The sequence below is a fragment of the Artibeus jamaicensis genome, unplaced genomic scaffold (genome assembly GCF_021234435.1).
Source record: "Artibeus jamaicensis isolate MK-2021 breed Jamaican fruit bat unplaced genomic scaffold, CSHL_Jam_final scaffold_1964, whole genome shotgun sequence".
NCBI lineage: Eukaryota > Metazoa > Chordata > Mammalia > Chiroptera > Phyllostomidae > Artibeus > Artibeus jamaicensis.
Genome location: NW_026522030.1, coordinates 56,008,813 through 56,585,528, shown reverse-complemented (window position 1 = coordinate 56,585,528; position 576,716 = coordinate 56,008,813). Strand labels below are relative to the sequence as shown.

The window sequence follows — 576,716 nt, the reverse complement described above, 5'->3', positions numbered from 1 at the left end:
CATGAGATGAAAAAGTCGAAAATCACTGCTGTAGAAAAAGGTTTGTGGTTTCTATCTTATTTGAAAAAGGAGGAAAAAAAAGAGAGAAACACGTTTTTTAAAAAAATTGTGGTTGTCCATTAGGGTTATCCAAATACACAGAAATGTATGTATCACATACTGCATAATCTATTGCTAGAATAAAGTAGTATGGCCACATCTATCTATCTCTAAGTCTTGATGCTACCCAATCAAGCTTCAAAAACCCAGTAAGATCTAATTGCCTGAAATCACTTCATGTACTCTTGCTTTGATTGCCTGCAGATTTAATAGTGGAAGGTAAAAATCTAATTTCCACTTAGATGTATTCCATTGGAAATGCTCACAAATTAGAAAAGTTTTAGATACCAATAAGAAAAAAAAGAAGGAAAAGAATAAAGAAAAACCCCAAACAAAAAAACAATGCTCACTATGCATTACATATTGATAATTAATTTGTTAAGAAAAGGTATGTAACCTTTTCTTAAGGTATGTAACAGACACTGCTAGACCTTCAAGTCACTAATCCAAGCATCTGTTGATTTGCTTAGATAATTGGGAATAGAACATTCTGTGGCAGCAAGTATTTTGCATACATCTCCCATCCCATATCCTTGTCAAACAATATGGCCTTGACACTCACCTCCTTGATACCCCAGTCTTTTTTTCCTCTCTTTGAATCTGGAAGAAATGCACATTTGTTTATTTGCTTATTTAATTATCCAGCCAGCCAGCTAGTCATCCATCTATCAATACATATATGGTACTCAGTTTGCCTTTCGTTTCTTGGGAAAATAGATACTATATCAAATATCAGGCTCTTTGTTAAATTTGAATCTCACAGTTTCCTTTGTGATGGGTATTATTCCCATTTTACACATGAGCTTTGCAAAGTAGGAATCTTCTAGAGTGTGTGTGGTTCTTTTTAGAATTTGGCCACTAAATCTAAATTTCCAAGTGTTTAAATACTCCACATGTTTGCTATCTCTAATATAGCAGAGAAGTGTTGTAGAGTGCTAAGAACACAAATTCTGAAGCTGGTATGTTTTAGGTAAAAATCCTTGAAAGGTGTGACCATGTGTAAATCTCTTAAAGTTGCTGTGTCTTGTTTTCTCATCTGTAAATCATACAAAATGGCAGTACCCCTACTGTAGGGTTCTTATGAAAATTACACATATTAACATGTGTAAGATGCTTAGAAAATTGCCTAGCAAATAGTTGAGCTCCATATTAATGACTAATAGGAAAAATGTTAAAAATAAAATAGAATGTACTTATTTTTCCCCTTAGTTTTACCTAAATTTTAATTTGTTAATCACATAAGGGGAATTTTGCAGAAGCAGCATTTTCTCTTTTACCCTCCTGTAGAACACTCTATCTTTGGATGCTTAACGTATTCATTATGGGATGATTAAAGGCTGATGCAAGCAGCAAATGTGTAGATGGATGGAAAGGACTTTAATGAGCACGTGAACTTACCTAAATGTTCTTATCTGTAACAGTTCTAGTCCCATATCTAGCTTGACATATTTGTAACTGATAAAATTATATTGCTTTTGAGCAGGATGCTTTAAATGTGCTAAAAGCAAACAAAAAGAACCCCAATTCACTGAGGTAGTTAGAGGAAAATTACTTAGAGGACTAAGTTAGTGCAATTGTAGGCAGAGAAGGAGGCAATGTTAAACAGACTTTCTGATTGTCCTGTGGACTGCATCTATTGTGGGAATCTATGTAATTCAACACTTCATTCAATTTGCTGATCGTGATAGAATTTCATCAGTCTTGTTTACTCATGACCACATATTCTGTGCTGTGCAATTGGAGATCTCAATGTGGTCACTCAGCTTACACCCTACCAGGAGCTGGCTGTGTTCTCTGGAGACCTACACTAAAGGGAAGCAGCCTAAGAACAGCAAAGGGCTCCAACTATGAGGATTCCACTCAGGACAATGGATAAGTGTCCAAGAGAGAAAAGCACCAAGCCCTCACACTTATACAGGACTGATGGAGATAAAAGAACTTTTACAATGCGGTATTAGAAAGAGCCAACATGGCTGGCTGTAGAGAATTCAGGTAGGAGAAATAAGACTGGGAATGGAGATTAGAGAGAGGAAATAAAGTAAAATGGGAGCACTTTTGTGAAGCAAGTGAAAAGTAATGCAAACAAAAGGTAAGAAAATACGGAATACCACCCAAAAGTTGTTCTCTCCTCAAAGTTTTTAATGTTCATCTGTTGTGGCACTTTCACAATGTGTTCGAATTCCTTGGGTATAAATACCTCTGTTATCTTCCTAGGATATACCTGTGAGCACAGGAAGGGCAAAGCAATGGCCAACAGGAAGCTATTTCTAGGACAGAAGGATTTAGGAGGGAGAATTAACAGGGACTTGCAGTAAGGAGGGAAAACCTAAAGGCAAGAGGACAGTAAAACTGAGAAGAAATTAACAAGCACGTCATCACTAACTGGAATAATATGAGAGACAGGATGGCTATCAGGTAGAGAAAAGCTTTTCTCTAATTTAAATATTTCATTCACTTTCAAACATTTTATATTCGGTGAAATTCAAATGTCAAGTTCCTACTTTTAAAAAAATAGAGGTAGTTAGGGAGGATGAAATCCATATGTTTCTGATTCATTTACACAAATCTCATTGAAATTCAGCTCTGTGTAGGGCGATTGAATGTCCTATATGCCAAAGCATAGCATAGTAATTGTTTTAAGGCATTTTTGACGCTCTGGGAAGTCTCAAGAATAAACAATATGAAACCCCAAAGGCCTAAAGAGTGCAGTCTGAAAGGGAAAGCCAAAAATATCTGAAAGGGAGTCTATATTTCCAAATGCAACAGTCTGCCACGAAGACTCCAGGATGTTTTATGATGCCCAGGAGCCCAGGAAATGGCAGTCATGGCATGACAAATGGGAACTAAGTAGAGTTCTCACCAGCGAACTTTACAAGGGAGAGTTAATAACAGAAGATGAAGTGAAATCCAAATGGAGAAGAGAGTGAGGCTCTATCTGAAAATAATTTGAGGTATATTAAAGCAAGGGGAAAAAGCAGGAAAAAAAGGAGGGGGAAAGGAAGATCAAGAAGTTAGACACAAATCCAACCCTTAATGAATAAAGAGCTTCACAATTACAGTATTGAAAAGTGCAATTGTTTATTTCAGTGTCTCTTTCTAATTATACACTGGTCCAGATATAACCAGTGCAGATGCACTTTCCATACTTCAAATAATCTAATAGCTTCTATTTTGGTTGGGGAGAAAGGCAATAAACAAAGGAGAAGATTTAAGGATGAGTTGGGATTCTGATTTGAGCAATTGCAAAGGTTGTTGATTACACCCTTCATGTTTATGTTCCCCCAAAATTTATGTATTGAGCCCCTAATCCCCAGTATGGTAGTATTTGCAGTTGGAACATTTGGGAGTTAAACATTAGGTTTAGATAACTTCATAAGGATAAGGTCCCCATCTGGGGTGAGTGTCCTTGTAAGTAGAAGAGACTGGACTTCATTCTCTCTTCACCATATGAAAACGCAGTGAGAAGGTGACCATCTACAAGCCAGGAAAAGGATCCTCACATGAACCCAAACTGCTGGTGCCCTGGTCTTAGACTTCAGTCCCCAGAACTATGGAAAATAAGTTTTTGTTATTCAAGCCACCAAGTCTATGATATTTTGTAATGGCAGCCTGATCAGACAGTGATAATTAACTCAGTGATTATTTACTGAGGTAGGGAAGAGTGGGACATGTTACCACTGAGTCGACTTAGATACATCCATGTGGAGATGTGAAAGAAGTGATTGGTTATATACATTCAGGTACCATGAACATATCAAATCAATGATATTAAAACCATGAGAGTAGTTGAAAACTTCAAATAATAATAGCTAATAATATATTGAATGCTGCAATGCACCAGAAACTATTTTAGGCACTTGATATGGATTATCTCATTAATCCTTGCAATAGTCCTGTGAAATAGAAACAGTTGTTATCCTGAGTTTACATATGAGAAAACAGGGAATTAAAGGATTCTTCTCAGTGAAACCAAATCATCCCAGAGAAAAGCGCATAGACAGTGACTTGAGGGGTCACCTCATGAATGATGAGTTCCCTGCCTCCCATACTTAGAGCTTAAAACCAGCTCTCCAGTGTTGTGCTTGGGGGACCACATATTTTAACAGAATGCCAAAGATCACCATACATTTCAGAAATTCTCAATGAAATACAAATACCAAGACAAGAAAACTTGGTGGGGGAAGAAGTGTATGTAAAATTTAAAAAATGAAAGAAATAAGAAATTAGCCCATAGTAACAGAGATAGAGAGTGCCTTTGTTTTAATTTATTGAAACTTTTAGGAAGTTTCAATGTGTGTTTCACTAAGATTGGTGTATGGTGGTCATGGGCAGTCCTGCTCTTTATATGTCCATTATGTCAGCTTTGCTAACCACGTTGTTCAGTTTGTGAATCCCATTGTTCACATCTTCCTATCCATACTGATTTGTCGTCTGTTCTATCCAATACTCAGATAGGTAAATACCCTAGGAATTCTATTATTGTCTGTTTCTTCTTGTACTCCTGTCAATTTTTCTTTATGTTTTGTTTTATTTTACTTTAATTGTTGACACTGTTACATATGACTCCTTCCCCACCTATGCCTTCTCTACCATTTGTTGTCTGTGTCCCTGGGCTATGCACAGATGCATCTATGTTCTTTGGCTAATTTCTTCCAGTCCCTCCTCCCCTCTGAGTTCTGTCAGTCTGTTCCATATATTTGTGACTTTGGTTTTGTTTTGTTTGTCAGTTTGTTTTGTTCATTAGATTCTAAATATAGTATGCAGAAAATCAAATGATCTCTAATACTGATTAAAACTTTATCATAACGAAGTGTCCCTTTTTATTTTCAATAATGCCTTTACCTGATATTGATATTATTGTTATTTTAGTATTTACATGGTATTCCATTTTCTATCCTTCTATATTTAAACTATTTCTATCTTGTTTTCTGTGTGTTATTGGTCAGCAGCATGTTGTTGCATTTTGTGCTTTTAGCTAGCTTGATTATCTTTTAGCTGGTATGTAATTCCATTTACACATAATGTAGTTAGTGATATATTTGTGCCTAAGCCCATAATCTCACTATGTTCTTTTTAATATTTATTTTTTCTTTTCTTTCCTTATTTGATTATTCAAACATTTTCTATTTCCTTCTGTTATCTTGAAAGTCATATATATTTTTAATACTTTTTTAGTTTTAGTTCTTTTCTTTTCAATCACTATAACATTATAATAGCAGAATACAAAGCAAGTGACACAGCTTTGTATCAGCTGCATCTCAGGAAATATTGTCAGTGAAAATTTTAAGTCAGACTCACCTGTATAATGGATTCTAATATTTGCTTGTTGTGTTTTCCTGGACAATATATTCACTTCCTTGGGTTTCTTTGTGCAATAAGGTTGATATACCATAAACTCTGCAATAAAATAATAACTCTGCAATAAACCTTAAACTCTGCAATAAACTAATGAGATTGATGTGAAGATAAAGTGAGATGATGTTTGAAAAGCGTCAAACACTGATCCTAACACATGGTAAACACTGGGTTTCTATTCTCCCCCTTTTTTTCTAAGCTGATCCCTAACCACACTGAAAACCAACATCCTGGATTCTTCATCAAGTAGACTTGAAAAAGTTATTTTGTAATTGGCTGGACTTATTTTTTACATTGATTCAATTAGCTTCAAGTGTACAAAGGGATAATTCTGATGTGGGAACCGAATTGTGTGTGCATGCACATGTGCATTTGCAGGTATGTCTCATATGCTTATGTCAGGTCTTGGCCTGTTGAGAAGAGTATGTTCGATGCCCCTGTCCTGCTCTGCTCAGTGCTGCACGGTAACTGGTACAGGAAAGCTGTCTTCCCGGTGTCACCTGTCGGCTGGTTTCTTGCTGGGTTTGACCCATGGGACATACCAGAGAGATTGTGGGCAGAAGGAAGGGAGAAGTTGGGGTGTTTTCTTCTCTCTCTTTTCATTTGAAGCCATCTCCCTGGTGGCTGTGTCTATTCCATTGCTACTAATGAAATTCTTTCACATTAGAAATACTGAGCACCGTGTTTGAAGACAACTGCACTAAGAGGAATCACATTAGACAATTCCATTTTTTTGTTTGTTTCAGGGATAGTTCTATTAATTGCATTTCCTTACCCAGCTGAAGCTGTATTGTTGTTTTATTTGTCTGAGTGCCCATTTCAGATTTTCACTTCCCTGTTTTGAATGTTGACTCCATTAATTACTTTGTTATTCATGTGCCAAGGAGAATATTTTTTAGTCTAGCCCTGCGTCACCATGAAACTTGAAGCAATCTCTCTAAATAATATCCTTTTTGACACAATTGGCTTGTGCTGCTTATTCTAATCAAGGCCAATGTCAAAAAACCTTCTCATCGATGAATAAAGATCTTGGTTTCTTATACCTGTTCTCCTGTGCTTCAGGTGAATAAAAGGTAAACGCCTATTATATTGCCTCCATGTTTGAGTTGCCAAGTATATTATGTGAATTCAAAAAGGTAATCTAAGAACGCTGTCAAATGTTTAAAAATCAACAAATATTTACTGGCATTTATTACATGCCAAGCACTATGCTAATCATTTTAAGGATACAACTAAAGTCATAGTACTATGGGGATTATATTTAAACGAGTTATTGAAAGCACTTAACATTGTTCCTAGTATGTAGTTGTGCTCAATAAATAGTAGTTATTGTTAATAATTTGGGGTCTTATATCCAGATCGTGGGTTTTCGCTGCTCTAAGTAATCGAGCTGGGATAGGCAGACATACCACATGAATCTGCTCCTCCCTATGTTCTCTTCCCATAGCCTCCACTTTACCCTAACTCCTAACCAACCCATTTATTTACTTTATTGATATGCTAGTAGAAACTATTATCTATCTACTAACTAACTAACTAACTAACTAACTAACTAATCTGTCCTCTTTAACTTTGGTTCCAGTCACTGCTTTTAATCCCCTTACTTTAATAATCATAATAGCTTTAACCCAACTTTACCTCTTGCCAGCTATAATACTAAGTGCTATATAAGTATTATTTCAAGGAATCCCATGTAATAGGTCTTCTTGCCCTCCCTTTTTTACCCATTAGAAACTGTAGTTTAGTGGGATTAAGTGAATTGCCTATATAGCTGCAAAATTGCAGAACCAAGGGATGAACTCAGGCAAGTTGACTCCAGAACTTTTCTGCAATGCTAGACCAAGTTGCAGGGGCCCTTGGGCCTTAATGTCCACCTCATCTGTCATCATCCCAGGTGGGTGGATTCTATTCTGGATTTTGACCCTCATAGGCTCCTGCTAAATGTAGCCCTTCCCAAATTCAAATGCTAAGATCCAGAGTTATATAACTAAGGAGAGGAACAGCAGTCCCATAAGAAACAAAGGCTTCCTAAGTGGTTTTCCTGGTTGTTCCCTGTGGACATTGAAATGCAGAATTAAAGAAACAAAAAAAGCCCTGAATTTTATCAGAATGTAGATAGGATGACACCCTGAAGATGTACTGTGAAGAAACACTGTTTTAAGGAGAGAGAAAACTTTGCTTTAAAAAATTGAAAGGCAGTAAGCGAGGTCAAATAGCACATGAGATTCTCTGGGGATGGAAGATGAGTAGCTTTCCTTTCCATCACTGTGGGTGATAGGCTGCTTCTCAGTTTGCAAATTCTTTCCCTCTTTCTAAAGATTGTCTAGGTTCAGTTGTAACTCTTTGGATGATCTCTTCTTCCTTTTACTGTCCCCTTGGTTACCATCCAGTACTTGCTCAGCTGTAGCCAACTAAATCCTGAACAGTATTCCCAGCAGGAAAAATGTTGCTTCTATCCCGGAGGACATATGGCTTCAAGACAAAAATGGGCCCAATTTGCATATCTGTTGACAACCCATTTTAAGTGCCCATGAAAAAACCCTTGGTGTTGCCATTCTGGCTGAAAGTTTGGCTTTGTTCATCTAAGTACTTCCTTGCTCTGTGACTTGCAGTCACCAGATGCAACAGAGAAACCTTCTGGGTCAATCCTTTCCTTTCCTTTTCTTTCCTCTTTTTTTTTCCAGAAGTGGTTAAACATGTGGAGAGAAATGCCAACAAGCCTCCTTTTTTTCAGATACTTCCTGGCCACTCCACACAGTGAGCACTTGTCTTTACTCCATTTTCAGCTATTCATCCTCAGTGCCTTTGGCTCTAAAAACATTTGTGAGTTAGCGCCATGAAAGGTGCCTTTCAGATAGAACGAGATGGAGGACATTGCCCATGCCAGAATTATTCTTAGGGAAGGAGAGTTGTCAGTATTGGGAAAGACTTGATATGATAGCAACTGGGAGCCTGTCTAGCCTGGAGGTGAGTAGACCTGTTCTTTGTTGCTCACTAAAGCACAGTCCCTGTGTACAAGCTGTTTTGTCCCTGTGTGACTCCAGAGACAGCCTACCAGGTTTAAGCTCAATTACTCGCTGTCTCTATGACCTCAAGCAAGTTTTTAACCTTTTGCACCTTGCTTTTTCTCGCCTGTGAATTAGGCATAATGATAGTAGTTTCATCCCAGGGTTCTTGTGAGAATGAAATGAGTATGTATGTAAAGGAGACAGAACAATGTGTGGCACATAGGAAACAGCATGTCATTGTTCCTTGTTCTGTCTTACTGAACAGTGTTAATCCTCACCCTTTCCAGTGTCACTTCCTCAGAGAAACCTCCACACCCTACGTTGACACATGTTCTCAGAGAAACCTGTTCTACGTTTGCCATCATATGTTTCTGAATGTACTCATTGGTGTATGTCTGCCCTCTCCACTGGGCTGTAAACCCCTTCTGATCATTGTGTACCCAGTGCCTGGCATAGTACCTAGCACATTCTAGGTTCTTAACAAACCTTTATCAAATGCAACAGTGAATGATCCACCACAAAAATGGTTAAAGCAATTAAATCAATACATTTTACCTAATTCAACAAAAATGTACTGAGCACTTGCTCTGTGCCAGGGGTTGTGCCAGGAGCTGAACAGGCAGAGATGGAAACAATGGCTCTTGCCCTCAAGAAACGCAGTTGGAGCTCATCAGCTGCGTGTCAGATAGATCACAGCACACTGGGGAGAAGGCTGTGTAAGTCGTGTTTGTCTGCCATATCCCAGTCATTCTAACAATGGCCATGTAGGAGTTGTTGAAATAATTTTTGCTTCACTTGATATTATGGAATCCTACTGTATTAATAATAGATGTGTATATGATAGCAATAGGGCTTGTGTGCAAATGAATATGAATACATAAGGCAGGCTAATAGGAAAAATTCTAATTGTGTAGCAGAAAATAATAATTTGCATTTCTTTGGTGTTTCATAGCTTTGTAGTTCCACATCAGTTTTCTCTTATGATCTTCTGGGTCATTGCACAATTTTTATCCCTAATTTACTAGATGTGAGAAACTTTTCCCAAGAGCCCAGTGAGGATCTAAGCCCAAACTTTCCTCCTAGGTCAACTGACCTCTTGTGACCCAGCAAAAGGAATCCAGGTTGAGAAAGGGATGATTTCATACCCCCGGGCACACTCTACTTCAAAGTCTTAAGTGAATCCAAAGCTCCTTGCCCTGCCCACAGGTTTGTAGCGGCTCAGGGTCCTGCTCTCTTGAATGCTGCTCCTGCCAGAACCAGAGATGTGACATTAGCCCACTATGCCCTAGTGGCCTTTCTACTAAAGCTTAGCATATCGTCTTATTCATGTTGGGCTGCAAATAGCAAATAACACCATGGACTTGGTGGCTTAAATAACAAATATTTCTTTCTTACAGTTCTGGAGGCTGGAAATCCAAATTCAGGGTGCCAGCATGGTCCAGTTCTGATGAGGGCTCTCCTTTAGATTGCAGACTGCTGACGTGTATCCTCACAGGTGCAAAGAGAGCTAGCTATCTAGCTCCGACTCCTCCTTATGAGGATACTAACACCATTCTTGAGGGTCCCACCCCTCATTCCTCCCCAATGACCTAATTACCTCCCAAAGGCCCTACCCCTAATACCACCCACCCCCTTAGGATTAGGATTTCAACATACAAATGGGGAGGATGAGAAGACACAAACATTCAGTCTTTGACATGAATTTCCCATTACTGACATAGAGGATGTTGGAAGACCTCACCAGTGAGTCCTCAGACCCAGAAGGAAGTCTGTACCATCTCACTCCTACCTGGAAGCAGGCAGACCTTCTCCCAGAACTCAGGCTCCACGGGTTAGGCAATTCTGGTTTTCCTTCTCTATTCAGAGGTCTTAGTTCTAGGGATTGTAGAATTTAACTGTAGGCTCCAAAAGTGCTCTCTCATGATGCATTCAGAAGGCTCAAATATCCTTATACAAAGGACATCACCGATGCCTTCTCAATATCTCAGAGCTCCTCAGGGGATGAACTTAGTTCAGATTTCTCTTAGAACACTATCCTTAAATAAGCTCGTGCTTTTCCTTTCACTGACAGCACAAATTTCCGCCATCTCTTCCTTGTTTACTATATAAATATGCTTCGAGGCTGCCCTCAAGATAGTGCTGGAATAGTGGCAGGTTGGCGATGCAATTCCTGTCACAGTCTGCCCACCAGGGACAGTGCACCCCTCTGTGCCACACTTGCCAGGCCAGGAAGTGCAAACAAATGCCCCACCACAAGACAACAGGCTCCTCACTGTAAGTGCCAGACTCCCCTCCTTTGTCTCATCACAGTGCTCAGAGCTGCTGTGGCCAAAGTACAGAGTCTGGCACCTGAGGGGGAATGGGGGTGCTCTCGGCAACCAGCCTACCTGTCAAGTGCTTCTGGGATTAGGAGTGTCCATTGCCAGCACTCCCTCTGGAAGGACTTGATGGGTGGGCATCTTGCCAAGAGGCAGAGCTCAAAGCCCTTCTGTGCATGTGCTTCTCAGACCCCCAACAGGCTACTTAGCCATTTGGCCAGATCCCAATGTTTCCAGCAGTGCTTTTGAACCCCACCCATCTTTGGCCTGGCTGGATTGAGCAGACCCACTATCAAATACTATCCATTTTCCTTCATATGCATGAGGCTGACCCTGAAGCCATTTGTTGGGTTGGATCCATTTCTTTCCTCTACCCTCACTGCCCTGTCTCTCCCCACCAACAATTTTGATGACACAAGGCTGGTTTTGTTCTTTTGAAACAAAGCCTCTGTTCTGGGTGGATGTTCCAAGTCAGAAAGCCTGGTTGTGTTTATCCCAGGCCACTGGCTGGGCATTCACATGCTTTTTGTATTTGGTAAGTGACAGTATTTGCAAAAGCTGATTGCCACAGCAGGCGGAACAGAGACAAGACTAGCAAAAACATGTGTCGGTAACATATGCTGTGGTCTTTTCTTCTTTGCTTGGAGGACTGACACTTCCTACAGGAAGAAGTAATTATATTGCATATGCATAGATTACACCGGAATAAAAGAGTGAGGAGGGGCTGCTTCATACATGAAAGGAATACCTCTCCCTCAAACAAACACACATTCTCACACTTATATGCATATGCTTTTAAATATTGCTTTTTTGAAAAAAGTCAATGTCTTAGAAATGCAGAGATGCCTTTTGCAGGGAAGAATAAAAGCACCTTGGAAGTTAAACAAACCTGTGTTCAAGTCCTATCTCCCAAGTTGACTGTGTGACCCAGAGATAATGATTAAACCTCTAAACTTCATCTGCCACCAGTGGATGAAAGACTCTCAGATTTTTCATGAGAATTAAATAACAAAATGCATGTGCAAAGCACCTCGAAGGGACTCTGATCAGACTCCTCCTTTCTCTTCCCTGGCTCCGCTTGCCAGCAGGGACCATGACTGTAATTAGTCCTGATGTTTGACATTACCTGCATCTTCACTGTTGAGTAGGAGACATGGGGAACTCTGGGCAATCCCAGATAGTTCTGGAACCAATTAGAACCTCAGAACTTCATGTATTTTCATGCATCCCCAAAGAAAGAACAAGTCTGAAAGTGGAACTCAGAGCAGCAGATCCAAATAGAATTCAGATTCCCACACTCAGCAAGTTTTGCCTCAGTCATTTGGTGGGAGTTCAAAACAACAGGATGACGCACATTGGGACGGACCCGGCAAGGCCGTCTTGTGTCTTGCTGTAAGCTCAGAGCTCTTGGCAACAGCACGGCCAACATTTGATTTATTATTCCATCTTAACCAACCCTCTTTCCCACCCTAGCCCTGGAAACATTCTAAACTGTATACATAAGCATGAGCTCCTCTGGCTTCTTTATACATTCCTCAGGAGCAAATTACCTCTCAAACTTCTCACATACACCTGTTTTTATTGTATGTAGCATCAAGATTTCTCTAACATAACAAAAAAATTTTCCATATCTATTGAGATGGTAAGTACTGAATAATTATTGATTGAATAAATTATGATTGCTTACATTTATTAAGCACATATTTTATGCTGGGGATTGGGCCAAGCACATATTTAGATACTTCAAAACAAGCTTACTAGGTACTCTTAACCTTATTTTACAATTGAATGTTAGAAATGTTAAGTCACTCACCTAAGTTCACAAAGCTGGAAAAATGGAGTACATGAGACTGAACTGAAAGTCAACACAAAATTTAATTTTTGCCCTATAGTGAGTGAATGAATGGATGGATATTACAGCTTGAGAGAGCATTCTCAACATCCCCATATATATCACCCTGTTCCTTGCTGGTTCTTTCCTACAGTTCCAGCCCTACCCATCCCCTGATGTAGGACAGACTTTTATCCTCATTTCTGTGACTTAGTGTCTACCACATTCTTCAGTTCTTACAGCTGGGTCACCATTTTCTCCCCTTATACCCAATTACTTTTGTATCACCAGCTCGGAGCTCCAAACTGCCCAGCAGTAAGCCACCCTAAGGTAGTGGAACTGTGCCTTCAACCAAAACCCAAGAACTGGGGTCTTACTGCTATTTACCACAATGCCAGCTTCTTACCTCTCTGTTTCACCTGCTATATAGTTGAATTACCTGTAGGAACATCTTTGTTACAGCACCTTCTGCCCCCTAGTGCCCATCATTATTCTTGCACCTCCCCACCCACCCACCCAGATACCTGGTTCAGCACCAGCCTGGACTTCCTCTCCACCCTTTCATCCAACCCTTTTCCCTAGCTGCCCCACTGCAGTGGGCATGCCCTGTTTCAGATTACAGCTCCTCCTGATCTGACCAGCACTCCTGAAACTAACCAGGACAAGCCCAAAGGATCTCTAGACATTGCAGAACCCACTTCATTTGGATCGAAGGCCAAGAAAGTTCAGAGATTTTGTGAAGATCACAGAGGAAGATACACCAGATCTAAGACTAAAAGGTCCAGACTCTGGTTCAGCATCTTTCCACCACACCATGCTGCCTCCTTTTCTCGCTCTGCCTATAGTTTCCTCTTGGTTCTTTTTCTCCTCACCCACACCTTTTAAATTTAAGTTTTAACATCTGTTCTCTCTTAGTCCATTATTCCTGTGACATTTTGTATCTCATTCATTTTTCTTACTTAAAAAATACATTTTGAGTCAGCTTTTCAAAAATTTTATATAACTTCTAAAAAATTCAGTTTGATTCTTCATTCTAGCAACTTTCTTGACTTACCATTCCTGCCTCCTTAGCAGCAGGAAGTACTCTCTGCCTCTATGTGGGTCTTGCTCCTTTTAGCTATGCCGTATAACATCAGGCCTGCAACCTAACAATGCATTTTGCTTATTATATGTTATATATATATAATTCATATTTGTTAAATGCAGATGAAGAGACTAGTGGTTTTAGTTTAATCCCTGATTTTATATTGGGAAAAAGCCTTTATTTTTGGTACCTTTACTGATTCTGCTAAAGAAAGATCATAGAAAGGGAGAGGTAAGACAAAGTACCACATGTGAAAGTGCCCCACACTCAGCATCTCTGAACCATGTATTGCATTTTCATTCATGGGGTCACTTGCTGTGAGCACTGCATTGTGAGCCAGGCTTCTAGCCTTAGGCCTTCCAGCTCCAGCGCTACACAGTTCAATGCTTAGAGGCAAGCAAGAACAGTCAAGGTCCTTACTGGAGTACTGGACACAAAGACACTCTTACAATGAAAAGGGTAGTAGCTCATATTTAAGGAGCACTTACACTGTATTAGGTATTGGGTCAAGCACTTTCCCTTGATTAACTTGTTCATCTCTCACAATTTCCTAAGGACTATCTTCTCATGATCTCCATTTAACAGATGATAAAAGTGAATCTTAGCAATTAAGTACTTGTCTCAGGTTAAAGGTTATTTTTTTAAATATTTTATTTATTTTCTTTTAGAGAAGGAAAGGAAAAAGAGAGAGAGAGAGCAATATCAATGTGTGGTTGCCCCTTATGCGCCCCCTGCTGGGGGTCTGGCCTGCAACCAAGGCATGTGCCCTGACTAGGAACTGAACTGGTGACCCTTTGGCATTCAATCCACTGAACCACATCAGCCAGGGCCCTAGTTTAGATAGCTAGTAAAAGGCAGAGCTGAAATTCAAGTGCTGGAAAGCCTAGCTGCAGAGCTAGTGTCCTTAAAGATACAAGCACATTTTGGGGAGATTCAATTTTAAACAGTTTCCCATACTTTGAAATTAAGATGAGGCCAAGAGGCTGTAACCCTGGAGGATCCAACCTTTATATTATCAGACAATGCAGAATACCACATTCTTTTTTAACTCTGCCAATTCTGATATTGTCAGACCTGGCGCTTTAGTTTGACAATGGTATAAATACTTATAATTCAAAATTAACTATTTTGAGGTTGCATTTGGTCAGATTTCTAACTTTGGCCTTACTGACATTTTTGCTGGACAATTCTTTGCTGCGAAGGGCTGGGTTTATTGCAGGATATTTAGTGGAAAACTTGGCTGCTAGCCACTGGAGCCCAGGAGCACATCCATCTCTTGCCCTTCTTTTCCCTCTTCCCAGTGTCATGAAGTCATCACAATAAAAATGTCTCCAGATATAGCCAAATATTTCCTAGGACAAGGGCAAAATCATCTCATTTGAGAACAACTGTGTTAGACATTGTTCAAATCAAAAGCACTTGACTTGCCAATGGTCTGTGTGGGACCTGTGTCTTAGTCACCTTTGCTCCAGAGCTCCACCAAAATGTCCTCTTCACTTGGGAGATGGTGTGCACAGCTGTTTGAATCCATTTCTCTTGATTTTCACAATTTCTTCCCCCCAGAGAAAAATCACTCAATTCTTACCAAGTCCATGCTATCCCCCCCATTCTTTACCATTTTCTTTTCTCTTTTCCAATTACCTTATAAGAGTAATTTTGTTTCTCCCATTCCTTTCCTTTCCTTCTCCCTCTCCACTTCTATCTGAGCTAAACTATAACTTAGCCATTTTGGCTGAGAAATAACTGTTCTGCTATTGATAATTCCCTTTAGAGAAAAAGGAAAGGCAGATATTTGGTTGTGAAATTGGTTGAGATAAAAGCGCCTAGCACCCATGGTGTTCTAGAACATACAGAAATCTGCCAACCTGGGAATCAGCACCAGAACAGCCCAATTTGTTTGTGGGTGGCAGGGGAAGTAACTCAAAGTGGGGAAGAAAGCCAAGTAAGCATTGTTACCTCTCTGACTATTCTCCCACATACAGCATCACAACACAGCAAAGTGTGTTGCCCCACCATGGTGAATACCTAAGGCTCTGCCCCTTACTATGTAACAGGTGAGTTGAGACAAAGAAATAGGGACCAAGTGAAAGAACAGATCAAAATTCCAAAAACAGAACTAATTAAGAGGCAACCTAACAGATGTGGAGTTCAAAACACTGGTAATCAGGGTGCTCACAGAAATGATTGAGTACAGATGCAAAATAGAGGAAGAAATGAAGGCTATGCAAAGTGAAATTAGGAAAAACATATAGGGGACCAGCAGTGACAGGAAGGAAACTGTGACACAAATCAATGACTTGGACCAGAAAGATGAAATAAACATTCAATCAGGACAGAATGAAAAAACTAGAATTGAAAAAAAATGCTGAGAGGCTTAGGAACCTCCAGGACAACTTTAAATATTCCAACATCTAAATTATAGGGGTGCCAGAAGAGGAAGAGCAAGAAATTGAAAACTTATTTGAAAAAATAATGAAGAAAAATGTCCCTGATCTAGCAAAGGAAATAGATTTCCAGGAAGCTCAGAGATCTTCCAAAGAAGTTGGACCCAAGGAGGAACACACCAAGGCACATTATAATTACATTACCCAAGATTAAAGATAAAGAGAGGATCTTAAAAGCAGGAGGAGAAAAGGAGACAGTTACCTGCAAAAGAGTTCCCATTAGACTATCAGCTGATTTCTTGAAAGAAACCTTACCTTACAGGCAAGAAGAGGCTAGAAAGAAGTATTCCAAATCAGGAAAGGCAAAGACCTACATCCAAGATTACTTTGTCATTTAGAATAGAAAGGCAGATAAAGAGCCTCCCAGATAAAGTCATGTTAAAGGAGTTCGTCATCACCAAGCCCTTATTATATGAAATGTTAAAGGGACTTATCTAAGAAAGAGAAGATGATCAAAACTATCAATAGTCAAATGACAGCTAACCTACAACTATCAACAACTGAACCTAAAAAACAAAAACAAAAACATAAACCAACAAAGCAAACAACTAGAATAGGAATAGAACCAGAGAAATGGACATCACATGGAGAGTTATCAGTGGGGAGAAGAAGAGCATAGAATCAGGGAAAAGGTACAGGGAATAAGAAGTATACCTGGGGACTTCTGCCAAGATGGAGGTGTAGGTGGAAGCACTGCACCTTCTCACACAACCAAATTTAAAAACAATAAAGTTTTAGCAACAAAAACACAGCCAAACCACAGAAAATTGAACTACATGGAAGTCTGACAACAACAAACCCTTCACCCAAACTGGTAAGAGGGGCAGAGCCAGCAGCAGAGTGGGGTCGGGCTGGAAAGATCCACCAGACCGACCCGGGTGTGCAACTCAGGTGCGCCAGCAGCCGTGGGTGGATCCCAGGTGTGGAGAAGTGGGCGGACCCACTGAGGGCACAAGGTGGTAGACCCACTGAGGGCTGATCCTGGTCACACATTCACGCACAGATAAACTGGTGAAGGAGCAAGCGGTGAGACGAACCGCGCAGGCCCAAGTGGCAGGAAGCAGCAGAGGGAACTGCCAATGTCCCTCTCTGACCCCGCCCCCACATGCAGCATCACAAACCAGCAACCTGGGTGGCCCCGCCTTGGTGAACACCTAAGGCTCCGCTCCTCATATGTAACAGGCATGAACAGATCAAAACATGGCTCAAGAACAACTCAGAGCCCCAGAGCCAATAAATCTAAGTGAGGAAGAAGTAGCCAAACTTTCAGATGCACAGTTCAAAACACTGGTGATCAGGATGCTCACAGAACTGGTTGATTTTAGTCACAAATTAGAGGAACATATGAAGGCTACACTAATTGAAATAAAGGGAAATGCACAGGAAACCAATAGTAATGGAAAGGAAACTGGGACTCAAATCAAGGGAGTGAACCAGAAGAAGGAAAAAATGACCAAACAGAAAAGGATGAAGAAACAAGAATTCCAAAAAATGAGGAGAGGCATAGGAACCTCCAGGACATCTTTAAACATTCCAACATCCAAATTATAGGGGTGCCAGAAGGGGAAGAGGAACAGCCATGAGTGGAAAACTTATTTGAACAAATAATAAAGAAGAACTTCCCCAATCTGGCACAGAAAATAGACTTCCAGGAAATCCAGGAAGCTCAGAGAGTCCCAAAAAAGTTGGACCCAAGAAGAAACACACCAAGGCACATCATCATTACATTAGCCAAGATTAAAATGAAGGAGAGAATCTTAGAAGCAGCAAGAGAGAAGGGGACAGTCACCTACAAAGGAGTTTCCATCAGACTGTCAGTGGATTTCTCAAAAGAGACCTCACAGGCAAGAAGGGGCTGAAAAGAAGTATTCCAAGTCATCAAATCCAAAGACCTACATCCAAGATTGATCTATCCAGCAAAGCTTTCATTTAGAATGGAAAGGCAGATAAAGTGCTTCTCAGATAACATCAAATTCAAGGAGTTCATTATCACCAAACCCTTATTATATTTAATGCTAAAGGGACTTACCTAAGAAAAAGAAGATAAAAAAGATGAACGGTGAAAGGACAGCAAACTCACAGTTATTAACAACCACACCTAAAACAAAAGCAAACTAAGAGGACAGCTAGATCTGGAGCAGAACCATAGAAATGAAGATTACATGGAGGGTTAGCAACAGGGGAGTGGGAGGAGGAGAAGGGGGGAGAAGGTACAGAAAATAAGTAGCATAGATGGTAGGTATAAAATAGATGGGGGAAGGACAAGAATAGTATGGGAAATATAGAATCTAAGGAACTTGAGACACGTGGTCCTAAACTAAAGGGGGGAATGGTGGGGGAGGGGGTGTGCAGGGTGGAGGGGAATGAAGGGGGGGAATAGAACAACTGAATGGCATAATTAATAAAAATATTTTTTAAAAAGTATAACTGGTAGGTACAAAATAGACTGGGGGAGGTTAAGAACAATAGAGGTAATAGAGTAGCCAAAGAACTTATATGTACGACCCATGGACATGAACAAAGAGGGAAAGGGAATGCTGGAGGGAGGGTGCAAGGCAGAGGGGCACAAAGGGGAGAAAAATGGAACAACTGTAATAGCATAATCAACAAATATACTTGAAAATGAAAAAAAATAAAATAAAAAAGCCACCCTAGCACCATCAAGCTTTAAACCTTTTGAAAATGGACAGATGTCCCTCTCAATAGCTTCACAGAAGTTTTTTCAGGTTTCATTTTTCACTGCAAGTCTGCTTTTCCAGGAACTAGCATATTCTTAGCAAATCTATATATCATAATTAAATTTTCAACAGTCCAGAGCGAATAACATTGGCATGATGGGCACTCTAAGTGCTTTACAAGTACTGTGTTATTTAATCATCAAAATTTAATTTAACAAAGCTATTCAGAATTTACATCATTCCAGGCATTGACTTAAGTGTTTGCATACCTAAGTATTGTGGATGTTCTGAGAGCTTAAATGATTTTCCCAAAGTCAGGAAAAGTTGGAATGAGAACTCAAGCCCTGGTCATCAGAATTCCACTAAATTCATTGTTGCTATTGTTCTTTTCTACTATCTTTTCTATTTAGTTATATAGTATATTTTAACTACATGCTAGAAAAGTGAATTATTTGGGGAAACCTGGAAAATATCACAACTTAGGACTCTTGTAGAGTAAATACCATATGAATTTCAAATACCCATCTCTACTGATATAATTTTGTACCGTAAGCCCCTAACATGGAGTTATTTTTCCTATTGAGCAATTACAGATAATTTCAGGGTCGATACTAGCTCTGCTTTAAATAATATCTACTGCTTCTTCAATCTTAGAGGGTCAAAGTGCTTAGAAATAAGCATACCTTCCCCAGTAGCTGAGTCAATTTGTAAATATTTTGAAAAAACAGGATAAAGACAAATGTAATACAGTGCCTGAAGTAAAGAGTTGCCCCAAAATCTTTTTATTTCATTGGATATATAGTTCTCAAATAAAATTTGTGTAGAGCAAATCTTATGCTTTTACATCAACTTCTATTGCAAAACCTGACCACTACTCTTACAGTAAAAAAAAACATTATAAGGAAGGAGCATGTCAGTAACCAAACGTGGAGGACTGCCATTGTAGAGCCGAAAGTGCTCCTGAAACAGCTTCAGTTCTTTTCAAATCTTTGACAAAAGCACTCCCATGTCCTTAACTTTCTCTCTTTGATCAACTTTATTCTTACTATTCCAGTTCAGTTTAGCAAAATATCTATAGCACTAAGATGTTTCCTAATTTGTCTAATCTAACGCCCCTTCTCCTTGGCCTGGGTATTTATAATTTACTGTGTCAAGGCGAGAATGATTCACTCGGACAGCAGATGCACCAATATATACTAGAAGTCATGCTGTCTTTAGCAACTATTCAGAAGTTCTGAAATGTGAACTTTTCACAAGCTCTGAAATGAGAATTCTTTCCGCTGTTACAAACTCTTTCATTAAAGTGTCTACCTTGTGCGCTAAAGACTATAAGGGAGATAACAAAATGCCAGCATTTTCCAATTCATTTACCTGCTGCTAAGTTAGGTATTATAACCATTGCACAGATGAAAAATACTGAGCCTAAGAATAATTAAATGACGTACTCAGCCTTTAAGGGGAGAAACTTGGCTTTGGAGCCAGGTTTGAGTCAGATGCGCTTTTCTTTATTGTTGCTGTTGTTTTTCTTTTTGTTGTTAACTATTCTCATGCTTCTCAAGGTCTTTTTGAAGAAGTAAGAGTTTTAAAATTTTTTACATTGTTTTTATTGTATTTTCTATGTTACTATTTATCCCCACATACCCCCTTCTACCCACCCCTCTGAGGTTTTTTTAAAAAAATAATTTTAGAAAAAGAGATAAAAGGAAAGAAAGACAGTGATATTAATTTGTTTTCTACTTATTTATGCACTCATTGGTTGTTTCTTGTATTTGCTCTGACTGGAGATCAAACCTACAATCTTGACGTATTGGAACAAACTCTAGGCAACCAGGCTATCCAGCCAGAACCAACTGAGGTATCAGGCCAGGCCACTAAGAGAGGTTTTTAACCTGCAGAACCAGGGGTCATATTTCTCAGGTATATCAAAATTCTCTTAAATGCTTGTTTAAAATGCAAATTTCAAAACCCAGGAAATCTAAATCAGTGCATGTGGTGCTTGGGAATTTGCATTTTAATATCGATCCCCAAATAGTCCCCAAACTCAAGTTTCAGCATCATTAGACTGAAGTTCATGAATGGACTTCAAGGGTCTATGAACTCAAATTGCATTCAACCTTTTGTGCAAATGTTCTGTGTACATTTACTGAGAGAATATGTTTCATCAAATTTTCAAAAGGGTCCTTGACCCTGAAAAGGCAAAGAACACGGGCTATAAAAGAAATATATAATTGGAGTTGTCTTGTCATTTTGTAGTTTTTGATCCACTGCTGGGAATGAAGAATGGCTAAGTCAGCTTGAAACAGCAGCCATCTTCACACTCTCACACGATCTGTGTTTCCCCACCCTGACACCTATCCTCACCCCACCTCACCCTTTTCCTCCCTGGCTTGAGTCCTTCCTAGTTCCCAAAGGAACAAGTTCCCAGCACCACTTCATCCACTGCAGAAAATTCTCCTGATTGACAAAATTTCTTCTATAGCAAATAACACAGAATTGTCATTCCTCTTATCTACAATAAATGCACTGAGTTGGTTGACTCAGTGACCCAAGTTGCTTAACACTATGCGTAAACAGGATGCCATTGATGTGAAAGAACACAGTTATGGTATTTCTCTGTCATCTGCAGCCTGCAGAGAACAAAACACAATAGTAACCTGACCCTTGGGCAAAATGCTAATGGCTACGTAATTGACTTAGCAGATAATTATAAAACACAGTTCTGTATTAGAACACAAAAGATGTAATTATTGCACTTTATAAACTAATTAATGAATACTAAGTCAATTTGATAATTAATAATTCATTATTTAACCTCTAATTAAATGATCATCCTTCCATTCCCTGTAAACTTTGCTGATGGCTTAATTTGGCTCTGGGCCAAATATATAAGAGCACTCTCCTTTTCTGTTAATTAAACAGTGAAGAGATCTGAAATCATTGTAACAAGGAAAATTAGGAAATTTAAATTGAGTTTTTTCCCATTTATAGGAGACAAGAACAGCTCTACCTCAACAGCCACCCAAAGAATTAATCAATTCTCATGGTCCAGGGTAGCACACACTAGAGAAACTGATAAGATGGTTGGTTGATAGGGGTTCAAAGTATAGGTTAGGTCTTAGGAGGAAGGCAGGAGCCCATCAGACTAGACACAGTCAGAGCCCCAGGGGCCAAGTCATATGGCTCAGGAGAGTTAATTGTATGCATCTCTTCCCAACGCAATTCTCTGACATCACCCCAACAACCAAAACCAGTCATTGTGGAGGACTTTGTGGCATGGAAATTGGGTACACTACAAATCAGAGCTTTTTCTTAAAAATTTTTTTTTGTTGTTGAGTGCTGATTGTTAAACTAGAGCAGTGGAGGCGACTTGTGGCTGAGCCCTAGGCTGTTTATCTCCAAGGGTTAATATTCTACTCAGCTTTGGGGCTGCCTTGCAAACTGGTGCTCTGTCTCTGGACACAAAACTGATAGTAGTTGAGTCTCTGCTCCACGATCAGTCTTGTGGCAGCTCTTTGCATGTCATCTCAGTAGATCTTCAAATAATTCCACGATAAACCTTGTTATTGTTGCTAGCAATCTTTTGATTTAAGAAAAGTACATGCCTCCCTCTCAATTACTCTCCATTAATTTAAAACATTTGTAATCCATTTGTCAGGGGCTCACTCTTTAATTTTTCAAAATTTAATACAGTTGTAGCGTTTCAGTAAACAATAAGATTTTTCCTGCTTGCAAACTGTGTGTGCACATTTATACATATATTCTGAATAAAATCTATGTTTCTGGTTCTTTTATGTTTTAGTGAAGGCAGAGTGGCATTCAAACAGCATACAGAAGGTTTCTGTAGGGTTTGAGAAATAACGGAGCCAAGTAGCAAACATTTTTCCCACAGAAAGGGTTTTATATGGAAAGAAGTTCTAGTGGGAGGTGAGGTGGGGGTTTTGACTGGGTAAATCTGTCCTTTAGCTACACTGCATCACATTCTAAGAGGTCATGCATCTGTGGCTTCCCTTTTCCTCCATTCCCCTGGTTGTTCCTCTAAAAGCACTCAGTTTACTAAGTAGCTACTAATGGTTTCTTCATCTATGAAATCATGATTATGGTAATATCTACCTCACACCTACCTTCTAAGAATTAAATGAGCTAATGTTGGCAAAGCTCTGGCAACAGTGCCGGGCACACATTGACAGCTGTGTGAGTAATGCTGCCAGTGGCAGACAAGGAATTCAGCATGAGCACAGATACGAAGCTGGAAAGAGTAAGGCTTGTTCAGGACGCTGCGCAGAGTCTCCAGATCTCACAGGAGCACAGGAAATGTGATGAGAGATCAGAAGACTGGCTCTCCCTGTGGGTATGGCCAGTTCGTTCTCTTTCTACTCTCTATATGGCCTTTGGAGTTCTTCTAATGGAAGCAGTTGCACTCTCCCAAGGCATTTTTGTGTGTCTGTATGAGGGGAGTTCGGGTCCTCTTCCCATTGTTAGGCTCAGTCCCTGCAGCAGCCTGTTCCTTGGCCCCCTGTCCCCAGACCCCAGATATGGCTTCCTCTTTGGCCCACTCCTTAGGTTGTGATTTATCAAAAACACACATGTGACCACCCAACTCCTCTCCCAAAAATCTGTTGAAGCTCCTCATAATTTTCAGAATGAAAGGCCTTTCATATGTGCCCTCTGCTCCACTCTAAAGCCACTTCATGTCATGTTCCTTCTCTCCAGCCACACTGCCATGGCAGTGTCTTAATCCTGCCCTTGGTGCTCTGTGCCCTTGCACCTGTTCTTCCCAATGTCTGAAATGAGCTCTCCAGAGAGGCTCCATTACACATTCTAAACGTGGTGAGTTTTCTACTCCTTCAAAGTCCACCTTCAACATTACCTACTCTGTGATGCCAAACCAAAAATCCTCAAGGTTAGCGTAGGTTCTATAGGTTGAATGTTTGCCTCCCCAAAATTCATATGTTGAAACCTAAGTTCCAAGGTGATGGTATTTGGGAGTGAAGCTTTTGGGAAAGGATCAGATAATATGGGTGGAGCTCTCATGACTGGGATTAGAGTTCTTATCCCTTCCACCATGTGAGGAGCCAACAAGAAGGCAGCTATCTATGAACCAGGAAGTGGGTTCTCAGCAGATATAGAATCTTTCAACACCTTGATGTTGGGCTTCCAGCCTCCAAAACTGTGAGAAATAAATTTCTGTTTTTTTTAGCCACCCAGCATATAGTATGTTGTTATAGAAGCCCAAACATACTAAACAATACACCCATTTCCCTGTGCATTTAAAACACCCTTTGTATAACTTTAATGCCCTTTTGATAACATGGCATTTGTCACACTGTTTGCTTGTTTCACCCTACTCCCCTACTCTGCCCCCCCACATATGTCCTAGCAACTTTAGCTAACATCAGAGTTAAAGGTCATATTGTCTGGGTTCACATTCTGTTCAAATGGAATCACATTTCCACATTTGTAGAATGAAGCTCATAAGAGTAATCACTGCTAGGATTGTTGTGAGGGTTAAATGCAATAATCTATGTAGGTTCTCAAAAACTGCCTAACATTTCATAAGTGCTTGGTAAATTTGATGATTATTTTTCCTTGTGATCAGGAAACATTGGACACTGTAGGAACAGCACTATAAGCACAGCACAGCTCAACGACAACTGGGGTTAAGAGTGTGGACTCTGCGAGCAGATGGGCGTGGTTTGCAGGGATGAGCTGTGGTGTCACTAAGAATTGTATAAGATTTCTAATCTCACAGAATTGGTGTGAATAGCAAATGAAATAGAGCAATTTGCCTTGTCCGTATAATTAATTATTAGCAAAAGTATCACTATAAAATTGAAAATGAAGAATGAGCCTTGCTAATGCGCATGTACAGGTCCCATTGCTAACAACTGCCTGAGACATAGGGGCTGCTACCCCCAACCAGGCAGGGACCATGGGCTCAAAACAGCCTGATGACACAGATCTCAGCAGGGACCACAAGGCTCAGTTGTGCTGCTCATGCTGGGTTGGCCCCTTTGCCTCCTGAAGAGCTTTGGTGACAAAGATCTGGCTTCTGCTACATTTGCACCTAGAGCCCCACACTAAAGCACAGCAAGTGATAAACTTTGGGTGGGGGGAAGAGTGACGGAGGGTGTGTGTAGTTTGGCTGAGAGGCTCACCCAAACTTTCAAGTAGCCTCCACAATAAATCCAGGACTGTCGCGTGGTGATTAGTTAGAGGAAACAGAAACTGCTGGACAAAGCCAGGAAATGACCTTAGAGACTAAACACGGTGTATTTTATTTTAGGGCTTTTTCTCACTTAGAAGTGCTGCCAGGTTGTTTAAAGAGAATGAGTGTTATCAGGGAAGGATTTGGAGATCTGCCAGCTTTTGATAACATGTAGTAAAAGATTTACAAAGCCCGGAATTAAAGGAGGAGGAGGGACAGGAGGATGTGTACTTGAGAGATGCTGCAGGTGGGCCTGGGATTGACATAAACTTTTTATTGCCCTTCAGGGAGATTTCTAGTAAGCCCAATGGACCCTGTGGGGCAGAGACCAAAGCCTGGGCACAGTTCTGTGAATGACAGAGGAGGGAAGGGTGAGAGCCACTGGGGACACAGGGGAGTTAATGAGGGAAGGGAGTGGAGGGGTGAGGATTGCAGGACAAATGAGACTTTGGCCACTGTTCTGCCCTCATGTTTAGGCAGATGGAAATCCAGGAGATGTTTGAGCACAAAATAACTTTAACAATGTAAAACCATTCACAGGAAATGGAGAGGAAGGAAGGTTAAAAGTATTGAGCTTCTTTTCTGCTGCTGAGTGCTGGCCTGACAGTTAATGCTAACCCATTATAATCCTTAGCATAATGGAGGAGATGCCTGAAGTGCAGGCTGTTTAAACTCACCTTGCATGTTGCAAGACAGGAAAATGAGGATTGGACCACCTGACTCCAAGGCCTTCTAATACTTAGTCATAGAAGGAATAGGAAAAAATTTAATACCAGCTGGCAGGAATCCTCTCTCTCTCTCCTTCTTCAAATGACTTCCTTGCTGTTCCTTGTTGCAATGGTAGAGGACTGCTCCAAGTGTGGGCCCAAGGGTCTCCTCATCATTTCCTTGCACCCCAGGGATTGTTCTGGAATACTAAACATGAGTTTATTCACATTCTCTCATCTGCAGACAATTGACTGCCAACTCTTCTATTCCTGCATTGGCCTAAAGCCCACTTCTTTTTAATGATGCCATTAATTGAGGCATGCACAGAAGTAATTCTGAGACCATTTATTTTCTCTTATAAAGAGAATCTGCAAATGGTTCCAGAAACTTTTAAAATGTGATAAAATAATAGCTAATAATAGCTCCAATTTATGGAGTGCTTACTATGTGCTAGGCACTGTGAGAAGTGTTTTATGATCCTTGTCTTATTAATTGCAAACTGGTGGTATGCAGACAAATCTGGCCTGTAGGTTGAAACTCTGTTTTCTAACTGTAAATTTGAATGTCTTTAAACAGGGCCTGTGATCTTCAGTTTCCTCTCATTCACACTACTCCCTAATTTAAGCCCCTTAATTCATTTTCATTATCATCAGGCCCCTGTTGGTAGTTGCATTCGGGACCTCTGCTTTTAAAAAGCCTGATGACATACGTAGATCACATATGGTCCCCATTTTATTGCTGAGGCAAAGAAAGGATCTGCAGCTTGACCGATGCCACACAGTGGGTAAGTGGGCTAAGGTTCGAAAACAAATTCTTCCTACCAGAGAAAAAGCTCTTAAGCAATGTACTGTATTTCCCTTACTTTCATGGTGAGGTTTCCACTGGATGGTATAGTGTCTTTCTTTACAAACGAGTTGTCCTGAGTAACACTTTAATAGCCATCATGCACCGTCTACTTCTTTCCTAGCTCCCCGCTTCCCTGTCCACTGCTCAGCTGTCTATAAAAACTGTTAGCACATGGATATCGTCCCTCCTACCTTTACCTCATTTATAGATAACCCCTTCATTTCCCCATACCAGCCAAAGGCTGAAATTTTACCTATGATTAGAGTTCTAGGACATTTGGTTTCTGGATTGGGAGGTGCACGAGAAGAGTGCTACAGAGGAAGCTTTTCCACAATAGAAATGAGTGACATCCACCTTCATACCTCTATCTCCTAGCACAGTAACTGATACACGGTAGCTGATCAATAAGTGTGGGTTATCATTGTTGCTATTGTCATAGTTATTATTACCATTAATCTTACCACCAAGGAGCTGGCTAACAGATAATAACACTCACCCAACTATCTAAAATCACCACCGACAGGTGACATTTGCATTTCATTTTATGAGTTTATTTTTTCTAATTAATTTGTAAATTAAATAATTTTCCAGTTTGGCCAATATTCCTGCTTTATATATTGAAGATAAAATATTAGCTTCAATGTAACCATTTATTTTTTCATCACTCATTTAGTCAACAAATATTTATTAAAGTGACCAAGTATTAGGAACTGGGATAAAGAGATATTAGAATTTCAGCATTTAAGGTTAATACATTCTAGTGCCATATTTTTAAACAGCAGGACACAATTCATTAGTGAGACATAAAATTAACTTAGTGAGTCATGAAAATCATTAAAGAAAATAAGAGAGAATAGAATAAAAATACTAAACTGAACTTCAGATATTATTTTATGCATTTATTTCCACAGTATCTATGAGTGTTTCATGAATACCCTGAGTGGCATTATAAAGAGCATTTCTCACAATAGCCAGAAAGATCAAACAGCATTAAAGCCACTGGTCTGGTGGTCTAGGGAAGAGGGTGCAGGAGAACAGATGCTTGAATAAGAAGATGACCAGATGGCTGCATTACAAGGATTTCCTCTGCCCCTCAGGTGTTTCTCAGTAAGTCAACAGATGTCCACAAATTGAAAAATACTTGCAAACATTAGTCCAAAATTCTCAGATGCTTTCTTTATGCTCTGGGACTAGAGCTATTTTCTGGCCTTAAAACCTTCTTCCTCTTTTTTTGGTAGTGCCTGGAATTAGCTACACACACATGCGAGTGCATGCATGTATTTTTATAATTTTTGAAAATGTGTGAGTTCCCAGGCCTTCTTTTTAGAGAATCCACTAATTTTAATCACATAATCACATTCCCAATGCCACAGATAGCTTAAATATTTACAGGGTTGAGTGAGAACCAATAAATGCAAAAAGGCTGTCAGGCTTGGCAGCATAGTCAATAATTCAATAGTAACCTACTTGCTGAAGCCCAAAGCCAGGAAAACCAATTCCTGTGCCAAATGTGGGTTCCAGTGAAGTTTATATTTCTATTCCAGGCCCATTGCTTGTGAGCATGTAAGTGTTTGTTGATGGGCGTTTATTGATAATTTTTTCTAAGCCCTTTGTGCAGTCTCTTGCAAATTATTTTCCAGGACTCTGCTTGGAATTTTTTGCCACACATTCTCAAGGTTTTTAACCAAATGCAGACAGCAAAGCCCTGTTTTGTTTAGATTTGTGTTCCTTTTAGTAGTCCTCCAACTAGGCTTTGAAGTGAGCATCCTAGAATGATAAATGGGAGAAACTCACACCTCTAGGAAGGGCTGTGATTCTACTCTGTCTTCCTGGAGTCCAAGCAAAGCAGCTCTAAATTGATTTACAGAGACAACTGGGAAAATGGGAAAGTGTTTCTGTGGAGATGCAGCTAATTAAAGGCTAGAGTAAGCATCTCAGTCTTCTTTGGCTCTTTCTTACTCCTGAGCACCATATTCCTTTACAGTACAGAAGTTCCTCACTAGAGGATGTCCACAGGGCTTTTAACTCATTGGAAAATATCTTCTCAAGTACAGTGGTAGGCACCCCCAAAAGACATCATTTTTTGAACACGTTGGCCAGCCATTTGCCTTTCCCAGATAAGGGGCAGGAGGGGCGATTGTTTTCCTTCAGTTTGCTTTTGAGGAACAGCTGCCTCTCTGGGCATTTGGCTAACTCTTCTCTAAACTGAGCAAAATCGCCAGGAGCCAAGAGCTGGATAAATGAAGAAGTAGGTACCTTAAGGCTAAACAGATTGTGACTTTCCTTTTTTTTTTTGAAAGATTTTATTTATTCATTTTCAGAGAGAGGGTAAGGGAAGGAGGGAGAGAACAGAAACATGGATGTGAGAGAAACATCAATCGGTTGTCTCTCGCATGTGTCCCGAACAGGGACCAAACACACAACCCAGGCATGTTTCCTGACCATGAATCAAACCAGCCTAGCAACCTTTCAGTTTGCAGGATGACACCCAACCAACTGAGCCACTCTGGTCAGGGCATGAGTGTTCTTTCCAAGCAAGATCAGAGAAAAGGTACTTTAACAGATCTTGGTTTGGTAGTGGTAGGTGGGGGACTTTCTGAATGTAAATTAAGTAAACCAAACCCTTGGTTTCCAGTCCAAGTAAAATCTGAGGTCACAAATGAATGACAGCTACAAAGATTGTACAATTTCCAAAAGCAGTCATTGCTACCCAGGCAATTATTAACAGTAACCAAGGCTGCTAATTCTGTCCCCTTTCTTTATTACCTCCTGCTCATCTCACTGTGGAGTTCCCTTTGTGTTTCCATGGTAATACTGAATGGTTTACATGAAATATTCTTTAAAAGCAAGCTTGGGAAATCCGTCCTTTGTGTATTCATCTTATTAACTATATTGTGTTGTACCAGCTTGATATCAGGTCAAATGGATCAATTCAGAACTTTGAACCACACATTTTATTTTCATGTCCTTACTCAAATCTGTTGTGAAAATATATACTGAGTGTTTTCAGAATCAGTTTGTTGTAGCTTTTATAACTGAGTGGAATGATTTTTTAGACTCAGTGTCTAAATGGCAATAGATTTACCATGTTATTTCATTTTCTCTTACTTTAGTAACCAAAGCATTCATCCCCTTTTAAATTTTATTTAATATTCTTTTTCTGTATTATTCCTGCAGACTCCAGATCTCTACTCTCTCCATAGTCATACTTGCCCCTGATCTTCTTGAATCAAACAAGATCCTTCAGGTGAACATGCCTAGAATAATGAGTTACGGTACATAGTAGTTATTTCAGAACCTGTTCTGAAATAACTGTTCACGCCTTTCAGACGTGATCCTCCTCATTAGCAAATAGATGCTTGTTCAAGGGAATGTCAAGGCTAGAAAATAGCAATGGACCCAGTTGGTTGACTGGTTTGTTTGACGGACTTTTTGTTTTTAGTAATAGTCAACTCTTATTCCTTACTACCAACCTCTTGGACTAAGGTCCCAAGAAGGAATTGGTGAGAGAGAAGCAGCAGAAACCTGTTCTTTAGGAATATGACTTAGCTATCATGATTCCTTTGTGTGTGAAAGTGAGCACATGGATTAGTGACCCCACTTTCATGATCTTCAACAATCAGGACTGTGAGAGGGAAGGCGGTGCAGCCATTGAGCACATGGCCTTTGATCCTAGAGTGACTTAGCTCAGATCCCACCTTTGCCACTTGTAAGCTGTGAAAACTTGGGAAAGTTGTCTAATGGCTCTCTGCTTTAGCACCTCATCTAGAAACTGGATGAGAAGATACTTACCCTAAGGCAGTGGTGTCAAACTCATTTTCACTGGAGGCCATATTAGCCTCAAGGTGCCTTTAAGGACTGTATAAATGTAACTACTTCTTAACTAGGGGCAAGGAGCTGGGTGCTGCCACCAGGTACAAACAAGGTAGTAGGCTTGATAAAAGAAGGTGGAGAGCTGGATTTGGCTTACAGGCCTTGTGTTTGCCACCTGTGCCATAAGGGTATTAAAATGCAAAATAAATAAGTTAACATATATATAAATTTCTTTAAAATATATGTTGTAGGGTAAGGATTGCATACATTTATATACTATTATCACTCAAAATTATGCTCATCTTTGTGGTAAATAGTGAAAAGAAATCTGATAGGTGATTCGAGAAGAAAAGAGTATTAGGAAATACAGAGGCGTGCTTCCTTTTGAAGGCAGAGAGGAAAGAGATAAGCAATAATTGGAAAGAGTGTTGGGTGTTACTGACCAGAAGAGATACTTTATATGTAATAACACTGAAAAAAGGGAAGATATATGAGGGTTAGGTTGTGTACATACTCATGTTATATACATATATATACTCATAGATAGAAGTAGACTGAAAATAAACATTTTTACATTAAAATAAGTAATCATTCTTATATAATTAATTGAATAATTTTTATTTTTTAAAGAGTTACACAAACTAGAAGGGAAATGGGGATGTGTGTGTGTATGTACTATGTTTGTTCCCAAAAGTATTTACTGGGTTGTGAAGATTTTTTTCCCTTCTGTATCTAGTAAGGCTTTTATGAAGAATTGTAAGAAAGCCATATATACATATGAGGTTTGTCCAGAAAAAAAGTCCAGCTATCGTTAATATAACAAGAATGGTTTGCATGGCATCAATGTAATCTGGTAGCCAAGGAGAGTGGACTGGAATGCACGTGCATTAACAATGACGACTTCACTGTACTAGTCAGTGGGGGTGGTAGATGCCGTTGAATGAGCACATGTACTGTGGGGCCCCTGCATTCAAAATGACTGAGCAAGTAGAGGAACGAATCTGCATCACATTTTACATTAAGTTCAAACACTCCTCTGTGGAAACTATTAGGATGATTCAAAAGGCCACAGCTATGGGCAACTAGTGATTGGCAGCTTCATCACGACAATGCACTCACTCATGCATCACACCTCATGCAAAGTTTTTGGCAAAACATCAAATCACCCAGGAGATTCAGCCCCTCTACAGCCAAGATTTGGTACCCTGCAACTTCTGTCTTTTCCCCAAATTAAAGCCACCTTTGAAAGGGAAGAGATTTCAGATTGTCAGTGAAATTCAGGAAAATACAACATGGCAGCTGATGGCGATTAGAACTGTGTGAGGTCCTAAGGCGTCTGTTTGAAGGGGATCGAGGAATCATTTTTCTATGTGCAATATTTCTTGTGTCTTGTATCTTCCTCAGTAAATGTCTCTATTTTTTACAGTACATGGTTGGATACATTCTGGACAGATATATATTATTCACCAAAACTGCAGCACCAGGAGAATGAGCTCCAGGTTTCTTTGTCCTGGAGTGTTTTCCATGGTGCAAAGGCCATCAGGTAAAATAGTTGAAGCAATAAAGCAACATGGGTTTACACAGGATCAGACTGCAGTATCACAGAAGTTTTCACCACATAGGTGGGTTCAGTATGATCTCCTGTATGGACAACTCTGTCTATTCCCCTTACACTGTCATCTATTTTCCAGCCCTCTCCTTAACTCCAGCCCAGGATGAATCCTCATGTGTTGGGCTACTCCTAATAGCCACTTACTTATTTTACATCTGGTGTATCTCATTCTACTATCATTAGTGCAAGGAGCCACCGATCCTCACTACATTAGCATCAGCTCCCACCCTGCCTGGCAGGAGCTGGGACAGAACTGTCTGTGCCAACTCCCCAGTCTCGGTAGACTTTGCCTCAAGAACTTCAACCATCTCACCTTACTTGAGTGCTCTGCAGATGAAAGTCTACATTCACGTCCTGCCTGTTCATACCAATGTCTCCCTTAAAAGATCTGATTTAATTTATTCTATATGAGTATATTATGTCTATGTATATAGTATGTGGTGTCAAAAGTATATTAGTGTACATATGATGGCTAAACTCCAAATGTCCAACAGGACAATTAAAAAAGAAAGACTAGTGGGAAAAAGCCATGTGGAAAATATTTTTCCATATATTCTTATTTAAATGATGTCAAATTTAGTGGAGTCTTTGATTTCAATGCCTTTATTGACTTTCCTAAATTTTAAAGGTGAAAGCAGCATAAAGTGAAGAGAGAGAACATCTGCAGTCCCCACCTAGAGATGATCACTTTAATGTTTTAGTGTACACATTATCCTTGTGTCAGTTCCTCCACACAAACATGCAAAACACAACATACACACACTTTCTAGATAGATAGATACATAGATGAAAGACTTACAAAACTGCAATCACCCAAACTATGCTTTTAATATTTTTCACTTATTAATGTATGATAAAGATCTTCTTATGCTCCCCAATAGAAAAGTTTGTTATAATTATAATTACTAATATGCATACAGTATTATAGATGTCCAGATTAATTTTATTTGTATCCAGATTTATGGCTTTTTAATGAAAAGCTGTTATATTTTAATTAGTGTTTGCTTCCTTAAATGTACCAGTATTGCATAACACACATTTATACAAAAATTGCAAGTAAACCCCTTTTCAATCTCCCCTAATACTCACCTCCTCCACTGCAGTCTCACCTTCTGCAGAAAGCACTTTTACTCACATTTGGCGGTGTGTTCCACATACATTTTTTCTAAACATGCATGAGTGTGTGCGTGCATGCATGCCCATGCAGTTGGAGGTTCTTATTACATTTACTTTCAGCAAATCAGTCACTGAATTTAAATGTATCCTTTATGATTTAGAAATATTTAGTATTTAGAGAAAATATTTATACAGCTTTAGCTGAAGAGTAAAATAAATCAGACATAGTTCACAGTTTATTTATCTTGAATTATACATAGGATTAGGTTAAATCTAGAAAATCAGCCACCTCAGATCCTTTTGGTAGTGGATGGGTATGGATTAATGTAGCATAAATTATAAGCAAAACACATTCAGGAAATCACTTAGGAGTCAAATGAGAATACAGTTCATTTAATTGTATAAACTATTTCATAAGCTTTTCTATTATACATCTACATTTATGTCCTGAGTAGATGTCTTTCTAATCCAAGCCCTAGAATTAGATATTCTATGTATCAATCAATAAAGTATATATTACACTTTCATGTTTTTTCTAATAACAATATTCTAGTGAAAAGACTCTGAGTTCTTTAATAATACAATAAAAGCAAGCTAAGAATAACATGTGGTCCCTTAGCAATACCATGGAAATATGGTATTGCTAAGAAAGGTGATGAATTGTATAGTTAAAATAAACACAGATATACTTGGTGTCATTTTGTACACTCCTCTCATAGTTTGAAAAGCATTGGCTTAGTGTTTCCAGCCAATTAGATCTGTGGTACAGATCTAAATTAGTAAAACTGTCATATACACTTTAATATTCCTCATTACTGTTATGAACACTTTCAAGTGATGATAGAAAGAAATGGCTAAACAGCTAAAGCTACACTAGCATGGCCCAGTACTGATACCTTCCCTCTCAGATGATCCATTTAAAACATAATCTTATGTGAGGGGACAGTAAAATGGAATCTTATATAATGTAATAAAATACAATCTTATGTAAATATAACCTTATGTTGTGGGACTTCTACTGCCTCGGAAATGGAGACTAGAGCACAAAGCTAAGAACAGGAGGAATGAGGGACCCCCACATTCAAACAACTGGGGCTCAGTTTCCATCCAGGACTACTAGGAGATTAGCTCTTCTGTCACTGTCCACCACCCAATTTTTATCTCCATCTGAGTTTATATGAGAAGACTGGAGGTGGGTGGGGAATCAAAGAATCACTGGGGTTAGAAGTCACAGGCCCTGGGATATTCTGTACAGTGTCTACCTAGCTAAGTTGGAATAGTGTTTCCCAGAATTTCCTTCTCTGTATGGTTTGGGCTCAGGCTGGCCACAAGCAAAATTCTCATGAGAACATGAAGCAGCAGCCACCTTTACTCTTAAAAGGTCAGATGCTGTTGCAGCTCAAGCATATTGTTGGGAACCTGCTAGCTGATCTTACAGGCCTAAGGCAACAGCTCAACCCAGAGCCCTTCTATTTCTCATCTGATTTCTTCCTTCAGCTCATCTCTTAGATCAGATGCATGTTTAGCTCCATGACAAAGGTGCCAGCTTCTACAGGGCTCCCCATCTTTGATACTGGAGACTTGGGGGCAGTGAGAGACTGACACAGGTCCAGTCCATCCTTATGGGTTATAGCTAATCCTTGCTCTCTTCTACTTTACATCCATTTTTCCTTTCTGACTTCCTGACATGCTGATATTAGGCCTAGCACCAGATGCAGGAAGCACAGCTGTATACAAACTATATAAACAGAAAAAAGGGAACTCAAGAGAACCACTTAGAGATTGAAGATTCCCTGATGAAGGGAAGACCAGCGTCTCCCCACCCTGATTGCATGCTTTTTTGAGCTGGCAACCTGCAGACCATCCTTGCTCCTGCCACTGTGATAGAGCACAGGGTGGGGAGGGAGTAAATAAGAGAACTCAATGCATATTCTGGAATTTGGGGCATGAGTAAACACAGAGTCTGGAGTCTGCCTTTTTCCAACACATCGCTGATAATAATAGGCTGGGCCACGACGGTTTAGTATGCTTAAGAAGAAGATGGCAGCAAACTCCCAGCCACCTTACATTTGAGAGTATAGAAGAGGACTTCTCCAGGGCTCCGGTTCAGGAGGCAAAAGCCATGAGGCTACCCAAGTGGCCCCAGGTGAAGGTTGCCCCATCTGGAGATGGGGTTGGAGATAAGAAACTGTATCTACAAAGGTAGACACAACTACCCTTGAGCAATGGAGGGCAGAGTAAAGGTGAACATTACCTCCTCCATGTGTACAGGCCACCCGTGGCAGAGAGAGCCAGGCCAAGCCATAGTGAGACCAAAGATGCCTCCCAAAATGGACAGGCAGCCAGGGACCCCTGTCTTCTCCTCTGTCCCTTTTCCGGGAGGATCCAGAGACCCAAAAGTAGATGGGACTGGGGAAGAAAAGGCATCCCAGAGTCTGACCTAGGAGAGAAAGGAGAAAAATGAATTAAGGAGACTTGCTTTGACTTCTGCAAGTCTCTTGAAATAGAAATCAAGCCTGTACTGAAGAGAAAAGGACAGATTTGTAATAGTTTGGGGATTAAACTTTCAAACTGGGCAGAACTAATTCTTTTTTAAGTAACTAAGTTTTAAGAAAGACTAATGGAACACGCCCAAAGAGACCTCTGACATAACAGTTGAAAACAATAATTATTGAAAATAAAACCATTGCATGTTGGAATTCCCATTGCATTCAGACTTTTCAATAAAGTGGATACTTTATAAACACATATGTATACGAATTTATACACACATATTTGGACATGTATAGATAATTCGTTTACATGAAGATAACTGAATTGGAAAGCTTGAGAACCTAGATTAGGTTTAGCAAATGTGGCACATATGCCACCACCTGACCCCACCCCCATTCCTTGCCCTAGGCAGACGTCACTCTTTGGCCATCGCCCTCTCTCACACTGAAGCAGGAATCAGGTGCAGAGTCCTTCCAATCCAACATTCCAGGCAGCCACTTCCAAGAGATCAGAGTTGGCGCCCAAGATGAATCCTGTTTATCTTCCCTGTTCCAGATTCTAAAACACCGACCGGAAGCAGGGAGTCTGGTTTTAAGCAGTCATGAAAACCATGCCTTTTATTTGCTCACAGCCTATTTATTCCTACTGTGCACTTAATTCTAGTAAGCTTTATCAGCTGTCATCTGATTTATCACTCCACAGCATGAAAGAGTAAGCTAATTAAGAGCTGGGATTTTACTGGAGTAAACAGCACTAACAGTAGGAAGCCAGGATACTGACAAAAAAAAGGAAGGTGACATAATAAAATTAATTTCCATTTACTAAGCATTTTTAACTTTGTTCCAGGCCCTTTATCTATATTTTTTTACTCGCACAATAATGCTCTAAGGAAAGTATTACAATTTATTCCCATTTTATGGATGAGAAAATCTTAGTTCTTAAGTCACTTAAGAATTTAAGAGACTTAAACAAGAACACACACTTGGAAATCAATACCAGGTCTTTAAAGCTTCAATGCTGCCCACCCCACCACAACCCCACAAAATTACAGGCTTAAGGTTTCCAACAGCATAGTCTCCTGCTGTTGTGTAATATAGGAGCAGAGAGCCCCCTAGATCAATGGGACCTAAAGGCATGAATTTTAGAATAGGGTTACACATAACGTTTCTGACTATTACCCTCTGTCTTTAAGAAAATATTAAATTAATACCTTCTGTAAATAAGGAAAGTAGGTAAATGTAAAATCTATTTTTAATTTTTTTATTAAAATGCTTGAAAATATTATTCAAAAGGTCTATTGTATGTATATATTGTATTACATTATATATGGTATATAATGCAGTCCACTATTAAGCCAGATAAATTGAATGACTGAGTTTTGCGTAAATTTTTTAAGAGAGGTTATTGAAATGCTAGTTACCAGCTGATCCTGTGTTTCCCACCTCCAACTTTCAGGTCATTTTTATATAAAAAATAACCTTAAGGGTTCTTTTCTTTTTATCCTTTTCTTTTCTCAAGAACTAGGGAGTAAGATCCTGGAGTTCCTAATTTTTTACTGTTTTTATGTTTTTCCCATCTCCATCTTTAGCACCTGATTAAATCACTGACCCTGGGTTTTATAGAATAATTTTACATTCTGCAAACAACATAAAACTATTTCCTTCAACCCCTAACCAATAGAACATTTTTTCTGAGAGATTTCTTCATTGAAATACTAAAGAAATGTGCCCCCCACAACCACTTACGACCTTTCCCTTTGTCAAGTTAACATACTAGAATAGTTAATAAAAGAGATTTTAGAATCACAGAGCCCCGATTTCAAGTCTTTGCTCAACAACTTAGTAACTTCGTGACTTTAAGAAAGAATCTAGACTTATTATTTATTTCCTCATCTGTAAGTGGGTACAATATCAGTGTCTACTCCGTCGGCTACTACTGTGAGGACTAAAAGAGCTCACATATGTAAAAGCCTTAACACACTATTTTGCACAGAACAAGCCCTCAAACTGTGCTTCTTTAATTATTATTTCCTAAACTATTTTACTTTCAGTATCATCAGGTGATTGAAGGTCTTTGTCCTATTGCTTTAATAGAGTAGTTTCCTGGCTCCAACAATTTATACAAAGGAGAAGAGGTCCTTCTGATCTGTCCAGTTTTGAGATGAGTTGTAGGTAAACAGAATGGTAACCATTTATCTTTGCAGTGATTATCAGATGCATACAGATTAAAATTAAAGAGACTTCTCCAGATACCCTTCTTTGTATGAATTCTATTGTGACATTATAATGCTCAGTTTTGGGAAGAGCACAACTATCTCCATGATAACTAATACCAAGAGGTATAGTTTGGGAAATTATTTCATTGTGACAACAGACTGGAGCACTAGAAAGAAAATTTCAAGGAAAAATTTAAAAATTGTTTTCAAAAAAATGATAATGTTTTCAAGTTTGCCTCATTCAGAAATCTTCTTTTTACATCAACTTAGTTTCACTTATATAATCCCAAAGGAAGAAAAGAAAACTCAATGTCTTCACAGCACATTGTTGGGCCTACTTTGTTTTGTTATAATCCCTCATTCTTTGGGATTTAATCAGACAAGATACTGTATTTTGAAATGAACACACATACAAAGCTAAGTCGATTTCCTTTTGTAATAAATCCCTATATAAAACTCTAGCTCAACAAATTTAAATATAATAATGACTTTGACTAAGTCTGTATACAGTGAAATCCACTAATGGAGACCACCCCATAGTTCAATAAAACAAAACAAGAGAGTCTTGTAGGCAGGTGGTCTCGTAACACAAATTCATGAAAGCTTATGTTCAGTTATTAACTGGAATGATTTGTGCTGAGATAGAGTCAGCATTGTTCTTTTCCTTTCTTAAAGAATGCCACTTCTCTCTCCTGTACTCCCCACTGCGGATTCCCAGGTACTCAGTGGTGTGCCCAGCTTCCCTGGAAAAGGCCTATCACCAGGGTGGCCACAGGCCCAGCTGATCATTAGTCAGCAAAGTGTCCTCCTTTCTCATTTTAGGCTAACCGAAGAGAAACCTTCGAAAGTAGGGCACTAAAGTTTCTGGGAACAAAAGCTGTCATGCAAATGGAGATTGCACAAACACAGTCCATCTATTCTCACTAGAATGTATGTCTATTTTATATGTATTCAACATTAGACACATAAAAAAGCATCAAGGCTGAGAAAAATCTCTCTTAGAACAGAGAAAAGAAAATCACCCCACAATCCTACCTCTCCAGCCCAATAACTATTTGCATATATGTTTCTTTTATTTCCATATTTTTAATCTACATAGGCTTGTACATGTACATATATGCAGAGTTGGAAAACTATAAAGATATATGGTTTTCTACCCTGCTCTTTTTTATTAGCTATCCTATGTTAATATAGTCTTTATAATAGTCATTTCAATGGTGGTGCTGTGGGTTAGCAAACTCCTTCTCACTAGCCAAATCTGGCCTATTGCCTGTCTTTGAAAATAAAGCTGTATTGGAAACAGCCACATCTCTTCATCTTTTGTATTGTCTATGGTTATTATAATGACATAATTGGGTAGTTGTGACAGAAACCTTGTAGCCCACAAGTCCTAAAATATTTACTCTAACCCTCTACATAAAAAGTTTACCAATCCCTGGCATACTTACCATCAAGTTGAGCTCCATAATTTATTTAAGCATCTCTGTGTTTCTCAACATTTACATGGCTTTCTCTTTTCTTCTTACTACCACTTCACTGAATATGAGGGTTTGTACTTTTTTTCTTAAAAAAATTTTTTATGTAGAACCTTTTTATTTGAATGAAATCTCATTTGCTTACTTTTTCTTTTATGTCCTTTCATCTAGGGGATATATCCATGAAAATATTTCTGTGTGGAATATCAGAGATTTACCTGCATATATTTTCCTCTAGGACTTTTATGGTGTTGTAACTTATATTTAAGCCTTTTATGCAACTTGAGTTTATTTTTGTGAATGGTGTAAGTTGGTGGTAGAGTTTCATTATTCTGCATGTAGCTGTCCAGATCTCCCAACACCATTTATGAAGAGAGTATTTTTACGCCATATTATGCTTCTTCCCCCTTTGTCAAATATTAATCGACCATAGACACTCGAGGTTATTTCTGGGCTCTCTGTTCTGTTCTATTGATTCACAAGTCTGTTATTCTGCCAGTACCAGACTGTTTCAATTATTGTAGCCTTGTAATATAGTTTGATATCAAATATTGTGATCCCTCCTACTTTGTTCTTTTTCTTCAAAATTAACATCAGCAAAATGAAAAGAGAACCAACCATATGGAAAACTATATTTGCAAATGATACCTCAGACAACAGTTTGATCTCCAAAATATATAAAGAGCTCAATGAGTACACTCCAGGAAGACAAACAACACAATTGAAAAATGAGCAAAGGACCTGAACAAACATTTTTCCAAGGAGGACATACAGATGGCCCAGGGGTATATGAAAGGATGCTCAGCATCACTAGCCATCAGAGAGATGCAAATTAAAACCACAATGAGATAACATTTTGTACTGGTCAGAATGGCTATCATAAGCAAATCAACAAACAACTGCTGGTGAAGTTACGGAGAAAAGGGAACCCTAGCACACTGTTGGTAAGAATGCAAACTGGCACAGCCACTGTGGAAAACAATATGGAATTTCATCACAAAACTAAAAATGAACATGCCTTTTGACCCAGCAATTCCATTGCTGGGATTATATCCTAAGAACCCTGAAACACCAGTCCAAAAGAACCTATGCATCCCAATGTTCATAGCAGCACAATTTACAATAGTCAAGTGCTAGAAGCAACCTAAGTGACCATCAGTGAATGAATGGATAAAAAAACTATGGTACTTTTACACAATGAAATTCTGTGCAGCAGAGAGAAAGAAAGAGATCCTACCCTTTGCAACAGCATGGATGGAACTGGAAAGCATTATGCTGAGTGAAATAAGCCAGGTGCTGAAAGACAAATACCATATGATCTCACCTTTAACAGGAAGCTAAACAACAAAACAAACAAATAAGCAAAATATAACAAAGACACTGAAACAGAGAACAGGCTGACAGTGACCAGAGGGGAGAGGGGAGGAAATTTCAGGGGAAAAGGGGAATGGTTTACAGGAACAAGTATAAAGGACACATGGACAAAAACTAGGGGGGAGGTGGAAATGAGAGGGAGGTGGGGAGCACTGGGAGCATGGGATGGGATGGGAGTGAAAGACAGAAAACTGTACATGAACAACAATCAAAAATTTAAAAAAAGAATATTTCTGTACAGGAATTTGAGGAATAAATTGCATTTGTAGTGTGATAAATAAATCATCACTTCAAGTGTTTTCTTCTATAAAAAATAACTATGGTACATTTACACAATGAAATCTGCTTCTATGCAGCAGAGAGAAAGAAGGAGCTCCTTTGCAACAGCATGGATGGATCTGAAGAGTATTATGCTAAGTGAAATAAGCCAGGTGGTGAAAGAAAAATACCATACAATCTCACCTATAGATGGAACCTAATCAACAAAACAAACAACCAACTAAAATATAATCCGAGAAATGGAAATAAAAAGCAAACTGACAGTAACCAGAGGGAGGAGGGTGGGGATAATAGAAGGAAAGGGGGAAGGGTCATCAAGGAAAACATGTGGGGGACACATGGACAAGGGCAAGGGGTGGTGTGATAAAGGGTGGGAGGTGGAGATGGGTGGAATGTTGGGGAGCAGGTGGGGGGAAGTGGAGGCAACTCTACCTAAACAACAATTAAAAAAAAATTTTTTTAAAAGGGATTTCGGGGAAGATGGCGACAGAGTAGGATGGAGCTAATTCTAGCTCCTGTACTCATGGGTGAAAATCCTGGCAGATCTATAGAGAAACAGCACAATAAACCATTGGTTACCCAGCATTTATGAAATTAAAAGACCAGAGACTCTGACCAATGCTGAAACACCAGACAGCGACAGAGTCAGCTACTGGAGCTGGGACACACGCGGCCCCTGTGCTGCCACCATAGCAACAGGCCTGGGAGCCTGGGAGTCAGGTAGGGAGCAGGACACTCCAAGCCCCTATGACGGTCCTGGGCACCAGAGGAGTCAGGTACCAGAGCTGGGGCATTCTCGGCCCCTGTGCCACTGCCATAGCTATGGGCCTGGGCAACAGAAGAGTTGCAGGAGCTGGGACACTGGAGGCCCCTGTGCCGCCGCCATAGACACAGACCTGGCGCAGGGGAGTCAGCTACGGGAGCCGGGACATTCTCAGCCCATGAGCCGCTGCCATAGCGATGAGACAGGACACCAGGGAGTCAGGTATGGGAGCCAGAACACTGAAAACTCCTGTGATGGCCCTGGGCAGCTGATGAGTCACTTACGGGAGCCAGGACATTCTCAGCCCCTGTGCTGCTGCCATAGCAACAGGTCTGGGTGCCGGGGGGTCAGCTACTGGAGCCAGACACTCCAAACCCCTGTGATGGGCCTGGGTGCCAGAGGAGATAGCTACGGGAGGTGGGACATTCTTGGCCCCTGTGCAGCTACCGTAGTAACGGGCCTGGGCACTGGTGGAGTCGGCTACTAGAGCCGGGACATTCAGCAGTGGTAGGCGACCAGCGCAGGGACCAGCGTGAGAGTAGGTGAAAATAGAGAACATCACTTGAAGCAGTCTGCACCACTGAACTTCACAGGTATCATACCACAGAAGTTCACACCATAAACCCAGGGAGTCAGAGCAAATCAATTTTAGAAGCTGAGACTAACAAGAAGAGTCTCAAACAATGGGAAGACAAAGAAGTAATCCCCAAATGAAAGAAAAAACAGAAACTTCAGAAAGAATGTTAGATGAAATAGAGGCTAATCAACTATCAGATAGTGAAGTCAAAGCACTGGTTATTACAAAGTTCAAAGAGCTCACAATGAACTACCAGAAACTACAGAGGAACTACAATGATCTCTCTGCAAACTACATCAACATGAAAAAGGAAATAGAAGATATTAGCAAGGGACAAGAGGAAATGAAGAATACAATTTCCAAATTGAAGAAGACAGTAGAAAGTTTCAAAAGTAGAATAGATGAGGCGGAGGATCAGTTTAGTGAGTTGGAGGACAAAGTAGAAAGCATCTCACAGAAAGAGCAGGAAAATGAAAAGAAACTCAGAAAGAATGAAGAGGGATTAAGAGAAATGCAAGATAATATGAAACATAATAATATCCGAATAATAGAAATACCAGAAGGAGAAGAAAAACAAGGGATATAAAATGTATTTGAAAGAATAATGAGAGAAAATTTCCCTAATTTGATGAGAGAAAAAGTCACGCAAATCCAGGAATCACAGAGAGTCCCAATCAAGAGGGACCCAAGGAGGCCCACTTCAAGACACATCATCATCAAAATGGCAAAATTCCAAGACAAAGAGAGAATCTTAAAGGCAGCAAGGGAGAAAAAAGAAATAACATACAAGGGAGCCCCAATAAGGCTAGCTACTGACTTCTCAATGGAAACACTCCAAGCAAGAAGAGAATGGCAAGAAATATTCCAAGTAATGAGAACCAGAGGCCTACAACCAAGGCTACTTTACCCAGCAAGGCTCTCAATCAAGATAGAAAGCCAAATAAAGAGCTTCCAAGACAAAAGAAGCCTAAAAAAATACGCCTCTACCAAACCAGCTCTACAAAAAATACTAAAAGGACTGCTTTAAGGGAAGGAAGGATAAGAGGGAGACAGAGAGGAACACAGGTACAAAAATGGCAATGAATAAGTACCTATCAATAATAACCTTAAACGTAAATGGATTAAATGCTCCAATCAAAAGACACAGAATAGCTCAATGGATAAGAAAGCATGACCCACACATATGCTGCCTACAAGAGACCCACCTCAGGACAAAAGACCATCACAGACTGAAAGTGAAAGGCTGGAAACAAGTTTTCCAAGCAAACGAACAAGAAAAAAAAGCTGGGGTAGCAATTCTCATATCAGACAAAGTAGACTTCAAAAAAAAAAGGCCATAAAGAGAGACCCAGAAGGTCACTTTATTATACTCAAGGGAAGAATCCACCAAGAAGACATTAACATTATAAACGTATATGCACCAAACATAGGGGCACCCAAATATATCAAGAAAATCTTAGAAGACTTCAAGAAAGATATTAACAGCAACACAATTATAGTAGGGGATTTTAACACCCCACTATCAAAAATGGACAGATCTTCCAAACAAATTATCAACAAAGATATTGTGGCATTAAACAACACCCTAGATGAAATGGACTTAACTGATATATATAGAGCTCTTCATCCCAAAGAAGCTAAATACACATTCTTTTCAAATGCACATGGAACATTTTCAAAGATAGACCACATGATAGGACACAAAATGAGCCTCAACAAATTCAAGAAAATTGAAATCATACCAAGCATCTTCTCTGACCACAAGGGACTGAAATTGGAAACCAACCTCAAAGAAAAAAACCCAAAGCACCCAAAATCATGGAGACTGAATGGTATGCTATTAAAGATCAAATGGGTCAAGAATGAAATTAGGGAAGAAATCAAAACGTTTCTGGAAACAAATGAAAATGATCTCACAACAACCCAAAACTTATGGGACACAGCGAAGGCAGTCCTGAGAGGGAAGTTTATAGCAATACAGGCCTACCTAAAGAAGATAAAAACATTTCAAAGAAACAACCTAACCCTACGCCTGCAAGAACTCAAGGAACAACAACAAAGACAGCCCAGAGCAAGCAGAAGGAAGGAAATAACCAAGATTAGAGCAGAATTAAATGACATAGAAACTAAAAGCACAATTCTAAGGATCAGAGAATCCAGGAGTTGGTTCTTTGAGAAGATAAAAAAAATAGACAAGCCTTTAAGTAGGCTTATCAAGAAAAGAAGAGAGAGGACACAAATAAACACAATCATAAATGAAAGAGGAGAGATTACAACTGATACCACAGAAATAGAAAGGATTGTAAGAAATTACTATGAAGAACTGTATGCCAAGAAATTTGAGAACCTAGGGGAAATGGACACATTTCTAGAAAAATACAATCTTCCAAAACTCAGTGAAAAAGAAGTAGAACACTTGAATAGACCAATAACAGCAAAAGAAATTGAAGCAGTAATCAAAAAACTCCCATCACACAAAAGTCCTGGACCAGATGGTTTCAGAGGAGAATTCTACAAAGCATTTAAGGAAGAGCTAACCCCTATTCTCCACAGACTATTCCAAAAAATCCAGAAGGATGGAAAACTCCCAAATTCTTTTTATGAAGCCAGCATCATCTTAATTCCAAAACCAGATAGAGACACAACAAAGAAAGAAAACTTCAGGCCAATATCACTGATGAACATAGACACTAAAATCCTCAACAAAATATTGGCAAATCACATGCAACAATATATCAAAAAGATCATACACCATGACCAAGTGGGATTCATCCCAGGGATGCAAGGATGGTTCAATATTCACAAATCAGTAAATGTAATACATCACATAAACAAAAGCAAAGACAAAAATCACATGATCGTATCAATAGATGCGGAAAAAGCTTTTGATAAGGTACAACACCCATTTATGATGAAAACACTCAGCAAAGTGGGAATACAGGGAGCATTTCTCAAAATAATAAAGGCCATATATGAGAGACCTACAGCCAATATCATACTCAATGGGAAAAAACTAAAAGCTTTTCCACTAAGATCAGGAACAAGACAAGGATGTCCACTTTCACCACTTCTATTCAATATAGTATTAGAAGTTTTGGCCACAGTGATCAGGCAGGAAAAGGAAATAAAAGGCATACAAATAGGAAAGGAAGAAGCAAAACTGTCACTGTTTGCAGATGACATGATAGTGTACATGGAAAATCCTATAGACTCTACCCCAAAACTGCTCAAACTAATTAATGAATTTGGCAAAACAGCAGGATACAAAGTCAATATCCAGAAATCAAAGGCATTTTTGTATACCAACAGTGAATCAGCAGGAGCAGGAATCAAGGAAAAAAATCCCATTTGATATAGCAAAAAGAAAAATAAAATATCTGGGAATAAACCTAACTAAGGAGGTAAAAAACCTGTATGCAGAAAACTACACAGCCCTGAAGAAAAAAATCAAGGAAGACACAAACAAATGGAAACATATACCGTGTTCATGGATTGGAAGAATTAACATCATCAAAATGTCCATACTACCCAAAGCAATATACACATTCAATGCAATACCTATTAAAGTACCAATGGCATATTTCACAGACATAGAACAGACACTTAGAAAATTTATATGGAACCATAAACGAGCCCGAATAGCAGCTGCACTTTTGAGAAAGAAGAACAAAGTAGGAGGGATCACAATACCTGATATCAAACTGTATTATAAGGCCACTGTAATCAAAACAGCCTGGTACTGGCATAAAAACAGGCACATAGACCAGTGGAACAGAACAGAGAGCCCAGAAATCATCCCAACTCTCTACAGTCAATTAATATTTGACAAAGGGGGTAGTAACATAAAATGGAGTAAAGATAGCCTCTTCAACAAATGGTGTTGGGAGAACTGGACAGCTACGTGCAAAAAAATGAAACTTGAGCACCAACTCACACCATATACCAAAATAAATTCAAGATGGATAAGAGACTTAAATATAAGCCGTGACACCATTAAAGTCCTAGAGGAGAACATGGGCAAGAAAATCTCAGATATTTCATGCAGCAACGTTTTTACTGATATGTCCCCTAGAGTAAGGAATGTAAAGGAAAGAATAAACAAATGGGATCTCATCAAAATAAAAAGCTTCTGCGTGGCTAAAGAAAACAGTATTAAATTAGCAAGACAACCAACTGTATGGGAAAACATATTTGCCAATGATACCTCAGACAAAGGTTTAATCTCCAAAATATACAAAGAACTTACAAGACTCCACTCTAAGAAGACACCCAACCCAATTAAAAAATGGGAAAAGGACTTGAACAGACACTTCTCCAAGGAGGACATACAGAACATTCAGAGACACATGAAGAGATGCTCAATATCGTTAGCTATCAGAGAGATGCAAATTAAAACCACAGTGAGATACCACTTTACACCCGTCAGGATGGCTATCATAAACAAAGCAACAAACAACAAATGTTGGAGAGGGTGTGGGGAAAAGGGGTCCTTAGTTCACTGTTGGTGGGATTGCAGACTGGTACAACCATTATGGAAAACAGTATGGAATTTTCTCAGAAAAATAAAAATCAACCTGCCTTTTGACCCAGCAATTCCACTGCTGGAATTATATCCTAAGAATCCTAAAACATCAATATCAAAGAACCTATGCACCACAATGTTCATAGCAGCACAATTTACAATAGCCAAGAGTTGGAAGCAACCTAGGTGCCCATCAGTAAATGAATGGATCAAAAAATTGTGGTATATATACACAATGGAATTCTATGCAGCGGAGAGAAAGAAGGAGCTACTACCCTTTGCAACAACATGGATGGAACTGGAAAGCATTATGCTGAGTGAAATAGGCCAGGTGCTGAAAGACAAATACCATATGATCTCACCTTTAACAGTAAGCTAAACAACAAAACAAACAAGCAAGCAGAAAAAAAAAACCAAAGACACTGAAATAGAGAACAAGGGGTACAGTGACCAGAGGGGAGAGGGAAGGGAAGTTAAGGGGAAAAAGGAGGAGGGATTTGGAGGAACAAATAGGAAGGACACAGGGACTAGAACTAAGGGGGGTAGAATGGGAGGGAGGTGGGGAGCAAGGGGCGGGGGAGGCTGGGATGGGAGAAATAGATAAAAAAAGATTTCCTTAGCCTAAATTCCCTCATGTAAAATTACTGCATCAAAAGCTATGAATATTTTAATAGCCTTTAATTTCTAGATAAAATCTCATGAAACAGAGCAGTTTATCTAATAATGGTGCATTTCTCTGACAATAGGGTACTCATAATTGGGACACAGATATGAGGTGTGAAGTTTGGCAGACCTGAGGATATATGGCTAATTGCTGGAGTACAGCCTTAGAAGTATCATTTTGCTTATTTTCACAGGCATAGTGTTCTAAGGTGAGTATATGTTAGTGTTCTATTTGGCTAGTTGCCGTGTATCATCTGTAGTGACCATTCTCCATACATTTTGGGGAGAATCCTCTCATAAACGGGGTGTATGGAAGCCACAGCTAATAAGGCCCCTGCTAACTAGAAGACAGCCCCAGCTGTTGGAACTGTCAGATATGGGCAGTGGGCAGAGATAGCATAAAAATCTGAAAAAGGTATTTTGCTGCTCCACCTCTGGAAGAAAGAGCACCAAGCACTTCTGTGGCCTCCTTGCTGGTAGTCACTCTGAGCGAACCAACCTGGAGTCTCCATCATTTACCAATCCCCTCTGTAGTTAAGAACATGAGATTTGAGTCTGACTGCCTGAGTTCAAGTTCTAACTGTGACTTCCAGTGAGATCCTGAGAAGTTGTCTTCAGTTTCCTCATCTGTAAAATGAGTCGAATAAGAGAGCCTGCTTAGTAGAATTGCTTTAATAATAAGTGCCATGAAGGTCCTTTTGCTTTCCTGCATGATCATGACCTTGGGTCATTTACAAGTTTTCCTGATGTCATATATTATGTTTTCAGTGGAATACCAAACTGATTAGTTTTACTAACAAAAAAAATGTTGAAAAATTGGAGTAAGGCTTTTTGCAGAAGGAAATACTAATTGTTTTTCTAACATGAAAGCAATGTGTATTGCTCAGAGACACCTTCCAACAGTTGGTGAGGCAGTGCTGGCTTGTCAGCCCATGTAGACACAATGCAGATGTGAAGGTAAAATGACAATATTATTGGGATTATTACTATTCCTCCACTGTGGAAATCTTGTGGTAAAAAGCAGAATGTTTGCCTCTGCACTAGAGATCATGGTACAGAAGCAATTTCTCCAGACTGTGTCAGCATTTACCAAAGTATGTTCCACTAAACCAGGGATTGGGGCTGCCTCTACATACTGAAAAAGCAAAAGAACTCAATGAACAAATACATTTGGGAAATGCTGTGTTCAGGTCATACAGTTAGTGTTCCTACCTTCGATATGCCACTGTGTGAAGGGACTGTGTTCTATCCTTTCCATGGAGAACATTTTTCAAAGATTATATCATAGGACAAATGTTTGAAGAAACACATTTTAGGGGATAGTGCTTTACTAAATATTTCAGTGCTGAATCAAAGTAGGTGTTACATTGTGAAACCTCATTTCTTGGGAACAGGTGACTCTTAGCTGGCAACCTCATGAACAGGAGATGTAACTATATATTGCCAAAATCCATGTAACAAACAGTCTTAAAGACTCAGTAGGAAAATACTTCCCAATGTTTGGTTTTGATGAGGCAAGGAGATCTCAAAGTATCCACCAAAACTAGCCATTCCCATTCGCGCAGGTTCAAGTGCCTTTAGTTAAAGTGGCACAGTGTATCTATTTTTGATTCTCATGTGACTTACTGAAAAGAAGGCAGGGCTTTGACATTCTGAGGACAGTTGTGCTTATTCTCAGTAGAGCAGGTTGGGAAGGATGACTTACTCAGCCCAGGAAAATTAAATGGCTGCCTTGGCTCCTTTCCCTTCTGACCAATCCCTATCCAAAGTTCCTTGACCAGGGCAGTTCCTCTCTCCCCAAACAGGGCTGAGTTCAGGCTTCAGCTTCCCTGTAGCTGAGGCCTCACTCACACAGGGCCACCAAGTGCAGTCAGCAGATAGGGAACAGAATACAGTAGGGTCAGTGGGCACTCTCTTCTCCTATGAATATGCAGCTTCTCAGGAAGGTGGTGGCCCCTCCATCAGTTCTCAGCCCATTCAATGCCAGGACCTAAGAGGACAGGACATTTTGCTTACCAGGGACAAGGTTTATGCCACTGTTGGAAGCAAGGGGCTGAAACCCTGGTCTTTAACTTGCTCCTTTGTGATCTATGAAAAGCAATCACCACCCTCCATTTGGTTACTTATTTTTAAAGTGAGGGTAGGGTCATTAGAGTGATGGATGGTCCTCTCTGCTCTTGAATAACAAGATAACATTCATTTTATAATCTGTTGAGGTCAAGTGATCCTTCTGAACTTAAAAAAAATTGCAACTTATACTCCTTACCTTCTTCCCACACCCTCTTACATAATAACTTGTTGTCAACAGTGGTTCTGATTTTCCCATGAAACATTTTTTAATCTTTTTATTATATATTTCTTTAAAAAATATTTATTTTTTAGCTTACTTGACATTTTCTTATTTTTACTTGCTTTTTTATTTTTAATATATTTTATTGATTATGCCATTACAGTTGTCTCATTTTCTCCCTTTCACTCCCCTCCACGCTGCACACCCCCTCCCACCCACATTCCCCCTCTTTAGTTCATGTCCATGGGTTGTACATATAAGTTCTTTGGCTTCTATATTTCTTATACTATTCTTACCCTCCCCTATCTATTTCCTACCTACCATCTATGTTACTTATTCTCTGTACCTTTTCCCCCTCTCTCCTCCTCCCACTTTTCTATTGCTAACCCTCCATGTGATCTCCATTTCTGTGGTTCTGTTCCTGTTCTAGTTGTTTGCTTTTCTTTTGTTTTATGTGTGGTTCTTAATAATTGTGAGTTTGCTGTTATTTTACTGTTCATACTTTTTATCTTATTTTTATTAGATAAATCCCTTTAACATTTCATATAATAAGGGATTGGTGATGATGAACTCCTTGAACTTGACCTTATCTGAGAATCACTTTATCTGCCCTTTCATTCTAAATGAAAACTTTGCTGGATAGAGCAATCTTGGATGGAGGTCCTTGCCTTTCATGATTTGGAATACTTCTTGCCATCCCGTCCTTGCCTGTAAGGTCTCTTTTGAGAAATCAGCTGACAGTCTGATGGGAACTCCTTTGTAAGTAACTGTTTCCTTATCTCATGCTGTTTCTAGGATTCTCTCCTTCATTTTAATCTTGGCTGATGTAATGATAATGTGCCTTGGTGTGTTCCTTCTTGGGTCCAACTTTTTGGGGACACTCTGAGCTTCATGGACTTCCTGGAAGTCTACTTCCTTTGTCAGAATGGGGAAGTTCTCCTTTATTATTTGTTCAAATAGCTTTCCCACTTGTTGCTCTTCCTCTTCTCCTGCTGGTACCCCTATAATTTGGATGTTGGAATGTTTAAAGATGTCCTGGAGGTTCCTAAGCCTCTCCTCATTTTTTTGAATTCTTGTTTCTTCATTCTTTTCTGGTTGGATGTTTCTTTCTTCCTTCTCGTCCACACTGCTGATTTAAGTCCCAGTTTTCTTCCTATCACTATTGGTTTTCTGTATATATTCCTTTACTTCACTTAGCATAGCCTTCATTTTTTCATCTAATTTGTAACCAAATCAGCCAATTCTGTGAGCATCCTGACTACCTGTGTTTTGAACTGTGCATCTGATAGGTTGGCTACCTCTTTATCACTTAGTTGTATTTTTTTTCTGGAGCTTCGATCTGTTCTTTCATTTGGGCCATTTTTTTTTTGTCTTGACACACCTGTTACATAGTGAGGGGCAGAGCCTTAGGTGTTCACCAGGGCAGAGCAACCCACGTGCTGCATTGTGATGCTGTATGTGGGGCAGGGGTCTGAAGGAAAATTGGCACTTGCTCTGCTCTCTGCTGGATTTTAGTCACTTCCCCTGCTTCCCACCAGCAAATCGGGCCCTTTTGGTGCTGATTCCCATGTGGGTGGATTTGTGTATGTTCTAGGACCCTGTGGGTCTCTCCAATAAACTCTCCTGTGAGGCTCCCACTGACTCTTTAACCCCCAAAGGTGTTTTCAATAGGTGTTTTAAGGTTTTATTTCCCTGCAGTGGGGCCCTGGGCTGCATAGACCATCCTGCCCCCCCAGTTGTTTCTCCAGGTTTTTCTGCACATGAATGTGGGGCCACCTGCTGCACCAGCTGCCACCTTGTTGGGTCCACAAGCTGCTGCCTTGCCAGCCAGCTGCAGCTTCTTTGTGCACCCCATTCCACAATCTACTGCCTTGCTGGGTCCACCAGCCACCACCTGGCCATAAGTCCTCTCCGCCTGGCTGCCTCTCTCCACCCCTCCTACCGGTCTGGATGAGTGTGTCTTCTTTAACTCCTTGGTTGTCAGACTTCCTTACAGTTCAATTTTCTGTTGGTTCTGGCTGTTTTTTGTTTTTAAATTGTTGTTGTCCTTCTTTCAGTTATGTGAGGAGGCACAGTGTGTCTACCTATGCCTCCATCTTGACTGGAAGTCTCAAAAGATTTCTTTATATGTGGAGGAAAAAGTCCCACATTTTATTAACTCTGTCTCTCTGGCATATTTCCTTACTTTTTGCTTAAACACAAATCAGGCTTTATTCTTTAGCTCAAGATTGAAGCCTTAGAATTATAAAACCCTGACATTTAGGAAACCCTAAAGTGAAAACACGGCAAAAGTGGAAGATGAGGGAGAAGCAACCCATGTCTCTGAGAGCAAGTTCATGTTCTTCCACTGAGCTCCGGTGCCTCTGGTGGGTTTCTACATGCATGCTGTTTGACTTCTGATACTTCTATCTTGCTTGTGATGAGACTGGATAAACTCTTTGAGAATGGAGACCTGCATGTTGTATATTGACACAGAAAGTGCTCTATAGTCTTTAGTGGAGAATGTTTCCATATTACAACTATAAGATGGTCTGGATCCAACCTGCCAAGGCCAAAGCCTGTTTCTGCTATGTACTCACTCCATCCTAGCTAAATATGGGAAAGCCAGTTAAGCCTTCTGTTCCTCAATTTCCTCATCTATAAAATGGAAACTTGTTATGAGCAAAATCTATGTAATGTGCTTAGCACAGCTCTTGGCATATAGTAACACTTCATAAATATTAGCTATCATTTTATAAGGTGGAAAAGCAACATTCACCAAGTGCCAGACACTTTCATGCACCCTAGTATACAAAAATCTTTTGAACTAGGAATATTACCCCCATTTTGTAGCTAGTAAAACAGCAAATCAGAGAGATATATTCTTTTCCAAGTCAGTGATTAGCAAAGCTGGGATTCCAGGCCCCAAGACTGCAGTCTCTGCATCCCTCCATAGTGTCCCTAGCCCTCATGCCATGAGGATTCTAAACTAGGGGACACTCCATATGGTTTTTCTGCCACCTGCCAAAATTGTCACTAGTGACCAGAACAAAGACGGAGAAAAAGCCGCCCCTTCTAGATGTCATCTTCCCAGCTGTGGGTGCTGACTGTTCTCTGTGCCTCCTGGGTCTCATGATGAACATCCTCTATGACTCTGGCTCGGGAAGCTTCAGGGCAGTGCACAAGAGGTCAGCTCTGTAATTCCATAACTGCTCACTCACTGACTGCTTAAGGGGAAGCCATGATGACAGCTGAGATCCTTTCGGTGATGAGTAATTGCCCCGTCATACAAATCTATTCAGACCACATCCTTCTGGTATACAGCCACTGGTTGATTTAAGATGCAAACCTTTTGTAGCTCATTGCCAGAAGGATGAAATATAGAGTTTACCCAGACTTTTCTTTGCTGAACTATTTATTGTAAATCATTAGTTACCGTGAGTTACTACACATATATCAAGCAATTCTGACCCAGCTCTGGGTGCTGAAAGAATTCTCTGTGCTTTTTTAAAAAATGTGCCATTTGTCCAAGAATATAATTACTGTGTACTTTAAAAAATCCCAGGCTCATATATTTGAATGGAGAAACTTAGGCCCAAGGACACCCAGTTAGCCTAGCATAGTCAATGTGGTTTGTAATGCAGGAACCACAAGCCTTTGGGGATGTTTAGGAACATGGATAATAAATGCCTCACCTACTATCCAAGCTTGTGGCCAGAGATGGGAGGGGAAGGCACTAACATTCAGACAGCACCTTCCTGCTCCCAGCCTTGTGCTAAAACTTTATACAACTCCTTTAATTCTCCCAGCAGCCCCAATAGGTGGTATTATCATCTTCATTTTACAGACCAGTGATCTAAAGATCAGTGTCTCATGCCATAAAGCCATGGAATCACAGTCCATAGATAAAATAATTAATTTTTCCAAGTCTCTCTGCTGAATCACCACACACAGAGAGCCTCCCAGCCCCAAACTAGCTGATTCCTGGCTTTTGCTGATCTGTCTGTCTGTCTGTCTGTCTAATATGGGTGGCTCTGTAACAAAGAGGATGGCTGAGGTTCCCCATCAGTGGGACAACAGTTGAACATGAAGGAGGAAAGCTGCTGCATATAGCAAGCTTTTTCATTTTGCCACCAACAAAGATCAAGCGCATGAAATACGAATCCCTCAGGGGTGGGAGAAGGAGTGAGGTTCTATTTCCCCTGCACCATTCTATCTGGAGCATGCAGCAATAGGGGCAGACAATTAGTAGGCACTGGTCTGAGCAAAACACCAAATCTGATTGATGCCAAAAGCCCAACAGTGCAGGAGCACACAAAGGGGTGGTGAAGAAGAGGGGTGGTCCTACATAGCAGGACCTGCTTAAAAATTCTAATCCTCATAAGCTTCTGAGGAAGCTGCTCTTTTCACTGGGCAGGTTTTTAATATTTATTGCTAAAAGCTATTTTAATCCTAATGAAAATAGCATGTCCTCAGGAAAAGAAGTGCTACAGCTAGAATGAACAAATGTGATCCTGACATTCGAACATCTCTCAAAGCTTATGGAGGTTAGAGGTGACCCGGAAGTGAATCACAGCAGGAGGAAGTTGGATCCAAAAATGGGTTTATGGGGCCAATTCTAGCCAAGTTATCTCTGAATGGAAGACAGGAAGCTTCTTGGCAGAAGAACAGTCAATATGACTCACAGGTGAAGAGACCTTGACTCAGAATACATCTGCCAGGCTTTGAATCCCAGCTCTGCCATCTGAAAGGTCAATCTCCTCATCTGGAAAATGGAGGTAACAATGATTACACATCTTTTTGATTTGTTGTGAAGACCATTTGAGACGATGTCAGTCACTTAGCATAGAATTCGTGCTAAATAAATGAGAGATACATTATTTTTACTGTAATTTTTATTATTGTCTTGTGTTACCCCCAATGTTATTGTTTGTTTTGCAAAAAGAAAAAAATGAGAATGCCAGATATGAATTAAGAGCTATCAATTAGGAGAACCTGTTAGAAAAAGAGAAAGTTAATAATGTGTCCTCTATTGATAAAATTAGGATTTAAATCTGGCTTAAATTGGGAAGGAAAAATAAGAGCTCCCTTACAAAGAGGGACAGCAGCAAATTGACTGTTTATTCAAATAGTATTTCCATTCTCAGATAAAACGTATTGCTTGAATCCAACTATGTCATCATATGCACTCTAAAGAGAGCTGACACTGACCCTGTGTGGAATTGCAAAGCCTGAAAGTTTGTCTGCCAGGCCCGCAGCTGCTGCTGTCTGCCAGTTCTTTTATCAATGCAGCCATTTATGGCCACTCAGTAAATTCTCTTTCTGTGCACTTCTCCATCAGTAATACTGCATCAGTGATTGGGGAAATTCTTGTGTCTTTGGGGAGTCCTAGCCTTGGACTGAGTGTGCACATTGACCCTGACACCCTTCTCTGGTCTTCTCGGGCTCCACAAAGGGTGGAACTCAGCCACCTCCCCCTAAGGATTAGATTAAGAGTTTAGGGGGGGGCATCATGCCCTGAAAGATTATAGTAGCCCCACTCCCATATAAAAATAAAAATGAAGCTAGTAACAATCTGTTAAATAAACTCATCTTTTAAAGTGGCATAGAGCTAAAACGTATGATGGTATTATAGTATTTTGTTTCTAATTTCTCTCCCCCAACCATGTCCCTACTATGCTGCTGCCCTAAACTCATGGTTAGTCTGACTATTGAGAATCCAGCAGGTTACAAAGATGATTAAGAAGAAACAAAGCTCTTTTCTAAACTAAATTCTAGATATTTCTTCCAGCCTTTTGGAAAATGTCTCTCCCTGGTTCTTGTTCTCAAGAATCACAACCAGCTGAGGGGCTCTGAATATTGTTTAATTGCTGGCTTTTAACTATCTTTTGCCTGTAAAATTGGCATAGTCTCCTAACTAATTGTCTCCCTCTTTCTTGCTTTGCTCCCCTCCACTCTATTTCCTGTGCTGTTATCACAGAGTACTTTCTAAATTTCAAACCTAATGGTGGCACTACCTAGTTTAATACCTTTTGATGGTTCCTTGCATTGAAGACTATGATTCTCAAGTCAGAAAATGAATACTTCTTGGGGTAAAGAGCATCATGAAGTATGCAAGGGCAGAGACTAAACATGGCAGAGCTTCCAAAAACCATTGATGAGGAATGTAAAACATTATTTTTTATTTTTTAAAGATTTTAAATTATTATTTATTTATTTTTAGAGAGAGGGGAAGGGAGGGAGAAAGAGAGAGGGAAACATCAATGTGTGGTTGCCTGTTATGTGGACCCCACTGGGGACCTGGCCCACAACCCAGGCATGTGTCCTGAGTGAGAATCAAACTGGTGACCCTTTGGTTCATAGCCCACGCTCAATCCACTGAGCTACACCAGCCAGGGCTAAAACATTATTTTTATATTAACAAACATGAATGTATTGTGGAGTAGAACACATAATTTTCCTGGATGTTAAAGATGAAACATGGGATTGTAGCAGAATTTCACATATGGAGTTGCTGGCTCCTGACCAGGACTTGTGGAAATATGCAATCAATTTCTTAAGTCTTTAGAATGGAAAAGTTGGTGATGCACTGACCTGAAGGATAACGTCAAAAGCCTTGGAGCAAAGCTTTCCAAGATGTGGAGACTGTCTTTTCTTCCCACCCCCATCTTTAGTCTGCATCCCCACTCTTTGCATCACGCCATATTTCTTGTAATTCATGCTTCATGTCAGTTACAACTGTCGTGACTACTACCACTCTCTCAGCTCTGTGTCTCTGAAATTCCTGTCTTTAGGTAACCATCTTATTTAAAAGCTGGAGGGTGATATTCTCTTTCATCCTCCTCTTCTCCTCATGCAAAAAAGGCAGTCCAACTGCTTCCTGACAGTGGGATCTGTGAGGTTAGCTCAGCAGGGGGCATGTGCCTATTGATTTCTAAAGAGGGAGAGGCATTAGTCAGGCTGCCTTGGCTAAGCATATAATACCCCATCTCTTGAACATTAGGAAACAGGGCATTATTAAGTGCTGGATGCTGGGTTACTCTACCTAGGTTTACATAAGGGCTCTCTCATTATCAACTGGATGATTTTAGACTAGTTAAAAACACTTTGCACTTCAGATTATTCATCTGTGAAATGGAGATCATAGCAGAATAATAATTTGGTGAAGAAGGACAAAGAGTTCAAGTGTGTTAGGTGATGCAAAAACTGTCTGGCACCTGATTGAACATTAGCTGTTATCATAAGCACTTCTTCTTCTTTCTGCCCTGGTAGAAAAGATCTTGCCCCCCTGGCATTCTCACATGGCCTTCTCAGAGCCTGGGTCCCATGTGTGTGTGTGTTTACAGTACAAGTGTATTCTGGGGGATAAATCCAGCTCTTCATATATTTTTTCCTTCCAGAGAACTAGGGCATCCTGATGTCACACATAACCTTCACTGTCCCAGTTCACCAGGTAGAGCATGTGTGGTAGAAAGGAAGGAAGGAAGACAGGAAGGGAGGAAGGAAGGAAGGAAGGGAAAAAAGAAAGAAACTAAAGAAGGAACATATTTCTAAGGTAGAAGTCATGATGGAGAAGTTTTATGTTGGACTGATTAGGATTAAGATTTTTTACCAAGATATAATTTACATACCAAGATTATTATTTTTAAATCTAAAAGATATTCATACAAGAAGAAAGAAAAAGAAGAGAGATGATATTTTTGTGTGTTCACCTGGCAGTCTTCAATCCTCAGTCCCATAATAATCCTGCATAAAGGAATAGGGGGGAGCCCCTGAGATATGAGCTCACACATGGGTCAAAGCCCCTCTCCATTCCCCAAATTAAAAAATAAGGCATTTTCTGCTACTGAAATTCAATATTCTTGATTTTTTAAGGCAAGAGGTGTTTTTATACTTATTTTAATTAATGAAATAAATCTACATTCTCTGGGAAAGATCCCTCAAGTTTAACTTCTCTGTATATTTTAGGAGACCTTTATAGTTAGGCACGTTTCTCTTTGCAGAGTGAACCAGGGCAGACTAAAGGAAAAAGTCCTGGGTGCACGAGACACGCTGTCTGTAGGTCAGCCAATGGCAGCCAGGGCACTGTCCTCACACATGCTGAGGTCCTCAGGGGCCCCTGAGAAGCTGCTCCGCTCCCCACTTGCACACTCCTTTATAGTTTGCTGGTTCCCACTTGACGTTCAATCCAAGAGTGTTAAGTGAGGCTTTGAACAGTCAAGGGACTGGTCATCTCTCCTTCCCAGGCATGACTTGTTAATCCACTGTGAATGAGCCAAGATGAAAAGCCTTGCAGCTGCTGGACCCACAGGTGCCCAATCCATTCGGACATAAACCAATTGGCCATGCTCTAACCGGGAATGTGTATGACTCAGAATGGAGACTGAGAGCCTGGTCAAGACTCTTGCCCACAGAATTTATTGTGTTGGTTCATTTTCCTGGTCATCTTATGCTTAGGCTTTCTTTCCACAGTCTTTTGCCAGTGGTCACAGTTTGCTATTGTCTGTGAATTTAGCACTTAGTAGCAGATGACTCATGTTCTGAAATAATGGAAACTGCAGCATCTTTCCTGATGGAGATGGTGGTCTTCACTCCTTCTCCTCAAGTGTCTTTTTCTAGTAGAAGCACAGTGCAGAATCTGCTGCAGTAGAAGGAACAACTCACCTGAAATTGGCAGGATATTGATTTTGCTTTCAGCTTTGCCACCTGCCAGCCACATAAACCTCTGCGATCTCCTTGGCCTCCCTTCACCTCAGTTTCCTACCACACGGAGCTGCTGTGAAGATTATTTACAAATGAATAAGATAATGACAGAAGGGTTTTTGGCATATAGTGTGGGCTCAATTACTGTGTCTTTTTTTCTTCTTTTTTGTTCCTTCATGGATTTATTGGTACTCTATCAATCACTGAGCACAGAGTTCAAGGCTCTTTATTAGTGGTTACAGAGGATAGAATGGTAATATTCTGGAGGGGTTTAACATCTTGGGGAGAGAAGACAATTAGAAATTAGGGTATTCTGATGTAAAATGCTCAATTACCTAGTGCTCACTCCTGTCCCAGGGTGGGAAAAACACCTGTGTGGGGTCTGGTTCTCCGGCTTGGTGTCACGGACAGGTGATAAGGAATGAGGAATCACCATGGCACACTGCCCCAGACAGAGTTGCAGGTACTCTATAGCTGTTGACTGTGTTGAATAGCTATACATATGTAATGTTTGGAACTTTCTAGTTTACAATGTAACCTGTTCAGAGGAAAAGTGAATGCTCATAGATGGCTAGAGAACAACTTTTAGGAAAGACAAGGACAATGTTTTTAAAGAGTTAAGAGTTCCTTTTCACATGAATTAGAAAAAATTAACACATCAGTTGTGTGAGTTTACATGTTCTACATTCTACATTAAATAAATAATATAAAGGCAGCATGTGGTCAACAATCAGTTGTATGTGGTATGTGAATGACTAAAGTTTGGGCAGATCCACTGGGAATTATATGACTTGTCTGTTGACAGCCCATGGATGCAAATATATGAACTAAAATCCTTACCTCTCTGCTGTGTAAGGCTGTGTGATGTTAGGCAACTGCTTTTACCTCTTTGTGCCTCCTTTTCCTCATTTATTAAATAAGGATAATTATGGTACTATCTTATGTGGTTGGAACTTAGTATCTATAAAGCATTTATAACTGCCTGGCACATGTTAAGAGTTTAATTAGAATAGTAAAAAAATAAGAGTGTCATCTTGATTAAGGAGTTGTCACTGTCTAAGTGAACCATGGTGACACTAGATGTTTTAGTAAGTCTTTGAGAAAAAGAGTTAAGCTGCTCCACTCTGATGCAAAATGATAGTCAACAGATTGCACTGTGGTTGCCAGGAAGGGATTCCCAGCTCTGTCATTTAAACCCTTGTGGGTTGTTTAAGGTCACAATCCTTTTACTGTATGACCAGAGAAACCACAGACTTGGGCAGCTGGGAGCATATTTCTGCCAATGTACGAAAAGCTAGTGGGATTCTACAAGCAGTGGCACAGATGGTTTTTCCTGTGGGGCAAATAAGTCCCCAGTCAACTGAATTTACTCTGAACCCTCAAGCCTGCTGCAGCAGAGTCCCAGGCTCCCCTGATTCTTCCAGTGGCATATGAAACAATTAACCAAGTCTTGTCTCTGTTTCTTTATGCAGTTGATAAACATTGTATTCCAGTAATCCCCACAGTTTGCCGTTTTGAATTGAATGGTACATAGTTTGTATACAAAGCTAACTGCTTCCACCCAGGGGCAGATGTATTATAGTATTCACCTATATTGCATTTCCAACTTGTGATGTACGGGGGGACCCCAAACTCACCCCCAGAATGCCTTTTATTTATTAAAAACTGTGTATTTATTCTTACATGTTTAAATTTCAGTCACCCTCAAAGTACTCTCCATTTAATGCAATACACCTATCAAACAAGACTTTTATTCCACTGCTCAAAACAGTTTTTGAACTTGTCTATTTTGATGACTTTTAGTGCTTCTGCCATTTTTTGTTTCACCTCTTCCACATTGATAAAACATTTCCTTTTGAGGACTTTTTTTCATCCATGCAAACAAAAAGAAAAAGTTGCTCAGGGCAAAGATGGGTGAACAGGAAGGGTGGGGTACAGGGGTCATGATGTTTTTGGTCAAAAACTGCTGAACACTCAGCACAGTGTGGGCAGGTGCACTTGTCAATTACCCACCATGAAATGGGCAATCACACTGAAAGAGTCTTAAAAAAATTCACTGGAGCCGAATGTAACTCACAACAATGTCAGCTGGTACACTGATACAGGTGGGTTCCTAACAAGGGAAGCCTGTACTACAAGGGTCCCACCCTCCAGAAGAAAATTCTAGTTTTTTTGGGTGGGTGGCCCTCTCATATACATGCTCGTTTGAGGATTTAAAGAGTATCTTTATTTAACAACTTCTATCAAGTGAGGAGGCACTTTGACAAACACAGAAATGCTATTATCAAAGATCAGCTGAAGAAAATAATCCTCAAAACTCTACCTTCTGGCCAGCTCTCTTGAGCACCAGACCCATATTTCCAAGGCTCCTGGGCATCCCCTAATGCATAAGGCATTGTTCTCTTGATGATTCCCAGTGTGAGGCAGTGTTTGACCATGTTGAGAAGTCCTGCATCAAACAATCACATTTAATTCAACCATGTTTAATAATGGGTTCCTTTTGAGTGATAACCTTAATACTTCTGTTCCCTAAAGACAGAATAAGAAATGTTGCCCCAACATAGATGGTAGCCATACCATCCACTCGTTCATTGATCTAAAAGCCTGGGTGACGTACTGTACTTCCCCTCTTCTCTCCTCCAGCCAGTCCCGAATCCTATTCCTTATACTTGGAGATGTTTCTAGAGTTCCTCCCCTCCTCTTCATCCCTGCACCAAATACTTAGGATAGGTCCTGTTCAGGACTTAAATATCCATAATGTTCTTCCCTTTAACATCTCTCCTCTATTATCCATTGTTCAGAGTTATTTTCCTAAAAAATAAATCTTATATTACTTTTCTCTTGCAAACCTCCTCTGGCTCTTCATTCCCACAAAAGCAATCCAAAATTATTGGATTGGAGAGACACTAGTTCTATGACAGAGTATAGCATGGTAGTTACAAGCATAGAATTTGAAATAAAATCATCTTGCATAGGCTTTGAGAAATATTTATTTGGTCTTCTCAACTCTTAGTTTTATCATCTAAAGAATGAGTATAATTATAGGACAAATTTAATGGGATTGTTGTAAGGATTAAATGAGATAATATATCTACAATGCTTAACATAGCACCTAAAATATTGAAAATGCTTATAATTTTAGCTATTTTTATTAGCATTATACAATACTCTGAGAGCTAGCTCTCCAGTCTCACCATTTGAAAGCCTTTCTTTTTTTCCTCACGGTCACTTGTAAAGGTTAAGCCTTCTCCAACATGCCCTTGACTATCTGCAGGTTTTGCACTGTTTCATCCCTCTCTGCACAGCACTGTCTTCTCCTCCTCCAGTGGAAATATCCTTACTCCAGGAGACCTCTCTGCAGGTCGAAGGAAACAACTGTCATAAATCCCTTGTACTTGTCTCTATAGAAGGGTCTTGAAGCTTTCTTCTGCTTGTTTAGAATTGGGGAAAAATTTAAACCTACTGATGTAACATGTAAGATTACCTAGTTTCCTTAGTGAGTGGAAACAAGAGTGTTCTTAGCTTAGAGGGAGATCAGATTAAGAGCAGTAAAGGGAAGAACTCTGAAATATAGTAAGCTAAGAACCAAAAGCTAAGAAACAAGGAGGATCAGAATCAGTGACAGATCACTTCACATAAAGCACAGTGTATATGGACATTAGTATTAACATCCACTTTAACCAACACAATGAGACTTCTAGTCAAGGTAGTGGAATAGGTAAACACGGCTCACCTCCTTACACATCTACATCAAAATTACAACTAAAATATGGAAAAACCATCACTCAGAAGCATCATAAATCTAATTGAATTAAAGTGTGACAACTATGGAATTAAAGAAACCACATCCATTCAGACCAGTAGGAGGGACAGAGAAGCAGAACAAGCTGGTCCCACATCCACGTGTGGAGAATAAAAATTTGGGAGGTATATCTTGGGAGCAAGGGTTCCCAGCCAGGGTTGGGAACACACACCAGGCTCCCCAGTCCAGGTTCCAATGCCAAGAAAATAAGTCCTTATAACTTCTGGCTGCAAAAACCAGCAGATATTTAGTCAGTGGAAGACACTTCCGAAGTCCCCTAAAGAACCCACATATGAACTTAGACTCTTTCCCTCCCTCAGAGCTCTAGAACCAGGATAGAAGCTTGAGAGGCACCAGTGGCATACAGGGAGGAATTGAAGTGCCTGGCATCAAGGCAGCAGCTGTGAGACAGCGTTCACTCAGACAGAAAGGCAGGCAGAGGCCATTGTCCCTTTTCTGAGTCCTCTCCCTACAGAGCCACAGAGCCAGCAGGCGGTTGCCACATATGACACTCCATCAGCCTGGATAACACTATTTGCCCCACCCTGAATATCTCATGGCACTCCCCCCACCCAACTTATGGGCCCACCCAAACTGTTAACAGAGACTTTTCTGTATGAATGGCTGGCCTTGGCTAACACTTCACAACTTCCTAAATCCTATCAAACAACCAACAACCAGCCTCAGTAAGCCCACAGCACCTGTAACTCTTGCTAAGTGGCCCCTGGTTAACAGCAGCCAGCCTAGATCATAGCTTGGTTGTGCCTGGGTATCACTAAGCCTAGCACAAGAAGCAGCCACCCCAGATTGCATATAGCTTACGCAGTGTGGATCCAGGCAGAACACAGGTGGGAGCATCCAGGAAACCCCAGAGGCTGTATACCCAGTGAACAGCTATAGACCAGACTGAAGCACCACCACACTGCCCCTCCACAGTAACCCTCCACAGAGGGTGAAGGTTAGTTGTTAGTGGTCACAGCCAGTCCTTGTTGCTGATTGGCCTGGGTAAATTCCTCCTATTTACTTGTCAACAGCAATCAAGGCTCAACTATAAGAGGAAGCTGTACTCAGACCACACAAAGGGAATAGGTCAAGTACTCAGCTTACGTGATAAGGAAGGCTGTGCCTTTGGACCTTGTAGCACATCTACTACATTAGCATCACTAACTAACACATAGAAACAAACACAGGGAGGCTACCACAATGAAGAGACAAAGAAACATGGCTCAAATGGAGGAACAGATCAAAACTCCAGAAAAAAAAACTAAATGAAATGGAGATAAGCAAACTATCAGATGTAGAGTTCAAAACACTGGTTATAAGGATGCTCAAGGAACTTAGTGAGGACCTCAACAGCATAAAAAACACACAGTCAGAAATGAAAGATATACTAATTGAAATAAAGAACAATTTACAGGGAAACAACAGTAGAGTGGATGCAGCTGAGAATTAAATCAATGATTTGGAACATAAGGAAGCAAAAAACAATCAAGCATAACAGTAAGAAGAAAAATAATCCAAACAAACGAAGATAGTGTAAGCAGTCTCTGGAACAACATCAAACATTCCCACATTCACATCATTGGGGTGCCAAAAGGATAAGAGAAAGAGCAAGAAATTGGAAATCTATTTTAAAAATAATGAAAGAAAAGTTCCCTGATTTGGTGAAGGAACTAGACATGCAAGTCCAGGAAGCACAGAGAGTGCTAAAAAAAAAATTGGATGCAAAGAAGCCCACTTTAAGGCACATCAAAACTAAAATGTCAAAGGTTAAAGATAAACTGAGAATCTTAAAAGCAGCAAGAGAAAAGCAGTTAGTTACATAGAGGGGAGTTCCCATAAGACTGTCAGTTGATTCACAAAAGGAACTCTGCAGGTTAGAAAGGACTGGCAAGAAATATTCAGAGTCCTTACAGGGACCTACAGCCAAGATTGCTCTATGCAGCAAAGATATCATTTAGAATCAAAGGGCAGACAAAAAAACTAAAGGAGTTCATCCTCACTAAACCATTACTATATGAAATGTTAAAGAGACTTATTTAAGAAAAAGAAGGTCAAAACTATGAACAATAAAATGGCAATAAATACATATCTATCAACAATTGTATCTAAAAACTGCCTTTATAAAAACAAACTAAGGAAACAGGAAGAACAGCAACAGTATTGTGGATATGGAGAGCGTTTTGATGGTTGACAGAAGGGAGGGGATGTATAGGAATGGATGAAGAAGTGAGGGGATTAAGACATATAAATAGGCAGTTACAGAATAGCCATGGGGATATAGAGCACAATATGGGAAATGAAATAGCCAAAGAACATGTACGTATGACCCATGAACATGAACAATGGTGTGGGGATTGTCTGAGGGAGTGGGGGGTGCTGGGTGGAATGGGGAAAGGGGGGGGAATTGGGACAACTTTAATAGCATAATCAATAAAATGTAATTTAAAAAACACATAATAGGACTGGCTAGGCTAGGTGCAATAATTGACATCATTATGACAACTCCAAACTCATCACAAATTGGTAGTAACAATAATAATGCATTTATATCTTTTATTAAGTTTTTACAATGTGTCATAATTATCCTATTTTTTATGTTAAGAGTTTTTGACTCACTCTCATTGTAGATAGTGTTAATACCCTTAATTTTACAAATAAAAGAAAAATAAGGCTTAGTGGAATGAAGAAACTCTTCCTAGGTATTCAGTTGGTAAGTGAGAGTTCTACTAAAATGTAGAACTAGTGATCCAAACTGTTCATAATATTCTTTTCTTATGGTGCTTGATAAACTGCTTAAGTAGGCATGGAATAATATCAATGCATCATATTTATTATCCTTAATGTGTATTACTAAAATGTGTTTTATTAAAAATTCTTATATAGTATTATTTACATTTTTAAATGCTGGTTCATTAACTAGTTGCAAAATTAATACCTAGGATAACTCATATTTCTCTGCTAGTGGATAAATGACACTTCAAACAGATGGCTAAAAAAGTTAGCTTCCCAAAGGGAAATCTAGTGTCTGTGAACATCTTTGTGTTTCCTGTGCCTATTATAAAATTTAAAATATTAACCAAAATTTTATGTTTTATTCTCTCATAGGAGGTTTTTCTTAGATTGGAGACAAAGGGGTGTGCATGAATTGAAGTGAGTGGATTCCATGTACTTCTGTCTTGGTTTTGCTTCAGAGACACATAAGTGTGTGTAAACTTGTTTCTCTTCTGCCTTCTTGGTTCTTCTGTAAAAGTAGAACCACCCCTGTGGGGGACATTGCCTATTTCCTGTCCATTCAAGCTTGTCCTTAGGGTGTCACTCTTTTAAGCCAGCTCTTGTCTCTCTTCCTATTCAAGCCAGACCCTCCCTCCCTTGTCTAATTTTTAGCCAAGCATAGCAAGGCCAGCTGGTGAGCCTTGCATAAAACAATGGCACCAGACCCTGCTTAATGGAACACTGCTTGTGCCAGTTGAAGCTTCCTGGGTCAGAACAGTTGATTTTGAGTTGTGGCCCATTCTCTGACCCATATTGAAGCTCTATGTTCAGTGGGGATTAAAAACCTTGTGAACTGGAGTAAGAAGAGGTAGAAGAAAGAGGTCATTGTGGGTCTAGAGGGAATCAATATTGTATCTTTGAAAGAGCTTGTGTCTGTTCTCAGACTGACCATCTGGGGCTGTGTGGCTCAAAATCAGCTACAAAGGAGGAAAACAGAATTGAGTTGGGGCAGGGAAACTTTGCAAGGGCAGGCTTCCAAGGTGGCTTGTCTGGGAAAACGAAGGAGGAGCCAAAGACATTGTAAAGAGAAGAGGTTCAAGAAAAGGAGAAACTTAAATTCCTTTACTTACCTGTAGTTCATCTGTCCCTCCTATGCCCCTACCAAATGTTTTATATTATAGATCTGAATAAAGAACTATTTCTACAGTACTCACAATTTCTTCTTGAATTCTTGAGTGCCTCTTTAGCATAACTTTACAAAAGAGTTTTTGTTTTCAGTGAAATAGACATTTCCCGTGGATTCCACATCTGAAGTTGATGGGGGCCCGAACATGGGGTGGGGAGTGGTAAGCATTTAGAGAGATGGTGTTTCTGCTTCAGTGCCCTTACAGCAAAGAAAATGTTTCTTCTCCTTGGGGATTTATAGCTTTACTTTTCTTTGGGGGAGGGTGGTAACTGGGTGAAAACAGAGAAGAAAACGCCAGAAGAAATTGAGAATACAGATGCGTGATGCAGAAGGATGCTATCACTGAGTTTGTTCAGAGCAATAAAAACTGCTCCAGCTAATTTTCTGAAATTAGAGAGAATTTCAGGAAAATAGATACACTTTCCCAGGAAGCCAACCAGCCTGGGGAGTGATGCAATTCTTGGTCCCCGAATCTGGGATTAAGTTCGATACTGCTGTCAAGAGTGAACTGGTTCCTGGAAAGTGTGATAATGAAGCAAGAGTGGTGAGAGCTTTGTGCTGGACAAATGCTGGCTCTGGGATGGATTTGCTATGTGTCCCTGGATGAATCCTTAATATTATATAACCCTCCACCTTCACTAATCAAGTAAATTGCAAAACTGAATTTACTGAAAGTATTAGGAAGGTAGGAAGTTGGTAATTTCTTGTACATGATCTATATTTTGATTCAGAAAGGAGTTTCACACCTAAGGTCAGTCTACCAGCGTATTCTATAAGTCTCCTTCTCCATTATTTTCCAGGAGCTGGTGGTCCAACTGACTGTGAGAGTGCTCCACCAGCACTTCCACAAGCTCCTCCTGTCCTGACCTAACCAAATGCTTTGCATCCACACTTCAAACTTCATTTCCCTCCCATCAACAGCAATACAGATAGCATCAGCTTATCCAGGTGAGAAGTTTCAGCATCTCCCTTTACTCCTTCCTCTTTCCCATTCTCCACTGTCCAGTACCACCTCCATGGTCTGCTTCATGTCCTCCTCTGTTAGTTACTGCCTCTGCTTAAATTCAAATTTTTCATCTTTCATTTTTTAGTCAAGTTGAAGTTCACATAATACAATATCAGCCATTCTGTTTATTTATTTTGTCTCATTGTCTTTCCCTTGTCTGTTTTGTCATTCCCTTCAGCTTTGTTGTGGTAAAACTGACTAATAAAATTATATAAATTTAAGGTGTACAATATTAGAATATGATTAACCATTTTAAAGTGCCACCACCACTCTTACCTAGTTCCAAAATTCTTCCATCACCTCAAATGGAAATCTCTGCTGATTAAGCAGTTCCTTCTCACTGCTAGCCCTGGGAACAGTCTGCTTTCTGTCTCTATGGATTTCCCTATTCTGGATATTTTTTTATAAATAAAATCAAATAATTTCTAATCTTCTGTGTCTGGCTTTTTTCACTTAGAATAATGTTTTCTACATTCCTCCACATTGTAGCATGAATCACTTTTTGTTGCTGAATAATATTACATTATATGTTTACACTGCAATTTGCTTATCCATTGTCAGTTGGTGGACATTTGGGTTGTTTCCATCTTTTGGCTATTATGAATAGTGCTGCTGTGAACATGAATGCACATGTATTTGTGTAGCTCTTATAATTTAGTAATTGACCAATTTTGAGTTCATTTTTCAATGGTTTAAAAATCATCATTATTAAAGTATAATCTACATGTGAAACCATGCATTAATTTTTAGTCCACAACTTGGTGAGTTTTATATATAATTATGTCACCACTACCAAAGCCATGATTTGAACATTTCCATTACCTCTTGCTTCCTTTTATAGTCAATGCCCTCTCTGACTCTGGCCCTGGCAAGAGTTGATTTACTTTATGTCAATACAGTTTTGCCTTTTCTAGAATTTCATATAAATGCAGTTATACATGATGTAGTGTTTGTGTCTGGCTATTCCACATATATTACTACTTTTTGAGATTCATCCAAATTGTTATATATATCATTAATTCATTTCTTTTTATTTCTGAGTAGTATTCTCACTGAATGTTTACAGTACAACTTGTATATCCAATCACCATTAGATGAACTTTTGTTTCTAGCATTTGGCTGTAATTAATAAAGCTGCTATGCATATTGCATAATAAGTCTTTTTATAGACATATGTTTTTTATTTTTCTTGGATAATTTCCAGAAGTGGGAGTGCTGAGTCATATGGTAAGTGCAGGTTTAACTTTATTTAAAAAAATTGCCAAACAGTTTTTTTAAAGTACGGAGTATTTGATTTTCAGTTCCTATCAGCAATGTATGAGAATTTGAGGTGCCCTACATCTTCAACAACGCTTGTTATTGTCAGTCTTTTTTCATTTTAGCTATTCTTGTAATGTATATCGCTGTGTCATATGGAGGTTTTTTTATTAGACTTATTATTTACAGCAGTTTTAGTTTTACAAAAAATTGCACAGGAAGTAGAGTGTTCCCATATGTTCCTTTCCCTAACCCTTAAATTTTGCATATGGTATGAGATAGGGCACCAGTCTCATTATTTTGCATATGGATATCCATTTGTCCCAGGACCATTTATTGAAAAAAAACCTCTTTTACCATTCAATGGTTTTGGAATCCTTGTTAAGAATCAATTGACTATAGAGGTATGAATTAACTGTGGACTTTTTATTCCATTCCACTGGTCTACATGCCTATCCTTATGACAGGACAATGCTATTTTCATCACTGTAGCTTTATAGAAAGTTTTGAAATCAGGAAGTGTGAGTCTTCCAATTTTTTTTCAATATTGTTGTGGCTATGCATGGCCCTTTGCAATTTTACATGATTTAATGATCAGCTTTCCATTTCTACAAAAAAGGCTTATTAGAATTTTATAGGGATTACATTGAATTTATACGTTGCTTTGGCAAATATTACCATCTTAACATTATTAAGTCTTCCTATTTGTGAAGATGGTATGTCTTTCCATTTATGTAGTTCCTCTTTAATTACTTTCAGGAATGTTTTGTTATTTTTAGTGTATAATCTTTCACCTGTTTTGTTAGATTTATTTCTAGGTATTATAGTTTTTAATGCAATTGTAAATGGAATTGCTTTCTTAATTTTCTTTTCCAAAAGTTCATTGCTAGTATAGAAAAATACAACTTATTTTGTGTATTAATACTTCACCTTTGCTGAAGTGCCCACACAGTGCCAGGAAGCACCGCATATGTTTTTCCAATTAATTCTTCCTTATCTAACTCTGCTCACTTTCTAGCATCATCTCCCTTGACTCTCTTTACTGAAATTAGTGGTTCAATAATTCCCAGTTGACTATTCCCCAAACCCACCATACTGCTTCTTAATGTCACCTCTGTGCTGATATTTTCTTACTCTGAAATGCCTTTCTCCCTTACTTCTTCAAGTGTGTGAATAACAACATCAGTGTTACTTAGAGATTGTTAGAAGATGCAGAATCACATGTTCTGCCCCAGGTACTAAATCAGGTACTTTAATTTTCATGATTTGGATGCAGATTAAATTTGAAAAGTATGTCTCTATTCTCTTCTTTTCTACTAGATAACTCCTCCTAGCCTTCAAAGTCCAGCTGACCCTATCAGCTCCTCTGGGAAGATTTTACCTACATCACTCCCTTTGTTATTTCCTTTACATATTTCTACTATGTCTGTTTTCTCTACTAGAGTGTGAGTTCCTTGTATCAATAAATTGAATCAACTTCATTTCTATAATCTTCAGACAATCGACCTACAATTTTGTTGAATTGGTTAAATAACCATCCACACAAGGGAGGGTTTTTTTACATTGTTGTTCAAGTATAGTTGTGTCCATTTTCACCCCACCAGGCCCCCAAACCCCTCCCACCCAACCACCCATCCTCAAACCTACCCCCTTTGGCTTTGTCCATGTGTCCTTTATACATGTTCCTTGATGGCCCTTCCTCTATTTCCCCCCATTACCTCTCTCCCTGCTTCCCTCTGGTTACTGTAAGTTTGTTCATTATTTCAATGTCTCTGGTTATATTTTGCTTGCTTGTGTGTTCTTTTGATTAGGTTCCACTTATAGGTGAGATTGTACAATATTTGTATTTCACCGACAGGCTTATTTGATTTAGCATAATGCTCTGCAGTTATGAGGGAGACTTTTTGTCACTATATTGCAAATGCAGAAACTAAAGCTCAAACTAAAATTGTGTTGTACATGAGAGTTGAGACTTGGGCCAGCCCTCCTCATTTTAATAACCATGTTCTCACCTTTTTATGCCCCACAGCCATTTTAAGACTTTCAGATAGTGAGGAGACATAGCTTAAAATACTGGGATCATCTTCTGCATGTAGGCAGCTGCCTGTTCTGAAGTCTAGTAGCAGCTGAGTATGGAAAACAAGGCCATTCAGAGAGATTGGTGTTGGAGAATGATGACATGGCTTGGGAAAGCAAAAGATGTTTTGTGATTTTTAAGGTTCGTTTGCAAAGATCACTCCTAAAACATGTTCTCCATGTGCGTGTCTATATGTGTACAGTGCCTACCCTAAAAAAGTGCACTCAAAAATCTGTCTATATGAATGAATATCTGTCTTCACACCTGTATCTGTGTCCAAGTACATATCAGTATATGCATATTGTGCATCTTTGAGTATCTCTGTGTATGTGTGACTGTGTGTTGCAGGCCCTTTCTCTCCAAAGTGTGGTCTGAGGATCAGCAGCATTGGCATCACCAGGGACCAACCTCAGACACATGTAACCAGAATCTACATTTTTAATCAGACGCCAGGTGATTCATATGCACACGAATGTTTGAGAAGCACTATTGTAAATCATCCAAGGTGTGCCAGGACAAGCTGTCACGTCAGGTCTAAGCTCAAATGTTGAAAAGCTGCCAAAAAGAGAGACGTTTCAGTTACTCGCAGTACACTGGGATCATTATCTCATGCCTCTGCTCTTCATGCACCTGGAAACAAAGACACAATTTACCATTTAGAAAAGAGAGCACACACGTGCCACCACAAGCACACGGAATATATTGAAACCTTTGTTGATACTTTATCATCCGTTTTGGCCTTGAAGTCTTCCTCTGCCAGGATGTGGTCACTTGTCCTCAACAGGTAGAGAAACTTCCCTCTTTCACTTAATAGAGATGCTTGTACTCAGCTGCACCTTTCTCCCCACTGCCTTTTCTAGCTTCCTTTACCCTCCCTCCCCTTCCATTTATTTACCAAGAAGATAACTTTTTACTCACCTCCCAATTCTGGTAATTCATAGAATTATTCATTTTCTCCACTGCCTCCCCCTCAAGAATGAGATGTGGCTTTCTGTCTGTTTTGTTTAGAGGGAGTTGGGGACAATTGCTATTTCTAAAATTGTTAAATACTTTGAAGAAAAAAATATACCTTTTTCTTTCCTTGAATTTGTCTTGGGAATCATAACATTAGTTGGTTGTGTTGACACTGTCCCTTTCCTCATCTATTGGCACCCACCTCTCAGCTACCCTAAACCTTTTTCAAAGACTAAAGAAATTATACTGGGGTCACATTTTCTCTCTCTACTGAAGTGACACGTTCTTCAATTTTTTTAAAATGGCATTTGGAGCAAGCTAAAGATAACAACTAGGGGTTAGTGATGAACAACAGTACATTAAAACTTATCATTTATTTCTAAAGCTCTCTTCTTAATAAACTGATAAAAGTGGTTTCTAAACCACTTTTGCTAAAGATGCCATCAAATACTCATATGATGCAGGTGATCATATAATATTACACAGGGTATTACACAGAGTTATAAAGTTGTAAAACCAGCTTAGTAAATGGCTATTCTACAAATAGAAACATGTATCTTAGGTAACATAGAATTTTATTAGACAAATACAAAAGTATGTAAATGTCCAGTCTCTTATTCTCTGCATTTAAGTTAAATCTACTTCTAAGCACCCATTTCTTTATCCTGGCAGGAAATTTGTCATTAATAAGACTCTCCCTAGCATTTTTCAAAGACACTAAGGTCTTACACAATAGAACATAGTCAGGAAGATCCTTCTGGCCATTGCTATCTGTCCACCCTGGCTCTCTTGACATACCCATTATCTCAGGCAGATGATCTTTTCTGGTCCAATGAGAAATATGACCTTGGGCGGTGTTGACAGCACTGAGTCTACAGCTTGTTTGTTCTAGATGGCTTCTTCTCTGACCTCCAACTTCTTTTTATTTTAGGTGAAATCTCCCTTTCTCTCTTAATAACCTCGAATGCACTCCTCTTTAGCTAAATCTTCTCATTGGGTTTAGGCTTTTACAAAAAATAGATGGTACAACTGTCTTCAGATAGCTGCTGCTTTTTGTCCTGAAAAAATCCCCAGGCAAAAATAAATAAATAAATAAATAAATAAATAAATAAATAAATCTATGTATATATGTGTGTGTATATATATGTATGTATGTATGTATATAAAATCTGGCTAATTGCCAGAAACACAGAGGAAAGGGAAAGATTCAGTAAATCAAGTCCAAATTATTTTCTCAGAATAGTATCTACACTACTGTATGTATAAGTTCTAAGTTCTGTGACCCACTGTAGCAAATTAATTGAACTCAAGGAGGCTATTGTGGGAACCTCTGATTTATGGCCATTTGATCAGAAGCACAGGTGATATGATTGTCATCTGAAATGGGGGATGGGAGAGGTCTTGTAGATGCCTTCTTAACCTAAGGTGTCTAACTATTGGAATTGAGTTAAACTGTAGGACATCCAGCTAGTGTCATAGTATTGCTTGTTGGAGGTGTATGGAGCACCACCACTCTCCGATGAATCAAAATTGAGGTAGAACCAAAATATTCATTCTCCTGTCAGTTGTGCATGAGGATTCCTTTCCCTCAATCCTCGCCAGTACTTGGTATTATGCGGTTCTCTAATATCTTTCCATCTGATGAGAAAAATGAGTTTCTAAGATTACCGATGGGCTGGAAAATCTCATCATATATGAGTCATTTAGGTTCTCCATTTCAAAATTGCTTTTCCATTTTCCCATGGTGTACCTTGTATTTTTATTGCTGTTTGAAGACACTCCTTGTACAGTCTAGATGCCTTGTTTGTTTTGCATTGAAAATAACTTCTCTTAGTCATCTCCATTTGTTTAACTCAGAAGTGTTATGTCCTCTACTAAACAAAGAGGGGACCGTGTGCTTATAGCATAAAGATTAAGTTTAAAATCAGAGTGATGTGGAACACTTTTGGAGACATGAAAAATTGTAATCATGTTTGTTAGTTAATAGGCATTTAATGCCGATGATTACTTATCTCATTCTATTTTATTTTCCATATATTAAAAAGCTCCTTTAAACTCATGTATCTGAGACCTGCCTGGTCTGGTAACAAAGGCCTAGCCTAAGGGTTTGTGGCTAAAGAATTTCTCTTGCTGAAATCATCCTCTATTTATATATTATAGATAAGTCACTTAATATTTTTCTTCCTCAGTTTGCTCACTTAATTAAATAAGCCATTTGACCTGTTATTTTGAAAATGATTATTAGGAGGACAAAATGGAAATAAATCATGTAAATATGTCTTATAAACCATAAAGCACTATATATATATATATAGAGAGAGAGAGAGATCCACAACCGCTATTAACCATCATAATTATAAAAAGAAGCACTGCTGAGGAAGGCTGTCACTGAAACATTATCATAGGCTTCCCTTTCTATACATTCCCTCCAGCTTTCTCTTCAGTTTGAAGACAACCAAAGCCCCTTATATCTGTAATCATTTAGGTCACATAAGTGACTTTACACTTCAAGCTATATGCATGACTCTGTGCTTTCTCAGACCACTATCACTCATCTCTATGCATCTTTCTTTTGAGTAAAAGATAAATTACTTATTTTCACAAAAAAATTTAAAATCTGTATCAAATTTTTAAAGACAAACTTCTGCCAAAATCAGTAATTATTATATCCTCCATGATTTGTTTAATTATTTATATAAAGTGCTATATCAAAGATATAGAAGCATATGGTGTAATGCGTAAGAGCTCAGACTCTGCAGAATGTACAACTTTGAATCATGTCTGACAATTATTTGCTATGTGATTTTGGAGAGTTACTTAACCTCTCTGTTTCCCAGTTTCTTCATTCATAAAGAGGTGGCAATAATGATAGCTCAGAAGGTTGAAGTGAGTAGTGTAGTAGTTAACACAGCTCAGTACTCAATGAAATTTTGCTATTATTATTATTTAGATTTGATTAAATGAAATCTTTCTCCACTGGGATTCCATGGAAATGAAATTGCTGCCAGACTGATGGTTATACTATTTTTAAAAAGTCATAGAGAGATGAAAATCCTAATGACAGAAAAAAAAGGAAGTATTTTCTAAGCAAATACTTGGTGCATAGCTTTGTCTTTGCCATCTCATTTTTGGGCCCTGTCTCTAAGGACTGTGGAGCCCAAGAAAGTGGGAAAGTGCTGGTGAAATACCTGTTCTCTTCCACTATGTTTTATCACTGTTGCAAAAAGAAGTCTGTACCAAAACATAGCTCAGAATGTGGGGCGTCAGTGGAACTGAGAAGCAGGTCAAATTCAGAGTATGAAACTGGGAATGAGACCCAAAGGTAGACTGCGACTCAGGGCAGGAATCCACAAAAGATGGGTTCAGTTGGGAAGAGGGCAAAAACCGGCGAAGGGGGCAGGGCTGACAAGTCTGGTGACTAGTGAAAGAAATCAGAAGTGTTTCCAGTTAAAACCACAAGATGCAGATCTTCCCAGAAATGGTAAGGTGAGAAATAGAAGACCTTGGTTGGCATCAAAACAAAAGTTACTCTTCAAAAACATAAGGTCATGGAAAAGCACAAGGTTAAGAAACCAGTAATCTAGATTAGCCAAGGTCAAGAAACAAATAATATAGATTAGCCAAGGCAAGGTATGCAGTAAAGTCTCAATGACTCATGTGGGGCAGAATGACTAGTGTGAAGAATCTGGGTAAACAGTCTAGAACAGGAATAGAAAGGATTTGATGATAATGGCCAATCTGTCTTATGTTTCTGCCTCTGGGTTAAACACTGAATGCAAGATTTCAACAACAGGTAAGGAAAGGTAAATATTTGTGACACATTTTACCTTTCCCTAGTTCTGAGTGGATTAAGAGTGCTGGTGAACCCAACAAGTGATAATTAATAAGAACCAGATTAAACTATATTAGATGTTATTTGGCTTCTTTTGAGGATCTACATATCCAAAAATGAAATAAAAATAAGTACTTGTTATAGCAACACTTACATCATAGAAAAGATTATAACATAAATTGTGGCTAAATTAAACAAATACAGCGAATTGTGTTTCATTATGTTCTAAAGGAAATCTACAGAAATGTGAATATCTTCTGGGCTTCCAGGTCTTTTCTCAATAGTTCATTAATCAGAATGACTCGGGTCATGCCCAGGTCCCTCTCTCTTTTGATCCATTGTCTTCTCCTGATCTTTGTTTCTGTTGCTCTCTTTTACCATAATAGCTAGATAATTTTATTGTCCTTTGAAGTTTTAGTGTCCTTGTTGCTATTCATGTTGCCAGAGCCTTTGTTGTGACTTCAGTTGGGCTTTGCTGATCCTTATTGCACTTTTTTATATGTTCATTAAATTGTATTTTATTTGTTTTCATAAGCATTTATTATTATTGTTTCTTTCAAACTGGAGCACAGAGATACAAGCACTTTTTATCCAGAGTTGTGTCAAAATCAACAAAGAGCAGAGTATTGGCAGCAATAAGCCTGTCTTAAAGGCATATAACATTAAACTAGGATGTCTTCAAAAAGTAGGGCCCTTACCCAACTAAGTGAAGCAAAGAGTTGGAACCAGACATATAAATAGGGCAACACAGGTACTGATGTGTGGCTTGATAACAAAAATAACAAAAAATTATTTGCTTCTTTTGGATATTAGGATTAAGTACTTTCTTTTTATTATTATTGTTGTTGTTCAATTACAGTTGTCTGTGTTTCCTGCCCACCGCTTCCCCACACCCTAGCCAAACCCTGCTTCCTCCCTTGTTTCCACCCTCTCCCTTGCTTTTGTCTATGTGTCCTTTATAGTAGTTCCTGAAAACCCTCCCCCCCCCATGCTCCCCTCCCACTTTCCCTCTAGTAACTATCGAATTGTTCTTACTTTCAGTGTCTCTGGTTATATTTTGCTTACTTTTTTCTTTTGTCGATTTTGTTCCAGTTAAAGGTGAGATCACATGGCATTTGTCCTTCACTGCCTGGCTTATTTCACTTAGCATAATGCTCTCCAGTTCCATCCATGCTGTTGCAAAGGGTAGGAGCTCCTTCTTTTTCTCTGCTGCATAGATTTCTGTTGTGTAAATGTACCATAGTTTTTTGATCCACCCATTTACTGATGGGCACTTAGGTTGCTTCCAGCTCTTGGCTATTGTAAATTGTGCTGCTATGAACATTGGGGTGCATAGGTTCTTTTGGATTGGTGTTTCAGGGTTCTTAGGATATACTGTATTTTTCAGACTATAAGATGCACTACCCCCCAAAATTTGGGAGGAAAATGCAGCAGCGATCTTGCTCCTGCCTCCTGTGACTCTGCTCCATCACCACCCCCTACCCCACAGTGAGCCAGGTAAGCTACATTTGAACTATAAGATTCACCCCCCTTTTTCTTTAAAATTGGGGGAAGAAAGGTGCATCTTATTATCCAAAAAATACAGTAGTCCCAGCAGTGGAATTGCTGGGTCAAAAGGCAGTTCAATTTTTAGTTTTCTGAGGAAATTCCATATTGTTTTCCACAGTGGCTGTACCAGTCTGCATTCCCACCAACAGTGCACTAGGGTTCCCTTTTCTCTACATCCTCTCCAACACTTGTTTGTTGATTTGCTTATGATGGCCATTCTCACCGGTGTGAAGTGATATCTCCTTATGGTTTTAATTTGCCTCTCTCTGATGGTTAGTGATGCTAAACATCTTTTCATATGACTCTGGGCCCTCTGTATGTCCTCCTTGAAGAAGTGTCTGTTGAAGTTCTTTTGACCATTTTTTAATTGGGTTTTTTGTCTTCCTGGAGTGGAGTCATGTGAGTTCTTGATGTATTTTAGAGATCAAACCTTTGTCCAAGGTATCATTGGCAGGTATGTTTTCCCATATAGTTGGTTCTCTTTCCATTTTAATGCTATTTTCGTTAGCCATGCAGAAGCTTTTTAATTTGATGAGGTTCAATTTGTTTATTCTTTCCTTTATGTCCCTTGCTTTAGGGGACGTATCAGTAAAGATATTGCTGCCTGGAATGTCTGAGATTTTCCTGCTAATGTTTTCCTCCAGGACTTATATGGTATCACAACTTATATTTGAGTCTTTTATTCACCTTGAATTTATTTTTGTATATGATGTAAGTTGGGGATTGAGTTTTGTTTTTTGGGCATGTAGCTGTGCAGATCTCCCAACACCATTTGCTGAAGAGGCTATTTTTACTCCATTTTATGCTACTTCCTCCTTTGTCAAATATTAATTGACCATAGACACTTGGGTTTATTTCTGGGCTCTCCGTTCTGTTCCATTGGTCTATGTGTCTGTTCTTATGCCAGTGCCAGGCTATTTTGATTACAGTGGCTTTGTAATACAGTTTGATATCAGGTATTGTGATTCCCTCCTACTTTGTTCTTCTTTCTCTAGATTGCTGAGGATATTAGGGGTCTTTCATGGTTCCATATAAATTTCTGAAATTTTTGTTTTATATCTGTGAAATGTGTCATTGGTACTTTAATAGGGATTGCACTGTATCTATATTCTTGTACTAAATCCTATGAAACAGATATTTTAATTTTTCTTTAACAGAAGAGTTATTGGAGGTCCAGAGAGGTTCAATACTTAACTAAAATGTTATGGGGCCAATGATTCAGACACTGGATCATTTGATTCCAAAGCTTATTGTTTTCCTCCAATTCCATATTGTCCTGGATGGACAAGAGGTAGAGACAGGAGTTATACATGGAAGAGTTCATGTAGCAGGGTTCAGGCACACTTGGAGGAGTTTTTGAGATTGTCAGGCTTCCTTCATGGAAATGATAAGTATATTTTAAAAGAAAAAACCAGAGTGTATAATCAAGATGTCCATGAATTGTTAAGATGAGAGAAGTACCATATGGAAGCAGGCTAGAAACTAAGAAATTAGGGAGCCCGGAAGAGCTAAACTGAGACTAGAGGTTGTATATCAAAGACTTTCCAATCTGACCATTTGTGTCCCTTTGGCCTAAACCAACCATGGTAATCCTGCTTCCTCTTGCCTGAGATGGTAATTTCATGATCTTCCCTTAGAGATAAATATGTGACCTAATGAATATGTTTTAGCTAATAAAATCTTAAAGGCAATCTATCTGCTGAAGTGGGGGCTTCAGGGAAAGATGTTCCAGTCTGATAAAAAGAAAGAAAATTTTAAGAAAGCCTCTCAACCCCTGCCTTCCTGTTTGGGACATTGTTTAGTAAGTATGTGGCAGCCAATTTGTGACCACGAAAGGGAAAGGAGGAGCATACTATGAAATAACAATGTATGACATTTGTATATGCTTCATATATTGTTGATAGTTTGGGAAGTACTTTTACATACTTAATTTAATTTAATGCTTAAACAATTCTGTGATCTGGTTATTATATGTGCTCTGGAAGGACTAAAATCTTTAGATTCAACCAAAGTGACACCAGATGATGAAAATAAAGTTACCCAATGTTTCCAGATGGTTTTCTAACTAATCTTTTATGGTGTTCTGAAATAGCTTCCAATGTTGCTTAAAATGAGCTCCTGAAAGAAGCTTTGGACTTTAGACCCCCAGGATGTTTAAAAGAAAATCAATTAATGGTCTAAAGCACAGGTTTGTGTTTTGTTCAGAACAGAATATTGGAATGGTTAAAGGCCAAAAAGTAGTCAGGCAAAACTATAAAGACTACACAAGCACTTGTTGACACAATTTAGGGGCCAATTACTGAGGAAATGCCAAAGGCTCAACACAGCTTCAGAAACTAGTTGGAGCGCAGACCTTGAGAATCATTTATCATAGAGATTTTATTATTATTCATTTGGAGAAATTTCAACATAGAGTTTCAAAGAAAATTCATAGCAACTTTAAATCATGGGGCTCATATTTCTACCTTCTGAATACAAAAATATTGTTAGGTGTTAAAGTAAAAGAGTCAACGAAAGTACTAATCATAGTACATAAATTCTGTAAAGTGACATTAACCTTAAAATCATAGCACTTATGAATAAAGTGAAATATAGCAGTGTTATATTTAATCAGTGCTTATCATGTACCAGAAATTGTGTATTACATGACCTAATTTGACTCAACATCCTTATGAGATAAGATTATCAGTAATCTATAAAAGTGAGTACATCATAAATTTAATAAAATGAAACCAGTTTTCAGTGTACAATAGACCAGAATATCATCATTCTGAATCATTAGATTTCCTCTATATGGAAACACAACATGCAAAACATTCAGTTAATTCAATTTTTAAAATTGAGTCAAATAATCTTGTTTTATTCCTTGCTGAAAAAACCTACTTGCTGAGTAACTAAATTAAAAAAAAACCTACCTTTAATTATTTTGAGATTGTATATTTGAAAGGATCTCAAATGAGCTGGTTAAATATATTTGGTTTGGGGGCATCTGATATAATTATCCTCCTACATTATACTTGATGAGAGCAGTTTATGAGTTGCCTGATTAAATTATCCCAAAATCCTATGAGGTATGAATTATTCACATTTTACATATGAGAAAAAATAAGTTCAGAAATATTCACATAATGTCAAGGTTTCAGAGCAAGAAAATTGCAAAGGCAGGCCCCAAGTCCAAGTGGGTCTTTCTCCAAAGTCCATGTCTATCTACTACTTCTCGCTCTTATCACTGCATGATTTTATTTTAACAGATGATATGAAGACATTCCTTTGAATTTAAAACCACAAAATGAGCTGCTTCACCATCATAGGACCTGTAAGACAATTTTGCTTATATGAGAATTTTATGTATTTCCTATTTTTTCCTTTAGGGAACTGCAGAAGAAGTGAAGAAAAAAGCTGTGCTGTTATTTCCAAGTGATAATGACTGACTCATGCCATGGCTACATCTACTACATGTATCTACTGCACACTCACTGGTAGCATCATTTTGATTTTTTTAATTCTATTTTTCCCATTACCATTTATTCCCCTTCTAACCCTCTTCTACCCTCCCCCACAAAATCACCACTGTTGTCCATGTCTATGAGTCCTTTTTCCTTTTTGCTCAGTCCCTCCCCCCTTAGCTGTCATCCTGCTCTATCAATGAGTCTGTTTCTATTTTATTGTTAGTCCAGTTTGCTCATTAGACACCACATATGAGTGAAATCATATGGTATTTGTCTTTCTTTGACTTTCACTTATTTCACTTAGCATAATGGGCAAAAGACCTGAATAGACACTTCGCCAAAGAGGACATACAGATGGCAATAAACATATGAAAAAATGCTCAACATCACTAATTGTCAGAGAAATGCCAAGCACAACCACAATAAGATATCATCTCACACCTGTCGGAATGGCTATCACCAATAAATTGACAAACAAGTGCTGGCAAGGATGTAGAGAAAGGGGAACCCTTTTGCACTGTTGGTGGGAATGCAGACTGGTACAGCCACTGTGGAAAGCAGTATGGGGGTGCCTGAAAAAGTTAAACATGGACCTGTCTTTTGACCTAGCCATCCCACTTCGGGGAATATATCTGAAGGAATCCAGAACACTAATTCCAAAGAACCATAAGCACCCCTATGTTCATTGCAACATTATGAACAATTTCCAACATATGGAAGCAGTTCAAGTGTCCATCAGTAAATGAGTGGACAAAACAACTATGGGACATTTACACAATGGAGTACTACTTGAAAGAAGAAAATTTTACCCTTTGCGACAGTATGGATAGACCTGGAGATCATGTTGATTTTTAAGGTCCAGCTCTAAAGTCCTCTTTCTATGCTCTGTAATGACACAATTGGTAATCAATAGAAAGGCCTAATGCCTACCACTCTCCTCCCAGCCCCGCAAAATCAAACTTAGCATTATTGTTTGAATAGGCAAATGTAAGCAGGCATAGTATTAGTCAAGTTGGACATTCATTTTAATAAAAATAAAGTAATTTAATGGGCATGGGCTTAGACAAGTTTGAATTCTGCCCTACCTCTTAATGATTCACTGGAAGGTTACTCAAAAATCTCTGAGCCTCAATTCTTTTATCTAAAACTGTTTCCCAAATTGTATTTCTTAAATTTCTAAACCATTTAAGGAAAAACACATTTGTAAGATGCATTAAAATGAATTACCAGAAAAATAAAATAGAAAACATAAGTTTATAAAATATATTCATTTTTGAGAATATTTAACAGATATAAAAATCACTCTAATTAATAGAAGTTTCTAAACAGCTACTCTCCATTTCTCATGTTGCTGTGGGCTGGAAAGAAAGAATTCACAGCTTGTGACCAGTCTGAAAACTGCATTTTGAATAACACTGATCTTTAAACGTAAGGATAAAAATATCTTTAATCATTGACATGTTGTTGTTAGAATTCAAAACATAATGTATGTGAAATGCGTATGAAAGTGCCTGGTACATACAAAACATATGAAAATTCTACTCTCTTCAATAAAACTAAACCCAGAACCTCCAAGGAAATAGCACCTGGAGGTAGAGAATCTCCAGGAGAAAGCGAGTGAGGTAAAGCTCCTAACTCAGGGCACTTGACCTTGTCCCCCAACTTTACCTTCTCATCAGGATTTTCTTTTTCTCTCATCCCCACCCTAGTTCTCTCTGTCTATTCTGTTCCTGATACCAACATGACATTGGCTTTATGGTGGGTGGAAATTCCTTCCCATGCAAAGCCAGAAAGAGAGTATAAGCTGTATCAACAACCCAGTTTACAAAATGTAAAGTTCTGGTCCCAACCCAACCTGTCTGCTCTTTGGTTGCAAAGCCCTTTGACACAGAGGTTCTTGAGTCAGACTGGTGATCACCCAGCTCTACTATTTAACTGTTATTTGTCTTTAGCAAGTCACTTAACAGCTTTTGGCTTCAGTTTTCTCACATATAAAATGGAGAAAAAGCTGGTAGAGTTGTTATGAAGATTAAATGAGTTAATATGTATATGAAGAGCATAGTATAGTACCTGGAACATAATAAGTAAACTTCTCAGTAAGTGTCAGCTGTTATCATCACCATCACCGTCATCATCACATGAAAATTCCTGAGCCTTCAGTTCTCAGATCCTAGTCAGTTTCCACATAGAAGAAGTCATTTTGAATGGAACCAAGAGAAACACCCTCCTAGACAAAAGCTCCTGCCTAGGAGAGAACCTACCATATCACCTTCCTGACTGATCTCACTCTTAGATTTACTTTCTACCTGGAGATATACTCCTTTTCTAGAGTGATTGGTGCAGGAATGATCTCATCTTTTAAGTGAGAATCCTTCTTCTACTTTTTTGGATGGAGCTTACCCATGTAAGGCTACAATCTATCTTAACAAAAATTCCTACTGTCACTTTCATCTAACATGCAGCACAACTTACACTATGTTTCGATATCCAGAAACCACTTCCTCACTGTAGGTTTTGTGTCAATTATCCAGTGCCACAATAATACTGCATAACTAGCCATCACAAACCACACAACAATAAACATTTATTACTCCTGCATTTGGGAGGTGTACTCAGAAACTTTGCTGGTCTTGACTTAGCTAAACATTCTTCTGGTCTTTATCAGACTTGGTTATTATGTATAGGGATTGGCTGGCTGTAGATTGATCTAGGATGGTCTCAGCTGGGATGACTGGGGTGACTTAGTTTTGTTCCATGTGTCTCTTATCTGCCAGCAGGCTAACAGACTTCTTATTCTCACAGCTGTGGCAGAGTTCAAGAACAAGTGGAAACTCAAGCACTTTTCAGGTCTCTGCTGGTATCACATATGTTTACATCCCATTGGCCAAAGTAGGAGTGGGATAGCACTACCAAGTAACAAGAGATCAGTATGGGTAGTGTGCTCATTAAATCTTAGTTCTGCCTTTCATTTCCTCATATTCCTGTTGAACCAGATCAGGGAAACCACTTGCTGACTCATATTGCCAAATCAGGGCCTACATCAAGCCAAGATTTTACTGACTCTAGGATTTGATTATTTGGTTTGTTTTAATAGAATCTATAGGGTACTTTTTCTTTTCTTCCTTTTCCCCATCAGGCAGAAAAGTAGCAAAAGAAAACAGATTCATTCTTAATAATGGATACCCGAACATTTCATGCCATAATCTCTAGGATGACTTATCACTCCTATTGGGACCAGTCTTTTTCCCAAAGAATTGATACAGAGGCATCTGATTAAGATAACTCAGATCACTGCTGAGAAGTAGGGAGGGGCTACAGGTTGAGTTTGTGGGGGTAATTGTGGGAGTCTAGGATGGGATTGGCTGAGAAGCTGGAAAAGCTGAAAGCCTCTGGAGCCAATGGAAATAAAAGAGGTCTGGCTCTCTGGCTCAAAAAGACCTCTCTGGCCCCTTAGCCAGTTCTGTGTTAGGCTTGTTCTCAGTCTCTCTTCCTTGAGGATGCCTGGATGATTGTACTATAGCTGCCTACATTTCCCAAGAAATGGTATTTTGTATGGAATCTCCGAGCACAGCCTAGGATCAGGCTGGCCTGGCAGAGGTTTATTCTTTGGGAGTTCTAGAGGGAACAGGCTTTGAGGCAGAAGACTGCCATGCTTCCAAAATTGTGTGGTTTCCAATATTATGTTGTTTTTGGTTTGTAAACTCACTCTATAGAAACAAGATAACTAAAAACTAACAAGCAAAAAGATAGGGGAACTCAGGTGTTAGAGTTTAGCCTTAATTGATAGGTTTGAGTGATTAAAGCCATAACTTAATAAGCTTAAGTAACTGCTTTTAAATAAAGACAGCTTTCCTTTAATCAACAAACTTCACCTCTGGAATTTTTGCCAGGAGGGCAGCAGCAAAACCCCAGGTGCTGTTTGGTTACAGAATTATGCTGGCCTCACAAGTGACCTTAACACTCTAGGAATAATGTTCAAATGGCCATTTATTATAGTTGAATACTTTTCTCATTAACTTGTAAAATATGAAATGAGTTTTTCTACTATAGTTAGACTCTATGGAGATCTTCTATATTAAAAATTTGATATTTTTCTCACAAATAAAAATTAATAATACTGTATTTTTCCTTTCTTATGATGTTTTTTAACCAGATAGAGAATTAATGTTTCTGTGTCTTGAGGGACAAAGTTATTTCCACTTTCATGACACTGCCTAGGTGAGTCTTGGCCAAATAGAAGTATGAAGTCCTTCTGTATCGGTGAACTCTCCAGTTAGGGATTTTCAAGGAGGGTTCCCAGAAAGCATCAGGGATTTTAGAAAGGGTCCCTTCCCACTTTAAGGACAAAATCAGAACCTCTTCAGTCCCCTTGCAACAAAGGATTTACTTGGGCATGTGTATGATTGTGCATGGAGAGAAGGTGGGGGAATGAGAGAGGACAGGTCTTTGCTGGGACTCTAGCTTACAATTGCTTTGGGCTCATTATTAGTGTGAAAAATCAACAGAAGTGTGTAATGGTGGAATCGTGGTGTTGCATAGGGTCTCTCCCATTCTTCCCCATATTTATATCACTGACCTCATATCCTTGCATAAAACTTGGACTCTGGGGTCAGACAGTCTTTGGTTAGTATTTTAACCAAGCCATTCACAAGCTCTGTAACCTTGAACTTTGAAATAATTTTTATAAACTTGAGGCCACTCATATGTAAAATGAGAATATGTTTCTTGCACCTATAGTGATATGTGACATAGAGTAAGTCACTAAATAATAAATTTCCTGCCATCCCCACTTCATCTCCTCTCCCTCTCTCTGTCTTCCAACTTTCTCCCATACCTCCTTGTCCCCCCTTTTTTTGTCATCTTAGCCTCAAGCCTCATAGGCATTGCTCATCCAAAAGGGGAGAGAGGGCAAACGCAAGAGCGAGAGCAAGAGAGAATGAGAGAGAGAGAGAAAGAGCAGATATGACTAAAACTAGCTAAATCTTGACTTTGAAGCTGAATGCTTTTACAGCCATAGCTGAAGAAAATCAGTAATGTGCTTGAAGTGAAGAGACACCAAAGAAAGAAAGAGGGAGTGTGGGTCTCATCCTGAGGGGAGTGGGAAGGGTGAAATTTTTAGTGTTGCCCTGGCATAAGGTCCAGGCTTTCAGTGAGAAAAGGAGACTAAAATTACTTTGATTTTCATGGAAATTATCATTTGACTTTGATCTTGAAAGAATGTCACTGAGACAAATTCTGAAGTATAGGTTTTGGGGGAGGTTTTTAGGGAAGGGAATTCAGGCTGTGAGGAATAATAGATTGAAAAAGAAGAGTAGATTTCATCCTGGGAGGAGTGTGTGTGGCAGGGGGGTCTATACAGAACCAGGGAATTCCCTTTTCTTTCCTGCCTTAAGGAATTCAGGTTTAAAACAGAAGTCTTAAGGAAGCTAAAAGAAGACTGTTCTTAATTCCCTCAGTTTTGTGCTAGTCATAAACACTGGCAAGAAAATGGGATTGAAGAATGTCTGGTAAAACATGCACTAGAAACCTTTTATTATCATATTTGTGGCTTCTTCGTTATGTCTTTAATGCCATTTTTAAAATGTTGCTCACTTAAAGCAATTATGTTTAATTTCAAATTAAATAAAACTTATACCAAATATTTTTCTCCCTTCAATTAATTTTCCATTTAAGTATATGACTTCCTTGCTCAGGAAACCAATACCCTGAGTGGGATGCATAGTTTAAATATTTTCACACTTGAAGATATATATTAATTATGTAAAATCATATTAAGATAAAAAGCAGTGCATTGTAGGAGCAGGAATACCTGCAAATGTTCTGGTCCCAGCTGGTCACAATTGGCTGTGTGACCTTGGGTGAAGTCCTTAATGTGTCTGAGACCTAATTTTTTCATATAAATTAAATGGTGTGTAAAGGTCCTTTCAGTTCTAAAAACCTTTATTATAATCAGTCTTGAAGTGAATAAAACACCTAAAACAAAGTACAGGCTCTTTCAGCTCTAAACTGATCAAAATAAGTCTTAAGGTGAATATAACACACCTAAAACAAAGTTAGCATGAAATATACTAAGTTCATCCACTTCTTAGAGTCTATGGACCTTAATTCTCTAAACAAATCCATTTCTCCACACTCCAATTTCATCACCTACAAAACAGAAATTGTAACAGTGTATATCCTATTAGGCCTGTTAGGTTTACATGAGAAAATGTTTGCCAAGAGCTTAGCACAATGACTGGCACTTAGATGGTCCATCCAAGCATGTAAGTTAGAGAAAAGGACCAAAGAAACTGCTGTAATTTGGAGACAGTGGTCTGGGACTTTATTTGAGGCACTGTGGGCTCCCCAGTGTGTTTAGATGAACAATGTAAAGCCCAATTAGCCAGCCCAGGATGATGGTGATGGTAGCAGCTAAACTGGCTCTGTTCAAAGTGCTCTATCTGTATTAACTCATTAAATCCTCATACCAACCCTATGAGGTAGGTAAAGTTATCATCCCTGTTTTATAAATGTGGAATCTAAGACACAGAAAGGTTAAGAAACTTGCCCAACGCCACACAGCTAGTAAAAATCACCCTCTGCTTTAGTCAGTGAAATTGGAAACTGACAATGTTTCTGAAGGATCTGGGAGAAAGAAAACAGAAAATTACTTCCATTCTAGCCTTTTTGGTTCTCCAAGGATGTTCAGAATATTGGTTAATTCAATGATGCATAAGTTTGAGGCATCCCAAAAAGTTTCATGCCTGTATCTAGAAGTTTCTTCTCACCTGGCACAAATGAACTTACAAAAGATCTCAACATTTGTCCAGTGACATTGAGTGATGCTGTCCCCCCACACACACAGTGATTATGAGTGGGGCGGTGCTGTGGTGTCAGCAAGCAGATGGTGAAGATTCTTAATGAAGATGGCATACAGATTATAGCAATTTGGTGAATTTTATGATGGGATTCTCCAAAGGCGTAAAACCTTTTCCAGGCATAAAACCAAGCCCTCCTATTAGCTCTTATCCACAGAGAACTAGAAGAACTAGAAGCATGGGAAGTACTAAATATAAACTGCAGTAGAGCCGCCCCCATGTTGGAGGATCAACTCAGAATGCTAATGAATAAGGCTTCTGTGATGCTGTCCTGAAAGGAAATTTACAGGAGACAAAATAGAGACTCGGAAGACCAATTATGATTAAAGAGAAAAATTGAGAAAATAATTTTCCTATTGGAGTGTGGAAAGTTGGCCAAGAATTAAAAGCCACGTACCCCCAGATGTATGTGTAAGTGAAAAAGTGAACTTGTTGAAGGATTGGATGTGGTTAAAAAAGATAAAGAAAATGGTGAATTGCTTTCTATACCAAAAGGAGAAATTTATTCATGCAAATACATGGGAGTTGAACTATTGAAGAATGGTTTAATAACAGTGGAACAACTTTATGATTTATTCCAGGGAAATAGAATGGAGAGGAAAATTTTTTCTTATTCTGTTCCGCTTTGTATACTTCACAAGGTCATGCCAAATGTATATGTTAATTTTTTTGCCCATGTTTACAAGAAGCGTATTCGAGTTCAATGAAATACATATATTTGCTAAATAATAAAACAAGGCAAGCAGAAAGAATAAAAAATCTACCTTATCATCTTTTGCAAAATTTTTCAGGCTTAAGAAGGAAACATTGCCACATAGTAATTTCAAAAGCATTAAGATTTTTATTTGTTTATAGTCATCTCTGTTCAGCTTTTTCTTGATAATTTCTTCTACTAGTTCTAGTGCTTGAGAGGAAAAAATTTATACTCAAAATTTCAAATTCTTAGCAATCGCATTCAGAAACCACTATTGTGTTAGGTACACACACATCTACTTTTCATTTGGATTTAGAAGTTTGTTTTAAACAATAGTCCAATATTTTCTTGTGTATTTGTTCTTATTTGTCCAGCCTGTATTTCTCATTTTCCAAAAGACAGTGATTTCATAGGCTCATATTTATGAGTGAGGATGGTCATCAAATGTGGCAAATTGAGCCCAACTTCCCTAACCCTTCAGTAAGAAGAATATTTAAAGTACAGAGTGTGACAAAAGTCAGTTTATAGTTATTTCTATGGAAAAAATACAATCATCAATAAATAACAATACAAGAATAAACTCTGTGTTTTGCATACTTACAACTATAAATCTGCTTTTGTCCCACTCTGTATATCTAGGTGTACCGTATTATATTTTTTGTTGCTTGTGACTTGAATTTTTAAAATTTTTTGTCCTTACCTGAGGACACTTTTTCATTGCTTTTTAGAGAGAGAAGAAGGGACAGAGGAAGGAAGAGAAAAAAACATCCATGTGGAAGAGAAGCATCAATTGGCTGCCTCCCACAGGTGCCCATGCTGGGAATCACGCACACCTGGGCCGTGGATTATACGTGTCTAGACTAGACACCACACCTATAACCTACAGATGTGCCCCAACAGGAAATCAAACCCACAACCCTTCAGTTACAGAATAACACTCCAACCAACTGAGCCACACTATCCAGGGCTGAACTTCTTTTTAATGACAAATACTTATTTCTGGTAGTTTGAGCTTATCTAAAAGATATTAGTGGTTCTAAGGATGCCAAAATGCTCTTTTTTGTCATCCTTACTCATTATTGAATAAGATTGCCTTTTCATTGGAAGCAAAGTGAGGTAATTTATACACTATTATTATATGTGCACTAATACTATTATGGACGTGCACACACAGGGATCCAACCCTATTCTTAATTATTCATCCTCGAGGGAGGGAGGCTGAGAAAAATACAGATTTATACAGTGTCCAAAACCCTTAAATATTTTAATTTAGAGTGTCTTGCTTGACTTACAGTTGGACCTGGAAAATTTATTAAAATGATGTATAAATATTTAAGTATTTATTAGGCACCTGCTGTACACAGAGTTCTAAGCACCAGGGGACATTACAGGATATAAAAGGAATACCCATTAAATCATTTGCTAAGATATCAAGGAAATCAAAAGAAGAGATAAACTTCTCATTTTTTATGCCATCTAGAGAAAGTATGGCAATAATGGATCAACTCAAATCAAAACATTACCAGACTAAAAGGAGGCAAGGAGGTACAGAGCAAGCTTCTTGGGTAAAGTGTATCTTGAATCCAGAGTTGAATGCACAATGGCTATAATTCTAAGGAATGAAAAAGCTTTCCACACATCCAGAAAATCACAGACTAGAAAGCTCAGGTGAAGTCACTGTTTTCCAGCTCAAGGACAGTTGCTTGCTCAGGTCACAGTGTGCAATAATAGAACAGAGGCTAAAAATACTGTTTTTCTGATCTCATGCACTGAAGGCATTGGGTCCTGGTCTGCTAATTGGATTACATTGCATTTCTCTGTAGAACAGTTTTAATAGCTATTTTGACTATGGTCATATAAGATACAACAGGTCAAATCAATTTCATCAATTTTATTGACTTCAGTAACTGGAGTTTAAAACTACATCCAAACATCAAGCCAGCCAATGTCCCAGTCACATTAAACAAATTGCTATTCATCACATACTCCCCACATATTTTTATCTCAGACCTGGCATTCAGTTGAAATGCATCAGTATAATAGTACAAGCTGTTAAAATATGAAAACATTTCTGTTCTAGTTGGTTCATAGTCACATCTCTAATAAACATCCTCCTCAAATGTCCTGAGCCACAGGAGCCACCCAGACTTCCCCTCAGGAAATCTACACAATCCAATAATTTAAGGGGACAAGTCAAGAGTCTTGAGGAACCTGCTTCAGCACTATGGCCACTATTCATTCTGATTGGTCAGTGCTGGTGCCACCATCCCTTCAATTGGACAATGTTAGTATCGCCATTCATTCTGGTCAGTCCATGCTGGGGCCAGCTTCATTCTGAATAGTGAGTACCAATGGCATACCAGCAGTTAAGTATTATATTACTCCTACCTTTTGCCCATCTGTGTTTTTGTTCACAGACTTCCCTCTTCCTTGAGTGCTCTTTTTCATTTCACCTGTTCACTTTTTATCTCATGTCTGTCACAGGACACTGGCATACATAATTATAAGAGCTGATGAATCAGTCTCTGTCAGTCTGTTGTCTCCACATCTGAGGTTCGAGCTTGAAGCCTTTGGGGCAGGCAGTCCAGAAGGCCGGCCCCCCAAATACAAGGAAAAATCGAACCCTTGTTTCTCTTGCTTCTCACCTTAATTAAAAGTGTATCCTTCAGAAGTAAAAGTCCTTTATTACAGAGCTAAACATACACACCTGCCCATAAATCAGAAAAGCTAACTGGGTGCATGGGAAAGTAGAGCGATTGCATGCCCAGTTGCTGCTGTACATCACCAACAAGATGATTAAGCAACATGCGTGCAAAATGGCTGCTGCCTCCCTCTGCCTTCAGCAAGAATCTCCCCGTGACCCACCATAAATATAAACATAGATGAAAGGGAATTCTGGGGAATGCAGTGTTGTCTAGCCAAGTTGGCATATTACAAATCCATCACAATTTGGTATCATGGCTTAAGTCAAGTTCCATCTCCTCCCCGTATCCCTCTTTCATCTCGCCAGGCTGGAAGTTCTCACTCCTTCCTCTGAGTCCCCAAAGCCCTCTATCAAAATTACATGGCTGCATTTCATATACTATATTAACACAGTTAATACAATAGCAGCCTAAGATTTAAGCCCCACAACTGTCTGAATGAAAGGTCCATGCTTCTACCACCTGTATTGCCTTCTAGTTCAGTGGTTTTTGAATTGTAAATCATAACCTATTAGTGCATAGTGAAGTCAGTTAAGTGTGTCCAAATCAGCATTTAAAATACTAGAGTAGAGCTGGATGAAAGGAAAGAAGAGGTTTTAAAAGGGAAGAAAAGGTACTAAAAATATTATTATGCATCATACATAGTGACAATAAGCATTACTTAGTGAAAGTTTTCAGTTATGTACATATGCATGTGTGATGTGTGTGTGTTAAGATGGAAAATGCATTTCTTACTTCGGTTGCCATCAAAAGCATTTGAAAACTTCTGCACTTGCTGCTCCATCTGTTCTCAAGGTCACTGCCAACAGGTAGTGGTTTTAACAATAGTTTACCCTCATTGTACACATTTTCTTCTGGCCTTAACTACTTGGAAAGGGTTTTTATAATTCTTTTTTTTTTAGAAATACAATTTGTACTCCTATGCACATTTAAGTTTTATTTATTTATTTATCTTTAGAAGGAAAGGGAAGGAGAGAGGGAGAGAAATATCAATGTATGGTTGCTTCTCGTGGGTCCCCTGCTGGGAACTGGCCTGCAACCCAGGCATGTGCCCTGACAGGGAATCGAACCGTGATCTTTTGGTTCACATGCCTGTGCTCAATAGGGTGGTTATAATTCTTGATACACTTTCTAGTGTCCTGTCAGCTAAAATAAAATTATTAAATAAAACGATATGCAATTGGTTAACCTAATCTCCATTTACTAGCCGTGTGATCTTCGGCAAGTTACTTAACCTTTCTAAGGTTAGCCTGAATTTTACTCTCTCCATCTTTTTGGTGGCGTACTTATGTGCTCATTTATGTTGCAAGGATTGAATGAGATTATCTGAACTTTAGAACAGTGCCTGGCATAGCAATCATGAAGTAAGTGCCAGCTATTACTAAGTTATCTACATGGACTGGAGGAATCTTAACTGAGAGTCTCATATTTAAGGGAATAAATGGGTAAGGAGGGAAATTCTTTTTTAGCCTTGAGCTCTTCAACCCCATGAAAACATAAATTAACAAAGTAGGTCTGCATCCTTTCAGTGCATTATTCATCAAACACTTACTGAATGCCTACTATGTGCCAGGAACTGGATCAATCTACAATAATAAAAGTGAAACCCAAATTTATAGATGCTTCTTAAAGCTGGGGTATATTAGAAAAGCTGAGTGATAAATCACCCTGGCATCTTATTTTATGATTGTGGACAAGAGTGATCATTCCTTTACTCTTACACATAAGCCCTGTCAAATGAACTGCAGCTATAATAGCCTCATTTTTTAAAAGCCATGTCCACCTGGCATTCACTTGACTGACACTAAGGTCCCCACTTCCCACTTTTAGGGTTTGGTGCCTTCTCTCTGCATGCCGTAATCATGAGGACTGATTTTCTCTTTACCTCATCTTCTTTCCATTGCTCAAGGTCCCTCTTTTTCTTGTTCACCCCTCCCTCCATCATTGATTCACCTCCTGTGTTCTGCCAGCTCTATTGCACCCTAAGCTACGGAACCAACACTTTTCTCCCTATGAGAGGTGAATTAGAAAAAATCAAAATATGGGTCTTAGGGGAAAAGCCACAGTACCTGTAGGGCACTGGTTTCTAATTCTCTGCTACAAACCTTTGCTTTGGGGAGAAGGGAGCTTACCACACACACACACAAAAAATGCCTTTCCATACTTAAGGTGCATGTGCATAACAGCACTTCTTTCCAAAGGGCCATTGAGAAAAGCAGGGTCTTAAAAATGTGGTTGACTTTAATTTAACATAAAAATGATATTTCAGCCTGCATTTACTGTCAAAAAGTCACAAGTGGTAAGTTTTACATTTCTGTGCCCCTTTGTATTTTACAAAATATTTTCACATGCATTTTCCTTTACTTCACATCCTTATCTTATACCTCCACTTCCTCACAAAACCAATAGCAACGATTGTTTGATGATATAAGAACCCTGTGAAATAGGCAGAGCAGGTATTCTATCTTTATTTTTCAGACAAGGAAACTGAGACTCAGGGACATTGTTTCTTGTCCAATGTCACTTAGATCTTAAAGAGCAAAGCGAATGTTGGAGTCTGAGGCTTGCGGCAGACAGCAGCCAGGCAGCTCAGTGCCTGAAGCCTGGACATGTTCATACTGTCGTTTAGGTCCAACCATGCTACATCCAATACATTGAGCCTTTTAATGCTGGAGCTCAGGCCACAAGCAGCCCCAGGATGACAGAGAAACAGAACTTCTGGGTAGACTCTCCCAGGGAAGCTTTGGTAATTTGTAACAGCTGGACATTTTTTCTGGTAATGTTTGTCAGCATGACCATCACATAATTTCACTGTGGTGGCAGGGACTCAGCTCCAGAATTCTACATAATTAAAGCACCTGGATTCCAGTTTTTCAATGGCTTTGAGAGAGGCCAGCGAGCCTGTTCTTAAGCCTAGTGGGTCTCTAGATAAGATGTTCTTCCCCATCGGGAGGTACTGCCAGGCACTCAGCCATGACAACACCCTCCAGGACCCTGCCCCATGACCCCTCTTCCAACAGTCATGGGCAGCATCCCAGTGACATGGGCAGCATCCCAATAACACGTATCATGACCTTCCCTAGGTGGACTAAGGAGAGGCCAGCATGCCCTCCCCTGCCACCACCGACCCTATAGCACTGACAGTGTGAACAAGGTGAACAACATCCCAGTGGTGAAGGCTAGAGCTACCCACGTCATCATGAATTTTCTGATCACAAAGCAGACCCAGAAGAGCATTCGGTGCTCTCAGCACAAAGCAAGGCTGAGAGACAGATGCTGGTGGCATACCCCCCAACAGTTCTCCCACTGAGGAAATCAAGGGCATAGCTTTGAGTGGCAGAAGTACACCACACACAGATGAGCTACCAGATGGAGAGATGACAAAAGAAGAGAGGCAGCCAGTGCACCCCAAGCAGCCTCCACAAAGATTGGTACACTTATAGTTCTTCCACAGCCTTACCTGGCCCATTCCTAGTACCATGAATTCTAAAAGTAGGTGGAAGTACTCCAGCTCATTGGATAAATGGAGCTTCTTTGAACAAAGACCTCTCCAAAAGTCTGATTCGGTCCTACAGTGGGGCCCAGAAGCCCTCTCCAATGGAACTGACCCAGACCTATGGGTCACGTGGGTGGCTGAGTATCCAGCAACGTTCAGGCCACACAAGGTGGACACCCCAGTGATAGAAGTAAAGACACAATTCCACAGGCCCATAATCTCAAACTTGAATGTGCTCATGCCCACTAACCTCTGCAGCTCTTTCTGTTCTAGGGACACTGGATAGAGGGTGTTTTGTTCCCTTTTACCTTGGTATGGATATAATAAAGTTATATTAATTTTTTTTAATTTTTAAACTTGTTAAACTAAAGCTAAAGCTGGAGACATCACTGACTTTTCAGAAATATTAATGCAACACTTGTCCTTATTGTATAGAAGAAGCCACTTTGGACTGCTTTAATTCAAAGTCAGACTAAATAATCTTAGCAATGATGTGGGAGGAAATTTCATTATCTATTTTTATATAATTTGCCTTAAACAAGAACTCTGATCATTGTTTATCAGTTAAATAGTGTTTGCCTTATTCCCAAACCCAGGCTTCTTGGTTTCTTTGCCACTGTCAGTGCCTCTAAGAAGCATTGGCAAATCACAGAGCAGAGATGCCCACTGACTAGTTTAGACTACCTAGGACCTTTTGCTCTTGTGCTGGTGCTGCATGCTCTGACCTTGTCAGGTAGGGGCACCTAAGATCTGCTTGAGATATGAGTACAATTAAAAATCGCATGTGGCAGGGATTTCTTTGCTGAAACTGGACTGTCCCTGCCCTGTTGTAGACATAATAAATCACTTTTCTAGAAGCCAGTTTTTTTCATTGTTCTTCAAGTACAGTTGTCTGCATTTTTCCACAACTTCTCCCCCCACCCCAAACATCCCTACCTCCCTCCCCTGATCCCATCCCCCCTTGGTTTTGTCCATGTGTCCTTTATAGTTGTTCCTGAAAACCCTTCCTCTCCCCCCCCCCACACTATCCCCTGTCACCTTCCCTCTGAGTACTTGTCAGTTTGTTCTTCATTTCAAAGTCTCTAGTTATACGTTACTTGCTTCTTTGTTTTATTGCTTAGGTTACACTTAAAGGTGAGATCATATGATATTTGTCTTTCACTACCTGGCTTATTTCACTCAGCATAATGCTCTCAAGTTCCATCCATGCTGTTGCAAAGGGTAGGAGCTCCTTCTTTCTTTCTGCTGCATAGAATTTCATTATGTAAATGTACCATAGTTTTTTGATCCATTCATTTACTGATGGGCACCTACGTTTCTTCCAACTCTTGGCTATTGTCCATTGTGCTGCCATGAACATTGGGGTGCATAGGTTCTTTTGGATTGGTGTTTCAGGGTTCTTAGGGTATAATCCCAGCAGTTCCACTGCTAGGTCAAAAGCCAGAAGCCAGTTCTTACTGTGGCAGCTCTTGAGCCAGTGGTTTCAGAGGGATGCTTCTCTTTGATGTTTCACAACAGAGCAAATGCCAGTCTCACATATCCTTTCTTTAAAGTGAAATTCATTTCATTCCAATTTGGTTGAAAATTCATTATAGATAAAAGAATGCTAAACTTTTTTAAAGCAAACAAAATGGTAACTACAGTTCGATTATGCTCTTGGGGTTCATGTGAATCTAGTGTCACCCTGTCTTGGTTTCCTTGTTTAGTAAAGGGGAAGAAACTTTTATAACCTGGAGGAAATTAAAATTTTTCAACATAATAGCACATTCCCCCAAATTAGCCTCATACCTTTATGCACATGCATGAATTATTGAGAAAAAACGGGGAAACTTCCTGTTTTATTTCTCCTTACTGTGTGTATGTTTAGTCATTTTTTAAAACATTGTCTCAAAGTTTTTCAGATACCCTGTGTATATAAGTAACTGATTTTTCCATAGGGAGATTCTGGAGTCTAAAATAATCAGAGCAGTTATTTATTTGTATCTTATGTTAACATGTTTATCTCTTACTTGTTCTGATAGTAAAATCCTTACTACTTTACTTTCTCAAAAAAAATAAAACAACCTGAGAATGTCTACTCCTATCCCAGCTTTTTATTTACTCACCACGTTTTCTACCAGAAAACAAAATTCACTGTTAAACTCTCACATCACTCCAACAGAAATGTTATCATCTTCATATTACAGATGAACAACTTTATCTCTTCAAATGCAAGATACGATTAACTATTATTTTATGTGCCAGTACACAGAAAACAATGCAGCCAATTAAACTGTAATATGTCATTAATCGTGCAGAATTAATGAAAAAGAGTAACTGAAAATGCAGAGAAATGAAATAACTTTCTGAGAATTAGAAATGTATATATTTTTAAGACGGTTAACAGAACTGCAGAAAGAGATGGCAGCATCCTCTTTTTCCTGGAAAGGTGAAAACTGGCCGGCCTCAGGAAGCACAGCTGCAAGGTGATAAGGGGGGACTGGAGACTTTTCTTTTGATCTCTGAGGTAACAGTCCACAGAAAAACAGTTGCTCTTGTTCTGTATAATTAATGGGCTCAACTGGGACCATTTGTTTATTAAGTCATTCAACAAAGAAGTACCCCTTCTATGCTGGGCACTCTTCTAAGCATCTGAGATAGGGCACTGAATAACAGGTACAGTCGCTATCCACCTGGAGCCTACAGCCCAGGAGAACTGTCCCTGAAATCACCATCCAGGTACATGATTTTGAGTCAGTTACCTATAGTTCTGCTTGCTGATTTAACAAAATGTAATAGTTAACTTATGGGGTTGATGTATGTTACTAGTTCCAGACCTTGTTTCACACACATGTTGGATTAAAAAAAGAACTTCCTCAACAAAGAGGCAACAGCTCTACATCTCACAGAAAGAAGTAAGGAAGGTTTCCTGTTTTAATGGACCTTCCAGGCAAAATAGGACCCAGTTGCAATTGCTTCCTCCAGAGAAAGGGTTGGAAAGTCCAGGAAAACATTCAAGTATTCTTTTTTCTTGTATTGTTGTTCAAATACAATTGTCTCTATTTTCTCGCCACCACTTCCCCTCCTACCCCCCCATCCCCTCTTTGTCTTTGTATAATAATACAAAGGACCATGGGTCCTTTATACATGTCCCTTGATGACCCTTCCCCTTTTTCCCTCATTATCCCCCTCCCTTCTTCCCTCTGGTTACTGTCAGTTTGTTCTTTATGTCAATAGTCTTAAAACCAGAGGTAAACATCACACAGACTTTCTAGAATCCCAAAAGAAGAAAGAGTGAGGAAGTCTGGTGGAAAATGCTGTTTTATTGGCTAATGCACGTGCAGTCCTGTTGAAGTTGCAAAACTGATGATTTCCAATCCTTCTTGGGAGAACATATACGCCTGTTTGCCTGGGCCTGCTCATGTGTATGCCTGCTTTCCCAACACTACCAAAATTTTTATCACATGGAAGAGAACTTAGAATAGCCAAAACAATGTTGTAAAAGAACAAGGTTGGAGGGTTAATACATTTCCAGATTTGTTGTAAAGCTACAGTAATCAAGATAATATGATATTGGTAGAAGGATAAGTATATAAATCAATAATCTGGAAATAAGCCCTTCATTTACAGTCAATTGAAAAGGATAGTTTATTCTACAAATTGTGTTGGACACTGGATATCTAGACAGGAGAAAAATTACCCTTGGCCCTTACCTCACACATTACACAAAAAATTAACTCAACTGTTTCATGAACCTAATATAAAAATTCTAGGGGAAAAGTCCTTTATGATATTGGTTTATACTTTAATAGAGAGGACACAAAACACCCAAACCATGAGAAAAAAATTTGGTGAGTTGGACATGATAAAAAATACTTCCACCAAAAGACACTGTTAAGAAAATAAAAAGATAAGTCATAAATTTGAAAAAAATCCAAGGTATATAATAAACACTGACAACTTAAAAATACACAATTTTAAAGAAAAGAGCAGATGATTTGGATACATCTCAAAAGGTTATATAAATGAGTTCTCATTGTGGTCAAGCCTCTCCATGAGGAAGTGCTACTTCCTGGTGATGCTCACCAAAGACCTCATGCAGAAGCCCTTGCCCACTCTTCAGCAACCGGTGAGTCTATTCAGGGACCTTAACTGGAGACTGACCAACTCCGCACTGCATAGTTTTCTCACTCTGCTTTGGCATATAGATTTCCTGTGGTCACAAAATCTCTCCATTATGCAAAACACCTTGGTGGCTTTAGACAGATTTTGTAATAACCACAACTTCATAAGTCCCAGGAGGTTTTGATCTCTTTTTCACTTCCTCTTTTTATGCTGTTTAAATTTTCCAAACTAGTAATCAGAGAACCACAACCTGCTAATGAGACCCAAATTTATTAGATAATCCCTATGCCACTCCCCTCTCTTCCACTAGAATATAAACTTAATGAGGGAAAATTTTTTGTCAAGTTCTTCACCGATACATCCCCAGTACCTAGAAAAAATGTTTGATACATAGTAGATGCTTAAGAAATTTTTTTGAATATAAATACATTTTATTGTAATGTCATTTTGAAAGAGCCAAGATATATAATTATTCCAATTTTTTAAATTGGTGTAATTCCTGCCCTGCTCCAAATCTTCCCACATATCCATTATTTTAACATCTTAACAAATTTATCAGGGACAAATGGCTTAAACAAGATAAAAGTTAACTTTTGTAATAATTATAATAGCAAGTCTTTATATGGCTCTATACCAACTGGTTTACCTTTATTAACTGATATCATCCTTATAATAACCCATGGGGGGAATATTATTATACCCCATTATACAGGTGAGAAAAATGAGTCATGGAGAGTTTTAATAATTTGCCCAAAGTGACACAACTAACTAAGCCACATGTTTGGGTTTGAACTCGGGATCTGGCTCCAGAATCTAGGCTTTTAATCACTAGGCCCATGCTTCTCAACCTTTAATGTGTACACGAATTGTTGGGAGATAGATATTTTTTAAAATGCAATTATAATTCAGCAGCTCTGAGGTGGAGCCTGAGATTTTACATTTCTAATAAGTTCCCCCGTGCTGCTGATGATCTGAGGACCATGCTTTGATTAGCAAGGCATTACACAAAACCACCTCTCTCATAAATAGTTCATCTAGCAGGCAGTCCACTGGTGCATGGCAGTCCTGTTCCATAAAATGGTCTAAAGATCCCCGTGCCTTCTTTTTTGTGCCATTCATTAGGTATCGCCCTTATCTCCATGGTCAAACATGAACAACTACACCACGTCCACATCCACATTCCAGTCTTTTGGGAAAAGGAGAGAGAAAGCAGAGAGCAAGCAGCTTCTTTTGAAGGGCATGGACAGACGTTACATATCGCTCTGCACACTGCTCATTAGCCAGACCTAGTCAGAGGGTCACACCTGAGCTGCAAGGAAGGTGGGGAAATGTCATCCCCAATAGCAAGGATGGTTAGGATGACACTATCACTAAAAAAAAATTAAGATATAGATAAATGTAGATTGGTGAGACAACCAACAGTTTCTACCAGAGTGGATTTAAAACCTTTGTTTATTTCATCGCACTTGTTATCTCTTTGTTCTCAGTTTGATCTAATAAGGATCTCCCATTTCACTCCATCTTCCACTCACCTACACACAAATTCCTTCGTGTCTAGAAAAACTCATTTTACTGTGAAGTCATCTCCCTTAATTTGATTCCTTCAAAGCTCTGATAAATGGAAAGGTGGAGTCCATTCTTGCATAACCTAAAGATAGAAGCTTAGGATGAATAAATAATAAACATTTTAAGCATCTGAGTTCCCCCCATCTGTCTATAGCCTTATTTCTTTAGTGTCCCATCTCTACTCTCAATCTCTACCTGAACCTTAAAGAAACTCAATGAAGTTGGAAATAGTGTCCTTAAATTGCTCTATTTTGGTTAAATTTTTCACTTTTCTTTTAACTGGAAATATTTGTCAGGAGCTTCTTGGTTGCTTATCTCTATTATAACTGGAGGAGGCCCTGAAGAAAATGTCGTAAAGGTAATTTATTCTAAGTACATGTTATTTGAATCAAGTTTAGGCGAAGACTGGGAAGCTGCCTTCTTTTTTATTGGAACATCTTAGCCTAAACCTAGCAACTCAGAGACATTTGGATTAGGCAACTCCCACAATGTATGCATCCTGCCAGCAGTCACGGATGCATTGGCTGGAAGGAAAGAATGCAGTGAGGATGCGCAGTAGTTAATATATCCAGTCACTTGTGCAGGTTGTAAGAAAGGACTTAAGAGTCCAGCATATCACTATGGAACCTGGGTCTGTTTTTAAAGGATTTTACCTTCACAGTTGGGAAATATATTTGAGACTATTGCTCTGTTTATAAGCTTTTGAATTAAGCACAAACACAAAAGATAACCAAATAATAAAAAGAGAAGCAAGTTGGGGTGAGGCAGAATGCATTACTATTGTGGCCTGGCACTAAAGTTCATAAACTTTGAGGTTCTGAAACAAGTCTGCAAAATCTACCCAAGTAAATATATTGAAATAAATTGAACTAATCCTTTTTTTAGCAGCCAAAATGTAGCATTACTTTTAGATGGATCTGGGAGTTATTTCTAATACCTGGTTTTCAAAAGATGAGACCTGTCTGTAGATTGACAAGAGAGTGTAGCTATTGAACTGGGCCTTGGCAGACAGCATGGCCCATCCATTTGTCTCAACCATCAGTAAGTTCACTGCAGGCTCAGTTGGTCTGCCGGACTGATCATAAAGACAGCCAAAATGAACAGCTTGACCATCTCACAATCTGATTTCCCCTCCATGTATTGACCCAGTCCAAGTTACATATGTTACAGTATTTGCAAAGCGGTCACTATCATAAGACAGTTACTAGGCACTTGCTACGGACAGGTCCTTTACAAGAACCTATTAAACTTATAAAGCAACTCATCCTGGCCTGTTTGAGCTTTGGAAATTTTTTTAAATGGGGAGACAAAAGTGGTTTATTACATACCTACCCATTTGCACAAATATGGTAGTAACAGCTCTGCCTGAGACTTTCCTTTGATATGATTAGCTGAGCGGTGGGAATAAAAGCAGATAAGGAACAGCCTCTAAGCATGTATGTGTGTGTGTATTTTGCTTTTAATCTCCCCTTATTTTTAAAACGTCAGAATGTGTGGAGTGGAAACCAAACTCTAGTGCCCTTTGTTGCCCGGAAAGAAGAAGTGCTGGCATCTGCTGGTAGAGGTGGGGACTGTGCCTTAGCACCAATTGTCTCGTTAACTCAGATGACCTGGTCTATCTACAAACCGTGTGCATTTCAGATCCTTGACTGACTTATGACTAAAGCAAGATGGGTTGTTTGAAATTGTGAAGCCAGCAGTTTGTTTTTATTCATCTTTAAAGCCTTCAGTTCAATTCAGAATAAATCAGTTTCCCTGCACTAAGTACACTTCTAAGGATACTGATTGAGCTCCTCAGACGGGACACTATGGGAATGCGGAAAACTCCAGGCCCATTAAATCGCTGAGCACACTTAATTGAAATTATGATACTCTAGTCATTTGTGGCTAAATGAAGAGCAGAGGTTTAATGAGTTTACCAGGTTAAAAATGAGCCTGTGTCAGGCAGGAATCAGACTCATTAATTAGGACCCCACTTAAACTATTGAGTAGATTTACTTACCAGCAATATTCAAGCAGGGGGAAGAGGGAGAGACTTGGTGATGGGGATGGCCACCTTTGCTCGTGGCCAATTATGAACCTCTAAATAAGGGTTAAGAGGAGACAGCGGTTAATGAGCAGGCCATTTAACCAATTTTCCCCACTAACCACAATAAACCTAAAAATACTAAGTCCCTGCAGTTTTACTTTTGAAACTGATTGAGACCTAGTGTGACGATCTTCTCCACTCTATTCGAAGGACGTTTGCAGACCGCGGACATTCCGTAAAATGCCTGGCTCCTTTCAAAGCTACAGCTGGTGTGGAATGGGAACTTGGCAGTCTCCTTCGGGAAAGACAGACTTGCCTGAGTGCCCAAGTCCCTCAGGGACACACAGAAAAAAAAAAACAAAACACTGTTCAGAGTGCCCACACTCTGTTCATACAGTAATGGAAAGGAAATTCTGTTTCAATTATCAGCAATTAGTTGAGCACTAGGAACTCAGGGTATGGGCTTTGAAGACATATTGGCTCTGCCTCATTCTGTGAGATTTTTGAGCCTCCATCTTAACCTTTTTGAGCCTCCATTTCTTCATCTCCAAAAAAAGCAAGAACAACCTAACTCAAAGGGGCATTGTGGAGATTCCATGCAGAGATCGGGGTAAGGTGCTCAGTGCCTGGCCTTTACTAGCACCCCTTAATTGAAGGTGACTGCTGTGGTCAGCCCTGTACAAGTCAAAATTTGCTCCTTTTCATGCCTTGTTTCAACCTCATAAAACAATGAACATGTAAAAGAAAAAGAATAGATGTAAAATGCTCTGGGAAGTTTAGTCTGAGGAACAGCTGCAGGGACTGAGGAATAGTTCTTACATGAAAAGGAATCTGATTCCACAAACTTGCTTTGCTTTCTCTCCCACTCTTCTCCTTACCCCCACCCTCCCTTCCTCCTATTACCCCCTCCATTTCCCTCTTCTCCCATATCCGTCCCCCTGCTTTTGTAGCAGAAGAGCCTGGTGCTTCTAGCATGTTCTTATAAAGCACAGGCATCTTGTCCCTAATGCAGAGAAATTGCAAATAAAATTGTTATACTCGAGCCTGCAATTTAATGTCTTATACTGTTTATGACAGCTCAATGCTGTGTGGAACATTCTAGTCTTTTGACTTGGGTGCCCTGGCTCTTAAATTCAAAGAAAAGCAGCTGAGTTAGATGTGTATGATTTGACCGATCGGGACCCCTCCGTGTACATGAAAGAGATGTGTGTGGAGAAAGACCAGTACGTCCATGGAGAGGCTGCTGAGGGGATACAGTGGGGCTAATCAAACAGAAGTTGGACAATGTTTTTCTCCAAATGGAAACCCAAATTGTTAAATGACCCTTTAAGAACAGCAATTCAGAATGGTCTTCCTTCACCCCCCATAACTATCAAATACACACACACACACACTTGAGCAGATTAATGAGGACAAATAGAAGTGAAATAAGGCTTCTGCCTTCCAGCTCAACTTCAGCCTCTTAACACCTACACATGTATTATACTGGAGTCAACATTATGCCTCATGGGCCAATAAAAACAGAGGAACATTGAAACTTCAGAACACTGTGTCCCATGCGAGATGTTTCAAAAGAGTAAGACTGCTAGAAAATCACATTTTTATCTTGAAACATACTCCTGTTAATGAGAAGTCATATTACAAACTAGCCTCTATTTTAGGTAGGTATTAAGCATTATTTCTGAATTATATCCATTCTGATAGCTTGAATTCATTCCTTGTCTTCGATTTCTTTACCCTTCTTTAAATGATCTATTGTTTAAATTCATAGGAAAATGTGGTATTAGAATTAAACCCCTTGAGCAGGAATTTTTAAAATCATTTTTGTACTTCCAATTTCTAACCCAGTATCTCACACCAAGTAGAACCTCAACATATTCATAAGTGAACAAATAGTTAACTTGTGTTAGCTTTCATATATCAGTGAATAATATAGGCTAAATAACTTTTAAAAAATTTTAAATAAAAGGGAGCAGTACCTTTCTTTCTTGAGGTACTCATAAAACTGTGAAATGTTGATAATACCATTTAATGTCTTGGGTTAGTCTCCCCCCAAAAGGAAATATATATATCAGCAGAGAATCATCTGCAAAATGGTCTTATCCTGAACAATCTCAGAGAAGAGGCACAAATGCACTCTCAAGGTTTCTTTCAGTAATTTTCTTGCCAGCAACTAGTAGTATGTTTGGGGCAGTTGCAGGGCTTGGAAGCACTGCATAAACTCTAAAACAATAAAGAAATGGCTTGAATTGTAGTAAAAAAAAAAGAGAACTAATGAAAAGGGACATAAGAAATATAATGAAAATAAATAGTTCCTCTTCCAACATCCCTCCAGGGAGCAGGCTATAAAAGATCGCCGGGATAGTAGACTCTGGAATAAAATTCTTCCAGGGTAGAAAGTAATTACTGGTGAGTATATGAAAGCCCAGGTTTAATTGTTCTTTTTAATACAGTGAAAGAAGGCATTCATCAGACAACTTCAAATGAGTGTCCCATTAGTGGAGCATACCTACCCCCAATAGAATACTATAAATTAATATTTTTATATATCCTGTAATTATTTTGTGAGTAGTGCATTTGTAGTGCATTGTACTTAGGGCTATGAGTTAAAAGCATTAATCAGGTAAATGTCATCGTTTCAAATCCGCCACAAGTGTTGATACCCCATTAAGCATTTTTTAGTATTTCAATATTCCAAGACTCTCAAGAAGATGACCACCATTTCCTTAAGCTTCTTGAAAAAACAATTTCTAGTTCTAAGTCACTATCTGATATTGATTTCTAGATTTCTCTAGAAAGCTCATTTGGGGCCATTTGTTGGGTCTGACCAGTGGGCAAGACAGTGAATTATATTTACAACTTCACATTTCTTAGTTCATCACTGCCTGGAGGCTATGCCATAAACACTCAGGACCTCATGCCCCAGTTACAGCAGCACAATAGGCTTCACCTTTCCCTTATGTCTAAATTCTTCTCTGGCGTAAATAGGGACTTTGTGATACAGAGGACATCTTCCTGGGCACAGTGCCATATGGACATAAAGGGTGGCCTTAGGACACTCTAGGCAATCTGGTTATAAATATCTTCTTACTTCTAAATACACAGCTGACTAGGTGATTATGTTAGCTAGGTTAAATTAAGAATGCAATATGCTATTTACCCATGTTTAGCTTTTCTTTCCTCTCCACTGAGATTCTCGTATTCTTTTGCAGTCAGTATAAATGTGCCTATAGCCTGGGTTGTGACTTGAAATACAGTTTCCTTTCAAATTCATCCTAGAAGACATATGGCCTAGCTATCACCTGGCTATAAAGCTTGTATCAGCCACTGACTCTCCATGTGACCTTGGGAAAGTTACTTAACCTCTAAGCACCTCAGTTTGCTTGTCTGCAAAATGGCGATGCTAAAATTATCTATATCTGTAGCTCTATCTGTCAGGAGGATCATGAGTTAGTATTTCTAATGTTCTCAGCATAAACGCGGCCACATATAAAGGCAATAACAGGGTTTGTTGTTATTTTTCCCCAGCTATGCTGCTAAAAAATATCAAACAAGATACTTATTCTTACTGAATTTTAAGGTTCTCAGAGGGTTGACAGAATGAGATAAAATATGGGTAAGGCTTGGAAAACTATGTGAAGGCTTGTGAAATGCCAACCAAAGTAAAGGATTAGAGTAGCAAATAAAATATAAAGTAAGATTTTTTAAGCTGCTAAAGCAAGTATTCTCTGTTTTAAGTTTCTGCATTTTCATATTTCATCTTTTGAGAGAAACACTTACTGTGTACATAAATGTGTATGCATATAAATACACACAGCCAAAGATATTCTGTGTGGGTTTAAGCTTCTAGTAATGATTCCTTGTAAGCACTTTCTTGTGTTTATCACGTTGTATGGACCAGAAACAGACCTTTGTGGCAGGTGTATTCATGCAATTGCACATGCAATATCTTGTTATACACAATATTCTTATTATTTTTATTAAAGAAAAATTGTTTATCATGTGCTTATAGTAAGTATGGCATTGTAAATGCCATATGATAGGCATTTTCGCCCACATGTGTTTAGAAGAGGTGAAGCCATCCCTCCTTTCCACAATACAGGTCTCTTTTACACACACACACACACACACACACACACACACACGTCTCTATCAAACCTGGTAAATAAACCTGGTTGCTTTCTAAAGCACTTGTTGAGGGAGGATGTTTCTCAGTAGCTTGACTGTTTGACGTGTCTACACTAAGGCGATTCCTAACACTGTCCTTGAGAAAGACAGTGAGACAGGTTAAGATCAGACAAAATGGAGGCTCTCTGGGCCTGTGCCATCCAGCCTGGAGTGAGTTCTCAACACTGAAGGTGCTGATGAATCGGAAAATCAGAGAGGGCTTCACATTTCAGTCTTCCGGGACAGGTTGGCCTCAGAGATTTATTTTCAGATCTTTTTTTTGTCTCTACTGCATAGTAAAACTTGGGTGGGCAAAATTCTCCCCATTCCAGGGACCCTGTATAGACTGCTGTCGGGTTTTATGGGACTGATACTCTGTTCTTTTTTAGAGGGCCATTTATGCCCAGTGTCTGTCCTCCTCTTAGCTAGTATACATCAGTCTCTAAGTCTTCCTCCCCCACCTTTGAAAATTTATGGCAGCTTTCAGCCAGGCTTGGCTTAAAGCCATTGACCTCTGTGGCCTGCGTTATTGACCAGAACACAGCATCTTCTGCCCACATAATATATGTCTCTTTATCTCCCTGAAAGGAAAGGAAATGACTCTTGGAATAGCCAGGAACACAATAAAAATGAGAGAGGCTTTCCCATTTTTTTCTTTTTTCTTTATTTTTTTTTGGTCTGTGGCATTTGGCTTTAAAAAATCACACTGGGATTGGCATGTGTGCTAGGTAGCATTTTGAACAGGGCATTGAGAGGGTACCTTGGGCACGAGCATTGCAGGACAGGAGGCCTGTCCCAAATACAGTCACAATTGTGTAAGTTCCCCCCTTGAGTGTGAATGGAGTGAATAGCCCTACGTCAGCAATGCCTCAGCACTGAATCTATGGACTCATGACATAGTAAGCTCCCAGGGACACTGGTGAAAAACAGCAGGACTTGCAGGTCCCACATACCCTTTGGGGTGGGGAGCACGGTGCCATAGGAGCCCAGAGCTGGGAGAACCAGGAGTTCTCATCCGGTTCAACGTCCTAAATTTACAAATGAAGAAATGGAGGCCCAGCGAGAAGACACAACTAATCCAAGGCAAAGATCTGCTAGCAATGGAGCCCACCACTAATGTGTGACCTTGTCCTTAAAAGTACTCTCTGGCTATTAACTGTCCACAAAATAAAAACACACAATACGGTATAGTAGCAAGACTTAGACAAAGCAGTCAGCAAAAGCCTCTCCCATTCCCTTTTTCAGGTATTCTTTCCAAAACCCTGTACTCGAGAATCCTCAGCTGTCCTGAAAACACAGAACCAGATGCCTCTCACTGTCACCTTCAGACAGAAGCTAAGAGCAGCCCAGAGAAAAACTCTAAAGGAAACAATGCAAAAATGTGGCACTTACAGATAGTTTTGCAGCCTCGGACGATTCTCTTACCCTCTAACCCTTCACCTCCCGTGAGTACCATGGGTATGGGAGTGCCGCCCTCCCCTGGGTACGGTGAGGAGTGATACTGCTGGCAATAGAAGTGCCCAATCATTTCGTGCACTGTTGTTACAGCCTGGAGTTAAGGAAAACAGTCGGAGCCCTGTGCGACTGCAAAACTTGCATCATGAGCTGGAGCATTTCATCTGAGTGTGTCAGGACTTTCTGGAGAAGGACTTTCACAGAAGTCATAATTTTTAGCCTAGCTGTCATTCACTAAGGGCCAGCGGCTTATGTTTTACCTAACTAGAACATTAGTTCTCAGGTTTAAAGGACAGAACACCTAGGGGGCGCCATTCTCATTGCAGATCGTCAGGATAGGTTGATACATTCAGTTCTGTCATAGAAACTAGAATCCAGAAACAAGATTACTAGCAGAAAAGACATATATTATCTACCTATTTATATTTATGATCTACCATAAGTAGTCATATATTTCCACAACGAAAAAGTTACTGGGACTAGCCACAGCAAGGTCCTTATGAGTTTTTCCATTTTCCATCACCATTTAATTGGCTTGTTTGTAAGTTTTATAAGCTGACTCAAGGAGACAGGCTGCAGCAGATGCCAAAGTTTTAAGTAAAATCTGTGGAGGGAAAACTTTGAAATTATAAAATTCTATCTGGCAACTTTTTTATCCAGAAATTTGGAGAAAACATGCATTATTGAATTTCAGTGATAAAACATTTCAGCTCAGCTTATGTAACACCAAGGATCTATGGGAAAATTGAAGAACCACCCACTGGAGAGGTAACAAAGCAGGGTAAGTCATATTTCCAGATCCTCTAAGCCTCAAAATAAGGGGAAGAGAACAGGAGACTGGTAGGTCCAGATGAGTTTTTAGCATCTTGCCTAACCAATAAGGGTAGAAAACATAAAGCAAAAAGTACCTGTGCCTGGGTCTGTAGTGAATTCTTTAAGCTAAGACATTTTAACAAGCCATATTTCTATTTATAGCCATGAAATTTCTCTCTAAAGGTGGTAAAAAAGTGTCAAAGTCCTAGGACATTACAGTTAGCTATAAAACTATGTCCAATAAGTCATATTGGACCTCAAAATATTTTTATCCTTTTTAAAATCTCATTTAGTTTCTTGAATTTTTTTTGAAGAATAGCATATTGAAGGGCTTATCAATTCAAACATAAAAACTCAGTTTCCATGTCATATTTTTAAAATTGGATGTCCAATAGTAGGGGACTGGTTGAAAATGAAAATATATACCAAAATGATGGGTTATGTAAAATTCTAAAAAGAACTGTGCATCCAAAAGTTTGGCTATTTCTTCATCGCTTAGATTTATCAGATCTGGGGTTCTGAGTTGTTCTTGATGCACAGTTCAAAGCACTGGTGATCAGGATGCTCACAGAACTGGTTGATTTTAGTCACAAATTAGAGGAACATATGAAGGCTAAACTAATTGAAACGAAGGGAAATGCACAGGAAACCAATAGTGATGAAAAGGAAACTGGGACTCAAATCAAAGGAGTGGATCAGAAGGAGGAAAAAATGACCAAACAGAAAAGGATGAAGAAACAAGAATTCAAAAAAATGAGGAGAGGCTTAGGAACCTCCAGGACACCTTTAAATGTTCCAACATCCAAATTATAGGGGTACCAGAAGGGGAAGAGGAACAGCCATGAGTAGAAAACTTATTTGAACAATTAATAAAGCCGAACTTCCCCAATCTGGCAAAGGAAATAGACTTCCAGGAAATCCAGGAAGCTGAGAGGGTCCCAAAGAAGTTGGACCCAAGAAGGAACACACCAAGGCACATCATCATTCTATTAGCCAAGATTAAAATGAAGGAGAGAATCCTAGAAGCAGCAAGAGATAAGGGGACAGTCACCTACAAAGGAGTTCCCATCAGACTGTCAGCTGATTTCTCAAAAGAGACCTTACAGGCAAGAAGGGGCTGGAAAGAAGAATTCCAAGTCATGAAATTCAAAGATCTACATCCAAGATTGATCTATCCAGCAAAGCTTTCATTTAGAATGGAAGGGCAGATAAAGTGCTTCTCAGATAAGATCAAATTCAAGGAGTTCATCATCACCAAGCCCTTATTATATTTAATGCTAAAAGGACTTCCCTAAGAAAAAGAAGATAAAAAAGATTAACAGTGAAAGGACAGCAAACTCACAGTTATTAAGAACCACACCTAAAACAAAAGCAAACTAAGAGAACAGCTAGATCAGGAGCAGAACCATAGCAACAGGGGAGTGGGAGGAGGAGAAGGGGGAGAAGGTACAGAAAATAAGTAGCATAGATGGTAGGTAGAAAATAGATAGGGGTGAGGGCAAGAATAGTATGGGAAATATAGAATCTAAAGAACTTGAGACACGTGGTCATAAACTAAAGGGGGAAATGGTGGGGGAGGGTTGTGCAGGGTGGAGAATAATGAAGGGGGGAAATAGAACAATTGTAATGGCATAATCAATAAAATATATTTTAAAAAACTTTTTTTAAAGATTTTTTGCAAGAATGTCTAATAACATGGAAAGATGGATACTGTGTTAAGGGAAATAGTCCATAAAAGTGTACCCATAATATTATTTCATTTTTAATCTATGCACATAGAAAATCTCACCAAGTATTAATACTATAATAGCTGTTTCATGCTCTTCTTTTCATATATTTACATATTTAATAAGTGTATTGCTTTTGTAATAACCAAACCATAATTGTTAGTATAAAAATTAAATTTGAATTTCTATGCAATGTTTTTTTTATTGCTGAAGTACTAGAAATATAATCACTTCACCTGTAAGGCTGTCCCAACACATGTCTCCTGAAGATACTTTTAGGACACAGCTTCCAAGTCCAGAGAGAGGCACAGAAAATATGTACATATGTATGTGGTTGTGTTTATAATAGTACTTTGTGTTTGCATAGACACAAATGTCATATACAAAATATCTGTATGTTCACTCATGTGGAATCTAATGAACAAACTGAACAAGCGAAATGAAGACAGACTCATAGATGGAGACCAGGATGAGAGCTAAGGGAAGGGGAGGGGAAGCAGTAGACTGATTGAGCCAAAAGGAAAGAGGTCTCCGGGGCATGGACAAGAGTATGGTGATTACAGGGCTGAGGGGTGGGGCAAGGGGTATAAAGGAGCTAAGTAGTAAAGGAAAAATACAATAATTTTTTAAAAATTTTAAATCTATGCTTCGGCTTGATTGACTGTTAGAGTACATGGATAAATTCCAACAGACAACATAGATTAGTTGGAATGCAGGTGCTCATTATAAAGCAGTTTCAAAGCTCATTGTCACCTAATAATTTTCAGTAGCTCAGCTGAAAGAAATCTCATTTTATTTTTTCAAATTAAAAATAATGGTTCTCTAGGCCCTGGCTGGTGTAGCTCAGTGGATTGAGCACGAGCCTGCGAACCAGACAATCAGACAATCGTGGTTCGATTCCCAGTCAGGGCACATTCCTGGGTTGCAGGCCAGTTCCCAGCAGAGGATGCACAAAAGGCAACCATACATTGATGTTTCTCTCCCTCTCTCCTTCCCTTCCCCTCTAAAGATAAATAAATAAAATATTAAAAAAAAATAATGGTTCTGTTGTTGCAAAACCAAACCTACTTTTCCATATATTCTAAGTCTATCCAAGATCAACCAGAGAGCCGAGTTCCCATGCAGTTATTTATCTGACTCGCACTTGGGTGCAGCAGCACCTACCTGGGTTGAGCATCGCCCTAAAGGAGAATAAAACAATACATTTTGGACATTGTTAGGGATGTTCGACGTGTCTCCACATCTTCTTTAGGAAGGCCTCAGGGAGAGATTTTATTCTGATGTTTTCATAGCAAAGAGCAGACAACATTGCCCCCAAAGAACTGGTTTGTTTCCATCTTGTACAATTTATGACTCAACTAACCAGGGGTCCCTTTTACAATTGCTCACACACAGCTCGGAGACAAATGTGTGGCCCAGCTGTGACAAATGTGCTGATCGACACGGTGTGTGTGTTTTTAAACCTAATTCTTCACTTAATTTTATGTTCCCACCATGTTTTCCTTTTTCTCTCCTAACTTTTTTGTTTTTTGCTTTTAAAAAAAATTTACTAAAACAATACATGTGAAAGGGAGCCAATCAAAAAGAACAGAAGAGCTTAAGGTGAAGAGCGGCAGCTTCCTGCCCCTCTGCACTCTACCTCCGCCCTCTGCCCACGCCCCACGGTCCACCTCTTTCAGCTGTTTGTTTTCGGTTCCTTTAGCAGTCACCCCCATAAATCCAGATAAGAGGCTTAACCTCTTTTTCTCCATTCATCAACTTGAGATAATATCAATAGACACCTTAAAACCAAAGAGGAAGATTTAGCTCATTTATTCTAAACCTCCCCTTCTTCCAAGAGTTTTATATTTTTATTACCATTTTTGGTTGTACAACTGGTATCTTTGCAACTTTCAATGATATACAAATCTTTACATCAGAGACCCCCCACTCCCAGCCTTTTCATCATTTGCACTTTGTCAGCTGCCTAATTTTAAAAAGAAAACAACTAATAGCACACACCAGACAATGTGGCCCAGAAATCTTCCTGGTGAATCCAAAGGGAGAGAGTTAAGGATCCCTGGAAAATCTGAAGAATGGTAACACAGGCCAGTGTGACCCCAGCACTGCAGTCGCTCTAACTTTTCTCATGGTGTCAGCTTCATTTACTGTTAAACGTAACTTCAGAGCTTGAAGTGCAGTTTGAACAATGAGTTGTAAACATTGACCCTGATGAACTTTTAAAACAGTTTATGGTTACTTGCAGCCTTGGGTTTCAAAATTTGTCTTTCTGAAAAATTTGAAGGCACTTATCAAATACTCCTTTCTGGGAGAAATGCCTTTTCTCCTCCTAATCTCCTGTTGCCTCCCATCCAGATGTTGCCTCAAGGGCTCAGGGTGATGGCTTGTGTTGGCTTCACCCAGCGGGGTGGGAAGTACACGTCTATCTCCATGACCTCCTCGCCGGGGTTTAACTTGGTGACAACCCTCCCATGGGCTCCTCACCCTGGGACACACATCAGACACAAGGGGGACCTTGCAGAAGAGCAGTTAGGATAGTTCTGGCCAAGCCAACAATGGCCACAGGCTGGATTTATTAGCCTTCCATGCCATTCGGCACAGCCATGCCCCGGACCAACAATATGCCAGGCCTGACTTCAAGTACAAGGGCTTCTAATCAGACAAAATTAACACTGCCCCCTGTCTCATGATGAGTAGGTGCGGTAGGCAAAGCTGAGAGGAAGCAGGAGAGCAGCAAGGGGGGGGGGAGAGTCGGGGGAGTAGTGAGGCTGTTAGAATGGCCCAGGTGTTACAGTAGGGGGTGGGAGGGTGAAAAACAGTGTGACCGGAAGCCAAGAATTCTTAGGTGGGGTATGCATGGATTTGAAAAATTATGTTTAGTGTAATAACATTATTTTATGTATGAGAAACTTTTAAAAAAGAAATGAATACTTTGCTCAGAAACTTCTTGAGAGAAAAATTGGAAGTTACAAAAGGCGGAGAAGCACTGCTTTAGAGAATCCATGTACTTAATTGGAAATGCCGAAATAAATCCTTTGATTCAAATATGCCATAATTGATTACATTTGCCTGCTTTTAAAGATTATAATACATCATTTTAAATACCACAACATAGCTAAAAGAGAGAGACAGAGAGAGAGGGGAGAAAGAAAGGTATTAACCTTGCACCCAGTCTGAACTTGGGCTCAGAGCAAGTAAATGAGTGTCGTGGTGGACAGATCAGGAGTGTGGGGTGGGTAGGGAGGGTATGTCTGGTGGCAGTTTTGCTTTGCTTTCTAACTTCTTCTAATAGAATAGGTCATTAGTTTGTATTTAGTACCCAGTCCCTCTCAACTCTGCCGCTCTTAAGTGCTGCTTTTTTCTCTTTTCAATTTTAGTTCCTCAGACCCTCTCAAGTGACCCTCAGCCTATCCAGAACTAAAATCTTCAGTAGAGAGGACTTGGTGCCCACTAGAGGCTCATAAATTTGTTTGCTTGATAACCATAGAGCAAAATTGGAAATTTTGTGCATTCTTGTGCTAGAGCCCCCACCTTGCCCTCCTTGATTTCCAGTACAGCCGAGGTCAGTGTGGAGGCTGGGAACCTATTTTCACAAGCAACGTGAGTGATGCAGGATGCAAATAGTCCTTGGCCCCACATTGAGAAACGTTTTTCACTTGGCACTGTCCCTACCCTACAGCCATGGCAAAAAGGGGAACCAACAACCTTTATCACCAGGAAAACCAAATTCCAGAGCCACTGGGACGACTAAAGCTCACATCTCTGAGATCCCTGCCAGTGTGGTTTCTTCAACCCCAAGCCTCCACATTTAAAATCTTCTCTTTCACTATCCTCTCTTCCTTTTCTCCCTTTTCTCTGTCCTACCGTCAACAAAGTGCTGCTGTCCCCAGTCCAGTAACAATTGGAGTCCCCAGTCTGGGGTATGGAAACCAGAGAAAGCTTCATCAGATAAACAGTTAAACTGAGAGCACACTCCCCTGAAATAAAGGGAGGCCTCTCTTCTTTAGAGAAAGGTGCCTGTCCTGGTCTCGGATTGGTCCATCTTTATGCAAATAAGAAATCCAAATTTGTACAGTTTGATGAATCCAAATAGCACTGTACTGACTGGTCAAAATCGTGCATTCTGACTGGCAGTTTCGGAGCACCTCTGATTGGTCAGGAAAGATGCAAATAATGATGCATCTGAGCAGCTCCAATCGCAGGGAGAAGCTCTCAGCCTATTGGTCGAAATATGATTCCAGGAACTCCTTTGTAAGGGTCAGTTCAGAGAGGGGGTCAGCTGGAAACTGGTAGATCAGTTTGTGATTTTCCCTGAAATGCAGAGTGTAAGAGAGAGATGTCTGCCAGCAGTAGCTACTAGACTGCGGTTATGAATTTGAGCATATTCAATACAGAGAGTCCTTGGCAGGTATCAACACTCCACACACCGCACCCCCAGGAAAACCTCCCCCTCCTGGCCTTGCTTAATTAACCACTCTTAAGAGGCTTGATGAGAATCAAGCAAAAGAGAAAGTTCCCTGTCTTTAAAACTCCGGGAAGTCCAGGGTAACATTTCCTCTCGGTAAACTCTTTGCCACGATTTTCCCAGGACTGCACTTGAGTGAAATCCCCAAAGGAAATTACCACTTAGATTAGGCAGGATGAGCCGGCTGCTTGTTTGGCCTCTGCTGCTTATGCAGCCCAGCAGGCAGCACAGGCAACTGAAGAGGCCAGACGGGGGCCCCCAGGCTGCTGGCCCTGGAAGGGGGAAGTGGCTCCTGGGACTCAGGGCCCTGGTGGGGTGGGCAAACGCGGGTGGGGGTGAATGCGGAGAGACAGGCCTGAGAAGGCCGTGGGGAAAACCGACACAGGGAAATGAAGCCAGCTACCGCTGTTTTACCAAGTTCTTCACTGGCCTGCTGGCAGGGCCGGGGGGAGGGGGTGGGGGGGGTGGGGGGGTACATAGAGAAAATGATGGGCTTGCTTTGGGTCCCAGCCTCCCCGTCTTGAAAGTTGCCCTGATAGAGGCAAAGACCTCCATAATGCTGTACTGCAGGCTCCTGAAGAGCATGATAAGATTTGTTTTGTTTTCTTTTTTGCCCCTTTTTTAAAGATATAATTCAAACACCATAAAATTCACCCTTTTAGAGTGTATCATTTCATGGTTTTTAGTGTATTCAGGAAATTGAGTTAATATCACCACCCTAATTCCAGAACATTTTCATCCCTCCCCACAAAAACCCTTCTAAGATTAGGAAGTACAAACTGGTGGTTACAAAATAGTCGTGGGGTATAAAGTACAGCACAGAGTATAGTCCATAATATTGTAGTAACTATGGTATGGTGTCAGGTGGGTACTAGACACCAATAATGGGGGATCACTTTGTAAGTTATGTAAATGTCTAACCACTATGCTGTGTACCAGAACCTAATATAAAATTATTGACTGTCAACTGTAATTGAAAGATTAAAAAATTAAAATTAAAAAAAAAACTCTACCTGTATCAGTTACTTCCCAATGCCTCCTCCCCCAAACCATTAAGTTACTTTCTCTCCATATACATGTGCCTACTCTGGGCATTTCATATGACACGAGTGATAGTGTGCGTGGATTTTTGCACCTGGCTTCTTTCACTCAACATAGTATTTTTAAGATTCATTCATGTAGCGTGTGCCTATACTGCTTTCCTTGTTATTGTGGAATCATATTCCACTGTACGGCTACACCACATTTTGTTTAGCCTTCGTCAGTTGATAAACATTTGGGTTGTCTCTACTTCTTGGCTATTATAAATAATGTACATGAAAGTTCATGTACAAGCTTTTAAAGAAACACATGCTTTCATTTCCTCTGAGTATACCTAGAGAGGACTTCCTGGATCATATGGTTATTCCGTGATGAGCCTGTTAAAAGGATCCGTTCTGACCCACTGTTGCAGTCCCCAGGTGACCCCAGCCCCTGCCACATTCTTTGACAAGCAAATGAAGGACTTAAATGAGTGAGTGAATAAAAGAAATTAGGGATCAAATAAGTCAGGTTATAAGCTTATGTGTGTAGGCAGTTTATACTGTATTAAGAGCAATACAAATGGGATTTACTGTTACTGCTTAGTAATAGCAGAAGTTCCTTACCTGGGATCTATGGGAGAGCGCCAGCAGGATGGTGAACCCTCCAAAATTGTATACAGAACTGTTGAGTGCACGCATGTGCAGTGCTGCCTTTCCAACAGGCAAGAGGAGTGCCTTAGCTTGCCCTGCTCTGGCTGTGCCCCTCTCAACAGGGCAGGTTGTCCAAGAGGTCTAGGGAACCCTCCCACCATGAGCCTGCCCTTGCTTTTGTGGAGCACTGTCCTCCTAAAACCATGGAATTGCCTGCCTGAAGAGCCCAGCCTGCGCTTCCCTGGTCAAAGGATGGCTGTAGACAGAAGCATAGACGGAGGTGGAACCCACAAGACAGAACTTTATAACCCAGATGCTGAGGAGGCCCCACACACGGAAGCATGGAGCCAGGTGGGAAGAGAAGCAGGGAGGGCACGCGGTGGGCTGAAGATTAGAAGCTGAGAGGTGAGGCCCAGCTCCAAACCCAGCCACCACTTTCCATTGAGAAACTTAAAGAAGTCCAATAATTCTAAATTTAAACCTAACTTTAAAGTCTTAGGTTCCTCTGAAGAGCTTAAAAGGATGACAGCGTCCATGGCATTGCCGGCAGGGTCAGGCTGGATGGGAAAAGCCCCGTTGACTATGGCATGCGGCTTGCACTTCTGTGTGTGCCCTGTGCGTGTTCAGGAGGAACTGTGCACATGGCCATTTTTTCAGGGAATGGGGTATATAGCTGTCATCACATCCTCAAAGGCCTCAAAATGTCTAAACCATAATATAAAGAGTTGAACACTGAAGAGAACACTGGAACAGAAGTCAGAAGTTCTAAGTTTCCACCCTTCTTCCTCCACATACAAGCTGGATGACTTGGGTAACTTCTCCAGATACAGCACTTTCAATATGACTAATTAATAACAGTAAATCCCATTCGCATTGCTCTTAATAGAGTATTGAATGGTTACACACATAAACCCATAATCTCACTTATTTGATTCTCACACAATGAAATGGAACTAATTATAACATACACTCGCTTTCACCATAGATCATGAAGGAATGCAGGGTGTCACTTTAATATATATTTCCTCACCTTCTTTGTCTACAACCCATTCATTAACAGACCCATAAAAGTATTAATGTGGTCTCATAACTTTGCTACAAGCTAAGTTTCACAACGATATTGCAAAAGACCCATGTAATACAAAGTTGGATTGCGTAATTTGTCCAAAGTTATTCAGTTGTAAAAAATGGCAGTTAAAACATATATAGTGAAGAATTCCAACATTCCTTCCCAAGCTTTCATCTCTGCACAGTGCCCTGTACTCTAAGACAGAGCAGCATTCATCATTTCAACGCAGAAGTATTTTTTCTGATAGCTTTGACTATATAAATGGTTTCTATTTTCTCATATTGTTCAGTAATATTTTTAGAGTTTCTCCAAATGCGTTTATTCCTAGTATTTATTTGTTCCTTTACTCTTATGTTTAATGGGGCCGTGGATGAGAAATTTCAGCCGTTGGCCATTATGGCTGATACATAATGATTTTTCCCACAATTTAACAAAAGTGATTCTCTTTCTGTATAAGAAAAAAAAAAGCTTAATCTCAAAACTGAAAACTAGTTGGTTTGATCAGTAATGTGAAATAGCCAACTTTGTATTTCTTTATTCAATAAACTCATTGTTGTCATATAGCAGTGGTGTAGATAGACCATAGAAGGCATTTATCCCTGCTTTGGGAGGCTTAGGGTTACTCTCAGGGCCTACCTGAGCCACATGTGGAAGGATAATGAGGATTTGCCAGACTGAGAAGGAGGGAAAGGAGGAGGAAACAGCATGCGCACAGCCTCCTGGGGCATGAGAACTGGGCAGAGGGTGGGCTGCAAGTCAGGGTATTAGAAGGATGACACTGGTTAAGTGCCTTCCAATGAAGGGCTGCAATGTGAAGCTTGTATGTGCTCTGTTAACAAACTGTATATAATCCTGCAGCTACATCTTTGGTAGGATTTTAAACCAAGGACTAACATAACTTTACTTGTAATTATTTAAAACGGTCATTCTAAGTCTTTGGCAACCTCCCTAAATCTCTACTTCCTCACTGGTCAACTGTCAATCATCCTACCTAATAAAAGTGTTCTGAGGATTAAATGAAATTACTATAAATGTTGAGCACTCTGCTCAATTAATTTTGTTGGTGATAATTGTTACAACTCACTGTAGTCCTCACTGTAGATGAAGAACAGAACATGTTGGGCCAGGTGGGGTAAGATGAAGAGCTGACAGAGAAATGGAACAAGTAGAGCCTCAGAGAGATTCAGCGACTTTCTCAAGGTCACTCTGCTATGAAGACTGTAAGCCAGGATTCATGTTCAGGTCGGTCCGTTTCCAAAGCTCAAACTCTTAACCCCCTACCCTGAGCAGAAGTTTCTTCCTCCAACTTCTCAGACTCTAGTTCTGTATGAAAAACATCATTTCAGAATCTCCTAGAGACCATACTGGCTTTTCAGACACTAACATTTTCCTTTAAAAGAAAAGCTTCCAGCGTCTTCACACCCTGGCCCAGACTGTCAATTTGCAACAGCATTTCAGTTTAGGAGGTACCAGTAGCTCGCAAAAAGAAAGAAGCTGCTTCCCAGCTGTGGAGGGCCAGGCTATGCTTCTGTAAGCCTTCCAGCAAAGCTTCTCTTTCCTCTGTAACCAGCTTCTTAGAATCCCCAGGATAAAAACCTGCCTGGCTTCTGCGGGTGCTGGCCCAGGGCCAGCTCCTGGGGTGAGCAGGGATTCTCTGGCCCATTGCTCCCAGCCAGGTGCTACGGACCCTCCTTGTGGGGCTCAGAAGTGGCATGCTCTTTGTGAGCTCCAGGAGATGAGGGAGGGAGGTTTGGTTTGATCCCTTACCGAGCTCAGCGCACTGGGCTTTCAGAAGATATTCCTGAGTTTCAGTTCACACCCCATTGGATTTCCCTTCAACCTGAAAACTCAGAGGCAAGGTCAGCTGAAACAACTGAGTTTGGCGGGCTCTCCCCTCAGAGCCATGAATCAATTGCCACCACTGAGGAAAGAAAGAGGCCAGATGAGAAACTTGGCCCACCCTGGCCTAATTTACCCCATGTCTGTGTGTGACTTGGGATGGGGCGGGGGAGCAGGAAGGGCAGGGATTTTCCTTTCACACCTGCTTGGGTTTTCATTATGAAATGTTTCAGTCGTGGCACTGAGGTGTGTTTCCTAAAAACTAGATTCTGCATGATACAAAAAATAGCTGCCAATACAGGCCCAAATGACTAATAATCACTTGCATGCACTTTATATGGGCCAAATAATGCAATAAGCACTTGACTTTCATTATTCCATCTGATCTTCAGAACAACCCCATGAAGTAGGCACCTTTATTATCCCCATCGTACAGAGGAGGAAACTAAACTTAGCTAGAAACTTAGCAGAGTTGGGATGTAAAGCCAGCCAAGAGAGCTTCGCCACTCTCTGCATAGGGAATTTGCTGGCCAGAGGCCCAGGAGTCCATCCCCACCAGATTCGAAGCAGGGGCTGGGTGGCCATGGGGCTGGGATTTCTCACCTGGGTGGAGGCTGGAGGCTGGAGGCTGGAGGCTGGAGGCTGGAGGCTGGAAGTGCTGATGAAAGCCATCTGCCAAGATCCATTCTGATTTGGAGCCTCCCTGATGCTCTGGCAGATCCAACAGAAAGAGGGATGAGGTCTCCCCCAGTTTTGTTCTTCATGAGCATAAATGCCATTAACATTCATGGGCATTGCTCCTCTGCCTCAAGGGGAATGTAGACTTCTAATTGTTGTGGAAGCCCGTCTGGTAGACCCCACGCCCACTGCCAGACCAGATCTAGGCATCATTCCCTGGTGCTCTCCACTGGGGTGACTAAGGCCTGGCAGCCGCTCTCCCCAGCCTCTGCAGGCTGGGGTTCAGCATTTGGTTTCATTTCTCAAATTATTAAGTCATTTACAAACTAAAACTCATATGCTCTTTAGAATGTCTTCAAAACAAAACTATCACAGCAGTCTGCTTTCACTGAGAGTTGCATTCTCCGTCAAAGGCCAATTCCAGCACAATGGAGACGAGGCAGGTCTGGGACTTGTTTGGTCTTCGTTCCCTCAACAGAGCCACCCTGGCTCTGCCTCCCCCCGCCACACACACACATTACAAGATTATTATATTCTCATTCACATAGTCTAAAGCTGCCTTTTGTTTGTTTGTTTGTTTGTCAATACCTGCTAATTGCACCACCCCTAAATTATGCAGAGCAGCGCAATGAGCCCATTAGGAGGTATGGGCACCTTGACCAGGGTTGAGTGACATTTGAAAAGAACTGTGCGAAGATGTGGGAGCGAATGCTTGCCGTGGGCAGTGGAGCTGCTAGCAACGGAGGGCCAGGGCCATCAATAGAGCCCTGTGTACTCCCAAGCCGCGCTGGCCGAGACAAGACAAGGCTGGCTTTCCTTGAACGGAGGTGCTGAAAAGAAAGCCACGTAAACTCAGCGAGGAAAAAGCGAGACAGAAAATGGTGAAGTCAAACAAAGGGGCAGGAAGAAAAAGCAGAGAAACAAAAGTGTTCCTCCCCCTGCCGGGAGAAATGAGCTGCTGCCGGGCCCCAACTCAGTCCCCTCGCGCCATCTAGTGGTTGTGATTTGTGACTGCAGCATATACTGCTGTGGACCATCTTGACACACGGGAGGTGCCAGGAGACGGCCACCTTCTGGTATGAAGAGAAGACGTACCCAGCAACGCATAAGGTAAACTTGAGCCAAAATCTTGACCAGGAGAGCACATCCTTTTCCTTGGAAGGACTTGTTTGTTTTGATTCGAAATACCGTGCAATTAAAGCACAGATGTGTGTCTTGCCCAACCTGCAGGTTAACAGAGGTTGGAATTGGAAATTCCCCAACCCCTAGCAATTTCTTTAAAAGGACCACATGTGTAGCACATGATTAAAACCTCCCTCGGGAAAAGCCGGTTCTTTATTAATAAAGACTATTTGTTACTTCCGTTTTCCGACACTATCCAGATGCCAAACATCAAGTTTTGCAAAGGAGAGACCAGGAGCGATATTACATGGATTCACTGGCCAGAATCCACCCCCAAGCTGGGGGAGCCCCAAGGTTTATCCTTATCTAATAATTATCTTTCCTTGGAAAAATGCAGATTCTGGACATTTATTTCTTTTCCCTGCAAGATCGTCCCCATTCTTAAGTATGAAATCTTTGTGATTCCTGATGGTCAAATCTTGGTACTAGTGTTCGCATATGAAGTAATGTTATAAAATGTACAGTTTTTTTTTAGCAGAAAAAGCTAAGAAATTAGGAATAAAAGATCTATGTACATAAAGAGTTACACTTCTAAAAATATATATGTGTACCCTGAATGATTATGCTTGCCACAGACTTTGATATCTGTCCATGTGAAAAATTGTCATGTGTATTAGATTCTAAGAGATTATGACCAGGAAATACAGCCTCTTAAAATTTCATTTTTCTGTGCAAGGTGAACAAAAATTGTAGATCTAGGCACCAGTCTGCTTTCTCTGCTCCCCTTTGTTCTCTCCTGATCACCATGAATGTACGTTTTTGGCTGCCTGGCAGATAAAGGTGCAGCCTAGACCTGTTGATACAAAGGAGGTCAGATGTTTGTTCCACAGCACATCTGTGCAAGTTTCTGAGGTCACACTGGCCATTCTGGGCTGATGATGTATGCTCCCTTATGTGAGGCAAGCTGTGCTTTACTTTGGTACTGGAGACCTAGGGTCTAAAGGTGCTATAGAAATTTCCAGTTTGATGCACTGGCTTGCTCTGGAGCCAAAGACCCCGTGGTAATTGACTCCACTTGAAGCCTGACCTCCAAGAGCACTGAGAGTGGCACCGGCAGAGGAGCTGGCTTGGTTCTGTCTGTACTGCATTCAAAGGCCTGATTTTTTGCTTTGAGAGCTGAATGAGCTCAAGGACAGCAATTATTGAGCCGACAATAGACTCTCATGGAGATGAGAGAAGAAGAAGATGCTAAGGAGTTTGGCAGTTGCTTTGGTTAAGAAGTTATTTTGCTTTGTGTTGTACCTTTAGAGATTTAATCTTCTCAATAAAAGGTATTTATCTCAAGCCAAGTGGCTTGAGGTCCCTGTTGGGAGGAGTCAGTTGGGAAAAGAACTTCTCCCAAGTGAAGCCATGCCTGTGCTAGATGATTTGGTTCACAGTGGCACTTAATTTAGCCTCTTGCAAATTCATCTTCTAAAGTGTCAGACCCAAACTGAGTACTAACAGAAACTGCTATGGCAAGACCCTTGAAATAAGCATAGCTAGGGAGTCAGTCCCTGTCTCATCGTCCTCTCAGGTGTCCCAGCATCACTGATAAACTCAAAGTTACTTGGAGGAAGGCACCCTCAGCAGCTTCTGCCAGGAAGCCCTTTGGAAGCACTGAGGTACCCACCACCAATGAACACAGCGTACTAGAGCAGTGATAGAGACTTGACCAAGACAATATTCTAGAAGCCATAGGAAGTCTAAGCCATAGAGAGGAGAGAAGCGTGGAGCAAGACCACTGACAATGGCAAGAGAAGCAGTGCGAGAGAATGCCCCCACAGCAGCCATATGGCAGAGCTCTTGAAGGGAACAACTGATGTCTGAGGCTTTGAACAGCACAACACAACCACCCTAAGTGACATTTCACATCTCCTTTCAGCTTGTCTGAGAAGGACACACTGATGTCTGTCAATTCTGTTTTCCTGGCTCCTCAGCAAACCCCTTGACAATAATCTCCAGCACCTGAACATACTGGGCGTGTTTCCCTGTTCCTTAAAGGGCCCAACCAAATTAGCAAAAGGCTCTTTCTTCTTGTTCATTCACTTTGCCACCCACTTCCCTTTAGAAGTGATCCCAACCCTTTATTAATCCTTGGGGGCTGGGCGGGGTGGCAGATTGCATTCTCCAAAGGTGTCCACACTGGTATCTCCTTTCCCACATGCTCTGCTTCAATGTGACCCTGCCATGATGTGGGTAGCCTTGTGACTGGCTTCCAAGGAAGGGTCTGAGGACTCGCCTCTTGATGTGTGGCTGACTGGAGAGGGAGGGTAGACAGCCAGGCCAGGGATGGTGCTGAGAGGAATGAAAATTTTTTTCTCATCAGGCCTCAAGTGCCATATCCCTTTCCAATTCAAGTTGTTGCATGTGTAAGAAGTATCATCAACTCAATGAAGGCCTTTGGGGAACAAAAGGATCACTATTACCATGGTACTTGTGTCACCCAGTATGTGACACATTATAAGAAACATTAACGTATGAAACAGCACAAAATGCAAAGAAATATAGTGAGTCCTTTAGCATGTTTGAATACCTTTCGGCACATTCTGAAAGTATAAGAGAGGCAGGGTCTCTGGAATTAATAAACTGCAACTTCTCTTTGTTGTTGCCAGCGGGACAGACCTACCCCCAAGGTAGGGTGCTGAGGGCCCACAACACCTCTAGCATCCCACCAAAATGTTTTGTCTTTTAAAATCTAAAGAAAGATTAACTTTTAGGCTGAATAAAATATTTTAATATAAAATAAGAATATATTTTGTAACACACTGATAAATGATCATTTTTAATACTCAAGGTGTTTAAATAATTATAAATATTTAAAATTTAATATGTAATGTCCTTAGGGGAGAAAGTCATGGTGCAACGGAGTCCTCTTACTCACCTGCCAAAGAGGCTCCAACATATCTTTTCCCACTCACAACACCCGGATCTCAAGAATCCCCTAGAAATGAATCCCGGGAGGGATTTTTTTTTTTTTTTTTTTTTTTTTTTGCTTCAGCACTTCCCTAGTTGGAGTCTAGATGGCCCTATTGCTCTAAAGTTAGCCAAACAGAATACTGTGATTTACAATGACGGATGAGGCCTCCCGCAGAGCAGGCAGAGGTTACTTTTTTGGAAGAGATAGTATTGCAGCTGGAGGCAGTCCTGGGATTTTTCATGGCTGTCATTCTTTTAAACCCTCAGTCACTGAGGAAAATCCATGGAAAGTAAAATGTGGCCATTTTAAGCTATACTTGAATCATTGAGCATGCCAACCCTGCATGAAAAATTTAAACGTCTAAGAAAATAAATAGCATGCATAAAAGATTTTATCGAACTTCTCCAAATCAGGGAAGAGCAGTAAATGGATGGTCTTTTTTCTCTTTTTTTTTTTCTTTTTCTTTTTTTTTAGCATCAGAGGAAGTCCCTGCGATTTGTTAAGAGATCTCTTGGCTCCCTTGAAAATAATACTCATACTTAGGGACAAACTAGCAGGAAAAATACAGCTCCCTGAGGCAATTTCATACTTAGGGGGATGGCTTATAAAGTTTTTGAGTGAAACACTAAACTTTTCACTTTCAGGACCCTTTGCCCTAGATGGTTGCTCATGGAACAACGAAAGTGACCTAAATCATTCAGCTCTATTTTCTCTAACTGCTTGGGAAGGAAGTACATGCAAATGTATGTGAGTAGGAGCTGAGGAAGCGAGGTGCATTTAAAGATCTTAAAAACCCACTCACAGCACTCTCGGAACAGGAGGGTCACGTCTTATATATTTGCTTTTAATTTGTGTCTTACATCCATAGAGGCTTCTTAACCCTTTTCTTCCCTCTTGGCCACTTTGAGACATGATTTGCTCCTATCGGATTCGATTAAAATTCCATATAAATAATAGATGTGCTTTCTGTGATGTGAACTGCCAGTGAGACTTGGGGCCTCTTGCCTGTGACGTAGCAACGATGGAGACTGAAGGGACAGGGCAGGGGTGGGAAGCAGGCTTGTTCCGTAGGGTTCCCTGTGGAAGTGCACACCTGACCATTGTATTAGCTCAGGGGGGGAAATAAGAATCAACTAGACTTTATCAAAATACTCTCAGGTGAGGGGTTTAAATGCTTCCCGAAAATATGAATACGTGTTTATGCGCGTGAGTGAAGAATGAACTTTATTCTCCCTCCAGAAGTGAGTTGTTCAATATTGCACATGGTGTGGTAAGTTCTAAGTTCTTAGTGAAAATAATAAAACTCTCAAAAGGTGCCTCGTGTCATTAAGTGAAAGGGAAGGAAACACAGGTACACGGTAATTATTTACCACAGACACACTCTTGGTAGCAGGTTGGCATTTTCCTTTGAAGCCCCAAATAATTAGTAAGAATAAATAGCACGTGCAATATGTCAACACTATTTTAACCTCGTTACCTCTGTTGAACCACTTAATCCTCAAGACACCTCTGTGAGGTTAGGTACTATTATTATTTCCTTTTTACAGATTCAGAAACCGAGAGGTCAAATGATTTATCCAAGGTCACAAAGGAGTGGGCATAGCTGGTTTGACTCCAATTTGGTTTCAGACTCTAGTTTTACCACTGCGACCTTTGGCCTCTCAAATCCAGCTCCAGAATGTAATTCTGCTGTTCACATCCCCTCAGAACTCACAGTTCTTGCCAAGGCAAGCAGTTCTTTACTGCTCGATGTACTCCCTGCTCATAGATACATGTCACCCACAGGCCTATGAGAACGCTGGGTGTTAACTCCCACCCACGCCCCAGCAGCTCCCCACCAGTGACCAGCAGAAGGTGGGGGATGGACCCCAGCTACAGGCACACTGTCATCAGTCTCTCAGAGGCTCCTCGCAGCACCGAACCCACAGTGGTAATTTGGTTTTTAATGCATCCTGTTCTGGCTTCCTTTCCTGCCCTCAATTTCCCTGAGATATGCCCCAACCCCAGATAAACATCTTGCACTGAACTCCTTGTCTCAGAGTCTAGAGAACATGGACTTTGTAGTTTGGAAGACCATAAATGCTAAATTAATCATTGGCAAATGTGAGAAACTGTCCTAAAAATAACTCTATTTCTTCTATCATCATGAATGTATCACCCAATCCCAAAAAGGATCAACCTGAAAGAAATTTCAAAATTCTACTGGTTGACCTTACACATTCTTTGTAGGTAATCTATTTCCAAGTCGAATTTGGTAATTTTTTCTTAACATCAACTATATCGAATGTTGCCTGACGATACCCAAGGACCTCAAATTATTTTAGGCTCTGGCCTAAAGGGCCACACAAACAGAGTACTGAAAATACCTACATCAGAGTAAGAAACGCCACATTCCATTATAATTCTTCCAATATATTTTTAAATACTTTTTTCTCACAAACTATAGGTTGTGATATTTAATTGTATTTTTACTTTTCCCCAAATATGTCAGTCCTTGATTTATTTTGCCAAAATCCCACGTGAGCCATTTTCACTTCTCTTTTTAAGCTCTTCCCTGTCCTATTTTATTTTCAATGAGTGACTATACCAATACAAAGCACATTGCCATGTCTAAGACTTATATTAAGTGGTGTCTTGCCATCACCTTCCGCAGCACAGTGAGGTAGAACATTCTGAAAGCAATTGTGGAAGAGAAGGCCGGGAGTCCTCCTCAGTCTCTGCTCTCTAAATGCCTCTCTTCGGGCCTGTTTGCCAGCTGAGCTGGACTCAGGGGAAGCGAGCAGAAGCTAGCACTAGCCCTTCACATAACTGACCCCCACCCCCATTTTGCTCTGTGAAATCATTCCCCTGGGTACAAGTTTGGGTAGGTTGCATAGCTGTCTAGGTACTTTCTGGTAATAAAAGTTCTCCTGTAACTGTTAAATTAAAATTTTACCCAGTGTAATATCAAAACTCCAACCTTCATTTAATTTTAGTCTCCTCCCTACCCCCAGTAATGCCCTATCTCAGGCAAAGAGAAGCACAGGTAGCTTTTCATTCTACTCAAGATTCAGGTTCTGGGTAAGAAGAAGGGAACCTTAGGGCCCGAATGGTCTTCCTTGCCCGGGACTCTGTACCCCAGCAGCAGGATAGTGTGGCGCTTGCACACCGGCTGGCTCTTCATCGCGCAGGGCTTTGGCGGTTTCCTTGAAGTTCTTCCTGTTGGACACTGTAAGGGTAGTTTTCCTGCAGCGGACAATGCCGCATCAGACGGGCGTGTCGACTGCCCCCAGTCTTTGGGCTTCTCTTGGCCCCCTTGTGGCTGGGTCTCTGCCCTTTGATTCACATGGTGCTCTTGGTGAATGCCTTTAATATGGATCATATCGGGGACTGGTGAAGGCACCCACAGCTCGACCCTTTCTTTGGAAACATGTGCACACTGCCCATTCGCAGCAGGCAGCGTCGGCCCGGATCTTGGATTTCTCATGATCTAATATGGCAACATGGGTGAACTGACACAGCACCACCACCAACACAAAGCACCCCTGGTCAACCCTGCTTATAAATATAGATACAAAAACTTCTAAACACTAGCAAATATAATTCAACAGTAAATTAAATAAGTGATATACTACAATAAAAAATATTTCCCAGGAACCTTCAGCTGGCTGAGGGTTAGGAGAGCAGATGTACATGCCATGCCAGTTATTGGAATAAATGAGTGTTTTAAAAGCTAATAACAAGAGAGTAATAAAACTCATCCTGATTTCTTTTTTTAAATATCTTTTAGCAACCTGGGAATAGAAGGACGCTTGCTCCCTTAACATGAGGAGGAATATTTAACTTAAAACGACGGCCAACCATTTTCTTAACAGCAAAGCAAGCACCAGAAGCATGCCTAACAGCAATAGGAATAAGACAAAGATTCCTTTGGTTCCCACTATTTGTAACACTGTCTTCAAACAGTGTGTTAATATTTGAAAAAGAAAGGAGATGGTTATTGGGAATGAAGAGATGACAGAATGCTATGCAAAAGCATCACATGGTGATATTATTAAAACTTAAAACTCTAAAGCATTTACTAAAAAACTATCAGGGTAGATATTTGAGACAATAATATAAATGGAAATATTTATTAAATAGCAGAGAATATATTTAAAATGAAAAACAACAAAAGGCTTCCGTTCACTATTTTAGTAAGACACAAAACCCTAGGGGTAAGCTCACGTGCATGACCCATATGAAAAAAAAATCACCAGGCTCTGGGACATAAAAGTAGAGAAAGCACTGATATTCCTGGATGGAAAAAGATTATTAAAATGTCAAATTAATTTATGGGTCTAAATGTAATCCAAATCTAAATCTCAACAGGATTTAAAAGTATTTGACAGTGTGATGATAAAATTCATCTGGAAACAAAAATGCACATGAAATGCCAAAAAGACAGAATTATCAATGAGCATCAGCACTGCCAGGTATAAATTTGAAGGCCATAATAATATATTTTTATTATATCATCATACAGTTGCAGTGACCAATGGCAGAGGATTCCCAGGCAGTAGAATCTGATTGGCCTGGCTTAGATCAGGAGCCTCTCTGGTCAAATCAGCTATGGCCTGAAGGATGAGGTCACAGAGGGCCCTACATGGCTACAATTTATGGGCTGTGGGAAGGCACATTGTCTACAAAGTGACAGCATCTCCGATATAAAGCTGCAGCCGAACATCAAGTGTAGCCAAGAATATGGGACCTACATTTTACACAGGGTGGCTGTAGGCTTTGGGGCCATTAGCAAATAATGCAACTTGGCAACTCACTAAACTGATGATTTCCAACCTACACCTGAGTAAGGTCACTGCTGATGGGATGGGGAGAGGGAATTAATATTTGTAACTATTGTCCCAAGACATTCAAATGCTTTCCACAACTGTCCATGAGCTAATATCTGGGAACACTGACTTAAAGGCTCTGAAAGGCTCAGTTTCTGAATCTATAAAATCAGTTTACTGAGATGTCCCCTAAGTTCCTTTCAAGCTTGAACATTTGTATCTGTGCTTGTGTAAGGAGAAAGTGTGTCTCTGAAAAGGGTGGCCTAACATCTAACTGCTTGCCTCAGTCTTCACACTAGGGATTTCAATACCTTCCAGACACCACATAGTCAAGAATCTGCATTCTGTAATCATAGTGAAGCTATGTGGTGGCTTTTAGAAGATACTTAAAATGTAAATACATACTTACATAAAATTAGTGGAGCGGTTGGACACTCAGTTAAAAATCTTAGGTTTCAGACACTTAAAAGGCTCACTGACATGTTACACACATGGTTTCTTTCTCAAATTTATCCATGTATATTTGTTTAACCCCAAGTTCATCCTTAAATATCTGATTTTATTCTCAGTGGAGAGAGAAGCCAGTGTGCCAGTATAGGATATAGGCAGGAAATAAAAACGAGTGATAATGACTGCATCATGGGTGTTTTTCTCACAGCCACAGGTCAAGTTGATTTCCCTCCTCAAAACAAGCTTAATGGAGTAGTGAGTGAAAGGCTAAGGTATAGCCATTAACATCTTATCTCTTGGAGTAGACACTGGCCATTCAATGAAACTATAGGATAAAACCCCAGTCAGGACTGTGTTCCACTGGGCTCTTACCTAGTTGTGGGAAAGCTCAGATCATGGCTCACCTGGGCTTCATTCCACAGACCCTTATGGAATTTCTCCCATGAGCCAAACACTTTTCTAAAGATGCTTACAGCTGGGTGGGAAAGACAGACAGGTGGCTATAAAAAAATATATGAGCATAGTGATTGATAGGCACACACAGCCACTATGGAAGCATAGAAGACACCCATTCCTTCCTCTAGAAAGGGAGACTATCTAGTGAGGCTTTTTAGAGTATGTAATCAAGAGCTGAGATGTGAGAAAGGGCAACCCTTTTGCACTGTAGGCAGGAACGCAGATTGGTGCAAGCACTGTGGGGAGCAGTATGGAGACAGCTCAAAAAAGTTCAAAATGGAACTGCCTTTTGACCTGGTGACCCTGTTACCGAACAAGAGGTCCGAGGGAGGGGCAATACAATATTCGGCCCACCTAGGGATGCCAAAAACTGCTACACAACAGGGGCCCCTCCCAAGGACAGAATACTAATATCTACTGGGCTCTTCTGTCCGCCACCAATTGGAAAGACATCTCTCAATGCCAGAGATTTGCGAAAAGGAAACAAAATGTTTATTTAATGCTATTCAGGCCTAACGCCACCACTAAAATAGCCAAGTCCTTTAGGGTATACACCTACACTGACACAGCGCTCCCCTCTCCCACTGTCCCAACTCCGGGTACCATAAATCAGGAAAAGAGCACACGTCTGTGTTGCAGGCCGCTGGCACCGTCAGCTGTGTCACCGTGCAGGCAGGATCTCTCTCTAGTTAATCCAAAGTACAGTGGTACCCTCTCATGGTCCACTGGCAAGAGTTCTTTGTACCCAGTTCCAGTCAAAGTCTCTCCTGCTTTCCAGGCCACGCGGCCAAAGGAAACATCCCAGAGCTGCGTGGGCCTCTTCTACCAAAGTTGTAGGGGTTCGCACTCCACCAAAAGCATGTGGCTTTCTTCTTCACCTGGCTGCAGGGATCTCCATTCTGGCAAAGCTGCCTGGTTTTCCCTTTCACCTGGGCAGTTATTCCCTCATGTCCCAGAGCCAGTCTTTTCCAAGCTCTCCCGCAGGCCTCCTCAACTCTCCGGAGCGCAGCCCCTAGTTCCATCTTGAGTCCCCAGCTACTCCCTTTTCCCTGGCTCCAAACTTGGCCACAGCTATTTAACATATCTATGAAACCAGTTAAAGGTTATAGATATGTTAAATAATCATTCCAGAGGTTAGCTGCAAAACTGTTGCTATGCAAAACAGCTCTCAATGGCCTGGCTCCATTCATTCCTTCCCCCTGGGGGGGGTGTGAGGACATCTTATATGTCTCACCAATATTCCTATACACTTTGAATTCTGGACACCATTCCAAATCTTCTTTTTTTGGGCCTCCCCACTGGCTGCACCCTGTATCAATCCCACTTCTGATAGTTTACCCAAAGGAACCCAAAACACTAATTTAAAAGACCATAAGCACCCCTATGTTCATTTCAGTATTATTTACAATCCCCAAGATACAGAAGCAGCCCAATGTCCTTCAGTACGTAAGTGGATAAAATGACTATGGACATTTACATGATGGAATACTACTCAGCCATAAAAAGAAGTAAAATTTTACCCTTTACAACAGTATGAATGGACCTAGAGAAAATTATGCTAAATAAAATAAGTGAGTCAGAGAAAGACAAGTACCATATGATTTCACCTATATTGATACAGGGTGCAACCAAGGGGGGGGGTAGGCCCCCCAAAAAAGATTTGGAATGGTGTCCAGAATTCAAAGTGTATAGGAATATTGGAGAGACATATAAGATTTCCTCACCCGCCCCAGGGGGAAGAAACGAATGGAGCAGGGCCATTGAGAGCTGTTTTTCATAGCAATAGTTTTGCAGCTAACCTCTGGAATGATTACTTAACATATCTATAACCTTTAACTGGTTTCATAGATATGTTAAATAGCTGTGGCCAAATTTGGAGCCGGAGAGAGAAGGGAGTGGACTTGGACTCAGGGTGAAACTAGAGGCTGTGCTCCTGAGTGAGGGTGCCTGTGTGAGAGCTTGGAAAAGATGGACATGAGGCGAGAACTGCCCAGGTGAAAGGGAAAACCACACAGCTTTGCCAGAATGGAGATCCCTGCAGCCAGGTGAAGAAGAAAGCCACATGCTTTTGGCGGAGTGCGAACCCCTACAGCTTTGGTAGAAGAGGCCCACGCGGCTTTGGGATGCTTCCTTTGGCCGTGGGGCCTGGAAAGCAAGAGAGACTTTGCCTGGAACTTGGTACAAAGAACTCTTGCCAGTGGACCGTGAGAGGGTACCACAGTACTTTGGATTAACTAGAGAGAGATCCTGCCTGCATGGTGACACAGCTGATGGTGCCAGTGGCCTGCAACACAGACGTGTGCTCTTTTCCTGATTTATGGTACCCGGAGTTGGGACAGTGGGAGAAGGGAGCACTGTGTGGGTGTAGGTATATACCCTAAAGGACTTTGCTATTTTAGTGGTGGCGTTAGGCCTGAATAGCATTAAATAAACATTTTGTTTCCTTTTCACAAATCTCTGGCATTGAGAGATGTCTTTCCAATTGGCGGCGGACAGAAGAGCCCAGTAGATATTAGTATTCTGTCCTTGGGCGGGGCCCCTATTGTGTAGCAGTTTTTGGCATCCCTAGGTGGGCCAAATATTGTATTGCCCGCTCCCTTGGACCTCTTGCTCAGTAACAATATGTGGAATCTAATAAACAAACTGAACTAAGAAGCAAAATAGAAACGGACTCATAGACAGAGAGCAGGAGGGAAGCTAAGGTGGAGAGGGTGGAGGTTAGGGAATGAGGGAGTTGAACAAAAAAAAGGGACTGGTAGACATGGACAACAGTGTGGTGACTGATGAGGGAAGGGGGTATAAGGGGACTAAATGGTAATAGAAAAAATACAATAAAAAGATTTAAAAAATAAAGCTAGAAATCTCTGCAGGTAAATATAGCTGGTGTCAATGGGCAAGAAGAGACCAGGAAAGAGTTCCGGTCTTTATTTGCTTAAGCACATATACAAACTCTTCATGCTGTGTGTGAAGACCTTCAGGACAGAAGGCAAATCAGAGAGCTGCAAGATGAAGTCAGAGATGAAAGCAGAAATCAATAGATGAGGTGCCACTGAGGAGCTTGGACTGTATCCTGTAAGAAATGGAGCCTTTGAGGTGTTGAAGGCATGGACTGACCTCTACACATGCCCTGTGAGGGAGGGATTTCTTGGAAATGAAACCATGGGCAGGAAGACCAGTTATAATGACCACTGAAGAGCAAATGATTATCCAGGACACTCTAGTAACATGATAATAGGGATGGAGTGAAGGGAAAAAATTGGTTTATTATTTAGGTAATAGCACCTGGATTTGGTGATGTGTGAGGTAAAGAGCAGGAGGAAACTGAGATGAGTTCCCAGGTTTTTGGTTTGAATGATAAGATCACACTAATTTAAGAATAAACTATATGAGAATGAGTAAGTAAAGCAGATTACTCCAAGGTTTGGATGAAAAGTAAATGGTATTGGATGATAGCTAGAGGTGGTGAAAATGCAGATTGTATTCCAAGAGGACAGGGACAATGTCTATGTTATTCACTCACAACATCCTCAGCATCTACATCAATGCCTGCTCTTGGTAGCCCTCAGTAAATATTGTTTTGAATGAATATGGAAGGGCCACTGGAAGAACCATTGAAATGCAAAAGACTTGAGCATATTTGCAAGAAAAGAGGAAGAAGCAAAGGGGCAGGGGGTGGGGTGGAATAAAGCTATAACAAGGGGAGGGTATGCTTGATATGGTGAAGGGGATTAGAATATGCTACCTCCAGATATGCCACTTTGTTATAAAGATGATGGTGAGCTGAAGGCAACTGAGAATCAACTGATGCAGGAAGAGTTCTCTGCCCTCTTCTTGTCTGCTTAAAAGCAGGACATAAATTTCCTTCATGAGGGTGCTCCCCACCACCAAGAAGAAAAGACAGATTCTTAAAGCAGATGGAAAATCAACATCAAGTTGAGTTTGCATAAACAGCCCTTGCTAAAATAACCCTTATTTTCCATGAGCTCTCATACATTTTCTAGTCACTTTTTATCACACCTTAAAGACCAACCCCCCTTCCCTTTGCTAAAGTGGTTTATAACCCCCTGAGTCTAGTAGCTTTCTTGAGTTTCACTTCTTTTCTGTTCTTGTGCATGTAAATATTTATAAAACTTTTGTGCCTTTTCTCCTGTTAATCATCTTCTGTTAGTTTATTTTTTAGGCCCTCAGATACTGTACCTAAGAGGGTAGGGGGAAAGCCTTTCTTCACCAATAGCAAGGTCCCTAAAGAGGTGAAAAAGGGTAAGGTCAAGAGTGCAGGTATTTCATAAAAGTTCAAACATCACATCTTCTGAAACAAGAGCAGTAAAGTTACCAAGGATGGATATAAATGTAGGTGGTATACAGAAAATACTGGGAAGTTGAAGAAGGTTATGTCTGATGGGCTCTCATTTTTTTTGGTAGAGTGAGAGGCAGTCTGAATGAGACTCTTCCCTCAGACTCTGCATTACTGCCCTTTGACCAGCAGAGCCAGTGGACTGGGCTCTTCATTTCCTATCTGACAGAGCCTGAGTTGTGCCTCCCTAAACATAATCAACCCCATGAGGGCTGGCACTTTATCTGTTGATTGGGAGTTAAAGAAGTTTAGAAATTATTTTACAAAAAAAAAGCCTAATTCGAGTTTTGCTATATGTTTTGAGACTCAACTATCCTTTTACATGTTCCCCTACTCTCTTAACATGAATTCTTTCTTCATCAAGAGGATCTTCAATCCATCGAGTTAACAGAGTGCTGCCAGCCTTCTCTACAAGCTATGCAGACATGTCTGGACATGACTAAATCCCAGAGCAAAGAAAAAAGAGCCAGGCTGGGTCCCCTGGCTCTATGCAAATTTACACTAATATTTCATGTCATAGACCCATGGATTCACCCATTAAGAGGTGAGTCAGAAAAGTTCAATGTACAAAAGACTGTAAAAAGAGGCAAGTAATATAAAATAAGTGAGAAACCACAATGTTTGCAATATTATCTTGTCTGAGAAAGAATCATGACTAATAAAAACAGATGAACAAAAATAATCTTTATTCATCCCTCAAAATGCATTGATCAAAGAAAATGTAGTTTCATCGTTTTCTACCACTGATTTAATCCTAGGGGGCCAGCTGTGGTCCAATCTAGTACATTGGCCCAATTCAAGAATTCATAATCTTTATTTCTTTATTAAATGTATTGGGGTAACATTGCTTAATAAATTTATATAGGCTTCAAGTGTAAAATTCTATATCATCTGTATATTGCATTGTGTGTTTACCACCCAAATCTTCTTTCATCACCATATATTTGACCATCTTTATCCTTTGTCCCTCCTCCCACTCCCCTTTCCCTCTAGTAACCACCATACTGTTGTCTGTGTCTATGAACTTTTGTTTGTCAGACAATCTCTTTAGCTAACTGAGTCTCTTTTGGGTACTATCCAGTCTTTCACCTTTTTCTCCCCCTGCTTTTGCTGCTAAGAGAGCCCATGCCTATAGAGCGTGGTTGTGTACTCTCATTGTAACTCTGTGGGTTATAAGGGAAATATAGAGCCTTTGCATTCACACAATGTCTTTTTGATCAGTGCTTCTGAAACTTAAAATGTGACATGAATTATCTATGTATCTTGTTAGAGTACAGATTTTGGCTCACTGGGTTTGGGGTGATAGTCCAAGACTGTCTACATCTCGCAAGATCCCAGGTGATACTGATGCTGCTGGTCTTTGGATGCACTTTACACAGTGAGGTCCTAGATCTCTGCAAGTCTCCGTTAAAACATGTCTGGTCTGCCCAGCTCAGCTTCTAAACTGGTGACTACTGAGGTATGACTTACTCATTAGACGTTTTGAGGTGACTTGCTGGCTCTCACAACTGACATCCTTAGTTTCAGCCATCTTCCATCCATTACAAAGTCTTTGCACATAGGGAGGGGTTTTTTTTGATGCTCAGAGCATGTACATTCACTCACCGGGACATGGGGGAACGTCCGGGTTCCCTGAATGCCACATAAGGTATGGTAGCATAGGGCACAACCTCACATTCACCGGTCAAGTTCCTTTCTACCTCTTTTTTCGTATAAAATGTATTAAATTTTATTTATTTTTTATCATTGTTCCAGTATAGTTGTTTCCATTCCCCCCCAACTCCCCCTCACCCCAGCCACTACCACCTCCCACCCATGATCCCATCTCCCCTTGGTTTTGTCTATGTGTCCTTTATAGTTGTTCTTGAAAACCCTTCCCCATTTCCCTTCATTATCCCCTCCGACCTCCCCTCTGGTTACTGTCAGTTTGTTCTTAATTACAGTGTCTCTGGTTATATTTTGCTTGCTTGTTTGTTTCGTTGATTAGGTTACACTTAAAGGTGAGATCATGTGGTATTTGTCTTTCACCACCTGGCTTATTTCACTTAGCATAATGCTTTCAGGCTCTCCAATTCCACCCATGCTGTTACAAAGGGTAGGAGCTCCTTCTTTCTTTCTGCTGTGTAGCATTCCAATGTGTAAATGTAGTTTTTGATCCATTCATTTACTGATGAGCACTTAGGTTGCTTCCAGCACTTGACTACTGTAAATTGTGCTGCTGTGAACATGGGGGTACACAGAGCAGAATTAAACAGCATAGAGATGAAAAGAAAAATTCTAAGGATCAATAAGTCCAGGAGCTGGTTCTTTAAAAAGATAAACAAAATTGACAAACTTTTTTTATTTAGTTATTTTTCAAGTACAGTTTTCCATTTATTTCTCCCATCCCAGCCCACCCCTCCCCCATGCACCCCACCTTCCTCCCATTTCCACCCCCCTTAGTTATTGTCCCTGTATCCTTTATACTTGTTCCTCTAAATCCCTCCCATTTTTCCCCTTAAATTCCCTCCCCTCTCCCCTCTGGTCGCTGTCCCCCTGTTCTCTATTTCAATGTATTTGTTTTTATTTTGCTTGCTTGAAAATTGACAAACTTTTAAACAGATTCATCAAGAAAAAAAAAGAGAGAGGACCCAAATAAACACAATCCGAAATGAAAGAGGATAGATTACAACTGATACCACAGAAATACAAAAGATTGCAAGAAATTACTATGAAGAACTATATGCCAAGAAATTTGAAAACCTAAGTGAAATGGACAAATTTCTAGAAAAATATAATCTTCCAAAACTGAATGAAGAAGAAGAAGAAAACCTGAACAGACCAATAACAGCTGTCAAAATCGCAGTAATCAAAAAACTCCAGTCCCACAAAAGCTCTGGACTAGACAGTTTCACAGGAGAATGTTTCACAACATTTAATGAAGAGCTAACACCTTTCACCTGTTTTGTGCCAGCTCCTGTGCCATATTGGAAGAGATCACATATGAGACTTCTTCAGGCTTATGGATTGCCTCTAGCTCCAGGCAAGCCTCCATTGTAGAAGAGGAAAATTTTATTTTCCTACCACTCTCCCAGGTTCTTCAGCTGGGGCCTCACAAATTGTACTGACAAAAGATAGTTTAACAAAAGAAAAGTATACAAATTTATTTAAGTTTTATGTGACACGTGAGCCTTCATTGGAAATGAAGACCCCAATGCTTAAACCTCGTCTTTTTTTTATACTACAGTTTTGGTGAAGAATGAAAAGTCTTTGGGAAAACAGGAGAGGTCAAAAGGGTATGAGCTAAGGGTAATCAACTGGGGGAAACTCATCAAGGTCTATTCATCCCGATTTCCTTCACTGTCTCTCCATCTTCGAGGATGGGATGCTCCTTTCCTCCTGTTACAGGGAGGACACCTTTCCCCTGGGGAGTCTTATGACCCACCTCAGCAGAGAAGCAGGGAGGCCAGACAGTCTTTCTGCTCCTGTCGTTTCTCAAATTCCTTCAGCTTAAAACCTTCACTGAGCTGTATTCTGAATCTCATTACCATCCACCTCTAACTCCCATAGTTTTCTCATACCTACCTGGATGTTTCTGGAGTCTCATATCAGAGTGCACTTTCAAGAAGGGTAAAACAAAACCATAATGCCTCCTCCTGGCCCTACCTCTGCCTCTCTTCTTGCTGCAGCCCACCTGAGCAAGAAGGGCTGGATGTTTTGTTTTCTCTCTATCATCTACTGAGTTATGCCTCTCTGCTATGTTGAAGCCCTACATTCCTATGTTGAATCCCTAATCTCCAATGTGATGGAATGATATTTGCTGGGGCCTGTGATAGGTAATTAGCTTTAGTTGAGGCCAGATGCAATTAGTGCCCTTATAAGGGGATGAAAAAAGCAGAGCTCTCTTTCTTCACCATGAGGATACAGCAAGAAGGAAGCTGGCTGTGACCCAGGAGGAGGGTCATCACCAAGAACCCAACCATGCTGGCGTCTTGATCTCAGACTTCCAGATTCCAGAGCTGTAAGAAATATATATCTGTTTGTTGCTTTAGCCATGTGTTCTATGGTATTCTGTTATAACAGCCCGAACTAAGACACTTCCTAAGCTTAGTCCAGTCACAGGAGGTCTGACACTTGATATTTTGAATAGGAGGCAAAGAAATTTAGAAACTTTTTTATTTTTTAAAAAAAGCCTGATTTTCAAGTCTTGCTGTAGAGTTTGAGACTCAAAGGCTCTCTTTCCTAGACAGGATCTGTTATCCTTCCTGGAGCAATGAGCCTCAGAGGTGGGAAGCTGCAAGAAATCATGACTTAAGGAGGAAATAAAATGCTATTGGCTTACTAGGTCAAATTTATTATCTCTATAACCATACTCATACATCTCATAAATGTTAGTTCATGCAGCCCATTTCTGTTCCTCTTTTCCTTACAACTTAATTATAATATGTTTACCTTGCCTCACACTCTTGTCCTCCTATTTTAGAAATCTAGACCTTTCTCAAGACCCAGCTTTCCAGTATAATGTTCACTGATACAGTAGGAGTGTGACAAGTCTAGAGATTTAAACAAGTGACCCAATCAATAACCTCTTTTGGAGCAAAGCTTCATTAAGTAGAGAGAACACCTATACTGCCTGGCCCAGTGAACCTACACTTAATAGTTCTACTGATACTTCGGTAATTGCTACTGCTGGAGATGATAACAAGCTTTTTTGGAAAAGGCCTTATCTATTTAAAAAATCTGATTATTGATTGTCTTGTCTGAAAGGTCCTTTCCCCACTGTCTGCCTTGAAAATTCTTGTTCATCTTTTAACCCCAGCTGCAATGTTACCTCCTCTGGAAAGCCTTTTCTGAGTCCTCCCCTCCACCTAGGAAGATTTACATTCTCTTTGTTCTGTGCCACTGCTGTCTCTCGTAAGCACCCTGGTTATCACACTGTTCAGGGTGAGTCAGGCATACCTGCCACGATGTCTGTCTCATTTACAGAATTCTCTGCATCATTCATGCCAGTCCACTGTCTGGCACGCAGCAGATGATTCAAAAATGCTTGTCAACTGAGTGACTAAATGAATAAATGAGTGGATCTCAAGTGCCAGTGCCAGAGATCCCACAAGTAGTAAAAGGAATGCTGAGATTCAACATCAGGCTGTGATGTCAAGGCCACTTTGTGCCCTAAACTACACTGCTTTGCACTTTTGGAATTTCATCTTCAGGAAGCATGTCATCTCCCTGCGATAGATAGAAATGAACTGCCATGTTCATGAGCCTTAAAGGTTTTTTCCATCCCTTCTCTACTTCTCTTTCTTTTGTTAAAGAGAAGATTTCCCAGAATTGTTACTGGGACTGGTTTTTTAGGGTGAGTGTTAGCAAAATAACAGAATAGAATGTCACCAGACTGAGCCCTGAAGAATTAACAACAAAACCTGAGATGTCCTAAATAAAATTATAGCAGGCTATAGGGTGAAAGGAAAAGATAAGAAAGCTTAACAACTACAAGGCAAAACCACTAAAAGACTGCTACATTCCTGAATGAATGTATGCTAGAACTTTGAATTAACTTTCAGGTGACTATTTGCAAAATTATCTAAACAGAATAGCCAGTAGCTGACCATCGGGTACCACAGGCCTCCGGGCATCTCCACTTCTTGTTACGCCTGATTTTTCTATGCTGTCATCCACAACCAATCCTAACAGGCAAACACTTCTTTCTTATGAAACATTGGACTTATATCCTAGAACTAGCCCTGCTCCCATTCCCTTTATTTATAACCAATGTAAATTCTTTCAAAACAACTCACACCTGTCTTCCCCAAACCTGATGTTTAGAGAAACCCAACTCCAGGAAGGCATTTGTATCTGTCTTTTTCATGCAGCCCCACAGCTGGTTGTTCAGGCTGATATCTCAAGACCTGGTCGTCTTCTGGCTAGCATATGACTCAGTGAACCCTTTGTTTTAGAAGAGCTTTTGACCATGCAAATTTCTTTGTTTTTTATTTAACAAGATCAAGATAAAAAAACTTTTCTCCTTGAAATTTTTCTATAAAAATTGCTTGCATTTCTTAGATGTTTATTGTGTGTTTGACATGTTGCTTAAGTTTTACATACTTTATTTTATTGAATAATAATTACTCTTTGAGATTAGTTTTGCTAGTATATTATTTCACAAATGGGGAACTGAGACTTAGATAATGCTGATGGAACAAGGCCACATGGTTTTAGTAGTAGGTCCCAGTTCTACTCCAGTTCTCCCAGTAGTAGAACTGGGACCTAAGCCTGACAAAATCTACTTTCTTAAGGTAATGGAGTCTACCAGGAATAAACCAGTAAGAAAGAGGGGAAAGAAATTAATTGTGAATTTATATTTATTGGGGGTAATAGATTTATTGGGGGTCAAGCATTGTGGCCATCTAGCATTTTTGAATACCTTTCCTCCATTTGGATAATTTCCATATTAAGAGTCTTGCCTCCCAAACATGAAAACCAGATCTTTGCACTTGTGCAAAAATGGAAAATGCCAGTCAACACACATACCAGGACTAACTGAATAAATAAATGAACGGAGCTCACAAAGATGGAAGCAGTAGCAAGTATGCAGGACCCTATTATCCATTGTACTCTAAGGTGGTGCACCAAGTTCTAACAAGGCAAGACAGCAGAATCAGAGAGAAGTTTCTATCTTGGGCCATGGGGCTTATGAGCTACATGATAAGGGAAACACTGGTCCTTCCTTTTAAGTAATCAGAAGTGAGAGTACCATACCATATGGCGTGGTAGAACATTGGCTCCAGCCCTACTCTTGTCTCTCAAGGCTTTGGGGGACATCAAGCGATCCTCTGGTATAAGCAGCAGCTGAAGATCAAGGTTTGCCATTGTAGTTGTATGATACAATTAGCTATCAGTTTGCACCCCAGCAACCAATAGCATTCAAGACTGAAGAAGTAACAGCCCTTCCTCTGGTATGATGAGAATGCTCACTAGGCTCTAAGCCACATGGTTGACCAGAATTGACTGCCTTAAGCACCAGGCTACCACAAGTTTACATTAAGTTTGCAGGGGACCAACTCATTTTCTAGAAGGCAGTCTGCAGAACAAATTTCCCCTTTCTCTCCCAGCCTCCCTTGCAGCGAGGTCACAGATGTGTGCTTTAGGCTCTGCTAGTCAGACACATACCTGTGAGATTTTGATTTAGATGAGAGTAGGGTGAGAATACAGGAAAATGAAATCCATTTCCTGGAGAGACTGATAACAGAGGCCCCTGGTGTCTGAGAACAACAGTGGTGACTCTGGAATCCTATGCTCAGCATCAGCAGTTCCTGTTTCGGTGTCTGTGCCCAGAGGGAGCTACAACCTAGAGGGTTGTTTCTGGAACAGAGCCATGCTGTAGTTTCAGATTGTTTCTTTTCTGTCCCTGTGCACTCTAAGTAGATCTGGCCCTCCTGGACATTTTCCGAGCTACCTAGTAACCTAGCCTGAACTTATCCTCTGCTTCAGCCCCCTGAAGTAGCTCCTGTTGTCTGCCACTTAGTAGGAGAGTGGTCATTGATTATCTGTTTTGTCATAGGCACTGACCCATTTATCTCACTGGATTCTCACACAAAACTAACATGACGAATACAGTTGGCATCACTAAAGAAAAATGTAGGAAGGCAGTGGCATGGGATGAGACTGACAAGATCGATGGAAAGAGATGATGAAATCTCTCATTTGTCCATTGTTGAGTTTGGGCTTTCTCCCATAAGTATGCTATACATACCCCACACTGTGTGTGAGATGTACACTACCACCTGGCTAGAACAGTTCCCAGGAGGCACCAGCTTCTGCAGACCTTTCCACAAGCTTCTCCATTGTAATCCCACATTGGCAGCTGGACATGCAAATCATCTTAAATTCTCTCATAATCTCTGACTTACCTCATGTCTCAGTGACTGGAGATTGTTCTGTGACTCTGTGATTCTTCCCTCTGGACCTTCACACAGCTCCCTACAGTGATGCAAGCTCTAATTTTTACACTGAATTCATAATTTTCAAAATATATAGATTTTCTCTTACTGAACTGTGATCAATACAATCAATAAAATAAAAACATGTGGTGAAATAAGTCTGAAGTAACTGAAACACTAATTGGAAAGAATATGTGCACCCCTATGTCCATTGCAGCATTGTTTACAACAGCCAAGATTTGGAAGCAGCCCAAGTGTCCATCAGTAGATGAGTAGATAAAACAACTATGGCGCATTTACATAATGGACTAGTATTCAGCCATAAAAAAGAAGAACATTTTACCCTCTGTGACAACGTGGATAGGCCTAGAGAAAATTATGTTAAATGAAATAAGCCAGCCAGAAAGAGACAAGTACCATATGATTTCACTCATGTGTAGAATCTAATGAACAAACTGAACTAACAAGCAAAATAGAGACAGACTCAGAGAGAGAGTAAGATGACATCTATGGTGGGGGGAGGCTGGAGGGCCAGTGAAGGGATAGAGAAAAAAAAGAACTCATAGACAGAGACAACAGTGTAGTGATTTGGGGGGCAGGGGAGGCAGGTAGAGGTGGAAGAAGCTATAAGGGGAATAAATGGTAATGGGAAAATACAATTAAAAATAACCTACTAAAATAAATAATAAATAAACATGAAGTGCACAATTCTATTCAAAGCAGCCTAGAATAAAGGAAAAAACCGAGGCTTCAAGAATCATAAAGGTTTGGGTTCTGATTTCGGTGTTCTCCCTTATACTCGTGTGATGTTCAGTATGTCAATGTAAGAAACGTCCAAACTTATAGAGAATTTTTATGGGTTTATTTGAGCCAAACTGACAATTGCTGGGAAGTAAAGTCTAATTAGACTGAGAAAATGCTCTAGAGAGTGGCAGTTCGATAGCTTCTTTATACTTTAGGATCAAAAGAGGAGATGTAAGGGAGATGTAATAATATAAATCTACACATGAAATTCACTGGTGGTCGATCAGGAATGTGGCAGAAAGCAAAGTAGGGGGCAATTTCTGGGATTAGATGGAGTAAAATGAAGAGACAAATCCTTCTTTCACATGGGTGGGCACAGGATAATTAATAACGAACGTTTCCACACATAGACGGTGTGAGGGGAACAAGATAACAATGAGGGCTTGTATAGTCCCCTGACCTGGTGTGATGGGTGTGCCCTGAGGGGGCCTGGAAAGTGTCAGATTACACTGACATCCCAAAGGTAAGTTATCCTAAATACCAAAAAAGGCAATAGACAGGCTCACTTGAGGTAAAGACTGACCTTTGTCAAGGACTACCCTCCCTGACTTGCTTTTAGTTCGGAATTCTTGTGTTGAGACAATCCTATGTGCTTATTTTCAGTCTCTTTAGTCTGTAGGGCCCACCATGCAGGCCTCCTGAGTTTGTCAGGCCCCTTTTTTTGTCATGCAAATTAATCACTCAACATCCTGAACCTCAGTTGTTTCATTTTTAAATGTACCACCTCTGTATCTCTGGTTATCAGAGAAATGCAAATTAAAGCCACAATGATATACTGCTTCACACCAGTCAGAATGGCTATCATAAACAAAGCAACAAAGAACAAGTGTTGGAGAGGTTGTGGGGAAAAGGGGACCTTAGTTCATCATTCATGGGATTGCAGACTGGTACAACCACCTAGAAAACTAAAAATGAATCTGCCTTTTGACCCAGCAATTCCACTGCTAGGATTATATCCTAAGAACCCTGAAACACCAATCCAAAAAACCTATGCACCCCAATGTTCATAGCAGCACAATTTACAATATCCAAGTGCTGGAAGCAACCTAGGTGCCCGTCAGTAAATGAATGGATCCAAAAACTGTGGTACATATACACAATGGAATTCTATGCAGCAGAGAGAAAGAAGGAGCTCCCACCCTTTGCAACAGCATGGAAAGCATTATGCTGAGTGAAATAAGCCAGGGGAAAGACAAATACCATATGATCTCACCTGTAACAGGAACCTAAACAACAGAACAAACAAGCAAGCAAAATATAACCAAAGATACTGAAATAGAGAATAGGCTGACAGTGACCAGAGGGGAGAGGGGAGGGAATTTCAGGGGAAAAGGGGAAGGATTTACAGGAACTGGTATTAAGGACACATGGACAAAAACTAGGGGGGAGGGGTGGAAATGGGAGGGAGGTGGGGAGCACTGGGGGGGTGGGCTGGGATGAGAGTAAAAGACAAAACTGTACTTGAACAACAATTAAATAAATTTAAAAAAATTTTTTAAATGTACTACCTCTGGACTTGGTGACAACATGGCAGACTCACGTCTCAGGTTCCTTTCCACTCTATGACCAACATTTAGAAATCAATATAATGAGGACATGTGTTTCTGGTCCATATGAACTATAAATTCTCATTTTTAATACGGATTCATAAGGATTTTCAAGGTAAAAATGAATATCCTTGAAGTACATTGTTTTAAGTAATATAAATCTACACAAAGTTGTGATTTCTCTGGATTTGCTCTCTCAAATTGGGTTTTAAAAGTATTCTGTGCTATGCTCTTTAAATATATCTCTAAAAGAAGTGAGTTTTCATAGGCTATGGATTTTTGAGTTTTTAGAAAATAAAAATTTCATTTTTCACTTTCATAAATTTAAAAACAATATGTTGAACTAGCATGTCTTTGATAGCTAACTATTTACATAATTGCACATCTAAGCAATAAAATAAAAGCCGAAGAGTAGAGAAGAGTTCATTGTACTCGCATGGAGAGGCTCATCAGTAGCCTTGAAAACAGTTCGAACAGGTGAATGGCTCTCTCAGTGTTAGACCCCTGAGGATGATTTGGCTCTTAGAGACTCAGTTTCTTCATCAGTTACCACAAAGAAAGCTTAATGTGGAGTTCTCCAAGTTTTATCAGCTTAGGACCATGAATGTGCTGGCAATAAACATATCAAATGAAAACAGTGGGTAATAAGTATTCTTCCCAACCCTTGATGTGATCATTTAATAAAATAATAATAGAACTGTATGTGTAATAAGGCATTTCACCGAATGTCTTATATCCAGTATACTGGGTGGATATCCTTGCAATTTTAGTGATGCAAAATTACTTTTATTCTCTCTTTTCAGACAAGGAAATCGAGACAGAGAAAAGCCAAATAATTTTCACAATGGCAGTGACTTGAGAAGGGCAAAGGATGAGGGAGAACCAAAGTGTGATGAAGGATATTGGCTCTGGGAGTCAGACTGACCTGGCTCCAAATCCGGACTCTACCATTTAGTACCTTTGTGGTTTTAGGCTAAATTACTCAGTCCCTCCAACCCTCTATTTTTATTATCTCTTAAGTGATGGTGATAACAGTTGTACTTCAAAGATTGCTGTGAAGATTAAATGAAATAATTTGTTAAGTGTTGAACAAGTGATAACTGTGTTGGAGATGTTAATGATTTATATTAACCTCCTAAATAATTTTCTTTTAACAATGCCCAGCATTCAAAGCATACTGGCACTTAAAAACCCAACCACCATGCATCAATGTTGGTAGACAAATGTCCACATTTTCACCAATTAGAAAGACTCACGGCACATGACTGACTAAGCTGTTTCACATTTTATATGTACTCAAAGCCCAAAAAGTCGCCTCTTTCTGACAGATTGCTGTACATCATATTTACAAATATATTTCCCATCACTCATGGAAGGCACTGACAATCCAAAAGGAACTTATTTACATGCTAATTAATGCAGTTAATAAATTGCTCCTGCATTCAAAAGGGTCAAAGGAATGTATCCAGTCCCTCTTTCATCAATTTGAAAATACTGGCATTCTCTTCTGACCTTTCCCCTACTTTACCCAGCAGAGCTGAGAATGCCCATCAGAAGTCACAGATAATCCTTCACCCCACTGCCTAATAGCACAAACATCTTGAAGCCTTTGAGCTCAGCTGTTCTCACTAAGTACAGACATGCCCTAAGAAGATAGTGAATGTATTTAAATTTTTGTTTGTCTGCAGTTTGATGTAATAGTGTTTTATTTTTAGCCCCCAATTGCTCAGCAAAAAAAACAAACAAACAAAAAAACTTTGGTTAAGTGCTGATTTCCTCTAAATCACTGAGTGCAGGGACTGTAGCTTGATCATGTCATTTAGTTGCTGGATGGTTACAGTTAAAGCATGCCAACAGCTCTCGCTGGAGTTTTTCACGTGGGATGTGATGATGTTTGCTTCTTTATGTAGTTGAAATAACTGTGAATTTACCAATACTACCTTTCAAGGGATTCTTAAAAATTTATTTCATCTGCCCTGGCTGGTGTAGCTCAGTGGATTGAGTGCAGGCCTGTGAACCAAAAGATTGTGGTTCCATTCCCAGTCAGGGCACATGCCTGGGTTGCAGGCCACTTCCCAGCAGGGGACACATGAGGGGCAACCATACATTGGTATTTCTTTCCTTCTCTCCTTCCCTTCCCCTCTAAAGATAAATAAATAATTTTTTAATTTATTTCATCTTTAGGTCTTGGAATTATAAAATTCTATTTAGATTTTTAGTAAAGAAAATGTCACAAAGAAAAAAATTATGTAAACTTTGACTGAATAAAATGAGTTGCAACTTCCTCAAATAGTCCTACGTTCTGAAACATTAATGCATTGTTCATCAGTCTTGAATGCCGTGTACTCAAGACATTTCCCAGGTAAGTATTATGGAAGTCCATTTGGATAAAATATTTCATAATTGTGGCATCAATACTAAAGAGAATGAATGAAATAACTCTTATAAATATACCTGCTGTTCTTTTCCTTTTATTTCTTTTCTATGTTTTTTGTTTCTTTTCTCCTTTCTTTCTCTTCTCTGAACCCCGAAGGTAAAGATATTAGCTGGGAATGTAGTCTGCAACTCTTCCAAAGGCAGAAAAAAGTTGAAACAGAAGTGACCAGAGGGGAGAGGGAAGGGAATTTAAGGGGAAAAAGGGGGAGGGATTTAAAGGAACAAATAGGAAGAACGCAGGGACGAGAACTAAGGGGGGTGGAAATGGGAGGGAGGTGGGGAGCACGGGGTGGGGTGGGGCTGGGATGGGAGAAATAGACAAGAAACTGTACTTGAAAAATAACTAAATACAAAAAAAAAGAAAGAAAGAAAATCTGTTGACTTTCAAGCCAGCCAGCCAGCCATCTACTCAGTAAACATGTATTTGTTGAACATCTTAAAAATGCCCAACAACGTGCTAGGGGTACACAAACAATCCTGAGTTGTTCATGAATTCAGTCATTTACAGAATAAACATTACCAATTAGCCAGTGTTTGATTACAAAATTAAAAAATAATTATAATATAAGGTATGAGTACATAAAAATATTAAAAATTCTGAGGGAGCAAAAAAACCTGAGGAAATAGCTAAGAATTAGCCTGTAACATGTGTGTTAGAAGCTGAGTTTCAGAGGCACATGGGCTACCCCAGGACACAATGCAAAGCTGTCTTTGGAACCCTCAGCTGCTGCAGTGCTCAGGTGGCAGGGTGTGGGACAGAAAGGTTATGATGTCCCACATCATAACCTGTGTCCAGAACCACACAGCCCTGGATTACATCCTTATTGTAGAAGACTGTTGATTGTCCTCTAATAATATCCATTTCCTCTTCCTCCTCAAAAATATAAACTCTCAATTTAGCTGGGCACATCACATGGTCACTCAGAATAAGTCTGTTTTCCAGTCTCCCTTGCAGCTGGATAAGATTTTGAAATTAAATTCTGGTCAGTGATTTCAAGCAGAAGCAGTGCTGTAGATTAAACATTTATGCCCCTCCCCAACAAATCCATATGTCAAAATCCTAACCTTAATGTTTATTAGGAGGTGGAGCCTCTGGGAGGTGATTAAGTCATAAAGAATGGAGCCCTTATGAATGGGACTGGAGCCCTTATAAAAGAGGCCCCAGAGAGCTCCCTCACCTGTTCTGCCATGTGAGAGCACAGTAGCGGGAAGATGCCTGTTTAGGAACTAGGAAGGCGGCTTTGCACAGACACCAAATCTGCTTACACCTTGATCTTGGACTTTCTAGTCTCCAGAACTGTGAGAAATTAACTTCTGTTGTTTATAAGTCATGGTTTATGGTAATTTGCTATAGCAACCTGAAAGGACTAAGACAAATAGTGTTTGTAACTTCCAAAAAGTGTCTGTAAGAGAAATGATATATTTATTCTCCCTCTTTTTTTCCCCTTCCTACTGGCAAGTAGCAGCCATGAGAACTAATGTTACAGCAAACCTCATGGACCACCAAAGGGAAGCCTTGTCTGGAGGATGGAGGCCAACATGAACTGCAGTCTAATGGTTATAAATCCACATACCAGCCCCATGTGGCTTCTGAGAGGAAACTAAATCTTGTTTCTTGTTTTAACCATTATTGGTCTCCAGACTCTTGGTTTCCTGTCATTTGCATTCTAACCTAATCCTAACTGATACCAACAATGAGACCTTAAGCAAAAACATCCTAAACACTCTGAGAGTCAGTTTCCTCATTCTTAAAATGAGTATGATATCTCCTTATAATTGTTAGAAGGACTGAATTAAAAGAATAAATAAATTTAATTCACCTAAAATAATACCACATATCCAGTGGCTACTTGTAAACCTGTAGTGATAACTATAGTAATAGTAAACTGTAACTATTATATAGTCATGTTCATTGTAATATTATTATAGCAAAACTCATGCTCTACAAGTCTCTAAAACTTAAATGTTTCTCTATTTCCTAAGAGTTGCACCAACTGTCATTAAGGCCAAAGGACAAACTGAAATCAAGGATGTTTCATTTGAGCGGTGGGGATATTGGGGTAGGAGATGATAAAGGAATAGGGTAGAGTGGAGGGAAATCAATAGTTCTTTGAGATACATGAACTTTGAGATTCTTATCAGATGTCCAAATAGAAATAAATGTTGAGTAAGCAGCTGGATGTATGGTCCTGCAGCTTTGAGAAAGATACTGGAAGAGCCACAGATTTGTGACTTGTCAGCACATAGATGCTATTAAGAGCTATGGAATAGAATGAGATCACCTAAGAATGTAGACACGGGGATAAGAAGGCCAAGGACAGAGCTTTCAGGCATTCCAATGTTTAGAGGTCAGTAGAGGAGAAGGAGTCATTAATGAAAAAGAAAAACAAACCAATATGCTCTCAGGAACCTAGAGACTCGGTGTTTTAAGGAAGTGGTAATCAATTGTATTGAATGCCACTGGAGGGCAGAAAATTGCCTATTGGCTGGTGAGATATGAATCACTGGCAACTGGAATGTAGTAAGTAGACTCTAAAATGTTCAATAACCTTTGCCTCTTGTATTCATGCTCTTGTGCAATCTCCTCTCCTTAACCGTGAACTGGACACACTCACTTACTTCTGATAGAATACAGTAGAGAAGTGATGCAATGTCACTTTCAAGATTAGATTGCAAAAAGACTATTGCTTCCATTTTGCTATTTCCCTCTCCAGTGCTTGGCTTGCATGCTGATTTAGATTAAATAGTTAGGTTTAAATTGGGCTGGGATTTTTCAAGGCAATTATGATATAGGAAGGGGGGATGCAAGACTTAAAAGGGTTTGTAATGGAGTAGTTATATTGGTGGTCTCTGGACTCTAAGTTGCATAAAAAGAGAAGTGAGAACATGAAGCATGTGAGGGAAAGAGAACAAATAGTAGGACAAAGGATTAGAAACTCAGTGGGATGAGAACTTGGTGGAATACCAGAATAACTGAGGAGGAAGACTAGAGGTAATAGATAGAGAGAAGAATGTTTCAAATAGAGATTTCAAAACTTGTATTGGAGAATGTAACATCTACAGTACAACCTTAAAAGTGTAGAGCTCAGGTAGAGTGAAGGAAAATATGAAAAGAAAATAAAGGTGTAGAAGGAATAAGTGAGGAGTAGAAGTTGGAGTGAGGGAATCATCCAAGATTTAGACAGACATAGGGTAAGGGAGACACTAAGACAGTTGCCAGTATGACTAACAGGTAATTAGATGTAACTGGCAAATTGATGGAGACAGCAGCAAGAAGGGGTTGTAAGTCAATGACATACAAGGAGCTCCTCAGTCACTTAAGGTTTTGTCAGTGAGCAAGAAAGATCAGGAAATTAGGGTTCAATAAAAAAAACACAAAATTTTGGTAAAGACTATGAAAGGAAGATTGTGAGTAAATCTTTCAAGTTATTTGCACCTCCCCCAGAGTGAGCTTTAAAAAACACTGTTGCATTATGTAAATATTTTTAAGAAATATTAAAATGTAATGGACCTGCATTTGTTTATAGCTGTCAATGTGAAACGCTCATGTAAATTTTGAAAGGATACTTTTTAATTATCCTAAATCTTAATTATTTAAATACCTCTACAGAATGTGCTAGCAGAATTCTGAGGGGTTTTTTTTCCTACAAAATAGGTAAAATTTTGTAGAGTTTCTGTGAAGACCAACAGACATGGCTATGTGAAATTGTTTTATAAGTTAGAATGTCCTATATACATAAAAGCATCTTCAGCAGCAGCAGCATGAAATAACCACAATTATCTTGTGAACACTCAATGCTTTTGTCTGCCTAGACCTCTGCTCACTTTCCTGTGGTAATAGTATAGTTCCCCTTATCTTGAAGAACTATTCCTCCCTACCCACCCTCCTGGCTAAGCATTGCAGTGGCCACAGTGAAGGGTCAGGAACAAGCATGTCATTTAAGCCAGTCCAATCAGTTATTCTCGGGGGGAGTTCTCTTTTTCTGACAAAAGTTATAAGGATATGCCCTCATGAACACTGGTGGCCATGTCCCCTGCCATATGGTAGCACTCATAAGGATAAAGTGGACATGGAGAAAAATGAGAATTGAAGAATAGAATTGTGAATGAATTTCCATCGTACTATGTGGCCAGACCCAACCACGTCCATTTTATAATTTTATGTGAACCTTATATGTACACACATATATAATATGTGTAAACACCACACATACATATATGTAAGCATTTGAATTGCATTTTAGTTACTTCCAACCAAAAATATGACTAATACAGATTCTGCAATGAAAAGGTTTTAAATTTTAAAATGTGGACAGAAGATAACTTACGGTCTTGTTTCCAAACTCTAGAATCATGTTTAGAAAACTGAAAATGAGGAACCCAGACACAGCACAGGAGGGTGTGCACAGAATAAAAAGCCATCCATCCCCAATCATTATCAAGTAGAAGTAACATTAATTCACAGGCACATTGTAGAATGTGCTAGAGGAAACAACCCTCCTTAGGAATATTGTTCATTAATATTAAATTCTTTAGAAAGAAAATTCATGTTTTGGTCCATCCAGCTGTTCTAAACTAATATACACATATTGTTATTGCCATAAAGTCCTAAGTAAAAAAAACATTACAGATAACAATTTAAGAGTAAGTAAAACACTAGAGTAAAATTTATTAAATCTAAAAAAAGAGAATGATAGATACATTTCTAGACTGGGTACATAAACCCTTCCTTTTTCTAAAATAAGTAGTACCTTTAAGAGCTTTACCAAGGGCAATCTCTGCCTACTTGTACCACACCTTATGAAGCTCTAAACATGATATCTAAAATGAAGTAAAGATACATGATTTTACAGATGAGGCAACTGAGCCCCCCAGAGCAGAAGCAACCTGAACAAGTTCACACAGTTTGTGTACAAATTAGGTAAAGATTCTTTGCTTATAAAACTACTCTTTGCTTTACGAAATCATATATTTCTCATTTTAATTGATGCTTACAATATAAATTTTCTAACCTGTGACCATGTTTAAAAAACTATTAAATTTGTAAAACTTTGTGCATTTATTGCAGCTGTATATAAAATCAGTTTGGACATGCTGTTTATGATACCAGAAGTTTGGAATTCTTTCAGTGAAATCTGTGTTGAGATAGATAAAATAGTTACCAGAAGTTTGGAATTCTTTCAATGAAATCTGTGTTGAGATAGATAAAATAGTTTAGACAGCCAAATCCCAATATCTTTAAGAAGTAGAGACATTTGCCCGGTGGAAAAATTATATTCCTGTTAAATGTTCTAGGAGTTCTTTTTTTTTTAATAAAGAAAGCATTTTTTAAATTTTATTTATTTATCTTTAGAGGGGAAGGGAAGGAGAGAAACATCAATGTATGGTTGCCTTTCATGCATCCCCTGCTGGGAACTGGCCTGCAGGGAACCAGCCAGCAACCCCGGTATGTGCCCTGACTGGGAATCGAACCTCGATTGTCTAGTTCGCAGGCCCGCGCTCAACCCACTGAGCTACACCAGCCAGGGCTCTAGGAGTTCTTAAAGCAATAGATGAAGTCCTGATTGCTATAATTCTTGAATTAGGTCATTTTTAATAATTTCATATTCTAAGTCACTAATGTTTAACCAGTTTCTCTTAGAGTGCAGTGTTTTTTCATCTATCTTTCTGCATATCTAATGGAAATGATACAGTACCAACACGAATCATATGTCAGCCACCTCAGTGAACTAGTCTTTTCAGTCAGGGGAGCAGAGTTCAGACTGGGAGACTTTAAAGTGTAACATTCTTCAAATTTTCATTTTGGTGTTTGCTTTTATTTGAATTACTGGGCTGAATTCTGAAATTTGTGGGTCAGCTTTTATATATCTTTATAATGTATTTCTGGGTGGAAACTAATTCTCAATTTTTTGCCACCTCCTATTTCCCCATCCCAGTAAATTCCCCTAAAAACTATTGCAAAGGGACTGAATTGTAACTGATGGTGAATTATAACTGATGGTGGGTAATATTGAATATATATATTCAGAACTGTGATTTTTGTAGGCTTTCTTGCGCCAGCTTCTTCTCCGTTGCTTTTCAGAGGACTCACGTAAGTGTGGGGGCAGGGATGGTAAGAGTCTTAAAAGCTATCATTCACTGCCCCGGACAGGGGGCTCAGTGGTTTGGAGAATCACCCAATACACCAAAAGGTTGAGGGTTCAATCCCCTGTTGGAGAGCATAGGTGAGGCAACTGATCAATGTTTATCAAACAATTTCTCTCTCTCTTCCTTTCTCTCTCTATCTCTTCCTCTCTCTCAATCAATAAGCATATCCTCAGATGAGGATTAATAATAACATATAGCCATGGATATTCAAAACCAAAAAGGTACAAAAGAACAGGAATGTAAAAGTCTCAGAAAAAATACAATGTAGAATAAGCAAATAAAGATGTTAACCTTTAGACTCAAAATTAGAACAATAGTGAGATACTGTTTTCATTAATAAAAACAGCAACAACTTAGACATGTATGTTAAACACTTACCAGAGTATGGTGAGACAAGCAATCTATCTCTGTTGGCATATCTTATTATCAGTCACAGGGTGCATAGTTAAATAGTTATTAAAAATGTTGTTTCTGCCCTGGCTGGTGTAGCTCAATGGATTGAGTGCAGGCCTGTGAACCAAACAACCACAGTTTGATTCCCAGTCAGGGCACATGCCTGGGTTGCAGGCCAGTTCCTAGCAGGGGACCCATGAGAGGCAACCATACATTGATATTTCTCTCCCTCTCTCTTTCCCTTTCCCTCTAAAAATAAATAAGTAAAATCTTTTTAAAAAGTGATGTTTCTGAAAAATTTAATAACACGGCAAAGTGATCATAATTTAACACCTTGGAGAAATTAGGGCACAAGACAAATGTACCATGAGACTGAAAGTACTGGGTTGGCCAAAAGTCCGTTACATTTTTTTCTGTACAATGGTTCTCACAGTGCTTAGTTGTCTCTAGCTTCATTTGAAACAATTTCATTAGATTGCATTGTGATATCTGTCATATCAGCATGCATTTAAAAAAACATCAGAATTGGTGAATTTTATTGTGTATCCATTTTCACATTGAAGCTGGAAGAAGAAACACAACATTTTCAGCATATAGTGATTTATTATTTCAAGAAAGGTAAAAATGCAACTGAAATGCAAAAAGAGGATTTGTGAAGTGTATGGAGGAGCTGAGACTGCTCAAAATTGGTTTACGAAATTTCTTAGTACTATTGACATTTTGGCCAATAATTCTTTGCTTAGGGCTGTCTTATGCATTAGAAAATGTTTAGCAGCACCCCTGGCCTCTACCCACTAGAAGCCAATAGTGGGAGATAGGTGACATACTAAAAATATCCAAATCAATAAAGTTATTGGTGAAAATGAAAAATGTGTCATTTATTTATGGAAACAACATAATCAACTTTTTGGTCAACCCAATATCTGCTGGTCCTCAAGCTGCCTCTTGAGGAAATCAGTCTGAGCAGTTGTTTGTACCTGACGTTACCTTAGTTGACTGAGATAAGGTGATGTGTCACATCACTTGTGTGAATTTAACTCTGTGACCTCATCAGAAATAAAATGAGAAAAATAACTTCTAAAATAGTGCTGGCAATGTTACCTGCCTATCCACTCAATAAATATTGCCCCTAAGTGAGGGTAAGATGATAATTGTGAATTTTGTTCCTTTGGGTATTTTTAATATTGAAGGAGCTGCTATAGTGGGGTTATCTTACCAACATGAATGAAATTCCAGTATATCTAGAAAGATGCAATTCTATAACATTATCCTTTGCATGTGGCTTTTTGTTGTGCTATACTTCCCGTTGGGATAGCTCTTGTAAATGTTCCCTAGGATATGTATGTTGCTAAACTCAGTGGATGATTCTCAGGCTTCGTATAAAGTTATCAATAGCATGCAATACATTTATCCCTGCTTTCCCTGTACTTCAGGGAATACTATTCTGCCTTTCTCCTCATATTATTCAATTTTCAGTCTCTTCTATTGGTTCCCTTTCCTCTGCCTTCAATCTAAAGATTGGGGTATCTCAGATCTCAATCTTTGAGAGTCTTCTCTAGCTAGACCCAGGTATTGTCATTGAGTACCATGGCTTTAAACATCAGCTATACTCACATGATAATGAGAGAACTAATGGCTTACACCCCTCCTTTGTATTCCATTCTGAGTATATTGTATATACTAATCAACTTTCACAGTAGCACTGTAAGAGAGTTTATATTATTGTCCCCATCTTGGAGAAAAACCTGAAGCATAGAGAAATTAAATAATTTGCACAGAGTCGCATCTAATAGAGAGTAGTGCCAGACTTGAACCCAGGCATTCTGGCTTAAGTTTGTCTGCTTTTAAGAACTATCCTCCCCTACACTGCACCACCTTCTCAGTGATTCCCAAGTTATACCTCTACCTGCCACCTTTCCACCAAAATCCAAAATTTGTACATTTGACATCTTTGATTTGATATTTAAGATGAATTTTGAACTTAATATATCCAAAATGAAATTCTTATTCCTCCTAGATCTTTTCCCCCATAGCCGACCCCTTCAGGAAATGCCATGCCTATTACTCCAGCTGCCCAAGTTTTCCTTGACTTCTCTCTCCCTTTTATTTCCCACATTTATTCCATGAACAAATACTGTTGACTTTGCATTCTAAATAAATCAAGAATCTGACTGTTTTTTTTTACCTTTTCCATAGCCACCACCCAACTTCTGTCACCTGGACTCTCACACAGACTTTTTTCATCTAAATTCTACATGGGTTGAGACTATGATACGTGCTCAGGAAAATCAGCCCCACTGCCCTGGCCATGACGTGTTGGTCCAAGGATCAGTGTCTAAGTCAATAGGAACTCTGTATAAATAGATGTTAAGAAAGGTTAAACCATGTTGGCCAATAAGAATGTGCCATATGTGGTGGTGGATTACCTACTTAATCAGATGATAACTTAGGGGATACATAATGTAAGCTTGTATGCCAACCAGTGCTGAGTTACTTCCCTGATTCTCGGAGGCCTGTTATGTAATACTTATCTAATGCTTCTAGTGTTAGAAGCATTAGATGCCTGTTTGTAGGCTAAGAAAAAACATTTCTCATTCTTCCTCTCATTCCACTGCACACTTGCCATAAATACTCCTTTTAAAAAAGTAGTCCTATTATAGTGCTCCCATAGCATTTTAATCAGGAAAATGTGCATGGTGAAATACATAGGAAGATAGTAAAAATGATAAAACAATTAATATTTGACTTAAGGCACTTCTTACATGGGTTTTTGTTTGGTTTGGTTTGGTTTGGTTTGGTTTGGTTTGGTTTGGTTTGGTTTGGTTTTGGTTTTTTCACTCTACTTTGCAGTTGATATCTTATTTTAAAAATCCAGGGGAAAGATAAGAGCCAGGTATAAGAGGGACTGTGGAGAGGGCATTTTCATATCTAAAAAGGAGTGGATCAAGATGACTACAAAGTCTACTATTATTTAGTCACTACTATTATTTTTTAAATTCACTCATCCTTTTATACAAATACTTGAATCCTCCTCCAAGCAGACATCTCAGAACTAGCCCCATCCAGACCTCTGCTATTTCACCATATTCCTTCATTCCATACACTGGGTTATTCTACACCTGAGGTCAACTTTGAGAATGGATAAGACTTTACTATAAGTAAGGGAAATATCACAAGAGAATTTCTGTACAGAAAAGAAAATTTTTCATTGGATATTAAAATGAGCACTGCATCTAGAGTGCATAGGACAAACCCAGTAGAGGTCCTCCCTTACCAGCTACTTCTCCTTTGACCCAGAGTCAGTCTAGTGACGGGCTCCCCATTACTTCCCAGACAGGAACTTTTTATGCTAATTTCCTTTGGAAGTCGAGGACCCTAACCTTCACGAGGACCTAATAAGAGAAGAAAATTACTTCTTTCTCATCTCCAGCTTAGGCCCTTCTTCTAGAAAATAGCATGATAATCTGGCCAGATGTGAATGACCCTAAAGAAAGGCAGTTTCACATTAGCATTCAGAGAAATTTATCTCCCAAATTGCCTAAAGTTTTCCACTCTGAAATAAAATTTTTGGCTTTACCTTTGTGAAAGATAAATGAAAATATTTTTCCTAGCATAGAAAATAGCCCTTCTCGATAGTGAATCAGGAAACAGCTGGCAGCTTTAAAATAGCAGCTTGGTCTGACTTAGAGCCATCAAGATTTCAAAAATATTGACTCAATATTTTTGGTCGGCCACAAACATGGTTCTGAATCTTCTAGAAATTTCTGTAGAGGGAAACATGATTTATTTTGTGTTTCAAAGTGTCTGCAAGATAAAAATAAACTTTCCCTGTGGCTATAAGAGAGAGAGAGAGAGAGAGAGAGAGAGAGAGAAGAAACTGTAATGTGAGGGGAACATCTTTCATACTATCCACATAGTTAACATAGCAACAAGCTTTATGAGGCTGGTTGTTACAGTGACCCTCACTCTCAATTGGAGGTGTCTCCATTCAGTAGAAGCAATTCTATGGAGAGCTTGCCAAGTTAAAGTGAGTAAGAACATACCTTGAGTAGATCTGACTTACTGATAATAAAGAAGTAGATTTTTAAACATTCAACCAGACACTATTGACCCAAAGTTCATAGCCCTTAAGGGTGGCTTTGAAGAGCTTTGTGAATGGGTATACGCATACTCAATCAGATTGTTTTTACTTCAATTTATTACTATTTTACAATGGTCCTTGTTAAAAACATACATCTTAATGTTGACTTATATCTTGAGGTATAAATTTGGTCTGTCATGGGATGTTATTGTGTATATTTCATGATTTCTTATTGTACATGCTCTGACATTTATGGTTATGGACACTCTTTTTATGTTTATGTGAGCTCTGGCTTATACTGGAAAATGTTCAAGAAAAGAAAGTATAATAATATTATGTTATGTGTCCTTTGATTTGGAATTTATAACCAAATTTGCTGGAGCTCAAAAGAAGAAAAAGCTTCATTAGCCAGATAGTGAGTTTGTTTTTATTGTTTGTCTTTTTGTTGTAGTTGTTGTTTTAAGAAAAAGGATTGGAGCCCTGGCTGGTGTAGCTCAGTGGATTGAGCTCAGGCCTGCGAACCAAAAGATCGAGGGTCGATTCCCTGTCAGCGCACATGCCTGGGTTGCAGGCCAATTCCCAGCAGGGGCCAGTTCCCAGCAGGGGATGCACCAGAAGCAACCATATGTTGGTATTTCTCTCCTTCTCTCCTTCCCTTTCCTTCTAAAGATAAATAAATGAATATTTTTTAAAAAGAAAAGAAAAAGGTTTGGGATTCTAATAAATTTTGAAATTTTCCCAAACACAAAACCTGGTTTTGAAGCATTGAATAAGGTTACCTATATACAGTTACCAAGCACAACTAAAGAAGCCTTGGTTAATCCCCGTGCCTTGGAAATAGTCTTCTTAGTGTGTGACCTGACACAGAGGAAGAAATCTGAAGCAGTGTCTTACATTCAAGTGACATCATCGACCTCAAAATTCTTCTCATATTTTTGAACAAGTCATAGAAGAATTGCCAAGTACTCATTCTTTTCTTTCAAAATGCAACCGGATGCAACCACTGCATTTCTCACTGCCTTCCACAGCTCCTTTGTAGCCTCTAGGTCCAGGTCTACACTTCAAAGAGGGGTTCTTCTTTTCTGAGCCCTGTTTTGAAACTTCAAAGCCCTCACTGTCTTCAAAATGGTAACGAGTTTCTTTGCCAAGAAAATTTCTCCATGAGGATGATCTTGATATTCTGGATATTCTGGGCACAGATGGAGCCCTTGCAGGACTTGGCAACACATCTGGTTTTCTGCTTTGATGAACAAAAAGACACTCGGTCTGTCATCATGACTCATCGCTGTCCTCATCAGCATACATTTCGCAAAGAGACTCTGCAAATGGACTTGAAAGAAGTTTTGTCATCACTTACTTAAAATAAGTCTTCAATTTCATCAAACCCAGGGCCTTTCTTTGCTCACATCATTTTCAAAATGATTTACCTAAGAAAAGAGAGCAAAAGAGAAATGCTTTCTACTCAATGGAAGTTTATTGGTTTTAAAAGTGTTGATTAAAGCACAGGGAGAAATTTCAGATTCTTCAGAAAGAAAAGGAGAGGCTGCTCAGTATATCTGGCAAGAAGGTATTCATTCATAATTCATTTATGATTTTATTTTCTCAGCAATACTTTTGGCCACAGGCAAGAGTGAAATCTTTCCATTCAATACTTTGCAGTCAGTGTTATGGATCCTGGTAAAAAACAAAAGAACAAAACAAAACTCTTTTGGCCAATCTATTTGTTTTGTTCCTTTCGGGAGATAAAATTTGACACAGAAAACTAAGCTAACTTTTTAAGACTAGAGGAAGTACTTCTGTATGCAGAGAAGAGAGGATAGATAAAGCCTGTGAGAGTTTGCCATAGGCAGAAATCTGAAGACACAAACAACTCAGAAAAACACTTCTGCTCAGATTATTATCTTAAAATTTTGAAACAAAGAGTCAAAAGAAATCCTCTCATTGATGAGAATACACCAATAATGCAGACAAAGCTGCCCTCAGTGACTCAAGACAAAGAAAATGATGCAATGTAAATTCAACTGGAAGAAACCTGTGAGAATTCAAGTGCCCAGAAATAAGTCTGTCTTTGTCTAGCAAAGGAACTAAGGATGCATATACATTTCTAACATTTCTCTTTTTTCTAAAATGAAAAGTTGAAAAGCTTTTACATCAAGGTCATACATATTCAAGATTATCCCACCTTTTCCAACTTCGAGTACAGACCAATGACAACCTCCGTGATCCTGATATAAAACTTCAGAATTAAATTCTACTTTTAATTTTGTTTGCATTTTTGGACTTTTTATAGCAAGTATTCAATTATATTTATATAAAACACAAGAATAAGAGATATAATTTTTATGGGCAACATTTTTCTCTTTTATCTACATGAAGGAAATCAGTTTCTACTGCAATAAATTATATTGATTAAAAAAACATTGTATGCACAAGTTTACAGAATATATAGCATTTGGCAAAAGTTCAAAGCAGTCTGTGAGGCAGAAAGTTTTACAATTGCTGACTTAGAGAACTACTTCCACTAGTTATCCCTAAAGCAGGCAATAAATACTGTCAGTGAGCTGGGACTTCAAAAGATATTGGGAGGTGGTGATTTGGGGTACTGGGAAAGAACAAGAAGTCCAGTCAGACCATTTTACAGTTTGAGTGCTATACTCCTCAGCATTTAGAGTTAAAATCCTCATAATAGAACTGAGTTGCCTCTAAGAATTTGTACCTCATAGAAGCCCATCCATCCTCCTATCAGGTGAGGGCTTTCTTCTGAATAATTTGTGTTAGCTTTACTGCCAAGACAAATGGATAGTTGAAGCAAGAAAGCTCCACATCACAGAATACAATAGCTTCATCTGGGAAATTTAAGACTTCCTATTTTTAAGAGAGTGAATCTTCTCATTCATATCATGAACATTGAAACATAAAGCCTAGGAACTTCTGTGGAATTAGGAAAAAAGTCAGCTTCATGCCATGTTGAGTTTGTCTACATTGAAAGTTAACACTTGGAAACATTTAACACTGGGATGTAAAACTGTGGTCAAGCTCAAAGGGAGAAAAGTGAAATTCAGGGGGGAGTTGAGTTTTCCATTGTAAATGCATGTCTGCTTTGTGTAGCAACCAAGTGCTAAATGAGCCTGCTGGTAAAAGTGGGGAAAATAATAAAAGATAAGATTTAGATGGTTTACTTGGTGCTGAGAGTTGTATGTGTATTATTTCAACAGTGCACACTTCATAAATAAACCCACAGCTACCTGGTCCCACCATCCAAGCCTTTCCCACTCAGACCATACTGTTTCTTGAGGCTTCCTGATTTCGAACAATTTGTTTTCTTTTTTCATCCTCACCCAAGGATATGTTTATCGATTTTAGAGAAAGAGGAAGTGACAGAGAGAGAAACACCGATGTGAAAGAGAAACATTGATTGGTTGCCTCCTGTACACACCCTGACCAGGAATCAAACGTAGGGTGCAACCTAGGTATGTGCCCTGACTGGGGATTGAACTCACAATCATTTGGTGTGTGGAACAAAGCTCCAACCAACGAAGCCCTCGGCCAGGGCTCAAACAACTTGGTTTTTAGTGATTGTGCATATTGCTTAAAGCTCTGAGTCCTTTCAAGCATCTCAGGTACTCATTAGAGGGGTCTCCCTGTACAGCAGTCGGTGGAGAGGGATCCCAAGTCCCTCCAAAGCTGAGTACTTGCCTGGCTCTCCAAACAGTTTCCTTTCCTATATTCTCCAGGGTTATGATTTTCCCTCCTGTTACAAGTAATAGACTCTCTAGTGTCCTCGTGACCATACCTTCCCAGAACACCAGGTTCTATAACTGGGCCTGACTCTCCTTTACATTAGCCTAGTAAGACTGGATTCTCAACCTCAAAACTATAAGATATTAAGTTTCTGTTGTTTCAGCCACTAAGTTTATGGTGGTTTGTTTACAAGAGCAATGGGAAAATAGCACAACTGTTAAGATGACAATTTTTCCCTGATTGATATCTAGATTCAACAAAATCCCAACACGATTTCCCTTTTTCTTTTCCTTTCTTTTTTTTTTTTTTTTTAAGAAAATTGGCAACCTGATCCTAAGATTTCATGGAAATTCAAAGATCCTAAAATACACTGAAAGTTACTGAAGGAATCTGGGGGGATGATGAATATGTTCTAAAACTGAATTTTGGAGATAGCTGCACAACTTTATAAGTGACTAAAATTATTGATTTTTAGCCATTTACAAAATCTCAAGGGGACATGTTTATGAAGGATTGAGAACCAGGCCATTACTCAGAAACATAGCCTTATTTTTTAACATTCATCTTATTTTTCAAAGGAGGTTTTATTCTATGATTTAGACTTTGGGCCTCCTCTCTAGGAAAATAACCTGCTGGGAATATGTTCACTTTTTTAATTTGTTAAAATTAACATATATCAGCTCTTTTTATTTTTCATAACAGACCTTTAAGAATTTTCCATAAAAATCCACCATGGAAGCATTCACTTTAAATATCCTCTATTGTTAATGAAATATCATCTTTGTTCTGGCATTCATGGTTTAGATTGGTTCACAGTTTAGAATGTTATATCTTGGTAGAGTTATAACATTCTAGACATAGAATGATAAAAATGTTTCTTGGTTACTTGACAGAAAACCCATCACATAAAAATAGATACATTTCTATGCTGTAGCCTGTGCATTGGCGAGTAAATTTTATTTTCACTCATATTCACAACTATTTTATGACAATGCACTCCATTTTTAAAAGCAAATATATTTTTTCACTATTGCTTTATTTATTGAAACATTCTCAAACTAGGGTCATCAATGTCATGATAGTACAATGGCTCATTAGCTGAGATCGGCAGTCTCACCACATGTACATTTAAGCTAACTGAAGAAATGATATATATAGCCTCAGCAAAAGTAATAATTTTAGAAATTAAACTACTCTGAAATATCACTTGTGACTTATTATATACTTTACACTACTAGAGATATTTCACATGTGTATAGATATACAGGGTCTAACACAAATACTTCCCCTTTTTAATTACAAAATCATAGGTACATAATTCTGTAATGTAATCATATTATACTCAAGCACACTGTATATTTTAGGTGGAATATTCAAATTGAAACTATAAATTATTATACCCATATTGTTACCCTACCAACCACACTAAAACAGGTGTTACTTCTGCTGGGTGCTGTATATTGATATGGGATTTATTCTATATATACTTACTTACAGGCAATTAGAGATTTTTCCGGGATAATTAGGCCCTATACTTCCTTGGCTTTTTCTTGCTTTCCTTGCTGACTTTTGTATCTAAAGCCCAAACCCAGAGCATGGGGAAGGTAAAGATGCAGCTCACACTGCCGGGAAAACCTCCTCTGGCACACCTTCCCCAGGGACCTCAGCGCCCTCTCCATGCCCCGCAGACGCTGCGCATCACTCACACATGCTGCCTCCCTGGGGATGCAGCTGTCTCTGCATGTCTGCCTCCCCGACTAGTGTGTGCTGCTTTTTCATGCAGAATCCATGTTTTATTTATCTTTGCATTCTCAGTGCCTGGGGCATTCATGGATCTCAGTAAATATAGCCTTTGAATACCAGCTAGTCAGAACTCAGATTATTCCAGGTCATAATTTATTGAACATGTATTCAATAAATACTCTGGTCAAATGCGGAACACAAGAATGAATGGATCCACTTCTATTAACTGCAAGGAACCTAAAGTGTGTCACAAGTTAAATAATAATGAATAAACTTTTGTGTTTATTAGACTCACATTTTTATATTTTTATTGTTGTTCAATTATAGTTGTCCCCATCTCCTTCACCGCCCACCATTGCTCTTCCCTGCCAGTTCCAATTCCCACTCCCAAAGACAATCCCTTCCCCAGTGTCCTTGACCATGGGTCCTTTGTATGTGCTCTCCTTCTTTCCCCAGTTATCCCCTCCCCCCTCCACTCTGGTCCCTGTCAATTCATTTTTTATTTCCATGTCTTTGATTCTTTTTTGCTCATTTGTTTGTTTTGTTGATTAGGTTCCACTTATAGGTGATATCATATGGAATTTATTTTCATTGCCTGGCTTATTTCATTTAGCATAACGCTCTCCAGTTCCATCCATGCTGCTGCAAAGGGTAGGAGCTTCTTTCTTTCTGCTGTGTATTATTCTATTGTGTAAATGTACCACAGTTTTTTGACCCATTCATTTACTGATGGGCACTTAGGTTGCTTCCAGCACTTGGCTATGGTGCTGCTATAAACACTGGGGTGCATAGGTTCTCTTGAATTGGTGTTTTAGGATGCCTAGGGTATATTCCCAGCAGTGGAACTGCAGGGTCAAAAGGCAGTTCCATTTCTAGATTTTTGAAGAAATTCCATATTGTTTTCCACAGTGGCTGCACCAGTCTGCATTCCCACCAGCAGTGCACTAGGGTTCCCTTTTCTCCACAACCTTGCTAGCACTTTTTGTTGATTTGTTTATGATGGTCATTCTGACTGGTGTGAAGTGGTATCTCATTGTGGTTTTAATTTGCATCTCTCTGATAGCTAGTGATGCTGAACCTCCTTTCATATGCCTCTGGCCCTCTGTATGTCCTCCTTGGAGAAGTGTCTGTTCAGGTCTGTGGCCCATTTTTTATTTTATTGTTTGTCTTCCTGGTGTGAAGTGGTGTGAGTTCTTTATATACTTTGGAGACCAAACCCTTGTCTGAGGTATCACTGGCAAATAAATATGTTTTTTCATATGGTTGTTTCCCTTTTTATTCTGCTGATGTTTTCTTTAGCTGTGCAGAAACTTTTCATTTTGATGAAGTCCCATTTGTTTATTCTATTATGTCCCTTGCCCTAAGGGACATATCAGTGAAAATATTGCTGCGTGGAATATCTGAGATTTTCCTACCTATGTTCTCCTCTAAAAATGTTATGGTGTCGCAATTTATACTTAAGGATTTTCACATTTTTAAATCATATATACTGCTCTTTAAGTAAAATTGTTTGTGACATCTTTAGAAAGTAATTTTTTAAATATTTGTAACATCTGCCTAGTGGATGCCTGAAGCTACAGATGGTAGCAAACCCAAGATAGATAGATAGATAGATAGATAGATAGATAGATAGATAGATAGATAGATAGATAGATAGATAGAGGATAGATAGATACAGAGATACGGAGATACAGAGATATAGAGATATGTATGTATAAAATGTTTTCCTCAAAATATGCACCTATAATAAAGTTTAACTTATGAATTAGCATAGTAAGAAGTTAAAAACAATAGCTAATAATAAAATAGAACAATTATAATGACATACTATAATAAAATCATGTGAATGCACTCTCTCTCTTTCTGATAACTGATCTGATCATCAATGCAGCTACTAAGTGAATAAGGTGCAGGTGTCATGTACAGCATAGATACCCTAAACAAAGAGATGACTCACATGCCAGGAAGGATGGAGCAGAATAGCAGATTTAATCACCCTACTCGGAGCAGCAGGCAATTTAACACTTACAAGCTGTTTATTTCTGCATTTACCATGTATTATTTTCAGAATGCTGTAGACTGCCAGTAACAAACTATGGAAAACGAAACTGTACGTGGGGGTGGGAAGCTACTGTACATGTATAAAATGTATATCATATGCACAAATCTTACCTACACTGTTATATATAATTTATTTTCCACACAAATACTTTATTTTGTCCACTTAAGGATGAGGAAACAGAAGCACAGGGAAGTTAAATAACTTGCACATGTTTTTTAACTTAGAGGATGATAATGCCTACGTTTTAACCCACTTGTTTTCTGCCCTGAGTTTTAGCATAAAATTTTCAGCAGATTTACAGTTTAAATTCCTCTGTGCACATGGAAAGTTTAATGTTATCAAGTTAACTTCCACCTAAATTCAGAAATGTCCATTTTTTTTCTGAGTAATTTAAATAACAAGGCAAGGGATTATAACACAATCTGATCCACACAAGAATTACAGTCACAAGAGTTGCTGATAGTTGTCAAATTTGAACTGCAGCTTCCCATTGAAAAAGTAAAGTCCTTTGACACTCAGATTCAAAACCGGGATCAAGCTGTACAGCCCATCCAGAATGTGAGTTTCTTCCATCCAAACATAAAATGACTAAACAGTTAGTGAGTTCACCTTGTGAACTCACCATTTATTTATTCTGAGCAAATTAGGCCATTTGTTCACTGGAAGATATAAAAGAATTATTCAAAATAAATTCATAGGGATTAGGACAGTGTACAAATGCTGACATCGGCTGGCAAAATAGGCATAGTGCTTGCATTCTGTGTAAGCACTGAGTTTCCCGACCAATGTGCAGTTCTGTTTATTGGCAATGTATTTATTATTTTACCTTTCCTACTCTCTACAAGTGATTGAGACAAGCTACCTTAAGAACACATATATGTAAGGTCAGTTTTTAAATATCCGAAAGAGAGACTAAGAACCAGAGAGAGAAGGGAGAGATTTCCATCAGCAACCACTAAGATAGGTTGATGCAATTGAGAGTTACATGTAGTACAGAACTTGGCAGCCAAAGCTAAAAAAGAAACATTACAAATTATGTAGTTCACATTATCTGATAGAAGGATGGAGTTTGTTCTTTGGACCACACACAATTTTTTCTAACATTAAATTCTAAGAGAAACTTCTCCCAAGGACATATAAGTAGTGGACAATGCTAAATTAGCAGGTAGATAGAAGTTTTGTAAAAGATGTGGAAATTTATGCTATTTCTCACCTTCTGAATCATTTCCTATTTTCTCACATATTTATTTGCAACTATGTAACATTAGTCTTTTCCCAAATAACCAAATATAACAATTACAAACACATCTTAAACCAGAATTCTCAAAAAAACATTGCATTAATGGCTGCAAGTGTGCACTATTTTTTAGACTTTGGAATTTATGGAGGATTATAATCACTCACATTTGGGGAGATGGACATAGAGCTTCCGTTTTTTAATTTTATCAAAAAATTTTCAGTAAACCCTACCATCTATTATTACTGCAATTAAAAAAAAAAGAAAACAAAGAAACATATCAACACAAGGAAGGTAAAAAGGGCATAACTTCAAAATAAAGAACGGTTCCCTAACTTGTATATATGAGCTTTTAAAAAACCTGGCTGCATAATTCTTGTTATTTCTTCTTTGTAGCATACTGCTGACAGCAACCACATATCTCTTCCCCAGAATCCTTGTCAGTGCTCCAATTGGCAAAGCTTCAGTGTGAACTATCAAGGAAAAAGAAAATATTTGAAAGACCCAGATCCAGCTTCACAAAGCAGACCAAAAAGGGTAAACTCAGAGCTAAGAGGGAATAAATTGGCAACTGACATATCATCCTTCATATAAGCCCTCTTCCAAATTCATCATCTCTTACTGTTCCCTGCAAGGCTCATTTCACTTGTGCACGTGGAGCACACCAGGTACACTCCTGCTTCAAGTTTGCCTTGCTCTCTCTTACCCAGGATGCTTGCCCTTCACCTCTTTTCATTTCTGTTCAAATGCCATCCTCTCAGTGATATAGTCCTTGGCTACCCTAACACCCCTATCTCCCTCCTTAGTCTTGTTTTACTCCATAACACTTAATGACATATACTAAAACACATATATGGCTTATTAACTTATTTATTTTGCATTTTTAGTTACCTTTCTATCCTTTGTAAAGGTCTAGAAAATTACATTTACAAGAATAGAAATTCTGTCTGCTTTGCTCCTGCTGCATGCTCAGCACTCAGAACAGTACCTGTCTCAGAGAAGGTACATGGCAAACATATGTTTAATAAATGGTATTTTAAAAACATAATTGTTTATATACACTTAAGTCAAGAATAATGAAAAATGTATGGTTCAAAAATTAAATCATGTGTCCATGCAAAAACTAGTAGAAGAATGTTTACTGTTTTATTTACAATAAGATAAAACCGTATAAATCATCTACTTGTCTATCAACAAGAGAATTGATGTATATTGTTAAGATGGAATATTATTCATCGATAAAAATTAATTAACTACTGATACATGAGGCAACATGAATAATCCTCAAAAATGTATTGAGCAAAAAAAGCCAAATGCCAAATGTACATACCACATGATTCCATTTATATGAAGATCCATGAGTGGTAAGACTAATCTTTGATAACAGAAATAAGATAGTATTTGGTTAGGGAGAAGAGAAAGAAGTACAAGGGTACTTTCTGAGGTGCAGAAATGCTCTATATATGCATTGGGGTGGAAGTTTCACGGAATTATACATTCATGAAAGTCATCAAACAACACATTTAAAATGAGTACATTCCATCCTATGTAAAGTTTACCTCAGCAAAAAAATTCAGTAATAATTTAAATTCAAAACAAGATTGTAAAACAATTTGTTATCCCGATTTGATGATACTCTTAAATAAACCAAACACTCATGACTTTCTCATTCATTAAAAAAGACTAAAGCAAAACATAAGTGTGAATTTATGAGGGGCAAGATTTGATTTCATTCTCCAGAAGTCAAGTCACAAATAAAGTGGTTGACAGACCAGGTTAAATTCATCTGTAGCTGACCAGGGACATGAGAAATTTAATTGTTTCCTCAAATTTAAAAAAAATTAAAAGACCTATAGTTCCCCTTTCCTCTTCCAGTACAGCTCTTTCAATTCTGTTATTTCTCATGATGGCTACTGCTATTCAAGGCTGAGTACAAATACCACATGATCTCATTTACATGTGGAATCTGGTGAAAAGAAAGAAACAGAGGCATGGATACATGGAACAGACTGACAACTGTTAGAGGAGAGTGGTGTTGGGGGACTCAATGAAAGAAGGTGAAGGCATTATCAAAAAAACATATGTATATAACACATAGACACAGCAGTGAAGCAGTGATAGCCAGAGGGAAAGGGAGAAGCGGGTAATTGGAGTTGGCGAAAGTGGGGGAAATGAGGATGGAAAGAGACTTTGCTTGAGGTAATGGGCATGTGACGCAGTGTGCAGATGATGTTTTATTGAGTTGTACACTAGTAACCTGCATGGTGTGACAAGCCAATGTCACTCCAATATATTCAATAAAGAAATAATTAAAAGACCTATAATTCCTTTTTCCTTTTCCAGCATGGTTCTTCCAGTCTTGTTATTTCTCATGATGTCTATGCTATATAAGGCTAGGTACTGGTTTAATTTTTGAAATAGCCATAGTTTTAAAGATCATGAATTATCGAAAGAGGTTACCTAGGAAGAATGATGGGGTTTCCCTCCATTACTTTGAAAGAAAAGGCTGCATGGATAAGGACTGTTACAAGAGTCTGGGTGACTACAGTTAGTCTCTATGTGTACACTCAGTTCTGCTTTAAGTTCCTATCATTTTACCATATGTTTGTTTTTAATTCTATGTTGCCATTTTGAAAGTGATATACTCTAATTTCTTAGAATTATTGTACTGTAGAGCCTTTTGCAAAAACTTTCACCAGTTGTGGTTAACTTCCTAAATTGCCTAATCTCTCTCCATCAGTATCCACCAGTCCAGACTTCAACCCATTCTTTAAACAATTGGGACTCATTGTTCCTCTGACTTAAAGTGCATGACTAACCACTCACTACACAGTAGAATTTGTCAGGCAGTTCCATGAAGAAAAACAAAGAGAAAAAGAGAATCCAAACTACACTGGCCTATTGGGATCACCCTGGCAAGAGTAAAAATAGAGAAAATATAGCCATAGCTGGTGTGACTCAATGGACTGAACACCAAAGTGTGAACCAAAAGGTCACTGGTTCAGTCCCCAGTCAGGGCACATGCCTGGGTTCTGGAGCCACATCCCCAGTATGTGGCATGAGAGAAGCAACTACACATTGATGTTTCTCTCACTGTCTCCTTCCCTTCCCCTCTGTCTAAAAATAAATAAATAAAATCTTTTTAAAAAACAAAAGACAGTACTGTGCCATTATACCTAATAGAAATCATCCTGTTTCTGAGCATGTTGGTAAAAAACAGGAACAAAAAAAAATGGAAAATTAAGGTGGCCCTCAAGTAACTGATGATAAAGCAAAAAGACCAGGCTCTTTGACATCAGTAGGAAATCAGTACCTGCTTGCACTACCTTTTGGGCATAAATTAATGATGGTGTCTGAATATATGCTCTCCTCAACCCTTCTTTTAAACATGAAGGATTGATTAGATACAGGCTTGGTCATCGCTTACTCTACATCTGTGCAAGTGTAGATAACCTACACTAAAAATTCAATTTACCTGCATTTCACACTATATTGCTCAAGCTTAGAGGGCCATGGAATTTTTTTTAAGTATCACCTTTATAGCCTAATGAATTGGTGTTGTGCTGAACTCCCTTCAAAAATGTATCTACACAACATGACTTGGTCAATCATTTTGATAGAATCCATTACTAAGCACTCCTTTAACTCAGCTCACCTATAACAAGGTTTAAATAAGTTCGTGTATTAGAATGATAACCTTCTTCTGATATAAATTGGAAAAGTTGGTAGTTTAACATCAGCCAAGTGATTCTAAAGACATAGGTTACAGGCTCCCTGTTGAACTTCAAGTGGTATAGATGTTTGAGGTTACAGCTGGAATATTCTGCTCATGAGACCAAATCTGGAATTTTCACTTTTTCTGCACCAACTGGGTTCTGCCTGTTCTCAAACCAGTACCCCTGACCTGGCTTCTGCATTTAATCAATGAATTTTGGGAATGATTGGGTAAGACAGTGCAGACAGGCATAAGTATAATGTAACTATATTTGACCACTTAAAAAAAAAAAAGGTCATCACAGACAAACAAAATAAATATGCAGCTGATGCTGAATTGGCAATGCTGTCTTTTCCATTATGCTAGAATATTTTTAATTTGATGTGTATCGTGGGCAAAACGTTTTCTTCTAGAATTGCTAATGCTTTTAATGCATACAATCTTTTATTCTAAGTTTAGCAAGAAAGAGCAATTATAATTTGAATGGCATAACTTGGCCTTAAATGGTTTCCTTATTTAAAAATCAATAACTTTGTTTCAGAGCAGAAAATAAATATTTGGCATGTTGATGGTTTGAGATTGTTTTCTCACTGCCAGAAGTCTCGCCCACCCCCGCTTTTTTGTTTTGTGAACCACTGAACAAATATTAAGACAATATTATATCTTCTTAATTAAAAATCATCTTCAGAATTCAGTTGTGGAAATAAAAGCCTATGAATCAAATATAATTGAGAATCCAATGTCATTTGCAGTGCTACAATTGTTCAAATTGATTTGATTTCAAATTTATTTAGGAACATGCTTTAAAATGCATGCTTATTTTTTTCTTCAAGTTCCAACGTAGCTTATAAGTGGCTCTATTTTATGGGCTAGCAGAGAGGAAGATATTAACAATAGATGGGACAGTGAGAGTGGTGGAGGAATTGTAAAGGAGGCATTAAAAGATGGACTTGGTTTTCCATTGAGACCTATAGGTGAGAGATATGACAAGGCGATCTTGAACTGTCCTCTTCCTAGACAGCCAGACTAAAATACATAAATGTAATTGATATCACTGATGACCATATTTCATACACTTAAGTATATGCCAGCCATCCAATGTCCTCTGCTTGGCTCTTTGGCTCATGGGTCAATATCAAATGCTCCAGATTCCCTTTAACATCCAGTTAGGAGTCTGGAGTCCGCTAGGTCTGAAACTTTGCAGAGCTGCTCAGATGTAACTTTCAAGGCCTCAGTGGCCTGCAGAACTGTAGACTCCTAGGAGGGTCACTCATTTCAAACCATCCTGAGAGACCCAAAAGTATCTGGAGATTGAAGTTTCACATAGATAATTCAGGACCCAACTTTTAGCTGTGTAATTTGGGGCAAGTTATTTATCCTTTATTAAAAGTCAGATTCTTGATTTGTAAAATGCAGTTATTAATACTTATCTCACAGTGTCATGGTGAAAATCTAATGAACTAATGCTTGTCAAAATCCAGCACAATGACTCATGACAATGGATAGAAAGTGTTATTGTAAAAATACATTAATTAATTTAGGACTCAGATTACTCAAGGCCTACATAGCAGTCCTGGTGATGTGGGCACTCTGCTGGAAAACTACTAGATAGACTCATCCAATTCCATTGTAAACTTGCTTCCTCATCAATCACCCATTTGAACCTTCCTGTAGGTGGCTAAAGGAGCCAATTAGGATAATATTATTCCAGGTTGTGTTTCTTTAGTCTCCTTCTTACATAAAATTTTATATATATATAAATATATATATATATATATATATATAGAATTATATAGGACAATATCTCGTTTGTTGTATTTTCCTGAATCTCATCAATGGTCTGAAATCTCTTCCCGTTCAAAGGTGCTTTGAGTTTTGGGGGAAAGCCAGAAGTCACAGGGCACTTAATCTGGGCTGTAGAGGGGCTAAGTCACCTGGGTGATTTGATGCTTTGTCAAAAAACTCTACATGAGATGTGATGCATGAGCAGGCACATTGTCATGACGAAGCCACCAATCACCAATTGCCCATAGCTACAGCCTTCTGAATCATCCAAACAGTTTCCACAGAGAAATGTTCAAGCTTCACACAAAATTTGATGCAGATTCATTACTCTACTCACTCAATCATGTTGAATGCAACAGCCACAGAGTACACATGCTGACTCAGTGGTGTGAGTGAGCATGTACCACCCCTACTGACTAGTACAGTGAAGTCATTGCTGTTCATGTATGTGCATTCCAGTCTACTCCCCTCTCCTTGACTTCCAGGTTACATCCATGTTGCGCAAACCATTTTCATTATATTAACAATGGCTGGAATTTTTCTGGACAGACATTATATATATTATATATGTATATATTATATATAATATATATAAAGACACAGCCAAACTGTGGAAAATCCAGGTACACTAAAACTCTAAGCTTTAAGTACTAAATAGGCAATGAAAAACAATAACTATATTAACAAAAATAAAGTAAGAAAACTGTTATAATTTCACAAAAGAGAGAAGAAAGAAAAAGAGTGAAAGAGAAGAGAAGATGGAGGAAGAGAAGGAAGAAAATAGGAAGGAAGGAAGGAAGGAAGGAAGGAAGGAAGGAAGGAAGGAAGGAAGGAAGGAAGGAAGGAAGGAAAGAAAGAAGAAAGGGAACAAAGGGAAAAAAGGTAGAGGAAAGGAAGAAAGGAAGACATACCTTGAGCTTTCGTTTTCTTTTTATTTAATAGTTGTTTTATTTTTGTAGCTGTAATCTAATAATTACACGATAAAAATACCCCAGAAGAACCAAACTATGTAGCAATGAATGACAATGTGTGAGAGAATTTCTGCATTCAATATATCTGACAGAAAAACTAAAGTTAAAAATGCTAGATAGAACAAAATTGTTTTTAAAATATCAATTTCTTTCCTTAAAAAAAATAACTGAGTCTACCAAGAAAATACAAAAACATAAGGCTGTAAGTAAATAATAGTTGTGTTTAGACTATTACAGTGCAGGTTATCCTCAAGGCCACACACACCCTGCTTCACTGATGCTTGCACTCTGCTGGGTTTTGATTCTTCTTTGAGTCATAGTCTGGATCATTTTTCTCATCTTGTTCTGCCCCTTCCTCATCCACTTCTTTACCTTCTTAATCATAATCATTATCATCATCTCTTCAATAACTTCTCCAGTAAAGTACAACACTGATCTTGAGATTATATGCTCATGTAAAAAGTGACCAATTTCAAAGTCTGCAGCAAGGATAGCTTCAGCAGCATCATCCAGATCCCCACTCTCAGGAACTTCAGGAGGAGCAAAAAAATTAAAGAAAGAATCATTGGAAACTGTTTTGGTCACAGCATGAACTGTCCCACATCCCTTGTGTTTCTGCTTCTTTATACCGGTTTTCAGAGTGACATTCTTCCCTTTTTTCCAATCTATCTGGCATCCTGTACAACCCATAATTTCTGGTCCATCAAAAGAATAGGCGAGGCATTGAAAGACAAATACCATATGATCTCACCTTTAATATGAAGCTAAACAACAAAACAAACAAGCAAGCAGAATAAAAACAAAGACACTGAAATCGAGAACAAGGGGACAGTGACCAGAGGGGAGAAGGGAGGGAATTTAAGGGGAAAAAAAGGGGAGGGATTTGGAGGAACAAGTATGAAGGACACAGGGACAAGAACTAAAAGGGTGGAAATGGGAGGGAAGTGGGGAGCACAGGGCGGGGTGGGGGGGCTGGGATGGGAGAAATAGAAAACTGTACTTGAAAAATAACTAAATAAAATTAAAAAGAAAAAAGAAAAGAGCTCCAAGGCAGATCACCAAGTGAAGGCAAAAGCCTGTGAAGTGGGTGGCTTTAATACACTATCCTGGCTGCAAACATGAAGAACTATGAACGTCTAAGTTGTATTTGTTTGTCTTGCATTAAGAAGCTTTAGCAGGTAAATTTAAGACACCAATGAAAGGGGCAGCCTGTGGGCACTGGGTATGAGGGCCCAGGCAGCTGGTGCACGGTGTTGGGAGTGAGGCTATATATTGAACATCCTTTTATATTATTTGATTTTTTAAAATAATGCACTACCACCCCAAAATTTAAATAAAAATGTATACTCCCACAAAAAAAAAAAAGAAAAAAAGGGATCAGAATCATTTGGTCCTGACCTCATCCTATGTGTCTTTGTCAACACTTCATTTGTAAAATACTCATTGGGCTCAAAGTGAAATTCTAAAACAAAGCTTGTAGCCTGGCCAGTATCTGAGAACTTCACTTTAATATCTTCAAGTGATTCAGAATAGGCTCATCATGTTCCTGAAACATATCATTGAGCAAGTCATATTCTTAAAAACAGTCAACCAAAATTCAGGGATTCCCTTGGGGTCTTGTTTTTCTTAATCCTTTTCCTCATCTTCAATCTTGGCCTTTTCTTTCAGCTCCTCTGAAATTTCATCTTCCTCATCTGGTTTCCATTCACATTTTTTTCCATAGGTTCATAAATTGCATTAATGATCTCAAACCACGTATCAAATAAAGACTGATAGAGAACAGCGTACTTTCTTTCAAGATCATGAACTTCATAGAACTCGTCTTCTATCTGTGCACATTTAACTTGAAGGTTTTTGAGCGTGTTCACTCGTCTTTTAACGACCTCAGTCAAGCTTTCAATGTGCCCTGCTGGTGTTTCTACCAAACCATTAAGTCTTTCTTGGAGGGCTGCAAGAATCTAGGGATTTTGCATCGTCTGAACACTCAGCTGACGTACTTTGATTTTTGTTTCTTCACCAGTTTCTTCTTCTTCTACTTCTTCAACATCACCCAAATCTTGATCAAGTTCAGACTGTTCTTTGCTGTCAATGTCTGCCATGCTGTAAGAACTCCAAATATCCATGGCTAGCACGGGTATCCAGGCAGCCAGAGCTGCACAGTCAGTGACCCAGGGTGGCAGCGGGAGGTGCAGGAGGTGGCACCCTGAGCAGATGGCACTAAAAAAAGCCAGACCTTGAGCTTTCTAACAGCCAAAGCAAAGTGGGAAAAACTAAAGATTTAAGTTCCATTCTCTGCTTTAAAAATATTGATGAAGTCATCAGAGGAAACAAACATTTTTCTGGCCTCATGCTCTAAGATTTGTTTATCGGGTAAATGTCAAAATAAGAAATATTGAGCAACATAATGTATGGGCACTCAATATCAACTTTGGAGCTATTTTTCATTGCAGTGGTATTCTCTATTGCACATATAGCTCTTCTTTGTCCCTACTCAGTCTTCATTAAAAGCAAAAGACAGTGTAATAAATATAACTGTATAAATCTAGTGTCATGGAGAGGTGGTTGAAGTCCACATAGACATCATCAAAGAAAGAGTCAGAGTTCAAGGTCTTGCAGGCATTGAAGGTGCTCAAAATGAAGCTAATTAAAATAAAGGATAATAAAGAAGTATGGAGCCAGGTAATTGGGAGGGCCATCAGTTTGGATGTTGAAATACCTTACCAATTTATGAACTAGATTAAAATCATCTGCTTCTCAGATATTAAAAGATTGTCTAGGAATTGTGTAGATGGCAGAATCAAGAATAGAGGAGGGAGGTTAAGAAAGAAAGTGTGCTGAAGTGCTTGTAACATGCCAGGCCCTCTGCTAGATGCTTTTCAACAGCAAATCATTTAATATTCACAACCACCAGCAATAGTCTTATAGTGGTGGAGGCCAGTATCAAACACATTTATGCTCCAAACTGTGTTCTCTGCACCCCTTCAAGTGGATCATGAAAATGACCCCTTATAGGCTGCCCAGAAGGAGAGTCTGAAAAGAGAGAGTAGAACCAGAAAAGAAGTGCAACAGAGGAACAAGAGCTATGCAAACCTTCATATGCTATGGTTTCAGGTACACAAAGAAAATGTGGACTCTACAATGAGAGTTTTATGGAGAATGTCAGATTTCAGTTTTTGGGTTAAGACCAAAAAAAGTGAAAAAAAGAATTGAAGATGAAAAGGTAAGTAAAAGCAAGGAGAAGAGAACATGCCCCTTAGGGATTAGTTGGCCATGCAGGAAAGGGCTGCTGGAGGTCCATTAGTGGTCTGGAAGGATAATTGTTGAATTAGTTACATAAGTCCACCCAGATTGCAAATAGAATGTTGGTGTAGAGCCAGAACTTCTCTGGTCCTGAGCAACAGACCCTCACCTCTTTTTCATTCTACCTTGCTTCCCACAGTTTAGCAAAGCAGCTGGTGCTGGGTTACCTACCAACACCCTGTCCCCTCCACATACCCAGCCTCTCAGGACATGTGTCCTTTTTTGACACATATTCACTTTTTGAAAAATTCCTTGCACCTGTCCAATCTGTACAATTCAAGCAGATTTTATCCATTTAAAAATTTTTTGAAGATTTTATTTTATTTTTAGAGAGGATAGGGGAAGGAGAAAGAGAGGAAGAGAAATTCAATGTGTGGTTGCCTCTCACGCATCCCCTACTGGGGACCTGGCCTGCAACACAAGCATGTGTCCTAGACTGGGAATTGAATCAGTGACACTTTGGTTCCCATGCCGGTGCTCAATCCACTGAGCAGCAGCAGTCAGGGCCATGTTTTTAAAACTCAGGAAAAATTGGAAACAAGGATAAGATGTTATTTGTCCAGCTCCAATGTGAATCTAGTTATGAGCCCCTCTCATTTATGAATTCATAGTCAGAATTCTAAAAAAATGAACTCATTTTTTATTTTTTAAATATTTAATTCATATTCTTCATTGTGGTAGATAAATAAAGCCATCTACCAAAGTGTCTATTTATAAATGAATAATCATAGGGCAATTTGCACATAAAAATAATAACCATCCTTAAAAAGTAGTTGTACATATTTTTATATTTCATTTAATCTTTATTGTATTTTTCCATTGCCATTTAGCCCCCTTATACCCTCTCCACTCAGCAACCACCACACTGTTGTCCATGTTCACGAGTCCTTTTTCCTTTTTGTTCACTCCCTCCACCCCCTAAATTCCCCCTGCACTAGCTGTCATATGCTCTCCACCTAAGAGTCTGTCTCTGTTTTGCTTGTTAGTTCAGTTTTTTCATTAAATTCTACATATGAGTGAAATCATATAGCATCTGTCTTTTTCTGACTGGCTTATTTGAGTTAGCATAATGTTCTCCAGGCCCATCCATACTGTTGCAAAGGGTAAACTTTTCTTCTTTTTTATGTCTGAGTAGTATTTTATTGTGTAAATGTCCCATAGTTGTTTTATCCGGTCATCTACTGATGGACATTTGGGCTGCTTCCATATCTTAGTGATTGTAAATAACGCTGAAGTGAACACAGGGGTGCTTATGTTGCTTGGAATTAGTGTTTTGGGTTGCTTCAGATATATTCCCAAAATTGGGATCACTGAGTCAAAAAGCAGACCCATTTTTAATTTATTTGACCTATCTCCATATTGCTTTCCACAGTGGCTACAGCAGTCTATATTCCCACCAACAGTGCAAAAGGATTCCCCTTTCTCTACATCCTCACCAGCACTTGTTTATTGATTTATTGATGATAGCCATTATTACAGGTTTGACATGCTATCTCATTGTGGTTTTACTTTGCATTTTTCTGATCATTAGTGACATTGAGCAATGTGAGATCTTTTCATATGTCTATTGGCTATCTGTATGTCCTCTTTGAAGAAGTGTCTATTCAGGTACTTTGCCCACTTTTTAATTGGGCTGTTTGTTTGTTTTGGTGTTGAGTTATAAGTTATTTATAAATTTTGGATATTAACCACTTATCAGATGTATCGGTGAATATGTTCTCTCATTCTGTGGGTTGTTTATTTTGTTGATGATTTTCTTTGTTGTGCAAAAATGTTTTAGTTAAATGGAGTACAAGTTGTTTATTTTTTCAGTTGTTTCCCTTGCCTGAGGAGATATATCCAACAAAAAATTTCTACGAACAATGTCCAAGATATTGCTGCCTATGTTTTCTTCTAGGATTTTTATGGTTTGGGGGCTAACATTTAAATCTTTGATCCATTTTTAATTTATTCTTATGTGTGGAACAGAAGGTGATCTAGTTTCATTTTTCTGCACATATCTGTCCAATTTCCCCAACACCATTTATTGAATAAACTATCTTTAGCCCATTGTATGTGCTTGCCTCCTCTGTTGAATATCAATTGACTATAAAGCTGTGGATTTATTTCTAGCCTCTCTATTCTGTTCCATTGATCTATGTGTCTGTTTTTATGCCAGCACCAGATTGCTTTGATAACCATGGCTTTGTAGTATAGTTTGATATTAGGTAGTGTGATTTCTCCAACTTTGTTCTTCTTTCTCAGGATCACTGTTGCCAGGCAGGACCTGTTGTGTTTCCATATAAATTTTTGAAATATTTATTCCAGTTTTGTGAAATACATCATTGGAATATTGATAGGAATTGCATTGAGTCTGTAGATTGCTTTGGGTAGTACGAACATTTTAATGATGTTAATTCTTCCTATCCATGAACAAAGTATGTGCCTCCACTTACTTGTATTTTATTCAATTCTTTCTTTAGTGTCTTATAATTTTCTGAGTACAGGTCTTTTATATCCTTGATTAGGTTTATTCCTAGGTATTTTATTCTTTTTAAAGCAACTGTGATTGAAATTGTTTTTATTAAATTCCCTTTCTGTTTACTGATTGTTGTCATATAAAAATGCAACTGAGTACTGGATATTAATTTTGTATCTTGCTACATTGCTAAATTCACCTATCAGTTCTAGTAATTTCTTGGTGGAATCTTTGGGGTTCTCTAGGTATGATATCATGTCATCTACAAATGAAGACAGTTTCATTTCTTCCTTTCCAATTTAGGTGCCTTTTATTTCTTCTTCTTGTCTGATTGCTGTGGCTAGAACTTCCACTAAAATGTTGAATAAGAGAGGTAAAAGTAGAATCCCTTTCTTGTTCTCCATCTTAATGGGAACACTTATAGGTTTTGACAATTGAGTATGATGCTGGCAGTGGGTTTGTCATATATGGCCTTTACTATGTTTAAGTATATTTCTTCTATTCCCACTTTGCTGAAGGTTTTGAACATACATGGATGCTGGATTTTATCAAATGCTTTTTCTGTATCTATTGCTAAGATCATGTGGTTTTTATTCTTCATTCTGTTTATGTAGTAAATCACATTTATTGATTTGTGAATGTTGCACCAACCTTGCATTTCCAGAATAAATCTTCCTTGATCATGGTATGTGATCTTCTTAATGCATTACTGTATTCAGTTTGCTAAAATTTTGCTTAAGATTTTAGCATTTATGTTCTTCAGGGATATTGGCCTATAATTTTCTTCCTTTGTAGTGTCTTTATCTGGTTTTGGAGTTAGTATATACTGGCCTCATAAAATGAGTTTGGGAGCCTTCCCTCCTCTTGAATTTTCTGAAGTAGTTTGAGAAGGAAAAGTATTAGTTCTTCTCAGAATGTTTAGTAAAATTTACCTGTGAAGCCACCTAGGCCAGGGCTTTTGTTTGTTAGAAGTTTTTTTTTTTATCACTGCTTCGATTTTATTAGATGAAATCTGCCTATTCAGATTCTCTGATTCATCCTGATATATTTTTGGAAAATTGTATGATTGTAGGAATTTATCCATTTTGTCCAGGGTGTCCAGTTTGTTGGCCTATAATTGTTCATAATATTTTTCTTACAATTTTTTGTATTTACTTGGTGTCAGTTGTTATTTCTCCTCTTTAATTTATTATTTTATTTATTTGGGTCCTTTCTTTTTTTCTTGATGAGTCTGGTTAAAGGTTTGTCAATCTTGTTTATCTTTTCAAAGAACCAGCTCTTGGATTTGTTGATGTTTTGTATCTTTTTTCAGTCTCTATTTCATTTATTTCTACTCTGACCTTTATTATTTTCTCCCTTCTACTTACTTTGGTTTTCGTTTTTCTTTGTCAGTTCTCCTATATTACTTACTTTAGCTTTTTCTTGTTTTTTTTTGAGATAAGCCTATAATGCTATGAATTTCCTTCTTAGTATTGCTTTAGCACTGTCCCACAGATTTTTGGATTGCTATGTCTTCATTTTCATTTGTTTCAAGGTATCTTTATATTTCTTCCTTGATCTTGTTGCTGACCCATTCATTGTTTAATAACATGTTGTTTAGCTGCCATGTCTTTGAATGTTTTTCCGTGTTCTTCTTGAATTGATTCCTAGTTTCATAGCACTGTGGTAAGAGAAGATGCTTGATATGATTTCAATATTTTTTAATTTACTGAGATTTGTTTTGTGTCCTAACATATGCTGTATCCTAGAAAGCATTCCATGTGCTCTTGAAAAGTATGTGTATTCTCTTGCTTTGGAATGAAGTGCTCTGGAGATATCAATGAAATCCACTTGATCTAGTGTGTTGTTTAAGGATGCTGTCTCATTGACTTTCTTCCAGCAAGAGCTATCCCTTGAAGTCAATGTGGTGTTAAAATCTCCAAATATGATTGTATTTCTGTTGTTCTCTCTCTTTTTATCCGTCAAGATTTGCTTTATATATTTAGGTGCTTCTATGTTGGGTGTATAAAGGTTTAGTAGGGTTATATCCTCTTGTTGAATTGTTCTCTTTATCATTATGAAGTGTCTTTTTTTGTCTCTTACTATAGCCTTGATTTTAAAGTCTGTTTTGTTGAATATAAGAACTGCTACCACAGCTTTTATTTCTTTCCATATGCATGAAATATCTTTTTCCAAACCTTTACTTTTAGTCTGTGTGCATCTTTCAATCTGAGATGAGTCTCTTGGAGGTAGTATATATATGTGGGTCTAGTTTTCTTATCCATTCAGCTACCCTGTATCTTTTGATCGGAGCTTTTAAGCCATTTACATTTAAGCTGATTATTGATAGATATGTATGTAGTACTATTTTATTGTTAGACTGTTTTCTTTTCTTTCTCTCTTTCTTCCTTTTTTTCTTAAACCAAGCCCTTTAACATTTGTTGAAGTATTGGTTTGGTGTTAACAAACTCCTTTAGCTTTTTCTTGTCTGGGAAGCTCTTTATTTCTTGATTATAAATGATAGCTCTTTACTGAGTAAAGTAGCCTTGGTTGTAGGTCCTTGCTTTTCATCACCTTGAATACTTCATGCCACTCCTTTCTAACCTGAAATGTTTACGTTGAATTCAGATGCCAGTATATTTGTTGTCCTCTCGTAAGTAACTAATTACTTTTCTCTTGAAGCTTTCAGGATTCTAACTTTGTCTGTAAGCCTTGTCATTTTAATTATGCTGTGTCTGTGTATAGGCATCTTTGGGTGCAACTTGTTTGGGGCTCTCTGAGCTTCCTGGAGTTGTGTGTCTTTTTACTTCACCTGATTAGGGAAGTTTTGAGTCATTATTTCTTCAAATCAGTTCTTGATCCCTTCCTCTCTCACTTCTCCTTCCAGTATTCCCATGATGTGGATTCTGTTATGCTTCATATTGTCCAATATGTTTCTTAAGCTCTCCTCATTTTTTATTCTTTTTTTCTTTTTGGTGCTCTGCCTGGGCGTTCTTCACTACCTTGTCTTCCAAAACACTGATTCAATCCTCTGCTCCATCTAACCTACTGTTATTCCCTCCAGTGTATTATCTATTTCAGATATTGCATTCTTATATCTGACTGGTCCTTTTATGGTTTCTATGTCTTTTTCATGCTATTGAGTATCCTTATAATCATTATTCTAAACTCTCTAGCTGATAAATTGCTTGCCTCCATTTTATTTAGTACTTATGGAGAATTCTTTTGTTCTTTCATTTGAAGTTAATTTCTTTGTATTCCTATTTGAGTGCTGCTTTATATTTTCCACCTTAGCTGTTAAACTAATCAGCCATTAAACTGCTCAGTTGTTGATTTAATCAAGCTGTGACCAGCAGTCCTTAAGCGCTACAAGGTGTGGCAGAGCAATTCCTGTGGGCAGGGCTATTACTTCTCCTCAGACTGATGCAACTTGGAGAGGGGTGCTATGCCTGAGAAAGACGGCCTCTGCAGTATGGGGAAAGACTCAGCACATGGATCCTGGTAGCTGTTTTTTCAGTTCTCTCCCAAGAGTTACCTGCCCCAGACTCTCCTCAAGCATCTCTAGTCACTCTGCTTTCCCTCTGCTGGAGTCCAGGGTAAGTGGCTGCAAATCAAGTTTTGTGATTGGCCCTTTAAGAAGCTCACTGCATTTCCACTTGTCTCTCCTTGGCCAACAGAAACCTTGTTGCTTTTCACAGCTGGATGTTGTCTGGGTTCCTTTCTGGCTCTGATGTTATAGGCTGGGGAGCACAGCTTGGGTTAGACACCACACTTCTCCTGGGTAGCCCCTGGCCACTGAAATATGTTTCTAGAACTTCAGCAGCTGCCTGTTGGGAGCCTAGCCAGCCCTCTTACATCTCTGCACTCCCTACCAGTCACGTTGTGGTGGAGTTGTTTCTTCTCTCTGTCAGTGGTTATAAGACTTCTCTCCAGCTAGTGTTCAGTTGGTTATTCTGGCTGATTTTTCTACAATTTAGTTGTAATTCCAGATTGGTCCTGGATAAAGGATAGTGTAGCTTCCTCTTACTCCTCTGCCATCTTGGATTCCATTAAAAAGTGGTGTTTTTTAAAATTAATCTCTTGTGCCCTAGCCAGTGTGGCTCAATTGTTTGAAGCACTGGCCCATAATCAAAAAGTTGCACATTCAATTCCCCATCTGGGCATGAACAGGAGGTAACCCAGTTGATGTTTCTCTCTCACATCAATTTTTCTCTCTCTTCCTTTCTCTCTCCCCCGCCTCTAAAAAGCAATGAAAATTTTTCCTGAGGTGATGATAAAAATAAATTAATAAAAATTAATCTCTCGCTACTTTCTGTCATGAAGGACACAGACAATTAGATGGCAAGAGGACGTGCAAATGTGGGAAATGTTCAGATGAGACTCTGTTTGCAGAAGAAAGGGCATCAGCTGATAGTCTAGATATGTCTTATACACTGATGATTCTAAAGTTCACAGAATCCTCTGGGTAAGGATGCTTAACCTTCGGCAGAAAATTTTAGGTAGATGACTTTTTCTCACCCAGTTAATCAGGGCCAGGAGTGAGGAATTAGATAATATCATCCTATTCTCTTGATTGTGAGACAGTGATTTACTAAGAGCTTTTAGCTTGTTTGTTTAATTTGGGGGAAGGAGCAAGGGAAAATAGAGGGGAAAGAAAACAAAGGGACACCAAATTAAATGTGCATGTTGAATGTAAGCCTTACTATCATTTCAGAAATGTCAAAATGCATGAAGATGTGCATCTTGCAATCAGTGTAATGAGGTAATAAAGCTAATAATATCTTTTTAAAAATAGTACTGGTAGGTATTTGCTCTTCCTTCATGGTCATTTAATTGCCCCTAACAAGAAAAAAATACATATTAGCATAACTTTTGAGAGTAGCTTTAGTTTGACATTCTCAGAAAGAAACTACTCCTATGAACTCAGAGATTCTAAAATGTTCATTCAAGTTTTCTTGGACCTAGAACAATGACACATTGGGAAGTGGAGGCAAACAGCTAATTTGACTGAAGTATTGAACCTGAATAGAACCTCATACACCAACCTTGCCAAGGTGCATTGTTGGGAGCAGGCAGAGGATCAATCCTCAGATGACCCATAGCATTTATTTACAGCAGTGGTATATGAGCATCCCTCATCTTGGTGCTTTGGTGACAACTTAGAAATATGAAAAAGTCTGCCCCTGTATTTTAACAAAGTGGATTAAGGCTAGCAAAGTTTCTGAAAAGCAAGAGTGGAGGGAAGCTTTGTCCAACCCGGCAAAAAAAAAAAAAAAACCCTCTATTTATACAGTATGTCTCTTGATGCCAAAAGAAAATAGCTAAAAATGGGACCATATGGGGAAGAGAGAAACTTAAGGCAAAGAGAAAAAAGGACACAAATTGTTGCCAGGATTCACCCATGAAACTAGGTTTAGTAAAGACCACACTCCAAGTTGCTCCACAAACTGCCCCAAATTCTCTCTTCACCCTGCTACTCACTATTCTCCCACAAGTACATTGAGTTCCAGAAGATATTGTCAAGTGAGGCTTGCCACTCTTGGGTATACTTGAGTACTCCTTTACTCTAGTGCTTTCCAGTCTCTGTGCCTTAACCATGCCAATAGATTTCCCCATAGAATGTAAGATCCAAACTATGCCCAGAAAACTTCTTCACTTCTCTCTTTTAATGACCATCTTAAATTATATAGTTTCCATGAAATCTTTTCTAAGCTTACCTCCTTACAATCTGTTTTCTTAAATTGCTTCCTTCATATATAGTGTTATGATCACTTGTGTCCTTGTCTTATTTTTCCTGATAAAAGTTTGCTCAGGGCAGGGATTTGGTCTTTATAATCTTCTATTCTCTGAGCATATGGAACAGTCATTCAAAGTTACATTATATGAGTATTTAACAGAAATTAGTTCAATAAAAAAAAACATGAGAACTTCTGGCCAAGATGGAGGTGTAGGTAGATATGCTTCAGTTCCTCAAAAAATCAAAAGAAGGACAGCAACCAATTTAAGGACAAAAACAATCAGAACTGCCAGAAAATCAAACTGTATAAAAGTCCAATAACCAAGGAGTTAAAGAAGAAACATTCATCTAGACTGGTAGGAGGAACAGAGACCAGCAGCTGGGGTGGAGAGGACACATGGCAAGGTGGCAGCTGGCAGATCAGGCAGGTGAGGAGGCAGCTGGATGACTGGGCAATCCCACATTTATATACAGATAAACCAGGAGGAACAACTGGGGAGCAAGACAGACTACATAACCCAGGATTACAATGTGGGGAAATAAAGCCTCAAAAACCTCTGGCTATAAAAACCTGTGGGGCTTGCAGTGGCTGGAGAAACAGTCTCACAGGAGAGTCTGTTGGAGGGACCCATGGGGTCCTAGAACATACAAAAACCTGTCCATTTGGTAATCAGCACTAGAAGGGCCCAATTTGCTTGTGGGTAGTGGGAGAAGTGACTAAAAGTGGGGTGACAGCTGTCCACCATAGCCTTAGTGGGTAAAAGAGATTTTCAATAGTTTTTGTCCAAGTACGAAGGGCACAAAAACCCAACAGCAAGGAAAATCCTACTGCAGACGGGTATAACAAACTTGGATTATGATCAACCTGGGATTCTGAGAGGTTTCTTTCCCAACCATATTTGGGAATCTAGGGTTCCTCTAAGCAAAGGTAACCTTCACTAAGCAGAGAATTCCAGAAGCATAAAAGATGGTAATAATAATGATGACAAATACTATTCATTGACAACATGCCTTGTGCCAAGCACTGTGCTTAGAATGTTTTATCCATTTTCAAAATTCTTTCTCATAGAACACATAGGACTTAAATACTATTATTTTACCTATGTTACTGCTGAGAAATCCCAAATTTTTAAGGATGAATCCCAGCTACTACGTGGCGTGTCAGCCCAGGTCCTCCAAGAAGCAAATGCCAAGAGGAGATTAAACATGGAAGAGACTTTATTAGGAAAAAAAACCCACAAAAGATAAAGGGAAAATAAACAGAAGTGGGCAAGGTGGGCCTTCAAACAGTGACACTGACAGGTCTGACTCCTTGGAAGGAGACGGGAGTCTTACCACGTGTAAGGCTCTGTAGGTCCACTTCTTCCCCTCATCCTTAGATTAGGGGCCTGAGGTTTTTACATGAATCAGAAGAAGCTTATCATTTTAATGTGTTAAGAAACTAGGACGTGATGGCACCTTTCCTCTGTCTGGAGAGCACTCCCTTCCCTCCTGCAATGTAGTTCTTGTAAATTGCGGTCTTATTGTTAAGTTCAGAGTTTGTGCTCTTGTTCTCCATAAGCATATACAATTACATTATTTCAGAAATATTGCAAAGTAAGCTGGAGTTCAGCAGATTATCTAATTAATGAATCAGGCTGGATACCTTTCCTGGATAATTCCTTGGTGGTACACATCAACCTTTAATCACAACTTCATGGAGAAGAGTATGATTCCAGCAATAATAAAGCCTTGGATCCACATAGGATTACCAAAGGTCGCACTTAACTTCAAGAAAAGATCAGGCACTGATGCAGACAGAGGCCCATAGTTATTATGGATGAAATGAGACATTCACATGGACTACCAAGTCTGATGGAGGAAAAGGGCAAGCATGGCTTTTCTCTCAAGGGGAGCAAAAGCTGTGGCCCTTGCCGTGACCAGCCTTTATTGGGTTTCTCTGCATATTACAAGAGGGTCCTCATTTACTATAAACAGGTTGCTTTACATGGTTACCTTTTACAGCGAACAAAGGAGTCAATGCCACATAATCACATCACAGAAGAGGGATATTTGCAAATGAAAAGGGCAAAAGTGGTTGGACCAGTTACACTCATTCTTGGAAGTCTTAGCATGGATTTTAGGAAGTTATTTTGCAGTAAGTGCTTGCCACAAATCTGGGTGAGGAATTTTTTAGCCAAAAGCAAGACTCAAAGCAGCCTAGGCACACTGCAAACCCGATGCCGCATGGGAGGGACTATCTGTAGGCCTGGGTCCTGTGCATCTCTGTCTGAGTGGGAGCTGGACCCACACCACGCAGAATGGTCTCCTACAAGGCATCATGGGAGTAAATAAGACCAGCAGGAGGCATGGCCTTAAAAGAAATCTTTTTACTTAACATTTTCAAGCCTTTGTCAAGAATAAATTTTCATAAAAATTCAAGAACGTATCCATAATCACTGTATATTTTTATTCTAAAACCAATACTTTCTGGTCTGGTTTCGTAGCCCTTGAAAGGTCTACAAGTTTATATGACAGCATAAATAACATGCCCCTCAAGCACTGGCCTTATCTTTTACAAAAACCCACTAATGTTATGGTGATTAAAAACATGAGAATATATCTTGAAGCATGACTAAATTGCAGAATTGGTAATATCACTAGGTTATATCTCAATCCATAGATACTCAAAGTATAGCTTCCAGCATGCAACAGCTTGTGATGTTTCTCTGAGTTTCAAAAGGAGATTTATATGTAAAAAGATTAGGAAACATGTGCTATAGAAATAATTCCCTGTACTATTAAATAACTGAACACTATAAAGTCCCCCAATGTCCTCGGTTTGGGCCTTCCTTAAAAGTGATATTACATTCTCAATATATTATTTTAGGTACTTCCAAATCCACCTTTAAAATGCAGAAAATAAATCAATTTACAGCCTGTAAGATAAATAGCAATATGGAATACCATCACTAGCCTGTTAATTAATGAAACAAAATAAACGAACTGTGTATTTATTTGTGTACTAAAGAAGAATCTAGATTTAAAATTCTGTGTAAGCAGATTTCATTTCAGGAATCAGATCTGATTTTGCACCAGTCTACTCTACCTTTTTATGAATCCTCATACTTCGGTATAAACTGGCAACACTCAAAGGGATACAGAAGTGTGGACAGTTAAATTGGTCTTTTTCACACATATATGCAATCATTCAGATACCATGCAATACCGAAAAATAAATAAAATAAGCAAAAGCTGTTCAGAGAGCATTTAAGGTTTTGAAATAACTAAAAGTACTTTTCTAAAAATATAACATCTAAGAAAAATTTCTTGGTTATTCAAGTAGAGACTTTGTGCAAACACAAGACTAGGGTCTAAATTGTGCTCACATCTACATCATAATGAAGCTGCTGCTTCTCCAAACTCTGTGTACCAGATATGAAATTGTTATATTACTGCTCACCACAAACTACTTCAAACAATTGAGTTTATTCTACAAATAGTTATTGAGTGCGTACTATGGATTTGCCATTGTGCTAGATGCCAGTGGCATCCCACAGTGTGGCAGGGATGGGTGGATGCCCCCAAAATTCAGGCTGCTTCTTCCAGTACTGAGGTGTACCTAGAAAGTGGCTGCCCAGCCAGGAGTTATACTTCCCAAACCCCCTTACATCTGAGGTGTCACCATGTGAGTAGCTTTGATCAGAATATGTTTGAAATAATGTACATCACATCTGAGTCAGGGTGATTGATTATAAGAGGGTCTCTTCTCTTCTCTACCCTCTCTTTCCCCTACTAGAAGCAGAGGACTCTGAGAATCCTAGTGAACAGTGGAGCCTCAAGATGGAAAAAGCCTGGGTCTGAATAACCATATTCAGAAAACTCATTCACCAACCAGCTGAGAATAAGGAGGATTTAACTATGCAAACAGGGAAAAAAAGGCAGAGAACAACGCATATATAGGACGCTCCTGTTAGGAAAGTACGAGTGCGAGGGTCTAAAACAGACTACATGCCTCTGTCGGTTTCATTAGTTGGTTGCCACAAACCATGCAAGACTAAGGTAAATCATCAGAGCCATCAAAAAATAACAAATTATGATTAAGGTAAAAAGTAGGGCAAATAATAAATGTATACTAATATCTGTCACAACATGGAAGCTTTTGGTATTACTCATACCTCGTTGCTCATTACATTGCCTACCATCGTTTTACATATTTCTTTATGTTTTTATTCAACATGGTCTTATAAACTTGAGATGCCAAAAAGTAAAATGTTCAAAAGTGGGGATACAAAGGAGCCTAAATGTTTACAAAATGTTCAAAGTCTAATAAATATACATTAGAAAAAAATTTTTCATGTTTTATCTCCGTAATATAGACGATACAAAATTAGTCTTTGTAGGGACTCCAGGAATCTATGAACCACCCGAAACTACAGGGAAAAATCTATGGCTTTGTTCACAAACACATTTTTCTAGATACCACAGCAAAAATCTGATTCTATGAGATTAATAATTAAATAGATTAGTATCTAGAAATATTTAAAAAGGGAGGAAGAAAGGAAAAGGAACCAAACATTCTAAATGATGCAAAAAAAAACATTAATAATATGATGAATTTTAAGTGAGCTAGTAATCAAGCAAGAACAGGTTTTAGAGACATCAGCCCAGAGCCCATCCAGTGAAATCAGGATTCTTCCAGTTAGTGTTAATTAGTATAAGCAATATATCCTCAGAGGTCAGATTCTATTTTTCATAACAGATTAGAAAAGGGAGAAAATTACAGTTAGAAAAATTAAGTGCCTTTTTTAGAATTTGTGGGAAAATCCCAAGGACCTCTCTAGTTACTACTTGTTTCCTCTTAATTGATTATTCCTATAACATTGAAATATAATACTGAAATGGGTGCTCTTCTAATACACAGAAGAGCTTAGAATTTAGAGCTCATCTGTGTGTTAGAGCCTGATGTTTGCAGTGAGTAACTTAATGAGGAAGTTCTTGCACATTAGCCAATATCCACATTCTGCTCTACCTTGAAAAAAGAGAAAACATTTTTTATAACCCCCAAATTACAGACCAATTGGTCTGAGGGATAGTCTTTTAGAATTCTCTGCAATATTCTTTTCACCAAATTTCAGGGTCACATTTTCCAACTGTGTATCTGACATAGCAGAAAATAGTTTTCAGACATGACCTTCCCACTGTTAGGTTTCATCTCTTTACTGAAAACTTAGATATCATTTGCAAGGTCTTTCTAACCAGAAGATTCATTTTTCATTCCACACACAGGTACCTGCTGCTAAATTTAGAAAGAGATGCTTAATGTCTAAATGTTGACAGTACTTAATCAAATTCTAGTAGGTCAAGAAACTACATTTTGTCATTTTATCCATGGCAAAGAGGCTCAAGAAGACTAGTTTATCATGCAGGTCATGACATTGTTTTTTATTATTTACCATGAGAAATGTAACTGCCAAACTAATTGGCAGGTTCATACTTGCTGATTAGCACAGTCTCTGAGCCTCTAAGAAAGTGCCAAATCATTACCTTGAGGTTGTTTGCTGACATGGATCCAAATACAGGGAGCTGAATGATTTTGATAACTGGTGTTAACTTATGGCTGTTTTATGGGCTCAGCTGAAGTCACAGGTATGCTCTGGCAACCCAGAGCCCAGTACACATGGGAGGACTACTTCTAATCTCCACCTGGAACTTTAACTGGCTTCCACCACCCGCCTTGGAACAGAGTGCTAGTTGCTTATCCCAACCTCATTTTGTCCATCTTCCCTAGGAATGGAATCCTGGTTTTAGTTGGGAATATTGTCACTCACAATTTTTTAAATTACCTTTCACGGTGTGGGATGTGATCATGTGACTAAGGATAAACAATGGTGGATATGACGGAATGGCTTATAGCAGACCAACATTCCCACTAAGAACAATTGGCAAGGCCAAATAAAATGACAAGATAAGCAAACATGAATCTATGTTTAAAGCTATTAAAGGACTGCTCAAACAACCAGAATTAGAGCAGCCAAGATTTGGGGGAGGGGGAAATAATGGAGAGGTGAGTTGATCATTTGCAATTGCTTTTTCTCTGAGGATATTCACTCATTCTGAGCTAAAAGCAAGAGGCTGAGAATCTAAGCCTTGTACACACCAATGGCAGCTGAAGGCTGACAGACAAGCCAGTAGAGATTTGGGTGGTTTCATGGGGCCACAGAGTTAAAATCAGAAAAATCATGAACCAAGACAGAACTTGGTAAGAGAATATACCATTTACCAAAGTCTGAAACTACACAGACTGCAGACTGAAATCCTGTGATGACCTTTGAAAAAACTTTTAAAAAATATTTTAAAAAAATTAATAGAGGGGAAAATAGAATGTCAAAAATTGATTAATCCAAAAGAACTCAATAAAAGAAAAAAGATAAGTAGATATGTCAAATAAAAGTCTGATATATATATAATATTAAAGCCAAGTATAATAGTAATTATAAATTTTCAATGAATGCATTACAAATTTAAGTTCAATAATATAAATTAAGTGAATACTCCAACTATTTGGAAAGCTACACAGCAAACTGCTAACCTGCAACCTCTGAGGAGTGAAAATTGTTTGGCAGAGAGTACAAGAAAAATTTTTTTCCCAAAATTGGTTATTAGAAACATTCCCAGTAAGTATACAAGGTTTGTCTGGGAAATGTCCAACCATTGTTAATATAATGAGTACAGTTTGTGCGACAAACTGGCAGCCAGGGATAGTGAACTAGAATGCACATGTGTAACAATGGTGTCTTCACTGTACTAGTCAGTGGGGGCACTAGATGCCACACTGAGTGGGCATGTGTACTGTGTGGCTGTTGCATTCAAAATGACTGAGCAAGGAGAACAACAAATCTGCATCAAATTTTACATTAAACTTAAACATTCTTCCACGGAAACTATTTGGATAACTCAGAATAGTTCAGGCTGCAGGTATGGGCAACTGCTGATTGGCAGCTTCATCACAACAATGTACTTACTCATATACCACATCTCATGCAGAGTTTTTAAGTAAAACATCAAATCACCCAGGTGACTCAGCCCCCATACAGCCCAGATTTGGTGCCCTATGACTTCTGGCTTTTCCCAAAACTAAAAATGATACAGGGTGCAGCCAGGGGCGCCCCCCCAAAAAAAAAGATTTAGAAAGGTGTCCAGAATTCAAAGTGTATAGAAATATTGGAGAGACATATAAGATGTCCTCACTGCCCCCCCCCCAGGGGGAAGGGATGAATGGAGCCAGGCCATTGAGAGCTATTTTGCATAGCAACAGTTTTGGAGCTAACCTCTGGAATGGTTATTTAACATATGTATAACCTTTAACTGGTTTCATAGATATGTTAAATAGCTGTGGCCAAGTTTGGAGCCAGGGAGGAGGATGGAACGAGGGACTCAAGATGGGAACTAGGGGCTGCTCTCTTGAGTGAGAAGGGCTTGGACTCAGAATGTAACTAGGGGCTGCACTCCTGAGGGAGAAGGGCTTGAGGACTCAGGATGTAACGAGGGGCTGCGCTCCTGAGTGAGAAGGCCTGGGAGAGAGAGCCACGCGGTTTCAGCAGAGTGAGGACCCCCTCTTGGTGAGGTGAAAGAGGGAGCCCCGTGGTTTTGGCAGGGTGCGGACCCCCTCTTTCCCAGGTGAAAGGGAAAAACCATGAAGCTTTGCCAGAATGGAGATCCCTGCAGCCAGGTGAAGAAGAAAGCCACATGCTTTTGGTGGAGTGTGGACTCCTGCAGCTTTGGCAGAAGAGGCCCACGCGGCTTTGGGGTGCCCCTTTGGCCGCGTGGCCTGAAAAAGCAAGAGAGACTTCGACTGGAACTGGGTACAAAGGACTCTTGCCAGTGGACCATGAGAGGGTATGACAGTACTTTGGATTAACTCGAGATCCTGCACAGTGACACAGCTGATGGCACCAGCGGCCTGAAAAAGGGACGTGTGCTCTTTTCCTGATTTACGGTACCCGGAGTTGGGACGGTGGGAGAAGGGAGCGCTGTGTGGGTGTAGGTGTATACCCTAAAGGACTTTGATATTTTAGTGGTGGCATTAGGCCTGAATAGCATTAAATAAACATTTTGTTTCCTTTTCACAAATCTCTGGCTTTAAGAGATGTCTTTCCAATTGGCGGCGGACAGAAGGGCCCAGTAGATTTTAGTATTTTGGTTTTGGGAGGGGCCCCTGTTATATAGCAGTTTTGGGCATCCCTAGGTGGGCCAAATATTGTATTGCCCCTCCCTCAGACCTCCTCTTGTTGTTCGGTAATAAAATCACCTTTGAAAGAGAAGAAATTTCAGGCCATCCATGAGATTCAGGAAAATATGATGGAGCAGCTGATGGCAACTAGGAGAACTGTGTGAGGTCTCAGGGTGCCTACTCTGAAGGTAACTGAGGCGTCATTGTCCTGTGTACAATGTTTCTTGTATCTTCTTCAATAAATATCTCTACTTTTCATAGTACATGGCTGGATACCTTCTGGACAGACCTCATACTTCACTTTGAATTTAAAAGAAGAGAAAGGTGATATAATATTTTATATACCTATTCATCTAGCCAAGTATTCTATAAGTTTTATTGGTTTCTTCCTATGAACCTCACACATTTCATGTTAAAGTTACTATATGGTTTTTAAAAAGTATTATTATGATAAGATTCCACTGTTCATTTTGTTTTCTAACAAGTTACTGCTTATATATAAAGAGGTATAAATTTTGTCATAGTTTTTCTTATAACCAGCTACTTTACTGGACTCATTCATTGAATTAGCACTCTTTCAGACACTAGGATACTTCGTCATCTTGGGCACAGTGGTACAACCCTCTTTCTACTTGGTTATTAATGTGTGTGATGCTGATGAACTGTTGGAACCCATTTCCACCTGTGACCATTACAGCTGATTCCTTCTTCATCTTCTTGACATGGTTCTATTTTTTTCTGGGACTGCTTGTTTTAACCACAGTCCCCTGTATTCTTTTCTATGTACACAGATTTTAAAAATCTAGTCTTTATAAATAGACACTTTACTAACAGATTAAATGAAATGTCCACATATGTGAACTTCTCCACTAGGTGCTCACTGTCCCACTCGAGGTCCCTCTACTCTGGACATCCAGGCGCCCTGTGGTTAGTACTTGCTCTCCTGACATGGTGCCTTGCCAGGCCACAAGGGTTTCTAGACCATGTGGAACTATGCTGGGCTGGAGTGTTCAAGCCAACTTCACCCAGTAGCTGGAACAATCTCTCCCCATTCAGGCCTTAATTAGGATGTATTGCTCATTCAGGGCTAAATTTCTCTTTGCTGCCTCCTATGGTTCAGGACAATAATCTTGTTACCGAACAACAGGAGGTGGTCCGAGGGAGGGGCAATACAATATTTGGCCCACCTAGGGATGCCCAAAACTGCTGTACAACAGGGGCCCCTCCCAAAAACTAAAATACTAAAATCTACTGGGCCCTTCTGTCCGCCGCCAATTGGAAACACATCTCTTAATGCCAGAGATTTGTGAAAAGGAAACAAAATGTTTATTTAATGCTATTCAGGCCTAATGCCACCACTAAAATATCAAAGTCCTTTAGGTTATACACCTACACCCACACAGCGCTCCCTTCCCTCTTGTCCCAACTCCGGTACCGTAAATCAGGAAAAGAGCACACGTCCCTTTTTCAGGCCGCTGGCACCGTCAGCTGTGTCACTGTGCAGGATCTCGAGTTAATCCAAAGTACTGTGGTACCCTCTCATAGTCCACTGGCAAGAGTCCTTTGTACCCAGTTCCAGTCAAAGTCTCTGTTGCTTTTCAGGCCCCGCGGCCAAAGGGGGCACCCCAAAGCCGCGTGGGCCTCTTCTACCAAAGCTGCAGGAGTCCGCACTCCACCAAAAGCATGTGGCTGTCTTCTTCACCTGGCTGCAGGGATCTCCATTCTGGCAAAGCTGCGTGGTTTTTCCCTTTCACCTGGGAAAGAGGGGTTCCACACTCTGCCAAAACCACGTGGCTCCCTCTTTCACCTCACCAACAGGGGGTCCTCACTCTGCTGAAACCGCGTGGCTCTCTCTCAATGGCTGCCGTGCCTGGCTCTTAAATCCCAGCACCCATCTTCCTCTGTACCCCTATTTCCGACTCCTCCCAAAATCAGTTACACCTGCCAGTATTCTGTATTAATACAAGTTTACTGGGCTGCCATCGTTAGTCTGGGCAGTAATCATCCCATGTCCTCGAGCCAATCCTCTCCAAGCCCCTACGCAGGCGCTGTAACTTGGGGGGACCTGCCCCCAGTTACATCTTGGGGGGAAGTGACTTCATCCCCCTAGCTCCAAGCCTGGCCACAGCCATTTAACATATCCAAGTGACCGCCAGAGGCTATAGATATGTTAAAAGACAATGCCATGGATTAGCTGCAAGGCTGTGGCTGTGCAAAACTGTCCCTTCCCCCCAACTCACACCTGTGGGGGTGGGGTGAGGACATCTTATATGTCTCTCCATCATTCCCATACACTTTGAATTCTGGACACCATTCCAAATCTTTTTCTGGGGGGGCCCCCTTTGGCTGCACCCTGTATCAATATGATCAGCAATAATCTGGTTTCCATGCTCCATGGGCTCCATCAGATCTGGTTCCCTTGCTCCAGGGGCTTTCTCAGTGTTTCCCAAGCTGCAAAATATTCTGGAGGCGGTTGATTGGTATGCTGACAAAAAATCTTCTGCCAGGTATGTAAGTTTTCAAAATCCTTAAAATTCTGAAGCTTTTATTTCATATTATTCTGTTATATCTCAGAGCATTTAATCTGTTTCTGTGTAGAAAATTTAATATGGTTCAGTGTTTTTTTAAGTATACTATTGATAGATTTTTAAAAAAATTTTTTATTGTTGTTCAATTACAGTTCTCCCCATTTTTCCCCCTTATGATTGGGAAGGAAACCAAAAACTAGCTTGCCATTCTAAGTTCCAGATAACTCATATGAACAGCTTAAAAAATTAAAGTAATACATGTGATAATTTGAAAGTAAACAACAGAAGAACGAAACAAAAGGTGAAGGGTACATTCATTAAGTCACTTATTTGCAATTATGTAACTGTAGTTGTGACCAGACCAAAAGTAAATCTCAGATGCTGCAGTCTTTGACAGTCAGCACCCTCTGTGGTGAGTCCTTGTGGTCTTAATGGGAAAGCCTTATTAAATAATCTTGAAATGTTTATTTCCCACATTGTATCAAAAAAAAAAAACCAACCCTTGTTCTTAGACCTGTTAATCATTCTGAAGACAGATAAAACTTTGGTTCCCTTAAGGTCAAATACTTTTTATATAAATGTTGTCCATTTCTTTCATGGGATATAAAGTGAGTTCCAATTTTATTACTCACATGCCTTTTAAAAACAGGATACATTTGTGTCCTTTAAACTTAGCAAAGACGAGAAAGAACACCGCGCCAGATTCAAGAACATCTGTGTACATCTGGTAATGCTGACACTGTCACGGTGGTTTTATTTCAGGCACCTTCCAGTATAATCTATATTTAACTATAAAAAATGGTGGCTTTTTTTAGGAGCCTGAAATGAGATCTGGGAAGAACCCCAAGAGATTATTCAGTATAACCCTCCATATATAGGGAGTCCTTGGGGAGCAGAATTCAAATCTACCTGAATTTCCCCCATAGTACCTAGCATTTAGAATTTACTCTATAGATATCCTCTGAATTTACTGAAAAGTCATGACCATGTATAAGGGTTGATTTATACCTTTAAAAAATTTCAGGTGGATCATCAAGCTCTTTATGACCAAAAAATGGGGGTCCCCAAGCCCTGGTCATGTAGATCTGTTGGTTAGAGCATTGTCCCAATATGCCAAGATTGTGGGTTCAATCTCCAGTTAAGGCACGTATAAGAAGCAAACAGTATATGCATAAGTGGAACAACAAATCAATGTTTCTTTCTCTCCCTCCATTCCTCTCTCTCTCTAAAAATCAATCAATAAAAAATGTTTAAAAGAGCCCTGGCTGGTGTAGCTCAGTGGACTGAGCACTGGCCTGCAAACCAAGGGTTCAATTTCCAGTCAGGGCCAGGTCCCCGGTAAGGGGTGCCCAAGAGACAACCACACATTGATGTTTCCCTCCCTCTTTCTCCCTCCCTTCCCCTCTCTCTAAAAATAAATAAATAAAATCTTAAAAACATGTTTAAAAGATATTTTTAAAAAACAATCCCCAGACTCTGATTCAACAAATGAAGAATCAGTCACGATGTTGGAACTGGTGTGAAGTAGCACTTCGCTTACAGGAGAGAACTCAAAGCACTTGGCAATGTCACAGGACAATAGTTCTGTTGAAAGGATATGCCATCCAGAAGCCACAAAGTACAAGAGAAGGTGGGGGACAGTCTGCAGTTTGAAATGAGAGACCTCCTCCAATGGCAATTACTGTTTAAAAGACTTTCACATCCATTTTTATTCAAATATACTACCTTTGTAGTCATAGTAACCCTGCTAGATTTAAATTTGCTTGCAGCTACAAGTCTACTTGGGCCATTCATTTTATTCTTCCTTCCAAATGTACCAGATTCCTTTCCCCTTTATTCTTTCTAATGGAATCCACTGTTGTACTTTTTTTCTTCTAACATATTGGTGCTCCCTAAAGGATGTTAGGAAATCTAAATAAAATATCATATAAATAATAAAATTAGAAAAGAGTTTCCTGGACTAACAGGAAAGGCTAGCAGATGTTGCTTCATTCAGATCTATGGCAGGCATCAAGTTCTTACATATATTTCAAACCTATTGCCTTCCTTTTTTCCTTGTTACTTGAAAGATATGCTTCTTTACTGACTTAAATTCCTGAAATTATAAATGGTCCTATTTGGGGTATAAAATTTGAGAATCAGGCCATCAAGACCATTCCCAAAAGAGGACAGAATACAAATGCTAAAGGAGACTTTAAAAACTTTTTTTGTTTCTTTTCTGGTATAAAAGAAAATCTCAAATGAGACACAAGGCATTATAAAAAATAGCATTATCACCTGTATTTTCTCTTTTAGGATCTGTTTTTACATCTGATTTTGTGATTATAGAAATGGATTTTCAAATTTGTTCTATTTAGAAACAGGAAACAAAATTCAGAGCAGAAATAAACCTCAGAGTTTGCCTAGTTCAGGGTCTTCATTTTGCAGGTAAGAAATGAGGCTACAAAGAAATGAGGAACCTACTCAAGGCTGCACATCTCATTAATGAGTGACTCCAGTCAAGACCCTGGTTCTTGATCGTATGTTATTTTCATGGTAGGTCCAGTCTTCACACCATGTTGATGCCACTAAATTCCTTAAAACCTTAAATTTCAGGACTTTGGTATTGCCATGATTTTTTTCAAATAATTACATTTTAAAAATAAAATTAAATAATATTCTTTATACTGAATTATCCGAATCCTTAATAAGTAGCATGCACTTTCTAATTTCATATGGTTCAGTATCTAAAGCCTGAGTGAAATGAAGAAATAAAAAAGTCTGGTTTAATATTTAGGAAGAAAAAAATCTTCATTTGTTCATTCATTATACTAGCATTAATCCATAGCAACATTTTAGAAAAGGCTCTTTATTGGGAAGCTAATAGAGGAAGCTAATAAAGCTGAAGCCTCGATGACCCACACTTACCCAGGCCATTTCCAAGGCCCTATAAGTAAGTTTGCTTCTTCTGAGGGGGGCGGAGCATGAAAGTGTTTGAACTTGAAACCACACAAAACCTCGACCTACCAAGAGGAAAACTGTCAGGCTCATAATCTGGATGCACTTGAAAACATGGGTTCACCAAAAACGAATAATGGTAACCTAATTTTTTATCCTTTCTTTTTTTTGGTTGCTTACTAGGTTAGAACTCCAAGGTATTGAATTCATTTGGTCATGTAACTAATATTCATTAAGAGCCTTCTATGAGTCAGGCACAGTTCTGGACTTGGGAATAACACAGTAATGCCCTATCTATCCTTGGAGCATAGTTCCATGGAATTCATTATATACATCTTCATTTAGAGTATATATCTTAAGATGTAGGTTTGAATAAGATAAGTAACATACTTTACCTGACAGTATTGTTGGGTGGATTTCTTGTTAAAGGAATAGCCAAGTATTCGAGTATTCGTTAATGGGTTAATGTAAACTCGGAAAGCAGTCTCTAGAAACATGGCACAGGGAATGCCGGTCTGTGGCAATGTCTTGTTCATTTATTTAACTAACAACCTGAATGTAAAACACAAGCACTCTTATTAAATGTAGAGATGAACATGTCAAGTCATTAGGATGAATGACAAAGTATTGTCAATATTTTCCATAAAATGTAGATGGGTTTTCATGAAAAGCTCTTCCATTATGAACAACAATATACCCCTTTGCTATGTTGTGTTGACAGGTCTCAGGAATAATATGATAGTATGTGTTCAATCACCATGATAGTTTGTCAAATTAATATGTCAGCTTTAGTAATTGAAGTATTTCTTTTTTGTAAAAGTACAGACTGACATCTGTTAGAATATCATTTATTAAAACCAAATCTCCGAACATATATATATCATTCACAAAGCATTTATGTAATATATTAATAGAATAAAGTAAAAAATAATATGATTATCTCAATATATGCACAAAAAACATTTGACAAAATCCAACACCCCTTCATGACAAAAAGCACTCAATAAACTAGGAATTTTAGGGAACTTCTTTAACCTAATAAAGGCCATCTATGAAAAACCCAAAACCAGCATAATACTTAATGATGAAAGATGGAATGTTTTCCCCTTGAGATCAGAACAAGACAGTTCTTTCCACTTCTATTCAACATAGTACATTACTGGAGGTTCAATCCAGGGCAATTAGGGAAGAAAATAATAAAAAGGCATTAAGATTAAAAAAGAAGGAAGTGAAACTCTCTAGTTAGAAGTGACATGCTCTTGTATATAGGATAACCCAAGGAATCCACTAAAAACTACTGGAATAGTAAACAACTGCAGTAAGGTTGCAAAATATATGATAATGTATAAAAATTTATTGTATTTCTACACACTAGCGATGGACAATATCAAAATGAAAGTTAAAAAAATAATTCCATTCATAATAGCTTTGAAAAGAATAAAATACTTAAGATGAAATTTAGCAAAAGAGGTATAAAACATGTATGCTGAAAAGTTACAAAAATATTGAAAAAAATAAAAGAAAACCTAAATAAATGGAAAGAATTCCCTGTTCGCAGATTGAAACACAATATTGGTTAAGATAGCAATACTCTACACATTCAAACACAATCCCTTTTGAAATCTTTCTTTGTAGAAATGTACAATCTGGTCCTCAAATACTTATGGAAATGCAAGGGTCCTTGAATAACCAAAAGACATTGAAAAAGAGCAACTTCCAGGACTTACACTTCTCTATTATTTTACAACATTAGAAGATGTTTCAAATCATGGTCCACTGTCAATAGTATTTCTTCTTCACTAAATATCATCTTTTCATCAGTAAAAATAATTGAATTATACATTTTAAAAATATGAATTTAGTGGTGTAGGAATTATATATCAATAAAGATTTTTTAAAATCTGAATTCTTTACTTCATGGAGAATTGTTTTCATTTCTCAAATGTCTAACTACCCTCTTTCATAGTTTCTAATAATAGCATAATTTCCAAACCACTTTTCAGCTATAGCACTATGAGCTTCCAAATAAGATGCAAATATTTCTCTAATTTTAATATTCCATTTCCCATCTCTTCAAAAATATTAGGTAATTGATTTTAAGAAACTCTTCAATGTTTGTTTGATGAATAATAGTAAGTATAGTTATCAAGAAAACACTTATTTTATATCTCTAAATTCATTATCGAGAAATGATTAAATATGGTGGCCAAGCACCAAATTAAAATATCTAGATTTATTTATTATGGTTAAAACTCCAGACTTTCTTCCTAACACTACCCTGGCACATATGTATGAAATTCAGTAAAATTTTATGTCAATATATTTCACTAAAATCATTTTTTGTCTGGTGCCACCAACATAAACCTTTACAGCATTGCAGATATTTATGTCAGCTCTCCAAAATAAAAAAAAAACTCACTCTTAAAAGTATTAAATTTTTTATTTGAAGGAAATTATTCTACTATATTTTCATAGAGTAAATGTTTTATCAATAATGATTGAAATTTTACTGTTTTAATTTATGTCTTCCTGGAGTAGAGTCCTGTGAGTTCTTTACATATTTTTGAGATCAAACCCTTGTCCGAGGTATCATTTGCAAATATGTTTTCCCATATAGTTGGTTTCCTTTTCATTTTGTTGATGTTTTCTTTAGCCATGCAGAAAATTTTTATTCCGATGACGTCCCATTTGTTTATTCTTTCATTTACCTCCTTTGCTCTAGGGGATGTATTGGTGAAAATATTGCTGTGTGGAACATCTGAGATTTTCCTGCCTATGTTCTGCTGTAGGATTTTAATGGTGTAACAACTTATATTTAAGTTTTTATCCATCTTGAGCTTATTTCTGTATATGGTGTAAATTGGTGGTCAAGTTTCATTTTTTTGCATGTAGCTGTCCAGAAATGACCCATGGACAATGTCAAAGTGGGATAGGATAGAGGGTGAGAAGTGAGGATGGCTAGGGTACAGGAGGTGTAGTGGAGGGGAGAAATGGATACAACTATCAACAACTGAACCTAAAAAATCAAAAACAACGAATTAGGCAAACAACTAGAACAGGAACAGATTCACCGAAATGGAGATCACATGAATGGTTATCAGCAAGAAGGGGGAAGGAGAAGAAAGGGGGAAAAGGTACAGAAAATATGAAGCATAACTGATAGATAGGAAATAGACAGGAGGAGGTTGAGAATAGTATGGGAAACGGAGAAGCCAAAGAACTTATATGTATGACCCAAGGACATGAACTGCGGTGGGAGAATGCTGCTGGGAAGTGGGGTATAGGGCAGAGGGGAATAAAGGGGAGAAAATGGGACAACTGTAATATCATAATCAATAAAATATATTTTAAAAACTACCAACTATAAAGAATTTCTATAAGATATAGTGATATTTGAACAAATTAAGGGAGAATTCCAAAAAGTAATACATAATATTCTAGATCTCAGTGATATTCCCTCAAAATAAGTGACAAGGCATGAGAAATCCTACCCCTTGTTTGGGATAACAAATACTAAAGATAGAGTTTACTAGAAGAGGAGGTGATACATCTTGGTGCTGCAGTTTCTCATCATACACTGGCAAGGCTGGAGTGGTCAAAATGTGAGTAAATATTATTTTCTCACACCTGGACTCTAATTTCACGTGTAGTAGGTTGACTAATGCACCCCCCCCACAAACTCATGTCTACCTGAAACTTCAAAATAGGATCTTTTGGGGAAACAGGGTAATTGCAAATGATATTAGCTAAGGATCTCAAGATGAAATCATCCCGTATTTAGAATGGGTCCTAAATCCAATGACTGGTGCCCTTGTAAGAAAAAGAAGGGACACAGAGAGACACACAGAGAAGAAGGCCATGCGAAGAGAAGAGGCAGAGATTAGAGTGATGAGACTCTAATACAAAGAATGTCAAGGTTTGTGGGGACTGTGTTGTGACTGTTCAAGGCCAGGCTGGTTCATGGTATTTGTGCAGACAGAAAAATATTCACAGATCTGTTGGGTTGTCTGCCATGCCTTTATTCATGGGTGGGTGAGCTATGCATGCTGCAATCTCTGTGTCTCCCTGCATGTCACACATCATGACCCTTGCTCTCCAGCATGACACCAATCGTGGTATCCAGGAGAGAGTCTCTACCTGCTTAAATACTAGAGGTGAACAAAGCCAGAAAAATGCCAGAAAATTATATAGCATAACATGATTCTGTGCATGTGAGCCCACTTCATGTTATGGGAACAGTTTATCAGACCGAGTCTGAAGGCTATGAGAACACTACTTATCAGGCCCCTCCAAGGCCATGGGAACACTGCTTTCCTTAGTTACCCAGACACCTGGGTGAGGAAGCCAGACTGCCTCCACTTACCCTACAGGGACCCAACGGAAGTTAGGAAGAGGTAAGCAAAGATCCTCCACTGGAGCCTTCAAAGGGACCATGGCCTTGCCAACACCATGATTACAGACTTCTAAGCTCCAGAACTGTGAGAAAATAAATTTCTGTTGTTTTAAGCCACCAAATTTGTACTAATTTGTTTTGGGAAACAGAGGGAACTAATATACCACATCACATAGATTGTGATGAAGAAGAGAGGGGGGAGTGATAAGCAGATTTGCCTTACTGATAAAGTAGACTGAATAGAAATAAATACCAAATGATTAAACACAGAACACCTGGGATCTATTACCCTTCACTATGAGCCCCAGAGAGAGATTGAACCTGCCCCCAGCCGACAGCCAGAAAGGAAACAGAGATTTCAATCATGTAACTTCATAGAACTGAATTTTGCCAACACCTGAATGAATAGGAAACAGATTTTCTCCTGGGGCCTTCAGAAAAAGCATTTTGCTGACACCTTGATTTTAGCCAAAAAAAACTAGACCAGACTTCTAACATCCAGAAATGTAATATAATAAATGTATATTGTTTTAAGGCACTAAGTTTGTGAGTATGTGTTATACAAGTAATAAAAAACTAATAGAGCAGGATACAAGATGGGGCAGAAAATAGGAAACTTAGTTGAAATTCTTAAAGTAGCAGTTAGGTCTCCAAATACCCTTTCCCATCTTGAGTAGTCAAGAGTTGGCCCCTTCTACCCTGGCAGAAAATTGGAGGATGACCCTTTGAAGAAGCTCAACAAGAGCTGTTCTGGAACATTGGTTAAAGCTATGTCCAAATGTGAACAACCTTAAAGTCTATAATTGAAAAATGAAACTCTCCCAACCTCTTTTCTTGTTCAATTACCATATTACTGACAGGAACTTGAATAATTCCCCCACAGAAAAATAGATCAGCCCAAAAAAGTTTTGTAGAAATATTGATAGCTGTGTTTCCTGCAATGGAATGGTAAGGGCTCCACTTGATTACCCTAGAGTAAAGCCCTCTACTTAACAGATCCCATCCAAGCAGGAGCTTTTGTTACTGTAGGCAGTTAACTAGTTATTAATAAAAGAGTGAAGGGAATTAGACATGGAGTTTAATAAACTGGGGAATATAAGCCTGCTGGCTTAGGCAGGAAGTGATAGCATTTACAGACTCATTCACACACTCCAGGAAACTGCCTCCAAGAAAACTTAATCCTAGGAGCACAAGAAATCTCCCCAGGGACACTGTATGTCCTCTGGTACCATATTGTTTGGGGTGGAGGGAACAGACCATAAAGTCTACCAGTCTAACCTAGGGAACAATGAATTGGCTAGGAGGTGGATGCATTAGAAGCCTGAAAAATCCTGGAAAGTTGATTGGTTATTTTGAAAAAGTTCCTGGTTAGAACCCAGGGGAATCAAAGAGCTTGAGCACTCTCAAGCTCTCTCACTCTCTCTCACTTGCACACGCTCGGGCACAACATGTACTTACCCCATATTCTCTCACATCCTCTCTCCATAGCTAGTTAGCTTTAGCAGCCATGTGGCCAATAGCCTCAGAGACTTTACATGCAGGCTTCAGGTGGGAGCCCGGATACCTTATCACAGCAACCAATTGCAGCCAGAAACACAAGCTAAACTATCTAGATGCTGGACTTGATTGAGCTTTAATATGGCACAAGATATCTGGACATTGACTCTATTTCTGACCTTGATTTTTCATTGTAGGACTTCAAATTACCATTTTAGCACCTCATTCTTAAATTAATAAATACCAAAATATACCAGGCATTTTAGAAAGGCTGCGATATGACAACTAGGCCAAAACAAATAGCAAAAGGAACTTGTAGGAAACCAAAACTTCAGGGAGAAAAATAAAATGTGTAATAATTTATAGTAAATATTCCCATTCATTCAAAGATACTTGTTAAACACCTATTACACTCGGCACTCATGGTTTTAGATGTTGAACATAAAGTAATGAAGAAGAAAAAGTCCCTGGTTTCATGACACTTAATTTATATTATAGATAGAAGAAAAGCTACTAGATTTAAGATATAAAAACAGAAAACTATATTTAAAAGCAATAGACAAAGAAAAAGACCGATCTTTTAAAAATTAAAAGATACAATAAGCTGAATTTTTAACGCAAATTGCTTTAATTACAGAATCAGTGTGACAGATCAAAATTTAAAAAATGAGACTCAAGAAAAGATACAGCTAATGGACAAAAGAAAAATATTTTTAGCCCTGGTTGGTGTAGCTCAGTGGATTAAGCCTGGGCCTGCAAACCAAAGGGTGATGGGTATGATTCCCAGTCAGAGCATATGCCTGGGTTGCAGACCAAGTCCCCAGTTGGGGGTACATGAGAAAAAATGGATCCATATTTCTCTCCCTCTCTTTCTTGCTCCCTTCCCTTCTCTCTAAAAGTATATAAATAAAATCTCTTAAAGAAAGTAATCTTCCCAAATATGTATGAGTTTCTAGAGCACAAAATAATGAGTGAGAAAAGACCCACCCTAAGTCTCATTGTGAAATTTCAAAGCACTGTGAATAAAGGGGAGGTTCTAAAATTTTCTCAAAAGATAAACCACATCCCATCAGAAGGACTAGGAATCTGAATGGCTTCAGGCTTCTCTGTAACAAAAAGGGAACATCAAAGACAGGAGAGAAATAGATGCCTTAAAAATTCAGAGGAAAGACAATCTCTAACCTAGAAATGTATGTAAGCCATACTTTGAAAAGAATGTGGGGGTAGGATAAAGGTATACATACACAAGCATTCAGAAAGTCTCCCGTGCTCTCTTCTGAGGAAGGTACTGGAGACTGTGCCCTGATAAATAAGGGAAGAAAGAGGATTTAGGAAACAGAGTTTTAACAAAAAACCAGAGGCAAAGGGAATTCCTAGGATGCCAACTGGACAGCAGTCCTAAAGAGCTGTCAGTACATAAGGCGACAGCTAGGAGCGATGTCTCCTGAGGGGAGACCATGAAACTGGTCAGCCACCTGATATGATTGAAAATCCTGAGAGAAAATTCACAGTTCTGTCAGAGAGTTTTGGGTGAATTACTATACCATGCAGCTCGCTTGATGATTACATTTGCATAATTGAAAGAATATATTATTAAGTATAGGGTGTTAATATTAATTTATTTTAAATGGTGACACAACTCTATTGAAAGGATGAAGAGAGGGTTATATTGACGTGAGGACTTCAGGGAAGGAGGGAGTCAGGGGATATTGTAAGTGGAAGAAATCCTTTTTTTCTGTAATAGAAATTTAATAGCTAACAACCAAATCAGAAAAATCAAGAGATAATAAAACAGGCCTACTACTTTAAAAGATAGTGATAAGTACCAGAAAGAAAAAAAATAACCAAAGACCTAAAACCTTTGCAAATGATTACTTCCAGGGACCAGGAAGCAGGAGTTACAGAGAGGGGAAAAAATGCAGTTTTTCAACATAAGCCTTGCAGTAATATTTGGAATATTTGAGGACTCAGTATGTACCACCTGTCTTCCATCTTGTTCCCAAACAAATTAAGAAATAAGCAAAAAGGAGTGACAAGTAGGAGAGAAACTATTGTTACCATAGGTAGTTAAATAGTTAATTTTTTTAAAAGAGAAGAGATGAAAGAATTTACACATTGAACTTAATAAACTAGGAAACATAAGCCTGTTTGCTTCACCAGGAAGCTACAGCTTCACACCCCAGGGGAGCATGGCATTGCTCTGCAAAGGGGATTGTTGGGGGACATGGGGAGAGGTGCTTGACCGTAGAGGTGTGTCATTCTAACTAGGGGTGGACCCATCCAAAAACACGTAAATGCTTGGGAAATTGATTGTTATTTTAAAAAAGCATGCAGTCCCTCCCAAATCCAAGCTAATACAACCCCAGGGGAACAAAGAAGCACACTCTCTCACTGTCTCTCTCTCCCACCTGGAGATGCACTTGCCCATTCATTCACACTCCCTCTCTCTCCCCCTTGGGAACACACAACCACGGCCACGTGGCTCTAGCAGTTACCCGGCCCTGTAGCAGATGGCCTGGGCTCCAAAGGACTAAACTTCAACATGAAGCAGAAACTCTGGATACTAACTTCTGGTCTGGCCTTACTGAGGCCACGGTTAGACTTTTTCCATGGATGGAAGGAGGGAAATGGGAAATTGAAGGCCCAGGGGGCAGCTTCTATTTCTGCTCAAATAAATTTTGCCATACCACAATCTTCTATGCCTGGGTCCTTGAAACACTTTCCATGTGATTCCATGGAAAGTCTGATTTCTACCAACACCACTATCAATAATATTACGAATAAAGGCTAATTTGGGGAAACGGTGAGCATAAGCACCAAAGACACTTATTAACTGAACCCGAGTGTTGGGCCAGGGGAGGCCTAAGGTATCAGGACCCACCATCACACATACACACTATTTGGAGGGAGAAGGATAATTGCTGAACTAAACAGCTCGAGGTCCCTGAGCTTGGAGAATGACTCATGATGCACTGATTTCACTTTTATGAATCGAATAAAAGTAAGTAATTTATTTCAGCATTCAAAACCAAAGATACAGTACCACATTCCTAATCCCACAGTTGAGGCTCAAGACAAACATCTCCTCTTTCCTATTATTTTAAACTATATTTCATATTGAAATTCTGAGCCAGAGATAGATAAAGAGAGAATATAATTAAGAGGGAAGCAGGAGCACATTTTTTTTGAGCTCTCAGGAAAAAAGTGCTCTTGCTTGTCCTTTGAATGGGCTCTGTGCCTCTTTCCTGGCTTGTCACTTTTGCCCGCATTATTTATCCTTATTTCTTTGCTGAAGTGGCTCTGAGACACAGAGGGGACACTCCAGAGGTCACTCAGGAAATCCTTGCTGGAATCAGGAAGACAGACAGCATTTTAGACTCCAGGTTCCTTGCTGAAATCAATAGACTGTGCTTGCTCCCTCTCTCCTCAGAGCCCTGCCTCAGTACTGGTTCTACCTTGGTGCTCAGGATCCCTGAGCTGAGCTCATATTGCAAAGAGAAATTCAATGTTTGTGCTTCCCGAGCATTTAAACCCAGAAAAATGTCTGTCTTTAAGGTAAAAATCACAGGCATTCATCACTTCTCATCTCCTAAATAGATAAAAAGGATGAACAGCACTAATTTGTGTATGTTTCTTTAAATACTATTGCTGAAACCACTATCCAAAGCAAAATAGCTTTTACTTGTGTCCCTCAACCCCTAGGAAATTTCTTTCTGCTTTTATGGTCCTTATTAAACTGGAATGGGAATTCATTTTTAAGAAATGAGCCAAATTTGAAGGAAAATGGAGTCAACCCAAGGTTGGGGGCCTGAGGAGGGCAACTTTTAGAAAACACCAGGATTTTATTTTGATATTTACACCTGTGATTTTTAAATAAGCTAAATGGATCCTCTTAGGAAGTAGATAATTATCCTAGATTGTAGACCAGCTGGTGGTGGAAAAAATCCACAGGAATCACCTAACCAAGTAATCCCAACAGGAAAAATGCAACTAACTCTTGGTTGGGCAGGGACTAAAAACTTCAGTCATACACAGTGAGGATTAGTAGAAAGAGCTTGGCCTTTGGAGCTGATATTGGATACAAATGACAGCTGCTTAGTATTGGACAAGCTCCTTAACCTAACTGAGCCTCATTTTTTTCATCTGTAAAGTAAGAATAATAATAGTCCTAAAAGCTATGAGATTGAAGAGGTAAGTAAAAACTTCTAGTTCATCGTAGGCATATAACATGCTAGTTCCCTTTTTTGTTGCTTCTATGGTCTATTGTAGTGGTCATTAGTGCTGTCCACCAAATCTTTTCAGCTCTCCCAAGCACACAGAAACTGTACTTTCTTCCTCCTTGAAGATAAATACGGCTACACAATTTGCTTTAGCAAATGCAATTTGAGCAACCACAATGCATTACTTCCAAAGGGAAGCTTTAAAAGCAAGTATAAGATTTTCCATGTGCATTTTCTCTCCAAACAGCAACTGGCAATGCTGCAGATAGTGAACAGCTTAGGATCAGGAGTAAGGATGACACAGCAAAATTCACAAAGGACGGGTATTGTGAATGACACACAAAAACCTTTGTTGTTTTAAGCCACTGTGTTTTTTGAGCTCTTTGTTACAGCAGCATAACTTACGCCTTCCTGTTGACTCACTAACCTTTAAATAACTGCATTTATCAGCAACTTATTAATTCATTCCACAGATATGTGTTGAACAAATCCAAAGCACTGTGCTACATACTGAGAAATGCATAATACTGATTCATGCCCTCAAGGAGCTCAGTAAGGAGAAAAGAAGAGGGTCATTCTTGGAATCTTTAAAAAATATCCTCTGTTGATTCTAAAGTTTAACTAAAGTGGAGGTTGGGAACTACTGCTTCATGTATGTCCTGACTGCCTGCAGAAATTGATAACAGAGAAGCTGAAGATTGTAATAAAAGGGTAGTAGTGTGTGAAGGGAAAATGAAAAAAGAAGTGCTTAAACTGACAAGGTAAAAACTGAATCGTTCATCTTGTCCCTTGGTTGCCTTCAACTGGATCAGCTTTCTTCCACCTTCCCCTCATAAAAATTTACTAGAATTGTTGTTTCCTTTAGGCTGAAAGTCAAGTCAAAACAATATGAAATTGCTTATTATTATTATTCCTCCACAGTCATTTACCTTTTAAAAAAATTCCAAGATGTTAAAGAGAAGGCAAAAACAATAAATTTTTAATGAGAGAGTTGTAGGCACAGTGCCAGTTGGGGGTACCATTTTCGATGGGGCCAAGGGGACTTTCTGAAACCTGTCTTAAACTATGTCATCCTATGTTTCTATGTAAAAATGATAGGAGTGTTTAGTAAATTATTAATGAGTATCCCTTTGGCAGTTTTCACTAAAGTTCCCCGCCCCCCATCAACCCTGAGGTTTTAGTTCTTTTTCTTTATTGGTTTGGGACACATTCTTTTGCTTCCTCATTTTGCTTGACTTTCTGTGTTGGTTTCTGTGCGTGAGATAAAACAGCCTCGTCCCTGGTCTTGAGGAGTGGCCTCCTGCGGGAAATGGATTTTGTCGTTCACCCTGCCCCTAGCTTTCAGTTGCCTCTCAAACCTTTGCGATTCTCCGAATAGCCCATTTTCTTTTTAATGGCTCCTAATAGGTGAAGATGTGCCAACACCTGTCATGTCCCAAAGGGGAGGGTCTCAGTCAGCACTTAGATTCAGGCTAATTGAAAGCCAGGTCCTCAAGCAGCAGTTTTTAAAATCTGCAAATACGTACTATCCTCTGGGACAGCAAGCCTAAGTCCCACTGGCCACAGTGTCAGCCAATCTAGAGCCATCTGCTGGTGACAGGCAGTCCCGAAAATCACATCCCGTCCTGTCCCCCTCCCCAGTGTGTAAAGTCCTGTCTGGGAGACACTGAGGAGCTGTAGCGAGGCTGTGGGAGACTGCAGAGATTTTGTACACTGGCCCACATTCCCTGAGAGCACATCTGTCTGTAGGTCCGAAGAAGGTCCAAACCAGAAGCCTGCCCCTCAGGCTGAAGTGCCAGGACAAGCCAATAGACCCCTTCCACAGTGCGTTTTAGTCTGCTGTCAATGCAGTGGCCTGGGGGGCGGGGGGTGGACTACCAGGAAGGCTCTTTGCGATTGTTTCAGTAACGTGGAACTTAATAACGCAAGTCCCCCTGGCCACCAGAGCCTGAAGCAAGGGGCATCCCCTGGGCAGGGCACCAGAGGCACTGCAAAAGCCCGGGTCCTGGAGATTCTGGCTCTCTGGAGCAGCCCAGGGAAGGCCCAAAGCTGGCACCTGCCAGTTTCTGTCTGTAACAGCATTCTGGCCGGCCCCAAACATAGGCCCATGAGATGCCTGCTCCCCAGGGCGAAGCTCCAAGTCCCCCAAAGGGTCCTCTCCAACATAAACTCCAAGAGTACCTCCATGGGTACTTTTGTTCTGAGCTCTGCAGCCGCGAAATCCCATGCAAGCCAGAGCACTTTGAGAACTGTCTCTCGGATTGTTATAGCTGTGGGTCTCAAAGCTAATTGTTTTCTAGGCTCATCTGTCAGATGCAGGTCTTAAACTTGGGGGTGCACAAAGTGGGTCTCAAAACCTTCATTCCTAAGGGAGAAGCCCCATGTTTGGACTTCCCTGCTGACCGCTAGTCACCACAAGGAATGTAGGGTTTGTGGTGAGATTGTGTCCCAGTCTCTCCTACCTCATGCCTAGGAGTCTCTCAGTCAGTGTTTTGGGTGTTTTCACAGGAAGCTGTTTCTTCCGTAGTGTAGATTCATTGTTTTCTTGGAACAAGGTGTATTCCGGGATCTTGTGTCAACATCTTAAATGAAAACCTGGTTCTTTTTTACAATTCAGTTTTCTACTCAAATTCCTTTATTAGCTTAAATTTGACACCCATGCTTTTTAAAATTCTTCATTACTTCTTTTAAAAAGCTCCTCTCCAGAATTACAAAAGGAATCAACCATTCTTAACTGGTAATTACCAATGACTCCCATGAACTCTGTGTTCAAACGAATCATACAATTAATAGAAGGGTAAACATGCTGCTACCTAATGTTTATACTTATGCAGGTATCTTAAAAATAAGTAAGAAGCTGGCTCTTTAATAATAATATATACAGAGAAACCCGTTGATTACTCTAATCTCTTAGCAAAGGACTTGGTCAAGGTTACTGTTTGACAACTCATCATTTGGTGTTAGTAAATTTTCTCATGAAGACCCTTTTTCCTTCATGACCAGGCAATAAGGTCTGTGAGTAAAGGGACCTACAGGTGTTGGTCAGTTCTACTGTTTTCATATTGTATGACTTGGACAAATGATAAGCTGTGTTTTTCCTCATTGCTATGATGATGGCAGTTTTAGTCTTCTCAACTATCATGGAAGTAGACTGTGAAGTTCAGCTGCCTACTCTTTACTTCAGTGTGGATCTCACTGAGATACTGTGGAACTGTGTATCAAATACTGCTAGTTGTCCACCCAACATTTGTTTTACCCTTCTATATCACAAAGAGAACCCTGACTTTCTAAATGGTGACTAATAGTCCAGTGAAAATATTCTTTACATTCCCTTACAGCTAAGTATGACCATGTGACCATGTCATGGCTAATGAAATGTAAGGGAATTTTTGACAGTGTCCCTTCCTTAATAAACAAGCAAACCCTAGCAAGGAAGCCTTCTGCCTTCCACCCTTCATTCTCCCCCTTCTCCCTGCCTGAAACATAAATGCAATGCCTGAAAGAGGAAACTATTTTGTGCCTATGAGGATAAAAACCGTACATTAAGGAAGACAGATGAAAGGATTTTTGGCTTTCTTGATGGCATTGTTGACTTATTATAGAAGCACTGGGAGTCTGCATTCAGACTCCTTGTTACATGAGGCAAATAAACACTTATTTGGTTAAATCACTACAGATGAGTTTCTATTATATGCAGCCAAGTACAAACCCCAACCAATACAACCTGCAAAACTGATAAGATCTTCATCTGGGCCTCATTCCCCTTCCCATCAGTGGGGACTCCAGATCATCTCTGGGCTATTGGAGGAGATAGCTTTATAACATTTATAAAGATGCTAGGAGGAGGAATGTTACATGGTTATAGGAATATATTTTTAAAAACCATATTGCAACTTTTTCTTATATTATTATTTATTTAATCCTCACCCCAGGATGTGTTTATTGATTTTGGAAATAGGGAGAGAGAGAGAGAGAGAAAAGCATTGATGTGAGAAAGAAACATCAGCTGGTGGCCTGCTATATGTTCCCTAGCCAGGGATAGAACCCTGCATCCCAGGTATGCGCCCTGACTGGGGATCAAACTCACAACTTTTTGGTGTGTGGGACAATGCTCCAGCCAACTGAGCCACCCAACCAGGGCACAATCTTTTTCTTTTAAGCAAAACCCTCTATACAACAACTCTCCTGTCCCACCCCACCCCTACATAAGCCAGAAGCATCCATTGCATCAGGGAAGGTCAGAATTGTTAGACCCAGAAAGCAAACACAAAGGCAAGTTAAAAGCAAATCCTACCAGTTACCATGAAGTCCAGTTTGTATAGAAAGGGCAAAATAAATATATGAGTGTTTCCTTTTTAAAAAAAACAATTTCAAAATAATGAGTTTATTGCCTAATCCATCAGCAGTGACCAATCAATTGAGTTGCTTTAGAATCATGGTGAACTTGTAAATATAATCACATTTGACATGTTTGCAACATCGTAATTACCAATTTTTGGTGCTCAAATTGACCCATCCTTGCCTAGTGGGAGCCTATTTGAATTAGTTCTTAGTCTTTTTGACAACCCTAGTGGTTGTTACTTTCCTTGATCTCTAATAAAATGATTTGATGTCTGGGATTTGCTTTAAAATGATGGTGTGAGAAAAAGAGGGTATAGATGAAACAATTGGCCATGGGTTGATGACTGTTCAAGCTGAGTGGTGGCCCATGAAGGTTCATTGTATTCTTCTCTTACATTTGTACACATTTGAAATTTTTCAAAATAAAAAATAAAGATAAAGTTCCAACTATGACTTCCAAAAGACGACCTGGAAATCCTTAACAAGATAATGGTTTCATGTGCCTGACTTTGATGGGAGAAAAAGATTTCTAAGGCTTCTCTTGTATCAAAGGTAAGTGTAGACAGAGGCCTGAGTAGAGAATTGTACTCAAATTCATAGGACGTGAGCTTTCTGTATATGACCCACATTTCCCCCAGTCCCAGGGAGACATTAAAAAAAAAAAAAAAAGATCCTCTAAGTAGAAAACAAGTAGGAGGGTGCAGGGTAAGAAGGGTAGAGAATCTTCAGTGAAAGCCCCAAAGGTTTCTCAGGGGGACCTGTTTTGGTGGTGGTCACATGGCTGGGTGTCCCTCAGGAACCGGTTTGTCTCATCTGCTCTTTGGCCCCAATTCTTGCCTCTAATCTCCAGCAACCCCGGCTCATTTTCTTGTGGTCAAGGGGCTCTTGCTTTCCAGACAGAGCAGGAGAGCACTGAGCTGAGAGGCCAGAGGCCAGCCTATGAACCCTGTAACTCAAGACGGTGCTGTGTTTTAGGGTCTGTTCCATTGCCCATGTAATAATCCATCCAAGTCTGAGACTCCAGGAACAGACAGCCCTGTAGGCCTTCATTCCTTTTCATCCAACATCTTTTCCACCTTTACGCATTACATCACCTTCTAAAGAAATGTGTGACTGTTGTCACTTTTTGCAGATAATTGGGGAGGTAACCCGGCATAGATGACAGGAAAGTTGGCAGCACTCTCAGGCTTTGGGAATCAGGTGCGACACTGACCTGTATGCTTTCTCCTCTCTGTCCTTGCTCGCCTGCAAATCCTGACCCCAGTTCCCACTGCGGAAAAATCTCCTAAGAGACGGCTGCCGGCGTTGCCTCTGCTCCTAGGAGGCGTGGAGCACAGGACACGGAGCCAAGCGAGCCGTGGCCACGCTGACGAGAGGGAGGGGCCCGAGGGGGCCGGGCAGCACCAGAGGCGGCGCGCTGGGCTGGTAGAGCCTCAGTCTCTTTCCGAACCTTGTCTGGACCGCCGGGAGAGGCGGTGAGGCAGGGGAAGCGAGCAGCAGCCGGAGCCCGGGCCTCGGAGTAGTAGAGACGCTTGGACCCTTCCCGTGTGCGTGTCCTCCTGGCGATTCCGGTAAGTGCGGGAGGCTGAGCCTCTGCCAGCCGCCAGGCTTGGTGGCCGCATTAGTCGTTGTCCCTGGATCCTGGCTGCGCATCCCGTTGCTGCTCCGTGGGCTCACAGGTGGCTTCGGGTGTACGTGGTTGCCCCAGGCCCCACAAGGAGTTAGTCAACTCTCTCCATTCTGGGGCGCGGTTTCTGAGCCCCTGCTTCTCCCAACCAACCGCCCCTATTTCCAGTTTGGAGTGGGGGGCGCACAGAGGGGTGCTCCATTTCTCCACCTACCCTCAAACGATTTGGGAAGATGCGGGCCAAGCGCCTCCCCAAGCTGCATCTCAGCTCCTGTCTCGCTAATGGGACGTCTGTCCTTTAGTTTTATTTTCCTATTAACCCACCAGGGAAAGTTTGGGACCACACAGGGAGAAGTTGGGGCGCAGCCGGGGGCACGCTTCGCCGGCAGAGGCCACTCCCATGGAGCAGAGCGGTGGGTTTGGCTGGAGCCGATAGGGCACCCTGGGAGTTGACTCAGTCTCTGCCCGTTGCCCCGCTGGCTGGCTCAGCACCGTCTCTGACAATCCCCAGAGAGCGGTGAGTCGTTTAATGGTTCGTGCTGTAAGTATAGACATCTGCCAGCCAGCCGGGAATCTCTGTGACGGGTTCGGTTTATCTCAGGAACAAGAGCATCTCTGCCTGGTTTGACTGGTGCTCTTGCTCTGAGCTCCAGCTAATCTCAGTGTTTAACTGGCAAGTGTTGAATTAGCTTATTTTACACCTGAGATGATCTCCGCGAATGTGTCTAAAGTGAAATCGTTGATAGAGAAAAACAAAAAACAGTTTTTAAAGAAAGTTAGGGAGAAAAACATTCCGAATATCGGCCGGGGTGTCTGGTCATTTTACCCATCTCCTCTGTGGGGCCGAGAATGAAAACTGCTTGGATGTCTAACCTACTAGAGGAGTTCCGTGTTGGGCAGATTTGGGGCAGATTTAGTGGACACGAGCATTGCTGCAATTTGCATATTGTTTATGAAAGGCATATTTAGTCTCTTGAAATAGCCTACTTGTTAAGATTGTTTGATTTACTAAGTTGTCTGTTTTAAATGTGACTAAAGATTTTGTTTTTAAAAGTGACCTTTAGCTGAAAACATTGTCTAGATGTTCAGGAAAAACAATTCGTTCATGTTGTTAGAAAATTCTGTTGTGAACTTAAATTTTTCAAGGGCTAGTTTTATGGATCTGGTATAGGAGAAGCTTTTCATGAAAAAATAAGATCCCAAGATCTTTGTGTGTTCAGGAAAAGATTTCTTTCTCCTTCAACACGCAACCCTTCCCAAATGACAGGTTAAATCAGAAAGGTGTGCCTCTGTCTGGAATTACATAAATGGACTAAAAGAAAGCAGTGAATAATTGTTGTTGTCAGTAGGTAGGTAGTTCTAAAAAAAGTGATATCTTTTTAGCACTGGGTGAGGGCGGGTTGTTTATTATATGACTTAAGGTGAAATCAAGTGATAGATTTTCATCTATAAATTTTTTATACTTAACACACATGTCTACATTGTCTATACCAAATATTGGATTTTACCAAAATGTTTGAGTTTATATATACATTATTGTAAGTACCTACTATGTGCCACATCTTATTCCTAGTGTTTCATGTGCTTTAACTTGTCCTTAAAGAAATCCTTGGTGTTAGGTGCTATAAGTGACCTAATTTTTGAAATGGGAAAACTGAGGCAGGGAGAAGTTAAATAACTCGCACGGCCATAGGATAGGACTTCATCATATCTACAAAAATTTTTGTAAAAAGAAAGACATATTTTATGATTTTTATTTTATGATATTTATTTTATGATATTTTATGATTTTTATATCCTTGTTTTTATTTTTTTAGCATAAATGTCAAAAGTATTCCCTGTGAAGCATAAGGATCCCTGATTGTGGAAGAGCCTCACAGCACCATTAAGTATAAAGTGAGGCAGAGTATGAAAGAACCATCTGGTTGAGTTTACAACTGGAAGACCACCACATCCATCAGAAGACCCAGGATGGATCTGCACCAAAGTACCATCATCACTTTCCTTGAGAAATGGTATTCAGATAAGTCACCATCTGGCTGCAGGAAACATTATAATGTCAGGAAAAAACTGAAGTTAATTAGAATCTTAGGCCTTTTCATGGGCCTGGTAGCCATCAGCACTGTCCCATTTTCAATCAGTGCCTTTTCCGAGACAGAGACACAGAGTACAGGAGAGGCCGGTGGTGCAAGTGGCCCTAGGATAGCGCACGGTTACCTTCAGAGAACTCTCTTAGATTTAAATGACAAGATTCGGGATTATACTCCACAGCCACCTCCTTCTCAGGAAGGCAAATCTGAGAATAGCACAGATCATGACCAAGGAAACTACCCAAGAGACATCTTCTCCCTTGAGGAGCGAAGAAAAGGTGCCATTGTTCTCCATATCATTGGCATGATCTACATGTTCATAGCCTTAGCCATTGTCTGCGATGAATTCTTTGTTCCTTCTCTGACTGTCATCACTGAAAAACTGGGCATCTCTGATGATGTTGCTGGAGCCACCTTTATGGCTGCGGGGGGCTCAGCCCCAGAACTTTTTACTTCTCTCATAGGGGTGTTTATTGCCCATAGCAATGTGGGCATAGGCACCATTGTGGGCTCAGCAGTGTTCAATATCCTCTTTGTTATTGGCATGTGTGCTCTGTTTTCTAGAGAAATCTTGAACCTGACATGGTGGCCACTCTTTCGGGATGTGTCCTTCTACATCATTGACTTGATCATGCTGATCATATTTTTTCTGGATAATGTCATCATGTGGTGGGAAAGCTTGCTTCTCTTAACAGCTTACTTTGCCTATGTGGTTTTCATGAAATTCAACGTCCAAGTAGAAAGATGGGTGAAGCAAATGATAAATCGCAATAAAGTCGTCAAGGTGACAGCACCAGCGGCCCAAGCAAAGGTTGGTGGTAGCAGTTGTTTATTTAATGCTCTGAATCATCATGTTTTTGAGATCTGCCATTTTAAAAATGTGGTTGTGTTTTGGGCTGCATTGAATATTAGGCTGCTTTCTACAGTTCTCTGATAGCCAGGCTAACATGGCAGTGAGAAAAATAAGGTGGAAAGGGAATATTCTTGTGGATGTTTCCTAAGTTCTTGAGCTATTTATTTCAGAGTAAAACACTTGTAAATATAGGTTACATAGGTATCCCAGAGCCTACTCAGCAAACAAAATAATTTGTCTCTTATTTTCAGAAAGTAGTGTAATGATTTCGTCAGCAATTTAATTCTCTTGGGAAAGTGTGTGTGTGTGTGTGTGTGTGTGTGTGTATGTCTAGTGAGTTGCAGGGCTTTTTCATTTTAAATGCTCACATGACAATTATTATGAACCATTTATTTAAAGATGCTAGAGGAAGAGGCTTTGTTTGTGTCACCAGAGCTGTACTTTTGGGGGGAGGTGGGGAGTGCGGGATGGGGGGTGGGCATGAATGGGAGAAATAGACAAAAAACTGTACTTGAGTAACTAAATAAAAAAAAGAGAAAAAAAAAAGAAAGAACAAGAGAAAAAAAAAGTTGTACTTTTAATTGAACAGCCTAGGGCCCTTCTGCTAGGGCCTAGCAGAAATCTTCATTAGAGTGGGTCATGTCTGTGCCTGATCCACACAATAATGCTTTGGCTCCCTCAGCCAGGAACTGATCAGGATCCGTTAAAGAGAGTCATTGGCAAGCCCTGCTGCCTGCCTCTGCAGCTTCATGGCCCATTTTCCATGCCTTGATAAACATGACCTGAAATATTTTTATGGTAAACTTTGAGGAATTTTTCATGACGATAGTGGCCAAGCTACCACTTAGATGGTGAGCAAATTAATAGAGAGCTTAGAAGAAATTGGTCTGCAAAAATGTAAATTCTAACATTGGAATCTTGTCTCTGACTGTGATGCTAAACAGAAAACCAAAATACGTATGCGTACTTCATACTAACATCTGGGAAAATTTCCATGTATGCAAAAAACAAATGTTGAGTGGAGGGTAAGATATTTTGTTCCGCATGGAAAGAAAAAAATTATATTAATTTGTATAGTTTCTTTATGACCAAATTTGATGACCTATCCTCCATTTCTGTAGCAGCCATGAAGCAAAGTACAGCAAGAACCCACCAATAATATTTGTATTTATCACATGCAAAAAAGAACTGTATGTTTTCTAACATTTCATTCATGATATGGTTGTTTCTTAGAAACTATAACAAAAAAATAACACTGCAATATACATGCAAATTAGTATTCAGATGTGATAACTGAGTATATATCTTTAAGGGCTTACGACAGGTTATCACTGAAGCCCTGCTGTAATTTTTAGCCAAAATAATGACCCGTTAAGTCCTCTCCTCTAGTGTGATTACTAGTTTGAGTTATTTGCATTAATAGTCTGTGTTTATTCCAATGACAGTACTGAATGAGTGTCAAGGGAAAAGCATATTTTTAGAGGCAAGGAAATGATTTGATGTCTTACAAATATTCTGGGGACATCAAGGGTAAATGTCTTTTTGAGAACTCACACTTTTTTGTTCTGTTACCTCACAGTGTAACTTCATTAACTCAGACCCAGACTCTGATAAAGATTACATTGGCAACAATTATGAAAAAGGAATTTGCAGAGCAATGCAATGGTGTATTTAAGATTGCAGGGGGATTTTGTATTCTGATTGGGGCCGAGGTGCTGGTTTCATGCACTTGGGAATAATTTTTTAAATACAGTTTAAAGACAGTATTTAATCAATCGCAAGCCATTCATTAAAGTAGCTCTAGTAGGATTTTTACCTGCTATATTAGGTGACTGTCTTGTCATTTTTATGATTACTTAAAAATCAGAAACATAGATTCACATTCCTTAATAATTATGCAAATCCACAATTTTGTGCTATGCTTAATAGTATTCATATGTTAACTTGGAGAGTCTGGATTTACCTAATTAAAAAAGGAAGGAGGTTATATTCATGACTGCTACTCCTGTTTCTGATTTCCCCCTAAATGTGTTCATGCATTATTTTCTTTTTAGCACCTAATAGCTTTAATTTATCCCTTTTAAGTAGTATTATTTCTTTTGGTATTCTTTAACTAGATTGAACTATAAATATCATGAAAACAGAATTTTCTAACATAGCAATGACTTGAAAAAAATTTTTAATCCAGAGAGAAAGAGGAAAAAAGGTGGGAAGAGAGAGACATTGATCAGTTGGTTGCCTTCTAGATGTGCCCTGACCTGACCAGGAATGAAACCTACAGCCTAGGCACATGCCCTGACCAGGAATTGAACCCACAACCTTTCAGTTTACTGGATAATGCTCCAACCTACTGAGCCACCTTGACCAGGGCAACATGACTGTGTCTTATTCGGTATTCAAAGTGCTTGTTTGGTAAATCAAAAATGCTAGAACAGTTATACATTTTCAGGTGGAACAGTGCATAATGGTGTGTGATTTCCTTCAGGAAATTTCACCCTGCCAATTTAACTTTTTTGAGTTATTGCTGAAATTTTTGTTTTTAGCATTCAGTCTTTATCATACTTTTGATTTCAGAATCTTACGAAGACTTTGCTCCCCTAGCACTATAAACATAAGATGTCCTAAAGATGGATGAGTCCTTGAGTGTGGCCGTATAATTCTCTGATGTGCAAAGTTGATTCTGGCTATATACCTGACTTTTCCTACAGAAGGCAGTGCTTCTAACATCATCAGAACACTCCAAAAGAAGATCCTATCCGAACACTCCAAAATGCAGCCCTCAGTGCTATCTTCATACAAAGGAACGTACTCTATATGAATCTAGGAAGCAAAATAAAATACTAAGCATGTTTTTATGCAAAGCCACCACATTGTCATATTTACACAATTATGTGGCATAGGAGTTTGGGAAAGTAAAGAAAACATACTTTAGATATTTTTGTACAAATCATCAAAGATTCTTGCTAAAAAAGTCATCAGCTTTGATGGACTGTAGTCAGTGAAATATCTTTGAAACTACTTCCTTTATAGACAAGTTAAAAATCATAATTTCATTCCTTTATTGGTGATATATGTCATGAAGCAACTGTGAAAAGTGGAAAAATGCAAACTGGCATTGTTTTCCATAGTTAAAAGCAATAGTTTCCATCTCATTTAATTTTCTTCACCCTGTGTGTTTTTTTATTTACAATTATTTATTTGAGTGATAATATTATTCTTTTGAAAAAAAATGTATAGTGTCAAGACATGGTAGAGGTACCCTGAGCTTTGACTCAGTGAAAAAAGGGGTTTAACCCCATATACGTGATAAACCCTGTGAACTCAGAGAAGTCACATTAACACTCTGAGCCTACTAATGAAAACAATAGTACCTATTTATAAAGTTTGGAGAATTATTAAATGAAGAATGTTAAGCAGCTAACATAGTCCTTGGCAAATAAGTGTTTTCAATAAACATTAGTTCTCTTCCTTATATTTTCCATTCTTAAATGAAAAGAGAATCAAGCAAACAAAATAAAAACAAAGACACTGAAATAGAGAACAGGGGGACAGCAACCAGAGGGGAGAGGGGAGGGAATTTCAGGGGAAAAATGAGAGGGATTTAGAGGAACTAGTATAAAGGACACATGGACAACAGCTAAGGGGGGTGGGAATGGGAGGGAGGTGGGGAGCATGGTGGGGCGGGAAGGGAGTAAAAGGCAGAAAACTGTACTTGAAAAATAATTAAGTAAATAAATTACTGAAAATCTGATCATTTCAAAATATTCCTTGAAGGTTGGAATTCACCTCAGTGAATCACTAAGTTAAGGAGGCCATTCTCTCATTTACAGGCAGATACTACTTGTCATATTATAATATTTATAAGCCCTAGTTCATATACAGTGAATCTATTTAGGTCACATATTATCATAACTCTAAGGAAACCTCCAAATGCCTTTGTTGTCCTAAAATTTTATTGTGTAGAATTTTGCATGGAATAAGTAGGCTATTAACGGGTTTAGAAAGATCTATGCTAAGCAGAGATTTTTGTTTTAAGGGTATTTTTATTTCTCACTGATTGAGATTCTCATGTAAAAACTTCTCCATAGCTAGTCAGGAATAAGTTTGGATCCTGAAGGAGGCGAAGCAGATGAGTTCAGAGCTTCAGAGCATTTTGCTGTGCGCCTGGCTGGCTGCTGAGGTCTGTTGATCTATTATGGCGCTAGGCTGACATTGGCCTAGAAAGCAGCTGTCCGTGGTATTTACCTTCTTCTTAGACTTGGCAATGTAATCTGACAGCAAGTCAGCCTAGTTGTAATGAAGTGAATTGTCTAAATAAAGATGCTTAAAGCTGATGGTTGAGGAGCAGGCTGCTTAGTAATTTAGGTGTGCCTTACCTTACTCAGTTTTTGTGTTCCTGGAAAGTTGTTTGTAGGCAGAATTTTTGCAATTTAAATTGTTGTGAATGTTCATGAGAAAATCAGAATTGAAATAATGTTATAAATATTCCTCATAAAGTATTTCTTATAAACCATACATAATTTTATAAGTACAAATGTATAGTCTCAAGTTTGCTTATGGCACAGTATGTTATAAAACTGAACCTTTGCTTCCCCTCCAAACCTAGTAAAATAATTGTACAAATTTAGAGGAAAGTACAGTAAGATTGTCCTTATAGTAAGTAAACGAATAATATTACTTAATAGACTTGAAAACTCTGTTCTTCTGAAAAGAAAATTTAGGCCTTAACTTTAATGGACTGCATGCCTGTGAAGACACTGTGTTTGTGTGGGGATGCATAGTGGGACTATTTTCCTTGTTTCATTCTCCTCTGCTTACTTATACTAAAAGCAAATCTTTCAGTTACTGCGTATGATTCAGAGAGTGAACAGGAATTTTGAGAGACCCAGACAGGCCAGTAGATTTAGAAACACCTTGACTCTTCTGGCCCAGAAAGGCCAGTAGATTTAAGTACAGAAAGGCCAATATATTTTGATACACCTTGACTCTTCCCCTTGCTAGTCCAGTTTCTCCACAAAAGATGATCCAGAGGTGTCCAAGATGCAGCCGTGGGCCTCACGCAGCCCAGGATGGTTGATAATTGGGCCAACATAAAATTGTAAATTTACTTAAAACAGTATCAGATTTTTTTGTGAATACGTGTTGCAATGTATTTAACGTGTGGTCTAAGACAACTCTTCTTCCAGTGTGGGCCAGAGATGCCAAAAGGTTGGACACCCCTGAAACTTTGTGAATCTTTCTGGCAATGTTCTCAGAAAGTATTACCCCACATACCTCCCTTGCTCTTCTTCTTCCTCTCTCCTCTGTCCCTGTATCTCCCTCCTCCATCCCAAACCCCCTTTCATTTCTTTTTCTAAAAACCAGGTAATTTGTTGCCCTGGCTGGTATGGTTCAGTGGATTAAGTGCCAGCCTGTGAACCAAAGGATCACCAGTTCGATTCCCAGTCAGGGCACATGCCTGGGTTGCAGACCAGGTCCCCAGTAGGGGACACTCAAGAGGCAACCACACATTGATATTTCTAGCCCTCTCTTTCTCCCTCGCTTCCCCCCTCTCTAAAAATAAATGAATAAAATATTTTTAAAAACCCAGATAATTTGTATTTTAACTTTAATAAGGATTGGCTGTTACCTTAAACTCTCCTCTGGCTGCTGAGTGGATTTGACTGCTTTAGTTTTTTTCATTCTTTTACTTTCAACGTTCTTTTGTTTTTGGTAAGTCTCTAATACACAGAATGTAGTGACATTTTGTTTAATTTAGTTTCTTAATTATTACCTTTTGACTGGAAAGTTTAGCTTATTTATGTTATTGTGACTACTGGTACATTTGGATTCTTTTCTATCATGCTGTTGTGTACTTCCTATTTGTTCTTATCTTTCTCTTTCATTTTATATTTTTTCTTGACTTTTTTTTAGATTGATTTTTTTTCTAAATCTGTTTTTCCAATGAATAGTTTGGAATTTATATACCCAATTTTTGTTCTTTTAGTGTTTACCATAAATTTTTAACATGTATATTAACTCAACATAGTATAAAGTTAATATCGTTACACTCCTGCTAAACAACCTAAGACCTCAGAACATTTTAATTTATTCACCTCTCTTGCATTGTATAAGATTCAAAGTACATGATTTAAGTTCTGCCTTGATATTTTGTAACAGCTTTATTGAAGTATAATCTTCACTTTTAACCCTACATATTACTCATCATCATTATACTATCAATATTTTTAGATCCACATTTTTCTCAGTTTCTACCTTCTAGTCCTTTTCTCATATCAGACTTTTTCCTGACTTTTTCCCCTCTACCAACTTACATTCTTTATCAGTTTTTTTTAGCAAGACTCTGTTCAGGTAAGTCCTCCTGATTTTTATGGCTTAGCAATATATTTCACTTTTGTTCTTGAAAGAGAGTTTTGGTTGGTAAAAATTATTTTTGAATCCCGTTTTGAAAATAAAATTCCACAGACTTCTATTTTTGTTGTTCAAAAGATTATTGTTCCTGGAAATACTGCTCCTTTGTAAGAAATCTGTCTTTTCTCTGACTACTTTTAAGGTTTCTTCTTTGTTTTAGGTGTTCACCACTTTCCTTATGTGGTTCTTCTCACTTATTTATCCCCTATTTGTGGCTCATTACACTTTCTGACCTTGAGGATTAGTACCTTTCATCAATTTTGCCTCTATCTCACTCTTCCCACAGTCTTCTAGAATGCTGGTCAGATATGGTGTCTCAACCTATCCTCCATGTCTTTTAACTACTCGTCTTACACTGAAATAGAGAATAGGCTGACAGTGACCAGTGGGGAGAGGGGAGGGAATTTCAAGGGAAAGGGGGAAGGGTTCTTTACAGAAATAAGTATAAAGGTCACATGGACAATAACAAGGTGGGGTGGAAATGGGAGGGAGGGGGAGGGCTGGGTGGGTGGGCTGGGGTGGGAGTAAAAGACAGAAAACTGCACTTGAACAACAATTAAAATATATTTTTTAAAAACCCTATTCATCTTGTTTTTTAATCTATGTTCCTCATTGTGCTCATTTCTTCATAATAGCCTTCTAGTTTCTAATTTTCTCTTCAGTTTTGTCTCATCTGTTCTAAAGCTCATTATTCAGTTTCTATATTAACTATTATGTTTTTCATTTATAGAAGTTTTTGTGGCTCTTTTCATATCTGTCTGGTTGATATTCATTGTTTCTTTTCCCTTCATGCCTTCTTTTATTTGTCTAATCATGTTAAATATATTCATATTTTATAATTGGTATTTCCAGTATCAATATTTTTGCACGTCTAGTTTTGTTGTTTTATTGATTCTCAGTTGTATAAACTTTCTTCCTTATTTAGTGATTCTTTTATAAAATTTTGAACTCATATTCCTTGGCACCTGTAGGATGTCATTGAGACCTGAGTTTTAAGTGTATTCCTCCAGAGGATTCTATTTGTTTTTCATCAAGTGCCTGGGAGCACCACAAGCCTGGAAACTAACTGAAATGTATTACTTTTTTCTACCAGGTGGTATGAATTCAGACACCAAACCCCCCACATGAATGCTTAATGGAGCATTCTTAATGGAGACTTAGAAATTCTTAATGGAGACTTTTTCCCTTTACTTTTCTGTACCATTCAAAACCAATGCCAAACTAGATATATCTTGCTGTCTTCCTTTGCTAGGCAGATTATTACTTTTTGTTTATTCACCCTCTAAAAGTGTCAGCCCTTCAGCATTTCCAGCTCATTGAGAAGGATGTCACTGAACTACCTACTCTGTTTTAGGCCATATGTTTACAGCTTTCAAAACCTAGGTTCCAGGCAACTGGGGATGGCAAACACCTCGAAGGCAAAGCAATACTTGTATTTACTTGGTGTTCTGGGTCCTAAAAAATTCCTCTTTCCTCACTAACATAGTCGAGAAATTGAAAAATATATTTAAAATATAATGTCTAATATGTTTAGCAATAAATAATGAGGTTTCCCCAAATGTTTAATCCATCATATTGTCAGAAATGTATGTTTCAGACTGTAGATTTATAAAAAGATGATGCAATAACAAGGCAAAGTAATAGAGAATTTTAATTGTATTCTCTCAGAATGTTTAATACAATCTTACCATCATAACCTGACCAACAAAAATTCTTCCAACAAGAAATTTTGAGACTTCTGCCAAAATGGATGCGTAGGTAGAAGCACTGTACCTTCTCACACAACCAAGTTTAAAAACCACAATGTTTTAGCAACAAAAACACAGCCAAACCACAGAAAATTGAACTACACGGAAGTCTGACAACAACAAGCCCTTCAGCCAAACCAGTAAGAGGGGAAGGGCCAGCAGCCGAGTGGGGTCCACCAGACCTACCTGGGCACTCGACCCAGGTGTGCCAGCAGCCTTGGGCAGATCCCAGGTGTGGAGAAGTGGGCAGACCCACTGAGGGCACAAGGTGGTGGACTCACTGAGGGCTGACCACGGTCACACATTCTCACGCAGATGAACCAAAGAAGGAGCGAGCAGTGAGACAGACCATGCAGGCCCCAGTGGCGGTAAGCAGCAGAGAGGACAGCCATTGTCCCTCTCTGACCCTGCCCCCACATACAGCGTCACATACCAGCAACCTGGGTGGCCCCACCCTGGTGAACATCTAAGGCTCTGCTCCTCATACTTAATGGGCATGAACTGATCAAAACATGGCTCAAGAACAACTCAGCACCCCAGAGCTGATAAATCTCAGTGATGAAGAAATAGCCAAACTTTCAGATGCACAGTTCAAAACACTGGTGATCAGGATGCTCACAGAACTGGTTGATTTTAGTCACAAATTAGAGAAACATATGGAAGCTAAACTAATTGAAATGAAGGGAAATACACAGGAAACCAATAGTAATGGAAAGGAAACTGGGACTCAAATCAAAGGAGTGGATGAGAAAAAGGAAAAAAATGACCAAACAGAAAAGGATGAAGAAACAAGAATTCAAAAAAATGAGGAGAGGCTTAGGAATCTCCAGGACATCTTTAAACATTCCAACATCCGAATTATAGGGGTACCAGAAGGTCAAGAGCCACCAGTGGAAAACTTATTTGAACAAATAATAAAGGAGAATTTCCCCAACCTGGCAAAGGAAATAGACTTCCAGGAAATCCAGGAAGCTCAGAGAGTCCCAAAGAAGTTGGACCCAAGAAGGAACACACCAAGGCACATCATAATTACATTAGCCAAGATTAAAATGAAGGAGAGAATTCTAGAAGCAGCAAGAGATAAGGGGACAGTCACCTACAAAGGAGTTCCCATCAGACTGTCAGCAGATTTCTCAAAAGAGACCTTACGGGCAAGAAGAGGCTGGGAAAAAGTATTCCAAGTCATGAAATCCAAAGACGTACATTGAAGATTGAGCTATCCAGCAAAGCTTTCATTTAGAATTGAAGGACAGATAAAGTGCTTCTCAGATAAGATCAAATTCAAGGAGTTCATTATCACCAAGCCCTTATTATAAGAAATGTTAAAGGGACTTCCCTAAGAAAAAGAAGATAAAAAAGATGAACAGTGAAAGGACAGCAAACTCACAGTTATTAACAACCACACCTAAAACAAAAACAAACTAAGGGGACAGCTAGATCAGGAGCAGAACCATAGAAATGAAGATCACATGGAGGGTTAGCAATGGGGAAGTGGGAGAATGAGAAGCAGGGAGAAGGTACAGAAAATAAGTAGCATAGATGGTAGGTAGAAAATAGATAGGGGGGAGGGCAAGATTAGTATGGGGAATATAGAATCTAAAGAACTTGAGACACGTGGTCATAAACTAAAGGGGGGAATAGTGGGGGAGGGGGTGTGCCGGGTGGAGGGGAGTGAAGGGGGGAAATAGAGCAACTGTAATGGCATAATCAATAAAATATATTTAAAAAAAGAAATTTTGAGTCAAATGAAATCTAAAAGGTAATCCTAATAGTCAGTTATATGAGGCCAATTTAAATTTGCCTTTTAAATAATATTTTTACCAAATACTAATGTATTTATTATACATGATCATAAAAACACATTAATATAAAATATAAAAGAGAACATTTAAAATAACCTAAGTCTCTCCATTGTACCATCCAAAGATAGCAGTGCACATTTTTTGCATGTAGTTTTCCAGGTTTTGCTCTTTTTCTCACACACACACATATTCACATATATACCTATATATTTAAATAAATTGGAATGACACTGGATATGTACAACTTTCAACCTATAAGTAATAACACTTAAATAGTGTTTCTAACTTGGCTTATTATGAGCATTTCTTTATGTCACTAAATGTTCTAAAATGTTACTTACTGTTTAGCATTATAATAAACTAGAAAGTCATTTTCATAGTATAACTTACTACAACATATAAATACTATGAAAATGCTACAATTAGCCTTACACATGAATTTATTATTTTAGAGAAGCAGAAATTCTGAATCAGAGTTTATGAGTTTTTTAAAGTTCCTTCTATACTGCAACATATTTGGCAGTGTTGACTTATAATTTTTAATATTTTCCAATTTTATAGGTAAAACATAGCATTTTGTTGTTTTAATTTGCATTTCTTTGGTTAACTGGGAAACTGAGTATTGAAAAATATGTTTTTTGAGAATGAAAATTTTCTTTTACAGATTGCCAGGTGCCCATGTTTCCTTTGTGTCTTCTTAAAAGTTTGCGGTGACTCAAAGGTCTTTTACAGATGTTAGCTCTCACCCCTCCTCACATTTCCACACCTAAGTACAGCCAGGAGGGTTTTTTTTAAGGATGAATTATTCTGAAGGAGGATGCCTTGTGACCTAGGAGTTGGGAAACAAGGGTCCAGGGACTGGGATGTGCCCCCTAGCCTGTGACCTCGCAGGATCCTGTACTCTCTGTGACCTCTGTTTCCTCATCTGAAAAATGGGAGATTTGACCTAGATGACCTGAAAGATTGCTTTCGGCTTGTCATTTTTGTCCTGAGAAGCTCTAATACTTACTGGTACTCTAACCATGTCAAAGTGATACCCTAATACATTCACCTTAAACAAACAAACAAACAAAAAACAGATTCTAACCATACTCCTATCACCAAACCCTTTTTCTTAAGTGGCTTACAGGTTATATTTTCATGCAAATAATTTATTGGCTTGGCCAAGCAATAATTCTAGCATTCTGTGGGAGGTAGCTCTTCCAGACAGGAGAAGATCTTGCATGGGAGAAAGTCTTTTAAAGTTTACTGCAGGACACTAGGCCTCCTCAGCATTTGTGGCTTTGGCAGTGAAAACCCCACTTGGCAGCTGCATGTGCTTCCCTGGACTGCTGATCTCTCCGGAGAAGAGAGGGACTTCAAAATGATGCATGTGCTTACTACCTGGTCCTCACTTCACTAACACTCTGAAATACACATCACATCAGGAATCTGAGCATCAGAAAACATAAATGATTGCCTCAGGTCCAAATTCAGTCATATTAAACTCCATTTGAACTTGGCTTCTAAATGCATGCTGGTTCAGGCTTCTCACTGGATAACTGGGAATGAAGACAACGGAGACCTCCAAATTAGATTCACATTTCATACTGGTCTCTGTTAAGTCAGTGGCCTTCAAATATTTTTGCCGTGACCCCCACTAAGAAATATATTTTGTATCCCAGCCCAGTATATACATGCACACATACATGTTTACATATGCATCTAAAAATAAAATCTAAATGTGTGTCATATATTTTCTATTTTATTAAGAATACTAGTTTCAGCCCTTTAAAATAAATTCATGATTTAGCAATGGCTTGGACCCTAAATTGTTTTTTTTTATATCATGTTAAGAGATTTCTTTTTTTCTTTTCCCATTTAGCAGGGCTGCCCTGCAAAGCTGTGCTAGTTCACTGCACCAGGTCATCTGTCTGCTCAAAGTGATGAATAGGGTCAGAAATTCAGACATCACTCTGATGGACAAGCTGTGTACTTTGGTATGGGACTGTGGCTGCCCAGAGAAAGGGGTGCCCTCTTTTCACTCAACAAAGGTGCCCTTTGGGTTGATGGTGACCTTGCTTCTTTCCCTCACCTTATTCCTTTTGTAATTGACTATTTAGACCTCCAGAGCCATGGATCCACAGGGACCATTAAGTACATGTAAACCCATGCTCATTTTCATGACTGGGACTATTTCAGCCACTTAGAGCTTGATCCACATGTTGTTGCAGCTTCCTCCCCAAACACACACTACACCTATGTCCAGTTTGGTAAATGACTGATGCAGATTTCTTCAGAGACCTCAGAAGCAAACACCTACCAAGCTGTGTCTTGCTCTCTGGCTCTGACAAATACTGTTTGCAGGGTAAGGAAGGTGCAGATCAAAGCATGATATGGTCCCTGAGTCTCAACTTATTCTTGGTTCCTGATAAGCTTGTCATCAGGTGGAAAAGAAATGTGTATGAAACAGGGAGGTATGAAATCAGAGAGAAGCAGAACCTTCACAAGAAGACTGAAGCTGCATTTCAATTAGATTGGTTTTCTTTTTATAATGGACTGAATTTGTACATCAAATGATGCACACACGGTTCTTAGACTTGAAAAGCAGGTGGGTTTGGAAAGGGTATGGGCATCAGGCCATATTAATGCCATGTTTATAGCTCTACAAGATGCACTCGAAACCTGGCATTGGCAGGAACCAAGCCTGAAGAGATGGAGTCCCTTTCACCACTGGCTGTCTAAACCTGGTCAAGATGCCTTGCACCAAACATCCTCTCTTTAAAAAGGAAGGGACTAGTTTATCTTTAAGGTCCTTCCCAGCTCTGAAAACTCTGTGCTTCTCTGTTAACAGGAAAGAAACAAGTATGTGTCTGTAATTATGGACTGGGCAATAGAAGAGGTGATCATGTAATGAAGCCCTGAACTTGCCTTCTTCAGAGTTATTTTCCAATTAAGAAACCCAATTAAAGGGGATTAGTTTCTTTGGAGGGGTTGCAAGGGCTTCCTTACCCATCTGTAAGTCCTTTGAGGAAAGGGCCAAGTGAGTTACTAGTGCTCTGTAAGTAACTTTCTCTTTTACTGTTTTTGAACACTGAGCTGGGCAAGCAGGTAGAAATACAGGTTTTTACCCTGAGCAGCCCTATTCCTCCCACTTAACCTGTCATCTGTTGCCCTAACCACTCACATAGGTTGAGTCCATTTCGTTTTCCCCTATAACCTGATAGCAATTATGTAGATGTTGAACCACTTCTGTTATTTTATGCCTGTGGTAGACACTGAGCATTGGTACATTCCAAGTACCTGTGGTGTAATTTTCCAAGAAGGAATTTGATGGTTAAATTTAACAGAATTGAATTATTATTTAAGCCTGGGATAGAGTGGGACCCTCCTAGCTGTGTGATTTTGAGCAAATTACTTGATCTTTCTAGGCTTCTGTTGGCTTGTTTAGAAATTAAGAAAGACAATAGAATTTCCCTCATAAAAAGGCCATGAATTTTGATGAGACTCACAAGAAATGTGCTTAGTAGAGGATAATCTGAACCACTCACCCAAAGATACTCTACTTTTTTTAAAAGATTTTATTTATTTATCTCTAGAGGGGAAGGGAAGGAGAGAGGGAGAGAAACATCAATGTATGCCTTTCATGCATCCCCTGCTGGGAAGTGGCCTGCAGGGAACTGGCCTGCAACCTCGGCATGTGCCCTGACTGGGAATCGAACTGCGATTGTCTGGTTTGCAGGCCCGTGCTCAATCCACTGAGCTACACCAGCCAGGGCTTCAAGATACTCTACTTTTGATCTCCTGTCCTCTGAGAGACTTGCCTGTGCTAGTAGCTTGGTCTCTCTCAGTCCTATGTCTCCCCCAGTTTGTTTTCCTCCTACCTCATTTCCTGGGTTGTCCTCTCTATACCCCCCAAGTAGCCATATGAAGGTGCAGTTTCCCCACTAATCCCTAACAGTCAAATCCTCAGTGTTCTGACTTGAACCTGCTTTGCCGCTATTCTTGCACAGGATTAAGAGAGAGGCAGTTTCCCTGTCTATCAAACTGAACCTCACTCAACCATGAAATTCTCTTGAGCCCTCCTGTCATTGCCCTGTAAATGTACTTACTCTTTTCTTACAAATATCATCAATATTTAATCTTAGCTTGTCATGCCTCCATACAGTCACAGCATGCCTTATGTTAGTTTGCCAGAATTTGTGTTTCCTGCCTTGGGTTGAATCCTTCCTCTTGACTTGGGGACTCACCAGTCCCATTTGTAGTGTTTGATGCCCAGCTTATGGGTGAAAGAACAAAGGGCCTTCAAGATGTTGACAATAGTTGTGATGAGTGTTCATGATAGAAAGTCTGGGCCTGAATCAGACTTTTGAGTGGGCTTATATATTAAAATCAAATGTCAGGCAACAAATTTCCGATTTGAGAAACAGGACTCATTAGAAATTCTCTAATCCCCTCAAGTTGCAAGTGTGGGTGTCAGGGCAGCCACTTCACTCCAGCTGTGTCATCTGCATTGTTCTTGTTTTCTAGCATTAAAGTGTTCCTCTATTGACTTTTTAACAACAGTTTTTCTGAGATTCAATTAACTTGCCATGGAATTCCTCCTAAGTGTACAATTCAGTGCAATTTAGTATATTCACAGAGTTGTAGCACCATCATAATTCTCTAATTTTAGAAAAGTTTCATCACCCCCTGAAAGAAACACTGAACCTATTAGTTATCACTCCCATTTCCTCCCCTTTTCACCCCCCAGTCCCTGATAGCCACCTGTCTACATTTCTATAGATTTGCCTTTTCTGGACATTTTATATAAATGGAATCACATATATGTAGCCTTTTATGCCTGACTTCTTTCACTTAGCATAATGTTTTCAAGATTCATCCACGTTATAGCCCTTTTATGGCCAAATATTCCAACGTATGGATATACCACATTTTGTTTATCCATTCATCAGTTTACAGACATTTGGGTCATTTCCACTTTTTGGTCATTCTGAATAATGCTGCTATGAACATCTGCTTACATGTTTTTAAGACATGCATTGTTAATTATTTTTAGTATAACTTAAGAATAGAATTTCTGGGTTGTACGCTCACTCTGTGTTTACCATTTTCAGGAACTGCCAAACTGTTTCCCAAAGTGGCTGAACAATTTTATATTCCTACCAGCACTGTATGAGTGTTCCATTTCTCTACATCACTGGCATTTGTTATTACTTGTCTTTTTTACTATGCCCATACCAGTGGCTATGGAGTAATATCTCACTGTGATATTGATTTGCATTTCACTGAATATGCTGATGTGGAACATCTTTTCATGAGCTTATTGGCCATTTGTGTATCTTTGGATAAAGCTCTATTCAAATTCTTTGCCCATTTTTAAATTGGGTTATGTGCCTTACTTCTGAGTTTAAGCACTCTTTATATATTCAGGATACAAGCATCTTTTTACATATATGATTTGCACATGTTTTCTCTTATTGGATGGGTTGTTAAGAAATGTGCTCCACAGAAGGGGCTACTCCTGCACTGGGAACCCCTGGGTCTTCAAGCTCTTCCATATTGTTCTCTAGACAGTCTTGTATCTACAGTGATATTAGACCCTTGAATGAACCCTAAAGCTGCCTCTTCTCCTTGAGTTGGTTTTGAGAAAAGATTGATCCTTTTGAAGCTAAGGTCTAGGGGAAGATTAATGGTATGCTTGAGTTCCAGGAATTCCTGATTATGGTGAACCAGGGAACATGAACTTACTTAAACATTGCACCCAGGATGTTTGCCATCTTGTTGCTGCATCACCCTACTTTACCTACTCCTGACTCTTCTCTGCACTATCTGAGTGTTTCTTGTCATCAAATATCCTTTCCTATGTCTTGCCCAGGAGCCCTGTCAGGAAAGCAATTAGGTGACTGTCCTTCACTTCCAGATGGGAACTTTGCCCATTTTGCTGTCTGAACTTTGGCACTTTGCTTTCTACATCTTGGCTGAGCACCAGTCCTGCTCATCCTTCTCTCTCCCTCAATGTAACCACTCCCATTTCAGACCCTAAGAACATTTGCATCCACCTAAAACAAAGCTTTGTTAGTGTTTGGAGCTACATACAGTAAGTAATAATACCAGTAATGATCTACTTCATCATTGTCTAGACTGAACAGTAATTGCACAAACCTGATTAATGAGTATACTCTGAGGGTAAAGAGAACTTACCCAAGCAGTCATGCTTTGTACAAAAATGCACACTTGATTCAAGCTTTAGTGTTTCTAAGGCACTCAAGAAGCATCGTCTCTCACGCTTCTGGCTTGCTTCAGCTGCACAGTAACTGGTGGCATGGTGGATGCAGTTTTGTGGCCCTGAACAAGAGGCTGATTTATTTAAATAGGTTCAGATGTGCCAAGCTGCTTTTTTGATGTTTCCTTTAAAGGGCCATGACAAATCAGCTGTTTTCTGCTGCCTTTTATTTTAAGACCAATTAAGTGGATAGCCACAAATAGCTCTGACCTTGAAAGTCTAAGTGAAGGTGAGATGTGAGAACAGGCTTAGGAAACATATGTTTTGGCACGTTAATGCTCTGCAAGTCACACACACTTAAGGAAAATAAATAGAACAGGACAAGATAGTGTTGTGCTTGGGGAAAAAGAATTAGAATGCCATACAAAATAGCTCCACATGCTTCACTGGTGGCTAATCATAAACTGTGCTAAAAATTAATCCAACTCTTTCTCATTTCACCATGGCTCTGGGAGACCAGCTCCAAGTGAGTGGTATTGCCAGTGACATTCAGTGCACAATCACTTTGGATCAGCATTTTTGCTGCATGCCACCCAGAGGAAGGAGCAATGCTTCCTTTTTCTGGGTAGCCTCAATACATGCTTTTAGTTATTTATTTTTAGAAAAACAGTGCTTAAAGTACCATACCACCATTTCAGCTTGTTTTTTTTCTTTTTTTTTGCAAATGTGGATCACAGGATGAACCTTCTGTAGTTGAATAGCTTGTTTTAAAAATATTATCAGCAAGGAGACTTGTATTAAAATCTTTTAAGTCCTAGAGTTGGGTTATAGAGTTTTAAAGAGTTTTTTAACTATCACAAAAAATAATAAGTATTTTGTGACGGGCTCTGTGCTGCTTTTTTCTCTTTTTAACCTCAACTGAACCAGTCCAGAGGGGGTGGAATTGCTTGTCCAAGAATTTTATTGACTCACTGAATGGTCATTGTTAAGTTTTAGTTTCTATATACCTTTAAAAAAACATTTTTATATTCCTACCAACTCATTAAATGCTCCAATATCTTATGAGTTATATATGTGTTTATCTGTCCCCAATTTTCTTCATCAAGAAATGGGAACAGATGGCTTTTCCCTCATCCCGTGGGATACTGAGATAATTAATAAGGCGATAAGACTGGATCACTATCTGAGCCCACTTTCAAATGAAACTGCAGATGCAAAAAGACAGTGGCAAATGCTGAATGAGAATATTAGAAAATAGGATTAGAATATTTTTACATTTTTATTGTAGGATTCAAATAAATACTCTTTACAGAAAGGATTGCTATAATGTGGATATCCTGAAAATCATTCATGAAGTCATCTTGAGAAATTAATAAAGCGCTTTCTGAAAATCTATATTTGTATATGATTGTAATCTCACAAACTTACATTTATCTGGAAGTCGTTTGTCTAGATGTCCAGAATAAAACCAAGATCCAAAGCCACGAGGATATTTGAGTACATACCAGAAGAATAATGCTCTAAATTTCTGGCACTTAATTATAAAACGACTTCTTGAGCTTCTCTATAAATTTTCTTTTACCATATACAAAATTCAAATAACTTAGATAGCCTGATATCTAATTAGGCTAACAGGGTCTTATGGAGCTGGAGATGCTAGACTCCTGAGTCGGGGAAGACTCCTACATGCACACTGATAGCCAGATCTGCTACTGGCCTATTCACTATCTTTAAGCAAATTTTAAAGGTTTCCTGCTCTGAGCAGGCCAACTAGAAGAGGTACACACCTTCCAAGTGTAGACAACCCTATGCATGCAGAACATGATGAGCAGAAGACATCTGTGTGCAAAGAGAAAGGTACCATCTCCTCTGGGTAGGCAGAGTGCCCACCAGGACCTACAGCTTCATATCTGGACAGTGCAGATATGAAAGGTATATATAATCTTTCCTGCAGATTACATCAGTAAGACAGGCACAGGCAATAAGAATCAGAAGAACTATAAAACCACTCACAAATATTTCTAGGGTAATTGTAGGTTCAAAACAGAGTATGTTGCCTTCTCATAGCACCTGTGGTCATGAAAGTAAGTGGTGATTAATGTTGGTAATGTCTATAGAAATGATGAGAGAGCCTGAATCATGTCAATTGTGCCTCATGCTAGAGCCAGTGGAACTGCTGAGACAGACTGCAGGATGGGAGAGTAGTGACCTACATGTTCACGTAACTGATGCCAAGATTCAGGTGGGTGATAATGGTGACCTGGTCAAGGTGGTGAGATGTGGTCAAACTGTGGACATACTTTGAAAGTACAGTTAACATCATTTGCTGATGCATTAGATTCAGGGTGGGATAGAAAGAGACAAATCAAGAAAAATCAAGATTTTTTACCTAATAGAAGAGTAGAATTGCCATTAATAAAGATGGGGAGAACTTCAGGAAAAGCAGGTTTCCAATGGGAGTTCAATTTTGGGGTTAAGCTTGAGATCTAAGAGGTTAAGTAAAACATCTAAATGGAGATATTGAGTTGGAAATGAGTCTGGAATTCAGAGTAGAAATCACGAGATTTGGAAATCATGAGATTCTAGAGAGTACGCAAAACCATGAGACTAAGTGAAATCACCCAGGAGTGAGTGCAGATAGAAAAGAGGTTGAAGGCCTGAGTCCCAAGGTCTACAGCACTGAAACAGGAATGCAAATGGGGAAGAGCTGCAAAAGATCCTGAGAAGTGATGCTGAGGAAAGAAAGAAAACAGGAGAATGAGGAAGCCAAGTGAAGAAAATATCTAAAGAAATGGGCCCTGCTGCCTGGTTTTCTTTTTCCCCTCTAAAGATAAATAAATAAAAAATAAAAAAAAAAAGAAATGGGAGTGATTGTGTCAAGTAGTGACCTAGTAAAATGAGGACAGAGAATTGGACAATAGATAAAGCAATGAGTCCAGGCAGAAGATCTACCAAGAGTGGCCTTAAGTGACACACTAGATCAGATGGATTTAATTAATATCTTCTGATAATTTCATCCCAGAGCAGCAGAATATATATTCTTTTTCAAAAGCATGTGGAACATTTTCTAGAATAGACCACATGTCAGGACACCAGACAAGCCTCAATAAACTTAAGAAGATTGAAATCATATCAAGCACCTTCTCTCACCATAATGGAATGGAACTAGAAATCAATCACAAGAAAAAAATTGAAAATACGCAAAGAAATGGTGGCCAAATAACATGTTACTAAACAATGAATGGGTTAACATTCATCAAAGGAAGAAGTCCAAAAATATCTTGAAACAAATTTAAGTGAGAATACAACAACCCAAAACCTATGGAGAACAGTGAAAGCAGTCCTAAGAAACAAGAAATCTCAAATAAACAATCGAACTTTACACTTAAATGAACTATAAAAAGAACAACAAGCAAAGCCCAAAATGAGTGGAAGAAAGGAAATAATAAAGATCAGAGCAGAAATAAATAAATAGAGTCTAAAAACAATACAAAAGATTAATGAACCAAGAGCTAGTTCTTTGAAAAATTAAACAAGATTGACAAGCCTTTAACCAGACTCATCAAGAAAAAAAAGAGGATCCAAATAAAATTAGAATTGAAAGAGAAGAAACAACTGACAGCAAATAAGCTACAAAGGATTATAAGAAAACATTATGAACAACTATATGCCAACAAATTCAACAATCTGAACAAAAAGGAAAAATTCCTAGAAACATACAATCTTCCCAACCTGACACACAAAGAACCAGAGAATCTGATCTCAACAAGCAAAAGTGCTAGACTGGATGGCTTCACAGGTGAATTTTACCAAACATTCAAAAAAAAAAAAAAAAAAGAACCCTAGCACTTATCCTTCTCAAACTACTCCAAAAAATTCAAAACTCCTGAGTCCATTTAATGAGGACAGCATAATCCTAATTTGAAAACCAAATAAAGAGATTACAAAGAAAGAAAATTATAGACCAATATCCCTAATGAACAAAGATGCTAAAATCCTCAACAAAATATTAGCTAACTGCATCCAGCAATATATTAAAAAGATCATACACTATAATCAAGTGGGATTTATTCTGGTACAAGTTTGGTACAATATCCATAAAGCAACAAATATGGTACACCACTAAAAAATGAAGAATAAAAATCATGTGATCATATCAGTGGATGCATAAAAAGCATTTGTAAAATCCAGCACACATTAATAGGTTCCTACTACCTAAAGCAATCCACAGATTCAATGCTATTCCTATCAAGATACCAATGGCATATTTCACAGACATAGAACATATATTTCAGAAATTTATATGGAACAACAAAAGGCCCTGAATAGTGTCAGAAATCTTAAGGAGTAGAAAAAAAGTTGGAGGACTCACACTACCTGATATCAAACTATACTGCAATGCTATTGTATCAAAACAGCAAGGTACTGGAATAAAAATGGAGGTCAATGAAACACAATAGAGTGCCTCAAAATAAATCCATAAATGCCTCTATGATAGTTAATATTTGACGAAGGAGGAAAGAACATACAATGGTGTCAAAATAGTCTATTCAATAAATGGTTTTGGAAAAATTGAACAGATACTTGCAAAAAATGAAACTAGACTACCTTCTTATACCATATGCAAAAATAATCCAAAAATGGATTAAAGAATTGAATGTTAGTCTTGAAACCATAAAAATCCTAGAAGAAAATATAGACAGTAAAACTCAGACATTTCTTGTAGCAATTTTTTTTTCTGATTTACCTCCTTGGACAAGGGAGACAAAGAAAAAAATAAACAAATAGGACTACATCAAACTAAAAAGTTTTTGCATAGCAAAGGAACCATGAACAAAATGAAAGATAACCCACTGAATGGGAGAAAATATTTGTCAATGACACATCAGATAAGGAATTAACATCCAAATTTATAAAGAATTTATATACAAAAAAAGAATTTATATAATTCAATACCAAAAAAACCAAACAATCCAATTAAAAAAATAGGCAAAGGACACGAATAGGCACTTCTCCAAAGAGGGTATACAGATGGGCAATAGACATATGAAAAGATGTCAATGTCACTAATCATCAGAGAAATGCAAAGTAAAACCATAACAAGATGCCATATCACACCTGAAATAATGGCTATCATCAATAAATCAATAAACAAGTGTTAGTGATATTGTGGAGAAAAAGGAGCCCTCATTCACTGTTGGTGGGAATGTACGTTGGTGAAGCCATTGTGAAAAGCAGAATGAAGATACCTAAAAAATTTAAAATGGGACTGCTGTATGACTCAGCAATTCCATTTCTGCAAAAATATCTGAAGAAACCCAACACAATGATTCAAAAGAATATATGTACTCCTACGTTCATTGTATCATTATTTATCCAAGGTTGTGAAGCAGCCCAACTGTCTATCAGTAGATGAGTGGATAAAACATGTGGTATACTTAGACAATGGAATATTACTCAGCAGTAAAAAAAAACAAAAACAAAAACAAACAAACAAAAACACATGAAAATCTTACCTATTGCAACAGCATGGATAGACCTGGAAAGTATTATGCTAAATGAAATAAGTCATTCAGAGAAAAACAATTACCATATGATTTCACTTAGATGTGGAATGTAATGAACAAATGAACTAGCAAAATAAACAGACTCATACATGCAGAAAACAGACAGCCCTTTGTGGGAGAAGTTTTGGGTGAAAAAGGTACGGGAGTTAAGCAAAAAAAAAAGAACTCATAGACACAGACAATAGTTTGGTGATTATCAGAAGGAAAGGAGATGGGGGAGGTAGAAGAGGGTAAAGGGAAGAAAATTAGTGATGGAAGAAGACTTGACTTGGGGTGGTGAACACACATACAATATAAAGATGATGTATTAGACTTCTGGCCAAGATGGAAGCATAGGTAGATATGCGTGAAAACAAAAAACAACCAAAAATACCAGAAAATCAAATAGTATGGAAGTCCAACAACCAAGGAGTTAAAGAAGAAACATTTATCCAGACCTGTAGGAGGGGTGGAGACAGGTAGCCGGAGCAAAATAGACTGGTGGCAAGGTGGCATTTGGAGGACAGGGCAAGTGGCCACTGTTAGACCAGGTGACATGGTGTCTGGAAGATTGAGCAGTCCCGCATTTGTGTACAGATAAACTGGGAGGAACAACCAAGGAGTGAGACAGACCATGCAACTCAGGGTTCCAGTGTAAAGGAATAAAGCCTCAAAACCTCTGACTGAAAAAACCTGTGTGGATTGAGGCAGCAGGAGAAGCTCCCAGCCTCACAGGAGAGATTATTGGAGAGACCCACAGGATCCTAGGATGCACACAAGCCCACCCACCTGGGAATCAGCACCAGAAGGGCCCAATTTTCTTGTGGGCAGTGGAGGAAGTGACTTAAAGCCAGCCAAAAGCTAAGCAAGCAGCATTGTTCCCTTTTGAACCCTCCCCCACAATCAGCACCATGATGCAGCAACATGGATTGCCTTGCTCTGGCAAATATCTAAGGCTCTGCCCCTTCATATATAACAGGTGCTCCAAGACAAAAAAAAAAAAAAAAGACCCAAATGACAGAACAGATCATAGCTCTAGAAAAAATGGAACTAAGAGACAAAGAGATAACCAAACTACCAGATGCACAGTTCAAAAGACTGGTAATTAGGATGCTCACGGAATTGGTTGAGTATGCTCACAAAATAGAGAAAAAAATGAGGGCTATAAAAAGTGAAATAAAGGAAAACATACAGAGAACCAACAGTGAAGGAAAGGAAACCAGGGCTCAAATAAATGGTTTGGACCAAAAGGAAAAAAAGAAACATTCAACCAGATCAGAATGAAGAAACAAGAATTCAAAAAAATGAGGATAGACTCAGGAAGCTCCATGACAACCTTAAACATTCCAACATCTAAATCATAGGGGTCCCAGAAGGAGAAGAGGAAGATCAAGAAATTGAAAATTTATTTGAAAACATAATGAAGGAGAACATCCCTAATCTGGCAAAGGAAATAGACTTCCAAGAAGAGCAGGAATCTCAGAGTGTCCCACAGAAGTTGAACCCAAGGAAGCATGCACCAAGGCACATCATAATTAAATTACCCAAGATGAAAGATAAGGAGAGGATCTTAAAAGCAGCAAGGGAAAAGGAAAGAGTTACCTACAAAGGCGTTCCCATAAGACTCTCAACTGATTTCTCAAAAGAAACCTACAGGGAAGAAGGGGCTGGAAAGAAGTATTTGAAGTCATGAAAGACAAGGACCTACAACCAAGAATACTCTATCCAGCAAAGCTCTCAGAATGAAAGGGCAGATACAGTGCTTCCCAGATAAGGTCAAGTTAAAGGTGCTCATCATCATCAAGCTCTTATTATATGAAATGTTAAAGGGGCTTATCTAAGAAAAAGAAGAAGATCAAAACTATGAACAGTAAAATGACAATAAACTCACAACTTTCAACAACCAAACCTAAAACAAACTAAGCCAACAACTAGAACAGCAATATAATCACAGAAATGTAGATCATATGATGGTTATCAGCAGGAAAGGAGAGGGGAAGAATGAGGGGAAAGGTACAGGGAATAAAGAGCATATATGGTAGGTAGAAAATAGATAGGGGGAGGTTAAGGTTAAGTACAGGAAACATAGAAGCCAAAGAACTTATATGTATGACCTATGAACATGAACTAAAGGGGGGAGGAGAATGCAGGTGGGAGGGGCTGTGCTGGGCAGAGGAGATTAAAGGGGGGAAGGGGACAAATGTAATAGCATAACCAATAAAACATACTTTAAAAGATAAATAATTCAAATTTAAAAATAAAGATGATGTATTAAAATTATACACCTGAAATCTGTGTAATTTTATTAACAATATCATTCCAATAAATTCAATAGAAAGAAAGAAAGAGAGAGAGAAAGAAAGAAAGAAAGAAAGAAGAAAGAAAGAGAGAGAGAGAAAGAAAGAAAGAAAGGAAGGAAGGAAGGAAGGAAGGAAGGAAGGAAGGAAGGAAGGAAGGAAAGAAGGAAAGAAAGAAAGAAAGAAAGAAGGAAGGAAGAAAGAAAGAAAGAAAGAAAGAAAGAAAGAAGAAAGAGAAACCATTGGGGACTTGATAAGAGCTGCAGTGGTAGAGTGGATGGGGTGAAAACCTGGGTGAAGTGGAATCAGGAAATGGAAAGATGGAAATTAAAAACATATATAAAGGGGAATAAACAAATTGGTGCAAGCCAGTGAAAATCTTGGGTCAACAGATCTTTTTTTTTTGAGATTTTATTTATTTCTTTTTAGAAATAGGAAGAAAGAGAGAGAAACATTCACTGTGTGGTTGCCTCTTACACTCCCCCTACTGGGGACCTGGCCTGCAATCCAGGCATGTGCCCTGACTGGGAATTGAACTGGCATCCCTTTGGTTCACAGGCTGGCAATCAATCCACTGAGCCACACAGGCCAGGGAAACAGATCTTTATTTAAAGTAGGAAAAAGAGTCATAGCACATTTGTGTGGTATTGGAAGTGACACAGCCAAGTGGGAAGATTTGATGATGTCATTAGGGGAGAATTGCTGGAGCACGTCCTTGAGTAAGTGGTGAAGGGGAGTGAGATTCTGCATAGATAGTAGTCTTGGCTTGGAAAAGTGCCACTTGGTAAGGTGTGAAGCCAGGTAAATGCCGAGCTGCAGGTAATGGGTGGATTGTTGGACTTGGGACTTGAAGGAGTTCTTTTTTTTGTTTCTGTTTTCTCAGTAAAGTGGAGGCAGCAGGATTCCAAAACTTGATTGAAAAATGCTTTGATAAGTAGTAAGATCATCTGTTGATCACACCGACATTCAACAAAATAAAGTTTTGTGGCTCAGATTGAATTCCAAAAATCTGTACTGCTTGGGAAGCCAGAGTGATAAACATTAACCCATCTTATTTTAAAGATCTCATTATTTTTTTAACAACAAGATGTTACGGAGTATTTATCTGCAGTCCAATGGGCCTAATGGGTGGCTTTCTCACTCCCTTAGGAGTCCCAGTTATGCCAGTACATGATTTATGGTAGAAACATAGAAGTCAATGAAATACAAGCTCCATTAGGGCAGGAATTTATTTTGTTGACACATGAATTCCTAATACCTAGAAAAGTGCTTGGCAAATAATAGGTACTCAGTAAACAATTATTGAATGAATGATTGATGCCAAACCAAGGGCAATCAGAATAGTTTTTACTTAAAAGGATGGTTATCAATAGGTTTACGTGGTCTGTTTCTACATTTTCCATTTTTCATCATTCAACTGCAAGTGTCCATATGGCTACATTTCTTCCTTTTTTCTCCAAACACTTTATTCTTCAAAACTGGCTAAAGAATATTGCTTATAGTTCTATTTTATGGGATAATTACAGAGGCTTTTAATCCATAAATTCACTTTGCAGTTGAAAAGCCAGCAGAATGAGAATCTGCTTCCTGGTCTTATCTGGTCCAATCTCATTATTAAATGGTTATGGAGATCAGAGCTTAATGGGTAAAATTCGGGGCACCATCTGTTGGCGAGTTGGACACCTACAATGAGAAACCAGATATGGTGGAATTTCAAAATGACGTCCTCTGGTATTTAAATCACACCAACTTGCTACCATATGGCAGGCATAGTAAGAATCAGAAGGTAAAGGGAAGTGTTAGGCTTTGTTTTCCTAGTCTAGGTGCCTGGTTAGTCGTGTTTTATTTGATCTTTGTAAACAGTAGGATCTCAAAGTAAGCTAATTGTTCTTTGTTTCCCTTTGTTTGGCAAGATGAGTATCTTCACATAAATCAATAGACCGTGCAATAGACACACCAATTACTGTGCAATCTTGACACAAAAGGGCTGTGCAAGCAGTCTGTCCCAGAAGACTCAGAGGAGGGTTCACTGCACTATGGAGTAAGCTACCGAGTCAAGGAGAACAGAAGAGGATGTATTTTAGTTCCAACTTGTCTCATTAGGTATTATTGACAGACACTAATGATTAGTAGTGAGTAAAATAGCTTTCTTGAGGTATTGGATTGTAGCACCTCTAAAGGAAATCATCTTTCTTCTTAAGAACAAACCAAGCCTGATAAGGGTCTCCCTTCCCCCATGGCCCCCTCACATGCACAGCCCTACTCTACTGAACGATCTTTAAGATAAGCACTACTTCCACGGGACTTTCTAGTCCCACGGACTGACAGAAGAAACCATGCTCTCCTGGTTCTTTTTAGCAAGAATTTGTTTTCCAAATAATGTTATATTCTCTAACTCTCAGGCTTGTTTATTTTTAATCAAAGACCTAATGGAAACAAAAAGGGAAAGTCATAGTTTCATATTAAATGATCCCAATTTCAAAGTACAGTACAACTTTATGAACCTGCCAACAGGTTATTTATCATTGTCCCTTCCCTCCGTCTTCCAGAGGAGAGCTCGGGTTGTACTCACGTGGACAAGCAAATGGTGATGGGAACTAGGGTTGACGGGTCTTTCTTGTGTCTATATTCTTCACCAATTTAGTTCAGGCAAAAAGCTGGACTGTGTGTCTACAACCTATTGTTATAGACACGAAGGTCATAGGTTATTTTCCTTTGTGCTCTGTAAATAGTTCTTTCTGTTTGACGTGAAATTATTCTAACATAGACTCTGTGGTGAAATATCTTATTTCTCTGTTGGTATATCTAGATCCTTGTTAAGATCACTTCCAGATTGTGATTTTAAAAGTTGAGAAAATCCCATTGGCTAATTGAGGTATTTGGGATGTTCCTTAATTTAAATCCTTAGCTTTGCCTTTTCCTGAAGCTATTTTGAACTATCAAAAGGATATTTCTCTTTTGCATCTATTTACTAACAAAAAAAATAGCCTTCCAGAATTTGGGGTGAGCATTATTTTAAAGCAAGAAAACATAAAGAAAGAGGAGGAAGAAAAGAAGTTGCATTAGAATTTTTTCATTCTTCTTTGCTAAATTTTGAAGCAGTGAAATTTTCTTTTCTTTCTTTATTCTCACCCAAGGACATGCTTATTGATTTTAGAGAAGAGGGGAGGAAGGGAGAGAGAGAGAGAGAAACATCCATGTGAGGGAGAAACATCAGTCGCTTGCCTCTTGACTTTGCAACCTTGACCAGCGTCCTAATACGCAACCTAGGCACACGCCTTGACCAGGAATCGAACACACAACCTTCTGGTTTATGGGATGACACTCCAACCAACTGACCCACACTAGCTAGGGCAAAATTTTTAAGTATTGATAATTTTTTAATGCAGCAATGCACTTTACTACCATCTTTAGTTTCATAAAAAAACTCTCAAATTTATCAAATATACAGTGTGTTAAATGCAGGACAGACCTCATGCTCAGCTCTTGGGGTACAGAGATAAGTGAGATGGAGTCATGCTTTCAATTAATTTATAATTTATCATCATTTGACCACTCAGATATTTCCATTGTGAGTTAGCAAATTGAATAGTTTGACTCCAGAATTTTGAGGTAATCATTCCTGTTTTTAAGGAGCTTTAGTAGAAGCCTGGGGCATGGACTCTAAGCTCTAGTGTTATACATTTCTGGTGAGCATAATTTTAAAGCAAGAAGAAAAGGAAGAAGAGAGGAAATCACCGACTGTTCCCAAAGTCTCCACAAAATGAGCATTTTCTGGAAGTACTACAGAAACATGGTCTTTTTCTGAGTGAAGTAAACAGCCTTAAGACCCTTTTGAAGAGCCTCATCTGAAATGGAGCTGTATAAAATCTGGCTTTCCAGTTGCAGAATAATCTTCAGTGTCTCCCCAAGGTGAACTAGTTGTCAAATGATAACATGTTAACATTGACATAGACTCATGCTATGTCCGGACTTTTGACTTACAGAAACTTTCAGGTAATAGATAGTGGTTGTTTAAGTCTCAAAATTTGTGGTAACTTGTTAGATACCAACAGAAAACTCATATGTGCAGCCATGATATGAACATTATATAAAATATCTAAAAATGTTGGAATATCAATAGTTAAGCTTTGAGTATTTTCAGTGAATCACCATAGAATATTTAATTCCATGATTTTCCTCTTCTTGGATTTTCTGTGGAACTGTTTTCTTTTTTCTTTTGTTTATATAGTTTTTAAAAATTCTCCTGCAAAAGGACATGTCTATTTGTTATAACTGTATAATCAAATATTTATTACTTATCAACTATGTATGTGCCTGGCACTCAGTTGGGCATTTGGAAGTAAAATCTGACTAAGGCCTGGTCATTACACATCAGGAGCCCACAGATGTGAAGGCAGTTTATTTCATACAGTTTGGATGCTCAACTTTGAAAGTTATAGCTGGTTACATAGGGCACTAGAAGCAGGTAGCATTTACCTTGGTGAATTTGCCATGAACACAAACCTAACTCTCAGCCCAGTGGATTCATAAACTCGATTTTGATGCCCCATTGCAAAGGATTGTCTCCCAGAGGTGGACTTGAATTACCGAAGCTCACTATGATTGCTGTCTATTAATATAAACCCATTTAGAGCCCACAAAAATATGTTGAGAGTTATGTCTCTAAAATTGAATGAAAAATTCAAATCAGCAAAGCAGTGCCTTATTATCCCCCAGTAGGCAAGTACATGAGAGATAAAACTAGAGTATCAGGGTGACAATCTATTAATTTACGGTGAGGAATTAAACTGTCAAGTTGACTGGTCTGGCCAGCACATCAGCTCTGTATAGATGACAAAATAAGAAACCAGATTATGGCATCCTGATGGACTTAAGAAGTGTTGCTTTGCCTAAATGCCTGACAGACTCTTACCACAGCAAGAATGACCTTACACTTGCTCGGCCAAGAGTTCCTCTTCTCTTGAGAGCCCTTGGACAGGCCTGGTGAACTCTGGCTCAGTGTGATACTTTCTGCTCTTTGCTAAACTTCCACGCCTTACCACTGTTCAAGCCGCATCTCCATAACAGAGTACAATATAGACAATTCTGTTTCCACTTATTTACAGTCACTTTTAAGTTCTCCTTCTTTAAGGTCGCTCCTAAATAACCTTGATTAGAATTTGGGGTAGTCCTACACTATTTATTCATAGAGGGTAATGAATACAATACGATAAATACTGGAATAAAAGTGTACAGAGGGTCCTATGGGAACTTGGGGCAAAAAAGAAACTAACATTTATTGAATTTCTAGTAGGGATTAGGTAGTATGGCAAGCTTTCTACATGAATTACTCATAGAATTCACAAAAATCTCATCATGTAGGAACTGGAGATTAAGGAATTTGTCATTATTACAAAGTGAGTAAGAGGCAGGACTAGGGTTTAAGCCCAGGCTCTCTGAGCCTAAGGTTTATGTTCTTAACTGTTGTGCTCAGCTGCCTTCCCTTGGTCTTTTAGCCCTCATACCCACTCTGAAGGATGGAGAGGTATATCAGTCAGGGCTCAGCTGCAGAAAATAGAAACCATTCCATTATTTTAAATAGAGAAAGGATTTCAATATAGGAACTGGGTGCTTACAAACTCATTGGCAGGGCTGGAGAAACAGGCTGTGTCTCCAAGAAAGACTCCCAGAACTGGATAGTGAGACCGGCCTGCCGGAAATGCTGCTGTTTCTACCTCAGTCAAAAAGGTGAGGAATCAAGAAGGTGACACTGGACTGTTGCATTTGGGAGTAAGCACCCAGTGTCCTGCCTCTGAGCACTATGATCCTAGTCACTAAATACTACAGTTCAATTTTTTTTAAATCCTCCTGTGACTGCCAGGAGAAAAAGCAGAAATATCAGAAGCATAGCCTCCACTTCGCTTTCACCTTCTAAATCTAGTTTGAGAGCTGCTGATTGGCTAACCCTAAACGATGCCCAATGCCATAACCACAAGAGAGGCTGGAAAATGTCATTGTTAGGTTTTCAACCTCTGCACTTCAGGGAGGCTTGCTAGAGCCTCCCCTTCAGGGAGGGAGCCACTGTGTCACTGGGCAGGAGTCCCAGGCTGAGGTCACACAACATACCTGAGGGTCACACTATAAGAGTTAGGCTTGCTTGGCTCTAATGAATTTGTCACACTCTAAGCTCTGTGTTCATGGCCCTCACCATCTCCTGTCACTGCCTAGCTCAGCCTAGTTGGTGAAGGAATGTTTACAGGAACAGCTTTATGGAGAGACTGGATTTTGAAGGAGGAGTGCACTGAGGTCCTAGAAAGGCAGTGAGTGTGGCAGGGCCTGTGATGGCAGGTCGGTCCTTTCTCTTACTCTGCCACTGAAAGCGTGACGCCTTTTGCAGGATCTCGGAGGAATCAATGCAGTGGCTTATCTTGATGAAATCTACATTGAGAGATTTCTCACTTCCAGAATGTAGTTTAAATTGTTAATGTTGTGGAAAAGGTCAGGTTTGTTTTTCCCTTATTTAGTTTTTAAAGTGTCTTTTTCTTGCATGCATGTTCAAGTACATGATTTAATTAATCATTTACATACCTTTGCTGCTAGAGACTATTGGTTCTCTCAGAGAAGCGTGGTGGTGGATGTGGATGGGAGAGACTGGTAGACGCTGATTGTTGGAGTCACAACAGGATCGTGGGGAACATCTTCTGCCCCTTCAGTGACAGAGGGACATGTGGGGAGACTGACTCATTCTTCCCACCTAATCCACAGTCAGATGCTACAGGATACCCGTCCTCAGCTTCGTTTTCTCACTGTCACGTACCTTCTTTGGTGAGATAGTAGTTTTGAAGGAGTGTCTTATTCTAAAGAGGTGACTGATAGGTAAATACTGGGCTTAGTGATCAAAGAAAAATGAGAAACTTCTAAAGCAAGGAAGTGTAAAGGATACTTGAAACGTGGAGGTTCAGATATCATTATTCATAGTAATGTAACTGAATTCATTCCTAAAAATAGAAGTAAACACAACATTATAAGAAGATGATTGTTTAACAACAAAGATTGGTTTTGTACCAGTGTGACTAAAGCAGCTAACTGAATAGGATATGGACAAACTGGGCATGGTAATAGTTTAGGGACATACATTTTTTCCTCACATTTTTAGCTCTGCTCACGAGCACTTAGCACTCTCCAGAATAAAAGTAACTCTATTCTTAAAAGCTTTATTGATTGACAAACCAGATTAAATTCAGGATTTCGAAAATGCTGGGACTTGGGAATCTGAGAAATCAGGGGAGTTGCCCTTGGGGAGCACCAGGTGAGGGAGAGGCCTGGTGAGATGAAAAGGACACAGTGATGTGCCCTGTTCTCCCTGCCTGCTGAGTCAGGGGAGCACTCGTGGTCTAGGGACATCCAAATGGGTTTCTTGCATCTTCATACAAGGCTCTTCTCCATCTAACTGGAGTGTGCAAGGAAAAGGAAAGGATGTGATAAAAAGTGAGTCTAAGTCAAACCCCACTCCTGGCACCTGACGGATCAGGAGTTTCCTCCTTTGAAAGCTGTAACTTAGGGATTCTGGCATTTCCGTTTGTCTTGCATCTGATGGTTGTCATCATTATATGATAATCAATACAGAGAATTTTGAACATAGTAAAGCAGTTGGGAAATTAGACTCTGGTGCCAGATTGTTCAAAATCTGACTTGGTTCAAAATCTGACTTGACAGCTTATTATATTTATGACCTTGAAGAAGTCGCTTAGTTTCTCTGCTCCTTAGTTTCCTCACCTATAAAATGGACATGATAATAATACCTACTCATGAGGGCATTTGTGGGGATTAAATGAATAGATTACTTATATACACAGCCTCTAGAAGTGTTAGCTACTATTGTTAATGTGGGTTCTTTATTTCTCCCCCACCACAGCCATATGAGGTAGGTCTTTATTAAGACTATTTTACATATGAGAAATGGCAGCTCAGTGAGTTTGAGTTTGCCCAAATTAACAGGGAACATCAGGGGCTGAGCCAGGGTCCAACAGGCCAGGATTGCATGACCACACAGCTTGTGCTAATGGCATTTTCGTTCACCATGATGACCACCTGGACAGACTTAACCCTCAAAGAGACAACCATGTTTTTTTACTCAGCTATAGGGAATCCTTGTCTTTTCTCTTCGGGATCCAGGGGTAACTCCTCATTTTCTGGGTCAGACTTGATCTCTCCTTCACTTTATTAACTCCCATTATTGCCCTGCATTTGATTCCTGCTAATACACAATGACTTACCTTTCCAGGCTTACATACCTGCCAAGAAAACCCCACTGCCTTCCTATACCTGTGTTGAATCAAGTCCTTATTCTTTCTCCACCTAATGTTTCTGGTTTCTGTTATTCCTTATTTCTTCCCTGGTGAGCAGCTACCACTGATGTCACATAACCAAATACCTGTCAGGCATTTGTCAAATGTGCACTTTTAAGGTCAAATTCTGCCTTTCGACAACTTTTTAACTACAAACAAAGTGGTTGCTGCTCTGCACACTCTAACTGTGGCAAGGGAATGATTTCTTTGCAGAGAAGCAGTTGGTGCACAGAAAGGAACAGGACCAGTTCTGTCTTTGGAGGAGATTAGGTAGAATCATAATGCATGTGCCCAGAAATGCCCAATTCAGCCAGGGCCTCCCTCTTACTGCCTTGCAAAGTGCATTCCCAGGTTGGCAAGGAGCTGTCTCCATCACTCTTCTCCTGCTCTGAAGCCATATATGTGCTAAGGAAACACATCTGCAATGCCTGTCTGCAATGCCTGGGAGTGTGGGCTTGGCCCTCCCCTCATGTGCCTAAGTCTAGTGCTTGAGGGGAAACTGGGGGGTGTAGCTGTACAGTTATGGAACATCAGCTGATGGTTTCTGGGTCCCTTTTTTTCTCCCCAAATGCTCTGGCTCCTCTCCCCTCTCTCTAATATTTGGTTGAAATTACTTAGGATGAAGCATGTAATCAGCAATTCTCAAAACTGGTGGCACGTTAGAACCATCTGGGAAGTTTTAATAAGAACCTCCAGCCCACCAGAATTCTGATTCAGTGGTTCTTGAGTGGGTCTGAGCACCAGTATTCTTAGACTGCAGACAGCTCTAGGTTGGCAGCCTCCCAGCATCCCCACACCACTTTTCCTTCCATCAGTCAGATGCCACCTCCTTGTGAGGCCCACCCTCAAGTCCCATCCCCTGCCTCTTCCTTAGTTCAACATGTCATCATGAGCCATTCCCTCCACACAACCAACCATTTTCTTTTTACCTCTTCTTATTTTCTATATGAGACAGCTTTTGAAATTGCAATTTTGAGGCCACGTCTCCATTTCTTAAAAACGTAAGCAGTTTTTCCTAGAGCATAGGAAAGTGCCTAGAGGATAAAGTCTAAATCGCCTCCAGGGAGACACACAGGTCCTTTAAGGTTTGGCCTTGGTCATTGTTGCCAGTCTCTCGACTGACCACTACTTCCCCAACAACAGATGGTGCCAGACTGCAGGCTGGCTGGCTGCCATCTGCTGCTCTTTTCCATGAAGATGGCTTCCCACAGACTGTTCCTTTACTTGGAATGTCCAAGTAATCCTGCTGTCAATCCTGCTTCTTTTTGGCAAGTTTGTCCTTCTAGACCCTGCTCAAGTGGTGGGCCTGCTTCTGGTAAATGGCTTCCTTCTCCATCGCAGATTTAGCTGTTCCCTAGTCCAGAGGAGTCAAACTCACTTTCACCGGGGGCCACATCAGCCTTGAGGTTGCCTTCAAAGGGCCAAATATAATTTCAACTCCTTAACAGTTAAGGAGCAGTTACATTTATACTGTCCTAACATTATTTCAGCCCTTTGAAGGCAACCATCTTTCCAGTCAATCTTCCTATGTTCTGGACCCCTGTGAAAACCTTTTCCTCCAACCAGCTTCACAAACTAGAAATCAGAGACATCTCCAAAGTCTCCCTTTCCTTGATCCACCTTCCCAACACCAGCCCACACCAGCAGCATCCAACAACGGATTCTCCTTGGCACAGGTAACTGATTCTTCTTGGCTTGACTTCCTACAGAGTCTAGCAGCCTCATGCATTATTTCACAACTTGTAATGTTACATTGGGCTCGATCACAAAGCTGTTCCCAGATGGAAGAATTTGGTTCCTGGTCCCTATAGCAGGATGCAATGCAGTGCAACATGGACTTCACACTGTTGAAGAAAAATGTGCCTAAGTCCAAGCACAGTGGGCATGTGAACTCACTGCTGCTGCGTGGCCCTGAGCACCCCAGAGCCCCAACTGATGAAGATTACTAGATAAAAATATAGGACGGCTGGTTAGGTTTGAACTTTTGGTAAATAGAGAATAATTTTCTAGTATAAATATGTCCCAAATATTGCATGGGACAAAATTATACTAAAAATGATTTCTTGTTTATCTGCAATACAACTTTAACTGGGCACCTTGAGTTTTTATTTGTTATATCTGGATACCCTAAACCCAGCCTACCTCGGACATTTCTTGTAATGCATAGAATCTCTTCTAATAACAAACAAATGGCCCCTTTTACCTTTAGCACAGGGCAAGAGCAGCTGAACTAGATTCTTGAGTGACCTGGCTCTGGTTCTCTCTCATTCCACATGCAATAAACAGCTTTATTTCTTTTTTGTATTGTTTTGTTTTTGAATCTCTAGTGATCTTTGTTTTATCCTATGAACACACACACACCTTAAAAAGATAGACACTTAACCAAATGTGAAAATAGAGTCAAAAAAGATTATGGTTGGTTTTATAGAATTCAAACCAACCAGTTTATTGTCTTAAACTGGAAGACAAGCCAAAAGAAATATATTATGTACTGTTTCTCTGTCTCCTCTAAGAGAGTTAATGAATACCTGTATTTTTCTGAGGATTCGGGGGTCTGGATTGTGTACCTTTTTATTATTTATGTCAGCCTTTTTCTCCTAAGAGGTGACTTTGGTCAGTATCCGAAATGCACACATTGGTCTTGCTGATTCATGACACTCTTAGGGGCTCATTGATGGCATCTGGAAATAACTCTGGGAGCTTGTTATGCCAATCAGATGTGTCTCATCCTGCACCAAAAGGTCTCTAGAGAGACGGAGATTGCACAATCTGGTGCAGCAACCTGTTCAAGAGAGGAGGAGGTTCATCTTGTTCCTAATTTGACATAAACACACTTCCTCTTGCACTCTCTCCATTTGAAACGACCAAACGTATTTATTCATTTCCCCTGTGATCGAACTTAATCTTGTGATTCTTCCTTCTGCATCTAGGAGTGCTTTGTTCCTTTCTGGTTAGGCCAGTGCTATCAAGAAGCTGGGAAGATGTTTTCTAACTGTGTTATGAAAAAAAAAACAACAACAAAATAAAATTGTGCCTAGCCTACCTAGATAAAAAGCTGATGAATATTGCTGAAAACTTCAGGTTAAATTACAAAGACCATACTCTATATGAGTATTAATCCTTTGAGTACATATTAAACTAGTAAATGTCTCACACGACATTGTGAGAGAAATGTATTTACAATAAAAGATTACAAAGATCCTAATTTTGACACTAACCAGCCACATCTGGTATCCATCCTGACAATTCCTTTCTGCTCAGCTGTGACTACACAGAAGTTTAATTAGACATTCTCACAAAGAAGTCTCAATGATTTTTTTTTCTACCACTTACACCACTACACCAATGGAAAGCTACTGTTAAAAATTCTTGTCATTTCTTGACATAATTTCCAGGGGAAGAAAATAATGTTTTGTTATTTTGTTGGGCATAAAGAAACCAGTGTCTGATGGTAAACAGGAAAATCTGTCTGCTTGTTTGTGAGCCCCGGTGGGAACCAGGGAACCAAAACCTCGGATCTGCTCTCCTGCACACCATATTTAGACCTGCTTCTGCTGAGCTGAGTGTGAGCTGCTGCTGTCGAATGCTAATGACTTTGAGTTTTTTTTAGTAAATAATTCAGTAAATACCCTGGGATGCATACATGACATCCACCATTGTGAATGTGTAGCTTTTGCAAAACCAGAGAACAGAGAAATCTATATAGGCTAAAAGGTCAAGTATCAGCCTGAGGCGCAGGCTCAGGAGCAAGACTGCTTGCATTTAGCATCCTGTTGTGGCTCCACTCACTAGCCTTGGGTTCTCTGGCAATTTATTAACCTCTTTGTGCCTCAGTTTCCTCACAGAGCCATGTGGGTGAACTGGGTTAATACAGAGCAGCTGCGTCAGTCCCTAGCACATAGCCTTCCTACATATGGTATGTGCAAACGTGTGTGTGTGCCACCGTGAGTGTGCTCTAGCAGTCTGTGATGCTCTGCTCATTTGGTCTGCACTTGGGGTATGTGAAGCAGGTAGAAATATATGAGTTTATAGAAGACATTCATAGGAAAAGTTAATTTTCAGATAAGGCAGGGAGAATTTGCTTTGGCTAATCTCACGAAAGGCAGCATGGCATATCAGATAACAATATTTTTATAATTAACTTCTATCAAATTCCTATTACATGTCAGACACTGTGCTAAATACAGTGGAACCTGGATTCTTGAACTTAATTTGTTCTGGGAAACTGTTTGAAAAGCAATTTGTTCAAAAACCAAATCTCCTTTGTATGTCGCCTGAGAGACATATGACTGATCATACAGGTATCGGCATGAAAGAGTTGTCCGGTAGAGAATTGAAACCTGAAGTTTTGTTGAACGGAGACATTTTTTCCATGAACCAAATTGTTCAAGAACTGAGGTTTGACTGTACTTTACCAGAATCACTTAGTCCTCTTGTAGGTGAGGTTATTATCCCTGTTTGGCAGATGAGGGAATTGAAACTTAAAGAGGTTAAGTATTTGTGTATCACATCCATAACATAAGGTACAAAAAAGCAAGTTGCATATGTGTATTATGAAATATTTTATGGAAATGTACTAGAGATCTTATACATGCGTATACTGAGAGAGGTAGAATGTAAAGGTACAAAAAGTGCACGGGAATAATAAATAGCAAATTTGGGAGTGAGGAAAGGGAGAGAGGAGAATGGGAGAGGGAAGGAGTACAGAGGGGCTTCAGCTTTACCTGTAATATTTTCTTTCAAGTAAATGTCAATATGGCAAAATGTTAAAATCCGAAGGTCAGGCAGTGGATTCACAGGTGATTAGTATATTCTATACCTTGCTGAATGTTTAAAATGTGTCATAGTTTTATGGAGATAAAACCAGGGAGACCGGGGGAATGCCCTCGCAGTATGGGCATATAGCAGACAATCAACAAATGGGATTATTCCTGCTAATAGGCTTTTTTACCATATAAACACGGATACAAAATAAAACAGTTGATTTAATTGTTGGAATTGCATTCTGAAGCGAAGATCCAGCAGATTAGGAGTTCTTCCAAGAAACCCCAAAAGGAACTCCCAGCATCTTTGCAAATGTTCTTGCTAATGTTCAAGTGTGACTAAGAATAAATACCCGCAGGTATATTAAAAAATGTCCTTTGTCAGAAATAGCACTTAGCCTGGCCTCCCCATGAATCTTCTGTAGGTTTTGGCCTTCACTTTTTAAATATACAAGTTAAAGAAGTAAGGCAGGAAACACTGAATTTTAGAGTAATACTAGAATCAAGAAAAAATAATTTTCTGGGTCAATAAAAAATTTAAAAATTCCCATTGCATACTCTTGGGTACATTTTATAATTTTTGGCTTATTGCAGATGTAGCATCAATTTTATTGACACACTAGACTGTTATAATGGAGTTTTTTTTACTATTGAATTCCAATACAGTTAGCGTGAGCCTACACACATTATCGGCAGTTGGAGTTGCCTGAGGCACCCCTAATAGCACAAAGATATTGAATATTTTCATATCAGGATTAGCAATTTCCCATCTGTTATGGCTACTGGGAAAATTAGCAATGCTAATTTTTTCATTTAAGATTTACATCTACTTTCAGAGTTACTTATAACTTTGATGAACAAAAAATAAATAAAACATTTAATTTATTCAGTAATGATCCTACCGACGAGTTGCCATGGGTTCTGAAAACAAGGGAGCTGCTCATCCCCTGACAATACTGTGCTATTGAGAGGCGTGTCCCAGCACAGGCAGGCACACAGACATTTGAAAAAACAAAAACAGTGCACAACAATGGGCAGTGGACCTCTGGTGAATTTTTTCTGCAACTAAAATTGTTGACTCTTACAAGTAGGAAAAATGCTATTTCTAAAACACAGAAAGAAAGAAAAAGCTGAAACTTGTGTTAGTCAACCAGATAAATATTCTTACCTATGACAGTTTATTAACTATGATTTAAGAAATTCACTTAATTTTTTATTGCTTGTTTTCACTTTTATAAGATGGCTGAAGCGGGGTAATAAGCTTGTTTGACTTGCTTTGCCTAATATGTAGGGAAAACCATTTAATAAAAAGTGCTACGTTGATGCAAAGGCTTTCCCTGGCAGGTAGAAGAGAGACTGAAGTTGGAAGGTGAGATACAGGGAGGTAAATGAATGCAGGTATGTGTCAAGGCAGTGGTTCTCAAACCTGCAGGCCTCGCAGTCAGAGGAAGGCAAGAGTCTAGTTCCTCTTTGGCCACTTGTCATGCACTTGAACTAAAGAAAAGTGCCAACTTCCCTGTACTTAAAAAAAATTAGAAAGTGGGCCTGGGAGGAAGGAGCACAGAACAGAGTAACAATAAGGGCTGCTCTTCGATAAGACTAATGTGAGAATTCAATGAGGTCATTCTAGTGAAAATGCTTTTTGGGGAGCAATCATGCTATTTACAAATATTCCATGTTAAACAGAATACCAAAGGTGGCTGTGTTTAGGGTATGTCTCAGAGACATTCAGAGATTTCTTTACACAAGAATATTGATTTCACACAGCTACTTGTGTTCTAACAAAAATAGAAAATTTAAAAATCTTCTAACTTAGGGAAATATTAATGCATTGATTTAAGAAGGCTATGAGATAATTTCTGTACTATTGAGGGATTTATTTCCTGTTTTTACATCATCTGAAAAGATAAGTGAATAAAGAACAGACAATAATATGAAATAGATGAGCTGCCAGTTTCTTGCCTTTCATTCTTAGTCTAGTCCAGGTGAATTCATTAGCATTTCCTGGATTTGTTTCCTTAGGATAATGCTTCTTCATCTTTTCACTGCACATTTTGACTAAATTTCCAGTAAGTTGCCCTTTGTTTTTGGCAATACCCATTTATATAATATGCAACTTCCTTTTCATCTGCGTTTAAATTAAGCACTTACCTTGTAGCTTTTATATGCTTATGACATCAACACTTTGATGACAGTTGCTTTTGAGATGGAATTTGGCTTTTTTGCCACTGACTTGCAATATTGCCATATTAATTTCATTCACAACGTGAGGCTCTAAAAGAAATAATATAAATATGTGAAAGATGTGTAGCTTATAACTTTGATACACTTTGTTCAAATTTATCCCATTACACATTGTGTTAATCACAGTATTGTTAAGGCAAAACTCAATTTTTTTAAATTTTCAGGAGTCATTTTTTAAAAAAATAAGAATTTATGTAGCTGAATATTCAAGTGGAGAGAAACTCATGCATACAGAGAACAGATTGACAGCTGTCAGAGAAGTTGAGGGCTGGGTAAAAAGGAAAGCAAAAAAACAAAAAAAAGAAAGAAAAACTTTAGTAATTGCCTTAGGGAAACTGGGTCAAGGGAGGGTAGAAGAAGGTAAAGGGGAGAGAAATGGTGATGGAAGGAGGCTTAACTTGGGGTGGTGGATACACAATACAACACACAGATAATGTATTACAGAACTGTACACCTGAAACCTATATAATTTTATTAACCACTGTCACCCCAATATAGTCAATTAAAAAAAAGTTGAAACTTTGGGTGCTCTGCTTACCTGGGATGAGAGTGGGAAGGAGAAGAGGTTGTGGATTATTTTTACACAGATGTATGCTAGATAAGAGAAAGTAACCAATATATTTACGTCAAACACACAATCAGCAAGGGCAGAGTATAACTCTTAAAGCTTGTGTCAGTCAGGATCCAATCAGAGACAGACATCTTACCTGTTGTTTAAACAGAGCAAGTTTAACATAAAGAATGGTTAACTAACTAGGCAGAAATTTGTTAATCACCTGAAGTGTAGGAGAACTTTAAGGTACCAGGCAGGAAGAACTGGAAGAAGCAGCTGCCACCACTAGGACTGGGGAAACAAGGAAGAGGCTAGAATTATTAAAATTTAGAAACTCGAAACAGAGGAATTCTCAGCTGATGCACATTCTTTCGGCAAAGAGCCATGAGCCTGGTTCTGCAAGAAATGGCATGATGGATTCAGCTGCTGCAAAGGAAAGGAACTGCCACCATTGGGGTGAAACTCAAAGGATCAGGAAAAAGACAGGAAGTGCACAGGAAGTAAAAATGAAGGACCAATTCCCTTCTTTCTCTTTCCTCCCACAAGCTTCTGGTCTCCCTCTAGCTCCCCTTTTTGGAAAAACCACAAGGTCAGCTGGCAATTTAGAAACCTAGTTTATTGAACAAACAAAACAGAAATAAATTCATAGATACAGAGAACAGATTGATAGTCTCTAGATGGGGGAATGGGTAAAGAAGTTGAAAGGGATGAAGTACAAATAGCCAGTTATAAAAGTAATCATGGGGATGTAAAGTACAGCACAGGGAATATAGCCAATAATATTGTAATAACTATGAAGAATGTCAGATAGCTACTAGACTTCACTGGGTGATCACTTAATAAGGTATATACTGGTAAATGTCTAATCACTATGTTGTACACCTGAAACTAATATAACATTGTATGTCAACTGTAATTAAAAACAAATTTGAAAAAAAGAAACTTAGTTTTCAGAGCCCCACTCTCAGCTTCAGAAAGCCATAATATAGAAGTGTGGGATTGTAGCTGAGAGGTGGTAGCTTCAGTGACACAAAAGTTTTCAGACAAGAAGGTTGGCTGATGTCAGCAGCAGAAACTGGACCTGTAGCTCTCTTTTTTAAATTATTTTTATTGTTATTCTATTACAATTGCCCCAATTTTCCCCCCTTTACCCTCTCCCACCCATCCCACCCCCCAGACCCACAGTCGATTCCCACAGTGTTGCCATGTCTGTGGGTGATTCATACATGTTCTTTGATTAGTCCCTCCCTCTTCTTTCCACCACTATTCTCCTCTCTCTGGTCACTGTCAGTCTGTTCCATGTTTCCATTCCTGTGGTTCTATCTTGTTCACTAGTTTATTTTGTTCATTAGATTCTTCTTATAGGTGAATCTCATGTGGTATTTGTCTTTCACTGACTGGCTTATTTCACTTAGCATAATGCTTTCCAGTTCCATCCATGCTGTTGCAAAAGGTAGGAGTTCTTTCTTTCTGCTGCATACTATTCTATTGTGTAAATACTGAGAATATACCCTAAGAATCCCAAATTACCAATTCAAAAGAATGTATGCACCTCTATGTTCACAGCAGTGCCGAATATAATAGCCAAGTGCTGGAAACAGCCTACGTGCCCACCAGTAGGTCAGAGTTGCTCAGTTGGGGCCGTAGCCACTAATTTTCAGGAGTGAAGAAAGCAGGAGCCCATATAATGCAGGAAATCTGCTACAAACCATAAATCAGAATTTTTATGTCAAGAAGACTTGGGAAGGATACTAGGATCACTCCAGAAACAGCTAAGTGGATGGATTTTCTCTAGTCATGTTTCTCGTTTATTCAACATTTCCTGAACACCTGTTCTGATGTGGTCACCAAGGTAGGAGCTGAGTACTGTGCTAAACTCCATGCTGTGTGTGGTAGGCAGCATTCTCCATACAGGTCCTTCCCAGGTCATCGCTGGTAACAAAATCTGCCTAAAAGATGAAAGGGAGTAATGGACTGCATAGCCAAAGAGACTGTTATAACAAAAAGGAATAGTGATTCTACTGCTGCTGAGGCGTTCTTGGGCTGAAGGAAATCAGGAGCTTTGGTCCTGATACCCTTAGATCAGAAGTGTTAAGACGTGGGAGTTCTGGCCAAGATGGAGGCGTAGGCCTTCACTTCCATGCACAATCAAAAAGAGAAAAACAACCAATCTAAAATTAATAAACAACCAGAAGTGCCAAAAATCAAACTGCATAGAACTCTGACAACCATGGAATTAAAGAAACAGTCAACCAGATTAATAAGGCAGCGAAAAGAAACCACAGTGAGGAAGCAGACTGTGGGGGTGGGGCTGGCAGCAGCAAGGACCCAGGATGTGTGGGAGGGGCTGCCTTAAGGGGAAACTGGGACTCAGAGGTGGCTGTGGACTACAGCGGTTACCTTGGTGGGAGAAACTCCAGTCTCACACAAGAGTTCATTGAAAAGTGCGCTGGAGATGAGCAGTTGAGCTGCATTGTTCCCTCTCTGGCCCCTCCCCAACAGGCAGCACTGCAGTGTAGCAAGGAGGTTTGCCTCGTCCTGGGTGAATACCTAAGGCCTCACCCCCTTACAATTTATCAGGTATGCTAAGACAAAGAAATATGGCCCAAATGAAAGAACAGAGCAAAACATAGAAAGAAAGCTAAGTGAGGAGAATCTAGCCAACCTGTCTGATGGAGAATTTAAAGCCCTGGTAATCAAAATGCTCACAGAACTGATTGAGCTTGATCAAAACATGAACGAACAAATGAAATATATCCAAAATGAAATAAAGCAAAATATTCAGGGAACCAACAGTGACAAGAAGGAAACCAGTATTCAAAGCAACAATTTGGGACAAAAGGAAGAAATAAACATCCAACTGAAACAAAATAAGGAAACAAGAATCCAAAAAAAATGAAGAGAGGCTGAGGAATACTTGGGACAACCTGAAATATTCTAATATCTGAATTATAGGGGTGCTGGAAGGAGAAGAACAACAGCAAAAACTTGAAAACTTATCTGAACAAATAGTGAAGAAAAACTTCCCCAATCTGGTGAAGAAAATAGATTTTTAAGAAGTCCAGGAAGCCCAGAAAGTCCCAAAGATGTTGGACCCAAAGAAGAAAACACCAAGGCACCATCATTAAGTTACCCAAGATTAAAGACAAAGAGAGAATCTTAAAAGCAGCAAGAGGGAAGGAAAGAGTTACCTACAAAGGAGTTTCCATTAGACTGTCAGCTGATTTCTCAAAAGAAACCTTATAGGCAAGAAGGGTCTGGAAAGAAGTATTTGAAGTCATGAAAAGCAAGGACCTATATCCAAGATTACTCTATCCAGCAAATCTATCATTTAGAATGGAAGGGCAGTTAAAGTGATTCTCAGATAAGGTCAAGTTAACAGAGTTCATCACAAAAAAAATATTATTTTTATTGTTGTTCAAGTACAGTTTTCTGCCTTTTCTCTTCACCTTAGCCCTCCCACCTCCCTCCCGTTTCCACCACCACCACCACCCCTGTTATTGTCCATGTGTCCTTTATAGTTGTTCCTGCAAACCCTTCACCCTTTTTCCCTGAAATTCTCTCCCCTCTCCCCTCTGGTCACTGTCAGCCTGCTCTCAATTTCAGTGTCTTATCAGCCAGCCATTATCATATGAAATGTTGAAGGGACTTATCTTAGAAAAGGAAGATCAAAATATGAACAATAAAATGACAAAAAACTCACAACTATCAACAAATGTACTTAAAGAAAGAAAACAATGAAAACAAAAATTAAACAAACAATTAGAACAGGAACAGAATCAGAGAAATGGACATCACATAGAGGGTTTTCAGTAGGGAGAGGAAGAGGAGTAATATGGGGGAAAGGTACAGGGAAGAAGCATAATTAGTAGGCATAAATAGATAAGGAGAGGCCAAAATGGTATAGGAAACAGAGAACTCAAAGAACTTATATGTACAACCCCTGGACATGCACTAAGGGGGATGCTGGAGGGGTGGGGGGAGGGAGGAATGGAGACAAAGGGGGGAAAGTTGGAAAAACTGTAATAGTATAATCAATAAACTATAATTTAAAAAAAGAAATGTTAAGACATGATGCAAAAGGGCATTCACATATAAATGTACTGGGAACTGGTCAGAGAACATTCTAAATCCAGAGCCCCTGGATTTACACAGTCCTGATTTCCTCACTGCTGAGACTCAAGAACCGAAGGCCACCACTCCTGGAGACTTGGACTGGAGCAGCATCCAGAGAGTAGATCAGACAGACACCCTGTTTGCTTGGATCCATGTTAGCCTTTTTTTATTTTTACTTTTGAAGCACCAGGCATATCTTAAGGCTTCTAAAATGTTCCATTGTTATGTGACTTCACAGTCACTATTTTCTTCCTTTGAAGCAGTTGGGCCTGAGATGGTGAATGGGATACTTCCCTCTGGCTCTTGCCCATTTCTGGAATTAAAAAAAAATGTCCCAGGTTAATTCCTAGGTTTTACTCACAGTATAGCAACTGAATTTACAAAAAAAAAATACAGGATTTTCCTTTATAGTCAGGGCTGTATTATTTTCACATGTTCAATTCTTGGCCTTTTCTCCAACCTGACAGGCTGATGGGAGGGCAGCTGCACCTGCAATAAAAAGTGATCCAGCAGCCAGTCCCTCTGTGAATGGTCGGCCCTGAGATACAGTAGACCTGGGTTCTACAAAGGAAAAGCAATTGGCATTTGCAGGCAGAGTAACCACATGGGAAAAGGCCTCCTGGCTGTGGCGGAAGAGGTAGATCTTGGGCTGTGATGTTAGCTGACATCCTAATGCATGCCCAGCAGTACTGAATCCTCCTTACAAGACTGCCAGCCCTGAAGGAGTCACACAGATGCATGCGCTCATGCCTTTTAACAGCCAATACTTCTAGTATTTCTGCAAGTGCTAGTCTCAAGGTGCCCTCTCAAACTACTAATAAGAGTATGTTCTGAGAGCTAATTGAGCTGTGTGGAGACTAATCCCACACGTCTTGCCCCTTCGATGCCAGCCAGTGGAGCTAAGCCACTTGGAATGTTTGTTGGGGCAGCAGACATAACTGGGTGCTTACTAGGGGTGAGGTACTGGGCTGAATATAACTAGACAGGTATCTGCACCTGCCCTTTTCTGAATATTTTCAAATATTCATTAGGAAGAGAACTTTTTCAACCTAGCAAGCAACCCTTTAAAGTTTTATGTTGGACATCCATAAAAAACATAGCAATAGGTATCTTTTTGAGCACCTGCAATGTGCCAACATTATCTCAATGGTTTCTTCTATGTCCTCAAACTCTCACAACCCTGCCAAGTAAATATGGTTGTACCCACTTCACAGATCAGGAAGATATGCTTAAGTATTTAAAGAAACTAATTCACAATGAGCAGGTTACAAAGCTATGATTCATATGTAGCTCAATTTGATGACACTATGTGCCTTTAGAAACTGTGTTGGTGACAATTCATACCACAATTTAGTCCCTTTAACTATCAATTTATGGGTGTTTTAAACTGCTCTTTTTCTCTATAAGCAATTGTACAGTCAGGGCTTCCATCTCTAGTCCAGCTTAGCTTGCTACCCGTATAAAGGGATCACACCTCAATGAGAAGTGATCCCTTCTCAGTTTTTGTGAGTTATCACTCGGGAAACGTTGAGGTGCAGTTCATTTTTTTCTCTGTAGTATTACCCTTCTCTTCAAGGCAAGAAATATAAAACTCTAAAGTAATTCAGCTAAGGTGTGAATTTTCAGTTCTTTAATTCCTCACTTTGAATATGCATAGTGGCCAGGGATTGTGATACCCCCTTACATCAAGACAAAATTAATTTCATTTGAAAGAACTGATGACAACAATCTGTATCTTTTTTTATGATTTATCATCATTATCATTGTTTGATAACAATTTTATTGTTACTAACAATACAATTGTATATACTTTTATAAATATATTTAAATACATATGTATAACAATATGTATTTAAATACGCATTGATTTGTTACAATAATCGATTGATTATTATAATAAATATATTAATTGATTGTTTTAATAAATACATTAATTATAAGTAGACAGGCAATCCTTATTCTTCACATTTCTGGTGTGGCTGCCATTAAAGTGAGAACACATTTGCAATATGCATGAGGGTCCACTAACAGGTTGTGTGCAAAGTGAGAACTACCTGTCATCACTGTTTATTCAGTGTCAGCTATGCACCTGGTACTGTATTGGATGTGTTTGCCCATGCTATGTATATTGGTCAGCTGTAGCTGCCATCACAAAATACCACAAACTGGGTGGCTTAAACAACAAAAACTTATTTTCTTACAATTCTAGAAACTAGAAGTCCAAGATCGAGATTTCAGCACATTCAGTCCCCAGTGAGAGTTCTTTTTTGGCTTGCAGACTGCAGCATTTTGACTGTGTCCTCACATGGCCAAAAGAGAAAAAGCAAGCTTTGGTGGCTCCTCTATAAGGTCATCAGTCCTCCAGGATCACAGCTCTGCCTTTATCGCTTCACTTAACCTTAATAACTTCCTGTAGGCCCTGTCTCCAAATACATCAGGTCCTTAAATAACATTGTTTCATTCTAACATCGATGAGATGCTGTAAGAACTCAGCTCTTATTAATATCAATCAGCCTATGGTAAAGTTGGTTTCTTTATACTTTGTTTCACTTACAAGTTGCAGAACCAATGAATGATATTAAGTGAGAATTTACTGCATGGTCACATTGGGAGTTAGGGCTTCAAGATATGCGTGGCGGGGGATGTGCAAGTATTTAGTCCATAACACCGTGTATAAAAATACAAGAAACACTTTTACAGATGTAGAAACTGAGGCACAAAGAAAGTCATAGTGGCAGCTAATGGGAGAGACAGTATTCAGATTGAGGCCTGATTATAAACTCTTCATACCTTTTCCAACAGCTAGATCATTTCCTAAATGTTGTTCAGTTGCTCAATATTAAGGCAATATATAAATAAGAGTAGCTACACTTGATTTATCAGGTAACTTGTGTACTATGCTAGTTCATTTTGGGTTGCCTTGTTTTAAAAGATATATTTCAAGAGAAATCAACATTATTTAGCGTTTAAACAAAAAGATTATAAACAAAATGAACAGAAAAGTATGGTACTTTTTAATTACAGTCAACTGCTTGAAAGCTGAGTTTCTTTTTTCACGTCAGAAACTTTTATGGGTAAAAAATAACCAAGAGCTATAGGATTTAAATGTAGAAAGAAGGAGTGAGTAATGGTTTATAACACTATTAAATGTGAATTTAAATGCACTCATATATGCTTAGCAAATATATATGGCAAATAATAGTTTAAATGTGTATAAAACTTTATGCAAAAGTAATATACTCATATTTTAAGCAATTCAAGCTACAGAAAAATGTATAAAACCCATATAAGTATACATGTACTTTAAACAAAACTGACTCACACATTAGACATCCCATTATATAACTTGCTTTTTCATCTAATGTTTAAATTAGATATGTTTTCATGTTGCTACATATTGATTTACCTTGTTCTATATAACAGTAACCTAGCATTCCATAGTAAGTATATAACATCATTTGTTAAACTATTCCCCTATCAGTGGACTTTTAGGTTGTTTTCTACAACCACAAATATGTGGCATTGAACATTTTAGCACTTCTATCTTTATACATGGAGGCAGATAAGTTATGTAATTTATCTGTAGGATTAATGCAATTACTATGTCCAAAGCCTTTACATTAAAGATGTTGATAAATGCTGTCAAATTAACTTCAAGATGAACTTTCACATTTAACATTTTCCAAAGACTCATTTTCCATCAAGTGTAATGAAGCATCATCAATGTTCTCAGTGTACTGCATAATTTTTCTTTTGGTGACATTTGATCAGAGATCTGAAGAAAGTGAGGGAGAGAACCATGACACTATGGAATATGCTAGAAAAAACAACCTGAGCATCCACTAAGTTCACTGCGTGGACTTGTGTGAGGTGTGCTGACATTCATTGATTGAAATGGTAGCTTCTTTCTCCTCATTTTTCCAGCTCATTCAGCAAACACTTACTGAATGTCACCATGTGGAAGGCAAGATGATTGTTGCAGAGATGAGTAAGATAAATATGGGTGACTCTAAACTCGTGTGCTTTAATTTTCTCTTTTCCATTATTTTATTTTTTTTAATTTAGATACAGCAAAATGTATTCCTTTTGGAGTATTGCTTTGTTTTTAATCCAAACCTCAATTAAAACAAATAAAAGCAACAAATATCTTGCTATTGAATATGCCCTTTGCTATGGCTTAAATGTTTGTGTTCTCTAAAATCCATACGTCAAAAACTGTGTTTAAGTCATGAGGGTGGAGTCCTCAGGAATATTGGTGCATTTACTGAAGAGATGCCAGAGAACTCTCTAGTCCTTTCCACCATGGAAGGATTCAAAGAGAAACCTGTGGCCTGAGAGAGGGCCCCCACCTGACCACACTGGCACCCTGAGCATGGACTTCCAACCTCCAGAACTGTGAGAAATAAATGTATGTTGTATATTAGCCACCCAGTCCATGGTATTTTGTTATAGCAGCTCACAGAGACTAAGACACCTTTTACCCTGTTAGTGAATAAAATCAACTAACTTAGAGTTCTTTGAGCTCTTTACAAAAATTAAGGAGCCTTCCAATATCTAGAGTTTCCTAAATCCACAGTCTGTACTGATAAACTCACTTTTTGGTGTGAAATGTTGGTTACAGTTGTTTTTGGTTTGGTTTGGTTTGGTTTGGTTTGGTTTGGTTTGGTTTGGTTTGGTTTGGTTTGGTTTGGTTTGGAGGTAAGCAGTATGTGGCCCTTGAAATCATGCCTGCCTTTTCTGAGTCTTTCTCCCCCAGGAGTTGAGAACCTTGCATAACCATTACATGTGACAGTGTAGAGCTCTTTTCATTATAACATAGCAGAATGAATAAGCGTTTTAATGAAAGGCATAGTCTCCTGAGCTAAAACTGCATTACCAACCTAGAGCCTTGGAAAATGCTAATACTCAGTATATTAAAAGGGCAGCCAGCTTAGCCCCCTTAATGCCCATTTGCCTGAATTTATGAGATATCATTCTTTTCCGTTGGCATTTTTTAAATTATCCAGCTGGGAGTGAGTCAAAAAGAGTTTTCTGTCACTAGTTCATTAAAAATTGCCAGTCATACAGAACAACTCAAGTGAGACCATCTGCCTTTCAACAGCCCCTAAATACCCAAAGAGCAACAGGAACTGTCCTCTGGTCCTGAGCTGGGACTCATGCACCTAGAGTGGGCACAGCCCCCAGGCCCAAGGCCCCTGCCCCTGCCACAACTCCCCATGGTATTGTCTGAGAAGCAGTTGAACCTATCTGAGCATCCACCATTTCACTTGAAAGTGGCTAATGACATCAATCTCCTATGGCTGTTTAGGCCTTTCGGGTTAACCTACTTTTTTTCTCTTTGGTGAACTTCTGGAGGTGTGACATGAAGACTAGAAGAAGTCCCTCTACCCACTGACAAAGACTTGGGAGTGATCTCAATTTAAAATTTCTGATTTTTTAATAGTAAATAACCATGTTTTCAAATAAAGGTAAAACTGACCGGGTCTTTGCTTGGAAGGATGTAATATAAATTATAATAGGGTTGTTTTTCATATAGAGCCTTTTTTCAATACTTAAGATAAATAGATTTTTTAAATGATTTCTTCTAGAAAAAGCAAAACTATGTGAAAACTAAAAAATTTGTTGGAGAAAGAGAGAAATACATAATGTTTATCCTTCTGACAAATAATACAAGCTGTAAATGCTTAGGTTTCTGCAGGAGATAAAACTGGCCCAAACCCCTGCTGTCTTGGAGCTTATCTTCTTGTAGGGTACAAAATAAGTGAATGATGCAGTGCTGGGATGATGCAAAGTGCTATAGACAAAAAAAGAATTAGGGAAGAAGGTTAGGAAATTATAAAGTCAAACTCTAATGCAAAAAAGAAATGCTGATTATGAGCTAAGCATGTAAAGCAAGTTATTTAAGGCCACCTTTCAAAATCTGGATTGTATCTAAAGCATTTTTTCTTGCTTCCTGAGGGAATGACAAAAATATCGCTGTATAAAGATCCCCCTCTTCTTTGCTCCTATCCACATAAAAATGTCTGGTATTTATGTCAACCTAAGCTAGGACTATATAGCATTAAATCAAAGCACATTCACTTGATAAGAAGTTAGGTGCCGTAGCTGCTGCAAATACAGAATTGCTGTTTTTATTTTCCATATAAATAAAGCAACACAATCTTTGCTTCCTTTCATCAGTGCCTAAATGAAATGGGAACAAAGTAATACATATGGGATTGACTTCAGAGGCATCTGGCAGGATAATGATCTGCCGTGTACTACCAAGCAATAAATACAATATGATCTTTCTGACACAAAGGAAAAAATCCAGAGCCTTCAGTATAATGTTAAAGCTGCTCAGAAAAAACTTTCCTTGGTTTAAAAGAAAGGCCAGGGGTGCAGTGGGGGGCACATGGGGATGGAAGGAGCCTTCGCTTTGGGCCATTGGTGTACAATGCAGTGTGGAGATGAGGTTTTATTGAATTGCACACTGAAACCTGTATGGTTTTGCAAACCAATGTCACCCTAATAAATTCAATAAAAAAGATGAGAATATGAAAAAATAAAAAAACAAAAAAAAGGTTCTATAGATTAGGTTGACTTTGCCTGGAGTAAATAGATCAGTTCTGTAGGGTACAAAAATATTCTATAGAACAGTCAGTTGGCAAACCGCAGATGAATTGAACTAAGTTAACCATATATGGATCACCGTACCCTGTAATGATGTAAGTGAGTCTTCTGCATGACAACTAGAGGAGATTTAGTGCCAAATGCTTGTATTTGCCAACAGGAATTTGGTAATCATGAAGAGAGCACAATCGCAGTTCCCACTGTTCTGTCGGGAGAAGCTTACTGATAACTCCAGGCTCCAATCACAACCTCCTTTTCTGTCTCTCTTCCTGCCTTAAGGGGAGTGCTGTGGCACCTTCTGATTCCTGCTTGGAAGCAACAATGGCACTGCAAGTCCATTTGCTTTCATACTGAAACAAAACAAAAGGAACAAACAGAATAGAATAATTTGGACTCAGACTAACATACAAATGATGGTCTTTTTGTTTGTGGAACAAGATTTTGCCTTCCTATTTTACCTTTTGTGGTTAAATATAAGATGTTCTTGAAGTTGCATTCTCTTCCAGGCAATTAGAATGTTGTTATTGCAGCAAGGAGACTTCCTGTTGAGAGGAAGTATAATCCTTTGCCATGTGTAGTGTGAGATGCCTGTCTGCATAATGTCTTGCCAAGAAGTGACTCCAGAGATAATGGGCTTTGAGATGTTATAAAGGTGAGGAAGAATCTTGATCAGCACACATAGGCCTTAACTCTACTACGTTTCCTCAGTGAAGATGTGGATTCCCAAGAGTTGGATTTGCTTCAAGAATCAAGAGATCACAGTGTTTGTAAATATTCCTTGTTATGCAAAAGTCCATATACTAAGGAAATAATGGGGTTTTCACCCAAATACAATGTAAGTTTGGGTATAAAAGGGCCAGGACATAGCATGGATTGACTTTCTTTCAAACCTGACATACCCCTATCTCTCAGAGAAGACTTGTGGTAGAGGCTGTGCCCCCTGGGATTAAGGAAAAAAGTACCTGCTCTAAGTATGCGACATCTAATTTTAATCTTTGGACCCACATCCTTCAGCGTCTTCAGGAACATGGAGAAGGAGTATATGTAAGCTATTCCTCCCAAAGTCTCACCTCTGAAATATCACACTAACAGGTATCTTCATATATATTTTTTAATTTTTTATTGTTATTAAATTACAGTTGTACCAATTTTTCCTTCTTTGTCCTCCTCCACCAAGCCCATCTCCAACTCCCACAATCAATCCCCATGCCATTTATTGTCCATGTCCATGCGTCATTCATACATGTTGCTTGACTCATCCCTCCCCTTCTTCCCACCATTTTCTCCCTCCTCCCTCCCCTCTGCTCACTGTCAGTCTGTTCCGTGTTTCCACATCTCTGTTTCTATTTTTCTCATTAGTTTATTTTGTTTTGTTCATTAGATTCCTCTTATAGATGAGATCATATGGTGTTTGTTTTTCACCAATTCAACATCACTAGCCAACAGAGAGATTTAAAATAAAACCACAGTGAGATACCACCTCACATTGATTAGAATGACCATCATTAATAAATCAACAAACAAGTGCTGGTGAGGGTATGGAGAAAAAGGGAACCCTAGTGCACTGTTGATGGGAATGTAGATTGCTATAGGCACTGTGGAAATCACTATGAAGTTTCCTCAAAAAATGAAAAGTGGAACTGTGTTTTGACCCAGTGATTCCACTGCTTGGAAGATACCATAAGAATCTCAAATCACCAACTCAAAAGAATTTAAGCACCCCTGTGTTTATAGCAGCACTGTTTACATATATATTTTTAATGCTGCAATCTTAATTCATACACCATCTTACCATATTCTTGTGTATATTTCCTTTAAAATGGCAAAAGTAAATGAACACACAAAATAAAGTTCTATGGTATATACAAATGAAGCCCTGAGAAAGGCAGCTTATATTGTAGTTTACCTTCAAATCTGAGAGCTATTATCAAAACATTCAATGAAATTTCTACACATTCCATCCTAAGCTAAAATAAAGAATAAAATGTTGAGCCAAATTCTCTTACCTAAACTACTTGCTATTCTGAAGTAGGCATGTTTACATTGGCATTAACTCCTTAACTACTAAAAAACAACTGATTGAGTTGTATATAATTATAGCGTGCAATATGAAACTAATCATTTATCAGATGTACATTGTGCAAGGTATACTCCAGGCAGTTGACACTTTGGGCTAGATACTTCTTTGTTATGGGGTACTGTCCTGGAATGGTAGGACGTTCAGCAGCATCCCTGGTCTCTGCCCTCTAGATACCAATGGACCCCACCCCTCCAGTTGAGACAATCAAATATGTCTCCAAACATTGCATTCTCATTTTTACACTAAGTCCAAATTCTTTCTGCACTTAATAATGTGGCTCTTTTGGAATTAGAGCAAATGGAGGTAACTGGATTGGCTGTAAATTCTCTGTTCTCCATTTATAAATGCCAAAAAACTCACTTGGCATTGTTATTATTGAAATGGAAGAAATATATCAGACCTTGTATTAATAATATTTTATTTTGGCAGGACCTACTCCCAGATTCCCTCTCCAAAAAAAGCAAAGTCATTTAGAAATTTTATCATATTCCCAACTCATCTTGTTCAGATCAAAATTGTGCATAGTTTAAAAATGTATTTGTTGAATCTTTAATGTAGTTTTACCTTTGAAAACATCACCTTTCTCAAAGGAAATGAGTTGTTCAAATTATGTGATGATTGAAAAACAGATGTTATCATATGCTGCTGTCAGAGTGTCGTTCTTTTTCTCCTTGCATTCCTCAGTAAGTCTGATTGAGCAGCAATCAGCCATGCACTTAACCAAGGCTAGGAAATTCACCAAGCTTTGTGGCTCTGGGTTATTCAAAAGAGAAGTCTTCTATGACGACTTGCCCTTAAATTTTTGTTCAAATGAATTACCACTCTCTCCCAGTTATAATAATTGTATCATTAGCAATATCACTGCATAGCAAATTAAATTATAAGATTATGGCAGAAGTAGAACTTGTATTTGGATGTTAATCTTATATAGATGTGCTACAAATCATATTATGCCATGGGTTAGATTACTTTATAAATTAAAGACATCTAAATAGTTAATTCATTCAACCAGCACAACCTTATGAATGCGAATGTTCAATATGGCAGAATACTCATATCATCAGAGATGTACCTTGTACAGGACCCAGTACCTAATAAGTTCCCAATAAGCATTGTTGAATTAAACTCTTTATGATAATCTCTGTACAAAAGTATGATATAGAGAGGACCTTTTAAACTGTAAATTTGCTTTAATTGTTTGTTCTCACTTTGAGTCTGACCCTGGACTTCTTTTATTAATCATGAACAGAAATTCTCTTAAAATTAGCTTTCAAGTAGAATTCCATGAATAGGTCAGTAAATGATCTGTCTCTACCTGATTCAGCTATACTGGAAGGTAAGTTAATAGCCCTAATATGTCTTAGGGTCCCTTCTCCCTCTGTAATCAATCCTACTGTCTAATGGCAAAATTTCTTATTTCCAAGAGTATATATTAAAATTACTATAAGAAAATGAAAATTCAGTGTATGGCTTTGGATAGAGTTTAAAGGGAGAATACTTTGACTAAAAAATAAATGGAAGGTGATAGAATGGAATGTAAACACTTGTATTAAATATCATTTTTAAAGTGGGAGAGGAGTGCCAAATGTTCTGTGGGGTCATTCTTTTCTGTGTGTCTTATTTTTCTTTGTTGTTACCAAAAATATGCAATAAAATCCAATTCCTTTTTATGTATGCAACCAAAATAGAAAAGGAGAGTAATTGACATTACTGCTAGATAAAACAGGACCTAAAATAATTTCCATACATTATTTGGAGATTTATAATGAATTAGATTGTAGGAATGTGCATGATAAAAGTGGCATCTGTCATTTAAAAACAATATAATTTATTTAAAAATGGATATGTGTGCACTGCTTAGATTGACAGGTCTTTAAATTTTGAGGATAATTTTATCATTACCACCCCCAAGCTTCAGTATTTTATGTGCCATTTGCTTTGGGATTTTCCCTGAATTAAAAATTGAATGATCTTATTGCAGTGCAGAGGATTTTATTACTTTCAGAGGTGACCTTCCAGATTCTATTAGAACAAGAAAATGGCCTTTAAAAACATCACTTAAAACCTATCTTGCCAAACTGACTTCACTCCATTCTAGCACCTTCAAATAATGTAGAAACTCTCTTTGACATTTCTCCTTCACTCTGCCCTTCGAAACTAGAGTCAGTAATAAATGTATGTGTATTATGGTTGTTTGGTGGTCTTCTGTTTTGTTTGTTTGATTCTGCCACTTCTGTTTTTGGTGTCCCTGCTCCTGTTGAGAGTATCTTGAAGATAGGGATTGAATACCCTATTCCTTTGTAACTTTGCAGAGCCTGAGTCAGATCTTGTACCTAATGGGCATCTGGTAATGTTATTAACTGATTCTTTCTGATAAAGTACCCCTTGAGTCTTTTAGAAATTGTCTTGATTTATAATGCACTTTTAGCTATTTAATAAGTACAAGTTGAATACTAATCAATTATTTTTCAGCTTTCCTGTTGAAGATGTAATAGTGTCAAAGGAGACAGGGACTTTTACTAATGTTACTGTGTAACAAGTCATAATATTTTTTTATTTTAAAGTGATACCAAAATATATGTCCAACCTAACATTCTCGGCTCAGCCCAAGTAACTCCTATAAGGGCTCGTTTTTTTTTATTTCAATAGAAATCCTAATCTCATAAACTTTCCCAGGTAACATTCTTGAAGGGGGTGTATGATTTCACCTGCTCCAGGATGCCTTAATTGGTATTTTTTTCACCTAAATAAAGCTATTTACACTCACCTCCTACTATACATGAAACTACTTAAATACTGTCCTAATTTTTATTTAAATGTAAATAAGGTCATGTAAATAGCACGTACAAAAAATATACCAGCAAAAAATATATATACCAGCAGTTGATAGGTAGTTTCTGGAGTGCTTTCTCCTCTGGCAGGGATTGTATATACAATGGGATGTGAGGAATTTGGTAAAGTATCATAGAAAATAACCTTATATCAAGAAATTAAGGGAAAAGGTATATGAAGTAGGGTTAAAGAAATGAGGTCTATTTATCAGAAAAATAGCCAAAAACCTTACTAATTCAGTGACTATTTTCAGTTGTGTGAAGAGTAATGGCCAATGTTTTCTCCATGAATATATAGAAAGGAAGACTTTAAAAAAAGAAAATAAGTGTTAAATAGCAACGATTACACTTAAATAGGATGAAACTATACCCCAAATAAGGGTGTTCTATGTTAGAATGACTTATTTAGAAGGACTGTAGAATTATTTCATTAGGAAGTCATAAGAATGAGAAAGACACATAAGTGTCTGAAATGATGGGAACAAAATGACATTTTTAAAGACCCTCCTATTTAATAGTTTTTAAGATTTCTTTCCATTTATTATTTAATTTCTTTATTAAATTCCATGATTTCATCAGATTTATCATCATGTCATGATTAAAGCTTTTTAAACCTTTATTGTTAAATAAGACTTTAATGTTTGCTTACTTCATAAAAACACTTATTTTTGCCCCCTTTTCTCTGTGTTTTTATTCTTTTAATGTTGTCACTCCAATCCACAAAAATCACTAGCTCCAAAATGAAAAGTAATGCCACATTTGCACAAAAATCCCTCTAGCCAGTGTCAACAGAGGGTCAGCATTTTAGAATATTGATAATAGAAAAGGGTGACTAACACTGAAATTTAGCCAAGATAATTTTGCTCTGGGTCTTCTTGAAAATGAAGAATTGATGTTTTCTAAAGAATCAGAGACATGGAAATAAAAAACAAAATGACAGTAACCATAGGGAAGGGAGGAGGTGATAACAGGGAAAGAAGAGGAAGGGTCAAGTAAAGGAACATGTATAAAGCTCCCATGGTCAAGGACAATGGAGTGAGGATTGTCTTTGGGAACAGGGGTTGGATGGGGCAGGGAAGAGGAATGAAAGGGTGGATGGGGATAATTGTAAATGAACAACAATTAAAGAAGAAAAAAGAAGAACTAAAAAATGAAAGGGCAAACATAATTGATATTTTTATTTCAAAATAAACCAGGTGAATTGTATTTTAAAAGTGGAATTGTCAGAGTGCAAAGAATTTCTGAATTAGATGATTGGATGCTGTTTTCCAACCATGTATGTATGTGTGTGTGCGTGTTGTATGATGGAAAGAATTTTTAATTCCCATAACATTGATACAACAGTGACTTTTCTTAAATTTGTAAAAGAATAGTTACCATAAACTGAAACTCATAAGAAATTGGCATTCTTATAACTCAAAATTACACACTCCAGAGCAGAATTCTTGGGACATAAATGGTCTTTTCTATCAAGCACTATACTTTGGAAACTTAGAGAATCAAGTCAGGATAATATTAACTTCAGGGAAATATGTGGTGCTGGTAGAATCTTTAAAAAGTATAAAACATGCACACACACACACACAAATTGTTTTAGAACTACAGAAAGGAAATTAAGGACATGAGCTTCTATTTGTGTTTGCTATTCAGTTGAGTCAAGAATACATAGGATTCTCCCTATGCACCACAATGTTCATAGCAGCACAATTTACAATAGCCAAGAGTTGAAAGCAACCTACATGCCCATCAGTAAATGAATGGATCAAAAAATTGTGGTACATATACACAATGGAATTCTATGCAGCAGAGAAAAAGGAGCTGTTACCCTTTGCAACAACATGGATGGAACTGGAAAGCATTATGCTGAGTGAAATAGGCCAGATAGTGAAAGACAAATACCATATGATCTCACCTTTAACAGGAAGCTAAACAACAAAACAAACAAGCAAGCAGAAAAAAACCAAGACACTGAAATAGAGAACAAGGGGACAGTGACCAGAGGGGAGAGGGAAGGGAATTTAAGGAGAAAAAAGGGGAGGAATTTGGAGGAACAAATAGGAAGGACACAGGGATGAGAACTAAGGGGGGTGGAAATGAGAGGGAGGTGGGGAGCACGGGGCAGGGTGGGATGGGAGAAATAGACAAAAAACTGTACTTGAAAAAAAACTAAATAAAATTTTAAAATAAATAAATAAATAAAATAAAAAATTTAAAAAGAATACATTGGATTCTCATGGCCTACACCAAGATTATTTGGTTTTGTTTTATTTTTATTTATTATTGAATTTATTGGGAGACATTGGTTAATAAAAGTATATGGGTTTCAGGTATACAATTCTACAATACATCATCTGTATGTTGTACTGTGTGTTCACCACCCTAAGTCAAGTATCCTTTCATCACCATTTATCCCTCCTATATTATCTTCTATGTCTTAAACAATGAAAGTATTTTTGGGTTTTTAATACTTTCAATGTAAAATATCCCTATTCTTCAGACTCAAAAGTTTCAGCTTAATGGAGAATTCTTAAGCACCATGGACAGCTTCCAGTTTCTTTCTGCAGTTCTATAGTTTAGCACCATTCAGTTAAGAACCAGTTAAGAACAAATTAAGGACTCATGGTTTACTAGTTCACTGTGAAATTCCACCCTCACATATTCTCACAAGGCTGCCTTGGGTGAGCACTTTCATCTTCAAAGTGGCCCTTTCCACTTTATTGTTGAATAGTTTGTGTACTATCTTGTACAGGTCCTTTTGCAGAATATGGTTAATTATTGTAGATTCTCAGAAAGAGTCAAATTAATGCTACAAAATCCCCAAATCAGCCCCACTCAGTTTTCGTTGGCACACACAGAGGTTTTTAAGATATAATATAGCAAGGGAAGATGCTTGTATTGGTTCGTCATGATACTAGTAGCACAGCATCTATAGATTTATCTCAAGCCAGCTTTACCCACTTGTGTTACCTCCCTGGCCACTGTAAGAAAGTATGTCAACCATATCACAAAGCTCCAAAAAGAATTTGGAGGGACTTTAGAGTTGTGTCAAAGAAAGACTGAGACCCTGAAAGACAATGTGGTTTGCTTGAAGCTACATGATATTGTATGCATGTTTTTGCTAAGCAAAACTTCTAGGTATAATCAACTCTATTATAGGCGCTAACATAACCCAAAGAAGGCATAATCCAGAAAGGAGGATAACAACATGACACAAAACATTCTGAGTCTTTGAAGTGGTTATGAAGTTTGTTTAGGTTTGAAATGCATTTTGCTTCATCGGTGAACTTGATGATATTCTTATAAGAACTCAAGTTTGATCTTAATCAGAAATGAAACTTTCCATAAACACCCAAACTTCAATCCAGACTGCTTTCTGTCTTTCTTTACTCTGCTTCTCACCTAATGGACTTTTTCTCTTCTGCCACTAGTGGGGGATTAAGTGCAAATCCTTAAGCAGTCCACTTCCTTTCATTTGTCAGCCTCAGCTCTTACCCTGTACACCAAAAGTCTGGGAAACAGGATGATAAAGACATCTTGAGAGCATTGTGCATCATCTGAGATTATTGTAATAACTCAGATGAAACAAAAATGATGTGAAATAGTGTAGGTTAGATGTGAAACAGAATAAGAGTACTAAAGAAATTAGTACTGAGTAATGAATCTTCTACAAGCTTTTCAGGTGTTAGCTGCACTTTCTCTCACACTGATTTGGTGAGAGGAATGCTACGATAGGTCTCTTCAGGTATAGTCAGACTCTCTGACCTGAAGCTCAGTGCTGGTCACCAAGGAAAAGAATGTCTTGTGACTATGAGCACCAAGATAACAAGCTATGCCTCAGAAAACTCCTTCGAGCAATAAAATCTTAGTAGTACATGCCCAGAAGGAAAATTCATCAGGAACTTTGGCATTTTGAATAATATATAAAGTGAGGTGGAAAGGAGTTGGTGACATTCACTTTACAGAAGACTTGGTTGCTTTCAGCCAATATTCCACTTGACAGTTTGTTGCAGACGGGTTTCTCATTCTTGTTCAGCTTGAAATGTGTCAAGGAAAATGTGTCCCACTTTCCTCCAATGAGTTCAAAAATTTCAAAAGTCAAGACACTGGTATAAATTCAGAGAGTCATGAGGGAAATAAGTTGATACCACACTTTAAAGTTGCAGAAGTAAAAGAGGAATGAAAACGGGTTATATTTTAATGACCTATCAGAAGAGCATTTCCTCAGTTGGAACTGGTGATCCAAGTATTTGAATATGCATGGAGTTCATCTCAGTTCTTGGCACTCAGTGCCTTTGATACAGTGACCCTAAGCCTGGCTGGTCATAAAGGGCACAGGTGCCAGTCTAAGTAACAGAGTGATGCTGTCATAGCATTTTCATCCAGTTGTCGTCATTGTCTTCATATATCCCAACCCAATTAGCTCTTAACACGTGTACACATTGTCTTTTTATAATTATAATTTTGAGTAACATTTTCATATAGTTGAGTCATTGAAAAACTAATTATTTGACCCTTTCAGAGAAAACCTTATTCAGTATAATCACTACAGGAGGCTTCAAATTATATTAGTCATAGAAAAAGAAGAAAATCTATAGAGAATAACTAACAAAATAATTTAAAAGCCAGATAAAAAAATCAGAATCTCAAGCATTATATTGGGCCCAGATCAAGTAAACAGGTACTGTATGGCTTTATTGCTCATTAGTTTAACTTATAAATTTAGATGATTTTGTATACATCAACCTTTCTAGAATTCTGAAAAAATGTAGTGTTGTTTTTGTTGTTGCCTCAATGGTCATTAGGAACATTGAGGCAAATATTTTTTGCAGCATCTTTTTACTGACAAATGCATTTCATCCTTATTCTTTGAAAATTAAGAATCCATATATATTGCATATGCCAATTCTTAGTTAATCAAATTATTAAGCCTGCCCAACCACTTCATCCTACTATCATTTCCAAATAAACTGGAATGTACTGTGCTGTTTATGAAGCACCTTTCTCCCATGGGATCTAGTGTGGTCTCTTTCTGATCTAACATTCCTATTTTCTTTTCTGAAAATGTGAGAACTAGTGAGTCAGCACAGTATGTTCAATGCTCCAAGGAAATATACTGCACAGCTTGGAGCCTTTTGGCCCATTTTCCAGGGTGCTATTCATTACCTCTCACCCTCTGATTCTGCCACTATATTTTGTCAAGTGACGTAACTGTACTTAGCATCTCAGGAGAGGCTCTCCCAGTCTTTGGCAAAGTGAGTGACAGTTATTCATTGATTATCCATAACTCAGATGTCAGATTACAAACAACTCTGAGCTGGAAACATCTGGAATGGCAGAAAACCAGGTTGATGTGAGAGAGGGGAAGCATTTGGGACATATAAATATGTGTATTAAAGATTTTTTTTGGTCTGGACTTTGAGAAAACAAAAGTAATAATAGTAGCTAGGGGTCCTAACACTGACACCCTGAGACTTTTTTTGCTTGTGTTTATTCTCTGCTTCACAAAACAACTTTGTTCATAGGTCATTAAAATACACACACACATTCAATGTTACAGATATTCTATTGTAAATGAGAGGGAAGAATTATGTGTTTTGAAAGATTTTAATCAGTGAAAACATGGACAATGTGAAAGTAAAATTACATAAATTTTAAAAGTTCTACTTAATGTATTCACAAGTTGTTCCCTAAAGATTCTTGGGAGCTGAGGTTTTGTGGCCCATCATTTAATAGGAGGCTAGATTCAGGTTTTATGAGACTATTCTGACCATTAACAAAGACCTATCAGCAGTCAGGAGATACCTTTACCTCCTCTCCAGAATATCCCATTTTCTGGGCACTCGTAATTACTCTAAAATACTTGCAGTTCTTTAAAAAAAAAAAGTCAACATCTTAGAAGTTATATACTATGTCTTAAGGAATTAGGGAAGGATACAACAAATTTTCAGGGTGAAAAAACATTTAATCTTATAGCTAAGTAAAGACTTCAACACGTGAATAAATGTAGTGGTGCCGGAGTCAGGGTAAGAGTGAATTGATAGCCCTGTACAGTAATGCTAATAAAAGCCTCTTAGAAACACATTTGGTTTGTGGAGGAAAAATGCAGGTCTTTTTCAAGCACTTTTCCACTTACAAGAATATTGTTTGTTCAACAGCAATATCAATGTTTATAATGGTTGAGATCATTGTTTCTTGATGATATAAAATGACTACAGTTTTAAGTCTCAAAAGTGCATACTATTCATAAATGTGGCTGACAAATACATTTCAAATGTTTTACTTCTGAATTCAAAGCATTCTTTTAGTGATGGTGAGTAAAAATGTGTCTATTAATAGAAAAATTTCTTAAATTTTGTCATTGTTGTATATAACAACCAACACAAGTTTTAATTGCTAAATATGGTTGAAGACTTTCTGTTGGTGACATGTCTCCTTTGCCCTCAAATGAGATTATTCTCTCTCCAGTTTTCCAGTGGGTACCTTCTTCCTTCTTTCATTTATTTAGCAAATATTTATAAACCATCTACCAATTGTCTAGGTACTAGGTGCCAGGATTATAGCAATAAACAAAATAGGTAAAGACAGAAAAGAAACAAAGAACTAGCTGATATAATATTAACCAGTTGTAAATATTATGAGGAAAAATAAAACTGGGAAAGGGAATGGAGAAAGAGGGGTGTCTGTTTTAGCCTGAGTTTTGAAAAATTCCCTAGAGATGGTTTTTCAGTACAGACCTAAATTAAGTGAGGAACTGATTGAATCATGCTAATATCTAGGGCAGTGATTCTTAAGTTAGGGGCAATTTTTCCTCTCAAGGGACTTTTGGCACCTGGAGACCTTTCTGTTTGTCACAATCTGGTCAGTATGGGGGGGGGTTGTGCAGGTGGTGGTTGCTGCTTGCATCTAGTGAGTAGAGGCCACAGGTGCTGCTAAACATCCTACAATGCACAGGGCAGCCCCTGTAAGAAAGAATTATGCAGGCCAAAATGTTAATAGCACTGAGGTTAAGGAAACCTGATCTAGGAAAACAGAATTTTAGGACAAGATGGAACTAGAAACACAACAGGCTCTGAGATGGGAACTTGCTTGGCACATTTGAGGAAGACCTTGTGACTGAAGCACAGTGGCAGGGATACTTAATCAGGAAAAGAACTTAAAGAATAGCTTAGGGCCAGGTCTCATGGGATAACAGTCAGGACCTCTACTTCTCCATCCTTCACTGTTGCCTCCCATTCCACAACTCTCCTGTTCCACAGCTCTCTTAGGACAGCTAGCTGGCTTTGCCAGCAGATGTCCCGGAAAGCTGACTTTGGGTTTTATGGGGCAAAAATATTCCACATACTTGTTTACCTAAAGAGTAAGTTCTCTACACCCATCGTGCCCACTGGTGTAAATGGAGGATCTTAGAATTGGCTCTCCAAAGATCAGGAAGATGACTTCACTAAAGTTCTAGAATGGAGCTCTTCTAAATGCATGTCACTAACCTTGTATAGCTATTTGGATTTAAATGAATGGAAATGAAATAAATTTGAAAATTTCCTTCTTCAGATGTGCTAGCCACATTTCAAGCTCTCAATAGCCACCTGCCTGCCATTTGGAACAGTTCTGATATGGGCATTTAAATCATTGTTTTATTTGGAAATACGGTTGTCAAATAATTAATTATCTAAGGAAACCTGGAATTGAGCAGTTATTTCCTTTTGTGAGAGATAAAGACAGTAGAAACAAGAAAGATCACCTGACATGTCCCACATAACTGGATCAGTTTTTGCCCCATTAAAAAAAAAACACTCCAAAACTTAGTAGCTCAAAACGGAAATAAATCACTTAGCTTGCATGTCTTTGGGGGTCATCAGCTGCGCTGGACTCAGCACGGCAGTGCTTCTGGTTTCAGCCGGGTTAACACTTGTGACTGCTGGGTCAACTGCTGAGTTAGTTGGAAGTAGTTGGCCTAAGATAGCCTCACCCTTGATGACTCGTTTTGTATTCTTAAGTCTGTCATTTCTAGAAGACTACTCAGGGGTAGTTCACATGGTGGTGTTGTCAGGGATCACAAGAACAGGAGCCAAAGCCCAGGTTTGGGACACCCACATCATTTCTAATTCATTGCATTGGTGAAAGAAAGTCATACCACAAGTCTAGATTCAAAGGGTAGAAAAATTGACTCTTGCTGAGAGGAGCTGCAAACAATTGTGACCATTTCTAAATGTACTACCATCCCATAGCTAATAAAGTTGAAAGTTGGACCTCAATCTCAAGACTGCTATGTCTAGTAGTGTTACTCTAAATTTTTCAAGAGTTTTTTCTATCCTCTTTCTCTGATGCCTCTGAGGCCCCTTCCATTAAAACTCATGTGTTTGATTTCCAGGTCATTTAGAATTTTTAAAAAACAAAACAAAAACCTTAGATTCTAATAAATGGTGTATACTCAGTACTCAACTCATTCTCTCATATTATCCTTCCCAGGAAAATGACAGATACTTTTATGTAAACAATTAAAGAACAAACTTTATTTTATAAAATATATAGGAAGAATTTTGAGAAAATATTTCAAAACTTTGATGCAGATGATAACCTCTAAAAATGATCATGTAAAGCACAAGCTTAATTTTGGAAATGGAGACACTATGAGAGAAATCAGGCTAAGAAGCTGGAGCACAGGGGAGTCTCAGAGTAGGGACAGAATATGAACTTAGAGTCAGTGATTCTATATCAGGTAGAAGAAGATTGTAAAAGGTTATGGTCCCAGGTAAACAACACAGGTGTTAAGTAGAGTCATTTAACATGGCTTCAATTGATGTTTTCTTGTGTTATTAATCTCTTTAAAATTATACCCAAAATTTTGCTATGAAAATTTGAACAGCTTTTCTTGAAAATAGTTTGTCAGAATGCATTAAAGGACTTAAATGTTATTACAATTTTCTCAGAATTTTAATTTTAAGAAGTTTATCTAAACAAATACTCAGATATATAGTCTACAAGAAATTACCATGAATATTAATTGCAATGATGGTTATTACTATAAAAAAGAATCTAATTGAGCAATCAGCAAATCTAATAATGCAATCAGTAAATCAATTGTGCTAACCATTAAATTTAAAGTTCTTATCTCCCAGCAATTTATTTTTTATTATATTTTATTGATTATGCTATTATAGTTGTCCTAATTTTCCTCCTTTGCCCTCATCAACCCAGCAACCCCCCCTCTCTCAGGCAATCTCTATACTATTGATCATGTCAGTGGGTCATGTATCTAAATTCTTTGGCTACTCCATTTCCTATACTGTACTTTACTTCCTTGTGGCTATTTTGTAATCACCTGTTTGTACTTCTTACTCCCCTCACTTCTTCACCCATTCCCCTAAATCATCCTCCCATCTGGCAACCATCAAAATGCTCTCCATATTCATGATTCTGTCTCTGTTCTTCTTGTTTGCTTAATTTTTTAGATTCAGTTGTTACAGATATGTATTTTTTGCCATTTTATTGTTCATAGTTTTGATCTTCTTTTTCTTAAATAAGTCCCTTTAACATTTCATTTCATAATGGTTTGGTGATGATGAACTCCTTTAGTTGTTTTCTTGTCCAGGAAGCCCTTTATCTGCCCTTCAATTCTAAATAATAGCTTTCTTGAGTAGAGTAATCTTGGTTGTAAGCCCTTGCTTTTCATCCCTTTATTCTTGGCCAACCCCTCCTAGCCTGCAAAGTTTCTTCTGAGAAATCAGCTGACAGTCTTATGGGAACTCCTCTGTAATTAACAAATTGCTTTTCTCTTGCTGCTTTTAAATTCTCTCTTTAACTTAAACTTCAGCATTTTAATTATGATGTGTTTTGGAGTGGGCCTCTTTACATTCATCTTGTTTAGACTCTCTGTGCTTCCTGGACTTGCATGTCTATTTCTTTAACCATATTAGAGACCTTTTCTTTCACTATTGTTTCAAATAGATATCCAATTTCTTGCTGTTTCTCTTTTCCTTCTGATACCCCTATGGTGTGAATGTTGTAATGCTTTAAGTTGTCTCACAGGCTGCTTATACTATTCTGTTTTTTGGCTTATTTTCTCTTTTTATTGTTCTAGTTGGTTGTTTTTTCCTTCCTTATGTTTCAAATCAATGATCTGATTCTTAGCTTTATCTACTCTACTGTTGTTTTCCATAAATTGTTCTTTATTTCAATTAGTGTATCCTTCATTTCTGACTAGCTCTTTTTATGCCGCTGAGGTCCTCACTAAGTTCCTTGAGCATCCTTATAACCAGTGTTTTGAATTCTGCTTCTGATAGACTGCTTATCTCCATTTTGTTTAGCTCTTTTTCTAGATTTTTGATCTGTTCTTTCATTTAGGTGATGTTTCTTTGTCTCCTCGTTTTGGCAGCCTCCCTGTGTTTGTTTCTATCTATTAGGTAGAGCTGCCATGACTCCCTGTCTTGGTGGCGTGGCCTGATATGGTAGGTGTCCTGTAGAGTCCAGTGGCACAGCTTCCCCTATCACCTAAGCTGAGTATTCTAGGTCTGTCATGTGGGCTGAGTACACCCTCCTCTTATAGTTGGGTCTCGGTTGCTATTGGCAGGTCAATGGGAGGGATTTACCCAAGTCCATCAGTTGTAAGGATTTGCTGTGACCACCGTCCACCAATCTCTGCCCTCTGTGGAGGATTAGCTGTCCACTAAGTGTGGACAGCTAAAGACCTGGAGTTTAGCTGGAGTTTCCTGGCTGGTACTAGCCAAGGTCAGCCCCCACCTGTATTTTGCCTGGTGCCACCCTGCCTGAAGTAAAAAGCTATCTGAGATGGCTGCTACTTGTGCTAGGCTTGGAGATGCCCAGATGAAACCAAGCTGTGAATCTACGCTGGCTGCTGCTAGTGCCATGCCTAGGGCCACTTAGCAAGAGGTTTGGAGGCTGGGGGCTAGCTGAGGCTGGCTGTCGCTACTTTGAGAGGATTTAGTTTATGAAGTATGAGCCAGGGCCAGCCATTCATAAGGAAAAGCCACTGTTAACAGCTGTAAGTGAGCTGGAACAGAGCCTCACCAAGTATTCATGGTGGGGTAAACAATGTTAACCACATTGATGAAGTCTCAGATATGACACCACCTTGCCAACCTTGTGGTTTTGTTGGGGGAGGGTTCAGAAAAGGCACAATGGCCTCTTCCCGCCTTTGTGTCTGGGAGAAAGCTGTCTCCCAACTCTTTCCTTGATGCCAGGAACTTCAGTTCCTCCCTGTATGCCACTTGTGCCTTTCCAGCTTCTCCCCTGGTGCTGGAGACCAGAGGGAATGAGTCTGTATACGTCCATGTGTGGGTTCTTTAAGAGGAACTGCTTGGGAATTCAGAAGTTTCTTCTACTTACTCAATACCTACTAAGTTTTGTAGCCAGAAGTTATGAGGACTTCTCTACCTGGCACTGGATCCCTGGGATGGGGGGCCTGGTGTGGGGCTGGGACTCCTCACTCCTGAGATATCCCCCCTGAATTTTTATTCACCACACAGATGTGAGACGAGCCATTCCACATCTCCACCCCTCCTACCAGTCTGGATAGATGGGGTTTCTTTAATTCCATACTTATCAGGCTTCCATTCAGCTTGATTTATGATGGTTCTGAATGATAGTTCTATAATTCAGTTGTAATTTTGATATGGATGTGCAAGGAGGGGAGCTGTGTTTACCTGCCACCATCTTCTCACATCTCAAACAAATAAAGTGTTTTTATAAACAGCATAATCTTTAGGCTATAAGCTTAGTGGTATAAAATGATCAAATCTGTATATATATATTTTAATTTTATTTTTAAATAACAATTTTTATATTCTCTACAATAAAGCATGAGTTATTTTTAAAATCAGAAAAATGGTTTTAAAATTTATTTTACATATCATCGAATATTTGAAAACCATTTATTTCTGAGGAGGGTTAGATTCAAATGCTATTGCTTTTAGAAAAAAGGCAAAAAATTTGCAGAGGTATAAATGGATTCAAAGTAATTCATGAATCTATCTAATTCCTTTCCAATGCAGCCTTTAAGGATGGTAAGTTGATGGGATGTTTATTTACTAAATATAGTTCTATTTAACTTTTTAAAAAGGCAAACAAAATCTTGAATCAACCTTTTTCAGAAAATTCGGGGAGAGATCTCAGTTTTTAATGGGGGTTTCATGTATTTCAGTTGTGAGTGTTCTTAGTCTTCTTAGATTTACACACTATGAATCCTACTTTTTTTACATTCAGATTTTTCATTTTCATTGTAACTCTTTCTTACTTAAAAAACTCTATGTGGTGAAAAATTCAAACAGTACAAAAATGGTCACAGTGAAAACTAAGTCTCCCCACCCAGGATCCTCAGTCCCCCAATGTCCCTTTCCATGAGGACACTGTCAGATGTAATCTTCCATCAATAGTCTATAGCATGACTGTACAAGTATTTTTAAATGTATAGACTCCCACTCCTTTTTTTCACCAATAAGACCATATTATACACTCTGTTCTCCACCTTTTTTTCCCTGTACTTTATTTATCTGAGAGATGATTTCATATTAACACTTAGAGATTGCTCAGTCTTCCCAAGAACCATATGGAATCCTGGTCTTCAGTCTCGAGCTTTAACTGTCCTCAGTCTCCTGGATGGTTTTCTAAGTTGCTCTTATCCTGACCTTATCCAGGCTGTTCATGCTTAGACATATCATGACTGTGCAGAAGGATATATTCCTTGGTGTTGTTTAGGAGCACAATGAAGTCTCCTTTACTATCACCTGGGCTCTTCAGGTGGTGAATAGGTGACAGCTGGCTGTCACCTATGCTTAATTAGCTAGCCTGTTTCTGAATTATTTAAAGGATTAGTCCATGGGGGATCCTAAACTTCTTTCAGGGGTGGAAACTTGATTTTGGAGCTTCTGGTTCTGAGTACAGTTGGCACTTTTTCTCCTCACTGTGTAATTTTCCACTTGCCCACACTGCAGCTTCTGTTTTGCTTTCCTGCCCACACACCAGAGATCTTGTTCTAAGCTCTCAGTATTACTCAGTGACTTTGTTTTCTAACTTAAAAAACAAACTTGAAGGACAAAATATCTTCAGAATCACGGATACAGTTTTCATATTTCTAACTAGCACACTATATGTTATGTGCTTTGGTTTCTTTAGTTAGATGCCATCCTTAAATCCCAGGCATTACCCTTATATTGTACAGGCAACAGCTCTGATTTACAATGATGAAAACTGAGATACAAATTGGGCTCTGCAGTCAGCAGAGTTTACCCTTGCTCATAAATTTGCTGAGATCTGGAGAGTGGATGACTTTAAAATCTTCTTTACGTGCTTAAGGCAGTAGCTCTCAAATTTTGTGGTCTCAGGTTGCCTTTACACTCTTAGAAATTATTGAATCTTTGTTTATGTGGGCTATATTTTTCTATATAATTAAAAGTGAGAAAAATTAAAGCCCAAGAAAAATGCCTGCACATAGAACATTAGCCATCAGAGCAGTTGCATCATCACAAACGTTGTTTCTGGAAAGAGCCACTATATGCCCCGAGGGAATGAGAGCAGAAAGGGCAAACACTGTCTTAGCATTATTGTAAGAATAACTTTAGCCTCACAGACCCCCTCCATGGAAATGCAGTGACCCTCAAGGCATCCTAGACTTCACTTTGAGAACTGCCAGCCTATTGTATAAATTTGAAACAACTGATTTTTAAGGAGAGCCAAGTATTTTATGTCCAGAAAATATTTTTTCCACTGCCACTGAGTGAATCATCCCTTGGCCTGAAGTGACCTTAGATCTCCATGGGGAGGACAGGAAGGAAATAAGCATTTATTAAGTATATTCTCACTACTTCTTCCATCATCCCCCACTCTCCATTAATCACCAATCAGTCATCTCCTTCCGCTGACATTGGCCTCGTTCAGACCAGGATCAATGCAGGTGCCCCCCGAGTTAATTTCCAGTCTTTTGGTCTTACCTCCATTCCTTCCTCCATACTGTGGCCAGAACATTCTTCCTAAAACCCCAAACAGACCATATCTGAGTCTGACAATTCACAATGCCCTTTGGATAAGGTAGACTTCCTCTTCATGGCTTTCAGGGCCGATTTGTGACTGGGCTCTGCTGACCCCTCCAGTGTCACTTCTGTTCTTTCCACTGTGCCCACCCTCTAGCCCAAATTCATACCCCACTATTTTAGTTTGCCAATCACCTGAATATTCATGCTCTTTAAATGAGCTATTCCCACTATATGAAACCTTATTGCACTGGTTAAATCCCTGTGGGTTGTTTTCTTCCAATTCAGCCTGTTGGTTCATGTTTCCTTTTTTCCAGGAAGAACTCAGTGAAAACATAAAAGGAATTAAAAACATGTTTTTTATTGCTTTTATTTTTTAAAGAGTCATGTTCATAGCAGAAAATACAGATAAGCAAACACAAGACAAAGTTTAAATCTTTTAATTCCACACTGGGGGGATTTGGGTGTATGTTATCTGTCTTGCTGTTTTGTTCTCTCTCTCTCTCTCTCATTCTTTCATATGTATACACTTATACATATTTTTTAAATTTACTAATGTAATATCATACAGAACTATTTTTTGTGAAATCAGCCTGTTTAATTGCCATTTAATTGCAAATACCTTTCCAGGCCACTAATCATCTACATTTGTGCTTCTGCAACTTTAATGCACTGTGAATCACTAGGGAACTTGTTAGAAATGCAGAATCTCAGACCTGGTTCAAGACCTACTGAATCAGAAACCACATTTTATTAAACTGATAAGAACAGATACTACACACATGACCTCACTTATAACTGGAATCTAATGAACAGAATAAATTAATGAGAAAAATAGGACCAGAGACATGGAAACATAGAACAGGCTGATAACTGTTGGAGGGGAAGAAGGAGAGGGGGAGTGCAGAAAGAGCATATATGAATGACTCATGGACATGGTCAACAGAGAATAGATTGAATGTGTCAGAGAGGGATGGGCTGGGGGCGAGGGAGGCAAAAGCAGAGAAAGATTGGGACAACTGTAACAGAATGATAAAAAAAGAGAAATAGAAAATACCTGGCATGTTAACAAGTTTCAGGTGGAGGTGATGCTGTTCTGAGGACCACATTGCAGTAGCTGAGGCTGATGTATGTGCTTTCTCTGGCTGTGTCCCCAGTGTCAATGCATCAATGTTTATGTAACTGAGCCCCCTGCTGTCACACAGCAGTGTTATTCCCAATTTCTCTGTAAGCTTGAGGCATATCCAGATAAATATTAGTACATGTCCATCATTACTTCCTTGGGGGAAAAAACCCCGTAAATAGTAAAGATCATACATCTTCTTAAGGGAAATAATTTATTTCTATAGAGTCCAAAACAGTAATTAATTCCACCTCAGAAAATATAAGACTAAAATGTGGTGGTGACACTTCCTGTCATGTCTGCCTTTCCCTTATCTGCAGTGAACTAAGGCAGAGCTTTCTCTGATATCTTTGGTCATTGTGATCAGTGTTGTTATTATTCGAAATGCCCTCCCTCTGTCTTCTCTTCAATTCAGCTACTTTTATCCACCCTTTGTAAGCAGTTTCCATCTCACTCCCAAAACTATAAAGTGAACTTACTTGTTATTTTCACTGTTATTCTCTGGGCCAAATATCTCAAAGCATATGTATTTACTTTCTCTTGATGCCATTTAAATGTATCGCTTGGCATCTCTCCTCTCCGTGACTGGATTGTGAACCACTTGAGGGACTGGGTCTTCCGAGCACTTCATCCGGGGCCTCTTCAACACCTCTCATGGGAATTTATGCCAGAAAGGGTTTTGGTGTGGTAGAAAGAACACACAATTTGGAATCATACCCGTGTGTGAAGCCCAGGTCCATCATTTACCATCTGTGTAATCAGAGAGCAAAGTCATGTAACCTCTTTGAGCCCTAGTCTCATCATCTGTAAAATGGGAGTATCTGTGGTGCTTACCTACCAAATCACTTAACAAGGTTGTTGCACAAATTAAGATTATAAACTATTATACTGTTTCCCAAAATCTAAGTAAGTCAGTAAAAAGTCTCCATTTGGAGCTTATTTGTCTCTACAAAGTCTGTCTCATATATGCAGCTCACATTGTTTCACCCCCCCTATAACCCTCACATTAATGAGTATATCTCGAGCTCAGGGACCTTTACCCAACAGCAGTATCTAATAGGAACTAAGCAGTATTATTTTTGTTTTCATCACATTTATTCTTTTTACATTTTAGTTCAAGCAGTGAATATTGGTTCTCTAGTTATAGTACTGATATGAGATTCACTTTTTAAATAACAATTAAATTTTTTTAAAGACAAGCCAACTTAGAGTCAAATGGTTGGTAAATAACAGAACATAACTTATGAAAATATGACAAAGTATCATACTGTTGTTTTATAAAAATGACTGAAGGTTGAGAAACTTCTAACTGTGGGAAGCCACCTTCCAACTGTAAAGCAATATATGGATATCAGTTGTTATTTTAGCTATTGTTGTATAAAACACTAGAAGACCAGTTCTGTGGGTTGTTCTCCAACAGAGCCCTAGACATGATAGATTACCATTACACAACTGTGATTTGGAACTGACTAAAAAGTCAAAGGTCTATTATTTCAGACAAATGACTGTTCATTGTTTCAGCTTGCATACACATCCAAATAGTATAGAAAAGAGAGTTTGTTTCTGATAAAGAAGTTAGATATAAATGTAGTAATGGAATTGATCAAAGTAACTTGGATGATGCAACATGCACCAATTACAATTGGGAGCAAGTGGAGAATATGTTACTTAGCAATAAGACCTTTCTGTTTATTATCAAAAATAGTATTTGAGGAGCACCTATTGTACAGAGGATACTTTGCTTAGAAACATTTGACAAAATCCTGCATTCATGGAAAAAAACAAAAGGTTTACTGTGTTCTGAATTGACATTATTACTACTATTGTATTAGAACTCACAAATCACACAGAATTTTTCAATTAACTATATGACATCTCTCAAAGAGGGGATGAGTATTATCTTATTAATTCTACCTCTACATAAAGAAATTAAATCAGTCAGAGATTAATGATTAGACTAAGATCATATGATTATTTACAGTCAGAATGAAAAACAAAAGATTCTGATCCTGTAGACCTCTTATAATTTTGTCTTTGATATCCACCTTCTTGCTGATATGAGGTATTAAATGGTTTGACTCTATGGCCCTAGGTTTGGATTGTGCCACAGTGGGATTAAATTAGATAAAATGAGATTAAATAGTGGTATTATATTAAATTAGATGGGATTAAGATAAAGACTCACATGGGTTTCAAGAGATTGGAGAGGAATGAATATTTGAAGGATGCTGATTCACTTGTTTCCTTCTTAAAGCATTTCAATTTTTAATGAACAGAATACATATTTTAGTGACTCCTTACAAGTTGTAACATATTTACGTGTTTGGTTTCTGTTTACTATTACTTTTATAATTGCTTAGGGACAAAAATCCTGATAAAATATGAATGAAATAGTCTTATACAGTGTGCCATTTTCCCCTTCTATTTGCATCTCTTCCCTACTACACTCAATACTGTTCTCTGTATCTGAGGATTTTGAACCCTGTAAAGTAAGTAACCAGGGTTCCAGTTGAGTTGGGCCTGTGACAGAAGACAGGATGATGGGTGGAGAGAGTTTAGGGCATGACTACAGCTCCTGGTGAGCAGTCCCTTTCGCATGGCTATGAGCATTAGATTCCTGTAACATCATTTTCTCCCCTTCCTTTTCTACTGTTCCAAGCTGCTGCATGCCCACTCCTCTGTAAATCATTTCTTGAATTCCTCTTTTCTTTATAATAAAAACCAAAGCAGGATAATGTGGTGATTAAAATCTAAGGCCCTGGAGTTGGACCAATTTGGTTCCAAATCCTGATTCTAACATTATCCCTAGGATCTTGGGCAGTCACTTAGTCTCTGACCTTTGGTCCAGTTATAAAATGGGAAGAATAATAGTCCTTATCTTATATGCTTATAACAAGGATTTAATGTGTTGTTTTTTTTAAATATATATTTAGAACAGTGCCTGCCTGTGGTATAAAAAGTACTAACTAGATGAAAAATATTTCTGAAAGGAAAAGTGTGAGCAAATGTTTAGACATTTCAGGCCCCTCTGATGTTTACAACCCAATATCTGCAGTGGAAGTTATTCTTTTACTTCAAATGATGGCAATATCCTTTAAATCTCTTTTTTTTCAGGAATGAATTCTTATTACCAAAAAAGTTCTAAGTACAACCTTTCTCATTATGTCTCAAAGCCTTTTCATAGGAGACACTCCACTACTCTAATAGTTCCACTTTGTTGTCCTAATGGCACCTCAACTAAACTAGAACTCAGCTATAACTCAGCAGAGCTTATTCCTCAGAATTCTGGGAGGTGGTATAAAACACATATGCAGTAACCTGAATAAGGGCACCCACAAAATATCCATGTCCTAATCCACAGAACCTGTGACTATGTTACCTTATATTTATATGGTGAAATTTGACTTTGCAGATATGACTAAACTAAGGATCTTGGGATGGGAAGATATCCTGAGTTATCCAAGGGACCAAAGTAATCTCAAGAGGGAGGCAGCAGGGTCAGAGTCAGGGAGAGACTTCAAGGTGCTAAACTGCTGGTTTAAGGATGGAGGAAGGAACTGAGAGCCAAGGATTGCGAACAGCATCTAGAAGATGGAAAGGCAAGGAAACAGATGACTTCTAGAGTCTTCACAAGGAACATGGTTCTGAGGACACTTTGATTTAAGCTCCATAAGACTCATTTTAGAGTTCTAACTTCCAGGACTGTTAAATAAATAAATTTGTGTTGCTTTAATCCCCTAAACTTTTTATACAGCAGCCATAGGAAATGAATACAACACACCTCTTAGCTCTTCCACCCAAAGGGCAAGTGAGCTGGAGTGTTTACATATGGACTCCTATGAGTCATTGGCTAAGGACTGCTGGGTGTGGGAGTGTCCATTCTTCCATTTTCAGGTAAAGGGAGGTAGATACTAGCAGTCAGAAGTCAGCTAGAGCATGCTAAAGTGCTAAAATACCAAGGAAATGGATGGGGCACCAACAGAATCTGCCACAATGTGCCCTTCATCTACTCTTCCTGTCTAATCTGCCTCCACAATCATCTCCCCTGTGGATCAACCTTTCCATTCAACCTCCCAGCACCTTACAGAGTAATCTTCCCAGAACAGGGAGGGCCTTAAGTGGGTTGCTCCCTTTCTCAAACATCTTCAATGTATCCATAATGGAAAATGTTTACAAAAGAAAGCTCAGAGGTCAAATAATTAAACATAGGGCTAAATCCCCTGATACTTTAACCTTGATCCTTGAACTTCTGAATTTGTGCTTGCAGAAGGGATAGCAGATATGCTCAGGTATCTATTTGTGTACAGAGTTCCAGGCTTGGCATATGAACCTTTGGAGTCTTGAAATATGGATCCCTTAGGTCTGCATTCCTTAGAATAGCAGTAACACCATGAGGAAGTGAGAACATTGATTTGCAAATGGAGAAGTTTAATTAAAGAAAACATTTAAGATGTGCGGTTGTCAATTGATACTAACAAAACTGAGCCTGAGGAACTCTTGAGTACTGCACATTTATGGAATGTCACACATATATTTAGATAAACCCAGAATCGAAGGAGACCTAGTAGCTGAAATAACTTCAGTGCACCAAAGCAAGGACATTCACACTTGCTACTCTGCCTTCCCCCAGTGGGAAGTGCTTGAAGCTTCAGAGCCTTTGTTTGGCAGACTTCAGGCTCAAATGACTCCCTTAAAGTTTGTCCACAGTCCTCACATTGATTTTTCCAACCTGTGCTGACTTTGTGCTAGCTATTGGTCCAAACCATAAACAGAAGAGAACTGAAAAAGAGAATTTATACATTTAAAAAATATCAAAAATAAATAGGCTTTGAAATGAGAACAGAAAGTACTGATGCTGAAGTTTTTAATATTTGTTTCACAGTAAGGGTGGGGAGGTAAAAGGTGGAGCCTAAGAAAGGAAGAAAACTAACCTTTACTGAACACTGTACAAGGTGGTTAGTTCACATTGATGCTCTGAAGAAGGTTAATATCTGCACATTACAAGTGATATGGCTAAGGTTCAAAGCAGTTACATAATTTGACTGATGTCATAAAACTAAGAAGTGTTCATTGGGGATTTGAGCCTCCATCTAATTCTAGCATCTGTAATCTATCTTATCTACCTCTTATGTAAGACATAACTTGCATGTATATAGTACTTTTCAAAGCTTATTTCTTATGTTCTCTTTAAACTTCATCTGTGAGGCAAATATCAATTGCTTCATTTAGGGAATAAAATTACGAAGGCTCAGAACTGTTTTTCCCAAAGAGATTCAACCAGTGAGCAGTGAAACCAGCTGTGATTGTGAGGCTGCAATCTCATGGCCTTTCTAGTCTGTCATAGTGTACAGACTTGGGGGGGTGGGCGGGGCTGAGTCATGGTTGCCTGAAACCAGCTGGTAGCAGACAGTTCATTTTAGGGAATCGATCTGGTCAGAAAAAACTAAGACTGTGTTTTTTTTCCTTAATTATTAAAGTAATGGAATTACCTTACAGAAAATTTGGACAGCACAGAAAAGAAAATTTACCTGTAATATCACCACCCAGAAATAATAACAAGTATTGTTTTGACACATTAATCCGGATATGTATGTATATTGTATTTTAGAAAACTAGGATCATGCTATGTGTAGTTTAATATCCTGGTTTTATCATTAACATTTGATTATGAGCACTTCCCCAGGTCATTTAGAAATTTTTCAAAACTGCCTTGTATAGTATAATATTGCATAAACATAACATTAACTTAGTTACACATTCACTTACTGCTGAATATAGATATCATTTCTGATTGTAAATTATTACACATCATGCTGCAATTTGGGTATCTAAACACAAAATTTACATTTCCAAAAGCAGTAGATGAAAGGGCCAATTTCTCTACCTGGAGTGTTATTTTAAAACTTTTGCAAGATTGATGGGTGAAGAAAATTCATTCAATTTGCATTTTACAGACAGCAGCCAAGTTGAACTTCCTTCCCCATGTGTACTTCACCAGGTGTTCGGATCCACACACAGTACCAGGTTTATTTCCATTCTGCCACAATCCTCAGAGTACCCAGCAGTAGGTACCAAGGTGTTCAAATAGTAAAATAATTTCCAGAAATTCTACATCAAGCCAGTGCCAGCGTGAGAGTGTAAGCACTGCTGGGCAGAAATGGAGTGTTATTCATCTTTCTTGTCCCCAAATCTTGGCTCTAAGCCAAATTCCTGACAAGTTTTCAATGCATTAATTAAAAACATTTTAACAGAACATGTTCTAATTCTGGATTTCTAACTTGCTCTGTGACTTTCAACAAGTTAGGTCACCTCTCTGTGCCTCCATGTCTTCAACTGTAAATGACCAGAAACATGTTATGACTCGCTATGTGAACTAAGTGCTACAGAAATGCTGCAGCTTTCATATGAAGGGTCTGTGTGTGTGTGCACGTCACCGAGGCAAGATCCCGCTTCTGTCTCACAGAATGAGGCACATACCATGTATATAGAGACTTGGGCTTATAGTTCCTCTGCACCTTTCATGCCGATGGGCTGTGGCTGGAGCCCATTTCAGTTTGTTTCTCTGCCTACTCTCGAGTCTGGCAGAGTCTAGCAGAGTACATGGCACTTAGGAAGTATCTGTAAGAAATGAAGGAAGAAAAGAAACCATTAGTGATGAAAATAATGATGACAAGTAGATAAAAAATTAGAACTAGAGGAGATCATCTGAGAGGTCCTCTTCATGGTTACTGTTTATTTTTGCAAACATGCATATCTGCGTTAGCATTCTCACCTTAGACGCACTTGCTAAAATCAATCTAAACATTTGATATGATAAAAATTCACCATGTCATTTTTGTTTCTTTGTGCTTTGCTTTGTTCTAATACTAGTCATGGTCTTTGCATGCATATACTAATCAAGAAGGACAGAGTTTTCATTTTTAGAAGAAGTATACCAAGTATGAACAATGATTACATTTTTCCCAGATCAAGTTTGTAAGCATATCAAAAAATAAAGTTATCGTTTCCATTTCCAAAGCTAATTTATTTTTTAAATTTTTAAAAATTTAAGTATGGTTGGTATTCACTATTTTATTGGTCATATTAGTTTTAGGTACGCAATAAGCGATTTGATATTTTTATACTTTACAATGTAGTAAGTATTTATGAAACCAATGAAAAGGGGAAAGTATAAATTGTCTTTTTTGAAGAACTTTTTTTCCTAGATAATGAACATATTTATTTTAACCTACTAAATATAATTTTTTAAAAAGTTTCACTATTTGGTGTGCAATATTTCAAATATACAGTGTTTCTAAATTTTAAGAAAATTAAACTAATCTGCCCATAGCTTTTCTTGTATCATTTATTTATACAGTCACAACATCAGACTTTTTATGCTTTTCTCAATTCCCAAGTGATTTATTTGTCTAGTTAGAAGAAATTAGTGCCAAAGGGGAAAAAAGGCATTTGTTATATTATAGAAGTTATTACAACTTTAAAAGCCTTTGATGAAACCACTTATCTGAGTGACCTTAATTCACTTAGGAGATCTTAAAACATTGATAAACATGATTTTTACTTTCATAGTATTCCTATTTTGGACTATAACTACTAAATGCCTAAAATATACTTGGTTTCTCATCTTTAGCAATTAATAATTTTCCCTAATATTTAGCATACACAGCATTTAGAAGAAAATATCTGGACATGGCTTATAACCTATTGGGACCTATCTATAAAACTTTCCAAACAAGTACATAACTTTATTATTTCATATACTTAATTACTAGAAAAGAAAGACTTAATTCAATGTGGAATGGTGCCATTAAGGTTAAATTTAAATTGGGTACTTGAAATTAAATAACTGATATTTTAAAAACCTATGTATTTCAATTTTATATTTTAAAGCATGCACTTACCTGACTATACTTTAAATTTCCTTAGAACAACTGTATTTTATAATTTAATTCCTAATTCATAAATGATATTCATTACTTTATACTGGATGCAATATTTTCTTTAAATGTTTCTGAAGATATTAAAAATAGTTTTATGTAATGTAATTTAAAACAGACAAGATGCAAAAGAACAATATAATAAGCAACTATAAATTTAAAATATAACTTAAGAGATAAAACATTACAAAGTTGAAATTCTCTTATGCCACCCCCAGTCACCTTTCCTTCCTGTCCACCTTCTACAGGGAAATTCCTCCTGGAATCTGGTAGATACAAAAATGTATTGCTTTATATAGCTGATAGACAGGTACACAGCCATAAAGGATGTATAGTAAAATTTTACATGTTTCTAAACTATTACATAAGTATCATCTTAATGAATGGGGTTTTCTTCAATTTGCATTTTGAGTCAACATTATATTTGTAAGATTTATCTATATTATTGAACTACAGCTCTGTCTCATTATTCATTTAGGCAATTCATGGCATTCAACTATGGGAATAAACTGCAATTAATGTATTCATTCTCTTTTTAGTGAACAATTAGACTGTGTCCAGTTTTTTTTTGCTAATGAATAATGCTACTATGAGTAAAATTTGTACCTCTCCTGGTGACACCTGCAAGAATTCCTCTGCAATGAATTCCTACAAGTGGAACTGCTGGGCCACAGTTCAGCTTTGTTTGCTGGGTATTTCCAAATTGCATTTCAGGGTTGGTTGTACCACCTATACCTTTTCTTTTTAAGTTTTTTCCAATATCTCTGTTTCCTTTCATCCTTTTTTTCTCATTAGGTTGTTTTTAATGTTAGGTTGATGTTTGTTTGTTTTTTCTCTGACTTTCATTGTGGGGCTCTTCTCAAATGTGTGGTAAAAGGTCAGCCATTTGTATTTAACTGCAAAAGAGCCCATTGAAGTCCTGTATCAGTGATGGGTACAAGGGATAAGTGTTAACTTCATTCTAAGACGAGGTTCTTTAATAGCAATACTATCAGCATTTGGGGCTGGATAATTGTTGTGGGGGTTGTTATGTGAATTGCAAGATGTCTAGTAATTTTCTTAGCCTCTACCCACTAGATGCCAGTAGCACAATGGCCTCTAGTCATGAAAATCAAAAATATCTCCAAATGGTCCCTGGAGACAAGCCCCCAAAACCCAAGGTTAAGAACCACTGCTCTAATATGAATAAGTATTTGGTTGACCTTTTTATTTTCCCCAAATTTAAGTTTCTACAAGCCTTTCCTCTGGGATCACTCAATTTCTCCAGAAGGACTCCTCCAATTTTCTGTCCTTGATGGAAGGGGAGTAGGGAAATGAATGTGATGCAGGGCCTAGTACAGTCTTACTCAGTCCTTCATTTTCACCCTATACTCCATGCCAGCCCTTGGCTGTATTGCTCATGCCCAAGTCCAAAGCCTCTTAGATTAAATTTTTTTCTGACGCTCAGCCTTCTGTCTCCATAGGGTACTCTCCCTTGCCTGAATGGTGTAGGAAATAAGGATTTGCAATTTTTAGCTCTGTAACTGACATTGGCTTTATATAGTATAGCTTTGTGCACATCTGAATGCTTTGTAATCATCTTCTAAAAAATGGCATTAAAAATATGTGCAATTTAAAATGCATTTCTCGGTATATGCATTTTTCACCTTTCATACATGTTATGCATATTTATCTAATCACAGTTCTATTTTATTCCTTCGGTCAACATTAACATTTAGATTAGTCTTTAGCCTCTTAGTTTCCCTATAGCATTTTCTTTTCTAGAGAATAAAAGGAAAATAAATTGAAAATCCTCAGTCAAACAAGTATTAGAAAAAATATTTTTGTCTCTCTCTAACCCTCAGATAAAAAATTAGGGGTTTTTTTAGTTTAACTTTTTTTGAAGGTTTTATTTATTTTTAGAGAGGGGAAAGAAGGAGAGCAGCATCAATTCATGGTTGCCTCTCAAACGCTTCCTACTAAGGTCCTGGTGGGTAACCCAGTCATGTGCCCTGACTGGGAATCAAACCAGCAACCCTTTGTTTCACAGTTGAGCACTCAATCCACTGAGCCACACAAGCCAGAGCAACAAACCAGTTCACATACAAGATAATAAAGTGGAGAGAAACTTTTTCACTGGTAGGAAGAATAAATACTTACATAATCTGTAAAAATCTTTATGTAACCCTTTCTTCATATAAAATACCTCTTACTGAGGAATTTAAACTGAGTGGGAAGCAATTGCAAAAATAATATTCCACAGAAATACCTCTAATCCATCAATTAAATTTTATCATTTATTATTTTCCTGTGCAAATAAGAAAGGCAAATAAGAAAACATTATTTTCCTAATGTTTTCAAAACATGTTTATTTGGAATGAACATTATAATGATTTGGGGATTTGTTTTTTACAGAATATTGGTTAACCATGTTTTAATGGGCAACTTTGTCACTGTTCAACCAGTTCTTTTTGCCTTAGTGGTGAAAATTCTAATTTGAAGAGAATTTAGTGTACATTAATCTCCTAAGAAAACTTCTATGACCGTATTTTTTCTCTCTCTCACCTATTTTGGGGAAGGGGATATTTATCTTATGTGAAGTAGGCAATCAAAAACTTAATTTAAGTCTAACTAATAAACAAAGACACTGAGAAAGGAGGGAAAAGGGGAAGGAAAGCAAGGAGGAAGACAGGCAAGAGGGAGTCTGGCTTGAATGAAAGGAAGAAAAAGAGGAAGGAAGGGAGAAAGAGAGAGAACCTTAGAAATCATCCTTTTAAAACTCAATTCCCTCTTTTTCTAACACTTTTATATATGTGAGAAGCATCTAAAAATCAAAATTAACTGTTTAGGAGGAAGAAAACTTTAGTGCTTATCCATCTTGTCAATGTCCTGGTCTATTTTTGTCCTCTGAATGTACTTTACTGGGGAGAACATCATGTTTTTAAACCTCCTTTTGAGGACTTCCGCTAAGATGGAGGTGTAGGTGGAAGCACTTTGCCTTCTCACACAACCTAGTTTAAAAGCAAAGTTTTAGCAACAAAAACGCAGCCAAACCACAGAAAGTTTAACTACATGGAAGTCTGACAATAACGAACCCTTCAGCCAAACCAGTAAGAGGGGCAGAGCCCGCAGCAGAGCGGGGTTGGGCAGGAAAGATCTACTGGACCGACCGGGGCGCACGACCCAGGTGCACCAGCAGCCGTGGATGGATCCCAAGTGTGGAGAAGCTGGCGGACCCACTGAGGGCAAACTGTGGTTACCCATTCACGTGCAGATAAACCGGTGAAGGAGCTAATGGTGGTGAGACGGACCACGCAGGCCCCAGCTGCCAAAAGGGGCAGAGAGAACCGCCATTGTCCCTCTCTGACCCCGCCCCCACATAAGCGTCACAAAACAGCAACCTGGGTGCCCCCCACCCAGTGAACAACTAAGGCTCCGCTCCTCATACATAACAGGCACAAACAGATAAGAATCATGGCTCAAGAACAACTCAGAGCCCCAGAGCCGATAAATTTAAGCGATGAAGAAATAGGCAGACTTTCAGATGCACAGTTCAAAACACTGGTGATCAGGATGCTCACAGAACTGGTTGATTTTAGTCACAAATTAGAGGAACATATGAAGGCTAAACTAATTGAAACGAAGGGAAATGCACAGGAAACCAATAGTGATGAAAAGGAAACTGGGACTCAAATCAAGGGAGTGGACCAGAAGGAGGAAAAAAATGACCAAACAGAAAAGGATGAAGAAACAAGAATTCAAAAAAATGAGGAGAGGCGTAAGAACCTCCAGGACATCTTTAAACGTTTCAACATCCAAATTATAGGGGTGCCAGAAGGGGAAGAGGAACAGCCATGAATGGAAAACTTATTTGAACAAATAATAAAGAAGAACTTCCCCAATCTGGCAAATGCAATAGACTTCCAGGAAATCCAGGAAGCTCAGAGAGTCCCAAAGAAGTTGAACCCAAGAAGGAACACACCAAGGCACATCATCATTACATTATCCTAGATTAAAATGAATGAGAGAATCCTAGAAGCAGCAAGAGATAAGGGGACAGTCACCTACAAAGGAGTGCCCATAAGGCTATCAGCTGATTTCTCAAAAGAAACTTTGCAGGCAAGAAGGGGCTGGAAAGAAGTATTCCAAGTCATGAAATCCAAAGATCTACATCCAAGATTGCTCTATCCAGCAAAGCTTTCATTTAGAATGGAAGGGCAGATAAAGTGCTTCTCAGATAAGATCAAATTCAAGGAGTTCATCCTCACTAAGCCCTTATTATATGAAATATTAAAGGGACTTACCTAAGAAAAAGAAGATAAAAAAGATGAACAGTGAAAGGACAGCAAACTCACAGTTATTAACAATCACACCTAAAACAAAAGCCAACTAAGAGGACAGCTAGATCAGGAGCAGAACCACAGAAATGAAGATCACATGGAGTGTTAGCAACAGGGGAATGGGAGAAGGAGAAGGGGGGAGAAGGTACAGAAAATAAGTAGCATAGATGGTAGGTAGAAAATAGATGGGGGGGGCAAGGATAGTATGGGAAATATAGAATCTAAAGAACTTGAGACACGTGGTCATAAACTAAAGGGGGGGAATGGCAGGGGAGGGGTGTGCAGGGTGGAGGGGAATGAAGGGGGGAAATAGAACAACTGTAATGGCATAATTAATAAAATATATTTTAAAAAGAAATTTACAGTAAAATTATGCAAAAATAAAATAAAGGAGATTCAATCAAAAATAAATAAATAAATGAACCTCCTTTTATTTTAGATATATAAAAGGTAAGAGTTAAGGTATTTGAAAACAATGCTTTCATCTTTTGTCCTTAGTTTTGGATAGAACCACCAATGACTAGAAAGGAAATAGTTACATTCTATAGTAAAATTGGTGAATAAAAATGAATAAGCCAATAAACAATTATGGTTCACTTACTGTGGATCAGATCCTATACCAAAGGGTTTATTTTTATGTATGTCTCCTTTCTATATTTGTTTCTTACTTAAGTTATATTTTATTGTTTATGCGCTTACATATTACAATTGTCCCAATTTTCCTGCCCCACCCCCAACCTCCCCACTCCCTCAGGCAATCTCCACACAATTGTCCATGTCCATGGGTCATGCATATATATTCTTTTGCTGCTGTATTCCCTATGTTGTACTTCACATCTCCGTGACTATTCTGTAACAACCAATTAATTTCTTCACCCCTCCCATCTGGCACCTATCAAAACATTCTATGATTCTGTTTTTGTTTTGCTTGTTTGTTTGGGTTTTTTGTTTGGTTTTTAGAATCAATTGTCCATAGGTATGTACTTATAGCCATTTTATTGTTCATATTTTTGATCATCTTCTTCTTAAAGAAGACCCTTTAACATTTCATATAATACATGTTTGATGGTGTTGAACTCCTTTAGCTTTCTCTTGTCTGGGAAGCTTTTTATCTGTACTTCAATTCTAAATGATAGCTTTGCTAGGTAGAATAATCTTGGTTGTAAGTCCTTGCTTTCATCACTTTGAATAGTTTTTGCCAGTACTTTCCTGCCTGCAAAGTTTTTTGTGTTGTTTTTTTTGAGAAATCAGCTGACAGTCTTATGGGGACTCCCTTGTATGTAACTAATTGGTTTTCACTTGCTGCTTTTAGGATTCTCTTTAACCTTTAGCATTTTAATTATGAAGTGATTTGGTGTGGACCTCATTGTATCCATCTGGTTTGGGACTTTCTGTGCTTCCTGGACTTGCATGTCTATTTCCTTCACCAAATTTGAGAAGTTTTCTGTTTTGTTTTCAAATAGGTTCTCAGTTTCTTGCTCTCTCTTCTCCTTCCAGCACCTCCATGACTAAAATGTTCGTACATTTTAAGTTGTCCCAGAGGCTTATTACACTATTCCCATTGTGGTAGAGGGTTCCCTTCTTATTCTAATTGGTTGGGGTTTTTTCCTACTTCCTTATATTCCAAATCACTGATTTGATTCTTGGCTTCATGTGTTCTGTTGATTCCCTATAAATTGTTTTTCACTTCAGTTAGTGTAGCCTTCATTTGTGACTGGTTATTTTTTATGGTTTCCATGTCCTTCATTATGATGTTGATGTTCTCTCTGAGTTCATCTACTCTTCTCCTCAATAACTGAGCATCCTTATAACGAGTGTTTTGAATTCAACATCTAGTAGATTGCTTGTCTCCATTTTGTTAGCTTTTTTTCTTGATTTTTGATCTGCTCTTTCATTTGGGACATGTTTCTTTGTCTCCTCAGTTTTGCAGCCTACCTGTGTTTGTTGCTATTTATTAGGTAGAGCTGCTACATCTCCCTGGCTTAGTAGAGTGGCCTAACATAGTAGATGTCCTGCAGGGCCCAGTGACACAACCTCTTCTATCATTCAAGCTAGGTACTTAAGGAGTGCCCACCCTGTGGACAATGTGCACCCTCCTATCATAGTTAAACCTTTATTGCCATTGGCATGTCAGTGGGAGGGATTTACTCAAGTCAAGCAGCTGCAAATACTGGCTGTGACAACTGATCGCCAACCTCTGACCACCATGGAGGACTATGCAGAGCTTACTTCAGCAGGGCTCTAGTGCTCACTGAGTCTTCCCCTTGAGTGTGTTGCTTGTGGGGATGTTCCTACATGGTCTGTAACTGTCCACTGGGTGCTCAGGCTCTGAGGCCTCCCAGGAGGTGAAAACTAAGGGCAGCCAATGACTGTGTTCTGTCCAGGGCCACCCGGCTTAACCAAAAGTGATCTGCACATAGCTACTACTTGTGGTGGGCTTGGAGGTGCCCAAGGGAGGCCAAGCTGTGAGCCAAGTCTAGCTGCTTAAAGTGCCAGGCCTGGGGCTACTTAGTGAAAGGTACAGGGTACACCAAGACCAGATGCTGCTTGTTTGAGATAGTCTAGGAAAATCTGAAGTATGAGCCAAGGCAAGCCACTCATATGGAAAAGCCACTAGATACAGCTTGGGTGAGCCTGTAAGTTGGAAGGGGCAGAGCCTCAGTGAATCACCAGGGTGAGGCAACACAGTGTGAACCAAGTTGATGGCATCTCAGACATGTCACCCAACTGCCAGGTTTGTTGAGGGAGGGCTCAGAAAAGGAACAGTGGCCTCTGTTAGCAATTCTGTCCAGAAGAAAGATTTCCCCCAGCACTCTCCCTGATGCCAGACACATCAGTTCCTCCTTTTATGCTGCTGTTACTTTTCAACCTGCTGTTCCAGCGCTGGAGCTCAGATGAAGTGAGTCTGAGTAAGTCTGTGAGTGGGCCCTTTAAGAGGACCTGCCTGGGACTCTAGCACTTTGTCTTCTACAACCTCAATCCCCTTTGATTTTTACATCCAAGAGTAATGGAGACATATTTCTGGCACTGGAACCCTGGGTTGGAGGATCTGGTGTCAGGCTGGGACCTCTCACTCAGGAGATATCCTTCCTGAGTTTTATCAACCACACATGGTCTATTCTGGGTCTCCCCCCACCCTCCTACCAGTCTCAGTGTGGTTTCTTTTTTAATTTTGTAGCTGTCAAACTTCCATTCAGCTGGATTTCTGGCTCTTCTGAATAATGGTTGTCCTGTAGTTTAGTTATAATCTTGATGTGGTTGTGCAAGGAGATGAGTTGTGTTTACCTATGCTACCATCTTCCCAAAGGGTTTAATTCATATGTAGATAGACACATGGATAGATACACAAATGTTTACAGGGAGAGATCAACACTTTCATGAATGTTACCTCACTTTGTTTTCATGAATGCCCTATGAGTTGATGGTGTCTCTATTTTATAGACAGAAATATAAACCATGAGAGCTTGTGTGATTACATGACCCTGCCAAAAGTGAAATCACTAACAAGTATGTATTTCTCAGATCTGATAAATGATGGGTAGAGCTTGAAAGATGAGAGGATTTGGTAATTGTGAAATTTAGTCACTAATCAACTTTGATTCATTTAACAATGTTTTATTGTGTACCTTCTATGTGCTGGGCTTTTGCTAGGTGCTTAGGAGACTACATGAAGAATACAAAGTCCCTGCTGCATACAGCTTAGAGTCTAGTGGAGGCAAGTGACAATAGATATAGCAAGTACAATAGTGACAGGTGCCAGGAAGAAAAATAAAGCAGTTTGAGCCAATAGATAATGACCATTAGAAGGATGAGAATTCATTACTCCATCTGAAGTCACAAAATCCATAAGGCATCTTTTTTCCTCACAATTCAGAAATGAAAGCATGTTTTATATTTTACTACTGGTATATTCTACCCATAGAGAAACTAAAATATGTAATTACAAGGGTAAAAAGGAAAAGTCAATAAAGGTGACTTCAGTTTCATCATGCTTTGTTGCAGTCCACCATTAAATAACATCTAAATTACAATCTGACTTTTTGAAGCATGACCCAAAGAAAATCTAGTCAAGTCATTGTTAGTGTCTGTAAAATTCGTATGGGAAAAACATCCTTGAAATTGGTTTTTGAAAGTCTACTTTCAAAGTTCAGGTGGCAATTCTTTTATGACTTTTTAGAGATAAATGACTTGTTTCTGATTTTTATGGTTTTCTATGAAGCCTAGAAAGAATTTTAAAATTATTCCTTTAATTATGTGTACATAATTACCATTCATTTATGACAGAAGTTTGCTCTAGAGATGGGAAAATGCAGTGAATTCCTTGGTCATTTTTCATTTCTTTCTGGGAACAGGAGGTAATAATAGTATAAGTACCTTTTTCAAAAGGCCCCACATTTGACTGTTTTACTCAGCTTTCTAATTCCAGTATTCGCCTGCATACCCATCTTCCCTTGAAGTATAAAGCTAAAATTTTGGGGTGGTCTGAGCAGAGGGGAGGAGTGAAGAAGGGGCCCATGAAAACATCACTGAAACTCAGGCCCTCTAGGTAATACTCAGGGGAGAACATTTTGTCCTCAAACTTGGGGTTCCTGATTTGAAGTCCAGTACATGCTCTGTATACTAGTATTTTGCAATGAGTGGCCCAAACACCACCGTGGTGCTTGAAAAGATTTTAGGTGGTATGGCAAACATTTTAACGACTATATGCTTCTTTTGACATATACTATAGAAATATATAACTTGTATACTAAACCTATGTTTTCTCTAACTTTTATTACCTCAAATCATCAAAGCAGTATTTAAATAAAAGAAAAGTGAGTCCACTTTAAAAATTATCAAGTTAGTAATAACATAGGTAGTCTGTAGATATGGCAAAACCATGATGACAGGACATTGAAGACCAGGGCTAAGTGAACACAGCCTTCACTGTGATCTCTGCTCAGCATGAGCCCTGTGAAAACTGGTTCCCTGTGGTTTTTAGTTTTCTGATAAACTCCTCTGATCACATCTCTTTGCACCCACAAAATGCTCTTCTCTTCCCCCTCAGTAGATTTGACACTCTGGGCTGCCCTGTGAAGCCCCATGAATGAGCTGGTAGCCACACTGAGCATTATTCTGTCCTACAGCCTCTGGCCCTTGAATTTCCCTTTTGTTTGTGTGAATAAAAGACTCTTCCAAAATTTCTCTTACATGCAGGTGCATCCTACATTTGTGGAGTACCTCTCATCCTCTCTTGGTTACATCTTCAAAGAGGGAGAGTGTTCCAATGCTGCCAGTGGACTAAAGTTGAATAAAAACATCTTGAATTAGGCATTTGGTGTCTGAAATTATCCTGGGCAGCTTCAAGGTATTTTTCATCTAAAAATTTGTCACATGACCAAGATGCTTGAAAGTGACACTTTTGCCAGGGCACATTCACTCAAACACACACACACTCTCTCACATACAAAGAAAGGGCATAGACCTCCATTGATGGTGGTTGTACATAGTTGATCTACACTTTCAATCTACCAAGGTCCACTATGCACTGTGCACATCCATTAGTTAGCACTAGGCCTGGTGTTATCTAGTGAATCACAGAGGAAAGGGATTTGGAAGCAGACTGAATTCCTCGTTTGCCACTTATTAGAGTTTCAAAGTGACCTTGTCCAAATGATTAGCATTTGTTGGGCTTTAATTTTCTTAAAAATGGGAGAAATTATATTTACCTTATAGGGTTAGTATAAGGATTAAGAAAGAATATATAAAAGCCCAATACAGTGATTAAAATGTCTGTATTTGTTTAAACAACAATTAGAAAAAAGAAAACACAGTGGCTGCTGGCATGGCTGGATCTAAGGAGGCTCCAAGCTGCACCTTTGGGCTTTGCTGCTCTATGTGTGTCTCTTGCACTCATTATTTTCATGCTCGGGTTCTTTGTATAGCAAACAAGAAAGGCACTAGCTCTTAGCTTTCATTGCATTAGCCTAACATCTGTCCTAGTATATTCAGGCTGTTATAACAAAATTTCAGAGACTAGATAACTTTTATACATTTATTTCTCATAGTTCTGGAGGCTGTGAAGTCAAAGATCAAGGTGCTGGCAGATTTGGTGTCTAAAGAGAGTCCACTTCCTGGTTCACTGATGGCAACTTCTCACTGTGAGCTCACATGGTAGAAAGAGTTAAGGAGCTCGGGGGGGGAGGGTGGTCTTTTTTTATTAGACAACACTAATCCCATTCTCTATCCTCACGGTTCAATCACCTCCCAAAGGCCCCATCTACCAATTCCCTCCCACAGGGCATTAGGACTTCAACATATGAATCTGGTGGTGGGGGGACACATACGTTCAGAACATAGAAATCCCCCAAAGAAAGTCAACTTCCATTTGTCCAGCAAACCCAGCATTTAACCAGCTTGAGTCAAATGCCCAACCTGCTGCCAGTCCCTATGGCCAGAAGGTGGATATATGCTCACTAAATAGGCCTACGTTGCCTGTTCCCATGATCCTGAGGGTGGGGTCCATCTCCTCCCAAATCAAATGGATTCACAGTGGAAAAGAGCAGGATCCTCCAAGACACCTGAGGTGTTGTTTCCAAGTGGAGGCGCAGTGGATGCTAACAGGGGAAAATATCAGATCTAGTATAAGGATTTACACAGAGGAGGTAGCCAGAAGTGAAGTCTTTATTTATGATGATTATGTTAGATGAGCCACAGTGACAAGCCCTTCCCCCTCCATGTCAACTGGCCTGTGGCATTAACTCCTTAAAAACTATAATGAACATGTCACATATCACATTACCATTCTCTGTAATACTGAGTGTTGGTCAGATATGTTGAAAGAAGTACCCAATAATTCCTTAATATCCAAATATCTTTCACTAGATTCCCTTACTAATGAAAATACCAAGTCATCAGAGTTGAATCAATCTTATTGAGACTAAATTGAGCAAAGTTTAGACCTGACCTTTAGAGAGAAGCTCAAACCTTTAAAACAAATTTAAGGTAAGTGGCTAATTTAGTTGCTATTTTTCCTCTTTCAAGAGTTCTGGTATAACCACAGCACTTCCTCCTCTGGAACAAAGAGCACTATCTAGAAAGCCAGCAAAGCTGTGCCATTTGTGGCTTAGACTACTTACTGGGTAATTAGCTGTGCTAAGCCTCAGTTACCTGATCTGTAAAATGGCAATGGTGATATTTGTTTTATTAGGTTGTGTTGAAAATGGAATGAAATAATAAGTAAAGGAACCAAGGAAATAACTGATGTGAATGTCTCGCCTAATATATGTTCTTTCCCTCTGTCTCATTAAAGAACTCTTTTATTATAAATTTATAGCCTTAATAAATTTGCATTAATTTCCTTCACAGAATTTAAAGTCTCGAATTTATGTAAAATGTGAACCAAAGTAGTGTATATTATATACTCAGAGGTAGCACTCACAATTTGCTGCAGCTGAACCCTCTGAGACACTATATTTATTCAAATGAACAGACTTAGAAAATTTAAATTCTGGGAGCTCTGAGTATGGCATCAGGGGACATGCAAAATAAGAGAAATTTCTCTGGCTTAGAGAAAGATGTGAATGTTGGGGACAGATAAGAATTCCAGAATTGGTGAAATGATAAAAAAAAAAATTTACAAATGCACTCTGAGTATACTTCCTTAGTGAAAGTTATTCACCAGGAGAACATTCTGATTTGTGTCTTTAAAGTGAAGATAAAAGATGAAACTCATTCCAAGGAAATTTGCTTTCTACTCAGCTTAACTGAAGTGCAACTCTTTTTTGAAACAACAACAAAAATCCCCAGTAATTTCCTGTAGATTTTAGTCACTATTTGCAATCACTTTTAGATTTAGCTTTCAAGTTCAGATTTAACAGAAATGTATCAGTCTGCCAAAAGGTACACAGCATCTTATCAGCAACATTTTGATGTGTTACCTCATTTTGCTTCTGCCACAATACAACCAAAGAAAGATGTGATTCTCTCATCAAGTAGTCAAAGAAAGAGAGGTTCTGGAGAAGTTATAGGATGGGTCTGAAGCCACACAAGTAGTACCAGAAAGCCAGGCTGGTCAAACCCAGGTTTGCCCTACTCTAAATCCACGGCCGTTTTCAGAGTATTAGTACCATACTCTAGACTCAAATGGAGTTTTTCACTTCTCACATTGAACAGCACCTTTCTTCATTAAGATTTCTACAAGCTGAACAAATTGATTTGCAAGTTATTTATAGAAATAATTTCACCCATCACTGAAAGCCGCCTTTGAAGAGCACTTCGAATGCACAAAAAAATATCATGTGGTAGTTTAATAAATGGAAAAAAGAGACAGATTATTGGAAACTGCCGAGTGTTTATGCATAAACACTGGAAGACACACACGGGAGCATAGGGATGACTCCCCACTCAACTGCAGGGACTACCATTTAAGTAGCACAGCCATGAGTGTGTGTGTGTGTGAGAGAGAGAGATTTTCCAGGTCCTCTCAAGGTCAGGGATCCAGCCTGGTGTCATAGGCATTAGATCACCAACAGCTTTATTAAATGCTTCCCCAAAATGTTTTCAAATGTCCCCATTTAACCACAGGAAATCCTGTCTGTCTGTATAAAATTTCCATTCTGTTTGCTCTTACCTAGATTTCCATCTCCCAGTGTAGTGATCTTTGCTACTTCAGAGGCTCTAACTGGAAGCCTCCAACTAATAGAAGTGGGGAAATGAACTAAACATTGCTTAATTAACGAACTTTGGTTGGCCACTTCTTTCATGAAGAAAATAAAAAGATATTTCTTGGAGATTTAAAACACAAAGTTGAGAGCAGAGTTTACAAGCAGGACACTGGCTGCTGAACGTGTGATGCAGGTCACTTGACCAGCGTGGCTGTGTATGACCAGACCAAATGGCCTTCACCTTCTCTGGACTTTTCCATTTCCAAAAGAACAGTGAACTCCTCTGCACCCTTCCAAATACAAGTCAGCATTCATGTCTCCTTCCCAAAACCTTCTCAATCTCATTGCTGAGGCAGTCTCTCCTTGGCCCTTGCTCCAGTCACACTCTGTGAGTGAAAACCTGTATTTCTCACTTTCCGGTTTTGTTATGGTCCATGTCCATTCATCTCCCACTAAACCATAAACTCGTTGCCCACGGGGGCTTCGCTTTCAGTGTTTCTACCACGCTGCCTATTATAGTGTCTGGCATACAGTAAACAGTAGTCAATTTATTGTTCTTTAAAGCAATTTGCTCTCCTCCTTTTAGCAAATGTCCGGCACTCATATTTTATATCAGCATTACCCTCAAAAAAGAGGTTTGTGAAGCTGAATATTCATTGTGATTTTCTTGCTTTACTGCAACCTTAGTTAATCTGCATTTTTAAAAAGAAACAGCTGCTTTCAGCTTTATTTTGTTTTTTAATCCATCTCACTTCAAGAGAGTACAGCCAATCAATATGCATATGAAGTAAAAAGAATGGAAAATGGATGTAAGCCATTACTTTTTCTGGGGTTTTCCTTTGGGCCCTATCTTCAGAAATCTTCCATATCTTCCATCACCTGCTTAGAATAAGTACAAATGAGTTTCAACAATTACATGTTTTAAGGCCAACTACAAATGCATCTCTTTGGTCTTTATTAAAGATGTCAGGCTAACTCTTCTGGTGCATCTGTGTTTACTTATGCTGTGTTTGTCTTGCTCCTGCACTGCTGCTGCATTACAACTCGTAGTGTGCTGGTTGTACTTTGCCATGAAAATGGGCCTTTCCTTTGGGGTGTTCTGAATCCTGTGGCCACAGGGTTGAGGTTGCTCCACTTGTTGGGTTTGGTATTGAAGTGTTTTCCCCCTTTGGCATTTTAGTTAAAATGAATAGGAAGGGAAAAACAGCTATAAAAGAGAGGCCTGCTATTGGAGGAAACTGATACCTTTGTTTCTTCTGGTATTCATTTGCAATTTAGTTTAAGGAAGTGTTTCTCCCACTTGGGTTTACAGAATGGCTCAGGTTTTTGCACTCAAATAGCTAAATTTTGTGTGCCACTATCTGCTGCTAGTACCAAGAAGAAAACTAAATGTAATTTCATGTGTGCTGCTTTAGACATCATGAATCTTACTCCAGGCCCAGCAAACATTCCTGGGTATTTATCACCACAAGTCAGCATTGTTAAAATAAGAATCTCACCTCTGGTAAATTGTTCACATGAAGCACATTCATGATGCAGGATAATGAGTTTCAGAGGCCCCTATCTCAGGTCCCAGTTCCAATTAATGTGTGGCAGAGAGAATCGCATGAGAAATGTCAACAGGAAAATAAAGCTGGTTGATTTGGGCAGAAGAAATGTTGATAAATCACCCGGTGGAACCCATCAATCAGTGCCTATTTCTGTTGTGTGAAGGAGTTGTTTTTGCAAACTAGTATTTGTCATATCCCCTCTCAAAATTCTGCAAACATTATGTACTATTTCCCAGAAAAGGTTGACTGAATGAATCTCCAGAAAATAAAACTAAATGATCTCCCCATTCATTAATCTGTAGATCCTTAGTATGTGTTTATGATGTTCATGTTAACTGTGAACAAAGATAATAGCCAAACCTGCTACTGTTATATTACCAGGCTGTTATCACCCACCACTTTTTTTATGGCTGTACTATACAGAGAGTGTCTCGCCTCCGAAACTTTTTTTTTCTTAGCTGAGTAATATGTACTGAGGATGAAGAAAAATGGAGACACCAAAATCCCAGTGAGACCCAGTTTCTCCTCTGGACCATAGACAGTTACTTTCTGCACTGTACCTCTGAACCCACCTGGGTTGATCTGGGGGATATAGCAGTGAACGAAAGAGGCAATAATAATTCCTGCCCTTTTGGAGATTACCTTCTAGAGGAAGAGGTCACAAAATAAACGATACAAAGTGAGTAAAGTACATTAGAAGTTAGCAGGCGAGAAGGGCTACAGATGCACAAGAAGCAGAGAAGAGAGGTAGGGAATGCCAGAGGGCTAGGAGGCTGCAGTTTAAACTAAGGTGGTCAGGGAAGGCCTCCTTGGAAAAAGTGACATTTGAGCAAAGACTTGAAGGAAGTACTTCTCAGTACTCAGAAATCTGTTGGTTATCTGGGTAATTAGCATTTTAGAGAGGACAATCAAGGCCAAGATACAGAAGTATAGCTGGAGAAACAGGAGTAAGGAGAGATGCAGTCAGAGAGGTGAGAAGGGGTGAGGGCCCCTGTGGATCTGGAGGGTCTCTGTAAGGGACTAGGTTTCTGCTCTGAGATGGGGAGTCCTCTGGAAGGTTTTTGGCAGAGGAGAGACATATTCTGATGCTTTGTCCAGGAACACTCTGGCTGCTCCACTGAGAACAAGCTAAGCAGAGCAGGGACAGGGAGACCAATAAATAATTTGGAGGCTATTGCCTGTGCAGGTAGAAAGTGATGGAGCATGTAGCAGCAGTAGAGGCCTCAAGAAGCAGTCAAAATTTGGATGCATTGTGAAAGAAACATGCTTTCCCCTACCATGTATTTCGATTCTTTCAAGGTAGCTGGAATTTCTGAGCATTTATTATGTCAGTTCTTGATGAAAAAAAGAAGTTTGCTGCTACTTATAGTAGTGAGCTTTTCTCAACATTGTGAAATTGAGGCATTTTCGAATGTTTTGAAGCCATGAATCTTTCCCTTAAAATAATTAAACATTAGTCATGTGAAAGATTATAGAGGTAAGGGACCCCCAAAGTATAAGTTACACACTCATCATTTTAGCTATAAAATTATGGAGAGAGAACTATCTGTTATTTCCCATGTTTAGGAGAGTGAAATTAAAACATTAGTGATGAATCAGTCACTTTAACAAAAAAAAAGCTGTGTGAAGAAACTGAGTTTCAGTTGAACCTTAACGACCATGAAGAAGTCGCTGCTGCAGCATCAGAACTTCTATGTGGTCTGCTTTGTTCATTTTCATCCTTGTCTTCAGTCTTTGAGCAGTTGGGTTTGCCTGGTCATGGGCCAGCTGAGCCACAGTCTTCTCTGTCCTGACACTTTCTGCATTCTTGCCTTTGCATGTCTGACTTCCATCTGGAGTGCCCAGATCTCCACTGCTGAAAGCCTTCCAAACTCAGCCCAAGGGTCACCTTTTCTGGTGGGGTTAGTTGCTCCTCCTATTGCTTCCATTACACCAGCCACACCCCACCCCCATTAGAGTACTTCTCCAAGTCACTAGGTTTCTGCATCTGCCTTTCCCTCTAGACTGGAAACTCCCTGAGGGCAGGTACTCTGTCATATTCTTTGTTCATAGCTCTAGGGCTGGAATGGTAGCGCTGTGGCACACAGAAGTACTCAGTGTGTGTTGTAATTTTTTTTAAAAGAGCCCATAGCAGCTGATCATTTTATTGTTAGATACTCACATTTGCAGGAACCAGTAAAGTTTCCTTCATATGTTAAAAAGAATGATAACCATTTATTATGAACATGCCATGTCCCCAATACTGAGCTTGGTATGTTACAAAGTTTAGTCAGGCCTCTAGCAACTCTTTGAGGAAGATATCTTTATTTCTATTTTACAGATAAGGCTATTATGGAAGGCCTGAGAGACAAACTTGGAGGTGGAGAGAAGGAAAGAGGTTAAGCAATGAACAAGGAGATGGAATCACCAGAATTCAGTGACTAGTCAGACCTGGGTGATGAGCATGAAGGCTCAGGACGGCTCCAGGCCTCTGGCTGGATGATGGAATCATTGAACCAAAGACAGGAAATGTGGGAGGAGGAATGAGTCTGGACAGAGGGGTAGAAAGGGCAGATCACAGTGCACTCAATTTTGAATATTTTTATTTTGAGACACCTGAGAAAAATCCAAAGGGAAATAAACAGTTTGGATAAGGAACAGCTTTTGTAAGATCTCTGCCTTCTTTTTTTTTTTTTTAGCAATCTCTTCCTTTCATTAGGAGTCTTACGAATTTTATTTTCTTTTTCATATGATAACTCGTTTAGGTTGTTTTTAAGTAGCAGGGAAATTGAGCTACTTCTCACTAGTATAGGCATCTGGATTTATCACTATTTCAGTGGAAAGAAGAGATCCCAATTCTACAAGTGTAAAAGTGCCTGCTTTTTATTAATTTCTACTGAGTGTTTTATTTTATACATTTTCAGAAATTGTTTGTGTAGCTATGAGAATGTGCACATAAACAGCACCTGTCATTGTGGACACACTGTGCTTTTTTTAACAGATAAAATGTCCTGGATAAGGAGCAGAGCCCCACTTAGGGAGCAGTTTACTGTCTGAAACCACGAAAGGCACCAAGCAATGTAACCTCAGGGGAAAGGACAAGATGTCCTGTATTGAGCAAAACTTAATGGTTTTAGTAGCCCTTCAGAGGGAAAAATGTGTTAGAGAAGAGAAAGTGCTATTTTATTACTGGTACATGCTGTTCCCATGAATTGTTGGAAATAAATATATACTCTCTACACTGCTGGGCTTTAATTCATTTATATTACCTATTTACTCAAAGTTTTTACATCACTGCACTAAAATGATGGATACTTTATAGTTGTGTGAACACAGCTAGAAAATAATTTCTATTTTTTTGAGACATTAGAGCAACTTTCCTGGGTCCTTAACAGCCATGGACCACACAGCTTCCTCACATTTTTCTTACATTTAATTGAGGAAACAAAATAAGATTTCCTCTACCTGATTTGGAAATAATGAGAATTAATAAGATCTGTCATTGAAGGGTTCCAGAAAAAAAGCATTCTATTAATTATAAAATATTTTATAAAAATAAACCATCCCCCTTTGCTTTATCATTGCTCTGTGTATATATTGAGCCATATAATTACTCTCACATTTTATGGATGAGGAAGCTGACGCCCAGTGAGGTTAAATGATTTGCCCAACACCTCACAGCTAGTGTGTCGTCACATCAAGGCTCACACATCCTTTTGCTTAATGACCTTAGAGAACTCTGCAACCAAATCATTTTGATTTGGGTCTATGAAATCTAGATAAATCACAGTAAACTCTTCCTTCTTCTCACCCTGGCACCACCGCCCACCCAGGCCAGAAACCTGGCTTCACAGATAACTGTCCCTCATGCTAATCCTGAATCCAGTATGTAGGCAGTCACTGGTTACTTTTCATCCCCACTGCCACCACATGAGTCCCAGGTGCCTCAGTATCTCCCTGGACAGTAGCAGAATCCCCTGCATCTGTCCTTGTGTCTCTTCAATTCCCTGTAACCACAGCTGTTTGGAAAACTCTGCTCCAATAGACCATGTCATTCCCCTGCCTGATGCCTCTCACTTTGCTTTCCTCAAGTGCAGGCAGATCAGGTACCACCAGCAAGAGTGACATCCTGTAGTCTCCATAACCACATACCCGGCAGCCTCAATGTTCTATGAGGAGCGCAGCATATTATCTTTAAATCAGAGAACATGGTGTTTGAATCCCAGTTGCATCAGTTTCCTAGGGCTGCTATCACAGAGCAGCACAACTGGGTGGCTTACAACAACAGAAATTTATTCTCTCACAGTTCTGGAGGCTAGAAGTCTGAAATCAAGGTGTCAGTAGGACCATGCTCCCCCTGAAGGTTCTTCAGAAGAGTCCTTCCTTGCCTCTTCCTGTCTGCTGATGGATGTCAACAGTCTTTAGCATTCATTGGCTTATAGGTACATCCCTCCAATCTCTGCCTGTATCATCTGCCCTTCTGCGTGTGTGTGTGTGTGTCCTCTGCATCACAATCTCTCACTTTTTGCTCATAAGAACATCAGTCTTTGGATTTAGGACCAACTCTAATCCAGTATGATCATCACTTGATGACGTCTGCAAAGACCCTGTTCCAAATAAGGTCACATTCACAGGTACCAAGGATTAGGATTTCAGCATATCTTTTTGTGCAGACACAATTCAACCCACCCTGGCAGGTTTGCCCATGACCTTGCACTTCTTTGAACTTTGTATTTCCCATATATACAACAAGAATGCGAGTATCTAATGTGGGGGGTTAGTGTGAACAGTCATTGAGCTAATGCATGTAAAGTATGTATCACAGTGCCTATCTCGTAGAGACCACTCAATAAGTGGCATCTATACTTGCTGAGGGGCTTTTTCCTTAAACAATCATGTCCTTAAAAATGATTTTTAAGTTAATCTCTACTCTAAGTGCACCAAGGAAACTTGCCATTTAAAGAAACCCTGAGTGGGATCTCTTGTGAAACAAAGTGAGAACCTGTGCCTAATTCAGGTTTTTATTCTGATTTCTGTATGTTGAGTCTCTTTATGCTAGGAAACATGGACCATCATAAAACAAATTAAACTGCAAACTCAAAAGACTGGTTTACTCAGGGGTGTTAATCTACATGTGATGTCCATTCAGACTAAGCTTGTAAGAGAAACCCACTGAAGACCCCTTCCATCCTCCCTACCAGGTCACACCCTTCAAGGGAAGACGGACAGTGCTCTTCTAAGAGCAGCCCTGCCAATCTGTTGCTTCCAGCTATCCAGCTGCTTATTAGGAGAGCAAGAGATTGGAGGCTGAAATCAGTCCCTGTTTGCAAATTCAGATCTTCAGCCCAGCACTCTGCCCACCACCAGGTTTGTTGCTGGCAGCTTTAGTGTCTTGAGGTTGGCCTCAGCAGCCTTGGGATGGTCTGTGACAGCACCTACCATGGTGCCAGATGAACATGTGCAACTGGTTGATGGTTAGGCATGCTCCAGTACAGAGGAGGCAGAAATGCTTAATGGGAGAGAAAATGAGTGCCTCATTGAGAAGCAGGATGAGCACAGTAAAGCTGTTGTCTGTGCTCCAAAGCTGGAGTGGACCCCTACCTTCTGGCAGCCTGACTGCCTATGGGATGTAGACCCAGGGCCTTCCCTGCTGTTCTGATCCAGCCCCATGTCTCCAGGAGCCTATTCTGTTGTCAGGTCAGAAAGTATCTTCTGTTGCTACCCCTTATGTTTGACAGGGTGGGGAAGAGGCAGATTATCCTGGTGGGGGAACAGAGATGGAAGAGATTCCTGGCTTTACATAGTGCTTCCTCCATCACCTGCAAAAAGAGTACAACTGGGCAAGGGTTTGTTCGAAGACATTAGAAAGCTATTCCTCTAGAACTTTGTTGTGACTGGGGCACCAGCACAAATATCAGCCTCAGGGACAGACCTGGACTCACATCTTTCCTCAGTCACTCACTAACTGTGTGGCCTTAGACAAGTCTCTTGACCTTTCTGAGCCTCTGTTTCCTTCTCTCCAAAATGGAGATAATAATATTTCCCTTGCAGATTATTCATGAGAGTTAAATGAGGTAGCATAAGTAAGTAAAAAGTGCTCAGTGAATGTTAGATTCCATCTTTCCCATTCTCCTTTTGCTTCCCAGGAATGGGCCAATCCATTGAACAGTTAGCCACTTACCTGCTTTGCAGGTGATAAATTCAGAGTATATCTCAAGTCAGAAGCCTGTTTTCTCTCAGAATTATAAAAATAAATTAACATTTTCTTTAGCACATATTATGTACCATTCCTGCATTGATTTTATAGGTATGGTTTTTGATATTATTGATCTAAAAAAAGTAAGACGGAATACACACACAACAACTCATAGGACAGTGAATGGACTGACAAGCAAATTAATTGTGAGAGTACAGTGTAAGTCTTGATAAAAAGATGTCCAGAAAATAGGCATTAAATCAATTTGAGAAGTGGCAGAGGACAAGGTGCTTTTTGAGACGTGAACAGAACATTTCAGCAGAGGTAACAAACATGTATCAAGACAGATATGGAGTGAAATTCTAGGTTTAGGGACTCAAGGTAGCTCAGTGTGCTCTGTGGGAGAAGCAAAGCATAGCCTTTGGCCTCTGCTGAGGGCTTGTGAATTAGCTGAGGGAACTTGTGTGTGCCTTCAGGGGAGGGATTACCAACACAGGGTTAGTGATCACTGCAAACTGTACAGAACAGACAGGAACTCCTGTGTAACTAAAGGAGAGAGAATTTTAACAACAAGCATTTGATTCCTACTCTGTGCCAGTCACTAAGTTTGTCATCAAGAATCACGCAGTCTAGTGCCAACCATCCAGTACCTGTCACTGCTGAGCTAGTCCAATGGAGATGTGCTGCTGCAAAGATAAAATATACTTTCGTTTTCAAAGACTTGATACGAAAAATGTAAATATCTCATATCTCATTATTAATTTTAGAGTGATTATGTATTGAGATTATACTCATGTGTATGTATTGGGTTAGGTAAAATATATGATTAAAACTAATTCTACTTCTTTCTTCTTACTTCATTTTTCTAATTACCAGTATTTTTATTTATATCTTTTAATAAAAATTGTGTATATTAAATATATACAACATGATTTGATATGTATGCATAGTGAAACGATTACTATAGTCAAGCTAATTAACATACATCATAGTTACCCTATTTTTAATATAAGTACACCTGAAATCTACTGTCTTGGCATTTTTCTAGCATTTTGATGTAGTATTAAGTATATCATGCCCTTTCGTGTCATTTTTCAATGTGGCTACTAGAAAATTTGAAATTACATGTGTGACTCACATATTTCTACTGAACAGTGATGGTCTTTATTTTAAAATATTTTATTTATCCATCTCTAGAAAGAGGGGAAGGAGGGAGAAAGAGAGGGATAGAAACATCAATGTGTGGTTGCCTCTAGCACACCCCCCTACCAGGGACCTGGCCACAATCCAAGCATGTGCCCTGCCTGAGAATCAAACCTGTGACCATTGGGTTCACAGGCCAGCACTCAATCCACTGAGCCATACCAGCCAGGGAGATAGGGCTGGTCTTGAGATGAGAAGGTCTTGGCGTAGGGTAGCAAAAAAGCACATGGAGCTTTAACCCTGCCGAAGAGAATGAGCAGGGCTCAGGTGCACATAAAAGAAAAGGATTTTCCAGGAGGAGAGTAATGAGTATGTAAGCACCAAGGTGAAATGCACAAGGCATATTTAAGAAATCATGAATAGACTGTCTGGGTGCAGCAGGTGAATGACTCCTAGTAGTATTTAGATAAAGTGACATATGTTGGACATTCACACCCAGATATGTTGATAGGCTGCATATGGATTTTTAACAGGAAGTGTCCATCACTGTCAGTAATAGTGGAAAATAATAAAATGACATTCCCTGAATTTTTTGTTTTGGATGGTTTTGTAGTCCAGGGTTGCCCCAAAAAACATTAAAATGCTATCTCATAATTAAAATTTTGAAAAAATGAAAGGGTTGATTATTCTTGTCATGCCTTCATTTGAACTTTCTCAACCTAATGACTTCTTGGAGATATAAATATAAATATGTTCAAGAAAATATGGATGAAGGTACAGGTGGCAAAACCCTACATGAGGCTCTTAACATGAGAATTAAGAAATGTCTTTAATCTTTCATGATGGTGTCTTGTGAGACAACTAGATAGGGCCGTCTGTAGCAAGAAATATTGAGCTGAATTGATCCAATATGGTATTTTTAAAATATATTTTATTGACTATGCTATTACACTTGTCCCATTTTCCTCCTTCACTTCCCTCCACCCTGCACACTGTATCCCATCCACATTCCCCCACTTTAGTTCATGTCCATGTGTCATACTTATAAGTTCTTTAGCTTCTATATTTCCCATACTATTCTTGCCCTGCCCCTGTCTATTTTCTACCTACCATTTATGCTACTTATTCTCTATACCTTTTCCCCCTCTCTCCTCCTCCCACTCCCCTGTTGCTAACCCTCCATGTGATCTCCATTTCTATGGTTCTGTTCCTGTTCTAGTTGTTTGCTTAGTTTGTTTTAGTTTTTGTTTTAGGTGTGGTTCTTAATAACCGTGAGTTTGCTATCATTTTACTGTACGTGTTTTTTACCTTTTTTTCTTGGATAAGTCTCATTAACATTCCATTTGATAAGGGTTTGGTGATGATGAACACTTTGAACTTGACCTTATCTAAGAAGCACTTTATCTGCCCTTCCATTCTAAATGAAAGCTTTGCTGAATGGAGCAATCTTGAATGTAGGTCTTTGGATTTCATGACTTGGAATACTTCTTTCCAGCCCCTTCTTGCCTGTAAGGTCTCTTTTGAGAAATCAGATGACAGTCTGATGGAAACTCCTTCGTAAGTGACTGTCTCCTTATCTCTTGCTGCTTCTAGGATTCTCTCCTTCATTTTAATCTTGAGTAATATAATTATGATGTGCCTTGGTGTGTTCCTTTTTGAGTCCAACTTCTATGGGACTCTCTGAGTTTCCTGGACTTCCTGGAAGTCTATTGCATTTGCCAGATTGGGGAAGTTCTCCTTTATTATTTGTTCAAATAAGCTTTCTACTTGTGGCTGTTCCTCTTCCCCTTCTGGTACCCCTATAATTTGGATGTTGGAACGTTTAAAAATGTCCTGGAGGTTCCTAAGCCTCTCCTCATTTTTTTTTCATTCTTGTTTCTTCGTTCTTTTCTGTTTGGTTGTTTCTTTTTTCCTTCTGGTCCACTCCACTGATTAGAGTCCCAGTTTTTTCCCATCACTACTGGTTCCCTGTACATTTTCCTTTATTTCACTTAGCATAGACTTCATTTTTTTTTCATCTAATTTGTGACCAAATTCAACCATTTCTGTGAGCATCCTGATCACCAGTGCTTTGAACTGTGCATCTGATAGGTTGGCTATCTCTTCATCACTTAGTTGTATTTTTTCTGAAGCTTTGATCTATTCTTTCATTTCGGCCATTTTTTTTTGTCTTGAAACAGGTGTTACATAGTGAGAGGAGGAGCTTTAGATATTCACCAGGGCAGGGCAACTTAATTGTTAGGTTGTGACGCTTTCTGTGGGGCAGGTGTTCAAGTCGGAACAATGGCACTTGCTCTGCTTTCTGACAGATTTCAGTCACTTCTGCCACTTCCCCCAAGCAAACTGGGCCCTTCTGGTGCTGATTCCCAGGTAGGTGAGTTTGTGCACATTCTGGGACACTGTGGGTCTCTCCAACAAACTCTTCTGTGAGGCTGTGAGTTTCCCCGGCACCTCAGCCCCTACAGGTGTTTCAATCACTGTTTTGAGGCTTTATTTCCCCAGGCTGGGACCCTGGGTTGTGAGGTCTGTCTTGATCCCCAGTTTCGCCTGGTTTATCTGCAAGCAAATGTGGGTCCACCTGGTCCACCAGCCACCTCGTCTGCTGTGCCTCTCCACAATCCGCCGCCTTGCTGGGTCCGTCTGATGCTGCCTTACCAGCCTGGGGCCCACCAGCTGCCACTTTTTTTGCCTCAACTCCTCTCCACCCGGCTGCCCGACTCTGTCCCTCCTATCAGTCTAGATGAATGTGTCTACTTTAACTCCTTGGTTGTTGGACTTCCATGCAGTTCAATTTTCTGTCAGTACTGATTTTTTTTTGTATCAAAATTTGTTGTTGTCATTATTTTAGTTGTGTGAGGACACACAGTGTATCCACCTGTGCCTCCATCTTGGCTGGAAGTCCAACATGGTATCTTTTTTATTCTTGTTTTTAAAGTACTTAGAAAAAATATATCCCTGGACATGATGATTTGACAATATTGCTACTTTTTCCTAAATCATCTGAAGGATAATCCAGCCTTGATGCTGTGTTGAGTACTTTATCTAGTAGTTTATATGGAAATCTCCATGGTATTCAGAGATTCATGTGCTACAGGAGGCAATGTGGTAAGGACTGGACATTAGGGGAAATGTCAGTTGAATAATAAATGCACAAAAATACATGGACATGAAAACACTGAAGTCAAGAATTAGTTACTTTGTTGTATTCAATGAGGAGGAATTACAGGAAATGTTGTTTAAACCAAAGTGCTCTAAATGGCAAGATTTTTGCCAAGATTCTCTTACCTAGCAAACCCGTAGAATCATATGGGTTCTCCAAACTCCATATAGATGGTGTTTCTCATGGCAGAGGAAGAAGGCAAGTAATCCCGTATGGGAACTTCTGCCAAAACGTTCCAAGACTAGTGCAGGATTGTTAACTGACAGGCATGTGTGTGCTAGCCACAGCTCAGGGGCCACAATTACCGCATGTCTCAGCTCAGAAAGACCTGTGTTCCAAACCTGGAATCCCCATGTCTTAATATATTCCCTTTAGGAAAATACAAAGCCTCTCTAAGCCTTAGCTTCCTTATCTATAGAATGGGGTAGTAACAAAACCTGTCTCATGAGAGTGTCATGAGGGCTACATGAGGTAGTCTGTGTAAAATTCCCAGCACCCAGGATTTGTTTACTTGGTGATGGTGTTGGTTGTGCTGGGGGTTCTAGTAAAGCTTTCCTTATGTATTATGAAGAATCAGGAAGTAGTTTTTGTCACAATGAAATACTTTGGTCCTAAGGTTTCTAAATGTTCCAATTCCTAACAGTGGTTTTCCTGCTGTTCCATAGTAAAGTATGACTCATTCTGAAAAAGAATTTCTTTGCTCTTTCTTTCCACCTTTTGACAAGTCTCTCACCTGCCCTTCTAGGGAAGACATGGAAGCACTTCCCTTTTCTTGCTTTTCACTCCTAGCTGTAGAGATTTTTGAGAACTGTCTCATTTCAGGGTGTGGAACGTTTTAAACAATTTGAAGGAGGGATTGATGTGTTTTCATTGGTGCCCAAAATCAAAATGCTTGCATTGATCATCAAGAGAAGTGACAAAGCATGAGGATAAATATAAACACACTGAGACATAAGGGTTAAGTCACTAAGAGTCCCCTCCACTCGTGTACCTGCTTGCATGAATGAGTCACTTCTGCTAAAAATAGTGACATCCTTAAGAAATGGTAGAGAAGTAATTATCAGACAGCAGCTTCCTCTATCTGCTCCCCTGGGGCTGCAACTGGGGTGCATAGAGACAGAAGCTCTGATATGGTTCGAGGACGGAACAATCAGAAAGATCCTCTGTGACAAAGGAAAACTTCCAGATCCATACCTTTCATCTGTTTGCTTTTTATTTCTTTTTTCATCTGGAAACATTGAAGCTTGCCAAACAGCCAGCCTATTTGCATTTAAAAGGGACGTGGTGCCCTCCCAATTCCCCATGCCTGTTCACCTGAAAAATGAAGATACTGTCCTGTTGTATTAGGCTTTGATGATAATGAAGGTCAGGACCTGAGCCTCTGCCTGGCTGTCCCCTGATGGTATTTATGAAAAGCTCATGGGCATATTTGAAAACCCTGACCCCCCCATGGACACTGCTTCCACTTGTCCCATTTTAGGTATATTTGTGCCTCTTCAGGAAATCATCTTTTTAAAATGTTACTCTTCACCATAGCTCAGCCAGTTAACACAGACCCAGCTAGTCTATTAGCAAAATGTCAGGCATGTCATCACCAATGCTGAAAATAACAGTCTGCAATATTATGCTCAGACCAAATGGAAGCATAGTATTGCATTAAGGGAGCTAATATAAGCACTATATACTTGTTATCAATAGTGTTATTAATATTAGTATAGAGACTAAGACTTGACTTTTTCCATTGAAACCCAGAGTCCAGTTCCTAGCTTTTTTAACTTAGGAAAATCAGAGTCCCAGCAGAAAACATGTTTTACACTCAAAATTCGTAATCGAGAATTTAATAAAGGGTCTGTTTCCAAAGTATTAGATAAGTGTCTTACTTTCCTAAGGATGCCGTATCAAAGCACCACAAATGGAATGGCTTAAAACAACAGAAATCTATTATCTTATAGTTTTGGAGGCTAAAAGTCTGAAATCAATGTGTCAGCAAGGCTGTGTTTTCTATGAAACCTGAGGAATTCTTTCTTGCCTTTTCCTGGCTTCTGGTGGTGGCCAGCAATCTTTGGTGTTCATTTCCATGCAGCTGTATAAATCTAATCTCTTGCCTTCATTCTTCCCATCTCTCTGTCTTAACATGGCCATCTTTTTATGAGGACACAAGTCACATTAGATTGGGGACCACCCTACTCCTTAACTAATTATATATGCAATAATCCTACTTCCCAATAAGATTATATTCAGAGATATTGAGAGTTAGAATTACATCTCTTTGGGGGGAACACATTTCAACCTATAACAGTAAGGAGAGAGTAAGTAAAAGAAGTACCTGGGTTCATTTCTTGCCTAAAGGTGCAAGGGGCAGGGTCCCTGGAACTCTCTGGTACTTGTGGCTGTAGAAAAGGCCTACCAGATAGGAGTTGTGGCTTTAGGGAAAGAATTACAGCCACTGGTGATGAACAGCCAGGGAGGGAAGGAGCTAGGGAAATAAACATTCTGACCTCTCTCTCCTTCCAAACCTCTACTCTCCTTGATCTGCTGCTGGTACCTCCTGATGATTGAGTCCAACAAAAAGCTCAAGGGCAGAAACCCCTTGATGCAGTCCCTAAAGGTTGGCCTCCAGGAGCATGGAGCAGGGTGAAGAGCATGAAGATAGGATATGGTCGGGGAGAGACAAACAGAGAATAATTACCATGGGCTGTTAACTTCTCCAAGACTCACTTTACCCATCCATAAATTAGGGATAATGGTGCCTACATCATAGGGTTGCTAGCTTATTGCCAAGCACATAGTAATCACAAATGTTAACTATTATTTTATGGTGAGTTCTGGTCATATTCAAATTACCCAACTTCCATGCAACTACCTTACGAACCTGGTAAGTATGACAGTATAAGCATTTTGTGTATGAATGGACACAAATGTGCACACAGGTCTTGTTCCCAGCAACGTTTTCTAATTTGGGGGGGGTCATAAACCCAAATGAATGATGTTCAATACTTGAGACCAACTGGTGCTGGCCAGAAGGCAGTTTGGGCAAAGGCTGGGGTAATTTCCATACTGAAACTATGGCCAGTACAGTGCCCCATGAACATTATTGGTGCAGCTGTGATTGGTGCCCTGAGGACCTCACAGTCTAGCAAGACACAGATAACTCTCACTACAAGTAGAAATTCTTGAGGTTTTAAGACTGCTAAGAAGATTGATAGTTCTGCAGTAGGACATCTGCAAGGATATTATGGAAGGGTTAATATTTGGGCATCACTTGAAAAAGTAGGATTTGGTCACATGGAGGTTGGGGCTCAGGAGAAGCAATATCCTAAGCAAAGTCAAAGTCTTGGACTGCACCAAGACTATATAAGACATGAATAGATATGGTGTCATAAATGAGATTGTGGATGGAAAGACCACAAACAGGACTGTAGGGGATATGGGACTAAAAATCGTAATGATGGTGAGAGATCTAGAATGCCTGGCTGAGCTCTCACCAAAAGCACAACACTTAATACATGACAGATACTAGGGTTCTCTAGGTCATAGCTGTACATCTGTCATGTTCTGACTGTCCACTGGCTCTCTTCCTTCCTCAGGATGGCCCCGTTTAATATAGGTAGTTTTTTCAAGGTCTTTCTGAGATTAAGCTGAGACTACATCCTGGAGAGAAGAGAGACAACTCAGAGAAGCCAGAAGTGGCTTCAGCCACTACAAAGTGAGGAAACCCAGTGCCACCCACTATAAACTGTCAACGCACAGAAGTCAGGTGTCCAGGAGTGGCAGGAGGACCAGAGAGAGTCACCCTGGCAGGAGGAAGCCTGGGGACCAAAGAGGCCCCCACAGTTTGATGTTGGGAAGATACCAGTCCCTGAGGTGGTGGGAAAGGGTGGATGGTAGACACCAGGGAAGGGACTCAGCTTCACCAGGTGGGTTCCAGGTCCCAATGGCATGAACCCAAAGGAGCTGAGGGGAGGGGACAGGTGAAAAAAGAGAAATGGAGGCATTTCAAGAATGATCACAGTTGCAAAGAAATGGAAGTATAGCAAGACCCAAACTGCCTCTTTGAAAAGAGGCAAAGGTCCTGGAAAGAAAATGTAGAGAAATAAGAACAAGGAACATAGAAGCAGTGTGAGCCTGTTCTGAGGAGTCCAAATGAGGGAAGAAAATATGGGAATCTTCCAAATAGGAAAAGTAAGAATCTTGGAAATAAACTGAAGGCAAATCTATACATGAGGACAGAAGGTAGGAAAAGGATTTGACAGAGGGCATTTGGAATCAAATAGTAATAAAAGAGTTCAATGAAAAAAGAGAGACTTGAGATGGAAAGTGAGACAGCAATGAAGGTTTTTAGACTGTACAAAAACAAGATGTCACCCTAGAGTTCTGAAGGCCAAAATAAATAAGATAGGTTTTAGTAATTGCAAATGGGGAATAAAATCAGACCAGTATAAGGTCAACAGAATTAACCACACAGAGCAACTTACACTTCCCAGGTATAAGTTTTTAGTATTTTTATTTTCCTTTTTTTTATATTGGTTGTAGTCTTGGTAACCACAAAGGCTCTGTATTCTGTTCCCTGTAATGCCTTACATAGTAATTTGACTCAAATGGAAGCTCTCTCTATGGAAATGATCCGTTCCCCAGATTCAAACAGAAACATAATCCATTTCACAGCACTGACGCTGACAGTCTGGGTCTTGTACAAACAATTCTGAAAGGGCCCGCTTGTCATAATTACAGTCCAAGCTTCCAAAATCCAGTGGGAGAACATGATTCAGGCTCTGCAGGTGCAGTTAGAGCTTGTGGCCACTGTGACCTTTATTCACAATCACCTATGGCTCATTCAGATTCATTGTCACACATGTGGTTTTCAAGCCACTGTGTCCCCGTCCCATGCCCACAGAAGGCATCACTGTATAATCTGAGCAGCCTCTCCCAGTGAGCTCAGGCAGATATGAATTTAAAATTGTTCTTAGCACAGGACCCCAGGTCAGTTCCATCTACCAATTGTAATTGCCTGGGAAGTTGAGACCCATTTGCCACCAGCCTTTGGGAGAGTCTTTTCTGTGCTTCCTAGAAGTTTATATGACTGAAATTTGAGTCACTGGGGAACTCTATAAATCTATAGTAAAGAAAATCCTTCACTAGTTAATGCAATGATTTGAAGCTATGTTACAGATGTGTGAGACCCTGAGTTTTATCCAGCCTCACCACTAAACAAGAATTATAAACAATTCTGTTTTCCATATAATTTAAACCTGCTCAACTTCAAGTGTCATCCCTGATGGAAATCTTTCTAAGGAAAACTCATTACACAATCCTTTGCAGGGGAAACAGAGTACATTAGATACAATTTTTCTTTTGATTTTATTTTTAGAGAGAGAGAGAGAGGGAGGGAGAGAGAGAGAGAAAGAAACATAGATGTGAGAGAAAAGCATTGATTGATTGCCTTCCATACCTGCCCTGACTGGGAATGAACCCAAAACCTATACATGTTCCCTCACCAGGAATAGAAACAGTGACCTTCAAATTTGTGAGATGATGTCCAACCAACTAAGCCACACCAGACAGGAGGATACAATTTAAACTTTACATGTTTTGGACATATTTTAAAATATTTTCTTCCGTTCTATAGATGTCCTAGAAAACATCTCATTTTCTTTCTATTAGCTCTTACATCTTTAGAATGCTACTAGGTCAGTTTCTGTTGGTCTCATTTTCTTCCAATTTTCTATTTTGCAGTGCCCCTGTTCTCTAATTAGGCATTATGAAAGGTTATCAAAGACCCCCAGTAACTAAGAATGTTAAATCATTAACCCATTTTTCATATACTACCACTGTGAACTGGATATTCCTTTATAAGGAACATTCCCCTAATAGTGATAGAAACATTTTTTACATATTTCTGGCCATAGGGGTGCATACATTCTTTCGATACTGTTTCAGGCTTCCTCAGATATAGTCCCAAAAGTGGAATCACTAGGTCATAAGGCAGTTCCATTTTTAATTTTTTGAGGGATCCCCATAATGTTTTTCCACAGAGGCTACACCCCACCCATAGTACAAAACTCTTCCCTATTCTCTACATCTTCACTAACACTTGTTTGTTGATTTGTTGATGATAACCATTCTGACAAATGTGAGCTGATATCTCATTGTGGTTTTAATATACATTTTTCTGGTGATTAGTGATGTTGAGCATCTTTTCATATGTCTATTGGCCATCTGTATGTCCTCTTTGGAGAAGTGTCTATTCAAATCCTTTGCCTAATTTTAATTGAATTATTTGTTTTTTTGATGTTGAGTTTTATACATTTTTTATAACTTTTGGGTATTAACCCTTTATCGGATGTATCATTGGAAAATTTGTTTTCCCATTCAGTGGGTTGTCTTTTCATTTTGCTGATGCCTTCCTCTGCTGTGCAAAAACTTTTTAGTTTCATGTAGTCCCATTTGTTTATTTTTTCTTTTGTATTCCTTGCTCAAGAAGATATATCAGAAAAAATATTGCTGGAATGTAATTTTACTGCCTGTGTTTTCTTCTAGGATTTTTGTGGTTTTTGAATCTAACGTTTAAGTCTTTAATTCATTTTGAGTTTAGTCTTCTGTTTGGTATAAAAAGGTGGTCTAGTTTCATTTTTTTGCACATAGATGTCAAATTTCCTGACACCATTAATTGAATATACTATCTTTACTCCATTGTATGTTATTAACTCCTTTGTAAAATATTAATTGAACATAAAAGCATGGGTTTATTTCTGGTCTCTCTATTCTGTTCTATATGTTTGTTTATATGCCATTGCCACAATGTTTTGACTACTATGACTTTGTAATATGGTTTGGTATCAGGTAGTAGGATTATTCCAACTTTGTTCTTCTTTCTAAAGACTGTGGTTTCTATTCTGACTCTTTCCTCTTTCCATATACATATTTGGAATATTTATTCTAGTTCTGTGAAATACACCATTGGTATCTTGATAGGAATTGTATTGAATACATAGACTGCTTTCCGTAGTATGGACCTACTAATGATGTTAATTTTTTCTATCCATGAACACAGTATGTGCTTTCATTTATCTGTATCTCCTTCAATTTCTGTCTTCAGTGTCTTATAATGACACTTTCAATTACAGGTCTTTTACATTCTTGGTTAAATTTATTCCTAGGTATTTTTTAAAATATATTGTATTGATTATGCTATTAGAGTTGCTCAATATTCCCCCCTTTGTTCCCCTCCACCCTGTATCCTCTTCCCTCCCGCACCCTCCCACCCCCAGTTCATGCCCATGAATCACACATATAAGCTCTATGCCTTCTACTTTTCCTACACTATTCTAAACCTCCTCCTATCTATTTCGTACCTACCATTTATGCTTCTTATTCTCTGTATATTTTCCTCCATTCTCCTCCCCTTCTCTGCTGATAACCCTACATGTGGTCTCCATTTCTGTGATTCTGCTTCTGATCTACTTGTTTGCTTATTTCATTTTTGTTTTTGATTTTTTTAGGTTCAGTTATTGATAGTTGTGCTTTTTTGTTATTTTACTGTTCATAATTTTGATCTTTTTCTTAGGTAAGTCCCTTTAACATTTCATATAATAAGGTCTTGGTCATATAATAATGAACACCTTTAACTTGACCTTATGTGAGAAGCGCTTTATCTGACCTTTCATTCTAAATGATAGCTTTGCTGCATAGAGTAATTTTCAATGTAGGTCCTTGCCTTTCATGACTTCAAATACTTCTTTCCAGCCCCTTCTTCCCTGTTAGGTTTCTTTTGAGAAATCATCTGATAGTCTTGTGGGAACTCTTTTGTAGGTAACTCTCTCCTTTGCTCTTGCTGCTTTTAAGATTCTCTCCTTATCTTTAATCTTGGGTAATTTAATTATGATGTGCCTTGGTATGTGCTTCCTTGGCTCCAACTTTTCGGGGATTCTCTGAGCTTCCTGGCCTTCTTGGAAGTCTATTTCCTTTGCCAGATTAGGGAAGTTCTCCTTCATAATTTTTTCAAGTAAGTTTTCAATTTCTTGCTTTTCCTCTTCTCCCTCTAGTACCCTTGTGATTCAGATGTTAGAATGTTTAAAGTTGTCAGAGAGGTTCCTAAGTCTCTCCATGTATTTTTGAACTCTTGTGTCTTCATTGTGTTCTGGTTAAATATTTCTTTCTTTCTTCTGATCCAAAACATTGATTTAAGTCCCAGTTTCCTTTCCTTTACTGTTGGTTCCCTGTATATTTTCCTTTATTTCACTTTTCATAGAATTCATTCTTTTCTCTATTTTGTAACCATACTCAACCACTTCTGTGAGCATCCTGATCACCAGTGCTTTGAACTGTGCATCTGATGGTTTGGCTATCTCTCTGTCATTTAGTTATATTTTTTCTGGAGCTTTGATCTGTTCTTTCATTTGAGCCATAATTTTTTGTCTTGGCCCACCTGTTGCATAGTAAGGGGCAGAGCCTTCGGTATTTGCCAGGGTGGGGCAACCCATGTGGCTGCACTGTGGAGCTGTATGTGGAGGAGGGGTCCAAGAGGGAACAATGCCAATTGTTCAGCTGTCCACTGGCTTTAAGTCACTACCTCTGCTTCCTACCAACTAATTGAGCTCTTCTGGTGCTGATTCCTGGGTGAGTGGGTGGGTGGGTGTACATTCTAGGACCCTGTGGGTCTCTCTAACGAGCTCTTCTGTGAGGCTGGGAGTTCTCCCACTGCCACAACTTTCAGGTTTTTTCAGTCAGATGTTTTGAGGCTTTATTTCCCCATGCTGGATGCCTAGGTTGAGTGGTCTCTCTCACTCCTCAGTTGTTCCTCTCGGTTTATCCACATGCAAATGTGGGATCACCTGCTTCACCAGCCACCACATCTCCCAGTCTCCAAGCTGCTGCCTTGCCCGCCCAGGTCTTCCAGCTGCCACCTTGCCACGTGTCCTCTCCCCCTGGCTGCCTGCCTCCACCCCTGATACCAGTCTGGATGAATGTTTCTTCTTTGACTCAATGGTTGTCAGACTTCCATTAAATTTGGTTTTCTGGCAGTTCTGCTTGTTTTTTGTCCTTAAATTTGTTATTGTTCTTTTTTTGGTTATGTGAGTAGGCCTTATGTATCTACGTATGCCTCCGTCTTGGCCAGAAGTCCTCTAGGTATTATTTTTTGATGTAATTGTAAATGACATTGTTTTTTTTTAGCTTCCTTTTCTGATAATTAATTATTGGTATATAAAAGTCCATCTAATTTCTGAGTATTTATTTTGTATCCTGATACTTTGCTGAATTCATTTATCAGCTCCAGTAGTTTTTTGGAAATCTTTAGGGTTCTCTATATACAGTATCATGTCATCTGCATACAATGACAGTTTTACTTCTTCATTTCCAATTTGGTTGCCTTTTATTTCTTCTTATTTTTAATTGCTTTTGCTAGGACTTCCCAAAACATATTGAATAAGAGAGGTGAAAGTGGATATCCCTGTCTTGATCTTCAGGAAAACACTTGTAGTTTTGGGGCAATGAATATGATGTTGGCTGTGGTTTTGTCATACATATCTTGTACTGTGTTGAGGTATGGTCCCTCTATTACCACTTTGCTGAGAATTTTTATCAAAAAGGGGTACTTGATTTTAACAAGTACTTTTTCTGCATCTATTTATATGGTTATATCATTTTATCCTTCATTTTTTAATGTGCTGCATAATGTTTATTAATTTAAAGATATTGTACCAACCTTTATCCCTAGAATAAATCTCACTCTATCATGGTGTATGATCTTTTTAATGTATTGCTGGTTTCCATTTGTTAATATTTAGTTGAGGATTTTGGCATCTATATTCATCTTTTTAATGTTTTTATCTAGTTTGGAAATTAATTTTCTTTCTTTGCAATATTTTTATCTAGTTTTGGAATTATAATTTTCTTTCTTTGTAATGTTTATATCTAGTTTTAGAATTAAAATAATGTGGGACATTGGGGACCTGATCTCACATATCTCACTGTATTTAAACAGAAGGATTTTTTTGGCCTGGGGCAACCCCCTATTGTTGCCCCCGAGCTGTTTGAGATGAATGCCAGGGCACGGACTTGCACAGGGAATTCCTGCTTAAGTTTCCAAGTGGTACAAGTAAGTACAGAGCACGAGGGCAGTCCTGACCAGGCCACAGTGGAACAAGAGGGTCTTATGTCCATTAGGGGGTCAAGAGCTTGGCTTAGGTTGTGAGGCCACTCATGGAACTCTGAGCCTTGCTTAGAAATTCACTTAAATGCGGCCTTACCATCTATTATAGGAGTCTGGCCCCATTTCAGTCTTTGATATTTGCAACCCTAGAGCCTCACACATCTTCCCCTCCCTACCCCCTCTCATTTTGTTCTTAAGAAAAAGAATCCCAGAGCACTTGGCTCTGGTAGGAAGTTGGCATGGCCAGCTCTATTCTGAATGCTAGACTCTTCCCAGTCTAACCACAGGGTGTGAAATGTATTCATTACAATCTCAGGTGAACATTTTACACTGAAAGGGAATCTAATTTAGATCAGTTTTTGCATTAGTCCCCAGAGAATTTTGAAATGTCAATGGCTATAATATCCTTAAGACAGTTGCTTTCTATTTTTAATAATATAAGAAAAAATTAAAGTATCATCTCAATGTAGGTTGCACCTGGAAACTTCTCTCCCCAGCTTTACTGAGGTGTAACTGACTAATAAAATTGTCTGTATTTAAAGATTACAGCCTAGCCCAGCAGCTCAGTTGGTTAGAGCATCCTTCCGATTTACCGAGGTTGCTGGTTGGATCTCTCTGGTCAACCAGTGCATACCTAGATAAGTGGAACAACAAAAATCAATCTCTCTCTCTCTCTCTCTCTCTCTCTCTCTCTCTCTCTTTCTCTCTCTCCTACCTCCTATTTCTCTAAAATCAATAAATAAATCTTAAATTTAAAATAATAATTAAAATAATACAAGACTGTAATTTTGTTTCTTTGTAATGTCTTTGGTTTTGGAATTAAAATAATGCAGGCCACATAAAATGAGCTTTCCTCCTCTTGGATTTTTTTAAATAGTTTGAGGATAGGTGTGGGTTCTTTGTGAGTGTTTGGTAAAATTCACTTGTGAAGTGATCCATTCCAGGACATTTGTTTGTTGGACATTTTTAAGTTATTGCTTTGATTTGATTGGTTGAAATCTGTCAGATATTTTTTTCAGATTCTGTTTTGAAAGATTATATTTTTAGAAATTTACCTTTCTTCCAGATTGTCCAATTTGTTGCAATGTATTTGTTCATTTTTTAAACAATTTTTTTATATTTCTTTGGTATCAGTCATTACTTCTCTTTCATTTTGATTTTACTTATTTGGGTCTTCTTTTTCTCCTGATGAGTCTGGTTAAAGATTTGTCAATCTTACTTATCTTTTCAAAGAGCCAAGTTTGGGTTTCATTGATCTTTCATGTTGCTCTTTTAGACTCTATTTCCTTTATTTCTGCCCTGATCTTTATTATTTTCCTTTTTACTCACTTTGGGCTTTGTCATTCTTTTTCTAGGTCCTTTAAGTGTAAAATTAGATTGTTTATTTGAGATTTTTCTTGTTTCTTGATATAGTCTTGTCATGTTATAAATGTCCCTCTTAGTACTGCTTTCACTGTGTCCCACAGATTTCAGGTTGCTGTGTTCTCATTTTCATTTGTCCCAAGGTGTCTTTTGATTTCCTCCTTGATCTCATTGTTAACCCCATTCATTGTTTGGTAATGTGTGATTTAGTCTCCACACATTTGTGTGTTTTTTAGCTTTTTTCTTGTGATTAATTTCTAGTTTTGCAAAGATATGATATGATTTCAATCTTTTTAAATTTATTGAGATTTGTTTTATGCCCTAACATGTGGTCTGTCTTAGTAAACATTCCATATGCACTTGAAAAAAATGTATATTCTGCTGCTTTGAGTTAAAATGTTCTAAGATATCAATTAAATTTATTTGATCTAATGTATCATTTAAAGCTGCTGTTTTTTGTTGATTTTCTATCTGCAAGATCTATTCCATGATGTCAATGGGGTGTTAAAATGCCTTACTATGACTGTATTGCTGTTAATCTCTCCCTTTACATTCATCAAGCTTTGCTTTACACATCTAGGTGCTCCTATATTGTGTCCATAAATGTTTACTAGGCTTATATTCCTTTGTTTAATTGCTCCCTTTATCATTATATAGTGTTCTTCTTTGTTTCTTACTACAAGCTTTATTTTAAAGTCTATTTCGCCACATACAAGTATTGCTATTTCAGATTTTTTTACCTTTCCATTTACATGAAATAATTTTTCACCTCTTTACTTTTAGTCTGTGTGTGTCTTTCATTCTTAAGTGGGTCTCTTGTAAGCAGCATATATGTGGGTCTTGTTTTCTTATGCATTCAGCTACCATATGTCTTTTGGTTGGAGCACTTAAATCATTTACATTTGAAGTGATTATTGATAGGAATGTGTTTATTTCCATTTTATTATTTTAACTATGTTCCTCCTATTTTCCTTCTTTTTTTTTCTCCTTCTCAAAACAGGCCCTTCAACATTTCTTCTAATACTGACTGGTTTTGTGGTAACAAACTCTTTTAGTTTTTTCTTGTCTGAGAAGCTCTTCATTTCTCCTTCAATTTAAATTCTGGGTAAAGTAGTGTTAGTTGTAGGTCCTTGCTTTTTATTACGTTGAATATTCATGTCACTCCCCTCTGGCCAGAAATGTTTCTGTTGAGAAATAAGTTTACAGCCCTATGGGAGCTTCCTTGTAGGTCACTAACTATCTTTCTCTTGCTGCTGTTAAGATTCTCTCTTTGTCTTTAACCTCTGACATTTTAAATATGATGTGTATTTATGTGGGCCTCTGCAAGTTCATCTTGTTTGGAACTTTATGTGCTTCCTGGACTTCTGTGTCTTTTTTCTTCACTGGGTTAAGGAAGTTTTTAATCATTATTTCTTAAAATAGAATCTCAATCTCTCGCGCTCTCTCTCTTCTCTTTCTGATACTCTATGACATGATATTGTTATGTTTTACATTGTCCCACAGGTCCCATAAACTGTCTTTATTCTTCAATTTTTTTTCTCTTGCTTCTCTGATTGGAGTTTTCTGCTACCCTGTCTTCCAAATCACTGATCTAATTCTCTGCTTCATCCTGCTTACTATTCACCTTTCTAGTGTATCCTTCATTTCAGATACAGCATTCTAGCTGGTTATTTTGTATTGTTTCTATATCTGTTTTTATGCTGTTCGAGTCCTTACTAAGTTCCTTGATCATCCTTATAACCATTTTTTAACTCTACATCTAATAAATTGTTTGCCTCCAATTCACTGAGCTCTTTTCCTGGAGATTTCTCCTATTCTTTTATTTCTAGCATGTTTCTTTGTCTCTCTATTTTGGCTGCCTCTTTGTGTTTGTTTCTATGTATTAGGAATATCTGCTATGATTTCCAGTCTTGGTGGGGTGGCCTTGTGTAGTAAGTGTCCTGTGGGACTCAGGGGTACATTCTCATTGATCACTTGAATTGAGTGTTCCAGGAATGTTTCTTTGTGGGTTATATAAGCCATCCTCTTGTAATTAAATCTTGATTTCTATTGGCCGATTTATGTGTGGGGTCAACCTTCAGTCTAGTTTACTGTGAGGGTCACCCCTGACCACAGTGCTTGTGCTGCTATGAGGTGCTGACCACATGTAGTGGAATTTGCCTTGCCATGGTCTGTTGCCCGCCAAGATCTCATTTTGGTTGTGCTGCTTGTGAAGTTTATTGGGTCCTGTTCTGATTCATCTTAAGCTGGCTATTGGGTGTGTTGGTTCTAGGTCTCTCGCTAGTAACTGGTTCATGCCGATGTCAGGTGCTGCCTATTACTGGTCCTGGACAACCTGTTCAGAGCTACAAAAAGATATACAGTTTGTGGCTGCCTCTGCTGGGCCTGAGCATATGTGGGAAGGACCAAGCTGCACACCAAGGACAGCTCCAACTGGCACCAGTCCCGGTAGTACTCCAAAGGCCCAAGACACCCCAAGATGCACTTCCACCAGCCTCCACCTGCCAGCTGCCTATTAGGCTCAGTTACTGAAAGAGCCTCTGCTGGTACTGGAGTTGCATGAGTTAGGTTCTCAGTGAGTCACTAGGTAAGCATGAGTGGTATTCACCAGATTGATACAGGTTCAAACTCAGTGCTGGTGCTGGGTCCAAGGCTACTCAGCAAATGTGGCAGAGTATACCAAGTCTAGCTGCCCCTGTCCTAGAGCCATGCAACTTAATTTATCCCAGATTCTGCTACAAGTTTGATCTAGTAGGGCAGAGACACCAGGAGTCAGGAGGATGGGGCTAGTAGATTCCCTGTGAAAGAGAGGTGTTGCTCAGGCTTGGGGGATGGTGATGGTGTGAGTCATCCCCATCCTGGAGCCACACAACTCATTCTGTCCTGGATTCTGCCAAGACCTCCACAGATGAAGTCATTATGAGTTGGATGGGCAGGGCTGTCAGTAGCCTGGAGGGAGGGGCTAGTGGATCTTCCGTGCACAAGAGGCACCATCAGTCAGTTTTGTGGGAGAATGGGGGAAAGGGCCCCTGCCTCAGTCACTGACACCCCCTGAATCTGCCCAAAGCTTTATACCCTAGCCCACACAGCTGATTCCTAAGCAGGGCATAAGCATCACGGGGGGGGGGGGGGTCAGTGAGTGGGGCTCTCACATTCTCTTAGGCTCCTACCATATGGAGTGGAGTGCTCCATCAAAAAAAAAATGGCATCTGCAGTGTGGGAGAGTGACTCAGCACAAGAATCTTTGCAGCTATAACTTTAGCTCTCTCCCCAGAGCCAGAAATCCAAGTCTCTCATACAACTCTAGTCTGTTTCATTCTCCCTCCACCAATGCCCAGGGTAAGTGGCTATGAATAAGATTTTGTGCATTGGTCCCTTAAGAAGGTTCCTGTGTCTAGCAGACTCCTGTTTCTTTCTGGTGGACAGAATTCCTGCTTATTTTCACAGCCAGATCTTATGCCGGTGTCTCTTCCCAGCTCTAGTACTCTAAGCTGGGGAGCCTGGCTGAGAGTTGAAACCCCATGCTTCTCAAGGGGAAACTTTGCAGCTGAGGTGTTTCTCCAGAACCTCAGCTGCCACCTGTGGGAGGGGGGCCAGCCATTTTTGCATCTCCACCCTTCTTACCAGTCTCGATGTGGTATCTTCTGTAAATCCTGTTATAAGACTTCTCTTCAGCTACCCTTCAGTTGGTTATTCAGGTTGATTGCTCTGTGTTTTACTTGTAATTCCAGTTTAGTCCTGAGAGGAGTTAAGCGTAACTTCCACCTTCTGTGCTACTATCTTGGATTTCCCCCAGTAAAGCTGGTTTCAAAACTCAGGTGTATGGCTTAGAGGTGGAATCATTCACAGAACACCTTGAGAGTAGGGAGCAACTCCAAGGACCAGTAGGTGATACTTGGCGAATAGCCAGCACAGGTGTAACCTTCCTGAAACACTGACTGTCAGATTGGAATACTTATTCCAAAAACATATACTGCACACAGACATTCTAGGCACTCTGCTAGGCCCCAGGTATATAATAACAATAGAGGAATCACAAAATTAAAGTGTGGATTTATAATAGCACTCTGAATTCAACTCCAAGTTTAGCATTCTACTGATATTTGGACTATTTTATAACAAGCTTGTCAACACAGCTATTTGGGAGCAAAGCTTTGAGAACAAAGAATATTAATCAGTGTTGATAAGTCATGAGGATACAGGTCTACACTGGTAGGGGTACTTATCCACGTTGAGTTCTACTGTGTAGTTCTGTCCATTTAGCACATTCACAAAGCACTTACAATGTGTCAGATACTGAAGAAAACATATATGAATGAGTCTCCCTCAAGAGTACTATAAACTAGTAAATGAGAGAAACAATCTTACTGCTATGATCATAATCAAAGGTAACATGTGAAAAGTATCCTAAGAAAACATCAATGGGCTGCAGTGCCCAAGAAAGGGTGCACTCACGTCTTCAGGGAGATTTAAATGATGAATCTTATTTACTCTGTACTTTTTTTTTGTTAGTGAGGCTACGTCCCAAGAGTGGAAGCCTTGTGTCCTCAAGGGACTCAATACTTAGCTGTATTGAGAGGTGGACTGTAGACAGCCTGAGGCAAGCTAAATTTTCTCTTAGTTTCAAGGTCCCTAGTTGGAACATTAAAGGTGAACCAAAGCCAGGTGAGCTGCCCCATAAGACTAGTTGCTTTTTACCTGTCAGATATTGACACAAGGCAAAAAAAAACATGGAAAAATGATATGAACAGAAGCAGAAAAGTGCAGGTCATGTCATGTTGTTCACATCATCATGGTGCCTGGTGCATAGCAGGAGCTCAATAAATATTGGTTAAATGATTTCAGTGGATGAATGAGTCTTTGAAAATATTGTGATCAACAGCAAAGGGGAAGGACTGAAGTCTAGGACACTAGTTTTGAACAGGCATGAGGATCTTAACAATGGTCATTGTGTTATTCCTATGACTGCCGTAACGAATTACCACAAGTTTTGTGAATTAGAACAGCACGTTTGTTATGTTAAAGTTCTTGAGGTCAGAAGTTTAAAATCAAGATGTTGGCAGGGCTGTGTTCCTTCTTCAGGCTTCAGGGGAGACTTTATTTCTTTGTTTTTTTTAACCTTCTAGTGGCTGAACAGCACTCTTTACCTTATGGCCCCTTCTTCCTTCTTCACAGTGCATCACTCCCCACTCTGGTTCTGTAGTCATACTTTTATTTCTCTTAATCTAACTCTATTGCCTCCCACTGAGTAGGGCCTTAGTGATACCCTGGGCCCAACCAGATGCTCATGATAATCTCCCTATCACAAGGTCCTTCCTTTTTTTCCACCCTCTGCTGAGTACCCACCCCTCCCACCATCATTGCCCCACCTTAGGTCATGTCTGTGGATCATACATATAAGTTCTTCAGCTTCTCCATTTCCCATACTATTCTCAATTTCCCCTGTCTATTCTGTACCTACCATTTATGCTTCTTATTCCCTGTATGTTTTCCTCCATTCTTCTCCCTGCACCCCCCCGCTGATGACCCTCCATGTGATCTCTATTTCTGTGAATCTCTTCCTCTTCTGTTTGTTCTTGTTTTTGTTGTTATTGTTCTTTTAGTTTCAGTTGTTGATAGTTGTGAGTTTGTTGTCATTTTACTGTTCATAGTTTTTTTATTTTATTTTTTAATACATTGTATTGATTATTCTATTACAGTTGTCATGTTTTCCCCCTACCTTTATTCCCCTCCACCCTGCACAGCCTCTCCCACCCACATTCTCCCCACCCCCAGTTCATGTCCATGGGTCATACGTATAAGTTCTTTGGCTTCTCCATTTCCTAAACTATTCTTAACCTCCTCCTTTCTATTTTCTACCTACCATTTCTGCTACTTATTCCCTGTACCTTTTCCCCCATTTTGCCCATCCTCTTCCCTGCTGATAACCCTCCACATGATCCCCATTTCTGTGATTCTGCTTCTGTTCTAATTGTTTGCTTACTTCATTTTTGTTTATTAGGTTAGGTTTTGATAGTTGTGAGCTTGTTGTCATTTTACTTTTCATATTTTTTATCTTCTTTTTCTTAAGTAAGTCCCTTTAACATTTCTTATAATAAAGGCTTGGTGATGATGAACTTTAACTTGACCTTATCAGGGAAGTATTTTACCTGACCTTCCATTCTAAATGATAGCTTTGCTGGATAGAGTAATCTTGGATGTAGGTCCTTGTCTTTCATGACTTCAAATACTTCTTTCCAGCCCCTTCTTTCTTGTAAGGTTTCTTCTGAGAAATCATCTGAGTCTTATGGGAACTCCTTTGTAGGTGACTCTCTCCTTTTCTCTTGCTGCTTTTAAGATTCTCTCCTTATCTTTCATCTTGGGTAATGTAATTATGATGTGCCTTGATATGTGCTTCCTGGGGTCCAACTCCTTCCGGACTCTCTGAGTTTTCTGGACTTCCTGAAAGTCTATTTCCTTTGCCAGATTGGGGAAGTTCTCCTTCATTATGTTTTCAAATAAGTTTTCCATTTCTTGCTCTTCCTCTTATCCTTCTGGCACCCCTATGATTCGGATGTTAGAATGTTTAAAGTTGTCAGGGAGGTTCCTAAGTCTCTCCTCATATTTTTGAATTCTTATTTTTTCATTTTATTCTGGTTAAATGTTTCTGCCTTTCTTCTGGTCCAAAACATTGATTTAAGTCCCAGTTTCCTTTCTTTTACTGTTGGTTCCCTGTATATTTTCCTTTATTTCACTCTGCATAGCCTTCACTTTTTTCTCTATTTTGTGACCATACTCAACCATTTCTGTGAGCATCCTGATCACCAGTGTTTTGAATTATGCACCTGATAGGCTGGCTATTTTTTTTATCACTTAGTTGTACTTTTTATGGAGCTTTGATCTGTTCTGTCATTTGGGGCATATTTTTTTCTCTTGGCATGCCTGCTATGTAGTAAGGGGCAGAGTCTTAGGTATTTGCCAGGGTAGGGCAACCCACTTGGCTGCATTGTGGTCCTGTATGTGGGAGAGGGGTCCAGGAGGGAATAATGCCAATTGCTCATGTCTCTGTTGGCTTTCGGTCATTTCCTCTGTTTCCCACAAGCAAATTGGGCCCTTCTGGTGCTTATTCCCAGATGAGTTCGTTTGTGTATGTTCTAGTACCCTGTGGGTCTTTCTAACAAACTGTCCTGTGAGGTTGGGAGTTTCTCCCACCGCCTCAACCCTCACAGGTTTTTTTTTTCAATCAGAAGTTTTGAGGCTTTATTTCCCCATGCCAGAATCCTAAATTGCATGTTCTGTCCTGATCCCCAGTTGTTCCTCCTGGTTTATCTACACACAAATGTGGGACCACCCGGTCCTCCAGCCACCTCCATGCAGTGCATCCTCTCCACCCCAGCTATCTATCTCCACCCTTCCTACCAGTCCGGATGAATGTTTCTTCTTTAAGTCCTTGGTTTTCGGACTTCCATTCATTTTCTGGCAGTTGTTTTTTGTTTTTAAATTTGTTTTTGTCCTTCTTTTGGTTGTACAAGGAGGCAAAGTGTATCTATGTATGTCTCCATCTTGGCCGGAAGTTCTTCCTTAAGGTTCTTAATTTAATTATATCCATGAAATTCTTTTTGCCATATAAGGTAACATATCCACAGATCCCTGAGGTTGAGAAGAACATGAACATCTTGAGGGCCATGATTCAGCCTACCATGGTAATATCAAATTCCAACGTTTTTCTTTCACCAAAACAAAAAGGGCAGAAACTAGAGGAAGTGCCCTCCTGTCAAAACAAATAAAAGAAAGGCAAGAATATAATAATCAATAACCTCTAATCACATGCATATTAAATATAAATATACTACTAATTAGATTTTGCATTAGAGATTCAAAAGATCTAGAATTCCTCTCTAGGCACAGGGACATTTAGTGAGCATCATCTTAGGGAACAAAATAATGTGGTATCTCCTGCAATTAAGCAGTTTACTGAGGAGGGATTCACTGACACCTGCTCACAGAGGGCTGTTCAAATGGGAGAGAGACACAATGATTTGCAAAGGGAGGACACCTGGCTTCTCTTTAAGAGAAATAACTATGACCAGAGATGAAAAACTGAGTTGTAAGAAAGCGGCTGATGCCCCTGGGCTGCTTCTTAGGTACACTTGTAAGAATTAGGAAGGGGTAGGTACTCTCCAGCATACACTGTCATCAGTTTGATTATGCCAGTTATTTTTTAGTGCTCACTAGTTGGTGCCTCACTCTTCTCATCTGCAAAATAAAGGCACTGGTTAGATAAGACAACTTCTTGGGTTTTTTTATCTAATTTGGTAAAGTAGTGATAGTTTACTTACTAACTCTTAAAAATGACACTCTGGATAAGACTGGGGATTTAGGGAGGATGAGGTAAAAGGAGAGGGAAGCCTAAGAGAGGAGGGAGGATTTCCCAGTGGCAAACTTTTATGTTTCTTGGTGCCTTGATATCATCTCTCATTCTTCCCAGGAGCATTCATGGATTTTAGTGGGTATTGGTGTTAAGACCATGGCTTCTAAGTTAGAGCCTACTTACCATATGACCTTGGACAAGTTCACTCATTTCTCTCTGCTTCATATTTTTACCTATAAAATAGAAATAACAACAGCACCTTTGTCACTGGACTGTTGTAAGAATTAAGCCAGGCAATATATGTAAGGTACTTAAAACACTAAATGCCACCTAGTAAGTACTATTTTAAGTATTGGCATCATTATTGTTAGATTCTGTTATTGCTGGCATGGCTCCTAGTTGGGGTGTTGTAGCTTTACTAAGAAAAGGGAAATATTTCACACCATATTGTAAAAGCAAAGGAGGTCATCAGTTTTTCAGATCCAGCTTGATCTATAGAAATACTCATTTTTCACTTTTCAAATTTTAAAAGTAGTACATTATTCAAAGTCATGTAGACATCCCATCAATGCAAATTGACCACTTAGCTAAGAGGTCTCTTCAAATGTAAGTTATAGCTCACAATTCTCCATTTCAGAACTGTTTCAATCCTGCAACAATAATTGACTATCAATGTAGGCAACAACAAAAAATAAAAGCTGCCCTGGCTGGGGAGCTAAGTTGGGTAGATCATCACCCTGTACACCAAAAGGTAGCAGGTTCAATTCCCTGTCAGGGCACATACCTTGGTTACAAGTTTGATCCCTGGTTGTGGCACTTATGGGAGGAAATCAATCAATGTTTCTCTGTCTCTCTCCCTCTCCCCTCCCTTCCTTCCTCCCTGTCTCTCTCTCCTTTTTTTTCTCTAAAAACATCAATAGAAAAATAGAAGCTAAAATTGTGTAAAATAAAGAAACCTGAATTAATTTCTATTTTAGTTGTAAATCTCATTTCTTGTTTGTTTTGGTATTTGTGTGTGTGTGTGTGTGCATGCCATGTTGTGTTTTGTCTGCAGATGGCTTGGCTGTCTACAAAAAACTGGTCTATTCAGTGACATTTCTGACTGTTTTAATGAGGCCAAGGTCACAGTTTCAATTCCCATTTGGCCAGTTAGCTTTGCTCTCTGCTCCCTTTCATAGCCACAGGCCACTCCCTCATCATCACATCTAAGCTGTGCCCCAGGAGATGGGAGCATGAGGGGAAAGACAGACTGTCAGGGCTGGTCTACAACCACAGGTCAAGCTTACAGTAGGACAGAGTCCTCTGGAAATGTCAGCTATGATCACTCATCAGATTTTTCTTGTTTCGTGTTTATGTGATCACCACTTCATCATTTTTCCTAGGTTGGGTCCCTACAGAAATCTATTTTAGGATGTTTTTCTTAACCAGTAGACTAGATCATTTCAGCATCCATCCTTATTACTGCCAGAGTAGTCTTCTGAGACCCAATTAATACCATTTTTTTCTTCTGGAAGTATTACATCTTTGGTTTCTTATGTTTTCAGCTTTAGAGTTGGTTGCCAAAGAATCTGCTAATAACAGCTAACGTCTATTGAGCACTTACCCTGTACCAAGACCTTCTATGTGAGTTATCTCCTTTAATCATCAGAATAGCCAAGAGGTAGAACATAATGTTTCTTTCGTCCAATGAGGACTGAAGTTGAGAGCAGCTATGTTGCCAGTTGTAGAGTCAGTCAGGATTCAAACTCCTGTAGTTGCTTCTAGATCCTGTGCTCTTTAGCAACTGTACTGTGACACTTCCCTGCAACTGTGACACTCTGGGCAAAATAACTACCAACTGGGTGATTACTGCAGATTCACACTGCTCTGAATGGGTACCTAATTTGAATGGATGCCATATATTGTGCCACCCTGTTTTTGAACTATATCCAAGATGGCTATCTGACAAGCTATGCTAATTGGACAAGGTCTTTATGTCCAAAGTTGAATCTTATTTCTATTCATTGTCTACATTTGTAGTTGAGTCATATGCCACTGGGGGCAAGTAGACTATTGCCTGGACCTCAGAAATACTTCATTGTACAAGATGCTTGAACATGCTAGTTCTGGTGACAAAGTGAAGCCTCTATTTGAGTAAGCCTTTGATCCAGATGTACTCACTCCGAGGGGAAGCATGTACTAGACCATAATTTTGGAAGTGATTTTCAAGTTCTACAAGAAACCCACATTCAAGTTCCAACACAGTGTTCTTACTGACCCTCTGGCCCTTAAATGAAAATATATGGTTCTAGTGGCTTAAGAAGCTGAATGGTATATTGGTGCTTTCTTTTTTAAATGTGCTAGTTAATCATATCTTCCTGTAGATTTTGAAATACCCAACATATTCCTGTGCAGAACAATTCAAGATACGGATCAATAAGTATTATATTTTTAAAGAGCAAAGAATAGCTTAATACTTCTCAATGCTTATCATAAAAGTAAATACAAAATGTCTACTGACCCATCTCAAGAAACAAGGTTTCATGTACCTTGATTTTCAAAACTACTTAGCTGTAGCTCCAAATCTCTAAATATTTACAGTGTTTACAAGCTGGGTAATATGTGGTACTGATTCCTTTCTAGCATTTTTTAAAGATTTTATTTATTTATTTATTTATATTTAGCAAGAGGGAAAGGGAAGGAAAAAGAGAGAGAGAGAAACATTGATGTGTGAGAGAAGGATCAGTTGCTTCTCACACACCCCCAACTGGGGATCCAGCGGGCAACCTAGGAATGTGCCCTGACTAAGAATTGAACCCATGACTCTTCAGGTTGTAGGCCAGTGCTCAGTCCACTGAGCCACACCAGGCAGGGCTGACTGCTTTAGCATTTAAGTGGGTCTGACCGATCCCTGATTTTGACCTTCTCTACATGATTTCCCCATTTTCCATCACCCACATCTTTTGAACAATTGCTGGGGCGGCAGTGTGAGGAGCTGTTTGTTTTTAATTGACAATGATCAAATTCATTACGCCCTCTTCTTTTGGAATGGATATATTTATGCCTAGACAATCTGAGTAAACCCAGTTTTATTAAATAACTTTGAGTCATTTTCTCCCCTAGTCTGGCTTTCCCAATCTGCCAGCACATGGGGGTGGTACACAGTCTGTGAAACTGAGCACAGACTGACCCTTCATATAGATTGTTTTATAAACATAAAAGCCAGTAAGATACCCTAGCCATTTAATCTTAGAAGTATCCTTTTTAGTAGATATTCCTTCTTGACATTGAATCAGTATCTACCCAGTACTCCTCTGCCCAACAGAATTAAATAATGCTTTCCTTATTACAAATAATGCTCTTACAAATTGTTTACTACTGGGGGCTTTCTTCCCAAAGATGATTTTTTTCACTTCCTTTTAAATGGTCTTGTTTGATCTCCTTGTTTTATAGCATTCTATTATGTTGGTACAGGTTGTATCTATTTTAGCCAAATTGACTATTTTTCTTATCTTCTCTCTTTCTTTCTCTGGTCTGAAATTCTTTCCAGAAGCATCATCCAACACTTTAGGGGTTTTTTTTATTTGTTCATTTGTTTTGCTTTCGTTTTTAATTTCCCCCCTTGCAGCCCAACTGGAGAATGAAGATAATGAAGTCTTTCTTACCGGATTATTGTACATAGCATATGAACTAATGACTGCCCACTGCCTAATGTGGTTAATGACACTTCAGTTAATGTTAGCACAATTTCTATTTATGAGAACTAGTTAATAGGTCTATCTTGGCAAGTGGCTTTTCATCTTTTATACTTATTACCTGCCTTCCATAAATGCCCCTTACCACCACCACCACCAGGAGGAGGAAGGAGATTCAAACTCAGGGTTCTCCATGCTTATGTGAACAGCCACCGTAAAAGAGATGTTGTCTAACTCAAGAGAGACAACCTATAACCTTGTTTATCACAAGCCTTTCCTTTGTGCTGCTTGTGAAATCAAGTATTTTTCCATCCACTGATAGGAGCTAATGACTCTCATAAGAAGGTAAGAACCTGCATCCACTTAAAGGATTGAGGTTAATAATGATACCCAACTGAATGATTTGGTAAGCACTCTTTCCTGCTAATAATAAATCTTGTTTATTTCTCCTGTTTATCTTAATCTAGAAATTCTCTTCTTTAGTTTATATTTACATTGTCTGACCTTCAAATTACCTTTGGTGCCCATTTCCCTGTTTCTTTCACGGTGTTCCTTGATCCAGGTGCAGTTCTGAGCTGTGCTTGCTGCCCCACGAATCTCAGGGACATAAGTCACATGATAAAACATTGCCATGAGCATCCACATCTTTTCCATCTTTCCCACTGCTCCCTACTTCTTTAATGTTAGAGAGCTGTTTCCTTTGGCCAAATTTTCAATAAAAGAGATTTAGAAAATGCCAACACAGATCATCTGTAAGTTCCCTGAGATAAAAAGGGTGCCTTTAAAGAGTTTCAACAGCTAAATGTTTCTAAAAATACCTTTACTAAATCCTTAGGTGTAATGGGAGGGAAAATCTTTTTGTCAAGGAAGAGTTCATAATATTGGAGGGAAAAATAAATAAAAATAAACTGTTAGATCAAGGCAGGCTATGAATACTATTATAATAGAGGAATCCTCATTATAAGAAGGAAAAAAGTTAATTTTACCTGGGAAGATCTCAAGAGGCTTCATGGAAGAAGTGAGAGGATGGAAAGAAATTCCACAGACTCCTACAGAGGGTGAGCCAAGGGTAATATTCCATACAAGTGATACAACTAAACAGCTAGCAACTTCTTTCCCTCGGTATGTGTGTACACACATGTATATGTGCATGCTTGTGTGTAAACATACATAGGTCTGAGCATGGAGAAAGGAACTGTTGTATAAAATACATGACTGCAAAGATTGCTTACAAGCATATTTTTAAAGCTATAAAAACCACAAAAACTTATTTTCCCTCCAAACATGCCCCAAGAGATAATATCAGGGAGGGGGAAACTGGGGAAATGTTTACATCTTGTCCCTGTCTGATTAGCACATCCTTGAAAAAGGATAGCTTGTCATTCATTATCTATCAAAACCTTCCTGGTGGAACTGTGTGCCTGACAATGCTCCCCCACACAATTTGAGGCTCTGCAGACCAATCCCTTCCTCCCTGCAGTGACCTTGCTTTAAAAAGTGAACCTGTCCTGACATCACTGATGTTTTGAATTCAACATTCAGCACTTTAGAGGAATTTCTCTCTGAAGGAAAGAAAGTGTGTCAGCCCTAAAGTGGCAGCCCCTCTGCTTGCCGCCGAGAAGAGTATGGGTTTTTGTGATTATCAGTGTCAAGGGCAATTTCAAAGAAGAGAAATGATCGTAGGGCAAAAGCACAGTTTCAAATCTTCAAGGGGAGTCTGAGAGCAAGCAAGAAATTTGAATGGTTTCTATTTTACTTTGTGAGGAAAAGAAACACATAAGATTTATATATGCACCAGAATGTACCTGTTTGACTCTTAGTTATACAAAATAGCTAGAAACCCTTGCATTCTAACTAAAGCTCAGATCCTGCTGAACTATTGGGCCTAAAATGAGTTACCTGATAGCAATGAGTATAGTGTTTTACATCATTTCCAAAGTGATTTCATTTATGTCATCCCATTTCCCCTTCCTGAATGAACTCTGATGAAGGATTCTCCTAATGTTGTAGCCAGGGAGGGTGTAGCCAGAGAAGCTGAGAGCTTTCCCAAGATCACACAGGTGAGAAGATTGGGAACTAGACTCCAAGTGGGTCATCTCACCCAGGTCCAGTGCCCTTTGCATTTCAAACACAGCTGCTTCTCTAGGGGTCCATGCCTTTCTTTTTAAAAAGAGAAGACTGGACAAGGACAATTCCCTCGGTGGTTCGTTAGAAACCTGAAAAGTTTATTTTTGTGATTCAAAGTAAACAATGAAAGTCTTCTTTCTTGCAGAACCAATGGAGGGAACCCAAAACTGAGGTGTGGAATTGGCCAGAGGCCTGGGTACTTGGGGTGCTGGAGATGACCCACATCACCACCCAACCCCATGCTGCACCTGACCTCAGACCTATGGTCATTGGGACCACCTATAAAATGATCTTTTCTACCTTCTATCCTGAGCCCCACCTCTTACATACTCTTCTTTGCCATTATGTTTTTAAAGTATGCATTTATTTTTTGCTACCATGTTTATTTTGTTATATATGGAGAATTTACTCTGAAGTACATTTGTTGTAATTCTCTCTTATGGCCATAAACCCACAGACTAATATATGCTAAATCATAGTCCTGAATAGTTAATTATAACAATGCAGCATACTTTGTGAGGAGCAAAAAAATTTTAAGTTAAAAAATGTCAATTTACAGTCAAAAACCAATATATGATATTCCTTAGATGCTAGAAATTTCAGAAATATTGGTCTTTACAAATGAATATGAATAGAAATTATGTTAATATAGTAGTTAGTGTAAGGAGGAGTCAGATGCATTGTAACATCCAGAAAAAGTATTTTTTATGTCCTTGGTAACTTGCCCCCTCTGTCTATATTTTTATAGATATAGCATAAATACTAAAATTATTCTTTTCATTGGTGGAGATGGAGAGGATCTAAAGAAGCTATACAAAATAGAATGTAATAGAATAGGATATTGGTTCTCATCTTTATATATTGTATGTATCTTATTTTTCTTGTTTTCTTTAATGCCTGTTCAAAATTTATTCCAAAAATTTTGACTCATGGTTAGTTTATGAAAAAGACCCTATGTAGGTAAATGTGCCTTTTGACCTAGAGGTCACAGCATGAGAGCCCTAGTAGAGTCACTCACCTTCAAATTTTTTAACACAGACATGTAACATTACTGATGAAAAATATTCCTGATGAAGAATTCTATTTTCAGATATTTACAAGTATCCATTAATCAAAACATGAAGAATGGAATGATTAATTTTTTAAAAATACAAAAACATGAACATGTTATGTTTCAAGCATATTTCTTATGTAAAAATATAGAGAAAAATATGCTTTAGCTAAAGGCAGGTGAGGAAAACAGAACTGTTAATTTAAAAATTTTCAAGCTAGAATTGAAGATTAAGAGCACAGACCCTGGGTTCACATCCCAGCTTCTTCACTTATTATAACACACTTTGGGCAAGTGATTTTACTTCCTGCTTCCTCAGTTTTCACATTCTGGAACATGAAGGTGAAAATAGAACTCACAGGCTATTGTTACAAGAATTCAGTGAGTGAATCTATGTGGAACACATAGACCCTTCCTGGCCTAGTGAGCACTCAACATCACCTTAAAAAATTATAAACATGAGGGAAGAGGGAGAGCTGGGTGGGTGGACTGGGATGGGAGTAAAAGACAGAAAACTGTACTAGAACCGTAATTTTTAAAAATGAAAAAAAATATAAACATGCCAGTTTAGTTAGTCTGAATAGTCTTATATTTTGAATCTAATCTTCTGACTATGTTCATTTGAATCTGAATGTCCTAATACCTCTATTTATTTATTTCCAGAAGAGCAGAAATCAACAATTCTAAGCAGTATCTCTCCCATCAATTATACTAATACTTGCACCAACAGCATTTCCAACTCTGCCCCTTATTCTTATTTTTCATAAACTCTTGATCTTTAGATGAGGAATGCCATTCCTGACTACCCTCCAAGTTCACAACTGTAATGTTGAGATGGACTAGTTTCTCTTCAGTTGTGAGGTGTGTCATAGGCAGTTTATTATTCACAATGATTAAAATGCACAAGTTCATAAATTTACTTTTACCAATTAGTTTTAAGGTTACCTCAGTTACTTCAGCCTCAATTAACTGAGTTCCAATAAACTTCCACAAAGAGGAAGGAGGCAAAGATGTAAAATTCTATTGAATTCTATACTCCAAGGACCAAGTAAATCACTGGTCCATAGCTGTGCTAATATCATACATGTCATCTTCACATGTTTCAGAAAAAATTTAAAGTTGAGAACTGCTGTCCTAAGCAATATGTTGATAGTGATGTATTGCAAGTACTTTACAAACTGGAAAGGCATACACAGATGTTCATAATTATTTTTGGCACATGTTACACACAGAAGATTCAGGCATGACAAGTCTGCCCCAAAGGATGGAAGGATATGTGGAGCAGTTGTGCTGAGCACACAGGGTCTCTGGCAGCAGGCCTTCTCATCCATCCCTTAGAGCATCTCTGGATGAGACCCACCCTCTGGCACACCAGTAATAAACACCCTAAATACACAGGCATATGCCCCAAAGGTTCTGTACTAAATTTGCTACCATTTTTAAGGACATTTCCACCAGTTATTCAAATGTAATAGTGGTAGCAAAGTATGGAGTAGTGGAAACATATCAAAAAATAAGCTAAAGATTCTTCCTACCAACAGGATTAGTGAAAAACATAACATCTGGCTTGAGTGATGGTCCTTTGATTTCTACAAAAAGTTCACTTGGAAAGAAATACTAAATCTGGTATTTTTATACTGTAGAGTCCGTTGAATTTTGTAAAATGCAGGTATAAGTAAAACAAGTATTTATAATTTTAAGTATTTAGAATTAAGATAAAAATTCTTTATCTTAACAGAGTCAGGACAGCTTACATTTAATATGCAAAGAGCATTCAAAGGCATTTATTACCAAATCGAATCCACTGACTTTTTATAAGTAGACAGATGATTGATGAATTCATTCAGATCTGTAAGAAACATTAACTCCATTTTTAAAAGCAGGATTTCACAATCATCAAGCTTGAAAGGTTGTAGTGTCACAAGCCCCTATCATGCACCATCCCCAAAGCCAAATTGAAAAACAACAAAACCAGCAAATTCCACTGGGTTTCTATGAGCAGGACTCCTAGCTGTTCCTTAGGTGGCCTCTGCATTAGCAAGCTTGGCTCCAAAATGTACCCTTCATTTGGAAAACTGACCTTGTGGTTTCAGTACACTGTCACCTGGTGTCAACCCTATGCCAGGCCATGGCTCCTGTGCCTCAGGTGTTGACTGGCTGATCATTGTCACCAACCCCCTCCCAAATGATGTTCAGGCCACCTCCCAAATGATGACTAGACACATTGTCACTAAGATCACCCTGCTCCCACCAAGACCAACCAGTAGCATCTCCCAGGGCCCACTGGAGTATTCCTCCCACTGGTCCCAGATCCAGATACGTGGACCCAGCACAGGAGGTGACAGAACGTGTGTAGCAGGCCCAAGGCTGGGACACCTTCTAGCCTCTGTGACACCTGGGGAGGCCCAGGCACATGAGGAACCAGATCTTCCCATCCCACAGCTTCCGCTTCCCAAAAGCCAAGCCAGTTTCCCTCCCTGCAGCCTGTCCTGGGAATTTAACACTCCTATTTACACTCTTTCCCCTCTCCCCGCTACTCCAGCTCCTTCCATCTGGGGCAGATCCTACCCTACATATGTGGAAGCAACATCCTCTCTAGGCTTACTAAGGTTGGTGCTAGTTTTATTAAAAGAAACATAGAGACACATTTTGGAAATAGAATTGATAGGATTTGCTGGTGGATTGGATGTAGGAGAAAAGGGGAGGAAAAAAACAAAGCAAGACCCCTAATTTTTTTGGCTCAATCAGTAGGGTAGGTGGTAGTGCTACCCTCTTCTAAAAGGTAGATGGAAGATTAACAGGTTTATGAAGTAGAAATAAATATTTCCAGTGAACATGTGTTGCTTTTATAGTTCAAACACATATGTGTTACATGAAGTGTTAAAAATGTTTAAACAACCTAAAATAAGCCAAAGAAATATAAAAGTGTTTTGTAACATCTAAGAATGTGATTGGACTGATCCCAACAGCAGAGCAAGAAAAACACTTACCTTAACATCTGTGAAAGTAGACTTCGGCCTCATGGGTCTGTTATGCCCACTGGACATCGAATGGAGACAGCAAATTGCCAGGTGGATGTGTGGCTTTAGAGGAGACAAAGTCTGGACTACAGATGTCTGTTGGTGGTATTTAAGGCCAAGGGATTGTTTGAGAACAGTAGAGGACAGAGTCATTTAGACCGAGGAAGAGATGTCAGTGAGGTAAAAGGACAGCTGTGCGAGAATGGGAGGAGTAAGACAAATCCTGGCGTGTCCAGTGAGATATAGGGACAAGAAAGTAGCCACCATCTTTATGTCACAGTGGTCTTTGATGACTTGGACAAAAATAGTATCACTAGGCTAGTGCATCAGCCTCCTGGCTAATCTTTCAGTTTTCACGTTTGACCTCCCTCCCATTTACATATCAGTGAAAGCCATCTTTTTAAAACAAAACCCCATCAGCCACTTGCTTGAAGACCTTCCTTGGCTTACTTACATTTGAACTTAGAATAAAATCTAAACTCCCAGAGCTAGAGATAGGGTAAAGTGAGTGAGGTGCAAAATTTAAGACAATGCCCAAAATCTTACTAATTAAAATAAATAACATATAAATGAAGTAGCTTTTAAAAAATCAAATTGGCAAACTACAGCCCAGAGATTAGCCATTTGTTTTTATAAATAAAGTTTTATTAGTACCAGGGCCAGGATTAGGGTGATGTGAGTGCGAAAGGGTCATGCAAGTGCAGGGTTGAAGCCTCTCCTGTCTTTATTTAAAATCTTGATCTATTGGTTCATTGTGGAATTTTTTGCTTTTTTTAAAAGATTTTATTTATGGTTTTATTTATTTTTAGAGAGAGGGGAAGGGAGGGAGAAAGAGAGAGAGAAACATCAATGTATGGTTGCCAACCGCATGCCCCCTCCCTGGGAATGGAACCAGTGACCCTTGGTTCATGGGCTGGTGCTCAATCCCCTGAGCCGCTCCAGCCAGGGTAGAACTTTTTGCTTTAATTTTGACTTTTGAAATATTGCATTTATATCACTTGTCTTCCTGAGTTTTTGGTGCCCTCTAAGTTTTGTTCATGATGTAGGTGAGGCATTTTCCTCATCTTTGCAAACCCCATATCAAGACCTGTATGTACTTTCAGGTGAGCATGTTGCTTTCATGATCAAAAACATAAATACTAGTTGAAGTTTTTAAAAATGCTTAGGCAACCTAAAATAAATCCAAAACATGCAAAGCTGTTTTGCACAGCAGTACAGAAAGAATGGCACCCAACTTAACATCTAAAAAGGTGAAGATTCAACTTTGTATTTTCCAGCAAGATCTGATCTTATGCAGTCAGTGCTCAGTGAGGCACATGGATTAATAACAGCAGGAGAGCCGTTTTTAGACAAAACCGATGATGCTTTCATGGAAAAGTTCCAGGCACATTCGTTGTTTTAAGACATAATGCTCTTGACTACTTAAATATGTTATGAAAATACTTTTATTTTGCGACTTCTTAACAAAGAGAAGACATTTTTCTTATTTACCAGGTTACCAGCCAAAAGAACCAGGCAGCTTTCATTTCTTTATTTATCTAATAAGTCCATGTTATAAAATTGAAGCATGAAGGACCTTGGAAATCTATTCATAAACATTTTTAACAGTGCATATGGTTTGAGGCTCGATTCACAGAATAAATATCTGTAGGCTTTCCAGATTTCAGTTAATCAGAAATATTTTCTTCCTCTTAGCATCTCTCCCCTTTTTTCTCATCACTCTGCCTTATGTTTTAAAGGTTGGTTTGCTTCCTCCGTGAATAACTGAATAAATGGATTTAGCAGGTCTTAAAAGCTATCGACTCTCATCTTAGTTAAGCTCTTACATTACAAGAAATGTGTCTAACTCAATTTCTTTACCCGAGATTTAAGAATTCCCAAATGCAAAAATACTTTCATCATTATAACTGGAAATTGGTTGCCCAGATATTTTCAATGTGACACACATGTCCAAACAAGATCATTGGTGAGAAAGACTTCAGGTGTTTCATGTACATACATGTCTCCAAAGTATTTGACTCACTGCTCAGTTGTAATTTCTGTCATCTGGGTTGGTGATGGTTGGCATGACCAGTAGGTAGTATGCTATCCCTTGTCATGGTGGCCAGGCAGAATTCTGAGGGAATATTTAGATGCGTGCAAGGCCCCTGGAGGCCTAGCACCACATTCTGTTGTCCAAAGCAAGTCACAAGAGTAGCCCAGATCAAGGGCAAGGGAAATAAATTCCAAACTCTATCCCCTGGTGAATGGGCAGAGGAGGAAGCCTACAAAGTCACTGTCACAAGGGTACATGGATACAGGGAGGAGAATAATGGCAGCCATCGCAAACAAACTACCACAGTTAACAGAGTGGGAAAACCCACTCAGTTACCTATAATGCAGTAGCTGTACCTTGTCACTTTTTAACCATATATGAGGGGGGATGGAGAGCTGTGGAAGAGAATCTTCGTGTTGGTAAAACCACTTGCAAATTCAAAATAGCAGTTGTTTGATGACAAAAATGCAAAAAACTGAAGATGACTTCTCATCTATCTGGCATGATTAATGACTGGCTTGCCCATTTCTCCAGGGTTATATGAAGCTGAAATTTCTGGCCAAAGCTCCTGAGAGATTCTGAATTTGTTCAGGGCTGGGAATTTCAACCTGACCATCTGCCATTTCTGAGTCTAGGCATCTAATGTCTTAGTCTTATAATTTTTTTATTCTCATACATGGTTTATTAAGTACTTATAGGGATCTAGGAATTTTACACAACACCATATTTAATTTGATAACCAATAACCTCTGTGACAGCTGTCATCTACATGTTGTGTGTGTAGGAACTGAGGTATAGGGAGCCCTGCAACTACTAGCTGGAAGCCTCAGTGCTAGTAATAGGCAGAGCCAGGGCTCTTTAAAACACCCTCCATTTGTAGTGTCATTCCATGGCCTGACCCTCTGGAATCGTACTCTGTTTTCATACTTAATGTTAGAAATAAATGTCAAATCCTAACTCACTGGAAAATAATAATCCATTATCAAAACAAGCAGAGTGGGAATTCTCTTACATACCCTAGGACGTTTAAATGCATGTTTGTAAATCTCTAATTTGATGGAGGGTACAGGTGAAAAGAAACTATTAAAATCTCTGCCTAACAAGTAACCATTGACAATAAAGATAAATTCAGTTTACTAAAACTTGACTTCCTACAAAAGTTCTCAAAACGTATGTATTGGATAAAAATGGAGGTCTCATTGGGAGAAAATAACCTTTCCTCACTCAGCTAAGTACTGTCTAGTGACCTAGAAGCCTATGCCATCCCGGGTTTGAACACACTGACTGATCCCACCTAGCCTGAAGCCTGCAGGGAAGAACAGGGCCAGATAGTCCTGAGCATGAACCGCAGCCTTAACCAGCACTTCATCTATAGCCTTGGGCTATTTACTCAGCCTGGCATAGCCTCAATTCTTCCAGCAGTAAAATGGGATTGATGATGCTTATGGAGCTATAAATATTAAATGAGATAATGCACTTAAATCAAATTGTTCAAACACTAAGTGCTATTGATTCATCTCTCACCTGAATTTTTCAACAGAAACTAACACAAAACACAACATAGCCAAGACCCTGCAGTACAGCTGACTTCACAATCATTTATTGTTTTGTGTTTATATTTGTATATTTCACACTTCTCCCTCCAAAACTGAATATTTATAAAACAAGATGTGATGGGAAATGGCATTCAACAGACAGGTTCTACCCCCAGCCCCTGCTCACTGAGTAACTAGCTGTTCTTACCCCATCCAGTTGCTTCATCCCTTTGAGCTTCATTCACTTCCTTCCAGCTACAAAACAAAGATGATTCTCATAATTCTGCTAATACCATGTAAGGCAGCCATGTAAGAATGCGCAGCACAGTGACTGGCACCTCATCCCCTTTGGCATTTACAAGGACATGCACCCGTTACCAAAAGGTTCTAGCAGGTGAAATAGGAGACTTTTCTCCATTTTCTCACTCATTTATTTTGGGTTTTTATGCTTCCATCTTCTGTGTTTCCTCAAGGTGAGCAAAATCACAATTATAAGCCACCCAAAAGGCTACAAAGCCTTGGAATAAGTACAGTCGGATAAAATGAGTGCCTGGTCTCTGGAGCTGACCTTGGCACTCTGCCTGGTCTCTGCCCACTGAATAGAATTGGACCATCTGCAATGACATTCGAATCTTTTTCCTGAAGAGCTGGAACTAACTGAGAATGTGTCAGTGTGTAATGTGCTTTGTGCTGCCTTCTGCTATAGCTGGCCTCTGCCAGGACCTGCTTAGGTGGCATCAGGCTTCTAATCGGGTAGACTAGATGGGTCCTTGAGGAATTCCTCCTTTCTGTCACTGAGCAGTTGGTCATTTGTGTCCTTTTAAATAACATCTTGCAACTTCCAAAGGGTATTTTGAAAGCATTAAATCAGTGATTCTTAACCTTTTTAGGGACATAGAGCCTTTGGAGAATATGATGGAAGCTATGGGTGTTCTTCTTCCTGCCCCTGAAAATTCATATACATATACAATTTTACATGGTTTCAGAGATTTCAGAAACTCACTCCAAAATCCAGACTGTGGACCCCAGACCCCAGCAGTAAATAGTGCTTTTTAATATAAATGTCTATGTGCTCTGTATTATCCACCAATAAGCTAATGCCAAACAGCAGTCAGGAAGGGAGTATTTGTGGCTCAAGCAACTTTTTTTAAATGAAACAAATGATTGATCTGCGCTTCTGGGTTGGTAGGATAAGTAGGCAATGGAGGAGATCTTAGCAAATGAAACAGATGCTTTGTGTTGTACATGTTAATAACTAACCTGGGGCCAAAATTATAAACACAAACATAATTGGCCATATAAAAAATCACCATCCATTAGGAAGTATTAACCTGTGAAGGCAACCTGCTGCCTGTTTCATACACACAAACTGCACACACATGTTATTATGATTATAGAGGAGAATGCCTATATCCTTGAAAGATAACATGTGAATGCTTAGGGATGAGGACAGCGTAACATCTGTATCTTACTTTAAAGTGATTTAGAAAGATTACAACCACATGCATACATTGATAAAGCAAATATAGAAAATGTTAACAATCACTAAACCTAAGTGGTGGGAATATGGCTACTCATCTAGAACCAACTTTTAGAAGTTCTCAAATAGCTAAAACTTAGAAAGAAAGCTTTTGTCACATGATATTCCTCATGTCATTGTCCCATAATTCTGCAACAGATTTTTTATTCCAATGCTGGAAACAGAACAGTGCTGAATATTTGGCCAAGGAGATGGTGCTGACTATCATAACTGTACCTCCTGGCTCCGTTGGTCAGTAATGCAGTTAGGACTCCCAGAACATATCTTTTCCATTTCTGTTACTGCAGGGCTACATCTGTTTTTAGTACTACACAATTTCCGTTATACTATTGACAGATAACAGATAAGAGATGCCCTGGGAGACCACAGCCACTATCTGGAACCAGAAGTGTTATTTTAAGACTCAAACCTCCAATGTCATCAGTTCATTACTCCTTCATTGGCAAAAATAGAGCACTATCTTTACTTAATGGCAGATCTCAATTACATCTCTATTATTCTGTTTTAAACTTTGTCTTTCATAACTATAGGGCTACATAATATTGGAAATTATAGTTTATTTTTAAAGTAAATTCATGTACTTTTTGTTCAAAGTGAGGCTAATGATTTCCTTAAATAGTTCTATAAAGATTACATGGCTTCCATTTTCTCAATAAATTTCCTCTGTCCTTCATGGGGAGGTGAATCCAGAGTGTTTCGTGTTTGCTGGAGGATGCAGAGGCAGGGGAGCATCAGACCCAGGGAAGCACAGTCCTGGGGGAATTGTGGTGTCAAGGAGGGCTTCCTGCATTTCAGTTTCGCTGCCTCCACTTTACTTCCTGTATGAATGCTAGCCTTCCACCCTGGTCTTTAAAACGGGTATAATAGCAGTTGGACATTCAGAAAAAATGGTCATAACCAAAACTCATGTTTTGTACAAAAATTAACTGAAAATTGATTATGGGTTTTACTATGAACCATAAAACTAAAAATTTCTAGGGATAAAATCTTCAGGGCCTGAGGGCTAAGCAAAAAATTGTTAGGTGTACTACCAAAAACCAATGCATCAAAGGAAAAATTAATAAACTTAAAACTTTTGTTGTGTGAAAGACTGTTAAGAGACCATTAAGGAAATGAGAGGACAAATTACAGTTGGGGAGAAAATATTTGCAAACCTCATATCTGGCAAGGAAGTTGTACCTGATTTCACTTATTTATTATTAAATGCACATTTTTGTGCATCTAGCATCACTATACTAGGTGCTATGGAATAAAATAAAATGAAAAAGCCATGGTCTCTGCCCTTAGAAGGGTCCTCAGTAATGGGGAAGAGATGAGACAAATATGACCAAAGAATGAATTAGGGAGCAAATGAGGGACTCACAGAGTGTGAATGGAATATGGAAGTAGCAGTGTTTGTAATAAAGGTCTTCGTGTGCCCTTTTCTTGGTTTTCTCCTGGACTTTCTTGGGAACAGGAGAGCAGATCAAGGAATGAGACCAAGTCTCAATTTCAGTACATTTGACACATCATTTGATATATATATTTGACATATCGGTACATTTATTACACACTTGACATTTGAACCCTTTTGTGTTTCCCCAAGGTTTAATTACATTATTTACATTTATATTATTAAATACTTAAATTAGGTTTACATGATATTCAGTTGCTTGCTGGGAATTCCAAAACTAAGTTTAGCAAATCTGGCATCTCTACTTTTTTGCATGTATGGAAACTGTATCGGAGTTCTGTAGGAATCAAGTGCTGGTATGGTGCCAATGAAATTTTCAGGATCACATGCTAGAATGTGGTGAAGAATTAATATGGGGTATTAATGGGATTACACTGTGTCTAGGAGACAATAGAGTACATATGTCAAAACCACAAAGTTACATTATATTACATAATATTCAAATTATAGGTTTTTGTTCTTGGAGTTCAAGGCTTCTTTTTTTCCTTTAATCTTAAATCTGTGAGTTTTTTTTAATTGGCAAGAAATTTTGTTGCCAATAATATTGTCAAAAATTAAATTATATCAATTTTATCAGTTTCAAGATGCACTTTACATATCTAGAGACCTTTCCTGTATGTTGTTTACAATTTTATAGACACAGTTATGTTCTTTATATATTTTGCTAGCTTCTCCCCAAACCAGAATGCAACTAAATCCAGTATTAATAAAGTAGTCTTAAAGTATGGTTACAGAATTGGTGGTTTGGCCACGGTTAATATACTTAAGTATAACCTTAAATATAACACTTAATATTAAGTGATATAACTACTGCCTATTATGTCTAGTTAATTCTATGATAACAACATTCATTTTGGAATGATACTCCATAAAAACAAATATTTTTGTCAATTTTGGTCACATATTTTATCCCTAGAACCTAGAAGTATGCCTAGTACATAGTAAGAGTCCAATAAATGCTATCAAATAAATACTACTAAGTGACCGAATGGATTGTCTTTATTTAAAACTTGCTATTCAGTCTCACGTTGATGCTTCCAACACAACAAATGTGATCATTTTATGTTTTGAGTTGTTCTTTCCCTGAAACAAAAAAATAGCCCTAGTCCTTCAAGTGACAGAAATAAATTGAAATAAATTGAGCACATGTACTTCCAGATAAACTATAGTATCCCATGGCCACAAGTGATAAACAGGACCACCAGAGGGTCCCACTCTCCCCAACTACTGCTAAGCTATAAACTCCTTAACACAAACAGTTTGTTACATGGATAAACTAGGTCAGTCTTACTTAAACCTATGCCATTGTGAAGGTGATAAAAAGGGCCTCCATGACCTTCAAGACACAAAAATAATAATGAAGACCCCTGACCATTATAGGTAAGTCTAAATAATAGTGCTGGAAGAGACTAAAGATAAGAAAATGACTGTACTCCCTCTATCCCCAAACAATGTTTTTTAAATATATTTTATTGATTATGCCATTACACTTGACCCATTCCCCCCCTTCATTTCCTTCTACCCTGCACACCCCTCCCCCACATTCCCCTGCTTTAGTTCATGTCCGTGTGTCACAAGTTCTTTAGCTTTTGCATTTCCCATACTATTCTTGTCCTGCCCCTGTCTATTTTCTACTTACCATCTATGCTACTTATTCTCTGTACCTTCTCCCCCACTCTTCCCCTCCTACTCCCCTGTTGCTAACCCTCCACGAGATCTCCATTTCTGTGGCTCTGATCCTGATCTAGGTGTCCCCTTAGTTTGCTTTTGTTTTAGGTGTGGTTGTTAATAATTGTGAGTTTGCTGTCTTTTTACTGTTCATCTTTTTTATCTTCTTTTTCTTCTATAAGTCCTTTTAACATTTCATATAATAAGGGCTTGATGATGATGAACTCTTTGAACTTGACCTTATCTGAGAAGCACTTTATCTGCCCTTCCATTCTAAATGAAAGCTTTGCTGGATAGAGCAATCTTGGATGTAGGTCCTTGCATTTCATGACTTGAAATACTTCTTTCCGGCCCTTCTTGCCTGTAAGGTCTCTTTTGAGAAATCGGCTGACAGTCTGGTGGGAACTCCTTTGTAGGTGACTGTCCTCTTATTTCTTGCTGCTTCTAGAATTCTCTCCTTCATTTTAATCTTGGGTAATATAATGATGATGTGCGATGTGCCCTGGTGTGTTCCTTCTTGGGTCCAACTTCTTTGGGACTCTCTAAGCTTCCTGGACTTCCTGAAAGTCTATTTCCTTTGCCAGATTGAGAAAGTTCTCCTTTATAATTCATTCAAATAAGTTTTCCACTTGTTACTCTTCCTCTTCCCCTTCTGGTACCCCTATAATTCAAATGTTTGAACCTTTAGAGATGTCCTGGAGGCTTCTACAACAAAAAGCCTCTCCTCATTTTTGTGAATTCTTGTTTCTTCCTTCTTTTCTGTTTGGTGGTTTCTTTCTTTTTTCTGGTCCACTCCATTAATTTTAGTCCCAGTTTTGTTTCCATCACTATTGGTTCCCTGTGCATTTCACTTAATTTCACTTAGTGTAGCCTTCATTTTTTCACCTAGTTTGTGACTAAAATCATCCAGTTCTGTGAGCATCCTGATTACCAGTGCTTTGAACTGTGCATCTGATAGGTTGGCTATCTCTTTGTCGCTTAGAAGTATTGGCTCTGGGGCTTTGAGCTGTTCTTCTGCTTGAGCCATAATGTTTTGATCTGTTCACGCCTGTTACATATGAGGGACAGAGGCTTATGTATTCACCAGGTCAGGTCAGCCCAGTGGCTGGGTTGTGACTGGGGGTGGGGTCAGAGAGGGAACAATGGTGCTTGCTCCTCTCTCTCTCGGATTTCAGTCCCCTCTGCCACTTCCCACAAGCAAATTGGGCCCTTCTGGTGCTGGTTCCCAGGTGGGTGGGTTTGTGTACGTTCTAGGACCCTCTGGGTCTCCCCAGTAATCTCTCCTGTGAGGCCTCTCCCAGCTCCTCAACCCCACAAAGTTTTTCCAGTTGGTTCTTTTAGGCTTTATTTCCTGTTGCTGGGGCCCTGGGTTGTGTGGTCTGTCTCACTGACTGTTTTTAAACCTGCCTGGTTTATCTGCATGCAAATGTGTGTCCTTGGTCAGCCAGCTGCCTTAAGAGCCTTACTGGGTTTTGGTCCATGCCCTCCCAGTCCACTAACCACTGCCTTTTCCTGTGGGAACCCCTCTCTGCCGTCCACCAACTCCGCCCCTCTTGCCAGTCTGGATGAATCATTAGTTGTTGTTGGACTTCGGTACAGTTCAATTTTTTGTCTGTTTTTGTTGTGTCTTTGTTTCTAAATCTTTGTTGTCTTTAAATTTGGTTGTGCAAGGAGGTACAGTATTTCCACATACACCTCCATCTTGGCTGGAAGTCTGACACCAACATTTTTACTATATGAACACAAATGAAATCTCTCTTTCCTCATCACAGAAATCATTTGGCAACTATTTTCTGGCCTCCATTGGAGTCAAAGCTCATGAATAATTTTTAATATACATAAATTGCTTTTACTGTATTTGCAATTCCAATGTCTTCAATCTCTTCCACAAGGTCCACTGCAAGGACAACTCCACTTTCCTGTTTCCCCAACATTTGAAAAGGCTCTGGAGCCCAGCTGTCCTGAGTTTGTATCCTAGCTCTGCTACTTACTGGCTATGTGGCCTTGGACAAATTGTCTGATCTTCATTGGCCTCAAGTCCTCATGTATGAAAGGGGACAGGAGTGGTTATAATTCCTATTATTGTGAAGATTCAATAAGATATTGTACATGAAGCTATTGGTACATATTGAGCTTTCAATAAATATTATCTATCATTACTAGAATTTTTCACTATTTGCAGCAAATTATTTTGTGCCATGTCAAGCACCAGCATTTGTTGGACTTTTATTTTTAATTCAGATCAACTTAGACACTTCCCTTTTAAAAAAAAAAAAAGAAGGTAATCCAGAATGAACACATGAATGCATTTGGAGTTCCTTACTGGTCACCAGAGTTTTGGTGATGACACCACTAATAACCGGTGTTTGACTGGCACATCAAAATGGTTCATTAGCAATTGGGAGAAGTGTTCAAGCAATACAACAATGTATATTAGGAACATCTGGATCATTCAGGGCGGTGAGAGATGGCAGTGGTAGTTGAGTTGTTAATGCCTGAATTAAGTGAATTAACAAGGTGTTTAGTATCCTGAGTACAGAAATAGCCTGAGGCACTTCCTGCTTCTCTCCACTTATAAAATAGGGATTACTGTCTTCTACGTACCTACTTAATAAGAAAGATTAAATTACAGACTCTAAGGGTGGATCTAAATAATCCTCATTACTATTAATACAGCCAGTGGAGCAAGAGTTGAAGGAGCTTTTATTACTGACATGGAACACAGCCCCCATTCTGCCTAAGTGGCCTCACTCTTCCGTGCCCCCTGGTTGCATAAGTAGCTATATTAGGAACCATGGAGGCATGAGGTGAATACTGTTCTCAAGGATCGTACAACTTCAACTGTGTGAGAGGCTGGCTGGGAAAACTGGGAGCAGTACACACCCAGTACAGCTTAGCAATTCTGTGAGAAACATTTAAAACTCCTTTTTAATTTTCCTCAGCTTTATTGATGTAATTGACATATAGCATCCTGTAAGTCTGGGATATACAACATGTCAATTTGATGCATTGCAGAATGGTTACCACTATAGGGTTAGCTAATACCCCCATCAGGTCATATATAATTACCATTTCTTTTTTGGGTGAGAACACAGATCTACTCTCTTAGCAACTTTTAACTGCATCATACAGTGTTATTATTCATAATCACCATACAGTACATTAGATTCCCAGAATTTATTCAGCTTATAACTGGGGGTTGGTACCCTGACCAACCTCTCTCCACTTCCCACCCCCAGCCCCTGGCAAGCACCACTGAGTAAAACTCTTTTAAGGGTCTCAGTTAATGCTCTAGCGGGTGTACCAGACAGTCATTTAATATGTAAGAAAAAATACTAAGATTCTTCCATTTATTTTTATTTTTTAAAAAAGAAAGAAAAACTAGTTTATGTTTACTTAGTGGTTGAACGTACCACATAAACTAGATAGATAGATAGATGATAGATAGACAGGCATTCACATTACATATATATATATTTCTTGTTCAAAATGGTTTTGATAATGGCGTATAATCAGTAAAGTTTGGGGACACTGATTATATGTAATTGTGTAAATCGTAGCTCATCAGTTACAGCACACTTTTGCATCTCGAAGTCACCCTGACCTCTTCTTGCCTACTGAATACTCCCAAACTGTATTTTCTAATAATTTTAGATGGGATCACAACAGATGTTTCATCTCATCTGTAGACTAGTGGCCTTCTCATGGGGTGAATGTTTTCCAAGTTTTGAGGGAAACTTGTTGTACTATTTATCCAAATCGTGACTTTCAACAGTTACCCAACACATGCAGGTACTCACATCGACATGTTCACAAACCATCCCCCCACAGCCTGGCTCCCTGGAATCAGAGAACTTCTAGTCCAGAATGCCAGCCAGCATAGGTTGGACTCAAGACTATGCCTGTGCCCATCTGAGCCACATATTTCTCTTTCTGCTCACAAGCAACATCCTACCAAGTGAAACCTCCAGAATTTCATGGGAGGTGAGATCCTTTTGGTTCAGTTTTGGCTTCTATCTTCTCTGAGTCATTCAGTCTCCAGAGCTTCCTAATCAAAACTAGGCCCACTGAGGTATTGAGATATGAAAAGCTGACCTAGCCTGGCCAATCCTATATCCTGGCAATGCTGATTCATGGGACAGGGATACAGTCAGAAGCCAAGTCAGAAAATAGAATCTGTTGTATATCTCCTCCCTCAGCTGCCAACCTCAGACATGTCCATTTAGCCATCCAGTGTCCTGTATAAATCATCTTTCACCATCCTAATCAATGGAATTTTCCTACTTCTACACAAACCACCCTATTCTCTTTAATCCAGTTCATAATCCTGAACCTACTTTTGTCATATAATTTGTCATTATGCTCCTTTGTGGCTCCTAATGACAATAGAGCTAATGACATAGTGCCAAACATTGGTCTAAGTACCTTACACGTAGTAACTCTTTAATCCTCACAGTAACCTTCTGAAGTACTTACTATTATCATCCACATTTTCTGGATGAGAAAAATAAAGCATAGGTAGATTAAGTATCTTGTCAGAAATGTCACACAGCTAATAGGTGACAAAAGTAGGAAAATAAGCCCCAGCACTCTAGGCTTGAATTCCACATTCTTAATAACTATATGACAGCACTTCTCATCCTATATTACTTCTTCTCCTATACCACTCTTTAAAAAGTAAAATGTTGTTTCTTAACTGTCTCTAAGCAATTCCACTGCCATTCCCTCCTTTTGGGGGCATACCTATTATTCTGAAATTTCTTCCTACTATCCCAAATATTCCATGACTGTGGGGCTTATTCAAATAAATCATCAAAATGCTTTGCTTCCAAAATGTGAGCTTCCATTATCACATTTTTTCATTAATTTCCAGCCTTTCTAAAAAAGCATTTGACAAAATCTATGCCCATTTATGATAAAAACTCTCAGCAAAGTAGGAATAGAGGGAACATAGCACAAGAAAATAAATGCCATGAATGACAAGCCCACAGCCAGCATCATACTCAATGGGGGAAAACTGAAAGTGTTCCCCTTAAGATCAGGAATAAAACAGGGGTGTGTGCTTTCACCACTCTTGCTCATCATAGTACCATCTGTCCTTGTCACAGCAATCAGACAGTAAGAAGAAATAAAAGGCGTCCAAATTGGAAAGGAAGATGCAAAACTGCCTTTATTTGCCATAGACATGATAGTGTACATAGAGAATCCCAAAGATTCTACCAAGAAATTACTAGAACTGACAAGTGAATTCAGTAAAGTACAGAATACAAAATAAATAAACAGAAATTATTGCATTTTTGTACACCAAAAATGATCAGAAAGGGAAACTAAGAAAACAATGCCATTTACAATGGGCACAAAAAAAAAAAAAAAAAACCCTGGGAATCAATGCTACCACCCTCCTGTGTTTCTTGAAGCCAGTTGTGAAGTGGGTGTTCCTGCATCCTGGTGGCCGGCTTCAGCACTTCATTAATCTCTGAGATTTTTACATTCTTACAGGACAATGATATTGGGATAATTACTCAGCAGCCAGTGGTAAAAGTAATTTGAATTTAAATCTCAGCTATTTTTTTCTTTAGGAATTTATTTAATTCGCCCCTCTTAATATTTTAGGGAATATGTTAGTTAGGACACAGTAAAGAGGGAGAGGGAGATGATTTTGCAACTGATTAAGAGGTTCTGTCATTTCTTTCCTTTTACATTTCAGATTTCAGGCTTTTGTACCTTTTACTAGTCTTCCCATGGGCTTTAAGTTTCTCTCACCATCCAGGAGAGAGATGGCAAATGTTTTTGCTCATTACAGGTAAATTGTATTGAAAGGAAAAGGAGACATCATTTCATACATCTTGGTTCATTTTTAAAGTGGAAATCAGTCACTCAAATTGTCCCTCACTCAACCTTTCTAAATTCTAGGACATAAAAATTAATGTCAATTAAATATTGGACTAATATTTCCAATTACTGGCATAGATGTTTTGGGTCACATTTATGACAAAATAATTATACTTTCTTACAGACTTTAGAGTATGTTTGGGCCCTTGACACACTGAATGTAGGCACATTCCACAGGATTTAGTGAAAGGTTCTGGTGGTGGACATTTATGGTTGTTACTTGACTGTTGAGCCAAATTGCTGGTCTTTCTATATCTCTTGCCAAGCCACCCTCCAGAAAAGACATGCCTAAGTTACACACTTGTTTTTGGGCATATGAAATTGTCTCAGTGACCCATTTGGTTATGTGATTTGCAGGTGGGCAATCACCAGGGGCTGCGTGGCTCTGATGCAGCTAAATAGCACCATATTTGCTTAATGTTTATGTGTGAAAGTGGAGGCCTGTATGTGGGGGTAAGGCTCTGTACAAATTCACAGCAAAGCTTTACTTAGTAGTCAAGAAAGCTATTTTTTGCCCTGGCTGGTGTAGCTCAGTGGATTGAACACAGGCTGCAAACTAAAGGGTCGCTGGTTCAATTCCCAGTCAGGGCACATGCATGGATTGCAGGCAGGTCCCCAGTAGGGGGCGTGCAAGAGGCAACCACACATTGATGTTTCTCCTCCTCTCTTTCTGCTTCCCTTCCACTCTCTCTAAAATAAATAAATAAAATATTTTTTAAAAACTACCTTTAAAAGCAAAAAAAAGTTATTTCTCAATCAGTGGAATCCAAGGGTCAAAGGAAATGAGATTTAAGAACTTGTGAATGATTGATAGCATTAAGATGCTTTCTAAATGGGCTATATGTTTTATTAGATGAGGGATAAGGCACTTTAAAAACAGCAAAGAGGCAGCAAAATTTTAGTAAAGAATTGGGGTTTCCACCAAGAAGAATAACAGATATTTTATTAGTGACAACATCCCAGTGGCTCAATTACTCAATATTATTACTTGCAATAATTATTACTTGCAATAATTAGGAAGGGGGGCAGATTGAATTGCATAAAAGGCTAAATTATATAATACTTTTTATGCAAAAGATGTGTTTCTTACATCCTGGCCTGGTGGGTGTCCTGCTTTCAGGAATGAAGAGGAGGATCTGCGTTGGCACACCAGAGCTCCAACCTGAGACCCTTTGGGATGCATTTTATGAATTTTTAAAATTATTCCTCAAGAATTGCTGTGTAGCCCTGATGGGCATGGCTCAGTTGGTAGTGTCATTCTGCAAAGTGAGAGATCACTGGTTCAATTCCCTGTCAGGGCATGTGCCTGGGTTGCAGCCTGGTCCCTGTTGGTTAGGAAGTGTGCAAGAGGCAACCATCGATGTTTCTCTCACACTACAATGTTTCTCTTTCTTCCTCCCTTTTCTCTCTCTCTAAAAGTAGGGAAATAATTTTTAAAAAAGAATTGCTGTGCATACTATGGATTTGGTTTAAGAGATCTTTCCTGTAGTTGACACAGCCTTTGAACTGACCACCAGGAACTGGGCTTCCAAATGTATGATGTTTTGGTTTGTATAAAGTTAGGGGGATTAAAAAGCAAAATGCATCATAAGAATGCCAAGATTAATCCTTACAGTCACATTGGATTTTTTTAAGAAGCTGTCTTCTGTAACATCTGATGGGTTAGAATAAACTTGCCAAATGTTCGATAGACCTGAAAAGAAATCCACAACAACAAGACCAACTAAAAACCCAGATAGTTAGCTAAATAACCTAGTGGTTAGAAACACTACAGGCTATGCACATTTGGGTTGTTTCTTTGTCACCTTCACTAGTTATTTCCAACGTAATTAAAACCTCTTTATAATTAAATTTCTAACATAATCAGCAGCCCATTGCCAAGACTGTGAGGCTTTTCTCAAGATGTAATTATAGTGAGGCTAAGTCAGGTGAATGTCAGGAATTATCAGTAGACATGGGCAAGCCCCTGAAAATGAGCAATTACTATCATATGTCACATTTTTCATCTCCTTTGCAACAAGGTTATATAAAAAGAAGTGGAGGGTGTCTTAATGGCCTCAGCTGCCATTTGTGGGTATACATAAATTTATGTGTTGTAACCTGATGTGCATTCATGCCTGCAAATTACACTTGAAAGAAAACTAACAATGTCAACTCCTGCTGACATTGAACAGTGGGAGGTTTTGTACAGGATTCCAGAATTTCCTCTGTAGCATCTGTGTACAAGGCATTTCTTTTCATTTTTTGTGTCTTGTGATCCTCCTTGCTCATGAGAGAAAAAGGAAGTCAATGTGGGTAGATATCTTTTTCTTTCCTTCAAATCAAAAGACACGGATTTCTTTTGGATTTCTTTCCTTCTTCAAATGTTTTCTTTAAATATATTCTTTAAACCAAAGTCTCAGTTGGTGATATTTTGCTCTTATAAACACTACCCCTTTCATCTTGTTTCTTCATGTTCTGTGGTATCAGTCCCAGCTCATACTTATTTTTCTCCCATTTAGCCACAAGGTGTAAATTTGCTAACTGAAAAGGCGTGCTCTAACAGTTAATCTCGATGTATGTCCAAAGGCTGAGCTGGCTGCACTGGATAATTTCCCCCGGGGATTGTTCTGTATAATGTAGGGCCATTTGTTGAGCTGTCTGATGTGGAAGAAGAGAAAATGAAAGGACCTACCAGACAGAAACGGGATCATACAGTGCCTTTAAGACCAAAAAGGGAAATCAAAGGGCAATTTCAGGTCCACTCCAGTTCCCCAAGCATGTGCCTAGGAACTAGGGAGTTAGGATTTTTTTAAGTTAGTGTTTTCAGAAAAGTCACTGAGAGGGAGCCCCAAATCAGGGGATTTTGGCAAATTTAGCAATGCCCATAGCTGTGCTCAGAAACTACCACCAATCCAGAATGCTTCTGTAGGTGCCTGATAGTTACTAATTCTACAAGGATCTACAAAAATGTTTGGAATGAGAAGGAAAATATATACATTAATAATGATTCTAAAATCCAAAAAGACCAGAAGAAAAAATATACATTGATATTGATTCTAAAATCCAAAAAGATATCTAAATATTTAATTGAATGCTTATAAAATGTTTAATATCAACTTAAGTATTAAACTTAGTCCTCTTAAAATGACATGTGAAAATGAATCATGGATTCATTTTTCTCACTTTTTGAGGTTTTGAGCATGCTAATCATAAGTTAAATGCATTGCATATAGCCAATAATGTAAAAATTTTCATTTTTACATGAAATGTACAGTTTAGGTGGGATGTTGGGGTCCCTTAATGTTCTTTGTATGACGTGTGTGGTAGGACTAGAAAAAAAGAGCTGAGGGCCACCGAAGGTTCTAGAACAACTCTGCACCTGTCCACTCGTCTCCAGGTGTATGATTATCTTTGAAGATGTAGAGCAGCAAAGACTGTAATGGGAAGACCAGAAGGCAAGCCAAGGGGAAAGGTTCTAGTTTTTTTTTTGCTGTGTGCAGTCATAGTTGAGATGAAGTCACTAAGGTAGTATTCTGAGCGTGAGGCAATTCACAAGGTACTTAACTCTACGTCATTGGAAAGATAACGGGAAGGTGCCCCAGTTCTTTGGAAGAGGGAGTGTGCCTATTAAGCGGGGGAAGCAAAGCTGCCCAGTTGAGGCATGTTGGTAGAACAGCATTGCCACCTTTTCTGAGTTGTGTTCTCTCCCAACAGCCCCTCACATGCCCCTGTGTTTAGTCAACTTTTTCTCAGCTTGACAGAGATATCCATTCTTAGCATGAAAAACTTGAAGTGGTAGGAGTAGAAAAAAGGTGGATTATCTGAATTCCATGTATAATGTATACATGGAATTCCATGTATAATGAAAATAGTCTAATTCAGTGACCTTACTTCTTCAGGCCTTCTTTACTTTTTTTATTGAGCACACATGGGACAGTGAATGCTGACTCCTTCAAAAGACGAGGAAATAATACTTCCTTGAAATCCTCCTAGCAATAACCACTAATAAAAGTTTGGTATAATTCTTGCAGAGTTTTTTTACATATACTAAATTATTATTTTTAATAAAGTGAGATATAAGTAAGGTTTAATTTCTGTTTACTTAACAATATATGTTAGGTATGTTTCCATGTCAATACACATGTACTCATTTCATTCATTTTAATGACCACATGGTATTCCACTGCAGGGCTGGGCCTTAATTGATCTAACTGCCTTCTATTGCTGGACATTTGGCTGCCCATTCAAGTTTGATCTTTCAGGAAATGTACCATGTGCCTAAACAAACCATTATTTATTAGCGGGAAATATGCAGTCTTGGCCCCCTGCGTTGGCATAATGCTTCCCAGGAGCAAAAAGAACCAAATATTTCCCTATTAAGAACAAACAGATGATTGGTCTTAAATGTAAAACCTACATGTGATTCACTGTTTATTTATTTACTTGTCTTTTTTTTTTGTCTTTTTCTCTTATGCAGTCATCTACAGCCAGGGACAAGGATGAACCGACACTACCGGTAGGAAGCAGTGGCCCTGTCTGTACCTGTTTGTGTAACTGTGGACAGTGGAGGGTGGGTCGAGGGGTGGGAGGGTGAGGGGCTCATGTGCTCAACAAGTCACCCCCTCCCTTGGAACACTTAAGTGGGTTAATCTGCTGCTGTGTGTGTATGCTCCAGCCTACAACTCGTGTCAACTGAATTTTGACATTCACTGACAATCTCTGAGACTAGGTTGTATAAAGTCACAGCTCTCTCCTTCCTTTGGCATAAACTTTTTTAGGAGTTGAAATAGTGAAGTAGTTCCAAATTACATTCCAAGGGATGTTGAGCTGACATTTGGGAACAGTGGCTGGGTGGGGTGGTGGGAGGTTGTCTAATGCTTTATAACTCTTCTTTGTATATCTGCATGCATCTAATTTTTGGTTAAAAATTTCTTTTGGTTCTATAAAAAGAAATGCTGCATGAGACCTATATATGTTATATATATAGATAGATATAGATATAGATATAAATAGATTAGATATAGATATAGATATACACACACATACATATATAAATTATATATATATAAAATACCCAAAAGAATGCTCCAAGTTTTTTAATAGATATAATCCTTTGCTAATGAAAATCTCCAAAGCAGAGTTCTTCCAGTTTATCATAATAAGAACTGTAGTAATAGTGGTCATGGCCAATTATTAACAACAAGCACATGTTTCAGTTCCTGTCCAATTAACACATCACATTTTGCACTGTGAAGCATGACACAGAAATGACCTTCAGAGTTTTTGTGTTCAGCCATTAAACAGAGATTACATTTCAAATCCATTCATTTTTCTTAACCTTGCCTCTAAAATATTTTGAACCTTAACCATCTGAATCAAATAACACTATTTATTTGAAAATGTTACAGATTTTTAAGGCAGAAGGATGAGAAAAGAAAATATGTACAGCCCCATCCTTCCCCCTCCACTGCTGAAAGCAAAGATTTATGACATTCACTGAGAGCCCATAGGATATGCCAGATCCAGGGCTGGGGTAGGGACACAGATCCACTTTCTTTCCCTGAGGAGCTCATGATCTGGCTCACCACTGAGACACCTGTAATCCCCCCTGATTCTTCTCCAAAAGCTGTAGGGTTGGGAACATAATTTCTAGTAGAATATCAGTTATAATAAAATCACACTAAGAAATTCAGATATCTCCATGTACTTCATACTGACATTTTACATGTACTTCAAACTCACTATAGGTTTCATATTTGTCTCCAAACATGCAGACTATGATTGTTAATAAGTATTCTTCAAAGTGAGGATCTATGGGCAATAGTTCAGAAACGCTGTCCAAGTTCACCAAGTTAACCTGATTTTTTTTAACTTAGTGGTATAATGTATATCTTAAAACTCTAAAGTTGGTTTGGTCTAGGGTATAGCACTGTCCAAGGTATTGATCATGGGACTTTTCTTGGGAAGCACCCTGTGGATCTGAAGTATGATGGGCTATTTTGGAAAACCCTACATTGCAGAGGGTTGGAAGACAGTAGGAAACAGTATTCTATTTGTACCTGACCCCAGAAAAATATCATGTCAAGATTTTGGACCAAAAGTTTGATAAGAATTTAATTTCCTTACATTACGTTACCCATCTGTGGAGTGTGGCCTCTGTAGCATCTTCCCCTGGGATAACCAACACAAAATCAATCAAAGGGGGAGAAAACCATTCTTATGCAGGATAAAAATCTGACAGTGCAGACAGTTTGTTTTTTTCTGGATTGTTTGTTTTTAAAGATTAAAAAAAAGAGTTTGTTGGTAACCTCCTCTGTCGAGGTTCATTCTTCCTCTCTTACCTGTCAGTTTCATTTGTGTGCCCAGAGGATCTCTCTAGTAGGAATCTATGCAAAAGAATGCCCCCTCCTTGAAGTTAGGAGTCTGCTCTGTAGATTCATTGTAAGTGCTTCTCTCTCTTTAAAATTATACCTAACGCAGACCATAGGGCTTCATGGATTAGAGCTGTGGTCCAGGGAAGAGAAGAGGAAACCCAGGAGATGTGCAAGGTGTTCCTTTGTGGAGCAAGGAGAAAACATTATCACGTCTGTCATTTACTTTCTATATTATTCTTCATAATTTCCATTTTTCAAAATTTTTATAATACATATGCTCATATTTAGTATGGGTGTGAATATAGATGCAGATACAAATATAGATATGGATGCATACATATATACTCAAAATTTCACTGATAGGTTGTACAATCCAAACATTTCAGAAACTGCCCACTGATTTGGATAACAAATTTTGAGAGAAACAAACTTGAAATCCATTCCTCTATCCTCCATTTTTTGTCTGTGTGAATTGGACACCTCATTTCATTTCTTTGAGACAAAGCTTCCTAATCTGTCTAAAGGAAAAAAACAACAGTACCTTGTTCATTCAGTTCATTTTGAGAATGAGATAAACTAATGGAGGTGAGGCATATAGCACATCAACTAACATTTTCTAAGCTCTAAAAAATGGTAGCAATTTACTTAGTAGCAAAGGATGTAAGAAAGTCATTCCCTTGGGGAATTTGAAATGTATCTTGAAAATCTTTGGCCAATAGTATGTGATCATGTGACAGAAACAAGTGACCATGAGACAAGGTGAGGACCCTATCTGCATTTGCCCTCAGCTTCTGAGAACTAACAGCATCCCATCTGGTTTTTCTGCTCAGACCAAGCCACGTCTCCAGAGAGGTGGAAGCTCTGCCTCTCTCCACAACAGCCTCATGAGGAACAGTATCTTCCAGCTCATGATACATACCCTCGACCCACTTGCTGAAGGTAAACATCAGACTTTAATTTGGGAGCTTGTTTGGGGGTGGGGGAAAGAGAACATATTTCTCTTTATAAAACATGTGCACACTTCCACTGCACAAGCCTGCCAATGTCCTGGTACTTAGCATCTTCCAGAGGAAGCCCTGGGCTTTCTCTGCAACAGCTCAGTTCATAATCAGAGACTTTTGTACCAGGAGTAGAATATGACATCCACATATGTTTTGATTCTGTCTTTCGATTCCTCCAGCATAAATACAGTTTGTTATGAAACAAAGAAGACAAAAAGTTTTCTCTCCATTCCAGCTAGAATGACAGTTTTTTTTTTCATTATCATTCCTACATTCCAAAATAAAGTTGCATACTAAGGTAAACTGTGCATCTTTAAAAGACAGAAAAAGAGAAAAAAGAATTCATGCTTTAGGAGGGCTGAGAATAGTTTTAGAAACGATGTTCTAACATCGTTCAGCAGTGAACATCGATATTCTACTGATTCTTTCACAATGGGAGAGTGGGAGGTGAGCTTCTAAGCATCTAAAGAGCTTTCTTTAAAGTAAGTGCTTAGGAACAGTCTCTGGAGCCCTGAGAGGACTGACTCGCCTTTTTGGGAAATCACATCCCAAAGACTCCAGTTTTGAGTTCTTCCAGTTTTAGTCATTCACAATGAAGACAGATACACCAAGTTCCTTAAACTGTATAACTATCCTTAAAAAATTAATTTTGAGGGTAGATAGATATCTGGTATATCAAGTTAATATGAGAGTTAGGTCACTAGCAAGGGGTTCACATATCACCAAGTCTGTTCTCACTTCATCTGTGGACCTTATAACTGGGTTTGATATTACACAGGGACTAATAGCCTGGGAAAGAGGTCTCTGCCACTGAATAAATATGTGGGATAAGAGTGTCAAACCATGTCACCTAAATCAGAGCTCTTACCCAATATAAACATTTTCTAAATAATGTCAAAGGTACAGACAATCCAGAGATTCAAATGAAGTAAAGAAAACTCTGGGACCTCAGCAGTGGCTCCCCAGGTCCTAGCTCCCCTCATCGACACACACCACTCCTCCAGAATAAAAGGGGAGGATCAAGGGTCACTTGTCATTGTGGAGTTTTCCAATGATGAAAAATTGTTGTTTTGTACCCCAGAGAGTTGTATAGCTGGCATGATGTTCTCTAAGGAGCCCTGCTTCATAGACCCTGACTTCTATTTACTAGTAGTCAGACACATCCTAAATATTATTACTCTACGCAGAGGCCCACCTGACAGGGAAATTAGACCTGGTCACTAGCCTTCTCTTGCTTCTCCTGGGCACACCCCCAGAGAAGGGGGTGAAGGGATCACAGGTCAACTTCCTCCCAGCCACTGAGCAGTTGTGTGACTTTGGGCAAGTTACAGTCTCTAGCATGTACTGGATTTCTTCATCTATAATATTTGTCAGTTACCTGTTTAGCACTTCACATTTGACAAAGCATTTTCACACCTATAAATTTATGCTACATCATAACACTTCATAGATAGCATTATTCTAATTTCATAAAACATTATAACACCAAAACATCTCAAATTTATCTATGGCTCTTTCTGCCTGCATTTTATTCCAAGTAATCTTCATTGCTTACCTGGATTTTTGCAGTAGCTTTCTGGCTGATCTTCCACATTCTCCACTGCTTTATTTTCTGTATATTTTCCACAGAGTAGCCCAAGTAACCTTCTTTTTTTTTTTTTAAAGCAGATTCTAGGGCCCCTCCGAAGGCATGCAGAATCAAACCATGAATCTATATATATTTTTAATACATATTTTATTGATTATGCCATTACAGTTGTTCTATTCCCTCCTCATTCCCCTCCACCCTGCACACCCCTTCCCCACCATTCCCCCCTTTTAGTTTATGTACATGTGTCTCAAGTTCTTTAGATTCTATATTTCCCATACTATTCTTGCCCTCTTCCCTATCTATTTTCTGCCTACTGTCTATACTATTTATTTTCTGTACCTTCTCCCTCTTTCTCCTCCTCCCACTCCCCTGATGCTACCCCTCCATGTGATCTCCATTTCTATGGTTCTGCTCCCGATCTAACTGTCCTCTTAGTTTGCTTTTGTTTTAGGTGTGGTTCTTAATAACTGTGAGTTTGCTGTCCTTTCACTGTTCATCTTTTTTATCTTCTTTTTCTTAGGTAAGTCCCTTTAACATTTCATATAATAAGGGCTTGGTGATGATGAACTCCTTGAATTTGATCTTATCTGAGAAGCACTTTATCTGCCCTTCCATTCTAAATGAAAGCTTTGCTGGATAGAGCAATCTTGGATGTAGGTCCTTGCATTTCATGATTTGGAATTCTTCTTTCCAGCCTCTTCTTGCCTGTAAGGTCTCTTTTGAGAAATCAGCTGACAGTCTGAATGGAACTCCTTTGTAGGTGACTGTCCCCTTATGTCTTGCTGTTTCTAGGATTCTCTCCTTCATTTGAATCTTGGGTAATGTAATGATGATGTGCCTTGGTGTGTTCCTTCTTGGGTCCAACTTCTTTGGGACTCTCTGAGCTTCCTGGATTTCCTGGAAGTCTATTGCATTTGCCAGATTGGGGAAGTTCCCTTTTATTATTTGTTCAAATAAGATTTCCACTTGCTCTTTCCCTTCCCCTTCTGGTACCCCTATAATTTGGATGTTGGAGCGTTTAAAGATGTCCTGGAGGTTCTTTAGCCTTTCCTCATTTTTTTAATTCTTGTTTCTTCATATTTTTCTGTTTGGTCATTTTTTTTCTTCTTTCTGGTCCACTCCCTTGATTTGAGTCCCAATTTACTTTCCATCACTATTGGTTTCCTGTGCATTTCCCTTCATTTCAATTAGTGTAGCCTTCATATGTTCCTCTAATTTGTGACTAAAATCAACCAGTTCTGTGAGCATTCTGACCACCAGTGTTTTGAACTGCGCATCTGATAGGTTGGCAATTTCTTGTTCACTTAGATTTATCAGCTCTGGGGCTCTGAGTTCTCCTTGAGCCATGTTTTGATCTGTTCACTCCTGAAGAGAGGAGCCTTAGATGTTCACCAGGGCGGGGCCACCCAGGTCACTGGTTTGTGATGCTGTATGTGGAGGTGGGGTCAGAGAGGGACTATAGCTGTCCCCTCTGCTGCCTCCCACCACTGGGGCCTGCGTGATCCGTCTCACCACTAGCTCCTTCGCCTAGTTTATCTGCGTGCAAATGTGCGACGAAGATCAGCCTGCCGCCCTGCGCCCTCAGTGGGTCCACCTGTTGCTACTCCACACCTGGGATTCATCCTCAGCTGTTTGCGTACCTGGGTTGGTCCGGTGGATCTTTCCTACCTGACCCCGCTCTGCTTCTGGCTCTGCCCCTCTTACCGGTCTGGCTGAGTGGTTTGTTGTTGTCAGACTTCAGTATAGTTTAATTTTCTGTGGTTTGGCTGTGTTTTTGTTGATAAAACTTTGTTGTTTTTAAACTTGGTTGCAAGAAGGCACAATGTTTCCACCTACGCCTCCATCTTGGTGGAAGTCCCATGAACCTATATATTTTTTTAAGATTATATTTATTTATCTTTAGAGGGGCAGGGAAGGAGAGAGGGAGAGAAATATCAAGGTATGGTTGCCTCTCGTGTGTTTTCTGCTGGGAACTGGCCTGCAACCCAGGCATGTGCCCTGACTGGGAATCGAACTATGATCCTCTGTTTCGCAGGCCCATGCTCAATCCACTTAGCTACATCAGCCAGGCCAATAACCTTCTTAAAAAGTAAATTCAAATTCACTCCTACATATAACCTATAGTGGCTTCCCATGGCTTTTAGGAAAATATGAAACACTGGCCATGGTCTCATGAGCTCCCTCTCTATCCAAACTCAGTTTGACTCACTTTGCTTTAGCCACATAGGCCTTTTTGTCCTGGAACAGGTACTTCTTTTCTGCCTCAGGGTCTTTGCATAAACTATTGCCGCTACCCACCATACTTGTCTTTCTCTCACCTCTTCTATTTTTCCTGCTTTGTCTCACCCATTGTACAGCACTCTGTCTAAATGACACTTCCCAACCATCCAGTATAAATCCGGGCCCTCACTCCTTACCTCTTAATGCACCCTTTAATTTTTCTTTATTGCTCACATTACAATTTGTGTGATTATTTGTTTACTGCCTGTCACCCCCAGGATAAGTTTTTCAAGAGCAGGGACTCTATTTACTAGTGTCCCAAAGGTCTAGCAGAATGCCTGGCTTGTAATAGCTATTAAGGCTTAGAAAGATTAAACAACTTGGCCAAATTCATGCCTTTGACCTGATATTGACTCAACTTCAAAGCCTTCTAAAGCCCCACAGGTTTAAGATTGTATCTTGGTTATTTTGAGCCACTATCTTTTTCTTCCCATCTTTGTAAAAGGCCATGGGAGAAATGAAAAGAACTATTTTAGCTGCTCCAACTCGATAATGAGCAGACAACTGAGTATATTTATTTTTGACAAGGTGTTGTTATATAGTAATTTAGACAACAGACTCCAAAGCTAGACTTTCTGGGTTCAGATCCCAGCTCAGCATTTACTAGCCATGTGACCTTGAATAAGTTATTTAAGCTTTCTATACCTCAGTTTCCTCATCTATAAAGCCAGGATGGTATAAAATTATGGCTACATCACAAGGTTGTTTTATGTATTAAAGGAATAAAATATGGGAGGGTGGGACTGGGTGAAAGAAGGTAAGAGGGTTAGACAAAGAACATGTATGCATCACCCATGGACATGAACAACAGTTTGGGGACTAACTGTGGGAAGGTGGGGGCTGGAAGGAGGCGGGGCAAAGGAAGAAACTGCAGTAGCATAACCAATAAAATTTTTAAGTGATATATATAAAGCATTTAACACCATGTGTAGCAGACCATAAGTATCATAAAAAGGTTTAGAGCTATTCTGTTATTTGGAAAATAATGCAGCATATGGTTTTTAATTCAAAATATTCAAAAGGCTATGGTGAAAAATAAGTTTTTATCATTTATCAACCCCCCAATTTTCTTCAGTCCTTCAATTCTCCCCAGAAGAAATCACAGTTACAAATTCCTTGGGGCTTCTTCCAGAGATGTTCTATGCATACACAACCCTGTGCGTGTCTGTATTTGAGACCTTGCCCATGGGTCTCAACCTAAATTCCTCTGCTTTTCATTTGAGGTAGTTTAGTTTCTGGAAGGACCTTTTTTTGTCTTTTCTGTTTTGTGAAAGGTGTTGTTTTACTTCTGTGAGATGAGAGAAAGTGAATCTGGGCTGTCTCGGAGTTGGGCCATCAGTGATTTTGGGGAACACCTGGCCATTGTAGGAGCTGCAGTTAGTTTGCTGTATCAATATGTGCCTTCTGGGTCAGGGTGCCTGCTGTCAAGGTGAAAGCACTTCCTGAAAGACATGGAGTGCTCTGATGGTGTGAACCGGAGAGAATGCTGAGAGCCATAATCAGCTCTGGACTTGAGTGATTAGAATATATGGAAAGTACTTCAATGCTTTAAAATTGTTCCACAGCACACAGCCAAGAAAACAGATTGCTATGGTATTTTTCCCCCAAAATTCACAATCATTTTCCATTTCAAGAACAGCCAAAAAATTAACCCCACTCCTCTCAGAAATAGTCATCTCTATTTTAGCTTGCATCTAATCATTTGAATTCACATGTCCTTATGCCAAACTGTCACCTTAACAATGTAGAGCGTGCTGGTTACATCACCAAGTTGATGGCATAAAAAAAACAGTAGCTTCTGTGTTGCACTAAAGGACAGTTCATTCATGTTCATGGGGTCCACTGAGCTGAGCTGTGCACTGCAGGGCATACGGTCAGTGTTCACAAAGGGAAGTTTTCAACTTTATTTGAAAACATACACAGATGGCCTATTGAAAGACACTTCCCTTTGTCTCATCTGTGCTCCTCAGGTATTTTTGTCTTCCAAACCCCAGTGTTGAGCCCTTGCCAAAAGCTTTAATTGGTGGTTGATTCAGCCACTGAGCCTGAGTCAGAAGATCTAGCAGTGTTTGTCTCAATCATCTACTGATATGTAACAAAGCACCCAAGACTTAATGGCTTAAAACCACCACCATATTTATTGCTCATGATCTCATGAATCAGAAATGTGGGCAAGGATCAGTGGGCAATTCTTTTGTTCCATCTGATATCATCGAGGTCATTTGGTATTATTCACGTAGTAGATGGACCTACCAGAAACTAAACTACCTCAAAGGTTATGGCCCTATGGGCCCTCACTCACATGTCTGGCACCTTTGTAGGCAAAGCTAGAAGGCTGTGTTCAACTGCACCCTTCTGACTCTTCATATTGTCTCAGGGCCTTTCCACGTGGTTAGGCTTCCTACATGGCAGCTAATGGTTCCAAGAGCAAACCCTCTAAGAGACTCAGGAGAAGCTGCAGAACTTTCAATGACCTAGCCTGGGAAGCCCCAGAATGTTACTTCTACAGCATTCTATCAGTCAAGCAGTCATTGAAGGAGAGGAGGAGACTCCACCTCTCAATGGGAAGATACCAAAGAATGCAAAATCACCTTTAATCTAAGCCCATCTGTCTCAGGGACACACATCACTTGTTGGTTCACCTGTTCACTATTCATTAGTGTGCTCTGGGCAGACCACATTGGGTTGAAGGGACAAAGCCATGTCAGCCTGCCTTGGGTAAAGGTTTAGTTCAAATGAGGCTGAGCAACAGTTTTCCAGGGCCCCAAAATTCTGAACATGACATTATGAAAAGAAGGAATCTGCTTAAGGCTCATGTAAATAGTTGGAATAAAGATTTTGTTCCTTTTATAAGAAAGCCCTGGAGAACGAGAATATCAGTCTTTGAGATTACAATATGTCTATCTGAACTGCTCTTTCTAATAAATTTAGTGTCCCATGTTGATTTTAATGCTTTCTCTAAACAAGCCATTATCCTTACCCAGGTATACATCTTTATGAACCTAAAACAAGGACACTGGATGTAGCACTTTTGCAGTGAAAAGTAGCTTCTACTATCAATTTGCCTAATAATAGTAGCACCAAATAATGTTTGCAGAAGGCTTATAGTGCAGGCACCATGGCTGAGTGCTCTACATAACCTCCTCATTTAATCCTTATACTAGCCCCACTCTATTATTCAAAGGAGGACATGGATATATAAAAAAGAGGTATGTTGCCTCACTAAGTGACACAAGAAGTAAATGGCAGAGCCAGTTTGAACCTGTATCTGTCTGATTCAAGGTCTGGGTTCATAATTCTCATGCTACTCAGCTGCCTATGTGACCTCCTGTCCAACTCAGTGTTCCTTATTCTCCTGGTGTAGTCACCAGCTTAAATACCAGGAGACTTGATCTGTCCCTGGAACAATTATACATTCAACCTTTAAGACGTGAATTTCCCGTACATAAGCCTTTGCAGCAAGATCTGTCATAGACTTAGCTCGCCCATCACATTCCCCACACCCAGAATTGCAGCATCACTCATGAGACCCCAGTGTACCTCCATCTTATCTCTTGGATTTTCCTCAAGCACTTGAAGTAACTGTTGACCCACCTATCCAGAATGTCATGGATACTAACCTACACAGGACAAGGAACCCCACAGCCAACTCTGCAACTCTGGCAGAACTCAATGACTGGGTGATGACAATGGAGGTACTGATGTGGGAACAGGACAGGTGGAATGGCATTACAGTTTGGCCACATACCTACATGGTCAGCATGTGGTCTAAGAGTCAGACTGCCTGAGTTCAGATCCTTGTTCATCCTCTTGCTATGAGACCTAGAGCAAGTTTCTGAGCTTCATTGGCCCCAGATTTTCCACTGGTAAATGGAATGATAACACTACCAGCATAAGTTCATGATGGCTATTACTCAGCTTTTTAGGGCCATGGCTTCTTCATCTGTAAAAGGTAATAATGATGGGTCCACTATTAGAAGCTTATGGTGAGTATTCAATACAATAATACCCAAAAAGTATATAGTTACCACTCAGTGATTATTGACAATGATTTTTCAGTTAAAATTGTATTCAATGTCATACAATAAAATCCAACTACAACGGCCCAACTTAATCGTTTTTTGAGACTCTATTTTTAGAGCAGTTTTAGGTTTACAACAAAGTAACCAGGAGAGGAAGGTACAGAGATTTCTCATATACTCCCTACCCCCACACACACATACCCTCCCCTGTTATCAAAACCACACCCCAAAATGGCACATTTCTTAAAAAGGATGAACCTACATTGACGCATCATAATCACACAAAGTCCATAGTTTATGTTAGTGTTCATTCTTGGTGTTGTACATTCCATGAATTTGGAAAAATGTATCCATCATTGCAATATTATACAGAGCATTTTCACTGCCCTAAAACCTTCTGTGCTCTGCCTATTCATCTCTTTGTTGCAACCTCCCAAATCACTGACCTTTTTACTATCTCCATAGTTTTGCCTTTTCTAGAATGTCATATAGAATATTTAGATTAGCTTTAACAGTTTTCTTGGGGGGCAGGTGAGGGGTATTTTTCTTACTCAACAAGAAGCCCAATAGTAAACAGTCCAAGGCTGGTAACAGCTCCACCCTGTCCCTAGGGACCCAATCTCCTGTTTTTTTCATTCTTTCTTACGAAGTATGTTTCTCTCATTCTCATCCTCATAGGATGGCAGTTGGTCCCCCTATCCTATCTGTATTCTGGAAGGAGAAGACAATGCAGCTGTCTTTTTTTTATCAGGATAAAGTTTTGTGTTCCCAGAGGCAGACTTCTGCTTCCATCATATGAGCCAAAATGGGGCTATATAACCACCCTGACTTTGCAACAGACCCAGCCCTGGGCACTCTGCCTCCCCAAACATGGAACTCTATGGTAGACCCTTGTGAAGGTCAAATGTGTTCCCCTCTTCTTCCCACCCCTAGTAATCTCATCCTGTCTTCTCAAACCCTGGATTTACAGGGAGGAGATGTGATATTACCCTTCTTTCTCCCTTTTAAAGGGCTCTCTGCTCGCACATGAATCCAATTTTTATACAGTGGCCCTGCATGCTTCCCCAGAAAAGGCATTCCCTAAAACTTGTCATCTAAGAATCCCAGTTCCCCTAAAACATAATGAAATTATGCCCCACTTTTGCTCAAAACCATTTCACCAATAGTAAGAGCCCTAGTCTTTACTCGTGTGACCTGCCTCTCTACCTTCCTCTCTATGTCTCTCTCCTCTTTCTTCATCTCTGCTTTACTGTGCTCTTTCCCCACCCACTTACTTCCTCTCAGCCCTGCTCTCCTTCCTCTCATGCATCATTCCCTTTGCTTCACTTCACTGGCTGCTTAGCAGCCCCTTCTCACAAACTCTAAGCATACTCCTGCCTCAGGGTCTTTGCATATGTCCCTTCTTCCCCCAGAGAACCGAATAGCTTCTACCCTCCCTTCCTTCAAATGTTACCTGATCAAAGAGGCATTACTTGATCAACCTTTGAAAAAGCAAAATCAAAACAATGGTAATAAAACAGAGTTCTGGATCTCCCTTACCTTGCTCTATATTTCACCATAACACTTTTCACCATGAATGTATTTATTTGTTGTTTACTGTCTGTCTCCACCCTTATATCTCCAACATGGTAGGACGTGCGACAGGCTCTAATCCACCCTCAGGGCCCAGCATATATGAGTCCCCATAAGTATTTGCTGAATGAATTGAATGAGTGCTTGCTTTTATAACTCTTCTGTTGGAGAACTGTATGTCTCTAGCCAGGTAGATTGTCTTTACCCATGTTCTGTCTAAGCCTCTTTGTTGTGACCAACAAGGTTCTATTTGGTTGATAGTGGTCTGGGCAGTGGTGAATAGCAGTCACATCTGCTGTGGCCACCATGGTATTCCCAGCCTCTAGGATGGTACTGACATGAATTAAGTAGATGCTCAGTCAATATTTGCTGGATGATTGGATAAACCTCCCTGTGGTTCCAAAACTACTGCTGCAGGAAGCAATGTTTGCTCTCTGCCTCTCACCCATTTGAGTTCTGTTCACTTCTTTTTTTTCTTTTCAAACTCTTTGTTCTTCTTTTATTTCCTTCCCTTTAACATACTGTCAGATCTTTTATTTATTGCATTCCATAGGCCTAATTTTATATATTCAAAAAAATCACAAGATTCTAAGAAGTTTATTGTTTTAACTATTCATTTATTTTACAAGTTCAAACGCTTAGAAAATAGTAGCTACCACATAATTTGGTATTAAGTTGTGTTTAAGAAGGAAACTGCAAAAGAAGCTCTTCATTTTGTTTTATGGATTCTTGCATTCTCTCTGCATTGTAGTAATTTCTCTTTCCTTGTGGATTTTCAAAAGTTGACTTATATTTTTGTTATAACAACAACTTTATTAGTAATAGCAAAATTTAATTAATAAATGAAACTTATACCTTAACAAACACAGAAGTAGGAACAATACTTGCCTAGTGGGCCTGTAATTGAACTGAAGGATTATTTAACCACAGAGCTTGAGACAGTTTAGAACAGCAGGTGCCCATGTTTGATATATAATTCCTTGGAGACTGTTTTTCATGACAAAACCATCAGAATCCTGTAATGAGACATCTGAAAATGGCATCATACTGAGTGGGGTACCTGTCTTATTTACTACTGTAAAAACAGGCAAATCTGCCCGTGGTAAATTCACTTCATGTTTTCAGCTGCTCTCTGCTGTTTTCACCTTATATCCAATGTATTTATGTTACATTCAGATCGGTTGGGGGTATCCTGGGAGCATTTCTGAAGGACCGTTTTGCTCCCTCATTTCCCTCTTCAGCAACTATTGTGACATCCTGATGCCATCTCTCCCGGTGCTTTATCAGTCTGGCTCAGGCAGTGGGGTGTGAACAGGCAGCTTCAGTGACCTGAATTCCAAGACATTTGATGGTAAAAGCCTCAGAAATGAGTAGCAAATATCTATTTTTATCACCTTTCCTGTACCCTAGATCATGGATTTTTTAAAAATATGTATTTTGATTAACAGCAGAATCCCACTGATAAAGGAGTTCCTACAGGATAAATAGTTTTTATAAACTGTTAGAACTATTAAGGGTTCATTCACCAATAAATTTAATTTAAAAAGAAAGAGTTCACTCCTGTTAGATCTTTATCAGTGTGCCCTACTCAATAGCCTTCCTCTGGACCAGAAATAACAGAATAAATCAAATACCCCACTCACAAATGGGACAAAACCATAAAGCACCAAAGATTCACCCAAAGTAAATGTTTTAGAACTTTCTGGCAAAACAATAAATAATGATTTCTGAAGAACATAGAAGAAAACCTAAGTAATCATTGATATATGACAAAGTTCTCCCCAAAGTAAACTCTAATGCAACTAACTGAACTCTAAATCCTAATTGAAATATTAAAAAAAGATATTCATGGAATTTAACCCTATTTGTAAATTTATGTGTAATAAGTAAGAAGAGCAAAGATTTTTCACAAACAAGAACAAAAAGGGAAAGCATGCCAACTAGAGATCAAGATGTATAAAGCAGAGCAGCTTTTAGATGTTCTGGTTGAAGTATTTGGGAGGAAGGGAAAGAGGCAGCTGGGATCTCTCCAGAGAGGCCCCTGAGGAATAGGAATAAGGTGTGAGCACCATTGTGCTACAGACTCTGTTAAGTGCTCTTGGTGAAGCTCTGTGGGGGAAGAAGAGGGGCTTCCTGGAGCACTAGCATCACCTGTGTGAAGGACAATGGCTCTCTTTCCAGAAGAAGTGAAAGTACACATTGTCAATGCAATTTCACATTATGACAAGTGCAGATTCATAAACCAGACTGAGAACCACGATAATGCTTGTACAGTGCTCAGCTTGGCAGTAGGTGCAGGGTAAGTTCTCAGTGCAGGTGAACTCTGTTCACCAGACCTTGAGGAAATTCATCTCAAGTGTGAATGCACAGGGCAGGGTCATCCAGAAAGCATTCCTGGAGAAAGTTAGCTTTGAGAGCAGTTCTCAAAGGAGGTAAAGAGCGTGGGCAGGGAGAGGTATGGAAATTTAAGGCATTGAACTGGATGGCTCAGAAAGACCCAAAACTACTATATATTTTGGCCCAACCAAAACAGGGACTCCTTTGAGATGAGCAGGTATGTGTCTGTTTGTCCTCTGAACTAACATTCTAGCAGTCTCTCCTGTCAGGGGCACTACAGCATGGTGTGTATGTTTGTGTGTGTGTGTGTGTACATACCTTCCCTTTGTGTATGTGTGTGACTTACATATAGGAAGCCACAGGCCTAAGAGGTGATGAAGAAGAAAGTCAAGAGTGGAACTTTCTAAGTATCTAGTCTGTGCCACATGCCTGATAGGCGTCTTATAACTCTCTCAACAGTGGCTCTGGGAATTACTGTGTATGTTCCTGGGATTTACTGGGAATTTTACATCTGAGGAAACTGAGATTCAAAGAGTGATATTACTTGCTCAGTCACCCAGCCCCTCAGTGCTTCGGAGCCTGAACGCTTTTTACTCACACAGGACTCTCCTCATAGCCACACATGTCCATCTTCTGTGCCCATAGTCACCCATGTCTTCTTCATTTTGTAAAATACTTCTAATTCTTTAGCATATACATTTAGTGCTAACTGGAAGCTAGCACTAAGATTACACTTTCACCTGCATACTGGATTTATTTTTACCTACCAAACAGAACTTGTTATTTCCATACTTCTACTTTTTGCATGTAATAGAGTTTTATGTCGTAGTATGTTATATTAGGAATTATCAGAGACCATGCTCATTTTTTGCCTGGAAAAATGTCATCATGATGAAAAAGCTTTCCAGCCAGGAATGAAGAGCAAGATGGATTCCTTCTCACTTGTCTCCCAACAGCCTTGTTATTCATGTAAACATCCAACCCTTGCCATTCTATGCTGAGGTATTTTTGTGAGATTTTGCTGCATTTCTTTTCCACTTCACAGATTTTTTTATTTCTTTCATATGCTTCTATTTTAAAAACAGCTTCAATATGAGCTTTCATAAATTGCTATTTGATCCCAGAAGAAAGTCATTTTCATGCCTATTTCATCGAAAATGTGGAGAAGTTGTCCCTGAATAGCAGTATTATAACCTTTCTTTCTATCCCAAATCATAGATCAGTTTAAATTAGCAAGAAAGATGTTGTATGCAACCTCAGCTGGAAAGGGAATAGGCAACTGGAATGAAAATCTTCTCTTGGAGAAGAATAAAATCCAATCTACTGGTCATGTTTTTAATAAGATGACAGTAGTTTAAATGACTGGACAGAGGAAGGAAGGCTATTAATGCCTCTCATGGATCAAACACGGGGACCAGTTAAAAAGCTCCTCTCTGGGGAATAGTAAAGCACTATGCTCAGATTTGAACGTCAAAGATTGTTGAAATTGAATCTCTCTTTGTGTGTTATACACATTATAAATATGTGTACACATGGGGCATGAAGAGAATGTGAGTGGTTTCACTGAAATAAATGTTTTCGAGTATGGGGATGGGTTTTCTTTTTCTCTCTTCCTCTCTCTTCTCTCTCTATCTCTCTTTCATTAGTTATGAAGTAAAGCACACAAAGACATGTGGCAAAATAAATTATTTTGATGGCACTTGAGTATAAACATAGCATGAAGATGGAAAAAAGACAAAGGAGCATCCACCAAGTTACAGCTCCATCTTTCTTCTGTTGAACGTATCATGTGCTCAAAGACACAGTTAGAACTCCTTCAGAGGGGAGGACTCAGAGTTTCCAGAGACAGAGAGCAGCTGTCACAGGTAGCAAAGGATGCAGGCAGTCACCGAAGCTGAAAAAGCACTGTCACCTGGCCATCCAGTGGATGGTGATATACACATACCAGTAGAGCATGTACACCAGTCCTGGCACGTCATTAGTTCTATATAGGTGTTTGCCAAATAAATTGCTTTCAGGTGTTTTTTTTTCAGCCATCATATTTTTAGACAGTTTACAGTGGTTCAGTAGTAAGACAATGAATTATCTTCTCTATGTTTTTCCTTAAAGAGAGGCCTATTTACCAAGGGTTTTTTTTAATCCTCTAAAGGCTACCTATAAGATAACATGGGAACTGGTCTTTCTGGCAATCTGGTTTTCCATTGAGCAAAGTTATCCTGAAGCTGTATAGTTATAGTTTCTGTATATACAGAGTCCTCTCATCCCTTCGTACAATGAGAAGAAAATCAGTGTGACATGGTATTTATTACTTTCCAAAAAATCTCAGTTTCACCTGGGTCCATAGCTTTAAGACATTGGTCAGACTAAAACAAAATTCTTTCCAACATATCAATAAAAATCTAGAAAAGCAATTACTGTATTATTTTATTTTTAGTCCTGCCAAAACATTTGTATACTTGAAGGTTATAAGGCCCTCAGTCCTCCTACATCATCAGACCTCTGGTTCACTGGCAGTCATCGGCTATTTAATCTGAAGTGCATGCTGCATTTTTCTGTGAAACATATCTTAATCTCTGTCCGATCTTTGTATCTTGGACTTTTAAACTCACTTGCATAGTCCCACTTTATACAATATGACATGTAAGTGGAAATAATGGTAAATGGGTTTACACTTAAAAGCAGTGAAATTTAGAGGATTGCATGAACATTCATTCTACTTTCAACTTGATCCTTTAAATTCTTCAGAATTCTGGGTTGAGTCTATTGTGGTAGGGATCCATGTATTCAGTAAAATGGCATCCTGGAAAATACTCAAGTTTAGAATAATACATAATTGTAAACATATTTTTTAATTTGAATGACTTCTACATCAGGGGAACTAATTTTCTTTCTATCTTCCAGTCTTTTTCCCCTCAATTTCATTCTGTTCTCATATTCTCTTGCCTTCTCATACTTCTCTCCTTACCCCTTGCCCTTTTTCCTCCCTTGGAAGTCTGATTTTTTTTATTATTTGTTTCCTCCTCCCCTAGGACACTTTTCTGGTAAGCTTTTCTGATTGATATTGTTTGATGTTCAGTGCATCAGAGGGTGAAACTCAGCTGTGCTCACCCAACAGCCAAATATAATTTAGTGCTGATTCTCTCTGTCTGGCAGAAACCTCCAAACCCAGCCAGGCCACAAGATGGAATTTGGAAGAACATCCAAATTGTCCTTTCGCCAGGATGCTGCATCTATTCTGTGCCCCGGTGGTATTTTCATCCCCATTTCTAAGATATTGTCACCATTTCATCTTCTGTGTGCTGACGACTCTTCTGAAGCACTGTTGTGTGATCTAAATTCTCTGGCTTCACAGCAACAATGGAGATGATTCCAAGAGTTGAGGTCACAGACATTTTCCCTTCACAGGTGCCCTGCCCACGGGGACACTGAAGACAATATTTGAAACTGTGGAGTTAGAACACCAAAATAGAAGGAACCGTAGGCATCAGTATTGAAGGCAGCTGGGCTGAAGAAGATTAACACAGCACTATTAAATAGAGATTTAATTCAATTCAGTGGCACTTAATCACCTGCAGAGTGCCAGGAACTCTGCTGGGTGCTGGCATGAACAAAATGAGTACTTGATCCCTTGCCCTGAAGGGCAGGAAGCAGATAGTGCAGGTACATTTGATGAGCACACAAGAGGAAAAAGTGACTTACACTAGGGAGGGGGATGCTCAGGAATGCGGCCAGCAGGAGGGAGTCTCAAAACTGGCTTCTAAGTGATTAAATAAATTAGGAGACCTAATAAAATTCCTATACAAAAAGACAGTATGTGTGGAATTGAGGGATCTATTTTCAGTTTGTGTTTTGGAAGGCTTACCCTGGTAACAGTGTGAAAGGTAGGTGACAGGTGCTGGGAGACAGATGGTGGTAAGAAAGATTAGGAAAAAAGAGTTCAAATGAGACTATTGCAGTAGCCTCAGCAAGGCCTTTGAGTAAGGGAGAGGCAGTAGGAATGCAACAGAAAAGACAAGAGTTGAGGCTATTTGGGGGTGGAATTGATAGGGCTTTGTGGTTGTTTGAGTTATGGGTGTGGCTTATAGAAGCATCAGTATCACTTTAGGTGCAGCCCTGTGTATCTTAGTCACATGTACTATAACCAAGCTCACATTTCTGTGAAAGACGGTGGGCCTATCTGTATGTACCACCTCATGAGCTCTTTTTTTTTAAGGGATCAGGGACACCCTGGCCACTTGGCTCAGTTGGTTGGAGTGTCATTCTGTGCACTGAAGGGTTGCCAGTTTGATTCCTGGTCAGGCCATTTGCCTGGGTTATGGGTTTGATCTCTGGTAGAAGCACCTACAGGAGAAGGCCAATTCATGTTTCTCTCTCTCATGTAGATGTTTCTCTCTCTCTCCCTCTTTCTCTCTCTCTAAAAAGCAAGGGAAACATGTCCTTGAATGAGGGATAGATAGATAGATAGATAGATAGATAGATAGATAGATAGATAGATAGATAGATGATAGATAGATAGATAGATAGATATTTAATAAATAAAATACTTAAAATAATAAATAAATTAAAAGGGAACAGAGAAAGAGAATAAAATATTTTGTCACTTTTAAGACTTAGTAAAAATTGCCATAGCTGGTGTAGCTCAATGGATTGAGCATGGGCCTGTGAACCAAAGGGTGGCTGGTTTGATTCCCAGTCAGGGCACATGCCTGAGTTGCAGGTCAGATCCCCAGTAGTGGGTACATGAGAGGCAACCACACATTGATGTTTCTCTTCCTCTCTCTTTTTCCTCCCTTACCCTCTCTCTAAAAATAAATAAATAAATAAATAAAATCTTGTTTAAAAAAAGACTTAGTGAAAATGTGCTTGTATTCCCTACCCCCAAGTGTGATAAGACTTAATCAGAAAGTACCTTCTGCTTGATTTTGTAAGTATAATCTTTCAGTTTACAGAAATGCAAAAATTTGGGTGGCTACATCTTGGGTACGAGATGTTAGAAGATGTCATTATTAGTAAAAATGTTAGCTTTTTAACCCCCTACCTCCCACACACAAAAAGAATGATTAGGAACATGTTTTAGAAACTTGCTATTAGAAGAATTCAAACAGATTTTCTGAAGTATGAAATAAATTCTAAATGTTGCATGGATAGTATCTGATATTCTATGTTCTTTGCTGTTCAAATCATATTCTTTTACCATGTTTGACAATATCATTTTCCTCTGAAACTCCAGCTGAAAAAGAAGAGACAAGGAAAAGTGTTAAATATTCATTCAAAACTCAACTGACGTTCATGGAGGCAATAATAATGACAACTGGAATAAATGACATTTGTTGAATAGTTATTATGTGCAAGACACTGTGTTAAGCTTTTCATATAGATTAACACTCAGTTTTCACATCAGTCCTATGATTCTATTACATTATACCTTATTATATTACAACCTCTTCTAGTATAATCATTGTACATATAAGAATACTGAAAATTAGAGTAGTTAAATAATTTGCCCAAGAACACAGGGAAGTAATTGATGGAGTCAGGTTCAAATTCAGATTTCTTGGACCCCAGAACTCACTCTCTTAAACACTAGACAATACCCCTTTCCAAAACAACTGGAGTTCCTTTTGAGATTTTCTTTTTAAAATAAAATCTTAAAGATTCTTGTATTATCTTTTTTTCCTGAGTTTTATATTCTTTAAATAATGCCAGCAGTTTCTGTGTGCCTAATATCAGATAATAGTATACAAAAGACTATGGCATTCATAGGCTTCCTTTGCCATAACATAACTAGTCATTACTTTGTCATTCTTCTTTAATCTGCTTCTACAATAAACCTATAAAAAGAATGCTAGGACAAGATTCTAATCCTGGTGGTCACTTACTGTGACTTGTGTTAGCCTGGACACTCATTTCTTACTGGGCTTTGGCCCAGGCATGGAATGATAGCTGACATGCACTGAGGACTTCTAATGTTCCAGGCAGTGTATAAATCCCCTTGCAACAACATAGTATGGGGATGCTAGAATTAACCCCATTTTACAGATGAGAAAACTAAGGCTTTAAAAGGCTATCTTACTATGAAGTCACACAGATAATAAGTAAACCTGGATTAGAACTCAAATCTCTTGGCTTCCAAACTCATGCTGTGCTACAAGATCTCCTTATCCGACATGGAATAAGGTCTCTTGCTACCAGGTTCCTTCGAATTTTGTGAAATCAGAAGAATGCTGTTTATGGGACACTCTAATTTATTTGAAGGAAAGCAAATAGCTGCCTGCCATATATTTAATAATACCCACTGTATATTTAATGCATATTATGTGCCATTTATGTGTTAAGTACCTATAATTCTCACCATAACCTCAACTTTGCAAGACAACTATTATTGTCCCCATTTTATATAAGTGTGAGAACTGTATGTCCAAGAGACTGAGTATCTTGCCCAAGGTCTCGTGAGTAGTAAATGGCAGTCCCAGTTGTCAAGTGAAGGTCTATAAGGCTCCAAACTACAAATGGTAGTGCTGTCATGCTATAGTGTCATTTGCTTCCTTCCATCCCTTTGGGAAAAAGAAAAACTTTGTGACAAAGCATCCATGGTAAAATTATCTTAAGATTGTTATTGAGGTTTTTTAATCACATGATTAAAAGGATACTCACAAAAGCCCAGGAAATCTTTTTTAAGCCACAGTTGTGGGTTGATTCTCTTGCTTAGATTGCTCATTATTTTTCCCTAAAAATCTTTTACAGAATTGTGCTTGCTCTATCTTGTCCTCTCCCCTACCTCTTCCCCTACCCCAAACCACCTCAAAAGTAAAGCAACAGAACAGCAGCATCCTAGTCCCATTTTTCTTGCTTGATCATCCAGAGCACGCAAATTACAGTGAAATATGGCCTGAGTCAGCTCCTCACAGAAGAGAAATCAGTAACCATTGATATTGCTAAGCAACACCACAGAGAAGCAAGGCTGCAAATTAGGTGACAAGTTTATAAAAAGTCAAAGTATCTGGGACTCACTTGGGTATTTTACTATGAACCATCTGGGTGATCCACAGTAATGACCAACACATTATTGTTCATTGTTCAAGGATGATAATTTCCATATAATTATGTGGCACCTCCTTCTGTGATCCTAACCTACTTCACAGAATCTTCCTCTTTATTTTCCATAATCCAGATATTTACCCACAAGACAAGCAGGAACAGTTATACCCACTGGGCAGCTTCCTTTCCCCTCCAAGATAATATTTAAACATACAAATGAAAATCACTCTGTTGGCTTGTCTGATGGCACAGCCAGCTGGGCAAGAACATGCAAAATGGAATAAATTAGTCATGGGATCATACAGTTCCATCAGCCTGACATGGGCTCCATCTTGGTGGTCCCAGAGAAGTTTGAGGTGATGAGACTCAGTTTTTCCCGAAGGCAGAGATGAGCAGATTGTGGTACCTACACTAAACCAGAGTCCTTGACCTTCTGGAGAAAAGTTGCCTAGCAAGGACCCCTCCCAATTCCAACAGCCTAGGTGGTCTCATTTGTTCATTCATTGATTCATACAACTAATATCTACAAGAAAATTAGATTAAGCACCCTATTTTAAACCAAAGTTTACAAATTCATGACCCAAATATAACCCGGAGTGTTTTTTTAACTTGGAATTAGTTGCCAAGATTTAAAAATCGCAGTTTTTCACATAAAAATCCAAGTATCTGGCTTCCCTTGAATAGTTAAAAGATCTGCCAACACAGTGTCTGCATTCACTCATGAAGCTGGAGCTGAGTGACTGCTGCCCCTTTTTAAGCAGTGTTGTCCAGTTTTCCATAATCACCACCACATTCTATTGCTGTTTCCAGCCCACTTTGCCCACCTAAATACCTGGCACCTGTGCTCCATTACTGCTTCATCAGAGTGCCTACTGTGTTCCAGGCACTGGGCCAGATGCTGAGGATCTTACCGAACCCTGATTTGTCCACTGATGTAGCATCGGTATTTCCTGGGGATGGGGCCTTGAAATGATATCTGCAAATAGACATAAACAAGGAAATACATGTAGAGAATGGAGTAGATAAAAATAGCAGCAGTAACAAATCACTGTGTCTGGGTTTGCAGGAAGCTTGAAAAGGAAGAGAGAGTGTTTCATGAAGGGGCTATATTCAGAAGACATGAAAACCAGGTGATAAATTTCTAAGAGGTAGCTGTGTGTGTATGTTCATAAATCCTACTTGAAACTCAATATCTGATAGAGGATCACCCACAATTTCAGCCCTTTATTTTCACTTACAAAAAGTTCTTGCCTTGCTTCCAAAAGCCTGAGAGATTTTTAATTTTGTAGAAGAAACAGAAGTACTCATTAGCATAGATTTGGAAGAGCTGGATGTGAAAAGAACTCCACAGGGCAAAATCATCTCTTAACACCTTGAGTGTGACATACATGTGTTACCACATGTTGAGTACAGCTGTCCCTCAGCAAATGTGTACACTGCTAGAAGCCTCTTAAGGAAGTTTGACACACGAGCATCAATCCCCCGCAGAATGTTAAGCAGAGCTGCTGCGATGAGTCAGTACTTCCAAAGCTCTTTTTGAGTGAGAGTTTGAATTTGAAGGTTAATATATTCCTTTCCTTCTGACTTGAGGAAGAAGTGAGGATATGTGGTTGTTGCCTCACTTAACCTCAATGTCTAGAAATTTTTTTAAGTTAAAAAAAAATTACTTGCCTTGGCATGAACCTTTAATATAAAAGAATAATGACTAAACAAAGCCTTTTCATGGAAAGTAATTAATCTTAGTGGTCCATGCATTTTTTACATGAAATCAAACAAAAACATTAAAATTGGGTTGCATTAGAAAATACCTAACTTGCAATTCATGTTTATTTTGATGGAAATTTTTCACATGAGGAGACAAGTGAAAAATGTTTAATCCAGTTAGCCTGCAAGAAATTTAAATAGTATATAGCTCAACAAAGAGAAATGCCCTGTTTATAAGGAGTGGGATGGGAAATTGCAAGTACTCAACTCTCATACTACCCATTCTCAAAACTTTAAAACATACTTTTAGCCAATAATAAAATAAATTCACGATTTTTTAAAAGCTACCTTATGTCTAAAATATAAATACTGCAAAACATGGTTCTGAAAGTTAGCCAAGGCAGCCTTTGACTAAACTGAAAGTTCTTCTTCTAATGAGTCTAAACATAAGTCTTCCTTGTGTTTAAGGGAAGAAGTCTAATGGGTTTTGTTGACTTGCACATGTCAAGAATAGACATTGACATTGGTGCTTACCCACAGCAGTAATTAGAGTTTGGAGAGGATTTACCTTGTGCTGGGCCGAGCTAGAAGTTCATGTTGGACCTGTGTTCATGAGCAGAAATTAAAGAGGGGTATTACTAAGGATGTCTGTGCACCCCAATGCAAAGTGCTTGATAGACATGCTCTCATCTGCTCATCCAAAAAACATCCTAAGAAAAGGTGTGTATTGCTCTTGTCCCCATTTGATATTAGAAAGAACTAATGCTCAGAGGTGGTCACCCAACTTAGAAGTAGTAGTACCAAGCTGTGAATTAACTGTCTTGTCTGCCTCACTCAGGAGCACTCTTAACCTCGATAGTAATGTTATGGTGTCAACAGTCAAGATGCTTCAGGCTCAGTGTCTGTATTTCTGACTTCAGCAAGTCCAGTGAAATTCAGAAAACCAAGATATTCTAAACCTCATTGTCATTTGAGAGTTTTGTGCTTATATACTTTATTTAAAAACATGAGAGATGCACATAATATGAGGAGAGCACGGTTATAGGTTCTGTTGGGAGGGATCTAGAGAGGAATAGAGTCTCTCTGGCACCAAAATATAAACCACATAGTTGAAGAGACAGGCTTATGTGCAAATATTAGAAGGGAAGGTGCTTAGGTCCCGAGCTGGAACACTGGTGGTCAGATGAATGAAGAGTCCACCTTGCGCATCCTGCTTCCATGGTTGTGCTCTTTATTTTGACATTCCCCACAGATATGAGAATAGAAGAGCAGGACTGGTGAAGAAATTTTTTTAAACACTGTTTCCAATGTGGCAGAATATCTTTTGTTAATGAACAACAATTATCTATGATGTGGACCCCGGCTGGCGGGTTCCATGTATTGTGGCTGGGATGAACAAATTCACACAGACTGAAGAAGTCCTGTAGAGAAAAAGTGACGGCATGGCCACTATCTGAGTGAAGAAAAGGTTCTGACCCTTGCCTGGACAAGCTTTTATTGCTTTTCTGGATACATTACAATGAGGATGGTCCTGCAAAAATTACTACACACAGGTTCTCTTTAGGTGGTTACCTTTTACAGAAAACAAAGGAGAGGATGTTGCAAATTACATTATAGAAGAAGGATATTTGCAAATGCAAAAAGAAAAGTGGTTGAACTGGTCACACCCATCCTTGCATAGATTTTCTGAAGTTACTTTAAAGATATGCAGTAAATGTTTTCTGCCTCAATTCAGGATGAGAGAGTTTTAACAAAAGCAAGCCTCATAGCAGCCTAGGTACAATGCAGGCCTGATTCCCCATGGGAAAACCTATCCATGGACATAGGTCCAGTGTGCCAACCTCACTCCCCATTAGTTTTACAAATCAGGGTTTGGGCTATATTCCCCATGCAGAACAGTTCTGTATATATCTACTTAAGACCTCAGTTAATAGTGTAGAATTTGTTTTAGCAAACCTGTATAAAATACCCAGTTCTCTAAATGCTCTGCTCCATGACCCATAAGTTCTTCCTCACTGTTTTTGGTGGTGCTTGCAATAATAAGGGTGCCCATTATTGATTGCTTAGTGGGTGTCATTATCTCATCTACTCTTCACCACAACTTTCTAGGGAGATAGACTTACCTTTATAGCTGAGGACACAGAGGCTCAGAAAAGTGAAACCAACTTGCTCAAAGTCACATAGCTAATTAAGTAGCAAATTCAGGGTTCAAATCTATGCCTTGGCTTCAAAGCACATGTTCTCAACTTCCACTCACTATTTGAAAATAATACTTCCATTGGGTATGATGTAATTCAGTAACTATATAAACCTCTTTAATAGGTATTAGACAACTTTACCAAGAAATTACTGTCTTCATTGAAAAAGCCTTAATTCTTAGGTATTTGTGAGTAGCTCAAACCAATACCAAAAATGAAGTAGCTCCTTGAAAAAAAAAGTTAATCATTTTTCCAACAGCCACTTAAGTAATAATGACATGTTCTTATTTATTTCTCTACCTCATTTTTATTCTAATTAAATGAACTCAGCATAGATACTTTTATTGAATTTTCTATGAAAGGGGACCCCCAAAAAACAGAATTGTATTCTGAAGGGCAGGACCCTGTAGTACATCCCTCCCCCACTAGGTGAGTGTTCTAGGAACCCCTTTGCTTCAGTGTACCAGCTGGTGTTGTTGTGAGAGGCTATGTTTGGCTGCAGTGAATTTTTTTGAAGACTCTTTCAATGCATTTGCCCATTCCATAATGGGTGATTTACATGCCTACCACCCACACTTGCTGAGTGTTCCGCAGTCTGACAAAAAAAGGCATGACCTCATGCCCCATCCTCCTTATACACCCAATATTGCCACCAGTGACTTTTTAAATATACTTTATTGATTATGCTATTACGATTGTCCTGATTTTTCTCCTTTCACCTCCCATCCACTCAGCAGCCCCTGCTCCCTCAGGCAATTCCCTCACCATTTTTCATGTCTATGTGTCTTGTGTATAAGTTCTACTCCATTTCCTAGCCATTTCCAATAGCCTCATGGCTATTCAGTAACTACCTATTTGTACTTATTTTTTTTAATTTTTAAGTATATTTTATTGATTATGCTATTATAGTTATCACATTTTTTTCTCCCCTTTATTTCCCTCTGCCCTGCACTCTACTACCCTCCAGCATTTCCCTCCCCTTAGTTCATGTCCATGGGTGATACATGTAAGTTCTTTGGTTTTTCCTTTTCCCATACTATTCTTAACCTCCTTCTGTCTATTTTCTATCTACCAGTTATGCTACTTATTCCCTGTGCCTTTTCCCCCATTCTCCCTCCTCCCCATCCCCACTGATAACTCTCCGTGTGATCTCCATTTCTGTGATTCTATTCTTATTCTAGTTGTTTGCTTAGTTAGTTTATTTTTGTTTTTTAGGTTCAGTTGTTGAACCTAAAAAAGTTTCCTGTATGCCCTGGCTGGTGTAGCTCAGTGGATTGAGTGCGGGCCTGCAAACCAGACAATCGAGGTTCGATTCCCAGTCAGAGCACATTACTGGGTTGCAGGCCAGTTCCCTGCAGGCCAATTCCCAGCAGGGGATGCATGAAAGGCAACCATACATTGATGTTTCTCTCGCTCTCTCCTTCCCTTCACCTCTAAAGATAAATAAATAAAAATTTTTTTAAAAAGTTTCTTGTTTCTTGTTATTTTACTCTGCATAGTTTTGATCTTCTTCTTTTTCTTAGATAAGACCCTTTAACATTTCATATAATAGGGGCTTGATGATGATGAACTCCTTTAACTTTACCTTGCTTAGGAAGCACTTTATCTGCCCTTCCATTGTAAATGATAACTTTGATGGATACAGTAATCTTGGATGTAAATCTTTATCTTTCCTGACTTCAAATACTTCTTTCCAGCCCATTCTTGCCCATAATGTTTCTTTGGAGAAATCAGCTGACCATCTTATGGGAACTCCTTTGTAGGTAACTATTTCCTTTTCTCCTGATGATTTTAAGATTCTCTCTTTGTCTTTAATATTGAGTAATGTAATTATGATGTGTCTTGGCATGTTGCTCCTTGGGTCCAACTTCTTTGGGACTCTCTGAGCTTCCTGGACTTGCCTGTCTATTTCCTTTACCAGATTGGGGAAGTTTTCCTTTATTATTTTTTCAAATAGGTTTTCAATTTCTTGCTCTTTCTCTTCTCCTGGAACCCCTATGATTTTGATATTGGAACATTTAAAGTTGTCCCAAAGGTTCCTAAGCCTCTCCTCAATTTTTGAATCCTTCTTTCTTTATTCTGTTCTGGTTGAATGTTTTTTTTCATCTGTTCCAAATTGTTAATTTGAGCCCTAGTTTCCTTCCCTTCACTCTTTGTTCCCTGTATATTTTTCTTTATTTCACTGTGAATATAGCCTTCACTTCTTCTTTTATTTTGCATCCATACTCAATTATTTCTGTGAGCATGCTGATTACCAGTGTTTGGAACTCTGAATCAAATAGGTTGTCTATCTCCTCATCACTTAGCTCTTTTTCTGGAGTTTTGACCTGTCCTTTCATTTGAGCCATGTTTCTTTGTCTCAGCACACCTATCTATTATGTTATAAGGAGCAGATCCTTAGGTGTTTGCCAGGGTGGGGCAGCCACTTCACTATGTTGTGGTGCTGTATGTGGGATAGGGATCAGAGAAGGAACAATGTGGGGGAGAAGGAATGAGGAAAATTGGGGATAGGTACAGGGATTAAAAAACATAATTGGTAGATACAAAATAGACATGATGTTAAGAATATTATAGGAGATGGAGAAGCCAAGAAACTTACATACACAACTTGTGGACATGAACTAAAGGGTGGAAGGGATTTCAGGAAGGGAGAGAGGTACCAGGCAGAGGGGGCAGAAGGAAAAAAAATTGGGACAACTGTAATAACGTAATAAAATACACTTAAAGAGAAAAATAAAGAAATAAATAGGCTTTTCTGCATACAAGAGCCATATCAATGGACATCAAAAAAACAGTGGTGTCAGACTTCTGCCAAGATGGAGGCATAGGTGGAAGCACTGTGCCTCCTCACACAACCAAGTTTAAAAACAACAAAGTTTTAGCAACAAAAATGCAGCCAAACCACATAAAATTTAACTATACAGAAGTCTGACGATAAGGAACCCTTCAGCCAAACTGGTAAGAGGGGCAGAATCAGCAGCAGAGCGGGGTCAGGCAGGAAAGATCCACCAGATCGACCTAGGCATGCGACCCAGGTGCATCAGCAGCCATGGGTGAATCCCAGGTGTGGAGTAGCAGCGGGTGAACCCACTGAGGGCGCAAGGCGGTAGACTCACTGATGGCTGACCACTGTCACACATTCAAGCGCAGATAAACAGGTGAAGGAGGACTTCTGCCAAGATGGAGGCATAGGTGGAAGCATTGCGCCTTCTTGCACAACTAAGTTTAAAAACAACAAAGTTTTGGCAACAAAAATGCAGCCAAACCACAGAAAATTAAACTACATGGAAGTCTGACAACAACGAACCCTTCACCCAAACCAGTAAGAGGGGCAGAGCCAGCAGCAGATGGGGTCGGGCAGGAAAGATCCACCGGACTGACCCAGGCACACGACCCAGGTGTGCCAGCAGCTGTGGGCAGATCCCAGGTGTGGAGAAGCGAGCAGACCCACTGAGGGCACAAGGTGGTGGACCAACTGAGGGCTGATTATGGTCACACATTCACTTGTGGATGGACCAGTGAAGGAGTGAGCAGTGAGACCAACTGCACAGGCCCCAGCAGCAGGAAGCAACAGAGGGAACCGCCATTGTTCCTCTCTGACCCCGCCCCCACATACAACGTCACAAACCAGCAACCTGGGTGGCCCCACCCTGGTGAACAACCAAGGCTCTGCTCTTCATACATAACAGGCACGAACAGATCAAAACATGGCTCAAGAACAACTCAGAGCCCCAGAGCCCATAACTCTAAGCAATAAAGAAATAGCCAAACTTTCAGATGCACAGTTCAAAATACTGGTGATCAGGATGCTCACAGAACTGGTTGATTTTGGTCACAAATTAGATGAACATGTGAAGGCTAAACTAATTGAAATGAAGGGAAATGCACAGGAAACCAAAAGTGATGAAAAGGAAACTGGGACTCAAATCAAAGAAGTGGACCAGGAGGAAGAAAAAAATTACCAAACAGAAAAGGATGAAGAAACAAGAATTTTAAAAAATGAGGAGAGGCTTAGGAACCTCCAGGACATTTTTAAATGTTCCAACATCCAAATTATAGGGGTACCAGAAGGGGGAGAGGAACAGCCACAAGTGGAAAACTTATTTGAACAAATAATAAAGTAGAACTTCCTCAATCTGGCAAATGCAATAGACTTCCAGGAAATCCAGGAAGCTCAGAGAGTCCCAAAGAAGTTGGACCCAAGAAGGAACACACCAAGGCACATCATCATTATATTAGCCAAGATTCAAATGAAGGAGAGAATCCTAGAAGCAGCAAGAGATAAGGGGACAGTCACCTACAAAGGAGTTCCCATCAGACTGTCAGCTGATTTCTTAAAAAAGACCTTACAGGCAAGAAGGGGCTGGAAGGAAGTATTCCAAATCATGAAATCCAAAGACCTACATCCAAGATTGCTCTATCCAGCAAAGCTTTCATTTAGAATGGAAGGGCAGATAAAGTGCTTCTCAGATAAGATCAAATTCAAGGAGTTCATCATCACCAAGCCCTCATTATATGAAATGTGAAAGGGACTTATCTAAGAAAAAGAAGATAAAAAAGATAAACAGTGAAAGGACAGCAAACTCAGTTATTAAGAACCACACCTAAAACAAAAGCAAACTAAGAGGGCAGTTAGATCAGGAGCGGAGCCATGGAAATGAAGGTCACATGGAGGGTTAGCAACAGGGGAGTGGGAGAAGGAGAAGAGGGGAGAAGGTACAGGAAATAAGTAGCATAGATGGTAGGTAGAAAATAGATAGGGGGGAGGGTAAGAATAGTAGGGGAAATATAGAATCTAATGAACTTGAGACATGTGGGCATAAACTAAAGGGGGGGAATGGTGCGGAGAGGGGGGTACACGGTGGAAGGGAATGAAGGGGAGAAATAGAACTGTAATGACATAATCAATAAAATATATTTTTTTTAAAAAGTGGTGTGCTAGAGCCAACCTGCTGCATTTTCAGGAATTTTGCAAGCTGACTGTTAAATAGTGTTATTAAAAAGTAGTACGATTAAATTATATTAAAGTCAAAAGTAAACAATAAAAAAGACCCTGTCCTAGCAATCTGGTTTTCTTCACATCCTTCTCTGCCTTCTCTTTCGTAAGGAACAAACACATTCTCTTCACTCGGGCAGGTGTTGTCCTGTTGCCCTCTTTCCTTACTGCGCTTTGCATTGCTACACCGCCTGTTGGCTATTCAGTTTTCACTACTCTATTCCCTCTCTTCTACCATTTTTAGTCTATTTTTGATATGTTCTGTTTAGTTCTTGTCACTCTGTCCAATTCACCATCCAAGGAAGCAACCAAGAAATAATCTAGACATTATCATAGCAGTAAGAATGTGTGAACTATACCAGACACAAACAGTTCCAATTCTGAGTACATAAAAACAAAATAAAGGATATGATTATATTTATTTATACCTGGCTCCACAAAAGACAAGTAAAGAATAATCACTTCTGCCACAAGCAAATGCTTAAAAATTTGGGATTAATACAGGAAAACATGTGTGCATATAGACAGTTTGCAGATAAAAAGATTCATTTAAAAAGGCACTGGTGCATCTTCACTGCATAGAATATGGTGTACACCCCACTTTGTGAACACAGAGCCACCCACGTTCTGTTTCTTGAGCAAATACTAGAGAATGCCAGCTGCTTATTCTGCTGCTTTCCCTCAGGGAAGAAGTAGAGGTTACAAAAACATTAGTAGGCTGATATAATCCATCAATTTACTGCAAGCCACCCACACACACATATATTATGTGTAAAGCCACCATGAGCACATGTTTAATATTTATGAAGGTATTTAGATCACTTAAGAATCCAAACTTGTGCAGTGTTATGTATGTAATAAACTATTCTTAAAATACCTGAGAAATTATATATTTTACTGAAGGTGATTCCCAGAAGTCATTTTTTTAATTCCATGTTATTTACACAAAATTCTACTTTTTACTGAAGCATTTGTATCCTTTGTCAAGCATCTGACAAAATCCAAAATAGGCCGCTTTCTGCAGAAACATAAAGATGAGGTGATTTTTCTCCCCAAAGCATAAGTTTGGATCGGTGTGTTAAAATAGCTTTAGGGAAAATTTTAGACACGTGGAAAAATAATATATATAGAATGCATAATAGAAATATAAAATAGAAGAATATTATTGTGTATTCGAGCTTTCATCACAAACACAAAACTCACCAATTATTAGTTAATTCATATGTGGATTTTCCATGGTTGCCCAAGTTAATAAGCCTTGGAAGCTTTCTACTGAATCATAAGGGTATCTCTTGAGTCTAATTAATTTCTTTTTGTTTATGGTGAGAGTATTATTACAATCAGAAAAAAAATTTTTAACTTGCTTACAGTGTTGATTTAAAAATCTGAAATTTTCAGATGAATAATAACAAAGTTTCTATTTCAGAACTGAAGTAAAAAGAAAAAAGCAGAAATGGTGCATTCCCACCTCCTCCCACCACCCCACCCCCCACCCCAAGCTGCCACTCCTAGCAGCTGACTCAGGATAGCTCACTTTCTGCCCAGGAAGTCCTTTGGTGATCTGCACACAGGAGAGGCTGCTGGTCACCTCCTGCCACCGGCAGTCTACGAGAGGCAGGCAATGCCTTGATCTGGGAGTTGTGACTGCTCTGTCACCTGTCTGAGCCAGGTGGTCTTCCCTGGAAATATACTTTCCTCTTCCTCCCAGAGCACCCTGTACCTTTCACAGTGCCTCTCAAAATGCTGTACCCATAGTATTCAGTGTTTTCTGTCTAAAATGCTAGATAAGAATATGAAGGGTTTTCATTGTTGGTTTTCCCAGGTAGCCTTCCTTAATCACTAGGAAGTTGTTCTATTGCAGAAGAACCGTGACATGAACTTCTGGGACTGCTGTTCCATGTCAAGGAATCCAGTGTTCACTAGCCTCAGTGAGCCTGGACATCATCCTCATCCAGCCTTTTCTTTTGGAGTGTCACCTGTAAAAATTACAGGGCTAGGCTAAACCTGGTATGAAGTTATCTTTGCCAAGTATTCTTGTTTCATCAGATGTTAAAATCACTGTGTCCTATTCTGTAATGTGGGCACATCCTACCCACAGTGGAATAATATATTTTAAGTGATTTCTGAAATGGGACATGAAAGCTGACTGCCACATGGTTCATGTTTGCACATCTCTATATAGTTACGATTGAGGGATTTGACAGTATAACTCTGAATCTGATTAATTAAGAATGTGTAAAAACAAAGTTCTTGCATTACAGCTCGTTCCTTATCTTTGTGTCTTTTACTGTGATGTTGTAGAACTTGGATCATATGGAAAACTAAAATATTATGACACAATGACTGAAGAAGGTAAGAATGATTTTAGAATTGTATGCATTAGCTTTTTTTCATTTATGGTGTCTGTTGCTTGCCCATTTCTAAGTCTCTTTTTTCCTCTTTGCATGACTTCAGTGACATTGTGTGATTTATTATTCTTTCCGCATTTTTGTCTAGTTTTTGCCATTGTGTTTATTTGGAATTGGAGACGTGCAATACCATGGGTGATCATGTTATTCCATTCAAACAATCCAAGCCATCTCAATTGTGTAACACACTCAAAGAAATGGTGTCGGCAGTGCAAACATGAGCACACACATACTGTGTAAGCATTCATTCCTCCACATGTTCACAAAAACATATAGAAACACACTCATCCAACAGTCTTTTAATATGCCCTTAATTTCAGAGAGGGGACTATATTCAGGTGATATTCTGATTTATGCAAAGCACTAAGCCACCTAAAGTTACTCCTAGACCCCACACCAGCTACAGACCTGTTTCTGGCTGAGGGGACTATAGGCTCATGCCCTTACCTCCTACAGTTCCAACCGACCCATCTGAGGGCATTACTCTGAGAGCCCAGGGTCAGCAGTCCAACCAGTAGAATTGCATGTATTGAGATTCACCGTCTTGAGGTTGGGCATACAATTTTTACCATTTCCCCTGGGTAAATGAAGTCTAACAAAGATTTACTCTTAAATGTATTTACTGATGAATCCCAGGCCCTATCCCAGAGCACAACCTTGCCCCTGTCAGAATCACTATTCTGGAATAAGTTCACCATGGAACAGCAATTTGGAAACCTTGCGTTCCTGTGAAGGGAGTTGTCCTAGTGCTCTATCCCCCATCTCATCCCACACATACCTCTACCTTTTGAATAATAAATAGTATGTGTAAGTTATGAAAACACTTGTGGTCTTGACATGAGTTTTTATAGTGATATTGACAAGAAATCAGAAGGTACCTACAAGGAGAATCAGCTATTTGTATCCCTCAGTGTGACAGATACTCCCAAATGTGTTGCATATCTTGTTTTCAGCTTCTAGTATTTCTAAGTTGCCTTAGCTTGCCAAAGAGTTCCTAGTTGCTTTGCATGCAAGAACAGCTGACAGCCCTTGGTAAGGGGAAGCCCCTTCGCAGCCCCTCTCTACTCTGGCTTCTGCACAACACCCAGGTCCTTCTCTGCTGCTGTCCCTGTGCTTTCGAGTAACCACTGTGATATTCCCTACAGCAGCAGACTTTCAAATTAGGATCTCAGGCTGGGCCCTCTTGTACCCCAGAGCCCTCCCAACAACCTGGGGAAATGCAGACTCCGTTGGGAGTCAGAGCCCCAAGAGCAGAAAATACCTCTGAGAATAAGTGTCCCCCCACTGAGAGGACAGAAACAGCAACCCCTACCTTATAGGAAGGCCCCTGCTCAAGCTGTTCTTTTCATTCTACGTCTTCAGACCACTTTGATTTTTAGTGGCCGTTGGCTTGAGAAGCCAAATCTTGGGACTCACTGACTTTATCAGTTGCTCACTCCTCTAGCACCTCCCGAGCCCCAGCCTCAGTTTCATGATTCAGGTGGCAGGTAGGTTTGTTAACTTCTACCTGATCTGTCATGACCTATCACTTTCTTTACTCCATTCTGTCCTTTGCTTTCCACCCTGAGGTTCCCTTGGCCAGGGCAGCTTCTGCCTCCTTCTTGCCTCAGTTGCCCCATTTCTCCCTTACCCGGTTTCTTTATTCTCTCCTTTCATATTCAGTTGAGCAAGCATTGCTGTCCAAATGCCCCCTTTCTCCTCCTCCCTACACCAGATCACATGAAGATGCAAAATGCTACTTCCAATTTGATGATTTCACTTGATACTGTCTGGCCTTTCTAGGCAGCAAAAGAGTCAAAATCATGTCTGCAGTGATAACCATGGCTGGCCCTGGTACAAGGTGCAGTTGTGTTCGGGGGCCCTCACTGGTCACCTTAAACATTTCCTGTTCTTCTCTTGACTTCCCTGTCCCTCCATGAATATCCCTTTGTGCTCTGTTCTGAGCTGAAGATGTATCCTCATCATGGTGATAGCTAATGGTAACTAAGACAGTATTTTAAAATTGCCTTCTATGAAATATAGTTTCATATCATGTCACTAGGAGTTTTATAACAACTCAGAAAAACAATAGCAAGATTGATTTTATAGTTAAATAAGTGGGAGAGCTTCTAAGTTAAGCTAAATAGGCTTCTTTACCATGTGCCTTGGAGCATTAAGTGCTGCTGTGCACACCAGCATATAGTGAGTCATAAAGAGGAATGAAGTTCACAGTATTTCCCAGACTTCTTTGGCTAGAAAACCCATCCTTCCGTGAAGCCTGCCGTGGAACTGTTTTGGAAATGCCAATTAGGGTGCTATCTTTCACCTGGAATAAGAACCTCTGAAAGATTAGTCTTCTAACCCATAGCAGTCCTTCTCAGTACTCATAGAAAGGATACTTTGGAATAGGAAGTCTCCATTAAGACACTTCAAACCACACCTTTTGGCAGCTGCATCCTTGAGCAGCCAGGCTTGGCTTAAACCTATGTCCAAGATTCCATCTAAAAGACTCAGCACAAGCTCAGGAAGCTCAGACCTGGAAACCACCATGTGGGACTTCTTAAAACTGTCAAAGGCCTCTCCCCTCTCACAGAAAATAATAACTGTGATTTATGTCACTTCCACGTTGTACAATTTAAGAAGTACAATTAAGATAAGACGTTCTGGGAAATAGTGGACTAGCCAGCCTTCAGGAGGGGGCTCTGTTTAAGCCATTTCTTTTCACAATTTTAGAAATGTGACTAGCCCTTGAGCAGTCCTTTATCATAATTGCTCATGTGACTAGTCATTATTTGTAACTATTTTCAGGGATTTCTCTGGATGTTGGGTGGTGTAAGCTACTTGCAATGAGGCCTGGGTTTTTTTCTACTCCCAAAATGTATAAAATGGAAAGATGGATTACATATACCACTTCATCCTAAGAGAAATCAAGTGATGATTTCCCAAATATGGAAGTTCTTTGGCATATATCAGCTCGTTATTTTAGCACTTCTTACATGAGAGGTACTCAATGCTTTGGGGGAACAAGAGATTAAAAGGTAGGCAGTTGGCCCCGTGAAACTTGTAGGTGGAGAAATCAAACACAGCAATAAAGGGGCCACCAAGAAGAAAGTGATAAGTACCATAAGTATTCAGAAGAAGATGACAGCTACAAGATTTTGTGGAGAAAGTGGTCTTTGAACTAGCCCCAAAGGATCAATAAATAGGAGTTAAATTGGGGAAGTAAATTCTGACGTACCAGGCTGAGAGAGGGATGAAGGGATGGGGAAACACCAACTTTACTATGTGCCTCCCTGCTGCTAGGTACCGTGCTGTGGACTTTATATATTTTATGTTATTTAATCATTAAAATGATCCCACAAGGTAGATTTTATCAAAGGTAGGAAAACCAAAGTTCAAAGTGTTTTATTAAAATGAGAAAACTAAGACCGAGAGAAGCAACATAATCTGCTCTATGGCTTAGAGGCAGTAAGTTGTGATGTAGGTAGAACCTGGATTCAGGACTGTGGCTTCCCCAAGCCCTGCCCTCTCAGCTCCCCTGTGGTCAGCTATCCAGCATGGTATGAGGACAGCACAGATGGGCAACAGAGTGGGAAGAAAGACTTGACTGAGACCATATTAAAGGAAAGGCTTGAACCACAAACTCAGAATGAGGACATCGTAGACTGCACAAGGAGCTACTGAATAAAACATAAACCCCTACTTGAACACTTTACCATAAACAGTTTACTTTAGTAAAAGACTATACTCACTCTTGGACACTGAACAAAAATTACAATATTTTGACAAAATTTATTCTTGTCCTTAGAGCACTTTTCCTTTCTTCCTTGTCTTTCTGTGCCCTAGGACCTAAACTGGAGCAACTCCCTGGGCCACACCCAACCTCCTCTCCCACCCCAATCCAGTCAGAATTATATCCACTCATTTGGTTATTCCCTAATGCACAGTTAGCAACTGCTGGGTCCAACCACGTTCAGTATGTCCCAGGCACTAGACTGGGTGCAGGGCCTGTGGAGATTAAAGGCAGTCCTTCCCCTAAAGAACTCCCACTCTAGTGAAGCACACAGGCAGGGAGATGACTGGTGGAATGGGCAGACTCAAGGTGCTAGGGGAGCCCAGTGGAAGGCAACTTCACTGCCTCAGTCCTGGGCTTAAGATGACAACTGTCTCACAGGCCATCTGATACTACTGTGTCCACTTAATAGTAAGTTCAGCACATGCTCCAGATGAGAGATTTAACTACACTTGTTAGATTAGCGAACTGCATTCCTCCCAAAGACAATACTTTCTTCTGCAACAAAATGTGTCCAGAGATGCAAACAAATGACTTTAGAAGTAGTCTTTTGGTAACCTCAGGTCCCCCTACATGAGCAGCCACCCCATCTCCTTGTAGAGTGATATGGCCTATTCTTGGAAAAGCAATCTCTAATTTTATTTAAAGTTAGTAACCCATAGTTTGCTTCTTATCTGCAGACATGCAGATGTCATGCCATTGTCACTCTGGACAATTCTCAATGAATTGAACTTGGCTTCCTTACTAATGTTACTCTAGAATGAAAAATATAAGAAGCTAGTTAAAAGAAACAAATTAATGCAATAGGACAAGATGAATTAAAAGCAGAAGAGATCTTTTCACCAATGGATTTATAAAAACTGGTAATATTTGCTCTTTGGAGAAAAGTATTCATAGAAACATATAGGTAAGCAGGCAGGTAGGTAGGCAGAAACCCTGACTAATATCTTGCAAAGTGCTGTATGGGGAAAGTCACCTTCAATGCATTATCCTAGACCTATTGACATTTAATAGAAGTCTCTCCAGAAAAATAATTTCTCCACTATTTAAAAAGTCAAGTTTGTTTGTGTAAGAAAAAAAGATAGAAAAAGTTGTAATATCAAGGGCAAAAATTATAATGATCTTTTCCTCAATGAAATTAACACTATTATTTCATGACAACCAACATCTCTTTTACCAAGCTGAGAAAATACTGTCTCTTGCAAATGAATCATGGGTCCTACATTGGGCATGTGTCTAAGTTGAGAACAATTCCATTATCTCAAAGAAACAAAAGCACCTCCAGGTCACCTACTCTAGCCATTTAATTAATATTCTTAATTGCAGTAAAATACTTCAGTACTTTTTTTCAAAGAGAAATTGAATTTGGGGATACCATTTAACAGTGTTTTTTTATTGCCCAAGATATATTCTCTGCAAATTTAGTAATAAAATAGGTTCTTACTTTTGGCTGTGGCCTTCACATTATATTTTAATTCTTGCTTGAATATGAGACTGTTGTATCCACAACATAGCAGGTAGGATAGATTCCACTGTCTATAGCAGAAAATTCTGATTAAAAGTAAGATAGTTTTTTTCTCTCGCAAGTAAAGGAGGTCCAGAAGCAGGCTAACCCTGGCAGATATGGGGTTTCCATAATAACCCAAGATGCAGGCTACTTTCATCTTTCTTCCCTACCATCCTTGTGTTTGAATTTCAAGGGTGCCTCATTGGCTGGATGTTGCTAGAGCTCCAGCCATCACACCTGTATTCCTGTTTTTTCTTATTTTTAGGGAAACTCCCTTTTAGATCCTCCCAGTAAAACTACCCGAAACTCAGTTACATGGCTACACCTAGTTTCAAGAAAGTTTGAAAATGTAGTTTGTTAAACTGGATGGTTTACTGTCAAAATAATTTAGGTATTATGTCTTTAGGAAAGGAAAATGGGATAGACACTAGGTAGGCAACATGCAATATCTCCACAAAAAAAAGATCATTTTTGTATGACTATACATTGATGCAGAAGACTAATAACAGAGCAAGCTACACATATGTGAGGGGTATTGAGAGCTTATGTTAAGTTTAACATACCTTTGTGATATCCAAACAGAGATGTGGAAAAAGCAGTAGATATAGAATCTGAGCTTGGGAGAGAGGTCAGGGCTATGGATATAAATGTGGAAGTCACACAATACAGGTGTTATTTGAAGCTACATAACTGGATAAGAATACCTAGCTAATGAATAGAGTAGAGGAGTCCAAGGATTGACCCTGGGTACTCCAAAATTTAGAGTCTGGGAAGAAAAGGGAGTCCCGGCAGAGGAGGCTGGGTTGGGCAGAGATCCAGGAGAGACTGATGTCCCAAAAGCCAAGAGATGAACTACCAAAGGAGGATGGTGAAAATGTGACAGCGTCAATGAATTGACCAATGAGACTGAATAATTGTTGCTGTAGACAGATAAAAAGTGATGGACAGAAAATGAGATGCTTCAAATGAGGAGTTTGGAAGTAGTGCTGTTACCGCTACTGAAGAGATCTAGGGTCTGACTGCAGGAGTGGGTGAGCTGGAGAAAAAGGTAGCTGGAAGTGAGTAGGTTAGGACAGTGAGGAACCAAGCATTGCAGGACCCACCCATGTAAAATTACCAAGGATGGTGGCAAGAGTAATGATGAAAAGAAAAATATTGAACTGGGTTCTGATGCCTTCGGGAACTCAGGAAGGGTGGCAAGAAAGTCATTAGGTGCGTAGGTGGTAGAGGTTATTGGCTTGTGCTTCAGAGGGAGAAAGAAATGGTCCAGATGTAGTGAGGATAAGAGGATAGAATGTGGAACATTTGGAGAGATGGGAAGCTGTCACTTTCAAGGTCCACAGAAGTAAAGAGGCCTTCAGGAAACACCCAAGTTTCATTGGGAACAAAAAAACAAAGGGAATGTTCAGAGAAGAGATTAAGAACCTAGAGATAGATCTACTGATGTCAGGGGCAGGAGAGTGAGTGAGGTCAGGGATTTTCAGGGCCATGTTAAGATAAAGGTCTGGATGGTGATGGATGACCCAGAGGCTGTGCTGAAGTAGACAAGGGTATAGCATGGAATGAGAGCTATCTAACAATGTGTTAGAAGTTCTTGCTTCGGATTGGCCCCATAGACAGTGTGCAGTGATAAAGTTGGGTGTGTCTTCCCAGAAGAAAGGAGCTTAACCACTCATTTTTATTATAAAAATATTGCATGCATGCAGAGGTAGGTAAAAAAGCAAACACTACAGAAAGACAATAAAAGTGGCTTTTCCTTTTATCCCTTGATTCCATTCATTCCTTAGAGTTAACCACTTTTATCAGTTTTTTAACATATTCTCTTTTTTCCTATATAATATTCTATTTCTGGCTTTTGCTTATTAATATATCTTGGAGATATTTCTGTACCAGCACTTTCAGAATTTCCTCATTCCCCTTAGCAGCTGTATAGCTCCTCCATTGTGTGGCTCCCCCATGGTGGGTTCAATCAATCCCCTGTTGATGAGCATTTAGGATATTTCCTTGTTTGTTTGTTTGTTTGTTTATCTAATTAATATAACAATGCTATATGAGCATCTTCTTTGTCCACACATTAAACTCTACTGAGCAAGTGATATATATCATAAATACCTAGAAATAGAAATACCAGATCAACAAAGACACACATTTTAAATTTTGAAAGTTATTGCCAAATTGCCCTCCAAAGGACTAGTACCAATGTACATCTCCGCTAACAGGGAATGAGAGAGCCTTGAATGAATTTAAATAAGTCCTCTGAGCAGAGATTCAAACTGACTTCATTACAAAGCAGATAAGTGTTGGTAACCTTCTAATTTGCTTGCTTCAGAAACCTGAATTTTTACCAATGTTGATTTAAAGCCGTGGTGCAGTTAGGATCAAAGTGTTTGTCCTCTCTAAATTAAATGACAAGGCTGTTCCTCCTCCCAGAATATCCAGTCTCCACTATAGCATGTGCCCTTCTTTCCTCCAGACCGGTCCCCACAGAAAGTCTGAGCAATGCACTGCAAGATACCTCACCACCTTCCAGGCACCAAAGTGGAGCCCGCCGGGCACAGACACCATTTCCAGTACTGTGTTGTGTTTCATTCATTCCAGGTCTATGGTTTCACTCATTCAGTCCAACTTCCCATAACCAGGGTTCTTTTCTGAGCTCTTAGGAACACATGGTCTTTGTAAGGCTGGGCCTTATCCAAAAACCACATGTATTTAACTCACTAGTTATTAACCACATCACTTCTTTAGAGATGTATTCTTTAAAGTATCTCCCTGGGGCTGGATTTTGGGAAGACAGCAGCCTGGTGAGCATAACCAGACCTACAAGCTCATAACCAGCATCACATCTGTCAGAAAAGACCAAACTAGCTATGTGAGTCAATCCACAGTCTTCCTGAAAACCAGGACCGTGGAAGTCTTCTAATTAGAATACATCCCGCTTTTCAAACTTCACTGCATCTTATTTTCATGATATAAACTGTCAGCAGTAAAAGCAGAAAGATTGGACCTGGCAATTAAAGGCAGATTTTGCCACATTGCATATGTAGAAGGTGTTAAGTGGCAGCAGAAGGCAAATTGTGGGTGCTTTTTTTGTCTATTTCTGACACCCTTAGAGCCGAAGATGTTAAGTTGCCTTCATCAGTCATACTTGAATACTGTTATTATATATTAATAATATAATTTCCCACCCCCATGAAGCTTCTTCTTTAAAAATAATAATAAAAAAGCTGGAATCTGTTTTACCAGGAGTCTGACATGTTCAACTAAGCATGGTTAAGTTTCTCTTTTGATTAACTCTGAAATGAATTGAATCATCTCATTTTAGTCATGGGCCACTAAACCTTCAGTCGGTTCGTTAAGAACTCTCAGCATATGTTCACACTTCTGTTGCAAACCCATGTTTCAAGTGAGATAGACAGGCATCAGTTTGCAGTATAAAATCAAAGACTCAAAAATACAGAAAATAGAAACCGGGAATACCTGATGATTTACGGACATGTGAAATCCAGGTGACAAGAGATGATGTATGTATATGAAACAGTGGCTGCCAATAAATAAATATTAGCCAAATCTAAAATCTTTCACTTTACATCACAATAAACAATTGGGTAGTATATATATCCATCATAAGAAAACTGTTTTTTTAGTTTCATTTTTTTATTTATAAGTAACCATTCAACACATATTTATTGAGCATCTACTATTTGCCAGGTGCTGTGAACAAATCAAAACTCTGCCCAAATGAATAGATTAATATTACAACTCATCTGCAGGGAGACACAGCCAAGAAATGGGCTTTGGCAGACTGACTCAGAAGTGATCTTTCCACCCATTAGCTGGAAATGGGGCTCCATGCTGGCAAATCTTGGAATCTGAGTCCTGCTCAGTAAAGTGATTCTTTTTTCCTTTCCCTCATAGATATCCACAGGGTGCAAGGGATGAGAACAAGAGGAAGACAGTCATTCAAACCTTTTATCTGGGCGCCTCTTCCTGGCTCAGAACTCCTGAGCTGAGATCAAAAAACCCCTTTGAGAATTTCTGTGTGTAGGCCATTTGTATCTGTATATATGAGAGAGAATTGTTCAGAAAATTAAGTTCCTAAAATAACAAAACTGATGACCTAAAATGATAAAGAACATTAGCTCACAAGCAGTGTCAGCCTCGGCTAAGGTCAGTAAGTTTGCCCTGTTGCTGAAGCAGCGTATGCTACCATCTCATACCTGCTGTAAGTATTTTGATTTGTAAAATTCCAATTTTGCCTGGCCATCATTAAATTGCCTATTATTTTAGGAGAGGTCTCAAAAAAGGACAAACATTAACTGTAAACACTATTAGACTTTGGAAATTGAACCACAGCGTTAACCAAGAAGGGACTCTACCGAGTTTCCTGCAGCTGCTTCTGGCCCTTCCTTCTTTCTCTGCCCCCAAAGGGAAAATGAATTCTGAATAGATTTTCATACAGCAAGCACTCCAACCACCTCAGACACACACACATACATGTCCTCCTTTGTTGTTTGTGTTAATGTTGGTGCATTCATAAACCCTTGCTGAGGACAAGCCTAAGAAGTAAGCACCGGGGGGTGAGGGGTGCTGGATGGATGAAAAACAGCACCCTGCCTATGAGGGGCCCACAGATTGGTTGAGAAGAGGGTCAGTAAACCGTCTCTGAGGCCCTACGACAACTGCTATGATAGGATAGGGATCAGGGCCCTGTGATAGAGAAACAGGCCAGGGTGCCTTGCCCGCCCAAGGAAAGGGCTGAGGGAAAGCTTCCTGAAAGATAAGATGCCTAAAGCAGTCTTAAAAAGGAATAAGACAAGTGGATAAGTGTGGAGCATTCCAAGCCCTGTGAAGGATAAACTGAGGGATGCTAGCAACGCACTTAAAAGCTGGAAGGCCAACTGAGAGGTTATAACCAACATCCAGGCTGGAAAGGATGGATCTAAAGTGTTCAAAGGTAGAGTCAAAAGGGACTTGGCAGCTAATTGCATGAGAGTGAGAGGTGGCTGGAAAATACCAGGCAAGTGGAAATCACCAAAGGAAAATACAAGCAGAAGAGCCCATTCCTCAAAAGGAAGGCAACGTGGGGTTTAAGGCATATTGAGTTTGACCATCAGCGAGCCTTCCAAGTGTAGATGTTCAGAAGCTCATTAGATAAGAGGATCTGGGTCAGAGATCTGACTCTAGAGACCATTGGCCTGCAGGTAGTGATTCACTGGGTCCTTTGTGAAAATGTGAGGAATGAGAAAGAGAGAGGAAGGAGGGAGCCCTGAGGAATAGTGACATTGACTGTGCATTCTGGAGACTCCTTGAAAATCAAAGAGAATTCCGAACAGAGGGGTGAGGAATGTCACTGAGATGCCACTGAGACATCAAATCACACAGAGGCAAAAAGCAGCCAAGAGTGGGTTCAGTGCAGTTGTGCTGACAAATGCCAGATGCAGAGTTCGTAGTGAAAAAAGGATTTGCAGGATGTGGAGGCACCCACATAGACTATCTTTGTCAAGGCGTGACTGTGAAGGGAAGGTGAGAGATGCAGCTCCAGCAGGCAACCTGTAATAGGGGAGAAGCTGAGGGAGACTTGACCATGATTCTGTGCTGAGGGGAAAGGGAAGGATTGAAGCCTGAAGCCCTGGAGAAGAAAGAAATTGGAAGGAAGGACAAAATATTGATCTTAAAGATGTCCACTTTTGAAAAACATTGTAAATCTTCCCGAATATTTATGAAAGCATTCTGATATTTCCAATGATAAAGTGACCCTGTTGGGAGACATCACAGAACCAATTGAACCAATTCACATGGTGACAGCTCTGTTCTTTATATACAACTCCAAAGGTTATTATGGAAAATTATTTTTTAAATCCTTAATAAGGAAATCTCTCTGCCTCATTTCATTATATGATGTGTTTGGCCACCACTTGAGCTAACAATTATGTACATAGTCTCATTAATTACAGGAACCAGTCCTTTGATTCTCTATAAATATAACTACAATTAAATTATGTTAATCGTTTTATTATGTGGCACATTCACAAAACATTTACTAAAGACAGTTCACAAAATACTTCATTACAATGCTAGCTTAATTTCCATGAATATCACTGTGGTCTTATAACAAATGGCTTTACCTGATGCTTCAAAAAATTAGAATAAATTATTTAGAGGTACTTCAAAATAGAATTAAGAATAAATGAACTCCATGTTCTCGGAGTTTTTTTGTTTAAGATGAAATTATTATTTTTAATGTTTACCCCTCTGTCTTCCACTTTTGAAATATGAACATCTAGCCCACCCCATTTTCTCCCATTTCTCTACAAAAAGTTCTCAAGGTCATGAGGCCCCATTGGGCCATGGGCTTGGATAGGCCTGTAAGGACTGACTTTGGGTCATTAACCAACAAGAAGCATGTTAAAAGTTGCCTGGAAACTCATCTATTTGCCTGGAAACCACAAACACAAGGATTTATTGAGCCCTACAGGGTGCTGGGGATATGACGGTAAACAAAACCGATGGAAATCTCTACCCTCCTGGACCTTGGCTACGGACAAATAATCAAGAGAAATAATGATATAGTATATTAGATGATGATAAATTCTTTAGAGAAAATGAACTAGGGATAAGAAGTGTTGAGAGGAAAGCAGCAAATTTAAATAAGCTGCAAGAGAAGCCTCAGAGAGACATTTGAACAAATACTTGAAGGAGTTGAGAGAATGAGTCCAGTGGATCTCTGGAGGAAGAACATTCCAGGTAGAGAGACCAGCAAATGCCATGGCCCTGAGGTGGAATAATGCACAGTGTTTTCCAGAAATAGCAAGGAGGCCAGCACAGCAGGAGCAGGGTCAGCTGGGTAAGGGGAAGGAGATGAGGCAGTGTAGTCTAGGTGAGCCTCACTGGATAGAATTTTACAGATCATTGTGAAAACTTTGGCTTTCACTTTGACCTGGGGAGCCAATGCAGGATTTCTCACAGAGAAGTGAGTGGCATCATCTGATTGACTTATTACTATTGATGCCAAGGTGAGATCAGCCTGGGGCACAGAGAGGTAAAAGTGGAAGGGGAGACTAGTTAGGAGACCAGCAGAATTATTTCTACCAGACCTAAATCTGGGTGGGGTGGGGTGAGGTGGAGGGCGTGGGGGGATGAGATTCAGAAATATTTTTAAAGTAGATGCAACAGATTACCAATGGATTGTATATGGAGAGTGAAAGAAAGGAAGGAGCTCAGGATGATTCCAAGGTCAGTGTCTGCTTCTTGCCACATCACTTCTGTTGTGTGATAGATCGGTCTGTTCAGATTGATGATGGATGGTCTGCCTGACTAGAGTCTATGCTTCCAGGGGAAAAGTCAAGGAACAAACAGAAGGAAAGTTCAGGTGCACTTTTGCTCTTTAAGCTACCTGCCAAACTTTAAGCTACAAAGACGGAGACAGGAAAGCCAGAACTGAAAACACAAAAATAGATTCAAATATGCTGTATTCAAGTTTCTCCTTCTGCTGCATTTTTTTCTCTTCTACAAAACCAACCTCTGCTCACAGAGGTGTGTGTGGGTGCCCCCTTTGCATCTATATATCCCTTTCATCCCATCTAGGCTGTGTTGCTGATGCTCAGGTTGTTCTGTGTCATCCAGGAGCTAATCTGATTGCCAACCCAAGGCTTCCTTATTACAGGTTTGGTGGGAAAGATATAAAGAAATTTCCAGAGGTTGTTTTAATTAATCAACAGCAGGACAGAAGAAAAAAATTTTTCCATTGAGTGAACAGACCCTCCGAAAGTTATTTTGCAAGGCAGCTTGGAAACACTCTAATTGTTTTACATCAGTTAGAGTGATTGAGTCAAAGATTTAAATTCCTACTTGTTTTTCCAAATTTGTTCTTATTCACATTAGGCCCTTATGCTTTGATCTTTTCCTTCTGTACCTTCCTACCACCCCTTCAACACACACTGTCCCAGGGACATTCAGCTGGTATTCTTTGGCAAATTGTAGACTAAAGTAAACTGTATTAAAATTGCGCACTAGGTTTTGATGTAGGTGCCTCACAATTTTAACAGAATTTGCTATTTTGTGATTTTAAGTATACAAATATTGATAAAAATACAATTTAAGGTTTTCACTGAAACAAATTATATTCTTTAATGTTACCTTAAAACATGAAAAATACTCAAAAAATCTTGATTCTTTACCCCCAGGCACAAAGCTAGTGTTTTTTAGATCTCTCCCTCAGTGGTGGCACCAACCATTCTGCCTGTGTGGAATTGGTGACTAAAATAGTTGATTGAAGCAATCCCTTTACCACCTAGGTCTCTTGCACCTGAGGCTGCTAAGCATCAATTCAGTTTTGAATATCATTTTTTTATATTGAGTAATTTATGGGAAAAGGCCTGTCATTCACTTTCATAATAAAAACCCTTTCTGAGTCAATTCCTGAGCATTTACTGTGTCAATGGCCTTCTAAACCCCTGCTGTGCATTAATGCACTGAGCCTTCCCACAGCTGCGTGAGATGGGTGTTCTTATGATCCCCATCTTAAAATTCAGAGCCTGAGACACAGAAGAGTCAAAACTCTGAAAGTTAAAAATCAGGAAATTCTTTTGAGCTGACCCAAGTCCATTGTGTAGCTGAAGTGGCTCCCTGCCTGTACTCTGCCTTCCCTGGGGAAAGGGAAATAGCTGATCACCATTTATCCCTTTTTAAGATTTCGAATGTATCAGTGTTTAAATCACAGAAGGACAGCTCCATCACCTTGACCTTCTCATTTTCAGGGAGATATAAAGTGACACTTTTCCTAATTGGTTTTGGAACTGACTTTGGAAGACTCACTGAAACTTGAACCCCAATGCAACAATGCCCCCAAGATGCTTAAACTGTCAAATCAGGATGTTGCTAATTCTCTAATCCTACAAGTGTGGACTGAGAAAAGAGAAGATGTCAACGATTGTCCTAAAGCAACTCAAGACCACCTCACCCTTACCCCTGAGCTTCTCGTTAATTTAGTTTTCTTTTTCCTCTTATTTACAGATTTCTTCCAATGCCAGGGATTGTGATAAGCCCATTACACGCATTTTCTCACTTAAACTGTGCATTTGATTCATGAGCCAATGCCATCAGACTCCCTATTTAATGGAGCTTAGAGATGTTCAGGAACTTTCCAAAACTCACCCAGTAGAAAAAGTAAAAGAGGCAGGTTTCAAACTCAAGTCTACCTGCCTCTGCACATCCATTTAATCACAATATTGTGCTGTCCCTGACACACACCCCTTGCTTGGTGTTCTCCCCAGCTTGTGGCTTCAGGCTGAACCAGTCGTGAGGGTACCATGCCTTCTTACCCCAAGGGCTGCTTTGAGAATCACAGGTTCTGGGATGGTTTCTGCCCCAGAGACCTCATGCTCACTCTCATCCTATTAGCCTCTTCTTCACAGCTCTCAAAAGCTGCCCTGTGTAACCTCAGGGGAGTCTGTTGGTCTGGACCACCCCCCCCCACCCTCAAGGAGCACACTTGAGTGCTCAATTCTGAAGGTGGGCCTTCAACTGCTGCTTTTGTAGAAACTAACCTTTTCTTTTTTAGAGAATTTATTTGGGGTGACATTGGTTAATAAAATGTAGAGAAATTAATCCTTAAGGGAAAAAAAACCCTTTTAGGCTGTGGAACAGCCATTGTCAGCACTGAGACTGCAGAATGGTAATCAGGTCATGTTCACTGGGACACAGGTTGAATTAAAGCAGTTGCAGAAGGAGGAGGAGGCGCTTTGCCTCCTGGCAGGCCCCTAGGGTAAACCCACAGAGGGAACAAATAAGGCTGATCCCTCCCACCTTTCTATAATAGCATAAAAAACTGAGGTGCTGCTGCAATGGGAGAAGTGGTGAAACCATCTAGAAAACCCTCGATGACCTGTTAAAATGTTTAAGAACCTACAAAATGCCAATTCTACAGTCATTTTCTATTCTTTCCCCCCAATCCTCCTTTAGAGAATTTGGGGAAACCAACCAACGCATGACAGTGACCTTCACTGTGATGTTTTCTGGCAGAAGGATAGCCAACCCCCTCTGTACTTTTGGATCTTTTTAATAATCATTTTTCTCCGATATACATCGAAGCTCTGAAAAGTCTCTTGTAACCACAAGCAATATGCAAGTAACTGGTATCTGTCAAATTTTTTCTCTGCCGTGATTCATGACTTTGGGGCATTACTTGGATTGGGTTATTTCAGGTTTTATTTCCACAGGCTTATTTGTTTCCTCTTTTGAATGCTTTCTTGCTTCATTATTTTATATATAATTTTAAAACAGCAAGTATTGATCATCATTATTTCACTTTGCTGCTGAATGAGCCAAGTTTGAAGAGTGACCCTGAAAGTGCAGAGCAGTTTTATTCATAGAAGTCTCGTCTCCTAAAAAGTTTCAAAACTTTCTTTTTTCTCTTCCAGTCTCTCTGATAGATGGTTTGAGGCCTTCTCAAATTTTCTTCTACAGGAAATGCCCCTCCTCAGGCTTATATCAGGAAAGTGTCTGGCATCCATGCTTCCTGGTCAACCTCGAGACCATCACAGCCCCAGCCTACCTCCTCCATCCTTGAATTTCTTCCTTTTCTCTCCTTTTTCTTTCCTTCCTTGGTTCCCTTTTACCTCCTTCTTTTTCCAGTCCCCAGACTTTCTTTTGTTTCCCTTTTTCTTCCTAGAGTTTCCCTTGGAGATTAAACACCAACAGCTAAATTCAGAACATGTTCAGCGTGGTGGACCTAATGCCAACCTTCAGCATTCCTCAAGGATGAGCATCATGCCCATCACTCCTTCTTCCTCATTCCTCATGATGCCCAAGCCACCTGGAATGCTGTCCTTCCTACCTCCCTTGAGAGTGTGCCCTCCAGAGTACATTCATCACATCCTAGAGGCTGCCTTTGCAGTAGCAAGGCCCTGGGTTATGACTAGTGGAGCTTGTGAGCAGAAAGGACTCTGTCCTGGGTCACTTTCACCCTTATAAACAACCGATCTCACTCTCCTTCTCAGCTTTAGTCACTCCCAACCAGTCATAAAAGTCACCACGATGACCAGACCCCATGACTTCCACCCATGGCAGAGGTGGGGGGAATGGATGCCAATCTGCCATGCCCATCCTGGGAGCTACTCTCCAAGAGAAATATTTTGGGTTTGGTTTTGTTTAGTTTCTTTAGCTTTTGGTCTAACTAGGAAAGTGGAATGAAATCACCTATTAATACAGTGCTAGAGAACCCAACAACAAGTAAATACCTAGTAGGAAAATTGGAGGGGTTGTGGTATTTGCCGGGATAGGTCATACCTGAATCTAGGCAATAATCAGTTTAAAATAAGGCTTCTTTCTACCTTGAATGTTCTGGGAAAGTGGTGGGGGAGGGGGAATCAAGGATTAAAGAAGAAAAATGTATTATGGTTCATTAATCTCTACATTTTGCATGCTTTTTTCCTCTGCTTGTTGCATGTACTTATCCATTAATTAATGTCAATGATGAAAAAGAAATGAAGCATTATACTTGTGGTACAGCTGTTCAGAATGATTACTTTGAGAGTGGTGTGTTTTCCAGCATCTTTCTCTGAGCATCTCATCATCAACAGATACTACTCGCTGTGTCAGTTGACCATTCTTTGCCCTGAGTCCCCAAATGGAATCAGTTGTCTCCCTGATACTTTAATTGCAGCTGACTCAGCTAATTTGAAAAGCTTTGATGCATGCTCCTGACTTCTTTAGATACTGCAATGTTAATTGTGGTAAATATTTAAAACCCAAAGTCAAATCAAAGGGCCCATGGGCTTGGCTTTCCATTGTCAAAAGCCAGTTCTGGAATGAGCATTTAATTCCAGAGATGTGGCTATACCTCCAGAGAAGTTCTGTTTCTCAGCAGTAGTGGGAGTTTTAGTGGTGACTGGTACTTTCATTTATTTTGTAAGCAATTGAGAGGGTGGGGAGAGGTCCAGGTCAAACATTTCATCTGTGGTCTGGCAGCTTAAGACTGTCAAATAGAGAAGCAAGCTGAAGAATCCACAAAGCTAAGAAAGTGCCCTTTATGCAGAGCACAGGGTGTCTGGATTGGACAGAAAGGAGTGGTCGCTGCTATAATGCCACATAACTAAGGAAGCCAAGGGCCTCTATTTTCCTTCTCATCCTGTTTCCTTCCCACTACTTTCTCTTGCTTCAGGGAGGTTCAGAGAAAAGGCCTCAATTCTCCACAAGATCGCCAAGAAGAAATGTCAGGTGGATGAGAATGAGAGGCAGAACGGGGCTGCCAATCATGTGGGTGAGTCCAGGGAGACCTGATCCAATGCCTTTCCTGTGGTGCATGGAGGGGAATGAGAGCAGGACCCAGTCCGGGCACACCTGACTCAGTGCAGACAGAATCCTACTGCTTAGCCCTTTCCTGAGTGTCGGGAAGAGTCTACTTCCCTGGGTGCACACAGACCATGGACAGACACTGTGTCACCTGTCCTGAGGGAACTTCAAGAAGCGTAAAATGATTCTTTGAGGAACCTGAAATAAAACCAGCTTATAAACCAGACATCTCTCAAGGACTAGAAAATCATTTGACTTTCGGGATTCCACATAAAGAGGACACATACATCCCCATCATTTATTATTAAACAAAAGGTGAAATTCTTGCCCTGTAACCAAACTTTATACCTATGACATTGCATACAGCACACCCACTGGTTTACCAGCTGGTTCACTTAGTGACAGCTAAATTGAGTGGCAGGGTCCCTGCCAGATGACACAGCGTGCCCTTTCTCAAGAATTCAGCAATACTAGCTCAGGTCTTTTCTGGCTGACTTTTTCTGAGCTCCTATGTGACTAGATCAGGACATTCGAGCATCTTATTTTAACTTGGGACAAGATGTTCCTCCTCTCCTGTCTGTAACTATAATATAGCTCTCTGATTCTAAATGCAAACTAAATTTAACTTAATCTGGATCTATGCTATAAATGATGTCATTACCAAAGATACTAAAATTATCTGCAGGCAAAATTCAATAGTGTTCCATTCAAAATATATGCCACTCCTTAGGAGTGTTTTGGCTACTGCTATTACTCTGACTTCCAGCTCAGAGAAAACCTTTGGCTGAGCAACAGTTAAGATTCTATTGGCTATGAAAAAAAAACTGGAAGGACATACACTAATATTATTCATACATAATATGAATAATAGCTACTTCTTGGGGTTGGTATTATGAATTATATCTTTTATCCCTACTTGCTTATGCTTCTGTGAACTTGGACGCATTTTTTGGAATGAGCATATCTTGCTGTTGTATTATAAAAATGAAAAATGCACAGCCACACCACAGAAGTCTAATTGCATAGGCCGAGTTTTGCTTGTTATATTTGAGTTTGATTACACAAGCTATTTTGCTGCACCACTTGTTCATTTTTGTGGAATTCTTATGGAATGAGGCAGCTTGGAGTACAAGACTTAGATGCCCAGGTCAGTCCCAGGCCTCTTCCTAATGAGGCTTTCATTAACCCTTCATGAAGTGGTAGGACCCATAACTCCAAGGATGCTCCCTATGCAGGCTGGGACTCTGAAAGACTGTAACTAAAAAACAGTGTATGTCTAAAACACATGCTTTACAAAGTGAGTCCAAGATTTATCTTCACATGTTCTTTGGTGATGAGACCCCGGCCTGACATGTGAAAGCATGTCATAAGCTAAGACAGGCATACTTGGTTAGATATTATACCTGGGAGGTTGTTTCTTCTCATCTATTCATGTCTTTTCTTGAGCATCTTAACTCCATTTTGGTATCCATTAGCCTGCGTTGGTAAGGTCAAGTTTGGCCATTGCAGGCTATCCTAAAGCTGTATTACTTCAGCCCATAGACTCCCCCAAACAGAGTTTTCATATTTCCCTATACTTAGTACTTTTTAGTTTAAATAACTGAACCAAGCATGCTAGGAAAACTGACATAGCCACACACAGCAGAGCATCGCATACAGATCACTGTCACTACTAAAAACATGGAAAGATAAATTGGAGTTTCTATGGCTTTCCATATGCAAATATTTTATGCCTCTATATTTCACAATTAAATGTATAAATAAACAAGCATTTCCCTATGATTTCCAACATTTGGCAACTTCAAATCCAACAATTTCTGTGTAACTCTCAAATTATTTTGAGTAATGTTTTACTGTGGGGCCACTTTCCTTGCAAGTCCCCCCATGTGCCATGAATGAGAGTAAACATGACAGAGATATGATGTGATCTGCTTGGGGAGGAGAGGTGGCCAGTTTCCCAAAGGAAAAAGGCCTTGAGCAGTGGCCAGTTTCTCAGGGGAAAAAGGTGTTGAGCCCCTTCCTCCAAGGACCTTTATTGGGTTGTAATACACAGGAATACAGGGTAGCAAGGATCAAACAGTAGATAACATTGCAAAGAAATCTGAGGGCTTAGTCCGAGTCAGAGTCTGTCAAGAAGACTTTTAGGGTTTCCTGCTCAAACCCTTAACATATGAATGAAAGCACTCTTAGCAGAGCAGATTTCACAGGTTTATCAAGAAGTCTTTGTGATGCCAGATTTTTCTCTAGGACATGGCTCTAGCAAGGCAAGGAGCTGCACCCCTCCCCATCGGGTATTCAGGCTTAAGAGGATTAGAGCCAGGAAGTGCTTCTCCCAGGGAACATGGGGATTTGAGTTTTGTCAAAGCTGTGGCGGGGGGGCAGGGGTGAGAGTCCATTGCTCTTTGTTGCAGGTCCCCCCCCAATTCCTTCCACGAAGGCCTCCCAAGTGATCATGTCTGGCCTAGGTTGCCCCTCTCTGAGGGGTCGTTCCTGCCATGGACATCGACCATGCTTTGAGGGAAAAGAGGAAACTGAGTCAGCATTTGCTATCAGAGACAAGCTTTGTCTCCTGCGGTTCGCATTCCAAAGGTCCTCACTTGCCCTTAGCCACAGGGGGTCGAGTTACAATTCCTAGAACCAGGCAGAGCAGTCCACAACATTTTACCAGTGAGAGAAATTCTTAGTTCTTCTGGATTCGCTAAAAAAAGAAAACATTTTGATATGCCTGATAGTGCTCACGACCAATACTGATGAGCATTCTGATGCTCCTGGTGCCCCGACCCTGAACTACACAGCTTCACTGTCTTCTGAAGCCCAGACTTTACCCTGCACAGCCAGAGGGCCTGGGAAACCTTTTACTTCCCTCCCACTGAAGTTGTGGCAGACCTCTATGGTGCCTGAACACGAACCACCTGGAGCTATTCAAGAGAGCACCAGTGCTGAGTATGCTAAGCACGGGGAAGAATGGTACCAAACCCTTGCCATTTGGTGCAACCCCAGCTTTATCTCCCCTCAGAGACCACCATCTTCTCCCTCAGCCCAGTAGTTTAGGATATGCTTTCCAATACGGTTCTTACCCCCATTGACTCCATTCGCTTTCTTTGTCACAGAAAAAATCGAGCTCCCAAATAGCACCAGCACAGATGTTGAAATGACGCCATCCAGTGAAGCTTCGGAACCTGTACAGAACGGAAATCTCTCCCACAGCATTGAGGCTGTGGAAGCCCAGGTAGGGCTTCTTTTCATGGCTTCTCTGGGCTGCTGTTTTTTGATACCTAGTATAGTAGCATGGAGGTTACATTCTCCCTGGAAGCCCTGCTCCCAGTGGGGACGACACAGGCAGAGTTTTGTTTGTCCTTGTGTGTATTTCCCAGCACTAGCCCGGGCCCCACATGTATCACACTCTCCAGCCACTGAATAAATACGCATTCTCTAAACCACTGTTTCTCAGGGTGAGGTTGGAGGACTCATGCATCAAATCATAAAAATGCAAATCCCTGGGCCATACCTCAGACATGATGAAACAGCACCCTGGAATCCACATTTCTAAATTTGCCTCCCAGGTGATTCTTAAAGCCCGATCAAGTTTGTTGCTGCTGCAGTCTAATCCTTTCTGTCTATAAGGTCAGGATTAAGTAACAGAGAAACCACAGCCATCACACCTATTTGGCCTTCCCAGTCCCTACAGCTGAAATAGTTACAATACTTGACATTTACAAGTATTATGTACCACAGATTTGGTGCTAGGCACTTTATATGTGTTATTATCTTTAAACCTCACAGCCAAAACTATAGTTATTTAGTGTCTCCTTTTTATATTTGAGAAAGCTAAAGCTTAGCAAGATGCAGTAGTTAATCAGGATTACCAGCTTGTAAGTAGCAGAGCTGAGATCTGATCTCAGGACTGTCCGAATATAGCACCTACTCTGTTTCCACCACACAGCTCTGCCTCTACAACAGAGCTGCTCAGAGAAGAAGGTGGGGGGAAGAAAGAGCGAGTGGTACTTGTGAGATTTCTGGGTCTCATCCTGATGGGGTGAATCAGAACTTGTAAGACCTTGAGTCCCAAACTTGCATTTTAATCAGGCACCTGGGTCAGTGTTTCTCAAACTTTAATATGCCTATGAATTTCCTGGGAGATCATGTTAAAATTCAAATTTGTCAGGTTCAGAGTAGGGCCCAGAGTTTGCAATTCTAATGAGTTCCCTCGTGATTCCAATGCTGCTGGTCCAAGGACCCAGCGCCTGAGACCCACTTCTCGAGACAGAATTTTCCCAATGAGCTGAAAAGTTGTGCAGCGCCCACAAAGAGAAGCCCAGCTATAGTGCATCTGTCCTGCACTCTCCCCTCACATATACCAGGACCCACTCTGCAGCAGAGGGGGCCTGCAAGTCTCAGGGAAAAACGCTCATGGTTGCCCTTATCCTTAAAGGAACGTGCAAGGAAAGTTTCTTCACAAACAAGAAAAATAAAGGTGTTGAGCACCTTTCACACACCTATTGGTCATTTGTATTTCTTTGGAAAGATAACTAGGTTGTTTGTCCATTTTTTAAATTGGGAGCTCTCGCTCTTTTAATTTATTTTTTATTTTTATGTATTTATTTTTTGGCTGTTGAGTTGTAAGCGTTCCTTATGTATTTTGGATATTAACCCCTTAAAAATATGTACAGCTTGCAAATATTTTCTCCCATTGTTTAGGTTGCCTTTTCAATTTGTTGATCGTGTCCTTTGCTGTGCATTTCACAATGTATATACTTCTATCCCATCGTCACGTTATACACCTTAAGTACATAGGATTTCATTTGTCGATTACACCTCAGTAAAGCTGGAAAAATAAACGATTAAAGGAAAGGATAAGGAACGGCAGCTCTTCCTGCCCTTGTCTCTTCTGCCTTCTGGGCCCTCGCCCTCCTGCCCAGCGCCCTGCGGTCCCTGCGCATTTGCTCAGGGGTGAGCCGGCAGAGCGGCCTCTGTCCACATGGATAAGCAGCATGTGGCAGCAAGAGGCAGGCCCCCAGGACATCTGGTTGCCCTTGGGGATGGCGCAGCCATAGGTGTGTGGAGGGCAGCCTGGTTGCTGTGCCTCTCCATCTGGCTGGCAAAAGGATATCTGTGCCCCCCACAAGGGAGCACCTTGCTACAGGGGAGTGAGAGAGTTCCAACTGACCTCTCTCTGAGTGAAGCTCTGACTGCCAGGTCTCACACAGGGAAACAGGACAGATCCGTATACTACCCTGCTACACTAAGAGTGCAAGGACAAACAGACCTTGAAAGAGCCACCTGCCAGCTGGCTGCAGAACAACTTGGTAGTGAACTCCATATCCAACCAGGAAAAAGTTGCCTCACTTTAGTTTCCTCATCTGCAAAGTACTGGTAACAATAGTACCTGCCTCGTTAGGTTTCCTAGGACAGTTACATAAGATAATGTACATGCACAGAAGTAAGTGCTTCCACTTATATCATATCATATGTTCATACTGACCATACAAGTATCATTAAAGGTGTCCCTGCCCCAGAGGAACTCCATGTAGGGAAAATAAAAATGTATTTTATATATATAAACCCTTGGGGTGGTCAGGGTGTAATATATAAATAAGTAAACATTTGTGGTAGGTAAATCATTATGGTCTAATGTCTGTACAGAGTGCTCTGAGAGATAAGTATAGAATCTGCTTAGAAGAGGGGACATTTGAACTGGGTATTGATGGCAGAGTAGGAGTTTGTCTCTCAGAGAAGGAGGAGATAACCAAGATGACAATATGTGCAAAGGTATAAAACCATAAGAGGGTGATTCATGGTTAGTGATTGGCACCAGACTTGGAGACTGAAACATAAGGTAAGAAGTGAGGAGAGATCCACCAAGACAGGTAAATTGGGCTGAAATTCTCCAACTGTTCAATCAGAAAATTTTTAGTGTTCATCTGATTACTATGTGTCAGGGGATATGCTGGGCACTGGAGATGCTCACATGTTCTCACAGAGCACAGAGACTTCAACAAAAACCAAGATATAATTGTAGATGGCCGTAAGGGCCATAAAGAAAGTGTAGCTTGATAATGTGGTGAAGGACAGGTGAAGAAGCCCCTTGAGATTGGGAGCTGAGGGAAGGCTACACTAAAGAAGTGGTGTTTGGACTGCAACTGAATTCCAAGGAGCCAGCCAAGGGAACAGTGCCCACAGAGGCAGAAATGAGCTTGGCTTGTTTGAGGAACAGAAAAGTCAGTGTGGCCAGAATTGCGGAGCGAAGGGAGTGAGGATGGTGGCAACGAGGCTGCACAGGGGGGCCGAGCAGAACTGGCCCAGGCTGTAGACTATGATTAGGGAGTTGACTTCCTTCTAGGGCCACAACAAGCCATTGAGATTTCCAAATGTGATCTGCCCCTGTGAAAGATCCCTGGGGCTGCTGTGTGGGATTGGATTCAAGAACAAGAGGTTGTATAACTAGAGCAGAGCAGAGGTCATTGCAGGAGTTGAGCTGATGGTGGCACACACCAGAGCAGTAGATGTGTGGGGAGAAGCACATGGATTGTGAAGGGCACTGTAGGTACCACCAAGCAGTCTGAGCTTCCACTGTTGGGAGACAGGGCAGTGAGGTAAGAGCCTGTTGGTTCAAGGATTGACAAAGTATGGTCCATGGCCAAATCTGGCCTGCAGCCTGTTTCTGTACAACCCAGGAGACAAGAATGTTTTTACATCTTTAAAGGTTATTTTTAAAAAGCGGCAGCATATATGACAGAGACCATATGGATCAGAAAGCCTAAAATATTTACTATCTGGCCCTTTACAGAAAAAGTTTGCCCACCCCTAGTTTAGACCATCTGCATTCTTAAAAAAAAAAAGGGATGAGAATGCTATTCATATACTGGTATGGAATTATATATGCTGTTAAATGAAAAAGGCAGCGTGCCAACTTCCATTCGGTATTCTATGTTCGTGTGAGAAGGGGAAAAGGAGGGAAATAACATATGCATTTGCTTAGGATGCTACTGAAGAACTTAATCGGGCTGACTACCTCCAGGACAGGGGCCTGGGTGAGAGGAAGACTTCAGTATGCAGCCTTCTGCAGCTTCGGAATTTTGAACCACTTAACTATATCACCTATTCAAAAAATGTAACATCGAGTGAGCTAAGTTACAACAAGCAGTATGCTTGAGTGGCTTGAGAGCAGAGACTCTGGAGACAGACCACATGAATTCAAACTCCAGATCTGCTACTTTCCAGCTGTGTGACTTTAGACAAGTTACTTAGCCTCTCTGTTTCCTACTTTTTTTCTGTGGGAAACAGGGATAACAGCACCTACTTCATATTATCATTGTGAGAACAAATTGCTCTTAACAGTTCTTGGCACACAGTAAGCATCGCATCGGTGTTTGCTATTCTTAGAAGCACTTAGTAAAACTCATTTTAAATGGCTATCAAGGTCCAGATGACAAAGGCTATGGCATGGAGGGCAGCAGCTGGATTTAGGTCTAAGGCCAAAGAAGATTTGATGATAGATTGTCCCTAGAGAGTGAACAAGGAAAGGAAGTTGTAGATGATGCTGAGGTTTCTGGGCCAGGAAGGCTGGGTGACAGGATACATGAGGGCTGTGCCTCCAGAGTTAGAAAAGGGATGTGAAGTTGGAACAGTCAGGCCACCTGAAGCAGTTTCACAGAAATGATTCGATGCGTTTATATTGTGTTAGTTTTCTTTCTTTCCCAGTTGTGTTTTTATCAAGCTCCATGAACAATGGCGTGTATAGCCTGCCTTTATTCGTGGATGTGATGAGCCCCATATACCACACACCCATCACCAGGATTCTCCTGAGAGTCTAGTTTCCTGTAACTCATCTGCTGTTTTAGAAACCGTGTTTACAAGTGAACTAACTTTACATCGACACCTCATCTCTGATAGCTCTCTCCAGTATGGACTTTCCACTGGCAACGAGAGGATTTTAAAAATTCTCTCACAGAGGAAGCCCCTCTGCAGGAGTTTTTGCTTCGTCTGTATATTCTGTGGAACCAAGAAAATAATTTGACTTTTTAAGCGGCTTAGTGCTAATTATCTTCTCCCGACGCCTGCTGACACAGTATTGTTGGTTCTAACATAGAGGGAGCCGATTTCGGCGGCCACTGAGAATTCATCAACCTTCCAAATGTTCAGTGTTGGGAATTTATCCAGGTTTGAAAGACATTTCGAAGAAATATTCTCTCCCGCCCAGAACCCAGCACTTTTTTTACATTTCAATTCGGTCGGGCCAGATGAGAGCCAGGTGATTGCCCACGGCCGGCTTGCTCCGTGGGTCTGCCTGCCGGCTGCGTCGCAGCTCCCGGCACCGCTGCCCCGCAGACCCATAAGCGCTCCCAGGAAAAGAGCAGAAGGGAGGATGCCTTGCAAATTTTGTAGAGTCTGAAATCTGAAAATCTAACTTGTTTTTCAATTGTATCCTACATTTTCGTGTATTGTGAGATGGCTTTTTCTATGTTGCAGCTTTTATTTTATTTTGTCTCTAAAATTTCTCTCTGTCCTTAGGGACACCAGATTTTATACAAGAAAAGCACATTCTTAGGAAAAGGGGAGAAATATATGTTTGTGTGTGTGTGTGTGTATACAAACATAGATTGATAGACACATAGATACAGAGATATGTGTAAAACGCAGGCTTTTTCTTATTTTTCTCACTTTATACAACTCAAATATTACCTTATCATGGTAAGCACTTCATATCGCCCTTTGGAAATTAGTCCCTGACTTATTTCTCCTCAGTCCAGCATTGGTCTTTACCTAAACCCAGTAGAATTTCTAAAATCTGCTTCCATGAGGCCTCACAATGTTGATTAAAACATTTGAGTGTTACATAACTGAGTGAGAAGGGAAAGGTGATGAAAGTGATCGTGATTGTAGATTTCTTTAAATATGCATAAAGATATCTCTCTTGTACTAAATCTGGATCTCTGAGGGTAGGAAAACAACATCCTTATCAAAGACAGCAGCTCATCTTGGTTTATTGTTGTTTAAAGTTAGAGCTACAATTTAAGAACCCCTTCGAGAGACTTCGTAATCAATATCGATCAAAAACAGTAGCCCTGAAAAGGATTCCCAAGATTATCTAAGTAGATGGCACCTAGAATCCATATGATTCTTTCTTTCTAAAATATTACCCTCAGGCTCTGGCTGGTGTGGCTCAGTGGACTGAGTGCAGCCTGAAAACCAAAAGGTCACTGGTTCAATTCCCAGTCAGGGCATCGAACCCTGGTTGTGGGCCAGGTCTTCAGTTGAGGGCATGATCTCCTTCTCTTTCTCCTTCCCTTCCCCTTTCTCAAAAAGTGAATAAATAAAACATTTTTTAAATTTTAAATAATAAAATAAAATACTACCCTTAGTTAGGAAATGTTTTCGTTTCTATCAGTGGTGAATTTTCACAGAGTTTGAGAACCTCAAACCCTCCTATTATTCAAAGAGCAAGTATCTGTTCTAAAGGATTAAGGTATAATATCTAGGTCAACCATTTTTAAGGGCTTAAAACAGCCAAGGACCACGTATACCCCTTATTAATGAGATTATTCAATGCCCTGGAACGTTGGTGAAACATAAGAAGATCCCGGCACCTGAAAAACAGGCTCTGGTGGAAACTGGAGCTGTGTCCCTCCGCGTGTGACCGCCAGGGCCCAGGGGCAGTGGGCCCTGCCAGAGAGGTCAAGGCCTACGAGTAAAGGACAAGACTATCCAAAGGTTCCATCCCACTTAATTTTTCAGGACCTCAGTCTGTTTAGATCTATGATTGCCTTAGGAAAGAAACTCATGAGGATCAGAGAAAATGCAATACAAACTATAAAACAAACAAAAATAGAGATTATAGTGTCCTGCCTACCAACCTTAGCACAAGAGTTCCATTTCTGGAGGAGACATTTCTTTCTTTATTATATATAAATATATATATAGAAAAAAAAATATATATATATATATCAAATAGTTAAGGTTCAGTTTCTATATCTGACAACCTGGACAGAATTTACGAACTGCTTAAGATTCCTTCAAAGGCCTTGTGAACAGACTTAAAAATAAGATAGATATAGATCCAACTTTTGTATTTCTGCCTAAATTTGAATATTGACAAAGAATTGTGTATTCACTAAGAATCTTACTGTTAATTATACTATTTGTTATTGTGTGCTTTCTGGAAGCTTGAAAAATGTCTAGTAATCATTCACATAAGATATATTAAGAAATGACTATTCATAAAAAGGAAAAAACTCCATTACCACCCTGAACAAAAAGATACTGACATTAATACTACTGTTCCTATGAGTAACTCTAATCCAATTGATCATTAAATCATAAGAATTATTTCTGAATTATTTGTTATGATTCTCCCATTGCTTTTATGTTGGCTGGCCTTTTATGATTTGTATCAGCAGGATGCACAAAGCCTGTGAAAACCACGAGAAAGCCAATTTACAACAGCAATACCGAGAGAATCTCTCTTGTCAGCATGTTGCACCTCAGAATTATTTGAGGAAAATGCAAAGTGAAGGAAGGCAATTGCATTTCACCAGACTCTCCAAATGCCATTTTACATTGTAATAAATGGTTTCTTGGCTTCCGGGAAAACTAACATCCAGACAGCTTCATCACTCACAGCAAAATATTTTGAGACCTTGGTTTCAATTCCAAGTATGTAGAAGCAAATTAAGTTTTTTCAGGTTGCCAATGCTTAGTGAAATCTTATTATTTTGTGTTTAATATGCTAAATTCTTTTTTATTGTATTTTTTCCATTTTCATTTATCCTCCTTATACCCATTTCTACCTCCGTCCATCCACTCCCCCCCCCCCCCATGATCGCCACACTGTTGTCTGGATCACTGAGTTATGCTAAATTCTTTGTTAGATTTTTTCCATCTATATGTAAAACAAACCAGATGATAGTAATATAAGAGGAGTGGATTATTTCCTATCACTAGGAGAGCAGGGATTTATCACTTTTTTAAAACTCTGCTACTTCAACGTTAGCTCTGTTGGTTTAGCTTGTCCACACAGAAGGCAAGACAAATGTCTCAGCTTGTGCTGCCTTCCAGAAAAAGAGGCTTTTTGACTTACCTCTTTTTGACTTGTCTCTTGGGAAAGATACGTGCCAAAACATAGAAGATAAGAACAGAGTACAGAGAAAGAGGGACATTAGTAAAAAATACAAACACAAGACATTGAGAAACTGAGAGAACAAAAATAAAGAGATTTTTCTAAGACTCAATCAAGAATGAGTAGGGGGCCCTGGCTGGTGTAGCTCATTGGATTGAGCACAGGCCTGTAAACCAAAGGTTCATAGTTCAATTCCCAGTCAGGGCACATGCCTGGGTTGCAGGCCAGTTCCCAGTAGGGGATGCACAAGAGGCAACCATACATTGATATTTCTCTCCCTAACCCTTCCCCTATAAAGATAAATAAATGAAATTTAAAATATATATATTAAAAAAAAAGAATGAGTAGGGGGAAGCATTTGAAAAATAAATTAGAGCAAATGAATCCAATGATTTATTGCAAACTCAAAAAATCTATTTAAAAATGAGATCTTTAAAAAAGATAAATATGTCATTTTGTTATGGCAGCCCAAGCAGACTAATACACTGACCACATGGACATTACCTTTTTATCTGTTTTTGTCTATTTCCTTTGCACTAAAGCACCGGTGTGATTTAAGCTGACAGAATGGAGAGCGCTCTGGAATGTGTCTTGGGAGGCACCTTCCACCGGCCAAATACTTGCTGGTTTCAGAGCCTTTCACTTTATTAAAGTGTGACTGTGCACTTTTGGTGGTTCCTCCTTTGAGAGCTCCAACTCTCCTATTGTTTTTAACTCTGCACAAAACACAGAATCAAGGTGTCACAATATTTTGAGTCTTGCCATCTTTGTGGAAGTTTTGTTTCAGATAGAAATTCTACTTACACTCTACCTGCTGGAATAAAATAGCATTCTCTTCTTAGGGCTGTGAGATTTTCCCTTTCGTGTTATTTTATTCATTTTACCAAAGAGAAAAAGAAATTAGACTGTTGACATCACTACAGTCAATGAATGCTCAGTAAATGTCAGATGAATGAATAGGTGGAAGAACAAAATTATTAGTTTCCACTTTCACATAAAATCATTGAGTTTTAGAATTTTGTGGCTGGAAGTATCATATTTCACCCAGTCAAGCCACTTTCTCATGGATACCTGTGAAGCGATTATTTCCTTGAATATTTATTAAAAGTAGTAATAATGACCAACATTTATTGTTTACTGTGTCAAACACTGCTCTGAATGCTTTTCATGGGTGATTCTGTAACAGCAATAACGTAGAAGAACATTTGGGAGCAGAAGCGGGTCTCTATCTCTAAACCCCTCTCCAACCATCCTCTTGTTAGGTAAGGTACCGTCAAGGTTTCTTCTCCCCCCACAGCCTCCCACACATGCTCTCTACAGGCACATACACCTTTTCACCAGTTCCCAAGGAAACCTAATTGGACAAGTAAAACAAGCCACCTCTGTCAAAGACAGTATTTTTAATGCTTCAATACTAAAAGGGAACAGAGGTAGGAGGAGAAGCAGAGAGTCCATGTTTAAAGATGCTGTTTTGCTATGCATATTCTTTAGCTGAGGTTCTCTTGGTCTTTGAACACTGAATGCTGAAGTTTGGAAATAACCCACCTCCTATTTCAGTCCTTGCTGAAGTTAGCCTCAGGAAAGTTTATTATTGTAAAGGAGATAATGCATCTTCTACAATGTCCCCTTGATATTCATTTTAGAGATAGCCAGTGCAGGATTATCCACAGTTATAGGAATCGGGGGGCCCATCAAGCAATGGAATACACATAAAGTCTCAAGGCCTCATTCAGCCATTGGTATACTTGGTTGTCACCTCTTACATGAAGCCTAGGCTACATTTCTGCACTTAATTCTTGGACAGAGATGTTAAAGAACAAGTCTTCCTTCTTTCTCTATATTTAAAGTCCTGACATTCATTGAAATCTTATCAGCACTCACATTTCATTTTTAAAATTTTTACCTGGCTCCTTGGAGATATCACCCAATTAAATGTTGATTAAATGCTTAGTGTTTGCGATAGCTGGCATTTTTGGTTTAACAGGTCAAATTTATTATAAAATAAAGCTAGAAAGCTTGGTGTGATTGGGCATAAAGCATAGTTATAACTATGTTTAGGATTGAAGAATGGAGGCATCATAGAATGGAGAAAGAGCCTTGGGCTGGGAGTAAAGGGGGATCACCTGGGCCCAGCCTCACACTGTGAACTTCCTGCAGCTTATCACTTCATCTTCGGGTCCCCATCTGTCACATGAGGGAGGTGGCCTCAATGAACCAGGGCTCTTTAAGTCTGAAATTCTGGGGCTCCCCATCTTGGAACCTAAAGCTCCTATTCTAAATGATTGCAGAGGTCTGTGGTTGCAGCTTGTCTTTCCTGAGTTAGTGGTGTTTACACAATGAATTGAATGGCAAATTCTTGGACAGGTTAGTCCACATTAGAGCAGCCTAGGGGACAAAGAAGTTCTTCCTCACAATGGCATGGTTTTTAAAGACTACTGAAGCCTGAAAGACAGTGAGGTACACCAGGACCAGGTGCCTGTAGTGTATGTTCTTTGGCTATTCCAGCATTTACATTGGTTTGCCTAAGGTCACACAGTGAGTTAGTCACAGAGATGAGATTAATGGCAGAAACGAAAAGAATCAACACTTATTGATCCCCTGATCTCTACCATGCACAGTGCATCCTACAGCTGCCTGAGTTCCTGCCCCCAGTTTACAGGTGACTGCCTCCCACATAGTCTAGACATGTCATATGTTTTATTAGCGCCTTTAAAAAACTTTGTTGAGTATGACATTTTTTAATATTCTTGATGCGCCTACCCAACCTCATTTTGGAGGCTGGTGCCCCTCTTAGCCCCTCTGGGCCCTGCTGGTGATTCCCAGTGTGCACAGTACTGGCTTTGCAGCATTTGGTCATTCATGTGGGCATCTTTGTGACTGAACAACATGGAGATATAAAATGATCTTTCTTCGACAGATATAAATTATAGAAATATGTTAAGAACCATTCTCTTTGAGTAGAAATGAAAATCACTTAAAATCCTCACCTTCACCCAACTTGATCATAGCCCAGTGTTTTAGAATTATAATTTTACATGGATATTTAGGGGCTGGCATTTTATTTTATTCAGCATCATGCCAAACTGAAGGGGCTCCCCAGTAAGAATAAGTAGCACCCCTAAGTGCTGAAGCACATGGTCCTTTTGTGGAGCGATAGAGGAGTAAGAACTTTACTTCCAGCTTGAATCAAACCCTAAATGAGCTAAGATCTAGCCAGGTCCAGGCTATCCTCTGAGATTGCTTCTTGTTGACTGGAGATGAGATGTTATTACCAATCGATAAAACTGAACTTGAAGGTGGCCTATTTTCAGATGCCTCTGGGTTTTCATTTTAATTCTCTGATAGAAAAGATTGCATTAAAGTGGACTCACCTTCACACTGAAATCTTGCACACTGCCCTTCAGAGACAAGAGTAAGAAATTAGGTTGCTTCCACAAAATATCTTTCTGGCTATAGCTGTAACCTCTGGAGATCTAATGTTTATTCTCGAGCTAACTATCCATACCAGGCCCAGGCAGGAACAGTGTAAGGTGCAAACACAAAAAGCCAAACAGGTTCCCATGATAGTAGGATACAGACAGGCTGCTGCTATACCTCGAATGCACTAGATAAATAAAAGTCAAAATAGATTGATTGCTTCAGAGGCCTCCCAGGAGATGCTAGCTGACTCCTGGGGCTGTTCTCTTCTATCTGTAGATGTTCTGTGGCCAGACTTCCTGATACCAACCTTCAGTGTTGATGAGTGAGTCCTAGAAGGATTTTGTCCATTTGTCACAAGTTATCACATAGAATAACATCTGCTGCTGCCCCACCATCTTTGCTAAAGTTATCACCAAAATTCCATTACAGCACTGAGTAGTTTTAGTTTTAAATCTGCCCCACCTTGTTTCACAGAGATTCAAGGCTGCTAACAAAAATCCATGTGATGAAAAAGGATAAAGTGAATAGTTTTGAGAGAATTCAGCAAAGGATGTGAAGGAAAGGAAAAGAGTAAGGTTAGAGTGAGGTGCACTGTGATTGCCAGATGGGGTCACAAATTTGGCTTTGAAATCCCCAGTGGAAAGCACAGAAAAAATAGCATCATTTACCTGATTCATAGTATTTCTAAGAGTTTTTCAAAGTCTCTCAAAAGAAGTATGACTTTTTCTAGTGCCAAGATATGAAGGATATTTCTCCCTTGATTCCTCATAAAGAGAACACTGGATCAATCCAGATAAGGTTTCACTGTGAGCAACCAGAAACCCAAAATAACTGTGGCTTGAGTAGAATAGAATTTTAGTATAAGCAATGTAGGCAGCCTGGGGCTAGAACGGCTCGTGCTGGGTGTCAGGGGCTCAGAGTCTTTTATATTCTTTCTCTACTTCATGGTCCAAGACAGCTGTTCAAGTTCTGACCAAATGTCCCCATTCCAGCCAGCAGGAATTGGGAAGGAATGATGAAGGACACACCTCCACCCTTTATAGGTATGGCCCAGAAGTTGCAGAAGAGACTTGTGACTACGTCCCAATCAGCCAGAACCTAATCACAGGGCCACACCTAGTTTCAAGAGAGGCTGAAAATGAAGTTTTTATTCCAGGCCTAGGTGAAAGTGGGCCTACTATTACTAAAGCAGTTGGGCAGTGTATTAATTTGCTAGAGTGACTATAAGAAAATCGCTTAGTCTGGGTGGCTTAAGCAACAGAAATTTACTTCCTCACAGTTCTGGGGGCAGGAAGTCCAAAATCAAGGTGCTCTTGAGGTTGTCCTCTGAGACCTCTCTTCCTGACTTCCAGATGGCTGCCTCCTCCATGTCCTCACATGGCCTTTCCTCTCTGCATGGAAATCCGCAATGTATCTCTGTGTGTCCTACTCTCCTCTTCTTGGAAGGCAGCTATGCTCACCACTATACTACTAACGCCAACTCGCCTCTTCTTATAAGGATACCAGTCACGTTGCCCTAGGACCCACCCTAATGGCCTCATTTTAATTAATCACCTCTTTTAAAAGGCCGTACCCCCAAATGCAGTCAGACACATTCTGAGGTGCTGGGGAATAAGGCTTCAACATATGAATTTGGGGAGAACAATTCAGTCTACAACAGGCAGAATAGATATTGGAAAACAGTCAGAAGCTCTTGTCACATATTCTACCAGCATTTCTGTGAATGGGTAAATAAGTTTTTGGAGCCATTTGTTCTGTCTCCCCCTTTAAATTCAAGCCTCCTGGAAACCAAGAGTCCTAGAACACTGCACACTGCCTTGCACCTAAAGGCACTCAGTGCATACCTGCAGACAATGGTGGCTGCTGCCCAAGAATCACAGCTGGAGCAAGGACTGGCAGCCAGGATTCCTGGGTCTACCCTCTACTCTTCCCACCATGCTGCACTGAGTCCCTCAGGGTCTGCTATGAGGGTCTGAGTCTCACAGATTGCTATGTGGCAACTTAGAGTACTGTGCTCTAGTCTGAGATTTTCCATTATCAGAGATTGCAAAACCCTAAAGCAGTCATCGCTGGCCCTGGTTTGACACAATTCTAGGGCTTCCACAGAGATTCCCTGTAGGTTTCAAACTACTTTAAACCCTTGTGTGAAAAGTTGTCTGAATTTTTTCTGGGTCACTTTAAATTGTTTTTCTTTTTTCTATGAACACCACAAAAATTTTAGGAAGTAAGGATGGCTGTTGCAAGGTCAAAGCCAGGAAGCCACAGCTCCAGGAAAATTTGGAAAATCAGTGCCCTGACCTCAGCAGGCTCTCCATGGGGCTAAGAATAATGAACGTGCCAGCAGCCCCATCTTGGGCAAAGACAAACGGGCCCCAGACTTGGAAAGAAATTTTTTTCCACTTTTCTAACTAGTTTGCAAGCTGTCGCCCATTGAACCAGAGTGAGATTGACTTGGAAAAACAGAGAATTTCCCTTAGAATATGCTGAGAGCCTTGCTCCCAAGACACCTCTGAAATCCACCCCAGGGTTCTGGGCTCTCGTACTTCTCTATGGCAGGACTGGTCCCCCCAAGGGGCTATTCAGTCCCCACAAAGAGCACGATTTGTATGACCTGAGACACGGTCTCTCCTTGTCCATTTCTGCCCTAGGAACAGCCATCTCAAATGCATCTTTTGGAAGATGTACAAATAGCTAATTGTTTGAGTTGGATAGTCATGTGTTTAGAGCTTATGCATCTAAACAGACAATTATTTTCTGCTATTTGCTAGTGGCACCGCCTGCCTGGTGACTTTGGCAGATGGAGAAAGGAGCTAATCCTGTAGGTTATAAGCAGAAGGGTTATTGATGAAATGTCACCATCTGTTGGTGTGATTAAAATGATATGAGTCATAAAGAATTGCTTATTTTTTTTCTCACAAAAAAAGGTTAGCTTAGAGTTTAGAAGAAGTTGTTATAAATTGTGGATAATGGTGAAAGACCAGACTGGAGTGTCATCCCTGGAAGGGGGAGGAGCCTTGATGAACTCATAGATGAGGATGCTGAGTCTTCAGGGATGTGCCGCAAACCTCTGAGTGAATAAAACAGCTATCTGGTTTGAGATAGGACATCTATTCGGAAGCACACAATGCCTCAACTCTCCTACGGTCCTCCCCAGTTCTGAGGCATCTGTCAGGTGGTGAGGGGAAAGTCATTTACTTAGGTCAACAAAAAAGATAATATCTGGGAGGGAACAGTTAAAATGCACCTGTCTCCCTAAGCTTCATTGGCCTCATTACACAGAGATTATTCGTGTGGCCAGCTGACATTTAGGGAAGCTGGTGATCTCCACAAAGAATGATGATACTCTTTACATCTGCTGTATCTCCTGGGAAGAGATGGAGGTGGCTCAGAAGGGGAACTGGGGACAGCACCACCCACACTTCCATCACTGCTGGGAGCCATCAGAATAGAATGAAGAAAGCAGTGGGTGGACCACAAAGAATTGCATAGCAAAGGAACCAGCTTTTGGTTTTGTTGACTTTATTGATTTTCTGGTTTCAATTTCATTGATTTCTACACTAATATTTTAAATCTTCATTTACTTTGGGTTTAATTTGCTCTTCTTTTCTAGTTTCCTAAGGTAGAAATGTAGATTATTGATTTTAGATCTTTTTTTTCTCCCAACATATTGCACAGCAAAGGGATGGAGAGCGTGAGGAGTTTATTTAATGAGGATCCACACGACTGAAATAAGCAGTGCCAACTTCCTAATTCTGCCTTATTACCTAATCCTCTTAATCCCCTCCTATTTGCTGTTTATAAACTATTTTACCCACTGTCAAGGACATAACACCCAAAGAGAAAGAACCTGTTATTGCCAACCTTGTCCAGTATGGCTTAAAATTCCTTTTTAATTATTGTTCTTATTTTTAATTTAACTCCTGCAGAGAAAGAGAGTATGGGTGACTATGTAAGCCACTACAAATCCTTTAGGCAGTATTAGGATTTAAATTATAAATAAATATAACACTACCTCTAGTCGAGTCCTTATCCCCTACCCAACTGGCCTGAACCTGCCCCACCTGCCAGCTCCTTAGGGAGAGAGGTACCCGTGGGAGTCGACGCTGCTGCTGGAAATAGTGCATGCTGCTGGAAGCAAAGCCATGGGGGCAGGAGCTTTGTGAAGCCCGTGTGGTTATTTATGTGGTCTCAAAAGGAAGCATCCTGGAAAAGTTCCTGGTGATATTTTTAGATCTGATGCTTGGACCTGCTGCTGCACTTTCATTTTTAAACAAGCAGGGATGGAAGTGATAGATGCTGTCTGCAGGGCTGTTTTGGAGGCTTGGAGGGCCCATCTGACAGGCTAATGGTCAGCCTGCCAGGGCCCAGATCCACCGTCTGTCTCTTTTACATTTGGGACTTCAAAAGCTGCTGACTTCAGCAGGTGACAAATAAAACCGTGGCTGCCTGCTGCCAAGTCAGAAACTCTGACGTTTACCCACTGGCTCTGAGACCTTGTGCAGTTGATGCTTACAGGTCAGTGCCTCACACACTGTCCTGTTTCTCGAAGGATGGGTCCTGTGTCTGCATAAGACGACTTTGGCTGGAAGTAAAATAGTTTAGAATTTAATGAAGTGATTAAACTGGTTAAAACTCACAACCACACAATAATTCATGATCTTAACTCTTCCAGGGATGGTGAAGGGAGCTGGGTATTGTTACTGAATTATTGCTATAGTTACTCTCATTTGTCTGCTCAAAATCAGTGCCCAAAAAAACACATAAATAATAAAATTTTTAAGTTTTTAAAAAATATTTTCCTAAGGATTTCTATGATGAATCCTGTGGCTTTAAACTCAAGAAGACAGAAGGACAAGGTGGGCATTGGGGACTTTTGCTCTGCAGATATGATTTCTCGTAAAAAGTTCATGGATTACAGCTGTAGCCCATTCCATTGAAATGATCAGTTCATTTGAGAAGCTGAAGAGTGTTCAGGAAGAGTGTTCGTAAGTCCTTAGGACTGGACACTGTATTGCTCGCCCCCAGGACTCAGACTGTGACAGGTGGGGTTCTCTTACAAACCTACAAAACACATGGATAAAGTTGCTGGATGACCTAGGAAGAATTCTGAGACCCAGAGCTTCCACTCTTCCTCTTGCTCTTGCTCTTGCTCTTGCTCTTGCTCTTGCTCTTGCTCTTGCTCTTGCTCTTGCCTATGGACATTATCATTGTTTTTGTTTTGTTATTTTTTTCTCTCCCTCCCTTTCTACAGCAGCCCACAGAATCAGGTGATGATGAAGAGGACCAGCCTCTCAGCCTGGCATGGCCTTCCAACCCTCGCAAGCAAGTCACCTTCCTCATTGTTCTTCCCATAGTGCTTCCTCTTTGGATGACCTTACCCGACGTCCGCAAACCTGTGAGTAGAGCATTTCTGAACTGATTCCTTGTTTAAAATCACAGCATGTAACAGTATGCATAGCTTGCTTCTATTGATCTTAAAGCAAAAGGGATTAACATAAATACATGTGTATGCTTATATATGCCTGAAATTTATCTGGACAGACACAAGATAGTTGTGACTGTTTGGGTTATTGCTTCTACATAACAAACCACCCCAAAAATTAATGGTGTGAAACAACCCCCGTGTTATGTTGCTGGTGAATCCTGTAGACCAGGAATTTATATAGGGCACACTGAGACCTCAGTGAGGAAGGCTTGAATGGCTGGCAATGACTCACATGGCTAGGGCTGGAGTCATCTGGAGGTTTCTTAATTGACACCTCTGGCACTTGAGCAGAGGTGATTCAAAGGTGGAACTCTGCTGGATTTGTCTACCAGAAAGCCTAAACATGTCCTCCCATGTGACTCGGGCCTCCACACAGCATGGTGGCCTCAAGATAATCAGGTGTCTTACACAAGAGATCAGGGCCCCGAGAGTGCATGTTCCAGCAGCACCAGATAGAAGGTGCATGGAGCCCGATGAGCGGGCCTCAGAACTCACACAGACTCACCACAGCTCTACCTCACTGGTCAGAGCAGTCATAGTTTGTCTTGATTAAAGATGAAGAGACAAAAAGTTTACCCAAACTCTATCGGGTCATGACACCCTTGATAGGGGGAGTGTCAAAGAATTTTCAAACATGTTTAAAAACCACCACAGTATGGTCCCTGAGGAGGGGAACTAAAGGTCTGAGCAGGAGGGTGACTCACATTTTATTGAATATGTATGTACATGGATTATTCATTGTATTCAAAAAATAATTTAAAGAAATGTATTCCCGCAGTACAAATGTCTGCATGTCTGATCTCCTTCCTGGATTGTTATCATTACTATAATCAACAGTATTTTCTACCATTATTATGGGCTAGGTACTATGAACATAGTATTTTCTACAGTATTTTCTACCATTATTATGGGCTAGGTACTATGAACATAGTACCTAGGTACCATAGGTACTATGGGCTAGGTACTAAGATGGGCTAGTACCATCTTATTTATGATCAGCAAAGTATAATCTGAATGTGGATCACATCAAAAGAAGGTCCCCTCCCAGTGTTGTTAAACCAGGTTCTAAGGCCATTGCCATAAAGGGTGAGGGAACTAATGAAAGATAAGAAGAAGCCCTACTTGCTATTATGACCCTACACACACATTATTATTCAACAAAAGTATGTGTCTACTATGTAGCAGACTCTGCCCTACATGTTTTCAATAAAATGTATTGTGGAATCTCAGGAAACAGCTAATATAAGAAAATATGTAAATAATTGGCATAAATGGAAAAGGACTTAGGAACAAAGAAGTTAACTAACCCATGCCTGCTCGCTTCCCAGGGGATAGAGCTGAGATTCAGTTTCAGGCCTGTGTGACTACACGGCTTGGGCTTCCCCTCACGTTTCATCATACCAGAAGACGGAAATCTGAAAACATTTCTAAAAGCATTTGAAACAGAACATTGTGATAACAGCCAACATAATTTCGCATGAGTCTTAAGAGTCCTGTGATGATCCCACTTCTCTCACTTGAAAAGGACAAAAGAAAACCCCTGCCAGATTAGCCTGGCCTATAAATAATCCAGCCTGGCAGAGAGCCACGTCTCATCCAGTTCAGGCCAGGAAAGGACCCCCTCGTCTAAGGACTCCCCATATGAGAATTTTCCTAGTAAACTTAAAGCCATACTTAGATTTCCTTATTCAAAATACAATAGCAGAGCACCTGCTCTATGCAAAGGCCTGGTCTCCTGGAAACCCATGGCCAAATAGCTGGAATATGTACAGTTTGTTCTTGGCTCCCATCACACGACATTTCTGAGATGTGTGTGCTCACATGCGTTCACTCACTCACTTGCTTTCTCTATATATTTCCATTGCTCTGTTTAGCCCAACACTTTTACTCAACCCCAGGGAAGAAAATCAGGCCTAGAGTTGAACAGCTCAGAGGAGAATGGATTGATTGACTAATAAAAGGATGTCAACACACAGCCATAGAAACAACCAGGAAGATGTGCAGGAATGAGAGAAACATGTCAATAACTGAAGGCCCTGGGCTCTTGGAGTGGAGTGGGACTCCTATAGAAAGGGCTGACAAAGTGCTCTCCATTATCTGAGCTGGAAGGACAAGGAAGCTGTTTGAGAAAATCAGAACTCTCAACCAGTAACCGCTGGACAACAACCAAGATTCCACCATAGCAATAGTTATCTGAGTCACGACAACTGTTCTGGCTAATGCTACAGTTGCCAGGGTTGTAAAGCAAGGAAATGCAATTTCCATGGCACTGTCCTCTGCAATGCCATTGACAGATCATTCACTGGGCAGCAAAGCTGGAGAGCCTGCCCCTGCAGCCTGGGCTACGTTAGCCAGTGGGGCTTTTGCTCATAGCAGCTGCCAGTGCCATTCCTGGGGTGGACTGGATTTTTTTCTGTCTTTTTCTGAATATGCTGTGTGTTGTCCCAAGCAGAAATGAGACTCTCAGACAGAACATTTGGTTGTTTTTAGATTTCCTCAGCAAATGTGTATTGAGCACCTATCACATGCCATTTACTCTAAAAGAGATATAAAGATGTCAAATTCACAGTTTGTATCTTTAAAGTGCTCTAAACTCAATAAAGGAATCAAACGCTGCACACATGTATTAACTACAGAACAAGAGTGCACAGCCATGTCGGTGAGAAGAGATAGACTCAAACCTGAGTGCTGATTCCAGAGCATGCTTATTCTACCCTGTTGACAGCGGCAGTTTTACCGACACATCTCATGAGCTGTGCGACCTTGAGAAAATCTCTTGTCAACTCTGGACCTCATTTTCTCTCTTCTGTGAAATACAGGGTGGAAGATCTCTAGATTCCCTGGCAGCCATGACATCCTGTGATTAAGGAAAGAACATAAAGAGATAACCCTCAATACAATATTGCAAATTTAAGGTGACCACACAACCCAGTTTGCCCAAGAGAATCCTAGTTTACTCTGAAAACATACTGGTTTGGAGATGAATTCTATGGTTATCCTTTAAGTATATGGAATGCCAAATGAGAGAAAACACTTCCTCATGTACAGCCACAAGAGCCTCTTGAAAAATTATCCAGAAAGAAGAGAAAACAAGTCAAAAATTATTAATTAATAGACATTTGTCACTTCTCAGGGCCTGGCCACTCTGTCTTCAGTAGGTTTTGAATTACCATAGAGATGACCATCCCAAACCGTGACAATAATTACAGAAAAAGACATGATTTTTAAAAAAATGTATACTTCTAGCCCTGGCTGGTATAGCTCAGTGGATTGAGCACGAACCTGCAAACCAAAGGATCGTGGTTCGATTCCCAGTCAGGGCACATGCCTGGGGTGCAAGCCAGTTCTCAGCAGGGGTCATTTCCCAGCAGGGGACACATGAAAAGCAACCATACATTGATATTTCTCTCCCTCTCTCTTTCCCTTCCCTTCTAAAGATAAATAAAATCTAAAAATAAATAAATAAAATTATTTTTTTAAAAATGTATACTTCTAGTTTCAGAATAAATAGCACTCCCACTTGTTTTTATTTCCAGTTTTTTATATGCAAATCGAATGACAGTATTTGTTGTATTATGCACACTTCCAGCTTAGATAATTAGCATGGGCTTCACTTTTATTGTTTTCTTAAATTAAGTGTTTGTTTTGAAGTTAAAAAAAAAACTAAAAAGCCTTAATTAGGAACATATCCTTGATGAAAATTGAAAATAATAAAGGAAATTAAAACCCTAAAAGTTATATTCTTTCATGGCGTAGGATGGGCGTTCTTGCAAATCAGTCACACATCTAATGAGATACCAAACATGACTCACCAGGCTACAAGGATACCTGAGATACCCAGCAAGTTTTTGCAATTTTTATCATACACTGATTCATTCACCAAGTAGATGTATTATGTCCACTATATAGCAAGCACAGTTCTAGCAAGGATTAAATGATCACTAAACCCAGAGAGGTTTGGTGTCCTATCCAAGCACACCAATAAGAAGTAGAGCTAAGACTGTAGGCCAGGTCTCCACAGTCACTTTCTCCTCCCTGCACTTATTGTGTGCCAGGCACTCTGCTAGATGCTTTTTGTGCATAAATCCTCAAACTAATTAGATATTGCTATTCTCCCATTTTACAAATGAAGAAATTGAGGCTTAAAGAGATGAAATTATTTGTCCCAGAGCACATCACTGCTAAATGGTGAGCAGGGATCTTAATACCAGTCCTATTAATTCAGAAACCATATTTTTAACCTTTAATAGGATTGTTTTGGAGGTCTTTGTTAAATACGTATGCCACAGACTTTTACACAGAGTAGATGCTCAGTGAATATTTGTTGAGTTTAAATCAGTAAGGATGTGGCTAATTTGTGCAATGAGCTAATGTTCAGCAATGTTTTGCAAGCCAAGAAAATATCACTCTGATGTACTCAACGCTTCTAATGAGAACATTAGCTGTCAATTATACAAGTAAACTATTACATTGGGAACAAAATGGCCGGCACATGGATACAATTTGCTTTTTGCTAATTAGTGTTAGACCCATCCCAGCAGATGTCAGGATGAGCCACCATTACTAACCATAAACTGACATGTCAGACTTTGGCTGCAAGGGATATTCTCTTCCTTCCATGGGGACTGGTAACTAAATAACTGCCCAGGTGCTCCTGGGCAGTGATGTGTGGAATGAGACTGTAGGTCCAAGTAAGGGAAACAGTTCAGAAAAAAATGAGAGAAGAAGAAATAACCTGAGCTATGAATCTGGAAATGGTAAGGTAGGCTGACAGTTGGGAAACACTTAACCGAACTGCTGATGCATGAAGGGTTGTCACTTCCAAAGCAGGAACAACAGGGGAGGTTGAGCGCAGCAGATGGCCATACAGCTGGAATGCTAGTCTATATTTCCCAAATGTTCTTTATATTTTCTGTCCTTCAGAGCATAGGCCAGTATTATAATGATGATGATGATGATATGTCTGTAGCTAGGTATATTTTGAGTATTATTGGCCCTGTTTTTCTTTTGGAAAGAGTTGGTAAAACCTAGATGTTAGGAACATGTGCTGTATAGTCAGGCAGACCTAGGTTTGAATTTTTTGACTAGTTCAAGATTTGGGTACAGAGTAGGGGGCCAGCCTTACCTACCACTAGTTAATGATGAAGACCTGAAGAGTTATTTTTAACCTTTTTTTATGAGCCCCCAATATAACAGTAGACCAATGTCCATTTAGTTGTCCATTTATTACTAATTAGCTTCCTGATTAAGAATCATAAGCATTTTTGAATTAGAGATATTTTCACTAATATTGTTTTGAACTTAGTTGCTTTAAATCCTTAGTCTGATTCCTTACTTTCTACCTTTTGACTGAGGATGTTCTATGGTTCAGGGATGATATTTTTTAGATGAGAAAAGTATTAAAATGATTTGATTCTGAGTTGTAACATTTATCAATGGACAGACATGCAAAAGTACAGAAAGTAAAATAACTACATACTTAGCAAATGAGCTAACCTGCAAGGGAGCGATCTGTGAAATGAGAGTCTCCCAAGATACGCCATTCCACAAGGTGTGGAGATGGTGCTTCGTCCCCCTCCACAGGACCCTCAGAATCAAGCCCACTGATTGCTGTTCAACCATGTGTGTGCCCCCACACCATAAACAAGGCCTTCCTCCCCCCCTGTGACAGACCCTAGCCATAGGAGACGAAACCCTCATTGCACTTAGGATCCAGAAACAGTGATCTGTGACTGGAAAAAAAAGGATGAGGACTGTAATCAGCTAAATGCTTTGCTGGGACCACTTAATTTCTTAGCACTGGCAATCCAAGTGCTAAGAATTCCGAGGCTCAGGGAATCTGGTCTCCAGAATCCAGCTGAACTCCCTGCTTTACGGGAATTTGTTTTCAAAAGTGAATGTCTCAACCTCCACTTTGAAAAATTGATTACTTTTTTTCTCATAACCTATTAAACTGCTCACATCCCCAAAAGGGGTCTGAAACTTTGGCCAAAATATTTTCCTTCTAAGAAAGGGGAGGGATGTGGGGAAGCATTTGTGAATAACTTTTTGGCTACTCACTGTGATCTGCTGCCTCCCCAGTTCTATCAAGCCCACTTGCCTTCCAGATAGCCCGGCTAACAAATGACCCCCCCAAGCCAGCAATTACTACAAGAGCGACATTATCGTGAAATTTCACAGAACTGTGGGAATGATAATGAAAACATATTGAAAACTTGAAATTAGTAAAGAGAACATAAGCCTGGTTTGGAGCAATAGAGACTGTTTGCCTTGTGGATGTTCAAAAGATCACTGTGTAAAAATTTGTCTTTTCCTTTTAATGGGTTTCTCAGAAGCATGGCAAAAAGTGTTCTACGTGGCTGCCCAAGGTCAGCCCGCCAGACAACTGAGATAGTTTTCATTCCCGGCAACTCCAGGATTCATTTCTTTGGACAGAATTGGGTGGCATTATCAAAGCAAATAATAATAATAATAATAGATTGTTATTCAAAGTGGAATGCTTTGAAATAAAAAGTGTTTGGCAATAATAGGTGATAGGCTCTCTGAGAACATTTTGCAAAAAGGATCTCCACAGAAAATCCCCAATACTAACACAAGCCTGGATCTCCCTAGGGTGGGGTCAGGTAAGAAACACAGCATTTTGAGTATCCGACTCTGGCTGATGTTTGGAGGAAATTTTTAAGTGCTCATACTTTAAGTGTGAGATTGCACAAAGTCAAATGGTTGAGGCAGAATTAGACAGTAATATAATTAGGAATGGAGAACAGGACAGCAAACACCCCCAAGAGCACCTACTCTGCCACCCCACAGAGAGCAACATAGCTGGGCATCTATCTGTCTGTCCTGTCTACATATGTGGTTCAGGCATCCTGGACTGGCCATCATCAGGGATCTATAGAAACTGCTGGCTTTTCCTGACCTCTCATGGGACTGTAAGATAACCTGATCTATTTTTGAGTCTTTTCATTTCTTGTAAAAAGTAATTAATCCCATAGGTTTTCTGGCATATGGATTATGATACATTGGGCTGAAGGAATAGAAACTGATTGAAATGTCTTGAGCAGAAGAAAGAAAAGGGAACAGGAGAGGGAGGGAGGACATTGAGTAGTTAATAGATCAAAGGCAAGGCTGAGAAACCAAGCCCTGGAAAGGGCATCTGAGCAACCAGCAGCAGGATTAGACATTCTCCTCAAGAGATTTCCATCCCAGGCGCTAACTTTGCAATGACTTGGCTCTAACCAATTTCACGTTGCCAAGAGAGAATCTTACTATCCCAGCTTGACCAAAGGTAGGGCTTTTTGATTGCCACAACTACCAAGACTGCAAGCTGCATTGCTGGATTTAGCTTTGGACTACGGATAGATCCACCTCAGCTTTGAGCACTGACACTCTCCCCTCTTCCTGGTTCTCTTTCAGTCAGCAAGAAAGTTTTTTCCCGTCACGTTCTTTGGAGCCATCACCTGGATCGCAATATTCTCTTACTTAATGGTCTGGTGGGCACACCAGGTAAGACCCTGATAATGGTACCATCTACCTGGTGTTGCTAAATTGTTTTTCTAATTTATGTTTTATTGAACTTATTGGGGTAACATCAGTTAATAAAGTTACATAGGTATCAAGTATACTATTCAATATCATCTGCCTATTGTGCTTTGTGTTTACCACCCCAAGTCACATCTCCTTCCATCACCATTTATCACCCCTTTACCCTCTTCTACATCCCCCACACCTTTCTCTCTGGCAATCACCATACTGTTGTCTGTGTCCACGAGTATTTCTTTTTTTTCTTTGCTTAATTCCTTCACTCTCCTCACCTAGCCTCCAACCCTCTCCCCTCTAACAGTAATCAGTCTGTTCTCTGTATCGGTGAGTCTGTCTCCACTTTGTTAGTTTATTTTGTTCATTAGATTCCACATATAAGTGACATCATATGGTATTTGTCTTTCTCTGACTGACTTTAACAATTCTTCAGATACCTTCCCAGAAGTGGAATCACTGGCTCATAGACAGTTCCATTTTTTATTTGTCTGCGGTAACTTCATATAGCTTTCCACAGTGGCTGCACAAATCTGCATTCCCATCAACAGTACGTGAGGGGTCCCTTTTCTCCACATCCCTGCCAATACTTGTTGTTTGTTTGTTTGTTTGTTTGTTTTATATTTTATTTCTTTTTAGGGAGAGGGGAAGGGGGGGAAAGAGAGAGAAACATCAATATGTGAGAAATATATCAATCAGTTGCCTCTCACATGCACCCAACTGGGGACCTGACCTGCAACCCAGGTATGTGCCCTAACTGGCAATTGAACAAGTGACCTTTCAGTTCACAGGCCAGCACTCAATCCACTGAGCCACACCAGCCAGGGCTGTCGTTTGTTGACTTACTGATAATAGCCATTCTGGCTTTCTGTGTGTTCTCTTTGAAGAAGTATCTCATTAGGTCCTTTATCCATTTAATTGGATGGTTTTAGGTTTTGTTTTGTTTTGTTTTTTGGTGCTGAGTTTTTTAAGTTCCTTATAAATTTTGGATATTAATTCCTTATCAGATGTATCAGTAAAAATGTCCTCCCATAGAGTGGGTTATCTTTTTGTTTTGTTGATGGTTTCCTTTGCTGTGCAAAAACTTTTTATTTTGATGTAGTCCCATTTCTTTATTTTTCCCTTTGTTTCTCTTGTAAATTGTTAATCAACGTGTTTGCCTTCTGAGACTGTCATGACAGTATTGCATCTGATGAGACAAGTTAAGTATTTGAGAACTAAAGAAATTTATTCCACTTAACTTTCCCTTGTCTCCTGGCCTGGAGTCAGATCTGCATAGACCCGGTCAGGCATGTGAAGGAAGGCAGGCAAGCCTGATTACTCCTTGCCCTCTCTCTACAGCCTGAAACCAGGCTAGCTCAGGCCTGGGAGGAATGTCGAGGTTTTGCCTGATTCAGTAAGTGGCACTTACTTTCTCTTGGGTACCTACTTACCTTCTAAACAGCCTTCCTTTGTTTTTTTCCATTACAGTTTATATTCAGTATTATTTTGTATTAGTTTCAGGTGTACAGCATAGTGATTAGTAAGAACCAAGGAGGGGAAGCACCCTGATTTGGGTCTCCCCAGTAACAGTTAGACAGTCATATACTTTACAAAGTGTTACCCCCAATATTTCCAGTCCCCACCTGGCACCATACATAGTTATTACAATATTATTGACTGTACTCCCCATGCCATAGTTTACAACCCTGTGACTATTTTGTAACTACAAATTTGTACTTCTTAATCCTTCGCCTTTCTCACCTAGCCTCCAACCCCACCTCCCATCTGACAGCCATCAGTCTGTTCTTTTTATTTATGAGTCTGTTTCTGTTTTGTTAGTTTATATTGTTCTTTAGATTCCATATATAAGTAAAACTATATGGTATTTGTATTTCTCTAACTTTTTTCACTTAGCATAATATACTCTAGGTCTATCCATGTTGCCACAAATAGTAAGATTTCATTCTTTTTATGGCTGAGTAATATTCTATCGTATATATGTACCACAGCTTATTTATCCACTTATTGATGGACACTTGGGCTGATTCCATATCTTGGTGATTGTACATAATGGTGCAGTGAACACAGAGGTGCATATATTCTTTCAAATTAGTGTTTCAGGTTTCTTTGGTTATATTCCCAGAAGTGGGATTGCTGGGTCATAAGGCAGTTCCATTGGCTCTTAGGAAAAATGTACAGACCAAATGGTCTGTTCCTTGAGCCTTAGTTTATAAAAGTGGTGATGTATTTCACTTTTGCCATTTTTAACTCAATACTAGTCATAATGCCTATCAAAAGAAGAAACTCTCAGGAACTGTTTGTTGTAACATATGAATGGAAGAATGAGATGCAAAGATTTTATGTTCTCGGAGATAATAGCGGTACCCTTACTGATTGTGAACTATGTGTCAGGCAATTCACATCTCTTTGTCCCTATAATCTTGCCAATAGCCCTGGACAAGTTGTCCATTTGTGCAAACAACTAGAACAGGAACAGAATCACAGAAATGGAGACCACATAGAGGGTTCTCAGTGGGGAGGGGAAGGAGAAGAATTGAGGGGAAAGGTACAGGGAATAAGAAGCATAATTGGTAGCATAAAATAGACAGGGGAATGTTAAGAATAGGAAATAGAGAAGCCAAAGAACTTATATGTATGACCCATGGACATGAACTTGGGGGAGGGATGCTAGAGGACAGGGGGGTACAGGGATGAGGCAGGATAAGGGGCAGAAAAAAAATGGGACAGTTGTAATAACATAATGAATAAAATATACTTAAAAATAAAAATGAGAAAATAAACCACAGACTGAGAGAAAATATTTCTAAGTTATATGTATACAAATTATACATATATATCTGATATACATATGTATAATATATCAGATATTATGTAATATCTGTATAATATATGTATATATCAGATATATACAAATATCTGATAAAGCACTATATCCAGGATAAGTAAAAATCTCTCAGAGCTCAATAATAAGAAGACATCTACAAGCATCCTAAGTTTTAAGATGGATGAAAGATTTGAGTACACATTTCATCAAAGATAATATGCAAATGGCTAATAAACATGAGAAAATATCCTCCACATCATTATGTATTAGATAAATGCAAATCAAAACCACAGTGAGATACAACTTCACACCAAGATGGGTATAATGAAAAAGACAGCCAAAAACAAGTGTTGGAATGAACCCTTTTATACCGCTGCTAAGAATGTAAAATAGTGCAGTCACCTTGGAAAACAGTTTGGCAGTTCCACAAAATGTTAAACATCCAGTTACCATATGATCCAGTGCAGTGATTCCACTCTCGATGTATACCCAAGAGAAATGAGAACACCTACATAAAAATTTGCACATGTATATTCATAGCAGTATTATTCATAGTGCAACAACCCCCCCAAAATGAAAACAACCCAAGTGTTTATCAAACTGATAAATGGGTAATTAAAATGTGGACTATCTATTTAATGGAATATTATTCCACAATATAAAGAAATGAAATAGTGATACATGCTACAATGTAAGTGAACCTCTCAATTTTATGCTATTTGAAAAAAGCCAGTCATCAAAAATCATGTGTTATATGATCCCATTTATATGAAATGTAAAAAACAGGCAAATCTGTAGAGATAGAAAGCAAGTTAGTGGTTGCCTTGTTTGGGGGAAGTAGAGGTAAGGGGGCAGAGACTGCTAAGGAGTATGGAGTACGGGGAATTAAAAAGGAATCACTAACAAAAATCACTGGAAATGTGGGCTGATATTCCCCAAGTTATTCCCACAAGATATTTTATATTATTATCATAGTTATTTTAATGACATTTGACTTCAGATTATTCTTCTTGGGTATTTCCCCAAAATCACTGGTCCCCTGAAGTTCTCTTTTTGTCCCCAAAGTCATTATTTTCCACATTCATTGAGAGTCATACCTGGCAAGAATTATTGTGGAGGTGGGCTGCTTCTCAGCCTTCAGATTTCCAGGCTAAAATAACTGTTTTCCACTTATAACATGTAATGGCTTCTCCCAACAATCATTTTTATTCTTTCATGTACTGCTAATGAAAAAAATGGGCTGTTTTTCTCTTGCTGGAATATGTTGTTTTATTGCCATTTGTGTAGCCATCCTAGGAAACATTATTGTACAGGCTTCCGTCCTGCTCTGTGTAATGATCATCTTAATGCTGCAGTCTTGTTCCCTTTTTATTCTGTGTAAAAAAAAAAACACAAATAAGATGCCTAGAGAAATAATAGTTACAGAAAGTTCCAGAAATATAAAGAGAAGCATTGCTTTCCAACAATGGATGAGAAGTATCTCTTTCTTTCCTCCCCTAGAAATGTTTTCCCTTTCAAACCACTCACACAGCTGATCAAAAGAGCAGATTCTGTTCCAAGTCTAGCTCTAATTCCATCATTTGTGCCTTTGAACTATAAAAGCTATAAAGATAACGACACCATTTAGTGTTAAACTATTTTGGTACCCACAGTTTTAGCAATCGTAAGTGCTATTTGATACAATTATTTGGCTACTATTTGGCCAAAAATAAATGCCCTTCACGTGCAACACTTCATGCATATTGTTCCTTCGTTTTTGTTATTTTTATGTTTTTGTATCATGAGTCTTTACCCTAGTAAATTTCATGGATGGTGAAAACCTGTGGTTAAAATCTATATTGCATCTAATAAGAGAAGTTAATTCTCAAAGTCAAATAGGACCCTGTGTCTCATTTGGTCAATATGACATTTCTGCAAATCCTCCCTAAACCAAGGCAGGGAACTGCATCACAGAATATTAAAAACAGCACTGGATTTGGATTCTGAGTGGTTCTATTATTACTTCTCTTAGAAAACAAGGAATTCCCCCCCAAGAGTTTCCTGATGTCCCTTCTAGCTCTAACCTTCTCTGGTGCTCCCCAAAGTGATCCTGGGTGCTGTCCTGTCCGAGTACCCATCACCTTGCCTCTGATTGATCAGTCACTTCAGTGAGCTTATGTAGAAGTTCTCCTTCACTGAAAGCATTTCTAGAGCCACACAGATTCATCAGGGGTTTGATATACAATGAAAATTCTTCATTATTCATGTGATTTTCTACGCTAAGGACTGACGCCATGAAACCAGCTTCTGTCTCTGCCACCAGAGCCCTGATGGCTGCGCACCAAGTGAAAGAGAGGAAGGAGCAACATCTGAGTTATCAGAGCTCATACTTAATCGAACATTTACTTTATTTCTAACGATGTGCTATCTGCTTTACAAGCATCATTGCACATAATTATCACAACTCTAAAGGTGGATATTATTATCCCAATTTCACAGATGGGGAAAATTGAGCCTCAGGGGAGTTGCCTACTTTGCACCAGGAGTGACAGGCAAGGATTTGCATGTGGAGTTCTCTAGATCCCAAGCCAACGCCCTTAACCACACCCACTATACCATCTTCTTTAATTCCTGCACTTTTCTGCTGTAGTGGCATTCAAACTCCACCTATAGACCGTTTTTGAAACAGTCACAGCTTTAGAACTCCCTCTAAGAATTTAAATTATAAATAGTGTATTAAATAGTTTGGAACTCATTAAGGGTGACAACCATTCAGTCAGCTTCTTTACAGTCTTTGAAAATGTTTCTCTCCATATCTAGTAAGAGATCATGAAGGAGATTATTTTGCTCAAATGGGAAACTCCTGTGCAAAACTTTTACTTAAGTTTTTCTAACAGAATCAGTAAAAAGCATGCTAGGAAAACCATCGACGTATACAGATTGATTGATTTATTTAGCAAATAGGTACTGAAAGCCTGCTATATGCCAGGCTGTGTTCTGAGTAACAGGAAAACCACAGTGAACAACCAACAATCCTGCTTGCATGGAACTTCCTTTCTGTCAGGGAGCCATGAATCTCTGCACTGTGAGGACAGGGTAAGGTAGCTTGCCAGGCTCTAAAGCAGGCATGGCCATCAAAATAAAAATAGCTCCCAACTGTGCTTCTGAGCTAGTGAGAACTAAGCTATCACTTATAAATTTTTTATAAGTATTTAGAAATGAGTTTATTCTATTCCTTGAAAGACTTTATCCTTATATGCTACCTCTGCCCTTTAAATTTTTTTTTCAAAAATGCCAGATGTCATTGGGTAGGCTGTTGGAAACCAAATTGAAAGCATTATCTTAAAGGTTTTCAGTTCACCAACTCCAGAAACTATGTAAAGCTTTTCAAAGCCCCTAGAAGACAAGTTGCTCCTTAGAATGGAGGAACTTCCATCTGAGACTAGACCAACTGTGTATGTAAAATTAGAGTGTTAAAAGGCAAAGAAAATATAATCCCCCCTTGCTCTTCACCTTTTTTACCAATGCGTACCATTTACTAAAGGCTTTCCCACAAATTATCATTTAGTCCTCACAGCCACCTTGAAGGTAGCTATGATCAATGCCACTTCATAAATTAAAAAAATGAGGATCAAATATATTGCACAATGTCTTCAATTAGCAGTAGGGCAAGTACTTAATAGATGCCAGAGTCAGACCTTGGATCGAGGCCCTCTGATTGACTAAAAGATGGTTTCCTCACTGCTGCCTTGTTGATTTACAATTCTGTATTACCAAAACAAAACCACCCCAAATCAAGTCTCCTTTGGAAATGGCAGTCTTAAGTGTTTAAGAGTAGGTTACAGACACTAGAATATGTTCAGGGGAAATGAGAATGCTGTGTGGAACCTGTTAACCTTCTATGGTAAATCCAAGAGCATCAGCCACAGGATTTGGTGCCTTTATCAGGCACTGGCTCCTGAAGACTCTGACCAATTGGGGGTTTTTTTATTATTGATTTTAGAGAGAGAGAGGGTGGGGGAGAGAGAGGAAAAAAACTTGATTTGTTGTTCTGCTTATATATGCATTCACTGGTTGATTCTTGTATGTGCTCTGACCAAGGATCAAACCCACAACCTTGGTGTATCAGAACAACACTCTAACCAACTGAGCTACCCAGCCAGTGCCCAGTTGGTTTTTATAACTAATTTTCTGCTTCCCCTGTCTTAATAAACCCTATATAGAAGCTGCCCTCTAGCCCTCTACAGCTCTTTTTTGAGATGATCTGTTTCTCCCTTACATGAACATTCCCAATCTCTTGGGTCTGAGTGTCCTCAACTCTATGGCAGTGATTGTGGCTCATTTCAGCACTCAGCACAGCCCAGAATAGGAGATCATTAAAAGAGAGTTGTGTTGAGATGTTTGTGTTTTTGATGTTTTGTGACTACAAACACTCATATGTTTGTCACTGTCATTGCTTTTAGGTTGGAGAGACAATTGGCATTAGTGAGGAGATTATGGGTCTGACCATCTTGGCTGCTGGGACCTCCATCCCTGATCTTATCACCAGCGTCATAGTGGCCCGGAAGGGGCTTGGGGACATGGCTGTATCCAGCTCTGTTGGAAGCAATATTTTTGATATCACTGTAGGGTAAGTAGAGATAGTTCTATAAGGGTACACACCAACTTCATCACCGTCTTCGAAGCTGTGAAGACACGACCAGGACCTCTGAGCCCAAAACTAGTTAATATCAGTAGAAAGTAAAGACTGGGAGTAACATTCAGTTTCATCAACTCCATTTTTCATTTTCAGAGAACTTAATGAAGAATAAATTAACCCTGTACAGGCAGAAACACATTCCTGCATACAGAATGGATGTTGTAGGAAATATTTTAAGAGAACTTCACTTATATAATTGCCTTGGCTATGTGTTATGATATTCAATGATCAGGCATGACTGAGATGATCTGGTAGATTCACTATATATTTCTTCATATTCTAACTCTAAATGAAGTCCCTAGCAGCCTCAGATGAGATTTAGATTGTAAAGCAGATTGGAACAAACATAGGCCCAGAAAAATATCTCATCTCCTTCCTTGGAAAATGCTGGTAGGTTTGCATTATTATTTGTTTATCTGTGCTGGTGAAGATATTCTCAGTTTTTCTGAAAGTCAGAAGACAAAATCTGTTCTTACAGTTAAGCAAACTAGAGCTCTCGATGCGAATAATCTCTAAAGTGGATCAGATTAGGGAAGGGTGCTGTTACTTCTATTTCATTTAACTTGTCAAAAGTATAATTAGTCTGATAAATAACCTGAGAAAGTAAAACATGGGATGTTATTGTATCACAGAAGAACAGCTCTTGACACTTTAATTTGGAAACTCACTAAAATGGACCTTCTCTCTCATTGAACTTCTTAAATATTGTTTCCTCTTAACCCTTCCATTACCTAATATATGATAATATTTTTTCATTCAGTGTCTACCATATGCATATATGTACATATATTTGCACTTATATATTTGCATTTATTTTTATATAAGTACTATATTTGTACTTATATTTTTATCCATTTATACCACATAGAGATCCATAAGATATTTTATCATCCCCATTTTTCAGATAAGGAAACTGAAGGGCACAGAGTGCATACAATGAGTGAAAGAGGTAGCTGGGATTTGAACAGTCTGCGCTCTCAACTGTAGCACTGTCTATGCATAAAATTCTGCTTTGAGTTTCCACTCTCTGAACCACCTTTAAGTTCCAAAGGTGCCCTCTCCTACCACACTTCCTCTCTTTGTTGGCCCTGTCACTCAAGAAGTCTCCCTGCCTGCAAAACTCCAACTTATCCTTCCAATGTCAACTCAGATGAGGGCTTCTCTAACTCTCCTGGGCCTGACCTTGGAGCTTTTGCTTCTGTCTACTTTCTGCAGACCGCACTCTTGTCATGGTCATGTACACCAGTCTGCCTGCTAGACTGTGAACTCCCCAAAAGCAAGAAGTCACCAAAACTTAAAACATTGCCTAGAGGATGCTAGTAGCTCAACAAATGTTAGTAAGATGGATGATAGATGAATGGGCAAACAGGTGGGTGAATGGATGGATATCTTGAAAGGTATTTGTTTTAAAAGAATGGTATCCCTAATATAAACAGTGTTCCTCACTTCTACTGCCTACACACTTAAAGTAGTTTTCTTTGTCACTCTCTTCTAAAAAGTAAAACAAAATAGTCTATAGTATAAAAGAAAATCCTAAAAATTGACAACAATTATAAATGTTCTAACATACTTGTCATGTTTTTGAACAATAAGTATTCTAGGAAATTTCGAGATGCTTTTTGTTCATTATTCTTAAATTGCATATTTTGCATCAAATGAGAGTTCAAAGAAACTAATTCTGCTAGCCAAGAAAAACATTTAGTTTTCATATGTTTCCTTCTAAATATTTCACAAAGTTTTCTTAGGGAATATTCAGTTTTGTCCTCTTGGAGGACTTTTTTTTTTCCATTTTTTTAAATATTTTATTATTTATTTATCTTTAGAGGGGAAGGGGGGGAAGGAGAGAGGTAGAGAAACATCAATGTATGGTTGCCTTTTGTGCGTCCCCTGCTGGGAACTGGCCTGCAGGGAACCGGCATGCAACCCAGGCATGTGCCCTGACTGGGAATCGAACCGCCATCGTGTGGTTCGCAGGCCCGCGCTCAGTCCACTGAGCTACACCAGCCAGGGCTTTTTTTTTTTTTTTTCCATTTTAAAGGCATTTATGCCTGGCATGGAGTAGGCATCTGTTAGTAAATTAGTAAATCAACCATTATGCTAAGCTTTTTCATAGCTCTCATAATTAACATTTTATGGCTTTAAAATATTCCACCCTGTTGCCTTTCAGTTTAACCATTATCCTTTAGTAAGACCTGTTATCTTTTTTAATTTTCTAGTATTATGAGTGTGTCTACAAGCTATTTTATGCAGAAAAACCTCCTCTGCTAGTTATTTTAATTAGAATAAATTTCTTCAAGAAATATTAATGAATTAAACATTATGATCATTTTAATGCCTATTGGTGTATATTTTTCCAAAACTTTTTCCCAAGAGTTATATCAATTTATAAAGTTTTTGGCAATATATTGAGTATAAAATTTATAGTTTTGCCTACATTTTTTTGCTTAAGATTAACATATACTCACAGTAAAGGATTTAGACAATACATATAAAGCGTAAATAAAAATCAGTGATAATCCATCACCCTTTTTAAATGTATATATTTATCTCATATTATTAAAATACATTCACATTTAAATGTATAATAATATATTTCACATTATTAAATACATTTTTATTTTATATATATCCTTCTCGTGTATAAGAGGGAAGAATATTATTGATGTGTTGGGTATGTTTACCTTGTTGGGTTATAATTAGCATATATAGAGAATATAGGGCTGTGAGGATAATGTTTAGACCTAGGAGGATAAGGGTCTAAATCCTTGTCTATATCCTTAACTTTAAATATATTATAACTATTTGCCTATATCTTCATAGTTGATAACTTTTAATAACTACATCAATTACATCAACTTAATATTTTGCTATTTAACAAGTTCCCTTTATTAGAGATTAAGGTATACCAAATTTTTCACTATTCAAAATAACACTGAAATCATCATTTTCCTGGATAAAGTTGTGTCTTCGTTTTGAATTATTTATTATGCTCTATCACTGATAGTAGAACTGATTGGTTACAGGTATGAAAAATGTCATTTTCCCCCCAAAGGGTTTTTACCTATTTGTAGTGCCATTATGTGAGTGTGTGTGTCTAGCTTAACGAACCATGGGAAGTGTGGACCCCAGAGAGGTTTTTGTATCATCACCAACAGGCACTCCCCTATCCTTTCTTGACTTTCCATTGCTGCCATAAAGTGCCAGGGCTGCCCCCTCCTGCCAAGAGCTGAAATTGCACCTTATTTCCTGCAGTGGCCCTGTTGACCCCTCCCCTCCTGACATCTCCACTGTGGTAAGCACATCCCAGCCTGGCTCTAGGGGTCCAAGTGCCTGCAATTGATTGCCATGAGGCAGTCACATCAATCACTTCGGCTTGGCCCAGGTTCACATATGCACCTGCATGTGCCAGGCCCTGGGACTTCAAAGATATATAACATGAAGGCTGTGCTTTCACACGCCCACTCTCTCTAGCAGAGGAGACAGATGTTTAAACTTAATGCCCCTTTCACCTCATTATCTCTCTCAAGCTATATGCTTTTTCTTTGGACAAGTTTGTGTTTGGAAAGGGCGTTTTCTCTTCCACACCACTGAGGCTAGGCCAAAAATGTATCTCCCTTAGCCTTAGGCTCTGCAGAAGGTGCAGCCCACTGGGTAGCTGGGCTCCAGTTTCCCTAAACAGCATTCCATGATTAGGCTCGATGGATAGAACTTGGCTGCTTCTCACTCAGCCACGTGGGGAGGCACACACCACCGAGTCTTGAGTCGTGCTTTTTCAGCCATGAACCTCTCCCACAGAGCCCTCGCCCACTCTTTTATGGTGTACCTGGCTAGCTTTCCTGGTGTATTTCAGAGTCATTATTCTGGTTAGGAAACAAAAGATGTTATCACGTTTTAAAATTCAAATGCAAAGGGAAAGACCAAGGATAAAAATACATAATAAAGTTTTTTAAAATTACAAATGTCAGTTACTGTCTTCCTCAAATCTTTCAGAAAGATCATTTTTTAGTGAAATGGTTGTCCCATCTTTTCCAACATAAACTCCAGGCAGTGATATGTATTGGCCCCGACCATCATCATTTATTTTCACTCGCTTTTTAGGTTGTTAATTAAGTCATTGCTATTCTCTCTCTCCATTTCATAAAATAATTTTGCCATTTTCATTCCTGATTTCCTTATCTTTTCTCCATTTGTCTTCTCCTTCTCTCACCCAAATCCCCTAGTTCACTTCTTTACATGCGAGAGTGATATTTTCTTCTCAACAAGAAAAGAAATAAAAATTATTTCAAATCTAATTTAGAAATCACCTGCCACCGTCATATCTTTGATTTTATTCAACTGCAGAACAAATTCTCTCCATTCTAATTTGGTCAGTAACAGATAAAGGTTTCTAAAGTTCCCCTGACCTCCTTCAGTGGTTTCCTGGGCCAGACATGCCCCGGGCAGAGTGAGCCAAACAAGACACATTTTTCCGATGATAGATTCCGAGAAGCTGATGTTTCGTCATAGGCCTCCTTCAGCACACCTGCCACTTGCCTGCCAACCCTGCTCTCTCCCTCACAGGCTCCCACTGCCCTGGCTCCTGTACACCATCATTCAGAGGTTCCAGCCCGTGGCCGTCAGCAGCAATGGCCTCTTCTGTGCCATCGTCCTCCTCTTCATCATGCTGCTCTTCGTCATTCTCTCCATCGCCCTCTGCAAATGGCGCATGAACAAAGTGCTGGGCTTCATCATGTTTGGCCTCTACTTCGTGTTCCTTGTGATCAGCGTCCTCCTGGAAGACAGAATTCTTGTGTGCCCAGTCTCCATCTAGCATGAAAAGCCATATCTTGATGATCCCTCCTCGCTCTGGGTTCTGGGCTCCTTGACGTCTTGAGAAGAGTCAGCTGGCACACGGCGCCAGGCATGTGGAGTGTCCCTCCTTGGCAGACGTGAAGAGGGGTGGACTCCCAATGGACCTGCTCACTTCACAGGTTGCATCCACCCCAGCCCACTGAAATGGGTTCACTCAAGAGACAGGGAACTGTCCATCTGAGATGTCTCACCACTTACCACTGACAGGTACTCCTTGCTGGTGGGAGGTACATTCATTGTAATGAAGCAAACAATACAGAGGCTGTGTATATACATATAAAATATACATATTATACATAGATGCACATGAACACCCCCCGCCTGTTTCTGTACTATAATACCCCTACTTCCATGTCTATAGAGTAATACAGACCTGTATACAAATACAAAGAAAGAAATATTATATATATATAATGATATATATAAATACAACTGCATCTTTTCAGGGATAGCTCTAGCATATTTATAATACCTATTTGAAGAGGCGCATCAAGCTTCTGCCTGAGTTTTGCCTCTTAAGTGCAAGAGGTAAACTAATGAAATCATTGCTGTGACCTTCAGCCTACCTTGGACTTACTGGGATCCTGCCTGGTAAGGTGAGTGTTTTAGAGAAATAGATTTCAGGAGAGAGGGCTGGGTGGAGAGGGTCTGTAGGGGCCCTGAGCTAAGCCCTCCAAAACATTTCCACATGCCAAACAGGCAAGACCCTCTGCCCATCCCCACTGGGGTGCACTCACCAAACCCCATAGGGTTACTTGGGATAGACAGAGGTAAAACCCAGACTGGGTCAATACTGGTTTGGGGGCAAAAGGAAAGTAACCAGGGTTGGGTTTATTTGAGGTTTTTATGAATATATATATTGCCTCAGCATGCAAGTAGAAACTATGACTGCAAACCAAATTAGCACTCTTCTAGAACAGCGAGACTATGTAAACTGAACCAATATTGCTCCAATGCATGTTTCATTATCATCAACAGAAGGGAAGCAAGTTTAGCTGTGATTGTCATTTAGATGTATTTTGATACTAAGGGCTCACATATAATCAAAATGCTGCCAAAAGAGCCTGGATATATAACAAGAAATTCCATTCAGTAGAGACACTTAGTGAGACTTGCCACCTAATGGGAATGTTAACAGCATAGTTCTTTAAAGCTTCTTCCAGTGTGGTCATAAGGGGCTTCAGTGTCTGAAGAAATCATTATTCCTTCAACAGAACTAAACTTACTCCAATCAATACTGCATGAGCTGAGGCAGCTTAGAGTTGTTTGGAAAGGCATTTGCACACCAGGAAGGTTTCTGAGTCCTATGTCTAGTGATGCCAAGACCAGGATGTAGTTAAAGTTCATGCAACAGCCGTGTCTCTCCTGCCATCAGGAACCCCTCTGGGACTCTTTCCAGCTTACAAAGTACATTGAAAACTGTACTCAACAGCTTCTTCACAATGGCTTCAAGCCAGTCACTCCAAGGTTTTGATTTTCTGACTTTGCTCAGCCTTCATGGGATATTTTCATTCCTTTCATTCAGTGCCCCCAGGTTCTGCTTGACTAACTCCTGTTTGATTTTTTAAATCTATGTGAATAGAAAATAAAACCAGCAGGGGAAAAGAACAAACTGAATTGATGAAAAATATATATATAGTCTTTTATTTCCCCAAGTTACTCTTTCCCTAAAATTAGTTGAAAAAGTAGAGGATGGCTCATTGTTCGGTACTCATCCTACGTCAAAGTTGGCACACACCACATATGGGGATCTATACCATGCGTGTTCTTCTCTCGGATCTATTGTGTCACTGACGCTGCCATGACTGTCTCGAGCACATACCTCCTAACAGAGGGAGATAGGATGCAGGACTCACAGAGGCAAAAAAGAAGAAGGGACACCTGACAGCCCCAAATCAGACTCAGTATTTCTTCCACAAAACATCAGCTCACTCCGCAGAGCATGACGGTAGTAGTCAGTGCCCATCATTGCTCTTCACCCTTAAGAAAACGCACTTTTCACTGGAGGCCCACTGGGGAAGCAGAAAGTCAAAGCGGCACCCCCAGGAAGCTGGTTTGCAAGCAAGTCTCTCCAACTTAGCAGTATGGTGGTATTCAGTTGTGTGAGAGAAACCGGTGTCTCATTCAGAAAGGGCAGAATTTTGTATTGAAGCAAGAATTTGTGCCAGTTTCTTAGAGTGAAGGAGAACGAATAAGTAAACTTTTAGTTAAAAATTCTGCTTATTTTCCCTGTGCATGACTTGGAGGGGAGCAGAGTTGATTATTGCATGAATATATATTATTGACTGGTTTGTTATTTGAAAGAAGGTTTGAATAGGTGACTTGGACTCCACTACAGAGAGACTGTAAAACCCCTAGCCTTCCCCCAGCACTTCCTGATGCTCCCCTTGCCTCCTCACTTCTCCCCATTAATTCCCAGAGCACAGCAGAGACTCATCCAAGCAGCCACGGGGCTTTTTGCTTGCCTGAGAGCTCCATTTCATAGGGAGTGTTGTGGTCATTAACAAAAATTTGTACTTGAGAAGACAATATTTCAAGGCCCGGTCCCCACCTCAATGACGTGCACTGAGCGTGACATGATGTACAACTACAGGGTCCCCCGTCGGCTGGCACACGGGCACCTTCTCCCTCCCATTGTTTGCCCTCATTGTCTCCTCACTACGTGTCTGTGAGATCATATGTTGGGCTAGGATAGATCCAGAGAGAAGTGTCTGGGATACGATAGTAGGTCTTTAAAAGCATTAAGATCATTAACAACAACCAAACAAAACTTTCCTAGGCAGGTCATCTCTCATGCTATTTCTGCATGCCTGTGTATATGCATATATAAATATATGCTTTATACCAGATCTATATGTACATACACAAAATCACCTATATCATCATCCTCTGACCCAATCACATTCAGGACTCAAAAGCAGGAAACATCAAGTTTGCTTTAGTGAAGGAAAAGGAATCATGCTCACCAACAACCAAAGGGAACATTCCTCCCTGGCCTCATAGGGTTTGTTCTGTGCACAGGCACTTACCAACATACACGTATGTACCCACTTCGTATATTTTCCCACCCTGTGAATATAGATTTACATCCTTACAGAAATGGCTGTATCCCTAATGCTGGAGAGGGAAAAAATACACAACAGTAAAGTATAGGGAGGAAAGTTTGGACTGCAGATACTCTCTTCCCTTCCCTGGAGCCGGGTATAAGATATTATCAAAAATTCAAGAGCCAACTTCTTACTGCTCAATCTAAAATGAATGAACTGCACCTGTTCCATTTACCCACAGAGAACCAAGCAGGTCTTGCTTGCTGTCACTTACCCTGTTGCCCTAGGCAACCTCAGGACAGGGGAATGCCCAAACAAAACCTTCTCCTTGCATCTGGAATACCCCTGCTGCATGCAGCTGCCCTCTGAACCTGCCTAGCTCCTGAAGAACTGGAGCTGCAAGTCAAAGGTGTTTATGCAGCCTCCCAGGCAGGACAGAGCAGGAAAGCACAGAACATGTGCAGGGAATAAGAAGGAGGGTTGTGTATCAATTTGTCAGATGCAGGAGGATATCCTAAAGCCTTTTCACAAGATTATAAACAGAGACAGGGACTGTTTTATATTCCGGAAAAATGCTTTGTAAGGCTTCTAACAGGTGTCACCTCACACGGGCCATTATTATTTACTTTCAAGGGAAGACAGGAATCAGGTGGTTTGGAGCCTTTTCAGCAAAACACAGCTGCCTTGCTGATGAGGCATTTGATAATATTAATGTACATCCATTCCTAGGCAGGGAGGGAGTTGGCAAACTATCTACCATTGCTCACAGCCCTTAAACTGTCTCTTCTGTAACAGGGAGTTAGGAGATGAGCTCTGAAGGGAAGCCCCTTCACATACCACCTTCACAGAAAGCTGACCAAGGAAATGCAATAGATAGACCTGCTGGTCAGGCAGAAGTGAGGGGAAATAGGACCTCTGTTAAGTGTTCTGCTGAAGTTACTGCCTTGGAATATCTGACATGGTTCTGATGACCTAAAAGACAAGCATTTCAAAAAAACTTCAGTATGCTTTCTTCCTTGTATCTACACACACAGATACAAGATTATGAGGATGCCATACTTCCTTGCCCCTGGGCAGATTGTTACTCTGTTAATTAGGTGGCCGTATTATAAGAGGCAGCTCTCTTCTAAAAGAAATAAAGGGAAAACATTCTCAGGGTGATTTCTGAAGAAATCAACTATTCCTGAAAACTCACTGTAGAAGCTAATGCTCATTCTTGCTGGCCACCCGGCTTAATATTTTCAAGAGACACACCCTCGACTCTAATAGCTTCCTCGGCAATATTGTCTTCAACTGGGGATTATCATTAAGAGAGAGTTCATGGGGAGAAAGAACAAGAAAAGGAAAGAAAGGAGAAATTATTTACTTTTACTGGGATTCCCAAGAAAGCCAGTGTCACAATGATATAGATCCCCATGTAGTTTAAAATAATTATAAAATTCATGCTTTTATTTAATGAGTTAGAAGAGACTGGTTAAAAAAATATCTTAACTATGTTCAAATGTGTAAGAGAATACACCGCATCAAATTATCTAAGACAAAGCACTTTCACTGAGCTTCATATGCAGGTCTATGTCCCAGATAGAAAAAAAATTTGCCCTTCTCAAGAAGGCCTTGGGAAAGACAGATAATGTGCCCTGGTTCACTGTCTATTTGGCTTTAGCTTCTTACCTCTGTATCTTTGTGTTTCTTTCTTAATCTCACAGCTTCACATTATTTGAAATGTAGAGCAGACAAGAAAAGCAATAAAGAGCATACTTATAGCCAGCTAAACTTCATTATTTAGCATTACATCATCACGGTATTTCTTTCACTTCACTGGGCTGTGGCGAATGGAGAATTTGGGCATCTGTAGAAATCACAAGCACACCCATGGCTGCTATGGAAGTGATACATGCTTTCCACTGAGATTCCCTTCATGTGTGCACTGTCATTTTACCTGCCTTCCCGCACACAGGGCATCAGTCTTGCTCAGCACCACCCGTGTTCCACAGTGGTCTTTAACCCGACTAGTGACAATTTTCTTTCAAAAGATAAAGAGCTACACGGGACAAGCCAATCCACAAGTTGGCCAGTTTTTTAGGGATAGCAATGACCCCGTCGTTATGACTGGATAGACAACTATGTTCAATCGTATGAGAGACTGTACAGCATCAAATTATCTAAACCGAAGCACTTCTGCTAAATGATTGAAGAGCAGACTGGAGCACTGTAAATAATTTTTAAAAAACAGACAAATATCCAAGTCTGATAACAGAGTCATGGGATTTGCATGGAGTTTGCTTAAGGTTTGATTCTGCTACATTTGTCTAATTTATCACCCTAATCTGAAGGAGAACCCTTCGGTGGGAGAGGTGCCGTACCACAGATGTCCCTGCTATAACCTGGTTCGCTCCACTACTAACATTAACCACCATCAGCATCAAAAAGGTCTCCTTCCGGGTGAAACCAAGCCCTTTATGTTTATGACTTAACCTATTTTCTTTTCTTTTTGGCAGAAAAGAACTGCATCTGGGCACTCTTTCCTATTTACCCTGACATGGTTAGAGTCACCACTGTGTGACTGACTCTTTGCTCATCAAAAGTATCTTTAGATTTTTATTTCTGTGTCATTTTTTCCTAACCTTCTTAATAATTTTTATAGTTCCACTAAGCCTTTTTAAATGCTTTATGTTGCTCTTAAATTATGGAACCTTTTGGCTAATCATGACACAAGCATAACGCCCTGAACATGGTTGAACTATAGCCTCGAACCTAACACTGCCCCTCTGCCTGCACCCCTCTGCTGCCGCTACCTTTTAGGAAGTGACCCTTCCTTGCTAATGTATGCTAATCTATGACTCCTATGACTCCTGTATCTTTCTTCAAAGGCATTTGGATGAAACCAGTGCATTTCTCAGTTTGCCCCAATGCATTTAAATAGGTCTTACCTACTATGAGCCACTTGGCTTTATAAAATCTCACCCTGTTTATTTCTAACCCCACACCCAATTTTCAAGTCCAGCTTGGACCCAGTGCTTACTCGTCTTCGAGGTTCTCACCACCAACACTCCCACTTTACTTGCACTTGGCCAATTTAATGAGCATTTCTCCATCTCATGAATGTGACTATTCAAAAATGCTAGACTACTGCCCACGGCATCTTATGTTTTGTGCAATGGACTAGTTCTTGGGAGGTGGGAGAATCCCTCCTTAAAGGCTACTAAACTGAACAGAATTCACAGTCACAAGAATTCTGTGACTGTGAATTCCAGAGTCGCAGAAATACCTTAAGCGCACCAACAGGCATTTACCCACCGGTGAAAAGTATGAACGCTGGGTGCAGCGTTATCATGAGGCCCTGGGGAGGTCAAGCTCACAAAGAACTCAGAATGGGGGAGGCACCCCTGGAGATCCTTCAGAATCTCTGGACCTGCACTCACCTGCCTTGACTTACCAAAAGGAATTTGTATTTTTACTTTAAATAGGAAACAGGGGAAATGGTTGGACCTCATCTTATTGCTCAATAGCACAGTGCATTTACTTCCTTGTGTGACAGATTAGATGGGAATTGTGACGTTGTTGACTAATGTCCTGGCCCAGGAAAGTGGGTTGTAGTTCACCAAAAGGATGGGAATTTGCTCCTGCGTTCTCACACACTGCATTGTCTATTCCTTTACAAGGAAACTGTATGTAACAAAGGCCTTGAGATGGACAGTGTTCTAAAACACTCACCTAACCAAAAGAGAATATTTTTAAAATCATGTCACACACACAAAAAGAATGAATGAAGTCTGGATCCTGAATAAAGTTGTTTTAAGGACAAAATTACATGCATGAATTAAGAGTAGATAATTCCTTGCCATTTAATTAAACAAATCTTCAGTTCTTCTCATCAGGATAAAACTGAAGGACAATGGATGCCTTTTGGGTTTTAATTTTGAATGTTGCACTTTATAGTAATTCATAACAGACAATCGTCTTAATTAAAGCCATAAAATACCAATAATGCACATATTCAGGGTTTCTGAATACAGTCAGTTAATAAGCAGTTCATGAGTCATTCTGTTTTTGTATTGTTTGTTGTAAAATTGAAGTTTATCTGTTCTATTTTTTACTGCATTAAATTATTGTCCTAGACAATCCTAATCTACATAAATTTTAGATGTGCACTTTAACAAAACTCTGAAGATCAAAGAAATTATTTCACAGAAGCATTCTTCATTTTCAAAATAGCTTGTTACACAGATCCTTTAAATAGCAAGTTTTGATACTATATTGAAAATCTTCCTTTTTTTAAATTATAGATTTATTACTTTTCAGAAATCCATTTGTTATGTAAAGTAAGGTTCACCCATATGGAGAGTGAAATGGATATTTAGCAACATACACCTGGGAAATTCAAGGTTTGTTTGTTTTTATACAAATATAGGATGAGTCTAAGAAGCTCCCTTATAAAAATGGCAAAGAGAGAGACACAACTTACCAGTAATGTTTTATGCCTAAATTTTTAAAACCTTCCATGGGATGGCAGATAAAACTGCAGACTTTATAATGCATTGGGGTTTTTTCCCTTTCTGCTAAAATACACGATTTCTGACCTAGTATCTGTCAGATACTAGTATCTGACCATGTATACACAGATGTCCACACAACTAAAAATTCTGGTGTCTCACTTTATCACAGCTGTTCATTTCATTTGAGTGAGAGTTTAAAAAATGACTATAGGCCAAGTGATAGCCTAGAAATATTCACCGCAACTGGGTAACTAAATTACTGATGCAGAATAAATGCATATATTAAATTGGATGACCCCATCAATTTTCTGCATAAATGGCCATTTGCCCTAAAGAAAGGGTACCTGGACTCGGAGCCAGAGATGTTCCTGTTAGGGCTGTTCTATGGTCTGAAGAGTTTCTCCACAGGGCGAGACTCTCTCTCCGGAAGCAGGAGTCTCTGTTGGCATATTGCCCTGTTGAACCCTGCGTAGAAGTCCATATTTGTGCCCTGCAGCCAGCCTGGAAGTTTCTGGCTTGAGTTTGAAAAACTCCAGAAGCAACAGCTTCCAACTCCAAGCAATGCGCATTCTCAAAGAGCCATCAAAACTAAGAGCAAAAGCTGCCTTCCTGGTATCATGAAGTTGCTGCTAGCACTAAAAATAAATAAACTGTACTTTTGTTCTTTGCACATTTTTAAAACAGACATGTCAGCATTGACCCCAAAATAGACATTTGCCCTAAAACACCTCAATTGTTTTTTGGGTAAGTTACATTAAAATTATCAGAAAGCCATTTTTGTAAAGGATCTTTTTAGGGCTAGATGTCATCTTATGCTTCCCTAGTTTGCCTCCATTTTCAAAAAGTATTTGAGCCCCTGTCTTTATCCCTACAAGAATCCAGTTGATGTGATTCCAAATTATTTTCATCATTTTATGTGTGTTTTGTTTATTATGAGCCATTTTCACTGGACAATGAAAAGTCTGCATCAGTTTATTCTCTGTGAATATGTCTGTACATAGACTGAATGCTATATTTATTTGTACAAAGGCTGTTTGGAATAATGTGTTTCTGTCATATGGGCTTCGCTCTGACAAAGGGACTTTCTTTACCATGTTCATGTTACACTTTCCACACCTTTGTGCTTCTACTACTGGTAATCAACTCATAGACTATCACTCTATGTAACTAAGTCTCCTCCGTGTGAAATATAATAGTAATAAAACTGACTCAAAGAAAAGCGTTGTTTTGGTTTTGGGATACTCCTTACCTTCAGCTAATTGGTACTCTCAGGAACTCCAGAACTGACGTGCAGTTGTGGAAACTTCACTGCAAGAATTCAAAGGAACAAAGGGGCAGCAGGAGTTACTGTTAGTTATACCTACCATTTACTGCATGCTTACTCATGTCACTTGAGCTTTTACATGTCTTAGGGAAACTTGTGCACTAAAAGGACTTCTCTAATAATTGGATTTTAATTAATTAAATATATTGAAGTAATAAATTCAAAAACGGAGGATTCCCTAACCCTTAAGTTCATTTTAGAAGTCTTGTTTTAAATCTAATACTTGTATGGAAAAATGAAAATTCACAGCTACTTCTTCTTTGATTATACTCAATTCTTTGATAAGTTTAAAAAATTAAATTCTAAATAATTAACCAAATTTATAAATTATATTCTCCCAGGCACTTTTGAAATTTTACAGATTTAACATACCTAATACTCCCAACCACGCCAAAAGCCTGACAGAGTTACAAACAAAAACAAACAACAACAAAAAAGTCTTCCTATGCACTTAAGCAATTTTTATTAACCTGTCAAACTTAAATGGATAATAGTAAACCAGGTAATCTTAAGTACTTAAATATTATTTACAAACTTAAGAGACTTCTACCAAGATGGAAGCATAGGTGGAGACACCATGCTTTCTCACACAACCAAGTTTAGAGACAATAAAATATTAGCAACAGAAAACACAGCCAGAACAGAGAAAATGTAACTTTTCGGAAGTCTGATAACAACGAATTCTTTAGCCTGACCGGTAAGAGGGGTGAAGCCAGCAGCTGGCAGAGCGGGGTTGCACAGAAAAACTCGGTCAGACAGACTCAGGCACATAGATCTTAGGCATGGGGTTGCAACAAGCGGACCCAGTGAGTGACCCAGTGAGCAACCCAGTGAGCGACCAGCAGACCCAGTGAGGGCACAAGGTGGTGGGTTGACTGTGGTCACGCATTCGTGCGCAGATAGACCAGCGAGGGAGTGGGCAGTGAGATGGGATTGAGCAGGCCCCAGTGGCGGGAGGCAGCAGAGAGGGCCGCCATTTCCCCACTCTGACCCCACCCCCACATACAGCATCACAACCCAGGGACCCCACCCTGGTGGCCTTGCCCCACACCTAAGGCTTTGCTCCTCATACTTAATGGCACAAACAGACCAAAAATGGCTCAAGATCTCAAAGCCCCAGAGCCCATAACTCTAAGCGATGAAGAAATAGCCAAACTTTCAGATGCACAGTTCAGAACACTGGTGATCAGGATGCTCACAGAACTGGTTGATTATAGTCACAAATTAGAGGAACATATGAAGGCTAAACTAATTGAAATGAAGGGAAATACACAGGAAACCAATAGTAATGGAAAGGAAACCGGGACTCAAATCAAAGGAGTGGAACAGAAGGAAGAAAAAAATGACCAAACAGGAAAATATGAAGAAACAAGAATTCAAAAAAATGAGGAGAGGCTTAGGAACCTCCAGGACATCTTTAAACACTCCAACATCTGAATTATAGGGGTACCAGAAGGGGGAGAGGAACAGCCACCAGTGGAAAACTTATTCGAACAAATAAAAAAGAAGAATTTCCCCAATCTGACAAAGGAAATAGACTTCCAGGAAATCCAGGAAGCTCAGAGAGTCCCAGAGAAGTTGGACCCAAGAAGAAACACACCAAGGCACATCATCATTACATTAGCCAAGATTAAAATGAAGGAGAGAATCCTAGAAACAGCAAGACATAAGGGGACAGTCACCTACAAAGGAGTTCCATTCAGACTGTCAGCTGATTTCTCAAAAGAGACCTTACAGGCAAGAAGGGGCTGGAAAGAAGTATTCCAAGTCATGAAATGCAAGGACCTACATCCAAGATTGCTCTATCCAGCAAAGCTTTCATTTAGAATGGAAGGACAGATAAAGTGCTTCTCAGATAGGATCAAATTCAAGGAGTTCATCATCACCAAGCCCTTATTATATGAAATGTTAAAGGGACTTACCTAAGAAAAAGAAGATAAAAAAGATGAACAGTGAAAGGACAGCAAAGTCACAGTTATTAACAACCACACCTAAAACAAAAGCAAACTAAGAGGACAGTTAGATCGGGAGCAGAACCATAGAAATGAAGATCACATGGAGGGTTAGCAACAGGGGAGTGGGAGAAAAAGAAGGGGGGACAAGGTACGGAGAATAAATAGCATAAACGGTAGGTAGAAAATAGATAGGGGAGGGCAAGAATAGTAGGGGAAATATAGAATCTAAAGAACTTGAGACACGTGGTCATAAACTAAAGGGGGGAATGGTGGGGGAGGGGTGTGCAGGGTGGAGGGGAATGAAGGGGGGAAATAAAACAACTGTAATGCCATAATCAATAAAATATATTTTTTTAAAAAGAGACCTTACAGGAAAGAAGGGGCTGGAAAGAACTATTCCAAGTCGTGAAAGGCAAGGACCTACAACCAAGATGGCTCTATCCAGCAAAACTTTCATTTAGAATGGAAGGTCAGATAAAGTGCTTCTCAGATAAGGTCAAGTTAAAGGAGTTCATTATCACCAAGCCCTTATTATATGAAATGTTAAAGGGATCTATCTAAGAAAAAGAAGATAAAAAATATGAACAGTAAAATGACAGCAAGCTCACAATTATTAACAACCACACCTAAAACAAAAACAAAAGCAAACAATTGGAACAGGACTAGAACCACAGAAATGAAGATCACATGGAAGGTCATCAACACGGGAGTGGGAAGGGAAGAGAGGTGGAAAAGGTACAGAGAAAAAGTAGCATAGATGGTAGGTAGAAAATAGATAGGGGGAGGCTAAAAACAGTATAGGAAATGTAGAAGAACTTATATGTATGACCCATGGACATGAATTAAAGGGGGGGAATGTGGGTGGAAGGGGGCATGCAGGATGGATGGGAGTGAAGAGGAAAAGTGAAACAACTGTAATAGCACCATCAATAAAATATATATTTTTTAAAATTTTTAATGGGCAAAGGATTTGAACAGACTCTTCTCCAAGGAGGACATACAGAGGACCCAGAGTCACATGAAAAGATGCTCAGCATCCCTAGCCATCAGAGAGATGCAAATCAAAACCACAGTGAGATACCACTTCATACTGTTTAGAACATCCATCATAAACAAATCAGCAAACAAGTGTTAGAGAGGACATGGGGAAAAGGGAACTCCAGTGCACTGTTGGTGGGAATGCAGACTAGTGCAGCCACTGTGGAAAACAGTATGGTATTTTCTCAGAAAACTAAAAATGGAACTGCCTTTTGACCCAGCAATTCCACTGTTGGAACATACCCTAAGAACCCTAAAACACCAATCCAAAAGAACCTATGCATCCCAATGTTCATAGCAGCACAGTTTACAATAGCCAAGTACTGGGAGCAACTTAAGTGTCCCAGTAAATGAGTGAATCAAAAAACTGTGGTACATTTACAAAATGGAATACCACACAGAGAGAGGAAGAAGGAACTCCTACCCCTTACAACAACATGGATGGAACTGGAAAGCATTATGCTAAGTAAAATAAGCCAGGGTGTGAAAGAAAAATACCATATGATCTCACCTTTAACAGGAACCTAATCAACAAAAGAGAAAAGCAAGCAAAATATGACCAGAAACATTGAAATTAAGAACAATCTGGCAGTAACAAGAGAGGAGGTAGGAGGGGGTAATGCAGGGGAAGGGTTTTCAGGGACTACTATAAAGGACACGTGGACAAAACCAAGGGGCCGGGCGATGGAAGCAAGGGGGAGATGTGTGTTTTGCTGGGGTGGGGGCAGGGGAGTAGTGGGGGGTAAATGCAGACAACTGTAATTGAACAACAATAAAATAATTTCTTTAAAAATAAAATAAAAGGCTTCGGTCATTATTTACATTATAGCCAGACAATGAATAATTAGCTTCAAATTTGTGAGAATTATGTAGGAAAAAAAGAAAGGTCTTTGCTGCTGGGACTTACTAATGGAATTTTGATAAATGATAACAATCACTTCAGGGAGAATAACAAATAGAGCTATGCCCAAATTTGGTCACAAACCGTGGGAAGCTATGCATACTATCTGCTGCCAGCAGCTAATGACCTGAGTCCTTGAAATAGAATCAGTTCAGGGAAGGGTGTAAACATTCTCGCTTTCTTGTCTCCTCTCTGGGTTCTCTCAAATGTGTAATCAATTCCAGTAGCAAGCCACTGGACATCAGGGGAAAAGAAAAAATTTTGTTTTACACAAGGAAAGTAATGCCCTTCATTCTCAGTGTCCTGATTCAGGGGTAGCCTTTTGGAGAGCCAGGAAGGTGGGGAAAGACCCCGTCTCTGTCTCCACTGCCCTGAAATTCCCAGTCCATTGAGGACTATTGCCAAGAATTTCATCTAGTTCTCCATCTAAGTGAGTCTGGACGGAAAGGCTGCGCCTGAAGGGCATGTCAGAAACAGTTGGGGAGCTTTCTCAAACTACACGCACAAAACCACCCCAGCTCCAAGAGCCCCTCCAAACTCATGGGAGGAGTGCTCTCCCGGGTGAGAGCCACAAAGAGCCCTATAGTAAGGAGTGCCCCATAGCAGGCAGCAGTGTTAGGTGGAAAAAGACTGAGAATCCTGTTTAGCTAAAGGCCTTGATCCCTGTGAAAATTATAACTGGCTCTAGGAGCCCATGACTTTTGGTTTCTCCAAATGACCAGGAAGAGTCCCTTGTATTTGTTTAGCGATAGGTGTTCAGGACCTGCACTGTGCCAAATACAGGCACTAGCCCAAGGACCTGAGCAGATTAAGTTGAGAGCAGAATGCTCTGTGTTAAGTTCAGAGCAGAATGCTCTGTGTTTGCAGGGCATTCGTGGTGTGCAGAGGAAGACATGTGTGTGATTAATGCAGAGCTTGCGCTAGAACGAACAGCCTAGAGGGCAGTTAAGAAGACAGGCTGCCTGGGTTTGGGTCCCAGCTTAGGAACTGGGTGACTTAGGCTTCTCTGTGCCTCAGGTTCCCCACCCATAACCTTGGGAGAGTTGTTATATGTAGGTTGAATCTGTTAATATTGATTCGGAACACCCCTACAACAGCGCCTATCTTATAGTCAACAACATACTCCTGTTCGATAAACAAATGCTGTAAACAGGTGTCTTCGTGCCGTAGGGGCCCAGGGCAGAGCCCGATGAGGCTCCATCAGAGGGTTGGAGGAAAGCTTCAGACAAAAGACCAGCCCGGGTCTGAGGCTGAAGGATGAGAAGTCTAACAACAGGAAACACTTGTACCAAGTGACAGATGGGAAAAAAGGTAACATTTTGGGGGAACAATGTTCAGTGTTCAGGGGTAGGGCCTGCTGGGGAGTGAACGGAAAGAAACCGTAAGGTGTGGAGGGCTTTGTCCCACCCCGAGCACCCAGGACTCTGCTGAAGGTTCTTATCAAGCCCTCTGCACATACTGAAAAGAAATAGTGTCTTACGTTTATTCCCCAATGATGAGGAGGGATATATTTAGAAGAAACTAGATGAACTAGGAGCTGATCGTCGCTGAGGCTGGGTGATGAATATGCAGGCACACCTCCGCTTACTGCGCTTCACAGGTCAACACCTGCAGTTTACAAACTGAAGGCAAGACCCGCCACCAACAAGACTCACTTTACTGTGATACTCACGTAACATTAGCCTGAAACCAAACCAGAAATATCTCTGAGGTATGTCTGTATAGGGATTCATTGCACTATCCTGTTTCTCTGTGATTCACATATTCATCATCCATAACTATCTTGAAAGGGTGTCTGGGAGAAAGCTCTCTGCCTGCCTGTGAAAGCAGCAGAGTTTTGATGGGAAGGAAAGGGGTCAGGGGTGCTCCAGCTGGGAAGGGCCAGAAAAGTAAAACTGAGGAGAGAAAAGGCAGTCACCAGGGAGCTGGAGCTGCCCAGCCTCCCTCCCTTCCTCCCCGTCTCTGCCTCAGGACTGCTCTGGGCCCATGTCAGCCTCCTGGATGATGATTTTTGGTTTTTTGGTTTGTTTTTTTTTTTTTTGAGATGAGCTGTTGTCTGAGGTCTTGGATCTAAGGTGTGCCGCACTGTGTCATAGCCTCAAGGACGAAGAGCTGGCTCCCGGACCTTAGGTCATGGACAGGAGGAGTAGGGAGGGTTACAGCATCGTGGTCCAAACTGCCTGGACTCCTGGGAGCCCTGCAGTGTCGTCCAGCCTCTGTGAGCTCCAGGAGTCGGGGTCGACAGGAGTCACTGAGGACCCGGCAAGGGGCTGCCTGTTTCACAGACAGAAGAGAGACTGAAGGACTTGTGTGAGTGAGGGAAACCAGGAAAGTGAGCCTGCCCAGGATAGAAAGCTGGCGTTAAGTCCTCTGAAAAACTGTGACTTACAGGAATGTGCAGGCCAGGCCACAGAGTGTTTCTCAAAAGAAGGGAAAATATTCGTGCTCTTTTGACCCAGCAATTCCACTGCTGGGATTATATCCTAAGAATCCTAAAACATCAATTTTAAAGAACCTATGCACCACAATGTTCATAGCAGCACAATTTACAATAGCCAAGAGTTGGAAGCAACCTAGGTGCCCGTCAGTAAATGAATGGATCAAAAAATTGTGGTACGTATACACAATGGAATTCTATGCTACAGAGAGAAAGAAGGAGCTACTACCTTTTGCAACAACATGGATGGAACTGGAAAGCATTATGCTGAGTGAAATAGGCCAGGCATTGAAGGACAAATACCATATGATCTCACCTTTCACAGGAAGCTAAACAACAAAACAAACAAGCAAGCAGAAAAAAAAAAAAAACCAAGACACTGAAATAGAGAACAAGGGGACAGTGACCAGAGGGGAGAAGGAAGGGAAGTTAAGGGGAAAAAGGGGGAAGGATTTGGAGGAACAAATATAAAGGACACAGAGACGAGAACTAAGGGGGGTGGAAATGGGAGGGAGGTGGAGAGCAAGGGGCAGGGGAGGCTGGGATGGGAGAAATAGACAAAAAAACTGTACTTGAAAAATAACTAAATAAAATTAATTTTTTTTAAAAAAGCAGCATCAGATCCGATGGCTCTGAACTCTTCCACAAGGGAGTGAAAGCCAGTGATTCTGAACTATTCTGACAACGGTTAAGCGGGAATCGTGCCTACATCCTCCTCTCTTTCCACCAAGGAACAGGGTGGGGGCGGGAATGGTTGCCGAGCTTCCCACGTAGAACCATCTCGCCTTCTCTGAGCTTTACCTAACCCTCTCCAATTTGCCTGTTAGAATTTTAATGGGACAGCTACTTTGGCATCTCCCATAGTTTGGAAGAAACTATTTTAATGACAAGGACTGACTTAGATTCTTTCTGGGATGGAGCACTGGGGGGACAAGAAAGCAAAAAAAGATGTGGGCTCCGAGCCTCCCAGCCTGCCGCCTCCAGCGGCAGTCGCCGTGGGGGGCAGAGCACTGTCCCCGCACCTCCTGCGATGCTGGAGAAGGCAGGCTCCCGCGGACAATCGCTGCTGCTGCTGCTGCCAGGCCTACCTCCTGGCCATCAGTGGTCAGGGCAGCAGGGGCACTTTGACCGCTAGAGGAGAAGGGCACGGTGGACGAAGGAGGGAGGAAGGCGAGAGGCCAGGCTGCCTGCAGCCTGGCACATTTAAAATGCAGCCAGGAAGTTCTTGGTGCTGCTGCCCTCTACCGCGGGGGTCCCCGATCCCCAAGCCACCGATTGGTACGGAGTCCTTGGGCCTGTTACAACAGGGTTACACAGCAGGAGGTGAACTGCAGGCAAGCAAGCTAACCGGTCCCTGGTGCCAAAAAGGTTGGGAACCACTGCTCTGCAGGGAAACCGATAGGCTAGGAAGAGGGCCCCACCAAGAGTCTGAAGATGGGCTCTCCCGGTTTCCCATGGAGAGCCTGGAAGTAACAAAAGGGAGACAACGGAGTCCGGGAGGCCCCGGGGCAGAGGCGGAGCTCTCTTAAGGCAAACCCGGTAGCCTGTAAGTTCTTAAGTGTTCTCACCTAAAAAGGAGCAGTATTGGCCAAACACCCTGCAACTCAGGGGAATCTGAACATGTGTGCAAATGGTCTGGGGGTTTGCCAAGACTCTGGGGCAGCACCTGGCATTTAGTGGGCAAGGCTCAGTGATGCCAAAGGGCCTTCAAAGTGTGGGGAAGTCCTGCACAGAAAAGAATCAGTCCACAAGCCCTCCCAGTGAAAAACACGGATGAGACCTTGCCTTCGCTGGCTCTCTGCCAGGTCGCTGTTTCTAAAACCCAGGAGTTCCAGGACTCCTGCACCGGCAGCCCACGATGTCCACAGAACCCAGGTGAGAAATATCTTCCTCAAAAAGTAAATGCTGCCAGTTCTGGAAATCACTTGATGATAATGTAATTGTCACTACAAATGCAAAAAGCAGGCACTAAAATCACATACAGCAGTTGGTTTGAGATCATCCAGAATAAGTGTCTGTTCATCTTTTTTAATTTTGAGAGTGAAATCATAATTGTTACTCAAACCCTCAAGAATGTGTGTGTGGCCCTCCACAGTGTAGCCCAGCTACAGACATATCTAAATAATATCTACATTATACAGACACTTTACTTAATCCTCGCCAATAAAGGTGTTCCAGCTCCAAAACTCTAGTGCAGCTGTGCAACACCTGGGAACTCAAATGCACATTCCCAGAAACCCCAGAGAGGGCCCAGCAATCTGTGTTCGAACAAGCCCTCCAGGTGATTCTGATGCTCATTAAATTTGAGAGCCACTGAGCTATATAAGCATTCATTTGAAACTTACAAGCCTTATTTCAGTAACAAGCATTACCGACTGTGATACACCCACTTGTGACAGGCAATGACTGAGCTCGCAGAGGATTGAGAGACAGGCAGTCAAGGCGGTCTGTGCAGAAGAAACCCGCCCTGTCCCTTCCCCAGAAGGTCCCTCAGTCTGCCCGGGCAGGCATTGCAGTCAGAGTCTCTACACACCACAAGTCCCTCTCATCCACCACTGAGGGAAGGGGTGATTCTCTCCACTCCTGGCCAGACTCAGAGCTCAGACCAAGTTCCCACTAATGCAGGTGATCTAAGAGTCAAGAAAAAGGAGTTACAATGTGGGTGAGCATTTACGCCAGGCACTCTCGGAAGGACCTACTCCTGTTAATCTTCACAACTACCCCGACATGCAGAGGGCATTACCCCAGCAACTGACGCCACAGCTGAGCCTTTGGCAAAGTCAGATGACCTGCGGAGAGTCATTCAGCTGCTTCCGAGAAATGAGATTTAAACCCAGGCCCCTAAACTCAGCAAACCATGCCTTTCTAAATTTTCCTGAGCCACATCCTCGCTGCCTAACAGAGTGTCCTGTGATGATGACCAGAGTGTCCTTGGTCAGGAGCCACTGGCCACACACAGCTGTTGAGCACTTGAAATGTGGATGGTGCAACTGAGGAAGTAAATCTTAGCTGTATTTACTTATTTTAAAATTTTAAATCCACACGTGGTTAGAATGATCTGTCGCGCAGTGGAGAATCATACAGTTTTGTCTAAAAACACCGTAAGAGGGGAAACCCTCACCCAGTATAATCCTCAGGGAGGAAAACCCACAAGAGTGTCAGTGCAACTGGTGATGATTAACACTCACTCATTAATCTTTTCTTAATGGGAATGGCGGTAGATTCTTAACAATGTCTGTGTTTAGGAAATACAATTAATCCACAGACTTGGTTAGTCAGATTTAAAGAGGCCTGCCTTCTCCAGATGTTGGCAGCCAGCAGGAGCCAGGCATGGCAGCTGCAAGGTGCCCTGTGCCCCCAGCAAATGAACTGAATGAGGACAGTAAAGGCAAACGGAACCAGTTCGACAACTCATCCTTCTTCGCTTGACAGACTTGAGAAACACCCTGTCTTATTTCTTCTAATCATTGTTCTAAATGCTAAGAGGACATAGTCAAGTTTGTCCTCTTCATGGACTTTGATGGTAGCAGGGGTAACGGTGATATAGCCGTTACCAAGTGCTGGGCGAAGCGGTCTTCCAAGATGGCAGGCTAGAGCAGCCAGCCTTCTGCAAAGAAAAGACTAGAGGGTACGTCACCTGGTTAGTACAGGTATAGTTGACATCTGTCACTTGGCTACTCAGTGCCCTCTTAATGGGAATCCCAGCCCAACAAACCGTGTAGCAGATTCCAGAATAAGCAAAAAATTACCAATTAAGGGACCAATTAAAAAAGACTTTGTCTTCCCTTATCAGCGAATAAGATCCACTATACAGTTCTACTCCAGATTTTATTATTTGCCTTTTGAACTAAAATTCTGGACCCTTTTGAATGGAAAAAAGCAAATCAACAACAGGTGGGGTGGAGAAAAGCCTCATAGGGGTACCGTGCAAAACCAGGAGCTCAGTCAAACCCTGAGCCAGCAGGAAGGTGGTGGAGAAGCAGAGCATGAAAATGGGAAGGGAGGCGTTCAGATGAACACCAAAGCAACCGGGAGGGCTGGAAGAAATCCTAAAAGTTAGATATTAGGGCAGCATAGAGCAACGTAAGAGGATGAAAGAAATAATGTCAGGGAAGGAAGGAAGATAAAAGATGGCACAAAGTAAGAACAGGGTTTTCTTTCCAGAGCACGGAGCACAAAGCCAGCCCATGCTCGGCCTGGGTTTTTTGCATGCACAGAGCTACCTTGGAAGTCGGGGCCTGTCATATGCTTGCTGGGCATCTGCTACATCACCGTTATCCCTGCTAATGCCATTGCTGAGGGTCAGAAGCCATGGGGAATATTTCTGGGCCCTTAAAATATCAATCAGTTTGAAATTATTGTGCTATATAGTGAGTTTTCTAAGCTGGTGCCTCTCAAGCTCCCATGTGCATAGAAATCACCTATATAATTTGTGAACATGTGTTAAAGTTGGAATTGCTATTTTAGTAGGTCTGGCATGAGGCCTGAGATTCTACATTTCTAACCAGTTCCTGAGGAGGCCAACATGCTGGTCTTCGGACCTCACTGCAAGTAACAAGTTTTTATTTTTCCTATTGGTCACAAGCTAGTGCAGCTGGTTGAGGATCATACCAGGAAAGTCAGGGACATCAATTTGATCTCCATCAGTGAAGTCACTCTGTTCTGTGGCTGCAGAGTGAACCTGCGGCTCCAGCTGGTTATCATGGGCCTTTGTTACACACGCACACAGGACCAGGGGGGTGCAACAAGAAGGAACCCGGGTGCCCATCTGGAGGCCAGCGTGTCACACCTGGACAGCTCTGGGGAGCCTACTTCAGCAGCCCTAACTCTGTGCTCTCTCCCTCTTCAACATCTTCTAAGCGCTTCTCCCTGAATGTCAATTTTGGAATCACTCTTTGACAAAATCACTCAGAAGATGGATTGCAAACAAGGTACCTCTCTCGCACTGACTGGGTGATCTCAAGTGACTGCCTCCAGAGCTATTTTGAGAAGGACTCTACTGAAATACTGGATTGGCAATGCCCAGAGTGGGAGGAAGATGGGGACCATGGCAGTGTGTCCAGCACAGAGAGGCCTGTCCTGGCTCCTCTCGTGAGCCCAGGATAGGGAGAGGCTGGCGGGCAATGGCAGTGACTCCCCTCACAGCTCAGAGCGCACTCAGCGTGAAGCATCTGGGGAAGTTGCCTGCATGCTGCCCCTCCTGCACCCTGAGTGGGGCTGAAGAGTCACCCTCAGGAAGACCTCATCCCAGGGCACTTCCGTCAGAAAGGGATGCAAAGAATGTTCTTAGGGGTGCCCTTTCTTTCACAACCAGAATGGCTGCCTCACAAGAGAGTGTTCCAAAGGACTTTTGGTAAACTGAACACTGCAGACACTACTTTATTTTCCAGAGAAACAAACCATTTTTAAAGAATCAGAAGAGCTGGGGTTCAGTTCCATCTCTGCCACTTTAGGGAAGACACTTCAGTTTCTTTATCTATAAAATGGGGTTTAACTAAATGGCCTCAAATTCTAGAGGAAATTCAAGCTACGTGCTCATCCACAAACCACAGATGCAATTACTCTCATGTGTAGCAACTTGGATTTATAGACAGGCATTTCAGTCCTTGGTTAGTCCATTACTACTGTTAATATCTCAAGGTCTCCATAAGTTTAGTTCATTTGAGAAAATTAGCTTGGCAAAGAGTTGGCTCCTTCTTACTGATAGGGAAAGATGGCATGTGAAGGTCCTATTCATTTTTATCATTTTTTATTCTCACCTGAGGACATTCTTTCATTACTTTGAGAGAAAGAGCAGAAGGGAGAGAGAGAAACTTTGACAGGAAAGAGTAGCATGAACCAATTGCCTCCCATTCACTCTCAGACCCATGCTCCTGCACCCAGCCCAAAGATCAAACCCACAACCTAGGCATGAGCCCTGACTGGGGATTGAACCTGCAACCTTTTGGCTACAGGGTGATGCTCCAGCCAGCTAAGCCACACTGAATGAACACAGTCCTATTCATTTTTAAAAGCTTTGTTTCTGGAACTAAAATTTCCCTTTCCAAGATAAAGACAGTGATCCTCACCATGACTGATGTGGCTCAGTTGATTGGAGCATCTTTCTGTACACCACAAAGTTGGGGGTTCAATCCCCCATCAGGGCATCTACCTAGGCTGCAGGTTTGACTCCCAGTCGGGGCACATATGAGAGGCAACCAGTTGATGTTTCTCTCTCACATCTCTCTTTCTCTCTCTCTCTTTCTCTCTCTCTCCCTTCCTGTTTCTCATCTTCTTTCTCTAAAATCAATAAACATTTTTTTTAAATTTTTTTGCCTTTTTTTTACTCTGCATTTTCTCAACATAATTGTTTTGGGGGTTTTTTGGAAAACATGTTTTTAATTTAATTATTGTTCAAGTACAGTTTTCTGTTTTTTACTCCCATCCCAGCCCACCCCCCCCAGTGCTCCCCACCTCCCTCCCATTTCCACCCCCTTAGTTGTTGTCCATGTGTCCTTTATACTTGTTCCTGTAAATCCTTCCCCTTTTCCCCTGAAATTCCCTCCCCTCTCCCCTCTGGTCACTGTCCCCCTGTTTTCTATTTCAGTGTGTTTGTTTTTATTTTGCTTGCTTGTTTGTTTTGCTGTTTAGCTTCCTGTTAAAGGTGAGATTATATGGTATTTGTCTTTCACCACCTGGCTTATTTCACTCAGCATAATGCTTTCCAGTTCCATCCATGTTGTTGCAAAGGGTAGGAGCTCCTTCTTTCTTTCTGCTGCATAGAATTTCATTGTGTATATGTACCATAATTTTTTGATCCATTCATTTACTGACAGGCACCTAGGTTGCTTCCAACTCTTGGCTATTGTAAATTGTGCTGCTATGAACATTGGGGTGCATAGGTTCTTTTGGAGTGGTGTTTTAGGGTTCTTAGAATGTAATCCCGGCAGTGGAATTGCTGGGTCAAAAGGCAGGTTCATTTTTAGTTTTCTGAGAAAATTCCATACTGTTTTCCACAGTGGTTGTACCAGTCTGCAATCCCACCAACAATCAATAAACATTTTTTAAAACATTTTTTAAATGCAGTGGTCATCAAAGGGTGATCCTGACCACCTGTGAAAAAATTACCCAGAAGAATTAGCAAAATAAAGGGTAGTGGTGAAGTAAAAGTATTTCATTTTTAAACAAGAATGATGTGCCCAACCCTGTCCAGGTGATTATTATACAGAAGTTTGAGAACCACACCCCTGGGGCTTTCTCCTCCACTCTGTGATTCACCTGGTTTGGGGGAAGGGGGCGACCTGTCACACACAGCATGTTCTTGCACAGCAAGTGCTTGAAATTGATTTTAACAGGTGCAGCTGGCATTGGCATCGCCCATGTGTGCTCTTACAGGCATTGACTTCTGATGGGGTCAAAAACAAGCCCCTCAGTTAAAAGATCCTATTTTGTAGCTACAGCTCTATTTTTATTGTTTCACATCATTCATTTTAGCAAGACTATTTTCTGTTTCCACTTGAAGAAATAAATGCATGTATGTGTACAGATAGATCTCCAGTGTGCACCAACAAAACCCAGGCACAGTTTGGACGCTGACGACATATTTTAAAGGCAGACGTGATTATATAATCAGCTGTGCAATATGACCAACAGCTTGGTTGTTGGGATATACATACATTACTCCAACCACCACCTTATAAATTAAAAAGTAGAAATATACAAAATCAGCATCACACCAGCTATGACTCATTGAACTGTTTTAACTGGAGTTACTAGATTTTTTTTTGCTGTAAAATGCAAAAAGGTATTAAGATAGAGAGACACACAAAGGAAGGGAGTGAAAGAGAGGGAGAAACCTTAATAGCACTTATTGCAATTTTCTCTCTCTGATCAAACTATGAACTCCTAAAGGTCACTGAGCTAGTCCATTTGCAAAGCTTAACCACCATTTTCTGCTTGTTTCCAGGTCTCTTTAGCAATGACTATGGAGAGGTATTGCCCCTCCCTGGAATTTGGCCTGGCCTTGTGACTAGATCTGACCAATTAAATAGCTAAAGGGACTCTATGTCAGTTCAGAGCCTAATCCTCAAGAGGCCTGGCAGGATTTCATTCATTCATTCTCTTGGAATTGGCCTGGCCACCACCAGGAATTAGTCCAGGCTAGCCTGCTGGAGGATGAGGGAGCAGATAGAGCAGAGAGGAACCATGCTAGCTCAGAACCTCCTAGAGCAGGCAGCCTGAATGACCCAGCAGCTGGCTGCAGATACTAAGTTCAGCCAAGACCAGAAGAACTTGGCCAGCTGAACCCAGCCCAACTGTTGACCCAGAGCATTGTGAACTAGTAGCTAGTTTTTGTTGTGAACCACTGTGTGTTATGGTGTTGTGTAGCCAGGGCTGAATGATACAAGGAGAGGTTGTGTCTGAGTTTTATTTATTTTTATATCTTCAACAGCCAACACAGTATTTGGCATGATGTGGCACTCAGTGAAGAAATACTGACCAAGTAAATGAAGAAATGAACAAATTACTATGAGTGGGCAATGATTAGCCTTTAAGTTTCTCCCTGTTCAAAGTTCCATGGGAGGGAGCATCATTCGTCATCCTTGAGCTATAAATACAGAAACACTTCAGAATTCTGCCTTTCTGATAGCAGCAATGTCTCTTATTAAGCAACAGAAGAGAGATTGGGTACCACCTACTCCGAAATCTGAGGTACACGCCTGTAATTTTATAAAGAACTCAAACCATTAAGTAATCTCTTTTTGAAACTGTGTGTTCTGGAAATCCACTTCTTTAAACTCTCTGCAAAACAGCCTTGAGATGAAGACTCCCCACATAACAGGAATGGGCCCCCTGTTGTTTGTTCCCTTTGCAGAATTATTGCCTACATCTGCTCAGGGACATCATCGGGGGCCGTGAGACTTAGAGTGAGGTCTGAGAGTGCCTGCATGCCACCTCCAGACTCTGACAGTCATCAACTTACTGTTCATAATCGAGCCAAGCCCATACATACAGGGTGGAAATCCAGAGCTCCTGCTAGCACCCAGGCAGATGGCATGTGGGCATCAAGATTCAAGAAGAAACCAAAAAACAATATTAAAGAATGAAAACATGATCTTAAGCAATGCCTTCACTTTATATTTTCTACTATACGTAATGTTCTTGAACTGTCGCTGTGAGCAGGGGTGGAATTCATGTGATATAACTGCTCAGTGTGATGACAGGTTGTACTATTGTTTGCTTTCTGATGATTCAACTTAATTCTTTTAGTGCTTGTCTGTATTTGCACTGTTTGTGAAATCTTCATTCACTTAGATGTTAGAGCTTTACTTGAACAGAAGCCAGCATTTGTATATTAACATTTTCTTTTTTTAATGATTTTATGTGTTTAAGTTATTTTATTGATTATGCTATTACAATTTTTCCCATTTTTCACCCTTTATCTCCCCTCCACCCTGCACCCCCCAATCCTTGAGCATTTCCCTCACTTAGTTCGTGTCCATGGGTTGTGTATATAAGTTGTTTGGCTTCTCTGTCTCCTATACCATTTTTCACCTCTCCCCATCTGTTTTGTGCCTACCAATTATGCTTCTTCTTCCCTGTATCTTTCCCCCCTATTCCTCCCCTCCCTCTCCCCACTGAAAACCCTCCGTGTGATGTCCGTATCTCTGATTCTGTTCCTGTTCTAGTTGTTTGCTTAGTTTTTGTTTTCATTACTTTTTTAGGTTCATTTGTTGATAGTTGTGAATTTGTTGTCATTTTACTATTCATAGTTTTTTATCTTCAATTTCTTAAATAAATCTCTTTAATATTTCATATAATGATGAACTCTTTTCACTTGACTTTATCTGGGAATCACTTTATCTGCCCTTCCATTCTAAATGAAAGCTTTGCTGGATAGAGCAATCTTGGATGTAGGGACTTGCCTTTCATGACTTCAAATACTTCTTTCCAGCCCCTTTTAGCCTATAAGATTACTTTTCAGAAATCAACTGATAGTCTTATGGGAACACCTTTGTAGGTAACTGTCTCCTTTTCTCTTGCTGCTTTTAAGATTCTCTCCTTATATTTAATCTTGGGTAACTTAATGATGATGTGCCTTGTTGTGTTCCCATTTGGGTCCAACTTCTTTGGGATTCTCTGGGCTTCCTGGGCTTCCTGGAAGCCTATTTCCTTTGCCAGATTGGGGAAACTTTCCTTCATTATTTGTTCAAATAAGTTTTCAATTCCTTGCTCTTGTTCTCCTTCTGGCACCCCTATAATTTGGATATTGGAAAGTTTATAGTTGTCTCAGAGGTTCCTAAGCCTCTCCTCATTGTTTTCGAATTCTTGTTTCTTCATTCTGTTCTGGTTGGATGTTTATTTCTTCCTTTTGTTCCGAGTTCTTGATTCGAGTCCTGGTTTCCTTCCTGTCACCGTTGGTTCCCTGAATATTTTTTTGCTTTATTCCATTTTGGGTATCTTTCATTTGTTCTTTCATTTGTTCTTTCATTTTTCAACCAAGCTCAATCAGTTCTGTGAGCATTCTGATTACCAGGGCTTTATACGCTCCATTAGATAGGTTGACTATCTCCTTATTGCTTTGCTCTTTTCCTGGAGTTTCACTCTGTTCTTTCATCTGGGCCACATTTCTTTGTCTCAGCACACCTGTTAAGTTGTGAGGGGGCGGGGCAACCCTCCTTGGTGCACTGCAGTGCTGCCTGTGGGGGAGGGCTCAGAGAGAGAACAGTGTAGCTTGCATGCTCGGCTCTAGCCCCACTTTCCAAAGAACACTCATGTTAGACTGGGATTTTCTCCCACCATGGCAACCCCACCATAGTCTGCAGTCAGCTGTGAGTCTCAGTTTCCGTTCAGCCAGCCTCACCCACCTGATCTGCCACCTTGCCTTGGGTTCCCTCTGTCAGCCCATCTTACTGGTCTGGTTGGTCTGGTTGATTCTGGACTGGAATTCCAGATTGGTCTGGAATTCCAAGTTGGTCTAGGATTCCTTGGTTGTCGGAGTTCCATGCACTTTGATTTTTCTGGCACTTCAGGTTGTTTATTGATTTTAGATTGGTTGTTTTCCTCCTTTTGGTTGTGCAGGGAAATAAAGGGTTTCTGCTTATGCCTCCATCTTGGCCGGAACTCCCTCGTATGTTAACATTTTCTGCTAGGATTCTTTTATCACTGACCTGTAACAAAGGAGCACGTGCCTCAAAAAAATCATGGAGGAAGACAGAAAAGGCAACTAATCTTGATCTTCTTGGAAGAGCTTAATAATGCATAGCTCAGTACCTCTTAAGCCTGCCTGGACGGAAAGGGTGTGGCAAGGGCTTGAGCGTCATCACACAAATACATGTGTGCACAGGGGTCCATGCATCCCAACGTAACTTCCAGTATTAGAAAAGACTGCAGGAACACTTGGCAACCAGAGCCCCATCTTGAGAAGAGCATGTGCTTCAGGAACAGATCAAGGCTCAAATGTGACACTGAATCTAGAAATTACACTTCTAGGAATCTAGTCTATACATATCATATACAAAGAAGGATGTTCACGGCAGCATTGTTTACAACAAATGCTAGAAACAACCTAAGCACTCATGGTAGGGAATGTGGTTGACCAAAACACGGCACATTTATTTTGTTGACTGCTGTGTAGACATTAAAAGGAGTGGAGCGTTTTCAGTTGTGCTGCTGTGGGAAGAGCTCTTAGCTGTACAACTCAGTGAAAAAAGTAAAGGGTGGGGTAGTATGTACACTAAACTCCCATCAGTGCATGTGCACACATTATGTCAAGATACACAAGAAACTTAATAGTGTTTACATGTGCAAGACAGAACTAGATTACAATTTCTTTTCCTGCGCCAGGGGTAAGGAGACTTTCTCTTCCTCATTTTCCCTACTGTTTAGATTTTTCTCATGTGAGTATGCCATTTTCATAACTAGAAAATAAAATGCTACCTCTGACATTTAACGACTGCCGTAGATTGCAAAAGTGGGCACAATTCTCCACCCCTCCCCATATGCATGCTCCTTTGCAATACTGCAGCTCCTCCCACTAACAAATGGAGTCCATTTCAACTTCCCTTGAATCTGGACAGGACTGGTGACTTGCTTTGGGCAATATTACAGTAGAAGTAACACAGTACCAGCCCCACACCTGGGTATTAAGAGGCCTTGCATCTATCCACCTTCCTCTTTGAATCCTGCCAAGCAGCCATGTGAACCAGCCCCAACTAGCTTCTGGAGGATGAGAGAGGCCATGTAACTGGTTGTACCCTATTCCCAACACCCCAGCTGACAGCCAGACAATACCTAGAATGGTGAGCTAATAAACACTTGTTATTTTAAGCCCACTGATTTGGGGGATGGTTTGTAACAGCAAAATCTAACTGGTATTCCAACCATGTGACCTTAGGAAGAATCTGTTTTCCCTTGAAAAGTAGGATAACTACACCAACTATGGAAGGCCTTTGCAAACATTTTAAGTGAGATAATGTGTAAATGACGCTGTTAGGCAATAATTCTGGTATTTAACATGACAGATGTCATCTTACCAAGCAAACGAACTACCAGTTCACTCAAGAGGAGTGGGCCCTTGTCGCCTCAAAGAAATATACTTGCCTAGATAAGTAAGCACATTATTAAGTTGTTTACTGCTTTGGGTTATACAGCTCTTAACAAGCCCATGCCACATGGCCACAAGCCACCTGTGTCAGCACATGCCACTTGGCTCTGTATACCACACCTCTGTCCCCTTTCACTGCGGAGATCTACCATCTTGCTGTCACCCAAAATGCTGCTCCTGTCTGTACGCTTCCTTAATGAAATTGATGTAATTCTTCATGTAATTCACTTCCTTCTCCAGTCTTGTGGCCATTAGGAAGTCGGTTTCATATAACTCAGGAAATTTTCTCAATACACACTCCAGTATTAGTTCTTTACTCCTTCCCCATGCCCAGTAAAAGAATGTGAATCTCGAAGAATGGAGCTACTACCCTTTGCAACAACATGGATGGATCTGGAAAGCATTATGCTGAGTGAAATAGGCCAGGCATTGAAAGACAAATACCATATGATCTCACCTTTAACAGGAAGCTAAACAACAAAATGAACAAGCAAGCAGAATAAAAACAAAGACACTGAAATAGAGAACAAGTGGGGAGCGACCAGAGGGGAGAGGGAAGGGAATTTCAGGGGAAAAATGGGGAGGGATTTGGAGGAACAAGTATGAAACACACAGGAATGAGGACTGGGGGGGGGGGGGAATGGGAGGGGGGGGGGAGATGGGGCAGGGGGGCTGGGATGGGAGAAACAGACAAAAAACTGTACTTGAAAAATAACTAAATAAAATTTTTAAAAAATAAAATAAAATTTAAAAAAAGAATGTGAATCTCAAAGAATGGAGCAGAAAGGACGTGTCACCCTGGGCCTGGCTGCAAAGTTGAACTTCCCAGAGTGGCACAGGCCTGGAGCTAAAAGAGCCGAAATTGGGTGTGGATATGTGTGAGTGTGTGCACAGTCACATACTTGGAACACTCAGTTCTCCCTGGTCAGCTCCTACAGAAGGAGCTCTGCGGGTCCGGTGACAGGACAGGCAAACCTATACTACTGAGGCTAACCCCCCACTGGGCCCAGATGTGGAGAGAAATCACTGAGACCTTTCCAAGCAGGGCTACTCTAGAGGTTAGCCTCAAGTCAAGGAAAGGGATAGAATATTCCTAACAGAAGTTTTTTAACCAAATTAGCCATAGCTGTGCTGGCTATCACTGCACGCAGCCCTCACGCATTATGTTACAGGCACCAGAGGTCTATTTTCTTTGGAAAATAGTCTTCAGTGATTATCCATGGTCATAAAGTCATATCACTTCCCTCAAGGCTGTCAGCCCCTGGGACTCCATGTCGTGGCCACAGAAGGCCCATCCTCCAGGTCTCGGACCATTCCAAGTAGTGTGCTCTGAGCTGCCCTGCCCCTTGGATGATTCCTGGGAGGAGCCCTCGGGAGCCGCTGCACTGGGTCTTGGCACAACAGAACCAGGTAAGCAGGACAAAGGAGAGAAAGCCCACGAGCCCCTGAGCAGCCACCCACCAGCATGAGGGAGGCCTGAGGGAGAGCAGAGAGAATTGCCCAGCCTCTCTACACAGAGAAGACCTTGAGAACTAACTATTACCCACAGAGGGTCACTTAAGGAATCTGGAAACTGACAGGACACCCACCAGCTTCTTCTGCGGGGTGGCTGAGCACAGACTGCCAACAAGGGCGGGGCACCCATCTGTTTTCAGCTTCTGTGTCCAGAATTCCATCCTGTAAGGCAGGCCAGGTGGGAAAGCAGAGGGGGAGTGCAGGAAGGGCATCCTAAATAAAGGGAACAGTGCGGAGAAGGGCACAGAGACCCAGGAGGGCCTGGAGTAATTACAAAGAATTTGGGGAGCCTGAGGCTTACCAACACTTGGCCGGTGGTACCAGCAGGCAGTAGGACATAAAGGGCACCAGAGAGGCCAGGATGCCCTAAAGAACTCAATTTTCACCTTGAAGGCAACATGATCTTTTACTTTCAAATGGGGAGGAAGAATTTCTCACAGAGCCTAGTAAATGCTCAGTCATTTTTGGATGGGTGAACTAAAGAAGAAATGAATCTGGGTCAGCAGTCTATTAAATTTAGGATTCTTGCTCAATTTTTAATTATAGTCATAAAAGCAGCCACCATTCCTTAAGTGCTTAAAAGGAGTCCTAGCTCACTGGCTCTCAAATTTGGCTGCACACGGGATTTACCTAGGGAGATTTTTAAATACTAATGAATGGGGCCCACAACCAGGAATTCTGATTTAATAGACCCGGAATTTTTTTTTTTTTAGCATCTTCTAGCATTTCTAATGTGCAGCTAAGTCTGAGACCCAAGGTCCTATCTCATTTGTCACAACATCCCCATGACACAGACTCTGTCATTACCTCTGTTGTACAAAACGGTTGTGCAGATATCCCTGTTAGAGCGTTGGATGATCTGTGTGTTTGTGGGGGCTGTTCATGAGTTTAGGTAGTTTATTGACTGTCAGACTTGCATAGAGTCTTAGGATTGAGACTTATGCAGGTTTAACACATGGCAAGGACCAGGCTGTTGTGTCTACCCAGAGCTACAGGGACGGAGCAGGGCGATGGCCCTACATTCCTGGACCAGGAAAAGTGAGAGACACAGAGGGAGAGGGTGGCAGCCAGCTGAGGAAGGTTCCGGAGTGAAGATGAGCTCTCCTTGCTCCCCCGCCAGTACCAGTGGCCAGCCGCTCCCTGCACTCTGTCTTCTCCAGAAGGTCAAAACCCATCCACTTAGAGACGCTCCTTTGAGCAGCTGCAGAGGCTGGTTTCAAAGGTAGGGAAGGAAAAAGTAGGAGAGACAAACTTTTCGTGATTTTTTCCCCTCAAAGTTGTTGAGCTATGTGATAGGGAGAAGATACGCATTACTGATGTATTACTAGATCAGGGAGCACCTGGGTCTCTACAGAGGGGGCGTTAAATGGCACATCCGATCACCACGGTGGATGTGGCTGGCAAGGGGCCAACAGGGGAGGGGGGTGGGCAGTTCCTTCAGTCCCAGTGTTGCCTAAGATCTAACTCCACCCAGTAGTTTTCCTTATAAATCACTCCTTTGTTCATTAGGCCTCCTTGGTTTTAAGTAACAGAATCCATTTTAATGTAAAATCAGCAAAACTTATTACACTGGCATGGGCACATCTTACCTCCAGGGACCCAAGAGGAAATGGAGGTGGCAGTTGGATGACATAGCTTCCCAACCCTTGCTCCAGAACTGCCTCCAATTGCCCTGACCAGTTCAGTCAGAACCTCCAGGGCTGAAAACCAAGCAACACTATTTTATCTTTTAATAGCCTCCCCAGATGTTTGAGAACCACTGGGCCAGAGTAAAAATAAAACCTCAACTGTACTGGGCACTAGCTGTGCTAAGCCTTATTCTAGGTGGTAACTCATTTAAGTTTTACAGCTTGGTGTGGTGGGTACAACTGTCTCCATTTCAAAGATGTGAAAGCTGAAGTTCCTGCATAAGTGATCCAAGAAGTCTTCATGAGACCTGACGTGGGTGTCCGAGGATGCTGGAGAACGGCTGGGGAAGCCCTGAAGGGCAGACAGAGCAGCACGATGGGAGCAGGATGAGCAGGGTGCCGGGAGCCAGTGGGAGATAATATTTGCTACCATATGACCAGGGGATAAAGAGACTTTGGGGACACAAGCTATCTGGAAGGATGACTGTGCCCATGGGGAGGAAATACAGCTTCCACCTGAGCCCCTGTGTGGCAGCTGAGAACAGGGAGTGAAGTAGTACTGTTTTTAACCAATGCTGTGGTGGAAGAACTTAAGTGGGTAGAAGACCAGAGTTTGGCTTATACAGCAAAATTCACCCCCTCTCTCATAGAGAACAATTCTGGGAAACTCAAGGTCAGTGAGGGCTAAAGGATTTGGGGCATTATGGAGCATTAACAGAGAGCAATTCTGAGCCTGTCACATGACTTTCTAACTTGTCCACTATCTCTGTCCACTGAAAAGGTTAAAAACAATGACCAAGCCACTAGCTGTGATCATCCCTAGATTAGGTCTTGAGATGCAATGTCTCATTAAAACAAACACACACATACACACATGGAAACAGGGCTTCCTCAAGTATCGACTGAGCCCAGGTACAAACATACAAGATGACCCCAGAATATATCTGACTGGATAACAAGCAAACTACCTATTACAAGGGTCAGTCAAAGACACTTAGGAGCCAACTTAAAGAGACTCTCACTGGCCAAAGTTGGGAAATTTGAGTACAAATGATAATAGTTGCAAAGGCTTGAAATCCATCAAATATGTTGAAATTCGTGAATTTATAATGACATATATTCGGTCCTTTCTGGAGGATGACAGAGAATCAATTTTTTACTCTTCAAAAGCACTAACTAAAGGGGAAAATCAAAGACATATCCTGCTTTCCCTATGTGATCTTATCACTGGGTAACCAGTAGTAAATGAAGAGAATTTTATCTTTATAAAAGTACTCCAACTACAAAGAGAAAAAAGGCATAATAGAGTTAAAATAGTACTATTTCGCAAACCCCAGTGATTTGCTAGGTATAGGTATCAGTGGCTGCTAATACCACATCCCGGTAACATCATAAGAAGAGAGACGACCAGACATTATGTGCCTCCTGTAGTCTCACCAAAGAAATCAAACCTGCGTCCAAGCCAGTCTCTAGGTCCAGCTCTCAAACTGCAGGAGCCTGGTGAGCTATTCATAAACGTGTAATCAGGAAATCCACACTGTGGCAGCTTCTGCAGGTCAAAGGGACCAGGTTCTTCCACAGATAGATTTAAAAAAATAAAAAATAAAGAGCAGGAAAATGTGTAGATTATAAAAGATTGAAAAAGACTTAAAAGACATATCAAAGCTACTTTAAGACCTTAATCAATAAAATAGATTTTAAAAAAAGATATATCAAAGCTTTTTAAATGTCCAAAACTAAACTATAGCGTCTTTGATGCACATTCGGGTAAAAAAGGAAAACACTAAAACTGGGATATTGATTACTTGTTGGGGAAGAAAAGAAGGGGAGGCAGTTGGAATGGGGGATGCAGGCGGGCTTCTGGGATGGTGGCAGAGGTCAATTTCTTGACCTACTGGTGGTTACACAGGTGTTTGCCTTGGAATAATTTATTAAGTCCTTCACATCTGTGTGACTTAATTTGCTTCAAATTCTTAAAAGTATTTTTCAAACAAGACAGCAGAGCGATGCTGGTGAGCTGTAGCCACAGAAGGAGGGAAGCTTCGCCCCTCAGTGAGGAGCACACTAGGAAGCAGGGGCTATGGGAGTGGTGAGCCAGCTGACCAGGCCCCTGGAAAGAGCCATGGGACTGAAGCACCAGTGCGTGGTTGACCAAGTCCTTGAAACCTGCCCTTAGGCAACCGTAAAATAATATATTAAAGGTAAGGAAGAGTACCTCTATTTCAGTGACTCAGGAATGCTTCTAGCCTTCTGGAGTGCTTCCCCCACACCCCATCACCACTCCTTTAACCTCTGCTTCCTGTTCACTTACTATTTTTATAAATATTTGTTGTAAATATACTATATGACAGTCACTATGCTAAGCACTGAAGCCTCAGGGGAGAAGAATGCAGACATACGAGCGAATTCTCTACCCCCTGAACTTTATATCCTAATGAAAGAGACATAAAAGTAGACCAGTGAAGATAACGATTACAAATGTTGACGGGTTCCAACAAGGAAACCTGCATTGTGTTAAAACAGAGAGAAACGAGACTGTGGGGAGCCACTGTAGCTAGCAGGTGAGGGGTGACCTTAGAGGTAACGTGTAACCTGGGACCTGAAATACCAGTAGAAGTCAGTTATGGGTGGAGCTTGTAGAAGAACATTCTAGAAGGAAAAGGTAAAAAGGCCCTGAGGTGAGGGAAGGGGCTGACAGATTTGAAGAGCTGGAAGAAAATCACTGTGGCGATGCTCAGTGAGTGAGAGGCAATGGCCCAAGACGAGAATGAAGAGGTGCCAGGGAGCTGGTTCTGGAGGCCTCACTGAGGAGTTCGGATTTTATTCTAGGAACAGTGGGCAGCTACGTTAGGCTTAAAGCAGGGGAGCAGCATGATATCAATTAAGTTTTAAGACCACAAACTGCTGTCATGTAGAGAATAGATAGGAGGGGAAGCAGGGAGAGTCCGGGGGGGGTGCTGCAGCGGCCCAAGCAGGAGAGGTGCCGGCAGACGCAGTGCAGAGGGAGACTGAGATGTTATGACAGTAGAACCAGCGAGGCCTGTTGGTGGACTGACGAGCAGCAGAGGATACAGGAAGGAAAGAATCAGCTACCCCAGGAGAGTGGGATTGGATAGATGATGCCGCAGCTCAGTACAGACCCCAATATACAGAAGACACTCACGTTATGGGACCAAATGGAGTCACCGAGAGAGCCCACAAAGGAAACATAAAAACAGAGGGTCCAGAAACGTGCCTTAACAGACACCACTCTCCAGAACAGGGCTGGAAACTTCCACGACGGGCCCCAGAGTGCTGTTCCAGGCTTTGCACGCAACGCCGCTCCATCACAACTACTTAGCTCCGCCCTTGTAGCGTGAAAGCGGCCGTATTCCAAAACCATTTCATTTATGGGCAGTGAAATTTGGATTTTGTATAATTTTCAGGTGTCATAAAATATTATTCTTATTTTTTCCAACTTATTTGCAAATGTAAACACCCATCATTCCCTCGTGGGCACAACAGCGGGCAGCAGGCCAATTGGGTGCCGTGGCCACAGTTTGCCAGCCCCTGGTTTTGAAGCCAGAGGAGAAAGGGCCAGCAGGTGAGACTAGGAGTAGCACGAAAAGGGACCCCACAGTGATTCAGGTCACCGGGTAGAAGAGCAGAAAGCAGCAGTAGCAGCTGCAGAGAAACTTCAGTGGTGGCCTGAGAAAGTTCAGGCCCGGGGACCCTTTCGGGGGCTGAGGTGGATTAGAGACCTCAGTGCCCCTTACTCTGGTTCTGCTGGTTGAGAATTTTGAGCCAAAGGCTATTTCCATGGCCAGGGGAGTCTCCCCCTCACCCTTAAATCTTCTTACCCCAGCTGGTGAAAAAAGACAAAGGAAACGGAATACACAAACTATTATAAATCTGAGACTTTTCTTTTTTTTACTATGGGGACAAAAGAATCATAAAAGGAACCTCTTAGTATTTATGATAATAATACTGTGTAAACTGTGGTTAGCAGAATTCTAAGGTAACACCTGTTATGGGTTGAATTACATCCCCCCCAAAATTTATATGTTGAAGTATTGGGTTGGCTGAAAAGTCCACTTAGTTTTTTCCATAAAATGACAGACACATTTTTTATTTTCACCAATAACTTTGTTGATCGGAATGTTTTTAGTATATCAGCTATCTCCTGCTATTGGCTTCTAGTGGGCAGAGGCCAGGGGTGCTGCTAAACATCTTCCAATGCATAAGACAGCCCCACAGCAAAGGATTGTTTGGCCAAAATGTTAGTAGTACCAAGAAACTTCACAAACCACTTTTGACACATTCGATCAGTCAAAACACCTTCTCCATACACTGCACAAATCTTTTTTGTGTGTTTTAGTTGTGTTTTTATCTTTCTTGAAATAATAAACCATTAATATGCCAAAAATGTTGCACATTCTCTTCCACCTTCAATAATCGGCTACACAGAAATTCACCAATTTTGATTTTTTTAAATGCACACTAGTATGACAGCTGTCACCCTACAATCTAACAAATAATGAAGTTAATGGCAACTAAGCACCAGAGCCATCACACGGAAATATCACAACGCACTTTTTGGCCAATGCAAAACTCTCTTCTGTTATTTCAGAACTTAGCCTTATATTGAGATAAAATCATGGCAAATGACTTAATACCCAGCGGGACAACTATGTGAAGAGAAAGGCAGAGTTTGGTCTTACACTCCTATGTGCCGAGAAATGTCGAAGATTGCCAGCGAACCACCAGAAGCTAGGGGAGAGGAATGGAACAGAGTCTTCCTCATAGCCTCAGAAGGACCCAACCCTGGGGATACCTTCCTCATAAACTTAACACCTTCGGAAGTACAAGACAATAAATTCTGTTGTTTCAGCCGCCCAGTTTTTGGTACTTGTCAGGGCTGCCCTAGGAAACAAATGGAGCACCCAAGATTCCAAGTGTCCATACTCAGTGTAACTGTGAGTGGGACTTGTGAATATGAAGGGCGTCCCTCCTGTCATTATGTCATATGATGTGGAAGAGGACTTTTGCAGATGTAGTTAGTGTCCCTAATCAGTTGACTTCGAGTGAACCAGAAGGGAGATTACTGTGGCTGGGCCTGACCTAGTCAAGCGAGCCCTTAAAAGGAACGGAGACCTTCTCTAAGAGAGACGTGCAAAGCAGGAGATGGCTGTGTGGCAAGGGCCTGAGGGCGAGCTCCAGGAATTCAGAACATCCCCAATCAACAGCCAGCTAAAAAGCAGTCCCCTCAGTCCTTCAACCACAAGGAACTAAATTCCACCAACAACTTGATACAGCTGGAAGGGAACACAGAGGTCCGAATGAAAATGCAGCCTGGTTGACATCTTGATTTCAGTCTTGTGAGACCCTGAGCAGAGAAGCCAGCTATACCAGGCCCGATTTCTGACCTACAGAGCTGGAAGATAATAAATAAGTGTGTTTTTATTTTCCTCTGCTATTTTGTTATGTTGCAGTAGAAAATTAATGATAGAACAATCTCTAATCTGTGGAAATAATAATAAAGTCTTTTAAAATGACCTAAATGCAATATTGTTAAGTTGGACTTTTTTTATTATAATGTTAATCATAAATAGGAAAAAAGTTAACAGTAGCAAAGTACTTGAGATTTCCAAAGTGGAAAAGAAAGTTTTCAAATATGCTAAAAATAATTCTAATTGCTATCAATTGGTAAGAAGCTCTCAGTTGAAACGAGGTCTTCTGTAGCTGAAGAAGCACAATGAACCCACCCCCTCACCTTTCAGCCTCCAAATTCACATGTGGCTTAATAGAGACTGGTGGGGGGAGGAATGATCTTCTTCCTCCCACTCTCACCCACCCAGAAGCAATTAGTGACAGAGAACAAAGAAAGCCACGTGCCTTCTTGTTCTAAGACTTGAAAGAATGGAGCCAGGTGGGGAAGAGAAGTATCCTGAGAAATGTCTGCATCACAGGAATAATCTGAGAGAAGCCAGGCTGTCCGCTGACAGTGGGCAACATTAATAGACTGACCAGCAAATTTCTAGACCCAACTTCCAAATATCCTTCTTCTCCTTTGATGTCTAGTTAATATTTGACCAAGAAAATTGGGAGGCTAGATAACAAAGTAGCTTGTATTGAGCACCTACAAAGCACTGAGTACTATACCCAATACTGCTGCAATGTAACTTCAGCTAATCCCCAGGGCCATCTGTGTTAGTGAGGGTTCTCCAGGTGGATGTGTGTGTATCAATATGCATAATTTATTATAAGGAATTGGCTCACATAATTATGGAGGCTATCAAGTTCAAAATCTGCAGGGTAGACTGGCAGCCTGGAGACCCAGTGGAGCCAATGTTCCAGTTCCCATCCAAAGGCCATCTGCTGTAGAACCAGGAAGAAGCAATGTTGCAGGTGAAGTTCAAAGGCAGTCTGCTGGAGAATTCTCTCTTGATCGAGGGGGAGCCACTCTTTTGTTTTATTTAAGCCAGCTGATTGTATGAGGCCCACCCACAGTGTGGAGGGCAATCTGCTTTACTCAACGTTTACAGATGTAAATGTTCGTCTCATCAAAATACACTCAAAGAAATACCCTGAATGCTTGCCCAAATATCTAGGCTTCCCACAGCCCAGCCAAAATGACACATAAAATTAATCATCACACCATCTGAAAGTTAGATATTGCCCTCCTCTTACATATAAGGAAACAGGCTAAAAGTTAAGTAACATACACAGTAAAGTATAGCTGGTTGGAGTTCAGACTGTAATCAAGCCTAGTCTCTCTGACTTCACAAAGTTGGGGGTAGGGTGAGTATCACTGAATCTCACCTAGAGAGAAAAATTTTGTCTCTCTCACCCACATTAATAACCCTCTAACTGGTATTCAATCAGCTGGCAAGATTAGAGCCCCTACTGTGCTTTCAGGAAACTAAAATCTCAACTTGGAGACGAAATCAAACAGCTACAAAAACATGTGGCAGGTCTTATTCTCTCTCTGGTACAGGTGCTCAGGACAGTCGAGCCACTCCTGAGTCACACCAGAAAGGTGGGTGGTGGTGGCAGGACCAGGACACAGGTCCGTCCACCCTTCCTGCTACAAGAACCTGTCGCTTCTCAGGTGACCACAGAGAAGAGTAAGCACTCAGACAGGGAGATGAGCACTTACATTAAACAATTATATGGGGACTTCCGCCAAGATGGAGACGTAGGTGGAGGAAACACTTCGCCTCTGTGCACAACCAAATCTAAGAACAACTATTTTTAACAGCAGTCACAACCAAGCCACACGGAAAATCGACAATACGGAGTCCAAAGGACAACTAGATACTCAGCTGGACTGGTAGGAGGAGCGAGGCCAGCAGCGGAGCAGGTTAGCAAGAAAAAATTCCCGGGGCGGTGCGCGGTGCGCGCAGGCAACCGAGGGCGTTGATCGTGAGCGAGCTGGCTGCCGGAGCGCACAGTGGGTCGGTCCATCGGTTGCGCGCATCTACGTGCGGAGAAACCAGTGAGAAGGGAAGCCGGCGCGGAGCAGCAGGCTCGCACAATTCCGACCGGATAAACAAGCCCCACGCATGTGGAGTTACTGGATGCACTGGGCTAGCGGAGAGGACCGCCATTGCTCCCTCTCTGACCCCGCCCCCACACACAGCATCACAAACCAGCGACCTGGGTCTCCCCGTCCTGGTAAACAACTAAGGCTTCGCTCCGCTCACTTAACAGCACGAATAAACCACAAATGGCTCTAGGACAACTCAGAGCCCCAGAACCGGTAGACCTAAGTGATGAAGAAATAGCCAGTCTTTCAGATGCACAGTTCAAAACACTGGTTATCAGGATCCTTACAGAACTGGTAGATTTTAGTCACAAATTAGAGAAACATATGGAAGCTAAACTAATTGAAATAAATGGTGATACAAAGGATGCCAATAGTAATGGAAAGAAAATTGGGACTCAAATCAAGGGAGTGGACCAGAAGGAAGAAAAAAATGATCAAACAGAAAGGAACGAAGAAATAAGAATTCAGAAAAATGAGGAGAAGCTTAGGAACCTCCAGGACATCTTTAAACGTTCCAACATCCGAATTATAGGGGTACCAGAAGGGGGAAAGGCACAGCCACCAGTGGAAAACTTATTTGAACAAATAATAAAGGAGAATTTCCCCAAGATGGCAAAGGAAATAGACTTCCAAGAAATCCAGGAAGCTCAGAGAGTCCCAAAGAAGTTGGACTCAAGAAGGAACACACCAAGGCACATCATAATTACATTAGCCAAGATTAAAATGAAGGAGAGAATCCTAGAAGCAGCAAGAGCTAAGGGGACAGTCACCTACAAAGGAGTTCCCATCAGACTGTCAGCGGATTTCTCAAAAGAGACCTTACAGGCAAGAAGGGTCTGGAAAGAGGTATTCCAAGTCATGAAAACCAAAGAACTACAACCAAGATTGCTCTACCCAGCAAAACTTTCATTTAGAATGGAAGGACAGATAAAGTGCTTCTCAGATAAGACCAAATTCAAGGAGTTCATCATCACCAGGCCCTTATTATATGAAATGTTAAAGGGACTTACCTAAGAAAAAGAAGATAAAAAAGATGAACAGTGAAAGGACAGCAAAGTCACAGTTATTAACAACCACACCTAAAACAAAAGCAAACTAAGAGGACAGCTAGATCAGGAGCAGAACCATAGAAATGAAGATCTCATGGAGGGTTAGCAACAGGGGAGTGGGAGGAGGGGAAGGGGGGAGAAGGTACAGAAAATAAGTAGCATAGACAGTAGATAGAAAATAGATGGGGGGTACTTCCGCCAAGATGGAGGCATAGGTGGATGTGCCGTGCCTTCTCACACAACCAAGATTAGAGAAAACTAAATATTAGCAACAGAAAACACGGCCAGAACACGGAAAATTGAACTTTTCGGAAGTCTGTTAACAACAAATTCTTCAGCCTTACCGGTAAGGGGCGAAACCAGCGGCTGGCGGAGCAGGGTTGCACAGGAAAATTCGGTCAGACGGACTCAGGCGTGGAATCCAGGCACAGGGTCGGACCGAGTGAGCGACCGAGCGAGCAACCAGGCGAGCGACCGCGGGGGAGACAGCGAGGCAGCGGGGCTGCGTGTTGACTGAGGTCGCGCATTTGTGCGCGGGTGGACAGGCGAGGGAGTGGGCGGTTGGACCGGGCCGGCAGGTCCCCACGGCAAGCAGCAGTGGAGAGCGCCGCCATTTCCCTGCTCTGACCCCACCTCCACATACAGCGTCATAACCCAGCGACTCTGAGTGGCCCGGCCCAGGTGAACCACCTAAGGCACTGTTCCTCCGCACCCAGCTGTGAGAAACGGCAGAGGGGGCCGCCATTTCCCCGCTCTGACCACGCCCCCACATATAGCGTCACAACCCAGCGACCTGGGAATCCAAGGCGCCTTTTCTCACACTTAAAGGGCCAGAACAGATCAAGAATGGCGCAGGAGGATCTCAGAGCCCCAGAGCCAATAAATCTAAGCGATGAAGAAATAGCAAAACTCACAGACGCACAGTTTAAAACATTGGTGATCAGGATCCTCACAGAACTGGTTGATTATACCAACAAATTAGACAAATATATGAAGGCGAAACTAATTGAAATGAATGGAATTGCACAGGACACCAATAGCAATGAAAAGGAAACTGGAGTGGACCAGAAGAAAGCAAATCATGGCCAAACAGAAAAGAGTCAAGAAGCAAGAATTCAAAGAAATGAGGAGAGTCTTAGGAACCTCCAGGACATCTTTAAATGCTCCAACATCCGAATTATAGGGGTACCAGAAGGGGGAAAGGCACAGCCACCAGTGGAAAACTTATTTGAACAAATAATAAAGGAGAATTTCCCCAATCTGGCAAAGGAAATAGACTTCCAGGAAATCCAGGAAGCTCAGAGAGTCCCAAAGAAGTTGGACCCAAGAAGGAACACACCAAGGCACATCATCATTACATTACCCAAGATTAAAATGAAGGAGAGAATCCTAGAAGCAGCAAGAGCTAAGGGGACAGTCACCTACAAAGGAGTCCCCATCAGACTGTCAGCAAATTTCTCAAAAGAGACCTTACAGGCAAGAAGGGGCTGGAAAGAGGTATTCCAAGTCATGAAATCTAAAGACCTACATCCAAGATTGCTCTATCCAGCAAAACTTTCATTTAGAATGGAAGGACAGATAAAGTGCTTCTCAGATAAGATCAAATTCAAGGAGTTCATCATCACCAGGCCCTTATTATATGAAATGTTAAAGGGACTTATCTAAGAAAAAGAAGTTAAAGAAACATGAACAGTGAAAGGACAACAAACTCACAGTTATTAACAACCACACCTAAAACGAAAGCAAACTAAAAGGACAGCTAGATCAGGAGTGGAAACATAGAAATGAAGATCTCAAGGAGGGTTAGCAACAGGGGAGTGGGAGGAGGAGAAGGGGGGAGAAGGTACAGAAAATAAGTAGCATAGACAGTAGATAGAAAATAGATGGGGGGGGGACAAGAATAGCATGGGAAATATAGAATCTAAAGGACTTGAGACACATGGTCATAAACTAAAGGGGGGGGGTAATGGTGGGGATGAGGGGTAGGGTGGAGGGGACTAAAGGGGGAATAGAACAACTGTAACAGCATAATCAATAAAAAATTAAAAAAAAAAGAAAATAGATGGGGGGAGGGTAAGAATAGTAGGGGAAATACAGAATCTAAGGAATTTGAGACACGTGTTCATGAACTAAAGGGGGAAATGGTGGGGGAGGGGTATGCAGGGTGGAGGGGAGTGGAGGGGGGAATAGAGCAAATGTAATGGCATAATCAATAAAAAAAGTTTTAAAAAAAACCAATTATATGAGGGTACTGCCTCCGAGGTCCATCGAGGCGAGAGAAGAGGTATTCCTCATCTTAAGCAGGAAGTAGGAAGAAAGTATTCCCTTAGGACACTCAGACCATCTCGAATTGGAGACAAAATCAAACACCTGCAAAAATGTGCTGCAGGTCTTATTTTCTCTCTGGTACAGGTGCTCAGCGGAGTTTAGGAAAGTACGTGGCAAATGCCTTCCTGCCCCATCCTGCTTCCCGAGCACATTGCCAGTATATCAACCTTTGATTCGTGCTTCTACTATGCTCCTGAGTCTGAGTCCCACCATCGCTCAAGAAGTCAACTTCCTACCCACCCACAGGCCCCGTATCTGCCCCAGATCTTCCACCAGTGCCTGCCTCAGGTCTGGAGTTTGACTCCGAGACCACTGGTGACACCTAGTGGCCAAGGAGGCTGCAACCGCTGAAGAGCTAGGCTTTCTGGCTTCAAACACCGCCTGACCCTTGGACAGAGAAAGCCTGGCAGGAGTCTGAGACTTCCCAGGAGGCAGACGCCTGTGCAGAGTAGAGAGGGCTCGGGGTCATGTGGATTGAATATTAAAAGGAATGCGACTTCATTTGTTACTGGAGGCTGATGAAGGTACTACTATGTTAAAAAGCATGGAAAGGCTGGTGGCCATTTCTTGATTCTGGACTATTGAACGTTTTAGGGTCAGACCCCCGCTGAAGTCCCCCTTCTGTCCTTCCCCCATCTATCTGCACTGTCTGCTGTGCACTGTGCTTGTTGCCCTGAGTCGAATACGGCTATGTGAATCAAATGAATCAAAATCAAATGGAAAACCTCCGTTATTCATTTGTGCCAGCTACATTTCAACATGCTGGACAACACAAATCACAGAACATCTCCATCATCACAGAAAATGATACGAATCAATGCTGGTCCACAGGCTAGAAACTTTCCCCCAGGTGTCTTACATCTTTCCATCAAATTTTTCTTTGGAAAGAAGAAAAGACAGGACCCTGGGTGGAACTGTCACCTTGTTACGTACTTCATCGGCAATGAAGCACAGCCTGACGGAGGGGTTGGCACAGACCTGGCTTGAACTGGGTTTTTCCCAGATGCCGCATTACTGTGTCTCTCTCCCAAGAACAGGAGCCGAGTGTGTGTAGGGCTCCGTGTGTCGCTGGAGGTTTAGACAAAGTGTTCTCCCCCTTCCTGCTTTCTCTGCAGGAGAAACAACTTTTTCTTCAAATGTGTGGCAGGGAAAGAATGCTTGGTGAAAACGTTTGGGGTGAGGGAAGGCTGTTTTGGGACACAGAGTAACCAAGTTTAAGGCACTGGACACCCAGATCCAACCATCTCACAGGGTCTCTTACTACTCTGTTCATTCACTCATTCAACCATTTATTTACTGAGCATTTGTTATGTGCCAGGCACCACTCTAGACTCTGCGGATACAACCAGGAGCTCAACGTGGACTTTCACCGATAGGGCTAACACAGAAGGGGGTTACTGACAATGTAAATAATGGTCCCACACCAGCATGATGGACCCAAGTCAGCCATCTACAATAACACCAGCTGCCTTATTCTGAGTTCATATCCCCATCCCTATTCTGTACCGAGCACTAAGCCGTCTGCTCGCCAGAGATGAACGAACCCTCACAGCAGCCACACTGGGTCTCAGGTATTGTATTCTCATCTTCCACCCGTGCAAACGCTCTCAGGAAGCGAAGCAAGGTGCTCAGTCATGGCACTAGCACGGGACGAGCCAGCTTTCAACCCTGGTCTCACTGATCACACAGGCAGGAAAAAAGACCATGTCGTCAAGGGACCCGAGATCCAGGCTCCATTCTGTTACCAGGTAGCGGAGTGGCCTTTGGGATAATCATAAAATCTCTGTGGGCTAATTTTTTCCCTCTGTAAAATGAAGGTGTGATATTAAGGGATATTTAAGCTCCCTCCCAGTTAAAATATTCAGTGATACTAAAATGCTAGGAGGGACCTGTAGCTCTGCAGGTAGAAGAAATGAACAAGCCACAGACTCTCCCAGTGGTGAAGACAGATGGATGCGCCCCATGCTAGGAGAAGGGTCTGCGGTGGAAACACAGAGGAAGGGCAGAGAAATCAACCTTGGAGGGGCCGGGGTGGCAGGGGAGTAATCAGGGAAAAGTTACTTCCTGGAGGAGGCGACGGGTGAATGGAGTCCTGAAGGGAAAGCAGAAGTAAGGGTGTTGAAAATGTGGAGAGGAAGAAAGACATGCTGGACAAAGCAAATAGAAGTGGTGGAACCTGGAGGGAGGGTATTCAGTGTGGTGATGTGCAGCTTGACAGGAGACAGGATATCGCCCTGGCTGGTGTGGCTCAGTGGATTGAGCTCCGGCCTGAAAACCGAAAGGCCGCTGGTTCAATTCCCAGTCAGGACACATGCCTGGATTTCAGTCCAGATCAGAAGATGGGGGCATGTGAGAGGCAATCAATTGATGTATCTCTCACACATCTATGCTTCTTTCCCTCTCTTTTTCCCTTCCTCTCCCTCTCTAAATAAATAAAATATTAAAAAAAAAGGAAAGAGGGTATTGTTGGACAGTCACTAAACTATGCTGCAGAAGAGAGGGTGGCCAGTGTCAGTACCCACTGTCACCAGCTTGAGCTGGTGTCACCCATTGAAGAGCACCATGAACACTCAGCCTATACCTTTACACACGGCCCTTCATCGTGTGCAAAGCAGTTTTACTGGCCCACACTCATAAAGCTGTTCCCCGTCCAGGCCAGGACTGCAAGTTCAAGCCAGAGTTCCAACCTCTGTTCCACAACCAGCTTACCAAGTCCAGTGGTTGGTTGGCTGATTATCCTGCAAAAGACTAAAAGCAGGAGAGCTTCTGTGGAGGATGACTGTGGGCAAAACTGGGGTGCCATCCTGGAATCCAGGCCAAGGGAGTGGCATCTGGAATCAGAAACTGCTCTGTGGACATGTCTTCTCCATTGTTCTTCCAGATCAGGTAGGTTTCAGAACCTGTCTATGGGTTCGCCAGAATTCCCTGTAAGGCTGTTTCACGCTTTGACATCCCTGTCACTGAGATTCTGTGGCCCCACCTTGCCCCAAGGCCTTTCCCCTGCCACGTGCTCATGTATCCCCTCCTTAACTGAAAGCAGCTTCCGTGGGTCTCTGTGACCTCCCGAGGGCGAGCTGGGCAGGGATTTGCTCAGAGACCCGCCTGGATCCCCAGCTGGGCACAGTACCAGTATCCACCTCAGGCTGTGAGGACTCAACCAATTAAGGCTTGAAAAGGACTTAAACTGTGGTTGTGCCTGGATGTGGGGGCACACACATGGATATTCGCAATTTTTAAGAGAAAGATTGACAAATATGACCACTTAAAATGTTCCCATATTTGCAAGTTAAATATAAGAACAGTAACAGTAAATACTATATTCAAAGGGCTCATTTTCTTATTCAATTCAATTTTTTTAAAAAAGAAAACACCAAAGTCTCACAGGTGGGCATCAGAGAAAAAGCAGTCGGTGACTTATTCACTGAATGTGTGTGAATTATCTCACCCGCCCTCACCCAGCCCCGTGAACTACACCGTCACTGCCCCCCACCGATGAACAGTTGCCATGACCAGGGTCTCGAGATAACATGTCTTTATTGAACATTTCTATCCTATAGCACAGTCTGCAGTGCACAATTTTCAAGTGAAGTATTTAGGTCTTGGTCCCCATTCCACCATCTGTGGTGTGATCCCTTCCCCAGCGGCTTGGGTGGCTAGAAGGACCTGATATCTTTCACCCTCAGCATCAGCCAAGTAAAATTTCACACCTCCCTTTGTTCTTGACGATGCATACCCACTCCTGGCTCAACTCGGTGCAACGTACAGCTTAGCCCTGCAAAGGGGGTTGGGGGGAGATTTCCGAGGCCACCTGACTTGAATTCAGGGGCTTCTCCTTAAGTACAGCTGAGGCCAGGAGGCCTCAGGGAACCCAGGACAAGCAAGGGCCTGATGTTGCCCATGGACACAACCTGGGGATGTGTCTCTCAAACTGGGCCCCCAAGAAACCTCAGGAATCACCCCAAGGCCATCTGGGAACGGAACTAAAAGGATCAGGTGGTTCAGAAGTTCTGCTTGTATCTTATATACGGTTTTTATGTGAAAACCAGTTTCTATTGCTAAAAACAGTCTGCAGGCCCCTGTGCTAGTCCAGCCTTTCTCCATTAAAAAAAAAAAAAAAAAAAATGGAGCCTGAGGGAGAAGAGCTGAAGCTGTGACCCAAGCCTCTGTCCCCAGCATCCCAGCCACACCCTTCACCCTGCACAGCCAGGCTGTGAGACCTGGGAGTTTGCTGTGACCCGAGATTTGGACAATCAAGTCCCTTACCAGTGTGCTGAGCACCTCCAGCCTGCCCAGCACTGGAGGAGTGTGTCATCGGGTAGTATCGGCTCACTTGCAAGAGCCAGAAAACCCAAATAACAGCTGATCAAACAAGATAAAAGATTTTCTCTATCACATAGGCAGTCCAGGGTTGCTAGGGCAGCTCCAGGAACTTCTAGGACCCCAGGCTCCTTCCAACGCATGCCTCGCCTGTCCCGAGGGAGGGCCGTCGGAACTCCAGGTACCACACCTGCATTTCAAGAAGCAGAAGGCAGGCAGGGGAAGAATATAGGAAGAGGTGGAGAGATCAGTCATTCTTAAAGGAACGATATCAGTCAGGTTCTGCAGAGAAACAGAACCTGAGAAAAATGATAGATAGATATGTTACAGAACAGGGCCAAGCGGGGGGTGCATGATATACGATCACCAAAAGTAACCCCCACTAGGTTTGCATTGTCCGCCACCAGAGGAAAGACGTCTCTCAATGCCAAAGATTTGTGAAGAGGAAAGGAAATGTTTATTTAAAGCATTTAAATGTTTATACAGAATTAAAGTAGTAACCCAATGTCTTTATTAAAACCCCCAAGTCCTTTAAAACCCCCACAAACATGCACAGTCCTTCCTTCTCCCTCTGCTCTAGTCTGGGGGACTGTTATCTCAGAAAAAGCAGACGTCCATGATTCAGGCTCCCGGCACCAACAGCTGTGTCGCCGTCAGGATCTCCAGTTAATCCAAAGCCATGTGGCACCTTCTCATGGCCCACCAGCAAGAGTCCTTTCACCCCTTTTCTTCCCGGCAAAGTTTCTCCTGCTTCCTAAGCCATATAGCCAAAGGGAGCACCCCAAAGCCACATGGTTCTCTCCAGGCAAAGCTGCAGGGGTCCCCACTCTGCCAAAAGCGTGTAGTTCTCCTCACAATGGCTGCCATGTCTCGGTTTAAACCCCCTGTGCCAATCTTCCTCTGCAGCCCCATTTCCGACTCCTCACACTGCTTACACCTGCCAGCATTTCCACATCCTTCCAGCTTTACTGGGCTGCCATTGTGAGTCTGGGCAGGCGGCCCCATGGCGTGGAGCCAATCTTCTCCAAGCTCTCATCCAGGCACTGTAACCAGGAGGAGTTACCTCCCAGTTAAGACTTGGGTGGAAGTCATTTTCATTCCCCTGGCTCAAAGCATGGCCACAGCTAGTTAACACATCTATGCAACCAGTTAAAGGTTAGAGATATATTAAATGACCCTGCCAGAGGTTAGCTGCAAAGTCGTTGCTGTACAAAACAGCTCTCGATGGCCCTGCTCCATGTGTCCCTTCCCCCAACTCACACCTGTAGCGGGAAGGACATCTTATATATTTTTCTAATATTTTCTGGACACCTTGAATTCTGGACCCCATTCCAAATCCCTATTTGGAGCTCCCCTCTTGGCTGCACCCTGTTTAGATGATAGATAGATAGATAGATAGATAGATAGATAGATAGATAGATAGATAGATAACATGATTTATTACAAGGGATTGGCTCATATGAACAAACTGCAAGCCCAGGAAAACCGGTGGTTTAGTTCCAGTCTGAGAACCAGGACCAAACACAAAAACCGGACTACCAGGAGCACCATCGTCCCAGTGCAAGAGAAGGTGGACGTCCAGATGTCCAGATGTCCCCGCTCAGGCAAAGAGCAAATCTGCCCTTCCTCTGCCTTTTGTTCTGTTCAGGCCCTTAAGGGGTTGGGTGAGGCCCACCCACAGCAACCTGGTTTATCTTCTTTACTTAGCCGGCTGGTTCAAATGCTAATTTATTCCTGTGGCTCCTCCCAGACACCCAGAAGTACGGTTCTACCGGCCATCGGTGATCCCTTGCCACCCAGTCAAGTTGACACATAACATTGGCCATCCCAGAAAGCTTCCCCCAAAATGTTATTACCTCAGGCAGAACTGACTGGAAAAAAGGAAGGAAAACTCAGACTTTCATTTCAGACAGCCGTTTTCACGGCTGAAAATGAGAACTTCTATTAAAAAGACAGAAGGAGAAATTATTTGGGGGTAGGCAATTGGCAGTCCCTGCCACTCAATAATTACTTAATTAATCTTAATAACAGCCCTATGAAGTAGCACCTACTATCTCCATCTTACAAATGAGGAAACTGAGGCCTAGAGATTCTCCACAAGGTCTCGTACTCGAAATCCCAGCGTCATCTGACTGAAACTCACGAGAGACCCTAAACCAGAACCACCCAGCCAAGCCGCCCCTAAATTCCTGACCCACAGAAACCGAGAAATAGTTAATGTGTGTGTTTGTCATACACGACTTACTTCGGGGCTAATTTGTTGTGCAATCACTCCCATAGCTGTATGTCTTCCCAGACAATTGCATTTAACAGGGAGCCCTTTGAGAATTTCCCCAAATAGCAGGAAAAAACCTGGGCTCAAGTCAGAGAAAGTGGATGTGGGTCCTGCTTCCCACTCAGCAAAGCTACCTAACCTGGGGAGGGGTGCCTCAGGGCTCTGGGCCTCGGAGTTCTCATCTTAAGCACCTTTTAAAGGGAAAGGGGCAATGTTGGCCTAGAAGGTCTCTCCAGTCCCTTTGGCTTTACCATAAGGTGGAGGACGAAGCTCCTTTACCTTTACCTGGTAAAGCTGTGGGAGCCGAGCGTGGTGCCTTGGACCAGGCCAGCAGCAGCTCAGCTGGCTGCAGCCTGTGGCCACTGGAGGAAAGGAAGCCTGGGCCTCTCCGGAGGTGGCCCCAGGCTCCCCCCACCCTGAGTCCAGCCTCCTGAGACCCATTGCCCTAGTGGGGAGCTTTCACTGAACTAGTGGAAGCTGTGGAAACTGCCAATCTCCTTGGGTGGAAATTCCTGGGAAATGGTTACATGGACTACGATTCAACGTGTCTGGAAAAGACTCAAGACCTAACTCACAAAACGCCATGGAAAAGGACAGCCGGAATTGTTCAGGCCTCCTGGCCAGAGAAATACCTCTACATCAGTGGCTCTTGACCAGGGGCTGTCGTGCCTCTCAGGGCACATTTGAAAATGCGTGCAGACATTTTGGGTTGTTGCACCTGGGCAGATGTATTGGGGCCAGGAATCCTGCTGAATGTCCTGCAGTCTACAGGACAGTCTCCCACAACACAGACTCCTCCAGCCTGGAATATTAATAGTGCCAAGGCTGAGAAACCTGCTCTCAGCGAAGACATTCCTGAGAGCGAAGGACAGAGGTGCTCACAAAACAAGGACCTTCCCCCAACCCCCACCCAAAGTGAGGGCGAAGAAGACTCTTTCTTGAGGAAAAGAAATCTGCAAATAGATCAGGGTGAGGGTACACTGAAGAGAGCATGTTCTCTCTCTCACACACACACACCACATACTCACACACGCTCACGCATGCGCACCAACACCTCCACCTCTGGCTCTGCTCCCGGCATTGCTTCCATCATTTCTGGGCAGCTGCTGGTGGCCCTTCTGAGTCGGGGATGGAGACCCTCAATGCAGGGATTTAAAACTTGGGGCAGAACCACACAGAGGCAGAGCCTGGTTGTGAGGGGACTGAAATGTTTACACTTTAGGGGTACACCTTAAAAATTTAAGAACAAGGCCTGGAAGGGGACTCCTGCTAGTTAGGGAGCCCTGCTCGCTGCAGTGCAGAGGCGGGAGTGACAAGCGACGGTGGGGCCCTCATAGAATGGAGAGAAATTGATGGCCCTGTGATGTTGGGAAGTCCAATTAAGAGGACCTACTATTAGGTGAGATCCAGGCAACCAAGGACAGGGAGGATTTCCTCTGGCACCTGAAAGCGGCCCTACTTACTGAGAAGGTGCACAACTTTAAGAAAAATGTAAGTAAAGGCAAACGTGAGGTGCCTACTGTACATCCAGAGATGGCCCAGAAGGAGCTGGACTGCAGGTCTGTCCCCAGAGAAAAAGAGATAGCCTTGACTGTGGAGCCAGAAGAAGGAAGAGCCCCATGTACACATTTGCCATCACATGGGAGGGGACGGGGAATGGGGTGTGGTTCCTCAGCGCAGCCACACACTGTCATCCGGGACTGTCGGGTGGTAGGTTATCTTGATTATTGCCTGCCACGTATTGAGCATTTACTATATACCAACTGCTACTCTACACCTAAATCATTTGTATTAATGTGATCGTTTTGAACATGATCATCCCAGTTTGGTGTCCACCTATATGAAAACCTTTACCTCCTTTGCCATTTTACAAATAAGATTAAATCTGCCCTGGCTGGTGTGGCTCAGCGGTTGTGTCAGCCTGCGAATCAGAGTCCCCACTTTGATTCCAGGTCTAGGGCATATGCCTGGGTTGCAGGCCAGGTCCCCAGTAGGGGGCGCTTGAGAGGCAACCACACATTGATGTTTCTCTCCCTCTCTCCTTTTTTCCTTTCCCCTCTCTAAAAAATAAACAAAATCTTTTTAAAAATAAGATTAAATCTTTTGTGAAAGTAGAACTAAATTTAAGAGTTGAAAGTACTGGGTTCAGCCCTGGCTGGGTGCTCAGGTGATTAAAGTGTCGTTTCAGTAAGCCAAGGTTGCGGCTTATTTTCCTGGTCTGGGATGACAAATTGACTCTCTCTCAAAACAAAACAAAACAACAATAAATAACGATATTAATAAAAAATCAAGCAATAGGCTCAAATTCTGATTCTCCACTTAATATCTGGGGTCAGCCTCAGTTCTATCCTTCAAAACAAAAATCACAATAATCATTGCCTCACAAAGTAGTTGCGAAGAGTAAATAGGACAATTTATGTGAAAGGTAACTAATGTGATGGGCTCCCAAATAAGGTTTGTTTTTTAAAAATAATAATACTCTGGGGGAGAATACCAATTCTTTCGCCAGCTGAAACTACATATTAAATGTTCTTCATGGGCCATCGGTTAAAGCCCAGAATTCTCAAATCCTAACCCCTCCCTGGTCAAACCTCCCACTCCCCCATGCCTGCCTCCCCAGCACTGTTAATTCTTGTGCAAGGATTTCAGCAGAGCTAGTGGTCTCCGCCCTCTCCACGCGCAGCACAGAGCCCTCTGCAGCTAGTACTGCAGGGAACACAAAGCAGGCATTTGCTAAGCCTTGATTCGAGCCGTATTCAGCCTTAAAGACCCTGGGGGTTGTACTGGCATTTGACTTGTGTAAATGAAACTATTAATCCCAAAAGTTAAATTTAACTCCAGTGGATTAAGAAAAAACTCCTCTAGAGCACATCTATATGGTTTTATATGCAGGAAAACACTTGTTTTATGGCATTTGGTGGATTTTTAAAAATCTATTAAGATCAAAAACCTGAAGGGTGAAGAATGAGTTGGTGGAGAAACAGAGAGGAAGAAAAAGGCATAGAGATGCTTTTAAAAAATCCAAGGGAACACACTTGGGACCAGAAAGAGGTTGCATAACTTGTGGGAGTTTTAAAACAATTGTATTTGAGTTCTGGGATAAGGCACAGTTGTAGCAATTGGGATGGGCTTCACGTGTCGCTGGTAGCAATACCCATAAAGGCCATAAGATGGCAATATTACTCCAGGAGTCTCTCCAGTCTGTCCCGAGCAGCCGCTCCAGCTTTCTTTATTCACGTGCATCTCTCTCTAGCTGACGTCATTAATGCCATCGTGCATTTTCTATCATTTCACGCTCCTGGCCTTACTTTCAGCCACTTTCCCATCACCAGTCCAAGTACAAAAATAAATTCGACCTACTTCATTGCTATTCGTTACATTTTAAAAATAGGTTTATGTTTTCTGATCTCAATTGTAAAAGCAGAAGTCTTGTTTTAATGAGAAATCATTAATTTTAAAAAAGAAAAAACACCTCACATGAGGTTGATATTTCCTTTTCTGTAAGTTTATACCCAAAGAGACTTCCCAGGGAAACTGGGTGTCACCAGGCCTGGAGGTGGTCAGAGACTGAAGTGCCCACTGAAGACGAAGGTAACTCGTTCACCTGGAGGGAGGGGCTGCCAGCCCCTTTCAGACGGCGGAGGCTGAGCCCTGGCCCCGAGAGAATGAAGAATGAAAATCCAAATTCCACACTTAAAACTTTTTTTATTATGGAAAATTTAAACAATGCAAAAGTACACAAAATGGTATTCCAGGCCCAGGTACCATCTTACTGTGTGTCTGAGACTAAACCATGGAACAGGCTGTGAGGAGAGTGACTGTTCCCAGTTTTCCAGGAACACAGTTCCCGGCCCCTGTTTGCCCTGTTCTGGCCCCTCCTAATGTCGAGTCTTCCCAAGAGAAGGGGTCTGGGGAGCGCGGGTCGGAGGGAAAGCCGAGCTGTGTGGACACGTTTCAACACCACCAGGGATTCGAACCCCAGCGTAGTGTACTGTCACGCAGGAGGGTTTTTGTTTTGTTTTGTGTTAAACCAGGGTGGCTTCTAGGGTCATCTGAATGCCCAGAAGACAGTAAGGACAGGCATTTTCCTAGGGTGAACGTCCACTGCCTCCACCAGACTGTCAAAAGGCTCTGAGGCGAGGCCTTGTCCCCTCACTCTGCCAGGAAAAAAGGTCTTAAAAACCAGTGGTTACACAGATGATGATAGTTTGGTGTCCTTCTCTAATGGTCCTATTACTCTAAAATATGATGGCCTTTGAAAGATTTAATTTTTAAAAACTGTCAGAAATTGTAAAAAATAGGTACAGAATTTTCCTGCTAAAGTCTCTTACTCTTTCGAAATGTCTTATGAGCCTCCTTCCAGAGACTGCCTAAAATCCAGCATGAATTATTTTCTATATTTGAGATTTTATATCCATATAAATACAGAATCTTTTAAAAAATGTTCATTTATTGATTGATTGTAGAGAGAGAGGAAGGGAGAAAGACAGAGAAACATCCATTTGTTGTTCCACTTATTTATGCATTCATTGGTTGACTCTTGTATGTGCTCTAACTGGGGATCGAACCTGCAGCCTTTGTGTATCGATGCTCTAGCCGACTGAGTTACCTGGCTGGAGCTTAATTACAGAACTTCTAATAAAACTAATCTGCTTTTAGGTACCTCATACTGGAAATGTTCAGATGTATTTATTACATAGCTCTGAGCAGAAACTAACAACTATACTAATTTTAACTATGTTTAATAATGATTCACTAATCAATGAGTTTGGGTAAATGTACTTTGCTCTGAGACCCATTTAATGCCCTTTTTACGCAGATATTTCAAAAATCATTGTGTAAATAAACACAAACATACACGTATTTATTCACAGAAAATGCCTTTATGGCTTTAATATCAAACACAGCTGTCATAGTTCACAGAAAGAGCATAAAGTGCAAAAGCTCCATTTCAAAAGGCCTTAAATTACTCCCAAAACAACGGAGGTCAAATGCGGCCACAGCCGGCAGGCACACCACCGTGACACATCACCCCCCGCGTGGCGTGCAGAAGAAGGCATCAATCAGAAAATACTCTATTTGCTATCATTGTATATTGGTGGCTATAAAATACTCTTAAATCTGGTTTATTGTATAGAGAAAGATATAATTCAAACAATTAGTCCTTAGAGTAGGGGACGTTAAAAACAAAGTCTGTAGAAGAATAATGTCTATAAAATCTATAAAATCCATAGAGGATGGCAACCTGGCCCGAGGCTTCCCTTCGTCCAGCTGGGCTGGCAGCAAGGAGATGGCTGTAAAAGGTTCCCAGTCCCTTCAGGAGCTCCGAGAGGGCTCTGGCTCGGCAAGCTTCGGCCCTTCCCTGCGGTGCCTAATATTGCGGAAGGGCCAGGGAGGGTGCAATCCCAGTCCCGGAGCCTCCAAGCCAGTGCTGGCTCATACAAGCACGCTGAGCGGTGGGAGAGGCTTTTACACACCCAAGAAACCCAATGCACAGAACAGGGGATGGTGTTTTCACAAAGCATGTCTGACACCATCAGACTTGGTCCCCGCAGAACCTCTGTGATTTGTAGTAATGTTTTAGGTGCTCTTCAGAGGGACAGGCTCAGAGTTCCCCCAGATGGAGCTTGTTACCAAGAGATTCAGATATCTGCACCCCAATTATCTTAAATATGTTCACTGAAGTACGTTTTATAATGATACCACACTCATAAAGAGGAGCAAAGATTTCTTTTTTTGAAAATCAACAATCAATTGAATAGTATTAAACAAGAATCATTGACTTCATCCCTTGGTAACATTGTTTTTCACTATACTAATTCCAGTTCCTTCTGGATATTGATTTTGGGCAAATTCTAACCAGAACAAAAATCCGACAGCCATGCTGAGCGACGGTGGTGACCTAACTGCCAAGGTCAAATCTCCTCTTCCCTGCCTCAACGGTTGGGAGGTGGGGGCGGGATTCTTGATTGCACATTAATGAAATGGGCCCTTCACTTATTTTAAATCAGAGGACACCAAACCCTGTAGAGGTATACATTTAACAAATATTTCCTATTCTTTGTCAGTCTAAGCGCAGGAGCATATCACAAAGTAGAATTCAGCCCACTATTTCTGAGCGCCCGTTCACAGCAGGCTAGATGGCCAGGGGAGACTCAGTAGTCAGTCCGAATCCAGTGATGAGTTCTCAAGTGTGTCGGTAACTCTAGTGGACTTCAAACCCTGCTCCTCGTGAGAAATACGCAGCTGGCATTTGCCTTCCAAACTACAGGGTAAACTGTCAGCTCTAAAAGACATTTACAACTGTAACAGGAAAAAAAAGACAAGAAGGAAATATACCAAAATATTACCAATGACTGTGTTTGAGCTATAGAAATAGATTACTTCAGCTTTTTTATAGTATCCCAATTTTCTTCAAAACAGCATGTAGTGCTATAAAAGATTATAAATATATATAAAACTATAAATATGAATGATGCCATAAACCTAACTTAAAACAAGATCAGTGTACTCTGCTCTCGTGACTTACCACCATCCCACACTGGCAAGCTATAGTGATTGCTGTTCAAAAGAATTATGATTTGTCCTTCGCATCATACCCCATTCCACACTCCTTTCTCAGGCCTCATCTCATTAAAACCAGTTTCTAGTAGGACACTGTGTTCTTCACGTCAGAAGCATCCCTTCTGACACGTGAACTCAGCCATTCGTGGTAGAGATGGGAATAGCCCAGAGAGACAGGGCACACACTTCCTTACTTCCAGCAGTCACATTTTATCCCTATTTCCGAAGGACACTCAGAAACTTCCAGAAGGCCAAAGACTTGGGATGGAAGGTAGTGTTCCCCAGGGAACCAGCCCTGCATCTGACCGTGGGAAATGGGCCATCCTAGACCGTGAGGACAATGCTGCCCTAGCTGAGAACCCTTGAGACAGAAGGTAAACCCGAAATACACAGATAACATCTCTCCTCTCCACTTCTCCTTATCTACACTTCCACACGAAGGCCGCTGGACTTAACATACATCAAACCCCTAATCGAGAGCATTTTATTCTGCAGAATGAATGAAACCAGAATCCATACCTGCCAAATCAGCCTGAAGAGAGGACGATCTGATGTTCCCCTTGTAAAAATTCTAGACCTGAAACCCAAAGGACTCAGCAGTTTTCAATTTCTGTTTCATGAACCACCTAGGTCTCGAGGAGGTATATTAGAGGTTCCTGAAACATTTCATTCAAATATCATTTAAAAAATATTTTTACACTATAATATAGCAACAGGCACACTCATTCAATACCGAATGTTTCTACCTGGAAAAACACCAAATTGTTCACTTGCATGTCACTGCCTGATACATAATTAAGGAAATGCTATAAGTTTAACCTTAAAAGAAATTTAAGCTAATAAAATACAACCTATTTCATACATTAGGGTTCCATAAAGATGTCTTACTGCAAACAGGTTTCTGCTGCTAAAATAATTTGAAAACCACAGAAATAGGATAAAGTCATTCACTCTGAAACTCCGAAACCAGTTCTTTAATGGGCTTTTCACCTCAGATCCTGTGCAAATTCTGGCCAGAGTAAGAGTTCCTGAAGATGCCGAAAACCGCTGCTGCCCCCCTCTCAGAGACGAGAGTGGCGTGCTTCCCGTCCGCACCAGAAGGACGTCTGGCCTGCCCTTTCTCCCGTCTGGCCTGCCCTTTCTCCCGGCGGGACATTGCAAAGCTGGAAGTGCCTGAGTTACCGCGAGTATCCCTGAGGTCCTGCATTCCCACCTCAAACCTTCCCTCCATCCCAGTGAAGAGCAGATTGAACTGCAGCCAGTGTCAACGTAGGTGAGAAAAACTCCGAAGGCAACAGACGCGCCCTGCTGCACCCGCCAAGGTCCCAGCAGCCAGTGTGTCGTTACTGCCAGCACTTAAGAAGAGCGACCAAATGGTCCGAGAAACTGCAGGAAGCACCTCACGCTGTGAGAGGATGGAGTGTAATTCCCACAGCAAAAATTAGGGAAGGAATGGGGGAGATTCTTGAGCATAATTTCCAGACAGCATACAAGAGGGTTCCAATGAGCACAGGTTCCAAAACTCCGTGTTTGTCCCAGATTTTGAGCCAGGACCCCTCCGACATCACGACTGCCACGAGCCCTCTGGCCTGTTACAGAGGTCAAGGGGAGGAGAGAAGGGGCGTCTGTGTAGGGACCGCAGCTATTCCCTGTGCATCTGAGGCTACTGGGTGGGGGTGGAGGGCATTCAAGGTCAACATTTAAAAACTTTGTCATCTTCTAGAGTGGCTTAAAGTAGAGAGTAGTTTTTTGGCGTAGAGGGGTTTTCTCGCTAGCTTGACCCTCCTCCGAGGTCGAATCTCCATCTCTCAGCAGAGGTAGAAGTGAAAGGTTACAAAAGCCGCGTCAGACCTGGGTGATTGGGAGCTGCACGTGCATAACCAGCTTCCGTAGCCACGAGTCTTGTGCGCGTTTCATCTGTCTGGTTTTTGTTTTCAGATGGGTTTCCCAAATGAAAATCCGGCATCTCCCATCAGACAGTCGGAGGGTGTCATCTGTCACAGGACTGTTGTCCGCAGGGGCGGTGGGATCTGGAGCTGGCAAACTCCCCAGGAAGCGAGGGTCTACGCAGCACCGAGTCCCCCATCGCCACAAAGGACACAGCCAACAAGCCACTGCCTCTAAAAGTCACGTTGCCGAGATGCACCCAATGCCCTCAGCCGTCTACTTGCCAACCTCGGGGACAGTGGAGTCCAGGTAATAGACAGCTAGTACAAGCCAAGGGAACTAAATTTAAAAAAAAAAAAAAAAAAAAAAAAAGACCCACCCCCAACTCTGAGAACCCAGGGCTGTCTCTGCCGGCAGGAAGCCCGGGGACCAGAACCCCTGAGCAGAGAAGCCGCCTTTCCGTCACGTGATCTTGACTGCGGATTTCTTGGTGGCGCAGAGCAGGGATACATAGGGGACGCCGATGAAGGCCCACTTCTCGCTGGGCCAGAACCTGATGACCGGACCTTGCTCGGGGATCTCGGAAGCAGCATCAAAGTAAGCGAAGCACACGCAGCCCAGGTAGGCGGCCAGGCAGATGAGGATGTGCCTGCGAAGAGAGCGGAGGTGAGAGCGCGCAGGTCCCCCCTCTGACCCCACCCACCTCTCCGGCTCCGAGGGACTCTTCCCGGGAGGGCGGGGTGAAGGCGGCCGAGGACCCCCGAAGTAGAGGAGAATGAACATCTGGAGCAAACAGGGCCTGTTTTAGAATGTTCTAAATTATTCCGGCTTCATAACAGGACCAAAGGGCAACCATCTTTGGGATTCAACCAAGACTGAGGCCCGAGGATTTAAAATAGGAGGTAAGAGGATGGAATTATAAAGCACCCAGGCTATGAAGTATTAATGGGACACAAAAATGAAGATAATATACAGGCATTGGTAAGGAAAGTTGTCCATGACCTAGTGTTTGGTTTAAAAAAGGAAAAAGGACCAGCGTGCATCAGGAATAGAATGCTATTTTTCTTTTTAAAAAGCAGAATTAGAGAAAAATATATATACACACATATGTAAAAATCAGGAAGGATATACCTCAGGCTGTGAACAACTGTTATCCCTCTTTGGTATATGGAATTAAGCAAGCTTCTCTCTCCCTGTATTTCTGGGTTGTTTAAACTTATTATTTAAAAAACAAATATGCCATTCTATAACTGGGACAAAACAATGGTTCGATTTTGAAAATCAAAGCAGAAAGTACAATAACTTAGAAACAAATTGTTTAAACCAAAGTTATTACAGTCTAATCTTTGAATTTTACTTAAATCAGGTGTGACGAGGGAACTCAGGTTGACAAAAATGTACTGTATCTTGAATGAAGCCATTTAACACAGGTGGATACAAATATCAAAGTTCAATAATCAACAAAAGAAAAATGCAATCAAGATATAACCAGAGACATTGAAATCAAGAACAATCTAACAATAGCCAGAGGGGAGTGGGGAGGGGGCAGTGGAGAGAAGGGTTTTCAGGAACTACTGTAAAGGACACATGGACAAAACCAAGGGGGCGGGTGGAAGCAAGGGAGGGAGGCGGGTTTGGAGGGGGTGGGGGGAGTGGTGGGGAGGAAATGCAGACAACTGTAATTAAACAACAACAAAGTAATTTTAAAAATCAAATATCAAAGTTCATCAACATTTACACTTAAATCTGTGCATATTATTATTTGTAAATTATAGTTCAACAAATATATAAAGTGTGTATAAATTCGCTAGTGTGAGTTAAGGTTGAACCTAAGAAATACCAGGCAATGGACTCGAAGGCTGGAATTGCAATTTGAGCTGTTTTTATTTATTCTGCCTTTTGTAAAGAGTTCTGGAAGTTCCCAAGCCTTTAAAAAATTTGGGTTTTTTTTTCAATTCTAATTAACATACAATAATGGAAGTCCCCAAGTCTTAAACTGAGAGCAGATTGGGTCTCATGGTGGGTATATACAAGTTCACGTGTTCAAGGAAATGTAAGCAGATTCCTTCAAGCCATACAGTTTTAGGCATCTTATATACAAGTCAAGCTTCACCTGGATCTACATCTGACAAAGTTTTTCCAATTCTTTACTAATAGAATTCCTTCCTGGATGCTCTCAGTTTGCAAGGGACATTCCAAACATATTTCTCTTGGTCCTTGTTATTGTTTGCAATTGGTAGTCCTGGAGGACAGCAGGGAAAGTTGATTCTTGAGTTTTGAGCTGAATTGATTCCAAGGAAGGAAGCCACTCAATTTCCCCCTCAGCTTTCTGAATATGTAGGACTCCATACTTTATAACCTGCTTCTGTTTTACCTAACAGTGTATCCTAAGCATTCCTGGTGTAGATGTTCCAGTTCCCTCTTATCGAACTCCTAGGCTGGTTTTATAAAACCAGCTGGTGTCGTGAACAATTCACTTTACTTCTCTGGGCCTCGGTCTCCACCTGTGAGGTGAATGGGTGAGGCTGTCCCTAGGCGACCTGGGAGGCCCATGCTTTCACCTGGTCATTCAAACCCAAAAGGGAACTTGGGTTGACAAAAATGTACTATATCTTCAAAGAGGTCATATTTACCTAGTCACGGTTCCTGGTTGGACGTCCCCGTCCTTGTCCCCACATCTGTTCAAGACTCCCCCACCCCCCTCACCCTAGAGATCTAGCCGGAGCTCAAGTGACAGATTCGGTTTTCAAGCTCCATTATGCTTTAATAATAGAGCTAGAGGTCAGAGACCGGACTTGAAGCATAAACAATTCACTCTTTTTGTCCTGGCTGAGCCAGCTCCCTGGAGCCCATTCTGCTCCTGACAGTAGTTTCTGTTGCTTGGGAAAAGTCTGACAGTCTCTGTGAGGAGAGAGGGTTTCTGGGGCTCTGCTCTGTCCGCTGGGCACACCTGTGCACTCTGAAGGGAGAGCAGAGCCTGAGGAAAGTGCAGACCCCTGTCCTGCAGCCAACTCCCCCCACTAGCAGGGGCTTACCACACGCAGTGCAGGTAGGGAAAGTGGAAGGACGACAGCAGCTCACAGAAGGCTCGGTCACTGATCCAGCAGAAGAGGGCAAGGGTCCACCAGAGGCCCGAGAAGAGACCCAGCTTAATGACACGCACGTTGTCACACCTGCACAGGATCCAGAGAGAAACTCGCCATGAGCCCTGGTTTCCGCCTGCTTCACAGGCTGCTTGTCTGGTTCCTCATATCTCCCCAGCCCCTCAGCACTGGAACTCCCACCCAGCAAACCGTCACTCCACCAGCTCATGGATGCAAATCCCACATGTACACAGGTGACTCACAAAACCATACCTCTCTCCCAGGCCTCTCCCTGACTCCAGACTTGTACACCCAACTACCTTCTTGACATGTCCACCTGATGTCTAATATAGATCTAAATTGAACATGTTCATAATAAACTCCAAACCTTCCCCGTGTCCAAAACCTATTGTCCCAGTCCTCTAAGAAAAAAGTCATTCCATGCTTTCAGAAGCTCAGGTCAAATGTATACACAATTTATTTTGTAATCTAAAAAGCAAAATAAACAGGCCTCTAGCCTTGCCATTTTAAAAGATGAAATGAAAAGATGCAAATATCAACAAATACATTGGCAATTAGTCTGAAACAAGAGGATCTATGTGCACTTGGTTTCAATAAACCCAGAAAGTTTGGCTTAAGGAACACACCCATACAGAGAGCTGGAGATGCAGTTGTGTTTTGGATGACAAGAAAGGGGTGGAGTGTCACACGGGGTGACCAGTCCCATGGGGGCTGGGCTGGACGGACACCTGTGATGGGGAGGGAAAGCACTGCAGTCAGGATCGCAGGGCAGCCTGGGGCTGACCCTTCCTCTGTTTGCAAATGGGCAGACCTTGCTATGTGCCGCTGACCAGGCTTATTTGCAGGTGGGGCTCACCCAAACTTGACCTCAGTTGGGTTTTATTCCCACTTACTGGGGCTTGCATCAAAATGTCAATGTGAGGTTAAGTAGAAACGCAGATCAAAAGCAAGACCCTAAGTTGGGATAAAAAACTCTGAGAGTATCTCTACCATTCCTTCTCTTCTTGACCCTCTGTTGCATTCTTAAAGTTTTCCTTAATAATCAACTCATTCCTATAATCAGAAAAAAAGAAGTCTATTTTAGCCCCAGCTGGTGTGGCTCAGTGGTTTGAATGCAGGCCTGTGAACCAAAGGGTCACCAGTTTGGTTCCTAGTCAGGGCACATGGCTGGGTTGTGAGCCAGGTCTCCAGTGAGGGGCACAGGACAGGCAACCACACATTGATTTTCTTCTCTCCCTCTCTTTCTCCCTCCCTTTCCCTCTTTCTCTAAAAATAAATATTTTTTAAAAGTCTACCTTAAAATATTTTTGATGTAGCTGAGTCACTTGGAAATGTAATAACACCACACAATTCAGTAAATGCCAGATCATGACCCCAAGTCATAATAAATTTTATTCCCTCGTGGTCTGAGAGAAGGCTCAGAAAGGTCAATAAAAATATGAGAAGACTACAAACGAGCTCTAGGAACGAGGCTAATGAGAAAGAGAAAGCAGAACAACGGTCCCAGGCCTGCTTCCCTGAGCAGAAGGAAGATCAGTGAGAAACATGTCGCTGACATATGACACCTCGCGGCTGATGAGAAGCAGAGAAGAACCTGGAAGAAAATGTAAAGAGCGAAGGGGCCTCCTGGGGGCTGGGGATTTTCTCAGAACGGCCAACAGCCACTTTCTCTTTCCTGCGGCAGCTGGGGTGGGAACGGGCTCAGCACTGAACACGGGGCCTCCGTCCCTGTCCCCGTGGAGTCTGTGTGGAGCAGACACGTCAGATATGGAACGAAAAAACAGCACAAATACTATTTAAATTACAACCAGGATGAGTGCCATAAAGAAGAAGTGTGGGTTGCTATGACAGCATACACACAGCTGAGCCCCAACCCAAAGGATGAGCAGAAGTGAATGAAGCGGAAGAGTTAGAAAGAAGGGACAGCACAACCTCGGGCCTGGGCCTGGAGGAGCAAGACCACCTTGAGGCCACGGGAGGTCAGGGTGGGTGGAGGAGAGAATATAAGGGGGAGCTTTGTGTGGGGGAGATCAGCAGGCAGGGTCCATGTTGAGGAGTTTGAACTTTATTGAAACTGCAATGTCAACTAATAGAAAAATTACTGTGAGCCAGGGGGTTATTCAGGGAAGGAACAGCAAGCCAGGCTTCCAGCTTGAACCACTAGCTTCTGGCTAGTTTAGCATTAACTAGGTAAATGGAGCTCAATTTACTATGTCTGAAAATATTAAGAGAACCAGAAGAGGAAAAGGTAGAACAGGAATCTGGTTTCTGACCAGGTGAATTGAGATACCTGTGGCACAAGGACTTGGAGAGGCCAGGTCGGCAGCTAAGTGCATAATGGTGGAGGCAGAGGGAAGGACCAGGTTGAAGACATAAATCTGGGGGTCACTTGGTAATTAAAGCCATGGGAGTAGATGAGATATTTGGCAACTATAGAGGGGGCAAAGCAGAGGTGAGCTTGCACCTAAAGAGATCCGTACATGCACGGGTGTGTGGAGAAGGAGCTTACACAAGAGACTGAAATGAAGCTGGCAGAGTTAGAGCCCAGGAGGGTGTGGTGTCCTGGCAGCCACAGGAAAGAACATCTGAAGGGTGGGGGGCAGGGGTGAATTGTGCAAATAGTTAGGAGAACAACACAGAAGACCCAGGAGGCTGAAAAATTGTCATTGAACGTACAACCAAGAGGGCATGGGTACTGAAGTGGGGGCACAAGCCAGACGGGATTAGGTTAAGAGTAAAAGAGATGGAAACAGCTTTAAAAGAAGCTTGGCTGTGACATACAAGAGACAGAAAAGGTGGTGGCTGGAGACGGACATGGACTGAGCCCGGGTGGAGGGTTACAGAAGACAGGAAAGGGTCCAACCTTTCTAAAGGCTAATGGGAAGGACCCTTCCGAGAGGGAGGGATGACACAGTAGACAATTTACAGAAGCAAGGAAGATACAGGAGAATGGAGGGAATCATCAACAGGTAGAAAGACTGACCCTGGATGGAAGAAGGTATTCTGCCCATGATGCTGCATTGGCTAATGCCACAGTGACGGCCAATGACCTGGCGCAGGGACTGCTCTTCAGGGACAAAGATTTTAAGCATGGAACAGAAATTAGGTCCTTTATAAGTACCTACAAAGATTCGACTATTAAAGGAAAATATGTCTCCCTGCTGAAAGATCACAATTGTGAAACAGAATTTACTTAAACTTTAAATAAATAATTTATTTAAACTATAAGTGCCATAACCACCTGTCTTTCTCCATTTGCTCTTGTTTATGTATAACGAATTAAAAATATTTTACATTTCCTTAATAAAATTTCTTTAATAAAATTATAGGATAAATTGAGCGCGGGCCTGGGAACCAAGCAATCATGGTTCGGTTCCCAGTCAGGGCACATGCCTGGGTTGCAGGCCAGTTCCCATTAGGGGACTCACGAGAGGCAACCATACATTGATATTTCTCTCCCTCTCGCCTTCCCTTCCCCTCTAAAGATAAAGAAATAAAATCTTTTTAAAAAATTATAGGATAAAACATTATTAGACTCAAGTTAAAATGAAATTAGACTGCAGTGAATTCTCAAGAAACATAACTAGGTCCAGAACAGCCTACTCGCTTCAGGCCTAATAGAAGCCAGCACGACTGGAGCAACTCTTACAAATCCTTTTCAGATGTCTTTATCAGCTATTTAATGGTCTGTTTTCCAAGGAGCTTCAAGATCTGTTAGGGTTCTGAAAGGGGACTTCTAATGCCCCAGTCCTTGAAGGCTTCTCCAAGAAGCCAACAAGACGAGACCTGACAGCACCCTTCCGCAGCCAGCCAGCATGCTTTAATGCCTCTTCCACCACCTCCAACCCTGCCTGATACTGCTGACAACCAAAGCAGTCCCCAGAGGCAGAGCAATGGAAAGAAATGTCTCCTGTCAAAATGAAGACTGAGAGAAAGCTGGCTTAACATATCACACAGAGCAACTTTCACAAAGGTGGCTACATACAAGACTTCAGCTAAGACACCCCATACCCATAACAATGAGAGAATCATGCACACATACACAAAACTGGGCACACACACACAAGCATTTTCAAAGAGTATTCAAATAAGGGCCATAGTCAGATATCTATTAGTTGGGGCTAAAAGAATATAGTCACGTATACACAAGAGCTAAGTGAGCCCTTGCTAGTGTAGCTCAGTGGATTGAGTGCTGGCCTGTGAACCAAAGGGTCACCAGTTCAATTCCTAGTCAGGGCACATGCCTGGGTTGCAGGCCAGGTCCCCAGCAGGGGGCACATGAGAGGCAACCACACATTGATGTTTCTCTCCCTCTGTTTCTCCCTCCCTTCCCCATCTCTAGAAATAAATGAGTAAAATCTTAGAGCTAAGCTAAAATGTTTCTGGATATCAACTCTGAATTCTGAGTATACAACTTTCCAAAGCAAAATGCTTACACGAATATCAAAGGCTTTACCTGACAGGTTGGAAATAAGAAACTAGGTCTCAGAGAAAGCAGCAAAGTCAACAGTATTACACCAGAAGTCGATGTTACCTTGTACATAGAAGCTCATTCCTTTATCCTTCTGTGGCAACAGCCTCTTTAGGACTTTTCTCCTTATTCTTGACCTGTGAACGAATCTATTCTTTTTTCTACAGGTTTCACTCTAAGCTGCTTGGTCTAGGGCCATGCCAGGTCCTTGACCTGTTCCTGCTAAGCTAGCTTTGGACCCTCACGAGGTATTGCACCCATGAGACAACTGTTCCCCTCTTTCTGAAAATGAGATCAAACCTGCTTTCAAGGCAACAGTCAGGAACTATCTCTTCATGAAGAGTCAAACGCCTCCTCCACACTCGGGGGTAGTAAAGGCACCCGAAGCTGCTGCGCCTGTCCCAGGGACGCCCAGATGGGCAGGCAGGAAGAACCACACCCACCTCTTTAGCTCTGCGATGAGCAGCACAGTGCAAGGAACCCCCAGTGTCATCAGAGAGATGTTGTTGATGGCGGGCTTGACAAACGCCAGACACGTTGTAACTGCAGAGAGGGCGCAGACCACAGCCTTGAACCTGCCCCTGCAGTGGTGAAAGCAAGCCAAATCCATTAGCGAAGGAGGCCTCCCCTGTGGAACGTGGACAAGCTGCAGGCCCTGCTGGCGGGAATGGAAGCGGAAAAGAAATTGCACACTAAATGCACACAATGAGTGTGAGTGAAAGTCTAAAACCACTCACACTCACTGGCCCAATAATCCCACTTCTGGGAATTTGTCTTTAGGAAATAATCTGACATTTTCTAAGTATTTAGCCACGAGAACAATAAAATTAGAATCAACTTAAGTCCCTAAGGGTGAGATATGGATACCTGTTCTCTGAGTGTGACTTCTCTGTATCCTTTTCACCTGTTTTACTACCTGTTTTCTGAGTGTGACTTCTCTGCATCCTTTTCACCTGTTTTACAGCAGGATTTGGCAAACATCTTCTGTAAGAGGTCAGATAGTTAAAATGTTGGGGCTTGCAGGTCACAGGTCTCTGCCACAGTTACTTAACTCTGCCACTGCAGGCAGTGAGCAAGGGAATGGGCATGGCTTCGCACCGTCAACACTTGATGTGCAAGGACAGGCAGTGGGCCGGTTTGGACCACAGAACAGTTTATCAGCCCATGTTCTACAAGCTTCATAGTTTCAAAAAAATGCCCCGTTACTAGCATGCAGAAGTCAGTCTTAACACATTCTAACAGTGTCTATATTTACTGACAATCTGCAGGCTAGTGTGCATTGCAATTCTGTGTTGACAAGTTTCTGGCCTGGCAAATCTTGGAAAGTAACTGATACTGTCCCTCCACTCTTCAGGGGGGGTGCTTTCAGCAGGAAGAGCCAGAAACGGCGACGTGATCCTGCACACGCTCCATCTCCTCTCCCTGGGACTCCGTTTCCTTACTCATAAGCTGAAAGGCTGAACTAGATGATCTCTAAGGCCTCATCTATGACTGAAACATAAGAACTCGTGATTTTCCCGGAGTTTCTGTTACGAGCACAATTTACTTTGGCCAAGAGCCCTGGGACAGGTCACAGTTAGGAAACTAATTTGAATGACATTCCATTATAAAAAAAGCAAAGTGCATTGAAACCTTCAAAACACAAATGTACCTCTTAGAGGAAAATCATTTATCATCAAGGCACAGGAAATCATTGATCGAGCTGCCAACTTTCTGAGTGGAATGAGCAGGAATTGTAGCCCTGAACTTGGACCAGAGGAAAAAAATACAAATGGGAAAGGACCCAGGCAGCAAACCCCAGGAAAATCATGTTTTCCTGCTGGCCTTGGCCAGCATCCTTCGGCTACTAGGTAGAAGGCAGCCTGCGTGCCTACCCCCAACATGCACGTCACCCTGGGAGGCCCAGAACAACACTCACTGGGTTTAAGGTCCTGTGACACATGCCAAGGCTTTTGGCCTTTGTAGATTGGATAAACACATAATTAAAAAAACTTCTAAATTGTATCACTTGCCTGTATCACCTGCCCCCATCTAGTAGCTGTGGGTTCTCTGGCAAGTCACTGAACTCTCCCCAAGCTTCAGGTTTCCACATGGAGAATATAACACCTGCCTCATGGTGTTCTTGCAAGAATTAGAGCACTTCATACAGTGCCTGGTACATGGTGTGTGCTAATAAAATCCACTATTACTATTATTACCATCATTTGAGAATAAATGCTATTTAAACTATTATTATTGTTAATAATAGTACACTCTCAGGGAAAATCTGATGGAGCTGGAACTGCAATCACCAAAGACTCTATATAGTATTGCCAAAGAGTTCAAAGGCAGCGAGCTTGACAAAACATGCTTTCTTTAAGGAGAACGTGGGCAGACACCTCCCACATCAGTCCCATGGGTGTGTAGGAATGTGCTCTGGAAAGACAGCTTAGCCAAAGAGGACGTCCTGTACGTGTTCGATTTTGCAATCAGCAGAAGCCAGCAGAGATCACAGGGCCGGCCCGGCTGACCCCAGCACCACCAGAGGCCCTGGGTACAAGAGAGCTAGAGACATCCAAGAGCCAGGGGCCCAGGGGCTGTTTTCTGAACAATGACGACAGGCAACCCCCTACTGCAGGCTCTGGCCCCGTGTTCAACTTTCCAGCCCATGTGGGTTCACAGTGGAACACAAAGCCAGGGAGCTCGTAGCGCCCCTGCTTTCTGCATTCCCCTGACCGAGATGCAGCAGCCCGATACCATCTGCAGCATGTTATTATAACACAGCTGTTACTATTATTAGTCACCCTCCAAAGCAGTGGTTTTCAACCCTGTCAGATCCTGTGCCCTTTTTTTAAATCAAATATTTGGTAACGTCCCTTTTACTCTTCTGAAGTCAAATGCAATTTATGGGTAATATAAACCTCCCATCACTGTGACCACCGTAAACTTCCTGGATGTCCCTTAGGAGACAGAAGTGTCCCAGGTTAAGATCCACTGCTTTAAATTGCCCTAATAGGGTTAAAACGTAACCGATTCAGAACAAGCCCCTAATAGTCAAAAGACTACAGCATGTGGCCCTGGAAGGCACACCCCTGTTGTTTCACAAGTAAGGTGAGCTGACAAGGACCAGAGAGCCTAGGCTGGTGGCCCCGAGTCACCACGCCGGTGTGAGAGCAGGCCCTGGCCAGCAGGTTGGCTCTCAGGAGGCAAACAGTGAACTGGAGCATAACTGAGGCCTGATCCTACATTTTGTAGAGACAAAATCTTCAAACATCACAGCAGGATGAATTCTTTAAGAAATGGATACAATTAGCCTGTAATACTTTTTTGGTTTTGGCTTTTTTCTCAAAACAAAAATGTCTAAAAATTATTATTAACCATCAATAGCAGAGTGTGTGTCCTGACGATTCTTAGAACATTCTAGGCAAGGTGAAAGAGGGTTCTTCTCTTTTAAAACCCACCAATTACTCCTATTTACATAGTAACCATTCTTGCTGGCTATTCTAGACATCCGTATCCTCAGAACTCTTGTTTATGTTAGACATCGTAACTGCTAGCGCTTGGTGCATCCTTCATCTGGAGGAGACACTATTCTGTGCACTTTACGAGATGACATCATGTATTTCTGACTCCATGAAGTAGATACTTTTACTATCTCCACTTGACAGATGAGCAAAATGAGGTATCAGAGCTTTAAAAAAAAGAAAAGTAGATTGGTACTGAAATTCATATTTGTCTGCGCCAAAGTCACTTAGACTCCATACTGCCTCTTCTCCAGAAACCTCACACTGGAACTTCTCTTGATACGCTTTTAGAAGTAGTCCAGCAAAGTCTAGATCACAAACAAATTTTAAAGGAGAGATAAATTTTAACTATCTGATAAATTCAGACAGCTAAACCACATAACCCCTAGTCCAGGGGTGTCAAACTCATTTTCACCAGCAGCCACATCAGCTTCACGGTTGCCTTCAAAGGGCCGAATGTAATGTTAGGTCTGTATAAATGTAGCTACTTCTTAAGAGTTAAGCAAAAGCTCAGTGCTGCCACCAGGTAGAACAAGGTGCCAGGCAGAGTAAAACAAGGTAGAGGGCCAGATGCAGCCCGTGGGCCTTGTGTTTGCCACCTGTGACCTAGTCTATAGATATCCTGGTTTTTTCCTGAAATCTTTGGCCTGGCCTGCCACTCCCACTGTAGAGCTCCCGCCTGTCATGAGCTGTCATGAGCGGCACAGCCCATGCAGAAGGGTTTGGTCTTCTTGTTCTCGCCAACACTGAGAAAGTGAAAACAGACAAATAGAACCAGTATTCTTATTTAGAGAGAGCCAGTTTGTCTGTAACATGCACCTTTTCTTTCTTCGCTCATTAAAATCGTCACTGCCCATCCCCTCCTTCCATTTGTATGCATGCCTCTGAGATGCTAGGCAGGGCCCCCCACTACGTGCCATGGGTAGTCATGAAAGCTGATTTTGACTGAGCACTCACCTTGTTCTTAGTGCTGTAAGAACTGCTCTGCAGAGTCCTCTCACAAAGTCCTTATTACTTAGCTAGTTTTACAGATGAAGAAAGAGAAAGTTAAAGAATCAAGACAAGTTATATAGTTTGTGAGCCGGGAAGCTAGGATTCAAACCCAGGTTTTCTTTAAAGCCAGGGACAGATACATATAAGGTGATCAGAGTCTCTGAAGGACTCAGCTCAAACTGAGGAGAGGCGTCACATCTGCAGAGAAATGGTGCTGGTGACGGAGGAGTCCCAAGGGGTCACAGACCTCCCCGCCTGATAGTAGGTTTTCATTATTAAAGTTGGTAAGCTTGAATTACTACAAGCCACTGCTCCACTTTCTCCTCTCCTGCTCATAGCAACATTCCCACACTGCCACCTTCAAGAAACAGAAAAGAAAAAGGCTCTCTATTATGAATACATTAAAATGTCACTTGGAATTGCAACCCAGGCCTCCAGAGTGCCACAAACAAATAAACAAAACCCTTTTTCCCATTTCATAAACTTCTCGCTCAGATCCCAGGACTTGAAAGATAAGACCTAAGAACAAAGTGGTTCCTCTGCTTTCAACCTAACACACACCTCCAGGCTAAGGGAAGGGCTGGGGGTGACTGGTGGGCACCTTCTCAGAAAATAAGAAGAACCATCTTTACCAGGCAGCATCAAAGAAGTCCCTGCCTGTAAAGCCACCTCATGACCCTGCCTGGTGCCATCCACCTCCATCCTAAACCTCACCCTCTTCCCCACTGTCAGGATGGGTGGGGTAGGATAAAACAGGCTGGACTACAATCAAAATGGTGCACAATCAAAATGAGGCTCTAGACTACAACCAGAAAACACGTCTGAGAGCTGAAAGGGCAGGCTTTGCCAAAACATATATCCGAATAGCAACCTAAGCCACCAATGATATATTGCCACTTTGTTCACTGGGGACTAATCCCCAGCTCCCATGAAGACAGCCAACCAGAATAAAACCTGCTTGAGTGTGACTTCCCCAGCCCCACTCTGTGGACCAAAGAACCTCGTCCAGGTGCACAAACTCCAATAGAACTCTATACTGCCTAACTTTGTGGCTGATTAGCATTTCTTCCTCAGCGGGGCCTAAGAAAACCTTTCACCCACTTCACAAGGCTTTCTGATCATCCTCAGTCATTCTCTTGAAGCTGAACAAAGAAACAAGACAAGACCAGAAACCGTAGACTGCCTAAACAACCTGCTGCATTTTAAAGTGCACCTCCTGCACTGAGCAGAAGGCCTCAGCAAGACGGAGACGGTGTTTATCTCAGACCGAAAGCACCTTCTTTTTACTTCTCCTTGTTTTTTTTTAATATATTTTATTGATTATGCTATTACAGTTGTTCTATTTCCCCCTGTCATTCCCCTCCACCCTGCACACCCCCTCCCTCACCATTCCCCCCCTTTAGTTTATGACCACATGTCTCAAGTTCTTTAGATTCTATATTTCCCATACTATTCTTGCCCTCCCCCTATCTATTTTCTATGTACTGTCTATGCTACTTATTTTCTGTACCTTCTCCCCCCTTCTCCTCCTCCCACTCCCCTGTTGCTAACCCTCCATGTGATCTTCATTTCTATGGTTCTGCTCCTGATCTAGCTGTCCTCTTAGCATGCTTTTGTTTTAGGTGTGGTTCTTAATAACTGTGAGTTTGCTGTCCTTTCATTGTCAATCTTTTTTATCTTCTTTTTCTTAGGTAAGTCCCTTTAACATTTCATATAATAAGGGCTTGGTGATGATGAACTCCTTGAATTTGATCTTATCTGAGAAGCACTTTATCTGCCCTTCCATTCTAAAGGAAAACTTTGGTGGATGGAGCAATCTTGGATGTAGGTCTTTGGATTTCATGACTTGGAATACCTCTTTCCAGTCCCTTCTTGCCTGTAAGGTCCCTTTTGAGAAATCTGCTGACAGTCTGATGGGAACTCCTTTGTAGGTGACTGTCCCCTTATCTCTTGCTGCTTCTAGTATTCTCTCCTTCATTTTAATCTTGGCTAATGTAACTATGATGTGCCTTGGTGTGTTTTTCTTGGGTCCAACTTGTTTGGGATTCTCTGAGCTTCCTGGATTTCCTGGAAGTCTATTGCCTTTGCCAGATTGGGGAAGTTCTCTTTTATTATTTGTTCAAATAAGTTTTCCACTTATGGCTGTTCCTCTTCCCCTTCTGGTACCCCTATAATTCGGATGTTGGAACGTTTAAAGATGACCTAAAGGTTCCTAAGCCTCTCTTCATTTTTTTGAATTCTTGTTTCTTCATCCTTTTCTATTTGGTCATTTTTTTCCTTTTTCTGGTCCACTCCTTTGATCTGAGTCCCAGTTTCCTTTCCATCACTATTGGTTTCCTGTGTATTTCTCTTCATTTCAATTAGTTTAGCCTTCATATGTTCCTCTAATTTGTGACTAAAATCAACCAATTATGTGAGTACCCTGATCACCAGTGTTTTGAACTGTGCATCTGAAAGTTTGGCTATTTCTTCATTGCTTAGATTTATGGGCTCTGGGGCTCTGAGTTGTTCTTGAGCCATGTTTTGATCTGTTCGTGCCCGTTACATATGAGGAGCAGAGCTTTAAGTGTTCACCAGGGCAGGGCCACCCAGGTCACTAGTTTGTGATGCTGTATGTGGGGGCGGGGTCAGAGAGGGAACAATGGCGGTCCCCTCTGCCACATCCTGCCGCTGGGGCCTGCGCAGTCCCTCTCACTGCTCGCTCCTTCACCAGTTTATCTGCGCGTGAATGTGTGAACACTGTCAGCCCTCAGTGGGTCCACGCCTTGCGCCCTCAGTGGGTCCGCTCACTTCTCCATACCTGGGATCTGCCCATGGCTGCTGGCACACCTGGGTCGCACGCCTGGGTGGGTCTGGTGGATCTTTCCTGCCCAACCCCGCTCTGCTGCTGGCTCTGCCCCTCTTACCAGTTTGGCTGAAGGGTTCCTTGTTGTCAGACTTCAGTATAGTTCAATTTCCTGTGGTTTGGCTGGGTTTTTGTTGCTAAAACTTTGTTGTTTTTAAACTTGGTTGTGCGAGAAGATGCAGTGCTTCCACCTACACCTCCATCTTGGTGGAAGTCTTTTACTTCTCCTTGTAAACAGCTGGTTCTTCCTCTCCCTCCCTCCCTCTCTCATTTTTAAAAATTTGTATTTATTGATTCTTAGAGAAAGAGGAAGGGGGAGAGAGAGAGAAAGAAACACCTATTTGTTGTTCCACTTATTCATACATTCATTGGTTGGTTCCTGTCTGTGCCCTGACCAGGGACCAAACTCACTACCTTGGCATTTCAGGAAGATGCTTTCTCCAATTGATCTACCTGGCCAGAGCCTTCCTCTCATTTTTAAATAGTAACCTTCTTGAGGATACTTCCTTCTGCTTGATGGTACTGAGAGATAACACTGTTTAATTCAAGTCCTGCTACCTGGGATGAAGATTCTACATCTAATCCATGTAAAGTATTTTTTTTCTCCCTACCTCATTTAAAAATACACTTTCATATTAAATATTAACATATGCTCTTTCATATTAAATATTAACATATGCTCTAAAAAAATGGAAACAGTACAGATTAAAGGTAGAAATGAAAGCTCTCTCTCCACCCCGGTTCCTAAGAATGGAAGTGGTTGCTGCCCTCATCCTCCCAGGCGTTTCTGCGCAGGTACAAAGACAGGTACTCAAAAAGAGGTTCTCACATTCATCCTAAAATTAGAGCATGACACACATGGCTCTAAAATGTGCTCTGCAGCCAACGCATTCCATGGCCGCCCTCCACCTCAGTCCAAAACAACAGACTGCGTCTTTAGTAGACACACAGCTCCTGTCCCTGCATTGGCTTGCTTAACTGAATCCATATCTTCAAACTATTTATCCACATGTATCTTGACAAGTCACAGTGTCCTACAAACATGTGAGTAATAGGTTCTGGGAACATTTCTTATTTTTATGAGGCTGACTCTTCTGTTCATTTAGATATTAACAACCTTATACAGCTCCTTAGGAAGGCATTCCCTGACCCAACTCTAAATCATCATCCACGTTACTACAATCTCTTAACCAGCTTCATTTTTCATCATAGCACTTGTTATTCCTGAATATTATTTGTTTGTCTATTGACTCACAGTCTCCCAACCTCAGTATAAGCTAGGACAGAGATTCTATTGTTTATTTTATTGCCATGTGTTTAAAAGCATGTGTTTATCCCAGTGTCTAAAAGCCTAGAGAAATGCATACTAAATAGGAAGTGTTCAAAAATTATTTAATGGAAAAATAAACATATAAGCATAAAACAATGAATATTAAAATGCATCCCTGCCTGAAATTCTGGGTTTCCAATTTGGAGATATGTGCATTAGTGTGTGTGTGTGCACACATAGCTCCCATCAGAAGGAAAACATTGCAATTTGACTACCACAATACCTATGGCTCTAAGAACCAGTTCCTGCCCTGGCTGGTGTGGCTCAGTGGATTGAGTGCTGGCCTGTGAACTAAAAGGTGGCTGGTTTGATTCTCCGTCAGGGCACATGCCTGGGTTACAGGCCAGGTCCCCAGTAGGGGGCATGCAAGAGGCAACCATACATTGATGTTTCTCTCTTTCCCCCTCCCCTCTCTAAAAATAAACATAAAATCTTAAAAAATAAAACAAACCAATTCCTTAGTGGATTCTACTGTAAGTTTATAAAATACTGGAGTAGATTGGAGTAAAGGAAATGTTATAACAGGAAATCAAAAGTCTTTGAGCTACCATTTAGTGATTTCTCCCCCACCGAAAAATCTTTCCATTTTTTCTCATATCAAATAAGGGAGACATTTGACTTTTTGTCCCTAATGTTGTATGAATTCTTTTCCAAGTATATTAGAATCCCCCACTTTATGTGTAGGTTTATTTATACTGTCAGACTCCAAACAATCAGTGGATATTCAAAAGGTGTATGATAAGCTTATCACTAGGATGGACTTCATGTCTGCTATTTTTCTTGATATATACATTATACTGGGCATTGCACCTAGCAATAAATACAAAAATGTTTAGTCAAGCTTACCTATCATTCCGAAAGATTTTTGGTAGATACCTTCTAGGGAACCACATGGCCAGAGCACACATGAGAACCCAAAGGATGGCAAGTTCATCAAGCATCTGACCCAGGAAACTCAGAGTCGCATGGAAGTAGACAGATCCGATTCCTAGAATCAATTACAACCAATAAAAAAGTCACTGAAGAAGAACAGAGTCACAAATTCAATACACTATGTAAGGACAGCCCTTTCACTATCACAATCACCAGATCGCTCTCTCTATTTGAAAAAAGAAACTGAAAGAAGAAACTCACACTACCTAGGCATGCAGGCCTCGAGTCTAAGATTTTATTTATTTATTTTCAGAGAGAGGGGAAGGGAGGAAGAGAGAGCAGGAAAGAAACATCAATTAGTTTCCCCTCGCATGCCCCTAAATGGGTAACTGGCCCACAACCGAGGCATGTGCCCTGACCAGAAATTGAACTGGCAACATTTTGGTTTCCAAGATGCCCCACTCACTAAGCCACACCAGTCAGAGCCAGAATTCAAGTCTAGAAAGAGAATTTCAAGTAAGGTCTACATATCAGCACATCAGAACTTTAGTGATTCCACAGCCAAACACATTCTGTCCTTATCTACTAGCCTTCATAAGAACAGGAAGTAAATAGAGGTCAACATTCTCTCACTGTTCAGAATTCCCAATCCGCCTGTGGAAGAAAATGAAAATTATAGACTCCCTGTCAAGATGGAGGTGTAGGTAGACATGCTTCACCCCCTTGTGCAATCACAGAGAGAATTACAACTACTTCTCAAAACAAAGAACAACCAGAACCATCAGAAAAATAAAGCTGTATGGAAGTCTGACAACCAAGGATTTAAAGAAGCCACATCCATCTAGATGGGTGCCTTTTACAGGGAGTCAAAGCAACTCTATCTAACACACAGAAACAAACAGAGGAAGGCTGCTGAATTAAGGAGACAAAGAAATATAGTCCAAATGAAAGAACAGAACCAAACCCCAGAAAGTGAGCTAAATGAAACAAAAGATAGCCAACCTATCAGATGCAGAGTTCAAAACACTGGTGATCAGCATGCTCAAAGAACTCACTGAGTGTGGCAACACATAAGGGAAGAAATGAAAGTTACACTAAATGAAATAAATAAAAATCCATAGGAAACCAACAATGGAGAGGAGAAAGCCAGAATCAAATCAACAATTTAGAACATAAGGAAAGAAAAAGCATTCAATCAGAACAGTAGGAAGAGGACTTCCGGCCAAGAGGGAGGCATAGGGAGATACACTTTGCCTCCTTGCACAACAAAAACAAGGACAAGAACAAATTTAAAAACAACCAGAACTGCCAATAAATCAAACTCTAAGGCAGTCCAAAAACCAAGGAATTAAAGAAGCATTAATCCAGACTGGTAGAAGAGGTAGAGACTAGCAGCCAGAGTGGAGAGAATGCACAGCAAGGCTGCAGCTACAGGACTGGGTGGTCAAGGTGGCAGCTGGCAATCCCACATTTGTGTAGGGATAAACTAGGAGGAACAACTGGGGAGTGAGAAAGACTGCGCAACCCAGGGTTCCAGAGTGGGGAAATAAAGCCTTAGAGCCTCTGACTGAAAACATCTGTGGGGGTTGAGGCGGCAGCCTGAGAAACTCCCAGCCTCACAGGAGAGTTCACTGGAGAGAACCACAGGGTCCTAGAATGTACACAAGCCCACCCACCAGGAATTAGCACCAGAAGGGCCCAATTCTGGTGGGGAGCAGGGGAAGTGACTAAAAGCCAGCTGAGAGCAGAGCAAGTGGCATAGTTCCCTCTCGGACCCGTCTACCACATACACAGCACCACAGTGCAGTGACTTGGGTTGCCCCACCCTGGCAAATGCCTAAGGTTTTGCCCCTGACAATGAGACAGGCATGCCCAGACAAAAAAAAAAAAAAATTATATATATATATATATATATATATATATATATATAAAATTATATATATATATATATCCCAAATGAAAGAACAAATCAAAGCCCCAAAAAGAGAACTAAGTGATGAAGTAATAGGTTGATGCAGACCTATCAAATGCAGAGTTCAAGTCACTGGTAATCAGGATGCTCACAGAAATGGTTCAGTATGGTCACAAAATAGAGGAAAAATAGAGGCTATGCAAAGTGAAATAAAGAAAAATATACAGGCAAACAACAGTGAAAGGAAGGAAACTGGGACTTAAATCAACGATTTGCACTGAAAGAAAGAAATAACCATTCAACCAGAACAGAATGAAGAAACAAGAATTCAAAAAAATGAAGAAAGGTTTAGGAACCTCCGGGAAAACTTAAGACATTCCACCATCTGAATCACAGGGGTGCCAAAGGGACAACAGGAAGAGCAAGAAACTGAAAACTTACTTGAAAAAATAATGAAGAAGAACTTCCCTAATCTGACAAGAGAAATAGACTTCCAGGAAGTCCAGGAAGCTCAGAGAGTTGCAAAGAAGCTGGACCCCAGGAAGCACACACCAAGGTACATCATAACTACATTACCCAAGATGAAAGATAAGGAGAGAACCTTAAAAGTAGCAAGAGAAAAGGAGACAATTACCTACAAAGGAGTTCCCATATGACTAATCAGCTGATTTCTCAAAAGAGACCTTACAGGCAAGAAGGGGCTATAAAAAAGTATTTGAAGTCATGAAAGGCAAGGACCTACATCCAAGATTACTCTATCTAGCAAAGTTATTATTTAGAATGGAAGGGCAGATAAAGTGCTTCCCAGATAAGGTCAAGTTAAAGGAGTTCATCATCACCAAGCCCTTATTATATGAAATGTTAAAGGAATTATCTAAGAAAAAGAAGATGATCAAAAATATGAACAGAAAATAACAACAAACTCAAAACTATCAACAACTGGACTTAAAACAAAAACAAAAACAAACTAAGTAAACAACTAGAACAGGAACAAAATCACAGAAATGGAAATCACATGGAGAGTTATCAGCAGGGACAAGGGGAGGGGAAAGTCAGGGAAATGGGACAGTGAATAAGAAGCATAAATGGTAGGTACCAAATAGACAAGGGGATATTAAGAATAGTATAGGAAATGGAGAAGCCAAAGAACTTATATGCACAACCCATGGACATGAACTAAGTTGGGGGCAGGGAGAGAATGCTGATAAGAGGGCAGGTGCAGGGCAGAGGGGAATAAAGGGGAGAAAAAAATGGGACAATTATAATAGCGTTATCAATAAAATAATTTTTTTAAGGAAGAAACCACCAAAAAAAAACAGAAGGAAGAAAAAAGATTTCAAAAAATAAGTATAGACTTAGGAACCTTTGGGACAACTTTAAATGTACCAACATCTAAATCTTAGGGTTCCAGAAGTAGAAGGGGAAGAGCAAGAAATTAAAAACTTAGTTGAAAAAAGAGTGAAAGAAAACTTCCCTAATTTGACAAAGGAAATAGACATACAAGTCCAGGGAGCACACACAGTCCCAAGCAAGTTGGACCCAAGGAGGACCACACCAAGACACTTCATAACCAAAATGCCCAAGATTAGCCCTGACTGGTGTGACTCAGTAGATTGAATGCCTGCTGAAATAATTTTAGGACTGTATAAATGTAACTACTCCTTAACAGTTAAGTAGTTGAAATTACATTCGGCCCTTTGAAGGCAACCACGAGGCTGGCATGGCCCCCAGTGAAAATGAGTTTGACACCCCTGCAATAAAGGATCAGACAACTACTTTTATTTTTACCTTTACTCCATTAGAAACAAGTCTCAGTAGTGGTTTTGATTTTTAGAAGTAATTGGTTAATTAAAACAAAGTGATAATACTGTTATCAAGCCATAAAGGTCCCTTAAAGAGAGTTTGTTTTGTTTTTAAAAACATAATGTTCAAAGGAGACAGGAAGTGTTAGAATTCCATTTCCTCCCTTTCAGTCCACAGTCCCAAATGAACCCACTTACCCACTACAACTAAGAGAGTCCAGATGAGGTAAATGCCACTGTTGAAGCACGTTGCGTACTGACGAAACAGGTACATGCAGATGGGCGGTAAGACGAAAAACAAGACGTTGCTGATCTGGAGGGGAAATGTAAAATGAAAAGATAAGTTAAAGGGCAAAAAACAAAGCAGCCTGTTCCAAGTATGTCCTTTGCAAACAGATGACTGTGGCCACACATCTTGTTTCAGCACTTATACTTTTCTTAACTGCAGATATACAATGAGGAAAACTTAAAACTTCTTGAATAAGCATTTATTTCTTTAATCTTTCTTTAGGGGGTCAGAGCCAGTTCCCTCTTATCCCCCCTAATTTTTTTATTGAGGTAAAATTCACACAACATAAAATTAGCCATTTTAAACTGTATAATTCAGTGGCATTTAATACATTCATAATGTGCAACCATCACCACTATCTAGTTCTAAAACATTTTCATCACCCCAAAAAGAAAACTCTGTGCCCATTAAGCAGTCACTTCCCATGTCCCCCTCCCCACAGCCCCAAACAAGGACTAATCTGCTTTCTGTCTTTATGAATATACCTATTCTTAATATTTCATAGAAGTAGAATCATACAATATGACCTTTTATGTCTGGCTTCTTTACTTAGCATAATGTTTCTGAGGTTCAACCACATTATTGCAGGTATCAGTACCTCCTCTTTACAGATGAGTAATATTCTGTGGTATGGATACCGTACTTTATCTACCCATTCATGCAGTAACTGACTGCTGTGCACAGTGCTGCTATGAACATTCATGTTCAAGTTTTTGAGTATTTGTTTTCAATTTGGGGGTATATGACTGACATTGCTGGGTCATATTCAGGCAGGTGAGTAAGAAGCCAGGAAAATTCCTTGACAAATGGAATGAGGAAACTGAGACAAATAGTTGAACAAATGCATGGGCAACTAGCTGCCAGCTAATGAATCACAAGACCCTACCTTTGCTGACCAAAGACACTTAGCAGTAGATGGTTTAAGTGTATCCTCCCCAACCAAAGAGCAGGTGGCTTAAATCACCCTAGTCAGGAACAGATTTAACAGTGACCCAATTAGGGTCAGCCTGACCTGAGAACAGTGAAGTCAGGGGAATACATAACAACAACAATAAAAACAATTAGCCAGACAAAGCCAAGACAGAGGTGAAACTGACCAGAAAATGATCCCAGACCCCACTACACACTCATTTTGATGCATCAGCATACCAAGAGGCACACCTGCAAAGTCAATGAAACTGCATTCTGTTAAGACCTCCCTTAAAAGTCCCACCTTTAGAAAACAGGTAAAAACTCTAAGGCAAAGTGCCTGCACCCCTATTTCCTCAGGTGTGTACTTTCACTTGCTTTCTCCAAAATTCTAAGGGGTTCCAACGAGACGTGCAACCCAGGCAGCAGTGGGCAGCGGCAGCTTGTCCCAGGCTAACCCCTGATCCTGTCTCCAAGGACACTCCTTTCGCCTCTGTGACTTTCCTCTGAGTGCAGCCTCTCCTCTGCTCAGTCCTGTTCCTGTGATTTTGCTTCCTCTGTCCTAAGACCTATACTTTACAAAGAGTTCCCCCGATATTTCCAGTGCCCACTCTGCACCTTCGACAGAGTTATTATGGAATGGCATCGTTTTCGGCAAGGGCAGAAAGATAAGGTGGGAGAGAAATAACACAAGCAAAGAGAGAGAGCTTTTGTTAGTGGCAGGATGGGAGTAGGACTGCTGCCTTTGGTAAAAATCCCTAGTGGGGCTGTCTCATCCTGGAGAAGAGGTACCTTTTTCTAGGTGGTCTACTCTGATGGGGATCTTTTTCTCTTTCCTACATCAGAGTCCTGTGAGCTACTGGTGACCCTGAAGGAAAGGATGAATGAATTGTGTCAGACGTCCCAGGCGTATATAGTCCCCAGTCCTGGAAATACAGCCAGGGCTCATTTACTAAAAAGCAGATAAGCAGTAGGCTATTGTTCATTGTTATTATCACAGTCTTTAACTTTTTATGCACTAATTTAAATAATCAGAGATCTTTAAGAAATACAATGAGAGATCTTAACCATCCTTTGTTTTACAAGGGATATAACTAAGGGCTTAGAAAGGCTCCAAGGCTAGCCAAGGTCAAAGAGGCAATCACCCTGGGAGCTGTGGCCAGCATCCAGTCCTGCTCTGGGCTCTTTTTACTGCCCCCCACTGACTGCACCGCCAACTCACCCACCAGCCACATTCTAACCTCCTCGGTTTAACTCCTCAACTGGTATCATAAACTTCTGAACTGCATCACACACTGTGCACATATGACCTGTTCCATGACTTAAAAGTGGCTCTCCTTTTGTTAAACATAGAAGTGGAAGAAAGAAAAGGTAAAGGGAGAGAAGGAAGAGAAAAAATGAAATTGTTATAACAGATAACACCTGATCTGCCTCCTTTCATATTTATATGTTCTCCTTGTTAGAAACAAAGGAAAAAGAATACATTACAGAGCTAAAATCTCCCTTCTACCACCACCCTAGAAATAACCATTGTTCTCAGATTCATAGGCTTCCAGTCATTTTCTTGGCATTTATATGAATACATATATGCCACATACTGTAACATTATCATTCTGCAACTTTTTCTCCTTCAACAGTATCTCTTACAAACCTTTTTACCTCAGTTCACTCAGATTAACCTCACTTGGTGTAAGTGCTGCAGATGGCAAGGGTTTTTTTAGCCATTCCCCAAGGAAGGAAAGCAATTTACAGCCCCACCTACAATGTTGGGAAATATAACTCATTTGTTTCTTACCCCAGTATATCTTATTGCCTCGAGTCCCCTCAGCCTCCCGCCAAGTGCAGCTAACTTCACCAAGCTGTCCCCAAATGGCTCGGTCAATTTATATTGCCACTAGCAAAGTACACATGAATCATTTTTAAATGTATTTACACACTATTCATGAAAGCATGAAGTCATTTATTATAGCTGCAGTAAAATTAGGATACTTCAAAACACTTTTTTTAATGCACGTATTAGGGAGGTCAATTAGAAGCACCATTTTAACAGATGCTTCCAAATAACTTGAAATTGCATTATTACTTCCACAAAGTCCACCTATCAATGTCTGCTGGTCTTCACCAGACCTTTTAAATAAGTCAGTCTCTGCAAAGGAAAAGACCAAATTAAAGGGAGACATTCCCCAAGACAAAAAGAGGAAGGAACTCCTAAAGAAATACAGAAAAGCAAATGAGTTGTAACTAAAAGACAGATTCAGTGGCTCCATATCTAGTGAGAAATGAAACTTCCCCTCGAAATGGTGCAGGTCACTAAAGTTCAGAAGTTCAGCCAAGGGGTATTGTTGAAAGCCTCTTGTCTGATTGCACTTTGGAGAATTGTATTATTTAATGCCTACAGAACAGATTGTTTTCACTGAAAGGAAACCACAATTCTAAAATGTATTATTTCCTTAGAAAGCTCCTTATTCTATGAATTCCCACATAACATTTGTACCAAGATAATCTCATAAACACACTGCAATCTCATCCTGATGCATGTGAATGTGCACTTTCCCAGAAGAGGGTAAATACTGACAAAGCAATAGGCTGTAAGTTCTTCTGAACAACAAGTTCATGAACAGATAAGGGTCATTACAGTGGCTGAGAAAACTGTGTATCCTAATTGTATGCACATTCCAAACTATCCATCCCATTGCTTCCCTACTGCCGCTGAGATGGCCAGCTGTCCTGGTTTGCCAAGACATGGAACTTTCAGTTTTAAAATCAGGGAAGTCCAACTTTGTCTTTGACAAACCAGGACAAGTTGGTCACTCTACATGAAAGTACTCTTCAAAATCCCCCCACCCTACCTCCCACAGCGCACCAACCCCACGCAGAGTTCTAGTAACACTGGGATGACTTGTACACACCTGTTATGGCCCTCACCACCCAGATGACTCTGGATCTCACTTCCGGATATTGCCCAGTAAATGGATGGAGGGAGCGAGGGAGGGCTGGATAGATGGATAATTATGCCCTACAGATAATGGGATGTGGGCTTGGACATATAAAGAGAACTCTACTTTACTAATCTTGATGGTTGAAGGCAGAACTGATTGGGGGAAGTGACAGATCATGGGCTGATTTTATGCATATGTTTTGCTTCAAGACTTCTTTTTTCAGCACCAGTTGATTTCCTTCTGTCCCCCTGAGTCACTGCTTAGCAACAGAGTCCCCATAGGCTAACCCCAGTGGTTAAAAGGAATACCACACTTTTCTCCAAAGCAGCTAGGTCTGGAGTCTTTCTTTTTAGTGTGACTGGGGCCTTAAAACTTAAAACATAAAAAGAAATGCAATGCAATAACACTTATATATAGAAGAAATAGTTCAAAATGTGCTCAAGCAAAGGACTATGTTCTTGGAAGAGATATTTGGGATTGGCCAAAGCAAAGGATGATAAGATTTTGGGCAACAGAGATTTGCAGAGCCCCAAAACAAAATGCTTCACACACCCAACCAAACACTGTCAGTGGGAGCATAAAATAGGGTACTCTGTCTGGTAGGCCATTTAGCAATAACTATCGGCCTTGAACTATCAACATGAATACTCCCCTTGTCACAGCAATTCCCCTGAGAGGATTAGCCCTTGTAAAACACACCCAGATGTACATAAGAGCATATTCATGGCATCACTGTCCAGAAACAAACATGAAAACAATAAAATAGAAACCGCCCTAAATGTCTATCAATAAGGAATTGACTGGTTAAGTAAATTATGGCCAATCCATTCCGTGGAATACTGTATAGATATTGCAAAGAGAAAGATAATTCTATATGAGCTACTATAGGACTATCTACAAGACATATTGGGGGGGGAATGGTGGGGGTGGGGGGTGCAGGGTGGAGGGGAATGAAGGGGGGAATAGAACAACTGTAATGGCATAATCAATAAAATAAAATTCTTTTTAAAAAGACATATTAAGTGAAAAAACCAAGGTGCCAAAGGGTTTGTGTAGTTGTATCTCAACTGGGTTAAAAAAAAAAGACAACTCAGACTGTGGTGTGTATACACTATACATACATATTTTATATGCTCACACAAATTATACAAGTGCTTTTTACATGCCCGGAAAATGTCTGAAAAGATACAGAGGGTATTTCGTGCTTTAGAACATGCATACTGAGTTTCTTGCCATGATCATGCTCTTACTTTTACAATAAACAACCACAAAAACAACAAACTACTGTAAACAAACTTCTTTTCCTATCAAACATCATGATTAGCCTATAGAGCAAATGTTCCCAATGCAAGAGTTTAAGTTACAGAACAACTGAATAATAAACACGTGTATTCTGCCATGCCACATAAATCTACAGTGCTACAAAGGCGCTCGTATCTTCATGAATAATACCTTAGTAGAGTCAGATGGACCAAGTTCCAACTCTAGTTCTGACGTTTTCTTGACGTCAGCAAGTTGCATACTCTACCTATGTCCCCATTTCCTCCTTTATCAAGTGGATAGAGTAAATAGCACCCACAGCCTAGAATGACCAGGCAGACCTCAATACACAGCAAACAATTAATGGTAACCAGCAGTAACAAGTTGTAGGAGTGATGTGATACCCCAAAGATCCATTAAGAAGATTCTGGATCCCTCTCCCAGGCTTCTGATTTTACATCTTCAATTCCTTAAACTTCTTCTCCAAATTAGCAATAGTTATTATTTCTTATATAATGGATAGTTGGACCTACTGCTTTACTATAATGACTTAATGACATGTTAATCATCAAGTAATATTTCACTGTCTTCCTCAATACAGGAGCAAGAGGTTTGTCCCGTGACGTATACACATCCACAGATAACTAGGCCATGGAAACAGAGAAGAGGCTATGGTTTTGCTAACCTCTTTAGACCTACACTCAACAAAGTTTGGTGGCCACCCAGTTCTCTGAGACCTTCCAGGAGAGTCCAACCTTTCTGCATCCCTGGGACACACTGAAAGAATAAGAGTTGTCTTGGACCACACATTAAATACACAAACACTAATGAAAACTGATGAGTGAAAAAAGATTTTAAGTAAATTTACAATTTTGTGTTGGGCCGCATTCATAGCCATCCTGGGCTGCATGAGGCCCACGAGCCACGGGTTGGACACTGCTCTCTGCTTTGCTACAGCAAGCTTTGTGGTTTAGAAGCAATCCGAAGAATAAGGTTGGTCAGGCAGACCAGCTGGGCTAATCAGCCACAGACACTGCAGCTAAAGATCAACAGTTTATTTCTAAAAAAGATTTTGGCACTCACTATATAACTGCTCCAATGGAACTAGATTAAAAGTAAAGACAAAATAAGTGCTCCCCCTCATTCAGCACTCTGGGACTTTCAAGGCAGGCTCAGAGCAGCTATACACTTTTTGGCCAAACAGCCGGACCTGACTCTCTGCTGGCCTCAGATTCCACAGATACTTTGCCGATAGTATGAGAACCTGTCCCCAGTTTCTTATTTCTTCTTGAATTCTGTTGAAATCCACTTTCAAATGGAGAGCCTGTGTTACCACTCTTGAAAGCACCCAGCCCTGCTCTAGCCCATCCCTCTGTGAGCACCCATCTACAGCTGATACTATGCACTGAAAAAGGGGGTACAACAGGTGAGGTGTGGCTACCTGTACTAACTATATCTCCAAAGAGCAGAAGACCAAGTTGCCTTGAGGAACTAACCAGGTCATATAAAAAGCAGTTCTGTATAAACAGCAGCAAAGGGATTTCAGCAATTAGATGAGGCAGAATGCAGACTTCTGAACTGTACCATTCCTCCCCCGCCTCTGCTCCCACCCACCCCCCTTTTCCACCATAACAGAAATGCGAGCTTGACAGCTCCCTTCTCAAGAGCTCAGTTTCTTCATCATGGACTAGAAGGCCCAGGACAAGCTCAGCAGAGATCCCTCCAGGCAATAAGCACCTAACCGTTGCCAACATTCTCTCCAGCAAATCAGACGTGAAAATCCTAAAGAATTACCTGAAATTCACAATGAACCTTAAACCAGGAGCTCCTGTTTCCCCTGTTAGAGCAATGAAAAGATAAGCCACACAAATGACCAAGGAAAGTCTTACATTTGGTACCAGAACCCTGAGCCAGGGGCACAGCAAAAAAGTATTTCCTTCCCAGCTGCAAGCACACAGGATTCTGCAGTGGGGGAAGCTGCCATATGGAGAGACCTAGGCAAGTCCAGAAAACATGCACACAATCACTACCAAATGTCCCTTTCACTCCCCAGGTTTAATAAGTGGAGGGTGCACAAGCCTTGGGGAGTTGAATTTGGACCTGGCATTACACTAGGTATTAAGTAAGGCATAGAAATAAGAACTAGTAGTAATTAAGGTAACTTGATTCTGGCCAAAAGTAACTCGACCTATTATTGCTGTATTCGTGGGATATGGAAAGTCAGCAAGGTTGGAATCGGCCCTGCTCCTGAGACGTGCCGGAGTGTCACTCTCTTTCCTGGGACTCCTAGAGCAGGTATTCAGAGCAAAATTGCACAATGCGACCCAAGTGCGTCATGCCACAGAGATCCTAGGGCGGGAAGTTGCCCCGGCAGGTTCACTGCCCGCAAATGACCGAAACTGGGAGATGGGCTGACACAGATCACTGGCTCCAGGACGGGTGGAGACCAAACAACACAACAGGGTCATCAGAAATGACGAGAGGAGGAAGCTAAGCCCAGCTGACGCCGGTAGGGACAGAAGAGAAGGACAGATGAGAACTAGAAGGAGCGCGTAGGGGAAGGGGCGTGGGTCGACTCTGGTCTTGGAGAAGGAATGCCCCAGATACACGAAGAGAGCCACAAGCAGGTTTCAGGCACCGGGCGCCTGGGGACAGCCCCTCCCGCCAGCCTGCCTGCCACCCCCACTCCCGCGCCCCGCACCGTGTTATAGAACTCCGCGATCGCAGGCACGATGGTGTAGTTGTCCTCGCACCAGTCCACCTCCGAGCTGCCAGCCCGCAGTTGGTCCCACCAGTGTGGGGCGCTCATGGCCGCCCTGGGGCATTGGAGCAGCGACTCCTGCAGCCAAGAAGAGGCCAGAGCTGCTGCTCCACGCCCACTACGGCGACAGCAGCGACAGCGGTGGCTTTATGCACAGCGGGACTGCCGCCGGATGTGGCGCCTCTTCAGCCGGCCTCCCTGTGCTGAGCTCCGCCTGTAGGACTGGGCTCTCAGACTCCGCCCCTGGTTCCGCCCCCTGCCGGAGCCTGTGGGTGGCGACGCGCCACGCTCATCCCAGGGCTGGAAGTGCTCCGGGGCTGGGTGTGAGGAGCTGAACCGCCTTCGGAATTTTCCAGGCATCCTTATTCCCTGCAGGTGTAAAGGTCTCCACCTTCAGGCCCACTGCCACCTCCCAGCTCAGACTCGCAGTTGCCGCCTTCCATCCCATCCCCACCCCCAATTGTGCAAAGAGGACCAGAGCAGCCCAGGCCAAAATTAAACATAAGAACTTAAAAATGGAATATCCAGAGCCCCTAGGAAGTCTAGGGAAATTTGCAGAGATTCCCCTGTTCAGCACGTGGGCACCCGTGTACACACCTGAAAAGGGCTCTGGGTCCCTCTGAAGTAGGTAAGAACTGGCTTGGTAGTGTGAGCTAGGGGAGGAAGACCAAGGGATGGAGTGGCAGTCTCCATGAGACCCTCCCACACAGCCTCTTCGGCCCATTCCCGGGCAGAGCACTATGCAATTTCCAGTGTGTTCCTGCCCTGGGTTCCCTAGACTCCCAGCCAGACTTTAATTTAGTCTTTGATTAGACATGGGGTCAAAAGTCAGCCATCCCAACCCCTCTCAAAGGATGTAGTGTGGCAGGTATGACATCTCCAGCACATACAAGGTACAAGAAATGATGACACATATATCACATATATAGCACTTACTATGTGCCAAGTGCTGTTTGAAGAGCTGCCATGTATCACTTATTTGGTGCTCAGACTAGGAATTCTATGAAGTGGGTTCTGTGAGCAATGTCATTCTACAAAGTAAGTGGCAGAGCTAGAAATCAATGTCAGGATGATCTTAGATCTGCGAAGAAGTACTTTACTTTTCAGCTGTAACTATTCTGAAGTTTGTACATTAAAGCTAATCTGGTCTCAGCAATTCCTGCAGAAAAAGCCTCTTTCTCTCTCCCTCTCTCTCTCTTTCTCTTCCCGCCCCCTTATCCCCCTCCTTCCTTCCCTTTTTGGTCTTGGCTCTGGTCCTCCCTTAAGCAGTTTTAGAATTTCAGGTCAGGACAGTGGCAGTGGCAGAAAAGGCCCTGGTCATCGGACCATGGTGGCTGTCACCAGGATATCCTTGCTCAAGTTTGCATGGTTTCCTGAAGATCGGCAGCTCCTCCAGGCCTGCCCTGTCTCCAGCTTGACTGTGGGGACGGGGCTGGTGCTCCAATGCCCTGTGCACCCATTGTCTGTCTTCTACAGCAATTTGCATGTCTCTCCAAATCTACGTCACTGGCAGGAACAGCAAGCCCCAACTCCCCTCCTAGTCTCCAGGAAATCCAGCTTTCTGCCCTGGGTGCTAACCACACTCTTTTCTTTGTCCCAATTTCTACCCAGTCCTCCTCCTAGACAACCAGTTCCACTATGTACACTGGTAACTTCTAAGATCAGAATTCCCTAGACCTTCAGGATGCCAGTGTCTCAGAATACTACTCCTCCTGTCCAACAGTAGTGTTTCCACGTAGTCAAGATTTTTTACCCTTTCCAATATTTTAGGTGAAAATACACCCATTTCATTAACTCTAATGGTGTAAAACATACCATTATTTTATATGCCAGTGACTCCCAAGGTGAGGTTTCCCCTTCTGGGGATCCGCAGGTCAAAACTCTTTTCCTGTTTCACACCAACATTGTCCGCCCTTTTGGCTCTCATCTTCCCACCAGCATACATGGATTGGTTTTCCAGGACTGTGTGTGTTGTTCTCTCTCTGACAGCAAGTGGAATGTGTGCTTGTGCATATTCAGTATTCAGAGTCTCTGTTTAAATTTCTAATATCATAAATATTGATAGTACCCCATTAACAAAAGTTCCTTATGGTCCTCAGTAATTTTTAAGAGTATGAAAGGAGTCCTCAGATCAAAAAGGTTGAGAGCTGCTGTTAAAGATACTCCCAGTTAAACTATTTGTAATCCTTTTTTTAATTTTATTTAATTATTGTTCAAGTACAGTTTTCTGTTTTTTACTCCCATCCCAGCCCACCCCCCAGTGCTCCCCACCTCCCTCCCATTTCCACCCCCCTTAGTAGTTGTCCATGTGTCCTTTATACTAGTTCCTGTAAATCCTTTTTATCATTTAGAATTTTTTTAACATTTACTGCATGTGAGCTTCTAGACTCAGACATGTTATCATGTGTTGTTCTTGTGCAAACACAAAAAGGAAAACATAAACAATGTAAATTCATTAAGGAATTGCTATCATTTCTTCAGACTCAGAATCTCTATTCTTTGGACTCATTTTCGACTAGGTCATTGGTGTCCTTACTTACCAGGTGCTGGTGGTGCATCCTGTTGAGTGATCTACTGTTTGCTTTCAAGCCACTGGCACCTACTGTAGATGTGTGGATGCTGGCATTGGTCTTGATTTTACACGCAGGTGTCAGTGGAAGATTTTCAGACAAAAGGTAGCACGTTTCTTTTCCAGATGGTCCTTATAAGATTTGTTGACAGAAACATGGATATTCCAGTTGCCAAGTCATCCCACCAGGAATTACCACTAAGTTTGTGCATGTTAAGGCAGTGACAACGGATCTCAGCCTCCATCTGGCCAACCAGGATTATAAATGCCTTCCATTGTAAGATGGATCTGGACTGCAGTGATATTACAATGCAAAACAATGCAAATTTTTTAATAAGACTATTTTTTGAAAGAGTTTATTTATTTATTTTTAAAGAGAGGGGAAAGGAGGGAGATAGAGAGAAACATCAATGTGTGGTTGCCTCTCACGTGGCCCCCACTGGGGACCTGGTTCTCAACCCAGGAATGTGCCCTGACTGGGAATCAAATTGGCAACCCTTTGGTTCACAGCCCACACTCAATCCACTGAGCCACACCAGCCAGGGCAAAACAATGAAAATTTTACACCGATGAAATATGGAATTCACTGGAGAAAATTCATCCTTTTCTCCAAATCTCACTAAAAGAATGATAGGGGGTTTTCCTCCTACACAGGAACTCTTCTTGTCAATGACAATTCTGTTTCAAAATTAAAACTGATCACTTGGGTTCTGTCTAATGACAACTGCACAAGGAATGGTAAAACCAAAAGCCATTGGTGAGTAAAGAACACAAGTTTCATTCCTTCAAAGACACCTGTGTTTGTCTTGCAACTGTGTCAAAATTTTTCTGCTATTTTTGACTCACTCCACTGTTAACATTTTTTCAACAAATATAACCTTAGTAATTTAACATTAGGACCTATCCTTAGGTAGTTACTTTTTAAATTGATTTATAGTAATAGTATGATACCTTAGCAACTACTGTTCATGTTTTAATACAAAATATGGTACCTCATGTAAACAGAGAGTCTGATGAGAGTGAGGATGGGGTGGACAGACAAGAAAGAACAGGGCACTGTGGTGTTTTTGATCTAAACGTGAGTCAGTGATACAGATCCATGAGGGAGCGGGTTTCAGAGAATCACCCTTGCAGGGAAGTCAGGATGCCAGTATCTTTTATTTTTAGAGTTTATAACAGTGTTTATTTGGTCTAAGTAAATATCTTATGATAAATATCTAGTTCAACAGGTTCCACAAGTGGAAACCATTAAGTCACAAAGTCTTCCTTAGGGAAAAAAAAATACAGGCACCTATATAAATAAAGCAAGGTGAAGCCTCATGGGTATCACCTAGGAACTTGTTGGAAATGCAAACTGAGGTCCATATGCCAGACCTATTAAATCAGGAGCTCTGAGAGTGGAGTTCAACAGTCTCTGGCTGAAAAAGCCCTCCAGGTGATTCTGACCCACACTCGTGTTTGTTTTAGCCAATGCATAGTGGGGCAGAAATTCACTGAGGACTGTATACTTTGCTTTCCTGAAAAATCAAGTCCAAGCCAAGACTGCTGCTGACATGAAGGAAAGGAGGAATAAAAGGGAAGCCCTGCAAGGGAAGTCATCCTTTCATGAGGCTTATCACCAGGAAACCAGGGGTTCAGGGTCTGGCTCCCCTCTTCACTAAGAAGGAAACAAAACAAGTAAGGTGTTTTGTTTTGGTTTTGGTTTTGGTTTATAATCTAAGACAAAGTCTTCAAGGGGGTTGGGAGAGGAGTGGGGATAATATATGGACAACTGTAATTGAACAACAATAAAATAATTTAAATTAAAAAAAAAGTCTTCAGGGGGCTTAGAATTGTGGGAGAGAGCTGTAGAAAGCAGGGCCTCACCAGGGAAACAGAATTGCAGCCACACCGGGAAGATGGCCACATTTGCTGCTCTCGAGTTGCTTACTGACAGGCTACTTCCTGCTATTGTCACTTGGCCTCTCTTTAGAGGCCTCTCTCCTTTCTTTAATCTCTACTGGAAAACCACAAACAAAGTTAGGACTTGGACGTCCCATAAAAGTAGGTTGGTTGTGATTGGAAGTCTGAGGCCTTGCCTGTGCCTGAAGTGCATGGAACTTGTTAACATGTGTTTTGACTCCTGCTTCTGGACAGGGAAGGTGTTTCTTTTATAGAGAACTGTAGCTGGCGAAGATGTAAGAAATTTGAGCACCTGCTTTGTGCAAGGCTCCCCATTAAGTACCAGATAATATAAAGAAAGATAAAGTATTGTTCTTGGCTTCATTGAGCTAAGTTTAGTAGAGGCACACAAACCATTAGAATACCACACGGTAATTGTTAAAATGAAAGTACACACATAGAATGTGGAAGCAGAGGGGTCGGGGCCCAGGTCTGCACTGAGAGTCAAGGGAGGCTCAACAGAGGAGGTAGATTCAGCAGCACTAAGATGTACACAATGAATAGGATTTTATGAGGCAGGGCACTGAGGAGAGGGAATAATCCAGAAAGAACAATGTGAGCAAAATGGCAGATCCTTGGGCTTGTCTATAGAGACACTGGTCCTGATAGACCTGAGCAGTCAGAGAGGAGAGGGAAATAGACAAGTAAGTAGTAAGGGTTGTGACACCACCTACAAAGAAGTCTTGCTGAAAAACACAGCACCTAAACCAGATTACAACTTTCTCTCATTACCAATTCACAGAAGCTGAATCTCCTGGGGAGCTTGTTAAAAGTGCAGATTCTGATTCAGGAGACCTTGTGTGGAGACCAAGATTCTGCATTTCTAGCAGACTGCCCCCAGGTGATACAGATGCTGTTGGTCCTTGGGCCATATCTTAGTAGCAAGGCTTTATTGATTGAATGTGCAATCAATAAAACCAGAATAAGGGAAACTTTGACAACTTTTCTTAAAGGATGGGGAGGAAACATATAGATTTCCTATAGATACATAACAACCAATTGCAATATGAAGACTTTGTTTAGCTCCTAAATCAGTGTCGACAAATAGTCTTTAGGACAATTGTGGAAATGTAAAAACTGGGAATTTGATGATATTGGGGAATTTTTGTTGCTTGAGGGAGATGCTGATGATGGTATGATGATTGTTTTAAAACATGAGTCTTCAAAAAGATACTTTATGGTTCTATTTTTATGACATTCTGGAAAAAATGAAACTAAAGAATAGAAAATAAATATGTGGTTATGCTATAGTAGGCAGTTAGACAGACGTGAGCAGAGTCAGAAGGACAGTTTGGTTACAGAGGGTCACCAGGGCTGAAAGTAGTATAGGGTGGGACCTTGCCTTGAGAGTGACCTTTCCTTCCCTAGCATGTCACTGGTCACATGGTTCGGACCTTTCCTCTGATCCTCCCTCCCCTGGTGTCGCTGGACTTGTGGTAGACTCCTTTAGGGGAGGAGCAAGGCAATGGAAGGATAGCCTTAAATGACTCCCTTGCACAACCACTCCCTTAAGCATTAAGCCCTCAGGGCAGTGAGGTCTGGCCTGCATCAAGTCATCTTAGGAACAAAGTTTCAGGTCTGTGACCAGAGAGACAGAGTTTTTGTCAAACTATAGATAACATCTAGGCCTCAGTTGTGTTTCAGCTCCAGACCCAGAAAAGCAGCAAGGCAATGGATGCCATGGCTGATGTCAGGATGGGCTGCAGTGGCTAATGACCTCCTACTCTGGCACGGACCGCAGCCCTGATGAGACAACACCTGGAAACCTGATGAATATTCTGTTGAGATTTCCCCCTGAGACCTCCAGATGAAAGTCCTTAAAATGAACCCAGAGCAGCATTTTCCTTCTCCCCTGCCCACAGCGCCTCACCGGTGCCTTTCTTCCTTAGCCCTGTCTTTCATCAAGGCACATACCTTTGCTTTCCCAGCCCAGCTGGCTCACTTCTTCTACCTCTGTGACTTTCTGAATAAACTTCTGCTTGTACTTGAGTTCCTTGACTCTGAATTCTTTTCTCAGCCAAACTCAAGGACCAAGGTCTAACCCCTGGTGCTGTTGCCACTAACAGTTACTTGAAGGTGGGAAAGGGAAACTTTTGACAGGTGACAGAACTGTTCTGTGTCCTGATGGTGGTGGTTATGTGACTAAATGAGCTTACAAAACCTCAGACCTGTACCTTAAAAAGGTAAGTATTATTGTTTGTAAAGCATAAACTTTACCAAACCCAAAAATGAACCCCCAAAGGGAGCATTGTTGTTTAGAGAGAGATATATACTGAAATATTTACCAAATACATGTCTGAGATTTGCTTTTGAATGATAGGGGAAGATGTTTTTGGGGGGATATATAGATGGTGCAACACTGTCCTTCAACAAATAACTGTTGAAATGGGGTAGTAGACGCATTAAATGAGTCTTTCTACTTTGTATGTGTTTAAAATTTTCCATAAGAAGAAGTTTTTTTAAAAAAAAACTAAAAAAGCAAAGGGCTTCGTTAAATAAGGTATCCCCAGAAGCATGCTTGTAACCGAGAACACCAGAAGGTAGATTGGTTCAGCTGGTGTCAAGGGCTCAGCCTTTAGGAGTAGATACTCTTAAAGCAGCAGCTCTAGTTGAGCCTGTGGTTGCTACCTGTCCCCTTCATTCCACAGGAAGAAGAACTGACAAGAATCTTATCCTGGCCTGAGGAAACAAATATTAAGCTGTGTGAGAGAACACCCTCTTTAGGCCTCTGCATGGGGCCTGTCACCAAGGGAGGCTTTGGTAAATAAGATGTCTATCAGCAGTATGGGTGGGGTCAACCTTGTGCTGAGGCTACAGACTCTCTGGAACCAGGAAGCTGGAAAGGTGGGGGACTGGTTAGTGCCATGCCTCACAATCCAGTGGGGCCCCTTGGGGCTGGCCTCTGTGCTTCCTGACATACACTGTGAGGAAGTTTGCCCTGGTGCATCTGAGACATCATACCCAGTGGAAGGGTTGCGTCACAATGGCCTAAAATCTCGTGCTTTCTTTACTCAGCTTTGTCTTCACCCTCTCAGAGACCAATAAACAACTTGGGGAAATGGAAACAGTAGGAATTAAAAAGAGAAGAGGCCAGGTGGGGGTAAAATGTGGGTAAGGGGCAAATTAAATTTGTTTGGTGGAAAAGAAAGGTACACAGATTGGACAAAAGCTGGATGATTGGTTATAGGACATTCCTTTAGTAAAGGAGAGCCTTGAGCAAATTTAAACCTAAGGAAAAGGCAGTCGGTTAGAGGGAAGATTTAAAATATAAAAGAAAAAAGGGTAAAGATCCTGAAGAAAAGAGAAGTGAAATTGAAAGCTCAAGATCTTAGAGTTTGCCTGGAGAGTACATCAGGAATGGTGTAGAGTAGGCCCACTGTTTTGTCCGTCACAATCTCCTTTTCTTCTGGGACCCTCTGCTGATTCTTTGATGGGGGCCGTCCCACCTCCCATTTTCCCTTTCCCCCAACTCCTTTCAGATAGCTTCCATAGGAACAACCATGGTAAGACACTGTGACCCATCTCTGTGTTCAGAGTTCAGTGGTCCAGGACTGGGTCTTGACCCAAGCTGAGTAATCTGCATGTATGTATCATGGGGAATTTGGAATCAGAATTGAGCTCTTTCAGCTCCATCTACTGGCCTGATAGAATAGAGAAATAAATCTGGGCAGTATTAGTGACCTGTTCTACCAGAAGGATGAAAGAGCGGGCAGAACCAGTCAACAGTGCAAGAGAATATGGAAGCAGTCCCAAAAAGGGCTGCAAAGACAAAAGATAGTCCAACTGAAGAAGAAGTCCCTGGCTCCAGCTATGCCCAGGCATCTAACCACATAAAGATGTTCCCAAGATACCCATAATCTTTGTAGCAGAGTCGCATTTTTACATAAGGCATGTTAAGTTGGGTTTCTGTGACTTAAAACCAGGTGTGCTAACAGAATTCTCTGCTAAGAAAGAAAAGGAAATGGAGAGTATATGAACATCTAAGACACATTTTTAGAATGAGAGAATATTGATGCTTTCTAAATGAAGTAGGAGAAAAAGTTCTCTACTGAAATTGAGAGGTCCATGTATGAGGTCAGAAGCCTTGGAGTGGAAAAGATTTGGACTAGTGAGAGCGTCATCCTTTTTTATTAAATCCCATAATAACTATAACAGTTGGAAACAAGATCTAAAATATTGTATATTCTGTAAATGGGGACAGTCATGGCCAGGAAAGTTCCACGCTAGACACCAAGAAGACCCACAAATCTGTAATCTTCTTCATTAGCAATGCAGCTTGGAGAACAAATGATACAAAATTATGTGAAACTTGACTCTCCTCTTAACTATGAAAATTAGAAGAAATTTAATTTTAAAAATATTTGAGGGGCTTCTGGCCAAGATGGAGGCATAGGTAGATATGCTTTGCTTCCTTGCACCACCAAAAGAAGGATAACAACCAATTCAAAAACAAAAAACAGCCAGAACTTTCAGAGAATTGAATTGCATGGAAGTCTGACAACCAAGAAGTTGAAGAAACATTCATCCAGACTGGTAGGAGGGGCAGAGATAGGCAGCCAGGGTAGAGAGAATGTGCAGCAAGGCAGTGCCTGGCAGACTGGGCAGGCAAGCTGGCAGCTGCTAGACCGGGCGGTCCCACATATGTGGATAAACCAGTAGGAACAACTGGGGAGTTAGACCACACAATCCAGGGTTCTAGATAGGGAAAATGATGCTTTAAAATCTTTGGTTGTAAAAACCTCTGGGGTTTGCGGCGGTGGAAGAAACTACCAGTATCATAGGAGAATCCGTTAGAGGTACCCACGGGGTCTTAGAATGTACACAAGACCACCCTCCCAGAAATCAGCATCAGGGCAGCACCTCAAAGGGCATAATTTACTTGTGGGAAATTGTGGGAGTGACTTTCCTCACAAGTCTCCTGTGTGCCCCCGATGAGAATAAACATGATTGAGACATGATGTGATCTGCTTGGGGAGGAGAAGTGAGCAGTGGCCAGTTTCTCAGGGGAAAAGGGCCTTGAGCAGTGGCCAGTTTCTCAGGGGAAAAAAGGCATTGAGCCCCTTTCTCTAAAGGCTTTTATGGGGTTGTAATACACAGGAATACAGGGTGGCAAGGATCAAACAGTAGATAACATTACAAAGAGTTCTGAGAGCTTAGTCCGAGTCAGAGTCTGTAAGGAAGAGTTTTAGGGTTTCTTGCTCTCAAACCCTTAACATGTGAATGAAAGCACTCTTAGCAGAGCAGATTTCACAGGTTTATCAGGAAGTCTTTGTGATGCCAGATTTTCCCCCAAGACATGCTCTAGCAAGGCAAGGAGCTGCACCCCTCCCCATCAGGTATTCAGGCTTAAGGGGATTAGAGCCAGGAAGCGCTTCTCCCAGAGGACATGGGGATTCAGGCTTTGTCAAAGCCGGGGGTGAGAGTCCATTGCTCCCTCTTTGTTGCAGCCTCCTTGAGTCCTTCCATGATGGCCTCCCAAGTGGTCATGTCTAGCCTAGGTTGCCCCTCCTCTGAGAGGTCTTACTCGTCAAGGATTTCTGACCATGCTTTGGGGGGCAGGGAGGAAACTGAGGAAGCATTTGCTACCAGAGACAAGCTGTGTCTCCTGCGGCTCGCATTCCAAGGTCACCTCTGGCCCTTAGCCACAGGGGGTCCAGTTACAATTCCTGAAACCAGGCAGAGCGGTCCACAACAGGAAATGGGGGAAGTGACTGAAAGCAGAGCAAGAACTAAGCAAGCACTGTTGTTCCCTCTCTGGCCCCTCTTCCACATACAGAGAAGTGGGTTTCCTTGCCATGGTGAATACCTAAGGCTCCACCTCTTACAACATAACAGGTGCACTGAGACAAAGAAATATGGCCCAAATGAACGAACAGCTCAAAACTCCAGAAAAAAACTAAGCAACGAGGAGATAGCCAACCTGTGAGATGCAGGGTTCAAAACAATGGTAATCAGGATGCTCAGAGAAATGAGTGAGTACAGCTGCAAAATAAAGGAAGAAGTGAAAGCTATACAAAGTAAAATAAAGAAAGATAAACAGGAAATCAACAGTGAAGGGAAGGAAATTGGGACTCAAATCAACATCTTGGAACAAAAATAAGAAATAAACATTCAACCAGAACAGAATGAAGAAACAAGAGATTCAAAAAATGAAGAGAGGCTTAGGAATCTCTGGCACAATTTTAAACATTCCAAAGTCCAAATCATAGAAGTGCCAGAAGGAGAAGATGAAGAGCAAAAAATTAAAAACTTAGTTGAAAAGATAATGAAAGGAAACTTCTTCAATCTGATGAAGTAAATAGACATACAAGTCCTGGAAACTCAGAGAGTCCCAAATAAGTTGGACCCAAAGAGGAACACACCAATACACATCATAATTAAATTGCCAAGGATTAAAGATAAGGAGAGAATCTTAAAAGCAGCAAAAGAAAGGCAGAGAGTTACCTACAAAGGAGTTCCCAGGAAACTATCAGCTGATTTCTCAAAAGAAATCTTATAGGCAAGAAGGGGCTGGAAAGAAGTATTCGATGTGATAAACAGTAAAGACCAACATCCAAACTGGATATTCTATCCAGCAAAGCTATCATTTAGAATGCAAGGGCAGATAAAGTGCTTCCCAGACACAAGGTCAGGTTGAAGGAGTTCATCACCACCAAGCCCTTATTATAAGAAATGTTAAAGGGACTTATCTAAAAAAAAAAAAAAAAAGAAGATGATCAATAATAAGAATGTTACAGAAAACAACTCAGCCGCCTTCGGGTGTATGGAGTGGAAGTTTATTTTACACACACGGACCCAGAGAAGGCAGTCTCCAAATTCTGGGCCTTGAGCAGTGGGAAAGCAGTTATTTTTGTAGAGTAAAGGAGGGCCCATCCTTTGGACCCTTACTTCTGGCGTGAAAGCAGGAGGCAGTTACAGAAGCAGAAAGCAGAGTGTTATCTCTGGCATGCAGATGATAAGTAGTCATCCAGAGAAGCCAAAAGAAAACAACTGGACTGCAAAAACAAATCACTCTCTAGTCACTGTGTTGTGTCTTAAAATAGCTATCAATTTCCCCCAACAAGAAGATGAGTAAAATGAGAACTCACAACTATCAACAAACTGAACCTAAAACAAAACAAAACAGCAGAAAAAACTAAGCAAGCAAGCAGAACAGGAACAGAATCACAGAAACGGAGTTCAGTGGGGAGGAGGAAGTGGGGAGAATGGGGGAAAAGGTACAGAGAATAAGCATAGTCAGTGCAAAATAGTCAAGGGAATTAAGAACAGTATAGGAAATGGAGAAGCCAAAGAAGAACTTATGTGTATGACCCATGGATATGATCTAAAGGCATGGGGGGGGGCAGGGTGGAATTCTGGGGGATGAAAGAGAAGAAAAAAATGGGACAACTGGAACAACATAATCAATAAAACATACTTAAAAAATATTCTACTGTTCCCAAAATGATGAACAGGACCATAAATACTTAGATTTCTCTTCCCATGAAAATGTTACTAATATATGTTAGGTTGAGCATTTTGAAGAAACCTTTGACAGGATTCGTAGTGACAATCTTAGAGAATAATTTGGGGCATGTCTTTGCATATACCAACTAACAATAAGCAACTCATGGATTTTCATAGTGGCCACCTTTCCAGCCAGTCAGTTAGGAACAAGAAAGTTGGTAGAGTTAGGTTGTCTCTGAGCCACAGCCCTCTTTGTGGTCCTCCTGCAATCTGTTTGATTTCCTGCCGGATGAGGACCAAATGAACTCCTACTGTCAACTTCCACCCATGCAAGAAACTGCCAGAACCCCAGTACCAGTTGCCAGAATTCTATCTGAGCTTGTCAGGCCCAAAAGAGACATCCCCCAGTCTCTAGCTAAACAAAGCCTTTCTTTTCCCACTGGGATCAGAACCTGAATTTCATTTGTGTAATCAGAATGACCAGGAAAGCTCTGGCATCAGTGATTCCTTAAGGCAGGGAATTGAAAAATGGTTTTCACCACAGTGCACAATAAGAAATGTTTTAAATAAAATATCATACAGTGTATATAAATATGAAACTGAAACATCAGTTAGTGTAATTATTGACATGTAGAACTTAATTATGCCCTTTTATTTTATTTTTTTGTTTTATGTTTGTTCTCTCTGCTTTTTTGGTTTTCTGTTTCCCATCTTCTTGGAGATTACTGGAACATTTTCTAAAATTCCACTGGGTTTCTCTATAGTGTTTTTGAATGTATCTCTTTGTTCTTCTAGCAGTTGCTCTACATATCACATTTTGTGTGTATAACTTATCAGAATTTACAAATGTCATCATTTTACCTATTTAGGGGAAGCATAGAAAACTTACCTCATCTTTTATCATTTTGCTCTCTCTCATTATAATTGTATTAAATATTTTCTCTACATACATTTAGGACCTCATCAGTGTTATAATTGTATCAACCATCAAACATTATTTAGAACACTCAAAAGAATAAAGAAAGTTTACCCTATTTACCCATATTTTTTGCTTACAATGTTATTTCTTCCTAATGTTCCATACTTGATCCTTTTTTCACTTTATGGTTACAGAACATCGTTTAGCCATTCTTTTAGAGTTAGGTCTTTTAGCAACAAATTGTTGTAATTTTCTTTCATCTAAGGATGTGTTGCTTTCCCCCTCATCCATGAAGGATGTTTTTCCTGGTATAGGATTCTGATAGGGTTTTTTTTGTTCTTTCTGCACTAAAAAAAGAATAGCATGCTACTTCTTTCTAGCCTCCATGGTTTCTGATGAGAAATGCACTGTCATTCAAATTTTCTTTCATAAGTAAGTGTTTTTCTCTGGCTGTTTATTTATTTCTTTATTTCTTTATTTATTTTAAGTATATTTTATTGATCATGCTAATAGTTTTCCCAAATGTTCTCCCTTTATACCCCCTCTGCCCTGCACCCCCCAACCCTCCAGTATTACCCCACTTTAGTTCATATCCATGGGTTGTACATATAAGTTCTTTGAATTCTCTGTTTCCTATACCATTCTTAACCTCTCCCCATTTATTTTATGCCTACCAGTTATGCTTTTTATTCCCTGTACATTTCTCCCCATTCCTCCCCTCCCACTCCCTACTGAAAACTCTCCATGTGATGTCCATTTCTCTGATTCTGTTCCTGTTCTAGCTGTTTGCTTAGTTTTTGTTTTCATTGTTTTTCTTTTTTAGGATCAGTTGTTGATAGCTGTGAGTTTGTTGTAATTTTACTGGTCACAGTTTTTGATCTTCAATTTCTTAGATAAGTCCCTTTAACATTTAATATAAGAAGGGCTTAGTGATGATGAACTCTAGCTTGACCTTTTCTGGGAAGCACTTTGTCTGCCCTTCCATTCTAAATGATAGTTTTGCTGGAGAGAGTAATCTTGGAAGTAGGTCCTTGTCTTTCATGACTTGGAATACTTCTTTACAACCCCTTCTTGCCTGTAAGGTTTCCTTTGAGAAATCAGCTGATTGTCTAATGGGAACTCCTTTGTAGGTAACTTTCTCCTTTCCTCTTGCTGCTTTTAAGATTCTCTTCTTATCTTTAATCTTGGGTAGCTTTGGGTCCAACTTCTTTGGGACTCTCTGGGCTTCCTGGACTTCCTGGAAGTCTATTTCCTTCACCACATTGGGGATGTTTGCCTTCATCATTTGTTCAAATAAGTTTTCAATTTCTTGCTGTTGTTCTTCTCCTTCTGGAAACCCTATAATTTGGATAGGGTTTGGATATTGGAAAATTTAAAGTTGTCCCAGAGGTTCCTAAGCCTCTCCTCATTTTTTTGAATTCTTGTTTCTTCATTCTGTTCTAGTTGGATGTTTATTTCTTCCTTTTGTTCCAAATCATTGATTTGAGTCCTGGTTTCCTTCTTGTCACTCTTGGTTCCCTGAATATTTTGCTTTATTTCACTTTGGGTATCTTTCATTTGCTCTTTCATTTTGCAACCAAGCTCAATCAGTTCTGTGAGCATTTTGATTACCAGGGTTTTGAACTCTCCATCAGATAGGTGGGCTATCTCCTCACTGCTTAGCTCTTTTTCCAGAGTTTTGCTCTGTCCTTTCATTTGGGCCACATTTCTGTGTCTTGGTACATCTGTTAAGTTGTAAGTGGGTGGGGCCTTGGGTATTGACTAGAGAATGGCCCTCCTTGCTGGGCTGTAGCACTGCCTGTGGGGGAGGGGCCAGAGAGGGAACAAGGCAGCTCGCTTGCTTGGCTCTAGCCCCACTTTCCATGAACTCACATGTGAGACTGGGAGTTTCTCCCATCGTGGCAACTTTGGCTGTAGTCCATAGTTTCCTGCGTCTGAGTCTCAGTTTCCTGGTTAGCCAAACCCACTCACAGAGTCCACAGCCTCGCCCTGGATTCCCTCAGCCAGCCCCTGTCTCGCTGCACTGTCTGGTCTGCCGCCTCACTGCAGGTCCTTTCAGCTGCCCCTGCCTATGTGGTCCACCACCTTACCTTGGGTCTTCTCTGCCTGCCCAGCCACCTAGCTCCTTCCTATTAGTCTGGTTGAATGTTTCTTTAATTCCTTCATTTTCAGGGTTCCATGAGTTGGATTTTCTGGCACTTCTGGTTGTTTATTGTTTTTAGTTTGGTTGTTATCCTCCTTTTGGTTGTTCAAGGAAGCAAAGGGTTTCTACCTATACCTCTATCTTGGCCAGAACTCTCTCTGGCTGCTTTTAAGACTTTTTGTGCCTTTAGTTTTCAGGAGTTTAATTATATTGCATCTTGATGTGAATTTCTTTGAGTTCATCCCATTTGGACTATGCTCAGCTTGTTGAATCTGTATGCTTATGTCTCTTGCCGAATATGGGAAGTTTGCCCTAGCCAGAATGGCTCAGTTGGTTGGAGCACTGTCCTGTAACTGAAAGGTTGTAGGTTTCAGTGCTGATCAGGGCACATATCTAGGTTGCCAGTTCAGCCCCCAGACTGGGTGCATACAGGAGGCAAACAATCAATGCTTCTCTCTCACATTGCTCTTTCTCTCTCTCCTTTCCTCTCTATCTAAAAAACAATGAAAAAGTGTCCTTGAGTGAGGATAAAGAAAATTTTGGGAAGTTTTCAGCCATTATTTGTTCAAATACTTTTTTTTTAGAGAGAGAGGATTTGTTCTTCCTCTTATTTATGGGTTTATTTGTCCTTCCACTTATTTGAGGATTCACTGGTTGCTTCTTATATGTGCCCTGACTGGAGATCAACCCACAACCTTGGTGTTTCGGGACATTGCTCTAACCAGGCGAGCTACCTGGGTAGAGCCTCTTCACCTACTTTTTCCAGCCTTGCTGTCTTTCTCCTCTCCTTCCAGGACTTCAATGGTATGAATAACATGAACATTGGGTTTTTCCCCCTTTAGTTCCCAGTTCCCTTAGGCTCTGTTCATTTTTTAAAATCTGTTTTCTCTATTATTCAAATTAGGTAATTTCTATTGTTCTATCTTCCATTTCACTAAATTCTTTCATCTATCCCGTCTATTCTGCTTTTGAGTTCATCCACTAAGCTTTTTATTTTGGTTATTATACATTTAAGTTCTAAAATTTCTATTTAGTTTTTCTATGGGGGGTTATTTTTTATTACAAAAGAAAAAAACTCCTTGGAATCTTAATGAAGAAAAGGAATATTTCACTCAGAACAGACACCAGGATACAAAATTACAAGTGCTTAACTCCAGTCCTGTCTTCCTCTCCTCTAAAAGCAGAGATGGAGAGGAGACAGTAGAAACAAACAAGAAACTCTACAAACTAAGTCTTCAAATCACTACAAATATGATTAAAATCTAAACTTCTCTTTTGCTTTAAAAATTTTTTAATATATCAAAAGGCCTGTTTTAGTGACATACTAGTCCCCCAGAAAAGAACCCAGTATCCTCTGTCAGGAACATGCATGTTCCAGTTGACCAACCAGCTTGTATTTCTGAACCTCTGTGCATACATGTGTCTTTAAGCCAAAGCCAGCCAGGGTCTTGTGTAATGAGTGACCACTGCTGCTATAATATGCTTCTTCCTGTTAACTAACCAGTGTCCACTCCCTCCAGAAGGGCAGGCAGGGCACAGAGAAACCCTTAAATGGTAGTGAGGGTATAACAGTCCCTAATAGCCGACTTTCCAAGCATCTTTACCCTCACCCCTCCACACACTGAAAAGGAGCCTTATTTCTAACCAGAGTACTTGCCTTATATTTGACTCCTGGTGACCAGAATGGGGTTTTTTTTTTCTACTTTAGAAAAAGCACACATATCTGCCATCCATGTATATAATTTTTTGGTTTTGCATTTAAATATAAAAATACTACTCTGATTTGTGTTATAAACGGAGGACCAAGGAATGCAAGCTTTTTCTTCTAAGGTAGGGCTATCCACCCGATTCCTCCCATCCCTTTATGTTGAACTTGTCTTTAAGTGAGGGCATTTAGCCACAGGCCAAGGGAGCACAGTATGGTAAGAGGCATCTTCCTGCCTCACTCCCACGTTCCCCTCTTTCCTAATTCTCACTTTCATTAGAAATCTGGTTATAACTTTTTAAGAGCTATAACTTTCCATCAAGAGGGAATATCTTACCTAATCACAGAGTAAGCCCAGGCTCCCCACCCCCTTCAGCTGCCTGGAAGAAGAAAAAGGTCCTTCTCCTTCCTTCACCAATACATTGCTCACTGTCTGGACAGTTATGCTGTTGGATGAGCATCTGGTTATGTGAAGCAGTGGTTGTTTCCCTGCCCTGTCTCCCCACTAATGCACTAGAAAGCTTCAGTGATGGGGACAAAATGGGTATTTGTATGTGAAGAGATTGAGAACTTGACCCCTCTAACCTGGCCAAAGAAAACAAGAGATATTAACTGGGCATGAAGAATAAAATAGACCTTGATGTTCTGCCTTTTGAGTTATGGCTATTGTGACAATTGATAGGGGGTGAGACTAGAAGTGGGATGAAGAATCAGTTAGAAGGGGTTCAATGACTACAAGTCTAGTCCACTTCATTTTTGTGCTGAAAGGGCTCATCACCAGTTTCATTGGAAGACATGTGCAGATGAGGGCTTCTGTCACCCCTTAGGGGTCACAGTTGGCAGAAGGGCACCAGTTCTTCATAGTAACCCTTCTTCTCCTGGCCGACAGCCCAAGGAATGAGGATGCTAATGCTGTAGTTGCCATGCAAGCAGAAACGTTGTTCATGTTGGAGGTTTCCTTGAATCTGGTCAGGCGCCCCTTGGGATGTAGGCTCCAGTGTGGTACTGGTGCCACTTCCTCAGCCTCTCAATGGACTCCTCAATGTACTTCAGGCCGTTCTCCTCGCACAGCCTTGGTGCTGAGGTTGGTGTGGCAGCCTGCAGCTTTCTAGTTCCCAGGAACTGGCATGGGATCAAGGGTTGCTATCAGTCCAAAATCTTCACACACTCGGTGCCAGGTGAACCGGGCCACCCAGAGATGATCTCCCATGTCCATTCTTTCACAGGGTCCTATCTGGAATTCCCACTGGGTGGTCATAAGCTTGGCATTTGTCCCCATGATCTTGATGCCAGCAGAACAAGCAGGCCTGGTAGTGAGCCTTCTGGTAGTGAGCCTCTGCTGTAGACTTTGTCTGCTCCCATGCCACAGTAGTATGGACCCAGGGGCCCAGGGAAGCCATTGGAAGGCCAACCAAAAGGGTGTCCATCTGTGACCATGAGAGTACATTCCTGCTCCGTTTCAAACCAGGGGTGCTGATTGCTCACCTGTCCATTATCTGTTTACAGATGTGCCTTAAATTGGTCTTGGCAGGCTTTTGGTTGTACTTTAAGACTTCATACAACAGCTTGTTGGGGTCCTGGCTGAAAGGGTTCAGAAACATGGCAGCAGGAACAAGATACATGTCACTGCTGGACCCTTCAGACTCTTAAGTACTAGAGCCATCAAAATTCTACTCAGGCAATTCTTCTACACAGTCAGGCTCACTGTCCAGGGTCCAGGTCTTACAGCACAGTCCTTCTTCGGTACTGTCAGTCTAGACACACATAGTTGGACTTTATCCCCCTTAGGAAGGGACATGTACACTTGCTGGATGGCTTTGTTCAAGTGGGAACTTGCTGAAGTGGCCATGGTGGAAGATGTTCTGGGGATCGAGCAGGCGGCAGGGAGGGCAGGCCGTGGGAGTGGGGTACGGAGAGGAGAGGAAGCAGGGGATCTGCTCAGATGCTCGTTCTTATCCCATCCTGGGCTCTGCCTTAGTTTTTCTATATACCTTGCATTACTTTGCTGAGACTTTTTTTTTTTTTGCTGTCTTTATTTCAAGCAAAATATTAGCTCATTAAAGCCTTTTTTTTTTCATCATGGTTGCTTTAAAGTCATTGCCAGACAATGTGAATAGCTCTGCCACCTCCATGTTTGCCTTTGTTTCCTTTTTCATTCAATTTGAGATGATGATTTTCTATTGGAACCTTGATATTTTACTATTATGTTATACAACTTTGGATCTTATTTAAGCCTTCTATTTCGGCTGGCTTTCTGTGATACTATTTTGGCAGGGGAGAGGGGAGATACCACCTTATTTCAGCCAGATGAAGACAGATGTCCAGATTGCCAAACTGACACCTGAGAAGGGACTCCTCTTTACTAAGGATGGGAGTGAAAGTGCAGGCTTTCCATATAGTCTCTACTGACAGCAGAGGAGGAGGGGGGAGTCTCATCACTGGCCAGCAGGGATGAAACTGTAACTCCTTAATTGGCTTTCTCTGGTAACACCTGGCAAGATTATTGGAAAACATCATTACCACCTCATAAGGGTAGAAATATAGGTTTACATTCAACCTTTGCCTGTACAGTTGGGTTGTAGTTTTTTGCTTATTTGTTTTCCTGTGGTGTTTACCTAGAGTAAAATGTTATTATCTCAAATTTCTGTCATGCTAATCTAATCCTTTCCTGATACTCTGACTAGAGAAAGGAGACTATTGTTGAGGATTTTTTGGATTATGCCTGTTGACACTTTGAGTTGCTGGCTTCTTCAGTTCCAAGTCTGAGATGTATGAGGTAAAAAGAAAATCCAGGGCACTCACCACCGTGGCATTACCCAGGTCCTGGGGTATCTAGCCAGCCTGCCTTCTCTTTCCACATTTTAGGTATTTGTTTTATATGTGTGTGGGGGGGTTTACTTAGCAAGAGGAATAGCAAAGCATGTCTATTTCTCATTCCTGGTAGCTAAATTCTATGGTATGTTTATAGTAAACTAGTGGTTTTCCCAATACCAAGGGACCAGATTAGTAGCTAAGAGGGAGTGCAGATAAAAATAAAAAAGAAGCCCTGGCTGGTGTAGTGCAGTGGATTGGGCACAGGCTGTGAACCAAAGGGTCACTGGTTCAATTTCCAGTCAGGGCACATGCCTGGGTTGTGGGCCAGGTCCCCAGTGGGGGCCACGTGAGAAGCAACCACACACTGGTATTTCTCTCCCTCTCTTTCTCCATCCTTTCCCTTCTCTCTAAAAATAAGTAAAAATTTTTAAAACTTTAAAAAATAAAAAAGAAGAGGAGCAACTGCTGAGTCCTGAGGACTTCTATGTCTAGAGGGAAGAGGAGGAAGAAATAGCAGGGAAGCTAAGAAGACACAGCTTGTGAGGTAGGAGGAAAAAACAAGAGCAAGATGACTAATATTAATGATCTTTTTTAAAGTATAGTTAAGTGGGAACATAATCCTGACTACAACAGGTTTGAAAAAGAATGCAGAAGAAGCAAGTTATCAAAGTCACATATTGTCAGATTCCATTTATATGAAATACCCAGAACAGGCCAATCTGTAGAGACAAAAGTAACTTTGTGGTTGCCTAGGGCTGGGGTGGGCAGCAATTTGGGGGACTGGGGATGGGGAATGACTTCTAATGGGCATGAGGTTCTTTGGAGGGGGTGAAAAAATGTTTTTACATTAGATTGTGGTGATTGTTGCACAACTCTTGAGATTTCTAAAATATTGAACTATACACTTTAAATGGATAAATTCTATAGTATATGGATTATATTTCAATAAAGATGTTTAGGGAAGGAAAGGAAGGAGGGAAGGAAGGAAGGAAGGAAGGAGAAAATGACACACACTGGCAAAAAGTATGGAACTCTTATGCAGTACTAATTTCCTTTATATAGAAAGTATTAATAACTCAACAAAAATTGGTAAGAGATAAAACAAATATTATTAAAACATGCTTAACTCATAGTAGTACAGCTATAAATATAACATTTATTTCATTTATCAGACTGACAAAATCCCAAAGTTTGATAACATTCAGCAAGATCTTAGAAAAAGAGGTACTCTCACACATTGCTAGTGAGAGTATAAATGGGAAAATCCCCCTTTGGAGAGCAGTTTAGGAGTATCTACTGATCAAAATTACAAATGTATATACACTTAAACCAGGTATTCCTACTTCTAGTAATTATCATACATTCTTATTTCCAGATGTGGGAAATGATTTCCATGCAAGCTATCCATTTAATTGCATCTTTCTTTGTAACATCAAATAACTGGAAACAAATGTCCATTAGGAGGAGACCAATAAAAGGCAATGAGACTCTTCATGTATTAAAAGAGAAAATTCCCCATGATGTATATGTATTGTTAAGGGAAGAATACAAGGACAAGAGGAAGCATTTTATATATATGATGTAATAGAATATTTTTGTAGCAACCAAAAAAATTTATGAAGATATAAACAAAGAGACTAATAATGCTAGATAACTGAGCAGGCTGAGAGGGAAACTGAAAGATATGCAAGAAAGCTATTTGACTTTTCATAATTTTTGAAACTTTAATCATATATTTTAGAAGAGAGACTGTGTGGTAAGAAAGTAGAAATAGTTAAGTATACCAATTTATCTTAAGTTTGTTTGGATTGCTATAAAAATGCCATAGACTGGGAGGCATATGAACACCACAAATTTTTTCCTTATAGTTTCTGGTGGTCATGAAATCCAAGATCAAGGTTCCAACAGATTCAGGGTTTGGTTAGAGCCCACTTCCTCACAGGCACCTGTCTTCTTCCTATGTCCTTACATGGCCAAAGGGCATGGAAATTTTGGGGGGCCTCTTTCATAAAGGCCTTAAAACCATTCACGAGAGTTCACCCTCTTGACCTAATCACCTCCCAAAGGCCCACCTCCTAACACTGTCAGATTGGGGGGGTTAGGATTTCAACACACGAATTTTAGAAACAAAATTCAACCTATAGCACAATTATTACAGGTTTGTGTAAAGAAGAGGGTGGAGATTTGTACAGAAGTGGTAGCCACTGCAAAGGGAAGGTTGTGGGTCAAAATGGGATTTTTAAAGATGGGAGATATTCCAGCACATTGTTAGGCTAATTGGGATGATCCAGGCATTTAAGTTTTTTCCTGCCTTTTGGTGTATTACTGAACCTCTTAATTAACTCCATTATATCTGTGCAGGTTTTTTTTTTTTTTTTTGCTTATGTGTTTCTTTCTCCACTAAGGTAAAAAATGCCCTAAAATCAGGGACCATCTGGACCCTCCCCTTTCATCACCTGCCCCTGGCCTGATGCTATCTGCTTTGAGGTAGGTGCTCATCACATTTGTTGAATGATGTTGTTGAAGATCCTCCCCACCATCTGAGGAGGCTGTCCACCATCTGAATCAATCCAGAACACTTTAGCTCCAAGTTCAGACTTCCATCTCCTGTTTGTAGCAATGTCAGCTTGGGTTGGAATACTATGGAAAGACTCCCCAAAGCAGCACAGCTTAAAGCAGACAGCAGTGAGAATGACGTGAGCCAAGTTAGAGGGACATGAGCAGTGAGTGATGATGATATGGTGGCAAGGATGATGAGAATAGCTAACACTCATTGAAAGTCTACTGTGTGCCAAGAACCATTTAACTTTTTTTACATATTCGTTCACTTAATCCATGGCAGGAATTCTAGGAAGTAGGTGCTGTCACCATTTTTTAGATGGAGAAACTACGGCGCAGAGAGAGTAAGTTTCCAAGGTCACATTGCTATTAAGGAATGAAAATACACAGGGCAAAAAGACTGCCTTGAAACAGTGACTTGACCTTTTTTTTTTTAAACAGTTTTATTCTCGCACTTTCCCTGTCATCCTCTTTCCCTCCTGCCTACCAATTATTTCATAAATGTATAACAGAGCTTATTTTTCACAACTCTTAAAACATCTCTTAGTCCCTGACCCATGGGGTAGGAAATCCATTGTAATTCTTGCTCCTGAATATAGTTATAGAAAAAATGTCAAGTATTCTTAATTTTTAAAAAAAATTAACTTCCTTTCCCAAACACAGTGACATGTTTTAAAATCAGTTTCTTCCTACCAGTAGAAATTGCCCTTGAAATTTATTTTTGTGTGTCCAAAATGATTTTTTTTCTTGTTTCCTTGACTTTGGCCAAATATGAAACAACTCACTAAAAATGCACAAATGCATTTCCTCCCTTACTGCTTTCTTGTATTTATACCTCTTTTTGCAAGATATTCCTTATTTCAAATATACTATAAAACTCACTTAGTGAATTAGGGAAAATATGACTGATGTCCTTATAAGAAGAGGTTAGAATACAGAGGAATGACCATGTGAAGACACAGAGGTCACCATCTAGGAGCCAGGAAGAGGCCTCAGAAAAAACCAAGCCTGCCAATATCTTGTTTGCAGACTTTTGGCTCCAAAATTGTGAAAAAGTAAATTTCTGCTGTTTAGCCACGTTTGTGGCATTTTGTTATGGGAGCCCTAGCAAATTATGACAGGTCCCCACTCAAAGCCCACCTCTTTTACTGTGATAAATGCCCTCCAAACCTGTGTGCCCAACAGCCTACTGGATGTCTCCACTTGTATATCCCATAGACACTTTGCACTCAGTGTGTCCAAAACATCTCCTGATTTCCCCTACTCCCTGTTCCTGGCAACCACTATTCTAATCTCTATTTCTGTGAGGTCTTTTTAAAGATTTTTGTTTTTATTTATTTTTAGAGAGGGAAAGGGAAGGAGGGAGAGAGGGAAAGAAACATTGATATGCAAGAGAAATATTAATCGGCTGCCTCTCACACATCCCCAACTGAGGACCTGGCCTGCAACCCAGGCATGTGCACTGACTTGGAATTGAACCAGCAAACTTCCAGTTCACAGGCCAATGCTTAATCCACAAAGCTCGCACGAGCCAGGGAAGCTTTTATTTTTTTTAAAGACTCCACATATAAGTGAGATCATATAGTATCTGTTTTTGTCTGCTTATTTTACTTAGCATAATGCCCTCAAGGTCCACCCATGTTGTGACAAATGGTAGAATTCCCTTTTTATAGTTGAATAATATTCCATTTTATGTGTACACATTTTCTTTATCCATTAATGCACTGATTAGACACTTAGGTTGTTTCCATGTCTTGGCTATGGTGAATAATTTGGCAATGAACAAGGATATTGCAGATATTGCAGATATTTCTTCAAGGTCCTGTTAGTTCCCAGGCTGATGGGATTACCTCTAGAGTAACAGTCTTGTTATGGTGGAGCCAACAATGAGGATGTTGCTGGGTCTACAGTGGGGTTCATGGTTGTGAGGCTTGTTAAAGGAGCCTTGTGCACCATGAATTCCGTCTGGTCCCTGGTAGGATGGGACTACCTCCAGTACTTTGTTCAATAGGGTGGTGCTAGGACAAGGGTTTGCTTCCAGTTTCACAGCAGAGTCCTTAGATAGCATGCATATTACCAGGTCCCTGGGAGGGCCTGGTTAATTGGATAGATCCTTGAGTAGGCAGGACTGGATCTGGACTATGGCTAAGAAGGCTCGAAACCAAGGCCCAGGCTTATCTCAGGTTTCACAGCTAACATTGAGTCTGCAGGTCGGCTCTCGAGGCATGGACTGGCATGCTTCCTGCCAGATTCCTGGGCAGCCAAGACTGTTCTGTGACCATGGCTAGAGAGGCCTGAGTTAAGTATAGGGCTCTTTCAGGGTATCTGGGACACAGACAGGAGTGTTTCCTGCTGGGTCCTTCTGCCAGCGAGACTGTTCACAGACTGCACCTAGGATGGGCTGGAGCCCAATTACAGGACTACTTCAAAATCTATACTTTGACCAAATTTAGCTGGCTTTCTTCCAGAAGCACCTGATCACAGGTGAGTGGCTGGAGCTAGTTCACAGGCCACTTCAAGGTCCACAGCCAGGACTGCCGTCTGTATGCCAATTACCTGATGCCTAGATGGGCGTGACTCTTCCTGGATTCCCTAGCACATGGTGCTGGTGACAGAACCAAAGCCAAACAAGGCTGTAGACAAGTCCTCAGCACTATGGAGCTATTTCTGGGTCTGCAGCTTCAACCCTGGTCAGGGAGCCAACTGCCTGGGTGTGGGGTTGCCCTGTCAAAATGACTCTCCTCAGTATTGGACTACACAGGGCTTTCACAATCTACCTGCATCCCAAAGTTCCCACAAGGGCACTTTTGTCCCTAGATGGATGCCAAGTTGTTGCTGGCTGGTGGGATGAGGGGGATTGAGCAAGGAATGTCTTGCTACTTTTCACATTCCTTTTATACAGTTTTGACTCCTATGTAAATATTTTCAAGATAAATTGAAAGGATTAAAAAGAAAACTACAAAATTTAACATAGTCAGCCCACTGTATCTGTGATTTCTGCATCAATGAATTCAACTAAATGCAGATTATAAACATTTAAAAAATATGTTGTTATTGCTGACATGTGATATGTAGTTAGGCCTATGATGGTTGTTGCATCTGTACTGAACACACAGACTTTTTCCCCTTGTCATTATTCCCTAAAAAATACAGTTTAAAAACTATTTACATAGCATTTACATTGTAATAGGTATTATAAGAAATCTAGAGATGACTTAAAGTACAAGCACATATTGTGGATATTGTGGTTTTAGTTCCTGACCACCATAATAAAGTGAACATCATAGTAAAGTGAGTCATATGAATTTCTTGGTTTACCAGTGCATATAAAAGTTGTTTCCAATACCATAGTGTAACTGAGTGTGCAACAGTGTTATGTTTAGGAAAACAATGTGTGTGTGCCTCAATTTAAATATACTTTATTGCTAAAAAATGCCAACCATCATCTGAGCCTTCAGTGAGTCAAAATCTCTCTGCTGGTGGAGGGCTCTGCCTCAGTGTTGATGGATGCTTACTGATGAGGATGATGGTTGCTGAAGGTTGGGAAGGCTGTGGCAATTCTTAAATATAAGACAATAATTAAGTTTGCCACCTTGACTTTGCCTTTCAAGAATAACTTCCCTGTGACATGTGATGCTATTTGATAAATAACATTTTATTCACAGTAGAACTTCTTTCAAAACTGGAGTCAATCCTCTCAAACCCTGCCATTTCTTCAACTAAGTTTATGTAATATAGGGGACTGTTCCACGTGGCATGGGGAATGTAGCTCAGCTCCTGAGTCAGGAAACCGATGGGGAGCAAGGGTAGCACACAGGACCCACGCCCACAGATAGGTTCTCCCAGGGAAATCAGGGAAATTAGGTTCTTCCAGGGAACCCAAGCTTTGAGGCTTGCTCTTGCTAAAACTCCCTCACCCTGAATTGAGGCAGCAATTGTTTACTGCATATCTTTAAAGTAACTTCCTAAAATCTATGCTAAACCTCCGGAGAACAAGTATAACCAGTTCAACCACTTTTCCCTTTACGTTTGCAAATATCCTTCTTCTCTGATGTAATGTGTGACATCCTCTCCTTTGTTTTCTGTAAAAGGTAACCACCTAAAGCAAACCTGTGCATAGTAAATGAGGACCATCCTCAATGTAATGTGCCCAGAAAAGCAATAAAAACCTGTCTAGGCAGGGGTCCCGGCTCTCTCTCAAAGAGTGGCCATGCCATCCCTTTTGCTCCACAGATCTTCTGCAGTCCATGTGAGTTTCTTCATTGCATCCACAACACATGGACCCCGCTGGTTGGGGTTCCTATCAATGTAACATTCTAAATCTTGTGTTATAGTTTCAACAATCTTCACAGTATCTTCATCAGGAGTAGATTCTATCTCAACCACTTTCTTTCCTCATCTATAAGAAGTTGTAGTAGACTGCTCTGCCTGATTTTAGGAATTATATCTCTACCCCTTGTGGCTAAGGGTGAGAGACGACCTTTGGAATGCCAGCCGCAGGAGACAAAGCCTGTCTCTGGTAGCAAATGCTGCCTCAGTTCCTCTCCCTGCCCCCAGAGCTTGGTCGGAAGTCAATGACGGGTAAGACCCCTCACAGTGGGGGGCAATCTAAGCCAGACTCGACCACCTGGGAGGCCTTCATGGAAGGACTCAGGGGGCTGCAACAGAGAGCAATGGACTCTCGCCCCCCAGCTTTGTCAAAGCCTGAGTCCCCATGGCCTCTGGGAGAAGTGCTTCCTGGCTCTAATCCCCTTAAGCCTGAATACCTGATGGGGAGAGGTGCAGCTCCTTGCCTCACCAGAGCGTGCCCTGGGGGAAAATCTGGCACCACAAAGACTTGCCGATTAACCTGTGAAATCTGCTAAAAGTGCTTTCATTCATATGATAAGGATCTGAGAGGAAATGAGTATGTCTCCCAAAGTTTCTGCTACTCTCTTCCAGACAGACACTCACTCAGAATGAAACCCTCAGACCTCTTTGAAATGTTATCTACTGTTTGATCCTTGCTGCCCTGTATTCCTGTGTATTACAACCCAATAAAAGGCTATGGAGGAAGGCACTTGGGGCCTTTTTCTCCTTGGAGAAACTGGCCGCTGCTGGCCTCTGTCTCCCCTGAGAAACTGGCCACAGCCCACGCCTCCATCCCCACACAGATCTCATCTTGTCTCGGCCATATTTATTCACCCATGCGTGTCAGTGGCACCAGGGGGACCTCAAGAGAGTAGTCGCCCCCACAAGAAGTTAACTCCTCATTGTTAAAATTTTATCATTGTGAGGCTGTAGCAATTCAGTCACCTCTTCAGGCTCCACTTCTAATCCTACTTCTCTTGTTATTTCCACCACACCCACAGTTATTACCTCCACTGGAGTCTTGAACCACTCAAAGTCATCCATGAGGGTTGGAATCAACTTCTAAATTTCTGTTAATGTTGAAATTTTGACCTCTTCCCATGAATCACAAATGTTCTTACTGGCATGTAGAATGGTGAATCCTTTCCAGAAGGTTTTCAGTTTAGTTTGCCCAGATCCATCAAAGAAATCACTACCTGTGGCAGGTAGAGCCTTACAAAATGCATTCCTTAAATAGTAAGACTTGAAAATTTAAATTACTCCTTCATCCATGGACTGCAGAATAAATGTTGCTTTAGCAGGCATGAAATCAACACTAATTTTGTTGTATATCTCCATCAGAGCTCTTGGGTGACCAGCTGCATTGTCCATGAGCAGTAATATTTTTTTTTAAATCTTTTTTTCTGAGTAGTAAATCTCAATAGTGGGCTTAAAATATTCAATAAACCATGTTGTAAACACATGTGCTGTAATCAAAGCTTTCTTGTTCTATTTTATAGAGCATGGGCAGAGCAGATTTAGCACAATTCTTAAGGGCCTTAGGATTTTCAGAATAGTAAATGAGGATTGGCTTCAACTTAAGTCACCAGCTGCATCAGCCCCTAACAAGAGACTCAGTCTGCCCTTTAAAGCCTTGAAGACCAGCACTGACTTTCCCGTTTTAGCTATGAAGTCCTGGATGGCACCTTCTTGCAATATAAGGCTGTTATGTCAGTGCTGAAAATCTGCTGTTTAGTGTAGCCATGTTCCTTTGTTATCTTAACTACATCTTCTAGATAGCTTGCTGAAGCTTCTACATCAGCACCTACTGCTTCCCATTGCATTTTTAAGTTAAGGAGACAGCTTCTTTCCTTAAACCACATGAATCAACCTCTGCTAGCTTCAAACATTCCTTATGCATCTTCCTCACCTCTCTCAGCCTTCTTGGCATTGAAGAGAGCGGGGCTTTGCTCTGGATTAGGCTTTGGCTTAAGGGAATATTGTGGCTGGTTTGATCTTCTATCCAGATGACATAATATTCCCTTATCAGCAACAAGGCTGTCTCACTTTCTTACCATTTCTGTATTCACTGAAGTAGCACTTAAAATTTTTTTCTGCCCTGGCTGGTGTAGCTCAGTGAATTGAGCATGGGCCTGCAAACCAAAGGGTCGCTGATTCAATTCCCAGTAAAGGCACATGCCTGGGTTGTGGATCAGGTCCCCAGTACAGGGCGAATGAGAGGCAACCACACATTGCTGTTTTTCTCCCTGTCTTTCTCCTTCCCTTCCCCTCTCTTTAAAAATAAAAAAATAAAATCTTTAAAAAATAATATTTTTTCTTTAATTTTTTTTTTATTTTAGAGAGGGAAAGGGGCAGGGGGACAGAGGGGAGGGGGAGAGAGAGAGGGAGAAACACTTACATGTTATACCACTCATGTACCCATTCATTGGTTGACTCCTACATGAGCCCCAACCAGGAATCAAACCCAAAACCTTGCAATCTTTGGACAACACTGTAACCAACTGCACTAGTAGCACTTTTAATTTCCTGAAAAATTTTTCCTCTAGTCACAGCTCGGCTGACTGGCACAAGAGGCCTGGTTGTCAGCCTATCTCAGCTTTGGGCATCCATTCCCCGCTAATGCAATCATTTCTAGTTTTTAATTTAAAGTGAGAGATGTGCTACTCTTCCTTTCACTTGAACACTGGCAGACCATTGTAGGGTTATTAACTGGACTGATTTCAATACTGTGTGTCTCAGGGAATAGGAAGGTTCAAGTAGAGGAAGAAAGATGGGGGAAGGCTGCTTGGTGCAGCAGTTAGAACACACACAACTTTTCTCAATTATCTTTGCCATCTTATGCCCCAGCCAGGCAGCACAGTTGGTTAGAGTGCCATCCCCATACACCAAAGTTGCAGGTTCAATCCCTGGTCAGGGCACATATAAGAATCAACCAATGGCCCTGACTGGGGACGTGCAGTGGGTTTGGCTTGTCCTGCAAACTGAAAGGTCACTGGTTTGATTCCTGGTCAGGGCACATGTCTGGGTTGCAGGCCAGGTCTCTGGTTGGGAGCATGAGAGAGGCAACTGATCGATGTTTCTTTCACACATCAGTGTTTCTCTCCCTCTCTTCCCCTTAGTCTAAACATGAATAAAATCTTTAAAAAATAGAATCAACCAATAAATGCATAAATAAGTGGAAGAACGAATCGATGTTTCTCTCTCCCCCTCTCTAAAAATCAATAAATAAAAAATTTGCCATCTTATGTGACATCCCAAAATAACTGCACTAGTAACATCAAAGATCACTGATCACAAAACACTATGACAAATTTAAAGTTTGAAAAATGTTGTGAGAATTATCAAAATGTGACAGAGACACGACGTGAGCAATGCTGTTCGAAAAAATGGCACCAACAAACTGCTGAAAGTAGGGTTGCTACAAAACCTGTAATTTTTAAACATATCTGTGAAGCTCAATAAAATGAGGTATGGCTGTATATGGAAGGATGTACACAGCTTACATGCAAATACTACTCCATTTTATGTAAGTGATTTGAACATCTGGGGATGTTCAAGTATTCTGGAACCAAGGGACAAATGTAAACAGAAACAAATTACCCTAACAGTATACATCAAATTTAAATATAATCAGATAAATATTAATTTCAAGAAATTTTTGAGTACAGAATTCTGACTACATTGCTGGTGGGAGATATAGTCTAGGGACCAAAAAAACTGCAAGGAAATCTTAAATTTTACTTATAAGGTTTGCTAATTATAGTCATATTAGTCTCATAGCCCTGAAACTACTTTGTATATATTATAGGATATAGAGAAAATAATCCATCAATGACTTGAAAAGCAGGGCTTTCACTGTGAAACATGCAAATGTAGAAAAAATAGAATCTTGTAGAGTTAGAGTTGAATAGGAATATCAGTATGTACACATCTAAAATGTACTTTTATATATATTAGCTTGTCCAGTGATAGGCCCTCCTATCAGTGACACCCAAGAAACCATGAGCACATCTAACACCCAGATCTTGGTTTCCAAATACTATTCCCTACTCAACGGAAACAGAGTTCTGAAGAGAACTGGCGGATTCAGGATCTCATGCAATATAAGAACAAAGTGAATCTACAGCATTTTTTCCAGAATAAATGTCTCAAAGACTAATGGGTTTATGTCAAAAGGACGAAGAGGTAGTTTAAAGATATCTTGAATCTAAATGTGAGGAAACCATCAGACAAATCCAGAATGTGGGCTATTCCACAAGACAAGGACTTGCAATTGTAAAATCAATGTCATAAGAAGTAAAGAAAACAAGGGTGGTACTGCTGGGGGCAATTGCTCTCAATTAATCTAAAGAGACTTAATAATCAAATTCAACGCATGAACTTTGATTAGCTCCTGGAAAGTGTGAGGACAGGAAATGGGGGGATAAAGAAGATATTTGGGGATGACTGGTAAAATTTATAATATGATGACTAAATAAAATTAAGTTTTAGGTGTGATTATGATATTGAGGGTATGTGGCAGAATACCTTCTTAGGACATGCATGCTAAAGTATTCAGAGATAACATTTCATGGTGTTGGAAATTTATTTGCAAATGGCTCAGAAAAAAAAGTTTATGTGAGTGTATTAAAACTTTTTAACTAATAGGCATTGCTAAGTCAGAAATGATATGTAGAATTTCTGTCTTATCACAGAGGTGCCATAACTGAGATGGGGAACTCTAAAGAAAGAGCAGGCATACAGAGAGTTGTAAGAGACTAAACAGAAAATGAAGCTGGGACTTCCAGCCAAGATGGAGGCATAGACAGACACACCTGTGCCTCCTTGCACAACCAAAACAAGGACAACAACAAATTTAAAAACAAAAAACAACCAGAACTGACAGAGAATCCAACTATATGGAAGTCTCACAACCAAGGAGTTAAAAAAGAAACATTCATCCAGACCAGTAGGAAGGGCAGAGAGGACTCACAGCAAGGCAGCAGCTGGAGGACTGGGGCAGGCAAGGTGGTGTCTGCTGGGCCAGGCCAGGCAGTGGCTTACAGACTGGGCAGTCCCATAGTCACATGCAGATAAACCGAGAGGAACAACTAGGAAACAAGACAGACCACACAACCCAGGGTTCCAGCAAGGGGAAATAAAGCCTCAAAGCCTCTGACTGAAAACACCCATTGGGGTTGAGGAGGCAGGAGGAGAAATTCCCAGCCTCAAAGGAGAGTTCATTGGAGAGCAGAATACACAATGTACATTCTGGAATGTACACAAGCCCACCGATCTGGAAATCAGCACCAGAAGAGCCCAGCACCTTCCCTGCAGGTAAACAGAGAAGTGACTGAAAAGCAGCAGAGAGCCAGACAAGCAGCACTGTTCACTCTCAAACCCCTTCCCCACCCCTCCCCCACATAGCATCAGAACACAGCTATGTGAGTTGCCCTACCCTGATAAACACCGAAGGCTTTGCCCTTTATACGCTGTAA

General features: G+C 40.2%; 2 protein-coding genes and 2 pseudogenes across 4 annotated transcripts; 1 reads left to right on the top strand and 3 right to left on the bottom strand.

Moving 5' to 3' along the window:
• Nucleotides 1–172,574: 172,574 nt before the first annotated feature.
• On the bottom strand, nucleotides 172,575–174,463 carry LOC119039584 (nucleosome assembly protein 1-like 1; annotated as a pseudogene).
• Nucleotides 174,464–213,373: 38,910 nt separating this feature from the next.
• SLC24A2 (solute carrier family 24 member 2) lies at nucleotides 213,374–459,238 on the top strand. 3 transcript variants are annotated; one of them, XM_037132367.2, is made up of 11 exons: nucleotides 213,374–213,513; nucleotides 215,387–216,470; nucleotides 368,401–368,439; nucleotides 371,128–371,236; nucleotides 401,338–401,388; nucleotides 418,884–418,982; nucleotides 422,125–422,243; nucleotides 438,805–438,945; nucleotides 446,452–446,541; nucleotides 453,841–454,007; nucleotides 458,637–459,238. In XM_037132367.2, the coding sequence occupies exons 2-11, from the start codon at nucleotides 215,541–215,543 to the stop codon at nucleotides 458,884–458,886; spliced, it is 1,995 nt and encodes a 664-aa protein (XP_036988262.2). In that variant the 5' UTR covers nucleotides 213,374–213,513; nucleotides 215,387–215,540; the 3' UTR covers nucleotides 458,887–459,238. The 3 variants fall into 3 exon arrangements, with proteins under 3 accessions (XP_036988262.2, XP_036988263.2, XP_036988261.2); XM_037132366.2 differs by having other exon boundaries at nucleotides 213,375–213,513; nucleotides 438,802–438,945; XM_037132368.2 differs by lacking the exon at nucleotides 401,338–401,388 and having other exon boundaries at nucleotides 438,802–438,945.
• A 52,976-nt stretch (nucleotides 459,239–512,214) lies between these two features.
• On the bottom strand, nucleotides 512,215–544,975 carry ACER2 (alkaline ceramidase 2). Its single transcript, XM_037132353.2, has 6 exons — nucleotides 544,734–544,975; nucleotides 536,834–536,948; nucleotides 532,895–533,036; nucleotides 523,821–523,958; nucleotides 518,838–518,975; nucleotides 512,215–516,451 (listed from the first exon to the last, which is right to left on the bottom strand). Exons 1-6 carry the CDS (start codon nucleotides 544,839–544,841, stop codon nucleotides 516,265–516,267), a joined length of 828 nt encoding a protein of 275 aa, XP_036988248.1. The 5' UTR covers nucleotides 544,842–544,975; the 3' UTR covers nucleotides 512,215–516,264.
• Nucleotides 544,976–562,256: 17,281 nt separating this feature from the next.
• LOC119039569 (glutamine synthetase-like) lies at nucleotides 562,257–563,365 on the bottom strand (annotated as a pseudogene).
• Nucleotides 563,366–576,716: the final 13,351 nt, after the last annotated feature.

Excerpts from the sequence above, each read along its gene's own strand:
- SLC24A2 (XM_037132366.2), top strand. The coding sequence starts at position 215,541 with ATGGATCTGCACCAAAGTACCATCATCACTTTCCTTGAGAAATGGTAT. Across the intron at positions 216,471-368,400 it reads CACCAGCGGCCCAAGCAAAG|TCATCTACAGCCAGGGACAA; the intron begins GTTGGTGGTAGC and ends TCTCTTATGCAG. Across the intron at positions 368,440-371,127 it reads AGGATGAACCGACACTACCG|ACCAAGCCACGTCTCCAGAG; the intron begins GTAGGAAGCAGT and ends TTTTCTGCTCAG.
- ACER2 (XM_037132353.2), bottom strand. The coding sequence starts at position 544,841 with ATGAGCGCCCCACACTGGTGGGACCAACTGCGGGCTGGCAGCTCGGAG. Across the intron at positions 533,037-536,833 it reads GACTCTCTTAGTTGTAGTGG|GAATCGGATCTGTCTACTTC; the intron begins GTAAGTGGGTTC and ends AATTGATTCTAG. Across the intron at positions 518,976-523,820 it reads CTCATCGCAGAGCTAAAGAG|GTGTGACAACGTGCGTGTCA; the intron begins GTGGGTGTGGTT and ends GATCCTGTGCAG.